This window comes from Strix uralensis, chromosome Z (assembly GCF_047716275.1).
Source record: "Strix uralensis isolate ZFMK-TIS-50842 chromosome Z, bStrUra1, whole genome shotgun sequence".
NCBI lineage: Eukaryota > Metazoa > Chordata > Aves > Strigiformes > Strigidae > Strix > Strix uralensis.
In genome coordinates, this window is record NC_134012.1 from 23,316,379 (window position 1) to 23,893,094 (window position 576,716).

General features: G+C 42.6%; 5 protein-coding genes across 14 annotated transcripts; 2 read left to right on the forward strand and 3 right to left on the reverse strand.

Annotated features, from left to right (window-relative positions):
• Positions 1 to 6,793: 6,793 nt before the first annotated feature.
• Positions 6,794 to 73,514, forward strand: KIAA1958 (KIAA1958 ortholog). The gene is made up of 3 exons (XM_074855157.1): positions 6,794 to 6,945; positions 38,463 to 39,732; positions 68,036 to 73,514. The coding sequence occupies exons 2-3, from the start codon at positions 38,580 to 38,582 to the stop codon at positions 69,079 to 69,081; spliced, it is 2,199 nt and encodes a 732-aa protein (XP_074711258.1). The 5' UTR covers positions 6,794 to 6,945; positions 38,463 to 38,579; the 3' UTR covers positions 69,082 to 73,514.
• A 41,873-nt stretch (positions 73,515 to 115,387) lies between these two features.
• Positions 115,388 to 128,898, reverse strand: INIP (INTS3 and NABP interacting protein). Of its 2 annotated transcripts, none has more exons than XM_074856081.1 (6): positions 128,812 to 128,898; positions 128,027 to 128,227; positions 127,442 to 127,528; positions 120,507 to 120,609; positions 117,880 to 117,970; positions 115,388 to 116,117 (listed from the first exon to the last, which is right to left on the reverse strand). In XM_074856081.1, exons 3-6 carry the CDS (start codon positions 127,464 to 127,466, stop codon positions 116,022 to 116,024), a joined length of 315 nt encoding a protein of 104 aa, XP_074712182.1. In that variant the 5' UTR covers positions 127,467 to 127,528; positions 128,027 to 128,227; positions 128,812 to 128,898; the 3' UTR covers positions 115,388 to 116,021. The 2 variants fall into 2 exon arrangements, with proteins under 2 accessions (XP_074712182.1, XP_074712184.1); XM_074856083.1 differs by having other exon boundaries at positions 128,027 to 128,134; positions 128,812 to 128,866.
• Positions 128,899 to 137,660: 8,762 nt separating this feature from the next.
• SNX30 (sorting nexin family member 30) lies at positions 137,661 to 201,755 on the forward strand. 2 transcript variants are annotated; one of them, XM_074855718.1, is made up of 9 exons: positions 137,661 to 137,941; positions 157,750 to 157,938; positions 164,342 to 164,452; positions 168,135 to 168,293; positions 171,097 to 171,292; positions 171,912 to 172,111; positions 177,434 to 177,520; positions 182,370 to 182,522; positions 200,903 to 201,755. In XM_074855718.1, exons 1-9 carry the CDS (start codon positions 137,780 to 137,782, stop codon positions 200,990 to 200,992), a joined length of 1,347 nt encoding a protein of 448 aa, XP_074711819.1. In that variant the 5' UTR covers positions 137,661 to 137,779; the 3' UTR covers positions 200,993 to 201,755. The 2 variants fall into 2 exon arrangements, with proteins under 2 accessions (XP_074711819.1, XP_074711820.1); XM_074855719.1 differs by lacking the exon at positions 200,903 to 201,755 and adding an exon at positions 184,382 to 189,639 and having other exon boundaries at positions 137,662 to 137,941.
• SLC46A2 (solute carrier family 46 member 2) lies at positions 190,979 to 197,207 on the reverse strand. The gene is made up of 4 exons (XM_074856027.1): positions 195,945 to 197,207; positions 194,285 to 194,368; positions 192,499 to 192,655; positions 190,979 to 191,036 (listed from the first exon to the last, which is right to left on the reverse strand). The coding sequence occupies exons 1-4, from the start codon at positions 197,020 to 197,022 to the stop codon at positions 190,979 to 190,981; spliced, it is 1,377 nt and encodes a 458-aa protein (XP_074712128.1). The 5' UTR covers positions 197,023 to 197,207.
• A 7,595-nt stretch (positions 201,756 to 209,350) lies between the features above and the next one.
• On the reverse strand, positions 209,351 to 480,584 carry PALM2AKAP2 (PALM2 and AKAP2 fusion). Of its 8 annotated transcripts, XM_074855284.1 has the most exons (12): positions 480,143 to 480,584; positions 433,956 to 434,036; positions 417,960 to 418,090; positions 370,613 to 370,727; positions 369,987 to 370,008; positions 361,721 to 361,822; positions 356,270 to 356,974; positions 323,840 to 323,922; positions 232,260 to 234,651; positions 222,953 to 223,131; positions 219,554 to 219,592; positions 209,351 to 213,000 (listed from the first exon to the last, which is right to left on the reverse strand). In XM_074855284.1, exons 1-12 carry the CDS (start codon positions 480,185 to 480,187, stop codon positions 212,908 to 212,910), a joined length of 3,987 nt encoding a protein of 1,328 aa, XP_074711385.1. In that variant the 5' UTR covers positions 480,188 to 480,584; the 3' UTR covers positions 209,351 to 212,907. The 8 variants fall into 8 exon arrangements, with proteins under 8 accessions (XP_074711385.1, XP_074711387.1, XP_074711386.1 ...); XM_074855286.1 differs by lacking the exon at positions 356,270 to 356,974; XM_074855285.1 differs by lacking the exon at positions 219,554 to 219,592.
• Between the last annotated feature and the right edge of the window lie 96,132 nt (positions 480,585 to 576,716).

The following is a 576,716-nucleotide window of genomic DNA, read 5'->3' on the forward strand; positions in this document are numbered from 1 at the left end:
CCTTTGTGGCAGACAGATACTCTGGGGAAGCTGTGCAATGTGTGCAGTTCATCAATGCTTTCTCTGACTCTGTTTTTTATTTTCCACATTAGTCTTTTTTTGCTTGTAAGACATTTTTAGTTATTCACCTAAAGCAGAAGTAATTTTCAATATTGAAAGAAGCTCATTCGTTATATTTTTAAAACATTTTTGTAAGAGCTCCATCTTCCACGCAAACATTGAAGAAATCAGGAGCTTTTCCATATTGCTGCAGTTCACATTCTGTCTGATTTACACACAGAGGGCACTGTCAGCCTCATTTGTCCTTCCATGAGAAAAAGTGACTCAAACGGCTTCACGTGTAGTAAAAGTGTAATGAGCAGTGCAAATGAGACTTCTTAGACTCTCTGAAGTCATATCAGACAAGACGAGCCTGTAAAGTGAAGTAAATGAAAATCCACAGGAATTTCATACAAAGCAGAGTTGTGCAGTGACAACTCTACAAACAGACTGGATTCTCAAGGATATTTCAGGCCTCTGGTAAAGTAGCATAGGATTTTCAAAAGCATCTCAGGGACTGATCTTCATATGCCTTTTTCTGTGTTAGTACTAATTGTTACTTGCAGTCTAGTAACAAATCAAACAAAGGAAGGACCAGCAGGAAGTGAGTTCTGCTCTGATATGCTCGGGTGTGAATGCGAAGTAGCCTTGTCACACCCACAATGACAGGATTTTTTTGCAGTGTGTCCTACAGCACCATGAACACATGAAGGAAAGATGGCTGCTGCACATGACAGCCTGAGGTGTTGGTCAGGAGAAAACTCACAGGTACCTCTGTCAGATTGTTAGCTGCTCCAGATGGGGCAAGAAGAAAATCTAGAGCTGACCCAAACGCTGAGTGTTTTTCCTGGGCACTACCATCTCTCTGTAGGCTTTTGTAAACTGTTACCATTTTGCATTTTGTCAGTACACACTCTTACTCACTGTGATCTTAACTCTGACAATGCTAGGCATTCTGCTTTTTTTTTTTTTAAAAAAGTTGATGACTAACTGCCATGTTAACATATCCAGTCACTGCGAGTTGGGTGGTCTTTAGTGCTGGTACTTATTCCCCCATGTTCCCTCAGGATGTCCAAAGGAAAATGGGAGTGCCCCCATGTGTGCCATAGGCTGGGTTGTGAATCTCCAAATAGAGTGTGGGAAGGGCAGGAGTCTTCTGTTAATCAGTGATTACTGGGAAAAGACAAAACCTTTGCAGTGCATTATGATGGCTGAATCCCTGCTCCTCAGATTGTCCCACTCTGCCTTCTACTTAGGAAACAAGCTCAGGACACTCCTTGCCTGATCACCCCTTTCAATTCAGCCTGGTGTTTCCTACTGGACCAGAAAGATGTCTGCTTGAGCGCTTGCTTAAGTCTGCCCTGCCCTGGTCAGACAGAGCAGTATTTGCAACAACTAACCATAGAAATCTGCTGCAGGCAGCTGGAGAAGACCACTCTCCTCAAGCTTCCCTGTTTGTATCAGGCTCATTGTGGGCTTCTATCTTCTGTTACTGACCCAGAAGGGAGGATGCCTTCCTCTCTTGTGCATCTCTTTAGCTCTCTGTGTCCTGGTTTCTGACCTGTGGAGAAGGGATGTAGGGTCAGTGTTAAAGGCAGCATTGCAAGTGCTGAAGCACTGTTGAGCAGGGTGCAACCAGATGCTGTGGTGAAGGACTGGCAGAGCAGAAGGACCACAGTCTACCAAAGGTGAATTTGTTCTGAAATCATCTCCAGAAGTGACAGAAATCTTACGACAACATGCAGTGGTCCCACAAGTAATTTTTGGGGATACAAAGCCCTCTGCATAAGCCATGAGAGTACTCTGCCTCCTTATTTGCTAACCCCCAGCACGGCACTTGTCCACTTGTCACACCAGCTGTCTGCATAACCTCTACTTGTCACACTAGTTGTCTGCAAGTCGGACCACTTGTCTTCCTGCGGATAGGGAGGAAACTGCCACCCACCTTGCTGTTGTTGACTTCCAGTCCTCATGGTTGGGTGTCTGGAAGCTGTGCCTGCCCCACAGACCCACCTCTTGCTCTGCCCTTCCAGAGCATTGATGTCCCACCAGGGAACCCACCCTTTGTCCAACCCATTACTACTGACTTGCAGGCACCTGTCTCTCAGCAAGCCCTTTTCCCCAAAGAAGCGTGTGAGCAAAGACTGAGTGGGTCTACTCGTGTTTAGTTCTCTGAGAGGGGACTGGAGGAGTGCTCCAGACTGACACATGGATGTTTGGAGTGGGAAGCTGGGTCCCTGGATTTTCTGTGCTTGTATCTTTGACTCAGGTGGAGGCAGTCTCAGTGAAGATCCAGCTGTCTGCCTGCATGCCGGAAGGCTGCCTAAAACAGGCTCCTCTCACAGCGGTACAGAGGAGGCAGTGTGGGACACCACAAGGTTCTGCTGGCATTGCAGCTCTTCTGGGACCTTCTGGGACTCCCAGATATGACTCCCTGCTCCAGCTGACTGACGAGGTCAAATCTTGCTTGCGTCACAGCAAATGAAGACTAAAAAGGAAGATGTTTCTTTTAACTCACACTGCTGTCTCAGGGGGCTGCCTTTTACAAGCTACTGGCTGTGCAAGGAATTCTTCCTGACTCAAAAGTGGTTCTAGCTTAACTTCTTGCACTGCAGGAACTAGTCTGGCACACATTCTTCTGAGGAACATACCTCTGAAAAACACAGCAGTGTATTCCTGCTGTGATAAGACACTGATTCGTGATCTGCATTTGGCTGGTGCCAGCCATGATCAGCAGGCCTTGGAGGAGACAGGGCTGGTGTGGCAGTGGCCTGATCCTGCCCCTCTTCCTGTGATGCAACCAGTCCTGATGGACATAAAACCTATGTGTGGTCAAAAGCATCATTCTTGGCCTTTCTTGTCTTTCAGTCTCATCCCAGCTGCTCTTGTCATAGGTCCTTAGCATATGGCCAACTTTCTGCTAAAAACAGAAGTATTTTCTGATTGCCCCTGTCTCCTTCCCAGCCTGTTCATTACCTCCCAGGGCAGGTTTCCTCCTGCTGGGAGAGCTGGGGGATTTCACAGGGGTGCTGTTTCACCTTTGTGTTTCAGCTGGCAAAGCTTCTGGCACAGGATCAGGCTCATGGCTGCTGGTGGGGGCTGATGGAGAGCATATGAGCACGCTGGCACACACTGCTCAACTGGTCAGAAGCAAGCAAGCACGGCCAGGGCACAAACTGTAGGGCCCTGACTCATTGATTGTTTCCTTGCTGTGTGGGTCAAATGCAGGGCAGACCTAGGCAGCAGAATCAAACCTCTCAGCATGAATCCCAGCTCACCTGCCAGTCCTGCACAAACAGGAAACAGCCCTTGCTCGTGCCACTGATGTGAGTCGGTACCTGTCTCTTCTCACAGAGGATGTCCCTGGGAAAAGCCAAGCTCTGCTCGTTGCTGCTTGAAGATGTGAGGTCACTGGTTGTCCATGCGTTTTCTGTGAGGTGGTGACACCTGCGCTCTCATGTAGCTGTAATTTGCTGTGAGTGTGGGACCTCTCTTCAAGCAGACAAACAGGTGTTTCCAAACAGGAGGGCAGCGATTTCTTTCCCTCGTGTTTGACAACTTGTGTACCTTGTTTAACAGTCTACTGGCCCAGCCAATCTTTCCCTGCAGAAGACTCAGTTCTTGGGACATTTGGGATGCTTTTGCCTTTGGCCACTGTTTTTGTCCTGCTGGTGGCACTGGTGTTAATGGGATGGCAGGCAATCCAGCAGGCTGCCCAGTGGTTCAGGAGGGGAGAGCATGAGCTTCAGCCGAGCACCATGGGCAGTAGTTTCCCTGGCACTGTGGCCTGGAATGAGCAAATTCCACATTGTCACACAGCCTGATAGGGCTGATAAATGGTCATAGCACAGACAGGTAAACAGAGGTTAGTGGGTGGCCTGCTGTCACAGAAGAAAGTTTACATTAGGTCTGGGATGAGGATGTGATATATTGTTTTCCTCAGCCTACTGCATTAATGACAGGATCCTGCTGCCTCATCTGAGCATGCGGACCATCTGTGAGGAGAGGCTTAGAACCTCCTGCAGGTGTGCATGCCAACAATCAGGGCTCTGCCTCCATGCGTTTTATGCCAAGTGAGGAATAGGAGGAGAAATGATCAGCAATAACACCACCTCACGGCGGCAGTCCCTCAGCTGTGCAGAGGCAGGGCAGTCTGTCTGTCTGCCCGCCCAACCTGTAGCGACCAGCACAGTCCTGTTGAGTCAATACCAGCAGCTCTTCTTCCCAGAGAAAATCTTGTTTTCACAGGAACATGGGTGCACCCTGCTCACTGCCCTTCCAGTGCAGTTACTAATACAGGCAGGGAGCTAAAATGAATTCATCTAAACTTGCAATTCTTTGCTGAAGTGCTGGTGACATTACTAGGCTAGCTGAGCTCTTTGGCAGTGCATATGATATGAACCAGAAACCTCTGATGCTACAGCCCTGTGTACAACACGTTGATGGTAATAGGGCACAATAGCCAAGCAACCATGTCAGAGGTTTAAGAAGCATTTTCAAACCCTCTTTTTAATTAATGAGTGCAGACACAGCATCGACCTGGGGCTGCTCCTAACAATGAAGAAGTGAAGAAAGAGGTGGGGGAAGAAGGTGGGAGGAGTGTGGGTTTGGAGACTGCTTTCTCCTGTTGCCACAGAAATGCATGAGAGAAAAGGAGAAAAGCAAAGAAACAATGAAAAGGAGTTGGGAGAAAGGAAGGAGGGATCAGAAATGAGAAAGAAGAAGCCATGTAAGACAGGTAATGGCTTTCAAACTGTGGCTTGCAGACTGCTTCCAAGTGGTCTGCAAAGTCAACTGCAAAAACAAGTCCATGAGCAATTCACCAGTCTACATAGAAGTTATGGCCAGTAGAGTCAGTTCCTCCACTGCAGAAAGGACACAAGCAACAGGATTGAAGACCATCAGTGAAGAGCAAGCCCCTTCTGTTGCCTGACTGCACATGATGTGCCTGGTTTTAAGGCCCACAGAGTGTTTGTTTAGAAGGCAGTTCTCCAGGAATTCCTTAGTGACATAATTTGTGAAAATGTAACTATTTGATCTTGAAAAGAGCATGCAGCAGCCCCAACTCAGAGGCAAACAGAGCACTGGTTTGAACCCTATGACCTGTACAGCCTCTGCCCTGGAGGTGTTTGGTGGCCCGAGGGGTACTGTGGGGGCATATCTCTGAAGAGCAGCCCAGCCCCTGGCAGCAGCCTGTGGACACAGCAGGGTCCAGGAAGGTGCTGGTCTCGTCCTCAATGTTGCCAGTGCTTTGACTCCAGGTCCCTGAACTAAAAGTGAGAAGATGTGGGAGCAGGGTGTCATGTGTTTGACCGATATGGATAGAGGCAGACTCTCCCTTTACTCCCTGGAGTAATTATTTCTTCCATTTAGGGTTCTCCATCTTTAGGAGTCTAACCCTGAACTCTTAATTTTAAGGTATCTGCTGAGTTGCAATGACATGACAATGATATCTTACCGAAAATAACAATAGCAGAAGGGATGGCAATCTTCCCCAGGCAAAGTTAACGCTGCTACCAAATTCCCCTGCTGCATCACAGGCAAACCCGGAAAGAACATTACTTTTGGCACGAATACACTTCCAGATTGCCTCCATTATACTCTTGCGCAAGCATTGTTGCCATCGTAGCTAGTAGCATGTGTTAGCCCATTCAAGTTTTGCAAATGTTGGCATAAGGAAGACGAGGAAAGGAAACCTCTGGGGCATTAAGCAGTCAGCTTGGAAGGCTGATATTCTCCCAGCAGCAGCCAGGTCTGTCTCCTTCTGGAGTGATGAAACAAGGCAGGGAAAAAATGCCCAACTGAGGAGATGAGCAGAGTTTGCTTTGGCGTGCACCTCACTTATTGTGGGAGAACCAACACCCAGAGAAAATGCTGCAAGCACATGGTGAGCCCTCCCATGATTAACTGCAAAAAAATGCTGATATGAGTAATGTTGCTGTTGAGATCTGTAGTTGTGGACAAATCAAGAAAGTCACGGTTGTCACAACAGATAAATTGCAATTCTTATTGGCCTATATATAGGCGTAGCAGGGGAGCACATATATGCGTGTGTATGTATATACCCCACATAGTAAACACATGGTGCTGTACCTGTGATCTCATGCAAAAAAGTGAAAGAATAGTAAATTGTGTATCTGTCCATCTGCACAAAACAACTGAGTAGCTGTCGTTTGGACACAGCTACTTTGATTAGCCCAGCTGGAGTGAGCCATCAGATCTCCATCGGAACAATTCGCATTACATTATGCTGGTCGAGAGCATGGCCCTCGGGGTTCGTGAGACAGCCCCGGCTTCACGCGCACGCGTTTCCCTCCTCGTTTCTCGAGGCAAGCACTAGCCCTGGCGATGCCGACAACATCCCCATCAGCCCGTCCTCACTCAGAGCCGCGCGGCCGCCGCCCCCCCTCACCCACGGCGGGTTTTTGCCGCCCGGTGTGTCTCCTGCGGGCAGCCTTTGCTCCCGTTCCCCTTCCCGGCGGCTCTGCGGCGGCGCCCCCGGGCCGGGGGGTGCGGGGGGCGGCGGGTGTGCCATTGCACACTTCCTGCGGTGTGTGTGACCAGCGACCGTTTCCGGTAGCTGACAGGAGCCGGAGGCCGCCTCTGCCTCCTCCGGCGGGGAGTACCACCGCGCGCACACACACGCACACACACACGCGCGCGCGCTCACGCACACACACACACACACACACATACATACATACATACATACATACATACATACGCACGCACACATACACACGCACGGGTGGGGATTGGGGGCGGAGGAGGAGGAAGAGGGCGGAGGGACCGGAGCAGCCCTCCCTCCCCAGCCTCCAGCAATTATCACCCTAATCACCCCCCATGCAATATAAGCGGTATTGCGCAGTCTCCCCACCCTACGCTCCCGTGGACAAGCACCTGCAGGTACGTGACCCGCCCGGCGGCGCCGTGGGGGGGTGTGGGGTGTGCGTGGGTTTGTGCATCCAGCGCTGCCCGCCGCGGGGGCGGGCGGTGTTCCCCGTATCTCCCTTTGTGCGCAGCGGAGGGCTCTCCGGGAAGCTTCCCTGGGCAGATAGACCCTCTCCACCCCGACACCCCCCGGCCTTTCCGCGGGGCAGGGGTCGGTGTGCACCCCCGTGCTGCGCGGGAGGTGCCGCTGCGGGGCGCGGTTGGGGTAGGGCTGCCTGAGGGTCGGGGTTTAGCGCAACCCCCCATTGCATCCTCCTACGAGAAAAAAAAGCGACCCTTCCTGCCCGCCCGCCCTCCCCGAGCTGAAATAGAGGTGGGAGGGGGGCAGCCGGGGAGGCTGCGGTTTGGGGACTCGGGGTCTGGCGGCCGAGCCGCGGGCAGAGGGGCAGTGCCTGGCCGTATGGTTTGGGCCCCTCCCGGGGGGAGTTCAGCCCCCAACCCCCGCCACTTCCCACGGGAGGGCAGGGGGGCGCCGGGCTGAGGGGGGCCTCTCGCCCCCGGCCCGAGCAGGCAGTGGGGTGCGTGCTGGGAAAGACAGCCCCTTGCAAACTTGGCTTGGCACTGAGACGAGGCAGGAGTGATAAGGGAAGCCAGAAATCTGTGAAACAAGCTTAGAAAAGATGGTTAAGTGCAAAGGAAAAGAGTGAAAACGGTGGAGAGATCTATTGAGCCTTCTGCAATTTAATTCCAGCTGTCAGAAACAGAGCTGCTTTCCAGCCAAAGGAATAACTATGTCACATACGTTAAAACTCACCTTCCATCTACAGTGTTAATGGTTATAAATATCCCCTGAACACAGCTGTTATTCAGTAGTACTAGATGTAGAGTAAGGCTGCTTCCATTCGAGTCAATGAAGATCTGTCATAGAAACAAAACAATACACCAGGTAAAAATGAAGTCTTTTATATGCCTGGCTTTCAACATTTGAATTGTTAATGTGTGAAGTTTGTTTCTGCCATTCCCCCACTGTCCTTCTCAGAAATACAACCTCTGCAAGTAGTGCTGCAATGCTAAAGCTGGGATAGATGCTAAAGCTTCACTGTGAACTGATAAGGACAGTAATGGCTTTCCTTTTTTCTGTTGATTTGAAGAGAAATGGGACCAAGCCCTTAGCGTGCTTGTTAGCAGCAGTGAAAATATGTATCAATCAAATGATTACATTCCTTTGCTGTGTTCTAGATGGCAACTTTTCAGGTCAGGGACTAGACTTGTTTTCCTTAACTTTTTTCCTTCTTTAAACAGAGTAACCCCAAAAGGTCTTTTCAGGTCAGGAGTGACCAGTTCCTGTTCCCCCCCCCGAGTGCCTGTTTCTGTCCCCTCCATATAATTCAGAGCTCAGACGGACAGGGCTGTACTCATGTGGTACTGCAATTAACCTAATAACTCCAGCCAGCACCCTGCTAGGGATGCATGCCTGACCCACAGCACATGTGCCTCGGTTCAGACTGCTTCTGACTGACTGGCATTACCAGGAGACGACTGAAATCGCCTTGGGGGTCAGATCTGCCAGTTGTCTCAGGCTGATTTTTCAAATGTCGTTTCAGGCTTGGCTAAACCTATTTTTGGCCACTTCTAAAGCCACACAAGTCAAAGTTGGAAGTCATGCAGTTCATGTGCTTACCTGCTGTCCTGTACTGAGCTATGCACAGGACCTGGCTAAGTGATACCCAGAGCTCCGCTTCCCCTTCTGCCTGTGGCTTTCAGCAAAAAGCTATTTTTTCAACCCTATGCTCCAGCTCTTTGAAATCATTTATAGGTAAACTAACAAACCAAACTGATTAAAAACCTTGCACCCAAATGAGTAATAAAGAGGTAAGAATTGGCAAAAAGATACTGTGTGAACTAAGTATTAACAGAAAGTGTTTGCAGGGATAATAGATGGTCTTGCATGCAGTGTAAAGCTTGTTGTGAGAGAGATATGCTGTGGAATTACTCTTTCTGGTGTTGTCAGTAACTCAAGAGTGTAACACAGGTTGTCTTTGTATTCCACTAAAATAGCTAGGTTTCCAGGAAGTAGCCTGAAACTTATAGAAAAGCTTTAACAGCTCAAGTACTTTTCTAGCCATTGTTAGCAAGCTGGTGTTTTGTTTTGTTTTTTAAGCAAATATATTTTGATGTTGCTCCTGTACTGATGATGCATTTATGCACTGTTAGTCCCTGTACTGCACCAGGAAGTTTCATATAACTGAATTTACTGAAAGTTTCAAAAGTACAGTATAATTCTGTTTCATTCATGCAATGATAACGAGTTTATAGTCACCGAGTTCCCAAAGAGGTAGCAGATTGCTTTGTTAGCAGTTCACATCTGGCAGTCACCAGGTGTACCTTCATTAAGTGGCCACTGAACCTTGCCTTGGTGCCAGAGCAAGTGTCTACGTGCTTCAGCTCAACGGAGGCTGTTGGAGTTTCACCAACACCATCTTTTGGTATTTTCAGTCTCCCAACCTTATGCCTCTCAGCCTCCTTTCCCTGATAGTTATAAAATGCAGACAGAAGAGGTCTGAAGGTCTTAAGTGTGGCCAGACCTGTAATCCCAACCTTGGCACTCATTTCCACAGTGCCACTGTTTTTCCAAATCTGCACTCTGGGAGTGATAACCTATCCATGCACAGCTCACAGAGGTGGTGTGAAAATTAACTACTGTTTGTTTGTAAGGCACTTCACAGAAACATATATGGCAATTAGTCCTCTTGAGGATTGTTATGCATCTGGTAATTCAAGTGTAACTAGCTGAACATAAGGCTCTGCTTTCAAAGGTTATTGCTGCACACCTTTCTGCGAAGTAAAGTGGGGTGAGATGAAGGTTAGTGGCTTGAAGTAGTGCAAACTTTTATCAGCCTTTCTGGTTCCTTTTCTGTGAAAAATATTCAAAAAGGAGTGTTAATTTGAGTCAAACATTTCTGTGATGGAGCTGCATAATAGTTCAAAGGAACTTGAAAGACTTACACCTTAGCAGTATTAATAATGAAGGTGACCTATAAGGCACGGCTGCTTCATCTTCACTTACTTAACCTTGGCTAGGATTTGTTGATTTATGAACTTTATTTACTAGCAGGGTTGGTGAATTCTTTTGCAAGACAGAAATTGCAGCGTGCCAGTCCTCTTTTGTTTCTGTGGTAACGAGTACATGGCACAGATTCTCTAATGAGACCCTTGGCTGGCCACTGATTGTCTGTGTTTTTCTGGTTTGTTAATTCTGGGCTCTGAAGTAAATGAAAGGTCTTGTCCATTTGACTGTCAGAACTCAAGCAGTCAAAATGGAAACAGACATAAAAGAATAGATGACTTCAGCATGGTGAGAATGTACTGTAATTTAGCCTTGGTCATACACACATGGATGGGATATAAGTAAATAACTTTCAGTATTGTGTTTTCTTCTGAGAAGGGTATGGTGAAAAAGATCCATCCCAGATCTTGGTTTTAGTTTGAGCTTTGTGTACCTCCTCTGTGGCTGATATGTGTGCAAAATAAGTTATTTTGCATCACCTGGGGGCTCTTCTCAATTACAGGTGTTCCATATTTTCTGGTCTGCCAGCTTTTATCACAGTCCTTGTATTACTGGGCAGTTTCTTCATATTGCTCCATTCCCTTTTCTTATATATGGTTTAACAACAGGCAGAATCTGCAAACTTTTTTTCACCTGCCTGATGTTAGCTCAGAGATATCATATGAGTCCTGTTGGACCCAGGCATCTTAGGGTTTTAGTCCTGTGAAGAGTTACAGGAACAAAAGTTGGGTTTTTTTGTAGTGCAAAATCAGAGGATTAGATTCATGGTATTCACAGAGTGAGCACTGTGACCTTCTGCAAGTTTTTATTTCCACTGTAAGAGTTCAAAGTAATTATTTTCCAAAAACAGTCACTGTACCTAAAATATTTTATATGTCTGATTTATAAAGGCTACCTAAGATAACTGGAAGAGATAAGGGGAGGGAAGAGGTGCCTCTTCCTTTTTCTCTCCAGCTTTGTTAGATTAATTTTCCCACCCTTTTTTGTATGGTCTGCCCTCTTATTTTCCTCTGATCTTCAGTAAAGTGAGTGTCTTTGGTCAGTATGGACAACCAGGCAAAAAAAACCTCCAAAATATTTTTTAAAACCAGGAACATAAACATATAGCAGTGGGCAAACATCCAAACACACATGTTGCTTAGCTTTGGCAACTGGACTAGTTAAGCAGTTTTCTTGAATCACCAATGCTATAGCTTGAAAGCTTTATTGTTTAGTGCTTTTGCCTATGAACAGCTGCATCTTAACGAAAGCAATAGATGAGAAAGGTAGCCATGATATAATTATCTTCTATAGCAGTTTTATTCAAAATATGTGTAAAGTTGCTGGCAACTGAATTTAGTAATTTCAAATTTCAGTGGCTATCCTTTCACGGGTTAAGGCTGGAGAAAAGAAAAACCACTGAAGGTCTAGTACACATTGAGTTTACATTGAAATCCTTTCTCCTCCCTGCCAGAAGCAGCCTCTAAATGACCTCGGTACTTAACTGCTATTAACCCATCCTGCCTTAAAAATTGCTGATTGGTATGACAAACAGAATAAAACTCATTGGGAGAAGTGGTGGGTTAGAAATCCACCTTAAAGGGGAAGCTGTGAAGTGACTAACAGACACCACACACACCGTATTTAGGCTCCTATCGTGTTCTTTAGAGGTAGCAGTATTTTAAAACAGTGTTATCTCCTGTGTAGAAGTGTGCTGGCTTGCGAACAAGGGAGCTGGGGTTGTTGAAAGCTGTTGTTGGCTCTGTTTTGGCTGCCAGTGTCAAATGCCATCCCCTGCCCCTGCACACACCCTCCTCCAAAAAAGCAGAGTTTCTAATATGTCTCTGCGGAACCCAGCCATTTGTTTTGTGGGTGTAAATTTCCACATGGTCAAGGGCTGTGGTTTACAAAGTTGTTTTGGGAAGTCACTTAAGAGTTTGCCCAGTAGTAACCCAAAATGAAGTGCTATCATATTTTATAAATACATAAAGATGTATCATATAGAAATATTAATTAGATACTAATATAAAATTATGTTTATTTATAAATATATAATATGTACATATACTTGTACTACATATATTTTGGTTTATATTGGATTATGTATTCTATATTTAATATACTACATAATATCTAATATTAACATGGTATATATTTTTAATTATACATTATTTTAATACATATTCTGTAGTCAGATGAGAGAGAAAAGATAGGTCTCACAGAGAAGGTGTCTGACTTACGTGATCAGAGTGCTGTGGTTCTGCTGGGATCTGTCTGTTCCTGGTCCTATCCGGTATTTTCCCAAATGATACAATGGAAAGAATAATGCATCTCCTCCCCTATTGCACCTGCGCAGAGCATGAGGCTGGAAGGAGCTGCAAAGATGTGGGAGCACAGAATCAGATTTCAAAATAATCTCAACAGGTTGGAAATCTGGGCTGGAGACGGCAGGGTGTGAGTTGTAAAACACAGGGTTCTGCTCTGTGGTAGGGTTAGAGAAATGTTGAAATTACAAGCTGGGTAGCGATTTTTTAGCCAAAATTTTTTAGCAAAAATGCTCTGTAAAAGGAAAGGGAGTTACTTTGCTCCATGGCCAAGGTGAATGGGACAGGAAACAATAATTTTCAGTAGGAGGGAAGGTCAGAGCTAGGCATCAAAACGTGTTCTCTAAGGAAAAGGGCTCACAAAGCTCTGGGGTAACTTGTGAGGATGCTGCTGTGGGAAGTCCTCGCAATGAGGTTAAATGAGTGTCTCTCAGTGGGGAGAGAGGAACTCGGTCTGCTTAGAAGGAGCCCTAATTTTTAGTGATTTTTCTTTCCTGAGGAAATCCTTTGTATGTAGGAAGTTTTTCTCTAGAACAAGAGTATAATGGACATTTCCCAACAGGGCTGAAGACAGACAACCAGAAACTCATTTTTTTTAGTAGGAAATGGGAAGAAGATGGGAGAAAGGGTGCCTATCCAAAGTTGTGACTGCAAAGCATTACTTTGTAATGTAGAGCAGCATGACCTGGTGTGATGTGTGGAGGGATGCCAGTGACATGAAGAGGGAAATGCCGTGGAAAAATTAAAACTTTTCAATTGGTGTATCTTCAGCCTTGTCCTTGTCGTGGTACCAATATCTTCCTAGAAGTAGTCCTGGAGCACGAAAGCACTTGAACAGTTAGCAGCCTCTTCCCTTTTTTGAGCAGTGTGGTAGTATGGCATTTACACCTTAGCTGGGCTACAATCAGGTGTTTCCATGTAATTGTGCACAGCAAGTTTCCAGAATGATAGCTGAAATTGGGGAAAGATGAGCTCTTGGTATGTGCCTGGTGTGGCAGTGTTCTAACTTTTCTGTTTGTCTCCTCTCCTCAAACCTGAAGCTGCAGACTGTAATTTCTATACTTGTGGTGTCTCTGCAGTCTAACTATGGAAGGGAGAGGATGTATTTATGTTCTTTGCTAAGTGTTCTCCTGAAGCTGTAGAGAAAACCCTCATTGCCCTGTGATAGTTTGCAAAATCCACTGCAACACACCATAAGGAGGCAGCATATTTTAGCTGGTAACACTCCAAATGTCATAGCTTAGAATTTGCAAAATATTGCAGGATGGAAAAAAATTAATGAACTAGCCTCAAAATGTAGAAGCTGACACTTTTTTAAATCTGCAAGATTTTGATCCTTGCTGTTGAGCCAGTTTTGCACAGAAGATGTACTTGCTCGGTGGAATTCTCCAAGTGGATTGTCCCCTACAGCACTCTAGTCATCCCAGGTCATGCCACTCTATGCTGTGAGGTTAAATATTTGCTCAGATTTTATTGTAACTGAAAGCTTCTTATAGAGTCTTTTTTTGTGTGTTTGGGAAGGTTTTTGTGTTAGGAAAGTGAGTATTTCCTGTCTGAAATTTAGATTTCATACTGTCTTTTTTTAGCTCTGTAAAGGAGAAAAATCATGTTTGGCTTTTTAGTTTTTTAGTTAAAACATATTTTAACCTTCTTATCTGTAACTGTAAAATCAAGGGTGCCTTTTAAAAAACTGAGCTCTTACTCACAGACTCAGCATTAAATTTCTTAGACCCAAGGGCAAACATTTACTGTGCAACCAGTAAACTACAACTGAAATTATTCTGTAAAGCACTTGACATAGTCTGTGCCAGATGTGTGAATCCTAGCAATTTTAAGACTTGATGAGTGTTGATGACAATTTTAAACCATTTAGGTTTACCATTTCCAAAAATACAGATAACTGTTATGGAACTAAACCAGTTAAGAAGAATTGTTGTCTTTGTAACAGATGAATGAACATTAAATATCCACCAACAGGGTGATAATTTCCAAATCTTATAGATTTCAAGTTACATCTCAATGTAGATTCTCCTTACAATTTTTAAAATTTGTGCCCGCCAGTCAAGGTATGCAAAAAAACTCTCATACAAATAACTTGTGTCCAAAACCTCTTTCAGTTAGATCATGTTTTCTGCACACAGCTTCATTTCATAGCAGGGTATAGCTAAGAACCCCATAAATGGCATATTCTTGCTGAACTGAACATTAAGAATTAAGCAATGTAGGAGACTGCACCCACTTTGTCTGACCTGATGCCTGGCATCAGCCTAACAATTGGGCACAGTGCTTTGCCAAACAGGCAGTGTAATTTCATTGAAATACTGGTGACTGAAGATTGTTTTGGCCGGGAAGAGGTGGGTCAGATACTTTGATTTTACAAATCTGTCTATCTGAGGGAGAGAAGATATTTATTGTGCCGGTGAGTGAAGAAAGCCAGAAATTTATATATGTGATATATATATAAATCCACAGTATGTAGATTTTTCCCCCGTCTTACCATAAATAATCTTAAGGGTTCAGTCCCATAATGTATTAGACATTACAGTGCAATTCAGCAAAACACAGGTGAATCATCCTCCCAGAAACAGAAGCACTAATCAATTAATGCTTGCAAATTTTAATTAGTTCCAGGCTTTTTTTCCCCAAATTGTTGGTGAGTATATTTTTCTTTCAGCTAGTACTTTTGTCTGGTTAGACTATCTATTCTGAAATGATGAGACTGATTTCAGTATGGAAATGTACGGCAGCCCTTCTTAGTAATGCATTCACATGTATGAAAAAAGACTGTGTGGCAGAGAAAAAACACAAAAAATTTGTAAACTTGGATTTACAGTTTCTTTTGGACTGCAACAGAATACATTATATCGAGCATTGCAAGTAAGTCGTGTTTTGGAACAGCTCCACAAGATAGTAGAGCATTACTGGAATAAAGCATCAGGCAGTTCATATGGAGGGTGGTTATTCACCCAGCTCTTTATTTGCAAGAAATATTCCACACTTTAATTGAGCTCTCTTCAATATGCTGCATCTGCTTTAATGCACTGTGTTTGCTCTCTGCATTTGAACAGTCTCATAAAGATGGTCAAAATTGGCTTTTGGTCTAGCCAGGAGTCAAGGAGAAATAGCGGGTTGGAGCCATATAGTGAAGATATGCACTATTAACCATTGCAATTTAATTTTTTGCCTCTGTGTGTGTTAACATTCAATACTTTACTGTTGGATAGTTAACTCCGTAAAGCTAAGTGACCTCTTTCCAGTCAGGCATCTCTAAAACTTGTCTTCACCTCTGCTGACCTCCTAGATACTGATTAAACTGTTCAGCTGTGTTTGATTAGCTTAGTTTACAGACCATTTAACTGGTACAGAAGTATTTACATGGGATAATACTGTGAAGATTAAGATGGGGGAAGTAAAAATCTGGAACCACTTCAGCAGGTTTTATGAAACAAAAGAGGTATGAATACAGCGTGTGTGCATTTTAAAATCTCAGGGCTTGCCTTTTGGGTTCAATGATTTATTTTTCTTCTGGAGAAGAAGCTGGTCTTCCTCCTTCAGTGAAGGGCAATGATTTCCTCATTGCAGCAGTTCTTCTCATGGCTGTATCCTGATGCCAGTGTTGTGCCCATGGCTGTGAGATTCACACTGGACATGAGGGATATGCTTTTAAATAAGATAAGAGCAGAGCAAATTGCTCCGTGCTTTACTTCGTTAGTATTGATGCACTATCACTGTGCTAGCACAATTAAAAAGTGGAAAGTCTGAGTGAAGACATCTAGGCATCAACTGTCCAGTGTCTTTCCTTGGCTGCTTCCACCTGTGAAATTTACTACTTGCCTACACTGTGCAGTGTTGAAAGACAGGTTTTCTTGTTCCCACTGGCATAGCTGGGGTAAATTTGTAATATTATATCTGTCCTTTTCATAAAGTGCCCTTTTTTCCACTGCTAATGGTTACTGGGCAGTGATCTTCACTGATGTGTTCAAAGGGAGTTGCCAGTCTTTTTTTTTTTTCCTCTCTTGTTTTTTTGGCAGACTGTAGCTCTTTGGAAGAAATTGGGATGACCAGTTCATGGTCATCCCAATGCATTTCTTACCCAGATTGTTCATCAGGAAGGACTTCATTGTACCTCTCTGTGAAGAGATGGAGGAGCATTTGTGTGTGGCTTTTAAGACTCTTGTGTGGAGGAGGGAGCTGGAGTCTTTGCTCAAATGTGGTTTTGCCCTGGCCCCCACAGATATCATTGTCAGGGTTTTGGGACTGGGTTGGCAAGTCAGTAGGAAGGCCTGAAAGACATGCTTGGTTGCCTTGATGGTATTATACAAATCTTCCTGTAAAATGAAGACAGCCTTCGGTAGCCTTGAGGAGGTCAATAGGTGGGGGATTTCCTGACTGTGCAGAGGGACCAGGGCTTTTGTGTGGATGAATCTACCATTTCCCTGGGTTTTGTGAGGGTTGTCCATCTTGCACAGTTTGGAGGTGCAGTGAGTTTCCTGCAGTCTTGCACGGGACTTTTGTCCAGGGCTGATGTCCCAGGAAATGTGTTTCTGGGGCTGGGTTAAGCAGAGGTCTGCAGTGCTGGCAGGTGTAAAAGCCTCTTCCCAGCTAACTGGTGACTGGAAAGTTGAAACCAGGCCCCTGTGACTAATGCCGGAGCCTTCTGTCAGCAAGGTCCTTTTCACATGGTGGGAAGGTCTGCTGTTCCCATTGCATACAGCTTTTATGTGAATTAATACTTACTGTCTAAGACATGAAGTATCTTGTTGAAGCTTTAGTGAAGGTCAGGTAAATTAAGTTGTATAGGTCATTTTCATCTGCTTGATTCACCTTTCCTCACTATTTAATGACTACTTTGAAAGACTCTCACAGCCATCAGGGGTCTAGAAGCTTTCCCTTATGACTGTTGGGGAAGTGTAATCCTATCCAGTTGGATTTAAGTGCAGCACAACTTTTTAGTCATGCTCTGCTTGTGCAAGATACTTTCTCAAAAATAATAGAAGTGTATCACTTTTGCTGTATTTATAATTATACTATAAGGAAGTCAGAAGGACATCAAAGTAAAATTTTTGCTGATATGACATGCTATTTGAGAAACAATGTTTTTGTTGTGTGTGGGGTTTTTTGCTGGTTTCAGAGGACTGACAAAAGAAGACAGCATTACCATTTTTTGCATGGTTTGACCCATTAGATTGTTTGGTAGAAAATATTTGAGTAGGTGGCAAATTGAATTACTTTTACATTTTCAAGACACTTAAGATAGAAAATAGGAAAGACAGCACTAGATAAACATGCTGCATATATAATAATATTACTGCCAAGGAAATTTAATTCTGTCTTCAGTGATGGGTTTGGGCAGATGTGTTGCCTTCAGCTAGAGATAAGGTAATGCATTCAGTGCAGTCTCAAGTAAGTAGGAACAGAATGAAACTGATATTTTGCATTAGTTGTGTATTATTTATTGTATCTAACAGTGTACAGCAGACACCTGATACTACCACCATCTGCCTGGTATCAGATACTGGATCTGCATGTGGAAAGGGTAAGGTGGTGCTGTCTGGACTTTCTGTAGAAGAGTTGCCTCAAAAGCTTTTATTTTGTAAACAACTACTTTGCTAGTGCTTTTCTGGGTAATTTCTTTCTTTGCTAGGGCTGTAGTTCTGTCATTAAAAATAAAGATTTGTATTAGTGGTTGGCCACTAGTGTGCAATGGTCCCAGTATTTTATCTCAAGACAGTGAAAAGCAGTGGTTATGATCAGCTGCTGTAAGAAACCAATACTCCTGTGGTCCGAGGGTAGGAGACTAAGGGAAGACAGTTTTGGGGTATTCTGGTATCAGACTATACTGTGAAGGGGAAGAAAGTCTCAAGTTTCATAAAAGTGCTTTGCCTGAGTGCTCTGAAGAGACAGATGTCAGTAATATCCTTAGAGAATGAGAGAAGGAAGAAAATAACATGAAAAATGCAGGGAAGTTTCCAGCTGTTCAAGTAGAAAATAGTTTCTTCCATCAGTTTATCTGGTGTACCAGATAACCTGCTGGTTATGTGCCTTGACGCTGTTCAGCTGGGAGATGAGGTGGGACTTTCAAACTTGAGTTTGCCTCAGTAGCCACATAAGACTGGTGCTTCCAGAAAGAGCTTACCATATTTTGGTATAAATCTCTCAAAGGGAAAACAAGTTTTGAATCAAATTCTCATGCAGGAGACTACAGTTCCCTCTGAAAGGGTGTGGTCAGCAATGGTCTGCCTTGGTCCTGTCCACTCTCCATCCAGCTGCCCCTGATGATCCCCAGGGAAGGCCATGGGGGCTGTTCACAATGCACTACCTTTTGCACTACAGAAATGTGATTCCCATTTTACAGAAGGAGAAACTGAGTCAGAGAGACCTCAGCTAAAGGGTGTTTTGTTGCTAAAGGGCATATATGCAGTCAGACCACTGAGTTCCTGACTGCTCCAATATGAAAAAGCCTCCAGGACAATAAGCAGGGGTTGCCTTGCTTTTCCCGAGAGCGCTGACAGCTACAGTGGTTTTCCTTCCTGCCTGTGAAGGGATGAGCTCCAGAGGGTGAAAGGAGGATGTTGCAGTGTTGGGCTTGAGCTGTGCAATCCTGCTGCATGTATCTGCCTTGAGTTCAGAAACCCTTATGCTTGAACAGACCACCTTCTCCAAGGCTGGATGCAAGGGCAAGGCCTCTGTTTCTTAGGCTCTTTTCCCAGTCATAAAGCTGGATTTTCAGCTAGCCCAGTAGTGTCAGATTTATAATTAAAGGAAACAGCTTTTTTGCCACTGTCACCCCATCGCTCCAAAAGCAGGATTGTTTCCAGGGTGCAAAACCAGGGATCCAGTCCAGGAAGAAGGGGAGTTGCAAGTCTGGTGGTCTAACAGGTCACAGAGGCACAAAATGGGGATAACAACCGCTATCTTCCCACCTGTACCACTGGGAACAACTAGGACCTTCGAAATCATGTGAAAATTACTTCTGAGGGGGAAGTGTATGCAAGAGGCTTGCTCAGCTACAAAGGTGGGTAAAAATAATGAGCAATGTGTTTTGGCAAATACATGGCTCCACTGAGGAGTGTCATGTGCTGCAGCCCTGGTGAAATCTGCACTTCTCCGGGTGGAGGGGAAAAGTGCTCAAGAAGGAAGGTGCCTAATGGTTTGTGGTCTTAAGGAGCGCCTGAGCCACTTCAGTGGCCTTTCAGGCAATGCCCAAGGTCAGGAGTAGGCGGTTCCCTGCTGGGTTCATGCTCTTGAGCTGTGTGGTGGAGGACATGTGCAATAAGGATAAAGGAGGGGGACATGAATGAACAGTTGCCAAACAACCTGCACCTGGACAGCACCATGAGCTGTTCTGGCAGTTTAGTGGTAACCTCTTCCTGTTGTTTTCTTGGCTCTCATGTCAGAAAGGACTGGGAGTGTGGCAGATGTGACACACAAAATACCCTCCCCACAGACAGGGTCAAAGCAGTAGGTTTATCTGGGAAGAGGAGGGAACAATATTCAGCAGTGCCTTTGGGGAATGATACCTTATTGATACCTTCAGAAAGGGACCCAAAATGGGCAATGAAAGAGCTATCCTGGTGCTTGTCAGGAAATGCACCTTGCTGTGTGTGGTGCATGTGGACCTCGTGTTCCACTGCACCTGCAGCATGCAAGCCACCCGGCTTCTCTGCAAAACAATATGCCTGAGTTTTGCTGACAGAAATAGAAAGGGGTTTTTTTTTCTTTGTTATGGGATGCATTTGCTTGTAATGCTAGGGGAGCATGGAGTAACCTGGGCAGACAGATGGAATCACCATGCATACCCCCTGGCAAGACACAGTGTTGTTCTGACAAAATCCTATTTTATTCTGGTTTGTTTTGTGTTTGTAAAGGCCTCTGCAGTGCATGCTGGGGACTGAGTGGGCTGGGAGTGGGAAGTTGCAGACTGCTGGGGAGAGCAGTTTTTCAGGAACTTTTGCTGCTGTAAATGAAACCCATGCTCTGTCTGGTTGCCAGCTGCTTCTTCACAGTTAAGAGAAGGTTGTCTAGAAACTGCCATAAGGAGCAATCCTTGATTTTATGTAGTAAGGGTAGTTGGAGGAGATTTACAGGTATTGTAAATTTAATCTTACAGGCATCTGTGCTCACCAAGAGTGCTCCCAACTGCTCCCTCTCCTGTGTGGCATGGAAAGCGTGTGCTGCCTCAGCTCTTGCACCCTGACCAGAATCCCCCCTGATTTCAGGGCTGTGCAGATTATCACACTAGTGAGATACATCTCTCTTATGTTAACTTCAGTGCCAAAGTTTAGTGTGGTGTGAATGGGGAGATGCAAGGAAAATCAAGTCAGTGTCCTCGTGGTGAATTACTCATGATCTGGCTTCTGACTGGCAACTGGGAATCCTGGTTGGCTGTGACATGCATGGCAGCAGCATGTGCTGTGAAGGTGCACGGTCTGGATGGAGCTGATAAAGTTGAGCCAGGCATGAAACCTTCACCTTACCTTCCACCAGTCCCTCTGGATGGGCCTAGTTGTCTTGCATATTTCTCTGTGCCTCTATGTGTAATGGTAGAACTGCTAGCACTGTTGGGGGGTTGGATGCTGTGAGCAAGCATTAAGGAAGTCACAGGCATATGTGAGCCTTGCTGAAACCAGCAGGGAGTATTTGAGTTAGTTGGATAACAAGTGAATTTCTTAATAGTAATTAATAAAGTCAGTCTTCAGCTGAGGCTAAAGCACTTCCAACTGAAGCTGGAAGCACTTGTTAAAGCAGAGGCAGTGACAGTGTTGCTCTGTTTCACTTAGTAATGTTATTGGACTAAACTATTACTTGTGTTCTTCATGGGCATTTATATAAAATATATCTGTGTTTTGGTTTTGGGGCCTTTTTGCTGACATTCATTTCTCAATCTCATCCTAATGTTAAGTGCTGGTGTCATAGACATTGTATGTTACTGACATCAAAAACATTCCATAGGTAGAAGAAGTGAGCTGGTGGTTTTTAAAGTATGAAACTAATAAATGCAGAATGACACCAAATCAGGGAGCCCTGAATGATGCTGCTCTAGCTGACCCCAATATTGCATGTTGCAGAGCTGTGGCTGTGGTCCAGATTTGCACTGTGCTCCAGTGATAAACACCCAACACTTGCAGCCACCCAGGTGAGCAGGTCAGTCTCACTGAGCACCGCCTGCCCAGTGGTGAGGTAGTCTCTGGTGCTGTCTCCCTCTCTCACCTCTTGGCCTGAATGGTCTCCATATATTGAAGGCAATGGGGGAGAGAGTTTCTTCTGCATGGCTTGTATCTTCACAGGGTTGGGTCAAGTATCACTTTTAGTTGCTGGCACAGAACCAGTGCTGTCTGCCAAGTGATGTATTTGTCCCAAATAGTGCTCTCCTACCCCCCACCCTGCCCCACCCTTCTTCCCATGTCCATTGGATTGGACTCCAAATGTGAACAACCAGAAGTTTTACCTTTAAATAATTTTTAATAATGGGTAGTTACCAGACAGAGAGCTCTTAGCTATTAAATGTTTAATTTGAGCAGCTGTGATGCAGAGAGAAATCTTTTGACTGTCCTTTCCCTATCTATCATCTTTCAAAAGTGTACACAGCCAAGGGATTTTAATTTCTTGCCTTTTTGTCTTTGGCAGACTTATTCTCGTGCTTCACAGCTGTTCTAAACACAAGCCTTTTAAAATGCTCTGTGAGGCTTTATTTTGTTTGTATCTGTTTTAGAAGTATTCCTAGGTCTATTTGTTCCAATCTGGCAGACAGCTGAGTAGGTTAAATTTCCCCTGACATCCCTGGGTGTGTTGCTTGCTTTAGCAACCATAGGGCTAGACTCCACTGTAGTGTGATGTTGGTGCAGCTTGAAATGAAACCTGATTTTAACAAGGGTGGATGCACCTCTGAGGTCCAAACTGAAGACCATACTTTAACTGATCAAAGAGTATATCCATAAAAGATGTTTAAAGAGGGAACAGAGCTGGTCAGTTTTATCTCCTGCTGCTGGGCTTTATGAAGGTGGTAATGAGGAGCTTGCCCTTTGCAACTATGATTTGGAATGCCTGAACTTCTCGATGTACTCTGTTTTGTAAAGCCTTTGAGTGCTTTGTTTCAGTGCCGTTCTCTTCATGGATGTTGGCTGCTGTAATTTGGTTACAAACAGGCATGGTTACAGAAGTGATGACATTTGTGCCCCATCAGAAGCAGTATTTCAGCACTTGCTTTTCCATGGTAGTGAAATGGTTAAATTTGAAAAGCTGATTGCAGAGAGATCAGCTTGTCAATATTGTAGAGGGCATAAGGAAAGGCATGTCTGTCTGTCCTGTAAGCCTAAATGTGTTCATCTGTTGGGTGTGGCAGCATTTCTTCTTTCTATCACTACAGGAAAGTGTGTGTCGGAAATTGCTTCCAACCTTTTGCTTAGCCAGGGCAGGGGCATGTTGTGCCCCCACGGTACAGTAAGTGAAATGTGCCCTTTCATCTGGCACTCCAGCAAAGTCCCCATGTAGGGGGCTGGTTTGCAGCATTGTTGTTGTCTTTTGTACATGTAATGGGACTCTGACGGGAGGTGCCAGCTTGCTCTGACTCTTCAATGTAATCTCTGTAGATAGATGCTATTGAAACCTTAGACTGAACTAGTAGCATCAGTAGTGTTAGGAAGCTGAACATAGCATGGATACTGACACTATTTTAATTTTTTCAGTGATAAAAATCTGCACCTCCATCCTTCTCTTTGGTGCCAGCATATACCTTTTTCTTGCGATTGGGCAGGTGGAAGTTGGGCGGGATGACAGGGATTCCCCTTCAAATCTGGTGGATCTTGTTTTCTCCTGCCTTGCACGTGATACAGTGGCTCTTGAGATGCATGCAGGTAAAGGTGAAATGCTGTCAGTGCAAAGCAGGGATGAAAATCAGCTGAAGGCTTATATCTGGTGTAAGGCAGGGGTGAATTGGTCCTCTGGCTTCTTGGGTTTCTCCAGCATTGAGAGTGGATATTGCAATGTGCAGCAGGGTGAAAGGACATCTGCCTTGGCAAAGTCAGGATAAGTACTATCCAGAGAGAGGTACCAACAACATCACTGCTGAGTGTGGTGGTAGTAACTTTCTCTGCTCCCCCATCAACTCTCACTGGTAATGGTTTGCAAGTGGAAGAAGCTGGTCATGTTTGTAAACACCTAAAGAACGGTGCAAGGCATTAATATAAGAATACACAATACAGAAGTTTTTGTTTTGAACTCACTGTAATAGTAAATGAGCAGCTCTTTCTGAGAGAAGGGGAGATGAAGCTGTCCAAGTGTATTGCCAAAGCAGTCCTTTTGGAAAAACGTCAGCAGAAATTCAAGAAAGCTGCTCAGGGCAGTTCCATACTCTTAGCCCCTGTATTGATGTCAGCGTGTTCTTTTTCACCTTTCTCCTTTTTGTTTTTTTTTTTAATTTCTAACTAAGAAATCATTCATCAGTATAATTCCAAAATAGCCCTTCTAGGTTCTGCTTTATTCCTCCAAACAAGATATGTCCAGATATCTGCTGAATCTGCATCAACAGTTACGTGTAAGAGACCTGACTGGCTTCAAATGCAAATACCCATTCATCCAACCATGTCAGAGTGTATCTAATGTGTGCATGTCCTTGCAGAAAATGTTTACAAAAATTAGATTAGTAATTACATATGTTGGAATGCTCTGTGTTACCTAGACTGTGATATTCAGTTATTCTTGACATGTTTTCCAGTGTTTGTTATTAATTGCTAATAGATTATTCGTATCTGGAGAGAACTAGAAGGAATTGGATATTGATATCAATGTCCCTGGAATGACTATAGGGTATGAGACTTCTGGTGATATTTATGGGATAAAGGTTTCTTTCTTTTTTTTTTTTTTTGAATGAGCAATGGCTGTATATTTTCTAACTCTATTCAAAGGCTGAAATAAATGCAACCACAAGAAAAAATTAGGTGGAAACACCGTCAAGTTAATGTAATAAAATATCTTCTGATATCTTTGAAACTTACTGTGTTAAGAAATATTTTGGTTTATTTTGTCTTTTGGCAAGAGAAGAGAAAGTCTGGAGTACTGCAGATGGAAAGCTTTATATTTTTTAAGGATTTCTTGTGTTATCTTTGGAGAGACTAAGAAGTTTATTTGGATGCATTTCTTAAAGGGAGTTAGTGGTGTGCTTTTGAAGTGTGTATCTTAAATTGCTATCCTGCTGGTAATTACTTTTATTCAGCTGTGTTTACTAGTATGGATTTTGTCACTCTAATCATGAAATGAACCAGTATGAACAGAAATAGGTAATTTTGGAAGGAACTTCCTCATCTGTTTGGTGCAATAGATGCAGTACTAATGAAGCATAGCACGAACACACTTTAATGAAGATGTGCAATGCAACAATATATTAATGTTTTTTTCTTTTACTCTCCCTTCCATATTACTGGTCACATGATATATAGTCTTATTTTTATTTGGTCTGCCAAACATTCAGCAGTGTAAGTAGCATGTTGTTCTGAACTCCAGTTGTCCAAAGGCTGCATTTCTGGTTTTGAATCTCCAAGAGGAAATAAGTGAGGGTTCTTGAGACTCTTCAGTGTCTTCCAGTATAGGTAGAGCTCTTCTTCCAAAGTTGTCTTTTGTGTGCCAGCTGCCAGTGTAAAACATGAGTATTTCTCTGTTTCTTAATCATGCACCATCCCTAGATCTCCATGTTGTACATGCCAGATCTTGCACTGCTGTTAATAAAAACTGTGCTTGCTTAAGAACACTCATTTATCTCTTGGCCAAAGATTTGGAACTTGCCTGGATAAAGCTTGCACAGGTTTTTAGACACTCAGGGTGAGATTTTATATATGTTTACATGCCTACAGAGACCTCTGAAAATCCCACTCAGTGCTTGTCCATCTTTTTGATTATATAAATGCCTTTAAGAACTGGGGCCTGGCTTGACTGAGCCAGACAAGGTCAAAGGGACCTTTTCCATGTACATACATCTAAGCGTCTGTCGCTCCAGTCCCACTGAACTCAGACCTGCAGGCTTTGAAATGCCATGCAGAATGGCCTAGGTAGGCTCTGTCCCCGAGATCCCTACATCGCGCTGTGGCCTGCTTCCTGCTTTCTCCAAGAGCAACAGCAGGTCAGGCTGCTCACCCTGTGACTTTGCCACCACCGCCTCACCTCTATGTAGGTACAACATCATGAGGCTTTGATCTCTTTGGGCATTTTCAGGGAACCCATCTCAGTAATCTTAAAATTTTAAATTTTAGGATGATCTGAATTGATCAAATATGATGTTAGAGGCACACAGCTAGAAATGTTTCCAGGAATAATGGAAAAATTGGTGCATAGCTGGGTGAAGCATTTCTTATTTGTTTTTATCCACTGGCTGCTCAGTACAGGATGTTACCCATTATTTCTAACTGGCTTACATTTGAATGTGAATCCTTACTTTTCCTGGCTCATCTCTAGGGCAGCTTTCATATTACTGTTTTTTCTACATCATGTCAAAGTCATGTCTAGGAACTTTATTAGGGGACTCAGCCACATCTTATCTGTTATGTACAGTTGGATACAAGCCTGTTCATGGAATAATCTGCTGTCTTTATTTCTAGTATTTTTTTCTCATGTCTCTTCTTTCTTCCAACTCTTCTCCAAGTTTTTGGGTTTGGTTTTTTTAAGATTTTAAAAAGCAACTGCAGGGCAGGGCCTCAGTCTGATGCCAGTAATTTAATGATAAGGATAATAGTTGATACTTGAAAAAGTGCACTGTAAAGACAGTTTCACAGTGTTTTTCTAGCTGAAAATTAAGTCCTTAGAAAATCATTTAACATCCAAAACCATCTCTGTTTAAAAAAAAAAAAGGGAAAACCTAAACCCTTACATTGTAGTATAGAAAGTGGAATTTCATCCTCACGCAGAAATGCCAAGTTGCTGTGATTGTTCTGTTTTTCTACAGAAAACAACCCCTCTGTTTTGTGTAGATGGTTAATGGCATGTTTTTGCTGCCACTATGTAGCTGAATAGTGCATGTTTTCAATATTGCCATGGTTGCACTATTTCAATTTCCCTTAGTTTAGAAAAGCCCTGAAGTGAAAGAAATCCTACAAATAAATATAAACTGAATCTGACACAGTAAAGTCTTTCATCGACAGAAGCTGCTTGTGTTTGCTTGTGAGGAGTGTCATGGTATAGTTAAGTTGTTTGGGCTGGAACTGAAGGCACTGGTTTTCCACTAAGATGATGTGAGAGCTGTGTCTTCATAATTTGTGTGTAAGTCAACATTAATATTTCTGGTGTTTTTTAGTAAATTATGTGCAGATTTTCTCTTAATACAACTTCTAGGAAAATGAAAGAGCAGGGAAAACATCTTGGCTTTAAGCTGTGTTCTTCATTCTTTGCACTCTAATTCTAAAATTAGAGAGGGTACATACACTTCACTGTAAACTCAGGAAATAATATACTTTAAAGATTTACCAAACGTGGTGCAATTTCTCCATTAAAGTATGATTATGAACTGCAAGCTGAGGCAAATGCTAGTGTCTTTGATATAGTGCAGTCTTATATTCAGAACATCCTGAGAAATGGTGTGAAGAAAGATGTTATTTTGAAACAAATATTAATAAACACAAAATAACCAAGCCATGATACATAAGCTCCCTGGTAGCTAAGTAAAAGCTAGGCTTTTTTCCAAACACTCAGCACTTTAAAATCATATTGTTGATATACTTTTCAGAAATTATTTACTAGAAAATGCATTCTTTCTTTAAAAATGTCCTTTGCTGAATACAGAAATAGTAAAATGAGAGATGGCCAAGATCGACTTGAGGCTACAGTAAAACTGCCTGCTATGTCTTACTAATCCTAATGCAGAGGGGTATTTAGTCCTCTGAGCTGTCCCACTGGTTGCATGGTGTAGCAGTACATTGGTGTCACCATCATATTTATGCTGACATGGCTGTTGACAGTCATATTGACAAGGCTTGTGGAAATGCTGTGAATACCGGGTCTTTACCCTGGCACTGTTTCAGCAGAGGTGTTTACATCTTAAGGTGTTGGCTGGATGCAAAGTTCCCTGTCACTGTCATTTCTGCCTCCTCCCCAGAGCAGCTTTTATCCCAGCAGCTCTGCACTGAGTACCAGAGGTACCTGAGAGTCCCTGCTTGGTTATTGTAAGACCCCTGTCTGGCAAAATCAAACCAGGGACACGTTGCATTTGCTCTGGAAAGCTGTGTTGCTGTTGTCACCCCTTCTATAGCTTGCTCTGAGGGAGGGTGCCAGCTCCTGTATGAAGCATAGCTTGCAGTCATTAAAAGTGGAGGTGTTTCTAGCACTTGAAGAGATTCTGGATTGAGAGAAATGAAGCAAGTGGTCTTATTCTTGTTTCCTGGAGACTTGATCCTGTTACCACATTTCAGCCCTGATCTGAGTGCTATAGCAATGACTTTGGGCTCTCATGAACAGTTGGAAATTCCTGGGTAAAATCTGAGCCTGGACCAGAAACCAAACAACTCCAAAAAGGCTGTTTTCCAGAGCTGTAACACACCTCTGTTTCAGCACAGCCCATGTATTTCCATGGGACTTGCAAAGCTCTGAAAGGAGCTTTAGAGAAAAACCCATGAGCAGGCACTGCTGTATGTGGGATTACCCACTCATGCTGAATTCCTCAGCAAATGTTGTTGGAGCCAGAGCCCAGTAAATCACTTGCCCTGCTGCTGTTTTGGTTTGTTTTTTATATTAAATTTGGCTAGACAAAAGCAAGAGAATCTGGCTTACTACAGGGATCGAAGGACTGGTGACTTAGCTAAAACAATGCTATCTATTAAAGATAATAATTGAAGAATTATGAGTGTGGAGGCATACTTGAATCTGTTCTGGCTCCCCCAAAGAACAGATCAAACTTCACCCATCTAGGGAAGTGACTGCAGGGACACTATTCCTTGGCCAAGCCCAGACTCATAAAATAGATGTTTGGGCCTGATTCAGTGACCACTGAGTTCAATGATTCTTCATTTTGGTGAGTATCAGATCGAGCTCTCCTAAGCAAATTTGATGGTGGATAGTTTGGCTGTACTACAACAGCTATTTCTTTCTGTGCAGCAGTGGTCCTACCTATATTAAAGGAATAAGCAACCATACAGTAATAAAAATGTCAGAGCTAGAAACCTTCATTTTGATTTTGCTGTAGAAAGATGCTTTATGAAAAGGATGGATTGGGTTTGGAGATATGGAAAAGTTCAGTGTCAGACCCATTAGAACCTCAAAGGAATGTAGAGCCAAATTCAAACAAGTGGCAGTTGCACAGCTTTCCATGGGCTTTTATATCCAGGATGGATTTTGCTCTGGTCCTCATTCTTGCTACATCTTCTCCGCTGTTGCTAGTGGAGAAAGCCATGAGTGCAACTGGAAATGTTTGCTCTCCCCTTGCTTTTGCTCTGGAGACATTTCCACTATTGTAGGAACAAATACTGGAGTGAACAGTAAGTAATCATTGTTTCTTCTAGGATGATGGAGCATTATGTTTTTAAAAGCAGAATTTGAGCTGGGCCAGCTAGTGTATTTTTATTTTGAAAGTTCTATTTCATATAGAAGCATTCCTAACATCTATGTTGGATCATATATATATGGTCATTTTTGGCCACTGCAGCAAGCAGCATTCTGGAATGTAAATGTAAATTTGGTAGTAGCTCAGAGGGAAGGCAGACCTAGATTCATCTTAGCTGCAGGAGGAGTCTGACGCTTTAGCAGTTCAGTAATGTGGGACTTGGCTTGTGGGTTTGGTTCAAGTACATTTAAAACCAATTGTGTTTTCCCTTCATCAAAACTCTGACATTTTTAAAAGTGCATCAAAAATTGTTATATGGGAGCAAACTTCTAAAAACTGGTTGGTGACATAATGAAGACTTAAAAGTTCATTTCTACTCCTTTTCCCTCTCCACGCTTGGAATTTAAGATTATAGCCAGAAATAAATACACATATGTGCACTGAGCACACAAGTGTGTTCATGGTACATAGATAAGTAAAAAAAAACCCAACAAGCCCCAATTGCTTGCTTATTCATTAAATTCTGACATGGAGATACAACTTGAATTGGAGTGCTGAGACTGATTGCACAGAGATGAGACAGGTGAGCTAGATTTCATTGGTGATGCAAGCAGCTACAAATGCTGCCCAGCATTGCATGTTGGTGAGGTGAAACACCGAATGTGAATGCAGCTCACTGAGCGTGCAGTGGGAAATTATTTCCATGTTAGGTCCCTGCAGTTCCCCTCAGCCGATGTCACTAACCTGAGGGCACACAATGCTTGTGAGAGAGTTCATCTAACAGTCTCTAAGTGGGCAGAACTGCTAATGCTAAACTTTGCTTTCATTTGTCAGCCTGAAGAAACACAGCTTTCAAGCCAGGACATAGAATCCATCTTGTCTCTCGGGTCTTTGCTGCAGACCATGGTGAGAAGTGTCTGCATTAACAAAATGAGCTACATTTCATTGAGGCTTTGAGAGAAAGTTTCAAGGGTGCACTTGCTAAATACTGAGTTGAATAAATAGGATTTCTGTCTTCTGTGTTTACACTATTCAAGCGCTATAACTATGTTTCCACTATTCAGTGCTTTCAAAATCCTAAAATATTTTCTGAGTTCAGCTGTACCCTGCTCAGTTGTAAGCAGTGTGAAGGATTAATATTTTAGAGGATTACCTTAGTGCTATAGAGCTTCTGGGAAGAACATGGTGGAACATGTCCTTTATGGGATATGCAAGGAAGATGCAAGGTAAAAACAAATGAAGTGTAGCACTGCCACATGCTTTGACTTCTCTGGAGCTGGAGGTGCTCAGCAACTTTGCAGATACATTCATGAACTGTAGAAAGCTCACTTGCCTTTCTGACATGTTCCTTGGAAGGAAGATCCTTCCTCAGCAAGAAGAAGCAGTCCCATGCATTTCTGTACTGTTCTCTGATGATCCTAATGAAACACAGAAATTGACTCAACAGCAAAGTTTTTTACTGTTAAGTAGGTATTCTTTATTAGCAGTGCTGGGGTTGCCCTGGGGATTCTCCACCATAAGGGCTCCCAAGAGTTAGTAAGGGACATGAGTATATACATAAAAATCATACATATTCATTAGATTTCCTGGAAAGGGGTGTTTTGTATTAATGAGTTCTTGGAATTCATTTACTTAAGTTGACACCCCTTTGAGCATGTGTCCTAAGTTCTATTGGGGGTCTTTAGTGGTCGAGATAAGTAGTCTTCCTCACGGTGTTTGCCAGTTGACCTTCTTTCCAGAGCATGTGCTGTGATGTAGAGTCCAGGTGTCTTCTACCGGAATCAGCACAAATCATCCTCCCTACTACAGGGTCTCTGTATCCTTTTGTCCGAGTCCCTCTTATCTTAGTTTGTACATTTCAGCAGTTGCCCAAGTGTCTATTGAAGGTCCTGAGTCTCTGTTATCAGTGATTTACACAGGAAGCCTAATGAGTGTTAATCCTACCTAAACAAAGACGCCTGGGGAAACAGTTAAGGAGTCCTTGGGAAACAAAGATACAAGCAAAGCAAAACACAAGCTAGGTTTCCATAGATCACAGTTTAGTCCTAATCAAGGACTATCAGGAATTCATTTGTTTGAGCCCCTTTCACTATGTACTGCAAATGAGGACAATGAAATCGGGCTTCTGTTCCTGAGGTCTGAAGCTCAGGACTGGGAAGCACCAGCAGAGGGTGTGGCTTGGCAGAGGATTCATGATAAGGCATTAACATGTCTGAGCAGTTATCCAGAGAGTTGCACTGAGCTGGGGGGAATGGAGTGAGGAATGGGTCTGTCTCAGGAAGCTTAAACTGAGACATTGACATTTGGATGAGAAGAGAGGTTTTTAGGTGACAAGATCCTGCTCAGATTTGCTGTACCATCTGGTCTGCTCCCTTTTCACCTACTTCTACTTTTGGTGCTCTTTTAAAGGCCCCTCTATGACCCTTCAGCCATGCTGTGCAAGAGCAAGGCTCACATAGCTCCTGTTTAGTAGGTGCTGAGGAAAAAAAAAATAGAAGCAGTGGTGTTTGTAGCATTACATTTGGATTAAGGATCAATCCCCCAAACAGTTCCTCAGTCTGTTCTGCTGTCAATGGATGGATCATTTCATTTTGTGAATGAGGCAGACTCTTGGGAGGTTCATAATTCTGTGGTAGTCTTCCATGTGAAAAGGCAAGGAAACCCTCAAAACAGCATCCCTGCAAATCCTCCTCTTTCTCAGCCAACTGAAGGCATTTCACCAGCAAATGGGTTTTGCTGCTTTCCTCAGTCTTGCTGTGATGACAGCTGCAGTTGAAGGCGTGCCACACTTGGCAAGGAGAGCCTCCCTGAAGACTAACCATCAGCTGAGGAGGAGCTGCAGTCTCATGGAGCAAGTGTGACTTTCCTGTCACATTTAGGATTTTTCTGAATGGAGAACAGCACTACTGGTCCAGAAAGATGTAATTTTTTTTGTTCCTACATCCCCCTGCACCCCTATCTCAGGAAAGTGTTCTTTGCTGCTCATTGATGATAAGAATAATAACTGTGGTTCATTGTGGATGAAGCCCTGGCCTGGTTAATCAATAGCAGAACTCTTACTGACTTCAGAAGGTCTAAGATACAAGCACAGAAGCTCTGAGACACAAAAAAGGGAAGGCACTTGTTGCATATAAATGTTTGAATTGATACAAAATTTGGGATAAGTGCAGAATTGTGGAGGTGGAAAATTAGCATGAAGGTTTTGTTTTGCTCCTACTGTACATCCCTATTTCTAAATCGGTTCTGACAGAGCTAAAGCATAAACAAATAGTATAAACACACATAATTTGGAAATAGTCAATATTTTTAAGGTGAGAGGTTGTTTTTCCCTTGAAGATACCAGCTGGAGACCTTACAAAAGTGGTAAGGAAACAGTAACAAATGAGCATAGCTGGAGGAATTATTCTCTAGTTTAAGGACATGTGACATTGACAAACCGTCTCACAGGCTTGCAAAACTTGCCAGAATTTGTAAGCCTTTCTTCTGTAATTTATACCCCTTTTGTTTCTTGGAGAGACTTTCAAATAAAAACATGTTTTCCTAACTAAAGGGAACCATGTGCAGTTTGTATGGAGTTTGTATAGATGGAGGTCTGCCCCACCATGGTAAAGTAGGAAATCTAGTTGATTCATATCTTGCCTATAAGATGTCATTATTTTCTACATGTTTGCTTTCTCTCTCTCTGCTGCTTCTTGCTTCATAGTCTTTGTTTTGAGCAGAAAGTAAATTGAATAATATTTGAGTTGACATAGAAGTTTTGTACTGCTGAGATCTAAAATTAGAGAAAATTCACTGACCTGTTCCTAGCCCTTCCAGTTCACTGGCCTGTTTTGAATGAGTGGTGGTCCATCCTGGTCCTTTGACAAGTCAATGACATCCTTAGCAATATCCATGAAGAAATCAAACACCAGGGCAAAGAGGCCAAGTTTTAACTCTGCTGTTAGTAGCAGTCCCCTTGTAGGAGATAGCAGGGAAGGTAACTAGTAGCAGCATGATTTTTGGGTGCTCTGTTGCATGGCTGGGGCCTCTGACAATTGGAGAGTGCTGTTTGGGGAGGCAGCAGCTCCTGCTGAATCTGCTTCAGCCCCTTACTTTGGGAAGGAGAAATACTGCCTTCAAGCCTAGATTGATGGCTAGCGGGGCCTATGGGACTGCAGCAGGACCTTGTGGTGACCTCAGTACTGCTCTGCCCTCTCTGAGGAATGGACACTTGGATTTCTGCTGGTGTTGACTTCAATCCTTTAGCATTGTTAAGCATTTGGCTTAAGAAATTATAATAATAAAAGAAGCCTAATATTGTCCATTGGCTAAAATCTTGAATGAGATAAGTACTTACACCATGGTGGCCAAACCTTTAATTCACAGTACTCTCAATGTGTTAGCTAGCAATTGAGTTTCCTTACTTCCACATGGAAAACAAAGATTCTTCAAAATGAATCAGTGTTTCCCCTTCAAATGGTGATGAGTAACAGCCCAGTATATTTGGCCAGAGCAGAGAAGCTGAAAACAAAGAGGATTTATAATGTTCTGAGTTTCTTTTGCTAGTGTGATAAAGCAAACAAAGATTTGGGAACTCTGAATGTAGAAGCTGATAAAACAGTGCTGCTCCCTAAAACCACCTAAAAGTCAAGTTTCAGCTGTTGTAAGATTGGTTTGAATCCATGCTATGTAACATGTGTAAATTCAGGGTTTTTTATGTTTGTCTTTTAATGTTTTAGGATTCATGTTTTAGAGTTTTTATACAGCTGTGAGATTAGAAAGATTACTTTTTATTATTAACATCGTAGTCTTAATTAAGAATCTTGGGCTTTTAAGAAATTCTCAGTAATGTCAGCCTTGGGATCATATTCCAAGAGTTGGTTAATGTAGCCATGGTTATACTGTTCCCTTGGACAAAAATCAGCATGGAAGTTCCTGAAATGCTAGAACATGGAATAGGGGTGCTCTTCACAGGGTTTCTATTTTTTCATTACCCTTTGGTCAGTAGGGTAGATCTCTCCTATGGCAAAACCCTGGTTCTGGATACAGAAAATGCTCCCTTTACCAGATCAAATGATGTTCCAGTTAATGCATTAATGGATCTCAATGAATGGTTTTGCAATAACAGCGCTTTCTGGCATAGCATGTATTCTGTACACAGTAGTTACTACAGTGACACGTAAATTAGGTTGTAAAAGCAAAACAAGCCATAAAATTGGATTCTTAATTTAGGGTCCAGATAGCTGCGGTGAATTTCCAGTGCCTAATTCACTCTGAATTAGATATTGCTAGGCTCTGAACTGCAGAACAGTGCTGTGGATGGTTAAGGCTTTGCCATCAGTAATGCAGTTAAAATATCAGTGTTATACTGAAGCTATAGCATGTTTTTACCAGCTACTGTATGATTTCAGAGTATACATGCTAGCAGGTTATTAAGCATGAGTCATCTTATGGAATCTTGCCAGTCTGAATGAAGGACTTACACAATCTTTAAAATGTGATTTAACAAATAAGCAGACTGTCAGCCAGCAGCATGCTGTATGACTGAGCAGACAAGGTCCCTCTTCAGGAAACTGGGTAGATAAAGATGGATTTTCTGTGCTTTCTACAGGGTGACTCCTTCCCTGCCAAAGTGTCATTGTCAACTTACACTGCAGTTGACAAACCGAAGACACAGTGCTTCTGAATAACTGATACTTTTGGATTTTCAGCCCTGCACAAACAATCTAGACTGTGGCAGTTGACCCGATATCACTTCCCTGTGGGGAAAATGTTTCTTCAGCCAAATGGGGCTTTGAATCTTCCCAAAACACATCCCTGGTTGTGCAGAAACTGAGCAGCTCCATGTTTTCCCATGGATTTGCACTGATGTATCTTCTGACTATATCCCTGACTAGCTCTCCTTCCTTTTCCCTGTTTGCTTTCCATATTGTACTGCTCACTTTGTGTGAGTATGGTGTTACTCCTTCAGTCTTTTGGTGCTTCTGTGAGGGGGGACATTGTAAGTCTGTATCTCTGAATACAGCAGTCAGCAGAAACATGGATGCCCTGGGGGTTTTGACCACTGTCAAGACTGACAGTGTATCTTTAAAAGATTTAAAACAAATATAATAAAGAACCTCTAGATGTTTAATAGCTGTATGTTTGAAAGGGGGAGACTTCTCCAGTGCCTAAAAGGGTTGCAAGGTGGGGACCTGCTACATATACTATACTGCACAGAGGCAGTGGTCATGCAAGGAGCTTTGTGTTGCAGGTGATGCTGTGAGATCTGTACCATTGCTGGAGTTTCACGTGGGCAATAACAGAAGTTTGAATTTGAGTTATTGTAGCAGTTGTTCTCTGTGCATGTACCCTGGCTTGAGCTACTGCAAAACTAAGCTTGAATCTTACACCATTTTAACTGTTTCCTAATGATGTTCGTCCATTATCCAGGACTTCCCTCCATGTCATGCTTAATTTCAGAGATGTTGGAGAAATACCTAGAAGCCTGCAAAATGTCTAGAAATTACCATGCTGGCTCCATTCTTGACCCCACCAGTGAGGCACAGTGCCTGAGTGGGGAGGAAAGACCCATGGGGAGCCTCATGGAGGGATCTGTGTGTAGTACTAGTCCATCCTGTTTCCAGTTTGGGTTTGCACAGCCCACCCTTTGCCTCATCAACAGGAGTGGGTGGGCAGGGATACACAGGCTGCAAAGCCATCAAAACACAGCCTCCTCACCTCCCTTGGCACAGAACAAACATGGTTATCTGCAGCTAGCTGGCAGGTGACTTTGAAGAGCAAGTGAGTAGGCAGGTAGTAATTTGTGTTGATTTTTAGGGAAAGCATTCTCCAGGGGCAGTTAGCTACCATGTAGCTGTCTTCTTGAGCCATGGTAAAGTTCATTTTGCATCTCAAAATGCTTGTGGAGAAGAGGGCAGGGGACAAAATGAGGTGTGACACTGGTATGAATGCTGCATTTCAGTTGGGAAAAATGTGAAGGGCTTTTCTGCCTATGTGGAAATACAAGTGAGATGAAAAACAATGGGAGCTCTAAGTCTTGCATCTCACCTTCACAAGGCACAGAAGGGAGAAGGTTAGGGAGAGTCTCCAAACAGGTCTGCAGAATTGAGCAGAAGTTCCCAGTCACTTGTAGCTGTCTGAGAGTCACTGGATGTGACTTCTGTTACCAGGTGTATACAAGGAGAGACACTCAGAGTTTGCTATCATCTGATGGTGCTGCAGTTTCTTTGGTATCCCTTGGTTACTTTAATGAAAAAAGTTCCATTTAGGTGATTAATAATTTTAAAAATATATTTACCAAATTGAAATTATATTAGATGTGATCCCTTATCTGAAAAAGTGACCTCTAGCAGGTAACAGCTGGTGAGATAGGAAACATGGATATTGTTAGAGAAATATAAACATACATTTAATCCCTATTAATTTAGCTGAGCAGTAACCTCAAAACATTCTCAGCCCAGACTGTGCCCAGCAACCATGAAATTTTGAGCTCTTATTACTGATCTTCAGCAACTCAAATAACCTTCATTTTTAAAAGTAAGACAATAGTGTAAAGAAAGACTGTTCAGTTCTGTATTAATAATAGTGAGGACCCTGGGTGAGGACTATGTGTTGGGGTCCATCTGTGAAGAGCTGACTTTCCTACAGACCTCTGAAGTCTGAGTTACCTGGATGTGTTGAAGTCAGCTAGAGCTTCACATTAGACTTTGATCTATTTAATCCACGGTCCTTGAGGATCTTTACAGTAGGGGGTAATAATTTCCCACCTCAGAAACGGACTACTGAGGAGTCCAGTATCCTAGCAGTGGGATCTGTGCGAAAACTGGTTTGTGCCATCTTTCTCAAGGCGATCATTGTTCTAGGATTATACAGACATTTGAATATCTCATTTGGTTAAGGGGAAAAAAAAATGTTATTGCACTAGTTAAGTAATACAATACTTGGATAACAGGAAAATGGGCATTGGCTGCAGCTTAAATCTGGAAATGTGTGGAATGTAGAACACTGGATGAAAAATAATTATTAATAGCAAATGTTCCTGTGAATAACTGCTTACAGTAACAGATAATTTAGATACAATATGAGAGGCCAACAGATATATACAAGCTGAGCATTCCCACTGCAAGCTTAATTTTTTGCCCTAAGGGCACCCGTGGGCATTAATAGTACTGCTCAGCCTGCCCTGGGACCCCCACCCACGCCCTGCCCATGGCCCAGGAGCCTTGTTTCAGCTCAGCATGGGTCTGTCAGTCCAGTGCACAATGTCTGGGGCTGCCACAGCTGCTTGTCCCTCAGCCCCAGCAGTGCACTGTTTGAAGCAGTAACTAAGCCCTGTGTCATTAATTCCAGAGACACCTTATAGCCATGCTTATATACAGAAGGTTACTACTCAGATTGTTGAATTTTGATACAAGATAACTTGGTAAACCACTCAGGGAAAAGAAAGCTACAGTCCAAGAAGTTACCTGTAAACAGTTTCACTATTTAGCTGAGTTATGTTACAATTCCTTGCTCTTCTTTGTTTACTGAAAGAATGGTTAATCTTCAAATTTACTCTATCTTTTCCTACTTTTCCCCTCTATTTACTTAAACAAATGAAGGATCTCCTGCATCATGTTTCATTGTCTTTTTTTATGGTGGTAAAAGAAATGTGGATGAGAGAAACAGCTGCAAATTCTCCTAGAAAGTCCTAGCACTGAAGTCCTGAGAAGTTGAGGGCTTGCCGTCTTGTGTGGGATGAGGCCTTGCCTGGAAAATAGTTGTACAGTGTGGGCAGGAAGCAGTTCCTAGCTGGAAAAGATGAACATGTGATAGATTTTGTATCTTTTTTTACCTGAAATACTGTAGAATTCATGGCTTTGGGCCCAAAGGTCCATGCCTTGTGCTGCAAATTTCTAAATAGTTCTGATGAAAATGGCACATGTTTTTCTTGAAGAGAATCGTGATTTAGATCTGGGAAAATAGACAATGTGATAAGAGCAAAAGGTTAACTCTCAGTTTAAGGAAGGTTACAACTTAAACCTTGCAGGTGCCTTAAGTGTCTCTAAGCCTTTGGACAACTGATGACTCAGTATAGCACAGTGAAGGGTGAACTTGTTTGTTTTTTCCTTAAATTGAAAACTAAAGTTTCTGGCCTTCATTTTGATGCCTCTTAAATTCAGTTGAAAAGGAGATTTGCTACATTTGAGAAAGGTGCATAAATGATGTAAAATGTCAAAGCTTCATCAGGTGCAGAGGGAGTGTCTTGAGTTGGTGCTTGATTGCCAACCTGGTGTTCAAAATGAATTGTATGTTTTAAGATTTTATTGGATTTCCTAAATATGAAGACACAATCACCATCTTTTGGGCTACATTTGCATTTTGTCAGAGATTTAAGCTTCAAATCATGTTGTCACTGATACCGAACTGCCTTGTTTAAAAAGCTGTTTTATTTTAGTTGTGTATTGCAGTGATATTCCTTCCCTTGGGTTTAAAGGCAGATTATTTGCAGGCAGAATGAGGAATGAGGCCACGTAAAAGCAGACGCTGTTTTGAGAAATGTGTTTTGGAACGCATGAGATGAGTGAAATGGGTTTTAGTTGAGCTTACAATATTTCACTTGCCCATGCAAATGTGGTCTTGCTTTGGGAGTGCTGAAGAGCAGGGTTTTGCTCTCTGTTTGCAGGCGAGTCAAGCTCATGCTTGCTGCAGCACGTGACTGTTGAGTGCCAGGACCCTATCTGTGATCTGAACCGTGTCTTCAGCTGACTTTCCAGTGGCGAGGCACTGTTGATCCTGTACCATGGAGGACTGCCTTCACACCTCCTCTGAAAATCTCTCCAAGCTGGTGAGCTGGGCCCACAGCCACGGGACCATCTGCAGCCTCATCCCCAACCTCAAGCACCTGCTCTCTGAGGGGAACCATGGCAACCTGACAGCCATGTGGGGCTGTAGTGCCGGCCATGCCTACCACTGGCCCCTGGCTGCCACTTGCCGGGCTGGCTCCCAGGAGCGCATCTGCTTCCAGGACAGCCGCAGCTTCAACTCTGACAGCCCCAGCATGATGGGGGTGTCCTCAGAGACACAGACCAGCTCCCTGGAGCGCTACCCAAGCCGGCTGGGGAAGACCAAGCTGGAATATACCCGCATTCGTGAGTCCTGTGACTACTACTTCAGCGAGCCATCAGAGATGGGTGAGCCTGGGGAGGAGTATGAGGATGAGTCCACCATCTTCGACATGGTCTGCGAGTCCTCTGTCACCGACGAAGACAGCGACTTCGAGCCGCACCCCCACCGGGCTCCCACTGGCCCCCGTAAGCGGCTGACCAGCAGTGTGCCCACCAGTGCCCAGGCCCAGGCTACTGACGAGAGCGATAGCGAGGCATTCACCAAAAAGATCAAGCAAGAGCTTCCTGAAGACTACTACATAGTGGCCAATGCTGAGCTGACAGCTGGTGCCCACGGGCCGGCCCTGGCCCTGACACAGATGCCCACACCCAAGCCACAGGCCCAGGCTGGCCCTTCCTGCCCGGGCCCTGCTAGGGCCCTGCCCCAGCCCGCCATGGGCCCTGACCCTGACCCACAGCACCGCTCTGCCTCCCCTGCCACCTTGCCCCGGCTGACAGCACAGATGCTGTCCCGGGGCCCCCTGGCCTCCCTGGCACGGGGGGCAGGAGGTGGCCCCGTGGCTGCCCTGCAGGTGCCAGCCACAAGCTCCAATACTGCCGTTGCTGCCGGGAAACCCATCAGCATCCCCCTCTCAGCCCTGCAGCTGCCTGGTCAGGAGGAGCCACCTGCTGCTGAGGACACTCTCCCACCTGCCCCACAACTGCTCCTGGGCAGCGAGGCGGACAGCTCGCCCTCGGTGAGCACTGAGCCTGAGGTCAGCTCCAGTCAGCAGCAGCCCCATGCTGCCTCCACCACCACCACCGAGTCAGTGGTGCAGTCGATGCCAGGTAGGATGCTGGGCGGGAGTTGAGGGGTGGTGGTGTTTTGTGGGTGGCCCCCTGGGCATGGCTTGGCGAAGGGTCAGCCAGGGAGGAGGTGCTGTATTGCAGGAGGGTGCCCTGATCCTGCTGGCTTGTAAGCCAGTAGATGGAGAAATCACCCCCTATTTGGAAGAGTGGTTGAAAGACTTCTCAACTGAGCAAAGGCCAGGAGCACTCCCCATGAGAAAGTGTACTGCTGCCATAGGGAAAGCACTTCTTTAGGACAGGTTTGTGGATCTGGTTTTGGGTGCAGTTGTGTCATGGGAGGGGGCATGCAGCTATCTTGCTGTGCATGGGGCGGGGAGGACATGAAAGCTGGCTGTGCACTCTTTTGATGAACCAGCAGCAAATGGTCTCAGCCAGCGGAGCCTAGAGGTGGGAGTTGGGTGTTGCCTTCACCCTGTAGGAATAGTGATGTTTGACATGGAGGGGCACAAGGAGAGCACCTGGAGAGAGGTTTGCACTTCTAGAAACCTTTATTAAGTGTTTTCCCTGACCTGTAAATCAGAGCAGCCTGCACATATGAGAAGAACCACAACCTTAACCATGAAATTGATAAACTTTAATCCGAGACAAAATTGATAATTTTTTTTTCCCCTGTTATCAATGGAAGTTCTCATATCCTGGGTCCTTCATTTTTTTCATTTCCCAGTGCTGCCAAAGCAGTGAGAATTGGCACAAACAGATCAACATTATTGGATAAAGAGCCTGTTACAACAGCATACTTCTGCTGAATAATTATTCTATGTGCAGAATAACTCAGTATTGGATGTAGGTCTTCTGGAGCAGGAGGAAATCTGTTTCTTAAGCAGAGTCACCAGCTCCCTCTGGACTTGAGTGCAGACAGTGCTGGTTTTGCTCCTCTAGCTGGTATGTGGTGCCATGCAAGGAGGCTAGGGCAGGAGCAAGTTCTCCATCTGCTCCTTTGCTGGCTCAGCCTAGTAGTGTCTAGTAAGAGCAGAGCCAGACAGTGGAGGGGAGAACGAATTACCTATATGCAGTCCCTGTGACAGTTGCTGTAAGTGCTAAAACCAATGACTTCAACAGCCTGGATGATACTTCAACCTAGATACCCTGAAACCTGGTTGAACGTTAGTAAATCTATTAATTGACAAGAGCCTACAGATCTTGTTGCCAGATAAAACAGTGGGCAAAGTTAAATACCCAGTTTTGCTAAGTAAAACTCCCCTAAGCATTAGAAAGGATGATAATTGTCTTAGTTACAGCAAAGCAAATTCTCCTTTGGGACCTATTTCTGCATGGCTGCATCTTTGAGATGTTACTTTACAGTAGTCCTGTCATGTACCATCCCTTATGGAAACTCCCTTACCAAACGCCATCTGGTTTAGAACTGACTCTACTCAGGTAGATGAGAGAGATGGGATGCCTGATGTCAATCCAAATTGCGTGGTAAACCTACTTATTCTGCATTCCTCAGTTTATAGCATATTACTGCTGTATATACTAGAGTTGGTTTCTACCAACCTGCCTCTGCAACTTGCTCAGTCTCAAACTTGCAAGGTGGGGCAACAGAATACAAGCCTAGGCAGAATTTGTCCGTGTAGGTGTGTATTATCTAAGAGAGTGATTTACTTTTAACATATTAATTAAAAAACCCAAACTCTTTCAAACTTTTTGCCAGATCTTCAAAAGCCTAACAAGGTTAGCACTTGTTACTGCTTAGGGCTAAACCTTACAAAAATGGACACAGCATACGTTTTCACACTTACGTAGTTTCCAGAGCAGGATTGGTCATGTCTAGCGTCTCACTGTGAGGACAAAGTGGGATTGCATCAAGATTTACACCTACTGCGTAAATCAATCCTCAAAACCTCCTGTTCTCAGTACTTCTATTTCTTGTGTTGTTCTCAGTGTTATGCAGTTCCTCTCCTCAGCCTGGTATAGTGTTGTTATAATATGCTGTTGCTGTACTCAGAGGTAGCTGCATCTTAACTAGGGTAAAATGATTGGCATGTGACTAAAACTTGGTATTCACTTCAGTGAAGTCTCCTATTTCCATAGAGCCTGCTCCTTTGGGAAAGCAGTACTGGCATTAATCTTCAAATTGCAGAGAAGTGGGCAATGTTGGCAAGTGAATTTATTACAAATGCATAGTTCTGCATAGCAGATTCTTACAGATAAAATGTGGAGGTTGGATTAAAGACTAGTGGGATGACGGCTCATGTACAGTGATTTCCTTGCATTGTTTCTTAACGAAGACTAATGCGCTGGAAGTGGTGAATGATATATAAATTTTGAGCAATATTGAAATACAAGAGGATGTTTACCTATCTTATGTTAAAATGCTTCTGTCCTAAATGGAGAGAAACAAGGTTGAGTATAATTCTTACGTTAAAAAAGGCAGAAAATAATTATACCAAGGAGCCTAGAGCTTTTGTTGGTTTGTAGATTCAGTGGATGCTTGACGAACATACAAAGGTACAGCTGAACGTAAGCAGGGAATTTAAATTCTGCCTTATCCCCTACAAAGTGTTGCTTAATTTTTAAAATATGTGAAACCTAGCTCCTGGTCCCATTAGAACTGGTTGTATGTTTGAGATCTTTGCAGGATTAAGGCCTTAAATGGTAAGTTTTATGATTAAAGGGTGCGATCCAACTATCAAGAAATACTACTTTTGAGTTTTAGCATAAGTCACATGGCCTTGCATTTGTATCAGACACAGCTGATAGTTTCTATGCGTGATGATCTCATAGGTCATGAAAGTTTGAGATTTTCCATGAAACCAGAAATCTCAATGTTATGTTAGCTTAGGCCAGTTTAAGCCACATGATACTTTTGGATGAGTTTCTCTTTCAAACATTTCTTTCTTTTTTCTCTTTTACTCTTTAACTGTGGCAAGTGAATTTGTAAGCAGGGAAAGGGGTTTTCGTGTCTTAAAGGTGAAGTGGCATCCCTGTGAAGATTCAGTGAAGTTAGACACTGATTTCGGTTAAGTTCAGGTCTCCATCTAAGCATTGTGGAATATACCAAATTATTTTTTGTTAAACTTCATCCCTAATAAGTGGATATTCATCTGTGACTTTTTGGATTGTCTTATTAACAAAACCTTCAAGAATGAACAAATTAGCTGAAAATCAAGCTGAAAAAATGAGAGGACCTACATCTGATAGGAGAGAAATTTTTGCAGTGGTGGAGAGTAGGGAATTTCTGCAACTTCTACTTCCCAAACACCCTCTTTTGGCTTTCTGTTGTGCTACTACTTGGTCTGGTGTTTATGTCAGAACCAGCAAGGGCAAGGTAGGTCAGATCAGTGAAGATAGAAGGTAAGTAACATGTTGGTTTAGATTGCAGTACAATGCAGCCTAGAGAAATTAGTGATATTTGAACATCTGAAATCATGAATGGAAAAGATCTGGTGCAGAAGGATATGGAGGAGGACTATGGCTCAAAGCAGGATAGAGCTTATTGTGTAGGAAGGCAAGCTTTGATTCTGAGAGGTAGGACTTACTTTGTAGAGCAGAACTGCTGAAGTACTTACGAAGATACTCACTTTCCACCTGAACACTAAGGGTGAAGATGTACTTTGGATTAACAAGACACTGCAGCAAGACATCTCTGGTCCAACACTATAAATATAGGGGCAAAGAGTTCCATAAGGATACACTAAAAATGTCAAATACATATGTACAAAATGTGCAGAATGCAAAGAGTAGTGAGTAGAAATGCAAAATAAAAAGTCCTGTAAATGAAGTGATTAGGGTTGTTGCTTCTGTCAGATGTGGCAAATCATATTCTGTGGGTACCATCACAATGCCATCGTGCATTATACATCGCTGAATTTGCCAGGCTGCATTATGTCTTATGTGTACAGGCATTTACAGAGTTTGGAAGGGAAACATGTTGTCCCCAAGCAGCACTGCTTCCTTAGTGAGCATGCTGCACACTGTCCCTCTGCCGTGGTTATCGAACGGTGTTGGTAGCTGAATGCATGCTGTGATGGATGGTGCCCTGGTCTGTGCTGAGGGCAGTATTGTAGCCTTGTTGACTCTCACCTCTGCTCTGAGATCCCCCTGTTATTTTCTTTTCTGTAGCTGGTGTGTCAGGATCCCAGATCAGTGTGTGGTGATCACCTTAGCCTGGTGACTTGGGCAAAGATCTAGTTCTGGTCCTGTGCTCTCATCATGGGAATGTGTGAACAGCAATTGCAGCTTTTCATGATTGGCACCCAACATGGGTTCACTCTTGCCCTGCTTGCAGTGTGGACATCCCTGTAGATTCCAGGTCTGAACATGACCCAGTGCATCTGGGGTTTGTCTGGTGTTAATGTAGAGCTTTTAGGTGGGATATTTTAAATTATTTTTCTGCAGTCAAAAGGCTTAGGATGTCTCCCTTTACCACCACCCCTCACAATTGTGTGGGGTTAAGTGAGAGCTGAGATCCTTGTGTGATTGTAAGACTCAGATTAGGAGCTGTTAGATGAGCATCAAAATGTTACAAGAGTGAGGAGAAAGAAGTCCCCCACACCTCATAAATTGCCAATTTTGACTAGGTTTAGCCTAAACTCCTAAATCACTGTTTATACTGCAAGGGAAAAAAAGTGTCAGCTAGCACATTTCAAAGAAGTGCAAAAAAAAAAGTCTTTTTTTAGAGGTATATAAAGCATCAGCCATACATACAGAAAGGCCAAATTAATCCCTGCTGTAATTCTTCCAAGTCCAGTGGAACTGTGCCAGGAATGAATGTAACACAATGCAAGCAATCATGTCAAAAGTAAGTTAGAAACACTCAAATAATTGCTGATTGGTCTATGTGTTTGTAATTCACATACAAAGATTGATGACTTCTGGCTGAAGTGACTGCTGAAGCCTGCCTCCAGGGACATATGCTGCTGAATGTGGTCAAGCAAACAATTATATGTATGTAGGGGTGAAACAGTCTCTTTGGACTAAAGTTCAGAGTCCACTGGTGACTCTTTAGGTCCCATAATTAGTATCTGTACTTGCTCTAGTAGCTGAACTAAAAATAAGTGCTGAGATACATAAATACAACAAGCATAGTACTTTTTTGTTTCAAGGGCTGACTTATTTAGAAGGATAGTATTAGATCATTATAGTTTTAAACAGAAAAAGGAAGCTGAGTTCATTAAGCACCTCCTGCACTGTCACTGCCTTCTGATCTTGCAGCATTGATTTGCCAGCCCACTCCCACCCTTAATTATCTGTGTCCAAATACTGTTAAATTATAAACTAATGTTATGGGGGGCTTTATTCCAGAAGTTCTGATAATGTGGCTGATATAACTTACCTTTACAATACTGTAAGGGAGTTCTGTTTAAATGCAGGACAGCTTTGTAAAAAGGACAAATTCAGCCTTGGCAAAGTACTCATCATTATCATTGGGTATATAGCATGACAATCCAAAAAAATTATAAAACCATAGTGCTAATAATTCTAATACAAGAGTATGTTTTATGAAGCTGTTCCTACAAGAAGCGTTTATCAAGGGACTAATTCTTGCAGGAGAACACTAAAATGAAGGCTCATCAAGTATTGCCACATCTTTAGATTTTCACTGTACTTAAAAATGTATTTATCACCATTTCAGCATTCCACATGTATTTTCTTTAGTGGAAATTCCTTCCAGATACAAAAGGCTTGTGCCAGCCTCTTTGCAGTCTTGAAGACCAGCAGTGGATTTCTCATGTAGAGGGTGATCTTCTTGATGTCCTAACTATTAAGTATTTATCAAAGCAGCTGTCCACATAAGAGATTAGGCTGCTGCCCTTCTTGATGTCAGGACTTGTTTCCTCGCTTCACTATGGACCTTCTCTGAGTAGAACTACCTGCAGCACACTGATCTCTCTTGGCAGCAGTGGTACAGGATATATATACATATTTTGGAGGAAACCGTTTGTGGGTATTCACGCTGAAAGTAGGCTGGTGCGGGAGACATTTGGGGATGGACTTTGAGTTGATTCCTGCAATAAAAGCTGCATGGGCCTATTGATCCTCTGTAACAGGTGAGGAATGGTAGTTTCCATGCAGTCTGTGGAAGTTGCTTGCCTGTAGCTAGGAGGGAGTTGAATCTGTACCCTCGGGAATATCTATTGCAGCCAGGCCCCAGCAGTTTTAAGGCTTAAACAGACTGCTGTTCCATGCAAAGTATTGTGTTTTCCGATAAAGGAAGGAAATAAGGACTCTGCTGGTTCTAGCTGTCCTGAAAACATATGGAAGCAACAAAGGAAACTGGACAAGTCTGTACTGAACATCACTTTATTTTTAGGAAATAGGTGGTTATTATTTAACATGGTGGTTTTTATCAGGGATCTTTTTTTTTGCTGTGTGGTCTTTGCACTTGCTTTGTTTAATTTTGGAGCTGTTTTCATCTCATGATTTGTGAGTTTCTAAGTGAGAAAAGAGGCAAGACATGATCAGATTATGATTTGCCAAGGAGATGCAGCCCAGTGGCCAAGAGACACAGACCCTGGAAAGGCCTCAGACATGCACTTTCCTTTGGCACTTTGGATGGGTGAAGGGATGGAAAGGGAATACAGGACTTGGTGTTTTAGGTCGGGATACTTTCTGAGAGTGTTTCCTCTTAGGATGAGGCTGGTACTTCAGTAAATATATCTACAGATCTATTTCACGTATGTATTCAAGGTCTAATCTTTTAGTAGCAGCAGTAAACTCCTGAGGAACAGTTTTTGTATGTGTCCATGATGGGGACATGCCATTTTTGCATAAGCTGTTCTGTGAAGCTAGCACACAGTGTTTTCTAATTTCTCCCATCTTCTTCATATGTAAATTATTTCCCTTTTAACGAGCCTAGTTCTGTCATGCTGTATTTTTGTGCTTGCAGTGAACTTAGAACCTGCTTGATCATGAAACAAATTAGTAAAAATTTCTGTGTATTTTCTATCTAAGCAAGATAACAATTTTGAATACAAATTTTTGTTTTGATTTTTCTAGCAAAAATAGAATGATGGTGGTAGATATTTAATCATGGCTGGCACAGCACAGAGCAGTGCTTGCTGAAATCTGATCCTGGAAGCACTGAAACATGCTGAAATCTGTCTTTCTTTGATAAAGTATGCTTAAATGAAGCCTATGCTCATGCTGTTTGCACAAAGTGTTGAACCACACCATTAAATCAGACTCGAGAGAAACTGAAATGCCTACTTTCCCTGATGAATCTTTCTTGGTGGGGCACTACATGGACTGGTCACACAAAAGCTGCTTTTGACATTCGTTGTTCTGAACAACTTGAATGTGGCTAGTGGTCTCTGGGATGGATGGGTGGGCAGAGCTGTATTTTTGTTTCCCAAATGAGTCCACATTTGTCTAGAGCCAAACAATGCTGCTGTGCAAAAATGGCAGGATGCTGCTGATTACATGAATGTTGTGTTAAAGGCAGCAGTTCCCAGCTCCTGACTTCCACTGACCCCTGCCCCTGGTGAGAGTCAGGAACAGGGCTTCCTGCATGCATGATATCTAAAATGTGGTGCTGAGGATCTTGTTGTGTCTGATGAAAGCTTTGTTATGTGTTTAATTATACATTGACCATTAATTAATGATCAATAATAATTGACCCTTAATGCAGCATTGGCTTCTGACATATACCTGTTGCTCCCATTAACTGTAATTAAACAGTAAGTGCACGCACACACACAGAAATACTCTATGTGTTTCTGTTGACTAAATTTGGGATTATCTTTGGATTTGCAGTGACACTGTGGTCTGTTGCTTTTCATTAACTATGTCTTCAGGATGAAAACATCGCTTGAAAACATACAGCTATGGATTAGTAATACTTAATTGCTTGCTGATTTGTCCTTAAGGAAAAAAAAAGAAAAAACAAAGCTGGCCTTCTGTTTTGTTCAGAGTGAAAAAATTGATTCTAAGATATTTTGACTCGTGTCCTATCACCCCAGTTCAAAAGCTGAATATTCTGTTTTACTGAATTATTTCAAGCAGGACATACCTGTACCCAAAGATGAAGCCTGTGAAAGATAAGGACATTCATCGCTGATCTTTGAATAGCCTGCTTCAGTTTTCTGTTTCTCTCAAGTGGGTATCTGCCTAATCTCTGCTTTACTACTGTGACTGTTCAAGGATAGCAGTATGAATGAGCCATGGAAGCATGGATGTTTTTGTATGGGAATAATTAAATTCTGTCCACAACTTGGAGGACTCTTCTGGTTGCGGTGAGCTCTGTCCTTCAGTCATGTGGATGTGCCAGGTCATGGGGATTTTTTTTGTCATTGACTCTTGGGAAATGGAGTGCTGCAGTTGTTTGGGTCTCAATTTGTTTTGTTGGATGTGTAGTCAGTAACAGACAAAAGAACTATTCTTGGTGTTACAGTGCAGCATTCACACCTGTATGCTGATATAAGCTTTGCTTTATGCTCAGATTTACATTTCTTTTTTCTGTCTGTATAAAGTGTCTTTTTGCCTCTGTTTCCTCTCCCCGATTTTAGATAGCCCTCAAAACTTAGTTTGACAATTAACTTGTATAAGTGATGGTAAATGGGACAATTGTTAAATATATCAAGACTATTGTACTAGTGCATAATAGTTGTATATGTATAATATATATCCATAATTGTATCCATTAAACTATACCCCATGTTACCTCTTATATGAATAAGTTGGTGTTGGTTTTGGTATAAACTCATTCAGTAGCAGGACAAGTGATTGTTCATATCCTATATAGAAAAGCAAATTATTTTTATGGAAATAACACTGCAATCCTGACAGGAAAATTTTGATAACATAATTACAGAAGGGAAATAATAGCAGTATTCTGAGCAGCAAAGAGGTGTGTATGTGGTGTGTGCCCTCTGTATGTGTACATAGCTAGAAAAAATTTGAAATTCCTCAATTTGTTTACAAAGACTTTACTCAAGTAGAGCTGCAAAATGTGACTAAATGTCTGTGCAATTAAACTATTATAAAGTAAGTTTAAACAGGTGTTCAACGACAGAAATAAACACGTTGTGTCATGAACAGCAGCCCAGCTTCTGACAATGTGTGTTTCTTATCTCTTCATCACCTCCTGTGCCTCTTGGGTCTCTTTGTCCTGGCAAATGCATGGACGTGCTGTGGCTAGTCTGGAACAAAGTGTATGCTCTTTGGTCAGCAGCATGTGAGCAGCTGCCTAGCAGAGTATCTAACACCTGAGGTCTGTGGCCTTTCTACAAAATGTTGCATTCATGTCTCCAGCCTCTGCCCAGCTGTTGAGTCTCCCCCAACCTTGTAGGACCTTTACATCTTTGAACTTCCACCCCTTCCTAATATAGTGAGAGTTGTGTTTGCAAAGGTTAAAGTGAAGTTCAAAGTCATCATTTTTGCTGGAGTGTGAGGAGGAGAGGACACTCAGAACAGGCTCAAAACAGAAAAGCAAACTAAAAAAATCAACTTCAGGAGCTGTTTCACTTAAAAGTGTTGCACGTCATTCTCTCTGGAGAAATGTGTAAAGAACTGGTCCTTAAATTCTGCCCTCTGACCCAGTGAAGATAAAGGAAATAAGTGTGCATTGAAACTAGTTAGGCAAGGTTGTAAATCGTGAGCTCTTCATAGAGTTTGTGCCCTTTGTAGCTCGCTTCACTCATACTGGAGAATATACAGTGTGGAAAGGTAAAAGCAAATTGGTCTGGTTGGGCAAAGTCACAAATGGAGAAGTTCAGAAATAAAACTGCAAGCTCAGCAACAAGGCAATTTGAGTAGTTTCCTAAATTAAAGTTGGGGTGGGAGAAAAGGTAGTGAAATGCAGTTCTTTGGGATTGCACGTGCTGCAATCTGTGTTATCAGAAGTCAATGGCACAAGCTTCTGACGTGTTTCCTATTACATCTGCAGTGGATAGTTCAGCCAGAACAGAAGAGGATATCTTTTGATTCACTACCAATGGTACTTTAACAAAATAGAGGGAGAAATGTCTGCAGTCTCTAATAAGCAATATATCAACTAAGCCCTGTCAGCCTGTGTAGAGCGTTCCACAGCATGATTTATTATGTTAATTACAGTGATGTGGGCCTCACACTCTTAAGTCTGAAACTGCTTACATTCTCAGCTTGATTTAAGAACATGCTTTGGCCAAGACTTAAAGTGCAGCTTATTATGATTAATGTAATAAAATATTTATTACATACTCCTTTATTTGTTTCACTGCTTGTTGCCCCAGTTAGACTGCCTCATTCTGAAAGTGACATAAATTATATTTCAGATGATGAGGATACTCATCTGGTTTTAGTCTCTCTCTTCAGTGCTGTTCTTTTTTTCACATCCCTTTGTTCTGATTTCCCTTCTCCCCCTCTTGTCTTTATTTGCCTCCTATATTTCCCAACTCTGCTTCTCAACTGCTGTCTGGAGGGCATCAAAAGCAGGCAAACTTCATAGCCCTGGCTCATCCCTTCAAGACCTCTTGCATTGCTTTTCTCAACTATGCTTATTAAAGTTAGATCTTAAATGAAATGACATTAAAACTTGTGGTAGGCTGTAGCTGAGAACACACTGAATGGAGCATGTAAAGAGAAGACTAAACTGTAAGAGGATACACATTTGTGTCCTGTTTCTCATTATTCTTCCACAGGGCTTGCAACTGCAGACCGGCACAAAATTCCACTGTGTCAAATTTTCCAAAATGCTGTATAAATATATACCTGTGATTTTGTGCAAACCAGCCCACTAGTTAAGTTGCTGGCTGAGCAATCCATGCTTGCAGGATCTGTTTACGCATGTAAATCTGGTTTTCTCTGTATGAGCATTTAAAGGTGGAAACATTATGGAAAATGCAGCTGCTTATTTTATTATAAGAGAAATGGGGTTTTGCCAAGATAATTTGTGGTTTTTTCCCTAATGCTTCATTAATTCTTAAGTGATAAGCTTAATTCGACAAAGGAGGTATTTCTCAGTTCTTTACAGTTTTCTCTCTTAATTTTGATTAGTTCTGCTTGGTTTTTTTTCCTCTTGGCAACTTTTGAATCAAGTCATGTTATACATATAAATGTTATTCAGTTGTGCCCCTCTTCCACCTTCTAAACATATAGTCCAGTTGATTTCTACCTTTCTACATAAGCATATACTTAAATACAGGGACCCCAATCCAGAATGCACTTAAAAAATGCTTTGTTGAATTGGAAACTTATTTGGGAGAGAAACAGATATTCTGCTGAGGATGTGTGCAACACTTTCTGGACTGGTGCCAAGTCCTCTTGGAAAATGAGTGCATTGCTTCTGCTGTGCATCATCCAGCTTCCTCTTCTCAGGGTAGATTAGACAATCACTGACATACTCCTTTAATTTCTTCTACCACAGATCATGAAGTAAATAACATGCTCTAAGAGGGCAATATTTCATTGTGTTGCTAAAAAATCCTGTGTAAAAAAGAATTCTATTTTCTTCGGGTTAAATACTTAATTCTGGAAAATCATCGGCAAAAAATGTCTCTTGTCTTTAGCCTTAAACTGAATTAGTACTCTGAGTTTTGTAAGTGGAGCTAGGCATAAATTAGTTGGAAATTATTAGAAGATTATATGACTGAATACAAAGACGCATGCTCAACAGAAAGCTGACATTGCTTCACATTCTAGGTAGTGTTTTGCCACTTGTCACCTCCGGCAGCATACCACTTTACCTGATTTTTTTTTTAACCTGAGCTCTAAAAGAGGAGCAATGATGTGTTAGAAGTGAACATAACTGATTAAACTTTCTTCAACTATTTTGCAAAGAAAGGGGTTTCATGGGTTTTTTAAAGTTTTCTAATGTTTTTAGGTTTTCAGTATAGAAATCTCCAAGCATGGCTTTTATGTCTTTCACCTCTGTGAAGAGTTGGGTCCCTGAACCGCAGTCAGTTATACAAGGGTCCTACTGTAAAGTTAATAGCTAATATAGAAATAAGAGAGAGATAAGGCAGAGCAGGTAGACCTGGAGCTGGTTCCAGGCTTGGTTATAATCGAGGTGACTGACTCAGAACAAAGCATCTAAAATGGCAGACTCCAGTCCAGCTGTGAGCTTAGTACATTTTCCCTGGGTATCACCTAAGTACCAGATATATAAGTTTCTCTAGTGGTCTTGCAATATATCTTCTGTTTCTGCTCTTCTCCATGCTGTGCCACAGGGAGCAGCTATAGTGTCCTGCTGTGAAGTGCTGTGGTGTTGGGCAAGCCTGAGAGAGCTGGAGTTTGGTGTATTTGTTCGTGCCAAATGGAGGTGGGATCTGGGTAAATATGAACTGAGTAGCCCTACTGTCGGGGTACAGAGGAAATGCATCCCATTTTGCATTGCAGCAATTCACAGTGCATCACAGAACAGCTTCAAAAGGAGGTGGGAAACTATACAGTCTTATATCCCAGAAATACCACTGTAAGTGTTCAGTGGAAGAAGTGAAATATGAGGTATAACTAGCAGGGACCACTTCTCCACTATCTCTGACAAAACCAGACTAGGTGAAGTGGAGATCATACTTTGAACAAATTAAAATGTCTTTGATTTAGAAGATGCATATTTCAACCCAAAGGTTCTAAAAATCTCAGATGTCATATACAGTTAGGTGGAGAAGGAAGGGAACCTTGTACAAATCAAAGTCCCTAGAGCGCTGCTGTTTTGAACCATTCATTAGTGATTGCTAGTATCCACTGTGTAAAAGGCTGATGCAGTCAGTTATAGGAGGACATAAATTCTTAATACCTTGTCATGGCTACAAATTTTCTGTCATCTGAGGATCGTGCAGTAGTCCTATTAATATTCATGTGAATTTTATTGTTGACTTTGCTAGCAGCCAAATTACACTTCATATCTTTCAGGCTGTTGCGGTGAGTAAGTAGTGAAAGTGAATGCACACTGAAAACCAATGCTCAGACCATTCTGTACCTTGCAAAAAATGTACAAATGACTATAGTTTATTTTAGTGACTCTTATATCATGGAGATACCAATGTGTAAATATTCCCATGCTCATTTCTTTGCAGGCTGCGTCCTTTTTTCTTTGACAGAATCTAAAGCTTTTTATTTTCAGAATTATAAAATATTTTGATGATGATTTTGTTGGAGGAGGTTAACTGAATAGAAGCATAATTTTGGTTTTGCCTGAAAACATAACATCTTCATAAATGGATTTTAATTAATTTCTGTCATACTACAGGTTTTACATGCTAATGACAGCCTTTTCTGAAAATGTTAAACTACAGAGAGTTTGACTTAATGTAGCGGAAGCATGGTACTTGTAATTGTTTTAGTAGCAACATCAGATGCGTAGGGCAGAAATTCAGGAAAAAATGCAGGAGCACTTTCTTCTACTTCAGTAATCTGCAGCTAACAAATTAATCGTTTGACCCTGCAGAGCTCAGAAGCTGTTAGATGTCAAAACCTGATGAAAGTTTCCAGACAGTCACAGGGTTTTCCCCCTCTTTTTACTCTGATTCACCAAGCCCAAGCTTAATTAAGTATGATTATTATGGCATAGGAAGCGTGCTTTATTTGGCCTTAGGACTTCCTAAAGAAAGGGTTATTGTTGGATATGAAATAATTACATTACAACATATTTATTTTTGACTTAAGCCTTTGACTACTGCATGTGTGTAGGAGGTGCCCCAAGGAAGTTAGTCCATACCAGATGGTAAAAGTGCCAAAAATATAATTCTTCAAGTGTTTAGCTCTCCCAGCCTCTTAATCTCAGGGTGTTTCTGCAAATGCTCAGAGGCACTTCTGCCTGGGAGACCTCACCCTCGCTCTTCAGTGGCGAGATGGAAGAATGGCTTTCCCTTGGTTATTCCTGTGATACCGTGAAAGCCAACTGTCAGCTTTTTAATTTCTGTATGAAGAAAGTACTGATATTCGGGGCTGCCGTGGTACAGCGGTAGCATTCAGCCACTCCTGACAGGGGAGCTATCGCACTGCTTCCAGGAGGGCACATTTGTCAGAGGGGTCCCCCCTGCCTTTCTGCTGCCATGACTTGGCCCCGCCTTCGACCTCTGCCCACTGCGATTGTCGACTTGAATGTCATTTACCTGCAGATACCCTCTTGCAACAGGAGGGGATGGGGTAAAAGGAGGTTCAGAGCAGGCTGTGGATTACATTAGCTGTTTTAGTGGGCTGTGTGTGGCCATGGCCCATGGATTGGATATTGCTGTTTTTCAGTAACTGCAGAGCAAGGGCAAGAGCTAGCCTGCAATGTGCTGGGGTGTGAAGAGAGAGCACTTAGCACCAGTGTGAGGATACCTGTGTGCACCATTGTCCTGATCCAATGTCAGGGGAGGTTTTGATATGATCCCAAGAGCGAGATTAAGATACAAATGAGGTCAAACGCTGTATACCCAAACCAGGTTTTTATTATTAAAAAAGTGAAGAGGGGTAGTGATAGGATAGAATGGAAGGAAGAGACAGAAATAAAGCAAGGATGCGGGATAGGGCTCCAAGAATAGTCACCACCATGGATCCAGTGGTGTCCCCTTGCTCCTCAGTCTTCAGTTCTTCAGTGGTGGGTGCACACGGATCTGGCTTCGATGATGGATGCACACTGAGCAAAATTTTCTGCTGCCTTAAGTTCATCCTATCCACTGATTAACATATCTGCCCACCTTTAGTTTTTTTTTCCTCTGGTTCCACAGGTTTTGTTGCATCTGGCTTCAGGCCAGGAACCTTTGCCTCTTGTCAGTTCATTAGCAATGCAGACATGGGGCCTGGCCTACACAGTAGAGTCACAAATGGCTACAGGATGGAGCCAGCTCGGTACAGTCTGCCCCTTTGAGGCTTATCTAAGGAGTCCAACAATGCAACTGCAAAGAAGTGGGGGGATGCATCCTTCAATCACTCCCGCCTCTCTGGGAAACACTCCACAGACCAATCCACAGGCTGCAGCAGCTTCTCTTGGAGGTTTGCACAGACACAAGCAAGCTTTGAGACAGTCATATGACATTCCAGTCTCTCAAACCATGTAGACTTTTTCACCTGAATGAAAGCATTGTGGTGGAAGCAGATCTGCTGCAGAAGCATTTTCCTAGTCAGAACACAAATTAGGCAGAGAAGACTTTGGATGGTGATGTGATTACCACCAAAAAACCCCCTTACTTCTAATGTACTTCTGAGATCTCATTGCCTACCTTAAACTGAGTTTAAGGCTGTTTGCAATAATAGCTCAGGTGCATGATTAACATTACAAACCCTCTCTGAACATTAATCTGCGTCTGTCTGTTGTAAACACAAGGGCCTTTCCCTCCACCATACATAATTACAGAGGTTATGTCCTTTTCAGGGAGTCTGTGTGTATGTATGCAAGCTGAAATAAAAACAACCCTGAATATGATACCTGCTGATAATGTTAAGTCTTGGCTGTGTTAAGATCACATTATGAAAAAATCAGAAGAAAGCTGTTGCTCTGTAAGAAGGATCATCTCATGGTTGAGGGCTAGCCTGGAACACTTGGCTCCCACTTGGTTGTCTGTTTAATCTCTGCCAGGTCACTTTATCTCTTTGGCTACATTTAAACTGGGAGATCTAAACTACTCGGCACTCTTTCAAACTTAATTGGGAGTTTACCCCCCAGATTCCACAGTAGGGTGAGTTTTACTGGCTTTTTCTGCCATGTTCTTGTTTTCTTGGAAATGAAACTCCGATGTTGGATCAGATAGGAAACACCAGAGCTCATTTGTTCAATGATGCAGATGATGGGGCAGGACCTCAGGAAATGCATCTCCAACTCTATTTTTTATGTTTCTGTTCCTAGTCTGTAAGACAGGATTAACAGCACTACCAATTCTGAAGGTTGTGTTATGACAAGGAAAAAGCATTAAGGATAGCTTCGTGTGATAGATCAATGATGACAATTTTTGGTTGGCTGGTTCACACCATTTTACTAGCTGAGACAAATTAGAGCATAATATGAGAGTATCTGTCTTCCTAACAGAGCCTAACAACAGACATCTACAGAAGACTAAGAAGGGTGTGAATATATATGATAACTCCCCAGCCTCCTATCCTCCAGCAATTTGCAGCTCCGGGCCTTCCTGATACAGAGGTATTCTCTTGTATTGAGAAGTGCTTTGTGATTTCTTTTCATGCTTTTACCTAGTTTTGGAACCCATGCACACTGGAGAGTGGATGATACAGTGAGCAGTGGAGGCCCAAGAGCAAACAGGTTTATGTTTGCAGTAGTCATGAAACTAATGTAGATCCTGTTGTGGTTTCAGCTCAGAGTGCAACTGAGTGCCACACAGCTATTAACTCACCCCTTTCCCCCCAGTGCTGGGACAGAGAAAAATTAATCAAAAGGCTCAGGAATGGAGATAAGGACAGAGAGGGGTGGCTCACCCATTATGGTCATGAGCAAAAGACAGGTTTGTTAGTGGAAGGAAAAGGACATCACTTTAATTCAAAACGCTAACACCACCACCACTTAGACAGAATGAGACAGTGAGAAGCATTACCACACCTTAAAATAAACCCCACCTTCTCCCCACCCCTCCCTTCTTCCTGGGCTCAGTTTTGTTCCAGATATCTCTACCTCTTCTCCCCAGTGGCGCAGGGGATGGGGGGTGCAGTCAGTCCACTATTTCTTCCTCCAAAGGAGAGGGGGAAGCACTCCTCTGCATTCTTCCCACTGTTCCACATCACTCCCCTCTCATGGGAGACAGTCCTCCATGAACTTTCTCCAGCATGAGTCCTTCCCCCAGGATGCAGCTGTTCCCAGGCTGCTCCAGCATGGCTCCCCTCTGCATGTTGCAGTCCTCCCAGTGCCAGACTACAACTGTGGGGACTTCTTTCCACAGAGTCCCAGCTTCCTTGAAGAGCAGCCGCCTGCTCCGGCGTGGGGTCCTCCACAGGCTGCAGGCGAGTCTCTACTTCTCTGGTGACCTCCATGGGTGGCAGGGAAGTGGCCCTGCCCTCTCACCGTGGGATACAGGGTGGGGTCCCTGCTCCAGCACACGTCCCCCACTTTCTCCACCTTCTTTCCACTGATCTCAGTGTTCACACAGGTGTCTGTCTCGTAACTCCTCCTCAAAGTCCCAATCCTCTCCCAGGTTTGCCTTCTGAAATATGTTATCACAGAGGCACAGCCACCGTCACTAATCATCTCGACCTTGGCCAGAGGCGGGTCTGACTTGGAGCCGGGGGAGCACCAAGAAGCTTCTCACAGGGGCCACTGCTGTAGCCCCCTCCCCTGCTACCAAAAACTGTGCCACACAAATGCAGCACAATCCCCACCTGTGTTTTCAGTAATTTTCAGCAGGAAAAAGGTGAGACCAAGCAGACATCTGGGAACTGTTATATTGGAAATGCTTCCAAGGACAAGAACATTCACTTTTAATACCCAGACCCAGCGATGAAGTCTTGTACCTCAACAGTTTTCCCAGCTTCTCAGATCCTTACTGTAACATACACATTTTCAAAACTTCACTGTGATGGCACTTGAGATGCCTTTTAGTCTTGAGTTTGTAGTGATTGAATTACTTTTATGTAGCATTTCTTTCTGTGTTAGTCTGGGTGGATTTGTAAGAAACAAAATGACATTACACCAGCCTAATGGCAAGGTTGCAAGGCCATGTGGCTAAAGCAGAAGCAATCAATGCCAAACGTCCAGACTGTGGTAAGGTCTTTGGTTCTGTTTCTGCTTATTTCCTTTAAGCAAAGTAGAGACATGTAGAGTAGATGGGTGTGTTGTAAGTATTTCACAAGGGCCATTTGCAGACTGCACCCAGAGAATACTTTTTGTGGTGGTCTTGTCCTGTCAAAGGTTGTAGGGAAAGGATGCAAGGTGCGCTTGGTCTTGGGCACTGTTTAATTGGTGATTCAGATGGCGTAATTGTACCAGGTCTGGCTGGGATGGAGTTAACTTTCTTCATGCCCTGCTGTGTTTCAGGTTTGTGACTAAAACAGTGTTAATGACAGGACAGTGTTTTGACTGTTCATGAGGCAGACTTGCACAGTGTCGAGGCTTTCTCTTCTTCCCACTCTGTCCCCATAGCAGCTAGATCTAGGGTAGGAGGGGACACAACAAGGACAACCAGCCCACACTAACCAACATATTGCCTGCCCTATGATATCATGCTCAGCAAAAAAGCTGAAGGGAGGGTTCTTTCAGGGAGGTGGGCATTGGTCTCCCTTGTGGGAGGTGGTGAGTGATTGCCTTTGCATCACTTGCCAGTTGGGTTTCTTTTTCCTCTTCAGTTATTAAACTGTCTTTGGCTTGACTCACAGGTTTCTTGCTTTTGCTCTTCCTATTCTCGTCCCTGTCCCTCTGGGATGAGGAGTGAGCAAGTGGCTGTGAGGTCCTTAGGTGCTGGGCAGGGTCAACCACCACAATAATAGAGAATAAGGTTATGAAATTAGCAAGAAACACAAAATTCAGCAGTATTAAAAGCATGCCTGGATACAATTTATGTTTCCATGGTAGTGGGAGGTGGATTATATGGTTTCTTTCAGCACTATGAAATCTCCTTATTGAAATGAAGAAGTAAGACTTTAATGGCATGAAGAATTATGTCTCCTTCCTCAGCTATCCTAGGCTATAAAGAGCTGTCTTAAGTTAAGTTAGGCTCAACTGCATCATCTGCTTTTGCTGTGGGTGAAAAGCATATGCAAATGATAACAGTGGCTCAGCTGACATCTGATGACTTTGGCTGTCTCAGACTCCGTCCATTGGGTCTCACTGCCTCCCTGCAGTCATCCCATGCTATGAGATATCCCTGATTTTGAACAGTCTCATAAGGAAGAGAATAATCCACTACTACTGCAGGCTGGATTTACAGTCAAAATTGATGTAGCTCTCCTGATGTGGCTGGATGAGAAGCTGACCCATTATCTTTAACATCTTCCACCTGCCTTGTGGAGTAACACACCCCAGCACCGCAGGAATGCAGTGTTTCTGGGTTACTGTTTTGCTCATGCAACTTCAGGGCACCTTTAATTCAGCATGGGTTTTATAACTGTTAGCTACAGATGCGGCAATTCCCTTTGCAGATTAAGGAAAGATGCCATAACATAAATGACTGAGTGTCACTTCTGTGTTGTGACAGGCTATCCTCTAAGAAGTAGTGATTGATGACATGTGTAAAACTGAGCTGTATATGTGCTGTTTATATTGAAACAGTATTTAAAATGTGGGCTGTCAGTCAAAGCACTGATTACTTACACAGTGCTATAATAAGTGGTGGTGGGTGCAGTGAACAAGGTACCAGAGTAAATGTTTGTTTCAGAGCTTCAAACATCAGTGTCTCTTTATTTCCAGCCTGCATCTAGCCATAATAAAAGGATCTATCCTATACATTGCCTAAAGCATGAGACTTCACTGCAGGCTGCTAGGAGCTCTTTGATACTGACATCAATATTAAAACCAGTTTCTGAAACAGGCTGGTGACCTTTTCTTTTTCTCCTTAAGCACAGTTCAAGCAAATCTCAGTGCTCTGTGGCTGCAGAAGCCTCCAGAGGCCTCAGCTGCAGACCCTCTGCTTCTCTGTGTTTTACAGAGGGCTTGAGGACCCCTCTTAATAGGTTTCACTGAGTGCTATGGATGCAGTGGATGCCTTGCAGTGAAGACCCAGGATCTGGTCCCCAGGGATATAAACTCAGCCCTGTTTTTGGCCTGCTGGCAAGTCCTGAAGCAAGTCACTCCCTGTGCCTCTGTATGCAGCTGTGGTATGGAGGTGATGGTGATACCGTAAAAGTCGGTCGGAGAAGAACTCTCTAAAACTCAGAAGTCAGAGTGTTAGAAAGCAGGCATTCTTTATTTCAGCGCTGGGTGCATGGGGGATCTCTCCACCAAACATGCACACCTTAAGCCAGTGAAACCCCGACTTAAATGCAGGTATCTCATACATATTCACGAGGTCTTACAATACAAACATACATATTCATAATGAGGTGTAATTAGTCCTAGAATTTCTGTATCAACAGTCTCTTCTGTCTTATCTGAGACGTGATGTGTATCCTTGAGATTGATGTCATCCGCTTAGGCCATAAATGTATCAACATTGTCATGCTTTCCTCCATCTTACCGAAACATGATATGATGTGCATCCTTGAGCGGTGCTATCTTCCTTGGTTCTCGTGTTTGATGTGTGATGCATATCCTTGAATGGGGAGTCATCCTTTGTGTTGCAAATCACAGGTGTCCCTCGTCGGGGGTGCAGGTGTCCTCCATCTCCGGGTGTCAGAGGCCCCAGTCCTTTGTCCTTGGGGCCCCCATCTTTATTTATGTATGCTTGTGTTCCTTGTTTTACAATTCAGAAATGCCTTGCTTTTACAGCTTAAAGGAATTTTAGTTTAAAGTACAATTTAAGTTTACTATAGCTAACTATTTTACAGTTATGCTTAACTTTCTTAATATACCTATATCAATGGGATGAACTCTCCTCAGAGTCACTCTGTAGATGGGTGGAAGGGGAAGCTGCCCAGCTGTGCACCAACGTTTCTGCACCACATGAAACATTGCAGGTTGTGGTGGTTTGACCTTGGCTAAATGCCAGGTACCCACCAAGTCGCTCTATCACTTCCCCCCCCTTTCCCCTTTTTTTCTCAATAGGGCAAAGAAGGGAAAGAAAATAAGATAGGAAAACAAAACAACCCTTGTGGGTAAAACAACAGCAGTTTTAATATAAGCAAAGCGAAGCAAAGGTCCGCGCGCGGAAGCAAAAAAAAGAAAACAGATTTATTCTCTACTTCCCATTAACAGGCGATGTCGGGCCTTCTCAGGAAGCAGGGCTCTGATACGCGTAGCGGTTGCCTCGGAGGACCAAGGGTGACCCCACCCCCTTCCTCCTTTCTCCCAGCTTTATACTGAGCAGACGTCATATGGTATGGAATATCCCTTTGGTCAGTTCGGGTCAGCTGTCCTGGTTGTGTCCCCTCCCAAGATCTTGCCCACCCCGTCCCACTGTGGGGGGGGGGAAATGTCAGAAAGAGCCTTGGTGCTGTGTAAGCACTACTCAGCAGTAGCCACAACACCAGTGTGCTATCAACACCCTGCCAGCTCCCAGCATAAAACACAGCACCATGAGGGCTGCTACAGGGGAAAACCAATTCTGGCTCAGCCAGACCCGATACAATCTCCACCCCTTATTCCATACCATTTACGTCATGCCCAGGTCCCACATAACACTCATTTATTCATTCCGTAAGCTTTCTTCACTCCTCTAGATGTTCAGTGACTTGGCTGCCATCTGTCAAGGTGGATGTTCAGGACAGGAGCAGTATGTTTGACTGTTGGACTCCAGCACCGGCTAGGTTTGGGTCATCATCGCATGTATCTGGTTCACTCTTCGTCGTTCCTACTTCCTCCATCACTTCCTGCAACATACAACTCAGCTCACAGATTATTTCCCCCCCAAGGTTAAATCTCCTTGAGGCACACACTGAGTAGCCCCATTCTCCCGCATTACCCACCAAGTACATCCAGGTCCCTGAGCAAAAACAATCCCACGAGTGGGCTTGCCTTTTCCCAAGGGAGGAGCAATCCATACTGCCTTCCCCAGCCATTTCCCTGTGTGTACTACAGGGACCTTATCTCCTCCCACAGTATGAAGGGGTTTTGTTTGGGCAGGACCAGGACGGTTAACAGATCCTCTGGTATTAATTAGCCAAGTGGCTTCTGCTAAATTTATATCCCAGTGTTTCCATCCCCCATTGTCCAATGCTCTCAACATAGTCTTCAACAGTCCATTGTATCTTTCAATCTTTCCAGACGCTTGTGGGTAATAAGGGATGTGATACACCCACTCAATGCCATGTTTCTTTGCCCAGGAGTTTATGAGATTATTTCGAAAATGGGTTCCATTGTCTGATTCGATTCTTTCAGGAGTACCATGTCGCCATAAAATTTGCCTTTCAAGACCTAAGATGGTATTTCGGGCAGTGGCATGATTTACAGGGTACGTCTCAAGCCAACCAGTAGTTGCTTCCACCATAGTGAGTATGTAGCGCTTGCCTTGGCGTGTTCGTGGCAATGGTCCAATATAGTCAATTTGCCAGGCCTCACCATATCGAAAACTCAGCCATCGCCCTCTGTTCCAGGGAGACTTTACTCGTGTGGCTCGCTTGATTGCAGCACATGTTTCGCATTCATGAGTGACCTGTGAGATGGCCTCCATGGTCAGGTCCACCCCTCGATCACGAGCCCATCTGTACGTTGCATCTCTCCCGAGATGCCCGGATGTTTCATGGGCCCATCGAGCTACAAATAGCTCACCCTTGCGCTCCCAGTCCAGGTCCAGCCGAGCTACTTCAATTTTGGCAGTCTTGTCTACTTGCTCATTGTTTTGATGTTCTTCAGTGGCACGGCTTTTGGGCACGTGGGCATCTACATGACGTACCTTTAGAGCCACGTTTTCCACTCGGGCAGCGATGTCCTGCCACAGTGCAGCAGCCCAGATGGGTTTACCTCTGCGCTGCCAATTGGTCTTCTTCCACTCCTGTAGCCACCCCCACAGGGCATTAGCCACCATCCAGGAGTCAGTGTAGAGATACAGTACTGGCCACTTTTCTCGTTCAGCAATCTTTAGGGCTAGTTGGATCGCTTTTACTTCTGCAAACTGACTTGACTCGCCCTCTCCTTCAGTGGCCTCAACGACTTGTCTTGTGGGGCTCCACACAGCAGCTTTCCACTTTCGATGGTTTCCTACCACACGACAGGATCCATCAGTAAACAGAGCATACCGCCTTTCATCTTCTGGTAATTCGTTATATGGTGGTGCTTCTTGGGCACGAGCCACCTCCTCAGGCAGTGCTCCAAAATCTCTACCTTCTGGCCAGTCCATGATCTCTTCCAGGATTCCTGGACGGTTGGGTTTTCCCAGTCGAGCTCGTTGCGTGATTAACGCTACCCATTTACTCCAGGTAGCACTGGTTGCATGGTGTGTAGAAGGGATGTTTCCTTTGAACATCCAATGTAGTACAGGCAATCGCGGTGCCAAGAGGAGCTGTGCTTCTGTACCAACAACTTCGGAAGCGGCTCGAATCCCCTCATATGCTGCCAGAATCTCCTTTTCAGTTGGAGTGTAGTGGGCTTCTGATCCTCGATATCCCCGGCTCCAAAATCCTAATGGTCGACCCCGAGTTTCACCTGCTACCTTCTGCCAGAGGCTCCATGTGAGGCCATGCTCCCCAGTTGATGTGTAAAGTACATTTTGCACATCTGGTCCTGTCCGAACAGGCCCAAGAGCTACCGCCCGAGCTATCTCCTGTTTGATGTGCTCAAAGGCTTGTTGTTGCTCAAGACCCCACTCAAAATTGTTCTTCTTTCGGGTTACTTGATAGAGAGGGCTCACCAGCTGACTGTAACCTGGAATGTGCATCCTCCAAAATCCCACAAGTCCTAAGAAAGCTTGTGTTTCCTTCTTGTTGGTCGGTGGAGACATAGCTGCTATCTTGTTGACAACCTCCATAGGCACATGGCGGCGTCCATCTTGCCATTTTATTCCCAAGAACTGAATCTCCTGTGCTGGTCCCTTGACCTTGCTTTTCTTTATGGCAAACCCAGCTCTCAGAAGAATCTCAATTACTTTTTGTCCTTTCTTGAACACTTCTTCTGCCTTGTTGCCCCACACAATGATGTCATCGATGTACTGTAGATGTTCAGGGGCATCACCCTTTTCCAGTGCAGTTTGAATTAGTCCATGACAAATAGTGGGGCTGTGCTTCCACCCCTGGGGTAGTCGATTCCAGGTATATTGGACACCCCTCCATGTGAAAGCAAACTGTGGCCTGCACTCTTCTGCCAAAGGAATTGAAAAGAATGCATTGGCGATGTCAATTGTGGCGTACCACTTGGCTGCCTTTGACTCTAGTTCATACTGGAGCTCTAACATATCTGGTACAGCAGCACTCAGTGGTGGCGTCACTTCGTTCAGGCCACGATAGTCTACTGTCAACCTCCACCCTCCGTCAGACTTTTGCACTGGCCATATTGGGCTATTAAAAGGCGAATGTGTCTTACTGATGACACCTTGGGTCTCCAGTTGACGGATCAGTTCTTGGATGGGAGCCAGAGAGTCTCGGTTCGTGCGATACTGCCGTCGGTGCACGGTCCTCATGGCAATTGGCACCTGTTGTTCTTTAACTCGCAACAGTCCTACAACAAAAGGATCTCCTGAGAGGCCAGGCAGATTAGACAACTGTTTGACCTTCTCTGTGTTCACACTGGCCACACCAAAAGCCCATCGGTATCCTTTTGGGTCTTTGAAATACCCCCTCTTGAGGTAGTCAATGCCCAAGATACAAGGGGCTTCTGGGCCAGTTACAATGGGATGTTTTTCCCACTTATCCCCGGTCAAGCTAACCTCGGCCTCCAGTACTGACAGTTCTTGACATCCGCCTGTCACTCCTGAGATCCAGATAGGTTCTGCCCCTCTATAACTTGATGGCATTAATGTACACTGTGCCCCGGTATCGATCAAAGCCTGGTACTTCTGTGGATTTGATGTGCCAGGCCATCGAATCCACACTGTCCAATACACCCGATCATCCCTTTCCTCCTCCTGGCTGGAGGCAGGGGCCCTCTATTCCTGTTCTTGGTCAGAGTATTCACTGTCTGACCCTTGCTGTGCCAGGCCGGAAACTCCTTCATCAGGGCCAAGGGAGGTGATCTCAGTCTTCCTGTATCTGGGAGATCGCTGATTACTTTCTTGCGGTTTCACGCCAGCTACATTAACAACCTTCTTGGATGTTGTCTTCTTGGCAGGGGTCTTTCCTCGCAATTCACGTACACGAGCTTCCAATTTGAAGGTGGGTTGACCATCCCACTTCCTCATGTCCTCCCCCTGGTCACGCAGGAAGAACCAAAGTTCTCCACGTGTCATGTGCCTAGGTTTCCCTTTCCCTCTGACTGGGGTGGAAGAGAACCGATTTCTTGGGGTGCTCCTGACATCTAAGGCACTCGCCCGTAGAGATGAGGAGGTTCCAAGACTCTCTTCAAAGTTCTGAAGCCAGGAAGAGACTGCCTCCACAGTTGGCGTACATCTTAGTCCTTCTCCCATATCCATTTCTGGATAGTACATCGCAGCCAAGCCCGCAGAATACGAGGATGGTGCACCTTTAATCACCTTCCTCCACATGGCCCGTGTGCACAGGACATCCTCTGGATTTTTAGGGGCTTCATCATTATCTGGACCACTATAGATGACTTCCAGCACTGCTAGTTCTCTCAGGTACTGGACACCTTCATCCGCAGTAGCCCACTTACCTGGGGAGTTGTCCGTAAGATCTTCCTTGAAAGGATATCTTGCTTTAACACTTGAAAGGAGCAGTCTCCACAGACTGCAAATTCCTGTTTCTTTTCCAATTCCCCTTTCAATTCCTCGATTTCTAGCAAGGGAACCCAGCTGTTGGGCTTCCTTACCTTCCAGCTGCTGAGCATCAGCCCCATTATCCCAGCATCGAAGCAGCCAGGCAGCAATCCGCTCACCCGGCTGGCGGCTATAGTCTTTCCGCAGATCTCGCAGTTCTGATGATGTCAGGGACCGGGTAGTTTCTGCCTCCTGTTTAAGTTCTGTTATTCCCTCTTCTGACCCCTTTGCTGAAGGACCTGCTTCTTCCTCTTCTTTCTCCTCCCTTATTAATCGAGGGTATGGACCTGTTGTTCTCCTTGTCCACTGTTTCTTTTTTACTACTGGGGCAATCTCTGCTGTTATTGTTTTTGTTTGAGTTCCCGTTTCCACCACAGTCCTTTGAGAGCACTGAACTGCAGCTCGATAAGCATAGGCCAGGCCCCAGTACAGCGCTAGGAGTTGCTGATTTTCATCGGGATAGACAAGGCACCCTTCTATCAGGTGTTGTGTCAGTTTTGCGGGGTTGCTTGCCTGTTCAGGGGTAAGATCCCAGGCTACAGGAGGTGATAACCGTCCTAGGAATCTGCCCAAATCCTTCCACTCCCCCTGCCACCCAGGGACAGGCCGCCTCAGGGCACATTTTGGTATTCTCTCACCCAAAATTTGCTTTCTCTTACACCAAAAACCTAACGAGCTCCACACAGCCCACAATAGGCGAATAGCATTAATGAACAGTATCAAAGAGCTAACATAAGGATTAATAAGTACTTCGGGAGCTTGCAGAATAAAACCACTCATGATGTTCCCAATTTCTTCCAGCATGTTCCCGAGCTTAGCAAAATAAAGATAAGCAGAGCAATAAACAAACCCGTGACCAGCACAAGAGCTTGTCGCTTACTAACTGCTATAGCTATAGCACAATTAATATAAAACTGCCGTTGTCCCGCCCCACGTTGGGCGCCAAAATAGACTGTGGTGGTTTGACCTTGGCTAAATGCCAGGTACCCACCAAGTCGCTCTATCACTTCCCCCCCTTTCCCCTTTTTTTCTCAATAGGGCAAAGAAGGGAAAGAAAATAAGATAGGAAAACAAAACAACCCTTGTGGGTAAAACAACAGCAGTTTTAATATAAGCAAAGCGAAGCAAAGGTCCGCGCGCGGAAGCAAAAAAAAGAAAACAGATTTATTCTCTACTTCCCATTAACAGGCGATGTCGGGCCTTCTCAGGAAGCAGGGCTCTGATACGCGTAGCGGTTGCCTCGGAGGACCAAGGGTGACCCCACCCCCTTCCTCCTTTCTCCCAGCTTTATACTGAGCAGACGTCATATGGTATGGAATATCCCTTTGGTCAGTTCGGGTCAGCTGTCCTGGTTGTGTCCCCTCCCAAGATCTTGCCCACCCTGTCCCACTGTGGGGGGGGGGAAATGTCAGAAAGAGCCTTGGTGCTGTGTAAGCACTACTCAGCAGTAGCCACAACACCAGTGTGCTATCAACACCCTGCCAGCTCCCAGCATAAAACACAGCACCATGAGGGCTGCTACAGGGGAAAACCAATTCTGGCTCAGCCAGACCCGATACACAGGTAGACTAGGAAATGAGGTAGAGCCACCTTTCTTTCCGTGCTGCCTCCTCCATTAACAGGCTTGCAGGGCAGAGTGGGCCTAAGGAGCAAGCATCTGAGCACTGCTGCAAACCATGGGTGTGCTACATGGCCTGGCCTGAATGACAGAGAGGCAGTAGGATCTTCACCTGATCACATACCGCTTCGTAGTGTGTATGTTGGGTGGGAAACACCTGATGAGTGTTACGATGGCACTGGTGAAAGGACACCAAAATATATGGGTTTTGCAATGAGATAGAACAAAAAAGAACTTGCTTTTTTCTCCTCTCCTGCTTATTAAGTGGAACAAAGAAAAAAGAATGTTTTACTCACAATTGCAGAAAATAGTCAAATAATTGAATTTTTCCTTCTTTGTGTTTGCTGTTCATTTTCTAAAACCATTAAGGTTAATCACATTCATAAGGACAGTTCCACCTATGTGTTTGTAGTCTGCATCCTTGTACAGACAGATTTTAGCATATGCCAAGAAAAGTGTCCTTAAGTACACACATCACTTAGATGTAAAAAGCTTTTCTTTTTTATGTTTATCTTATGATCAGCCCAAAAATCAGCTGTCAGTAACAACCTTCATAGTGGTAGCATCTGAATATTGTGGTTGGATATGTCACTGATTGTAAGGACCTTTGAGTATAGCCTTATAGAGCAATATAAAGTTATTTCCAGAATTTGTTTTTCTGCCAAATTAAAAGAAAAGGTCACAAGTGTACTTCTACTGTCAAGGTACAGCTTGATTATGTAGAGAGACTGTACAATCGTGGTTTTCTTCCATATTTTCTGATGTGAGCATATTAATTTTTTTTAATTCTTGTGCATTTGTAAATTACACATTGCTCTGTAGTAGTTTTACCTGCCAACTCCTTTGTTAGGATGTGCTGCTAATGCACATCCTGTACATTTCTGTACTGTTTTGTACTGTACATTTCTGTCTATATTTAGCTTTTTTAAAATGTGTCTGATTAAAGATCATTTTTACTGTCATAAATATGATGCTTTAGCTATCTTTTGTAGAAGAACATTGGAACCAGTACAACCTCTGGTTTCACAAATGAAGTAATTCAGAATGGGCTTATTACTCCGATTGGGCCCTGCACACAGCATTGGGATCCACAGATCCTTCTACCTTGTATTTATTCTAAAAAGCAGATTGCCTCTAATCCCACTGTTTTACACAAATCTCTGGGCACAAAACTGTGCCCTAGTGTCATGAGGATCTCACTTTGGTTTTGTGCCATACTCTAGTACATCATTTGTGAAACTGAAGTTGGCTGTTCAGTCATGTAACAGGTATGTAATTATATTTTCCAGTGCTCTTTCTGAAATTGATTTTAATTTTTTTGCCTTTTTTTTTCCTTTTAAAGGATATTTGTTCTGGGGAAAAGCGCATTGCACAAACTCATTGCTTCTGCTTTCTTTTGTCTTTCCCCTTCTCCTTCTTCCAGACCAGGATGAGAGAGCAGCGGAGCTCAGCAGGGAGCAGAATGAGAAGACCATTCGCAGCACACAGACAGCTCTCCGCAATTTCCGAGAGTTCCTCATCTCCAAGTACCCCTCTGAGACCCGGGAGATCTACGTCATCCCCTGTAAAGAGCTTGATGCCTACCTTGCTTCCTTCTTTGTGGACGCCAGACAGAAGGATGGGTCTGAATACGAGCCAAACAGTCTGGCCAACTATCAGTGTGGGCTGGAGCGGTATCTCAAAGAGCACAGGTATGGATACAGTATTACGAGGGATAAGGAGTTCAAGAGGTCCCAGGAAGCATTAAAGCAAAAGCAGATAGAGCTGAGGTGTAAAGGAAAAGGAAACAAGCCACACAAATCCATGAAGCTCACCTTTGCTGATGAGCTTATCCTGCGCAAAAGAGGCTTGTTGAGCCGGTACAATCCTGAAGGGCTGCTGAATCTTGTCTGGCTAAACAACACTAAGGCATTTGGACACTGCACGGGTTTTCATGGGTCCACCCTCAAGTGGGGAGACATCAGACTGCGGGTGACAGAGACTGGGTTGGAGTACCTGGAGTGGATGGGGCCAGACAATGGAGATGTCAATGCCAAGAGCAAGAGAGGCGGAACAGACTCCCGGGTGTACGCCACCCAGCACTCCCCACAGACCTGCCCTGTGCAAGACTACAAGGAGTACGCCCAGAGGCGGCCTCCAGCCATGCGCTACGAGGACGCGCCTTTTTATCTGTCCATCAAACCCGTCGTCAACTTGGCCGCACTTCACTGGTACAATTGCCAAGCCCTGGGGAAAAACAAGCTTGCCAAGATGGTAAAGACAATGTGCGAGAAAGGCAACATCCCCGGTCGGAAGACCAACTTCAGCGTCTACCAGAGCTGTAGCACCCTCTCAGAAGCGCAGAGCAACCAGCTGGTGCTGATTTGCAATAACTTGAGCCAGCAGGCTGCCCAGTCCATGGCAAGCCACTCCAATACTGGCAACTTCATAGTGTCAGCATCCTATGACTCCTCCTCTGACACGGCTTGAAAGAGGAATATCACCTGAACACTTTTTTCTTTTCCTTTTTGTTTCAAGTGTTGAATTTGTGCCCAATAATACACATCAACTGTGATTGTACACTATTCCCCCATAGCCCTCTCTCCAGTGTTAATTCACTTTATAAAAATATATAAATATATAATATATTTTTCTTTTTACAAATAAGTCAATAGAAATAGTTTAGTATTACTAACATAGTATTTATAGTGTTAATACAAAAACGTAATGTACTTATGGGTTATAATATAAATGCAGATTTTAAAAGGACAAAAATGGTTCTCAGGCAACACAAGATAGACTGGAAATACCATTTTTAACATGCACACATCAGTGAGTTTAAATCCCCAGGGAGGCTTACATAGCAATTCTATTTTAAATCATTTTTTCAACTTATTTTAACATGACCTCCCAGAGTGGAGGAGACAAACTTACCACTGGCTGCTGCTTCTTACCTGCTGGCTTATTCTTGATCAGCAAGACCAAGAAATAAGAGATACATCAATGTAAGTTCATGAAACCATTTAACACATTTTTTTGTCTGTTTTTTATTTTGTTTCCTGAGGCTCATTTATGCTAGATGGGAAAAAAATCCTGAAGTCAGCTAAAGACTGTTTTTAACTTTTGTTTTTGTTGATAATTTTCTGTGATCAAAATGTTGCTAGTCTTTAGACTAAAAAGTATTGTTTTCAACAATATGCAAAACTCTAATGGCAAAACCACTGTCAGACACATAATTTTAACTGTTTAAGTATGGGTTGTTAGTATTCTGTCACTATGTATACTTAATTTAAAATCTACTGACTTAGAGCCACTCTTTCAGTATTATGGGGAATGCAACAGTGCAGAAGAACCACAGTCTTACCCCAAACTGTACAGAAAAAAATTACTTCAAATATGTCTTAAGCCATCATTTGAAATCTTCAAAAAAATAGCATAGAGAGTGTAATGATAGTTTCGTATTTACTACAGAAAATTAAAAAGTTGGATAGTTTTAAGTGCTGGAAAACAAATTTAAGTCAGCTACACATAATCTATTTCCATTGCAGACAATGGAAGATGTGCATGTGAATCTGAAGGCAGAATTTGGTCCTTAAAGCCTTGAGATAATGAATGCTACTGTTCCAACATTTGGCCTTGCAATGCAGTTCTTCTTCTGCTCTAAGTATGAGGAAAACACTAAAAAATTCAGTATTCCAGTGAATTATTATAATCCTTGACCTTTAAAATGATGTACAATACTTCTCCAGTAATTCAGCTTAGTTTATGTTCCTCTAGGATATCCTAAGGCTGTGATGAGGCTTTAGACAAGTCTGCTGGGGTGTTCTAATGCCCGCTGAAGTCAATGAAAGAGTCAACCTCAGCTGACTTCCAAAGGGTGTTGGATCAAACTGTTACTGAGGGTGTTTTTTGTTTTGGTGTTTTTTATTGTTGGTTTTCTTTTATTCCTTCCCATTCCTGCATATCCTTCATATTCTTTAGATCTGCAACTGTGCAGTGACTTTAATCATCACTAATTCCAAAGAAAGTGTGAAACAAAGGTAGCAGACAGAAAAAAATAACCAACCTGGCACCATTTAAAACTTGCTTCCTATGTTGCTGGGATGAAACATTCCTGTGTGCAAGGGAGGTGGCAGAATGCCTGCACCTCACTTAAGCCTTACTGAAGGTCTGTTTGGGAGATGAGGTAGGTAGCAGATGTGCCACTGGAAGGTCTAAGAGCAGAGATTCCACTATAATAAACATCTGTCTTCCCACAAAGCTTCCTGCAGGTGACACAGGCTGGCTCTGATCTCTTTGTACTCTGCACATAGCAAGGCTGGTACAAAGTCTGGGTTTCCTGAGTGCCAACTGTCCCAGGGTCTTGCATGCCATGGCAGTGTAGCCACCAAATCTGCAGCCTCTGAGTTACAGGCCACTGTCTCGCAGGGCTGTAGGGTAGGCAGTGGATTGGTGGGCACAGACAGTCATTCATTCTGCAGAGCTGTGCTTTTGTGACTTGGTTCTGGGGCTTGAGACCAAATCATGACACTACTGAAGTGAGTGCAAGCTGTGCCCATGACTTTCAGTGCCGTGGCAAATCAGACTTGTAGGTGAAGGAGAGGGAAGCACAAAAAGGCTTTGGCTGCCCAGCTTCCAAATGAGGCCAGCCATCTGATTGTTGTTTGCACAGCCTTGCCTTTTCATGGCAGTGCTTTTAATGTGATAGACTTAAAAATAGTTTTTCAAGGCCAGTGCTGCTCTCTGTGGGATTTCTTTGCTGTTTCTCACTGAAGATTCACGCAGCTGTTCTTAGTATGTGCTGGAGTGCGGGGGGGGTCCCATGCCAAGTAGCTCCCTATGGGTGCCAGGTGGGAGCTCAACCATGGAGCCAGCCTCTAGGAAAGTCTTTGGTTTCTGTTTCTCTCCTGTTGGCACTCATCTCAGCACTTCTCAGTGGCATCTATTGCAGGATCTGACCTACTTCCCCACCTTACCTTTCCTGTGCTGCAACACGAGGCTGGGTGTCAGCGTGGTCTTTGTGGGGCAGCAGATGTCTGCTTCCCACCTCTCCTCCCCTGCGCAACCACCCCTCTTTGCTGGGAAGAGCTGCCTTGAGCTTGTAGGGGAAAGAAGCCACCCCAAGGTGCAGCTGTCTTGTGTCTCCCCTCAAGCCCCACAAGGCTGGAAACCAGACCTTATAGCCAAATTGCTTCTCACGCTATTATCAGGCTCAGAACTTGGCAATGGTTCACATCTTCTGCAGGTATGCCTTAAGCATGTTGCTTCAGAGTGGGCTATTTTGTGTGGGTTATTTAGTGTGGTAATTCCACAATTCTTCTTGTCTATGAGGAGGCAGATCACTGGCTGCCGATGTGCTGTGCTGCAAGCAGGTCTTTGAAGTGCTGCTTCACATCAGTGCTGTAATGCAGCCAAGCACAGACCTTGGCTCCATTGTCAGGAGCCAAAAATGCTCAGAGTGACCCAGAAGAAAGATGGGCACTCTTGGGTTTTCAGCTGGGATGTCATAAAAAGCATTTCCCATGACTTCTTGACTCCACATACTGTCTGAGTCATTTACCACAGTATGAGGATGGTTTGTGCTAATGTCCAGCCCATGTGCTGGGTGAGGCAACATTTCTGATACCCTTGGCTCGGCAGGGCACATCAGCAACTGCTGCCTGTCTGGTTGGGGGATAAGCTGTGGAGTATGTGTGCTTATTGTGATAGCCTCAATATTATAGGGGCGGTTTTGTTCTGCTTTGTGACATCTCTAGTAACTCCAGCTTCCAGTTGGTGCTGATGGCAGATTGCCTGGCAAATTCTGATGGGGCAGCCCCAAACAGGCTATTTGTTGAAGTAGTTAAACACATATGGCCAGTATATGATACCCAAGTAGTATCACATTTCAAAAAAACAAAAAAATTAGCTTTGAAGGGCATTTAGCACAACATACTATCCAGTCTTCATATGTGGAAAGTTGCAAGGAATCAGGTGGCCACAGCTTAATGAATTACCATTTGTATTAAGGCCCTGGGAGGGTTGTTAACTGACTAGGAGGAAGACTTCTGATTTAAACCACTCTCATGGTTTTGTCTCATGCTGGTGGGAGAGTAGATGTCCCAGCTGCTGCAGCTCAGCTGACAGTTGGCAACCCAGTTGCTTGTAACTGTCTCCCAGTACTCTGAAGGTGTCAAACCTGCTCCACCAGCAAGTTGCAAGCTCACCACAGTGGTGTGCAGCTTCCCTGGTGCTAAGACATGGCAGTGTGGCCAGGGGCTAGTGCTGCCAACTCCTACAAGCCTTCCTCGCTGCCTAAGCAAAGGATTGGGGTGTCCTACCATGGCTCTTGATACTGAGTACCTTTTACCATGAAATCAAAAGGGCAGCTGGCAAAACACCATACTGCTCCCGTCCAGCACAGTCTGTAAGCTGGTGATTGGGTGGGCTGGCTTACAGTGAGGCACTGCAGGTGGGTGGCTGTCCTCCTGACTACATTGTGCTTCAATGTAAAAGCCAACCTTTTGCCCCACACAGTAAGGCTGTGATTTCCATAAGATGGAGGTAGCTGGCTCCAAAATGGGACTCGCTTTTCTCCTTTCTTTCTCCCTTTTTTCCTGCCACTCACCTTTCTTCGGTCTGGTGGTATATCTCTTCAGTGAGTCATTTCAACTCACTAGCCCAGCAGAAAATGCAGCAGAAAAAGGGGAAGTCAGATTATTTGGTGCCAGATTTCAGAGTTGAATCTGCTCACAAATTGAGGTGCAGAGCCAGTGGGGGAGACGGAGGTGTGTGTTCCCCTTCCAGTATCACAGAGTCACTAGCCTGGCTCAGGTACTGCAGCCTTGGAAACTCATCAAAAAGCTAATCAGATTGAGATCTGAATCATTTGCAGAAGTACCGGTTGCCTTCAGAACCATCTACCAGCTTTTGGGAGGTTTGGGAGCTACCAAGAGCAAAGTTTGGCCTTGAATTTAAGAAAGAGGCAGAGTGCCAAAGCACAGGCCTGCACACAGTGTGAAGGAGTCTGCACCAATGTTAGCGCAGCCTTTCCCACGTGGCCTTCTCATGACACCAAACCAAGAGTCAGACATGGGGATTATACATGGATGTCACTGGACTGATCTGGATGCAGCTGTGCACAATACATGCACTTGGATCTGTTCACGTGATTGCACATTTAGCTGGACAGAGCTGTGGGCACTTGGATGGCTTAAGCTCTGTTTTATTAATCACTCACGCATGTATTTATGATATTGTGGGTTTGCACAATGTACATGTATTCACACAGGTAGTTGGAACTGAAGTCTTTGATATTTGGGTGCTGCAAACTGCCTGTTTAATTTTCAAATATGTATTTATGCAACAAAATGTATTTTTTAGTGCAGGAGAATGAAATACTGTTGTGGACTACATTGTAGACTAAATTACAAGGGATATCTAAAATAACAGCACATAATTTGTTCATTTGCATAGTGCAATAATTCTATGATAGCAGCATCCAGGCTATTGACATATAGGACAATCTAACAATGGAATCAGTGTCCCTGTTGCACATTCTCCTTCATGAAGAATATCAATGCTTTCGAGCTGTTTTGTGTTTTTGTGTTTAGAAGCTGCTGTGCACTGGTATTCAGTCTACAGCGTAGTTGCCCTCTTAGAAAGCTGTGTAGGTGCAAGCAACATGTTGTACTGCTGTGCATGCTTGTCTCAGATGTTTGTGACCAGATCTTGTTCTTGCGCAAGCAATGTGGGGTGGGAAGATGGGGATCAGGAAGAGCAGGTGTTGTGCCACTCTAGAGCCTGAGCTGCCCTGAGGACTGAAACAGCCTTAAAGGAAACTGAGATTCCTGTTGCACTAGGTTTCCTCCCTGTCCAGCTTCTATTTACCCTTTCTTGTCACCGTGTCTGAGTACATCCCTAAGTGCATTGACTAACCCGACTAGCACATGTGGTGCATGGGCTGTTCATTCCTTCTGACAATAAGCTGCAAATGACTGTGATTGACTGACTGGTCTTCCCCATCCCCGACATCCTTGCATCTGCACCGTGGGGCAAGGGGACCACTTTGTGCAGGGTGGCTCTTGGCTGAGAGCTCCCTCCTGCCTTTCAAGTGACCTTGTGCTTTGGGGATAACGCGCTCAGGGCAGACCACCTCACGTCAGGTACGTGGGGTTTGTGGGATACGGCACGCGAGCACTCTGGAGGCTCGCATCTCTCATGCTAGAAGCACTCTCCCTCTCTCTTCACTTCTGCTTTTTGTGAGAGCGCTTTCAATTCACGAAATGAGATGAAATTCACTCCTGTGTAGAGGACCAGGCCCACGTCTGTGTGCTGCTTGGCCTTCCACCGACACCCTTAAAATAGGACTGAGATGGCTGGTCCTCAACAGTATGTAACTTTTGGGCTCACTGCATCATGGAAATCAGATCATCACATGGTGCAGCAACAGAGCATGGGGATCCCCCTGACTCCCTGAACTCCCAGAGGCAGTGCGAATGTGTGGAAAGAAGGAGAGCTTACAGGACACAGAAATGCAATTTGATTTGCCTGAAATGAGCCGATTCATGCTTCTGGTTTAGGGTAGAGAAGGACTCAGCTGTTCACTATGAAACGTGACTGGAAGTGGATCTGCACTTCTTAATGAGGGTTCTTTGCTAAACGTCAGTGTGAGGAGATGGCTGCTTTGCTGTCCTTGTGCTTAAGAGAGAGGATGTATTTTCTTTTCTTTCTGTGCTTTCATGTGTCTGCGCTGAATCTGCACTCTCAGTGCTGAGGAGGAGTGTGGAGAGAAGGCAGTCCAGCATAAATATGGCTATATTCCTAGCCAAAAAACCTGAACTATACTCTCTGGTGATGGTCCCCATGTGCTGAGCCATGCCTTCCTTGGTGGTCGGGGACAGTACTGCATCAGCTGGTGTCTCCCAGGACATCTGTTGGCTCTGTGCAGAGCCAGCATGGGTGTCGCTGCGCCACTCTCCAAAAACTGAGAGCCTGGGGGTAGCTTGTCAAGAACACCCCTATCAGCCAGGCATCTGCAAACCAAGAAGGGGGAAGGCCCTAAGCACAACTAAATGATGATGCTTTCCCCATGGACAGCATATGACAGACACGTGAGGCTGGGCTGATACCTCCTCAAGGGTTTTGGAAACCTAAGGGACCTCACCAGGGACATCACCACTTCACCTCTTTCACGGAAGCATAACTTCAGCTGGCGATGGAGTGACCCTTCTGAGGACATGTTGGGTTTCTCTGAGCCCTCGGCAAGTTGTGTGGTTGCACTGCTTCCAGCTCCACTCGTGCAAACCAGGGGCCAGCCTGTTCCTCCCCCCTGCACTGTCTCAGGCTGAGGCCCTGCAAAGCTCTTCTGAAGTTGTCCTCCAGCACCTCGACACTTCCCGAAAGCAGCAGAGAGGCATTTACAGTGGTGAAATACTGGAAAGCTAAAAAGCCCCACAGCTTAGAGACACCTGTGAGCTTGTTGAAAAGTTTGACACTAGCCATTCACTGGAACATGTTCAAAGCAATGGTGATGGCTTTAATTCCAAATCAGATAGGGGAAAGAATGGGTTTGGCATGAAATTTGCTTGTTACATGAACTGATGGGTTCAAAATAGTCTCTAGAGTCTCTGTCTCAAGCAAGCAATTTATTTCCTCTGTTTTTTCACTGAATTGGTTGTTAGTTGGTAATGCAGACAAAATTCTATTTGTTTTATTATACAAATGCCATTAAATTAGTTGTCTGTGCGTTAGAAATGGATTTACTGTTTCAAAGGGATTAGGATGCTTTTGCCTAATCTTTTATTCTTGTGCTCAACATTCATTACACAGCAGTCACTAGTATCTGAAAAAATCAGTACCTTTTCAGATTTCAATGTCATCTTTTGTAATTAATAGAGACGTTTTGTTCACAGTATCTAAGAGACTGGTGAGGTAGGTGCTATCATTGAAATTCAGTGGGATAGAGGTTCAGTGGGAATGAGAAGAGGTGTTTAGCTCTTTCACAATGCTTCCGGAATCTGCGTTTGTGTTTTTTGGTTACTACTGTTTTATACAGTCCATAAGTGTCAAGAAAATAAACAGCCAAGTGAGGGGAAGAGAGTCAAGAAAATGCAAAATGTTTTGTACAAAAATATTGTATTATTCCTACACTAGAAAACTAAACTCTAAAAATTAATTTTGCAGATATCATCTTTGCCACTTCAGCTGTTATTTTTGTGAACAAAGATGACTCTCTAACTTTCCTCATGTCTAGAATTTGATCTGCTTTCTGAAGGCTGTAATCTTGCCAAGACTGTTTTCCTTATCATTATAGCATGTTCTCAGCTGTCCTAAATCACCCTGGTCTGCCCCACATTGCTCCTGCCAGAATTCCTCCTTCTCTTCTATCACACATTTAATACACTTAGTATATGTCAAATTTCCAGCCTGAAAACAAGCCAATGCCAGAGCCCATACTTCAGCCTCTGTATTCTCAGCAGTGGATGCGAAGTGTAGACGCAGAAGGCAAGGCAATAGAAACTGGCTTCAAAATGATTCGGTAACTTTTGTGTAGGAAGACAAATCTTCTCCTAGTGACTCTTAGTGAGGCTGAAGGTGCACTGAACAATGACTGCAGTGTAAAACGCTTTCTTTTTTGCCTGGTGCTTCTGCTTCAGATCTTGCAAGCTTTGCCTTCTGTGGGAGCTTTCTCTGTGAGCAGCTCTCAAGACTGGATTCCTCTGCAGAAGGCTGGGTGTGTGGATGTGAAACGCAAGTGAAGAAATACCCAGAGCATTCAGGAATGTGCAGACAAAACATGGCATGAAATGTATGGAGTCTGAATGCTGCCAGGGAAAGAAATGCTGAGCACCTGGTTTTGCTCCCCTTTATGGCAGTGCATGCCAGCCGGGTGGTACTGCTGCTGCAGCAGATTTGGTGCCTGTTCTGCAGAACAATGTGAGAAATGCATGTCCCTGCTGCCTGCTGCTGCCCAGCTCAGGCTGTTAGCTGTAAGCACATGTCTGGCCCCACTGGAACAAATGGGTCTGAAGTATGCAGGAAAGGACATTGCTTGGCCGTAGTTGTGTTGTCAGTGTTTGGTTTTGTCTGTGTGACCTGTCTGTCTCAGAATCATCTTGAGACCTATCAGGGTAGACCAAATATTCAAGACTGGAAGAAAGAGAAGTGGCAGAATATCTAAGTGTGATGAAGAAGTGGAAAGGCAGTGGGAAAGCCTGACAAACACAATGGAAGTTTTTGTCTTTTTTTCTAACGAAGGCAGCAAAATCCTTATCCTTTAATATCCTACTTTGTTTTACATTTGAATTAGAAAATCTTTTCAATTTGTTTTAATTATCTGCTGGCTTTAACTGCCTTTGAAAAGCATTTTTGCTATGACAACCCTTGGTCTCAAGGTGAGCAGTACTCGGGAGAAACAGCTAAAGTAAGGCTTTTATCTTTCCCTGCATGCAATGTTTAATCTTTTTAATCTTTTAATGTGAAGGTGTTTTCTCCCATTTTGTATATTGACAAGATTGGCACGGTTTCTTCCAAAACAGCAGCTGAAAAACATATTTTGCTTAAGTAACCAAATTTCCACCAAACAATGTGAATTCTCCTAAGTGACCAATTCATTCTCAGAGTTAAACCTCTCTCTAAGGCTAACTTCCACTCACTGACTTCAATGACAACTCAACTTTTTTAAGAACAGTTTGTAAAAAAGTAGATTTTGTTAATTCTTTTGTTTTGTTTTATAAGAAAAAGATTCACTGTCTTGCCAAATAATAATAATGATATTAATAATTAATATTTCTATGCATTGTGTGATTCAGTGATGTTGCTGTTGAAATTTTGCATGTTTTCTAGATGTTTTGACATTTGTATGTTTATGTGGTACTTGTAAAAATGCTAACCATTGCTGCTATAATCACCACCCTTGTAGGTAACTGAAAACTGTACTATGAAGCTGTGCCAGTTAGCAGGTTTTTGTGCGTGTCATGGTAAAACTCTGCATTCTGCTGTTTTTTCCTGTTTTAAGCCAGTATTTAGTGCCTTCTGTGGAAGGAATCAATATGTTGTGGTAGACAGGAGGTGCCAAACTTCTAATATCTTGTTCTGCACAGATGATCACTTACCAGCTTGAAGCTTAAAAAAAAAGTAAAAAAAAAAATAATCTTGAACTCTCTATCTTTCTTTAAAGTGTCTTCTCATTAATTTTCATTTGGAAAAAAAACCTTTAATAGAGCTGAAAACAAGCCATCTTCCCCAGCTACACCTCCTGCAGCAGCAGTCTGCCAACTGTGAATGTGAGGGGTACGAGGGAATGCGCAGTACTCAAATGTTCCTGTTGAATCCTGTTGGATCCACTGATTAGCCAAGCCTGTTCAAGTCATTGCAGAGCATGCTAAAATGCCGTTTAATGAAAGCAATCCTCTGATTACCATAAGAAACTGTTAGCTCTCATAACAGTTGTGAGCCTGCTCTTGTAAACAAGTGTCAGCCTGGTCAAGTGGTGGATTCCAGTCCCTGTTCCGCCTCCGCTGAAGCCATGCATTGCTGCCAAATGAGACTTGGATGAAATTCAAGCCCAAGATTTTTGGTCTCGTTCTTTCCAACTGCTTTCATGGCAGACAAGCCCTGTTTATCGAAATTCTGACATTGCATTTTCAGTTCCTTTTCCACCCTCTGCTTAGAATCTGGCAATATAGCAAATACACGCATATGCATTCATTTGGATTTTTATAAGATTTTGACAGGCTGGAATCATACCATAGTGTAGTCATGCAACAGAAACAGACAGGAGGGAAATGTGAGGTGTTAATCTGTCTAGCGCATTTCCCAGCCACCAGGCATGGTCAACTGCCTAGGCTGGTCTTCAAAATAGTATTTTGTATGGAAAAAAGAAAAGACTAACCATCACTTTTCCATCTTGACTGAGAGATGAAAGCCTGTTACATGTCTTGAAAAGACTTTTAAAATCAGAGTACCAATTTGCCAGAAAAACTGTGTGATTGGGAAAATAAGAGTGCATTGAATTCATCCTGATTGGTGCTGGTCTAAAGCCATCTCTGTTCTCCAGCAAGACAACTTACAACCCTTGTGAAGTGAAATACTTCCAAAAAAAAAAAAAGAAGTTTATGCCAATATTTTCAAAGTAGCTGTTTCTTTTTGTGATACCCGGGACACATACAAAAAACATTAATGAAGAATGCAGCCCAGAACACACTGAAAATCATCCCATGTTGTAGGTTGAAAGCCAGCCCCACTAAATTGATGAATTTGAAAAACCCGGCTGAAGATCTAAACCTTTCAGAAGTGATTAGGGTGCTTAGAAGCCTTTTGCAGCACCTTAGTTCCCATCTCCTGGAGAGAATAGGGCTCTCTTCAGAAATGTTAGGCCCTTTTGTTGTCCTTTAAAAATAGGCAGCTGCTTCAGGCTCCTGACAGATCACAAGCCAGCTGTGACCAGTTGTAATGTGTTTTTCCATTGTTTTGCTTGTCTAGTAGCCATTTACACATGAACACGTGCTTCCACTAGTATGAGTGAAGAGGTTTGACTCTGCAGAACTCCTGCATATGTGGCCCTAATATTAAATATGCAAGACAGTGATACACAGTCTTATTTCCTGCATTTCTTCTATTTATAACTACATCTGAGTCTTCATAGTCCCGCCAATTGCACTAATTGTCTTACCAGTTGGTCTTCCTAGCTGCTTCCACGTGTTGGCCCAACAAGCAAAAAAATGCAGCACAGCAGCTGGTTTTTTCCCCATCTTCTCTTCCATTGTGAAGCTAGATATATCTGCATTACCTTCATCTTGGATTTGAATCAGGAAAGCTATCAATATCCTTTATTTAGCACTTTGCATGCTGGAAATGCGGTTGCAGTTCTACAGGTGCAGATCTGTCTTCAGGATTTAGCCTGCTGCCTGTAGCATGTCAGAGTCTCTAGTGGTATTTGCTTTCCACCATGGTTCACTGGTTTCAAGATGCAATCTGGCTGATACTAATGGTGGGCTGGTTTAGAGACCACCTTCCAATCACTGTGATGCCTTCAGCGTACATATTGTCAGTCCTGTAATTGCTTGTGTAATTACATTCTGTCTCAAGTGCATTATATTGCAGGACAAGCTTTCCTTTTGTTTGGTGGGTTGGTTGTTTGGGTTTTTTTTCCAGGAAAAAAATACAGCTTAGGCTGTGCTACTGAAAGGAGCCAGGAGAGAATTACCCATCTAAACCCCAGTGTAATTTGGGGATTTAGCTTTTTTCAGACCCCTTTGCAAGCCCCAGCTGTAATCAGCTATTTCAGGCAGAGATTTTAGCATGAGCAGTGCTTCATATCTTCCACTCATTTAAAATGCAGTTTTCTGTACACAGGGCACCTTCTTACAAGATCTCTTGCCCTGCATTTGGCAGATTATATACACAATGGTTTATTAGGGAGAAGTAATATTTTGATGCATTTTAATGCATTAAGCTCTGCAAATCTAAAATATCTGAGGGGAGGGGAGAGATTACTGGATCTTTTCTGAAAATATGAGCAAAGGTGTCAATTACAGTCCATTTTAGAGCTACCTGTTCAGCCCCATTGTCCTCAAATCACCTTCTTTCTGGAGTTGCACAGTGACCTGAGAAAAACAAGCAAAAAGGTTTACTGCTGTAAATGAGGAAAGATTTCATAACCTACTTTGAGCCCCAGATCCCCAACTGGGCTTCCAGGGCTGGTAATCTTTTTACTCATCAGCTGGGTAAGTTTTGACCCATGTGGATTCCATATCACTATTTCTGCAGCGTATTTTTAAGACGCAAACTTCATACGGGGTAAGGTCCTTCACAGGTGAAGACAAATACAGTCAGCAAAGGTTCTGTCACTTGTGCCAGTTGAGAACTTTTTTCTGTTGTGGTTTGTTTTTTTTTTCCTACTGCAAGACACTCCACTCATCTTTAATTGGGATGGAGTAAACAAATGTATGTTGTACTGCTGTCTGCCACATTTCAGTCAGATGTCTCCTTGAAAAATGTTCTTTTAGTGTTTGAATACAAAAGTGCCCTCAATAAGAAGAAAGTAAAACCAAGAGGTCTTTTTTTTTTTTTTTTAATGGTGTCTGAGTTTCATCCCTTGCTCAGTTGTCAGATAATGAGGCTTTTAAAAAGAATGTGTTCAGTTGTCTGCTAATTGGAGTATGACATTCACTTTTACTGATCTGCAAATTCCGGAGATATTCTGATCTTTATTGCACTTCAGCTCCATTTTTATTCCCTTATGATAATCTTTAAGAAGTCTGGTTCTGCTGCATTAGAAATTGATTTCACTGTCTGTACAATGTTTGCTACAATTGTAGTGTGACTTTTTATTTTCATTTTTTTAAATTTGTATTGGTACAGCCTTAAACTTACAGAATTAAAGATTATTTAAAAAATAATAAAGATAGTCATTGATGTCTGAGATAAGTGCATGCTTTATTCACAATATTTTGTCTGTAATTAGGTGTAGCGACCAAGTCTCATGTGTTTAATAAACTGTTTCTGCAAAGTTGGCTGCTTTCTTTAATCAAGTCAAAACAATAGACTTGGCATTTTGAAGCATGTTGTATAAAAAAAGCATAGCTCTCATGCTTTTGAAGTATCAGCATAGCTGGGAAATTCCCATGGACCTGTGATGCATTTTGATTAGCAGAGTGCAAATAGGCTTACTAAGAAATAGTTGCTGTCATACTCTCTTTAACTTCTGGGGTTGTGTTTCAGGAAAACATTTAAACAATTGCTTAAGTCCTTTCCTGCTCAGGAATGTACTTACGAGCAAACTTGACTTGAACCATGTACTCGTTTAATCTCACTTCAGTAGGACTGAAAGCCTACATCCTGAGAGCCTTTTTTGGATTAAAGTAATTTTCCTGAACCTCATCTGGTTACATCAATTCCAAGGCACAGTTTGGCTTGAAATTACTCATTTTGCACTTAGAATTTCAGCAGTAAGGTCTGCTCTCCACATTGTTTTGTTTTAAATGTCCATCTAGAATAAAACTAAATGTGCATCCAAGGATAGGCATCTTTCAAGACAGTTGCTTGTCAGGTCTGAATTTTCTCTATTCAAGAGGTTTTAAAATTAAAGGACCAGAAAACTAAAGCTAATAAAGCCCCTATATTGTGAAAGAGACACACACCAAGTGGAAAAATCCCTTGAGAGCTCCAACAAAATTCCACTCTGCTGCTGTTCATGGGATGACAACTGTGTTGGAGAAGGTCAGAGTGTCTCAGGTTCTGGCAAAGGAACATGAGAAAAAAGAAGCCAAATCACTCAGGGAACTGCCATCTAGGGAACAGCAGTGTATTTGTGTTGGTGTTAGGACATCAGTGCAGGACAGTAAGAGCTAAGTGACACGATGGGTGAGGGATAGAGGAACATGATTTTCACCAGGTATTCTGGGACTGCATTTCCATCACCCGGCAAATGATGCTAAATAAATCCCCTTCTTTCCGCTTGGTGCTGGTGGTGGGACTGTGTGTTGTTGCTCAGCACAACAGCATGTAAAAGGAATCGTGTCAAAGGTCCTGCCATGGTCCCAATGACAAGTGGAAAGAAAAAATGGAGGCCTTTGGATTAAGAGATAGAGAAGTGAGGTATGGACAGGTGATGTCCAGGGTCTACCAGGTGCTTTTGCTATCTGTTGGAAATGCCCAGTAAACCTGTTGACTTAAACTCACTCTATAGCTTGGATTAAGCTGTCTTCACAGAGGTTGAAGTTAATGTGCTTTCCTTTGGTCTAAAAGTGAGTATGCAGGTGGTGGTTAATGGTTAATGTGGTTAACGCAGGTTCAGCTAATCAAATTGGTAAAGTTCTGATAACTGAGCTGCTTTCACTTTTTCCTTTGTACACTGATTTAACTCAGATTGCACTTTAATAACAGCTCTGCTTCCACAGCCCATGGGATGGCTGCATGTCCTCTCCTGCTCTCATACCCAAGGATAACCAGCAGCAGCGTGCACATGTCTGCAGTCTTGCAGGGTTCAGGCCTTCTGGGTAGGTAGGCAAACAGCACTGAGGAATTTGACTTGGGTAATCTGAAGTGCTTCCCCAGGATGATCTCACAAATGTGATGAAGTCTCCTGGTTGCAGCTGAATATATCTGGACATTGCTTAAGAATATCATGACTGCAACTGATGCGGAAGTTGCTTGGGGACATTATGGCACATTGCCTCTTCACATTGGCTTTGAAGATGGCAAAGTGGGGTCTGTAACTCACTGGTGGTTTGCTTTGTAATATACACCAAAGACAAATGGAAACTGGCAGCTATCCCTGGAAAGATCTGCAAGATTCCTTTTTAGAGTAGCCTGATGGCTTCCTATGTTACAGCCTTCACTATTGATAGCATTGACTAGCTCTCAAAGAGAATAAATAGAACTGGTAAAACCAGCAACGGCTATGTATAAGAAGATAGAGCTATTGTGTACACACACAAGCACCAAACTCCTACAGGTACCTGGCAGAGAATGCACACGCCAGACTGGCAGCACATGAGACATGCTTATGACTGCTCCTCTGAAAGCTGTGAGGAAATGACACCTGCAAGTGCTTGAAGACAAAATCTGCATGTAGCATGGTTACTCACCTCAGAGCTCCTTGTGTACTTGCAAATACATTTTTAGTTATTCTTGTCCCTATGCAAAATAGCAAACAGAACAGGACTGGAGAAGACCCTGCTTCAAATGTATACCCAGGGAAAGGCAGGCAGAAGCACTGGGTGTTGAGGAGATACAACCCTGCTAGCCATGGAGCCATTAACCCTGTAATACAAGATGATGCCATTCATCTGCATTTGGAAGGAGATTTCTGTATGTCTGGCACTCAGAAACTTCTTGGAGGCTCAGAGCGGCCACATGTTCTTGTGTGCAGACAGTTGCCTGAGGAAACTGTTGAGCAGATAAGCATTGCCCATCCTACAAAACTAGACAGCTAAGCTGTATCCTTTGCAGTGCCAACTGCTGTGGGGTTCGCCTTTCCACATCATCTGTGTCTTTCAGGCTTCTGAGTCTGGAGCCCCTTCTGGAAGCGGGACTGGTTACATGGTTGTAAAATGCGGTCATCGAACTGCTCAGCAGACCAGAAATCGGTCAGGCCACATTGGCGCTGTATCAGACACCTGTTGCCTGCAAGCCAGCAGGGAGTGTCTCCCTGCTCACCTTGTGAGAGCTGGGTGGCCTCTAGACAGTGTCTAAAATCACTGCGCTTTCTGGACAACAGTGATATCTGCCAGGACCCTGTGATACTTGTCAGCATCTGTGCGGCATGGGCTAGCACAAAAATGAGTAAAGGCCAGTTACAGATGAGTAGCATCTGGGGATTTTAGGAACATCCAGATATGGCAGATATCTTTATCTTCTTTAGGGTAGATGGGCGGGGGATTAGTATGTCTGCTTCCATAGAGGGAGAATGAATACAGTCATCTGGCTTTTCTGATGTAGTGCAACTGAGACAGTGACTGCTGATTTGCAGCATGAACAGCAACAGCCGTGTGAGGAACTGCCTTTGCTTTAGGGGAAGATGCAGAGATGTAAAGAGAAATCAGATCTGAAACCTCACCAGTTTTGATGGCATCTTACTAGCTTGTCTGGCAACCCTCCTCTTCTTCCCTCACCTAACACACACAGTACAACTCCTGGCTTCAGCATGAAGCAGAGCATTAGGTGTCTAGACATTTACCATGTGCATTTCAACTTAAAAGATCTGGCATGCAGCCCCTACAAACCATCAGATAATAGCACAGTTGTCTGCATAGATGTAGGGTGTGTGCATGTTTTGGCAAGCAGTGATAAATATAACTGTTTTTTTCCTGTACGATGTATCATCTCAGTGACAGAAGTTTGGCAAGAGGGCTTGTGCCTGCACAGATGACTGTTTTATGTCATTTTGCAGGTTTCTGCCACGAGTGTAGCATCAGGTGAACCAAACACAAAGATGACTTTTTCAAAGGAACCATCATTACTGAGGTCTTCAAGTGCTGTGTATTCATGTGCCTAGCCCACATCCCCTGAAGTGTTGTTTGAAGATAAACCCTCAGGTAACCTCCAGGAAGAGGGAGGCAAAAAGTGTATTAGGGGTGAGGGAGCAGCACTCTCAGATTTAGGTGCAAGATGTCCGCTATGTTAGTTATTCATGCTGTACCTACAGCGTACTGAGTCAGGACTTGCTTGCTTTCACAGGCAGCCTGTGAGTTACACACATAAAAATGCAGTCTTGCGGGACTTGATCCAGAACCTGCAAGTGTTGATGTAATTATAACCCAGAGCACCAGTGTTTGGAAGGCCCTTCTGGATATGGGATGTGTGTTTCTGGCCTCTTAATGCTTTTCCAAAATCCAAACAAAACCAACAGGTCCCAGTGAGAACTCCTGTCCACGCTCGGTAAGGGTGTAGATTTTGTTAGTGTCTCCTCGTGGTGTCCCAACACCTCTATCACATACTCCAGGTGGCACTCAGACATTTAAAACTCTTAGAGCATTATCCAGCTGCTGACAGGCAACATTGGGGAAAGAGCTTTGTGGTCTGGTATGCAGCTGCTGAAGCCAGTGATGAAGGCAGGATGGGAATACCCTTATCTTTAAACAGAGCCCATGCACTGATGCGTCTCTGAACCAAGGTCCCAGCCTTTTCCAGGACTCCTTCACCTGTCTGAGAATGAAAGGGATAAACTGTTTTCTCCAGGACAAAAGAAAGCAAATATTCATTATGCTGATTAAAAAAACAAAACAAAACAAAACAAAAACAAAAACAGAGAGAAGCAAGGAACATCTATTTCCTTCAGGAGTGGAAAATTGGGTAATTCTTATTCCAGCCTTCTGACGACACAACACCCTTATACATGGTAGCTGATACATGCCTGCCACCACAACACCATCATTTTATTTCATTTTTATTTAGTTATGCCAAGACTCCTTTGCTGCAAGTATTAGAGCTGCACACTACTCACAGTAGTCATTACTTTGATCTGGCTACACTTTCAAGCCTTAGAGCAACTCATGACAATTTTAGTAGTTTCCGAGTTCATGAGGACAAGGTGTCTGGTGGGAAGAAAAGGCGAAGGTGATATAGACTTTAATTGGCATCACCGTGCATAAGGTGTGAAATATCCCTGAATGGCCATCTGTGTATCCTGTTCTGGTGCAGCACTTGACTCGCTGTCCCAGTTCAGCACTGAAGTAGCACTAATAACAAGCTGTTACTGTTAGCTCTATCAAGTATCAGAGCTCAGCTCAAACCAGATGCCCCAATTTTGAAAATCTGTAATCTGTAGAAACCAGGCACTATGACTTAATTTCCTAGCACATGATAAACCCTGCCTTGGGAAGCCAGAAGCAATCTAAGTCTCTGTCTTCTGTTGTGGTTCAATAAATTGCCCAAGTGATACTGTGATTCAGGAAATGGCCACCATAATTTTCAAACCAAGGCCTGTCAGAAGTTAATTAATCCCTGTGAGATTAATTGCAGTATGAGAACTTTAGTGAGGCTGGTGCTGTTGTATCTTCCAGGGCAACCGGCACTGTATGGTTAGGCTCTTGATTTTAGTAGGCTGTTTCTCAAAATGCTCTTGGTGGTCTCAGGAGTCCTTGCATGAGCCAGCAGAGTGAGCCGGTGGCAGCTCTTGAGGTGGCAATTTCAGAAGCAGAGTAGCAAGCAACTTGTGGGGAAATGTGGTATGGGGGTGAATGCTACCAATCCACAGGCTAGGCAAACAAACATTCTAGGAAGTGTGAGACTTTATGCAGAACTGACCCAAGATTTGCTTACTGGTAAGGAGGCAACAGTGCCTGAACAGTCATTGCGAGAGAGTTGTAGCAAGGCCTGAGGGCACAAGAAGGGCAAACCCTTGTCCAGGAGACTGCTAGTGACTGAACAGCTCATCATCTCCATGAGCATCCCAGCCTTTCTTTAGCAGAGTTGTCCACCTAGTAACTGACGGCACAGAGCTTGTGAAGCCACTGACCAGAGGAACTTCCACCCAAGATCATGCCACCTGAGTTTGTCACAACACCCCTGTTCTGCAGCACCATCCCTGGGCTAGCAGGAGAGCAAGTTGTGGGGATGGATGAAGAAGAATACCGGAGAACTCAACAGAGGAACTTGTGGCTCCAAGACTGGTGTTACCGGCAGGTCTTTGGATTTTTCAATCATGGGTTGGCATACAAGGCACCAGACCTTTTGGCTTTAGATGGGATGCACCTGTCCCAGAGGGGGAGGAGGATCTTGGGGCAGGAGTTAGCTGGGCTCATTGACAGAGCTTTAAACTAGATCTGAAGGGGGAAGGGGGCAAAACATCAGCCCATCTGAAGTGCATGTAAACCAATGCACACAGCATGGGTAACAAACAGGAGGAGCTTGAAGCCATGATGAAACAGGAAAATTATGATGTCGTGGCTATTACAGAAACATGGTGGGATGTCTCCCATGACTGGAGTGCGCCTGTTGATGGCCAGAAGCTCTTTAGGAAGGAGAGGTGGTGGGGTGGTGCTGTATGTTAGGGACTGTTATGATTGCTTTGAGCACAAGTGTAGTGAAGACAGGGTAGAGTGTCTTTGCGTTAGAATCAGGGGGAAGGCAAGAGGGCAGATGTTGTAGTAGGAGTCTACTATAGGCCACCCACCCAGGACAGAGAGGTGGATGAAATATTCTATAGGCATTTAGGAGAAATCTCACGATCGCTTGCCCTTGTTCTTGTGGGAGACTTTAACTTCCCAGGCATCTGCTGGAAATAAAACACAGCAGAGCGGAACCAGTCCCGGAGATTCCTGGAATGTGTGGCAGATAACTTCCTGACGCAACTGGTGAGTGAACTGACCAGAGAAGGTGCCCTGCTGGATCTCCTCTTTGTGAACAGAGAAGGACTTGGTGGATGATGTGGCGGTTGGAGGCTGACTAGGCACAGCGATCATGAAATAATAGACTTCTCTATTCTTAGAGAGGCCAGGAGAGGGCTAAGCAGAACTGACATCCTGGACTTCCAAAGGGCTGACTTTGTCTTGTTTGGGCACCTGCTTGACAAGATCCCTTGGGAGATGATCCTGAAGGGTATAGGGGTCCAGGAAGGCTGGGCACTCTTCAAGAAGGAAGTGTTAATGGCTCAGGAACAGGCAGTCCCCAGGTGCTGTAAGAGAAGCGGGCGACAGAGAAGACCACCCTGGCTAAACAGGGAGTTTTGGCTGCAGCTCAGGGACAAAAGGAGAGTTTACAGCTTTTGGAAGAAGGGGCTAGCCACTCACAGTGATTACAAAGATGCTGTGAGGCTATGCAGGGTGGAAATCAGGAGGTCTAAAGCCCAGCTGGAAATTACCCTGGCTTCAGCAATCAAGGACAACAAGAAATGTTTCTATAAGTATGTGAACAGCAAAACAAAGACCAGAGAGAGCCTCCATCCCCTGCTAGATGCAGGAGGAAACATGGTAACAAGTGATGAGGAGAAGGCTGAGGTGCTTAATGCCTTCTTTGCCTCAGTCTTTAATAGTAAGACTAGTTGTATTGAGGGAATCCAGCCTCCTCAGACAGAAGACAGAGACTGGGAGAACGAACACCGCCACAATCCAGGAGACAGTCAGTGACCTACTGCATCACATAGACACACACAAGTCTATGGGACCGGATGGGACACAGCTGAGGGTGCTGAAGGAGCTGGCTGGGGTGCTCGCCAAGCCGCTTTCCATCATTTACCAGCAGTCCTGGCTGACCGGGGAGGTCCCGACAGATTGGAAATTGGCCAGTGTGACACCCATCTATAAGAAGGGTCGGAAGGATGATCCAGGAAATTACAGGCCTCTCAGCTTGACTTCGGTGCCCGGGAAGCTGATGGAGCAGCTCATCCTGAGTACCATCACACAACACATGCGGGACAACCAGATGATCAGGCCCAGTCAGCAGGGGTTTGTGAAAGGCAGGTCCTGCTTGACAAACCTGATCTCCTTCTACGACAGGGCGACCTGCTTATTGGATGAGGGAAAGGCTGTGGATGTTGTTTACCTTGACTTCAGTAAGGCCTTTGACACCGTTTCCCACAGCATTCTCCTGGTGAAACTGGCTGCTCGAGGCTTGGATGATCGCACGCTTTGCTGGGTAAAAAACTGGCTGGATGGCCGGGCCCAAAGAGTTGTGGTGAACGGAGTTAAATCCAGTTGGTGGCCGGTCACTAGTAGTGTCCCCCAGGGCTCGGTTTTGGGGCCACTCCTGTTTAACATCTTTATTGATGATCTAGATGAGGGGATCGAGTGCACCCTCAGTAAGTTTGCAGATGACACCAAGTTGGGTGGGAGTGTTGATGTGCTCGAGGGTAGGGAGGCTCTGCAGAGAGACCTGGACAGGCTGGAGAGATGGGCTGAGGCCAACTGTAGGAGTTTCAATAAGGCCAAATGCCGGGTGCTGCACTTGGGCCACAACAACCCCCAGCAGCGCTACAGGCTTGGGGAGGAGTGGCTGCAGAGCTGCCAGTCAGAGAGGGACCTGGGGGTGTTGATTGACAGCTGGCTGAACAGGAGCCAGCAGTGTGCCCAGGTGGCCAAGAAGGCCAATGACATCCTGGCTTGTATCAGAAGGAGCGTGGCCAGCAGGGACAGGGAAGGGATCTTGCCCCTGGACTCGGCACTGGTGAGGCCGCACCTCGATGACTGTGTTCAGTTTTGGGCCCCTCACTACAAAAAGGACATTGAATGACTCGAGTGTGTCCAGAGAAGGGCAACGAAGCTGGTGAAGGGTCTGGAGCACATGTCGTACGAGGAGCGGCTGAGGGAACTGGGGGTGTTTAGTCTGGAGAAGAGGAGGCTGAGGGGAGACCTCATCGTCCTCTACAGCTACCTGAAAGGAGGTTGCAGAGAGCTGGGGATGAGTCTCTTTAACCAAGTAATAAGCGACAGGACAAGAGGGAATGGCCTCAAGTTGTGCCAGGGAAGGTTTAGACTAGATATTAGGAAGTATTTCTTTACAGAACCGGTTGTTGGAATGGGCTGCCCAGGGAGGTGGTGGAGTTCCCATCCCTGGAGGTGTTTAACAGTTGGGCTGACATAGCGCTGAGGGATCTGGTGTAGTTGGGAACTGTCAGTGCTAAGTTAATGGACTAGATGATCTTCAAGGTCTTTTCCAACCTAGACGATTCTGTGACTGTGATTCTGTGGCTGACAGGCACCACAGGCAGTGGTCATCAGCACAGACAGGGGAGGATCATCTGTCATCAGCAAAGTCTGTAAGTACAGCTGAGTTTAGAAAAAATACTTGCAGCCTACCTTTCAGATGGAAAGAAGTCCTATTTTTGTCCACTGACTAGTTGCAGTGTACAGAAGGAAGAGAGGGTCTCTTCAGTTTGTGAGACCTCTGCCCCTGAACAGGCTTGCACGGCAATGTGCATTTTTCGGATGTGCCCTCTGTGTAGCATGCTTTTTTTCCAGCAATCTCTCTTGGAGTCTTCAGGAGGAGACCCTGGGCTGTCAGGTTCTGCAGACCACAGACGGAGGATTCCTGTTACAGAATTGTCCAGAGCTCAGAGGATCAAACAACATGTTTACATTGTTAGCCTGTGCACGGTGAATCTGGTCAGCTTTCCAGCTTGTTTCACTTGCAGTGGGTTCTTCAGTTGCGTTTATGCAGTTCCTTTACCTTTTATATACATTAACAGCAAAAGATGCAACAATAGAAACCTCTTTTTAAAATCACTTCTTCCTAGTATGCAGAGTTATTCCTCTGGGGCTGCAGTAACGGTCAGCTGTGGCTGCAGAATTGAAGGTTAGAAGGAGAAATCCAACACCTCCCTCCTCTTGAGTGTACACCATCTTCTCTTTTCCTGCTGCACTGAGATGGTCACCATGGGGATCACTAACTCAGTGCATGGATGTTGAGAGCAACCTTTCATAGCTAACATGCACTGGGCTGCAAAATCCATTAGCTTCAGCCCTGTAAAAAGTAGACTTAAAGTATAGTGGATATAATAAAATTATATTGGTATCATAAAAATGTATTACCCTATCATAAAGGATATTAAATGTCTTAACAGCTATAAAAAGGTTCTCCATCAATCCTCTACTTTCAGTTCCTGCCCGTGGGGCTGAGGCTTTTCTTTTAAGAAATGCAAACTGCATGTCTTCACTTAAGTCATGGTATTCATCAAGATGCACCTGCCTTTGGTCCACTGAAGCAACAGGGCCCGATTCTGTTGTGCCTAACATGGAATAGGAAGTGGATGTGAGTGGAAAATCATACTTGGTTAGCATGGTCTGTCCAGCTTGCACAGACACCCATGGTACTGTGACACACCAGCAACACAGAGTCAGGCTGTATAGGAATAGGACGAGTTTTATCCCTGCTCCTGAGTTGACTAACAAAGGAAAAACCTTTGCCTTTGTCATCCTCCCACTATTTCTGCAGGGAGGTTAAAGATGCTGTGTTACTCCATGTCTATTACTGGCTCTGTGTGGCAGTACATTTTTAGCTTTGCAGCAACCTTAGGCTGACTTCATGTTGGTGGCCCTTCTGCCACACATGAGTTTTCAGTGCACAAACTCATGGGAAATCATCAGGGAAGTGCTGTGTTTCATCTTTCTTAAATTCCTCACTTTTTGTGAAAAATACAAAGTTGCTCTTAGCTAGAAATGGTGGCAGCATGTCACTAGGACAAGCTATTTTTATCCCCTTTATTTGTTTTCTAGCATATTCAACTAAGCTCAACAAGTTTCCTGTCTTTAATCTTGATGACGACCTCAAGTACCTGTGTATCAGTGCTGTAAGCCCCAACACCACCAAGGCCACCCTATATGCTCTCAACGTGTGGAGATACTGGTGCATGAGCAAAGGACTCAGAGATTACATGGACATCACTAAGGTCAGAAAACTTAGCAAAATACTGTTTTCTCAGTGGTGGGAGCCAGCCCCTCTGGTCAAATGAAATTACCATAAAGTTTGAAAAGAGATGGGATTTCAGCCTTCTTTATGTCCTTGTGGTCTTGGGGACCTTCCAAGTTTCTCTTAATAAAGCTGTAACCTTTTCTAATTGACACCCTGTTGCCTTTATGGTTGAGCCAGTGGCTTGGAAACCCAGGGTGATCCTGAAGATTTCCATGTATGTAACACTTGTACACAACCTTGGCCTCATGCTGCCATGTGACAAGATTTCCTGCTGGTACCCTAAGGACATACTGTTTGCATGATTTCGGCTCCCAGAGCTACCAATGCAATTCAGAGCATTTGAGGACTTTTCTCCAAAAATGAATTCCCAGGAAAATCAGTGTACACACCAAAAATAAGGACTGTGGCTAAGGGCCAAAGTACAAAAAGCCCCACTCAGATTTTTATAACTAAGTTTCTCTGTTAGGTTGGTCCAAGACATTCGCAGACTAAACCAGTCTGACAGGCAGCCTGACAGCAATATTGACATCTCATGGACAAAAGAAGAAGCTGCTGCTGCTTCTCCCTTTTCTCCTTCTTCTCCTCTTCTTCCTCACCCTCCTTCTCTTTCTCCTCCTCCTCCTTCTTCACCTGAAAACTTTCCAGATGTACCACGTTACTGCAAAAATACAGAGTATCTCAGCCGAGTGGTAGGTCACACATTTGCATACAGACACACCTCAGTGTGACTGAAACCTTTGTTCACTTCAGAGAAGCCAGGAATTTGGCTCCTTTCTTCTGAATCTGGATTCCTACAGCTGGTGCAAAAGTAGTGCCAGGCAGTGAAATGCATCTGGTCTGTCTGAGCATCCATACACCATGGGATTTCATTCCATCTCTTTTGCTTAGATAAACATGTAGCCTCTTCCTAAGACTCTAGGGCTGCCCAGAAACAAGCTTCTGGGGAAGCATGGAAGCTGCTGCAGGTTTCTTCAGACAGAGGATGGAGAAGCCCTAAACGTGTCTTCCCCACCTGTGACACATTTCCTTCCATATGTACAATGACATCTTTCCCCTTCCTCTTGTTCCAGACCCCAGCAGTGAAGCTCAGTGAACTCCTGAAAGACTTTTACGTCACCGTGAAGAAAACAGATGGGTCTGACTTTCTAGCCACGTCCCTCCATGCTATCCAATGAGGTCTGGGCCAGATCCTCAAGAATGCTGGTGCTGGTTTCTCCATCACCAGCAGCACCTTCAGCTCTTCCACCAGAAAGCTCAAGGAGAACCTTAAGGTCCTGAGCAAGGCTGGGATGTCTGGTGCCTGCCCTCTCAGTGTTGTCTACTTCTCCCTTTCTGATGAGGAAGAGATGTGAAGGACAGGATGCCTGGGAGATGACAGCCCCGTAGCCCTGGTGTCCACAGTAGTGAAATACAACAGCCAGTACCTGAACACACAAACCTTACAGGAGCACGCGGACTTAATGTTTGCAACACTGAATTGCTCAAAGACTCCCAGAACAGTCTGGTTTTTTCCAGAATGGGTAGTGTGAAGCAAGGAAACAGGGTGAACACAAACAGAGCATGTTAAGGACAGATCTACCACGAGCACTCAAAAGGGCACAAGCTCTGCCCATACTGCCTCCTCTACAAGTACATGTACATACACCAGCCCCTAACACAGATAAAGGCCAAGTCTGCCTTCTAGCTGACAGCCCAGAAGGAGGTCAGAGGCATGGGGAACGTCTGGTACAAGGAGCAGAGGATGGGGCTTCACTCCCTCAGGGGTATCATTCCCCAGATGGCGAAGAAAGAGGAGCTGGAGCATTGTGAAAATTTTACTTTTATCTCCTTCACTCAGGCTCCCCGGAAGCTTGTCCCTCTTAGCTCCTACCAGTAACTGTTCTCTGTCTGCTGTCACCAGCCAGCATCCCAAGCTTTAGTGTGATATGAAGAGGGTGAGCTGCTTTCAAACAAGAGCAAAAAATGGAAAGACAGGACATTAAACTCTTCCTGAGGAGGACTGCACATGTTGCGGTCCCATTTTGGGGATGAATACAGCCTTGTTCTGAAAAGCAGGGGAGCAGTGGTCTCCTCCACCACTGCCAGGTCCTCCAAGCAAAGAGGTGGTGGAGAGCATTCTCCTCACCAGGGGCAGCAATGTGTATACTGTGGATTTTCCTCCTTAGCAAGCATAGCTAGGAGAGAGGAGACTGAGTTTGGGGGATGAGAAACTCTTGAAGGAGAAGTGCCTATGCTTTCTTTCAGAGCTACTGTACAAAAGTTACTCTCTTGTGAACCATATTTTTTGACAGTTCACAGTTTTCTCCACTTGTTTGGTGTATTGTAAATATAGATATTTTTCAATACCTGGTCATTTACACTGGATCTGTAGGTACCGCTAGAAACTACTATTGGCTTTAATAAATAACAAACAAACAGATTAAATTAATTACAGCATCCCCGAAGGCCAGCATTTTCAGTCAGTCATTTATAAATGGTGAGCACTTAACTCAAAAATCAGCAGTTTGGGGCTGTCCAGGTTTTGAGACATCTTAGAGGGGGCTTATATCAGAAGTCAAATGCTCAGCATCTTTTGAAAATCAAAGCACTCTAAGGTATCTCAAGTCTGGCATCCAAATGATGTAATTTTCAAAAATCAGTGGTCAGTTGTAAAAATAATTGCCTTAAACTTCTAGAGCTACAGCTTGGTCCACTTTCTGTTGAGAGGAAAACTTATTTTCAGCTGGAACTGTGGCAAGCCTTTAAGTCACACAAAAGAAAACCTGGATGACCTAAACCAGAGTTGGGGACGTGCAATTTGATGATGTGCAATCTGCTTCTATTTTAATGGAAAAATATGGCTGTTTTTTTCCCACTGGGTTACAGGGCTCTGAGACGATTGATGAGGTTTACCAAACCTGCTATACAACCATTGATTTTCTAGTACTGTTTAACACCTTGAAATCACAGCTTCAGTCCAATAGGTACATGATTACATAGATAAAATAATGACATTTAGTTGTACTTTTTTTTTTTGAAAGACAGCTTCTCCCTCCTCCAAATTGCTTGAATTCTTTTTTTTTTTTTAATATTAGTTTGATTTGTAGGATCTCTATGTTGTAAAATATAGTATTGCTCTTGTCTTTTAAATGCTTTTGCACAGCATTATTTTAATTTTAAGAAAGTAATTCACTGAATATTGAAACACAGAGTAGCATCAACTTCAGCAGGGGAAACATCTACTAGGAAAAGCTGCTACCTACAACCCTTACAGGCTGTGGACATGATTTCCAACTGTCAGGGTTTTTTAAGAGTCTGATCCTGGGATGCCTTGGCAGCCTTTTCGGGAGAAAGCAGAGGATATTCAGGATTCCCAGACAAGCTCATGTGATGGAAACAGGAGCTTCTGCCTGAACAGAGTTTCAGGTGGGCATTGCTCCCAGAGGAAAAATGCTATTTGTCATCATTTTCTTTTGTTTCATGGGCAATGGTAAAGGCCATTACCTGTTAAAAAATGCCATTCTGAGTCCTGCAGAGCAAATCACCAGTAAGGACTGAGGAAAAGCAGCAGCTGGGCTGCGACAGGATTTATTAGTCTTTGAAAGGACCAGAAGAAGCTGTTTTAACACAAACCATTTTGAAGCCTGAGTGCACCCAGAAAATCAGCCTCTTTGTTCCGTAGCTAATCAAGGAACCTGTTTTTCAGAGGTGCTGACCTGATGGAGCTCCTCCTGCAGTCATTGCCACTGAGCAGTTCCCAGCTGGGACCTTCTGGTGGCTGTTGACAGTAAAAGCAGCCATGGTGATGTTTCCTTAGGCACAAATAGGAGGTATGAAAGCCCAGCGGCTGTTCCTTTAATCTCTAGAAGTTTTTTCCCTTAATTTCTTTGCTCAATTGATGTGGCCGTATTTGGTGGGTCATGAATGCTCTGTGGTGGGCTTGAGTCCTGGCCCTGTGGCAGCACAGGGTGGAGGGTTTCCTAGAGAAGACCTCAGCTCCCTTCTCTGCCCACGTGCCTAGGGGAAACCTGGCATTTCAGGAGATGCGGGCACTTGCCTGGGTTCAGACCTCTGCAAAACTTGTTCCAGATATGAGCAGAGGGAACATACAGAGCAGTAGGACTGGTTGCTTTAAGGCATGGCGCTAGGGACTGCTATGGTTTCTCTCAACAATTGCAAGCTTCTCTCTGTTCCCCCCAACAGTTTCAAGGCACTAGAGCAGTGGCTGTAACTAAACAGCATTCCTCTGCCCATCCATATGTTGTTTGTAAAAATCAATAAATATCCAAGGAAAGCATTTAGCTTATGTCCAATATCCCAAGTGGGAGGATAGTTCCTTTTTGACATTTTGCAAAGGGCTGAATATCTATATATGAAAACTGAGTAAATCCCCAGGGTTGATAGGTATCATACAATTCCAACTGACTTTGAGTTATCCTGTTTGTTGTCCTGTTCTTGTTCTCCTGCAGTGGCATCTGATACCATAGAGGAAATGCTCACAGTCCATCAGGGTACTTATGAGGGGGTTTTTTAATAGTAACACACAGTGAGTGAAAAAGAGAAAAAAAAAAAAATCTTACTGAGTGCTTTTGTGAAGAAGTGTTGGTATTGATTTTGTCTCACAGTATGTCTTATTCCTGTGTCTGATGTCTTTGAGTTTGACATTTTGATGTCTCTTTTCTCACTTACAAGCCGTGTTTGTTCTGAAATAAAAGCAGTATCACCTTTGTAAACTGTGGAACCATTATGAACTGAACTGTTACAGAAATTGTTTGGATATGGGGAAGAACATGTGGTGTTTAACTGTGAATTTTTGTCACAAGGAATATTAGCCAGTTAGCCAAACTTCTTCTTCAGTACTGATGGTCCTTTTTTTCTGGGAGTTCCTCAAATCCATGATCCCCAAACCTATGTTTTATCTAACAGTATTTAACTCATTTGACTTCTTTGGCCAGCATATAATTATTTGTATTTCATCGATAGTTAATGTGCCCTGATGATACCAGCATCATATTAGTATGTTAGTTTTATCTGAAGGAGACAATTTCCATCATGAAGCAATTCCTACCAAAAGGCAAAAAGACAAGGCCTAAAGAGGTGTGATATGACTTCCCAAAGGCCACAGTGCAGGTCAGCAGCAGAGTACGGCCATTCCCTCAGTTACATCCACTTGTGGCACCCCTCATCTGCAAGATCATTACTGCTAAATGCAACTCCTCTGGGAGTCCTCTATGGGTGGGTACTCAAGAATCACCTAGTCAAAATGAAAATCAGGATATGTCAAGTGTGGCACTTACCCTTTTTTACTATTAACAAATAATTAAATGCTGCAAAGGACAAAGAAACACCCCCTCTGGCACCCTATTTCCAGTCAAAGCAGGTGTCATCTCTTCTGTGCCCAAACACCCAAATTCCAGGTAGATGGGATTTATAGCAGCCTTGTGCTTCTGTGGTGCACTGGAGAGCTAGGCCATGAGTTTTGTTTCCAGCCATGTCTCACACGCTGGGCTATGTTCTGTGCTTGTTGAGAAGCTAGCTCTTGCAGACTTCCAGCCAGGCATGCATTATTCAGTCAGTGTTTCTTGCACTCAACACCTTCCTTTAAAATACCTATTCTATTACAAAATCACAGCACTTAGCAAATCCTTACTTTACTAGTTTTTGTGGACCACAGAGATTATGCTGGCAGAGTGTTATTCCTTGTTCTAGGTTCTAAAGTAGGTAGGATTACGGTTCATTCAGAATTTGCTGTTAATTGCCAAGATCTTATTTTCCATTCCCTCCCAATTCACCCCAGACCAAACACATCTATGATGTGAGGCAAATGCTTACCCTGGCAGGCTACAGAATTATACCCAAGATTATCAAAATACTGCCTAGCTGAGTGACTAGCATGATAAGACTTCAGATCTTATGATTTTGAGACCTTTAAGGCTTTTCTGCAGTGTGTCAGGTTGGGCATTCATAACTGCTAGATACTTTGGAAGACCTTGGCACAGCTAAGAATGACCACCGTTGGCATGGGTAAAAGGGGACACGCACACATCTCTCCTTATCAGGGTGGGGCTGTGCACTTAAGCATGTTATAGCAGACAGACCTGATGTTTTATTTTTAATACTCTTTGTCATTGGGATGGATGATTAATACAATGTCCTTCTACAATCTTGTGTGCTGGGGAGGGAGGCAGACACTCCTGTTACACAGAACAGAGAACTAAGTAGAATTAGTGTGTGCGTGTATCTGTCTTCACTTTGAAATGTGTCCTCCTGACAGTTAAATTTATGAGGACATGGAGCCCGCAGAGCATCTGGCGTGATGCATTCAGTCCACTTGGTTGAAGTTGAAATTAAGTGATGTTTCAATTTTGCTCCAAGAAAATGTTTTTTTCAATCCAATGTAAGAAATACATTTAATTCAATTGATTAAAGCATTTCATTCTTTGGCAGACTTTCAGTTACTCAGAACATTGATTTCAGACCTTATCTGCTCAATACTATTTAGTAAGTCATTAATCCCTCCTGAAAAACAAAAGAAAACCAAAAATGCCACATATCTCAGTCCTGAGCCAGGCCATGCAGAATTACACCTGCACATAGGCAGAGTCCAAAGAACCTTGCGTTTGTAATCCACCCACAAGTTTCCTGTGGACTCAAAGGTGAATGAGAAGGGAAAATCGTTTAAGATGTATCATTTACTTTTTAAAAAAATAATCCATGCACTGTGCTTTTTTCTGTTCCATTGCTGTCTCTTTGCCAAGCTGATCTCTTGGCATGGCCCAATGTAAAGGAGCTGAATGCTTTGGGAGGCAAGGCTGTAGTCCATTTTGCTGGACTGGAAGTCTCTAACTGCCATGCTGGCTCAAGGGTAATTGCAATTTTCACTGTAGACAGGCTATCTATTCACTACAGAGAGTGAGAAGTAATCACTCCTATTGAAGACAGACACTGCAATGTCCACAGGGCATGTCTGGCTCATCCCGTGACCTAGATTGAGCACCCTTATGCAAGGGAAAGATGAAACATGAACTAATCAGGACTGCCGATCACCAGGTCAAAATTAGGGACGTGAAGGGAGACAGATAGCTGCAAATCCTACACTCACATCTCCATGAAGGAGTCTAAAGCACAGGAAAATGTTACCTAGAAAAACTGCTGCTTGAAAGAACACTCAGGCCAGGAAACAGGGAAATACCTCCCAGCCTCAACCAGCAGCCCCAAGTCCAGATGTGGGAGGGTCTGCAGAGCCACAATCAAATATAATATGCTAATTGTTGCATATTTTTTGCTCTGAAGGAAAACCTTGCCTTGAGCTCTACATCTCTGTGAATGATTTGTTCCCTGATAGAAAAAAGAGCTCTCATTATTGGTGCTAATGCCAAGGTGAGAAAAGCAACTGGGCAACTGTGAAAGAGGCAGGTGAACAGACAGTTAATCAAGAAGTGCAGAGAGAAAACAGATGGCATTAAGGAAGAGATGTGGATGCAGGAAGCAGAGAATCACAGACTATTTCCAGTGGTCCCATTCCCAGGGATTCCAGAAGTGAATGGAGGGTGGTCAGAGTAGCCCTTCCCAGAGACACCAAGTGAACAGGGGATGGAGAAAGTCCTGCAGCTGCAGAGAAGGAGCCTTTAGTCATCCTCGGGACAGCTGCAGCATGGCCAGTCCCTGGGTGAGCCCTTAGGGTCCTGCCAAGACATGTCAGGATCTACCCAAAGGAGCCTGATCTGACTTCTGTAGATATGTATGGTGGATGAGGTTGCTTTTGCTGAGCTCATTGATGAGGTTTGTGGGAAAATGGAGCCTGTCTGGGGTAAAACAGTGAGATGTGCTTGAGTCATGTCATGCTGGAGTGAGAGAAGTGAGGGTGAGCCACAGTGGTTATTCTCAAAATAGAGCTTCTCATACCTAGCTAAAACACAGAATCATAGAATCATTCAGGTTGGAAAAGACCCTCGGGATCATCGAGTCCAACCATCAGCCCTACTCTACAAAGTTCTCCCCTACACCATATCCCCCAGCATCTCATCTAAACGACCCTTAAACACATCCAGGGATGGTGACTCCACCACCTCCCTGGGCAGCCTATTCCACTGTCTGACCACTCTTTCTGTGAAAAATGTTTTCCTAATGTCCAGTCTAAACCTCCTCTGTTGCAGTTTAAAGCTGTTCCCCCTTGTTCTGTCACTAATCACCTGTGAGAAGAGACCAGCACCAACCTCTCTACAATGTCCTTTCAGGTAGCTGTAGAGAGTGATGAGGTCTCCCCTCAGCCTTCTCTTCCTCAAACTAAACAGTTCCAGCTCCCTCAATCTCTCCTCATAGGATTTGTTCTCCAGGCCCTTCACCAGCTTCGTTACCCTCCTCTGCACTCGCTCCAGCACCTCGAGATCTCTCTTGTATTGAGGTGCCCAAAACTGGACACAATACTCCAGGTGTGGCCTCACCAGTGCAGAGTACAGGGGGACTATCACCTCCCTACTTCTGCTGGTCACACTATTTCTAATACAAGCCAGGATGCCATTGGCTTTCTTGGCCACCTGGGCACGCTGCTGGCTCATGTTCAGCTGCTTGTCAGTTAGAACCCCCAGATCCTTCTCTTCCACACAGCTCTCCAGCCACACCTCCCCAAGCCTGTAGCCATGCAGGGTGTTGTTGTGGCCCAAGTGCAGGACCTGGCACTTGGCCTTGTTGAAGCTCATCCCGTTAACGTTGGCCCACCGATCCAACCTATCCAAGTCTCTCTGTAGTGCCTCCCTATCTTCATGCAGATCGACACTCCCGCTTAACTTGGTGTCATCTGCAGATTTACTGATAATGCACTCTATGTCCTTATCAAGAGCATCAATAAAGATGTTGAACAGAAATGGTCCCAACCCCGAGCCCTGAGGAACACCACTTGTGACTGGCCGCCAGCTGGATTTAGCTCCATTGACCACCACTCTCTGGGACCATCCATCCAGCCAGTGCTTGACCCAGCAGACCGTTCGCTCATCCAGGCCATGGGTAGCCAGTTTTTCTATGAGAATTCTATGGGGAACTGTGTTGAATGCTTTTCTAAAATCCAGGCAGATAATATTGACAGATTTTCCCTCATCCAATAGTTGGGTCATCTTGTCATACAAGGAGATCAGGTTTGTCAGGCAGGACCTGCCTTTCATAAACCCATGCTGACTAGGCCTGATCCCCTGGTTGTCCATTATATGACTTTTAATGGCACTCAAGATGACCTGCTCCATGACCTTCCCTGGCACCGAGGTCAGACTGACAGGTCTATAGTTTCCTGGATCCTCCTTTCTGCCTCTCTTGTAGATGGGTGTCACATTTGCCACCCTCCAGTCCAATGGGACCTCCCCAGTCAGCCATGACTCCAGGTGAATCATGGAAAGCGGCTTGGCGAGCACATCTGCCAACGCTTTCAGCACCCTTGGGTGTAACCCATCCGGTCCCACAGACTTGTGTGCATCCAAGCGGTGTAGCAGGTCTCTGACCACCTCCTCTTTAATTGGGATCAGTCGCAAAGGAAACCATATCAGTCATTGGTCTCTCAGGAACTTGGAGGAATGTATCCCACATCTACCAGCCAAGGTCACAGGTGTGATGGTAGTTGGAGAACAAGCTGTTGTGCATGGTCTTACTTGAAGAAGTCCTACAGACAATTCTGGGGTATTTTCTGTGCTTTTGAGTTCTTTCTGCCTTCTGCTGCTGGTAGCATAGAAGGACAGCCTAGCTGGAAACAGTCCAGCACAATGTGACTGGAGCTTTTTAATCTGGGGCTTTTGAAGAAAGCTGTTGCTTTTTAAAACTTACTCCCAATATGTCAGTGTATGTTAGGAGCAGCTCAGGGTGAGGCCTAACCAGTTGGGTAAGAGTCCATGGTTTGGATTTCTGCTCTGCTTGAAAGATTAACCCTTAACCCTGCCCTATGAGGGTCTCTCACTTTGCTAGCAAAAACTTACCCAAGACCTCCAGCATCTTGCCGAGATCCTCCTTGCTCTACATAGGGAGGACAGGACCTCACTCGATTTCCTGCAGTCTGGCTCTGCTGCTGCAAAGCAGCCTCTTTCCCAAGGGTGAGATAGTCACTGAGTAGGCACAAAGCCTGCTGAGCACCCTCATTAAGAGCAGGGTCTGTCGGTGTGCTCCAGTGCCTTCTGCTGTTTAGGGTTATCTGCATTGCTGGCGTGCAGCTGCCTCACGAACAGGGAGAGCAGCTGTGGGTTGGGAAGATTTCTGGAGGAGTAGGATCACTACTTACCTGAGCAGAGGGTTCATTGTGAAGTTGAGTGATGCCATGTTGATTACTCTGCTGTTCAAATACAGCAGAGTGAGTGGGACAGTGTCCCCACAGGGACAATCTGTTGTGTCTGGCATCATTTTGACATGACACTCAAGCTGGGGTCAGAGCTTGGACAAACATGCCACTCCTTTTTCCTTTCCTACTTGGTCACCTTGTTTTATTCATGAAGGACACACCTAAACTTACAAACAGGCATTCATGAAGCACAGGAACAGCTATTGACCAGCTGCAAGTCACATCTGAGCAAAACTTAAAAGAAAACAGGGGACAAACTGGAGATGTCAAACCTGTGTGCTGAAGCTGGTATCAGCTTCAGAAGAAAGCTCTTGCTTGTCAGAAGCAATTCCAGCTTGTCAGAAGCAAGGATATACTAGAAAGAGGCAGTCCAAGATACAACACAAGTCTTCACTCTCCAGACCTAAGTCCTTCTGACAGTGGCACTGAAAGCTGTGCAAGGAGCCATCCTGCACATGTTTGTGGGGTGCACCATGTCTCTGAGCCAGTCTTTTTTGCTCCCTAGCATTTCCCACTGGCCCTGGCCCCAGAGCACAACCACCCACTGCTGTTCGGTAACTGCTTGGCACTGAACGCTGGCAGGGCTCCTGAGCACCCTGGCGAGGGCTGGCCCTGTGCTGAGGCTGCAGAGCCCCTCCAGCAAACAACCCTTCTCCTGCAAGGAAGAAGCACATTCCCTTGCCCAGAAGCTACCACGAACTGGGGGTCCTTTGCACTCTTCAGTCCTTTAAGCAAAGCAATCAAGTTCTTAATTTCTCAACTCTGCCACACAGGGACGTTGCTGCCTGGTTTTCCCTGGTGGGAGTCTCTCTCGGTGATGAGTATTTGATTCGCCTCCCATCATGGCTTTGTGACTAGTATCTTTCTTATTGAGGCAGTGTCATTTTTATGGCCCTGGAGCCCCTTTGCCCATACCTGCTCCTTCCCATCTGTGCAAGTCATGGTGACAGCGCATCTCTCCCCAGCAGTGCTGGTGTTCTTACTTTTGGATGACATATAATTGGCTGCCAAGTCAGACACTACCCTGTGATCTAGTAACATGAAGTCCATGTCAAGGCTTTGTAGCCTTTGTCATCAGGCACCTGATTATTTTCTGACCATTTGCCATCAGCCTGTTATAGAGGTTAATGTGATCTAATGGTGACCTCTGTAAAGACAGTCATTACTGCAGACTGCTGCAATACTAAATGGAGCCCTGCCTGACACATGACTGTGTTCACTGTATATAACACCATATGAAAATTTGCCTGGCTACTAGGTGTCATTTATTTAGTTATTAAGTCTAGAGATACAGCAGTTGTCAGGAAAGCCAAATGACAGGACAAGCACATATTTTTGTTCACACTTCTGGAGGAGTTTCACTTTCCCCATACCAATAGCATTGGCTTTTGCACTTGATACGGTTCATACTTTTGATGTTAACTTGCTTTAATAAAATCCTGAAATGTCCCTTGCCTACCTTAGACTTCTATAAAAATCCCATTACAGCAAATTTATTTTTACAGTTTCAACACTGCCTTCTTGTGCTCTTTGTAATACTTCTCTATAACACATGAAGAACTGCCACCTTGGAGTCTTTAAGCTAAATCACAGTGAGAAGATGACTTCTTTGTAGTGCTGGTCCTAGGGGGACTGTTGGAATAGCTGGATGCAATTTCTGAGAGGTCTCACATTTGAGCTATGCTCTGGAAGCTAGTGTCTTCACCTACAGCCTGTTTCAGCCCTGATGGGGGCTTTAGTGCTGGGCTTTTTTCTGAGCCTTTCTGAGTGCTGGCATAATGTTGTATTTCATGATCACTCACTGAGACACTTGCAGGAGATCTGAATGTGCTCCATCCAGCTCCAAGAGCTGTATATAAGAAGGCTGTGGTCCACAGAGACATTGTCCCCAAAGCCACAGCAGCAGAAGCCTGGTCTTAGCCACCTCCTGTGACACGTGTGCCTTGTGGTTGCTGTGGGGGAACAGCGGGTTCAGCACTTAGGCATTCCAGCAGGACTGGGACTTCTGCTTGTTGACTGCTAAGGACCAAACCAAAGCCACAGACCTAGGGCTGCAGCAGGTAGTAAGCCAGCGAACAAATGCAGATGTACCCCACACCGTACGTGATGCTGATGCTCCACAGCAAATTCTGAGCACTGTGTGTGCGGTGAAGAGAGAGAAGACCTGCACAGGTTTAAGTTCGTAAAGGTCTCAGAGGAAGCCCATTTAGATCATATGGGTACAGGCTGAGAAGCAAGGAAAGCCCTCCACTTGGGAGGGAAAAAGGTACATTTTTGCCTTAAGCCATTTGAATTTCAGCTGCACTGTGTGCGCTTGCCTTCATGCCAGGTGCCAACACTCAGAAGTGGGACTCCTGGCATTTTTTTGGTGTGATTCAGAGTTTTGTAGGCAGGTCTGAAGAAACTATCATACATTACTACAGGAGTCATCTTTCCCTGGGACAGGTCCCAACGCTTTGAATGGAAACATGCCCTACAACTCATATTGGGGATTTCATTCCCCAGTGCTGCATGAAGCAGCAGTGTGGGATTATGTCTCCAGGAGATACAACACACAGTGCTGCTGCTGCTTGTAAATTCAGCTCATGAGGATTTTTCAACTGGATGCTAAAGTGCCTCCTGCCTTGACACCTAACCTTTGAATGATCTGACTGCATCTTGAGGAATGGTCTGGGACCACTCTCGGGCAAGTGAGGGTATTGTTAAGCTTCTTTGGAAACCACTATCTCAAGTCAGGTATGAGGTGTCCAAAAAGCATTGCCACTTCAAAACAGTTTCTTGCGATATGAAAAAAACATGCCCTCTTTGGAGGCCTTTGCACTCATGCTCTTCTGGAGTTGTGTCCCCTACAGAAATGCTCTCAGCTCTCTTCCAGTGAAATTTTTCTTTCTACCTTTTTATCTAAGTTGTTTTTAGGTGTAGATGATTGATCCTCAGAAAGGGATATTTTAAAATATTTGGGGAAAAAAGGAAATAAAAAATAATTTAAAAAAGCTGCTTGAGATGGCTTACTCTGCTGTTCATATGTGTTCAAGGGCAGTGTGTGATGAAAGAACAGTGGGGAAAGAAGTTTAAAGGTGTGTGACAAACAGCAGTTACGCATGTTAAGTGAATATATGACTACTGCAGTGACATAAATGTATATATTTGTAGAGCACTGTATGTGTTCAACTTTACAGTTAATCTAGAAAGCATGACTAAAAGCTCAAACCCCCCCAGACATTAGAGCACCTATCAACTGTAAACATGCACGTGTTTCTACAATGCAAGATGGGGGGATGTGCAGTAGTGCAGATAGGCAGGTGAGGGGATGTTCTTTCTTTTTGAGGTACCTTACCACTGAGATCTGCTAGGCCCAGAGCACGGGTACAACCTGGTGAGACACTGGGCATCCCTAGCACATACTGAAGAGAAGGCAGTTGATGGGCCATTGGTATATGGAGGTTTGGGTTCTCACCTGCACTCTGCCAACACACAACTAGATGACCTCAGCAAGGCACTTTGCCTTTCTGTGACTCAGTTTATGCTTCTGTTCAGTGAGGCAAACAACAGCAGCTATTGCTTGATAATGTTCTTCCACAAACCTGGGGACAGAACAACGTCAAAGAGGGGCTCTGCACTTGGAACAAACACTCTCACTGCAAGGACTGCTCTACTGTGAGATTAGGCATTCCCACCTTTCCCCTGCCACATCAGAACAAAGCAGAGCACCACAGCATAACTGTCGATCATCATCTGACCTCTAATAAGAGTAAAATCTTTCAAGTGATTTACCTGCAACTGGAATCCCTAAGTCACCAAAGGATGATTCCCTCCTCATCTGAGTTCTGAATACTTTTCAATTCCAAGTCCAGACACTGAACACAAAAGAATTAAAGACACAAATCCCACCCATTATGTGAAATACCAACATTACGAGATGCAGGAAAGCTAACATTTGCTAGTAAATAATGCATTATATGTCAGACTGGTAAGAACCACAGCAGTGATTCAGTGTTTTGCTTTGTTCCTCATTAAAATGGTCTCAGTTTTGAAAAGCTGTCACATTTATGAGGGACTGCAAGGTGCTTTTGTAACTCACTGTAAGTATTATTTATGGGGATATTTCTGAAATCAATTTGGCTGTCAGATAGAAGGCTGTGTAATTTACACTATACTGTATGTGTTAGGAAATCCCATAGGTATATTTCCTTCTGCCACTTGAAACCAATATTGTAGGAAATAGCTTACAGGGAAGAAAAACAGATAGAGTAGGGGAGGGGGAAAGAGGGCCAGGCATTGGCTTTCATTGCTGTAAGGATCAGCAGCAAGAAAGAGATCTATAATGACATATCTACATGGAATGCACAATGCATACTGGACACACATCACAGAATTGGGAGGCAGTGAATTGTCGTCAGATGGAGAATTTGTGTCCTGTAAGTAAGGGAAAAGCCCTGTATTATTTCAATTTGGGTGTAAACTACTGAGAGGAGATGCAGCCTTCTCATCTCATTTCAGTTTGGCATTATGCTTGTCCTGACCATGCATAAAAATGCTCAACAGCATGGGATAGGCATTCTCCTGATGCACCTTTCTCAACCTCCCTCTTTGGAACTGATCCTGTTTAGACAGACTATGAATATTCATTGGCTTGGAGCAAAACTGGCCTTGTTACCTTGTGGGTCAGGGTCTCACCTGGCCCACGTCCTTGTTCCAATGATTATGTCACCATTTATCACAAAGGGAAGGAGGTCTGCCAGAGGAGACCAAAAGCACACTGCCTTTCTAAGCATGAATCCGGGCACTCTCCTGTGATATGGAGGTCAGGTCCATACTCCAGGCCTGGATGGAGTGGTGCGCAGACTCAGACATCATTGACTGGTGAACTTTTACCTCTGAGATTTCTTCTTGTCTTCTCAGATGGTCTGAGGAGGACCAGCACAGAATAAGAATATTCTGAAGTCCCAAGAGCTTCCTTAGAAAGGGAGAAGTATTCCTAACTCAGGTCTAACTATCATTTTGCATTTAAGGTGACATTTGCCCTTCCCGGCAGAGCTGGAGTTTAAGGCTGTCTCTGGGGAACAAACAGGGACTGAGATCTCACCAGGGCTAAAAGGATGGAGGTACTCCCACATGCACAATTCAAACCTATGTTGGAAAACTAGGCACTGGCATCAAACCTTGCAGCTCCTAGGCTCATAAGAGAAACCTTTATCCAATCACCACTCACCCACTTTGTCTCCTTTTTCTGACCCTTACAATCCAGTGGCAAAAGTAAGATGGCCTTACACTGGGTCAGAGCCTGGGGATGAGGCAGACTGCCCACATGCGAGCTGCATGTGCTCTCTGTGGGCAAGGGCAGGCGGACTGAGGCCATCTGGACTGAGATGACTTGAGGTGAGCTTTACCAGGTGGTGTTGGTGCTTATCTAAACTGAGGTGCACCAAAATCATGTAGCATCCCTCACTTGTGTCATCAGGCTTGAGCTCAGGCTGGAATCACCCAGCATTTCTTTTGACTTGGCTTGCCAAGGTCTAGGCAATCAAATGTCACTCTTCAATATCACAGAATCACAGAATCATCTAGGTTGGAAAAGACCTTGAAGATCATCTAGTCCAACCGTTAACCTAGCACTGACAGTTCCCAACTACACCAGATCCCTCAGCGCTATGTCAGCCCAACTGTTAAACACCTCCAGGGATGGGAACTCCACCACCTCCCTGGGCAGCCCATTCCAACAACCGGTTCTGTAAAGAAATACTTCCTAATATCTAGTCTAAACCTTCCCTGGCACAACTTGAGGCCATTCCCTCTTGTTCTATCGCTTATTACTTCGTTAAAGAGACTCATCCCCAGCTCTCTGCAACCTCCTTTCAGGTAGCTGTAGAGGGCGATGAGGTCTCCCCTCAGCCTCCTCTTCTCCAGACTAAACACCCCCAGTTCCCTCAGCCGCTCCTCGTACGACATGTGCTCCAGACCCTGCACCAGCTTTGTTGCCCTTCTCTGGACACACTCGAGTCATTCAATGTCCTTTTTGTAGTGAGGGGCCCAAAACTGAACACAGTCATCGAGGTGCGGCCTCACCAGTGCCAAGTCCAGGGGCAAGATCCCTTCCCTGTCCCTGCTGGCCACGCTCCTTCTGATACAAGCCAGGATGCCATTGGCCTTCTTGGCCACCTGGGCACACTGCTGGCTCCTGTTCAGCCAGCTGTCAATCAACACCCCCAGGTCCCTCTCTGACTGGCAGCTCTGCAGCCACTCCTCCCCAAGCCTGTAGCGCTGCTGGGGGTTGTTGTGGCCCAAGTGCAGCACCCGGCATTTGGCCTTATTGAAACTCCTACAGTTGGCCTCAGCCCATCTCTCCAGCCTGTCCAGGTCTCTCTGCAGAGCCTCCCTACCCTCGAGCAGATCAACACTCCCACCCAACTTGGTGTCATCTGCAAACTTACTGAGGGTGCACTCGATCCCCTCATCTAGATCATCAATAAAGATCTTAAACAGGAGTGGCCCCAACACCGAGCCCTGGGGGACACCACTTGTGACCAGCCACCCACTGGATTTAACTCCATTCACCACAACTCTTTGGGCCCGGCCATCCAGACAGTTTTTTACCCAGCAAAGCGTGTGATCATCCAAGCCTCGAGCAGCCAGTTTCACCAGGAGAATGCTGTGGGAAACAGTGTCAAAGGCCTTACTAAAGTCAAGGTAAACACCATCCACAGCCTTTCCCTCATCCAATAAGCAGGTCACCCTGTCATAGAAGGAGATCAGGTTTGTCAAGCAGGACCTGCCTTTCACAAACCCCTGCTGACTGGGCCTGATCATCTGGTTGTCCCGCATGTGTTGTGTGATCGTACTCAGGATGAGCTGCTCCATCAGCTTCCCGGGCACCGAAGTCAAGCTGACAGGCCTGTAATTTCCTGGATCATCCTTCCGACCCTTCTTATATATGGGTGTCACACTGGCCAATTTCCAATCTGTCGGGACCTCCCCGGTCAGCCAGGACTGCTGGTAAATGATGGAAAGCGTCTTGGCAAGCACCCCAGCCAGCTCCTTCAGCACCCTCGGGTGTATCCCGTCTGGTCCCATAGACTTGTGTGTGTCTATGTGATGCAGTAGGTCACTGACTGTCTCCTGGATTGCAGGGGGTTCGTTCTCCCAGTCTCTGTCCTCTGGCTGAGGAGGCTGGATTCCCTCAATAGTAACAGAATTGTTTAAGTACTGCAAAAGACAACTTCCTCATCAATGAATCTGAGTGTATGAGGGTGATGCTGAGCTACTTTTCCAATAGTGTCATGAACCTTTCCGCAGCTGAACAGACTCTGAGTTCCCCAAACCAACTTTCTGATCCCAGTCTTCCTTGCATCCGTCAAGAAACGTAATTACATTTTGTTTAGTACTGAAATGGAGCTTCATTAAAGCACATTTACTGTGGTGTGACAATGTAGCTGAGGTAAAAGATACTGCAATAAAGGGAGGCTGATGGGAAGGAAGAAATGGTAAGCACTGATGGGTGTTACCCTATGAAGTCTTAAGAAAATTCTGAAAAGACTTCCAAACAACTAAAAAGGTATAATAAGCAGAAGCACAGACCACATGAGCATGGAAAGGCTGAAAAGTAATAATCACAGGAACAAGACCCACCATGTTTCCCATCTGCTTTAGGGCTCAGTTGCTGTACTGATGTGTCTTCAGCCATGTGTGGAGGCAAGCAGTTTGCTAAGATCTGGAGAGTATGACTGAACTGGGATTTTGGATAAGCAATCATTTACTAGATTTGAGACTTCCCACTCTTAAATGGCTGAATATCACCTGCTACCCTAAACATATGTGAACAGACTGCATTGTCAGAAAGCTCTGCTGAGTGCTGCTGGCATTGTGCTCTCTTCTGACGTACTGCAGCACCACTGCTAAAAGCCCCATCAGGACATGATACTGGCAGGTCTCTCTGAAACCCTGTCTCTGAGTTGATCATTGGAATAAGATACAAAGTAGCATAGGGGATACTACTATAAATGGGAATAATTTTTTTACAACTGCTCTAGGAATGCTCGGCTGAAAGACCAGTAACAGAGGTTGAACCAGCAGTATTTGCCACTATAAATGACTTCCTGTGCTTAGTAACCTGTCTATGTCAGGATTCCACTGTGCCAGGTGATGAATAAACATGTCAACAAAAGATGGTCTATCCAAAACAACATGAGAATCAGACTTGTTTACGGACAGAACAAACTGACAGATTAAGATATTAAATGTGGAAGTGATTAGGCCTGAATCTGCCAAAAACATTCTGTGCGTGTGTGTGTGTGCGCGCGAGACACTGGGACATATATCCAGGCTCAGCTCAGAGAGTAATTTAGCCTTTGGAAACCTCAAAGTCCAGGGAAGCAGGCATTACTCAGAATGGAGTAGCTTCATGCCAAGCCAGCACAATAACACCTTCACTGGGATGGGACAGAAACCACCTGGTTCTTAGAGGGGCTGCCAGGGTTGCTGGCATTGCAGCATGCATGTCAGCCAGCTGTACACAGGTCAATGCATGGCCATTTTGCTTTCCTTGGACTAACAAGCCATCTGCTAGAGCAGAGTTTGAAAACATATGACTCTTGGTATATCTCTTCTTGACAGGCTGTAATGACCCATGGCTGCAAACATGCAGTAACTCTGTCCCAGCTGTCAGCCAGCTGCACACAGCTCTTGGTGGCAGAGAAACATAGAGATGACAGCTTTGGCTTGGGCCCACATCTGGCCATTCCCACTTCCACAAGTGGCCACCCACTGACAGATGGAGAAGGTCTACAGCCATCCAAGGCAGACAGACATTCTAATATACTTCTACAAGGTACAAAACCTGCATGCCAAAAGTAGTATCTGCTAACACTAAACTATCCTGCTTAGGGGCCTTAATGAAAACAGGTTGAGAACTGTGCCACCACTTTTCATAATTCAATGCCTGAATGAACCTGGCAGAGTGGAGTAACTGAGAAGAGCAGAGCCATTTCCTTACCAGTAGTTAAGTATCATTTTTCATATGTCCCACTGCATTAATCAAGTTTTCTCCACTCAGTGCATTTAACCTGCTTTCTTCCTCTCTGAAAAACCTGTATCCAGGGAAGGCATGTAAAAATCATTTCCCCAGGGAGGTATGTCACTTGATGCCTTCTATCAAGAGCAAGAACCAGGAAACAATGAGAAGGTCTCCTTGTTGTAAAAAGCCTAGGGCAAGCTCTGTGGTTCCAACAAATGCAGAAACTCACTGGAGCAAGCTTTGAGAAATCCACTTTGCCGACTAGCCTTCAAAGTTACTGCTCACTACAGAAAGCTCCGTACAGTGTATTTTCACCCAATGATACCCTACGGCCTCCAAAAGCGTTTCAGAACACACTGATCACCAGACGTTCCATACACAAGGGTGTTACTAGCAGATACTACAGGATTTTCCCTGTGTGTTAGCAAAGCATAAATCAGGCACATAAAGCTGGGTGCAGACAATACTTCCTTCTCTCTCCACCTCCTCCTTCAGAAGCGTATATGCACACAGACCACCCAGCAGAGCTGCCTTCTCTTAGCTTTTCCCTTAGGCTTCATGTGTCTTTTTGGTTACCTGCTCTCTAGGACATGGGAATTGGCTTTGGTTTCAGCAGAAGCCCACAGCACAGTGCACTGACCCTGTCCTTCAAGAAAACTTGCTATTTGAGCTGGTTTCATAGGAGGAATCATCAGTGCCATAATTTTGACCAACAGGAATCATCCATCTGCTTTCTCAGGCATTCTCCTGATTTTGAATATACATTTAAGCAGATACACGGTGAAAGAACATCACCTGCATAAGACAGCTATTCTCAGCAATGCATCTTCCTGGTGAATACACCAAGCCCTGTTTTAACTATCATAACGCTTAAGAGGATGCATTGAGATTGTCACTGCCTGCTCACACGTCTGTGAATGCATGCCACACTATTATAGGCTCATCGCCCTCCTTTAGCCCTTGTGGTCTGTCCCTGAAACACTGCAAATGCAAGTCAAGCCACAAAAAGTTGTGTACTCTAAGACATAGTTGTCTGCATTTCCTTTCACCAGCTCGAGCTCGTGTTCCCTCTTACCTGGTTGATAATCAATACCTTCCTCTTCTTTCTAAAGAGGATGGCAAAAGTCTGACCTTCATGCATTTCTACAAGGTTTGGGTCAGAGGACTGACCTCTCTGCTGTGCAGCAGGATGATAAGTGACCTCCAGCCTTTAAGTGACACAGGTGGTCTAATAGAAGACTAGAACCATCCGAAGTATCTACCTCAGACAGGACTCAGCATGAATAGTGGTACCTAGGTGCGTTCATAAGACTCAAATTACAGCTGGCTTGTCCTGTGCTGACTGCACATGAAGGCAAAAGTAGCATTTAGCTGTTTTAACTGATTGAACATATCAAAGCAATTAGGAAGCTCCTGGCAAGTGACGTCAGGGGATACAATTTCTTTCCAATGACTTTCACAGGTTATGCCATGTTCTGATGTAAAATGTGAATGTAATGTCAGGTACTACTGATTATTTTCATACCATGGTGCTTCTAAGAGATCAGTAGAGTGCAAAATACTAACAAAAAATGGAGACTAAAACCCTGTAGTAGTAGGAAATCATGTGGGGTTCTACAGTCACGTTTCTTTGGTTAGAAGTGAACTCTGCTATCACTTAAAGTCTGACCTCACAGTGTGTTAGCCCACCTCCAATCTATCTGACCTGTTTAATGCAAGACATACCCAGCACTGTGACCTGCTCTCACCCCACCATCCAGCTCTGATACAGACTCTACAGCAACCACCTGTGTTGAGTGGAAATGCCGATTACTACTGTAGCAAATGAAATAAAATGACTCGGGTGATTATGTGTGTTAAGATACTTTTAGGTACACAGGTCAGCACTAGATTACAAGCCTGCTTTTATGAGATCAAGTTAATGGTTACTGCCAGAGCAAGACATCCCAGACACCTCCTGGTATGGGTATATTCTAACTAATAATGATTTGAATTTGAACAAGCAATTCCAACAGGAGAAAAGATTTTGCTTAAATTACTGTACAGGGATTAATGGTTTTAATACTAATAGTGCAAAAGAAAAGTAAGAGTGGCAAGACAAATTGATGCATCTGACGCTAATTGCTACAGTCTGTGGTTTCTAAGATAGAAGCTTCCATATACAACATTTGTATCTTTGATGGTTAATTGTATCTACATATATCACCAAGTCCCTCATGACTACACAGAAAAATCTGAGGCATAACAACTTGAAAATATTGTAACAGCTGTGTCAATTTTTCCCCTCTTTTGAATACCTCTACCTTTGAGCTCAGGCCCAGGCTTTCCAAAAGCAGATCTTTCAATACTCAAGATGAAAACAACACAGCCAAAAAGTTTAACTCCTTCAGTGAAGCAACTATAGCTTTCCAAAGGAGAAGGATCTTTACTGTTTCATTGCCTGGATCATATACAGTCTGTGCAGCAACACAGAGATATTCTATAGTTCAATTTGTTAGCACAGAGGGTCTGTTTCTAGAGAAAGCAGACATTCTTTCACCACTTTTCTCAAGAAAAAAAAAAGCTCGTTTAACTTTAAAATGCCCAGCCTACTTTTTAAATTCAACTAAAATTAAACTTCCTGCCTTACCTTCTTTGCTTTTGTATGCTTCCAAGCTTGGACTATTCATAGCTGCCTCTTCTACACACAAAGATTTGCAGATCTTTTTCTTCAAAGAGTCTAAGATGCTCAGCTCACACTGTAGAATGAGTAGTCAGGACAACTTCATGGTGAAGTTACTCTTGGTAATTAAAAAGCTATACAGAGCCAATCACTGAAAACAGAACTGACAGTACTCCTTTCTCCACTGCCCACAAAAACTACCGTTCCCGTGACTCACCACATCAAACCCCTCAAAAAAAGCACACAATATTAATAGTTCGTGTTACAATTGCACATCTTTAAGCTCTGTCAGGCCTCCTCCACAAGATTCTCCTCCTTGAAAGTGTTTCAGTATGCTACAGCTTCTTCAAGGGTCTGTACTCAGCTGAGGTACGTGAAAGCAGTGGCATTTTCCTCATACCTGCAACTGATCTCTTGGCCCTCTCTCTCTGTACTCATGAGGAATTCAATTGTTAACCAGTGCTTATGTTCAGTAGTGCTTACTGGATTCAGGCAATCTCCTGCAAGGGGGATGGGAACAGGTTACCCCAAATGTCACTAAGGAAATCTGTAGACTACAACCCTGGAAGCTTCACAGGACAGCTATGTTTCTGCAAAGGACAGAGCTGCTTCAAATGGGCACCAGTTTAACACATGCTTTCTCATTTCTAGTTATCACTTAAGTTCTCTTGCTCTAAAACTTGCCTCCATACATAAAGCAATCAATGTACTAGTATAATTGTATTAGTAAAGCTGTGGAGATATGAGAATGTCTATGTAAGGATTATTTTTCACTCTAAGTTACTTTATCCTGGTAGCATGCCACAATTCCAAAATAATTTACCTTAAGATCAACATATTGACTTTTAGCATAGAGTTGGAATTGGTTACCACACATATAAACAGCAAGAAAAAAAACAGACAGGAATGAAACAGACAAAGTATTGAAAAAGCCTTGACTAGAAAAATATGACCTTTTAAACTGAATTGTCCTTGAAGACAACACTTTCCATCTGAAATGTCCAGACAACTTAGAAGACTTTTTTTATTTTGTCTGTTAAAAGGCTTTAAAACAATTGCTTTTTCCCCACTTTAATTCACTTTTGTATTTCACAAAACAAAATAAGAGGCAGGCACACTATATCTAAGGACTTGAGACCAGATGACAGTACAACAGCAAACAGTATACTAGCAATGTTCCTGTATACAAAAAAGAAAAAAATGAAAAAGAGACTGATACATTTGATAAATTCATGTCCATTTTGATGGACAGAAGTAACTTTCATCTTTCATCAAAGCCAAATATAGTACCTGTACACAATAAAAAGAAACACAAATGCTGACAGTGTGCATCTCTTGATGACTCTCGTTTGGACATTTTTTTTTTTAAAGGAAGCACAGAAACAGGGAAGAGCAAATGCTATGCACTTCACACACCAAGGAAGTCTTACCTCTGACTTTGACCTGACAGAGGAATAGAAATACAGGATAAAAATTGCTGTTCAACATTGCTTTTTCATCATTAGAGCTCACACTCCCAAAAGGCAACCACAAAAATCCAGAAAAGGTTTTAAGATAAGTAAAGAAATTAAAAGGTCAGACAGTTCCTGTTGTGGACAAAAATCAGACCTTGCAGTTCTGAGAAACAACATTCCTCATTCTGCCTCAAGTCGAGGTAAGACAGGAAGAATAAGATTTCCAAATGCAGAGTCTTGAGTTATGAAGTATCCTGAGGAATGTGCATGTGCATGCTGAAAAGAGAAAAATATTTGTTAAAGCATAACTCCCTGCAGCACTGATGTAATTTAAAACTTTACAGCTTCTGCAGCATTAATTATTTATTTCTCCCAGGCTGCTCCTCAACTCTGACAGTCAAATTCAAAACCAGCATTTTAGATCAGCCACATCTGAACAGGGTCCATCAAGGGAATTAACTTGGCCATTCCCTGCTGCTCCTTTTTCAGCAAATCCCATGGAAGCATGGTAAATGGACTCCTGATCGCTCTCCTCTGCCTAGACCCCAGGCTTCAATTCCCACCTATAACCAACTCACAGGTCTTGGTCTGGGACAGCTGCCACATATGGCTGCCAGAAGCATGCATCAGCAGTGCCACACAACCCAGGGCTGCAGCTACCAATGACACATGACCAGACACATTCCTGTACAACACAGGGCACCAGGCTCCTGCTCACATGATGTATATATGCTTCTTTACCCGAGGAGGGCAGCTGCTGCTTATGGCTCTGGACAGCATTTGTAAAATCCTATGCAGACCTTCCTAGTTCAAAGACTGGACTCCAGTAAGCTAGATGGCCTGTACAATCCTTCCTGCCACCACAGAAAAGCCCTGGTGAATATCAAATTTAGGCTGAGCCGGCAGTGTGCCCTTGCACTGATAAAGGCTACCAGCACAGGGGTTGCATCACCAACAGCCAGGCCAAAGGAAGCTGCCCATGAGGCTGCATTTGTGATACTATGTTTAGTTTAAAGATACAAACTCAAGAGAGTGCAACATGGACCCAAAGAGACAGCTGGGGGCTGGGCTGGAGCTCTCAACGTTCAAGGGGATGGTGAGAGGACCGAGCTTCTTGTAAGAAGAGAAAGGTGAGGTGAGATCTTATGCTTTTTTCAGATACCCAATGACAGGATATAGAGGAGAGAGCCAGACTCAGAGCCAAGAAAGGCTGTGAGAAGTCCATCCCTGCAGAACTTCAAAACTTCATTGGACCATGTCCTGAACAACACGATATAACACTGCTGTTAGTCATACTTTGAGCACTGGACTAGAAAACTCCAGAGGATCCTTCTAGCCTACAATGTTCTGTGATCAACACAGGACACCACCCAGAGCTCATTTCTGCTTCCACTCACTTTAGGAGAAGCAATCTGGGACCTTTACTGATTAAGAGAAACACAACAAGGCACCGGATACATGAACAAGGTTGCTAGTTTGCATCTCAACATTTTTCCCATTCCTGTGCCCTCTGCCAAACTATGCTGTCTGGAGTGCCAGAAAGGCAGGTGGCCATGTATTGGCTCTCCTGCTCAATTTCCAATTTCAACACCAAAATCAGCCTCACCTGACATAAGCAAAATAGCAGCAAATAGAAGCCTGTAAATGTACAAGTAAGTTTTCCAAATCTTTCACCCCTGTTACTAGTGACTGCAGGGTACTGGCATCTACTCAGATTCAACCAACAAAAGTCATGTGGCTAGTTCTCCCTACACTTCATGAGACATTCAGAAGTATGATAAAACTGACTTGACTGAGATGTACAGAACAGCTATGATACTGTAGGCTACATTCTTACAACCATATTCAGGGATAATGAACTGATAGATTTAAGTTTTCATCATAACAGAAGAAATTTCATTTGCAAGAAATACAGAAAGGTATGAAACCTAACCTCTAAAAGGGGCTTTTCCTTCTCTCTAGATGCAGGCCTGCTCTCTGAAGGGATGCACATCTAAAACAGAGCCAAGCGAAGCTCTACCTGACTATATCAGCTTACCTGCAGTGCAGCCTTCTGCTGTGCTGCGATGTGCTGTTGCTCAGCATGATCACGGAAATCCTTGTTCAGTGGTGATCTTGCAAGTGCAATGCTGCAAAAAAGAACAAGATGGTAAGATACATACTGCAGAAAAATATGTGTCCTTGCCGTTCTACTCATAGATTCCATGACTTCCACAGCTCACAATTTATTTGACTCACAGCTTGATAATTGTTAACTATTGGTTGGAATTACTATTTTTTAACATGAGAGAACAGGAAAATGGAGTGATCTTATCTGTACCATTTGACCTAGCATAAACACTTGATGCCAAACTAAACCCAGAAGACTCTCAGTTCTGAAGCCTGTTGTGGATTTCACTCATGGGTGGAGTCCCACTGAAGTCAGTGGAACCACTGGGGTGCAACGTTAGACAATGTCAGCAATTTTTAAAACAGCAGCTTTGCGTTTTCACCTTTACTCAGTCACTCAGTGACTGTTCTAAACAAGTGTGATAAACAGAAGCACTAACAAAAGCTCTGCAGTCTTCCGAATAAGACTAGTTCTTCAGCAGGTGGTCAGCAGATCACTGCTTATGGTAAAGGAGCTTCATACTTATGTAACTGAAATAATGATCCTCTGATGATAGCTTAGGGTACCTAAAATTGATGTTGCTTATCTATCTCAGTGCAGCATACATTAGGTTTCAAATTAAAATTTCTCAATAGGTTTTCTTGGCTTTTGTATCTTAAGATTTGTCCACCTTGTTAACCAAAAAAGGAAGAGATAAAAAGCAGACTCTTTTTTTTCCCCCCCCAACTGTAATATTAAAGTAACATGATCAGCCATCCTCCAGATAGAAATCAGCGAGGACTGCCATTAGAGCTGTATCACAAGACAATTCACAATTACCTCTGACACTGGGTCTGGAGACTGGTGCTGAAAGCCCAGCTCTCCTGAGTCAGAGACAAAAGTATGAAGGACAGCAAGAGATCCAAGCAAACTCATCAACTGACCTTTCCCAGCGGCTTCAATGTCAACAGCTGATTTAGTAAATCAGTTTTTCAAAAGCAGCCACGCTCGTGAAAAGACCTTTAGCCAAATCTACTCCTAAATGCATAATGAAAGCTAAGTAACAATCCTCTGAGCAGATTTTATGACAAATATTAAGATAAGCTTCACTACTGGAGAAAAGTACCACTCAGTTTATTTAAAACATAACATTTTCAGTTATTTTGAAGGTATTTATTTTACATTTAATTTTGTACTCTTTAACTTTTCAATATGATTTCTGTAGATAATCTTACAGCTTCATCATAAGCTGACATTTTTCAAGGGAGTTCTTCTGTTCTTGTATAGAGGATTCCCATATGCCAAGGCCAGAAATCAATTAACTTGTTCACCCTTATGTTGGCCATGCCACTATTGTGCTTTAGGTACATCAAACTCTTTCCTGTTGTTTGTAGAATATCTGTGGTCTCATTTCTGACAACTCTGTGGCCCAAAACCTTTGGCACAACATCCCTGCCGCAGAACTGTCCGCTTCTCAAAAATTACACATCAGCCCACCACCACAAAGCAGGCTTTGACTGCTGCTTTGTAGGTTCCTCCCCATCCCCACCTTCAAAATTAGTAAATTCTAATTCTGCTCACTAGCAGTGTTATTTTTCCTTAAAGAAAAAAGCAAAAAAGCACACCCTGAAACTCTGCCAGACTTGCAGTTAAGTATGGAAACACTGTTGCCAGGAGTCAGGGGTTGTACATAACAGTATATTTCTATTTTTTTCTCTAATCAGTAATTTTGCTTGAGTAATAACTGTATACAGAGTCACTCAGAGATCTAACTCAGATGATTTCAAATATCCTGCATGTTTTTTGACAGTGTGAAGAGACTAAAGGTGACCTAGCATCTCCTTGAAAAAAGGCACAGGCAGCACTCAGACTGTATTCAGAGCATTTTACTCTCTATCTACATGATACTGCATGTAACATGCTGTGTCTAGAATATGGCACTGCAGTCACTTCATGCTAACCCAAAAGTTCAACTCAGTTTCTCCATGTAAACCAGCATGTGATTTTCTAGTTACTGATTTATGACAACAATCTCATCTTTTTGTCTTAAATGGGAAAAATCCCAGCGACAGCTCTTAAACTCATACCTTATCGTGTAGAATCATCCTTACAACACAGCATCTTTTACAAGAAGATCTGCGGTAACATAAACTGGCTTTGTCGTGCACACAGGGAATTTCAAGGATAACTCATTCCCTGCCCTAACTGTTCTTCTCTAAACACACAGTAACCTCAACCTAATGCTATTTCCATGCCTTACAGCGTTTTAGCTTAATAATTAGCTTTCTCAGTGCCAGCTCCCTCACTCTTCTTTAACGTAGACTTTAGAACAGTTGAGTAAGCATATCTGCTTCTCCTCTTCTCAGATGGAAATTATGTACGCCAAAATTCAGGGCCTATAAACAATTTAAAATACTTATATGTTCCTAAAGTGCAAGGTCTCTCTGACTGGTTATGGATGATGGTCAGAAAACACTTCTGATAAGTGTTTATGTAAGTTTACAGCTCACTTGCTGGGGTTTTTTTCCCTTTGATGTAATCAGTGATGTCCAAACAGGTCTAAGAACATAAAATACCTGGCTCCAGGGTGATTTGTGGAAGACTGGTTTTGCATAAGTAACTTTCTCTTCTCCTTGTCTAGTTCTGCCAGGATTGCAACCCTATTTTTATTCTGGAAACCTGGTGGGAATGACAGAAAAATATTAGAGAGATTTACTTGATTTCTGTGGCCCAACTCTAACCTTGTGGAATTAAAAGACTCTGTACAATATGACATTATGATGAATACACTAATCTACAAAGCTTTGCAACCATCTGAAAGGCTATTAATAAATAGGTTTCATCTTTCCTTTTCTCATTTGACGACATGAAATAGCTTCCTTAAGCTATCATACATATTAATACATTTTAAAATACAGGTTTCTAACTCAAGTTAGATCCTACCCCTTCCCAAGTCAGCTCTGGAGCTACAAAAAAGGTACATGATCAAGTACTTGCTTTTCAAAAAAAAGTAAACTTACCAGGTTCTAGATTTAAAATGAACAAAATGAATATACAGCTCAATGATAATAATGGAGTAGTATACTCATAGGGCCTAGTTTCTCATGCCAGTGAATTCACACTATAGTGCAAGTTTTGCATATGTAACAGGTAGGAATGAGACGACCACTAAGCCTGCGTATGTGCTTATATGAAAATTTACCGCCTTTTATTCAATTTATGCAGAAAGCATTTGTTCTAATATACTAATGTCCTTACATATACACACTACCCTTATTCCAAGTATGACCACAACGATGGAATATAAACTGTCTGGACAGAATACAAGAACATGGCCTTGATCTTCTTTGTACAACATTCTCCCAAAGGGACCTTGTATACTAGAGAAGGTGTCAGGAAGTAGAGTGACTCAGGGAATTCAGAAAATGCCTGAAATAGCTGTCATTTGTGTATTTCCAAAGTTGCCTTCTAAACGAAAATGTGGCAAAACTGCTGTACCTACACGGGACTCATATGGCAAAGGATCTCATTACAGCCACCAAATAAACCAGATACACAAGTCCGTGCTGTTGCCCTGTATGCCTGTACAGCACAACTGAAGACAACGGCTACAGAGCTGACTCCTACAGGCCTCTGTGTCACTAAGGACACACCTCATGTCAAGAATATACACTTTTTAAATCTCTAATTTGCTGCAATTCTATAAATATCAAGCCACTACACTGTCATTAAAAAAAAAAAAGATGTAAAACTCAACTTACCTTCTTTATTTCCTCCATACAAAAAGTCAAAGTAATTCCTGTTGGAAACCATTGCCTGTTGTGCCCCTGGCCCTATTCAGAGTGCTGTTTTAGTAGCACTACTAAAAAATGGTAGCCTACTAACTGTTAGGAAGGCCAGACACAGTAACTCTTCAGGGGAGTATTAGCGTGTCAAGGTAAAATGATTTCAAATTTATTTTCAGTAGCTGCACTCGAAGTTCATTCCCTTTGAGAGATCTGCTGCTGCTGCTCAATTACATAATCCAATTCCTTTCATCAGCATGGTTCACCGAAGGAGACAATTATCAGGTAGAAACCTTCAATTCTAAATAATAATTTGCATTCATATTGCCTTGCTATCAAACCCTCACCTTCTTCTTTTACTATACTGAACATACACACGCCTGAGCCTCAGTGTCTCAGAATTCTCGAAAAGAGATTACATTTTACTGTGGTTTTATGCAAAATCACCCATAATCATCTTTACATTTGTTAAGTTTTTTTTAATTAAATTTAAATAATTGCTATTTTCCTGTCTGTTAATCTCTCCTTCCCATATGGCATTAGTTCCACTTAAACTGTGTTTTGCTAAGTGTATTGATTCAAATCTTCAGTGTTTCTCTGCTCTTTAGGTATTGTACACTATCTTTTTTTGAACACCTGCACTTGCAATAAGTTTGAAACATTAAAATACAGGTGGATGTGTGCTCTAAGAGATACAAAGGCTGAGAGATTTCACTAATAAGCTAAGATTCAACATTTCTGAGTTGCTAGCCCAGACTTTACTTTCTTGTAAATTCTGGAGACAGTGCTGTAATAGGATGACTGAAGTACCTCTAAGAGGGTCTGAGCTAAAGTGATCATGTCTGTACGGTCATTCTATACAGTTTTCAGCCAAAAAGCTTAATGCTTGACATATTACTCAGCAGCCTTCTGCTAGTGCTTGTTTATCCCAAACTGCAAAAATCTAAATGCATGCTTGGGATTCAGATGATATATCGATTGAGGCAAGAAAAGAGAGACTGCTTTTTAATATAAGTTGCCATCAGCTAAAAAATAAAGACTAAATATGCTTACATTTATCACGAAGCAGATGGTATCATTCAGAAAGGCTTGAGACATGTAAGAATAAACTTTTAAATGCTGTTTTTAAACTGTGATCAGAAACTGTGCAAGATTATCACTGTCTTCTACTTTAGTATGAGTCTTGCTATAGTATCTTATGGCAGAAACTTTGGAGGGATTCAAAAGCCCAAGTATTTTTTCTTCCTTTTCTTATTCCTCTACTAGGAAAGGTGTTTTTTTTTTTTTTTTAAAAAAAAAGTATCTTGCTTCAGAATTCAGACTATCCATCAACAACCTGCTGTACTGAAAAAGTAATTTAAACGAATTTGTTAATGGTAATAGAAAAAAGCCTACTTGAGAAAATGGAGGAGGATATCCAACACATACACATTAGTGCTCCTCAGCTGAGCAATGTGAAGTTCCTACGGGTATTTTAAAATTTTTTAAAATGCAAGCTAAAACCTGTTCATTTAAAAGTTAACAATGAAGGGGATGGGACATGAGAAATACATTTTAGAAAGAAAACTTGGCATCATTACAAAATAATTCATCATATCTGGCAATACATAAGCGAGACTTCCATTTAGATCCTTTCCTACCCAGGACACTGAAGTGTTTCCATAAAGACTAACCTGAAACAGATACAGAAGTTTCCTACTACAGTTATAAAGGAAGTAATTTTTCCATCTGTAGATTTGGTATGTCTGTTCTGCTTTCTAGTACAAAAAATGCAGACATACAAAAAAAAGCCATCCTTAGTATAGACCAGATTCTCATCTGTGAAAGGAAGTGTAGATTTTCAAACACAGGAAGTTCTTAATAGAGTTTAAAGTTTAGACTTCCATTAACTGGGCTGAGTTGCACTCTTGAGTTTGAACAGTTCATGAATATTGCATCTTTAATATTCTTCTCTGCTTTGCAGACACAAGAGTCCTAACACAAAATGACCCATTTGAGGCAGCTAAACAGATTAATGGCAGTGTCAGATGTCAAACTGAGCACTTGGATCCTCAGATTACTCTCTAAGGTAGCAGATTCAGAGCATTTAAAATTTAAAACTGTTCTTTCTGACACCTCTATTTCTGACATCAACCATTATATTATGTGCTCTGTGCAGGAGCTAAAAGTTTACTTGCACTGATAATTTCAATGTGAAAGGCAGAAAATTAGAGAAAGTTCAAGACTTTCTGAGTGATACTGGTAGCTTTAAAGAGCTCACAGCAAGCCTCACTCTTTAACCTAAGCCAAACATCTAATCCTACCACCCTACCTCACTGATACCTATGTCAGTTACTTCTACTAGCTAACTGTGTATGGCAAGAACCAGTACTACCTTTATCTACTTTAAAGTTCTTGCTTTTCATCTCATATTTTTCCCCAAATCTGCTGGTTGCTTCAAATTCAGTTACGTGTAAATTTTTTTCTAATATGCATTATTTATCATCTGTCCACAGATGTGCAACAGCACAAGAGCCCTCTGCCACTTTGTGTTCAAGATACACTTATACTTGGAAAAATGGTTTCAAAGCTAGATGTCTACTCTAAGCTCTGTAAAACAAAAAGCACTGTCACTGCACACTGTTCTGCCTGCTCAATTCAGAAAGCATTTCACAGCAATTTCTTTACTGAAGTGCATAAATGGTAGCCTTCATGAAGTGAGGCAGCAACCTCTTAAAAAGCATATTAAATGCACAATGCTTGGGAAAAAGGATGGAGTAACTATTTTGATTTCCTTTTTGGCTTGTGACTAACAGCATCACAAAACATCATCTAACAGTCTGCTGCATATCAATACTTTCAGTAACAATTTACATTTGGATATGCTTTCAAATATGTTGTGTGACAATGAAACAAAAGGCATATTAGTAATTCAGTAAATTAACTCGAATTACTGAAAAATATATAAATATTTTGTCTGCCCTCCAGAAAATAACTACATGCATAGATGAATGTAAGTCATTTATTGCTTTATAGTCACAAAGTTCTTCAGGGAAGAGATACACTACAGCCCTCAAGTACTATGCTTGCACACCGATCAGACTCAGATGCAGAGCAGCAAAGTTTGTAGATGATGACATAATTCAATGCAGAACAGCAAAATCTTCCTTTTTAAACACAGACTTGGTCAACAGAATACTAAATCTAACTGCTCAGACTGAGTTATGTGAACATGCTCAGCTTTAGGCCAAAAGGATAAACAACCACCAGGACAGGAGACCCTGTTGAATTGCTATAGCCTGAAGCTTAGAATTCTGTACTATTTCAAGAGCTTGGTTCTTCCAGCATACCAGAACTCTTCTTTTCTGAAAAGTTCAGCCCTGTCTGAAGCACGACCTGTATTTCTTCTACCTTTGGGAACCTAAAGCAGAGTTCCTTCCTGAGCAGTCACATTTCTCTCATCTCCAAGAGCTTCCTCCAAGAGAACTCCAAGCTTCCTCCATGGAGTCTTCAATTTAGTAACATGCAGCATATGCTCCGGCCTTGCTGTGCACAACCAAAAGCACTGCAAGAGCAGCCTTTTTAATGCCTGCTGCGTAAGTACTCTGAAGTATTGCTGCAGAAGCAATCTATTACCAAGCACCTGAAAGTAATTTCTGTAATTTGGAAGCTGATTTCCAGCCCTCCCCCCCCCCCCCCACCAAATGTACCACTCTGCTCTATGAGTGCATCTTGTGGACAATACACAGCATGCTAAAAGCTTTTCCATCTCTTTTAAATGCTGTAATCACTCTCAGGCAATCAGTTCCATGTGGTACTAATGGCCTGATGTAAGGCTTTCACTCAATCCTATTTGGTTTTGCTGCACTCATATGCAGCTCCTCGTCTTCAAAATTCTAATCAGAGTGCTTTCCTAAGAGGCCAATGAATTAAAGGGAGTCCAGCCCACAGAATCTTAACCTTTGTAGTCCAATTGTGCAATTAACAGAAAACTCAATTAACTCCTAGGAAAATACCTAGTACTGATTAAAGGGAAAGAAACAGCTAGGTACAAAAAATGACAAACACAGCCTACCTTGTGTAGAAGGCTAATGTCTCATTCATCCTTACAGTTCTACGTGCTACCATTCATAACCCTTCCAGTGGGTGTTTCAGTAGATCCCTATTTCTTTTGTCCAAGAAAAGGGAAATGACAGAATGAATTGCTTGAACAGTACCAATATGTGTGCCATGCAGCAAGCTGGAAATGCAGTATTTGTCTCAATCATTGTCACTACTAGACTGCGTCTGGCCAAGAGAAAGATACAGAGGCCTTGAACTGTTGCTCACATTTACCTGTTCTTTTCTCATTTTCCTAGGTGTATTATTTATAGGCTCATTTGGGTGATTAAACTTGATGGTGTTTTTTGCCTGCTTAGTGCAAATAATTTTCATAAGATAAACAAATAGTTTCTTTTGTGAGTCTCTAAAGAGTATCTCAAAGTATAAAAGCAGATTCCAAGGCCCCATTAAATTATAAGCCTCTGGAATTTGGAGGGAAGCAAAGGCATTCTGGCACTAAAATCCCATTCTACTTCTCAGTAAATTCACATATTTAAGAAACAGCAGCTTTTAACTCTCTATGACAACATTCTGTTCCTTGCAATCATGCTGACTTGGTATTCACAGAATAAAAGAATATTTATCATTATGTACCAAAAACTTCTCAAGAGTTAAAATTTGCAAACAGACAACCATCTGCATTCTGAAGTACTCCTCTCTCAAAACCTCAGAAAAGCTCAATGAGCATGTCTTTTTGACCAACACATTTCTTCTGTATTTGTTTTGACAGCAGAGGGCCATTGCAGGGGAAGGGGAGGGAACCACACAGGTGATACAGCACCCCTCCAAAGTATCAGCACTTCAGAATGAATTACACCCAGCTTTGGGGGACTGCTTCCCCAGATAAGGACACTCACACACAAATGTGCATGAACAAGTCTTTGTTTGCTGGGAAACTGAATTCATTTCTCATAACCAGGAGGTGAAGAGCCACACCTGAGAAACTTCTTTCTCCTCAGCACTTCCGTAGTGGAGACAAGCCTCACAGTTCCACTAAGACTTCCAGAAATCACCTCTAGAGGGCGATTTAAGACTCTCCTTCAATTTACCGTGTGACCTCCGCCCCAGACCCTCAGCTCCCTCTAATGCACCTGCCTCAGCTAGATAGATGGACCACTTCCACATCTTGAATGATTTTACAGATGCAATTCAAATGCGTCATCATGCAAACAAACACTTCAGCGGCGTTAGCATTACAATTTTATTTGGTTTTTCCTCCTATGCTTGCCCACTTGCTATCTATATTTGACAGCTACTGCTGTGCAGGTCTTTCTGCTCCCAACATGTAATATATTAAGACTTCTGGCTGCTTCCTGATGCAGAGTGCAAGAGTTGCAAGTCATGTTCAATGTTAAGCACTGTCTGACATATGCTTCAGGAAATAACCACAGCACCACAGGCACAATAGGTACTTCATAACCTGAGCATGAAGGAAAGCACAGTAATTCAGAGCTCCCCAACCATCAATGGTCTTTTGCAACCATTTAACATTTGTGTCTTCTCCCAGGCTTGCTCACATTCAGCTGCTTTCAGCCCCACCTTCCTGCCTCTTCTTCCCCTTTTTGCTCTTTCTATAAAATAAACTTACAGTTTTGGTGATATTTTGCACATAGTCTTTCCCCTTGAATACTTAGATTAAAACCTACCTTGTCCTGAAGGATTTGCTGCCATCCTTCAATTTTCAGCCCTTGTTTTATTCAGCTGCAGCTCAAATCTTTTACCCCCACAAATACCTGCAAAACAAGCACAATATAAGATAAACATATTCTTTTAAAAGAAAAGCTTGGATTTCATTCTGTTATACATTTCATAAATGTGGCAACTCTTACAAATCATAAGCCAAATACAGCATGCGTGCTGCTCAAAACATGTAAACTATTTGTATTGTTCTGTTTGAAATTTTTAGCTTGAAATATTAAGAGTTATGATCAATTCTTTTTCAGATTCTAGTAACTTAAAATAACCTTCAGAGTCATTCTGGAGTCATACGCTTTTTCCTAACAGGACTTCCTCCTGACAAAGTATGTCAGGCTACACTTAAAAATCACGTTGAAACATTATAATCCTTAAATGCTAAAGCCCTGAAAGACCTCAGCTTAGACTCTAACTCGAGAAAATCAATTATTTGAGGAAAGACAATTTAAATCCCAGCTACAAAGTTTGCCAAAGGCTGCCATCCTCACAGCTGCAGCAACACAAAAAGAGATGCCCGCTCCTCGACCATACATCACCTCGGACCACCATCAACTTCTGCTTCCATTAAGGTGCCAGGCTGTGAAGTGCAGTGTCGAAGGGCTCCGGCTCAGCCGGGTGGTGGGGAGGGATGGGAGCACTGACTCCTGCGGGAAATGCAATCAGATGTCTCGGTCAGATTTCAACAGGAGACCAGGAAAGAGTTACACCCGGGAACTGCGGGTCCCCGAGCAGCAACGCTAGAGCAACAGAAAAGTAATTAACAACAGTATTAATTAAAAGCAGCGACACCGGTCGGGACGCGTTTCTCCAAGAGGAATGGTCCGACCTGCACGGCGGCAGCGGGCCGGGGGCCGGTCCCAGGGAGGCCGCACAGCGCTGTCCCCGCTGCGGCTCCCCACAGCCCGCGGGGCTGTCAGACCGCCTCCGCCCGGCCGCTGACGGGCTGGTGCCAGCCGGAGAGCCCCGCGGCGGGGCGGCGCAGCCCCGGGGCCGTCCCCTGGGCCGGGAGAGGGGGGCTCCACCCGGGCCGAGAGGCGGGGCCCCCCCGGCGGGAGGGCGGGGACCCCCGGGCCGAGAGGCGGGGCCGGGGAGGCCCCGCCCGCAGCGCCCGCAGGAGCGGGCTCTCCCACCGCCGCCTGCCCCCGCGCGCGGGGAGGGACTCTCCCACCCACCTACCCCCACCCCCCCGCCCCGCGCGTGTGGGCTCTCCCGCTCACCTTCTCCCCCCACCCCCGCCTACACGGGACGGACCCTCCCGCCGCCCCGGGTCGCCGGGGACGCGCTGCCCGCCCGCTCGGGCACCTGCCCGCCCGTTACCCACCTGCCCGAGGGCTCCGGCTCCGGCTCCGGCCCCTTCTCCCCCGCCCGCCCCTAGCCGCAGCCCCACGACCTCACCGCCATCCCTCCCCACCCCCTTCCCAGCCTGGCTCTCCCCGCCCAGCCCCGCCGCAGCCAATGGGCTAGCGGCACATGCTCGTGACGCACGCACGGCGCGACACCGCCCCCACAGCCGCGCCGTCTCGCTCCTTCCCGGGCGGCGGCGAAGCGCGTCACGTCGCGCAGCGTGACGGACAGGTTGGAGCAGCCATTCCGCTTCAAGGGGGGGGTGAGGAGAACCCGTCCCCGCCTCGCTCTGGGGCCGCCCCTGGTCTCTAGGCAACGGGCAGGGCCCTGCATGGGGTAACTTCTCTGAAGGATAAGCCTGTCTTAAACAGCAACCTGTGACTTTTATTTTACATCCTTGCGGTTAAAATACTTCAGTTTGACTCAAACCAAGCCGAGCAGTGATGTGAACTGTGGCCCTTAACAGCAGTACCTCTGATCATACATGAGTAAAATCAATTCCTAAGAACTGCAATAAATAAATAACAGAATGCAAACAGATGGGGGCCAACACTGACCTCCGGCTAGCCAAGAAATCAGTCACACTGCCTGCTTAAGTTTTACACGCAGGGTTTTTTTAAGGCAGTAAACAATTTTCATGAAATAAAGGCCTTTTTGGAACCAAATTTAAAGATGAGTACAGAAAGTTAATTTAGTAGGTCTTAGTTCAAGGTGTCTCTAGTTAGATATGCTTTTACTGCAGGATGTTAAGTTTTTAATACTGAGATTTTGGTGGTGTATGTATCAGGCATTTCAGAACAAATTACAGCAAGGGCAATCTTGGATCTGGTAGTCAAACCTTCTGTACGCTGCTGGGCATTTAATTTCATCTGCTTCCTCTTCCATCATCTCCTAGAAGCCCATAACCTCATGATTTTCCAGGCCTAAAGTGGCTTATTAAAAACTTTTGGTTTAGTTACAATGGAATTATTTATATTGTTAAGAACATACACAGGGTGTACACAGTGCTAAATGCCACACTCATCCGTTAGTTTGGACAACCAAATATATTCATAATTGTTGAATGCAATTAACAATTTTTGAAGATCTTCTGCTGCAGTCAGCTATGCTAGATGATGTAGAAATAAATTACCTTTTCCAGAGTGTACAGAATGTATGAAAATCCTATCTATCTGTAACCATTCATTTGAGTTAAAACAGTGTGCATTGGTATTTTGCATACAAACTCTGTGAGACGGGGTATGTTCTGCTAACCAAATACGCTGTCTGTCCATGCATTTATACTTACTTTTCAAAGCCTCACTAAGTGTGAAAATTGTAAAACTGAACAAATTTATGTCTAGAGACTTGTAACGGCCAGATTTAGAATTTGGTTACCTAGATTGTTTGCCTGGTAAAACAGCCTCCCTGTGTTTGTGCGTGTTAATGAAAACTCAAACCAGCACCTAAGCAACCAGCAAACATCTGACAGTCTCAGGGAGTTTTCTGTTTGCTTTAAAGCTGTGTTAATTAATACTGTAGAAGGCAAACATTGCTGCCTTTCCCACATATTTTCAACTATTCTCTTTGCCTGAACAGCTGATTGAGTGCCTTCCCTCCTCATGTTTTGGTTTTAATTTTTGTAATTTCTCATTGTGCCTTGAAAACTGGCATACATGCTATTTTTTTTTTCCTTCTCTCTTGGACGTTTTGCAGTCCATTTTACCTAGACATCTTGCTTGTAATCCTTAACTGCAGAGAAGCATTGCAAATGAAGAGCAGTGCAGTGCAGAAGCTAATAAACCTACCTGGTGCATTTCTCTGCATTGTCATGCCAGGACTGAAGATGTAAGTGATTCTGAAAAGCTGCAGTTTGAGACACAGAGGACAAGGAGGAGGAGTCATCAGCAAGAAAACTCAGGTGCAGAAAGCTTGGGACTCATTAACTCTGCAGTTCTGTACAAATGTGATGAATATTGATCATAGCAGTAATTTTGAGCATCTCTATGCAAACATAGTCCTGCCTCAAGTCAAATGATCCTTTAGCGTTGGGAGGAGTTTCATATCAGTAAATTAATTTCTTCTTTGGGTTGTAGAAACAGGAAGGAATGTAGCCCTTGAAAGGAATGGAGTCTAATCTCTTGTGCATCAGAATACTTTCATTTTCCCTGAAATTCCTCCTTCTTGTTCACCATAATCAAATAAAAAATTATAAAATATAGCATTTATAGTGTGTCTGTCGGAAAATCATTACAATATCTTCACTTCTAAAAAAGCTCTTCTTGAACGTTGCCTCACAAATCTGGCCATGCTGCTTCTTGAGCCAATAAAATGCTGTTTTTCAGACTGGCTGTTCTTGTCATCTCGGTGTAAAGGGAGCTGAGTATCTCATTAAATAAACAAAAGCTGAGTTAAATTGGGTGTGATACTGAATGATCATAAACTGCAATATTTCAGAATGGCCATGAGCAGTTCCATTCACTACAGGCTGCTTGCAGTTGACAAAGCTGAAGTAAAACAGTGATTTACTCTTTTTTTTACTTTTTTTCCTTTTTTTTTTTTTTTTCCCTAAGTGAAAATGGGCTGTGCAGGATGTCTCCTTGGCTTGAGCCAAGATCTTCCAGAATGCTGCTATTATTTCCAACTGGCAGTGCTATTCATACAGATCCATTCTAAACACTTCCTTTTATTTCTATATTGATTGTGCATGTCACAAAAACCCACAACCAACCAACCAACCAAATTAGAATGTTTTGAAGAGTCTTTAGACATTTTAGTCAGATTACTTTTTTATATCCAATTGCCTCAAGATACTGTACCCACAGTTGTAGTCTTTCTCCATGGTTGGAATTCTGAGTTTTCATTTGATCGTCATTTAGCACAGACTTCCACTTTCTTTCACAAACGCCCTATCTTCCCACAATGCTGTTTATTGCTTCCCAATCAAACTTAGCAGCTTTGAAGGCTTTTGATGCAGCAAAAGCTTACCTATTAGCTTAAATGTGTGCATGAATAGTGCTGATGACTTGAAAGTGATCCCATCTCTGTACAGAGTCAACAAGCACGTGCATAAGATTTAACTGGGTCGGATCAAAAGCCTGCTCTCCTCAATCTCTGCAGTACAAGACATGAGCTGTACTAGCATAGGGAAGGAAGGATCTTTTTTCACAAGGTAGCTGGATTTTAAATTTTTTTTACATCTTATGGAATGATGTTATTTTGTAGTAGTTTCATATGTGCTTATGTGCATACAGACACAAACATTATCTTCTCTAGGTAGAGCACAGGGGGAAAAAGATAAAGTGGTCAAAGAGAGGCTGTTGACACTGAGGAAAATAAGTTTTTACTGCCATTGACCTGGCAAACCAGCCAAGCCTGACAGCCTGGCTCGTGTGGCCTCCAGCCTACCTTACTGTTTGTTGTCTATACTGTCTGGAGTGTGCTATAGAGAAGAATCCCGTAATTTAGGCTTTAAATAGAATACTTGATGAAAAGCAGGTGGGTTTTACATGTCTGGTCTAGTAAATAAATTCAACCTGAAGTTAGCCTCCTGCTATTCATTGTAAACTCTATTGCCATTTTATGTCTCATTATCTGAACAAGAAGATGAAGATGCATTGTGAAAAGAATGTTACGAAATGACTGAGAGTCCTTTTCAGGCTCACACTGAGCACTTACAACACCATCTGCCATTATAAAAACATCCCAAGTGGTATTAGTGGAGTACCTGGCACTCCAGATCAGAAGAGCAGTAAATCACTGGTGCTGCCTATCTTTAAATTTGGAAACATGTTTTCCTACAGGTGCCTTTCCGTTATGATGAAGGAGTTGCTTCAATCCTTGCTTTGAAGAAAAGCACTTTGCCACCTAGTACTCTATTGCTGCCATGTAGTATATTTGCTGCTGTCTGTAACATCTGTCAATTAAAATCAGGAATTGTGTTAAATAAGAAAATGCTCTTTTTTAGAGGATTTAGACAGGCCATAGAGAAAGCACATGGATCTCAGAACCCACCACCAAACTGCTTTTATACCAACAACTGTAGGTATGTCATACATAGTGCAACTCAACAGCACTGCATAGAATCTCTTCAAAATTCCTGTTCTTGCTTATGTGGGCCTATGTCCCACCCTTAGTAAAAATGACAGGAGATGTAACATACACAGAATGATCTCCAGTTGGTGCCAGAGATGCTTAATTATAGTATATCTCAGCCCTAGTTCAGAAGATACAGCTAAACAGCAGAGTATGAGTACTTCCTGAACTAACACTGCCTTATGGAGATGCAAGAGTATCACTGAAAGGGCAGGATAAGGATGAGAAGGCAACCTGTAGATCCTTTCTCTCTCTGTTTGACCTATTACAATCCAAAGAGGTAGCCTGCAGGGCTTTCATTTCAGTGATACAGAGGCAGAACTATTTTCTTCAGAAAAAACACGTGAGACTGGTGACCTTTTGTCTTGAATTGGTGAGACCCTTGATCTCCAAACTAACCATTTGCCTTCTTGCCCATATGCATACCTATTCTGTTGTATCTTGTTTCTCAGCTGAAATGATGTAAACATAACAAATAGTTAGGATTTTGCTAGGAGAGCAAGGCAGATTTTTTAGGTTAACTTGGGTTAAGAGGTGGCATTGAATAGCAGTCTCTCTTCAGCCAGTCACTGATTTTGATTCTCATAGTGTATTTTATTCTGCTGGTTGAATGTTTCATGTGCTGATTGGTTTTAGCTTGGTCAATGTTTAACAAAAGAAAACAATCAATAAAAATTTCAAGGAGAATATTACAGTCATAAAATTATATCATCACAGTTAGCAGTATGGAGTAGGAACTGGAGAATGGAATGTTACCATGTTTTTAATCACTCATGATCTCTTAGCAGAATTAAAACATGTACCTATTTCAGTGCTGCTACTATTAGAAAAATAGACACTTTCCTTCCTCAGTTTTTGGCTGTACATTCTTGTGCTTGCTGCTGGAGCCAGACGACCCACATGCTGATTGCATTTAGAGGTTTTCTATTTGTGTGTGGAAAACATTTCCTACAATAAGTCAGCTACATAGCATACCTTTTTTCTGTTTTGTTTCATGCACAAAAGATTTTGAATTTTTTATGGCCTTTGTTGATAATGTGTGTCTAGTTCTAATCAAGGTACAAAAATTTGCTCCTAACTCTAATTTTTCAAATGCAAGTCTTAAAATGTTTTATCTTCTGTCTTTTTGAAGTTCTAACTCTTGAAATCAAGTACATAAGATTGTCATCTTCCATGTTAAAAAAAATAAAAATGGGTTTCTCTCATGGCTGAACAGCAAGCTAAAAACTTGCCTCAATCTGTGATATGAACTTGCAGAGAAGACAGCAAAGAAATGCCAGCCAGTTGTACAGGTTTTTTTCAGATTATAAATTTAAAGTAAGTTTCGTAAGTTTTGAGATACAATTTATGATTTTTGAACTCTTCTGGTTCTCAGTATGATAGTTTGCATCTGCTACTGAAGGTATATATTGTTGTAAAACCTAGATTGCTGTCTACACAAATATTTACACGCTTAGTACTCACTGAAATCAGAGGAAGATAGACATCTGTCTTTAGTTCTGAACAGATTTACAGATACCTTAACCCTGTCTGTTTGGTTTCACAAAACGCATGTAATTATCAGAAACTGGTTGTAGTGAACATTTATGTTAAAGTGACCTAGGGATCAATACAGGAAAGAGACCTGCTCAACAGTTAACCATCTTGACTTTACAGCATGCTATGGTGTTGGAATTCTGAAATTTAAACATAACTATCATAGTCAGAATTTAGGAGTATCACCATAATAATCGCCAGGTTTGTCTGTTTCCTGGATAAAAGTCCTTCTACTAATGTCTTCTGAACTTTTTCCAACCAGACTTCAGCTTGCTTGTATTCACCTACGCACAAATATTCTTGTATTTTGCATACACTGATTCAGCTAGTTATTTGAAAAAGTTTTAAGTAGTTTTTGTCAGATGAAAAGACTAAGGATGACATGTTTCAGCTCCAAGCAGAAACCATCTAGGTAGCACAGATAAAGGTGATTAGTAGACAAAGAGGCATATATTCCCTGTACAGACAGTATTCACAGGGAACTAGAGCAGTAAGTGAATCACTGGAGCTTGGAACTTCATCCTTGTGTATGGGAAAATTGAGAGCTCACCTCACACTGCTTCAGAAACTAAACATATGACTTCCATAGCAACAAACATTATCTGAATCACTGAATCATTCAGGTTGGAAGTGACCTAGGGAGGTCTCTGGTCCAATCTCTTGCTTAAAGGAGGGTCAGACATGAGATCAGACCATATTGTCTTGAAAATCTCCAAGGGTGGAGACTACACAACCTCTCCACAACCTGCTCTGCTGCTTGGCTGTCCTCAGGGGGAAAAAGTTGTTCCTAATAACCATCAGGAATTGCTGTTTCAGTTTATGTCCTTTGTTTCTTGTCCTCCTGCTGTGCACTGCTGTGAAGAGCCCAGCTCCATTTCTTCCATCCTCTCCCCGTGGGGTACTGGGGCATGCAGTTAAGTGCCCTTGAAGCCATGTCTGCTCCAGGCTGGAAAAGCCTCAGCCCTGTGGCTTCTGCTTGCAGGGCAAGTGCTCCAGTCACCCACCATCTCAGTGCCCTCCTCTGAACTTTCTCCAGTTTGTCAGTGTCTCGTAATAAGGGACCCACAGTCGGACACAGTATTTCTGATAAGGTCTAATGAGTACCAAGTAGAAGGTGATAAACCCTGCCCTCCAGCTGCTGCCTGTGCTGCTTGCTGTTTAGGGAGCCCGGATACCATTGGTATTTCTTGCTGCAGGGATGCAGCAGGCCTATGCTCGGCTTGTTGCCCACCAAGACAATAGGTTTAATGAGTGGAAGGTCGTTCGTACCTGCACAGAGCTAGAATGTCCCCAGGTCTCCAAGTTTTGATGGTGTTGGTGTAAGCATCCTTGACAGGCTTCCTTTAGAAAAGGGTCTGAGTTGGAAACAGCTGGGTGAGGATGCTTAAGGGAAAAGATGGGAAGAGCTCTTGGAAAGTCATAAGCCTTTGAGATGCAGACTTTCACAAAATGGAAGGGAACTGGTTCCTAAGCAGTGTGGCAGATATGCAGACCTGCCTGCTGCTTTATCACAGTGCTTTCCACTTAAGATAGTCTAGAAGAAAGCTGTGGTGTATGTATTTATGCTAATTTGTATTGTTTCCTTTCCTTGATAGATAAATAGGTTGTTGTTTTTTAATGAAGAAGGCATATTTCACAGCCTCTTTTTCACTGGGGCCTGGGACTTGGTTGGGGCTCTTGACTGTTACCGGTGTTCAAACATGACATAGCATTAAGTAGTTATTTATAGTAAAGATTAATTTTTTCATGTTTTTTTCCTGTGATACATCACATTTCTTTTTGTAATGAAAGTCCACAGTGTTGCAGTCCCGTGTTTGTCCTGCTGCGTGGCACCTAGCGTTGACACCTGTGAAACTTGCTAGCTTAGATTTAAGTAGCAGTGCTGCCCTTTTTCATTTCAATGTGCTGTCCTCCCCTGGGAAAAGTTAAAACAGGAGCAAAAATGTTTACAGCATCCGAGTCCTGTTTGGTCACATATCTGTATGCATATCTTTATATATCTACATATAGCTGGAAGGGATTATGACAGTCTCACAGTGATCCAGCTCTCTTCCCCCAGCAACATGTTACTCTATTACGTCTAATTAGTGCTGAGCAGATTATTCACAAAGAGTAATTTATCAGACAAATGTAGCTGCTTTATCTGCTCAGGGAATATTTTAAACCAGACTATGATTTTTCTCCTATTTATTCAACAGTCATCAACACATTTTTCGCACTGTTAACTGTCGATAGATCACTGAAATTTTGTAATCGACACATGCTGTTAGACGAATTCACATGGATCATTTCTATAGGACACGATATAATCACAGCAAATTGTGAGAGCCTGAAAAAATACAAAAATTCTTTCCACGCAAGGTCAGCGTAAAACTTTTCAGTGCATCTTCTTTAAAATCCGTTTTTTCAAATAGAAAAAGAATTCTCTGCCATGGATTCCAACCAGCTTCAGTACGAAACATTATTCTGCAAAACTGTGAAGCCTCTCAAGTGCACTGAAAGCAAACACAAAACGGCCGCTGAAAGCCTCTGTCTGTAGTGTGCTGGCCCGGTGCACCAGAGATCACTCTGCCTGTCTCCTGGTAGCCTACGCCCAGCCCACTGGAAATACGAGGTCCCCGAGGAAGAGTCTTGTCCCTAAGCCCGGCTTGGTGGGTCGGTCTTGCTGCTGGGCCTGGAGGAGGGGCCTCCCGCGCCCAACTGCCATTTTAGCCACCCTCGTGCCCATACCGCGACCGACACGGGCTCTCGTCCTGCACGGAGACCCGCAGTGTTCGCCGAGTTTCCCTTCAAGCGCGTGGAGAGTTTGAAGCCGGCGAGCTGAGCCCGCGAAAGCCGAGCAGCCGGTTCGCTGTTGGCAACCGCTGTTGGCATCGGCGCCAGCGCTGGGGGCGGGGAGCACCCGCGGGGCCGCCCGGAGGCAGGGCCGCGCCTGACGGGGCTCCACGGGACCCCGCCGGGCCCGCCCGACCGGGCGGCGGCTGGCACCGCCCGCCCCGCCGGGGGCGCGGCCTCCGCCCGCCGCAGCCCCGCCCGCCGCCGCGCCGGGGCAGCCCCGCGCCTTCCGCTGTCGGCCCGGGGCAGGGGGCGGGGGCCGGGCGGCTCGGCGGCCGCCGCCGCGCGGGGCGGGGCGGGCAGGTGGCGCGGAGGGCGCTTTGTAAAGGGGCGGGCGGCGGCGGCGCGGGCAGGCGCTGCTCTCGCTCCTCCTCCTCCGCCTCCGCCTCCTCGTAGCGCGGTGGCGGCGGGCAGGCTCCGGCCGCGGCCCCGCAGCTCCCCGCCGAGGCGACGCGGCCTCCGCTCCCTCCTTCCTTCGGTCGCGGCCCGGCCCCGGCGCGATGTCGGGCGGCGCGGCGGGCGCCCCCAAGTCTCTCCCGTCCTCCGGGCCCAAGTCGCTGCGGGAGATGCCGCATCCCCTAGCCACGTCCAGCAGCGAGGAGATGGGGCCGGCGCTCACCCCCAGCCCCGACCTGCTCCTGCCCCGCAGCATCGCCGACAAGGTACGGCCCGGGGAAGGGGGGGCGCGGTGTCTCAGCTTGTGGAGGGTAGCATGGAGAGGAGGGAGAAGGGCTCTGTGTGTGTGCTTCCCCGTCACATCCCCTTCCCCGGCTGCCTCCCTGGCTCCCCGCGGGGAAATGGAGCCCTGTGCGCTGCAGACATCCATTGCAAGAGCCCGGGGCTGCCCGAGGGGGAGAAGGCGCCCGGTGTGGGGGCTGCAGGCATCGTGTCGCTCTCTGCGAGGGATAGCTGGGACTCGGATGCTCCCACTCAGCGGAGTGGGTGCGAGAGGCAAGATTTTACTGATCCTATCTTCCTGGGGCTCATACCCTGTACGGGTGGGTCTGAATGTTTCAGGAATTGCTGCAACTCCCTCGCTGTCTCCTTCCTGTAGCCCTCATGGGGAAGACTTGGAACTGCCGTTGTTTCCTTGCCGCCGAGCTTGCCATCAACTTGTCTGTGATTGTCCTCTCCAGAGCTGAGCTCCTGCTTGCTTCTTCACAGCGGTGTAATATGGAAAGGATGCTGTTGCAGGAGTATCTGTGCCGGCTTTCCTTTCCCTAGCTCTGTCATGTGTCCGCGGGACACTAGCGGGCTTTGTAAAGTAGCGTTGCTCGTGTGTGGGCCTTGGATGTGATAACTCTTGAATGTGAAAGCAGAAGTGGCAGCACAGCACTCCTGATACATTAACTACTCCTGCAAGGACTTGGCATCTCTGTGGGCAGACTTCCTGAAATGCTTTAAGGTAGAATTTCCTGGGACCAAGGGTTGCAAGGGCTGAGATTGGTTTGAAACTTCATAATAAGCAGTTCTGGGCCAGCTGGTGTGTGTACAAGGTGTTACAGAGCTGCTGGTGGCAAGAGGTGCTTCCTGTGGCTGTTGTCCTGGGGAGTGTGGAGCTGCTTGTGGGCAGGCTGGATCTGCTAGCCTCCAGAGGCCTTGGGGCTGCCAGCAGTATCTGCTCTGCTACACTCCCATGCTCTGGGGGAATGAGTCAAGACCTCTTCCATGTATCACCTTCTGCTGCCCTGTAACTGAGCTGTACCGACTCAGCACTTGTTCCTGCCGATGTAAGGAGTCTTCTCCTTGAATATTTGCCCACTGTTGCTCAAGTGAGAAGCCAGGCTTACCTTCTTCCCTCTGGGAACATATACCTTCACCTGAGAAGCGTGTCAAAGAGTTGATGTCCCTCTGAGAGAAGGGGGTATGTGAGTAAGGTGGGAGTAAGAATCGTGGAGGTTTTTGTCTACAGTTGGTTGGATTTACTCGTGTAACTAGGTTGCTGTCTGACCAGCTTGTAGCAATAGGAGTTGGCAGCTGCCTTCATAGGTCTTCTCGCAGCTCAGGAGTGCAGTGGGGGTACTGTATTCTGTTAGCACTGTCCATCCGCACTGCTGTGTAGCTGGTGAGCAGCTCTGTTCTGAGGAGTGGCTCACACCCTATAACTTCTTTCCTCAGCTGTATTAAAGAGCTTTATTGTAAGCAAGCTGCTCTCTGCTTTACTGCTTTGAGGTGTCTGAAAAGTGTATCAGCATCCCTGATAACCTAGAAGCAGAAATACCTCTCTAGCCTCAGGCTGTGGTCAGTTAACTTCTTGTCAGTAGGAAGGATCTTGCCCAGTTTTTCCTCCAGCAACACAGGTGAAGTCCATCTTCTAGTACCTGTAGTACTGTCCTGTTGTAGGCATTTGGCAGCACAGATGTACTGTAAAGGGGAGAGCAAAAAGGGGCTGAGGTAAGTGATTTTTAGACTCGAGAGCAGTTCTGTGGTTGACCTGGAAGTGACACTAGGGTAATGAGCCTTGCAGAACAAAAGGATTTCCAGTAGGAAGAGGGCATCATTCTTTTTTCCCTCTAGCTGAATTAGCAGAAAAAGCCAAATGTCTGATCCTTCTGATGGAAGGAGTCCAACAGCTCTGTTGTGTGAGAGATGTCCCTTCTTCCTCTTAATACCTGATCCACTGGCAAGAAAAAAATGAGTTAACTTCTTTCCCACCTCAAGAAAAACTTCAGCAAACAAACAGGTGTTCATAAGTTTAAGGCAGTAGTAAACTCTGTTTGCGCTGTGTGTTGAGTAGTCTAGACAGTGAGTATGGTAAGTGGAGGTAAATAGGTAAAACTGCCTTCTAGGTGATTAGTATGTCTTTTGGTCTTCTGGTGGTCATTAATCTCTTGAGAGGCTGGCTCACTAGTCAACTAACAATGTGTGGATAGCTTTAGTAGTTGGGTAACAGAGGGAGGTCAGTATTCAAGTCTGACTCAGATTTAAAGCTCAGCAGCTGTTCTTTATTGATTCTTGAATAGGAGCTGTGCTTGTCTGCTCTCTTGGTCTTTCTGGTCAGTCTGGTGGAGATTGGCACTGCAGGAGAAGTTTGGGTTGAAGTCTTATGCTTCAAAGTGGCTCTGAGTCAGTAAGCTTATGTAAAGACCACTGTCCATACCCAGGCGGGTACTAGGACATCCCTCTGGCAGAGGGATAGTGGCAATGGCTGACACATTGACATGAACTGGATTTTCTGGGTGGTTCTTACCTGCTCTGAGCAGATACTTCCTAAACGCTGTTGCAGGACAAAAGTACCTAAGGCTGACATCCTCTGAGGGGAGAAGATGCAGAAAAGTAAGGAAGTTGTCTGCCTGTAAATCAGTGCTTCAGTTTCCACTGCCACAGATGTGCAGCCTGAAGTGGCTGAACTTCAGCCATCACTGCTTTGTATTCTTTAAAGCATGCTTTCCTTGCTTTTTTGGAGATGCTGAGTAAGAACCCTACTTTTTCCTGAGTCACAGGATCCTGGAGGACAGGAACACTGCCTGCCCATGTCCTGTTGGTTTTTGATTCAAATGTGGGAATAATCTAGTAGCTTAGACCCTGTCTAACTTTGAAGTCTCATAAACCTTTGGTTGCTGTTTAAGAACAGTGGCTAGTGCTACTAGAGCAGTAGTAGATCATGGAAAAGGGAAGGAAAGCCTGTGCTGTTTACTGTGGCTTTCTTGGTTGTGAGGCCCCCGAAGTAGACTAGTCTCAGGTTTTCTGAATCTTATGAAGAGGGCTGCAGAGCTTTGATTGTCTGAAATAGCTTCTTCATCCTGACTTGCAGGAGAGAGCTGTTCTAGGAGCCAGGAAACCTTGACATCTGAGTAGCATCTAACCTCTTAAATGAAATGGCCATTTCTGGTTAAGTACTTGGCTTTCACAGGGATTTTGCAGCAAACATGAAACACTTGTGTTTGTAGATTCTTGCCTCTGAAGCATTTCTGTATTGGCCAGATCTTTCTGTAATGATATTATTGTTCCTCTTGTGTCTAATTGCGTAAAATGTTGTTTGTCCTGATACCTGACCACCATCAGCTTTTTTGAGCTTATTCTCCCTTTACACTTGCTAGCTGCCAAATAAGGAGACAGCTAAAGCTGAACCTAAGCGGTACTGGCCCCCTCTTTTTTTTTTTTTACCTCAGGTGAGAGGGAAACAATCCCTCAGGGTGCATGGCAGTGTCCAGTGCAGGGTTAGCTGTAAATCTGAGTTCTTGCTCTCTTATGGAGCTTCTGGAAGGTGTGCAAGGTAATTGAGATCTGCTTTTTAGAGCAGATTCTCTGCAGAGGAAGGTAAGACAAATGGGGAAGTGTCAGTGTGGATTTCTCTCCTTTTTTTTCCTTTAAAAAAAAAAAAGGAAGTTCTGCTTGCATGTGACTACTTGACTCCAGTTCACTAGTTTGTCACTTTAGATAGTGAATCTGCTCTGTGTGCTAGGACAACCACTTTGCCACTGGGGAGAAAAGGCACTATTAATGGGTTACTGGGTTTGGAGCAGAGGTGAGAAGCAGACAGTAGTTTGCTGTGTGACTGTACCCAAATGGTTGTAAAAGTATAATATTCAAGATACAGCCCCACTGAGGCTGTGCGGATTTAGTAGCATGCTGCTAAGTGTTGGAAGTGACAGGCTGTGCAGAATTAGAAAGAAAGTGTTTGGTATGGCTTGCTCCGAACTGTGCTCTACCTGTGGTCCTTGTAGTCCCTCTAGACTTGTGTTGTGAGAATATCTTTCTAACAGGGTGATATTGGCTGTTCTTGGTATGGTCTGCCTTGAGACTGGCAGCTACCTGATAAGGTCCTAACTCCCAGTAAAAGTGGTTTCTTGCTTATCACTCCCAAAGCTTTCATATCCCACCTGTCTTAAGTCTCAAACTCCCTTGTCCTCTTTCAGACATCTGTAATAACCTGAGTTACCTGTAACCTGTTCAGCTTTTCTTTAAATATGTGCATGCCTTGTATTTGGCTCTAAGACTATACAGCTGAAGTGAGCTTCAAGGCTGTCTTACAGATAGTGTGTATCAAGCAGAGCTGATGTGGAATACCAGGCTTGCAGTGAACGCATAGCTTGAATTTGCTAATTCAAGGAGATGGATGTTAAAACTCCTACTGCAAGCTTCTGGTTACTAACTGAAAACTATTGCTTGGATGTGACCCCTTGCTCATCTGCTTCCAAGCTACCACCTTAGTGAATCACTAGGCCTGTATTAGCACCTGATCAAGTATAAATACTTGGTGTGTTTGCTAGAGTACTGTTACTTAGCACTCATTCTGGATGGAAGCCTGGCAGCTCTTCAATAAAAAATATACTGAGAGTCTGGAGCTCTACTTCCAGCCTCTTGGTTGCTAGTTTATAATTATTGCTCTTAACTTTATCCACCCACAGATGAAACCAGTTTGCAGTATAATCTGAAATCTTAAAATAGATCTGCCTGAGCTTCTACAAACCTCTTCCTTCTCTGACTAAATGAGAACTGTTAGACCAGCATCATGTACTGTTGTTAAAGCAATCTGGAGGTAAATCCTCAGTCTTGGGAGAGACTGAGGACTACAGAAAGTCAGGAACTGAAGTTGGTGAACTTGTGAAACAGTGTCAGTATGGATGAGTGATCTCAGTTCCAATCTACAGGAACACAAAACTGATAGTTGCGAAAGTTGAGGCTGGAAGGCACGTCTGTATATCTTGTATTCCAAGCCCTCAGCTTAGAGCAAGATTAGCTAGAGCAGGCTGCCCAGGATGCTGTGAAGTTGTTTTTTGAATATCTCGCTGGGCAACTTGCTCCTGCATCTAGTCACCTGCAAAGTAAAACTTCTTTCTCAGGTTTAAGTGAAACTTCCAATATTTCAGTTTGTGCCCGTTGTCTCTTGTTTTGTTGTTGGACCCACTGAAAGGACTCTGTCACCACCTTCTGTATGCCTGACCATCAGGTATTTATCCATATTGGTAAGATCCACTGCATGTTTCCCTCTCTAGACTGTTGGCCTTCTTTCCCATGAGGCATATTGTTGGCTCACAGTCAACTTTTCCGTTAGGATCTGTGTATGGTGTGGGGTTTTTTGTGGGTGTGGGTTTTTTTTCCTCCTTCTGTCAAGCTGCTTTTCAACCAGTCAGCCCCCAGTACATACTGCTACATGGGGTTATTCCTGCCAGGTGCAGGACTTTGCATTTCCTCATGCTGAATTTCAGGAGGTACCTGTCAGCCTGTTTTTCCAGCCTGTTGAAGTCCCTCTGAATGACAGCACAACCATCTGGTGTATCGAGCACTCTACTCAGTTCTGCATCCTCAGCACACTTGCTGAGGATATACCCTGTCCCATCATTTAGGTCACTGATGAAGGTGTTAAACAGTAGTGGCCGTATTACTGCCTGCTCATGTATCCCACTAGTGACTGCCCTCCAGCTGAAATTTGTGGGATCACCCTTTAAGCCCAGCGGTTCAGCTAGTTTTCAGCCCACATTGCTGTATATCTGCCTAGCTTGTACTTATCAGCTTGTCTAGGAGGATGTTATGGGAGACAGTTTTGAGAGAAACTCTTAAAAGTTGAGATGAACCAGATTAAAACTCTCCTGTTGAACACCAGGCCAGTCATATCTTTATAGCAGCTGTTGGGTTGGTTAAGCATGACTTCCCTTAAGTCCATGCTGACTTCTCATGAAGGACACAGTGATGTGCTTGCAAATGGTTTCCAATATTTGCTCAATCACCTTTACAGGGATTGAGATGAGGCTGACTGGCCTGTAGTTCCCTGCATCTGCTGCCTCAAAGACGGGAGTGACACTTGGTTTCTTCCAGTCCTCAGGAACCTCCTCTCATCACTGTAATAAGGATAAAATAATTGAAAGTGGCATTAGAGTGGCATCATTCAGCACCTGTGAGTCCATCTCATCATGGGTTTATGTCTGTCCAGTTTGTTGAAATGCTGCCTAACCTGGTCCTCTCCCACTGATGGTGAATTTACCTTGTTCCAGACTTTTCCACTGGACTTAGGGGCCTGGGATTCCTGAAGGCTGGTCATCTCAATGAATACTGAGGCAAAGAAAGCACCAAGTACCTCCGCCTTATCTGTGTCCTTTGTCATCAGATCCTCTACCCCATCAGGACTGCGTTTTCTATGTTTTTTGTTTTGCTGCTGATGTACCTGTAGAAGCTTTTCTTGTTGCTGTTCTCAAATCCTTTGCCAGATTTGGCTTTGTCCCATTAAACCCATCCCTGCATGCTCAGACAGTGTCTCTGTATTCCTTCTGTGTCAACTGTGGCTGCTTTTTCTTATGCTTCCTAATTATGTTTGAGTTTTGTCAGGATCTCCATGTTCATGCATGCAGGTCTCCAGCCACCTTTGCTTGATTTCCTGATCATTGGGATGGACCAGTTTTGGGGCTGGAGAGGTGCTCCTTGAAAATCAACCATTTCTCCTGCATGCCTCTCCAGGGCCATGTCCTGGCAGATTCCTGAAGAGGCCAAAGTCTGCTCCCTGATAGTCTGGGGTTGTGATCTTTGTTTTCCTCTCTCCTCTTGGGATCCCAAACTCTTAACAGCTCACGGCCACTGTGGCCGAGGCAGCCCCCTACTTTCATATCCCTGACCAATTCTTCCTTCTTAGTAAGACTAAAGTTCAGCAAAGCATCTCCCCCTGTCAGCTTATCAGTCACCTGTGTCAGGCAGTTGTCATCAATGCACTTCAGCAACCTTCTAGATTGATGTCATCTCTGCTGTGTTGTCCCTCTAGTGAATATTGTTTTGATTTGTTACCTATAAGGACCTGTGAACGTTAGGCTTCTTCCAGTAAATCCCTGTCCTTGTCTGCAGAAGTAGTGCTTGAAGGACACAAGAATGTTGTTTTCCACCTAGGATGGTAGGATTGCTAGTTTGGTTGAATGATCTCCTGACTTTTCATAATTCACCTATTTATTGAAGCTGCTCTCCTGGTTTTTGGGAAATCCTGTGGTTCTCTTCCTCCAGTCACTGCACTGAATGGGGAGGTTACCTTGCAGTTAAATCACTGAACCATAGTTCTTAGGCCAGGAAGCTTTTAGGTACAAGCAGTTGTCCGCCACACACTTCACGGGTGGACCATCAGCTCTCAAAGAATAAGCTTAATCATCATCTTGTTTAAAGGAACTGCTGTCTTTTCTCCTGTTGAACTGTGTGCATGTATGTACATCAGGCAGCTCTTTTCTAGTCTCCTAGTTAAAAGAACTGTCTTAAACCTAGCATGGCTTTCAGCTTGCCGTTAGTGCTCTACCCACAGCCAAGCTGCTGTATGAATTCAGTTTCCCATCTTTCATAATGGTGGTAACTAGAACTGCTTCCTCTAGCTATTTTATCTCTCAAACTCGTGGTATCACTTGGATAGGTTAATACTATGGTATCTTACTGAAAGGATAGAGTGCTTGTCTCCTTTTTGCTAGTAGGCACCCTGGGGTTTGGTGTGGAAGCATGTACAACAATGCACTGGTGTGCTTGCTTACAGTTGCCTTCACTTACAGAAATAGGATTTTATCGATAAGGGTGATTAATGGTATCTTACAATGTAGGTGCTCTAGTACTGTTGTAAAATGGTCCTTGGTGGTCTCTTTATGATCAACAACTTCCCAGTACAGCGAGTTTCTCTGGGATTGGCAATTTAATCTCTTCTGAACGAGATGAAGGACAGCTAACACTCTTAACTTGGGACAAACACTTGCATCAGCATAACTGTCTGTCTTAGTACTACTGCTTTTTTAATCTTTCCGTCTGGTAAAACTCAACATAGCTTTTACTGTATAACAGTATTATTACTTTATGGTTCTTATTTCAACTTAATGGAGGGAGGAGTATACTTTGAGGTTGAATTTGGTGTTGCGCAGCTTTCATAATCTTTTCAACAGGATTGCTTCATGCTTAATGACACAGAGTATTGAAAACAAATATTCAAAACGTATGTAGAGGAACTTGGTTCTTCAGCTGGGTTTCAGAAGGGTGAGTCTTGGCAATAACTTGCAAGCCACGGTGGAAAAAGTTATGCTTGGTGGTCGGAAAGAATCCTCTGGGCTGCCTGTGCTGGAATGCCTCAAACCTACCCGAGCTGCTGGATGCTCTCTGAGCTGCTTCATGGGGAGAAGGGGATAACTGGATTGGTTAAGCAGCTCTCTTTTTACAGCTGTGTGGGCACATCATTCTTCTATTGGTGCCTCAGGGGTTTGTGATAAGCCTCGGGCAGCATGTCCCTGTGATTAACAATGGGAGGGACAGAGGATAAAGACTGAGGCTTTCTGGTTGACAGGCTGTGATCTGGGAGACATCAATTCCTAGATTAACCTGCAAACTACTGTTCTCATGTCTTCTAGCATTGTGGAGTACTCTTGTGGTATCTCAAACAGATCGTCTGGCTGTCACACTAGCCAGTCTTTTCCTTATCTGAGTGGAGAGGCTGGTTTCTGTAAAGTAGGTCAGGAGACAAGACGGGAGCTCGTAATGGTGCAGTGAGACTTAGCACTGCTGTGTGAAAATCTACTTGCAACACCTAAGCTGCATCTTTGAGATTGTAACTTGCATGTACTGCTAGTCTGCAGAAGACAATAGACCTGTTAAAAACAACTTTTGCTCTTCTGTATTTCTCAGAAGTAACTTCACTGAGGCTTGTTCTCTGCTGACCTTGAGCAAGATCTTAAATGCTGAGCTGTACTGACTTTTTAAGCTGTGGCTGACTTGACTGCCCAAGCCCAGGTTGCAGTGCAGCTGAGACTCGAAGCTCTTGTGGATGGGGAAAACTACTCCCATGACTAGGATGAAGTGAGGCAGAAAGCTCCAGACTCCATCTTGGAGGTGGTGACAACTGCAGCCCTGAGGTAAAAGCTGAGTGAACTTACTAAGAGTAAGTTATTGAAAAACTGTGGGGAACCTGTGTCTTTTCCAGCTATTAAGGGCAGTAGCTGACAGCAAGTTAGCTACTAGCAGTACTATAGTGACGAACCGAAGATAGAAAAATCCAGTGAGCTGCACTGTTTTAATGAGTTAGCATTCCCAATGCCACTCCAGCTAAAGTGATTTATTGACAAATGAATTTATGGGACATGTTTTATTTTCTAAATTGAGAGAGGGGCAGAAAGAGGTGTTGTCTTCAGCTGTAGGCAGTGTTATAATGTCAAAACTTGATTCTCAACCAGATACTTCACAGAAATCATGAAATATCAGTCTGAATAACCATGTAGGTGACATGGGCTAGTGGAACTAGCTGAAATTGTGCTGCAAATAAAGGCAATAATCCAAAATTCATACAACAGGCAAGGAAAGAGCTCAATCAACAGCTGTATTTAGAGTGGTCCTCAAAGCATTAATTCCTTTGGAGAATATCACTATTTTACAGCCACGTTCAGAGCTTCTAGACTGCTTCTATGAAGCAATAAGCAGTAGGTGAGAAGTTACTCTGGAAATGAAAGTGGTAGTGCCTCTAATCTCTAAAGATGGGCTTTTGCTGGACTCGGATTTGTGGTTTTATGTGTCGTGGATTGAAGAGAACTATACTAATGTGTGGGCGCAAAGAAATAACAAAAATGTGTAGTGCTTTACACTCCAGGAAAATGAACAAAATGTAAATACCAATGGGCTTTACTTGCTTCTAGACGATACCCTCAAATTAAGGAGTGCAGACCCTACCATGAGGATGACAGCCTCTCTGCCTGTCTTGGAAAATAATAGTTGCAGTGGTCTGCAGTGTTATTAGTGATGGGATGGTTTACAGCACTGAAACACATGCTTTAACCCTGATTCTTAGTCTGTGCTCTAACCTCAAGCTGAATTTAAATCTGAAAAAATAAGCTCTCTTAAACCACCCTAATGCTGCATATCTGATGACAGTAGCTAGTAGCCTCTCAAAGCCAAAATACTAGCAAGGGGTGAAGCTTCTCTCTGTCACATCTACCAGGAAAGCTGTTACTACACCAGTTCAATGTCCTGTCCTCATGGGAAAGTGTTGCCTTATATTGCTTGATTGGAACTTGCTGTAGCCTTCTGAAGGCCCTCTCAGGGTACAAAAAAATCCCTATCTTTAAGTCTGTCTGCATAGTTGGCCTTACTTTTCCAGTGAGCTTGAATGATATGATGTGTTACTTGAGAGGAATATGCTGCAGTGCAGGTGTTGCTCAAGGGCAGAGAAGCCTTGACAGCCCCCTCAGTGCTGCAGATGGTGTTAGCAACATCTGCTTTCAACTAGCTTGGTGGCGAAAGTGCTGACCTGTGGGAATGGTGATAGACTACCCCAGATGATACTTAAACCCATGCTTATCTGGATAGAACTGGCACCTTCGCTGTAGCTTTTTAGATGCTAGTATAACGCAAATTGTAAGTGAAAATCTTGGATACTGCCAAGACAAAGCTGTGTTTTGGATTGTCCCCAAGAAAATTCCTGGAAAACTTTAATCAATACTGTTTAGTGCCAGTGATCAGCTTGGCCTCTTCAGAACTTACACACTGACTTTCAATGTGCTGACTAGCTTGCTCCTGGATCACTATACTTCACTAGAAGCCACACATGCCAAACACCTGTATGTGCCACAGTAGCTATTGTGAGCCTAGGCCATATAAATAAAGGGTGTTTATAGATGAATTAGTCTGCAGATCTCATGCCTTGTTTCTTTCCTCCATCAGTCTGTATAGATAGTTTCTATAGTGTGAGGAAATACTGCATGACTGCTTTTCCTCACTTGCTCCCCTTAAAGCAGGTAGTGAAGTGGTCATACTCTGTGGGTTTTGGTTTTGTGTTATTTTTTTTTTTCTTCCAACACATCACTTTGTTTATTTTACCCCTCTGGGAACAAATGCCTATCTGCTGGAGAGTGTCTTGTTTATCAGCAAACATGATGATGGGCTGTCCCTTAAATTGCACCTCTCAGAGTTCCCCCAAGAGCATGCTATTCCACATCTTCCAAGGTTTGAGAGGAAACTGAGTTCTACCATTTTAATATCTCTGCCTCCTTTACTTGCACAGTGATGTCTCATCAGTCTGACTTGCTCTCATGAAACCTCCAGTGATCTTGTGTGGGGAAATGCTAATGCAACTCATATAAAACAAGGAGAATGAGGGAATCCACATCATAGTGCAATATGAAGGTGTATTCTTGCTTGTTTAAACAAAATGCTAGGATACTACAGTGCTTTCCAGCCCCCTGTCATCTCTTACCTTCCTGTTTCTTCTCTCTGCTTCTCCCCAATCCTTTTCATCTGTTCACATGTTAAAAACATCACTGTTTGCTCTCAAAAACATCTCAGCCAAACTGGCACTTCGGTGTCACTGGATACCTAGATGACTGATGCCGCTAAATCTACTTCCAGAGCATGAACAGGAAAAAACTGCTGCATGGTGTGTCTGCAGAGCTTTAACACAAAGCCATATGTCTCTAGGAGAGAGCAGTTTAGTTTGGACAAGCTTAACAAACTGTTCCATCTGTAATCAGATATAAATCTGGCTTCTTGGGTTGGGAAAGATTCCTAGTCATCTGCTGGATTTGAGTTTTCCTGCTCACGGTCTGAATCCTGGCTGGTGCTTTGCTATTTAGAGGGTCAGAGCTCAGGTTCTGAAAATGAAGCTTTAAACAAAACACTGGGTGTGTTAGGCTTGCTCATTAATAAGGTGCTCTTTAGCATGTTAAAATGGGTTATGATGTTCCTGTGCACACAGCTGCAGAACCCTTCTGGTAGTAATTCAAGTCTTATAACAAACAATATTCTTGAAACAAACTCCTTGCAGATGGACATGGAACTTCACAGAGCTAGAAGAAAGTAACTAGAGACTTGACTCAAAAGGTCTGCATTTTTAAAATGTTTCTGAAGACATGTAGCTTCTGCCATTTGTGAAGATTTTTTGAGCACATCTAGTGCCTATTGCCTTCTACTGAGAACTGCAGAAGGAAGAAGGAACCTTTAGTGCTGCTAAAGGATGCAAATTCAAGTCTGCCCAAATGTTAAACTCTCTTGCTTTCCTTTGGGTCACAAGCACTTCTCTCTTACTTTCTACAGCTTAAACATAACTGAACTAATCTTGCTGGACAGTTGCCAGACTGGCTTGTTGCTTAGGTAGATAGATAAAGCTTTTTGCGAGGGCTGTAGTGCTTCGTAAACGTAGAAGCTAACCTTGAATCTGGGACTGTTTCTTCCGAGAGAACAGTTCATCCTGTGGATGTGTTAAAATACCTCTTTGCATGTAAAATACCTTGCCACAGTAAGGGAGCTATAAGATGTGGCAAGCATCCAGTTACTTGTCGCACATTCCTTCCTGTTTAGAGGATATGGGGAAGTACATGTCAGGTTAGTGAGTTTATAAGACAAAAGTATGCCTTATCCCTTCACATTTTGCCTAATTAATGCCTGCTCCAAATAACAACCCATTTCATCCACCAAATGCCAGGCCCCCAAAGCCTTTTGACCTTTTGTGCACGAAGTAGTACGGTAACATGGTTTATTACTAATATTGGAGAACTTGTCTTAAGTGCTGTAAAACATCTGAGATGCCACTCATGATCCTCATTTTTAGAGTGTAACCTGAACCTCATTTAGCTTTAGTGTGATATTGTACAGTTCCCCTTCCAGGCTAGGAAAAGAGGACACCCTCTTAAGGACTCTGTGAGAAGACAGACATGTAGCCAGACTGTATGAACAGATGGTCTAATGTGGTACTTGACTCCTCCTTATGACACCCCGTTCTACACCCGTGCACAGGAAGGCTGAAACTGAGCTATATTGTAGCTGAGTCCTGGAAGACTTCAGCAACAGAGGTAGGATTTGCAGGAAACATTTCAATGCCCACATTCTTGCTCTGGTTAGCTTAACTGTGATGACTTATGGGAAGACAAACCACAGAGTAAAATAATCCATCCTATAAAACTTGTCTTTTAGCCTCACGAAAGAAGTGGGAATTCCATGACCTGCATGAGAAGCTTGGAAAGTGCTTGTGTCAATCATGTAGTGTCTCTGAGAAGCTTGTTCCTGTGTTTCTCTGTCCAGCCAAAGTGCAAAGAAACACTGTTCAGAGTATGATACCTTTCTAAGCAAGAATGCTCCCATGTCTTGAATGGTACCAAACTACATGCTGTTACAGTCAGCTGCTGCATCTAAAATTCTTCTTTTCTCAGGGACACTGAGGAATCTGTCTCCAGGCAACTCTGACCTACAGAGCAGAAACACTAGTTTAAGTGATGAACCCCAGAAAAAAGTCATCAGACTCATGGCTTGGCAGCATGCTGTACTCTGACACCTATTTAAAATATCCTGAGAGCAAATTGATCCAATCTTTATCCTCGTGGCTTTTTGGTTAGATGGGCAAAATACCAGTGGTACTGCTAGAACTGTAGGGGTGAGACTTGGGCCAGGTGTGGTATGCATGCCACGTTAGAGTTAAGGGATTTCTGCCCATCTGCAGGACCCACAGACTTACTGCATAATACCCTCCAGGGCTAGGAAATAAAAAATCTGGGCTTGTGTCCTCAACATCCAGCACTGTCCCTCCCCTGCTGACACATTTCCAGGTAAGAGAGAGAAGAATTGCTTCTGATTTGAGCTCAGTCTGTATTGGTCTTAAAATAGCCTCAACCTTGCAGTCTGATTCTATGTGATTAGTATAGTGGAAAACACTGACCTCTTCTGAGGGTATAATCTTGTTCCTTGTGCGTACACCCACACACTGTGCTCTCCTTCCCATTATTGGAGAAGGATGTCAGGAGCTGATGTACATGTAACCACTTGCCCTTTCCCAGGAGGGTAGGTTCAGCCTTAGAAGTTGATCCTTACAGTTCTTGTCAAACTACAGCTTAACGCAGTCTTGTTTGTGGATCAGTGTAGAATGAATAGGGTTTTTGGAGTTTTAACTGTGGGCTGTTTGTTTAAAACTTATAGAACAAGACTGCCTTGTTATTCTCCCTTTCCCTACTGTGTCTAGAGTATTCTTCCTTCTCTGCAGTCTGGATCCCCACTTTAGTCACTCTTGCCTTAAAGTAGCTGTCCAAAGACAGGTGCAAGAGGAGGGGACATGCAGTATCTTGTATCTACTGTAGGTATGTGTGGGAAAACAAAGGTGACCTGTAATAAAGTATGATGCTGATGCCTGGCAGAGAATGAAACTGAGCATATATAAAGGGGAAGCAAATGCCTTTGCCTTCGTTCTCTATCTGAAGAAAAGTTTAGGTATTTGTATGCAGCTGGTATTGGATAATAGTGTTGTACAGACTGAGATTTTGCTATACAGATGCTTAGTGAGATGTTCTAATAGGATACTATGCTGTCAGTGACAGATGAACTGATCTAGATGGACTGGAGGACAGAAGGGTGCTTTCTATGCAGAGCTGACCTGTACAGGCCAGTAGCAGAGAACTCTATAAATAAAAAAAAAAAAAAATCTGCTTTCAAAACTTGCTGGGATAAGACAAGTAGTGCTATGAACAGGTCTGTGAAAGCCAAGTTAAATGCTAACTTTTATAGTGTTCTTGAGAATATTCACATCTAAACCATTTTAGTTTTCCAGTCACCAGAAACAATTCTATTATGGCTTATTGCTGTGTACTGAAGGTATAGAAATAAGACTATTCCAGAAACCAGCTGCAATTGTTGTGTGGGATTGTTGTCCCCATGACATGACTATATCTGTGGCTGTGTCTCTCTGGGAAATGGATGGCAAAAAGCAACAGAATGCCTTGAAACAGAAGAAGGGGTACAGCACTCTGTATTGCAGAAGTGAAGCAGTGAGGCTCTAGGAGTAGAACAGTCCTGGCTGTAAGGTTCCGGAGTTAGGTGGGGATATTTGGGGTTAAGTGCACCTCTTGCCTCTAAACAACAACATTTCTAAATGTCTTCTACTGTTGAATGAGAGCAATGTGCTTGCATCATCAGGTGGTTTCAGGCTAACCTGTCCAGAGATGAGTTTATCTGTGCTTGGAAGACCTCGCTGAAGCACCTCTTCCAATTCCTTTATAGGCTACAGCTTAGAGAGCTTTGCTGTCTGAGCTCTAGACTTACTAAGAAAGGATAGATGAAAGCTAACATAGTTTGTAGAAGCTGCAGTATTGACTAGCTGCACTTAACTTACGAGACTGCATGATCTTCATTTGACAATAAGCCAATACCTACAGAATTCTAGACCTTTTTTTAGCCTTCAAGGATTGAATCCTGGATGCTTTCTCTGGTGTGTACCACTCCATTGGGGTAGGCTGCCATCCAGAAGGCCAAATACCAAGCTCCTGAGGTTTCACTTTATGTGGATCCAAGCTGCTCTGTAGATCTAGAATCTTGGAAAATCTCCTGGGAGAATGAAGGAGGGAGAAGATGACATCAGCTGGAAGCTTCCCAACTCATTTTGCATGTCACATGCAGACTTGAAGTTTATAAAATTCAGCTGATTTTTAAACTTGGACAATGTTAACTTCTTGATACATTTAGTATCTGTTTCTGGGCAGGCTAACTAGTCAAGGTGTTTGGACTGTATAATACAACAAAAGAATGTGAAGCTGCTTCATTACCAGATAGCAGCCTGTATAGTTGGGAGGGCTCATGCATTTCCAACACAGGCAGTTAAGGTCCTAGTTGCCCTGTACTGTAGGATACCAAACTTGTGCTGCTAGAGTCATCTGATCTCATGTACCTGTAAATTTGGGTGTCTTGAAGAATCCTGCAAACTCTGTAGGGATGTGTGAAGAGTCTGCCTGTAGGTGGTTGTACACAAAAACCTAGCACTTAACCAGTAAATCATGAACCTGAAGGTCTGAATGTCGTGCTATTTCTGCTGTAGGTTGTGATTCAGGCCTTGCTAGACCTTCACCTGACCTGCTTCAGCAGGTGACAAAGCTCTGAGACTGGCCTGAGGTCGTGAGGGACAGAGTCTAAGGATCTTTACTTTAGAAAAAGCTCTGAAACTTGAGGAGGGCCTTGGTGGATGCTCTCTAAGGCTTGAAGAATGTCTTGACAGAACCTGTCCTCCATTCCATCTGCCTGGCTGCCAGAAGCAGCCTCCCCTCCACCCACCCTGTGGGGCTGCTCAGATTCATGGCAGTGTGACTGTACTGTGAATAACAGGTGTTGTGACGAAAAGGCTTTTTTTCTGTGAAGAGCTTTGAGCAGTAGGTACCTGCTGGGACTTGGACTGTGCTGATGTTTGATAATGCAGGTAGGTACTTAAAACAGCAGATGAGCAGCTACTTGGTGCACTAAAGGTGAAGCTGATGCATGAATCCTTGGCACTGAAGTCACCGTTAAATAAAACAATTAATACTAGTCAGTATTTCAAAAGCTTATGGTATGATAACTACATTGACAAGTAGAAATGCAGATGGCTGCAGATCTCCTTTCCTGCTAGGCTCTGCAGGGCACAGTCCTCCTTCTGTGGTAAAAGCAGACTAGAACAGATGTTGCAGTCTTGCTTCCCCAACTGCAAAAATCCCCAAGTCCCATGGAAGAAAGCCAGTGCCAATTAACATGATGAGGAGGTGCTTTGCTGAAAGGATTACAGCCTGAGATGACTTAGATTGCTAGGCCATCTGCTGTGATGCTTCAAAGCCTACCTCTTTCTAGCAATAGCATAAGACTTCAGCAAACTGATCCTGCCTACTGTTAAAAGAAGTTTCAGCAGTCCTAAGTGCTGTTCGTTGTGCAGTTAGCTAGGAGGCTCCACCCATTAAGAAGGACAAATGTTTAGCTTCTAAACTGGCCTTCAACTACTGAAAACTAGCCAAGTAGCAGGGCATGATGCCAGCTGTGACTGCTGGGGAGAGTTTTGCTGTTGCAGATGAGGCAGTATAGCACAGTAGTACTTTCAGTGTACACATCTTCTGTTCTTTCCCCCCTACCACAGCTAGCAGCCTTCCTGTTCCTAACCAGATTTGGTCTAGAAGCTTTACTTGATCTAAATCTGTGGTGTTTCATGCAAGGCTGAGATCAGGTAAAACTATCACAGCCTTTATTTTATGACCTGAGACATTCCACAGGACCCATGACTACAGGAACACACTCAAGTAGACTGAAGTGGATTCCAGCCTTCACAAACCTCCACCCTGGTTAAAAAGTACAAGGTATGCTAGTAGGATATTGTTATCTCCCAAAAGAATTGGTGAGGAAAGTTGCTAACTTCATGCAAGTGGCTGCAAGCTCCATCTTTGGTCCTTCCTCTAGTTGTTCAGACACCTTGATACAGAGTTTTCATCTGTATCAGATGTGTATCATTTCATCAGACTCCATCATATTCTTTAAGCTTTCTTTTGAAAGGGTTTTGTTACAAGCTTTTGAGATCTCCTGTGCAACCAGGCTTAAGCTGTTTCCACAAGCTAATTCATTTCCATGCTGGAAGCTTAGAATTTGACTGGCAGCAGTTCTGGCACAACTTGCCTTATACTAATGCTTCTTGCACATGGGCAATGAAGAGCTGTCTTTTCCTTTTGGAAACAGGAACAGATTTGTCTACAGCTACTGCAGTGTCCCAGGGTTTGCTTTGCACTTTACTCTGCTCAGCCAAATTCTTCTGTCTAGCTGAACGGAAGATTTTCTGAAGCCATCTCCTGTTGCTAATCTTATCCTGTCTTCTGCTTGTTCTGTCTGTGTAACTCCCAACAGAACTCCTTATCTGCTGAGTTATTGTAGCATTGCTTCTTCCTGTTGTACATGGTCCTATGAGTCTGAGCCAGATGCTTGTGTAGTTCAAGCTGTCTACCTCATATATGAGCTGGCAGGCTGTGCCATGCTCATCCTGCTCTTTTGCCCTCCTCTTAAGAGAGCATTGGATTGCCTGCCTTCCAGTTCTTGCTCACTTGCCAGTTAAATCTGAAGTGTCTCATCTATTGGCAACCAATTCAGAGTGTTATTGTGTTAGCCGGGAGAATGCATCTAACCTCTGTTATTCAGCAATAGTTTAGATCACCCTTTTCTCAAAATGTCTAGGCTAAAGCATTATTCTCCCTACTTCATAAGGCAGTCCTCAAGGTGAAGAGCAATACTACCATAATTCTGCAGGACTGCAACAGGCAGAGGGCTGTCTGTAAAATCCCAGTACTCCCATGATGGGTTTGTGACAAAGACTGGTAGGAACTTAGCCCTGTTCTTAGCCATTCTCAAAGGCAGACCTCTGTAAGTAGCTTTAACTTGAAGCTCTCACCTGTAATTCTGAAGCCTTGAACAAAGGAGGACTTCTTTTGAAGACAGGGACTTCCCTTGTCCAGCTGGAATGCAAACCACAATTGCATAAGGAATACTGATGCACAAAGAGGATCTGACCTAAATAGGATTGCTTTGCTAAGATTACACGATTCATTTAGCCGCAAAGGCTGTGTGAAGCTGGGGCTAAGCAGTAATTCTAAAACTGAAACACTTCTAGTTATGTGCTGCTTAGCTGTAGTGATGTTTCTCTGTCTAGCAGCTAGAGGAACCTTTGTCCTTACAAGGGAAACACTTTCTCCGTAAATCTACTGTGCTACTAGTTAAAACAAACAAACAAAAAACCCTCCTCTCTTCTCTGAAGAGCCATGGATCTTTGGGAATTTCTAATACTGATGTCAAACGTTCCTACATACTGTGCGACTTGTCACATGCTGTCAGTTCTCTCTGCTACAAAACTAGAGCAGAGAACATGTGAAGTTGCTGCGATATTTATTCAAAGTGGAGTAACCACTAGCTGGAGTAGTTGGTCTTTATCAAAGTGTGAGACTCAAAGGTGTGGGAATGTTCCAAGTTGGCTATGAAGTTTTGTTTTGTTTCCACTGCTGCTGAGTCAGTTTCAAGGAATTACAGACTTCCCAAACCCTTGTGTGTCTCTGCCTAAAATAGCCGCTTGCTGGTTCTTTTAGCCTCTGTCTTCCCTAAGCACTGGATGATACTCCCGGAGTTGGGAGGATGGAAATGAGGACTCCTCCAAGCAAAACACAGTGTTTTCATTAGCCTTAGAACTCCAGAAGAGAGATATTCATAGATGCTGATGCTGGAATGTGTCATCTGTGACTGTCCTGTAGTGCAGTGATGGCAGTTCAGTCTCTGACTGCTGGCAACGTGTTTGGAAGTTAATGGACTGGATGGGAAGCCTCTAATACAAGTTTTCCCTTCTTCCTCTACTATAGGAGTCTCCAGAGGTGAAGTCTGACTTCATTCCAGTCAACTGAACTGGTGCCACTTTGCCTGAAGCCTGCCTTATAAGTAGGCCTCCTAATTTGCCTGGCTGTTTTGTTTTCAGAGTCTTAAGTTGGTTCAGTCTCACCAGGAACTGTTGGTTCAGCAGTACTTCTACTCATGAACAGAAACCAGATTGTGCCATACTGAGGGGGAGGTATGGTGGTAATGTGCTTTCTCTTCAACTTGTGAAACAGTAGAACAACCTAATGCTCAGAGCCCAGACCTTAGGGGATTGCTCAGGTGTCCTGTAAAAGGGTGATCCTTGGAATTGCTGAAATAAATAGCCCTTGTAATATGCCAGTGAAGCTTGTCAGTGGTGTCTCTGAGAATACTGTGCTTCACAGTGAATCTGTTCACTTATTAAAGACTTACTGTTTTTTCCTTTCCAATACAGGATCTCAGTCTACCCAATGGAACACCTGTGGACACTTCTAGCCCAGCCTCCTCCTCATCCCTCCTCAATAGACTGCAGCTGGATGATGACTTGGATGGGGAAACCAGAGACCTCTTTGTTACTGTTGATGATCCCAAAAAACACGTGTGCACAATGGAGACATATATCACATACAGGGTTACAACAAAGGTACAAAGCAATGTTCTTTAGTAGTACTTTTTTCTTTGGGGAGTTCTTTTAGGAGGGCATGTTCTAGACATCTATGCCTTGCATTGTATTTCCTTATCGTAAGGACAAGAACTTAGTGTCTTTCAGTACTTTGTGAATGTGCTGAAGGTGTGACTTCTTTTAGCATAACTGTTACTACTTCAGTATATGAAACTATGCAAAACTTTTAATGTGTCAGCTTAGTTTTTTGTCTCTGACTCTTAAATAGAACTGCTTGTAAACTTGCAAGGCCAGTTTCTTTCATTAACTTGAAAGTTAGTTCATATAAAGTAATCTGACACCCATCTGGTTTGAGTTACCTTCCCTGAAGGGGAATGTGCCTTATGATTCACTGTTAATCATCTCACATTTTGTCTATCATTTTCTGAAGTGCTTTGAGCTTGTTCCTTTAAGTGTTTACCATATTTCCTCTATCAGCCATTTACCTAAATCATAATCTTGAGCCTCGACTGTAAACTAGATTCCATGCAGTTGTTGGTACAGAAAACTGTATACCTGCTGCTAAAACTAAGTAGCCTAAGAATGCTACTGCCTACCAAAAGAAATATGCTAGAGATTTTTTCAGCATGTGTTGTAGTTCAATCATTAATGCAATCTAATTATGCTAATAGAAGAAGTGATCTGAAAAGTCCACTGCACTCACAACTGGAATGTTGATTTCTGTTAAGTAGCTCATTCCCATTAGCATCAGCTCCTAGGTGATGTTGACATCTGTTTTGGGCACTTGTAGTTACCTAAAGCAGAAAGTGTTCACTAACATCACTAGGAATATACTTGATCCTCTTGTCCAAAAAGATTAATGTTCCTCTGGCCTACTTAGATGACACTTATACTGGAGAGAATATTTTCCTTTGAGATGAGGAAGCCTTTACAGGCCACTTTTTTCAAAATGTCTACTCCAAAGTTCTGCTCTCAGACTGCACAAGAGAAAATGTGGTTTCTCTAAAATAGTAGCTACCTCTTACTGCACACTTAATGTAGGCCTGTCGTTCTTTGTTGCTCTAAGTGTCTTAATGTTGCAAGAAATGCTGTATCTTAACTACTAGAAAACGCTAACAGGTATTGTAGAAAGCTTTTCTACTTGGGCAAACTTAGCCTTCAGCTGTTATATGATCAGAAGCAATAGGAAGGGCAAAATAAGATGCAACTTTCCACAGGCAAATGATTAAAATTAGGTAAAGTTGTTTCTCCTTAAGTTAAGACCCATTTATTCTGTCAAGATAAAATATCTCTACGCAGTGGCACCCAAATAATGTTCCTTTGCTTAGAAACCTGTGAGTTCATATGAGGGTTCCCTTCCTTCTTAAAGCTGAACTCCGGAGCGTGGGTGAGGTATTTACTGTATTTAGATCAGATGAGTTATCCAACAGTGTTGTCTTGTAATTTAAAAAAACCTTATCCTGTACTTCTGATTTTGCATATCTACCTACCTGTCTGTTAATACTTGTTTTATTTAGGATCTCGCTGTAGCACATAAATCTGCTGTATTATAGCATTACAATACTATTGTGAAACAGTGCATAATTTATTCTTACCAATCACTATGAAAGCCTCACCTCTTCAGGTTTATTATTCTTGTAAACTTTTGGCTAACCTTTAGGGTCAGCACCTCTAGCACTATCTACCATTGTTTAAAAAAAGACTTTTTGGAAGACTAACAGTATTAATGGTCTGACTCATTCTTGTCATATGAACAAGTCCTCTTTGATGCCAAACTAATTGCCCAATTGGCCATTGGATCTGAAAGCAGTAATTAAACATGGCAAAAAAGCCGCACAGGAATAATCCCTAGACAGTGATGAGAATGAGTGATGCTTGCATCTCCAGATTGTAGGTCAAAGTTCTATAGCATACCTTGCTCTTGTTAGCAGTGTAAGGCCATACGTTCTCACCACCTGCCTTGTAGCATTGCATGAGAGGGGTTGGAGACCTGTGAAGGGCTGAAAGGCTCTCTGGTGACTCTGGATGAGGAGGCAGGGATGGCTGCTTTTTTTTCTTTCTCCACTTAAGAATGCTACTGGAACCTCAAAGGTTTGAATAAACGTTGGTCCTAGAATGAGTTATGCTGAAGACTTCCTTGCAGTGAAAAGCAGCATCAGTAGGTGGAAGAGGGGAATGTAATTGCTGGCGTTGTAAAATGTGCTTGTAGCTGTGACTGGACACCAGTGCAGGGAAGCGTGTAACCTGACCACAGTCTTGGGTTTGTGTTGTTTTTTTCTTTAGAAAGGTCCTTTATTCTAACAGCAGAACAGAGAAGTCTTGCAGTATGCCCCAGATTTCTCATCTGATACCTTTGTCAGTAGGTGGCTGAGGAAAGGTCCAAAACATTTGGACCGAAACAATGGCTTGCAGAGAAGCTGAGAAGAAAGCTTCCTGGTCCCTGCTTTTACGGCTTCCTAGTAAGAGCCAGGTACCATTCCCCAGCCTGTCTTCTGGGGGAGTGAATTTAAAGAATGTAATGGGAATCCCCAAAATAATGAAGACAGTGATTCAGACCTGGTTCTCTTGACTCTTTCATTCCCTATTTTCTTCTTGCTAACAACAGTTTTCTTATACAGGAGACTGGTGAAATCAAAAAGGTGGTTGAAACTTGTGTTGGAATTTAATTGGTTTTGCTACCATGATTGAAGTGTCTTGGGTGTTCTTGATGATACGCCTCTCTGCTCTTCAGATGGACTGAGGTGCACTCTAGAGGGATTTTATCAAGCAGGTCTTTCTGAGGAGGCGGGGGAAATAAAACTTACACTTATGTAGTCATTTCTCCCAAGGGAAACATAAGTAAGTGTACTTCTAATTTCATTTTTGTTCTACTTTCTAGGACAGCAAGGCTGTCTTCTGTGCCTTTTCCCATGGAGATCTGAACAGCTGTGTGCTATTCCTCAGTTGTGCAGATGCTCTGCAGGCTTGAAGGGAGAGGCTTTCAAACCAGTCAATACTGAAGTAGTGGTCATGGGTTTTTTTCTGTTCTCCTCCTGCTTACAGTGCATGCATTGGGTAGATTACCTGAGCACATGAAACAGCTTGATCTCTAGAGAGGAGCAGGTGTAAGTGCTATGAGCTCTTTTTCAAACAGGCTAAGCTATTTCAGGCAAATGAATCAATTGTTAAGAACACCAACCTTGCTCCCCTCTCCTCTCTGCCATTCTCCTCTTTCTAGTTGAAGATTTTGCCCAGACTTAAATAGTAACATGGAGGGGAATCCATAATCAGGCATACCAAGTAAGGGACTGGAACTGGGGTATAAAAATACTTCACATAGTCATCGCAGGCTAGCTTTAGGTTTGGCTGCTAACTCCTTTCAAGAAAGACAAGAATCTTACACAAGACCAAGACTTGGTGATTGCCTTAATATTACCTCAAGTCAAAACTATTCCAACAACAGAGGTGAAAGTGTCTGTAACCCTGCCTGCTTTCCAGCAAGTAAAACTGAGCCCAGAATACTGCAGTGCTGACTTAAGTGGAACTGTGCTGGAGTCTTCAGTAAATCCCTGAAAATGTCTTGCCCATTATTTTTGGGAGGTTGATATCTGCCTCATAAGTTTCTCAGCTTCCTTTGGGAGAGACATGTGTACTTGCAAGATGAGATTTATGGATCCTATTAAGAAAGCAGGAGGAATTCAGCTGTGTCAAAAACATAGACGTTTCACTTGCCATCCCTGGACAGCGGCGAGACCCTCCTCCCTTTTGTGTGCAGTCTGGAAAAAATAACTTGTGCTAAGCTAATGAACAGTTTGATCTGAGATCCAGATTCTTTCAGCATTAGTGAAGTGTCATTAAAGCCTTGAAGAGCCCTTATGCTCTGTCCAAATAGTCTTTGAAAAGCTTATTTGCTGTCTAGATTTGACAGCCTGTACAGCAAACACTGAAATGCTGATGACTATGATGTATTTTCATCTGCCTCCCTCTGAGGAACAAAACCTGATATATGGAAAACTTTGCAAATCTGCTTGTGATGTAAAGGCAGCAAAAGCAGTTTGCTAGAGACAAACAATAACTACTGTTAAGTTTGTACACTGGGACTTACGCTGCTTTCCTACTTCTAGACTGAATAGTACCTATACAGTTTTCCTTAACTGTTAGCAGAATACTGGTCAATAAGGTTCTCAGCACTAACAGATGGGAGACTTTACCTTCATCCTCATGCTGCAGGATAAGACAGTATAGTGTGTATACATCCTGATAACTCACATTCACTCACTGTCTGATCTCTTAAGAGGCCTTTGTCCAGTGACAGCTGGTTCACAAAAGCTCTTCCCAATACTAAATCATTACTTTTTTCTTTTTTTTTTCTTGATTTCAGGTCTTCTCCTGCAAGGCTGAGTTATAACTGCCCTGTTAAAAGAACAAAGCAGTCAGCACCACTGGCTGATGGGGGCTGGCTACATGTGTGTGAATCATCTTGTTCTAGTGTAATGCTGTTCAGTCTCTTACTCAAAACAAGTGAAAATAATTCATGTGAAGTCTCAGAAGTTTCATTTATAGTGTGGCACTCTAACATGTTAAATAAGCTGGTGTTACTCTGAAGTGTATCTGAGTGAACCACAAATCCACAGTGGATATCTAGGTCTTGGTAGTCCCTCATCTACAAACATGGCTGCTCCATTGGTAAGCATTCATTATGTTAGTCCATGGACTAACATGGATATCTCTTACCATAGCTAGCAGGTCAGAGGAGGGAAGACATGAGCTTGATTTCTTCTTTTCTGTCTCTTTATGCCTTCATTTTCTAGAAACCAAACCATTTTATAGGTAATATCACATTAGCATGCTGTTTATAGTGTACTAGAGCTACTGTTCTGCTGGTAGTCTGTTAAGGCTGCTAACTTCCCCCTAGAAAGAGTTTTCTGGCATAGAATTTGTACAGGATCCCCAGTGGGGATTAGTGGGAGTAACATGCAGTAACTGAAGAGTTGGAGCCATTCAGAGACCAAGTGGAGAGGTGGATTGCATCTAAATGCTGCTACTTGGCTCTTTCCAAATATGTGGCGGTTGCTTTCAGTCTGTAAGTTAAATACAAAATCTCTGCTGGAATTTAGCAGGCAGTTGTAGTGGCTAGGAGTAGCAAAGCAACCTAGTGCTGGACTCAGTACCAGTTCAAAGCTAGGAGAACTGGTGTGTTCCCCAGAATGCAGTGGGTTTTGATGTCTAGCTGTAGACATGTAGTGTGCTGGCACTGCAGCATCACCTTCATTGTATGATGGTCTTGATGCTGCAAATAACTAAATATAGCTCTCTAGGCTTCTCTGAATTGTGCTTCTCAGTAGGATGTCTACCTTCCAATCATGACTATTGCAATACCAAGCTCTTTAGTAGAGAATCCTAGTTTCATTAGTGCTTTTAGGCACTTGCAGTAGGTGTTGTGCAAGCAGCCCCATGCAGTTGGCTTTCCAGGCCATGAACTGTTTGAGGATTGGATAAAACATTTGCCAGCAGTTTCTCTGCGTACTTACCTTCTGTCCCAAACTTGTAATGGCAAGTTTAACTCCTTGACCTAAAGAATGAAAACTTTAAATCTTTAACTTTAAACACTAGAAATGTTCAAGGCCAGGTTGGATGGAGCTTTTAGCAACCTGGTCTAGTGGAAAGTGTCCCTGCCCAGGGCAGGGAGGTTGGAACTAGATAATTTTTAAGGTCCCTCCCAACCCAAACCATTCTATGAACTTAATGTTTATCTCTAATAAGGCACTACTGTGCTGTAGTCTTCAATAAATCTCTGAAAAAGTCTGGCCCATTATTTTTTTTATTTTTAGAAACTTAGTATAAACAAACTTGTTTCTTCCTCAGAAATCAACAAAAACAGTAATTTGGCAAACCTAGCAATGGCTTATGTTCTAACCTTTTAGGTCTGAAAGAGTATAATAAGCCTGTCACTTCTGGAATATGGTGCAGTGGTGAAACACTTTTTTAACACATAGTTAATGCACATCATTGAACAAACAAATCATTAAATAGCTTTAATTTAGCCATCAAGAGTTAAAAGCAGTCTTGACCTTGGAATAAGAATTCATACAGTCTTCCCTGCAGGCTTTCAACTGCCAAGAGATTAACATGATGCACAGTACTCCCTTCTCTACATCTTCCTCCCATAGAGTTTATCTGAACAGAACATATAATGAAGTACGAATAGGTCTTAAGAACTCATCAGTTCCAAGTAATAATTTTTCTAGTTGTTGGCTTTCTTACTGCTTGAAAGGCCAGAGGACCTTTCTCTCATGTTGGCTGCAAACACAATTTTGGGGATAGAGTCCCTGTGCAAGGCTTGTCTGGCCTCACCGTTGCCAGTGATAGCTGTACTGCATTTGTTGATAAGCTCTGAAGTGAAAGGTTTTGGTGCACACTAAGTGTATCCTGTTCTTTTTTCCAGACCACACGAGCAGAGTTTGATTTGCCGGAGTATTCTGTCAGACGGCGATACCAGGACTTCGACTGGTTGAGAAACAAGCTGGAAGAGTCTCAGCCAACACATCTCATTCCCGTAGGTAGTAAGCAAAGATCTGCTACTAAGGACAGTTCTGTATCTGTCTTCCAAGGGTGATATGTCTCATTAGGTTTAAATACAGTATTTCATTCTCTTGAGTATCTAGATTTAAATATGGCACTTCATTCTTTTCTAGTGGAGTGGGAAGAGCTTCCCATTCTTGACTGATTATGAAGCTTAGACTTTTCTTAGGCAGCATACCTGAGAGGTGAGCTTTGACAGCCTCCTGTAGGGCGGTGTCTGTGCTAACTACATCTGTTGTGGCATAAATGGAATATGCTTCATCTGTTTGTTCAATTATTACATCTAGATTTCCAAGTATCTGAGACTTATAAAAAGGCCACACAGGTACTTCAAGTCCTAGTCTCAGTCAGTTTTCAAGATGGCCTTTTGAGCTGGTTTTAAAAGAGTATTAAAAAACCTAACGTTTAATATCGCAGACTTATGAATCTTAGCCTCTGGCTTGGCAGCTATTACATGCCTTCAGCAGGCAGAAGTTTAGCTAATGAGTTTAGCTAAACTACTGCACCCCATCTTATCACTTAAGCTGGCAGTCTGATCACCTTATGTGATATGAAGAGGTTGGTTTTTCATGCTGTGGAAGATGTGAACAGGTAGGAAGCTTATGAGACCACCATCAGCTCTTTTGAACAAAGAAATTCAAAAAGGCATGTAGGAGATGAATTGTTGGGAAATAGCAACACTGCTAGCATACCTTAGCTTGCATATGTGGGATAGGGTGACGAAGTTTCTCTGCTCTCCCTCCCTCAGCAAGGACTAGGCTAAGTGAGAAGTATTTAGTTAGACTATTCCAGGGTAGAGAGCTATTTAAGTCCTTAATTACTCTGGGACTTGCCTCTCAGTGGAATAATAGCTTAGTCTCTCAAAGATAAGAAATACTTCACAAAATCATGTGATAACATATTTGCTGCCAGATAGTGGTTACTCAGGGGTAGAGAGAATAGAAGAGAGTGTGAGCTTGCTGGGGTAAGGTGGAGACATGAGATTAATGTGTTGTCTGCCCAGACCCTCTTTTCTCCCTCCCTGTTCTCTGAACATCTGGAGCTGTTGAGGTTAAGTTTCTGCAGATTCTTGAGTGTACTAACAGGCTGCTAGTCCTGCCTGAAGGCAGCAAGGCAATAAATAATAGTCTAGTCACAGAAGGTGAATCACAGCCAGGGAATCAAACTGCTTTGCTGTGACCTGGAATTTGTTGTACACAGAACAGCAAATTTGGCACAAGTGGCTCCAATACCGGACATGAAACCGGCTGCAGAGCAAAGTAATCTCTTAAGTGCCTCTCTTCTAGAAAAAGTGAAAGCATATGGATGTGCTGCCCTCTTCTAGCTATCTATGCACAACTTAGCAGTTACGGAATTTCGTATTAAACTCCTCCATGCAGTGGTGTGATGGGAGATTACTGAAAGATTTATGCTTTTATTGCCTAGAAGTAGGTGGACAATAGAAGCTAAAGGCAGTTTCAGGTGCACTGTGACTCAAGTGTATTCTGAAAGGATGTTTCAAACCAGTCTAAGAGTGTCTGTATCTGTAACTGGAGATACTGCAGTCCCTGGAGGCCTTCTGTCTAACAAAATACCAGAAGGGGGTTGTCTTATTAATCTCAGTATAATGACTCTGCCTAAAATCTTCCTTCAACAAATGATTTGTCTTCTCAGTGCAGTGAGTCATGATAGCCTACACTTAGGAGCCCGAACTAAACTGAATATGGGTTCCTTTTCGTTGGTTACTGATTTTTACTTTTTAAATGATCTGAAACTTATTTTAATATGTTCTTTCAAACAACAATAAAAATGCTCTTAGATCTGTCTCTAGACTAGAAAGATAAGTCTAACATGGCTAAGGATCTTGTCTTTGGATTGTGATGTTTGGATACTTGAAGCCACTTCTGACTGCAGTGAACTCTGCTCACATGTCACAGCAGGGAAAAGTAGACTATTAATCTGGAAGGCTATAAGGTAGTTAAGTAACACACAGTTAAAGCAGGATATAAGTTGCTGGCTGTGTGTACTGACTACTCAGGATGGACCTCCAAAGGCCTAAAATGTAAAGAACTATAACTACAGCTATAGCTAAAACCAGGTTAAATGGCAGAAGTCTCTGTAATAGAGGTGCATCCTTCTGCAGGTCTCAAATGCTCAAACTTTAGTGATTATTCAGTGCCAGTTTGCATGTGTCTGGTTGATCTAGGGTTCTTTAAACTAGTCTTCCAGCTTGTCCTTTTCCTCCTGCATATGGTGCTTAGGAAGTCACTGCCTCAAGTATTGAGTCCCGGCTAAAGCTTACAAAGCAAGGGAAGAGAGTTTCTTCCTCCCTGAAGACTACTGCATTAAGCATTATTCTTCTGAAGAAGTCTAATTAGAGTGTATCTTACTGTGGTTTAACTAGAATGACTGATCTGAATGCTAAGCATAATAAGATAAGTCTTAGATTATAAGAACTAAACATAGTGCTCAAAATCTAGCTGTGTTGCAGCTAAGTCATGCTGGCTTTTTTTAGAAGGTGCAATCTTCATGTACATCCCACATCAGCTAGGGTATGGTGGGAAAGGTATGTGCATGGACAATTTCTTTCTTTGAATTACTTTTGTCACAGGTTTCAGGTGACAAAGACTCTTTGCAGAGGAGAATCCTGATTTCTGATTTGATGAAAATGCCTGTTATTGCTAGCCTAAGAGTAAGCAGATTATGTCTGGGTGGACTGTTTCACAAGAAAAAAATGTAAAGCACCATTTTAAAACTAATATTAATCTTAGAGTCCATGCTGTCCAGAGAGAACAAAAGCAGATCAAGTGGTAGAGCTGAAACTAATCATGCTGAAACTTAGAGTTAATCTTCCATCTTGAAGTGGTACTTTGAAGTCTGGAGTCTAAGTGTAACAGGAGGTACTGCAGAACTAGCAAGTCTGGAGGCAGACTTGGGCTTACATGTTAAGCTGAACTGCGGAGATGAACTGGTGGAGTCAAAACAGGAGTAAGATGAAATGGTAGATATGTTGTCAGACCTTTGCCACTTACAAAGACGTGCTCAGGAATGTCAGCTATGATGGATGACTGAGTGTGAAAATGCTTCAGGAAGGTTGCAGCCTGGATTACATGACCACTTGCTGTGTCAAGCCTCGTCTGTCTTTGCTCAGTGTGGTGCTATCACTAAGACTATCACCTCTCCCTAGAAGGGTTCTGTCCAGGAGCTCTAAATTGTTCAGAAGGGGGGTGAAAAGAGTGAGTAGAATTGTTACGTTTTCTGAGTTTCCTTGGACTGAGCAGCCTTGTTTCAATGTTGGGATGGGGGTGTGTATGCGTTGCTGTAGTGAATAGTGTGCGCCTTCACTGGCATCTCCTTTAGAGCTGGAGCTTGAACATGAGTAGCAGTAGCAGGGAACACCCTATGCTGTGCTAGAAGTACTTACGGTGAGTACTGTCTGGGCTTCACTGGTGTGGCTCTCAGCTGAAGCCCCTCTGTAGAATTGCTAGCATTAGGCCAGACCAGCTAAAGGGTAATTCAAAGCAGGGCTTGCATGCCATCTGATGTATGGTTCCTGTTAGCAAACATAACACTTCAGCTCCTGTTAAGACTGGAGTTTGATTTCTTTGTATGTTTCCAAACAGCAGAAGCAAGTTTTTGATCTTCTGAATCTTCTGCATTTTGCTTGTCTCTGACAGCCTCTTCCTGAGAAATTTGTGGTAAAGGGTGTGGTCGATCGCTTTTCTGAAGAGTTTGTGGAGACAAGGAGGAAGGCATTAGACAAATTCTTGAAGAGAATAACTGACCACCCAGTGCTTTCTTTTAATGAACACTTCAACGTGTTTCTCACAGCCAAGGTAAGCCAATAACTTCCAAACACAGTCATTGACAGGACAACACAATAGGGACCTTTGCAGTCTCTTTTGAAATGAAGGTTTAAAGGCACTAATAAAACTACATGTGCAGGATGGAACTTCCCCTAAAATAGCAGAGAGTTGCTGAGGACCCTGAATATTGTGTGTGACAGACCCCTGCGTCTGACAGCTTTGGGGTTGTGTATGGGTTTCCTTTGCTTCAAGGGAGGGGTCGTCTGCAGACCTGCTTGTTTTGTATCCCTGTGTCCAGAACATGCTCCTCTGATGCAAGAGAGGTTCAGAATTTAGAAAATTGTGGACTTTGTAAAATCCTCTTTTGGGGAGGAGGGAGGTGGGGGAGGAGAGATGTCTCTTGACAAAAGCTTTCAAATTTCTTTTTTCTCACGTTCGTGCCTTCTGTACTGCTTGTACTTGTTGCCCTCAAAACTAAGCATGATGACCTCATTCTTGTTTGTTCTTGGTCAACAACGTCATGCTTATCTTCTGTGTGACTCATCCAGCAACAGTGCAATTTTCTTTGTCTTTTGAACTGCATTTTAAATAAGACTAGGAGGACCTACAGTCATGCTTGGGTTTGACCTGATAAGTGAGGAGAGCTGTAGAAGCACATCTTTCCAATGTCACATTATGCTAGCTCACTCAAATGTGACAACTTGAGCTTGCTTCAGGCTCATGCTCTGCTTGCTGGTAATGTGAGACTCAATCTCCAGTTCCCTTTTATTTCTCCTCCATGGTGAACTTAACTGCTGAAACAAGCCAGTAATGCAGAATTCGTTTAGTACCTTGATAGTTAAATGTCAGATAGCTTTGTTCTGCTTTTCAGCTGTCAAAGCACGAGGCAACTTTCTTAGCTGCTTAGTCATCTTCTCCCACCCCTGTAAAATGTACTCGGCACTGGTGAGGCCGCACCTTGATTACTGTGTTCAGTTTTGGGCCCCTCACTACAAAAAGGACATTGAATGACTCGAGCGTGTCCAGAGAAGGGCAACGAAACTGGTGCAGGGTCTGGAGCACGTGTATGAGGAGCGGCTGAGGGAACTGGGGTTGTTTAGTGTGGAGAAGAGGAGGCTGAGGGGAGACCTCATCGCCCTCTACAACTCCTGAAAGGAGGTTGCAGAGAGCTGGGGATGAGTCTCTTTAACCAAGTAATAAGCGATAGGACAAGAGGGAATGGCCTCATGTTGCGCCAGGAAAGCTTTAGACTAGATATTAGGAAGTATTTCTTTACAGAGAGGGTTGTTAGGCATTGGAATGGGCTGCCCAGGACAGTGGTGGAATCACCATCCCTGGAGGTGTTTAACAGTTGGGCTGACATAGCGCTGAGGGATCTGGTGTAGTTGGGAACTGTCAGTGCTAGGTTAACAGTTGGACTAGATGATCTTCAAGGTCTTTTCCAACCTAGATGATTCTGTGACTTTATCACTAAGCCCTGGACTGGGCTTGCCTTCAGAATACTTCCAGGGAGGCTGAGGGAAAAAGGGCAAGTGTTTTTCTGTCTGTCTCTAGTGCCGGAACTTGCTGTATTGCAGCAGCGAGGTGTCAGTTCAGTGTGCGAGGGCTTCAGAATTTAGTTACTGCAGAAAGTCACAAGACCACCTTCTGGTTGAGAAACCAACCTTTCTTCAAGTTCCCAGTTTGGACCAGTAACACACCAGAATGCCTGAGAGAGTGAATAATTTTGAGTTAAAGGGTTGTCTTCTGATGCCTACTTGAAGGTAGAGCTTAGGACAGGCAGAAGGCAAGGGTACAGGAACCAATGCATAATTCAAAATTATAGTAGCTGCTAAGATATCAGGTTCTTTTAATCAGACTTGCATTTGACTTATACATAAGTACTTGGAAAGAATGCCATAGTACATGTTTTGAAGATGGCTGTTTTATTTTTTAAAGAACACTTAAAAGTTTAGTCTATAATACCATGTCTTGATTCCTGACCTGGGTAGGCCTGCTTGGTTTGAAAACATGTCTCCCTCAGGCTGCATAGGTAATGTAGTTTGATATGTTGAATAGTGACCTCTGCTGGAAGAAGTAAAATGAAAAATGGACGGAGTTTTGGCTAACTAAACCCGTTTTTTTTTCTGATGTGCTGTCAAAATCCCCTGAAGATTGTAGGTGAACAACCTTGTTAACATAGGCTTGTCTGAATGTTGATTTATGCGAATATGTAAAGCATTGGCAAGGAAGTTTAAGCCTTCGGTGCAGGCAACGTGACTACATGTGACCCAACCTGAGTTGCAGTCTGCCTTGCAGAGAAACAGTGCTAATCTCCCTGTGCTGTACATGTACAGTCTTCCCCTGCCTCCTATCCGACCACACAACTAGTGTGAGGAGGCTGCTGATCAAATAGACATGCAATATGTAGCTCTGTACTGGGTCATCAGAGCCAGCTAGTGCATTTGCATAATACTGGTATCATAGGCAGTGACTTAAAAGTATGTGTGGATCAATGGCATGAACAGTATTGGTGGAAACAGAACTGTTAATATCACTACTTCCCTGGTGACAGTACAGGAACATGGGAAAGTCTGGCCACATGCGAAAGTGGACTGCTTATTCATTTATACTGTACTTCATACCATTCTCCTGGATAGCCAGTCTCCATATAGAGGTAGTCTTGAAACTGTGCTCAGCTCTACAACTTGTACGAAGTGAGGTTCTGTCCAAGGCTACATGTCACATGTAATCTATTGCTTTCACAAAATTTGATCTTGACTGGAAAGTATCCTTCACTGTATTAATCTCCAACATGCAAGTGAAATATTTCTGAACTTTTTTAACTTCATAGGATCTTAATGCCTACAAAAAGCAAGGAATGGCATTGCTATCGAAGATGGGAGAATCTGTCAAATACGTCACAGGAGGCTACAAATTAAGAAGTCGGCCACTGGAGTTTGCAGCCATTGGGGAGTATCTAGACACATTCTCTCTGAAACTTGGTACCATTGACAGAATAGCACAACGAATTATTAAGGAACAGTTGGGTAAGGATACAAGGTGCCCTCTCATAATACTTCAGCTTGAGTGCTCCCCATCTTGTTCCAGTTGATTCTGTCCTGTAATGAGCCACACACAGAGCATAATCTAATGCCTCTTGCAGATTTAAAACAGGCCCAAAGCCTACCATAGTATCTTACCTTAGCTCAACTCTCCAAGTGTTTTTTGAAATCGATCTTGTTATATCAATCTACTCTCTTACTAGAGTTATTTTTTTGGGGGGAGGGGGCTAAAACACGTAGATTCTGTGTGGAGGAGTACAGATGGAATTCCTAAATGATGATAACCTTTACAGACCCATCTTAGCAGAGCCAAGTTTTACATATGTTTTAAAAAACATGACTTTGGCTACTGCACAGATGCAGGTGTCTTTGTATTGGAAGCTTGTAGGAATGGTCATTTAAGCAGAAGGCAACTTGGACCTGTCACCTGTGCAGCCATAGAGCTCTGTCTATTAAGATGCTAATGCAACACAAGACTTGACTCCTGGGGGAGTTAATGTTTGCCAAGCTTGGTACATAGTTTCTTCTGCTTGGTGTGATTGTTTGCAGATCCTTGTGCCTCGCTCTTACTGTCTTAATCTACTTTTCTTTCTGCCTCTTGCAGAATACTTGGTGGAACTACGAGAATATGGACCTGTTTATTCAACCTGGGGGGGGCTGGAGGTTGAACTGTCGGAGCCACTGGAAGGGGTATCTGCCTGTATTGGGAACTGCTGCACAGCTCTTGAAGAACTCAGTGAAGACATGACGGAAGACTTCTTGCCTGTGCTTAGGGAATATATATTGTACTCAGAGTCGATGAAGGTAAAGAGTCCTGTGGCAGAAGACACTGTTATGGTGTTTGCACGGAATGCTGTATTAGTGACTTTATTTTTCTAATAGTGAGAAGCGTTGGTGGTGTGAAAAGTGGGGAAATAAATAATACATTAAGTCAGAGCATGTTTTCATAAAACAAAACTGTGTATGCTTAGTAGCAGAGTACTGCATGGGTAGCACAAGCTATCTGCTCTGCTATTCGGTCAACCTAAGGTCAATAATGGTAAGGTGCACACAGTGCTGAAGAGTTGCTCCTTCATCGGAGTGGCAGGTGGTACTCCATAGGAGACATCTGTGACTGCTGAGAATCTTTGAATTGTTAGAAAGTCAGTTGTGGCTCAGCTCTTCACTACTGGGTCAGTGTCTGGCCCTGAAGGAAAGGTAGCATTAGCAACTTCTGTCACTTGTATGTAGCAGGGATGGGTGGCTCCTTTTAGAACCATGTGGCCAAATGACAGACACTGCTTCCTCTCTCATCCCCATAACCCCAGACAGGATGTGTCTGTTGTAAAGTTCTGTTAAGGTCTGCATACCAAGTAACTGCATAAAGGTGTTGTTCTCTGCCTTTTAATCTCTCTAAGAATTTGGTATCTTACTGCTTATGCATAAGCAGTATAAGCTACTTCAATGCAGTTTTTCTTCTCTTGAATTAAGGAGCATTGGTAGTCAATCCCATTGCATGGGGAAAAGCATTACTGAGTTAACTGCACTGAAAACTGAAACCAAGGCCTCTAGGTTGGCTGTTGGAGCTTTTCACCACATGCTTATGGTACAGCATGTTATAGCAGTCCCTCTATAGGGTACTAACAGACAAATTCCTTCTGTGGACTTTCTGCTTGGAACAACCATTATGAGGCTATGATATGCACTCCTTTAAAGATCTTATAGCCTGTTGTAAACCTACAGTCTTAACATGGTCGTCCTTTTCCACCTTAATCTTAGTCATCCTATACTTCTCACACTGAGAAATAAAATGCTTACTTTCAGATTTATTTTCCCAGCTTCAGATGGCTAGTTGTATGACTCCTGTCTTGCCTGGCTGAAGTATTCTTGCAGAAGGCTTTGCGCTAATTCCCTGTGTATACTCTTTGCTTTCATAGTTATGGTATTGACCCCAGCATAAGTGAGGTACATTATCTTTACAGGACTATTAACACCCAGTTATTGCTAGAACACCCTGAGCTGTAGCTTGAAGCCTTGAAGACCCAGGGTGTTCAGATTTATCCTTATTCTGTAGGAGGAAGGGTGTGTGTACTAACAAATAAAAAGAACATGAGGCTAATGGTTAAAGCTTTTAGCCCAGAACATCTAGCTTTTGATCCTACAAATGCCATGGCCTACTCAAGATGGCATCTGAACTGGCAAACTGAGTTGTGAGAGGCGCTTTTCACAATTGTGGGGTAAAAAAGCTAAAAAACAAGGGTTTCTTCAGCTGAAGAGGTACTTCAGGTAGTTAAACACCACTTACCAGAGGGAGAGAGGCATTAAAGACTTGCAGCTAGACTACCTGTTGGCTTGGAGACAGCCCCATTCTAAAAGGACTCTTGTCAGATGATGGCAAAGACACTAAGTGCATTCTCCAAGCCAAGGGGTAGACTAGCTTCGAGTCTTTAACACCACACTCTTTGTGGTAAGTGGTATTTAACTGCCTGAAGTACCTCTTCTGCTGAAAAAACCCTTGGTTTTTAGCTTAATTTTTAGACTACTGACTCTACTTTCTAGTGCCCTAAAGGAGTGACTCTTCTTGTCATTTATTCTCTGGTAATGGACTGAACATACTCACTGTGCTTTGGAACTTGTTGGATCCAGAAACCACACTTGCAAAATAGCAGTTAATAGCAGATAAAGATTATGCTGCTTAGTGTCCAGTTTGAGCATCTCCATTAGCTTTACTCTGTTGAAAATCAAGACTAAAAACTATTGCTAGCCAAGGCAGACTGTTTCTATTTTCCTTCCCTCGCAAATACCAAACCGAAATCTCTTTAGGTCATATGAAGTGCAGTTTTCTTATGCTAGAAAATACCAGTCTGTTGCTATTTCTGCAGTAAGCAGCTACAGAACTGTCTTCCCAGACTTCACAAAACTGAGTTAAGCAACTGTAAAGAAGGCTACTCTTTGAGTGCAGGAGGCTTTCTGCTGAAAGAGCCATCTTCTTCACTAGCAGTGCAGTCCTATTCATCAGCTGCTGTGAGGCCTTGCTTGTGAAATTAAAGTCTGTTTAGGTCTTTCAGAGCACAGCTTTTGGACAGGGACCTTGATAAAAGTGCTTGGTATGTACTAAGAGTTCAGTGCAACCTTGATAGCTTTCTCTCCATGATGTACCCCAGGTATAGGTATGGGAAGTTGATTTGTAGAGCAATCTCCAACTAGATGAATGTCCCTCAGTAAGAACTGCCAGAGTATCTTCATTGTTTGAGATGAGTATTCACCTTAGTGTCTTCAGGAGCACTGTTATACCTGAGGGGAGGCAGCCTGAGGTAACTGCACATACAGAGGCAAAGTCCAGTAGTTTGGTTGAAATAAATATTGGCTGACTTCAGGAAAGCCCCATCTCTGGGTTCATTTGAAAGATTTGCAGAACTGGGGAGAGGCTGGTATTGTGGGCTTGAGTTAAAATGTGTGCTGGTAGTGTCTAGTTGAGACCTAAAACACAGGCTGTGTTTGAGATGGCCAGATGTCTCGAATCCTGGTACGGTGAGGCCCTTGTCAGCAAACGTGTGGTACCACATTTTTTGAGGTATGCTGGTGTTCCCCAGGGAGGCAAGTGCAGAGGATGAACTCGGCTCTACATAATTCAGCACTGATACTAAAATGTTACATGAATTCTGTATGCTTAACACTGCCAGAAGGGCTTATCAGATGATGTGATCCCCACCTGTATGATTGGGCATTACTTTTAATGCATGTTTAAAGCAAGCACCACATGGATAGGTAACTGCCTCTCTAAAGGTGTGCAGTAAATAAGGATCCTCTTGTGAAGTCTAGTCATAGGAGGAAGTTATGCCGTGTGTAAATGCCATAGGATTGCAATTTGAGGAAGGAGGCTGGTGGCAGACTCCAGAAGCTCCTTCAGAGATGTGGGCCAAGGTGAAATCTTTCAACTAAATATAGAATGGAGGACCTACCTCACTGAAAGCAAGTTAAGTCTTGCTTGTACAGGGACCAGTGGTTTAGTTCTGTCCCCAAATACTTGAAATTTGGTGTGTGTGTCTGTTTGGTGTTGGTTTCTTCCAACTTCTCTTAAAAATTTTGTATTTTTTGTTTTTAAGCTTTTTTTTACTAAGTAAGGCCTTAACTAGTGGAAGTATTGCATGGGCTGTGGTAAGTCTGGGATACTTGGCATAGAGCTTTTCAGAGGAGCTGCTGAAGCATTAATGCATTGATCTACAACTGAGAAGAGATTGCCTGGAGGTGCCAGAGGAAGCACTTCCTCTCACATATGGGACAAGTGAAAGGGAAGGCAATGTTTTTCTCATCACTTACAGGTCAGCCATTAATGGATACTTAAAGCTGAATTCAGAAGCATATTCCTAATTGTCCACAGTGGATGGACTTGGGCACTTAAGGAGAAATAAGACACCTGCTCTTTGAATCTAGTCTGCTGATAACTGTTAATCATTGGCTACTCCTGGTACAGATCCAGTTCACTGCACTAACTGCAGGCTGAATGCAATTGCTCAAGGCAGTGTTTTTTCTGAGAAGAAATTTCAGTTGACTCGGGTTCAAGAGGAAATGCGAAGTAGAAATACCTGTAAAATCTCTCAGGCTTTTGTTACATTGGTAACCTTAACCACTTAAGGGCTATTCCACGTAGTTGCTTAGATTCCAAAAGGAACGGGAATGTTGTGGTTTTTCAAGCAAACACAACCAATGGCGTGCTTGCTTGCATCCCTTTGAGGTCAAAAGGGAGGGTTAAGCTGTTGAAGGTGAATTTTTCAATTTTTTCCCCCTTTTTTTGTCTAAACCAATAGCAACTTTGTGGACAGGGTGCCATTCCCATTTATCATGGGCTGAGGTTTGTAAGAATATTGATTGCAACATCTCCTATCTCTAGAGCAACTGCACTGGTGACCTTTCCTTGGCTTAAGAGGGAGGAGGGGGAAGATGATGATTAGTAGATACAGGGTTTGTACATCTTCAATTAAGAAACAGATCTTGGCTAGACAGGCTCTTAGAGCTCTGAGAACTACTCTTTTAAAGAGGTATTTCTACAGGCAGCAGTGCACATGACTAGTCCTGCTTTACTATAAAGTGACTAGTTACCTGCTTTTGTCTTGATGGGTAATGCCTTCTGGGTGGCAGAAGGGAAGACTCGGAGCATGAACTGGCCAAGTCAGCTGCAAGAGAAGTTCAAATTTACAGGTGCCTTGGCAGTGAGTGTTGGCTGACTTCCCTCTGAGCATTTTTGATAACAACTTTGCATCAACTGAGTTATAAAAAATTACTAGTTGTTTCCTTGTGAAGACTGAATAAGTTGCTCACTCTTGCAGACACAGAACTGCTTTTTTTAGTAGTATATACTTAAAAAGATTGATTTCTGTGGTTGTTTTTAAATTGTAAGATTGTAGTATAACCTTAGTGGAGATGTTGGCTTGTTGATGTAGTACAAGATAAGGTAGCATCTTTTGCTCTCTATCCTGAGACCACTTTGTCAATAAAATGTTTACTGCTTGTGAAACTCACTTGGGTAGTTCAGTGCTTTTCATGTAAATTGTGCTTTTCACAATTTTAATTTTTTTAATTAAACCAACAGCCAACCCCCCCCCCAACTGATCTAAAAGCAAAGCTTACTTTTGTTCTAACATGAGAATGTAACAGCTTGCTATAAAGGACTTTGAGGAGCCTTTTCAAGTGAAAAGGGAGATGTAATACCTTCTGTGGTGGCCTTCTGTGGTGGCCTTCCTGTCTTTTAGTCCATGCTGTTGTCTGCTGCTTGAGGCTATCCAAAGCTTTGCACTAGTCCTTGACAGCTTTGATGCCTTTGTTTATATTCTTTTCATGCTAATAATAGGTCAACTGCTGAATTGAACTTATTTAGGATTATATTCAGGGTTACATGACAGCTTCTATCTTCCATGCCTCCAGCTTGTCCAAAAGTTGAATTTTATCTGATCCTGCCAGCTGCTGTAAAGCAAGTGCTCTGTTTTTTTTTTAAAAGCTACTCCCTAAATACTGTAAAATAGGACAAAGTAAGTACAACTGTCTCTTTGGACTGAATTAGCACTTAAGCTGTATCACTTTGCACTTGCAGGCTGGGGAGGGAAGGAACAAAAGAATGCTTCTCACAGCTGTCTCTTCTCTTGCCAATAGAATGTATTGAAGAAGAGAGACCAAGTTCAAGCGGAGTATGAAGCAAAACTGGAAGCAGTAGCCTTGAAAAAAGAAGACCGTCCAAAGGTTAGCACTTAAAACTACTCTAAAAAACCATGTCGCACTTACATTACTTCCCCAGAAGAATGGAGAAACAGAAATTGCTTTGCTGGGTCTGGCAGCTTCTTTGCAGTATTAAGCAATTTCTGTCAGAACAGAAGCTTGTTGTTGGCAAGCTGGTGTGAAATAAAGACCTAGGTGTGAATGTATATAATCAGTTTAGCAATGTCTGTACTACTGATCTCCCACTGTTCAGAGCAGGATGGCTCTGACCTGTGTAACACTTGAACAACAGCCAGCAATCGGTTGGAGTGTTCAGTGACACGGGCTGAAGCAGTGATGGAACAGTCCCTAGTGATTTAGCAGTATGTCAGCTAGCTGAGTTAAGGCCCTAGCCCTGTCACTGTTGAACTGTATTGTAGAACATCTGTTTTGACTGTGGAAGACTCCATATTTTGCTCCTTCTGCTAAGGAGCTTTTCCTGTGTGGTGGTGAACAGACACCACAGGTATCACTTGGTGACAGGTTCTGGCTGGGCTTCATGCAGAAGCAAAGCTGTGTACTGGTGTGTTTATGCTGCCACCTGCTTTCTGTATGAAGCAATGCGCAAGAGCCCTATCTTAAAATCACTGCAGCTTTAACCAGCAATGACAACAGGCTTGTTCCCTTTCTCTGCTTGGGATTTTCTGGTTCCCCTTCATCTTTGTGTTAATAACTAATGGATGACTTTCCAGTATTAGGACTACTGTACAAGAATCTTACAGGAGGTTCACGTAATGTCCTTAATCTAAGAAGCTGAAGAGGACCAGAGCATAGAAACACAAACTAGTATTTCTCTGATCTTGTGGCCTGTCATGGACTCTACAAATAGTGGTGTCTTTAGGTATCTTGTGGTGCTCTTGTATTTTGGTCTTTTGCCTGCTGCACTGCTGACTGGTGTGGTATGTACTCTTACTTCCTCAGTGTAGCTTTATATAAACAGGTATTCTAACAAGTTGTTTGTAGGATAGGGGGAACTAAATCTAGCATATCCAGCAAGCCAGATGAGATTTTTAAGCATTTTACATTATCAAGATCTTGATGCAGTGGAACTGCTGAATTTTTTAATCTCTCACCTACTAAAAGGCTTTTGCATCTACCTCTCAGTAACATTATTGTGTAAAGCACAGAACTTAAATAGCTGTCTAAGAATTTTTTGAATACTTAGTCTCCTCTCCAGAGTATAAACATATCATTCGGCAACTCCTTATACCTTTTTTCTAACAAGTCTTTTGTGATAACAAGATGAAGTTGAACAAACTAATAGAACTCCTTGCATGTTCATGAAATAGTAGCTCGTGGTTTTCAGATCCTTTCCACCTGGAGGGGATGTCCTCAGCTGTAAGAGCTGTTAGCTCAGAGCTGTGGCTAGCAGTACATCTTACATTTAGTGAGGTGTCCTGGCTATGACTTGCTGGAAACTAAACGCAGAGAGAGGGTTGTGGAGTGAGTGATTGCCATTTGTGTTCCTTTTATTTAGCTGATTTGGCAGAAATTATGTAAAAAACCCCATAAACACCACACCACACTCCACATCCCCACCCCACCCCCCAAAAAAACCCCCAAGCCACGGAACCAAAACCTTAAGGTGAAAAAGGCCTACTTGCGGATCACAGAATAAGGGCTTATTGTTACTTGTTAATCTTTTCCACTGGAGGGCATTCTGGGACTTACTGTACACATAATCTGATTGTCTTCACAAAGCTCTGGTGTCATTAGGTCATTCTCACATCGAGATAATCAGTTTAGAACTCAGTGGCCTATAAATGCAGAAAACTTGTAGGGCTGCTGTAAATGTCTGTCAGCAAATACTGCTCAGAATGCTGAGGTTTACACCAAAAGCATAGTTTGTGGTGTGTACCAGTATTAGTGTGGAGTCTGCAGCCTTTCTGTTTCTAACAGGTATAGTGGTGAAGTGCATCTTACCTAAGCTCAGCTGGTTTTGCAGTAATCCAACCAATGTAGTGAAGTGCAGGCATTGTTTCCTTTTGGTGAGATGAAGTCTATCTCTGAACTAACTTATTCTGTTCGCCTCAGGGCTTCGCAGTGTGGTGATCAACAGGAACAGTAAATATGACAGTGCAGAACTTGAAGTAGAAGGTGACCATGTGCATTTACAGAAAAAAAAAAGGCTTGGAATAGTATATGTTTCCTGAGAACTAGGAAGGTAAAAATATCATGTACAGAGATTAGTTGCATAATAAATGCTGGATTTGTTGTGCTTCAGTACCATTTGTTATTTGGTAATGATGCTATAGAGGAGTTTTAAAAAAGTGGACATGCTTATGCTGCAAGTGATGCCATCTGCACTTGACCACACTAAATTCTAGATGTGAGGCATACTGAGACTCTGGTTTCTTCAAGAACTGTGTGAAAAGGAATAGATGTAGGTGCAGAACTTCATATAATGAGGTGACCAGACCCCTGAATATTTATGCTCAGTTCTTACCAAATTTATGCTCAGTTCTTACCTGCATATACATCTCAGTTTAAATTGACTTACTAAAATGATGATGGGGCCCTTCCAGAGTGTATTGGAGTTTGAGCCAGTTGTCACTTGGTTTTGGGGATTGGGTTTTTTCAAGTTATTCAAATAACTTCCCCCAAAGTCCAATCTTCTTTCTTCTCAGTTCCTAGTTTCTAGCTGCTATTTAGTATCTCCACTGATAAAAGCAGATAAAAGCACAGCATTGATGTTTCAAATTTGATGTTAGAACTATAATCTCCCTTATCATTAACCTTGCTCTCAAGTGCTTAAAAGGTGTTAATTAATTTTAAAATTTTGTTTCAGCTACTGAGTTGCAACTTCTGTTCTGGGAAGCTGCAGTTTTGGAAGGAAAGGTGTTTACACTCCCAAATAGGACTGATGTGTGTGCAGACACTGCTTTCATGATGCCTGTGGAGACTTAGCTGGAGTTCATTGCTGTTGTTCCTTAATTAGAGCATATGTGATCCATTTGCTGACCACTGGGTTGTCCGTATAGCTCTAAACTTGTACTGCCCTCTCAGCCTGACCTGCAGGAGATAGCTGTGACAAGAACAGATTTATTTTTTTCATAGCTTCATTGTGGTTTCAGGTCCTGGCAGAAGAAGCAGAAAGCTGGTGAGTGCTTAGAAACTAACTTAATTGGATTGGGAAATCTTATGCGGTTTTGCTTCCAGACTTTGTGACTCTTTCTCTTGATAGCCTAACCTTTCCTGTTAAGATAGCAGAGTACTTATAATATGGCGCAGTGCATACTTGCCTTGAGGGGAACATCTTCTAAACCTTCCAGCCACTGGCTTGGTAGTTCTTGTCTGAAGCCTGTGAGAAGTTCATGTCTGGAGTTGCAGCAGAGTGGATTTTGTAGCCAGAAGTATAGTTCTTAGAGAGGGCAGGGAAAGTGTGTAGCAACTGAACACCCAAAGTGCCTGTAGTGTAAATCTAGTTGTGTGAATAAAGGGGTAGTCAAGTCCCATGAGTATGAAGGAGGTGCTTCTTGTGTCTCAAACAGCTTTATTGGAGAACAGATGTAGGATCTTTCCTGAGTTGATGTAATACTTCAGTGATTGGCCCTAGTTCACATCTTGGAGAAGAACCAGAGTTGATGTTTCTGCCTAAATCATGTACCTTGCCAAACTGCAAGGTGGTAGCACACCTCGAACTTCCTATATTGTTACCCGTGAAAAGCTTCTTATGTAGTCTGTTTATCTTCTTCCTTCATGCCCCTCTGGGAAAAAGGGAATCTCATGAAAGTATGAGAGGAGCCACTACAAACTTCTGCAAATGTTCTTCATTGTGCCTTTTGCCTTTGTGAAAATCACAGCTTCCAGAGTGGAAGTTCACTTCTCACACTGGTGCTAGTCTCAGGGGTTTCCTCTTCTGAGGTCTTGGTCTTAGTCTGCATGTCCTTACAGGCTTCCTATCTGTGTGGACTATGCAGCACAAGGAGAAGGCATAAAAAGGTGCTTGACAAAACATTTGTAAATTGTTCCTGTATTTGCCTGGTGGTATACATGATGTTATTTAAAACATAAGCAAAGAACACCAACTTCTTTGGCCTAAAGTACATCTGCCTTGGGCCGGTGACTACTGTCATAATCTGTTTAAATGTCTACTTAGGCTTGCAATAGGCTGTCCTTCAAGATTTCTCCCATTGCTTATGTGGATTATGTGTCCAGTGTTGAGCCCAAAGGCCTATGAGCCAATCCACAGTGATGATCATCAGTGCATTACACTTAAGTTCTTTTCTGGCAGCCTGTAAGGTTATAAGTGGAAGCTATAGAGATTTAGGAATTTTATTCTATCAGCCATAGCTGATTACTGCTGTTTGTATACTACGTTTGAGAGATAGCACTGAGGTCTCTTATCCAGCTCTTCAGACAAATGTAGATGTCTTGTTTCATACGCACTAGGGTAAATTGGGAAATGCCTAGTGCAACTGTAAACAGGAAGGAGGAGAGTTTACTTTCTAGCTTGCTCTGGAGCTGTAGTTGAGCTGCTCAGTTTGAGAACTAGGAACTGAGCCTGAGCACCGAGCACCCACACCAAATGACATTCCTTTTCATATGCCTCTAGCAAGGAACGTCTTCCTCAGTCTGTCTCCATATCTGGCATGGAGATGGACAAGCACAACTTCCCACTGCCTCAAACAGCAGAGAACAAATTAAGAAATCCCCTCTCCTCACCAACACAGAACTGGGGCTTTTCTCCCTGCAGCCATAAGCAAGTTTATCAGGGTAACTACCGGACTGTTAACTTACCCTTTCCTCTGTAGCTTTGCTCAGTGAAGTCTGAGCTAATTCAGCAGTCCAGCACCCTCAGTGACAGTTTCAATCTTCATTTCTTTTGCTGCAGGTACCCACAGATGTTGAGAAATGTCAAGACCGAGTAGAGTGTTTCAATGCTGACCTGAAAGCAGATATGGAGAGATGGCAGAACAACAAAAGACAAGACTTTAGGCAGCTACTCATGGGGATGGCAGATAAAAACATCCAGTACTACGAGAAGGTATGTGGCACTGCTGGAGCATTGGCGTGAGTAAGAGTAGTTAACTTTCCTCTGAGGTGGTGATAATTCTTCAGGAAATCTTCACGCTGTCTTGAAGAAAATAATCTTGGACATCTAAATCAGTTCTCTAGTGCTGTGGGAGCTGATCTGTGTCAGCAGTTTAGTATAATCTATTGAGTTGCTGGTCATGCTGAAGTGATCTGCATGAGACTAGCAGTCTTTTGCAAGGCAGCCCTGTAACAGCATTTCGTCCTGGATGCTTGTCTATCTTGCATTCTTGAACTGAACAAATTACTGAGTAGCAGTAGTGGCGATGAAAAAGACCAAAACTGCATATTCTAGTAATACTGCCAGACTAGAAAACATCTTCATTCTGCCTTTTACGAACCAAACTACACGGGTTAATGTACATCCATGGATCCATATATAGATTACACCTGGTATGCATAAATTATTCTAATCTCTGTCCTCTTGCGCAGAGTTCTGTCCCTTGTGTGTGCTAGTCCTGGAAATACCTAGTCAGGTGCCTCTGCCCTTTTTCAGTTGGTGCATGTGTACCTGACATTCAGTGTCAGATTTTAAGTGAAAGGGCCTTGACATTTAACTGCATATGCTGCCCATCTGGTTTTCCTTCATGCCAGAACAATGCTGCCCAGTGCAGTGGTTGATACATTAAACACTACTAGGCTTGTAAATGGTGACATGCTTAATCTTCTTGCCTGTTGCTTTTTTCTGCATCTACCTTACAAACTTGTCCTCTGCTGGGTCACCTCTCCATATAATGTTAATATGTACTTCCTTTGCCCCTTCCAACATCTGTCTTGTCAGTAATTCATAACTAGTCACACAGAACTTGCTTCACCCTGGTGTCTTCTTCCTTCTGAAATTGCCATGGAGGGGGTATTAATGACGGCTGAACATCCAGCAGTGCCTCTGCAATTGATGGTTAAATCTGTATGTACATCTTAGTTTTGCTCTTAGCTGCAGCAAGCAAGCTTTTTAGTAGGAAAGTGTCTAATCGCTTCAGGATACACGAGTAGAAATACTCTATTCACCTGTAGTACAATCAGCAAGACTAGAAAAAAGATGCTTGACAACGGTGACTTGTGGATCTAAGAGCTGGTGCTGAGTTTGCCCATTCCCAGTGTTTAATAATATGTATTCCACGATCTGTATTTGTCCAGTTTGACTTCTGAGCTGTACGTGGTTGAAAGATGGTAATGATACACAGCACAAGGACTGGAGTAAGTATACATGTCTGAGGAAATGACTCCAAAGCCTGGAGTGACTTTCTAATAACCCAGAAGTTAGACTCCACTTTTATTTTACTATACCAGGACTACCAGTTTGTCGTGCAGTGGAGTCAAATCCCAGAGGTGTACCAGAGTACACTGTGTCTCTGAACTACTTTCCCTAAATGCATGGGTTTTCCAAATAAGTTTGCTGGAGGTGGTCTATAATAGCTGCCATTGTGTCCAAATCAGTCTTGTCCCACAGTCACATCACGAAGATGTGAATTTCTACTAGAAACAGTTTGTCTGCCAAGCTGAGTGTTCTTCAGTTCAGAAGAATCTAGCTTGATATTTGGAAATTCTGGGTATTCTGATGATTTTTTTAATGGCCTGGGCCAGCCATGACTTTGGAAAGCTTTAACTTGTTTTCTCTGTTTGGAAACTGCAGCTATTCTTTCTGAACACTTTCTTGCTGTTCGTTGTTCTGGGTTTTTTCACCGTTCTGTAATAGTCTATAAAGACCTGACTAGCCTTTCTTGAACTTACATTCTGTTGGTCTGGAAGAGTTGGTCAAAAGTTAAGAACTGATGTACAATCCATTTTTTAAATCTTTATTTCTTTCTTTAGTGCCTTACGGCGTGGGAGTCAATTATACCACTATTGCAAGACAAGCCAGAGACCAAATAAGAAGTAACTTCATGGACAGTCTAGCACTTCTGTGCTCAGTACCACTAGACATACTGGAACTGTATGAAGGACTCATCAAGTTAACTGAAATGCCGGCTGCATTTAGGCTGGAACAGACGCTTTGAAAACTATTTGAATTTTTTTTCCTCACTTTCTGTGTTTAAACTGGGGTATGTTTCATCTTTTTGAGTTATCTTGAATGGTTCCTTCTTTATCCTATGGAGTGATTGGGGGTTCATAGCGAAAGTGCACGGGGATCTTGATAAAACTTACCTCTCTAGTCTGGAAGGAACTAATGAGTGGAAGACTAAAAAGATGAAAATAAAACTCTACTGCAAGGTGCCAAATGACATCTTTATTACCATTCTGTTTTGTTTGCTAAAAAAAAATAATTATTCCTATGATACAGTACTCCCTAACCAATCCTTAGCTCTTTTTTTTGGATGGACAGGGAAAGGCTGGAAATGATTGCTAACACCCATGTGCTCCCTCTGGATAAAATGGTTTCTGGAGACTCTTCTGTGTGGGAGTTGGGCTGTTCCTAGACAGAACATACCAACACCACCTGTGATGCAAGCATGAACTGTGGTTTTTGTGAGTGTGGCATGCTGTTGGTTCATACTGAGTATCTTTGTTTATCTTGGTGATTATGAAGTAATGTCAGTTGGCTGAAGTGTACTTGTGACTGTCTTGGGGATCAAAATCAGCCTAGCTGTGGGAGTGAGTTGAACAGTGGCCGTTCAAGGCTTATGGGAATGATGGAAGCAAGTATGAGTCTTTAGTGTGTTTTTTCTAAAGCTAGCTCTGGAAGTTGCATGGTAGAATTCTCTTGGTCCATGCTTTAAGTGTTGTTTGTTTTTTTTTCCTGAACTAGAGCCACTTTGGGCTTGGTCACTTAAGGTGCCTGCTGTAGTAAAAGCAGAACTCCACTTTCTCTCCCCTTGTTTCTTTGCAGCAGCCAAAAGCCAAAAAATGTCAAATGTTTGCTTACACCAAGCATCAGTGTGTGTGAAACTTGCCTTAAACAAGTTGGTGGGGGTAGATTGGTACTTTATTAGGTACACATAGTGTTCATACCTGTCTCTACTGAATCACGTGGCAAGTCTTTTAAGACTACTTTTGGTGCAGATCTGTTTTCTTAGTTTTTCTTGGTTCTTTAGAAGAATAACTGCTTCTGCAAGTCCTGCCCTTTGTCTTGTAGTCCAAGTCCTCAAGTAAATTCCTGCTTGGTGTTAATGGCCTTAGGAATGCTGCTGTGATTTCCAGGGTCCCAGAGTCTTGGTTTAACAGCATGCAGATAAATACTTTTTAACCACCCTAAGTGAGGGGATTTGGGGCTAATATCAGGGTTAATATTGGGATTTGGGGGAATAAATAACCGAGCACTTACTGCTAAATTTGAGTGATTATTTGATCTCTGGCAATGTTCTTGCAAAGAATTTGAGCAGTAATTGAGTATGTGTAACTTCTGTGTTATGTAATGACATGCCAGGTACTAGTCTAGTTTGGAATTTATCCCTTCATAAACACCAAGTACACCTGAGGCCGCTCTACTCAGCTTGGTGACTTTATAGCAACTGTCAAGATGAGTTTTTGCAGCAATATGGTAGCTGTCAGGCTAATGAGATGTTCTCTGTGCAAAAGTGAAGTTTAAGACTAATTTTAAGAGGTCTTCCTTTTTGACTCAGCCTTCCTTAACAACTCTGTGGTACTAAACAAACTATGCTTTTTGGTTTAAGATCACAGTTTGGCAATATACACTTACTTGGTGTAAATAAGAACTCTGCTTTTAAGTTGTTGTTAGGTCCAGAATGACAAGCTACTCTTGTTGTGCAAGGGAAGAGCTTAAGGGGATCATCTTAAAGCAGTAAGCAACTGTTCTCCTCAGTCTTTCCCTTTTAAAATAAGCACTTGCACAGCATTTAACAGTCTGACCTTCAGGGTTTTGGTCTTCCTATTTCCCACAAACAGACATCAACATGCTTTTTTGAGCTGGCTCTTGTGTGCTAAATGGAATTTTGTAGTTGACTCTGCATCATCACTGCGAGTCAAGCAAAATGTATTTTGAACTAATATTTAGACAGTCTTCCCTTCACCTTATCAAAAAAGTGAAAGATGAATAGAAAGGATGCTGTGTTTTTTTTCCTACAGATGAGTAGGTTTCATCTGATGCCTTACAACAGCAAGGTCTTGTTCCCTCTTAGTTTTACATCAAACTGAAGTGGGTGTTTGGTTCTGGGGAATTTAGCAATTCATACCATACCTGTTCACGAGAAGCATAATGGACAGTGGAGAATAGCACGTGAAGTTCAAATCAACATATAACTGTTGAGGCTGGAGCTGTTGAAGATCATATTAAGTTTTCTTTCATCTGATGCTACTGGTTCTGTGGCATGGTTTTTAAACTAGTCCTCATATAAAGGATGTTTTGATTTCAGATAAATCCTGTTCTGGCAGGCTGTTGAAGGACAGGCATGCTTTGCACTTCCGTGTTCAGAGTATCTGGCTCTGTGGCACCTGCAAGTTGATTTGGAGGAGAGTTTGGAACATGTGCCTTAGACTGTGGCCACTGACAGAATTTCTTACATGGTCTGGAACACCAAAACCTCTTAAGCCCGTGCAAAGGAAGTAAAACTTAACATTTAAAAGAGTAGTCCTCTGCAAGAATTGCTGCAGTGTTAAGAAGGGTGTGTAGTGGTCTCTCAGCTCCTATGGGCTGTGGAGGAGTCTGTAAAAAGAGCTGTTGTAAATCACTAGGTAACTGTCGGAGAGGCTCTGAGGTGTGGGGAGGATCCTGACTGTGAGGTCTGGGGCAGCAGTGGTGAACAGGAGAACTACAAAATAGTGGGAAACTCCTGTAAGATGTATAGTGACACTTCTAAAGAGTGTAGTTACTTATCTGCTGTTAGTGGTAGGTTGAGATCTGAACTGTTAGTGAAACTCTGACATGTTACCCTGTAGTCCTCGCAGGATAGGAGTCCGCTTTGGATGGCCCAAACCTTAAGTGTGAAAAGTGAAAGGTATTGGTAAAAGGAAACAGGAGTAGTGCAGGAGCTTCATCTTTGAGTAACTTCTTGAGTGTTCAGTCACTTAGTCACCTCCTGCACGTGCACTAAAATGTCAAAAGTAGTTGCACCCTTTCTGTGAGCCTGTAACATGTGGGTCCTTCAACAGTCCTTAAACTAGCCCAGTTTTCCTTGTAATCCATAGCCAGACCAAATTCCCTCTCAGAGGATGTGTAGTTCACTGCTGTTCTGGTTATTTCTGTGTAATTTCTGGGATGTTTGTTTCTTCTCTTAACTGGCACCAGCACAATAAAGCAAGCACTGAGATCTTGTTTTCATACTTGGTAATGAACCGTGCATTGTTCATATGTATCTTTACCAGGTTCTGACTCTTGCAATAAACATAGATGTTGAAACATCATGGCTTTTTCAGGTATCCACTGAAAAATTAAAGGTAATAGTTGTAGCCCTAAACACACAAACTCTTCTGATTTGAGTTGTATCAAAGAATAAACTATAGTTTCTTCACTGAAGTCTTCTTGGATTTTTGTCACACTGACACTTGTGCTAAGGATAGAGTAGTGGGACAAATGGTAGGAAGAAACATCTGCAAGGCATGAGTGGTGGAGATGGTCCTGTGGAGGTACTCCAAGGTAGCCTTGCAGCAGTGGCTCTGCATAGCTTGTTCGTGATGCATATTGCTTCAGGTGTCACTCCTGCAGATGCCAGCGTACAAAAGAATTCCCTCCCAGACCACCAGGGACTGAGTGTTTTAACAGGAGCCATGCTTTTGTTAACACTTGCACAATCTAACTGACAATGATTATGATTAATGTTGCAGACTGTTTAAAATCCTGGTGCTGATAACAACTGAGCAAAACTGCATAGACTGAACTAGCTCATTAGATGTTCAGCCTTCTGTATATTCTGAAGGTAGAACAGTCTTTCCATTGGTATATTAACTTTTACTACAACAACCAATAAATAGGGAAATGGGGTCTTTTTTTAAGGTAGGGGAGTTGCTACTACTTGCCAGATTTTTTTTTTGTAAAATAAAACTGGGGATCACAGAATAAACTTGCCTTCTGGCAGTGTGAATGTTGCATTTTAAACTTTTTGGGAGTGCTGTTTAACCAATTTTATGGAATAAAATGGCAATGCTTAATTCAATGCTTAGCACTTTGGAGTCTTGCTGGGGTATCCGAGTTGTACAAGTACTCAGTAATGAACTGGGCTAGTTTGAAGGTTGCATAGCTAAGGCACAGTACTTGTGCAGAAAATATTGCACTTTCCAAAAAGTCATAAGTAGATCACCCTTATGTAAGTGGCATGCAAAAACATTAAAGGCTAGTTGCTGTCTGAGACTACTTTGAAGAACTTGGTACTCTATGCTTTGAAGCTAAACCATTTCCTTAACTCTACTGCTGAGATATGTGTCCATACCTTCAGATCAAGCAGCAGGGTTGGGGCCAGTGCCACATTCCCACTGCACAGGGAGACAGATTGCAGAGGGACAGTCTTACCATTGCAAACAGCCAAAGGGCTTTCATCTTTAGTATATAAAAATAAAGCAGTACCATCCTTGTTCTCTTCTGCCTTGTGCCTGCATCCCTCTGTCCCCCCCTTAAGGTTAGGAGAGTTAGGCCATGCAGGTGAAGGCAAGCTGGCTGTGCGTGGAGGTGGATCTCATTTTCCTCCTTGTTGGTGTCAGTACTGGGGACCAATATGGTGCTGGCTCATAGCCCAGACTCTTCCGCTTTCAGCCTCTGTAAACCCACTCACCGGAACTAGAGTCACTATTCATACCATTAAAAACCAAAATGAAAGCTGTGAAAAGACTTGTGTGCTAATTCTGTGTGAATTAGCTAGTAAACATGTAAAAATGGGAAGGAGGCTTTTGTTTCCTGCACTTGACCAAATCTGGCAACTGTGCTCTTGTTCAGACTTGCAGGCTAGGAAATGTTGTCTTGCCTTCTGGTGCTGGCATGTTTCTATACCCTTTCATATATCTCTGTATAAATATACTTTGTGCGTTGTTTACTATGGAACTAGTATTGATGGAGAAAAACACTTTGAGGTAAAACTGTTTGTAATTCTCTATTAGTGTGTACATTTTTTTAAAATGCACCGTTTGTTTACCTCAATTAATTTAATGGAATGGACCAATAAATGTATTAAAAGATGACTCCTTTACCTAGAGTATAAAGTGTCATTTTTTTTTTTTTGCAGCCTTCACCATTGAAATGATGTGTGCACTTATTTTGCTGGGCAGCTCACTATCTTACTGCAGAAATACCCTTCCTTAAAATCTAGTTCCACTGCCGATTTAACTAGAAGTCATCTGTCTGTTGCTGTTGTACATCTGGTGTTACTTGAAAGTGAAGCCTGGAGCTGCTGAAAGATTGCAAGAGTATGTGTAGGGGTGGGGAACAGGGTTGGCAGTAACTTCCTCAGAATAAGTGGTTGTGTAGTGAGTAATCAACTTCTGCTTGCTGTGTCCCTGGCTCGAACTGAAGCTGCCTGATTTGCCTCCAGATTATTTCAGTTCCTGAAGGTTTTTAACTTGCCTTTACTTAGTCCAGGAGCTTGGAAGCCACTTAATCCTTATCAATTCAGTTAGCATGTAGGTAGGTATGTAATTTAAGCCCTGATTCCTCTGGGGCATGCCACTTTGGAATCATATTTGGATTTAGCTGACAGCATCTCATGCCAGTTGCTGTATTGTATGAGGTTCCTTTCAGTAGGGGTTTCAACCCAGCATAAATCTGGGGTAACAAGGTAACTATTACCTGACATCAGTGTCCCTACATCTCCATAAAGCCTGTAGTTGTAGTGTGCTGCACTTAACTGTTCCTAACCTGTTACAAGAGTGGTACATCCTGGTGGTGTGAGTTGAAATGCAGGTATTGGCTCTTGAGTCATAGGTGTCCTCCCATGAGCTCTGTTAAAGCACTGTCCAGGGACAGTGGGACAATCTCCCAGAAGTCAGGGGCATGAACATCTGTTCAGGAGTGTTTTATTGTAGGGATTACTGAAAGTGTCTTATCTTACACATTTGTTTTATGGTGGTATTTCTGTATTTAGTGGTCTCCTACGTAACATTGATCTGCTGGGCTGACGTGTTTTCTGTAAGAAGACAAGAAGTATCTCTTTCTATCTTCCTCTGCTTTGCCCTTCCATATTGAATGATGTATCTAGATAGGCTGTTTTCATTTCTACCCTGTTCTTGTCCCTCTGCACTATTGCTAACCAGCCTAGCAGGTTGCTGGAAGACTGTTCTGAAGACTGCTGGTGTGCAGTAGCCAATGCCTGTACTCTGCAAGATGATGTACTGCAGAAATAACAGGGCAAACTCTTTTTGTCCTGAATGAGCTCAGTGGCTGAGAGGCTGTGGCATGCTGTGAAATGAAAACGCAAATGACATGCTTCCTGTAAGGCTGCTAACTGTGGGGCCTAATGTTTGGCAAACCTTCCACTTTGGTAGCTTGGAGTTGATAAAGACAAAAAGATGCTTTAGCTGGTACAGCCTCTGTCACTCAGTTAGAATCTGTACGGAGCCAGTGGTTGAACGTTGTTTGATAGCCACAATGCTGTAAAGAGCAATAAAAATGCAGGTTACAAGAGAGCTGCAAACAACTTTCTCAAACTACAGTTTGCTTTTTTCCCATCAGTTCTTTTAGCTTAAACTTCGCTGGGGTGTCTGGAGCTGGCTGCGTGCTCGTGATTCCTCTCAAGGATCTGCCAGCCTCTCCAAGTTATTCTTGTGTACAAGCAATGACATTGGCACCATTTATAATTTTTTAGACTTTAAGCCCTAATAACTGATGCTTGTGCTGATAATGGTGCTAGCTCCTGTTTGGAGCCTGTATTAAAAAGCAGTTGAGTAGCTAGCAGTGACTGGTTGTTAAACAGTAGGGTTGTGCGTAAGAAACAAGTCACTCTTGTGTCTGGAAAATATGAGCAAAGCAGAGCCAGGGGAATGATGAGGATGAAGTAGCCTTCCCCACACTGGTAGTCCTGCTGACACCAGGTGTCACATGTATTGACAAGCCCAGAAAGCCTTTGGTGCTCTGGATGAGGCACAGCTGATGGTATAGGAACTTTCCGTAGTGTTGCTTTTTCTTTTCTTCCTATCTGAGTGATAACACTGAAGCCAGTATATATAGTGCCTTTAAACTTTCAACTATTATTTTGTCAAAAAATTACAGGAAAACTGGGCAAGAATTTTGCCTGGGATCAGATATTAGCCTATCCAGTACCTGCCTCATATCTGAATGAAAATATTCTTGTTGCACGGATTAAATGCTGACATTATCACAGTTCAATTTAACTTCATACTGGAAGTGTGTTTCTAGTAATGCAACAAGTGAAGGGTCTTGGGGAGAGAGGATGATGGGCAAGGTGAGATTTGGAGGGAGATCCTTCAAAAATTCTGGAAGAGTACACGGAGATGATGTTTCAGCTTTCTCTTTAAATTAAGCTGGTTTTGTGCATAAAACTTGTTCAGTTGTGCTGTAGCTGTACAGTGGGGCAAATTCACTGGATCAGAAAAGTAACTGTTCCCTTTGCTATGTGGTAATGGTTTCTCTTTGAAAGAAACACCTGAAGGAGACTCAGATTATTCATTTATCACAATGAGTAAGTAACCTGTAATGGATTTTTAAAAAAAATGTTTTACTTTGTGTAGGATTATTCCCTCATTCTACCTACTACTGTTTTCACAATATCGAGCACTACATTTATATGAAGGCTTTGTCCCCTGCGATTATCAACTCTTAAACTCTGCCCAAATATTCCTCCTACAACAATTGGTGTTACATTAAACAAAAAGAAGGTTAAAAACATTGGCTAGATCACTTGCAAGTTTCATTCTTTGAATCTCCTTGATATTTGACAACTCATTTCTGCAAGATTTATTTCTCTTCCTTTTTTTTTTCTTTTTAAATTAGAAAAAAATTTATTTTTCCCATCTGTATTACTTTACACCTAGAATTGGGAAGCATGGAGAAAATACAGCATGTCCTTTTGGACAAAACCATTCCTATTCCTTACCTTAAAGGGAGGAGACTCAGGCAGCCGACTAGAAAAGACAAGATGAAACAGAAGCCACTGTACCAGTTCAGTGTGTTTTGATAGATCTTGTTGTAGATTGTAGATGTCACTACTCCAGTGGTGACTAAAGACAACTGCAGCAGGACAAACACTTTACCTGTAAAACAAGAACATAGTTTGTTACCAGGGAGAAAAAACAGCTCTGGCATCTCCCTGATGAATACAGGATCACCACTGCCATGTGCTCATTGCTTCACAAGCACCAGATGGCATAAGCTTGTATCTGCTTCTGTTCTAGACCAGAATTAAATGACTTTTTCTTCATTTAGACATAGGACAAAAGATCCAACTAGAAAACTGTCTGCTTGAATATTCTAGATGTAGAGGTAGCTGCTTGGAAGGGCAGCAATAAACTGCTTCTTTCCCTATGAGGTAGTCTTGGGCTAATACCTTTGGCACAGGAGAGATTTTAGTCAGGGTCTGCTTCTGCCCTAGGCCAGAAGAGTGGACCACTGGGCTAAAATGATAATAATGCCTGAAAGGGGGAGGTGCATGTGATTTCTATGATGTTTAAGGCAGAGGAAAGGCAGAAACTGAATCCTGGGTGAAACAGTTTTTTTGCTGAAGTGCACCCTTCAGTTTCTGTTGTGGTAAGTGGGGAAAGGGGAAGTAACCCAGCCCTGCTGGGATGTGCAAAGTAGGAGCAAGGTCAGGGCTGTGTGCTGAGCTTGCTGCCCTGACAGCCTTCTCCAGCATCCACCACCTAAGGAGACAACACTGCTACCTGGAGGCAAGGGCTGCTCTGCTGCATCTGGTCCTGTTCCAGAGCTGGTCTGCCATCTAACCAGGTGCAGCCTGTATGGCTCATGGTGGAGGTTAAAAACAACTTCATGATTAATAATAATGATTAATTTGGGGTGTGAGCTGTGCTATTTATGGGAAGTAGGTGAGATTGCTACAGAGCACATTGAGGAGCACAAGCAGCAGGAATGAGCTGGTGACAGAGCAGTGTGGTGTTCATATGGCAGAAGGGAAAAGGATGCAAAGGATGGCTGTGGGAACATGTTTGGAGGAGGCACAAGCAGTCATGGGCCTGAGGTGCTGTTTGAACACATGGCTAGTCCTGACTGTTGTGTCTAAATCCAGCTCATCAGGGTGAAAATGGTAGCCTTCAATATGGTGTTGTAAAATGCATATATTTTACTGTTTTCTAACACTTTTTTTAATGGAAGAGAATTTCTGCTCCTGTTTACCAAAAAGGACCAAATTTTATGCAAAGGTTATCTTTTGTTAAATCATGGTCTGACAGGAACAAATTGCTAGGTAGCACTTGGAGACATGTTTAGAGAGCATAACTGAAAAAAGGTGAAAGAAATCCATCCTTCTGAAAAATGGAAGTGAAAGAAGCCAAATATAAATGGTATGAATATCACAGTGCTTCAACGCAACGTCTTGCTTCTCTTGGTTTTCCCTGGAGTACTGTATTTTTGAGCAGCACCTCAGATATTTTCCCTGCCTTTGAGCTGCATGCTGATAGTAATCTCTTGAAGCACATGCTGAAAATTTTGTGGATAAGTGATGATGCAACCGAGGAGAATAAGCATGGATGTGACAATCTTGTCTTGCAAGTTTCTCTGCTCCTCCCTTCCCGTTTGTCATATCAGCTGTTCTGGGTTTATGACGTAAAGCACAGATTGCAGCAATAACTTACCTTTCTCTTTGTACCACAGGCTGGATGGAGGGATTTAAGGATTTTTTTGATCAGTAAGGTAACCAAGGTACTTACCATAGGATGATCCTTCAACATGCTTGGATAACATGGACCTGATGGTTGGTAAGGGGATGAGGGCAAAGAGCATCACTGCCCGTGCTGCAATGCAATGAGTATGTAGTTATCATCAGTACCTACTCCTTGTCCCCCAACACAACCACCACTGCTTTTGAAGACTGTGTGCCTCTGTCTTTGACAGGGCCTTTGCTTCACCTTTTCTTGTCCCTTGAGTACCAGAAAGAAGTACAAATCTTTGGTAGGAGTGTAGGTCCTCACTTCATCCAAGTGATGGTGGATAAGCCACCTATTGTTCCCACTAGGAGAGGTACTTTGCCCAAACCAGCTGTGGTCTCTTGGTCTCAGCCCAAAATTCCCAGTGTGGATGAAATATAGCACTGTCCTTTGAGATAGTGAGGCCAGTGATTTGAATCTAACCAGCAGAGAGAGCAGCCCATGCTACACAGCCTTGACAGGAATAGTACTTTTATAACACTACAGTTCTTTTCTGTCTTGGTGCTTCTGCTTTCTCCAGTGTGGAAACTTTTGGGGAGCTGGAATTTACCTCCCTGTCAGCAGAACCAACCTCAGTGAAGATTTGGTCCATGTCTAGAGTACTGAGGTGTTTCTGCAATGCAGGGAATAAACATCCTGCACACCGTGTAGCAGCATAATGGAGCTAATAATAAGCAAGCATTTTTTAATTTTTATATTTTGTTGCCCAGCCTGATTGCCTAAACAAACAAAATCTCTCAAAAATTTCACCCAGTGTTTGGCTCAATAGACAAATATAATATCCCACTGTCTTTGCCTTTAAAATAACTTTGTTTGATTTTCAGTTTTCCATTCCCTGTAGGGGCAGACAGAAAAATCACTTCAGGCCATTTCACTTAGATCTTTTTCTCACTTCCAGAAGCAAAACCTCAAAGCCATGCAACACACTATACTGTCAGATATGAATCATCCATCTCACTGCCACAGTGGTTGCAGTTCTTGAGTGTTGTTTTCTGTGTTCCTGCAGAGGCTACTTCCCAACAATAAACTTGCCTTTCCTTCATCGTGGCATGCTGTTGTTACCTGTCCCTTGGTCTTTTATACAGAGTGTAAGATTTGTACGCTACATTATCTTATTTTAGTTACTAAAGCAGCTCAAATGTTTCACTATCAAGTTTCCCATTGGCTATAAATGCCTTAATGTAACAAAAAAAAAATCACATCTTAAGATGTTCACTTAATAGGAAACCTTTGTAAATTTATTTCTGTTGTAGCCTTAAGCCTTACCTCATAAGAAACAAGTGCTCCCTGTTAATGCAGTGGTGTGGTCTGACTAGTACAGGTAGCCCCCAACAATTTCAATGCCACCACAGTGTGAGTATTGTTCCCCTGCTCAGATCTGGCCTATGACCATGTGACAAATTACAAGACAACGGGCCTTAACCTAAGCCTTAGCAGGCTTAGTTTATGTATGCCTCCTCTAGATATTGTAATGTGCTGAGTGTAGGAGTACAAAGGGAGAGTGGGGAGAGGAGAATGATAAAGAAGCCCTCTTGGGAACCACTCGTGTGATGGTCTGCCACCTCCCTGCTCTGAAACTTGTGCTGAAGCAGAGCAAAAGCCCAAAACACCCCAGCCCCTTTGTCAGGGTCCACTTGCTTGTGCGAGCGGCCATTTGACTCACCAATGTAGAACAGGAACGTCCACTGCACGAAAGCCATGATAAGGATGCCAGCACTGAAGGATGCCACTCCAATCATGATCATGGTAATGTCCCTCAGGTATTTGGAGAACACAAATACCCCTAGGAAGCTGGTGATGAAGATCACATACCCAGCAGCATTGCCGTAGCCAATCTCCACAGCATTCCAACTTAAAGGCTCCCTGAGCAGGAAGAGTGGGAGAACGTTCATTGCACCAACCACAGCAAGGTCATAGAGGATTGCTGCCACAAACAGCGTGATGATGATGAGCTTTGAGGGGGACACTGGAGTGGAGCTGCTTCTCTCTGAAGGTTGGGAACTCCCTGCTGCTGTTGCTGCTGCTGCTCCTGTGTGGGCTGGTAGCTGGCTGCCCACCTCCTTTACACTGTTGGCTTTGGCTGGGCAGGAAGCTGCTGACTTGGGGACTGTCAGGACAAAAATGCTGTAGAGGAGGCAGAAAGCATAGCAAGCAATGCTGCAGCCCACCAGCACACTGCCCTCTTGATAGCGGTCACTGAAGCCCACAAAGAGGTAGCCAGATGCCATGCTTCCCAGAAAGCCAGCTAGGCCATACACCAGCTCAATAACAATGAGCCGCAGAGACCTCCTGCTTTCGGAGGACCCCAGGGATCCCAGAGCCATGATGCCTGCCCAGAGTGTGGTGAAACCGCCTGTCAGCCCATTGAGGGCAGCAGCCCCGTACATCACCTCGATCGGCCAGCCCAGCAGGATCAGGAGGAGCAGGAGAGTTTTGGAGCCCAAGTAGCCAACAAGAGGGAAGCAGATGGGGATCTTCCGATGCATCCTGTCCCCCAGCTTGGACAAGCCGTAGGCTGACACCAGCGGGCTCAGGCCTAGGACTAGGTTGTAGATGATATAAAAGTTAGAGACAGCCTTCTGCTGAGCATCTTCCAGCGCATGGGATGGAGCAGTGGCATTGGTCTGGTTGTAGTAGTTCTTCACCACTAGCAGCAGCGCTGTGTCGTAGAAGGCGCTGGCCACTTGGGAACCTGCAACCACCGGCTCAATCCATGCCCTCATTGCTGTCACCCCCACCATGCTGCTGGTGACTGCCTCTTCTGGGGGAGAGCTGTCTTCAGGGAGATGCGTGGGAGGAAATGGCTCTTCAGAAGCTCTGCTCTGGAGTCATGCTTGGAGAGGAGCAGCGGAGGAAAGAAACAAAAGGTTCGCTGGGCTGCACAGAATCAGAGTGTTGTGCAAGAGATGATCTGACTAGGAGGGTGTTTGTACCTCGCCTTGCTACGTATATGCACGCACACACATCCCTCTGCTGCTCTCATCGCCGGTTCACACATGAGAGGCTTTTGTACTGCTGGAGAACGCCCTGCGCTTGTCGACTGCCGCTGCTTCTCTTCCTGGTGTAGTTTCGACAGAGGTCAGATGACCCAGGGGAATGTCTCTGTCCCAGTTTAGGAAGTTAAAATGCCCTGATCAAGTAATTGCTACAATTTGAGGTGGTGGTTTGGTTTTTGTTTGAATTGGTTTTTTTTTCCCTTTTGGCATCCTTCACATGTCAGGGGACTCTCAGAGTGGGTGTGGGGGCAGGGCATGGCTGTGTGCTTTTTTTGTCTGGCAATTTGTGAATTCCCCTTACCACCAGCTCTTTTTAATTTCTTCTATGCAAACACGTTGTTGGCTCTGTTGCTCTTACCTGCTCCCATCTGCCCCGTTGCTGCATCGTCCCCCTTATGTCAGTGTTGTTTCAATAACACAGTCAGGAATTACACCAAAAAAGAAATTAAAAGGGAAAAAGCCTATTTTTGGTAACCTGCCTCCCACAACTGCCCACTCCGCCTGCTGCATCCTTTGGCTTTACAGTGTGGAAATTTCCAAGAGGAGGAGAAAAGTCCCAATTTATCCAAAGGCATTGGTGACCGCTGCTCCCCAGTAACCAGCTAACTGCGCTGAAGGCTGAGGTGGCTGAGAGCCCACCTCCTGGGAAGTGTTTTCCAGTCCCAGCCCCTCGGGGAGGTGGCTGTGCCTCTCAGCAGGCGCTGATGCCATGAGCAGCTTTGCAGCTTGAAGTCAGCCTCCAATCTTGCTGCTGCCCAAGGGGGTCAAGTGAAGAGACCCACCCCAAGCGGCTTGGGGTCCCTGCGGCCACGATGGAGTGGCTGGCCAGAGGCACGAGAAGCTCTGGGAGCAGGATATGGCGCAAGCAGGCTGCCAGCTCCAGGGAAGATGCTTGTGGTCCCAGCTGCAGGAAATACTGGGAGAATATTTGGCAGCCTTAAAAAATGCTCACTTAAATGATAATGATCTCATTCTGCGCTGGTTTAATGAATCATAACAGGCAGAATAACAATCTGTTCTAGGAAGATTTATGGTGATTACTTTAAAAAATAAATTAATGATTAATTTGAAAGAACAATGTAAAAACTTCCATCTGTTGCACTCTCTATTGATTCAGGTGACATTTACTCAATGCCTGTGTACTCATGGCTCAAGAGTTTCACTCTTAGTTTGGTTGTGCAATAATTTTTATTTTATATTTTGATTCGAGGAAAAAAAGCCCCAAGAACTAACAGGGAAAGGAATGGGTAATTGTCTGCTAGAATGATTTGCTGTTAGACAATTTCAGTTTCACCAGAGAATTTGGTTTTTGTGAGGCCAAAAGACTCATAGCCAGGTGTAAAATATGTGGGTTGTTCCAACAGTTGGCTTTTCCCCCCATATTTTCTGCAAAAGGTGTCTAGTTTCTTTAGTTTTTATTCAGAAGTGGAACAAATCTTTTTCTCCAAAGCCTGGAATATTTTCAGAGGATGGAAATTCCAGACAGCCTTACTGAAAACCCCAAAGCATCAGCCTGTAACCAGTTTAAGCACCAAACGCAACCAGAGGAATTGCCACGTTTCATTTCACCCAGGGAGCCCTGTCTTTTTCACTAGACATTAGAGGGAAAGATTAATTACTTTGTCCCATTCAAGCTTCAATTTGGGATATTAGTTATTTTGGAGTGCAGAGGTATGTTACAGCCGCTGTGCTTGAGAGACGGCAGATCTGCTCAACTCTTAAATAAGGGGTATTGTTTCTCCACACTTTGTTGCATGTACAGTCTGCCTGGCTTATTCATCTGACACTCTTGACATTTAGGTGGTATTGTGTTATGCTTAATGTTACTCAGACCTAGATAGCTAATGAAATGTGCTAAATGCCATTAGTCATTTCATGAATTACATATATATTTCCAGGATATTCTGAGTGTTCATTCACATTAAATGTACTTTTTAGAACTAGTTCTCTTGGAAGGATGTAATTTTACATCAGTAATTGCAAACCAGTAAGAGTTTAACCCAGGCTCCAGTGTATTTCCCACTGCAAAATACTTTTCATGAATACCATATTCATCTGATGCCACAGATGCTTCAAAATTTCTATTCTCTACCATCAGTTTTTCCATGAGGCCCGTTCTCATATTGCTAATACTTATAGGGACATTTGCATCCACTTTAAAATATGTTTGTGAGGCATAAATACAGTGAAGCCTTAACAGCTTTAAGAGAGTGGCCCTTGGCATTTAATAAAAATGCACCTACAGAATCACTAAGACTAGTCTAAAAGCAAAAATACACTGGTGTAGCCTGCTGGAAAAGGAACACATTGTTTTAGGGCATCCCTCTATAGAGTCATCTTGTCTGGAGGTCTGCTAGAGGCCAGCTCAGCACCATGTTTCTCCAGCTCTTGGACACTGGTCAGTCTGGCCAAATAAAGGTGTTTAATGTCTCCCTGTGGTGATGTTATACATTCCTATGCAGTATTGCTTTTTTAAGAAAAAAAAAAAAATTATGACAGTTACTTTTTCTTTCTGAACAGGGTTGCTGTAGGGATTTCAGTATGGTGGGGCAGCCAGGCTTGACAGGTACCAGCATTTTGGAGCTTGGTCTTCAGCACTCCTCATCTGAAAAGGTCCTTTCGACATCCAGGACTGCAATCCAGTGGGGGCATGTGAGCCCTCTTCATCTCCCTCACCTAAGCCTGCGATGGGATCTGTGATTTACAGTCTCTAGCTGGCGAGTAATTATAATTACAGTCACTGGCTGGCATTTAATTATAATTGCCCCTGTCCTCACAAGGTGTGTGGTTCTGCTCGCAGAGCTGGGGGAGATGGAGGAGGAGTGGAGGCTGCACAGCAAGCAGGGTGCACGGGACAGGAGGAGCGGCTCCTGGCAGCTGCCGCATCACCACAGGGGTATGGTATCCTGGTCCAGGGCAGTGGTCTTGTGGGATCCAGAGCCACCGATGGTAGATCCAGCTGCCTGGATGTAAAAGACCACCCCAGCAATCTTGTTTCAGCTGCTCTGGAAAACAACATCCAGGCTGTTTGGAACCTCATGATGCTGGTGCAACAGCTGGTAAGTCCACCATTGCAGTAATAAAACCATGCTCTTATGGGTGCACCTTGAGGTGTCTCAGACCCTGAGACCCCCTGGGCCAGCAGTCCAGCATTCAGGAGGTGCAGCACCGCCAGACATGTTGAGATCACCTATGGGGACATCTGTTCGCTGCTGCTCGTAGGAGGAAGGGAAAGCCAAGGCCACAGGCAGTGTGAGGACATAGCGTCTCTCGTTCCCCCATGCCTTGAGGCCTCATCCATTGCCCCACATGAGCAAAGCCCAGCATAGTGTGCAGGCTACAGAAAAGCTGGAGAATGGATTTGCTCCATGGAGAGACCGCATGGGGTGCACTGGTGTGACACATGGTGAGGAGGGGTGACCCCATGTCAGGGAGGTCCACCAGCCTTCCCTTGGAAGAAGCTGGTGCTCCCCATCACTTTGAGAACAACATAGGAGAGCAGTGAGTAGCTGGAAACAGCAGCACTGTCCAGTTTCCTTTGGGACAGATGCTGTCTGACCAAGCAACACCAGAAACCTGTGTTGTCTTGCTTTTGTCATGTTTTTGTCTGTTTTTCTCATTTCAGTTTCCTGCTTACCTGGTTGGAGTCTCCTGTGGGCCTCTCCCTCTGCTGGAAAGACAAAACAGAGCATCCTCGACACACACTTCTTGCTGAGTTGGCTTCTTTTTTCTTTAGCTTGAGGAATTTAGGCGATTAATAGTGCTGACAGCTAATGGTATGCCTTAACATTAATCCTCTCCATGGAAGCAGGAAAAAAATGGTTCTTGCAGTAGCTAGCGGCTGCCTGATCAGCTGGACCACAGAACAAATCCTGCTGTAGTTCTTAGATAAGCTCCAGATAATCCTGGTGCTAAATGACTTTTTTTGTGTGTGCACATCCTCCTTTTCATTAATATTCATGTCTTTTTAAAATTGTTGTCAGCATATATGGGTTTGGCATGGAAGCATTGCAAAGTTCAAGAGTGTGAAGGCAGCAATGGACTTGAGAAATGGGATGGAACAGACTATCCTAGAACTACAGCTTAAGCAATCCTATGTTGAATATAGCAAAAATGGACAGTCTGGAAAAATTAAATAACTATAGCAAAGACATCACTATTAAAAAATTTCACTATTGAATGAACTACAGTCAATAAATCTGTAAAAACTCAGTTCAAAACCAAAAACTGCCCTCCCCTTCCCACGTGCTCTTCAAAGCTATTTAAAAATAATTTTGGTTATCTGCTTCACATTTTCTGGTTTTATGTAGGTATGAAAACTTTTATGGTAATGGTGAATGGGTACCAAAAAGCCTACAAACGTATTTAAATAACAATAAGTTTGAGAAAAAGCATTAAGGGTGAATAAAAGCTCTGTAGAAGAAGGAGTGTGTGAGTAAATTTGACTTGGGATTTACAAGATTGGAGAGGAACTGTGTGTGAAGTGAGGACGTGAATTAGAGGAAGACTATACACAGAGCATATTAGAAAGGTTAATGTTTCAGAATAAAGGAGAAAAAAAACCAGAAAGTCACCCATCCTTGTGGAGTGAGGTGCGGGAAAAAGAAAAGAAGAGCAAAGGAAAGAGAAGCGCTAATTTTCCTGAGCTGGTAGGACCTTTACTAGATCACTCAGGTACAATTGGAATGAGTATCTCTTCATAAGCCTGTGGCTCCATGGAGGTAAGAACAGCAGCTGGCAGACGCCATCAGGATAGTGGAGACAAAAGGGACGAATCTGTCCCATTTTCCATTCATAAATGCTCTGCCTTGTGCTTTGTGTAAGGCATAGTGGGTTTTGAGGAGAAGAGGGAAGGTAAAATATTTCTTTAAATCTTACTTCTTCAGAACACACCCTTGCCTGGTTATCTAGATGTTTTCACCTGACAGTTCTCAGGTTAGCCCTTTGCGTGGGTAAATTTACGTTTTGCAGGCAGGTAATGCAAGCGCTGAAGCCATCACCTGCAGTAAGCCCTCAGTGATATCCACCCTGGACATCAGAGCAGGCAGATGGTAACTCACAGCCTCTTTCTGTTTACTATGCTGGCCTGGGTCCTGAACACAGAAATTGGCAAGATTAACTATGGTTTTAGTCTCTTGGGTGTTTAAATTTTCCAGGCTATTTTGTGCACAACATCCTGTCAAACACATTCACATTGTTTGTTTAAAAAACCCCCAAGAAACTGCATACACAAACCAAAAGCTGCAGATGCTGTGGCACACTGGTGACGTTTATGAGCCTCACCACCCTCTTTGTCCATGTGGCGGCTCTTCCAGTGGGGTGTGTTTACTGAACCCCTGCAGCTCAGAAATAAAAACCACAAGAACCTCGGTAACAAGCTCTCAAACGCTTTCCTTGATTACAGAGCACCATCTGCTCAGGGCTAGGCAGGTCCTCCATGGTCCACTTGCAAGCATCTCATTGCAGATGGTGGTGGCTGCTGAACGCAGCCCAAGGTGGTTTTGGGATACGAGGTTGCATGGCAGTGCCTATCACTGTTTGTCTCACTGCAAACAGTCCCCAATGCCAGCTGAGGACTTCCAGGCAACCTGGCATCACGAGGCACAGCAGGTAGCAGGGATAACCCTGTTTTTTAACATGTGCCACAGCCACGCCTGGCCAATTAGCCAGCTTGCCACCTAAGGGTGGGGGCACTTGTTTGGAGCTGGCAGGGTGGAGAGGTCCCTGGGACAGCAGGGAAAGGCTCCAGCATCCTCCATGAGGGTGGCTGGGAGGCTATGGGGTACTGTGTCCACACTCACTTTGATGCAGGGTACTAGTGGAAAATGGCACCAATGGGGTAATCTTCATCAGACGAGAGAGCAGAGGTATGCTGAGGGTGGGCAAGCTGCAGCCCTGGTGCTGGAGGAGCCTTCCCTGTAAAGCAGCAAAGGCTGCGGAGGCTCTGCAATCCCACGCGGAGCTGTCCCCTCCATTTGACACACAGGGAAGATGTGTCTGGGGTTCCCTAGGCCCACAACTCTGCATCAGACAAGATGCTCCAGGAGAAAGCTCCTGGCTCTGGAGAAGGCTCATGTAGATAAGGCAATGCAGGTCTCTTTGCATGCTACTCAGGAGAATTTTAGCTAGCACCCTCCCAGGCAGCTAGCAAATGAACAGCTTTGGCAGATTTTGTGTATCCTTAGGACTCCAGTATATGCATAAAAAGACATTAATGGGACTAAAATACTGCATTTCTTCTTTCTCTGAAGGGTCCCATTGTATCTGCAGAAAATTTTGGAGTTGAAGAGGGGTATTGGGTAAAAGGTGCCAGGCAAGCAAGAATGGGCATCTTTCCAGCCATATTGTTACTGCTAACTTTTTCCAGGCTGCAGTTCTGTAATGTCTAACAAGCACGAATAAAGATATATACCACTGTAAATTTTAAGCTGTATGGCAAGACAGCTGCTGTTACTGGTGTCTGTTATTCCCTCGCCCCTTCATTTCAGCACTCTGGGGTATTCAAAACCTTGCTGAGCTAAGACTTCGCTTTTATACCCCATTGTGTAGTTTCTGAACCGCTCATACTGGTCAAGAGCAGCACTGCTTCTTCCCACTGCAACCTCTGCATTGCTTGGCAAGTTCCTCTGAGTGGTTTCATACCTCCTGTTAACTGCATATGGGGAGTGGGGAGACATCTCCCAACCGCTTTACCCATTTTAGCATGGCTTTGCACAGGGTACGTTGGTCACGAGCTGAGTGCCAGTGATGCCCTTGAAAGGAGGACTGCCAGCTACAGTCACCTCCCAAAGGACTGCTGACCCCTGATGATCTTCCCAGTTGTTGCAGGACCTGAGACACTGTTGTTTGCTGAAAATCCATAGGACATGGCTGAGGGCCATGTCAAGTGCATGCTCTTCCCTCCAGAAGACCTTACTTTTCTTGCTCTGCTGTAGATGAGTTTGCTTTGTTGCTGCAGGGCTTGGACCATGCACAGGTGATGTGGGTTCCTGCCTCTCATTGCCATATGTGATGCACTTCCACACCACCACTTTCCAAGGATCAGTAGCTATCCCAGTTCAACACCTTCAGGATTTTGTGTTGGATGTAACCTCTAAGATACCAGTGGAGCTGTTATTGGGTAACAAGTCATGTCTGGCCACGAGCTTTCAGGCACCCTCTGCAAGGACAAATAGCCAGGGCAGCCTAGGGCACAGCAGACAGATGACCAGAGACTAAACTGAGAGAGTGACCTCCTCTACATTTAAAACCACACTGGTTTAATATTTGTATACAGGAAGGGAACAAGAAAATAAACGAGTCAAAAAATAAGGCCCTTTGAGTCACTGAAATGCTGTTTTGATCCTTTAGTGCTGGAGCATCTTGATAATCCTTGGAAACATCCTGTAAAGCTTAGACAGACTATATTGACTTATCTTTTAATTTATAAACTCAAAGAGTCAGCATGTCAATAAATTATGGGCCTCATGAGCAATGATATAATTCAGCTATTTCCTGACTCCTGCTGAAGTTTAACCCAGCAAACAGTGGCCAAGAAGGACAGCTGATCTGAACCTTGTCCTGCACCCCCATAGTCTGGACCTGGCAGCATGTGAGACCCATGCTGTAACTGGCAGAGTTTTTTGTCTGGTTTCCAGAGAGCTTGGGTAAATATGCTTTTTGCTATATAGCTTCCGTCCCTGCTCAAACATTGTCTGAACATGCTTTCAGCTGGCTTCAGAAATGGCTCCCTGCATGAAAAATTCCCATCAGCAAGATTTTCCTCTATTTATATTTTCCACTGTTTATACCTCTCCTCTCTGACCTGCATTATTTCTCCCCCTCTCCCTCCGTTCCTGACAGAAATTTTCACTTTCTTTATACATCAAGTCCTACAATTTGCAATTAACTTTCTCTTTGAAAAAACAGCCTTCTCCACCTTATACAAGCTCAGCCTGCCTTCTCTGCAGCAGTCCGTGGTTGGAACTTGGCTTGGTTGTTTTCCTCAAACACAGCATTAAATAAAAGCTGTAACTATGCCCCTTTTGGCATGAGTAACACAACCAAGAGAAGGTTTTTGTTTCACCTGGCTCAAGCCCCACACCCTTTCAAGTCATCACCACTAACATACCCACATCATTTTATAGTGCTTTGGCACAAGCTCAATCCATGGGATTCCATCTGGGTTCAGTGCTCTGTAGCCCTCAAAGAACAAGGTCCTTAGAGTTATTTAGGTATCTAAGTGCTTTGGTACATTTGGATGTGGTCCATTTAATGTTTATCTCATGGGTTTATCCATCTTTCATGGGGTGCTTTGGCAAAGACTTCTAAATACAGTTAATACCTGAGGAGAGGAAACCAGTCTAGGAGGGATCCTGACTGGAGGCTGATGAGGCCCTGTAGTGGTGGTCAGTCAGGGACCTGTGCTTGGGGACTTGGTCTGATCAAGGGTCTTCGCCATCCCATGAGGGTCAGTGGAAGCAGAGTGAAATACCTGGGCTCACGGGAGCCATCTAGTCTTGCTGCCTGAGAACAGCCATGACTGGGGTGTGAATAGCATTGTATGGAAACCAGAAGGGAATAGTAGAGGGCAAGGAGAGGGCAGGGGGCAGGAAAGGGTAATACTGTGAAAGTCTGGGTTCACCTTGGGCAGGTGCTGTACCCCAAAGCCACGCTCCTAGAAGCAAATAAACCTTACCAGGGAGTGAGCAAGCGTCCTACTTTAGCACCTTCCTTCTTTCACTCCAATTAAGTAGGGCTGAATACTTTCTGCCTCCTCCACGCAATGTGGGGGTGACAAAGCTGCCCAGCAAGTCAATTCCCATTGTGTATCAGGAAACTCCACCTTTCTCCATGGAGATGACGCTTCGCAGAGACTGGAGATCTTCCCTCCTTTCTAATGACTGGTTATTTGTTTGCCACACTTTTGAAGCCTTGCTTGAGTGCTGTGAACTGCTGCTTCATCAGGGTTGTCATTATCCATGCATTTTTGCTAGCATTTTCCTGGCTTCTTGTGTTTCAGTTGCAGCTTGAGGACTTTATGTTTATTTTAAGGTAAGACCAAGAGAGTTCAGCTTTCCCAGATGCTACAAGAGGAAGAATTGCTTCTTGGAGCCATTTGTACATAAGCATTCTACCTGACTCTGAGCCACAGTCTCTTGTCATCAGTGACACCTCAAAGGAAATGCAACACCCTGGTCTGCCTGCTGTGAATGTGAAACCCTCCTGTCTTTGTGGAGCAGTTTCCAGCCTTCTTCTCTCGCCTCCTGCCCTGCATACACCTTCGTAGCCAACAACAGCCCTCATAGCAAGAGTTCAGTGCAGCACGGCCCCTTGCAAAGTGTTTTGTATGCCCAGTCACAGCCCTGCACCAAGCTGCCTGCTGAGGCAATACAGAGTTTGCAATGCTCCCAACAAGGGCTGGCTAGGGAGGTCTGGTGCACTCCAGAACCTGGTATCAGAGGCGATGCCCACTGGGTGTGCACGCGAAGTACAGCGGTGTCTTCTGGGGTCCCCATCCCAACTAACTCCCACTGGGAAGCTCATGAGATGTGCCATGGCTCTCTTCCTGATCCTTTGCTGATCCCAAGAGGGCTTGCTGCTTTAGTAACATGGATGCCATCATAGTGGGCTTGGCACTGATAGGGCCCTGAGACTGATGCATCAGTCAGCACATCCATCCCAGGTATTCGGTGCTCCTAGAATTTGGTTTCCAGGGGACATCCTTGGAAATGAAGAACTTCCCACGGCCAGTGCAAACCACCCTCCAGATGTCACTGCTGCTGCACAAATCCCCACCCTGAAATCCTCCCCGTGCTGCTTGCAGTAACAAAGAACGTGATAAGGTAGCTTTGCACACTTTTTTTCTTCCTTCATTGATTTTTCTCACTGCTACTGCCACACTCTGGAACAAGGCCTGAAACATTTCCAGCTCCTGGTGGCACACCGCCCTGAATTCACTGCAGAGATGACACATGCCTGGGACTGAGCAGGACCTCTCACACTGACACCACATTCAGTGCTTATTAAAAGCTTTCTTCCTGGAGATCCCATTGGCAAAGCAGTGGGTTAAGTTGCCAGTTAATTAGGGCTTAGCCAGAGCTAGTAGCAGATCCCAAGATGTGGATGGCATTTTGGGGCTTTTCTGTTGCTGCCTGGGTTTTTCGTTTGTTTGGGTTTTTTAAATTTTTTTTTCCCCCCTGTGCTATCACTGATATGACAGGATAGCCCCTGTCCCTTGGTCTTGCACCATGTGAAACGCTGGGATGCTGTTCAGTCTTTAACCTGGGGAGGAGTGCAGGGCTGGACCCACACACTGCCGATGGTTTCCTGGACTGCCCGTCCTAGTCAATTCAATTACTAGAACATAATCAAAAGTCACCTTTAGTGCTAATGTCCATGCCAATATTTGTAGCTCTGGTCTTGCCTAACCCTGTCCCTCAGCTACAGCTTGTGGTTCTCTGATTTGGTTTCCTTACACTACAGACCTCGTTTGTGTTTGGGTTTTTTTTAATCTTCTGTTCCCACTCACATCTGAAAACACTGTACCAAATGCTCTCCCTCCTTCAAAAGCAGTTTAATCAATCCTGCCTCTGCAGATATCCTTTGTCTCTCCATTTGCTTTGCCATTGTGCTGGGGCCTCTTAAAGCCACCTACAACTATTAGAGGCACAATATCCCCACCTTATATGGGACTATACAGGAAATGATGTATAAAATGGCTCTTCTATAGTCCTTAACTACTTATATGAGATAAATAGTGGGACAGGTATATGGGATAAACTGGTCCTTTTACAGTCCTTAACCTTATATGGGACTATGCCAGAAATGATGGGTAGTTTTTGTACTTCTTAACTACTTTGTAAAAATACTCTAAAGCTTGGTGCATGCCATTTTGGCTACATAATGGAGTGACAGGGATTTTAGATGTGCTAAGTGTGTGTTATTAAACAAATACCAACAGCTGGTAACAGCAGAACACATTGCAGAAATTCCTGAGCTGCTGCCACCCACTGGAGTCACTGTGTTAGTTTTGGAATGTTTAAATGCTCCCCTGCAAATGTCCAATTTCCGCTTTTAACTTTCATCAAACCCAAAGCAGATCTAGGAGGAGTTCCCTTTCCCACTGTGTGCCAAAAAGTCCAATACATTATCCCTCTTGGCACAAAGCAAGGAAATGCAAAGGAAGACAGAAAGCCTCTTCTGTGTTGAAAAGACAATAACCTGTTTTTGTTCAGAGAGACTAGAATTGGTGGATCCATTTTCAGGCTTGTTTTTTAACCTGTTTTCTGACTTCCAGCAGTATTTACTAATTGGAAAGTAAATCTGCATCCGACTTTTCTCCACAGGCATTTCTCATAATGTGTGCACAAGGGAGAGGAGGGCTGATGTTACGGTGAGCATGGACTGAATCGCTGCGCTTGGCCCTAGCCAGCTCCCACTGAAACCACCGGTGTCCTCCACCTCCTCCCGTGGGCTGTGGAGCAGGGTTATAATTAAATGCCTGACTATTCCTGGCACAGGGAGGGATGAACCTGCCCAGTTCCCAACAAGTCCCTGCAGCTGCCCATGCACCTGCTGCTCCTGCTTCCAGCTCTCGCAGGCAAACGTGATGGCAGCTTCCTAGCTGGGGTGAGGGATGGGGTCTCACTTGGTCTAGCTGACCATGAAAACTGGGGCGAGGGGCTGCGGCAATGGGCAAGTGGCTGGTTGCTGCAGCTGGGCATGTGAGAAATGGATGACTGGCTGAAATGACATGCTTTGCTGTGCAGGATGGCAGAGGTGCTGCAGGTGTGAAGGAAGCAAGGTAAGAAAGCTCGTGCAATTCATCACGAAGCAGATCTGGCCTCTGCAACTCTCCACAAGCACGTTAATTGGAAAGAAATACTCGGGGATGCTTTGTATCTCCAGCTGACACCAGTAAGTGGAGAAAAGGAGATCTTTCCTGCCTCTAGACAAAAAGACAGAGCAGAGTCAGGAACAGGGGGAGAGACCAACCAACTGCCTTGGGAGGTGGGACACCAGCCACTCTCTTCCAGCCATGTGCTGCTTGCAGGGGTACACCTTCCTACAAGAACGTGAAGAAACAGGAAGCTTTATAGAAACACAACACAGGTTTCTGTTTTAATGAGAAAATAATTATATACTTGCATTGTAGGCCTCACAGTCACTATAAAACAGAAGCAGGATAACATTTAAGTGGTTAACATACAGAAAGCCAGGTATTGTTGAAACTGGTTGATAAGTCATGACAAGGATGCCGCCTTTTGGTTGCCAAACATGTCAATGCTACTGTATTTTCCTTCAGATAATGTCAGTACGGAGCAAGATGAAGCCCAAACTGGCAGCTTTTAAAACAAATTGTTCAGAAAACCTGCACTGTAACCCCAAACTGATTATAATCACAAATGCTAATGCTTAACTATTTCTCAATACACAATTTCATTAAAACCAGTCTTTGCCACGGGAAAGGATCTGAGCATTTCTTTTGTGGAGACAAAGTTAACTCTGCAATAGTGCTCTTTTGTTGCATTTGATATAGTTATATATAGATAGATATGTATTACTGGCGTATACTTATAAACACCTAAGCTTGGTAGCATGCAAATGAAATAACAGAGGCAAGTAAACTGCATTGCACTCGTGTTACCACAGCACTGAATGTGTGCTGCTGACTGCGAGTGTCCATAATTTCTGGAAGAGAAAAACTGCTGGGTGGAAAGTTTGACTGCCCTGGACAGATACATGCAAATACTTTTGCTGCAGGGGCTAAAAGCTCATGTTTTTAGCACAGACGACTCATGCCTGGCCTCTCCCCACCACCACAGCCCCTTTCTAGGGGAACAATTTAATTTTCACTTCAGAGACTGAGGGCTGATTTTGGTGGTAGATGAGGATGTGGCAAAGCACAAAGAGATGTCTTATGATGGGTGATCAATGTCACTGGCTTCCAGTGAGAGAGCAGGCAGAAAAAACAGGTTAAAGAAAATAAAAGATGCAGGTTCCTAGGAAAGGCAGCCCAGAGCTGCCCTGGTTTCAGGGAGCAAATACTGGGGGGAACTCTGAAGACCACCTCACTGTAAGGGCCATGTCCTTTGCTCAGGAAACACCTTCTTCCCAGTCTCACTTAAGCTCTCCCCAAGGGTGGAGGGAGCCAGGACTCCTCTTGGTACAGATGCGCAGAGCTCACGGACGCGGTTACATGACGTATGGCCTCGCTAAAGGGCTGCATTGGTGGCGTTGCTTTTCCTACAGTCTTACGGTAACGACCCACCTGCAGACGTGAATCACTGTCGATTGCCATGTCTGCACAACGGGTCCCCTTCATTAGGTATGTAACTCCTTCATAGGCATGGTGCCTCCCTGTGCACCAGGGTCTAGAGAGCATCCTTGAGATAAGCTCGCTGCCTTTATCACAGTGAACACTCAGTTCAGCAGCGTTTTCTTCTGTTCAGTAGCACTTAGGGAGACAAATGACAGAACTGAGTTAACAGGTATATATAACTTTATTTGCTACAATTCCCTGAAAATAAGCCTCAAAATGATATTGTCCATGGACAGAAATGACATGCTGAAGGTGGGGAGTGAGATGGGGGGAGGGATAATTTGGTTGCAAGCTCTGTGTTTGTTTAAGAAAAGCACCAGAAGTATGTTCACAGTATCGGTACTCATTTTAAATGAGTTCACTGTTTGAGAATAAAACAGCACAGCAGGTCATGAAACCAAGGAAAGGCTTAAGGGAGGACCAGTATCCTGGCTGATGAATTTTTAAAAAGATGTCAAAATAATAATTGTTTGTTTACAAAAAAGACAAGAGTATTTTATATAGAAAAAAGCTCAGTGTCTTTTTTTCTGTCACCTCCTGAACTTGTTGGTTTCTAGTCCAGAAATTATGGTTCCCAGTTGTAAAATATTCCTATTGTATTGCTTGCATGAAAAGAAAGAGTAAACCCGCAGCCTCTATACTACATACAAATACAAAGCACAAGAATAAATACCACATTTCTTGTCCTAATTGTCAGCTTACAAAACTGGTCAATACTTTGCAATTGTGACTCATGCAAATACCATGTTGGGTCAAATTTTAATATCACAAATACTGCATTAACTCAGTGCCTTGTTTTTATATCCCCTTTCAGAAAAAAAAAAAAAAAGAAATTAGCACTCACCCCTACAGCTGGTAAACAGCTTTGGAGAAAATAATCAATACACACACTGCCATACACTTTCTGGTACGCCAGCCTCATGCACACACCCACACACACCCGCACGCACACACATGCACACACAGATCCGCACTAATCCTTCACTGCTGATCCCAAGCCTAAGCAATAACTAAAGGCTCTATGGTTTGCTTGTAGCACTGAAGACACTGGCTGAACGGCAAAAATAATGTTTTCTTCCCTTGCCTGATCTTCCTTGCTCGCTCCTTCCAACTCATTATGCCCTTTAGCACTTTTGTTGCCTGAAAATGTGAAGACTTCCACAAAGCACTCTACTTCAAAGGCTTTTTATGTTGTATAAATATAGTTGAAGACATAACTACCTTTCTTCTTTATTTCATACCTCTTTCTAGGCCAGAGTCTGGCTTAGTTCAATTATTGCCTCATTTAAAAATTAAATGTCCTTTATTTGTATCCCTTTCCCACTACCTTTCTAATTCAAATTATCCATCTTCAGAGTTTTTACACATACGCCATTCTTTTCCCTCCCCACCATCAAAAAATACAGATGATCTAAATACAGATTTTCTATTTAGAAACTTTGTTACGTAAATATGCTCTGAGAACCTGGAGCTCAGGTGATATTGCAAGCATATAGGATCCTAAAGCTAAGGTAATCCATTTGGCTTAGCTCTCATCCCCATCTATTCCACTCCTAAATTGTGATGGCTTGTGTTTGCAACACAAGGACTGTTTTACTGAGTCTGCTGGATTGTACATCTGCAGTAACTGCCTCCTTGTTTTGTTTTTCCTTTTAAACAGATAAATTACTAGAAAGGGGAGCAAACCACCCCCACACCCCCCCCCCCCCACTCCAATCCCAAACCCAACCTTTCAGTCCCCTCAAAGAAAGAGCAACAGAGGGCAATATCACTGCGTTTTGTGGCTGTTTTTGTAGCCTGTTTTTTTTTGTATGCCAAAGTACTGCTGATGGTCTTGGTGCAGTGGCTGTGGGAGGCTGAGGAACTGCAGGTGGGTTCGACAGGAGCTGCTGGGGGGACGGTGATCCAGGGGCAAGGCAGGGCAATTCAGTCAGCGGGAAGTACGAGCGTGAGCCCTGGCTGCACGTTCCTCCACGCTGACCTCCCGCCACACACCTGCAGCCTCTCCAGTCCATGGGGACAACCGCTCCCTTGTCCCCCTGCCAAGGGCTCCCACCCCCTGCACCCTCCCCATTGCACTATTTCAGAGGGGGGATGGAGGGAAGGAGAAGAGGGTATTTTCTAGGTGGGCTTTTCCTGTTGTTTTAGGACTGCCAGGAGTTGGATCATTTCTGTGTCTATGTGCATCACTGAGTTTGTTGTGTGTTTAATAAATATTAGACTAAAATGCTGCTGCTTTCATGGTGGTTTTTGTGTTTGTTTTTTTTCTTCCTTTCTCTTTTTTTGGTTTCGGCATGCCTAGTCGCTGTCTTCATGCTGCAGTGTAGTTATTCGTCCTCCTCCCGGTTGGCATAAATGCCAGCTTCCCAACGCAGCGCCAGAGCACTCTTTCTGCGGTTCACCCTGGTCGCCTCGAGGACCTGGTCAGGAGAGAAAGGGACAACACAGCACATCACTCAGCTGCCCCTGGCCCCCGTGCCAGGGTGCCCTGCACCGTGCTCCTGGGCAGGCAGGGACCAACCAGGCAGGCAGGGACCAATCAGGCGACCCCTTCCCACAGGGCTCCCAGTGCCACACTGTGTGCAAACTGGGAGGACTCATGCGATGAAGCACTTGCTAATGTGAAGGTGGGGGGGGGCAGGGGGAGGATGGCACACAAAGGCAAAGCCACACCACAGGAGGACAGGAGCGGTAGGAGTTGTCTGGCAGCATCCAGCTCGCCCCAGCTGCCCCTTACCACCCCAGCTGCCTATTGTCCCATCCCTACTTGGGGGAAAGCAGGGGACAGGGTCTTGGTCCTCTCCCCAGAGGCAGCTGCACACCTTCAGTACCAGGAGCCAGCGACCACCTGTCAGCTTTGCCCAGAGGCTGCTTTGGAGCTGCATGTGCAGCCTGGAAAGCAGTCTGCTGCTTATTTCAGCATGTCACCCCACAGGCAGAATTAGGCAACCCCCCCTACGTCTTCCAGTGGTCTTTGGATTGCAGCTGTGCCAATGGGAAAGCCTGTGCACTGTGATCAAAGTGCTCTTGGGAGTGAAAAAAATCACTCCATGCATATGGGAAAGGAGATTTACACAAGGAGGACCTGCACAGCCTGCAGAGTCTGGTACAAGATGGCCCCTGATACACTGATATATTTTTCATACACACACACACATATAAAAATATACACACTGTGTATGTATTACACATATGCACACATGCACACACAGAAACAATTAAAAAAGTAAGAAACTGTTTTAATATGTGTTCTAACAAGGTTAAAAAAAAAATCAGACGAAACCGTAAGGTGTTATTGTGATGTGCATCTGATGTACTCCTCAGGAAATAATGCATGGCAGTGGCTGTTTTCCTCCCAGCACAACGAGACATAAAGGGGTCTGGGGCCTTCTTACAGAAGCACATGGCAATATTATTTTCTGACTGATACTGAGTAACAGCTCCATGATCAAACTACAGAGCTGCTGATGTCCACTGCCCTCAAGTGTTTTAAACCAGCCCTCCCAGAGATGTAAACTTTTGAAATGTTTAACAGTCAGTTAAAAAAAGTCATTGTAAAAAAAACACCCCAACAAATACGTGACTGTTCACTGAAACAGTGCCTGACATCCCCGGTCCCTAATGCTTCCTGCAAACTGCTCTGCATACTCCTTGACTGCAGAAGAGTAGCTGGCCTTTTGAGAAAGGATGATGCTATTTTATTCTTCTGTGTAGAAAGTCAGATGCAGTGAGGACTTAAGTCTTGACTGGAATAAAAACAAATAACTTAAGACTAAAGAAACTCTTCTTTCAGCTTGTGTACAAGCTGTGGTTGGAAAAGTACATAGGTACAAGCGGCTCATGTACAGGCAATATCGGGAAATCAGCTCCGAACTGCCAGCTGAAATTACAGGGCATAACTTTGCTTATGGAAATGAGAACACACTTCTGCATTTATGCTAAGACCCAGATTTCCATTCAGGAGCTGAGCGTAGGGTGGTGTTTGCCAGCTTTATTATTTCTTTGTCCTCTTAAGTTTCTTTTGACTGTGACTATGAACAAGCCAAAGAACTAAAGGCAAAATCCAGCCAACAGAGATGATTTTGAGCTAAAGCTCCATGTGCTTCCTGGCACTGACCTGGGCTAGAAAAACTGGTCCAGATCCACAGGACTGATTTTTTTTTTTTGCTAAGATTTTGCCCGAAATCATGCCTCCTCTTTTTGCAGAGCAATCACCAGAAAGGGAGACCCGGGCTGAGCAGTTTCTATTTCACCCAGCAGAGGGCAAATGTGCTCACAAATCTAACAATTCATTTAAAAAAAAAAGAATTGAAATCAGTAAAAAAATTCCTTCTGAGACATCAGTCTGTAAGCAGCATACTGGAGCTCCTTCTGCAGAAGAGATGAGGACCTGTGGTTTGAACGACATGTTTGGGATTCTGAGTGCATGAACCAAAGAAAGACAACCCAAACTGAACAATGGAGAAGCAAAAATGGGACTGGGTATCAGGGCATCATCTTATTATCTTCTCAGAATAAGAAAAATAAGACAGTGGCTGCTCCAGAGTTAGCAATGAAGGGGGGGGAAAACACCCACCTCTTTTTTTTTTTGGATTGCAACAGACAAATACTGCTAGACAGGAGACCATCAAGACCAGTATGGGATAATGATTAAATAAAACACAGAAAATTACTGTTCTCCCACTGGATACTGAAATTTACATGAAAACCCAGCAAATTCAGCATATGTTCAAACCAAAACTGCCACTGTCACAGAGTAGTGATATATTTAAATGAGGTCTGCTGAATTTGGTCTGTAGACTTATGCCAGCTGAAAATAAAATGGATTTTACATGATTTACAACAATTCTCAGTCAGTGTCTTCCTTGCTGGAAATTACAATGTTGTGATGGTCTTCGGTGATGGCTTGCAACTGTCAGGACCCTTAAACTTTGAAGATTTATGCTTTGGATCAGTCAGTTTATCTGTCTTAAAATACGGCAACTGGGTTTCTTCCATTTACACCCCATCTGCAAATGTGCCCAGAAGCTTGTCTACTTCTGCAAATGTTGCTGGTTGCTCCGAGGAAAACTGTTTTCAGAATTGTATCAGAGATACCATGAGGCCATTGAATGTGGACTTAGCCTTTGCGGGAAAACAAGTACCAATGTCTGGCTTACTATTAATAAACAATCCCCCTAAATAGTAGAGCAGATACTAATAAACTAAAGGTCCCTTTGAATAGTTTCTCCAGAATTACTGTTCTAATCTACTGAGAAGAGTGCTTGACCTAAAATAACCCTCATTTTTACTCAGCTGTGTCAGTTTTACACCCACTAGAGGAAACAATGGGGTAATTATAGCATCCAACTGGAATGACTGAGTGGGGAATTGGGACTCCTCAATGGGGCATTGAATTCACAACCCAGGAAACCACTTGCCTAAAATAGCAAATGACCTCCATTTTAAAATATTCTTGGCAGATATCAGGTCTGTCTATAGACCCATCATGAGTCCAGCACCCACAGGATCTCCACAGCAGGTCAAAGGAAAGAAAGTCTTTTGCTTTTGTTGTTGTGCCTTTTTTGGGGATTTGTAACATACCACATTTTGGCCATGTTACAAAATGCTACCTCGACAATTCATAAGTGTCCTCCCTGATGATGCCCCATGTCAGCTGAGTGGGTGCAGGCAGAGTGACCCAGGCAGGGACAGGCTTGGGTGGTCAGGGTGTCCTAAGGCAGCCAGCTCATAACTGCACGAAGACATATACTGAAAATCTGAAAGAACATGAAGCAGGCAGTCGACTCAGGTTTAGGGTGAAGAACGGGCTACATCTCAATGGTAAGGCCACTTCAGTGAAAAAAGCAATGTTATATTAAATTGCTCTTATTTGGGAGAGGTGATTTGACTACTAGCTGCAATAGAAGAGGAAGAATTTGGAGAGCAGAAGTAGGTGTGAGGGAAAGACAAATGTACCAAGATATGTAGGGCTGTAAAAACTGCTCTCCACCTCTCTTTGCAAAAAACTGCTGTGTGAATCTTGTGGTTGCAGCTCTGGGGTCTCACTGAGAATTGCAGAGGGCTCTCTCCTGAGAGATTTAATTTATTTTTGAGAATTCTGGTGGGAAAAAAAAAAAAGATTGACACAGCTACCACTGCTAGGTGTAAGATTAATTTATCTTTCCATCCTAGAGATGGAGACTTAACCTTGTCCTGAGTTTCCCTCTAACAGATGTAACAATAATTGCTCTCTTACTGGCACAAGAGAATAAAAAGCAAAATACAGATGTGGTTTAGTCCAAAGCACATTTATCCCTACCACTGAATGAAACTGACTATGATACAATTCAGGCTGATTTATATTGAACAGTAGCAGCAAAACTGATGTGGAAGAAAAATTATTTTTCTGGAGCTTAGTATTTTACTGATTCTTCCAATCTGGACCTGAAAGAACTAAAAGCAACAAAAACAGAAAGTGCAAAGGTCTGGGTGTCTGAAATCTACCAGTACCATGCAGGAAAGTCACTGTGTAAGACACCTCCATGGAGCACACTGTGCATGAAGAGACAGAAGCACAAAGGTTAGGAGGGGCTGCCTGCTCCTGCAGATGTGAGCATTCCTGCTCAGGAACGATAAACTAAATGCTTTAACATAAAACTGGAACTACTGAGGGACAAAGAACATCTGTTTCTCTAGTACGAAGGTATTTTCTTTACCATACAGACTTAATGCTATTCACTGAATACACCACACCTCTAGTGAGCACAGTGAGGAGCCGGATATCTGTGACAAAAATGTGTTTACCCTAAACAAGACAGTAACGGTATTATACTGCTGCTGGTCAGTATTAAGACATAAACTGTGTGCCCTCTGCCATCAAATCTAGTATGTTGGTCTTCTGTTTTGTAACACAAAAATTCTCAGCAGTAGTCCTTCATGTCGCATAAATGTCACCTTACTGCAGTATCTCCTAGACCGTGATTGACGTTACGCAAACTCAGGATAATGTCCTGTAAATTTGAAGATACATAACAGTTTTAAGGACAAACCAGAAGATTTCAAGGATAAAACCAACCTATGAATGTTCAGGCATGTAGTTATTGGTGGTATCTTTAAAACAGCAGATGGATGTGTTTTAATGTAGGCTGCAAAAATTTGGAGGTGATAAAACCACAAAGCAGGTTGTGGTTTGCCACCTGTAGCTTACCTTCAGCAGTTACTGTCCCTTGCTAGGGGCCTGCTGCTTACTGGAGCAGCACCGGGCTGATGGCACGGAAGCCCCTGCTCCCAGTCCACACAAGCACAGCTGGGTCAGCTCCAGTGCTGACAACGACGATTAAAACTGAGCCACCTGCCTGCACTGGAGCAGATTTTGGAAGGCTCTGGTGAACAGGAGGCACAGCTCAGCTGTGGGGTCAGTAGAGAGTAGGGGGGCATTATGCTTTCGAGTCTTGCTGTTCTGATGAAACAACTGCCTGTCTTCAGCTAAAGACTCCCAGTGAGAACCAAATCGCTTCTTCAGTCTGGGGCTTAACACTGGGGAGTAGCCAGATGGCATACTTTCACCTGCATACAGAATCACTATGTCCTACAGCCTTTTTCATCTTTATGCTCTCTCCCATCCATGCACATTCATTTACAGGTCATTGCTCTTTGTGTCATTATCATTTTAAAAGACAGACACACAAACCTTCCCAGCAAAAGGCCAAGGGCTGGGCATGTAAAAATCTACCCCTGAGCTTCTGCCTCTCACCCATCAAATGCTCTGATCACTACTTACCATTCATAAATCATAACACAGATTGTTGTGCAGATATTATGGGGGAGAAGAGGCCCAACCTGTGTTTAAAACCAGCTCTTTGAAAGCACATTCTCTTACACTGATTAACTCTCTATAAATACTCTACACAAAGATCAACCACTGGCTTGTATCAGTGAGATAAAACCCACATTAAATTACTTAATGAATAGGAAATGGCATAGACTTGACTTTGCTTTACTCTCCAGGACAGAAAATGGTCATATACTTTTGAGGTAGCTCATGTGGTAAAATATGTTATGGAATAGGGAAGTAGTGGAACGTTCATGTTTATAAAAAAATGCTGATGCTGGACAAACGAATGACAGTCATTACCACAATCTGTTCGTGCCTCTTAGAGAAGTCCAGATTTACACACATGTCTGCACAGAAAATTACAGGCAATTGAAATGTCCACATTATCGAGCACCTTGTTCCTAACAAACATCGCAAAAGTGTAGTTGGTATCAACTCCCTGCTCTTAAAATTGTTGCCTTTGGCAGGGTCACGCTTTGTAGGGATAAGAACTGTGCAAGTTATTGCCTTGCTAAAATACCAAATGTCACTGTAAATATCCTTTTCTTTAGCAGGTCTGGGTTTCTTCTACTCTGAGACCAACACTGATGCTAAGCTGTGGGACTGTGATCAGTCATCACACCACAACAGACAAGGACAAGGACAGGTTCACAAAATTCACCAGACTGAGGCCGTGTGCTTGGATCTTACTCTTCCACAGATGAAAGGTTGGTGTGCAGATTCTTTACAAAATACTAGAGATTTTGATAGTGTTAAATACATTGCAATCAGAGACAAAGAAAAGCCACAGCAGTTTCACTCAGCATGTGAGGATGCTTGGATCCCAGGTGTAGCTTTGCCAGCTAAACAGTAACAGGGATTAAGGAAAAGTTCTTGTTTCATGCCTCAGGAATGTTCCAACCTGGGCAGCAGCTCCCATCCCTTTAATTACAACCCCTCCCATGCCAGAAATTGTAACTGGAATCCAAGGGTTAGAAAACCAGCCATACAAATATTTGTTGATGAGAGATACAAGGGAGTATCCCACACACACATTTGCATCCTGGTTTTGATATGAAACAGCACTGGCACACAGTGTGAAAATGCAAACTGCAACAACATGCACTTGGAATCACCATGCAAGAGGAAGCAAAAATAAATAAGCAGTTGAAAAGTACCTCAGAAGTAACCTTGCTAGACAGTAATTTACAGGTGTACTGGTAGAAAGGGAAAAGACCAGCATTAGTACATTGAACAAGCATGTTATAACTAGGAAACAAGAACAAAATAAAGAAATTGTTAAGAACTGGCACATCCCAGAGTGTAAGATTTCAAGCAACTTGGTGTCATAAAAAAAAAAAAAAGTCAGTTTGGTGTTTTTTTAATGATGTTGCTTGGCCAGTCTCAGTCTTGTTTACCATCAGTGCTTGACCCGTTTTCTTGCTGCTGTTTTTTCTCTTTTTCTCACCTGTTGAAACCTCTACTGTAACACATCCTCTTTGGAAGAAACTGCCCCCTTGCCTGAGCAGTGAAGTTCTTCCAAGAGCAGATGTGCTTGATTTGCCCTCTGTGTCTGAAAGGCAAAACCTGCAAGCCCTGGCCAGAGCGGCCGTGTTTTAGCCACCAAAGCCAGACATAAAACAGAAGGTAGTGATGTTTAAAGAACAGACAGGGTAGATGTCCTATTGAAACCACCCTCCTGCCTTTTGGTGTGTCCTATGTAGGGAGAAACTGAAGCTCTATACTTTAGTACTGATGGTGCACTCAGCGTATGTGGAGGAGTTTCCATGGACATCAAACCTCTTCACAGTCCCATTCAGGAGATCGTGGCTGCTGCCTTCTGCCCCTGCAGCAGCTCTGGCTCTGTTCAGCCTCGGGTGCCGCAGCACCCTGACTCCTCCCAGTACCCGAGGAAGCTTCTGGTTCCCTTGCTCACAAAGAGCAATGCCGAGCCACGTTCAGCTCTCAGGACTTAATGCTCCAAGTGGCTGTCTGGTTGTCGGTTATGCTGCTGCCCCTGCTATGTTTCATATATTTTTAAAAACACGGCAGTGATGTGCTCTTTTGTTTCATTAGTTACAGAAATTGTTTTTCCTGAGCACATGGTCAAATGTCCTCTACTGACAAATCAAAGCTATTTGTTGTTTAAATAATTTTTGCTTAGCCTGGCATGTAAAATATTAGCTCAAACTAACAGCGGTTACTTTGCAGCACTTCTTATTTGAATTATCTTTCCCCTGTCAATGGTGGGAGTTGTTTACAAAAGGAGAGCAGAAAAAGGCAGGGAAGAGAAACAAAACACTCCTGCTGGTCCAAGGAAGCTCTCCCGGGGCTCTGCAAGACACTGCCATCTAATAGGATTTTGGGTAGGCAGCAGTAAGAATGTAAATCTTGTTTGGCTGTATGCAATGGGCTTACAGAAGAGGAGAATGACAACAAACCGCAACACTGCAGGACTTCAATGTGCACTGGGGCTCTGTAGAGTCACTGAAGCCTTGACAATTTGTCGCAGAAAAGGATCCATCCCACAATTTGTCTGACTGGCACAATGCTCTGGGCAGCAAATCTTTGGGTGGTCAGTGCCTGGGCAGCTTTAGAAGCGGCAGACAGCTGAGCTGGCACCCAGAGCACATCTCTTTGGTCAGATGCTGCCCAGACCAGTGCTCCGGTCAGGACATCTGGGCTCACTTCAAACTGCAGAAGGCACTATGCAATCGTGGCCAGCCTGCTGTTTAGAGGGCATGTGTGCAGCTCTGCAAGCACACAAGAAGTTGCCCTCAGGTAACTGAGCAGAGGGAGTTAGGTCTAATGACATCTTACATGTCTTTTGTGTGCTACAACATGCATGACAACAGCATGTGACCATCACAGCTGTGGGAGAAGATTTCAGCCACAAGCAAATGCTTCATGGGCTGTGCAAGTCACCTTTGCTCTTTACAGGGGTGGAGTAAAAGCACAGGGTGAGTACCGGCTGAGTGTCACCTCTTTAGCAGAGCAGCTTCTCCGCTGTGCCAAGGTTTCAAGCCACCAGACTGACAGATGCTCACTCCAAGGACCAGTTCTGGTTTGCACGGCAGGAATTTTATGCCCCTTTTTTTTAAAAGTTTCTCATGGCTTCTGCAAAGGGCATGAGCGTGTGACATGTCTCCTGCAAGCCTGTGAGCACCCTTCAGGGAAAGAGATCCTCTGTGGAGATGCCAGAAAACAGCACTCACCAGAGCAGGTAGAGCCACTCCATTCCACTGGGTGCTGTGGGGAGGGAGGGGAAACCAGAGAGTGGCTCCTTCCCAAGACACAGCCCCAAGATGATGCTGCCCCTGAAGCTGGCTTCCTACATGGCAGCAGGAGCATGATGGACGACGAGATCTTGTTTTTCAATGGTTTCAGTAGAAGAAGGGACCAGAAAGTTTCTGTATGCACTGGAAATCAATCTGTTGACATTTTGAGTCATCTCTCCTACTACATTTTAGTTAACCGGCAGAAATGCAACACGACCCCTCCACATTGCATTCCTTCTGGATTTTAAGTATCTTATGCTACTGTGCAATATTCACCAGTAATGATTAAAAACTGCTAGAATACCAGTGGTATTCATGTTACAAACCTTTACTTCTATACACCTAATGAGATTCTACCTTTAATGACCATTACTAGAAAGCAGTTTGTTTGGAGCATGAGCTCCTTGGCACTGGGGTCATCGTCTGACATCTCTGGGAAATGCCTAGAGAACTGTGGCCACTTCAGCAAACACTGTGTCCATTTAAGAAGTTTTATATCACACTTACATCTCACTACCTTCTGCACTCATTGCCCACAGTAAGAATGACTCTGAATAGTAAATCCCTTGTGCTCTGTTGGGAAACAGGTTGTACAATGGTTGCATCTGAATTTTCATACTTCCAACCATGAAATTCAGAGCTCTTCTTATTAGTGTCTCTAATAAAGAACACCTTAACTGGGTTAAACTCTTCTACAGTAATGACTGAAATGCAGGCACTCTTTTCACAAACTGAAATTCTGGCTGATTTTCTGTTTGTGTGGAAGAAAGACAACAAATCTAGTGGGAAACAACATGCTGCCCATTGAAGGATCCAGCTAATTTCTGCGATATTCCCAATCCAGTTCTGCAAGGGGTGGTTTCTGGGGAAGTTGTCCACTTACACTAAGTCCTGAGCACACTGGGGTGGGACTTTTGGGGGTCTAAAAACACAGGCAAGAATACTTGCTTGATCCACAAAGTTCAAAAAACCACTAAAATAACCCATTGGAGGGTCTTAGTGATGTGTGAATTAACAGAGTCTGACAATTGCAGGGCAACTACCTCCTGCCCTTATTATTAATTAACTTAATTAAAATGAAATTTAATATGAGTTGCCTTTGATATTTGCAATGACACTCTCCACTGGCCCTCATTCTTCCATTTCAAACACACTGGCCCTTACAACGTGTTAAAATCCTTGCACACTAGCCAGGTGGTCTGACCAGATTCTTGGGAAATAAGTATTTTTGTTGTCTGAATGTTGGTTCTTGTAAGTCATAGTCTCTATCACAGAGCAAAAAGTGAAAAGTGCACTTACACTGCTGTCATCCATCCTTTCTCGTCTCTTAGTTTTGTGTGTTTCGTAATCCTCCATGAGGGTCTGCATCAGGTTCTTGGGTCGCTGGGCTCCTGCAGGTTCCTCGGGTGGCAGGTCAGACTGCGAGAGAGGGCCTTCTGTGGTGGGAGATGGAGGAGGCTTGATCTTCTCTATCTTTCCTGCAATGACATGAAAAGGAATGACCCTTTCTAAGCTGAAGGACTCACAAGTTGTTGACAAAAGACAACAGCTGGAGAAGCATTTTCAGCAGGGTTTGAATGAAGAAACACTTTGGAATGAAGTCTAGGAAACAATCTGGTAAATCAGGATGGCCATGGGCTTTTAATACACTCTCCCTCTTCCTGAAATCCTCTACACCAAAACACTGCAAAATCTTTTTACAAAACCTAGAAGAGTTACAAAATGATACAACACAAATTTAACCCACCACTATTGTTTACAGTAGTATCTGGCTGAATCACCCCTGTTCCCTCCTGCAGGACACATCTCAGTTATCTGGAAATGTTTGTAAGATTCCAGAAAACTGCAAGATGAATATTTTTCTGGCTCAGACAATACAATGCACAGGATGCCATCACTGTATGCCAGGGATTATGCATGAGATGTCCAAAGAAGGCATCTTATTAAGGATTGCTGGCTTTTTCTCTTCTTCCAGTGCTTTTCATCTGCTTTGCAAGCATGAAAGGCTGCGGGTTGGTCCCTGGTGATACTCTTCCCTGCAGCTGTTTCCTGCAAGTCGCAGAGCGTGCTCCTGGAGGGACACCTGTGGTGGAGCAGGATGGAGTCTCTGTCCCACACACCCTGCATTCAGACAGGGCCCTCCAGTCTCCTGGAGGGAGGCAAGTCAGAGAGAAGTCAGGTTGCTCTCTGACTGAGCCCATTTCACCCAGGGGAGCCTGTGTTAAGCAGAGTGACCACAGCTGAAGAAGTGGGTAAAAGGCAGGCCAGAGCAGAGAGACCACTGTGACGAGCTGCAGGAGAGCTCAGGAGGTGGACAACCCACACTTCTTGGGAGAGGACGGCCTGCATTTCTCATCACCGGGTGCTGATCTGGGGTGAGCCACCCACCTTGTCTGGTGGGAAGAATGATGATGACAGTGTCAGGTCGTGGGCATGGGAATAAGGTCCGGGGGACCTCAGCTGTGACAGGAGAAAGCAATGCTGAACAAAAATCCAGTTCCCTTTTCCATGGCATGTCAGTTCTTTGAAATAAGACAGTTCAATGGATGGGAAAGAAAAAAAGGAGAAAAAAACCCACCCCAAAACCCTTACAAGTAAGTGAAATAATCTGCAGGATCCTGCAGACTTTCATGAAACTTCCTGTTGCTGAGACAAATGAAAACCCTAGCTGCTCCTCCAAGAAGCATCCTGACAGTGGTAGCCACTAGAGAGCAGCCTTGAAACCTCCTGTAAGAAGCAGCAGGATTTATTCTTGAAGGAAGAAGTGAAACCTGAGTCGACATTGTAAAGGTTTTTTACAAGAAATCCCCTTCCCAGTCTTGTTTCATTTCTGACCAGCATGGAAAAACCCAGCATCATTAGTTTCTCGTTACAGGCTTAGTTCATCTGACCAGTGGAGGGATGAGGCTGGGAATTCGTCCCCCTTAGATCACCCAACCAGAGACTGAAGGGGGAGTTTCTATGGGTCCAGGTTCTTCTCTGGGTGGCACCAGCACCAGCTCCACAGAACCGGGAGATATGATGCCAAAGCAGAGGCCAGCAGCCGGTCCTGAGCTGCCCAGCTGCACCCACATGTGACAGCTTGGACTGCTCAGCAGAAAGAGTAAGAACAACTGTCATGTTGCCCATTAGGTCCAGTGGGTAAAAAAGTCTGCTGAAAATGCAAGAACTGATTAAGGGTCAGGTATCTTGCTGTATTACTTCATTCTTACACTAGTAAGTAGCTGTCTTGGACATATGCAAGTAATGCAGGAAGAAACAGGCTTCTCAGTTGTCTGTCCAGCTTTTGGTTTCCCCCAGGGATGCAGACGCATCACAGGATGCTCAGATCTACCTGAGACCTATGGTTTGTGTCCACAATAAATTATGCTTATGCAACCATTTTCTCTGAGTAAGTGTTTGAATTCCACTAAAAACTCAGGAATTGACAGCATCATTTCAACTATTTTCACAGAGGAATAAAAGTTCCTAAAACTTTTGAGAACTTTCAAGTTCCTAAAGATTTTGTGAGAACAGGTAGGCAGGTGGAAGAGAGAGATCCTACCAGTGCCAACAGCGTCAGAAAGGCAAGCAACCAGCATAACCATCAGTGAGGTTGTGGTTAGATAATGGGGCGTCTGAGGTTTCAGGGCTCTCAGAAAAACCAGAGAAAAACTCCATGAACCTGATCCAGAGCTCCAGTCCAGCGTAGACCTATTCTGCCAGATCAGACTGTGTTAGAAATGTTGCTGGGTTAATTTTCTTCTGGCAGATTTTCATCCAGAGAAGGTAGTGTTCTCAGGCAGAAGAGTCATTCAGCATAAAAGCATCATGAGACACAATGATCACAGGCACTTTCTACTTCCACAGTCCTCTGCCCACACCTGATGAACACAGACACTGCTGGTGGTCCTTGCCCAAATCCAAGCTGAGTAATAAGGGAACTGTGCTCTGACTCAAACGGAAACAGGGTCACACTTGTGGATACCAGCAAAAACTGCAGACTGATGGTCACACTTGCAAATTAACAATAGTTACCAGCAGTGTCTTCTCCTCCAGGGAAACATAGTCCCCTGAGGTCACCTTTAGAGCTGTTGCAAGATAGAGTACAGGCTACAGCATCCCAAATCTTCACCTACACACTTAGATTTTTTCTTCTCTTTCAAAGGGAATCCAAAAAATGTTATGTGGCTTTAGCTCTGGTGATGGCTCCCTCCACTCTCTGGCTTCAGGGATCTAGTAGGAAGCTCCCAGAATTTGATTCTTTTAATTTCCTGACTGCTGTGCTACTTGGGGCAGGCAGCAGCTGCTCCTATGGGGAACACTCTTTCTCAGCCCTGGGGAGAGGAAGGGAAACCTCAGGGAAGGGGCAGATGCTGCTGCGTCCCAGTCTGGTGCAAGACATCGCCAGACACCTCTGTAAAATCAAAGACATGTAAGAGGTGGGGATAAATTAGCTTTCTCCTAACCAAAACCTCTGCACAGCTCTTGGGACCAAGAGGGGTTGTGATGATGACTTATATACCCTGTGGAGCTGGTGGGTGTACAAGCACTCGCTGCAAACTGAGGAAGGATGCTCAGCTGATTTGCTGCAATATCAGAAGAAACAGTGACCAAGGGGAGACCTTAGGACAACGGCCTGAGACACCACTAAGTAACAAGCAGGTACCAAGGGCCATCATATAGTGTTACCTATATATAAGTGTATAAAGTACAAAGGAGATGGGAAGAATGGGGCTTCACACAAGTAAGAGCAACTATTTTACAGATGCTGTTGGTGGTTTTTAAGGACACCTGCACAGCAGAGAAAACTTTTCAAAACAACATATTTCAGCAAGACAGACGGTTTTGGGACACTGGTCTGTGTTGGAGTCAGGGAATATTTAAGTATGTAAAAAAAGGTCCCTCTTCTAATGTGGAGCCTTATTACCACTCCAGGTGAAAGGTGGGCTTCTTTGGTCTTCTTGAACACTGGGTGATCAACACAAATATGCAAACACACGAATGAACAAACATTAAAAAAAGAACCTCTTGAAGATCCTCTCACTTCATACACATTCTCCACCAGGGAGGGAGTAAGAGAGCAAATGACAGATGAGCTGGTATGCTGTTAAGGCAGTCCTGGAGGTGTTCAGGAGATGAGTGATGAACACTTCAGAGGAATCCTTGAAGAGAATGATGAACTTTTCTTTTTTCATATCAGTGCTTATGAAGGGGTAAGGAAACAGTATCTTCTGTAAACTCATTTCTCCTCTAGCCTTTCTCAAAACTCTAATTTTAAAAAGGGGTTCATGCATATGTATTGCACCTGATCCTTATTCTTTACATGTATACAGGGCATTAAAGATTTTGCGACAGTCACAAATACTAAAAATATCTTGCCCCGAAGTTTCTGCTTCTCCTCCCACCATATAAGAAGTATCTTCAGGCTGTGGTTGAACCTGAGATGCTTCCTTAGTGTAGGTATTTACTAGTGAAAAATGAAAGCAGAAAACAGTTTTCAGGCTGAAGTGGCTCCTCTGACAGTGGTTTACACTCCACAGCTGTTATTCAGGAGAAGAAAGCAAGGAGAAGCAAGCAAGAAGTGTCAGGTGCAAAACATTTCACACTGTCCCACACAACATCCTTGTCTCTGAATTGGAGAGATGAGGATTTAACGGATGGACCACTCAGTGTATAAGGAATTGGCTGGATAGTCACACTCAAAGAGTTGTGGTCAACAACTCGATGTCCAAGTGCAGAGCAGTGATGAGTGGCATTTCTCAGGGGTCAGTGTTGGGACCAGCGCTGTTTAACATATTTGTTGGTGATGTGGACAGTGGGATTGAGTGCACCCTCAGCAAGTTTGCTGACAACACTAAGCTGTGTGTGTGGTGTGGTTGACACGCTGGAGGGAAGGGATGTGCCATCCAGAGGGACCTGGACAGGCTTGAGAGGTGGGCCTGTGCAAACCTCATGGAGTTCAACAAGGCCAAGTGCAAGGTGCTGCATGTGGGCTGGGGCAATCCCAAGCACAGACACAGGCTGGGCGATGAGTGGATTGAGAGCAGCCCTCCAGAGAAGGACTTGGGGGTATTGGTGGATAGAAAACTGACTATGAGCCAGCAATGTGCACTCACAGCCCAGAAAGCCAACCGTGTCCTGGGCTGCATCAAGAGAAGTGTGGCCAGCAGGTCGAGGGGGGTGATTCTGCCCCTCTACTCAACTCTCTTGAGACCCCACCTGGAGTACTGTGTCCAGCTCTGGGGACCCCAACATAAGAAGGGCATGGACCTGCTCAAGCACATCCAGAGGAGGCCATGAAGATGCTCAGGGGGCTGGAGCATCTGCCTCATGAGGACAGGCTGAGAGAGTTGGGGGTGTTCAGCCTGGAGAAAAGAAGGATCCGGGGAGACCTTATAGCAGCCTTCCAGTACTTAAAGGAAAGATGGGGACAGACTCTTTATCAGGGGGTGTAGGGATAGGATGAGGGTAACAGTTTTAAACTGAAAGAGGGTAGATTCAGATTAGATATAAGGAAGAAATTCTTCCCTGTGAGGGTGGTGAGACACCGGAACTGGTTGCCCAGAGAGGCTGTGGCTGCCCCCTCCCTGGCAGTGTTCAAGGCCAGGTTGGACGGGGCTTTGAGCAACCTGGTCTAATGGAAGGTGTCCCTGCCTGTGGCAGGGGGGTTGGAACTAGATGATCTTTAAGGTCCTTTCCAGCCCAAACCATTCTATGATTCTATAAGAAAGAAAACAGCACCACCCCCACCCCCCACTCTCTGGAGTGAACAGTTACCTGAAATTTAAGGGTACCCCATCACTTACATCTCTAAACTGCAACTCTCTACCTGGGCTTTTGCCATCCACTGAAATGCTCTCATCTTAGTTCATCAACTGAGGACAACATCAGATGACTGCTTGGTGGGCAGCTCTCCCAGATCCACATGCAGATGGGTCTGAGTGCCTGCAGATGAGTGCAGGGAGTGCAACGTGCCTTCTGCCTCACTTGGCAATGTTTTGGTGTGGATGTGGCAGCTTCAGAAAAGCTTCTCCCAGGCATGGCTTCTTGCATTAGGGATTTCCCCATGCCACATCGAGACACCAAATATTGACAAAGGGTTTCTCTTCAACAGAAAAACCTTCACTGAACCAAGACCCCTCATGTAATGATATTCATACCTCCTTTGATGAACAGGATTACTCGAGCCAGGCACTACAGGAAGTTAGACACAAGTTCTTCATATTCTAAGTACTCCTAATAAAAGGAACATGGGAATTACACCACCAAATGTATGCTGGATCCTCTCGTGTCACACACTCATCATCCTGTTCACATAAACGATCAAACAGCCCCAGCTGCTCTGCCCAGGAGGGATGGTGTACCACCCGCACATTTTAGAAGAAAATCACTGGCTTGCTATGCAGCTGCTCAACACCTTGCCAAGTGCAGCAGGTGCTGCATCAAAACAACACAGGAAACATTCAAATTTAAATACAGCTCCCCAAGTATTTTGGGATCCACAATGACTTTCCATTTAGCCATGCTCAAGCATTTTTTTGGTCTTTCTTGGGTTTCCTCAAGCAGGAAAACCCAAGTTTTTGGGAAAGGAATTCTCACAGGTTCTTCCCTTCACCTTTCCAGAAGTACCCCGGAGAGGGTCTTGTCCTGTGTGCACACAACACATAGTTGTCGTTCCACTATCTGAGATGGGTTACATGGCTGCTACAAAGCATCCCAAACAGTTTTAAAGGATACTTGTTAGCAATACAGAAGTTTATTACTAGGAACAACACTGGCTTGTGAGGAGTGGTTGGCAGACACAAAATTTAGTGTTATCCTCAGTTGTATGAAAGTTGTATGCCAGGGTGGTAAAAACAGCCTGTTTGCTATCTAAAGTAATTAGCAGTTATTTCACACATACACCCACATGAACTGTGTTAATCTTCCACACTTCAGTCAAATTAACAGTTCAGTTCACTGCAGTCTTTTTTTGTGGTTTGTGTTTCTGTTATCCACATATTGACAGTGGATATCAAAACAGTGGAGTGGCACAGGAGTAATAAATAACCACGGACCACCAGGAATCCTAGTAAAGCTACTCTACCCAGACCACCACCAAAAAGCAACCTGATAGGTAGGCCATTACAAATTCATGTAATTACTGCACCTTTTCAAAAGAGTTCTGGTGAGTTCACACTTCCTCACTTAAGGATTAGCAACAGATTTTTCAGATTCAGACTTGACTCCCTAATCCCTTTCTGCTGAGGTATCCTGATCTTAAAAGAAGAGTGCCAATTCTTTCTCTGGGAAAGGCAATTTCGTGATAGTCATACCTCCGTTTCTTCCTTTCATCACTATCATCATCATCATTTTTATTATTACTAGTATTACTATTGTTATTAGCATTATTACTATTATTTTTCTATATGATACTAGATATTCAGATTACAGTAACAGACATGTTCTACAGCATATTCCTAACTGTGCCTACCACAAGTAGATTTTTTTTCTCTCTGTAAATCACCTCTGTAACTGGCTGCAATGAAGCTTTAGAGCCAGGTTTTTTTGCCTCTGGTGAATCACCTTTTGCCTCTTTTTGTAAATATTGAAAGGATGCTGTAAATATTAAAATAAAAGGGAAGTGGCTGCAACCTTCTAAGGAGTTACATGGTATCCATTCTCTCTATTTTTAAGGATGGCTGCAAGCTTTAACTGCAACATAGCTGACTAAAGGGAGAGCAAGGAGGAGCTGAGGGTATACAGCCTGCCACGCTAAGGGTGCCAAGCTGATTTCTGCCAGCTGAGAGCTCTGCTGAGCACATCCACTGTTAAAAAGCACCGAAAGTAGAAGATTTAAGAACGACTTTGGCAATGCTCTTTGTGGCTTTTTTGATCAATGACATCCTTACACATTGCCACATATTCATCTTTTCCTAGAAATTAATTCTTTGCCTTGTCACCAGCTGCAGATTGCAGTAGCTTGAGTCATTGGCTAATAGATCCCAATTTTCTTTCTTGAACATACAGCAGTTGGACATTTAAAGGAAACTGTCTGGAATGAGTCATTATAAATGTAAGTTTCTCATTCTCACCAGAATATAATTTACAGCAAACATTTTAACAGACACAAAGTAAATGCCTTGTGTAGAGAAATAAGAACGAACAGAAGTACACTGTTTTCCCAGATGCTCCATTAAAACAAGCATTAGTGTCAGCAGCCATTATCAGCCTCATTTCAAGCACTTGCAGTTACAGATGATTCCGATTTTAAAAGTGGTTGTGAGCACACCTTTACACGAGTCCTCCTAGCTGAGGTCTACGGTGTCCCATCTCTCACATCTTGTCAGACATTGCTGAAAACACCTCAATTTACGGAGACTCCCTATGAAAAATGCTGTTCTATAGGAGTAATAACAATAGCACTTCAAATAAATTATCGACATCTGCTACATTTTTTGGCAAGAAACACAAGTTAAAATCATCCTCTTTGCAGAAGAAGCAAAACCAAGTATTAGCTATTATGTGCTGCATAACATTCCAAGTTCACAATCAGACTGGGTAATGGACTAAATCCAGACCTTAATCAAGTTTGCCACGACTTTCAAAAGAAAAGGATTACCCTGCACAATTTTGGGAAGCATCACTGGCTCAGATTTACACCAGTGGAAATAAGGATGGAATTTAAGTATTCTGGGTAAAATTAATACTTCTTCACAATGATCACTTAATAAAAAATTATAAGTACTTGCAAAGCATACGTAGGTCTACACTCATAAAAATCACTACATGGAAATAAGCCTGGCATGTGTTTTTGGGGGGTTTTTTTGGTTTCTTTTTTTATGTTATATTAAGAAGGCATGACTACTTGTTTTTCTATTTTGAAAAGGGGAAGGAGGAGAGAGATATGCTGTAACTGCTGGGAATACTACCACAAGGACTCAGAACCTGATCAGATGGAGGAGGACTTCTACTGAATCTATTAAGCATTTTGTTTGTGATGCCTGTTTAATTCAGCAGTGAATGACACCAGCTGAAATACATGGCAACTCACAGCTCTGAAGATCTTTCTACCTGACAAAGTTCATTAAGAAGACCAAGAAATACCTGAAAACAGAAAGCAAAACATACACAAAATGAAATCTGATGCAAAACCCCCAAATTTGTAAATCTCCACTACCTTTGCACTTCCTTAATGATGTGCAAGAGAACAGAAAGACTGTTAAAAAATGCTTTGCATGTTTGTCTTTCAAACAGCCACACAGCTGCAAAAAACACTGTTGTTGTTCCTTGTGATAATCCTAAATTTCAGTGGGTGGTCTGAGCAGCACAGCGATAGGCATGTCATGCTACAGTGTGGCAGGGGATGAAGACACTGTGCAGGGTTTTCTAATGATGATCAGCAATGCTATGTAAGTTACTTCTGCACTATATTTGGGAAGAAACAAAAAAATTCACAGGTGTGCTCTCATACAGAAAGTTGGGTTGTCCCATGCCCTCCTCCTGCCTGCAGTTTCCAGGCAAAGTCATGACAACCCTCCCACTCCTTGCAAAACGATCTATTCATTTAAAAAGGACATAAAAGCTGAATCTGACCTGACTATTCAGTCACATTTCATGTCCCCTCTGATGCTCTGGGTCTTACCTGGTGCAGTTTTGTAAGACACAGTTCTGGTGGGCATGAGTGGTGCGCTCTTCATAACAGGGCTCGGTGTCACCTGCAGACCTTGCCGCTGCCTCTTCAGCTCCTCTTCTCGTTCCTGGGCAGCTCTGATCTCCTCTTCTATCATCGACAAAGTCCGCTGCTTCCTTGACCGTAACTTGAAAGGGCCCACGGTCACTTCAGGCTCCTGTGTGGCCAGGATGGATGCAGTGCTCCTCAGCTCAGCTGCCTCTGAATATTTGCTGAAATAGCTGACTTCATGCTTATTTTCCTCCACAAGGAACGGCTGGCTGGCTGAGTACACAGGTGACTGCTGCAAACTCCTCCCTTCCCTGAGTCCTGAGTCTTCCTCTTTTGAAGTCTTTGGTATGGTGTCCCTTTTTTCTTGAACAGGTGAAGACACCTGGGGTGGCTCAAACATTGGGTTCTGCTGCTCCTTGGCAGCTGGAGCTGGGCTGGTGGTGGCTGGCTGCTCTTTGACTGGTGTCTCCTTTTCCACTGGGATTTCTTCTTCCTTGCAGTTTGCTTTATCCACCTGCTCAGCTATGGCTTGTTGGATGGCGTTTTGAACAAGCAGGCCAGCATGGTACTCCAGCTGGTCATCAATCAGCATGGAGTCTGCCAAGGTGGAGGAAGGTGAGTTGCAGCCCAGGTCGCTGAATGACTTGGAGATGCCTTCGCTCCTGCACTCTGCTGGAGTGTCAGCCTGCGGGGTCTGAGGCAGGGAGAAATCAGCCAGAGAGCTTTCCTGCAGGGTGCTCATGGTCTCATTGGAGGCACCACTGTCACTGATGTTATCCATGCTGAAGTCATTGGAAAGGGTCTCCAAGACAGTGGTATCCTGAGACCTGACAGACAAGTCATCCAAACCAGAGTCGAGCTCCTCTGGAGGGGAAGAGGCGCTGCCTGACTTTGGGAACTGGTCTAGCACACCCTGTCCATCATCCTTCACCACCGTGAAGACTGCTCTTGCACTCATGAATTCTCCATCCTCTGCCCACAGCTTTGAGGCCTGTCCGGCTCTGGGGCTATCACTGCATGATAACTCTCTTACTGGGTCAGCAGTGGTAGTCTGAGCACTTGTATCATCATCTGAGGTACAGGAGACCTTCTGTGCTTTGATAACAGTGGTATTGTTACCCTCAAGCTGTCCTGTTTGCCCACATACTGAAATGGGTCTTGTCACGGAAGACGGTGGTCTGTCTACATGAGGAGAATTGAGGCTTTTGTAGAAGGGCTTGATGGAGAACATTTTGGGTGTTCCTGACCGTCTCGGTGGGGCCTGACCCTGAGATGGACCTGAATGCTCCATCAGCTGGAACTGCTTTCTGGCAGCTGAGAAGTCAATTTGCTCTGTGACAATGTCCTCTTTCTTGATATTGGCTGGCTCTGATGGTACAAAGGAGCAGCTGACCTGTTTGGGGGATGATGGTGTTGCACCTTGCTGCTGCTGTCTCTCCTTGCGCTCCTTGTACTTCTTGTGGGACTCCAGATGCTCTTCATCCAGTTGATCCTCCAGGATCTTCTCTTGGGGAGGGTTCCACCATTTGGCGGCAATATTGGGGTTTTTCTTGACCGCCTGGCTTTTAATGAGTTCTCTTCTTTCCTTTTCAAGTTCCATCATTTCCTCTGATGGTCTCACTTTGCGGACCCTGTATTTTTCCTTCTCTTCCTCATCTTCAAAGAGCTTTGAGGGCTTTTTATCTTCATGGAAGGCTCGTAGTTCAAACTTAGCCTCTTTCTTAAGGGTTGTAAGAGTTGTTTCTCCATCCTTAGAGGATCTTCTAGAACTGTTTGAAGAAGTGGGACTTCCTGGCACCTTCAGACTCTCCCTAGTGTCTTCCTTCAGTCCACCCAAGGAATGGCCATTAGATTTCAGGTTCTCATCTGTTACGCTAGCTTCCCGCGGTTCAACTACCAAGGGTGCCTGCTTGTCAGCTACATTTTCTTCCCTTTCACTGGGTACTGAATCATTACTGACATTAACAGATGCTCCTGAGCCATCCATAATGGAGACTGAACTTGGTTCAGGGGAGAATGTCCCATTAAAGGTACTATCTGCAGCAGAATCACAGCAATTTGCCTCCAGCACTTCATCTAGGTATCTGATCTCTTTAGCAACTTCACTATCCAGAGATTCATGCCTGTCCTTAAGTCCATTGTGGCTGGCAGCAGGGGAAAAGAAGTGGGTTGGATTGTCTATGGGATGTGGTGAAGCCACTGTGGTGATGCTTTTATGTTCAGAAACTGGAACTTCAATTTCCATTTTCTCTTCCTTTGTAGCAAGCACAGTAGCTGGCTCCAAGAAATTGGCACAGTTTTGGTCTCTGTTTTTTCTCAACCTGATGTCATCCTCAGGGATTCTGGAAGATTTCTAAAATAAAAGAGAACAAAACTATGATGAAGTCCTAAAAAGCAACATTTTATTTTTTGCAGAGTAAACACCATCTGGAAAGTAAATCCTATCACTTCTTAAACTGGAGATTAAATCAGCCTCTCAGATTGTGGCAAGGCAAGGTAAATCAATAACATGAAAAATAGAAAGTTACCTTACCATAAGCTAGACAAGGCACTAAAACAACAACAAACTTTCATTTAACTATCTCCCACCTGCTTACCATCCTCACTTTATCATTATTTCATGCCTGTGTCCTGGTTTGCCACTAAAAATGAGCTTTGGATTTCTGAGTTATTAATGACTTGGCAGTTTAGGTTCTTCAAAGGTTTGCACATGCAGCACATAACACTTATCATCTTGGTGTTTTAAAAATGCTTTCCACACCTAAAGGAAATATCATAATGTTTCCACAGATGAAAAGTATTACTGCTCCCATTATGCAGAAACAGATGCTAACATGCAGGAAGAGTAGGTGACTCATCCCAAGTCAGGAAAAAGGACATGGCAACAGCAGGGAATGTTCGTTTATCAGTGAATCAATGCCGGTCATCAAACACAAGGTAGAATTACATGGTGCTGGAAAGACATGGGGTCTTTCTCCAGCCCACATGGAAACCCACATGCAACTGGACCTAGGAGACAGGAAGCATTTGCAACTCCCACGTCATGCAGACCACCACAAGGAGCATGACAGGGACCAGAGTCATGATCTCCTCCCTCCCACAGCTTTTATCTGCCGTGCAGATGCACTTGATTCATATTTCTTCCTGATGTGTTGCTTCTGCTCTCAAGGAGGGTATTGAAAGAAACCATTTATGTTCAGGTATGGGCAGATTTTACTGGTCAAGCAGCCTACTTAACTTCCCATGAGCAGTCTGAAGGAACTTCTGATTAACCTGGTAACATGCCAATGAATTTCTCAATAATTCTTTACTGCTGAAAGGCAAAGAAAGGAAACACCAAAAGAAAAGAAGAGGGCATTTTCAAAATTATTCTTCAAAAAGAACTTGCTAATTCTTCCTAATTCCTGAAGACCAGAAGTGACACATCTATTCACTTTGACTAACATTTTAAAACAGAAACTCGATGTCTAAGGTCTCCATCTCCCTTTCCACATGTGTTTCTATGTGTGAGGCATGAGGCATGGTCTTGAGAAGCAAATGGCACTGATCAAATCCTCTGAACTCAGTGGCCACCCAACAAGGGCACCATTGTCTGCTAGTCACCCGCACCCCTGCTGTCCCTTATCCTGCATGCTATTAATACACAGTGGAGCAGAAGATGATCAGCTAGGAGAACAATGGCACTTACCACTGACCTGAACAATCACACTGCCTCTGGGTTTATATAGGCAGTAAAATGCATTTGACACACCTTGAGGAATTATAGCCAGCCAGCCAGCCAGAAGAGCTCTTTCTACAAGCACTTTGAAAGAGTTTTCTGTCTAATTATGTAGTTGTACACAGTTGAAGACAATGCTGGCTTCAAGCATTAGATACTTTCTTCTTAATTGCGCTTAAACATTGGGAAAAAACCTTTAAAAACAAATGACTAACCAACCTGCTATATTTTACTTGACATACTTCACTGGTTTCACCTGCATTTCACTTTCTGTTGAACCTAGAAATTCTCCAGCTGAAGTTTCTAGCAGTGCTCTTCTTAAAGCATATTACATTTTTTACCATTTAAATATCTAAATGTGGCTAGTTTCTTCTTTAGTTCTACTAAGGATATAATCAAGAAATCAGATGTTATGCAACCAAATACAGTACAAAAAGTCCTTACTTTTTTGAGTGGGCACATCAGGAATGGAAGAATAAACTTTCTTTTAACCTGAAAGGGCAAAATTTGCTCTTTGATTTGCCTGCAGAGCCCCAGGCATCATGACACAATGGGTACTCTGGTGAAAGGACTATGACTGCAATACCTTTCTGGTATTTTGGTTTATATCTCCCCTGCCTGACTTGCTGGTGCAAAACAGGTACGTTGCTGCCTGGAGCAGTCTGTGCAAAGTGACATAAGTGTCAGTGCAGGACTGCTGGCTGTTCCCTTTCATGCAAACCATGAGTGTGCCATCATGCTCCTGCTAACATTTGCTTCTAATCAGACAGATCAAAGACACTAGTGACATTGATAGCTAACTACATGTTCTCTGTAGCCATAAGAACACGACTTCAATGGATGCAGAAATCAGGTTACGAAGCTGTGTGCTCCAGCCACTGAAACACATCACCCTGCAGATCCAAACCAGAGCCAAAGGCCCCCCAGTCCTGGGCTTCTAGTACCTCCATGCTATGGAGCTGGGAATATGCCCCTGATTGTCCCAGAGACCCCATTCATTACAGCATGTCTAATTCCATCACCGCTTTAATATATGAACCATTTCAGATCATACCATGTTTGGGTATTCCAGGGAACAGAACCACAGGCACAGTGTTTTACCATTTTCTTAACAAGCAAGAGCCAATCGTCTCATCATAGATGCAACCCATAGCTCACAATTAAGGCACATACATCTAACTGCCTAATCAGGGCACACACTTCTGACAGTAGGCAATTCTGAAAGTGCATGTGTCTGTGCAACTAGTGTGGCACATGTAATTATGTAGTAAGACAGACAATTATGCAGTAAAATCTATGAGGAAACATTGCTACTTATGGGAGGGAGCCTTTCTTTGCTGGGTATTAGTAACTGAGCAAGAATGGCTCCCAGCAGAGCAGAGAAGGCAGGAAGCAATGCTAGAGGATGAAAAAATATGATTAAAAAAACCACCCAGTTTTTCCCTCAACACATTCTGGCAGAATCTGGGGACAATTTCGGGAGGTCATGGCAATTAAAGTATGCTCCAGACACTCCTGTGAGGAGCAGAAGTTGATCTACTGATGAATTACCTGAAGAAAATAACGGAGAAATTGTAAGGATGAAAGCAGCTGACAAAATAAAGCTTTTCAAGCCATTTCAGGCCACAGAGACTGTCCAGGATAACTGGCTGGGTCAGGGAAAATGGCAGATTGGGATGACGACACCATGGGTTGGAGGAGGCTTGAAGGAGGAGGGTGGTGGGACACACACAGACACCCTGCCTCAGCTGTTTGGCAGAAGGAGGTGAGCTTGCCAGGGGGCTGCTTTGCTTCTCGGTGATAAATACGTATCAACAGCTTTGTATTTGCTGCCTACAGGGAGGAGGCTTTTCAAAGCCTGCAGCATTACAAAGGCCTGTAAATGGGAAAAGGGCTGTATTCAATCCTAATTGTAGCCAGCAATACAGCATTCACAGTGATTCCCATACACTGCTCATCTAGGCCCAGAGCTTCCAGAAGTTACTGTTACATTTACACAGTCTCTGAATGTTCATTCATTTCTGTTTAAGTCAAGATGCAACTGGGTAATTAGTGTCATTTCTACAATGCTGCTGCACTTTAGTAAACTGCAGTTATTAGCAGCTTAGAGAATTATTAGCATATTTCCTCCTTGGTTGAATTCTTCATCTACAAAAGTGTAAGTGTTTGGGCAATCAACTCTTATAGAAAGAAAAAAAATGTGGGTGTGCTACTAGCAAGACCCAGCTAATGTACTGCCAGTGCCTTCCTTTGTTTGAAGCAATGCAAAATGCATATGACAAGAAGTGGGAGGCAATCCTGAGACACATCCACATTCTTCTGAAGCAACAGTGGTGGGAAAGAGGAGAGAGGAAAAGATTAAACATTAAAACTTGTCATGGTTTAAAAAAAGGCTAAAACAGTTTCCTCATTGCAGGCTTCTATCAATCACTCCAGCCAAGTTTCAGGACAGCTTTTGATGCTGTTGGTCTCCTGGCATCATTAGCATTGTTGACTTTCCATTTCTTCAGGTTTCATCTTCCTTCGGAGATATCCAGTACTGCACCTGCTTCTCCTCCCACTGCCTGATCACCGAGGCAGTGCTTTGTTCAGCCCTTTCCCCTCTGCTCTTGGATCTAACTTTTGGCCCACCACGCCTCTAGCAGTTTTAATACAATAGTGTAACTTAAAATCATATTTGCATGTGGTTGACTGGCTAATCCACATCTCCCTGCTGATGTCAGTTATCTTCTCCCTCTTCACCTACTGTCTTGGCCTGCCTCTCTGATGTCTCTTTGCAAAACAGAAGGAACCAAATGATGAATTTGCTAGGGGGCTGACTCTGGCAAACCTTCAAGAGACCAGCTGCTTTCATTCAGCTCATCCTTTTGAAGAACGCAGTCACCATCTGCATCACAGATGGAGTCAGTCCCAAGCACTGCAAAGATACAGAAGTCATCTGCACCTCTGTGCTTCCAGATGGCCACCCTGTCCAGTGGGAAAACCCCTAGCCACACAGGTTCTTGCTAGCAACAGAAAGTATTTCTTTAGAGAAGTAGTTTTCTGTGGAAGAATGGTACAACACGGAAGTGTTGCCATTCTTAAAGACGAAGAAGAGCAAAAGCAGAGCCGTACAAGGTGCTACCACCCATCCCTCACAGCTCATGTTTGCTACCACACAACAGGTGCTCAGAAAGGTGTCACTATCCCATCCCCTCCCAGATGGGAATATCAGCCTTCAAACCACTGTGACAGCTCCTGTCTCATGCCAGCTGGTGCACTCCCTCCTTCCCACTGTGGGCTCTCATGGGGTGGCTGCCACCCTGTCCACCTCTAAAAATGTGGCAATCTTCCTCGTCACTGGAAGGACAAGAATTCTCCAGGTGGGAGCCTTTGCAGAAAGACGTCCAAAGAAATGGGTCAAACACTTTGTGTTTTGGAAATTTCCTGTTTGGGTGAGCTAAGAGAAAGCTGAAGCAGAGAAAAACTATTCAAAAAGATCCTGGAACTGGGGAAGAAAAGGGATGCAGCTGAGGATGAGGGGCTCAAGGAAAGGGAGCGCATTTCTACTCACATTACCTACAAGAACCACATCTTTTCACTAACAAAACAAATAAAAAGCATCCCAAAAGCAAAGTGTTGTTTTCTTGCTCCTGTGTGAAAAGGTCCCATTTTTCCATACTGTATTTTTATACTGACTCCTAAGGGGTTTTAAAAATATTATGGAAAGTGTTGGCCAAAAAATTTACTATTTTTCACTTAATGAAACTGGATAAAAATCAAGTTTCAGGAAAAAAAAAATCCCCAAATCCTGTTGCCAAATTTTGTCGAATTTAAGACGTCAGGCGCATGCTGGCACTACCTTGAATAGTTCCATTCATAACCCTACTTGCACACAAAAAGCAAAACCTAGCCTGTTCCTCTCACAGTGCAGTACACAGTGTCTTCAATACAGACGGAAACCATTTCTGATGACTAAAATGTGTTAGCATTGAGTGTCACAAGTGACATTCTCTGTAAGCAGCTCTCTACACTTTTCAGTGACTTGTCTAAGGTAGCCAGACAGTACAATAGGCAAAGCTGGTTCACCTTTCTACACACTTCAGAAATCACAAGAGTACATTCTAAAAATCAATGCAACTTCATACTACCTCCCCCTAAGAGGCAATGGGGGACTCTTTTGGAGTACAGATAGTAATATGGGATGTGATGATACAGTGCCCAAACAAGCACCTCTTGGAGAGCTTGCTGTGTGACATTTTCTGAGTGGTTTTCCAGTGGTATGCTGTTTTTCTGTCTGTTTGAGAGAAGGAGTTGTGATTGCATTTGCTCAGAAAGCATGTGAAAGGCTTTGCAATTTTCTTTTTCACTCCAGCTGAGCCACAGGCTTCAGCTTCCCCATGTGATACACTATCACGCTCTTTCATCAAATCAAAGTCCAATCTTATTTTGCTGCTGTAATAAATTAAGGATGGAGAAAAATAGCTCAAAAATTATGAATACTTTAATGATGAACAAACACTGTATGGTAGGATATTTTAATGATGAGCATGTAATGTATGATACCATATTTTTCCAAACATGTCTCTACAGCTCCAGTATTTTCTGTGCCCTCCATGACAAACAGTTGAAGTTTCTCCCAGGCAAGCCAGGATCCACCTTTGGAATAACCATTACTACTTCCCACTAACTCCAAGGTATGTAAATTGGAAGCAGTTTTTTACAGGTAGGAAGTCATCTGATCCTTTATGCCAGTTATTTTCTCTTACTCCCTAAAAATATAGATCTGGTCTCTCTGTGAAGAATTTGCAACCTTAATGACTTGATCTCAGCTATTGCTAGAGGGGCAAGTAAAACAGATATCTTCCTTTTTAAAATTAAATGCTTGTGCAGCTGTTGTAAAAAATCACAACAACCCAAAAGGCTTTGTATGAAATATCTTTGTATGAAATATCTTCAATTACTTTGTATGTGTGGTGGTTTAGCCCCTGCCGGGGTCTGAGACCACGCGGCCGCTGCCCCTCCCCCACAAAGGGAGTGAAATACAAAGCCCCAAGACTGAAATAAGGAAAGGTTTAATACAACAGTGCAATAGCAACACAACCAACAACAACAATAACAATAACAGTAATAGTGATAGCAATGAACAGAGCAAAATAGCTACCAAATACAGCAGTGAGAAGCACGATGTACTCGTGCACTGCGCTCTGCGCCAGGAAAATGTGACCTGCCAGGATGTGACGTCCGCATGGTATCTGAATAACCCGGCTAGAGCTCCCCCCCCACTGCTGGGGAAACTTAACCCTATCCTGATTAAACCAGGACAGTATGAAATATCTTCATTCCTGCAAAGAACTGTACCTGCATGAAGCACCTGCATGGACAAAGTGATTTATACGGAAATGAATATTGAGGGACAAAAGCCTGCTAACTTTTGAATGAAAAGAAATATCATCTCTGATAAAGAAAAAACATCACAGAGTTTATTAAAATACAATGATTGCATAACTGGCACTAGGGAAAGCAGTATACAAGTGTTGTGGACTTGGGTTCTACAGTGTGTGGGGCTGGTTAGCTTTGCTGTGAAAGCTCTGTTCAGTTCTACAGTAATCAAGATGAAAATCTGAAATTACAGGAACCTGTGATTAAACTTTTGTTCAGAAGCTGCAGCACCATTGTACTGCCTCACTCCACCCCCCCATCTTCTATGAGCATCCAGATAAGAGGATGCCCTGAAGAGCTCCAGAATAGCATTTCACACACATGGGGAGAACTGGGAGCTCCTAATACCCAAGAGATCAGTAAATTCGTGATAATACGATTTCAGGTACAAGAACCTGCTTTCAAAAGACCATTCTCTTGTTCTCTGCACTGTTGAGTTCTTGTAATGTAGGTCAGCCTGAAAGTGCAGCTGAATCAGAGCAGTAAATGCATGCATAAGAATGCATTTCATCCAGAAAAATGTGTTTTTCTCATCACTCTCATCAGTTCAAATCCCAGTCCTGATGCTGCTTTCACTTCCAAATTGATTTCTATTTCAAAAGAAAATTTCTATTGCTTCACTCAGTTCCCTAGGACAGATGACCAGGGCAGTACACCCTGTGTGAGGGCATGGGAAATAAACCAGTGCTGCGAAGAGCCAGCATTAGACTCAAGGTCAGTACAAATGTGTTAGCGTATTCATCAATCACACCACCACAAATGATTAGTACTTTTTAAACTTTGTTACATATTTTTCCTAAGACTTACTTTTCTGTGGCTTGTGTCTAAAATCTGTCTTTGCTGAAACAAAAACGAATGCGTCTAACAGCTGGGATATTTGATTTACAGAGCATGTAGTGCTAAGTCACTTAAAATGTTAAATATGATCTCCTGAAGCAGTCTCCAATGCTACCTAAGGAAGTGCAACAGTTTACTGGAGGAAATGAAGAGCACACCATCCAACTAACACAAGGAACACTATTAGAAATTACACAGTTAGAAAACCGTCCACTACCTGGCAGGGAATACAAGGTATGACATAATCCTTAAGGAATTGAAGGAGAATTTCTTCTTCACAGCTGAAGGTTACAGATGAGGTCTTGTACCTTGAACCATTGCATTTGCAGAGCCCCCTTGGATAGGCTTCCCTCAGTCAGTTCTGGTGGATCTGAGCTCAAGGCTCACGGATCTGTTAGTAGTGCTCTCTCATGTTCAGCCTTTGGTGTGATATTCAGTGAAAGTGAAGAAATCCCACTTGAATAGGGACAGAAAAATGTTCATCTTAACAGAGTGCCCAATATAGATACTGAGTTGAGCAGAACATGGCTTCTGAACATATGAATGAAAAAAATCACACTTCTATGAAATGCTGCAGTTGAAATTTGCCCAACACACGTTGGGGATGGAACAATTGCTCTGGTAAAGCATGATCTAATCCCAGCGGGGAGGGGAAAGGATGCTAAACTAAGCCTTGCTTTTAATACTCTCTAACCCATCTAGATAATGTCAGCACAAGGAAAGGGTGACCTTTACGGTCACTTGCATGAAAAAACAATGAGAGAAGGGGATTTCCAAAATTCCTTAGTCGGGGTTCCTGTTCCATCCAAAGAATGAAGCTACAACCCTCTTCTGTAAATGCAAGATCTAGAGAAAAATACTGACATTAATCATTTTGGTGCATGAGAAAGGGACCTCCTGAAGAACGAATTTGGGTTAGTCAGGGGCAGGAGGAAGGCAGTAAATGGAGACAAAAGGCCACGCAGTTCACTTGTTCTCTGAGCAGATACTACGGTTGCTGGGAAAACTGTTTTAATATGTTGGAGGAACAGAGATAAACCTGCCATAACTGTACAAGTAAGCTTTCTGAGATGTATTAGTATTAAAGTCTTCTGATAATACAGATTCTTTCACTGGCTGATACAGTTCTGTAAATCTTTCATAAATGGCCTAAACTGCATTTTCTGAACAAAGATACATGATCTCTCCATGCTGGAGCTCTTTCACCACTTACTTTCAAGGGCAATATAGTAGGAACTGAATGCTTTAACTGAAGCAAGCACTACAAACCTTTGCAATCAAAGCCTAAGAGAGATTATTTTTCACTTTCTTTCACCTCTCTGCTTCATACATGCCAACTGCTGGAGATCATACTTCTTTTAACTATTTCCTAAAGCCTAATTAATACTTGCTGCACTTGTAAAGAGCATGACTGTTCAAAATCTACTGGAGTTTGACAGTTAGAAGTGATGCCGCAGAGAGGGCTAAAGGAACAAATTATGCTCAGAGATGTGAAAAAAAAGCTAAACACATATTTCTCTTTGAGAGCTGAAGAAGGTTAAGAATTATTATTGATGCTTTGTCTCTGTCAGTAGAACTTGTTACAGCTGCTCTCATCCATTAGGTTAAGACCCATCAAAGCAAAATCTCCTTAAATGAAGGTATGCCTAGTTAACTGTGCATGGTGCAGTACATCTCACCCAGTGGTAGCCTGCTCTGCCCTGAGCACAAAGAGCAGGAGAATGTTTATTTCACTGCAGGCAGTGAGCCTTGGGAGGGCTAGAGTACCAGGCCTGAACCAGCCAGCTGGCTTGACCACTCCATCGATTGCCTTCTCCCCAGTTTTTCAATGAAATGTGGTTATTTTAAAGCTAGCAGTCCATAAAACGCTCTATAAAGAGAGTGCATGTAGTGTCTCAAAAAGGTTTCCATTTATATTTAGCTTTATCCAGAATGTATTTTAGGCTGTTACCTCCAGACTCAGGCAAAAAGCAGATCACTGGAACATTATCAAAGGAAAACTGAGAGGACATTAAGCAAGAGAAAAATCTAGCCTTGTCCTAGCTCAAAATTTGCTTGAATTACATTGGTGGAGAGGGGGAAAATACGATGGTGATTAAAGGCTATAATGGAAGTCTCTGCCAATAGCTGTGTTATGCACACTAGGGGAGAGAGAAGACACTTCCAACAAGAGCCTGGCACACCACCTCCTGAGTCATACTCTCCAATCTGTCACTATGCTCAGAAACCCATCAGGAAACCACCACACAAAAATGCTTTCACTCCAATCTCCTTTTCCAGAAACACACCATGGTGAAAACAGCATTTGGGCTACAAGCTAGAGGTTTTACACAAGAGCCAAAACCTCGTAACTCAAGGGCACTACAATTTGAAGGGCTCTTCCTCTAAGGGCATGCAGGTTATTTATCTTTCTGGATGGTACATGTAGAAAAATACCCAAGACACACCCACAAAATGAAAACCACTATAATTAAATGATGAGTCCAACGTGGCCAAGATGATCAGGGGACTCTGACACACCATTTCAACAAACAGCCAGAAAATAAGTAATATTTAACAGAAAAAGAAGTCAGACTACAGGGTCTACAGAACAGTTTTGCTAGTAAGAGGCCAAATGTGTACAGTGTCTAAAAAGGAGTATGTTGCTAAATTCTCCACATGCCATTGCTGTCCCCAGGCTATAAATATGACTTACTATGTGAGTTAGGCATTGTGAGCAGTTAGCAGCTTCATCTAAGCTTTGCTCATAGCACAAACTGAGCTCTACAGTCATCACACTATCTCCTGCAGGAGAGTATTTCACTGAAAGTGAGAATTGGATAGGACTTTTTTCTAATTCCTTATTTGGGAAAAAGGCAGTTGAGAAATCCTGGGGAATAAGACATTCCCTTTCAGCACCTACTACTTCCTATCCCCCTGACCCTGCTCTCCTCCCCTCTTCCAACCAAAGACTCATTATTTCTTCTTTTCCTGCTGAAAAGCCACTGATTAAATGACCTACAGCACATCTGGACTACATTAGGATATTATTTGATTAAGGCATTCATCACTTGCTCTGTCAGCAAGTGGGGAATTAAGATAATGGTGGGGGAAAATGGTGCTAACTGAACTGGCTATTCCAGCTTAAACTGCTCTGCTTGAAAAAATCTGCTCCAGTCCCTCAGTTATGGGTTCTTTTTTTTCCTAATTACAGAGAAATGAAATAAATATTGGTTAATTCATTTAATGTTGGCAAGATCATTAACGCCCAGTAAGCTGTTACATTAAGGGTTGCTGTCATCTGTATTTCTCAGACAATTTGCGATCTGATAGGAAATGCTTGCTTGGTTCCCCATTAAACTGCAAGCAGCACCTCACATTTCTGTACAAACAGAAGTTTGACACATTCCGGGTCAAGTCGCTTTAGGGGAGAGGGGGAACAGACAAAAATGGCTTAACCAGATCTGCTCAAAAGCGTATTGTTTACTAGCCCATCACACAAGCAGCAGCTCAGTTTTCAGTATTTGACGAGACTGCAGCTATGAAGTCCATGTACATAAAATCCCAAGCACAGGCTAGAAGGAAAGATCATGTTGTCTTGGCTTTCAGATACTTTACCCTAAAATATCCTTCCCCATTTCTCAGGAGCTAAAAAATGTATTATCCTGATGTATGCACAGAGGTATCAGCTAAGTGTCACAGCATGCATCAAATGCCACAGACACCCAGAATGCTGTTGCTGCTAAATGTGACTGCTCACAGTAGTACACTTAATTTCCTTCAATGCTATACAACTAAAAGGTGAAGCTGAACAGACACCCTTAAAGCCTCTTTATCGAAAGCTGAAGTCTGCTTTACAGTGTCAAGAAGGATAACACACTCTACTGGGAAACATACCCCTTCAGAACAACTGAAGTATTCAGCCAAAAGACTTTGCAAGTGCTTACTAAAGAATATAGACACTGAACATGTGAGTGGTTTTCCTAGTTATCACATGCACAGGATATACAAAAGTATCTTTTCACCCTAGAACCAATATTCTCCTGTATTACACCTCAGTAGAAAGTTGTAAATTTCAGAGAGCTCTGCCTACTGTTTATAATGAACAGACCAGCCACTGAGCAACGAATTCCACAGCCATCACAGGGAAAAACAGCATTGTAAATACTCCTCCCACTATCGAATGATAAAGGCTCAATGAAGATACAAGTCATAGGTCAGAAAGCTTAGCTTACCCATTCTCTGTTCCTGTAAACTCTGAAGCAAACCCCCAAAATGTCGTTTTCCACAAGAGCCTTTTTTTGGCTCGTTAAGCCAAATTCTTTCCCCAGATCGTTACAGGAGTGTGATGTCACGGGCTGAGGGAGGGCTGGTTTGTTTTTTTTTTTTTTTTTTAAAAAAGGCAGCCCACACCCTCAGCCCATTCACACAAAGAGGCTGTTTTAAAAGGAAAATGCCAGTTCACACTACTCAAAGAGAGCATGACTTCACTTAACCTGTAAGGCAGCCACCTCCTTAAGAGATCCTCTCAAAATCATCATGTTGGCAACAGACACAACGACCTATTTTCAGCTAGCATAAGCTGGGGTTTACTGTTGTAGGTTGTTCTTGGTTTGGTTTTTGGTTTTTTTTTGGGCGGTGGGGGTGGGGGGCACAATCCAACGACACACCATGTGGCTGGCTTTGTACTAGAAAGTAAGAATTACACAAAGGGCTGCTATGAAAGACACAAGCTCCAAGCAGTAATTAGCAGTAATTTTTACCTGCTAGGAAACAAAAAAAAAGGATTGACTATATTCTTTCCACAGGAGAGGCTTAAAGGTTAACTGAATGCTTAGGGCACCTTTGCTAACCTTCTGCTTCAGAAGACCCTGGTCAGGGCACTGGTCTCCAACCTGTAGGAAACGTGGCAGCCACGTGGAAAACAAATGAAGACAGGGAACGTAAAAAAAAATTAGAAAGGAGGGTGACTGGGAAGAAAAAATGCAAAGTTTTCTACAGCGCAATACTTGTTCATTACTGCTGCCTGTGGGCTAGTGACATTTGAGCACCCCTGGATTAGGTTTCCTGGAAGCTTGATAGTTAAAGCTAAAAACATGAGCTATTTTGACCAGGCATCCCCTGCGAAGGCCCTCTGGACTTTGGGTTAAAATGGCTTGAATTTAGTGTCATGCTACACATATTGCTATAGATGACATAGCTTAAGTGTTGGAATAGCGTATTTTACTCACCTGAAGAATTACGTAAGATACTGATTTGCTTTGTAACTACTTCGAAGGCATCAGCAATGGGAAAGCACTGCCATCCTCTACCGGCAATGATGAAAAAGAACAGCAGTGATATTTTTGACATGAGAACCCTTGAAGGCAGAGGTAGCTCACCTCACCTGATGCTCAACTGCCTGCCTGAACCATGTTAAATGAGGCAGGTCAAGCCTCTACAGTTTTAAAATGGATAGGTAAGAAGGTCCTTGTCACCAGTTCAATGAATCTATGGAAACAGAATGGAAATAAGAATCTTACAGGAAAAAAAGAAAAGACACTCAACATCCCTGTCCTAAAATAGAACTAAGAGTGGCTTTGCTGAACCTAGACAGGAAATACTGTGTGCATTCATATACCACCTCTCGTACTGTCTGAACAAGGGGTAGATATTATAAGACACAGTTATAGCTTTTCCCATATTAGCTTTTTTTCCCTTTCCACCATCCAAGAATTCTATGCCATGATGAGGGATAATGCTTCACTGAAATTAAATTCTGTATTAAACTGTATGGATTTAAACTGCAATTTTTATAGCTCCTTATTGATTAAATATGAAGTTCAAGTAACCCTGCTTCACCTGTGGTCACTGAAGGAGCAGAAGGTCACAAGATATTTATCTTATGTACTCTCCCTGCCACCAACCGTCTAAAGCCCCGCTTGCCCTGGAGGTCACTGGAGGACACAGCTGTAACTGGAGCACTCCCCAGGTGTGCAGAAGATGGTGCTCAAGACACTTGTTTGCTGCAGACTCACAGGACTTTCCCACTTGAGAAGCAAATGCTCTTTTCATTGAAACCTAAAAGAGTTGCACTAGGAAATAACTTTTTAAAAAAATCACCCGTTTCTTATACCAATTAGTTTTGAAAAATAGCAATAACAACATCTCAACATACTGGTTTGTTGCAAGAATGAACCAGGCTGTTGGTAATGAAGATCTTGTGTACAGTATAGCAGTGTAGTTTAGAAGCAAAGACAGCAGATACACCCTGTTAGACCCTCTTCTGCTACAGCTCACCTCAAATAAACAAACAACCTTTTTTCCTCTCAGGAATTCATATCCACCATTGCTGTCAACTTTAAATAAGCTGTGTGTTTTTATGTTTTCCTTAAAGTCTCAGTCCCTTCCAAGAGAACATCAAGTTTATTTTAAAAAAATAAAGTTCTAGTACTCTTGGTTGAAGTGAAAAGCTTGAACTGAAACCTGAAATGGATCAAGAAACAAATAAAGATGTCACAAGTCCATCTCAAAGTTGCCCAAGAATACTTTAACATTATTCCTCTTAACTTCTTGAAGTGCAAAGATTCTTGACATCTCTGCATTTTGAACCACCTCTCCTGTATGACTATAAGCAGTAAGTCCCTGGGCCCTGGGTCCCCTACATCACAGTATACTGAAAGGCAGTAAGCGTATGAAGATTGAAATCCGGTGGAGTGTCTGTATGAGTATCACAGATCCACTGAACAATCAGCAACTATTGTCTTCTGGAGACATCAAGGGCAAGATTATAAAAGACAGAATGATGCTGGCCTCAGTATCTGAGAATAAAGGACCATTTCAAAGTGATTTACCTGTTTCAGTCCTGTAATCTTCCAAATTTGCAGCACAAAGTCACATTAAAGCGAAGGATGCTGGATTTTGTGGCTAAATCTGTGTATATGAAAAGCTAGTGTGAGGCAGACAACTCTGGTTTTGGCTGCAGATCTGAGGATTCCCTGCTCTGTAGCCAAATTTGTCTCTCAGAATGGCAGGTCATATGCAGTTTTAGTGCTGAATTAAACTTATCAATATGAAAGACTCTTAAATGGCCACAAGACTGTTCTGTCCGTGCCAGGAGGCCACCTGTAGAGGCAGATGAGATGTGTAAGCAAAAGCTCAACTAGTCAAAGAAAAAGATGTATGAGGCACCATGTTCTCCGCAAGAGCCTCCTGACTTTGGGAGACTTTTAAATCAAAACAGCCCTCTGCTGTGAACTTTCAAGATACATGATGAGGCACTGCATGTGGGGCACAGTCTATGCTATGAGCATTTCTGGGAGAAGCTCTCTGAGATTTTAGCTTCTGGTTGCAATTTGTGGTTATGGTTAAACAAAGCAGGGGCCACAAGTTCTTTAAAAAGGTGGCAGAATTTGAGATTTGCAGTGTTGAAACACCACTTGAAACACAGGGTCATCATTACAAACCTCTTGCAAAGGGCTAATTCTATTCTTGAAACATGTGCTTGGAGAAAAAAAAGAAAAAAGGGTGCCCCTCCTTATGGAGTGTATGCAAGCTTAAGGTAAACCAAAAACATCCTCTTGTGCATCCCTTTCCTGTTCAGGACATAAACACTCGGCCTGACTTTCTGAGCCTGTCGGACTAGCATCCTTATACGACCCCTAAATTCAAGATGTGCAATAGCAGAAGCAAAGACAAATACCAGAAGTGTTCCCTTACCTCCTTCTGTACCAATAGTCTTTTCATGACACATATCTCATTATAGAAAGTGTTATCTCTCTCCTCTGTATCACAGCAAAGTTGTCTGCACAGAAAAGAAGGCCTTATGGGACCAGAGTCACCATTTCAGCTTGTTATCTTCAAACTATTTTATCTCCACGGATGTCTCTGTCTGGGACTGTAAAATGAAAAATGCCCCACAAGGCTGGTTGCTGGAAGCATGCAACTGCTGAAGTTTGTTAAACATTTTAAGGATCTCCTTCTCATTTTTAATACCTCCTCTACAAATCTACCCTATCAAGGCAGCAGAGAAGTAAATATGGGTGGTGAACATTGGAGGATGTCATGTGCAAGGGACCAGAGTAAAATGACAAAGATACAGGAGATATGGTAAGGCTTTTAATTCCAGCCCTGTCACTGGCTGGTTTGTGGTTTTTGCTTTTAAGTGAATTGCCCCATTCTTCAGCCTTCTCTCCAGGTGAAACATTTCTGACTTCATGGTCCCATACAGCACTAGGAAATACAGGGACCACAGGTCAGGAGAGGGGAGGCAGTCTTCTGTGCAGGTGCCCATCCACCTGTGATGCTGGTCAGGTCACACCTGCTTACAAGCCAAATTTCAATTTTTGCCAGAGGGCTCACAGTACCCAGGGAAGCCAATCTGACAGAATTCCTTCTTGCAACAAATACTTTTAAAAAATAAATAGGCTTCTTGGATATTTTCTCATGTTTAAGTGGCTATTTGATAACCAGCAATTACAAAGAATTTAATCTGGTGAGCAATCTTAATTGTTCTTCCTTTTGCGGAAATCACACACTTTAAACCCAAAGGCCATTTCTATTTATTTTATGAGAACAAATTGGCTCTGTCAGTTTAATTTCCCCTGATGCTGTAATCAGACCTGCTGTTCTTCTTATAAAGCCAACTGGGATGAGACAGAAATAAAACCAATTTCTGAGGATAGGCTGCATGGAGAGCTTGCTCACATCTCAAATCTTTCCAGAGCAAACACCCCAGCTGACACCCATGTTTCAAAGTCTGGTCTGCTGCCGTCACAGCAGAGGAGTAACTGCTCAGCATGAATTACCCAAGAATGGCCACTGAAATAAATTTCCGAGAGGATATTGTCACATTAAACCTTGATGAAGGAGCAGAGGCCTCTTACATTTCACTAGTGCTTTGCATTTTCTGGGCTATTTGCAGTGGGGAGGTGCAGTGTGGTTGCTTGCCACTGCCCACTTTCACAGGGGAAGGGACCCAGTGCCAGGCTCTGTCACTGCTTGCTTGGTAGGACTGTGTCTTCTCATGGTGGAGAAAGACTACATCTTCTTCAGAAAGAAAATGTCTCTGGTGCGTACTCATACTCACATGAATGTCTACTCCTGCTGGCAGCTGGATTGGGTAATCTAAGTAGGACTCACACCCCAGAAACCTTTAACCCTGGTGAAAACCAAGAGTGTATGTTCAGCACAACTCAAAGAATACCTGGAAGCCCTCTCTTGATGCTACTTGGATTGAAATTCATTTCCAAGGCTAAAAATCGTCTTCATCCTTCTCATTTCCTATGCTGAACAGGTAATACTTCTTAAAAGATGCATTCACACTTGACTGCTCTGAAAACTGGGGCTTGGGGGCAATCTCCATTCAGAAAGAAAGCAGCACGTGGCATGGTTACTACTCCCAGCCGGCAAACATAAAATACCCTGTCAAAATTACAAGGGCTGGAGGCATAAATGTCAATCAACTGACAGTGCAACATTTTACAAAAAGATGATAGCTGGAAAAACAAGTGAGAAAGGTCATACGGCATCCCACTTACTTGTTTTCCGCATACACTTTTAGTTAGTATTTGGCTGTTCATCTCCTTATCTACTTTAGCAATCAAACAAGGAATCACAAATGACAAGTTACTTCTGTTTGTTGCAAGCTGTATACATGGGAAAAGACTTCCTCTCCCCTCTCCCCTTTTCTCTGCTTTTTCAGTACCTCAAAAGTGCTGGCTTATCTACACGCTTTTGTTGTGGGTACTGAGGTGGGTGAAAACTGCACTCCACAACCTGTGACAGCAGATGTGACCACTGCCACCCAGTGCGATTCCTGTGGCCACGTACTAGTCACTTCACAGTAAACTTTTCACCTCCACTCTTCTTAGGTTAAAAAGTCTAAAGCTCATTTCAGCATCCCTCACTGGAAAGCTATGCAAGCAGATGAGCTTCTCCTTAGTGTTAAAGGTGAGGTAACTCAAGCTGGCCTGACCCACACTCGCAATAAGAGTAGGAAGACACTTTGCCCTGCTGCAAGCCATCTTCATCTGCTTCATGTTCCCATATGTTAGGCATGCACGGACACCAAAGGGGTAAGTGAGCAGTCCCCTATCAGCTGCCTGATGGGAATGGTCCTGTGCAAGCTCTTGCCTCTCTGTAAATGCAAAGTGATTTGAAGAAGCTTCCTCTGGACTGATTTTAAATATTGTTAGCACTTGAGATGACCTGTCATCCTACATGCTGAGGCTGTTTCTTAGATAAACACAAAAGACAGGACAAAAAAACCCTTCTCCACAACTACTCAAGTTAAAACAAGCCATTTATTGTGGTAGCAAGGAACTTGTGCAGAGCGTTTGTTTTGATTTGTTTAGATAAGGTGGCTGGAAACAAAGATCCTTGGGAATTTTGAAAAAGCTAACAGAAAAATGTTTGTTCTAAAGCAGAAGAAAATGTTTGGGTAACTCCCAGTCTTCCAAGTTGGAGATATGCCTGTTAATTTCTATTAATTCAGCCTAAATCTGAGTGCTTTAACTCTGGTGCCATCTTGAAGAGTTACATACCTTGCACAGACAAAACAGAGAGGATCGTTCAGGGTTATGGGAGTCAGGATTCCTTTGGTGGAGTCTAACCCTTTTTTCCATGTTTATAGAAAACCTACTGAATTTTGAGGAAGCTAGAGGTCTGGAGTGAAAATCCTTCAAGCTGTCTGCAGTTTACCTGGGGTTTCAGAGAAAGTTGTGGTATTATCAGAAGAGCCTCTCATTACTGTTGAGTACATTAAATAGAACAGACTCACAAGAAGTTCTTCTAAGCATAACCTGAGAATGTATGGGGTTGTTGCAGATGCAGGGCTGCTGTAGCATTGCACAGACACAGTACTTTAACTAAACATATACAGAGAAAATTAGAAAAGAGAAATCCCAGCAGTCCAGAAAGAAAAGAACACGTGGTTGCAATACCAGCACCCTTAACACACTATGCTATCTGCCATCTACCTAAGGGAGAACAGTAAGAAGCACAGGGCAACTTATCAACATAAACTTAATATGATTAGCCTATTACAAAACAAGAATCAACACTACAAAATGTCAAGCATGGAAAAGATGTATGTATTTCAAGTCGCATTTAATGCTTCTTTTACTGTAATTACTCAGCTGTCATTTCTTCTACACTTAATACTGGCAAATTTCAAAACACACTCAATTATGTTCTATTACAATTGATCCATTTTATTAATAGGGGAGGGTAGGTCTGTTTTAATAAACAATAAAATTACTTTATGTCAGGGAAAAGACCATCTAGACTCCTTTTCCCTGGCTTCCCATGCCAAGACCCTTAGCCCCATGCCTCTCACCGTCACTCAGCATCAGCAGAGTTGGGTGTTCACAGGGAATCCTGCACGTTGGCAAGATGATGCTGACCGTCCAACTAATGTTAAGTCTCTCCTGTGACAGGCAGCAACCTCTGAGGCTAAACTTCGCAAGAGTCCAGGATTCAAAGAATTGCATTCTCCTCGAAAAAGAGCTGTACATAGCTTAGGAGGTGACCAGAAAGGCTATTCTTCGTCTAAAAACCCAGCTTAAGTTCATTTCACTAAAACCTCTCAGAAATCCATAATTTCACTTTCTTATGATTCCAGAAAGGTGTGAGAAAAGCAAACACGAGTAAGGTGTCTGCTGCTCACAGCTTAAATCTTAGACATACATCTAACGCCAACAGATGATGATGCCATCCAGCAAGACTCCAGGCATACAGACAAAGATGAGCACTGGGCTGTTTATTGAAAGAGCAGGGGCATATAAGGAAATGTTAAGGTATCTTTAATTACAAAAGAAACAGGAACATGCATTCCCTAGTTGTAGTGATTTTCTAGTATTTAGAGGCAATTATTTAAATTTTCCAGTAGTGTCTTACCAATAAGCTTGTGTTGAGGCACTGGCTTATCTTCCTAGTCACTATAAATTTCTTATAATGCTCACTGCTATAAAACTAAACTTCACTGAATTGATAGCAGTGTGCAAAAAGGTATATATATGATTGCAGTACAACACCCTACATAAATTCAGTGTTAAAACTTAGTTAATTGTTCAATTAATTCAATTAAATCAGTTTCTCTCTAAGCAGGTGAAACTGTGATACAAAATGAATTATGAGGCTGCAGGATTGCCCTGAAATTCCACTGCCTTCTGAGACACAAGATTCAACTATAAAGATGAACAGGAAAAAACAGGAGTGACCTTGCCAACAGTAAATGCACTGAAACAAGCACCATGTTCCACTATAAGCATACTCCTCCTGATGCAATAATATTTTCTTATTAAAAAAAAATGCTGGGTTGGAAATATCTGAACTGCCTTTCACACTTTGGAGAGGGAGGTGAAGGAGAATGCTGAAGGAGCCTTTCCATACTGGGGCAGAAAAACCACACAAAGACAAGAAATTTCCAAGCAGCACAACTTCTCCTAGGACAGGGCAGACACTCAAAGTTCACATAATCGGAAGAAAAGGCACGGTGCTCTGAAAGTCAACACATGCACACACAGCTTTGCACATATTTAATCCTCAAGTGTATCTGAGACTATGAAAGTCACGTACATTTTAAAGGAAAAATCAATTTAAGTGAAAGATGTATAATACCAAAATCTTGTTAAGGAGAGGGCTACAGATTATCATTTCTTTGTGTGTGAATTGATTAATTCCTAGAATACATGGGCAATCCTATTTTTTATTATGTAAGAACATGACAACTTGATTTCTTGATGACATTTTAATTTTTTGAATTTATTCTCTTGCAAATTTATTTCTCCTAATTTAAGGACTGATGGTGAAGAGCTCTCTGTAAATCTGTACTCTTGTGTGAAATGCAGAGATCTTACACGACTTACAAGACTTGCTGATACCCTGTTGGACTCTGTTGACATATTTGTCAGTTTCTTTTCACTAGAGATTTAACATAGACAGCATGAATTAGGCCCTGGATACAGAAATTATAAACTGTTAGATATTAACAGACCTCAAATCTTAGTATACAAATACTGTTCTGTTGGTTGAAACAATGTGCTAACGTCAGAATTATGTGGGGCAACTGTTTATCTCCCTTTCCTTTTTTTTTTTTTTTTTTCTAACAGGGTTGATTTTCCTTTACACTAGGACTTGTCTACATCTCTTTGACAAGACAAAAAGACATTGCAGGGGTTGTAAACACACTGGAACACACGTTGTGAACATGCAGTGTTCATTTTGAAGTTCTCCCTACACTGCTAATCCTTGTTATCTCCATTTGCAAGATCTAGCAAATGCAGTTGCAGCAGTCTACGTTGCTAGAAGCAGCAGACAAGAAATATGGTGGCTCCCTACCTGCTGAAGTCTACTCTCCAGGTGCTCTGCCACATCTCTGTGGGGCACGAGTGCTGGGTGCACTGCTGTAAGCTACATCTTCAAGCTACATTTATTGATGAAGATGTTCACCACTGACAGAAGACTTGCCAACTGTGTGTCAGACCCTGAGACAACAGTCCATGACATAAGACCTCCCACCAATTCTGTCACTTAAAAGGAACTTTCTCTCAGACAGCTGTGAGCATCACAGTGACTCCATGGGAGAAGTCTGGCAGAGACCTTTTCTGCTCCATCACTCCTGAGAGAAAAACAGGAGCTGCTGTCTCTTGGGGACTGCAGAACTGGCAGTGATGATTACCCACATAAAGACATCTCTCCACAATTTCTCTTTTCTGATTGTTTTCTCTTTCTCATATTGGTCTTTGGTTTTCCTCAAGCTTTCTCTCCAGTGTCAGCTGCCCCTCTTCCTCCTCTGGCTTCCTCCCTCCACCACCTGCTCACATCTGAGTGAAAGAGGTCATGCTAAGTGCATCAGGCCATATTCCTTCCGTGTAGCATCTTGTAATAGTGAGATCCCAGTGGGCTGAGCCTGTTCATCCTGACCTCTGCTGAGGTTCTCTGTACATATCCCACTCTGAATGTAACACTTAAACACAGCTCATCAACTGTCCAGCAGTCCCCCTACTTGGCATTTTCAAGTGTTCAGCTACAATCTGGGGTAATATATCAGTCAAACCAATGTGCTGTCTCACGCTCTAGGCAAACATCAGCACTGAGACCTTTGTTTTTAATTCCCTCCTCCTATTACAACAATAGCAACAATAAAATCAACCCATAATGATTTCTTGGGCTCAAGCCAGTTGATGAGCAAATTAGGACTCTAACAATGACAAGGATGCAGGGTTTTGGAAAGCAACTGCAAATATTGTACTAGACTGTGTCCACTGCCTACAGCTGTCTTTAGGGTGATGAAAAGCTCTCTCCAGCAGCAATACACTCAGGAGTCACAGCAAAGGAGCTTGTCCCTTCCTCTTCCTGGCATTTTTATATAGCTAGAGGGAAACAGAGAGGGAGCAGCCCCCACTGTGGTAACTCACTGTGGAGCCAACGGATGACTTTATGCTGAGCTTCATCTCATGGTTCTATGCATATGCCAATATATGCTATCTCATGGCAAATTCTAGGTCTGGGAAAGGCCACCCAGCTTGGGGTGTCTTCCCAACCTGTATTCCTGTACGATTAATGTAACAGGCTGTACAGAGGCAGCTGGAGAAACATGGGATGGCACTATAATTTCATGTATTAAAGGATGGAGTCTGGAAAGCATAGGCATAAGAGGAAACTCATAAAGGCCACCTGTATTTCTTTTGCTGTTACAGGGGATGATGGACAGAATACCACCTTGTGTATCTCTAGTCCCACCATACAAAGACCTCAAAGCACACTGTAGGCACCCAGATGCTTCACAACATGCCAGGAAATTATCTCCATTTTACAAAATTATCTAAATCATTATTTTTAAAAATGTCTTCCTTTCTTAGGAGACTACCCTCCTAGTACATTTTACCAAGAGTGTGGAGGTTCAGCCCCCGATTCTCTCCAGTAAGGCAGCCCCAAACTGGGACAACCTGAAACTGGGGAATGCTTTAAAAAATAACAAGCGTAAGCAATGTGTCAAATGTCTGACTCATGACAATGAAATAAACTCATGAATTAGATGCCCAGGCATTAATGCCTTAGGTATGAGACTGCACCTGAGATGTCTCTACTCCATTTTAGCTGGGAGCTGCTGGTGAATGGCTCTGTGCCAGCACCTCATCTCCCTCCAGTGCAGGAAGTACTTTCCTACAGTAGGGTAAACTGGGCCAAAATTTCACACAAAATTGTAGCAGGAGTAGAGGCAGAGCAGGTAGGAAGGTTCCTCAGGTAGGAAGGCCTGGGTTGCCATCCTGTGAATTACTTGTGGAGCACCACCAAGTGAAAGATAGCCATCAAAGCGGGAAACCACATGACTCATGCCTCTGTTCTTAGATTATTACTCTAGCATGAAACTCAGACAAAATTTGCCCATTTTGAAGCCTCCTCCCACCTTCCTGCACACAGACAACCATATGGAGGTCAAGGATGGTTGTCAGTAAAATGCAGTGTGAGGCTTATGAGAAATTTCTCATGTCAGCTGTCCTCTGTCCACCAGAGGAAAACTAAATGCCCATGCTGGCATCAATCCTTTTTAGGGTTTCATATTGATCCTTCTGTAGCTGAACAGATACTCATGGAAAAGGGCAATAGCATAACTGTGGAGGACTCCAGGCACCATCTGCCTTTCTAGGGTCACAACTTCAGTCCAAATATTAATTTCACTTTTATTTCTCATTGCTACTTTTTTGACTATTTAGGGGTTTAGCTTGCAGAGAAGCATTAACACCAGGATTTCTTTTGCATTATTAACAGATACTGTAAAAGTACTGGAACTTTAATCACTTTTAGGCTGAAAGCCTGAGGTTTGGAATACAAACTGTTTGTTTGGTGTTCGCCTAGCTCTTGTCTGAACAGGATTCTTTGGTCATACAGCAGATCTGGGACAAACCTTAGCTGTTTACTTTCTTAGGAGCAGGCAGCCTCAGGGCCAGGGCAAGAGGCCGGGGCAGTGGCAGTGTGCCTGTAGCATCCCATTTCAAAACTCCTCCCCCTTGCCCAAAACTGCTTCCCCTTGCCATAGGCTCCCAAAACATGCTTAAGAACCTGTCTGACTTTATTGCCCCCAGGTGGCTTCTCTGGTTTTGATGCAGGAGCTTAGAAACTCAGGATGCTGGAAAAAAGCTCAAGCTGATTTTCACACAACAAAAACAATGCAGCACTTTTTTCCTCCCCCCCCCCCCCCAATTGATACGTTAGTTTTGGTGGTTTCCCTTTCTGACTGACAGGTTAACTTGCTCACTCAGAAAGAACTTGCATAAGTAGGATGAAAATGCATTTTATTTTTCTTTTTATGTGCTTTGCAACTCACTAAATGACAGACAGCAGAGTTGTGTGTACTCTATGAGCTGAATATCATTTATCAAAATTGACACATTCAAAATAAGGCAGGGACTGAAATTAGTTATCATAACTAGAAAAATAAATACAACAGCTAATCTCAGAACTAAATTTATATTCTTCATGATGACTTAAAGCTGGCAGTCCTCATCATGTGAGATCTGTGAGCTATAAATAAGCTTAGAACAAATGAACATTTTTTACATGCAGGACTTAATGCATTACAGTTTTCTGGCAGAACAAAAAATAACACCAGACCAAATCCATGTCTCATTTTTAATGAAAAAACAAGCCAGTAAAGCAGACCTCCAAAAAAGGAAATCTCTAATCTACAAGTGCAAGTATCCAAGCATGCCTCCAACTCTTCTCATTCAGTTTAGTAAGAGAGGTAACCAGGCCACCAGAAGTTTACAGACTAATGCAATTACAGGGTGGCTCAATAAGCACTGATTTGTCTATCAGATAGCTAAGCTAACAGGTCTGGTTTTCCTTTCAGAAAGCTGAATACCCATCAATCAATTAATTAGAATGGATGTTTTTCAAGGGTGAAAGTAGCAGTCAGTTGCTGGCAAATATATGAATGACCATTTCTTACAGCTATTTTTAAGATCCATTAACTAACTAAATAATTGGATTTACCTATAAATAACAAATTTATTTTCATCAGATAGCATTTAACATTTCTTACATGACAGTGAAAAAAGAAATCTTCTTAGTAGGTCCAGTATTAAAAGGCAAATAAAATTAAACCCGTAGTCATAGCACCACTTCAAAATCATCATGAACTTTCATAAATTCTGTGAAGACAAGGTTACAAATGTACCATTAAAAAGTCACTCACTGAAAAAAAGCCACTTGAAGAAAATCAAGTTGTTTCACTGTTTGCAAGTGGGATGAACGTGGGAAACAGCCTCTCTTCTGGAATGGTGAGTGGCTGCTTGCACATGGACAACAGCAGAGAGCTGGACCAGTTCCAGATGTATTGAAAGCAGAGATCATTGGTTTTTGGAACCACAAACACTGCAGACCAGGCCCTTAAAACAAAAATGCTGGAACCCTGGTGATTAAACTCCCAGATTCAGATCCTGACATCTTAAAAAGTGCTTTCTACAGCTGATATATCTAGACATTACTGATGTGTATACATTCAGATTTTAAACGCTGAATTTCAGGTATTCAACTTCGCAAGCTTGGGATTTGTCAAGGTTCCACCAAAAGGAAAAATAAAATATATGCCAGGGGACCAATCTGATCACTAACATAACTTCTAATTGTTGAGAATCTCAGATTCTGAAAGGAAAGGTGTACAGTGCTACCTAATTTTCATCACAACCTCAACAGGAAAGTTACCCAGACCACTTCAAAAGTTTGCCAATGGCTGAATTTAAAACACTCACACAACATTCCAAGGGCTGACATTTTTCCGAACCAAGGACAATCATTATTCACATTTCCAACTACAAGGGGAAGTACCCAGCTTGTAGAGAGATAATTCAACCTGAACTAGGTGGGACCTAGGTGGCACCTCTGGGTTGTTCTGTCAGGGCACGGAAAGAGTATGTTTTTCTTCCACCCAGAAATGGTTTTCATAGCACCCTGGTACTCTGCTCAGTGGGCACCATCTTGCTTGGCTACACCTTCCAACTTTGGACTCTGCATAGACATGCATAAAGAAGTATTGCATGTTATGCCAACTGATAACTTCCATAACCACATCTAGACAGAGCTTCACTAAATAAGTCAGCTAGGCAGAATCTACCCGAAGGTAATATATGTCTTCAATTAGGGAACTGTGAACATCTCAGCAATGACTAAGTAACAACCTGGCTAATGTGCTTATCGGTGCCTTAGCACTGACATCTCTTCTTACCATTTAGTGTGGTCTCAAAAAGGACAAAGAAAAGATCATACCTTTGTGAGGTGATGTGACAGCCAGCTATTACAGAAGCACTGCCAAAACCTGCAGCGTAATTAAGGGTACATCTGCAAAGTCGAGCTCACCCAGACTCACACCTGCATGTTGCATACCACCACCATTCTGGTTCACACACAGAAACCTCGTTCCTGGGCTTGGCAGAAGTACCATTTTGGTCTAGTAACACAGGCTGGAGTCCATGTGGCTTCTGGGTTCACCCCTAAACCTGACTGTTCTGCAGCAAGGGATGCATCTGACTGCCAATAGTCCTTATCTGACCCAAAGGATGAAGATGCAAGTATTGATGTCAACAGAGGTTTCAATTTTGTGGTGTAAAAGGTAATGTAAGTACAGCCCCAAACCATGCCAAAACCTCAAACAGAACTGTAACCAAGACACCTCACCTTGACCATTTCATCAGGAAATCTGATTAATGCTCAGAAGCTCTAGGCACAGCCCAGATGTAGACCTCAGTGTACTAGACACTATCCTAGTTTTAACACAGCAATAATAAGCTGGTCACAGTCTCCAACCAGAGCTAAGCAAAGAGGTGGAAATATGAAGGTAGGGTGCAATATCAGGTGACAAGAAGGTGAAAGTAGTATGGATGAAAAGCAAAGGCCATGCAGACACCATCAACATTACTATTCCCAGCCACAGATGTGTACTGGCATCACAACAAGGGTGAGACTTGAAGGAAGACACTAAGAAGGTTTTTTAGATGGTTAGACAGACTGTAATTAAAGCCATAAATCAGAAGTTCCCCCAAGTCCACAGGTTATGCAAGGAAAAAAAGCAATCACTCAACAATCTTCAGACAAAGCAAACTCCTCAGAGGAGAAGGGAGCACAAGACATTTCTGTCTGTGCTGGGGAGTGTTCAGGGAAACCAAGAGTAAAATAATGCGTGTCTTCAACAGGAAGCTGTTAGCAGTGAGCATAATTAATGAAGGGAACAATTTAATACAGGCTGTGATGACTGCTCCCTTGCAGGACATGTGGAATCAAAACTGGATGTTTTTCTAAAAGATAAGCTCTAATCCAAACAGAAGTCAATTTAGGGAAATCCAGTGGTCTATGTCACAATGCCAGTCATAATGTGATCACATGTTTAAACCTTATAACCCGTGCATATAATGAGTCATGAATACCAACACTACTGTTCCTTCCTCCAGTGAACTGTCTGCTGATATGGAGCCTGGATGTGGGTGGGTTATGATTAATGATGTATTTTATTGTGACTTTGCTCAAGAACTTTTTTGCCTGATGATTGCCATGGCTTGGACAAGTTCTTCTTCCGGGAATTATGATAAAAAATTGACTTCAGCAAAAGCTCCAATTTTTCTCCTTAAGTCCAGGTATGCTTTCCCCACACAAAATGAGTAAGAATCTTCTAATGGGAACTGAAGCCAAGTTTTAATTATTTAGAATTTATACCAAAATGGGCCCAGAATATGAACATATCATCAGAATCTGGTTCTTATTACTGCCAGAAAAATAGCAGTGAAGGTACACAGCATCATGCTTAAACATATAGTTATAACTGTCTTGAGAAAGGGCCCTGAAAGTCCTTCTCACTGAACGAGGACAGTGAACATGGTGGTCAGCTCAAAACAGATTAAGACACTTCTGCTGGCCAGCTTCTGGTTACTGGTCAGGGAACCTGCTGATACCATCACTCCTTCTTTCCCCCAGTTGATGACTGCTTTTCTTCTGCTTCTCCAGTCTCTTTACACTGAGGACACTGGGACCTCTATTTCATAAGGTCTTCCTACACCTTCTGTTTCTGGATGGATAGGTCTGTTTATCCCTCATCCCTCCCTTTGGTTCAGGTTCTTCCATTCTTCCATCATTTCTAGGGTCTGCTGACACCATTATTTCCTTTCTGCCCCACAAGACAAATGACTGGGATTCCTACATGCAGGGTGTTAAGATTTAAATCCTAAATCCAGGCTGAGCTCAACCAAGATGAATGCATGATACTCTGCAACATGTTAAGCAATTTTTTGATGTTTGTAGTAAGTTCTGTGGATGTCTGGAGCTCCCATTTCTTGGCTTCTGGTTTCCTGATTTTTAGTAGTATAGGCAAAATTCATGCTTTGGTGCCTAGACTATTCCCTGGATTTGCTCTGAAGTTGCATTCAAAAATTACCCAGAAATCTCCAAGCAGACTGAAGCCAGAATATTGAGGACAATATTTCTCATTTGGCCAACAGTGATGCTCAGTATCAATGCAGATATATTTTACAGTGAAGAAAATAATTAGAAAAGCCAAAGGGCACTAAGGCCTTGACAGAAGTACAGGTTTATTTTGAAGCGCACAGTTAAAATTATGTTGCTGAAAATTAACAGGGGGTATTATTACAACCTAGAGAGTAAAGAACTATACAAAGAGTCAGGCCTTCTTGTTGTTAGAAGATGCTTCTGTAATTAGATATTGGGGTCCCAGATTTATTAATTCAAATTATTGTGTTTTGCTCATTTGCATTTCTTTAATTTTGGAACAAGATTTCTTGGTGTGAAATTGCTGGGCTGCTCAAGGGCAACCAGATGAGTGTCACAAGACTTCAGTATGGGACCTTACCTCTTCCTCTCAGTAATCTTTCATTTAAAGTATGCTTGCTTGTATTTTTGCTTTCCAACCCCATTAAAAATGTTATTTTAACATGCTAATTCTTATGAATTTTGAGTTCCAAGAATGTACAAGAAAACAGTAGTTGTTTAAGAATTTTTTAAAATTTATTTATTTAGAAAAATTGAATTAACAAATAACATTTATAGTTTTCAACAGAAAATTGAAAATGTCTTCTGCTGAACATGCAGCCTGGAAACATCACCCCCAAATCCTTAAAGGACAACCATTCAATTCCCATTTTCACAAGCCTCCTCTTCAATCTACTAAAAATGTAATTGTTTGCTCATTGGTCATATGAAAAACAAAGGGCTGTGAGTGCTTCTATATTGTCTGTCTATATAATAATGTGCACAAACAAGTATTGCTGGCACTTGATGGTACTAAACCTCCCTAATCCCACATCAATAAAACTAATTCCATTTGCTCAGACGTCATTACTGAAGTCCCAGAAAGCCAAGAAATGCCATTTAAAAGCACAAAAATGTACCTATATAGTCCTTTTCATCTTCCTCATGCTTCTTAAGCCCTTAGAGGTCAGCCTGACTTTTTTGCAACCTTTTCTCTGCAACCAGAAAAAGCTAGAAACTTTTAATTATTTTTAAAGCAAGGTGAAATTCTTCTATGCTCCTTCAATTGCATGAACTGAGAGTTTCAGAGAAATGCTCACTATTCCACCACTCAGAACAGAATTAAAAAACCTGGCAGCACAGAGAGGACACAACCACTTACGTGCAAGCAAGTACCATCCAGCCATGCTGGGCGTTCACTGCCCTTTCTTTTGTTTGCGTTGTTGGACACTGAAGTGCTTTGCTAGGACCTTGTATGCTGAGAAGAGAACTGGCAGTACCTGATCCAAATCTATGCAATCAGAGAGTCATCTTCTGCTACTGCATATTGTTAAGCATAAATCGGCTCCTCCTAGGATGTTTTTGTATTCACTTGTTACTAAGACAAATTACCAGTCTGAAAACACCACTTCAGTTGTAAGACACAGATGATAATTTTTCACTGTGCAGGGCTATTTATTTGCCTGGGAACACATGTTCTTATAAGAGCTGGAGAGTTATGTTACATATCACTCTCAAGAGCCTCCTTCCTGAAAAATGCCAGGAAATTGTAACAGCTTTGTACTCTGAAGAGAACAAGCCATGAGTTAATTCATCTGAGTCACTGAAGACATAATGGTTAGGTATGAAAATTTACTTGTTTTCTGTGCCGGAGTTAATAGGTGGTAGTTGGAATCTGGGAACCATCAGCTAGAAACAGATTAGCTGTGTGTAATCATAACTTGAATATTTCTCTCAAATCTTGCCTTTACCACATCCCCTAATAAAGTACTAAAAGCTAGATATGCTAGAACAAACAGCTGTATGTATAAAGAAAAAACACCACCCAGCCAAGCAAAATGCCCCCAGCAAAATTAAAGGATCACATCCACCTTTACCAGTAAGGTTCTTTCAGTTTTATCTGACCTTAAATTCAAAATGATCTTGTGCAAACAGTCGATACTCATCAGTTCAGTAAAATTCAGAATTCCAAAGCTGACAGAGCAACTGCAGAACTCTACAGTCTTTATTTGTTTCTGGTAAGGCTTATGACGTCCTTTAGTCACACACCTGGAAAGCCTGTGCCTCTGCTTTAGGGAATTTATGTTCCTGCAGTTCCTCCTTACTTCCTAAGGGCTGAGCACAAATTACAGCTTTTTAAATGAGCAGCATTCATTAAATCAAATTACTAGTAATACAGCACTGCCTGAATGTGCCCCTAATTAGTCTTAGAACAGTTCTGCTATGTACCAAGAGACTAGAGGTGGCCCTGCCTTTTCACTGATCATATCTGTGGTAACTCCAAAGTCCCTAGCAATAACGTTTCGACTAAACCTCTCCCCTTCTGGTATCACTATAAATAGTACCTTCAAACTACTGTCACATTATCTTCATACACCTGAACCTGCACCACTTCAAACCAAGGAGAGTTTTGCTGTTGACTTCAGCAGGAGCAGGCTGTAAGCCTGAATGCTGACCACTGCTTTCATGCAAGTCAAAGGTGAGCTGGACAGTCTTCCAAGTATGAAATGCTTAATGTTGATTTTGGCTGGACCACAGGCTTACCTAAGAGTAGAGATGAAATACTGCAGCCTTCCTCCAGAAAGGTCAATCGTGTACTCTCATCAGCTGTCTAATTAATAGGATTTAATAAATATTTATGTATAACACTGCATAGGCAAAAGGTAATGTAAAATTTATCCTTGTAATAGAGAAGTGCAAATGACTTACAGAAACAAATATTTATATTAAACTGTATTGTTTGTTTTCAACATGTACAAGGCAGAATTGTAAAGCAGGGGCTATGGACAGCTTCTACATCTTAGGACTTCATAGCCTGGCGTAGTCATAGCAGGCATGACTTCATCCATATGGGGTGCAGTATCACTTATTAGGGGGAAGCCATCTCTGCCTGTTTTTGAGTAAGCAATGAAAGACAGAAAGCTGAAGGTACCACTTACTTCACTGAAGTTGCCATGGATTTAAAGTAGAACACAGATACACATATTCCTGTTTGAGCTAGTATCATAACCACGAGATTGTACTGCAAGGACAGTAAAAGTATTTAATCTTTCAACCTTTTTAACAGAAAGTGGGCATTTGATTTCATTTGATGTGAGCGTACCCCAGGCACCCTATTTCATTTTTGGCTTCGGAAATACCCTGAATTGAAGCCCAGAGACTGAACTGCAGACAATGCTGGGATTCTGCTTTCTGACACCTTAATGCATTTGGATCCAAACATCGAAAATTTATTACCATTGCTCTAGTACTATAACAGCTCTGCACTGCATACAATTCAATGAAGAATGCCATGTCTTCAGAGATCCACTGGACACACGGCCAAATTTTCTCTTCATCTACAGCTTCTGATAATGTACTGGGTGTCTCAGATATGCTGTAACTTATGACTACAGAGCTGTCTATGTTAAAATAGAACCAGGACAAAAAAGCTCTTCACAGACTTCCTGAATATTGTTTTCTGTAATACTTGATTAAGACACCAGGGGCAAAAAGAAGAGAGAAGCTTCTGCAAAAACACAGTGTTTAGAGACTTGCTAACTGTGAAATCCAGTACCACATATATTGCAGATTTATGTTTATCCAGAAGTAAGTGTTTAGAATATAGTAAGGCATAGTTAAAAAACTAAAACCTCTACTGAAGGAGATCCCACAAACATCCCAGAGAGCCCATTCCAGGGGGGGACTCTGCACAAATACCAGCACTTTGGAAGTCCTGGTGCCACCACTTTGACAGCACAAAATCTCACCTCCATACCAAAGAAGATTACATAATGACTGATAAGTGATCTACACAATCTCTATAGTTTGGATGCCTTAAAATAAAAGGATTAGAAAGGAAATAGTCAAAATGGATTTAGCAACAACAAAAGCAACCTATCCTTGTACAGAAAAACAGCTGCATATGCAGACCTTGATCATTCTGTTTCCAAGTATGTGCTTTTGAGAGAGACTGATAAAAAAGATCAATCTTCAAAAATCATAAGAGCTAGTGAGACACAAGTCTTGCAAGTTGTAAATACAAAATTATACAAATAGCATTTTAATTTTAATTTGCCTCTTTCAAGGGACATTGGGGGGCAGAAAGAGGAAAATCAGGGGGTAGTATTTAGAAGCCATATTTTACAGTATTTCTTTGAAACTTTTGAGGCTAGAAACCTATTTTCAAAAATTAAAGGTATTTCTGCATTTGGCATTTTTGGAAAGAAAAACCATGCCAAATATTTCAAGACTTGTGATAAAATCAGGAGAGTTGATGAAACGTAATAGGTATTTTTGAATTGCAAAGTAACTCTTTCATATTAAATGCCATCAGAGACTAGTAGACTGCTTTCATGGAAAAGAATACTGCAATGTACTGCAAGAATAAGTGTACAAATAATGTCAGGCCAAGTTGATTTAAATGTACACTTTTCAGATGCCAGTCATGTCCATTAGTTGTTCTACTCTGCTACAGTTAATTGTTGTACTTTCGTAAGTCCTCAAGGCCTACAGTCTTGAAGAAAATCCAATTTAGAAGACAACTAAAAGGTATTAAGCAACTAGAGGGACTCAGAAGATCTGGATTTCATTCTCCTATCTGCTGCTGACTTGCTGCATGACCTTGAATAAAATAATTTATCCAGGCTGCAATCCTACCTTAACATGCACCTCCTAAGACTGCTATGAGGTTTAATTAATTAATTTGTGCCTATAAACCTTTCAAAAGCCTAGGGTAAAAGAGGAATGCATTTCCCCTATGCAAATGAAAATTCTTAACAGTATTTTCATATATACAGAGGTGCACAGTGACATGTTTGCAGTCTGAATATAAATGCAGAGACATATAAACACACACAACATGTTTTCACACAGCTTCTTCTGACTTGTTCCCACAAGTAACAGCAACACGGAAATACACAATGAAGGAATAAACATTACACATCCCTAAGATCCTTCATTTTCAGTGTAGGTAGCTCTGACATTGCCTCCCCTTTACAGCATTGTCTTAAGATTTCAAATTATGCTTGTTTAACAATATTATGAAAATAAATTGTTCTTACCCTCAGCCCCTGCTCCATGGACAAGCAGAGGACCTGCCAGGGTGCTGTGTACCTGAACATGTTTGGCCCCCTCTGTAGACAGACTAAATAGCAAAAGGCACGCCAAGTCTCTCAGGTCTCCTCGTTGCTTTTCATCTGAGGGATGCTTAAATTGAGAGAAATCCTTTAGTTGTACTCTTCAAGGGCCTCCCGAGCAGACTTTAAGAGCGTTATAGCCATTCCACTTGCACCCCGAGGAACTGAATAACTAATTCAATAAGAAGCTTTTTCTTGGGAAGAGCTTAGCTCAAATGCAATTAGCATAAATAGGATGATAACCTTTGAACCTCCCACTCAGAGGAGCCGATGGTGGACAGCACGTCACGGCAGAGTCGCTCCCTCCCCTGCAAATCTTGAGTTTGTTTGTATTTCCACTGCTGGCATTTGACTCTGCATCACAAGTCCAGAAGCAGCTACCAGAGACCATCTGTAGCTTTGCATTTTTTATTTTTGCTATTATCTTTTAGCCTGGCTCAAAAGAAATACTTTTTCCTTCTGTCAGAAGGGATTCCCCTTACCTGTCTCCAGCACCCTGACCTCTACTTAGCAATCAGCACGATTTTGCTGAACAAACACTCTCATGATAAAACCACTATGGTAAATAAAGTTACCACCATAAATAAGACTGAAAGGTTTTCTCAAAAATACACTCAAGCGAGCTCTTTGCAACACCCGAAATACGATATGCCACAGCCTTGCTTGTGGTCGTCTTCCTTAAAGGATTGTCAGTTTTTGCAGTCAGAGACCAAGGCCTAGTCTACAAGACATTAAACTCGTAAAAGAGTAAAGCTCTGCTATTTTCTACATTTATGATATTTCAGTGATGGACTGAAATGGTACTTCTGTACCCTTCTGCTGCTCAGAAAATGGTGGGATGCTGTATGCACACCATGGCCGCATTTGCTTATCTTTTATGGCAGTTGTTTGTACTCACAAACCATCACCAATGCAAATCCAGCCACACAGATCAAGTAGCTAACTTATCCTGGTGCTTTTTTTCCTTCCGTAAAGGAAAAAGAAGTAATTTCAGATTTGTATTGACTCAAATCTGACTCTGATCCTCAATATTTTACCTCCAGTACTTGTTCTGCTGCAATCCTACCCAAATAAATTACAGGGATGCAGGAAGAACTGTGCAAGACTTGTCTCTATAGCTACTTCTAGCAGAGAACTGAGGTGCTTGTGCACAGCGCTGTTCCCCCATCAGCTCAGAGTACTGAAAATAGTCCATAACGCAGTTCTGCAAGTCCTACTGCAGCACAAATACCAGCAGAAGCACTCTCACACATGCGGTGATTCTGTTAAAAACATTCTCTGAGAAAATGTATCTCCTCATAAATATTTTGTCTTCTTGACAGTGAAGTGACAGACAGCCTTGAAAAAAACCTAGACAAGTAATGAACTGCTGATTTCACAAAGTACTTGGCAAACAGCAAACACACACTTGAGCTCCAGCTTAGCTGAGAATTTTGTTACTACACCCGTATTTGCTGCACATACACAATTAACACAGACATGGCACCAATTCAAAGTATGTAAAAGTGCATATCTGTTTAAAATTATCGAAATCATACACTACATACATCACTTAGCAGTGGCATTAACAATGTCTGCATAACCTTGACTGCACAGTACATAAAACCGTGGCTTCTGCTCAGCTTACTGAGATGGCTTTCCTCAATGACCAGTCGTGGAAGCAGCTCTCCTTTCCTTCACCTCTCTGTATTTTGACCTCTTGCTCTGACACTTCTAAAGTCAATTTTGGAAGCAACAAATGACTTTGGTTATTTCTTCAGCAGCTGAAAGTGATTTAAGCCAGAACAAACCCAGGGACCATGGCTAGTATTTCACCAATTAGTATGTTTTTATAACAACCACAAGAAGACCAAATGGCAAATCCGATTACTCAGTATCTGGGCATGACTCTAACATGCATTACAGGAGAACTTATATTACAAACACAAAATAGTTGCAGTGCTTTCTGCTGAGGTAACATTGAGTTACTTCAGCATGGCCAAGGGTAGAAATGCAGATTTTGGTGAGAAACAGCCATTCCACACATCCTTTAAACCTTCCCATGGCCAGATATGCAAACAACTGCCATGGAATGGAAACAAGCCTGTCCACATGCATCTTCATCTTGTAGCCTCTTAATATCTTCCTCTTTTTGTTAAAGCTTGTGTGCCTTGCTCATTACCTACAAGTCTATAGCACAGGATTTAATTCTGAAGGTAAATGAGAATATATAGATACAGAACGCATCAACCTAAGTACTAAGATATGATTTTGAAGACTTAACAGTGAACTAAGTCTGCCAAAACACCTGAAACCAAGAAGATCCCAAAGAAAATCCTAATGACAAAATGTTTTGGCCTAATATAAAATATTAAACAAGCTTCTTAGAAAGAAGTCCTCTGATCTTTCATTTTCCTAGCAAATTAACCAAGTGCTCTTGAATAGCTCAGAAACTGCTAGCCAAAAATACTGTGATGTATCAGCCATAGTTAGGATAGCTAATTAACTGTGAACAACACATTAAAAGCTGCTTTTACATCTTTTGCATTAAGAAATATTCATACAGGTAAACAGTTAAAAGACATAATCTGAACTTTTGTGACCTGGCACCCATACAAATATAACCTGCTCTGCAAAAGTAAGCTTTCCTCTTTCACTTTGGGCTTTCCTCCCCTTTCTTTTTACTAAAAAAGACAGGACTACTGAAACAGCTCTCCTCCTCTAGCCGATTTTAAACAAGAGATCGTAGAGCTGCTGATGTCAGGAAATTAATATAAACATTCCCATACCATGGTCAGAAAGTTAATGCAATTGTTGACTTGTCTTCAGGGAGAAAAAGCGAACAAACAGATATACGAAAGAGATATGACTGTGCCATCCAAGCGGGGGTCTACTGACACTGACGGTACATGCTAATGAATGCCCACTGCGTCTGAAAGCCCATCCTTCTTCCCTCTTACCAGAAATCATTAACACCAGGGGAGAGCTTTCCAGGATTCAGTCAGAAGTCAAAACGCTAACCCTCACAGCGTTTCTCTCCAGCAGATCATTTTCAGAAGAGTTAGTGTCGAAATCTTGGAAAAAGCTGGCAGGATTTACAGTAGTGATGCAAAATGCAGTGAGTCCTCACAGGAGAATGCAAAGCACATACCAATAAATATCACACCCACATTTTGTGGTTTGTGTTTCTCAAGCAAGGGTCATTCGACTTCCTGTGAGACTCTGACAGCACAGGATTTACCAGTGCTGCCTTTCTACACCTCCTTTTATTTCCCAGTAAATACAAAGCCTTTGGATAAGGTTAAGAACTTACTCAAACTGATGAAGCCATAAAAGTTGTTAGTCTTCCAGTTGTCCATGAGTAAAGATGATGAGACACTGCATCAAAGACATGAAACCTCCTGCTGTGAAAAATGCATGGGGCTAAAATACTAGACTGGAATTTTTGAGATCAAATCCAATCCCAGGCTCTGACATCTTGGGAAAAATCACTTAATCTCACCATGCCTTTTATCAGAACGGTCTTTACAGCATATTTTGCAAGTTCTGTGTAAAAAGTATGCTTATGAGGACACTTGTTAATTTGAAGAATGCAGAAAAAATATTTCGCATAAAATCAGCATGTGAGAGAAGTACCCATATTATATATCTTTTTTTATTTTGATATTCAGAGAACCCAAGAGAAAAAGACACACAAGATTTTCAATTTTCATTTTACTCCCTGTTAAAATGGTTCACTGCATTTTCCTGGTCTCTTGGTGATCCACTGAAATGCTATGTCTTTGCAGGAGAGTGTACTGCAGATACAGTCCCAGCAGTGTGAGGAAGACATCAGCTCCCCTTCCTCTGCTCACCATTTCTGACATCTGACACCAAGACATTTGAAAATTCCTGAAATGCCTTTGTTTTTGTCCACGTGGTATGCAATGCGCAGACACAAAACTGCTGTGAGAAATAATGCATCACTGTGCTCTGCTTTTAACTTACAAAAGGTAGAAAACTGGATTCGTACCTGTTGTACAGAATGTAGCCTGGCTGGCACAGGACACTGCTATATAGGAGCCTGAGACTCTCTCAGTCCTGGAAATAGGCACTCAAAGACTTCAAATAATTGCAGGGTTTGGCAACAGCAAAATACGTCGTTTGATGATCTGAATTTTGGGCAAAAGTACTCAGGAGTCTAATCCTGCCTAGTCTCAATCTGTAATTACTGAAATTCATGAGCACAATATTGCAATAAGAAGAACCGCAGGACTGAATAGGAAATTCTTTGGATACAACACTGCTATTATTATTAAATGTCCATCCTCCTAACAAAAAAGTGCCATCTCTGGGAGAACCCAGTGTGTAGTGATTACAACATCAGCTGATACTTGGTGCTCCAAGGACTAATGCTGTAAGGAGTATTTCAAGAAGAGCATAGGCAACACATTGCTCAGTACAAAATAATTTTCTCAATATTTAGAAGAGCTTATCCCATCACAGAAAAAGCCTTTATTCTGAAAAAGCAAGCTTTTTTTTTTTTAAAAAAATGGCTATTTAGGTGACTATGGGCTAGACTAACACTGTCTGGAAAGATTAACTGACATACCCAGCAGAAACCTGAGGAGCAGAATTTTCTACTCTCTGAAAGGAAAAGCAGTAAGAAAGAGTGTAAGAAAAAGGTAAGTCTGTCAAATGTTCTGCAATGTACCTATATATGAGTGTGGCTCTTTTGACTACATTTCTCAGAAGGAATGCATGAGATCATGAAGACTAAGATCTTATCCAGGCACTGGATGCGTAAGTTCCCTTGAATACATCATTCTGTGCATGGGATATAACTAGTGATGATACAGAGGCATGAATTATTTTCACATTGTATAGAAAATGACTTGGCTTGGTGAAGAACTGTAAGAGCTTACTTGCATGTTGTCAAACAAATCTTGCCACCAAAAATGCAGGAAGAAGACATTTTGCAAGCCACAGTCTAGCTCTGGGATCTCAGCAACCTGTGGTTTTAAGGCATGGCTCAGAACACACGAAATTAAATGGGTATCTAACTGTACAGTGCAATGAGCTTCAGGCTGGCTCATTCACTGGTATTCACATGGCTCTCCCTAAGCAGGATATCCTGAATTCTCACTCATGTTCTTTTCAAATGAGATCCAACTGCTGCTTGCCCACCTTTTAACCTCTGCAAGACCAAAAGCCAAACACTTTAGAAGTGGGAAAGATGACAAAAATCCTGAAACAATTAGTAGAAGAGGAAACTCCCTCAAATTCTTCACTGTAACCTGGATTTTTTATATATATAGCTTCCTAACTCAGTACCTCTGAGACACCCAGTATAAAAAGAACAAGAGGAACACATCCACATAAGAAGGTAGCGTGGGCTGGATGTAAATTGGCTGTCCTGGAAGATACTGAGTGACTGCCTAACAATTCTCCTTCTCAGCTTTTCTAGGGTGTCCCTCCATAGGTAGTATGCCAAACTTGGCCCTGGGCTGTCTACACAAGAAGTGTTGCACTAATCACGAAAGTGCAACCTTTTGAGGTTTGGCAGAAAATATCACAAACACTTATATAACCACAGTCGGGATCATGTGCAGCATCACCATGAAAAAAAGTCTTTTCATTAGCCCAACAGCACTTAGAATGGTGCTGGCACTATGGTTTGATACTGACGCAAGAAGAGCAGGCAGCTATCGTCACTTGGCACTACAAGCCAGTCCTAAAGGAGTTGGTGTATTCCCGCTCACCTCCTCCCTGGCCGTGCTGGTTTTGGTTGTCTGTCTGGTGATATGGCTGAAAAGCAATCTCAGTAAAAAGAAAAAAAAAAAAAAGTGTTTCATGTCTGGCTGGATTCAACTTCCATCTGAACAAACAAAATAATCACCCAGGGGTACATCATCACAGAAGTCTCCTAAGCACCGCGTTTACCTTGGGTGGTCAGCTACCAAGCCACTGGCTAGGCATCCCCCTCCTATTCTTCTGAAACTTGTTCAGCTCATAGTTTGAAGTAGTGTTTGTGCACAGTTCAAATCCACAAATGTGCTTTCCATTTGCAGTATCTCAGGCTCCACTAAAAAACTGCTTCAGGAACTTTAATAAATGCATGTTGTGAATGGACTGATACAAGAAGGAAACAAAATCTCCTGTGTCATCTGTTCCCATCACCTGTTATGGCAGGAAAGCACGTCAGTTCATCCTCTTTGTGAACTTATTCAAGCTCTATCATAAAAACAACTAAGAAAATTTGTCCCCACTGTTGCCATGGAAGCGTTAGTCTGATCCTTAAGGGCTGGCTTCTAGTTTCTAGTCTCTATCTACTAATGGCTACTTCATCCCTGTTTGTTCTTTTTCCAGTACTGAACATTTGGTTTAGTAACCTACTGCTCTTGTTGTTTCCTTCCCTGATGCATATATAAACTTCTGATATATCCCAGTCTGCATTTAATCTCAAATTACATGTCAGGCTTTCATCTCCCTGCTGTCCACGCAGACTCCCCTCCTGCATCCACTGCAGTCTCACATCATATTTTTGGAGCATGAGTGGCCAGAAATGCACATGGTGTTCCAGGTACGATCTTACCAGCAGCATCTACAATGGTGTTCATGTATCCCCATCCCTTTTGGAAATTACCTGACTGGTAAGTAATCATAGCTTGAGATGGGAGAAATCCTTTTTGTACAGCCGCATAAGCAAAGACAGCCCTTGGGGGACTCCCTGGGTACATAAGGAAGGTATTTATACAGAAAGCATATGGACAAAAAGAGTGCATGACACTCACAAGGTGCTGGCAGTCGGGTGACAGTGCAGGAGATGGTCACAGTTGTGCTACTCTCATCTGACAGGATTACGCCAATTAAAAGATGACAACAGCTGCAAGCAGATGGGCACTTCAAATACAGACATTTTCTCCAAAACTGGTTGCAGCAGCAGCAGCAGCAACAGCTGTGCTGGAAAGGAAATAAGCTAGTGCACCAAGAAGCCCAGAAAGTATGTTGTCCTTCCCAAACTGTCTTATACTTGCTCCTCTCAGACAGGCTGACACAATTTCTTACCCTCTATTTGTCTTCCAAGCTCAACCGACACTGAGCTAATGAGTGAATGATTAAGCACCAGCCCATGCTACTTTATGCCCTGGATACGATTACCAAAGTTACAGTGCCAAGCTAAACACTTGCAGCTCATTTCCTTTGCATGAAATGGCATCAGAAGGGAAAAACGAAACTGAGGATGCTCATGCAACTGCTTTGTTTACATGGGAGAAAGTTTCAACAACCCAGTGGGAAAAGGAAACTCAGGGACAGAATCCGTTCTCCTTTCACATCATGCTCTTTCTGACGCTTTGTGTCAGAGCAGTCCGTACCACCACAGCCACAAAATCAATCACCTCTCAGACAACCAGTTCTCAGGCATTGCCCTGCCAAGTACTATTGCAGAATGCAATAAATAATAAATAATTGTCACAAATATGGATCCAAGCCTCCCGGGATCCAGCACCAACACCCCCCCCACACACACACTACCAGCACCAGCCCCTGCCACCTCCTGACCCTCCACCAGCCCCATCCCTCCTTGCACCCCACTCCCTGCTGTACCCTGGTCCATCTTGCCAGAACCTCCTTTGCACGGTCAAGCACGGCTCGGGCACTGCTGGCACAGCATCAGGCATGGATGAGCAGCCCTGACGCTATCCGCAGGCATTCAAAGGCTCTCTGCCATGTTGATTTCAGGGCTGTGAAGCAGAGAAATCTATGCTGGCCTTGTGAAGGTTTAACAAAGTTTATTCATGCATGGTCAGGTGGGTCTCAGCACTTGCAGAACAACGCCCGTTGGCATGCTTTCTGCTGGGTATGGAGGAAAATTTCTTCTCTCATCTGCTCACTTGGTCTCCCCCTCCCTCCTCAAACTTCTCATAAAACCTACATCTGGGTCTGATGTGCACTGACTTTTTCACTACAAGAGCTCCAGGAATGGAAAGAGAAAACGGAGAGGCGCAGTCCCAACTGGAAAGTCGCAGGCAGCCCTGGCCACATGAAGATGTTCCTGTTCACCAGCTGTATGAAGAAGTTAATCAGCCATATGGAAGGGTTTTATTATGGCTTCTGTGTTACATTTTCTCTTTTCTCCTAGGGGATAGGAGTAATACCATACATATTTATGCCAAATAATGTGTTGGACCACACAATTCATTGGAGAAAAAGCTGGCAGTGTGAAACATTAGCCTGAAACTCATCTGCTCTTCCTTGGAGCAGGTAGGTTTTTCCATCCATATGCAAAAAGTACACAGTAAATAGTCTCCAAACATAACTTGGGTAAGTCTGGGAAGAGGGGACCAGCTCCACTCAATCAAAAATCTTAGAAACTTGCAGTGGGTTAGCCTCATCCTTCCTAACTGCTTCATGGCTTCTTCCTACCTTGTTTTGATCTTTCATTTTATTGCAAAACTGTCTTTTCTTGCCTAGGTCCTGTCCTTCCTGCAGTGAGACAAAACAGCTAATGGCCTGTGCCCTGCTCAGGTCTTTGGAAGACAAGCTCTGGCTCCAAAGGACATACTTAGGTGCTCTATCCTCAGATAGAGACCTCTGCAGAACCACTGGTGGAAAAGGAACAAGGATCCATGAATTCACCCCACAACAAGGCTGCATGTACAAGTAGGTCTCAAGAAGAAAAAGATACAATAACAACACAATTGTCTTGGTCTCTTGGTTTTCACAGAGGTAAAAATCGGCTGGACAAACATCAATAAAAATCCAACAGTCTCAAATTCTTTCCTGTCATTTCAATTAATAAATATTCCACTTACTCATCTCTGGTCAAATGTTGCTCCAGGTGTGTCAGGTATTTTAAGCAGAGTTTTGATGAATGCTCAGCATTGCCCCAGCCCACCCCTCTCACTCCTTCATTTTCTATCAATACACAAAGTGTCATCCTATTTTAAATCTCAACAGCCTCTCCATCATGTGCAAAGCACTCAGCTGCCACTCTTTTCCTCTAATTCTCCAGGACAATGATTCTTTTCTTCTGCCTTTTAGCCCAATCCCCTTAAAAACCGATAGATTTTGTAACAGGATTTGTACAAATCCCCTCATTTTCTGTTCATTAATTAGTTATAATGAAGCACCATTTATATGTAAGTGATGAAAAGTTACTGCACTGCCTCCTGAACCCCTAGAGAAATTTTTAGACTTAAGGCTTTCTACTAAAAGACCTTCTCTGACAATAACTACGGATGCCTGTGCATACACCTCCTGCTCCGGTTCACTGATGGAGGCTGTGAGACAGCAGCCTCTACTTAGCACTAGTTAAGTAGCTTCACCCACTTACCGTGTTTCCAACGCGCAGCACAATCTGAGTTTTCTTTATGGCAAATGAAGTTTTCAGTTCATGGCATTAATTGTGCTTAACGAGAGTCTGCCCATAGCAGACAGAGGCCGAGCTAGTCAGGGCTTTCTCTTATGCCAGATGTCGCTGCTGTAGGGCACAATTACGGGAAATAACCTTTGAAGGGGGAGAGGAGGAGGCAGAAGGCTGCTTTGCTGCACACACCCAGTAATACAGATGTCTGTTCACACTCACACACACGTGTGTGTCTGTCTTGGTGCAGAAAGAGATATATTCCTGTTGTGTGTGCCCACAAGTAGGTTTCTTGTGTGGCAGTGTGCACTTATTGTTAATAATAACTTCATGTTGCTTGCACAAAATATCACTTTGTCCCCGCCAAGATGGATAAAGACTGCTATTGCACAAGAGTCTCACTTAAGATATGGAGCATTTTCAAGGATAAAAGCACTCCAGGCATTAGCAACTGCCTGGAAACCCAGCAGTGGGACTAATTCCCTGACTAATGCCATATTATGATGCCTTTGCAGTATCATTTGTTACATGCTGCTTTTTTGCACGCCACAATGCATTAAGACAAAATATCTGCTACTAGTATTTAACGGGTAGCCATATGGTTATAGCACCAGCTCCTCCATCCAGCTGGCTGGGTGTGTTGTATGGATACTAGGAGTGGCTATTCATTACACAGCCACAGAGCTCCTTTGGCTCCAGATATTGAGACCAGCTGTGCCTTCCATAGATGACTGTTATGGCTGAAACACTGTCATTTGATTACATGTGAAGAGACATGTTGATAAATTAGTCTAAAATCCCAGATTCAGTTCAAGAGGTTGCTTCTGTGTATGCAACAGTTTTGGGCTGAGGTACAATGTTTGCAGGCCTTTTTTATCACTGCTTGCCACTGTCATTTGCAATGATGGGCATAACACAAAAAGAAGGAATATCTGCTGGGTTAGAGCAATTCAGATAAGAGAGACTGATCTTCTCGATCTTTCACAGACAACCACCAACATTCAGCGTGGATCCAAACTTCCCAGAACTGGGTGGTGCTGTGTATGGAGAGATACTCTTGTCTTTGGAAAATAGCTATATTTGACTTCAAGGTATTTTCTAAGGTGCAAGACTAAACAACTCTACAGAACCAATCCATGAAAGTCAAGATTCCTACAGCTGATCGTTCAGCTAGGGGTATATGTTCATTCAAAACCAAATATAGGCATTTTAAAATCTGTTAGCTAATACAATAACATAAAGCATAAATAAAGTATGAGGTAAAAAGGAAGTATGTGACTGGGTTTTCAACTGAAAGGTTACAAGCAACAAAAAAGTCAATTCACTTCTATTCCTTACCCTTAAGTGCAGCACTACAGTTTTGTCAGTTACCCATACATCCCTGCAGCCTATTTCAGAGACACTCTTTCCCTCATGCACAGGGAGAGCGTGTAGTGTGCTCCTATTACTGTTGCCTTTGGCAAGGAAAACAAAACACAAACACTCTTCTTTCTACCTTGTGTAATTTGCAAACAAAAGCAAAACACAGGTGAGAGTCAAAGTTGCATAGAAACAGATGTTTTGACTAACTGGAGCACCTTTGGATTTAATGAGCCGGGGTGCTGGCTTCAAGTAGCAGCCCACCTCTTAAGAGAGTCAGAAGCAACGTTTAAAAGGAAACGCTGACACCATTTGATTAGTATTGTTTAAGAGTGCCTTGTTGAGCCAGAAAGGAAGCAGTCATTTGGTTTCTAAGAAGCACCACCAAAAAAATACCATCAAAACAAGATAAACGTTGCAGCCTGACAAGTTTCTCAGCACGTAACTCCACCTAGGAATTTCTCTTACGAAATCGGGCTCTCCCGTGCTTCCAGGTCCACCCGCTGGGAGTGACCAAGCTTGAGGAGCACACTTCCACTGCTTTGCCACTTATGTGAATGGGCTTTGCAGAGGTATGTGTGGATTTGTATTTATTGTAGAGCATGCATACCAGGCTCTGAGACCCAGATGGTGCCTGAGCCAACCCTTAGAAGCTGAGACATGGCTGAGTGACCTTGGAGGCAGAAAGCTTCTCCCTCCATGGGGTTCATCCAAAGAGCTCTCCTCATGCCACAGTGCTCCACAAGCACTGTTCCAGAGTGCTGGGTAGGAAGAAGGCATGGACAGTGCAGCACTGAGGTGTGCCAAGCCCACCCAAAGGCTATCCTGAAGGCATAGCAACACTTTCACACCCTGTCCTGCCCACCCACTGCAGCTCCCTGCCTGGAGGTCACAGGCTTCCCTCTACACTGCTTCCAGCAAGGCATTCTCCATGAAACATGTCTTACTAGCAATGCTGCATACAGCCTGGGGGAAATGCAACCTTTTTGTTGCTTAACAGATCTCTGCTGGAAGCAGATCCACAGAAACGAGTTGCAATGCATAGCACAGGTTATCAATGCGCACAGGTTACCAACACCAGCCTGTGAACAAGATAGCAAGCAACAAGCAGCAGGGAACCACCTGTATCTTTAGAGAAGTAAAATTACCTTACTGGCACCATCTTTCCTCTCCGAGATGCCATTTCCCAGTTTTTGATGTTTCTCCGATGGTTTCTCCCCTAATTTAGGAAACAAACCCCTTCCTGAAATACTGTCCAACTCCCATTTTATGTAACCTAAAAGCCTCGGATAGAGATCATGCCCAAACTGGTTTTGTGTTTCCCTTTTCCATCTGTATTTATTCTTTAAACAGTTGTGGCTTGGTTTCAATGGTGCTTTTACTCCTGCACCTTCTGTATCAAGTGTGGCAAAGGAAAGTCAAGGTCAGTGCAAGGCTTCCTCGTGTAGTTAACTGAATCACTTCTATATTTACAGTCAAGCAATAAGGTGTCTGCCTTCAAATGGTGTTGGTGAGAAAAAAGCAAGAAATGGAAGGCACGTGAAACAAAGTCACTGTTTGTACTTTTCTTGGAGCACCTCTCCATGGCTGTCATTGAACCTAACTTATTTCCTTATTTTTAGTAGGTTAAACATGGAAATCTTCCTGGGAAGGAAGGCTGCAAGAACGGCTCCTTGAGAACTTCCTCTTAGGTTTACACCTTACTCCGTGGGAGAACAATTTCAAGGGTCTGGAATGCTGTGGATGTGCTGGTGACACCTTTTCCTGCTTTCCTCTGGAGGTCCTGATTAATGGGTGTGGGCAGACCCATGGAGCTGAAACTGAAGCAAACATCACAGGTGTGCAAGAGCCAAAAGGGAACAGACACAGCAACTTCCCTTCAGAGATGAAGGGTGATGTTAAGACTGTGGAGCTGTACAAACAGGGAAAATGGGAGCAAGATGACTAATTAAAAGACAGTGTTCATAACATTCAGTTTTGTCACTGTATGTAGTCTTTACTAAGATATTAAAGTGCACCACACAGCTGGAGAGAAGAATTTGCCATTGCACAATTCACGTTAAACCAAACAAAAAGTGGGAAATGTATCCGACTTCATGCTTCTTGGCTGAGCTTTATCTATTTGTGGGTTTTATAAATTCTTCTGACAGTCCCACTACGGTTTTGCCCCATAACTGTTAGGGCTGAGGAGACAATTGTTTATGGCCAGAAGGAAAAGAAATGGAGTACAGATCTGCACAATTGTGCACAAATACTCTGAAGGATACTAATGAAGAATCACTTCTTGTACCTGGCCTTTATACAAGTTAGTGGTAAAAAACCCCAGACAATATCTTCTTGCTTGTAACAGAGTCTTGAATTTCCCCCTGAAGTACCAGGCTGGATTATTAGCATAGTTAGACTATACATTGTATTGCTGTGCAGTTGGAACTGCTTGGGATCCTTTCCTCTCATTAAAGAGCACTGCTCACAACTCACATGGCACCACTTTCACCAAGGCCACCACTTTGGGGTATCCCAGTTCTCTGTGGGTGCCTGAGTGCTGGAAGGGGCTCAGGGAAGATTTAACTGAGCTGACGCACATCCATGCTGTAGGAAGACCGGACACTGCCCAAGTCACTGAACAAGGGGGATGTGTTGTTCGCAGGCAGAGCAGGCACTCGGCAGACAAAGCCAAAGCCTTTAAGAAGGTGCATGCATTTGGGAGAGTTGGGGCAGGATGTGTTTTGCTTATATCCTCTTCTGCATGGTGGCTAATCAGCTGTACATAAATAATAGCAGTCTCTTGTGCAGCTGCTCTGTGGTTAAGGATGGCCTTGGGGCATCATGCTACAAAGGGCAGGGACTTGTGAAATTCTTTACAAGCAGCTCAGCCACCTCTTTAGGAGGGGCAGTAGATACTTGAAATTGTAACCTAACAGCCATATAAGGTACGTGCTCCCATTCCTCCTGACACTTTATTCATCACACTGTTGTTACCTCTTCACAACTAGCTTATCAGGATGAAGGACTTGGACAGCACTTCATCACATCTGATAATGACTATTATCACCCCATGCTGAGCACAACCAGGTCTGTTTGCTGAGTCAAAAGGAAAGCTCTAAGGACTGGGAAGCCTGCCATATGAGGAAAGGCTGAGAGAATTGCGTTTGTTCAGCCTTGAGAAGAGAAGGCTTGAGACCTCATCACCATGTTCCAGTATTTGAAGGGTGGCTACAAAGAAGATGGAGATTCCTTTTTTACAAAGAGCCACATGGAAAAGATGAGGGGTGATGGGTACAAGTTACTCCTGGGGAGATTCTGATTGGACACGAGGAAAATCTTTCACAATGAGAACAATCAGCCACCGCAATAATCTCCCCAGGGAAGTGGGGGATTCCCAACCCTGGACACTTTTAAGATTCAGCTGGACAGGGTGCTGTGCCATCCTGTCTAGACCGTGCTTTTGCCAAGAAAAGTTGGACCAGATGATCCTTGAGGTCCCTTCCAACCTGGTATTTTGTGATTCTATGATTCTTTTACTCTAATGGACAATTATCAAAGAAATGTTCATGCAAAGGGAAGACTTTGCACTGCATGAAGGTGCAGGACTCTGTCCTGTGTTTACAGGCAGCAGCTGGAGGTGTTGTTACTCCTCCTGGCAGGCAAGCTAAATTGTGAGCAAGCAGAGACTTGCACCAATTTAAGCAGGAATGGCTAGGTGCATCTGATGTGACAGAGACCCATTTGAGGGAGAAACACAAAATGCTGCACCCCAGGACTCCCAGCCAAGCCAGCTGAGAACCTGTCAGCCCATCTCCATTTTTCTCATTCTTTGCTGCTCTATCAGGACTGTTAATCCCTTTGATTTCGCTGTCCTTTTCTCACTGCTCAGGCAGAGGTCTCTCTGCCAGAGGTAAGAGATGCTGTCTGGTATAGCTTAGAAACACTATGGGAGGAATCCTTTTCAAAAGCACCAAGATGGGCCAGTTTTGCCTAATCCATTAATCATAGTTTATCTCATCGAAATTGGGTGCAGAACTTCACCTGACTTCAGTGGGAACAAAGCAAAGGCACTGCTGAGACTTTAAGCACCTTTGCTAAACCCACGCCCCATTTTGCACAGGAGAAACAGGCAAAGGCAATATGAATTGCAGAGCGCCTGTGGCACTCCTGGGACAGATCCATCCTGTGTTTTCTCCATATGAAAAAAACACTTGAAGTGAAGATCCTAAAAGCCATGCCTGAAGATCTATCAGAAGAAGCAAGAGAGGATCCAAGCAGCAACCCTACCTCCCGTTGCCTGCCTCCTTTCAGAGGTCAAGTCCTGGAGGATGCTGGTTTGTTAACTTGCAAAAGGACAGGACGAAGGGCCATCCATGTTAAATAACAGCATGCACACATGGTTTGCTGTCTCAGTTTGTCCTTCTTCCCCAGTCCACCTCCTTATGCTAAACAAACACAGTTCTGTGTACTGAATTCTCTCCAAAGCATGCTCAGTGTAAAACTGCTAGCCCTTCCCTCAGTCTGCAGATATGTGACTGACCTGTGTGACTGACTCCAAGGTCAAAAGAAACTAGAGAAGCATTTTAAAAGTGTTATTAAGACATTTTAATAGGCTTATTACAAAGTAAGTTTATTTTGACACACAAGGGCTGTTCTTAGTGACAACTGCTCTACTGTTCACTGCTCTCATGCTGCATTTCACCTTCTGCATCCCCTGTGATTCCTTAAGCTCCCTTAAAAGAGTTTAATATGCATATATTAGTTGTATTAGTCAAAAAGGACATTTTTCATGTGCCTTTAAGAAAAAAGCATGTGTTGTTTTAAAAAAGAATATATTCAAGGGGGTAACTGGTTTGAAAAGAGAATGGGACGTTATTGAAAAATTATGTGAAGTAATGTATGAGACAAAAGTTCCTTCTTCAAAGAGCAAACTGTGTGCATAAAAAAATCTGAATTGTGACTTTGTTTCTATTAAGATCATTCATGGACACTTAGTGCAAAAAATAATTTAGGAAAAGGATGGGTCTTCTTGAGACCATTATTGCTTTGAAGGCACAGACCAGTATGACTAAAATTAAGTGATTCTGCAGAAAAACATATAAGCATATTCTCAGACATGGTTAGGATCTTGAATCAGTTAAATTAAGAAGCCAAAATGACAAGGTTCACTGTTTCTCGCAAGCTCATCAGTTGTGCTAGGAAAATACTTTCTCATTTTTTTCTTTTTTCTTCTCTTGGGTCATATCAATATATTACTTAGATCTAAGAAAACTTCATCTCATTTTCTCAGTCCCACTTCCAATCCCTATCTTAGCAACACTGCCTTAGGAGAAGCAAGTAAGTGGAAGTCCTAAAAAGACAGGAGAAATCTGTCTGTCCTTGAAGTGCACCACTGATCCTTCCTGCCTGCCCAAGTGTTTTCATCCACTCTTTCTGAAGCTGACAGTGGTATGAAACAACTGACTGACTTTTTTTCGTATCTCCTTATTGTCATCTTTGCTCATTTCACATTTTCCGTCTGCCTCAGACTGTACACTTTCATGATTGTGTGTCTGCTTCAAAGCAAACACTTGGCACCTGCAAGAGAAGCAAAAGTGAGTGACTGAAGTACAGCACCACCTCCCAGTGAATGGGCTGGGAGACAGGAACAGTCTAAATCTTTGTGTCTCAGAAGAACATCCACAAGGACAGACTCTGAAGGACAGACTGATCTGTAATCTTCAAAATGTCTCCCTTGCTTTGAAGGTCCTTTCAACAAGGCACAAGTAATCAAGGAGCCTCTGAAACTTCCATGGTTCAGTGCTGGTATGTAAACAGCTTTTGTAAATGATTTTATTATTTTTTCTGTAAAACTTATATTCAAATCCTTTACCTGGAAGGAGATGAGCTATCTTTTAATACACTCTTAAATCTTGTATAACAAGAGCCACACACACCTCTCCTGACCAGGAGGAAGCATGGAGCTCAGCTCCAGCGTGTACTAGCTGATAGACGCTTGTGAGTATCTCCTTTCTCTAGGATGAGATAGGGAAGCATTTGCTCCCTGATTTTCTATGAAATGATTTTCAGTGGAAAAGTGCTTTTGTAAATCTGTAAATGTACCACAATCTTGCAATTCAAGAAGGTGTGCTCTGTGCTGAAAACAAAGTGAAATGAAAGACTGGCTGTGATCCAGCTGCCTTGCCTGAAAGTTCCCTGGAGAGGACCATCCTGTATGAATTAAAAGCCTAGTAATTTGGTTTGATAGCTCAGCATGGGTTTTCTGTGCTCTCACTTAAGCTTCTTCCAGAGTCAGATACACCATAGTAAAAGAAAACATGATATGGGCAATGACAAGAAGGCTAAAGATGCTCATGAAAGAGATTCCAGTAGATTAAAAGGTTGCATCAAGCCATCCAGACAACCTTCCACTTCTCCTTTGCTTGATCCCTCTGACAGCAATTGAAAGTATTTTTAAAGTTTCTAATATTTCAGTGTCTGATTGGCAGCATCATTCTTGCCTGTTTAATCTTCACAAGACATGGGAAGATGAGCCACACTAAAAGTAATACTCTGAATATGGCAAAACTATGTTTAACTCTGGTGTTACCCAAATTCAGCAAACTACTTCTGTTTGGATGAAGCACTGCTAGCAAGCTGGCCTCCTCCCAGAGCTCTCCAGTACAGCACCATTCCCCACGTCTTTCTGGGAAAGGTAGCTGAAACGGACCCAGTGAACTATCTGCAAAAAGTACTGTTCCCACCAGCCCATCCGGTGTCATTTTAGAAGACCAAATTTGCCAGACAGAGGTTTCTAAGTATATACACCTTGATGTCTCTTGCACTGCTTAAGCTATTATCTTACCATGAATCTTAGTCCTGGCAGTTCCTTTCATCTCCTCTAGCCTCTGTTATTACTGTAACTTGTTTTATGCTGCCTCTCACACATTGAACGATCTTCCAGTGATTCCTGCCACAATAGTCCCTCATTCCACTAAAGCAATGAGCAACCAAAAACCACTTCTGCAATGGCTATTTGAAAGAAAGAGGTATTTCACTGACGCTTCTGCCTGTCCTGTGTGAATCTTTAGTGCTGGTAAGCACTACAGCATGGTGATAACACATATTTTCTTATGTTCTGTCCGTGAAAGAGCTGCAATGTACCTATGCGCCATGCAAACATGCAAAATACAACCTTTAGCCTCAGTTGGCCCTGAACCCTCCTCACTTATAAGCCCAGAGCAGTATGCATCACATAATGTGCACTCTGGCACGCAGAAGGAATGCATATTTGCTCATACAACACAGGACATCTAAGTTTTCGTGGTGTGATGGACAGAATTCCAGGCATGCGACAGGATATGATCCTCTTGTGATCAACACAAAGCTGCTCATCTTAATTAACTTGTCTCACCTCTTCTCATTGTATTCTTACACCTGTCACATTTTGGATGCATATCTGGGCATGTGAAAGACCACATAAACATCTCCTGTCACCTAACTCCTAAGATCAAAGGGGCAGACATGCACACAGAAGAGAGGGATGGAATCCCTGCACTTTATTGTGTGAGGGATGTGCTCTGAGATTTCTGACAGAGTCTGTGGTCCCCTTGGATGGCAGGGTACAAATTACCAGAACCATTCACCTGTCTGAAGGGGAGATGTTGGCTGTACAGTGCCACGAGTGCCTCCAAAGGAGGCATCACATCCCACTCTTGCTTTAACCACCTGTGCTTAGGGGCCAGTCTTGACCATTCCCCCCAGTGAATCAGAAACATTGAAGGTCTCCCTATTCAATCCGCTTGACCTGCTCTAAGCCCCATCTTTTGCAGAAAGACTCAGCTGTAGGTTGACTATACTAGCAACTGCACTGTTGATAGCATTTAGTCAACCTTTAATTTGTCAAAGATTTAAGGGCCCTTTCAAAACTGCTCCACTCCCCTGGAAGCAGGCACCAGGAAAGCACTGCTCTTGGTCTGCCAAGAACAGGTGTTGTATTTCTTGAAAACAACTCAGAGGCAAAAGATCCATTAAGATTCTTGCACAAATCCAACAGTTTGCTCCAACAGACTTCTAAAACCCTTCTGAAAAAAATAGTAAAGCAACCCAACCCCACAGGCAATTAAGTCCTGCCTAAGAAGACATTTCCATTGCTGCATTTGTTGAGTGATGTAAGAATAAGAGAACACTGAACAATTTAATGGACTTTACAATTCATAGGTGTAAATCTAGTGTAATAATCAGGTCATAAATCCTGGGGGCACACAGAGAGCAACTGAGAAAACATGTTCCACGTGAACAGTCTGAACTTACCTGCTACATCAAAGTGCAGGAGGTTTTATCTTTAAGGTCACTTCAATGACAAGTTACTCTGTTTGATTAAAAAACACTGTTATGCTTTTAGTATGCCTTAAATTAGGAAAAAATCTTCATGTGTATCAGAACTACTTCACGAACACCCAGAAATCAACAGTGTGTAGACGTCCGTGGTCTGTGTATGGCCAAGTTTAGCCCTCCAAAACCAAAGTTTGCAGCTCTCAAGTATGCTAATAAGAGCTGAGAATGCTGTATGCAAAAGCAGAACATGGCCCAGAAGCTATAAGTGTAATACTATGGAATAAAATCAGCTTTATAATATTAAACATATGCAACCAAATGATTAGTGGAAAACCCAAAGGCAAAACATTTGCCTTGACCTATTTTTGTTCTTAAATGTATTTGAAGAACTCCTTCTGGCTGTATCTTTATGTAAATTTAGAGATCCTAGCCATGTGCCATAGCTCTGGGTCTCCTATTTCAAAGAACAATACAAAACGTACATGACAGGACTTGTGCTGAAAGTACCCCAACAGCAATTCCCACCTCTAAATGCTGCATAATACCGTATTTTAACCAAACTTTCCCCCTGGATTGAATAAAATAGATGTAACAAGCAGGAATTACCTGGGAGGTCTGCCTCATTGCCTAACATAATGATAATATTTTGCTGCTAAATTCTGCTCCATAAGCACACTGAAAATCGCCAGCACATGTTCAGCATTTGCCTTATGTGACGTTGCCCTCAGTTCACCTATCTTTTGAATCAGGAGCGTGATGAGATTTTATCTGTTTGAGGGACACTTGCAATGACAAGGCAAACTAGCATTTCATTAAAAGAACGCAAAGAAGGTTAAAAATACATTGTGCACACCAGGCTGATTTTGAATTCTTCATGAAAAGTTCTAGGTTTTCTTTCATTTCAGACTGTGATCACTGGCTTTGCAGCATTTTCCCCTATTCTGGATTTACGGTCATGACTCCCCCAGGAAGCTCCCCATGTTGTGCTAAAGGACATAGGTTGTGCTGCAGGCTTAGCTATCTTGGGGCCCTCATGTGTATTAGATGCCAAACTCGTCTATTCTAAACCTGCTGTGCAAAGCCTGTGCATCACCTTTCTTGGGGTCACCCACTGCATAGGAGGCTGTTTGGGGGTGGGGTGGGAATGACCATGTTGTGTCCCACTCTCTGCAAGCACTGAGAAACATCAGCAAGCTTATATATGGTCTGCCTGCAATTAAAAGATTTGCCATCATGGTCAGTGACTTCTCTTGCTCAGGTCAGATTCTGCAGTAGATGATGTTGGATTAATTACAGCAATATATAATTACAGCGGCATGCCAAGTTGGCCAAATGTAAATTCCTTCTGCTGCAGTGTCTCTTCTGTATCTGTCTGTTTCTGTAAACTCCAACCAAGCTGACAGAAGAGATAGGCTGATAAAAAAACGCTGTAACTCACATGGGATTTCTATCATAAAATATGCAGTGCCATGCAAATATCTAAACATGCTGAGATGAGAGCCTCTATCGCTTGATTAGGAAGAACAAGTTAGCATCTGGGACTGCAGGAAAATAAGGCATGACTCAGCAATTACTGATTTTCTCCCCCCATCCAGTCCCTCTTCATTTACATTTTTTTAAGGACTGTCTGGCATTTTGATGAAGAGGGAGCTATAGGGAATTTAGGTTAGTAAGACCACATGAAATAGTCACAGTAGTGAGAGATAAGAAGACGACACAGTCTTACTATTCTCCAAGCCAGTTAACAGAGTTTTTAATTTCATTCTTGCTACTGAATTACAAGTGGGATACACAGAAAAGGTTTGGTTTTGCTTTTGCAGAACCTCATGGGTCAGATTTTAGTTTTTCAAAATCAAGGCTGATGCATCTCTCATCTTGCTTCCTCCCTAACCAAGCTTCTGAAGTTGATGAGGTTCCGACAGACATCACTTATTTTTACAGTAATTTACAAGTTACTTGAGACTTGCAAAGTGATTGGGATGCTGCTATACAAGAAAGTCAGATTGTGAATCACTGTATTTCTTAATTTTGCCAGAGTCCCTGAGAAAAAGGGCATCTGAGATATATATTTCCAGATCTATTTAATCTGTAGCTAGTAAAATAATATTCCAGAAAACATGCATTTTCTAAGTCCTAACCTTTACAAAAAAAAGAAAAAAGATGGCAAGCTGTGCAGGAAGAGAGCAAACTGTTTTGTGTTTGCACAACATGAAACACATTTCTTTGAGCCTAACAAAAATATAATTTCCTCTGACAAGTTTTATCTTGCATTTTCCCATATATGTAAGCTATTTTTTTCCCTCTTATCTAATCAAACAAAATTATTATTTTTTTAAGCTTAGAATGGGCCTTCTTCTGGGAATCAGAACCATGTAAGTGGTACACTGCACCATAAAGGCACATAGTAATAGTAACAAGATACCCAGACAAATGCAGCAGATTATATCAATTCTGTTCACAGTGGAGTTGATGAGGTATCTGCCATTAATTAAACTAGGGTGAGGGCTTTATCCAGTGTTTCTACTGGTCTCCAGGGTTGTGCAGCAGGTCACAGACACACAAGAGTTGGTAAGTAGGGAAGCTCTAGGCTCACCTGTTTCTGACGCTCTTCTTCAAAATGAAGTGATGATATTTTTAGGGGGAGGAGACAAAAAACCTGATACAGTATTTTGTTTTTAAACATGCTTTCTGAGCACTCAATCCTGAAGTTTCCACTCTCAACTTCATACAAACAGACATGTAAGTCCAGGGGACAAGAATGAGAGGCTCAGGCTTGGCAGAGGTTTGCATTTAGTTTGGGACTGAAAAGATACCCTGGCACTTAAGTTCTCCCAAATAACAAGGATCATTAGTTTTAATTTTATTTTCTTCCCTCATCAACAGCTACAGCTACTGTCCTCGCTATATTTAGTTGCCTTTATCTTCTCTCATAAAAGGCACATCAAGATGGAGAAGCGCCTCTCAATCTCAGACATTTTTAGAGCAGGACTATGCTATCATCGTGCCTTGCTGATAACCCTCAAATCTATTTCTTGCAGCACTGTTAATGGAACAGCATCCTATTTGTATGAAGGTAGTTTTCAACAAAAGCAGGATCTACCCTCTGGGATTCATATGCTCTCACTTTAATTAAAAAGAAATCCCATTAAAACTTGCCACTGCCACAAGTGAATCAAATTAATTAAAAAAAAAAAAAAGACTGGAACAAAACATTTTTCAGGAGGAAGCAATTGCAGCTTAAATCTGTACACTTTTAATAGTATAAATTAAAACTTACGACTTGGAAGTATTTTCCTCAGGTCTAAGGAAATCCATTGAAACGGTGTAACAGTGAGTAACACTGTGCCCACCAAAGCTACCCCAGGGAAAGGAATGCTGCTTATTTTTAGGTCCAATTCACTCAAAACTGCACACATGCTAATTGATGGTCATAAAAATTTAACTTCAGATGCAGGAACTGTTTAAACTGTTTAAATATTTACTTCCTTAAAAAAAAAGAACAAACTCAGAAGCAGAATAAAATTGCTCTACTTGCAAATGAAATCACATTTGGGACATCTTTGTTTTAAAGCCTTCAATAACTGAGTCAAGATGTGTTTGCTTTCAATTTCCTACTGTTAAGGAATATGGGTATAACCTCCTGTTGCAGATGAACTTTGCAAGGGTGTGCAATGGAACTAGGTGAATGATGGCAGCAGATTAGACACAAATTAAGTTCCCACTGACTCTGCTGATTGCTCAGTCCTTCAGCTGTGGCTGAAGAGGCAAAGAGATTGCAGAGAGAGGGAGAACAAAAGGATAGATGGCCAGGCTCTGCTTCGGTGGCTCTGTGTGACTGTGTGGCTGGTAGTTGCAAGAGACTGGGGAAGGAAAGCACTGCACTAGCAATGAAACAGCAGTTTTAAAAGACCATCCAATGGTCAGGTCAGGATGTAAACCTCTGCACTTGCTGGGGCAGGTGTGTGAGCCATTGGGGTAAGCGAGAACAAGAAGTCCTCCCCAGGCTGAGGTGAAATGGAGAACCCAGACGTGTCCCTGGGGAGGAAGGCTTACTTTCCGCTCAGCCCACCCCTGACCCCGCAGCCATCAGGGATGTGGAACAAGGTTCGCAGAGTTCCCACCCGAGCACAGCCCAGCTTGAGGTCACAATGGGCTGGGAAGAGGCTTTCTCTCAGGTCTGAGGGCAAACTCGGACTGATGCGGTCACATCTGCACCGGGCTTCGACCCCTCAGCCACTGGTTCCTTGCTTGTTCCTTCAGCTAGGATGCTGGCTGTGCCGCAACAGCCACAGCCTTGGTGCAGGACAAGATATTAACTTAATTAAGCAATGCCTTGACAGCTGTATCTTCAGTGCAGAACATAAGCAATAAATTACTAAACCAGATGAAAGCTCTGACCGTGGTCCAAGCTCTGTTGCATTACCAAGCAGCTAAATAAGCTCCCCCCTAACTTTTGTCATGAAGAAATGAGGACATAGCAGGGGTGGGGGCGGTGGGAGTAACCTCCTTCGCACCACTGGAAGTGGATGTTTGGAGTCGGAAGATACTGTTTGCACTGAGGCAGAGATGAAAACTTCTGGTTGTGGTTTCTGAGCTGGGTCCAGATTTTGCCAACTCAAATGTCAACCCACAACCCTCCTGAAACTCTTACACACCAAGACCACGGCTTCATCTCTCCCTGCTCTGCTCAGGTAGCCAAAGCATTGCCAACCAGCCCTATTTCCAAACTTTGCTGGCCTCTTCCAGTGAGGAAAAAGCTGCGATGCGAGCACTCGCATTGCCATAAGCTGTAAAACTTCCTCCCAGACACTCCTCCCTGGATGGTGGTCTACGTTCAGTTATCTGTTGTGGCCATTTCCACACTCAGCTATGCTTCCCATACATGCTCTTTGTGCTAGACTTCCCTGCAGGCAAAGAAAATTACTTCCAGAGTGAACCTGAGAATCACAGATACCATCCTTAAAAATATGAGTACACACAAGTAGATTAAAAAAACCAACATTATGCAGTGTATATGTGGGGAGTAATTCCATAACACAGTGGAAGAAAAAAGCCAAGTTGGAGGGGCACTACCTCCAATTTTTGTTGTGGCTAAATATGAACTGCTCTTCAGATTAGCCAGAGGTCTTAAGGACTCCAAACTTTATGACAGCCTCATCTGAAATTCTGCCCAGCTGTCCTTATCTTCAGATGGAAATCTTCTTTTCACCTCTGTCTTCCAAAACCTATGCAAACTACTGTTCCTTAACACACCACTGAAAATAAGCAAATCCTGGCAATAAGCCTCGGTACCAACCCACTGTGGGAAGCAGCAGGCTGCAGACTTCTCACTCCACCTCTTCCACTCCTTCGCATGCACTCTGAAACCTCCCACATTTTAGGAAAGCTCCCACCCACTTGGAAATAAAAACATAAAATACAGACTGCCCGCTCTCACCTTCCTCTGCATGTCTAGTTTTGCATCCTTATTCCTGAACATATACATGGTCAAAACCTGACCACGACACTAGCTCATTCAGCATTTATTAGCATCCCTCTTACCTTGAGAGCTCTGCTCTTGAGGTGAAACAGACTCACACGTGCCTCCCTTATGGGGTAAAGAGGATAAAAAACCAGAATTCTGAAAGGACAGTGGTTTTCTATGTGGCCTATCACTGTTGCAGCAGCATTCATGACAAAATAGGATGGTTATGTTAGATCTGCTCTTGTCAGTGCCTCTCTAACAGGACTGCTCATTGGATTTGGGTGGTGGGGATTGATGCTGGTTGGGGTCACAGCAGCACAACCGACAGCAAAATTTGATGTGAATAATCTTTATTAGAAATGGTAAACGATCCTGTCTACTCTGCAAGACCCAGAAAGCGCTCGAAAGGAGAAAAGGCATGCTTGTAAACTTAGAAAAGTTTGACAGAGCAACAGAAAGGATTCCTGTTGGTTCTCAGAGCACTGTCTCTGTTTATGGCATGCTATGGCTCTTTCCTTTCTGACCTTGCACAAAGGCAGCATTAGAGAGGGAGAGAGGAAAGCAGAGGAGGTCTGTTCATGCTTGCCAGAAGGCACTATCAGAGTCCTATGAACAGCAAGAAACATGTTATTATCACTCATTAACAGATTAGGAGACATACATGATCATTTTTGTAGACAATGTGGATAATGGACCATCTGTTGATCTGTTTCACCCTGGGTAGCACATGTGAGCATTTCTGATAGGCTTAAGGCTGGACAGTGTGCTCAGGCTGTATTCCTTGACTGCCCTGCTCCCCACAGAGAGGCAGCTCATCTGGGGTGTGTGACATTCCTGTGTGTGACATCCTATGCAAGTCATTCTTCATTGCTGTCGGCTATCCCTTGACTGCTTGAGATGACAAAAGGTGCTTGGGGAAGTGAGCTTCAATCCCAAGGATTGGCAGTGTTGGACCTGAGGAATAAGTTTTAAATGTGTGCAGAAGCATAAGAAAGCACACCCTCAGTCAAGATGTTTTCTGCCTTCTGCAGATGAAGAACCAACAATTGCAAAGTACGTTTTTGAGAAGAGCTGGCTGTTAACAATTCAGTGCTCTCTTTCAAAACATTGACTTAAGCAGAAAAGCATTTCTGTCCTGTTAATGCCTTTGTCTTACATTCTCCTTTCTTCTGTCACCCAGTTGTTCAAGTCTACCCCTACACTGATATTTTTCAGTGATGTTCTAGTTTTAAGCAGTGTGTACAGGTGAGTTAATTGAGACCCAAAGACCTTAGGCAGCTTGCCAGTCATGCTAATTAGCTGAGCAAGGAGTATGTTAGCTTTATAGCAGAACTTACAGACTTAAGTTGTATCAACAACAAAAATGATGCCGTGTGAAGCTGGAGTGTGTACATGGTAAGAAACCAGTGTGTAAAAACAAGCAACAAAAAATAATTCACTGAATTCACTGATCAGAAAGACTCCCAAGTTAATGGTGATCAGACCAAATCAAGATTTTATTACAAATGGATTCTCACCAAGATACTCTTTACCAACTGAACTAGGGAGAGTAATTTGAAATGCAAGTGAACGCAAACCCAGATCTGATTTCAAGGAGAATTTCCATATGGAAAAAACATGAAGAACTGCTGGCAAGCAATGGATATATCGAGGGCTAGTAAGATTCCGAGCTGGAAAATGTATGCCTGACCACGGTGAAATTTCCAAACCGCAGAGGATTAAATCTAATTGGATTTGAAGTTGCTGATAAAAACCTTTGAGTTTTGATGCAAATGAAACTGTATTTGAGTAGAATCCTCTCCATCACTGCATTATTTCCCTAACCAAGATAACTACCAAAGCTACAACATGTTTATGAGTCCTTACTGATTCAAACTTTTGTTGTTCACTGCTGTACCCCTGGGATTTTCAATCACTTTTGTGCAGTCCTGTCCCACATATTTTCTATTTAGCTTCTGTTGACAGATGTCAACCTTTAAGATTTTTTTTCCCATGCACGTTCAAAAGTGTCCCAGTTATACATCACTAGGGAAATTTCAAAAATTTTTCAGCGAGTTGTCTTAATTGACTTAAAAAATAGTAAGGGTCATATGACATAACACTTTCTCCTGGCTTTAGATTCTTCCTATAAACTCAATCAGCCTTATTTTCTGATCTAGAGCACCAACTGATTGATCAAAAGCAGCAGCGGAGTGGCCCTAATCAGATTTTAGACCAGGCCACCAATCTCTGTCTCGCCAGGCCTGCTTCTAATTTCACCTTCTGATCTTAAATCAGTCATGCAATCTGTAGGGGAATTATAATTATATCCAAATCTACCTGAAAGCAACAGAAAACTTTTTGCTGGCTTCCTTGCTTCTGCACAGCCTCCACTGACCGCAAGGCTGCTGGAAATGCTTCCAGAGTAGGACATACCACGGCAGAGTTTGTTAGGCAACTCTTTCTTTAGTATGAACCAGGCTTTAAAGAATATGTTGAAATGGGTATTAAATCAAAGAAGCTATAAATGCTGCTAACCAAACGTCTGGCATACACATCCCTTTCCAATTACACGAGTGTTCTTAAGACCCAGCAAAATGGTGCACCACACACAAGTGCTTTCAAATCAAAATACTCATCTGCACCTCTTCAATTAAAGAACCAGACAGTACTCAACAGCAGGCACATAAGTAAAACCAGCTGTATGAAAAGAGATGCATCGACATGGAGACCCCTTTACAAATCTGCTTCATGTGGTCAACTTTATGAAGATGATGAGTTGACAAGTCAAATGTTTGGGAAGGAGTCAGAAGCCACATACGTTTTGGTACAGTTAGCCTCTAAAAAGAAAATTAAGGGGAAACTTACTTTGAAATTAAGCAACCCTGTACCCTCTTCCTGCAGAACCCCTTGCAAATTGTTCTGGCTAAATCTTCTCAGAGTCTGATTCAGCCTCAAAATCCCCATGCTTCAGTAGTCTATTTTAGTTGACCTATGAGTACATACAAATAAGGTAACTTAAAATACATTTGAGTATATAGCATATCTAAAAGGATAACTTTTGTTTGTTTTTACTTGCATACATTCATATTTTTGCAGGAGAAAGGTGATGTTCTACAGCTTCTGCACTAAAACCAATTCTTTGAACTTACTGTGCCATATTCCTTTAAACTCCTCTTCAACAGATCAAAGCATCTGGTAGACAACGGACATGCTTTAGGAAAGCTGTAAGAACTAAGTACAACGTCTTGTTAAGTCATCATTATCCCTGTGCCTGTAGAGAAGCTACTGCAGATTTGAAAGCCTGTCGGGCCATAGCTCCACTGAGACGGGATAAAGCCATGAACTCCCATTCTGCTTTGATTATCAACACATATGGCAACTGAGCCACAGTCCAAGCTAGCAAATCGAAGGGGTTTGGATCAGCCAGTGCTACCTGTTTTTATCATTCTTGCACATTCCATGGTAAGCCAAAAATCAGTGAGCAGGCAGGTGACTACTGCCCCATGAGTCAGTGCAGCTATGGCACACTGCATTCTCACTACCTCCCCACCCATGTCCACTGGGGTTGCATGATTCAAGGTAGCAATCAGAGTACAAAACAATTACTCTTCCTGACATCATCCCAGCCTCAGACCGTGAGAGCTTCCTTTTGCCCTGCCCCTGCCTCGTTGTTTCCTCCAACCACTTCCCAGGCTTCATCTTATGACAGTTTCAGGGTGGAGTAACACAAGTCCAGAACCACCAAAAACACTACACATTTTGAACTATTAGTACAACCAAGAAGTATCCAGTTCTAGCAATGCAAAAGTCTGGAGAAGAAATAAGTAATAAGCAATACACCTGATCCTGGCTGCAGCAATGGAGAAAAACCTTTGAAGGCTCCTTCTAACTTCTGTGACCGGCTGGTCCTGCATGGGAAATACAGTTATGACTTCTAAAAGTATGTCCAGAAACAGTGAGAGTTAACCTAGGAGGCGGAAATTAAGAACCCACCCCACATTTTACATCCTCCTCCTCATCATCCATGGTAGAGGAGCTGATTTATTACTCAGAGTCAAACCAAGACTTGTGGAAACATCAACGTGTCAATCACAACCATTAAGAAATGTTTTAGGTTTGAATTTTACTGGAACTAGTATGCAATGAGACAAGATGATTTTGTTCTTTGCTGGGACTTGGCAGCCCTGTGGAGTCTATTGGTAGCAATGCTGTCTACCGAGCAAGGACCTGGGTCCACTTTCTTATGCTCTATTTTGTCTACTTAAGATTCTGGGACAGAACCTGTATCTTATAAGGGGTTTATATAATTACTTAAATTCAATTTCCAATCTTAATTAGGGATGCAACAATGAACTATTAATAATATTCAGAGCAGCATCAATCTATCCCTGCTATTCCACTTAAGTGGTAACAGGAACTAGACCATCAGGGAAATAAATTAAAGACAATTTGAGTTTTGAGAGAAATGTCAGAACAAGAGGTTGGGATCTGCATTCTTGCAACAGCTTGTGTCTGTGGGAAATCCCATGGGTACCAGGGAAAACAGGAAAAGGTGGGATGGTGGGCCTACTCACAGTCTGATAAAGTAAAATAAATGCACAGGACTTCACAGGATTCAGACCCTGCTGCTGAGCATGTGCTTCAATAAAATTAACTTCAGTGCAAACTAAAAAAGCCTAGTGTCAAACCTCAGTTTAGGCATCTTGCCTGATAAAAACAGAAACGCAATATACCCCACCTCACTATCACTCTTAAAGAGCATTCTCCCATTCCCTTGAAGGGAGTCAGGCTGGACCAGGAATGAACTTCTTGCACTATGTGTTAGATGCCAACAATGCTTTACTTGGTTAAGAAGCCTCTGATAAAAAGCTAAAACGCTAAATATGCAATTGCTACTGACTGACAAAACTAAGCTGTAGTCATACTTCTCAGAAAAAACATAAGACTGTACTCTGCATGGCTTCAGTGTTTTGCCAGAGCAAACTCAGTTATCTGCTGTAATAATTATCAAATTGCTTCATAAAGAGCACTGTAAAAAAGATTTCATTCTTACTGAAATATAAAATTAGCCGGAGGAATCTGAATCTTCAGAAGGGCAAGTCTTTTGTGGAAATTAACTGAATTGACTCTGCTTTGAATTAAAATTAAGCAAAGAACTGATTTTTCAATTCTGAATTGAATAGCTGAAACCTTTAGTTGTATCTTTAAAAGTTTTCACTGAAATCACACAATAATATCCTGAGGAAAACTAAAGCCTTGCTACTTTTTTCCCTCTCAACAATATCAGTTTACAGCTCAACAACACAAGGGTGGAGGAGGAAATGCCTTTATTCTCACCTTCCAAAAAAAAAAAAAAGTTCCTTTTCAACAGGCTTTAGTACAATGAGTTTGTCATCAATTGTTTGCAGGAAACATCTCACATTTTTTCCTTCTATGCAATAAGTTTGATCCCAGCAGGTTGACTTAATTTTATAAAGAAAAAAAAAAGCTACATACATATGAAAGGCAAAGGAGAGGCAAAAGGTCACGTAAGAAATCAGAAATCCCACTGAACTCAGTAGAATTACCCACACAATGCTAACAGAAGATACAGGCAACGTGGGAACACAAAACCAGAGCAATATGGATTTAGAAGTGAGAAAAAGCATATGTGACTTCACCAAATAGCATTAACAAAAGCAGCGAGTAGCAAGAGCTTACTCCATTATGACAGAGTGTCAAATTTACCACTGCAGGGAAGAAGTAAGTAACAGCATATGGGCAGCATTCCCACTATAAGCCTGGACTAACAGGGATTCCTAAGTATCTTTTTAATTTTGTTTGTTAATTTTGTTAAAAGGTGCTGCGAATAGATTGTTTGGCTTGCAGCAACAATACTGCAACATGCAAGATCAAGAATTTAAGAACAAAAATTAAATCTTTACTCTTACTAATTTTCTTTAAGAGTGAAAAGCTATTTCTGATAGAGATTTCTGATGTTTCTCTTAGTAACTTCTGCTGATGGTGAAAAAGCCAACTGCTGCTCTTGCTTGGAAAGCTCTGCTCTTTCTTTGAAATAAGCAACAGTAATGCAGTAACTCACAGCTGTTTCAGAGAAAGTAACATTCTAGAAAGAAACAGGAAGGCATGGATGAATTATGCTTTTTGGCTGTTTGTATTAACCCCTGTATAAGCTCATATCAGGCGAGATCCAGAGGGTTTCCTCCCCAAAACCAGGGCACTGCTCCTGGTCTACCCTTTGTAAGGAGAAGCAGCACTGTGGGAGAACAGGAGTAAGGTCAAGCCTTCAACATCTCCTGGCTTCATGTTCTGGATGAGTGTTATGCCTGCCATGTATACACATCTGATGTTGAAAATGCAGATGCAGGATGTATCAGCAAAGTGAAAAGACTTGCCTGGTAATTGCATTCCAAGAAGGCTTTTGTAAATATAGGCAATGTCTCAGGAGCAAAAAATGTAATTCAGTCAAGCTGGTCTAAGGTACAACACAACAATTCTGTGGTGAATCAGACTGAAGGACTGTCATGGTAACAAGGGCCAAAATCTTTTTCTCTGCCACAACACCAAATCTGTATTAACTCTCCAGCAGCTGGGGCAGTTACTGACCTTCACTGGTGCACAGCTGGCAAGAGAATTTGGTTCAGCTGGTAACCTTCTCGTGGGTTCTCCGACTACTGTCACATACCATGTTACTGTCTAAGCACACATCATATGTGAGCAAGAAACCTCCAGTATCAACTGAACACTCAGAGCACTTCCCTGAGGAGAATTAATCAACCTTCCTCCCAACCTCACATAAATCAGACAGTGACCAGAGCCTGAATATGTATGTAGGATATGTACACTTTATTCTTGTTTAGGCCCCTGATACCCAGTGCCAGCAAACACTTCAAAGAGAAACTCATAAAACACAGAAGGAAGAAAAGTTTTGAGGTGGCTTCAAGACAAGAAAGAGGTTAAAGGTGGAGAGAGGGGACAGCTTGCCCTGCAGAACAAGAGACTGGGGATGCTAGCATTCGGGGAAGGAAAGTGGAGACAGTGCAAAGGTGAAGGTGACCCAGACTGGAACATCCTCAAGAGTTGTTTGCTCCTGTTGAGCAAGAATGTGAGCCAATGCGATTGCCCTGGCCAAGATGACTCCCAAGGTCAGTCCCCTGAGCAGTTGCCTGCTCCAGGGCAATGATGTTATCCTCCATCTCCGCACCTCCTTCCCATCACAGGCTTCATGAGAAGTAGGACCCTGTCCTGCAACTCCAAGGACAAAGAAACTCTGGCAACACTGTCATTGACTGCAGGAAATACTGAGAGGGGCTAATAATATATTTCTCTGTTCATTTGTGTTTGCTAGCAGAGAGAAAAATCATAGAGTCTTCTCTTGCCAAATCATGCCCACTGGCATTACTGAAAGCTTGAGCCTTGGGTTTGCACAATTTGTTGTTTTGGAGGAGGGGTGGCTTTTATCAGAGCTTTTCAGAGAAGGGTTTAAACCTCAGTGTTTGAATAAGAGTGACAAAGGCTCCAAAGAAGTAATTCTTTCAGACTCCTCTGATCTTTACAATACACTCTACATCTAAATGTTTTTGTTAGTTTTTAACTCTTCAGTCCAGGAAATGTTGTGAAACTTTAAAATTAAAAAAAAATATAATTACAGTTAATAAGCCAAAACTTGTTATCGGTGGAGCTGCTCTTTAGTTAAATAAGAGAGGACTTTACTTATTCCTTAGGGCTTCTTGTAAACTGAAGAATAATTTGGTTTTAGTCTCCTTATGACTTTTTTCTGTGGAGAACTTTGCATCATCTATAGCAAGCTCTATATCAAACCCACATAATCCAAGTAAATCTCAATTTACTAGAAAAAGTAAACTTCAAATACTGTTCTACAGCATGAATTGTTACTGTTTGCTGTTCTGCAGGTCACTGATGTCCAGCAACAGAATATACACACAAAATCTGTTTCACCAACCCAAAGCTAACCATACCATCCAGCATCTAGTCCCAAATGTGAAATGTAACCGAGCAGTACAGGCCTGTTTCCATACTGCCCAGCTCCTTAAAATGCTCAAGGTCCTGATAAGAGGAGCCTGAGAAATTCTGTCAGCATGATGCTCCACAGTGGATTTCCTCTGGTGCTGGAGCCCACCACCACCTTCTTGAGGAATGAAACCGTCAAGTCATTAAAAAGTCCTGACATCATGCCTAGCAAGGTGAGGTCCTCCTGCTGTGAAAGTGGGTCACCTTTTCTCTTTAAAAAAATTCATGTATCCTATTTCAAACTCACATTTGCCACAATAAGAACCGCGAGCCCTTCAGTGTCTCCTTTTTAACTTCTCCCCCTCCCTTTTGTCTCCCAAGGAAATTATTCATTAGATCCATAGCTAGGAAGATTTAAATGGCATGATGCATTTCCCAAAGCAGCTGCACTCAGACAGCTGATGCCACTGGGATGCTGGGCAAAGCTCACATCTATGTGCAAGCCTTTTAACTACAGTCAGTCCCCATCCATAAAATACAGCCGTCCCACTGTGCATGGCTGTTACACTCCTACTAAACTCACAGGTCCTTGACACCTAAGAATGCATAGCCGAAAGAGCTGGCAGAGCACCCACAGAGGTAACTTGGTATTTTGGTGTTCAGCTGTTCACTGCTCACTCCCACAGTCTGGACCAGCAGCTACACCTGTGCCTGGAAGACACAAACCTTCTAAGAGAGAGTATGAGCAGAGACCTCTGGTCTGACGTTTCATGCTTTTTCTGCAGAAGTGTAAGCGTCTGCAGTGAGTAAAGTACTGAACAATCAATCCCTCCCACAATACTGAGAGAGGGGCACAACCTGAGCCGGACCCTGCTGTCCTCAAGAGACGATGACCATAGTGTGAGCGCTGTCCATGTGTCACAAGGCTAACGTGGAGGCAAAGGCGGCACTTGTTACATTGGTAGAAGTGCTTTAGTCTTTCATTATCTCGGTTTCTCTGCATCTGCAGATGAGTACTTCTGGCTGATGCAACTTGGCCACAGCTTTAAATGCCATCTGGCTCTTGACTTAATGAACAGTGGCACAAGTAACCTCTCACTCTCCTTCTTCCACACTCACCACTATTTTTAATAGAAACTGAGTTGTTGATGTGACAAGGCTTTTACACATTTTTTTTGTTTTTTTGCCTCTGGGTTGCTTACCTAACATGACGACAGACATACCCACTGTAACATCTGCACCTGCACGATCCCAGTTTTATTTTCCATTCTGCAGAAAAATGTCCCACAGACAGGGGAACAGGAGTGCTTAAAAAATACCATGCACATGCTCCTCTGCCCCCACAGATGTACATCCCAGCTAATTGGCAATCAGTTGGCAATATCCTCTCAGGCTTAGAAAGTCCCTTTTTTGACAGTTCACACTGCTGAGAACATAGGGTGTTGGCTTGATTTCCCTTCAGAAAGCTTACGATAATCCAGAGTCTTGGAGCATGCAAGAGAACAGTCCCATCATCCTTTTCTTTCAGAAAGAAAACAGCTTTCCAATGGGAGATGGTTTAATACAAGCCCTATCCAGCTCATCACAGAGAAGTCATGTCCTTTACCCAGGCCAGCAGGATACACTGACTCGCCAGAGTCATCAAGAACAGTAGGCAAGACATGCCCGAGAGCTGAACTTTTGGGTTTCCCACATATCCCACAAGAAGCAGAGAAGAACAAAGAAATTTTGCTGTTGAATCATTGCTGCTATACAGATGAAAGCCCTGAATTATGGAGAGGCCTGGGGAATGAATGAGAAGCAGAACAGCCTAAAAACATTTTATTCAGTGCAGAAGGCATCTGATGACATCTGACAAAAAGACATGAGCAAGAAACGCCCCTAGAAGAAACGGTAACTCTATCACAGGATCTTCTTTTCAGCACAGCTGATTCTGAAAAACTTGTTTATGTACCAGTCAGTCTCAGTTTGGCTCAATCACCAAACACTACTTGAGTCCAACCATGACACTGGCCACTGTCATACCCTCACCCACCTCCAACAAGTCAGCAAAACTACAGTGGAATAAACTGCCACTCAAAGCTACATTCTGGGAAGTCCTGCTTGCGTGTTAATAGTTTCACAAACTGGCTCCGTGACTCTCTAAATATGCTAGCAGCTGTTGTCCTCTTTCCAGTGACAACTCCAAACGTGAATTTTTCCCCCAAGGCTGATCCTCCTAGAAATTTCTAAATTACCTGAACTCCCCATTGCTATCTCTAAATTAATTAGATGGAAAAAGATTTTCAAGAAGTTTAAGGGCTTAAAATATATCCTGGTCAAAAAAGCCAACTAATTAAAAGGTATTTTTAATTTAAAGTGAGAACTATTCCCTAGAAATCTTTGTCAATACACATTCTGATCCGCTGTACCATGCCACTTCTGTTCTCATTAACCAAACTGACAAACACATTTTATATACTATGATGAGCATAAACCTGGGCCTTACAGATACATCACCCCAGAATGCCAAATAGGCAACAGGATAGAGGTGCTGACAGTGCCCGTCAAAAATGCTGTTAAAAGGCCTCATTTTCAGAAAGTGAACGGGCATTTGTCTTCAGTCTATGCTGGCTCCTCTTTTAAAGCATTTCAGATGGAACAACCCAAATTCCTAAAAACTCCTCAAAAGTCTGGCTGCTGCTCTGCTTCCTCAGAGCTGCTGTTCACCAGGGATTCAGAGGGGACTCACACGGACTTAAGAAGCAGAACAAGCTTGCATTGGCAAGAAAATATGTCAAGGAAGCTAGTATGTCTCTGTTTGACATTTCTAAATTAAACAAAGCCAGGAATTGAACCAGAAGAGTGTAAATGAAAGTATAAACGGCAGGTAGCCCAAAGACAGTGATGGGAAGCATTGTGGAGACTGGGAACATCAAATGGATTCAGGACAGACTCAGGCTCCTATCAGATGAAACAACAGTATCTAAAGCCAGCACAGGTTCTTCTATGCTACTCTTTAGATCTGACAGTTGGCTGGATTAAGCCAATTCAGGTATATTCTGTATATCCACTGCTTTCACAACAGAAAAATATAGAATTACCATAAATAGTTTTATGCTTGGACTTGATGATCAGAAGGGTGTTTTCCAACCTAAACGATGCTATGATTCTATGAAAATACTGAAAATATGCAGAGAAAGGGAAAATACTTAAAAGAATCAGACCACAACTTTGGCTGAATTTTTCTTTTTGATGATTGCTGCCAGCAGCAGGAGCAAGGAACAATGAAGGACTGGATCAGTCTCACTGATCTGATGAGCTCAGCCAAGCCACCTCAAAACAACGCTGTTGGGAACCTGCCCTGGTGCGTCCCTGTCCCAGCTGTGGGCTGTGAACAGTCGGAACAATATGGCGTTGAGACCTGAACACATTTGAACTCTTGTGGTTGCATTTCCTCCTCACACACCTGGTCCTCCAGCCCTTTCTTGAGACTTTGGCTGGCCACAGTCCTCCTCTCCTCAGCGAGAACAGGCTGTGACAGTAAAATGCATCTTGAAAACATAGGAACAGCTGGAACATCAAAGCATGGCACAAACCACAATGGCCTATTCACCTTGCATGTACTTTTAACTGTTTTAAAATCAGGTTAAGTGACTCTCTGGGTTTATTGATAGTAGTTCCCATACCAACATACAGGTTCTCAAGAGCATCACCAGCAAAAACCTTTTCTTGCACTTACTCTTGGGGCAGGGTAGCAGCTAATGGGGAACTCTAAAATTAGAAGTAAAATGACTTATTTATGAGGCAAGTTGATAGAATAATATTTAAAGATTTGAGATTGGCTTCACATTGTCTTACGAAGCTACAGTAGCACTGTGATAAATTCCAAGTAGAACAAAACTAGAGAGGCAAAAGGTCTGTACAAAAACTGCTGGTTAAATTTCACCTGCTTTAACAAAAGTAATCTTTTCTTCTTTACTTGTGGTAAAACTGCAACCTTTATTAATAGATTGATAGTGATTTAATTAGTTTGACAGTGGGTTTTGGTGCAGGATGCTAATACCAGAGTACATTTCAGCTGATTCCTATTTCTGGTCTAATGTCTTTCTGAAGCCTGCCCAAGAAGAATTATTAAAAAAAAAGGGAACTTCTTAAAAGTGAAGTTTTTTCAAAGATGGGTGGATCTGGGTTATGTATTAGCAATCCTATTAGGGAATTATTCTCAACTGGCACTACTAAACTTGCCCCACATTTAACAAGACACAGAAATAGGGCACTCCAAGCATGTATACAGATGGAGCTATATTTTTCCCTGGAGTACTGGGGAAAAAATGGCTGTTACTAAGCTCAGCTCAAACAAATAATGAGGCACAAGATGTCCACTTGAATTCTCTGATACTGGGTAAAAAAACAACAGCTGTGATGTCAAATATCTGTCCCTGAGAAGAACTGTTAGGAAGGAAGCTACATATGTCCTTATGTCCATTTGCATTTACACCCAGGCCCAGTCAACAGAATTGTCATACTAAGTTACTCAGTGATTGAGGCAGTGGTGTTTGTGGTTTTGGTGTTAGGGTTGGGTTTTTTGGTTCTATTCAAGTCAGTACAATCCTAATGTGTTGACAGTGTAAAGGTATTTTGCAATTATCATGGCAGGAGACAGTTTTTCTCACAGTTAGTAAACTGGTAAACTTTAGCTGATAGAAAGGGAATCAATGTTACAGATATAAGCCACCTTCCACTGGTAGTACTACACCCACTACACCCTTAAAAAGTTTTCCTCATTCATGCATACATTATACAAACAGATGTTATATAAAGCAATACAAAAAGATGTAGAAAAAAGCTGGTAAAACACGAAGAACTCTTTGCTTCCAAAGTACATTCAGTGATGTGAATTTAGCAATTTACACACAGAAAGTTTTCTGCTCTTTTTCCTTTTTAATGCTGAGAAAATGGGATAAGAGAGAAATTACAATGTCCAGAGCCACAAGACATCAGTGGAATCAACAGATTCTGGAAAAAAAAAAAAATCCAGATCTTTGATAGCATCCTTTTCCCCTGGATCATGATTCATCTCTTTAGTCAAATTCTAAATTCTAAAATGAACATGCTTTTGTGATTCAGTAGCACATACCAAAGTTTTCCCAAGCACTTATACAAGTCTTCTAAAGTAATATTCCTAACCCTTCCAAAGAGGTATATATATTTTGAAGGGAATTTGCTCTGGTTTTAATACATTTTTGTCTTCTCTGTTATTAATAAGGGATTAAAGAAATCATTATCTCTGACAAACAATACCTAGAGAAAATTCTCACTTCTGTAGTATATCACTTGTAAGTATCAATCATATCAAGTGATTTAATACTTGAGTCTTGTTACACCTAAGTATTTTTACATTTCAGAATTACTCTAAAGGCACAGTTCAGCTTTCTCCTGTAAACCAAATATCTTACTGTCATCAAATAAACTAAAAGTGAAACTCTGAACTCTCATTAATTATAAACTTAAGTCAAAGGATCTCTTTTTAAAATTAAGGATGGCATGATTTACAGTTGTAATGGATTACTAAAGATTGTCCATCACCAAAAATAAGCCCATAATTTGTATTGCTAACCCAGAATTTTAGTATGAAAAATGTATCCTCTTTTTTGTTAATTCTGTCATAACACCAGAACAGTTATTAAATTAAATTATAGCTTCAACACAGTGTGATTGAGCAAAGGCTGTAAAACAGCCCTGAAGATCTTAGAACGTGGAGAAGAAAAAGGAAGAAAGAAGAGTTCCACTTTACAGCTGGGAAATTTCTGCACTGAGGATTGAGACTTGTTTTCCAGGACGAAGTGAGATATGTTTGTGGTCTCCCGAAGTTACTATATGCAATGCATCTTTTTTAAGGCTTTATACATATTTCAGTACAGATTTACCATGATTCTCACTTGATCACAGAAAACAGTATTGGAAGGGCCCTGAGATGCCATCTTAGTCAACATCTAGATTCCTGCAGTCAACCACGATGGCTATGATGACAGGTTACTATTAGGTTAATTTAAAAAGTCTTCCCAACATGAGATATATTAGATGACTAACTCTCTCAAAACACCTTTCACATTTCTTGCACCACAGAGGTAGCTTACATTACCAACTCAAACCAGACATTTTCAGATGGGTGAGATGAATACCAACTCTAATTGACCTACCCCAGGATAGAGGAAGACTGCAAGGCTTGCTTCCTCACTGAAGGCTAAACTGCAGAATCATTCTCCAGGTCTCCCTCCATCAAGCTGAACTGTGAAGTATATTCTTATCAGCAGAATAATTCCAGATAGAAAAGTTCATAGAGCTCAACTGGGTTTCTTGCCACAAGTAATTAGTATTTATCCTTCACAAGGATGAAACAAACTGATGTGGAATACTAATTTACCAGAGCAATGTAATCCAAAGTCTTACAAATATTTAAGCAGAAATAACTTAAAAGATTTGGAGATGCAAAAGAAAAAGAATACCATTTTGGCATATGGTTCAAAAAGAATTACATAAATTATAGATATAACTGCATTTGCTGGCATTCATTCAGTGCTGCTGTTATATTTCATAATTAAACTTAATTTTATAGAGCTGTACTCTAGTGGTCTAGGTCAGCAGTCAATTAAAGAACATCTCTCTATAGGACAAATGCAATACTCAGGTAAGTGAGCATCATAAATAAGCAGGCCAACTTTTTTTCCTCACGTAATTGGAATGCTAAGACTATCCATATCAGCTTCAGTGGACTTGCTCCTAGAGGGCAGGAATATTGGAAAGGACTTTTCCTCAATGAATTCTGAGTCCAGAATTTTGCTAGGGTACCTTCAATAACTTTTGGCAGGGAGACAAATACAAAGAAACAGACTAGAAATGGGAAGCAAACAATGAAAAGTTGTACAAAAGTAACACAAAATTGAAGATGGACTTCAGGCAGCCGAACAACAGGGCCCATGTGAGAACCTAGATGTGCCACTTCAGCGAAGACAGAAGCTGCCAAAGCTTTTTTTTTTTAAGGGGGGAAGAAGGAGAGGCAGACAATTTTGGCAGCTTGAACAACCCTGTTTACCCCACAACCACAAATGAACTAACTGCTGGTCAGTTAAAGTCAGAACTGCCTGAGAATCAGTACTGCAGCACATTGACAAGAGAAAAATCATGCTGTGAGTGGTAATAACAGAGACAGTTCTAGATGTTGCATTATGTAGCTCTTCATGTCTTGCTATAAATGCAGAATCAATAGCGCTCGCTAAATCAGCAGGTGTTTCCATAGCAAAAGTGAGTTTTGCAGTTTAGACAACACAAACCAGGCATGAATTAACTTATCCCATGATCAAAGTATACATCACGCTGCTCAGGATTCTGCTGGGTATACTTTCCATGCTGTAAGCCATACGTTCCTGTATTCTTCACTTAGCCAAAACTCTGGCTGAATTCAACAGGAGTTTTGAGTAATTTGAAAGGACTGGGAAGTTATGTACACATCCCTTAGTACAGAAGCTGCACATCCATAGAGAAGGAAAATGACCATCAGCTGCCACAAAAGCTACTTCTTAGCTACTTCTTATTTTCACTATTTTAAGACATCTATAAATATGGATTGATTTACTTAAGAACTCACCTGGGACCTATATCTTTGGATAGGTGCTTGAAAACTAATACAAAAAACAATGTATCATTTATCTAAATCCAGTATCTGTATGTAACGTTTCAAACGTGTGCAAACTTACTTTGGCAGAGGCTATCAAAGGGCAGCAAATGGACTGGCATTCAGACATAAAATGAAGATAAACTGAATAAAAAACATTCAATACTGACCAGTCAGAAACACAATTAATACACTTAAATGAACACAATTTCAGCTATAACTTAATTCTCTGTGGCGTGCAGGGACATAAAAGCTGTGACCTAAAAATACATGAAATAACTTGCACTTCTTAAGGAAAAAGAACTCATGGGGTACCTCAGATACTGATGGATGTATATACACCTTCCTTGGGCTCCTGAGGTTGGTGAGACCAGAAAATGTAATTGTGAAAGTGAAATAAATCCCTGTCAGATACGCAAAACCTCTGCAAAACACTTACACAGCATGAATACAAATTGACATACCAGGGCTATGAGACAATGCTAGAATCAGAGGATATCATTACGACGTTGAACTGTTAATCACAGTTGAAAATAAAACGTGTTTATTTCGTTGGTAAAATCACAACTGGGGGATCTGCTCTATCTCTTCTAACATTAGGCTGGTACTTATTGCCCTAAGGTACATCTCTAGGAGCTGATAAGTGATTCACCTTAAGATAAAAACCAAACTTCAGTATGATGACTGCTGTTTATGGCTAATGATTAATGTCATCGACAACTCAAACACTGATATCCACAGTAGCTGCCTACCTGCCCACCTCAGTAATAATTTCAGTAACTTTTTAGGAAGAGACACCAATGTTTGAGAAGTTTACGCTGCAGTGGTCCTAAGCAGAAGCCAAATAAAAAGAAAACATTTAAAACCCATGCTTTGCTGTTACTGAGGGATCTAAAAATAGAAAGACTTGGAACAAAGGTACCGGAGATTTTCTGTTAAAAAAGGGGAGTCCAGGAAAAACTGAGATGGCCATGAAAAAAACATGCTGATTAAAAAATAATTACGTCACGGGTTTCTCAGGATCTTACCAAACCCCCTCCACGCCACCACCGCGGCTCTCACCCCCCCCCCGCTGCCCCCAGCCCGGCCGGCTCCCGCGCACCGCGGCCGCTCCTCGGGGAGGGCTGCAAAGGCCCCCCCGGACCCCCACACGGCAGCCGAGGCGGGGGAAGAGCCGCCCCTCCACCTGCGGACACTGCGGGGGTGCGCGCACAGACCTGGCTTTCTGTGCCCGGCCCCTCCGCCCCGTCCAGCACCCCCCGGCGGTCCGCGGCCCCCCGCACCCCCACGTCGTGAGCCCCTCCCGTCCCTAGGGAATGTGCACGCGCGGGGGGTCCCGCGGGCGCGGGGCTGGCGGGCACACCTCGCGGGGTGTGCGAGGACAAGGGCAGGCGTGCGTGGTTCCCCCTAGCACCCCCCCTTGCCTCTCCCTCCCCCCCTTTTCATTCTCCCTTCCCTTCCCTTCCCCTCCTCGCCTCTCCCTCCCTGCGTTTCCATCTTCCCTCCTCGCCTTTCTCCGGCCCCTTCTCGCGTCTCTACCGCCCCCCCCACCCCTTACCTCCCCCTCCCCACTTTGCTTCCCTCCCCCACCGGCATTTCCACCTTTGCCCCCCGCTCCCGCAGCCCGCCCGCAGCCCGCCGAGGGCCAGACAACTCGCCGGGGCCGCAGCCCCCGCCGTCTCCCTTCCCTCCGCGCAGACAGACAGACAGAAGGACGCGCGGACACACACGCGCGCGCACCCCCGCGCACACAGCTACCTCTCCAAAGCGCGCCCGCTCCGCCGGCGCGCAGCCCCGGCACGTCGAGTGTCCCTTCCTCCTCTCTTCCTCCTCCTCCTCCCCTTCCCTCCCCGCCCGCCCCTTCGCCGACGCCAGGAAGAGGGGGGCAAAGCCACCGCCCGCCCCGCCCCGCCGCGCCCCGCCCCGCCTCGTCCCGTCCCGCGGCGAGATGCGCCCCGCGCGGAGGCTCCGCGCATCCCCCCCGGCTGCCGTCCTGCCGCGGTCGGGTTACCCGCCGGCTGCGAGCCCTCTCCTGTTACGATGCCCGCGCCGGGAGGGAGGGGAGGAAGGAGCCGAGCCCCGGGGGGGCCGGGCCCGGGCCCGGGCCCGCGGGAAGCAGCGCGGCGGCGGCGGCTCCGCGGCCCGCCTGAGGAGGGATGTGCAAAGTGGCGGCGCCCCGCCGCTGGCACCTCCGGGGGTGTCCCGAGCCCTGGGCTTCGGGGTGGGTTTGCCGTTGGTTGGGTTGTTGTTTTTTGGTTTGGTTTGTTTTTTTTTTTTTTTTTTTAATTTTCTTTGTCGGTTTATTGGTGGGGTTTTGTTTGTGTTTTTTTTTTTTTTTTTTTTTCTTGAATATATTTTAGTCAGTGGAGCTGACTTCCATGGGTTCCTCAATGTCCCCTTGAATGCAGATGTGCTTGCAGCGTTCACAGTGGGCTCTGGCAAGGTTTTCCATTGGTCTGCCACCCCTCCTGTGAGGAACCTCTGCTTTTTATTTTTGGTTTCAATACGAACTTAATTATCCCCCCAGCTCCTGTGCTGGAGAAGAACAGCTCCTAAGCCCTTCTTTTTGCTGCTCATGGGTTTGCAGACCTCTACTGTAATCCTTTTACATCATTCCTTCTGGCTGAAGAGTTGCAGATTGCTCATGGGGGACCTTTGTCCATAGACCATTCTGTATCTCATCATCCTTGATGCCCTCTTGAACATCATCCTGAATCTAATAAATCCTATTTGAGATGAAGAAATACACAATATTTAAGATGTGGGCAAACCATGGATTCATACAGTGGTGCAGTGATGTTTTTCTCTTAGCAATTAATATTTTATGAGGAATTTTTGAGCACAGAGCTGATGTTTCTATGGAACTGTCTGACATAACTCTGAGATTTTACTGATGCAACGGCAGCTCAGAGCCCACTATTTTACACAATTGTTTCTCCATGTGCATTATTTCACATTTACCTACACTGAATTTCTTCTGTTGCCCAGTCAGCTTCATAATGTCCTTGTGTATTTCTTCACAGTCTTTCTTATAACTGACTTGAGTAAGTTAATACCACTGATGAACTTTGCTATTTCATTCCATTCCCAGGTAACATATGAGTATACTGAACAGCACACATCCCAGCACTGACCCTCTGCAGAACCTCACACTGTCCAGCACCTCCCTTCATTGTGAGAACTGGTCATTTACTCCTGTACTTTGCATTTTATCTTCTAAGCAATTACTGAGCTATACCAGGGCTTTCCCTCTTGTTGCTATCGCTGCTTAGCCTCCTTAAAAGCCTTTGTCAAGAGCCTTTAGGAAACCCAGCCTGCTATGGTAATTAGATCACCCTTATCCACATTTTTGTTGACTCTTTCAGAGACCTCTTAGAGGTTTGTTTAAGGCAGGACTTTACAGCAGCAATGTTGACCCTCCTCAGATAGATTGCATTAATCCAGGTGTCCTTTAGTTCTAACCCAGTTAGCATCTCTGTATTTGCACAGTACAGGAATGAGGTCTGCAGACCTCTAGTTCTCCATAGTCTGTATTGAAGTTTAGTGTCACATTTGCCACCCTCCACTCTTCAGGTACCAATGTTTAAATTTTGTTTGCTGCTGTTGATAATTCAGCTGCTGCACTCTCTGACGAGAACTCAGGGACACAAATGCTCACATACAGGCACATTGCTGCCCAAATGCGGTGATAGTGAAAAAGTCTTATAATAAAAGCTAATGGTATGAGGAAATAGATGTACATACAGAACTGCAGACCTGTAAGCCAGTGCTATTAATGTAAGTAAGAAGCTATCTCAATAATTAACTATATGCGGCCACTACCCTCTTTGCAAATGTATGTGTCTGAAAGCACACAGGATATGATACAGACAAAACCCCACCAAGGTCTGTGACCCAGGGAACTGTTTGCCATTCTCCATATCTGCAGCCATCTGTTTTCTCTCTTGCATAGTTTGCTGTAAATTCTCTGGATCAAGGATGGCCTTTTTTAATGCATATTTTTTACTTGCCACTAGCATATGGCATGGGAAGCAGGAAGGGACATCAGCCCTGAGCTGATGATGTTTCAGCTGCACCATCTAGGAATGTTCCCAGGAACGTCTGCAATTCAGTTACCTGCCCAAAGACCAACTCCCACCCTTTGTCCTTCTAGGATATGGTGCAGTTCTGCAGGGTGTGTGCTAGAACCCCAGTACAGCTTCATTCAGCCTGTTTGCAGGGAGTGGGCAGGGAGCCAAGGAAAGCTGCACCTCTGACACCTGAGGGAAGCAACTGTGCATGGACGTGCCTCACTGTTCATGCCTGCCAGCCTGCCCCACGGGTGTAAGACTCTGTACTCTCACAGATAGGTACGCCATCCAAATGGCAATGTGGGGCTGCTAAGGAGAGAGAGAGGAAGAGGAGCGTGGGTATTGCATCCCTTTTGGACGTTACACAGGTTTGACCATGTCTGTTGGGTTTTTAGAAACTTCAGCTGCTAGAAACAGAATAAGCAAATTATCACAAGGAAAGGAGGGAGGAAAATAAATTAGTCTTTTTCAGTTGCAGAAAACTTCAGAACCATGCAGAAAGGTCCCCTCCAGGCCTGCAAAACATAATTAAAATAAGCATAGTCCAGTCTCATGGTTTTTTAAGGCCTCAAGTTTTGGAAACTGACAATACTGCACTGTAGAGAAAAATGTGTGATATTCATAGCAACCAGAGATGTTACACTGCGAAAAGGGGAACTTCAGAGCTCCTTTTCCTGGGTTCCCACCCCTCTGCCCTTTGTTTCCATCAATTAACTTCTGCTCCTGCTTACTGGCCTCATACAGGGTTGGACTGAACTGTGTGACTGCAGCACAGATTTTGTTCCATTAGATAAAGCAATATCACAAATGACACTAATACTTTTTGAATATTTTTTTCTTATGACAGGGATGCATTTACCTAGTATGAACTAGGTAACACATGACTAATATACCACAGAGGAAATCAAATGTGATTTCACTGTGTATATTTTAATGAGTTTTGCTTATTGCTTCTAATTTGCATGTTCAGCAGTTAAAACAGCAGAAGAAAAACTATGTCTTAAAGTTTTGTTTTAAAGATGTATTTTGTTTATGCTCTGTATTTTTTTTACACTATTACAGAGGGCTTGAGGTAGGGGGAAGAAGGAATTAATCTTTGCCAGAGTGCAGCTTTCCCTAATTTTTATCTTAAAGTTAAAATACCTTTACCTAAATAATGAATTGCAGGGTTAGTTGGGATTGTCCTAAAACCTCTGAAAGTAGGAGGAGTATAAAGATCAGCTGCATTAACCCATTATTTGTCAAGAAATTTAGTTATTTTTAACACTCAAGTAACAGTTCCTCACCTGTTATTCCCTTTCAGGCCTGCTTTATGTGCCCTGTGAAGTGAAAAGCGATATGTCACCCCCAGTATTACCTCATTTCTCCTCTAACAACTAACCAATGTACATCCCAAGGCTGTACTGAACATGTAGGAAAAACTGACAACAACAGATCTTGAGATTAGTGTGATGTCCTTGGGAAAGCTCAAGGAAGTGCAACCACGTATCTGAACTGCTTGTAGGAGGCTGTAAAACTGAGGATGTTTTTCTATATACATAGACTGTAGACAAGAGGACTCACGCCACTGAAGTTTGTGGGAACCACGGACATTCAACACCTCTGACAACTGGGCCACATGCTTGTGTGAGACCTTGTTATTTTACAAAAAGGCTCTTATTCCTACACTTTTTCTTCTCTGCCACATAAGATGACCTAGTTTACAATCTGCCTCTGTACAGATGTGTCCTCTTCCATGGACAGAAAGAGGACAGAGCCATTCCCAACAAACAGTGCCTGGAGTTCAGAAGGGGAAGGGACAGGGCATCTCAGGTTGGGGAGATAAAGAGAAGGAAATGAGAGACAAAGATATTTGGAGGAGAGGGGAGAGAAATACAGACAGAAGAGAGTGAAGCCATATCCGTATCTGCTGCTCCTGCTTTATCCAGAAGACAGAGGAGTCACTCAGAGTTTTTGCTTTGGGACTTTGTCAGTATATTGGAGCCGAGTTTCAGTGAGGCAGTTTTTTTTATTGTTATGCAGTGAACCTTCAAATGGAGAATAATTCAAAGGGGATACCTCTTCCTATTAGGAAGAAATTCTTTCAGGCTGCTGTTTTATAGCCCAGCATGCTGTTCTTGTTCTCTATGAACTCCCAAAGATGCTGAGAGCAGTGCAGAATAAAGAAGGGAAGGAAAATACTGTGATAATGATGCTGGATATGCCAAGCAGTTTTATAACATTTATAAAATGAAATGCAGTCCTGAAAGGTGATGCCTGATCTGGTAGCCTCCACACTGAATTTCATTGACTATGAAAAATGAGTTTTGCCTGGGATGCAGATTTTTAAGTGTCTTAGATTAGCTGTCAGAAATTTTGTGATTAGATTCATTTTTCTTTCCTTGTGGTTCTGCTTATTTCTCTGACTGAAGAATACATGCAGATGAGCTGGATGAGGGAATGCACCAGCTTGTGGTAATGTGTGTGAGAAGAAAATGGTAGTTCTGTGTATTCTCTGTGCATTTATAAAACTAATGACTGCAGAGATCCATCAGCCAGTTAACAGAAGAGCTGTGGGAAGTTTGGAGATCACATTCATAAATGCTTTATGTTCAGTATGGGGTCAAAATGTTGAGTATCACAGAGGCAGGGAGCTGCTGGTAGGGAACTGACTGGAGATCCCTGTTCTATTCCTGGTGTTGCTGATGACATGTGATGTGACTGAAGGGAAGTCACTTTCCCTTATTTGTCTATATGAGTTGATGAGTTTTAGAACAGGGACTGCCTGTTAGTGGGTGTTTGGAGAATATAACAGGAGCTCAGCTATGGTTAGGGAGTGCAAATACTAATGTAGTATGAACTTAAAAATTATTTTCTGAAGTTATTCAGCTGACTAACAGGCTCATTTACACACATCTATTATGTGGTGGAATAGCTTGGCAAGATTTCTATCGTCAACTAGCTACATGGGTAATCTCATTGATTTAAATGCGACTCCTTGAGTGAGTAATATTTTAGTACTGGCTCCATGAACGGTTTAGTCATCATCGGCTTACAAACTACGTGTGTAGCTCTGCCAGCACTTACCACATAGTGTAGTGTATTTTACTGCAAGCAAGTCTGTCACAGGAGTAATACCCAGTAGTAACTGTGTAATCTACACCCACATGAAAAAGTTACTCTGTTTTGCAGTTGCAAAACCAGCCAAGTTTCACTGGCATTGTGTTCTCTTTGGTTCACGGGAACTGTAAGTTCCCCTTCACAAGAAATCCAAAGAAGTATTGAGTACCTGTGATGTTGTAAGGAAGAAATTTTATTTATTGCAGCTCACGAGGATACTGCTGCATAACTGACTCATGGCTCTCCCTCCTTCTTGTGGAAAATGCAGTCATTGCAAATCTGGAGCTGTAAGGTTTCACTTAAAGCTCTTTACAGTCTTACTCCAGATAATGTTTCTGCTTTGATTACTCCTGCCTTATCTTAGTCTCTTTGTACCCTCTTTCACAATAGCCCCTGTTTCTTTCCCCTACTTTGTGTCTCCTTTCAGTCTGTTCCTTTTCCTAAGTGCAGAAAAAAATCCCATTCATCGTATCCCTCTTTTATTCTACAAATCCCTCTTTCAAGTCTGCTTCATCAATAACATCAACATAAGGCAGTCCTGAAAGATGGTTTTCCTGTGTCCAGCTTGCCTGATTGAGGGGCAGAGAGCGTATCTCTATATATTTTCTGAATTAATTACTGTGTGCATAGAAGAGCCATATAAATATAGCACTACTTGTTACCACAGCATTACATATTCAACATTTATATCAACTACTGGGGCAAGATAATCACAGACTACAGTACTTCAACAATTATGTACAGTTGTGTATTGTTCCTCCAACTAAACAGGCATAGCAAAAAGATTTAAAGAGCAATCATTATTTTAGAAATAGGGAACCTCTGTAACTCTTCTGTACCATACTTGAATAGCATATTCTCACAAAGAGCATTTGTCTGTGAACTAAAGAGCTTGATCCAAAGCCCAATGAAGGCTCTTCCAATGCATTCAGTGAGCTTTGGATTAAGTCCTTCCTGAGGAACAGATGCAGGGTTTTATTCACTACCACTAGAACAATAAAATTGACAAGACAAAGAATAAAGTTGTCTACGGAGAATAAAGCAGTGTTGTCCTGCAGCAGCTTAAATACATTAGGCTCTATAGTTAAAAGAAAGTCCTGTAGAGTTAGTAAAATCGTTTGTGTAGCCCATTCGCAAAATAGACAGTGCAGATATGTTTAAATATCTACACAGAAACACCAAACACTGTGTATTTAACTGAGTATTCAACTTCTCAGTATTTGCAAGGACTGAGTTATAAATGTAACTATAAATTCCAGTTGTGAAAACAAAGATAACACAGAAATAGTTTGTTGCCATTAATCATCAAAACTGTGATGGAAGAGAGAGCTGGAATTTTTTTTATGCCATGGCTCTTAGATGGATCCGAAGTGTTTACTGAGACCTCAGCTAGAGACAGGCTTTCCTTTAGTAAGTTTATGCCATTCAACATAATGATTTCTTATCTGGCCAGTAGATGTTATCAAAATGTAAGCAATAATGAGTGTTGAGGAGCAGAGACATTTGCCCCTGCAGGAAAAACTGTGGCCAGAGTCACCCCAGGAAAAAGCATCTGACAAGGGAGATAGATAAGCAACTGTGGGAGACACGAGAGACTAGACTGAAGTAAAAGTGACAGCAAATGAGAAGAACAATTAGCAGAAACTAAGCTGGGTGGGAACCTGAGACTTGCAGCAGAGGCAAAATATGAAGGGAATCTGATCAGAGACTTTCAAAAGGTCTGGGTAGATCTTGTAAAGAGATCTAGTGGGAGAGAGAGAGTGAAAGCAGCATACAAAACAGGCTGTTTTTTTGAAACACCTGCATGGATTTATGTAGAAAGTAGAAACTGGTAAAGGAATCTGGATTAGAAGAGATTGCAGTCACAGCAAAAAAAGACCCTTGTGATGAATACATGGCGCGACAGCTGGATTTTGAAAGAGCTGAGGAATGGGCAGGGTCTGGTGCAAGAAAGTGTGATGAGCAGAAAAGGATGTTACTCAAAACATTTTATACCAGGAAAGAGAAAGGGAATCAAAAGCTGACAAATAGTATCACACAAAACTATTTCTATAACTATTAAAAATAATACCATTTAAATTTTACCTGCTCATGTTTAAATGTTCCTAACTTTTTCAGCTCACAAGTAGCAGCCTCAGAAACAAGTCACTACTCTTAAATCCTTTACATTTAATTACCAGGCAAAGCCAACAAAGTGCTTACTCCAGTTCCAAACATTAACTAAATGCAGAAAGTCACCTATTTTCATGCCATCTTTTCCTGGAGGGTTGCTGCAAGGTGTGCTCTGACAATTACGGAGAAGATAAATCCTTCTGTCTTTGCTTTTACTCTTACATGAGGAACCCTGCCAGCCTCCAGGGACTGAAATCCCTGCTACATCGAAGAACAGCAAGACTCTCTCACCATACTCCTAACATTTCCACCCTTATGTTGCTACAGCCTTAATGAACGGTCCTGCTAATTCTTTATGCCTTTTAATCTTCTGAATTTTGCACATTGAAATACAAATCTTCAGTCGTTAAGCTGCCTCCTCCATGTGTTTTACTGAGCCCTCCCTATATTCAAGGCTGGATACTTGTTCCTGGTGTTAAATGCCTCCAACTGGGATGTGTCATTTGCTGCAGGGTGGATGGCAATACTAGAAATGATTAAGTGAGAAAACTAAACCTACCTGAAGGTCTTCAGAAAGCCAGAGACAAGTAGATAATAAGAGAAGACATTCTTTCTCATATGACAATGATTTTTTTTCCCCCCTTAAACAATATCACAGTTTCTTAGATGTGTCCCTTTCTTGAATTAGAAAGGGAACAAGCCCAATGACTAAACCTGTGGCCAGCCTGAAGGACTGGCTGTCCCTGCAATAAGCTGAGGTCTCAGCTTCACTGCATTTTCGGATCATCAGAAGTGAAATCAGGCAAAATGAAACTGTAATGAGATGATAATACAAGCTGATTGTAGGTCTGCTAATTAAAAATACACAGTATTCTTTATGGAAATCCAGCTCTGCACTATGAAACTGCTGTGCATTTTAATGTCTAACTCACATACTGTTGAGCAGGCAATCTTATTTGTCTTTGGATACGAAGATAGGTGGGCATGTTTTACACAGGTGTTACTTTGCTTTGACAGCTTCCATGCAGAGCCACAGAAATAAAATTACAATGCCAGAGGTCAAACATAATGTCTCTGATCACTTTGAATGACTGGTGATCCTCTGGCTTTCCTGATGAACATTACCTGCCTCAGTCATGATAAGAAGATGCACTCCAGAGCAATTAGCAGAGACTATAATTGAAAATGAACTCTTAGCTGTGTGCTATGACATGCAGCTCAGTAGCTCAGATGAATCCTCCTTTCCGTTACTCAGCCCAGCTCCACTGACTTCAGCACATAGTGAGCTGTGGCAAGGACCAGGGATGGAGAGCGACCTCGGAAACCAGGGATGAGAGCTGGCAGCAGCCAATTGGGGAAACCATCAGCTGCAGAAAATAAATATTTTACTGCCTTGTACCTTGCCTTGGATTTTTACTGCATACTCTGAATTTCATCAGCACCCCTCTATGGCTGGTATAGCAGTGAGATATGTCCTAAACTGCCTGAAGGGTCAGGGTAGAGGGGATATAAGGTCATGCAGGCTTACACTTCGAAAGATGATCAGGGGTTTTTGCTGCCTGGCCTCACAAGCTTCAGATACATGTACTGTGCAGAAAGAGTATCTCCCTTTTAAACTACTCCAGAGTGCTGAAAATATCAAAGCCTCTGTCAGCTTTTGACTGGAAAAGGGGAAACATAAGCCCCATTTTTAAAAAGGGAAAAAAAAGGAAGACCTGAGGAACTACAGGCCAGTCAGACTCACCTCTGTGCCTGGTAGGATCATGGAGTGGATCTTCCTGGAAACAGTGCTAGGGCATATGGAAAATAAGGAGGTAATTGGTGACAGGCAACATGGCTTCACTAAGGGGAAATCATGTCTGACAAATTTGGTGGCCTTCTATGATGGGGTTGTAGCATTGGTGGATAAAGGAAGAGCCACTGACGTCATCTGAAAAGCTTTTGACACTATCCTGCACAACATCCTTGTTTCTGAATTGGAGAGACATTGATCTGACAGATGGACCACTCAGTGGTTAAGGAATTGGCTGGATGGTCACACTCAAAGAGTTGCGGTCAATGGCTCAATGTCCAAATGGAGAGCAGCGGCATTTCTCAGGGGTTGGTGTTGGGACCAGCGCTGTTTAACATCTTGCTGCTGCCATGGACACTGTGACTGAGTGCACCCTCGGCAAGTTTGCTGATGACACCAAGCTGTGTGTGTGGTGCGGTCGACACACTGGAGGAAAGGGATGTGCCATCCAGAGGGACCTTGACAAGCTTGAGAGGTGGGCCCGTGCAAACCTCATGGAGTTCAACAAGGCCAAGTGCAAGATGCGCTCATGGGTCAGGCCAATCCCAAGCACAAACACAGGCTGGGCGATGAGTGGATTGAGAGCAGCCCTGCAGAGAAGGACTTGGGGGTATTGGTGGATGGAAAAGTGAATATGAGCCAGCAATGTGTGCTCACAGCCCAGAAAGTCAACCATGTCCTGGGCTGCATCAAGGGAACTGTGGCCAGCAGATTGAGGGAGGGGATTCTCCCCCTCTGCTCCACTCTCTTGAGACCCCACCTGGAGTACTGTGTCCGGTTCTGGGGCCCCCAACATAAGAAGGACATGTATCTGCTCAAATACATCCAGAGGAGGCCACGAAGATGGTCAGGGGGCTGGAGCACCTCCCCTGTGAGGACAGGCTGAGAGAGTTGGGGGTGTTCAGCCTGGAGAAAAGAAGGATCCGGGGAGACCTTATAGCAGCCTTCCAGTACTTAAAGGGGGCTACAGGAAAGATGGGGAGGGACTCTTTATCAGGGGGTGTAGGGATAGGATGAGGGGTAACGGTTTTAAACTGAAAGAGGGTAGATTCAGATTAGATATAAGGAAGAAATTCTTCCCTGTGAGGGTGGTGAGACACCGGAACTGGTTGCCCAGAGAGGCTGTGGCTGCCCCCTCCCTGGCAGTGTTCAAGGCCAGGTTGGACGGGGCTTTGAGCAACCTGGGCTAGTGGAAGGTGTCCCTGCCCATGACAGGGGGTTGGAACTACATGATCTTTAACATCTCTTTCAACCCAAACCATTCTATGATTCTATGATTCTGAGTTATCTGTAAAGTTTCCAGCCACAATGCATTCATGGCAGCAGAGTGAGGGGGAGGATGAGGGGAAGGGATTGTATCCTGCATCCATTCGGATTTTTTTTGTTTTTAAACAGCTGCCTAATGAAATTAATTAATCTTTCCAGAAATTCCTGGGCTCAATGAGGTTCTTTGGTGATACAATCTTTCATAAAACCAATGAAAGAGCAAACTGAAGTTCTACATCTCTAATAAAATTGTCCAGCAAAATAGCAGCATCCTTTTCACTGAAAGACAAATTCTTTCAGCCTACTGCTGATTCTTTTATGGTCATAAAAGTTTTGTTGAAAATAGGAGTTGTTCACCAAGATAATCTCCCCATGTCCTGTACAGCAGTGTTGCAGAGAAACCAAATGGTGTATATGTAAGTCTTCTTCCTTGTTACTAGTCAGCAGTTATGATGGTGGAAAAATAAAGGAAAACAGCTGCAGTTTATGCTACTCCCACACACATACACATTCTCCTTTTTGAGCAATAGCTGCAAGAAAGACTCAGTAACAGTGTACATGGTATTCTGAACCTGCACTCCAAAAAGAGCTGCAGGCATAACAGGATGTGTTTTAAATGCAACAATGAAGAGGCAGCATTTTGCTATTTAGAAAAGAAGGAAGAAACAAAAAACTCCAAGATCATTCACAAACTTTGGCTTGTTCAACAATAGGTCCAGCTTGGCTACTTCTGAGTACATTACATGGAGTGGCTCTTTGGGAAGACCATATTTTTCCTTTCTTGTAAGGGAGAGTATTATTTTGCTTCATGGCTAGTATCAAGTGTAACACTTATTTACTGATCCATATCCTGTCTTCATTGGTTGTGAATGTCATTACCTATTAGATATAAGAGTTTTCTATGCTTTGTTGAAACCTATGTAGTTACCATTGACTTGAACCATACAGTTAAGAGCAGAGTCTGGGCTTAGGGGTAGCTTGTTGCTTCTTGTTACTAGCTTGTTAAAGTTAAAGGAAATTTTATGATGGCCCAGGTCTCCACCTGGAGTAAGTAGGCTATTGAAAATAACAGCGATATGCGGATTTCTATTTTGTGATTTCTATTAATTGAGATTCTACTTTCTCTTGGTATCATCAAAAAAATATTGCACCTAGGTCTGTGTAGATTCTTTTCAGAGTTAATCTAAAATTGATGGTTTTCTTATATGAAAATAACATTGCCCATTTGACTGTTTAGAGGCAGAAGGGACAATTGTTTTGGGCTTGTCTTTCTCAGCAAATTCAAGCTCAGAAGAGTTTATATTCAGCTGTTCCATATAGTCTTTGCCTCAAACACCAGGCTTCTCCCTTCCACTAATAGTCAGGAAGTTATTAAAAAAAATTTCAGTGCTTCATCATTTGCTATGACTAAATTAATTTTCTTCTATGCTGGTAAAGATACTCTCATGGACTTTACTGACTTTCCTGTGCTAGCATTTTGCTGATTCTCTTCATGGTGCGTTGGTAGCAGTGCTGAGTCAGCCTCCCTGTTACAAAGATCTGCCATTAAACCTTCTCCTTCAGCAGGGGCTCATTATTAAAAAAACGAGACCTCTTTTTTAAAACCAGGGAGAAGACAATGCTAAGTCAGATACTGTTCTGTGTGGTGTTACTCTACCAAGCATTGGAAATACTGTGTTATTAAAACAAATTGCATTGAACATTTTTTCCCCTCTTCCTTAAGTATGACCTTAACTTAAGCCAGAGAAAGTTAGGGACTGATTAAACTCTAGCTCAGAGTGTTCCCAGAAGTCCTACAGGTCCTGCTTGCTATATTTGAGCTGCTACAAAGCGATACTGCACTGAGCAGAGCACTGATAGCAACCAGTGCAAAATATCTGGGAACACCTGTGTAACTCCATGCTCCAGCTGCAATCAGAATGGTTTAAATATCTGACTTAACCATAACAGGAAAGTTTCATTTTCATGGCTTTGCATTATGTATTTGAACCTTACTTTTATTGTTTGTGTTGTAAATTATTTTCCTAAACAAAGGTGGATTCTCACTGACTGATACCCCTGAGGACATGTTGATTTGCTGCTTTATATAGATTTAACCTTAAATTTGGTCATTGTTTTCATAGCTAAGAGTATGAAATTCTGTGCTATATTGTACATTCTAAATTGTTAACCACATTTAGTCAGTTCATATTTGCTGTTTATTAGCAGATCTGTTTGTTGTGGGGTTTTGGGGTTTTTTTTTGTTTGTTTGTTTTAAATCAGATTAGTCCAGCCCCTTTTGGATTTTATTAGCACTTAAATAAAAACTGTGTGAAATCTGGATTTTGAGGAAATTATTAGTGGTTTTTTAAATGGTAAATTAAACTAGTAAATATGATAAGAAAAATCTAAGAAAAGGTTTTCAAAACATGTTTTGCATTTACATTTTCCTTGTTAAAAAAAGTTCTTGCAGGTGCTGATTTTAGCTGATTATTCACCATGACCTTTAAGATCTTAAAGCTAGCTGATCTGAGCTTCTGACACTGGTTTTTACTCATAGACCAGAAGAAGATAGAAACTTGCTGCATTTTTATCTTTAAATGCTTCTTTAAGTAAAAGAGTTAGTTATTGGACTAAATTTAACTAACTGTAATTTAAGAAAAAATTCCACTGCTTTTATAGCAGAAGTTTGAAATATGCTTCATCAGTTTCATCTGAACCTGTTTAACAGCCTTGATTACTATTTTAATTTAATTTAAATAAATGTAAAAGATTAAAGTAAATTTAGGCATTAATATGGCCTATGTATATCCAAGTTTGCATCTTTATTTAAAAATCCAATTTTTCATAAAAAATTGTTGGAGAGGTCTTTATTTTTTAACATGGTTGGTTTTGTCTTTAGACATACATATTTCACACTCAGCAGTGTCAGCAGTCCTGAAGAAGAATGTCTTGTCCCTGTAGGAATTCACTTGCCCATTCACTCCCTTTTCACTCCCAACATCTTACCGATGAATTATAAGTTGCTGCTGTTAAAAACACATGGCTGCACACAATCACACCAAGAACGACAAAGAAAAAGGAATATGCCCATCATGCCTGTTCCAGCAAAACAGCATGTTTCCACGTGCCACCCAAGTGCACCAGGTGAGGGCAATGAATACTTCTCAGATGCTTGCCCTCCTCATGCTCATGAGCTACTCATGCACGGGTTTCCAGCAGGTGAGAGGAGGTGGGGTAGCAGGAACTGCAGGAGGGACTGAGAAGAGAAGGTGCAAGGGAAGATGTGTGGGGGTTTGACTGATTGTGAGGAAGGATTGAGCATTAGTTTGACACCATCTTGCAGTGAGCTGCCAGGATTATTTAACAAGACCCCCCAGGAGATGCAGTTTTATTGAAGGTCCACATAATCCCAACCATTGCACCAGGCTTTCAAACATTTAGGAGGAGATGCTGCAGTAGTCAAGCAAATGCAGTCTACACCAACAGGATCTGCTGTGCAAACTACTCCCACCACGACAATCTCCTCGCAACTGAAGAAGTGGCCCATCCCACTGAGCATGAGGTGCCATGTGGCATTATGTTTGAGTGCAGTGCGGATCCCTGTGCTTCCCACAAAGATGTGGTGGGAGGAGACTTACCCCTGCACCCTCCTCGGCTTTTGCACTTTCACAGAAGCATGGTCCCGGCGGGTCCTTTGGCAGCATATCTGATCCTCCTGTGCCTACAAAACCAAAGACATTTTATTGCCTATGGGAGAATATGCATGGCTGAGAGGTTGCTTTGCTTTGCTTGGATTTATTCCTACCAGCCACACTCTGTTGCCAGCCTGCTATCTTGTCAGTGTTGTTAAAGAAAGCAGAAAGGGTACAAAAACTGGAAAACATCTTTGCCAGCTGGAGACGGCTCTGCGTGCTGTGGAGAGGCAGCCACCACTGGGAGAAGATGCAGCGAGTGTTTAGAGAGTTAACACAGCACGCTGTGGCTCAGGAAGGACTTATTCAATTTCAGCCCTGCAGTGGTGATCCCTGTCCCTTGGGTAGTGCCCAGTACCCGGGGCTGAGGCTGCCCTGATCCCTGATGGGGTGATGGGATGGCCCTGGCTGTCAGGTCCAGCCTTGCCACCCCCAGGGAACCCCTCAGACACTGGTTGCTCTGTGCTTGCCTGTGTTGCGGTGCTGAAGGTGTGACTGGGCTCACACCATCCTTGGGATGAGCTTGTCCTGTCTTGGGGAGAAGCCAAAGGACTTTTCAGCACTTCTATGTATCCCAAGGAAAGGGTAACTCAGAGAATCTTGGACCCTAACTAAGAGAATCTCATTAGCGAGCACTGTTTGTCAGCCAGGCAGAAGTCACCACTACTTATCGGGTGAGGTCAGGTTGCAGGCACAGCTCACAAGGTGCAGGCAGCCTGTCAGTCCTGTCTGGCAGAAGAACCTCTGCACTTTTATTTCTACATCAGGATTAAACCTTGAAGAGAGTAAGAACATATCCACCGATTTCACCTCCAGGGACAATCTTGCTTAAGCACAGCTAGCCACAGACAGCTGCTTGATTGCTTCTGGAATTTCCTTAACAATGGCAATAATTACAATAAATAATGATGAATTAGAGTCAGATTAAATCAGTGAATATTTTCTTAACTGTGTGTGGTGGTTTGACTGCCAGACCCAGTACACTGTGAAATTAAATTATAGGGGCTACACGATCTCCTCTGTAGAAGATAAGGATGTATAAGGATTTATATATCATCTCTAGTAACACTGTTGAATGTACATGTTCACACTGAGAATGCATTGAATAACCTTCCGTGTGCTACCACAGCACTGTGTGCACCTCCTAAATCTGAAATATGGCCCATGTAATAATACAGTTTGAAATGGCTCTGCAGTTCTTGGTCAATACAAGGACAGATATTCATGCCCTCTGCTGCTAGTTCACTCTATGATCTTGAGCGTGTCTCTTCAAACCACCACTGTTTGTGTATGCTCCACAGTTGTGTTATGATTACTTATGCAAAAGGATCTGTGCGTCAAAGATGCCCTTTGCTTATTCGTTGCTCCAGCAGACAGTGGCATGTGCTTACAGTGCCAGCTTGAGCTGTAGTCTACCTATGGGTACATGGAGCACTGACTACACCTGTATCTTTCTAACAATGGATTTCCTGCTTTTTGACAGCCTCAGATCTTTTGCCTTGGGGGAAGTTACATTAAAAAGTGTCAGTGCCACTCATGTGCCAAAATTCTGTAGGTGCTTTTAACTTTTTCCAGCACAGGTTATTTGGAGCTGACTGCTCTTCTTCCCACATGCTAACCTATGGTGTCCATGTAGTCCACAGAGCCAATAGGTAGCCCCCAGCAAAGTGTGGAGACTTCATTAAAACCAGTGGAAGTGCGTCATAGTAAAATTGGGACCTTTTTTTCTTGCTATGCTCTCAGCACTCTGGAGAAGTCCACAAAGCCAGAAGTGTAATCCTGTGACTTTACCACAGGATTGATCCCTCTTTTGCGTTCATCTCTGCTGGGTTTTCCCTACAGCGTTGCTGCAGAAACGGCATCTAGTTTATTCTGTCCCCCCCCCTTTTTTTTTTCTGCTGTTTTTTTTGGTTGGTTGGCTGGTTGGTTGTTTTTTTTTTTTTATTTCCAGCTCACTTTGATAGTGTTACTCATGCTAATTTCAGGACACAAGGACTTCCTTGTTACACATCTGTAGAGCATTTTAGCATAGTGGGCCTCTGATTGTCTACTGATATCTATGTGCTCTCCTGCTATTCAAAGACAGATGTAAAATAGAGATGTGTGTCTTTTTTTACAATTTGACTAAAGCATCCCTTCATACTCAGGTCTCTGTCCATATTTTCCTGCAATGTATTTGGAACTGCGAAGCCTTCAGCGTGTTGTCCTTGTGTGGATGCCTCGGTTTGCATTAGCAAGTAGCTGTGCAGTAGGAGTGGATCAGAGGATGGGAGCAGTTGGTGCTGCTCCCATCTCTAGATCTATATTGTATTTCCAGGATTTAATGTCAGATTAGATTTAGTCTGGTTCCCTGGACTGAATGTTACCACAGTGTCAGAAGGAATAATACTTGATTTGAATATTTGTGTTTCCACTAGGGTTTGAAAAGTATTTCATGTGACCCTGAGAAGAGTTTCTGGTTTGGTTTCCTCTAGAAGGACTCCTGCTTGTGACTCAACAGTCTCATCACATAGTGTGAATCAGTCCACATCTGAACTAGTTGCAGGTGTGGTTGAAGAAAAAGGTATGATTTCACTAAAAAACATACTATGTTCTCTGCCAATGCAGTCTATGACCACCAAGAAAGGACAGTTGGTGACTGGGATGCTAAACAGAGATGTGGGTAGCCTAATTTCACACCTGTGCCACAGCTAACATTCTGCATAGCTCTTGGCAGTCACCGGTATTGACTTAAGTTGTCACTGTAAGTGATATTCACCACTGATATGGCAACACATGAAAGATTAAGAAGAGATCATTACAGCAGTAATATATACACTTAACTAGGAAAAAGTTAATGGAAGTCCAAGGCCTAGAAATTAAAACCATAAGAAAAGGATAGATTTCTCCCAAATATCACAAACTTTTAGGTACCATAAGCCTGAGTAGACTTCATCTCCACACTCTGTATTTGGTGACAGGCCATATCTGCCACAGCATGGACTTGATCTGCATGAAGGACCTGGCAACTTTATAATCACCCTTGGATTAAAAAAAAAAAAAAAATCCCAAGCACATTCACATCCATGGGCATGTTGTAAAGGCTGCACATAGTACCAGTTCATGCTGCCATTAGTTCTGAAAGTTCTATCATTGTCTGTACAGCAGTGATAAAGTAACTCAACCAGAACAGCTGCAGGGCAGCTCCATCAGCACTATTGGGGCTCAGTGGCTTTTCATCCATCTCTGTGCATGCTAGCTCCACTTCTGTGTAGCACTGTGCTGACTTATTTGTTTCCTTTTATTTGCTGTTGATTTCAACTGTGAATAGGGTTTGATGGATGACAGGAGTTTAACAATAAAGAGGACAGGACAATACAACAGGAATGAAGCTGAGCTAACAGTCTTTTTCCTTAAGAGACGTATCCATGCAGACTTGGGAGAGAAATCAAGGTGCGGATAATAAGAGGGAATTTAGGCTCTCAGATCACCTATATCAGCCAGGAGAGAAAGGAATGAATGTTGTCAAGACAGGAAGGATGAAATTTAAGTGAAAAAGGGAGATGCCCAGTTCCTGGTGATGTAGTTGACAGTGAAAGTGAAGAATATGGATGAAAAATAGAGGTACTAGTGAGGGATCTGGAAAACTGCTGTGCACACCCACTCGTTGCTCTTAAAAAGGGGAGACTTTAGCAGTTAGTTCCTGAATCAAAGTTCTTTGTGGGCTGTGCTGTGACTGTGGAGGAAGCACCTCTGTGTTGGTTAGCAGTGATCTGGGGCAGTAAACTCATCTCAAGAGTTCTTGCTCCATCCATCTCAGTCTGTCAGCCCTTTTGGATTTCTGCTCTACTTCTATAGGATCTGGACAAAGAAAGGAAACTAAGGTGCAATTCAGCTACCAAAATATGTGTACTTTCTACAGGGGCCCCCAACTCTTTTAGAAAATTCTTCACAAATGCAAAGATTACCCAGAAACCATGGACTTAGGGTCTTAATTTTGCTTGTTGTTTTAGAAACAGAGTGCTTTGTATTTTCAGCATATAGACTCTCATTGCTGTGTTGTTAAGCTGGTAGAAAACAACTCCAAGCCCTGTACAACCATTACCACTGGGGTAGGCTGTATCCATCTGAAGCCTGTCAACCTACATCCTCTTGCAAAAGAAACTGGTGCAGTAAAGGGGCAGGTTGTAGCATAAGATGACCTGAATCAGGGAACACTTTTAGGGCAAAGATTTTTCTCCTCAGAGGAAAAGGTAGATAAAGTGCTTATGAGTATTCACCAGAAAAACTCCTGCAGTGATCAAATCACACTAAATCAAGCCTTCTTCACTTCTCACATGATAGTCATTTATACCTGCTATGAAAGGTTAGGGCATAGTCAAATGTTCGCTTGCATGGCAGCTGGAGCAGTTTAAGATTTATTATCCTCTTTCACTGAGGTTGTTTGCGGGAGCACTTTTTGTGCTTTTCAGAGCCAAGGGAGATTGCACCCATGCACTTAAAGGACATGTTACTGCTCCCAGTTTGTCCCTCTCTGCCTGCTGGAGGGTGCAGCCATCTCAGATCTGCCAGTCAGTCTGTTGCACACAAGAGTGTGTCCTGCCCTGTTCAAATTGGAAGGGAACAGGCCAGTTCCAAATACATAAATCCTGGATCATCACTAAACTGGTCCATTTGGTCTTGAACAGGCCAAGGAAGCAATTTATTAGAGCAACTATTTTCACTTGACTTGAACCACAGGGAATCCTGCTGTTTCTCAGTCTGCTTTCTTTCAGCTACATATGACTTGTCATTAAAAATGAAAGCCAAACTATGTCCTCGTGTTGCTGTCTTGGCAATGCCCAGCTGAGCCAGCAGACAGATGCCATGTTAAACTACAAAGCAGAGTTTTTCAACAGTTATTCCTGTGAATAATAGAAGGTCATTCAGAAAAATAAAATCCTCAAAGAAGGAGAGGAAGAGAAAAAAAGAGACACAGTCTAGGAAAAAAGGACTTTCAGCAAGAGTGCTGACGTGTTTATTTATTGAATTATTCAATATTATTTATTAAAATGGCTTGGTGACCTCACAGAGTTCGTACTGGAAGAGGTCACATATCAGTACGAAGACAAAGGCGTAACTTAAGTGGTGAAGAAAGCCACTCATTTATGGTTTTTTTGCACTTACTTTTCATTAATATAAGCTATGTTTAGGCACTGCATCCTTGCTATATTTTGAAACAATAGTAAGGAAACTTTCTTACTCTTTTAACTATGCTTTGAATGCTCACTTCTAAGAGTTAAGAAAAGATTTTAGTCTCAGTTTCCGTAGAATTTTCAGTCTTAGAAAAATTATTGTGAAGAGTGCTGTAGGTGTCACTTCTCTTGTGATGTGAGTGTCTCTCTGATAGCAATTGTCTTAAGAGTGCTAGCTCATTTAATCTGTTTTTCTGCATCTGATAGCGGTGTTATTCACTGGGGTGTATGCACAGGTTATAGAGCTAATGGCACAATTCTCTTTTGCTGATTTGCTTTTCTCTTTCAAATGATTATTTTTTTCAGCTTTCACACTGTGATGTATTTTGGACTTAAATACAAATAAGGCAAAGTGTCCCTACTAGAGCTAGTAGGAGAGAAGTCACACCCACTTTATGCCCCACTGAAAAGGAGCCTTGGCTGGTGTCATTTCTCAGAGGGTACTGGTTGGATTGCGACCATGCCAGAAGCACTGTGCTGCATCTGTACTAAGAATAGGTGTCAAAGGCTCAGTCTCCAAAATTCAGATGCGTGTTTTAGTTGCAGATGTAGTTTGGTGCCATTTTGGAAAACATTCATACAGACTTGCATTGCTGGTTGCAGGTGGTGTAGTTAAAGCCACTGCAGATCTCCATCACTGAGATGGATTAGCTCTTTTCAGCTCAGTCAGGCTTTCAGGAGTGATCTGAACTAGCCCAGTCTAGCTATATTCTTGACATAGCTTTTGCATGCTTCAGTTGTGTGAGAAGTGATGGCAGCTTGGGAGAACAACTATGTCTTCAGCCATTCCCTACAAAGTCGTGCAACACCAGTCTCAAACTTTGTCCCTTATTTGTTTTAATGAGGAATTTCTACCTACCAACATCATTCCTGGTGACCAGCAGTGATGAACTAGTGGTTCAGATTGTGCATGCATTTTCTGACAGATTTAACTCTGTGGGCAAAACCCTTTCAATAGTTAGTTGCAGTAGCATAAAATAGTTGCAAGCATGCTATGAAGTTCACCATTTCTGCCATGAAGCAAGCAAAAAGCCCTCAGAACTATAATCTACATATATTTTGCAATGAAACCTTAAGTATAGACGAGCCCTAAGGTTAAAGTTATTCTAAGAGAATGAGATTACAATGTTGCTTAGAAAATTGCTTCCAATCTCACCAGTCTTGTTCCCAGTGAACAGTTTATGATGAAATTGTGAGAGAAACACTGAAATTTTTGGAGGAAGAAAGGTCTGCAGGAAGTAAGCTAAAACTCTGACATGAATTGGGTGGTATGAGGAAGGGAAAAACTGTGAATTTTGTTTCTCTTGTAATAATTTGCCTTGGAGTGCATTCCCTTATTTGGAAACGCCAGGTAAGAAGTGTGATGTTCTATCGTTAAAAGAGCAGATAGACTGCTAGCTTTGTCTAGAGTTAGTTCCTGTATGTGGCAGCAGTGCAGCCAAACAATGAATTCATTGCCTTGCACAATGGTTTAAAAATAGCAGAGAACTCCTTGTATGATATAAAGAAGGGAAGCACAAGTGACTCATGCAAATTCTTTTTAATCATGACATCTTAAGCTCAACCACAGAAAGCAGGCAGAAGGTAGCAGAAAGATTATCTGCTACTGATAGCCATTCTCTACTAGGAGAAAGAAAAACCATCAGTTACACAAACAATGCTGAAAGTACATGTCTGTAATGCAGTGAGGGAGACAAGTAGCTTGTGGTGGTCATCTCACTGCATCTGCCCAGAGGATTTCTTGCCCCCAAGAAATGCATGTGTGTAAATATCACAAAGATTAGCTCCTAACCCTCTCAGCAGAGCCAACAGAGAGGACTGCAAGAGATGTGTCCAATTTCCTTAACTGCAGTTTATCTCCTGTCTTCATCATGCTAGTCTTGCGCACACTGAAGCAGACAAGGCATAATTTTATGATCCCTTCTGTTACCTGGAGCTGCATGTACCAACAGTTAGGAGTGCTACGTGCATATGAGGAAGATGCTATGGATGCATCTCCAACAGACAAAAGCGGTATGCATCCAGTTAAACCTAATTTCCCCTTCTGTGACTTTTAGCAGCAGGCAGGACATTCCCCATTAGTGGATACTACTGCTGAAGTAAATGGCCATGCCTCTGCAGTGCACCTGATGGGTTTGAGAGGAAAGCAATCTCCATTTTTCAGCAAACTATGTCTTTATAGGACTCTTACAATTATTCTTTTTTGCTTTTCCCTGTGGTGAGCAACCAGTATGGCTCAACAGACTAAATCCTTATATGTGTCAGGTTGCATTACTGTGGAGGAAAAGGGACAATCATATTCTACTGACATTTAGCTGCAGGTAATAGAGTGCATATAAAAGGACCTATCACTGTCAATTTTCCTCCTCATGGTCTCCTTCAGGGGTGACATTTTGGATCTGGTTTGCATTTGGAGGTCTGACAATAAATGGCTGGCTCACTGAAGCTGCAGTAGAAATGACTGAACTGCATACATCCACCTAGTGGATTTAGTAATAAATAGGTATAGTTTCTTCTGATAAGTCTCCCTCCACACTGCTAAAAATGCCATATTGCAAGATTTTCACAGTTAACCCAGGAGTTAAACAAATAAAACAGTGGGGGTTCACAGCATAAGACCCTGAAGAGGTATCTCTGTCCTTGACAAGGCAACAGCAGGACCCCTGAGTAGACTGAGAGTGGGCTCATCTGCCTGATTAGATTGCAGTTGTTAAGGACCAAACTGCAGTGAGGCAGACCTAGCCCAAACTGTCTTGACTGGCCTAATGTTTGACCTCCAGTTTTGCATACTTCTGAGTTAAGATTGTAATGTCAGTTGCTTTGAAGGAATGTGCAATTTTTCTATCAGACAAATTTGTATCAACACTTTACTGCAAAGCTAAAACTGCCAGTTTTGCTTGACAGAAGATGGTATTAATTAATGCCTTGTCACTATATTCTGTTGAGGGAAAAAGTGCCAGTATGAATGAACCTACCTCAACCCTGCATTTGTACTAGACACACATGTTAGTGCAAATCCTGTAAACTCTTCAACGGCGATGCCAAATCTTGCTCTTCCCTAGATAGGTGTATGAGAGTTAAAAGGTTCAGGTGAACTGGTGTTATCATGGTGTGAGCCACGACACTGCTGGAAAGCCATGCAATCCAGGGGAGTGGACCCTTTCCAGCCAGATGTTTGGGTCACCTGAAGTTGAGAGTGGATCTATTATCTACAAGAAGAGATCCAGAGCACTGAACAGGGTTGGTAACCGTGTAGTCAGATTAAAATCACTGCTTGATGTAAGGTTAATATAATCTGACTTTTAACAAAAGGACATAGGAGGTAAGATCCAGATGTTTAAGGATGAAGACACCTATCTTCACCTAAACCTAGTTGTGCTGCATGGTAATCAGTTTCAGTCATTTTAGAGGGAGTACTTATAGAGAAAGTTACTGCTCAATTAGAGAAGATGCATCAGCCTCTGGCCTCTGTGGATAAGGTTGGCAATCTTAGAAAATGACATATAATTAGGAAAAATTATAGTGTTTGCTTTCAAAGTACTATTTGTTTTCCCAGAAAAAGCAAACTCACAGGCAAACGTAATACCCAGATACAGTATATCCTCCCCAGTTATTCACACATCAACTCCCCAGAATTAAAATAGGTAGTGAAATGTTTCATTTCCCAGCCACAACATTCAAGAGAAGCATGGCTTGCTAGCCAAAACTCCAGTGATGTTTCTTATCCAAGCCATATGCTCGAAAGAGTTCAGTAAAGGATTGTTTGGCTCTCTAATAGAGGAAGATATCTTTTTATGATCCTCTAAATTATGATTTCGGTCTCATGATATTGGTCTATATTTTGCACCTGAAAGATTTGATGTTTAAGGAAAGATCACAAGTTAATGTGTGATGCCACATTCATCAACTTCTAGACAATACTTAGGGCATTATGAGAAGTATAACAAGCTACATTTCATGTGTGCTTTTTGAGTCCTGCTGCACAGAGATGGGCTAACTGGATATAACTTAGCCTGGAAAGTGTCCCCACACTGGGGACTCGTGTAAAGATGGCATCCTGAAACATAAAACCTGGATTCTGCCTGGGAGCCTGACCAAACCTCCATATTAATAAACATAACAGGAGATTAAAGAGGTGCTTTCTCTCTGCGCTTTCAAAATGAGCACAGGCCAGCCATGTATTCCCAAGGGGATGGGATTCTGGCTTTGTTCTCAATCACTTCTTCAAAGTTACAACATCTGCTCCTTAAAGAATGCCCTGCTGATGCAATGCAAAAACTCTGACTCTTGTGTCCATGGTATACTAAACGTGGCTCTTCAAGAGTAGAACAAACAGCTACGGCACAATCCAAAGTCAGTAAGAAAATGCTGGTTGACTTCTGCAGGCTTGTGGAAATTATCAGCTCAGTTCTACTTGTTCTCTCTCAGCTGTGTATCTGTCCTGTGATGTGCGTTGTCTAAATTTGAAATTAAAAACATTCATAGAGTCACAGAATCCTGACACAATGAATGTCTTTAAGCACTTGCATTCCACAGTGCGTCAAAGAACAACTAAGGCTGATGCTTCACCTTTGGTAGATATGTTTGCATTCGGGCTTTCAGAGCCTCATGATTTTAACTTACAGCACCTTCATTACTTGCTGGGGCAGAACTCACGTGCAAGGCAGTCCCATGATGTGACAGGTTTCCCTGCCTGATGAGACAGTCCATCTGTGCAGGCTACACCAAAGTGGAAGCTGATGCATGGACAGTATATTTGACCGGGGAGTTTTTGCAGAGCTTGAGCCCTGAGCCTAGACGGGGGCATGCTAAAGCTCTGATAAACAAAACTGACCTCCTTTTAAAATGTGGCTTTTGTAGTGCATGTGCTTCTCCCTTTATGTGTCCTACTTCTTTGGTTCCCTTCGCTCCTCCTTAGCATGAGTGTTGATTAAGTAAAGTGTCATCCTGAGAGAATTAGCTACCCTCTTGAGAAAAAGCAGCATAGAGCCTGTACCAGGGTTCCAATACACATTTTTCATAGCTCTCATTTTGACAATAAGCCCATAATACCAGTGGAATAGAGCATGAAGAAAGCATAAAATTACATCAGGGCTTCAATTAATTTTCCTATTACCTGCAACTCAAATACTTAATGCTTCTGTGCTAGAGTTATTACTTTTATAAGATTTTAAACTATAACATTTTAAAGAGGCAGCCTGCCCTGTAGAGAGATTCCAGCTCTGAAAACAAACAAAGATCAAGAAATTTCAAAAGGTTTAAGAGTAAGTCCCCAAATGTCAGGCTGCATGTTTAAACCTTTCCTAGTGAAATCTAGCAAACTAAGATTCTTGTGAAATTTCTCAAAATTAGAAATGTATTAGAAAGCCTCTTTTTGAAAGAACCACTGTGCTTTCATGCCAAGTCTTGCCTAGAACATGAAATTGCAGAGACATAATGAATAGATGAGAGGTGTTTTTCGGTGGTGGTTTTTTTATTTATTTTATTTTATTTAAATGACAACCAAATAACTTGATCCTCAGCAGCTCTCAATTTATGAATAGTTCAGTCTGAGTTTAAACGAAGTTCATAGCTACTTCTTCTTTTATTCAGGCTATTCAAACATTCTCTTCACAACCTGCACTGATAAAAATAACAGTCATGCTTAATTTATTTTAACTGTGCAGGTAGGTTGTTTGGATTTTTCACATTCTGAGAACAGCAGTGCGTCTTCTAGTTCAGTAAAAGACAGTTTCTAAGAACACAAGAAATGCCCCACTGGACCAGAGCAATTGTCTTTGACAGTAGCAGTAAGACACTTCACATAGGGAGAACACCTGCACCCAGCCTGTATCTTCAGACCTTCCCCTGTACTTCCTCCAGCATCCACAATCACTAAATTAGGGATGTCATTGGACACATCTCTGCCTTGTCTCTTTCATATGTTTTCTGGATCTGTTTTCCATTGGTTTGTTAACATGGACACATTTCTCTGTCTGGTTTTCTTTTTTTTTTTTTTTTCCTGTATAACACCATCGTCATCTACATGGTATATGAACAACAACATTTAGCACTACCAGTTCAGAGACCTCTAAAGAGGATGGATAATGAATGTGTGTACTGTCAGAAGTTATGATTTGCTAAACGGCTTAGTAGTTTTGAATGTCTAAGTTGTCACTGCAAAAGGACTGAATGCTCAGGAATTTAGACATTAATAGTCTGAACTTCAGGCCACCTTAAAAGAACCTCACATAGTATCCAGAAGCAGAGGCAGTCAAAGTAGTCATAACTTTCAGGAATTTTAGCCTCTAGCGATGTTTGTTGCAGAGAAAGGATCAGCAGAATAAGTTCACATTCACTGCAGACACCCTATTTAATAAGGAATTAGGTTAGTAAAAAAAGACAGATGGCAAGAGCAGACAAGACAGTTTGAAACCCAAGGCCTAATTCAGCTTTGACATAGCTAAGCTGAATAGCAGCTGAAGTCAATGAGATGTTCACATGTTTCTGTCAGGGCTAAGTTTGCTTCCTGATGTTTAGCAGAAAGGGGTGAATACTTGAGTTCAGATAGAATATTTTTTTTTGTTTGGAAAACAGGGATGGTCATATGACATTTTCAGTGCTACTCTAAAGCCTACACTTTCAAAACTAGTAGACTTTATGAGCAGAGATATTTCCTGCATAATGCAAATACAGTTGAGAGACCGTGCCTGGCCTAAGGCTTTGTATATACGTAATGGAAATAAACAGATGGAGACACAAGCAGAGGCTTGTTCAGTGCAACCTAAGTGGAATGGGACTATGAATCTTTCTTCCCTGAATCTGAGCTAGATCTTTAATTTTTGGGTTTCTACAAGTCACTGCTGGGTGCCCAACTTTGCTTAGAATTACAATGGGAAGTATATTCATTCTCTAAATAAACATTTGGAGAATGAGCATTGGAAGCTAGCATTTCAGCTTTTCTGCTTTTCCCTTCTGTCTTGGTGCCTTCAGCTATGAGGGATCTGAGAAACAGTGCAGAGAGACTAACGGGGTACCAAATAGTCTCCCTTTGTCCACCTGGCGGGGCTGCTCACTTTTCCTTTTTAATGGATCAGTGTTTGCCAAACGGCTCCTGGCTTGTAATTTGTTATCCTGTTTTGGGTATAAAATGAAAAGGTAGATCTTGTCCTGGTAAAATGGGATATTTACATTTTCTGCTGTGTAAGGACATCTCTGGCCACTGTGGTTTAAGACATATTGATTGCCCTGGCTGCCTCTGCCAGGGTGCTCCTGCTGCAAATCAGTGACTTGGCTAATCCTCACTGGAAAACTGTGCCTTAGTTGAGATTGAGTTACCAAAATGTTGCAGAAAATTGAAAAAGAGAAAGGAAGACACAGCATTTGTGTTCTTATGTTTTTAATGCCCTCCAAAAACACTGTCAGAATGCTGCTTGTACAAGGAATCAGTAAAAGATACCTCTCTAATGGGAACAGTCATGCTTCTGCTATGTAATGCCATGGCATTTCCCTCCCATCCTGTATCGGTGCACCAGCACAAAGACAGCCATAAAGCAATGGCAGGTAATCTTTCTTTGGCTCGGTCTACACTCTGCAAAACAACCTGGTCTATAAAACAAAAAGAACTTGCCTCCATACCTAACAGCTCCCAGTGCCAATATGCACACTTACGGGGCAGCAGATGATTTCCTCATGATGGGAAAAGGTCATTGCTAGGTCATTGCTAGGCAAAGTGTTAACTGATGGGATGTAATATAGGAGGTTTTGGGTCCATAATTGTTCCCACCCTGGGCACAGAAGCACTCTATGTGTGTATGAATTTTTAATGGGGCTCCCTGCAGCTGAGAAGCAGAGTTACCCGCCTGGTAGCTTTTCTGTTCATGACTTGTCCTCTGTGCAGATGAAAAGTGCACATGTGATAACAGTGATGAGCCACATCCACATCACAAAATGTTTGTTTCTGAGGAACTGTTTGGGCTTCCACATTGTAGGCAGCCACTTCATGTGCTTCTACCTCACTTCCTCATTTTGAATATAACAATGATAGCACTTCTCTGCCTTAATGGGATGCTGTGAAATTTCACTACATTGAAGACTGTGAAGTGTTGAGATATGGCAGTGTCTGGGCCTGGGTGAAAATGTTATTAGCCATGCTGTACCCACGCACTGTGTTGAGGAACTTAAAACTGGCAATATCACAAGGATGGCTTTTATGTGGTGTAGCTGTTAGTTTTTGTCAGAAATACAACAAGATCAGCCTCAGTCAGGGACAGCAGAATTTCAAGTGCTAATCCCAGTGGGGCCCAGACAGGATATTTTAGTATGCTTGTCTCTGGAGACAGGTCTCTGCTATTTTTTTATACTATGCCACCATTCTTTGGGTCCTTCAGGGAGGAGAAATGGAACTATTTTATTGCTTTCTTAGGAGTTTTTTACCAGCAAATTATATTATAGGACAAGTGGAATTTAATCCAGTTCACCTTCCTTCTGATTCTAAACAAAAATTTGGAACATTAGTTATTTTAATGCAAATATTCAGGAGTGATTTGAAGTGCATTTTAAAGTACTCCAACTCCTATTCTGCAGAATGATCATAAGGCACTAACTCTTATGGTGAGAATCCATATACCTTATACTTGAATAATAACTTTGCTTTGTCTAAAAATGCACATTAGATGTTAGAAATAGCTTACAGAATTTTTTGTAGTTTAATTGTTAAAGACCACTTCCATTCAATTCTTCACTTACTTCCTGTAAATAATGAGGAGTATTCCACAAAAACTTAAGTTGTTTGGCACTTTAGTAAAATCAAGTGTACCAAGTCAGTTGCACAAGGCACATATGCTGTAATACAAGATGCTATCGCTTTGCTATTAACCATATTAAGTTGTCATTAAACTAGTTATGATTCTTGAGGGAAGACTAACATTACACTACGTCAGCTGCCAAGCCACAGCTCATATGTATAACCACCTTGGGTTTATTACTCAATCTGAAAACAAAAATTACAGTCTCCTAGAACCACATGTTATTTCTAAAATGTGGTCACTTTCATGATACCAATAGTTTTTGATTAAACAGTTTCTGGGAACAGTTCTGATATTTTTATTTACCCTATAACACCTTGAGTTCACTTCTACCAGCAGCCCTACTATGTCTAATACTTCACCCCCTCATTCCCCATCCATTTTTCTAGATGTTAATCCTATTTAAGATCTAATACATTGCAGTGAAGACTATGTTGCCCTCTATCTTACTGTTACATTAATTCACACTACTATATAAATGACAGTTTTGATTCAAATACAAATGAAAAAGAGGAACTCTGAAAGAAGAAGAACTTGTACTAAACCACAGAACTTCGCTTGTAACAAGAACTAATCCAAATGTCATGTCAACTTTTCTTTGGACAATCTGTATTTTCAGAAGCTTCAAAATTTGAGCTTGCTCATCTCAAAGTTGGGCATACACAGGTGTCACTGCAAAATCTTGAAGGTGGCTCAGCAAGTCACATCATAAGCTAAAGTCTATATAGGCAGAGTTTAAAGAATTAAACAAGTGCCAAGTAAAGTTTTCTGCATACCTTCAGTAGACTATCCCTCAAGGCTGTGCTGGAAGTTCTTTTTTTTATATATTTTTCATAAATATTTGATGTCCAGACTGAACTCTCATATCTCTTTACTAGGGGAAAGGGATACACTACACCGACTGTATTCATAGAATTATAAATGCTTTTGTACATTGGCAAGCTTTACAGGATATTCAGAACTTTATGGCAGCAGAATAGACTTTTAAACTTAACCTCCCTTCATGAAAAGCAGATACTTTTAATACTAGTATATTGATTTAGATTTATGGCTTATGTAAAGTAGTACATCCTTCCATGTAAGTTTTTTAGGATCTAGGCTTGCAAAGATTTACACACACAGATTCATTGTGCATCCTGGCCCTAAGAAATCAGAAGCAAGACACCCATTGATTGCAGTGGAGCCAGGACTCCAGCTGCTGCTTCCAGAGAGGGTAGTACTGCACAGCTGAAAGTTTACCAGATTCTGTAAGATGTAGGGTCTGAGGCCAGATTTTTGACATGACACATCAGAACTTTTCCATTTTTGCCCTATTCTCGCACATTTTGGGATACTTGTGATATAATGCCAACAAAAAAGTGACTCCTGTCTCAGTCAGTGAGCTTGAGATTCGATAAATTTGAAAAACCCTAAGGCAAATACTGACAAAAGGATATATTGTTTAGAATTAATACCAAATATTTTTTCATAAACTCAAGCCTGTATTTTTTGTGTCAGGAGAGGGGAAGTTGTCCGCACATACATGAACACACACACAAGTCAGAATTTCTGCAAGTACAAAACTATTCATGACTATGAGGTCTGTGGTCAAGTTCAGCCCAGTTCTGAGTCCAGCATAAAGCCAACGCAATCTTTGAGATTGAAACCTTCAAGACAAAACTGACAACGGCTGATCCTGCCACAACAGTCATTTTCCACAGAGAGATTATTTTTAAACATAAACAGCAAATGGGAGGGAAGTTCACATCTGGAGACCTGAATGCTATCATTTTTACTCTCACTGAAGTTGACGTTTTACCTTTAGGTCTGGGAATTTGTCTAGATCAGGTTTGGATGTTCTGTGTTTGAAGTTAATGTTATGGAGGCACTTCATCTTTGTCTACAGGTCTGGTTACTAGTGGGTATGATGTGGACATAATGCTCTGTACAGCACAGCCCTGCACAAACAACACCAATGGATCCATACCAAACCACAGCTGATGGCTCACCCATTTTCTGGGGAAGCCTGGACCTAGGCCCAGCTCTAAATCATATGGCTGTCTCTCACCCTTGTGCAAAACCTGTGCTTTGCCTAGCCCTGAAGTTTGGGGTTGGCTTGACTCCTGATCTTTGTGGCCTATACTCCTCTCTGCTATGAATTACAGCAGACCTGTGTTTGGGCTGTGGTAGTTCTGATCTAAGGAAGGCTTGCAATAGGCTGTGGTACAAAACAAAAAATGATCAAAAGCAAGTTTTCCAGTGTGTTTCCCAAGTTTACTTTTTCCTGTTGATTTTTCATTTATTGCAAACTAGATGATGTGTTGGTTGCTCTCAGAGAAGAAAGACCCTGATTTGTAAATGGCTTGAGGTCTTCCTGATGGACCTGCCAGACAGGCTGGAGCCCAGTCCCCAAGTTCAGCATCAATGCTGTGAAAAATTAGTTTTAAGTCCACCCACAATTTATTGTGCTGCCTGATGATTCCCTATCTCCTCAGACTGGAGAAAAGTTACAAATATTGCCCCTTTTCTCCTCTCATAGAACTGCTTTCTACCAGTAGGTCCAGTTTCTCTTTGACTGACTTGCCTTCAGGTCAGATGAGTTGGGGGATGTCTGCCATGCCTTCCCCAGCTAGGCACTTGTCTGACTCCCACTGCAAGAGCCAGAGTGGGAATGTAAGTGTGTTGAACTGTAACAAATCACACACAGCCTGCTGGGGAGTAGTGATGCCACTTTCCTTCAATAGAGAGGGAATACTGTTCCCTGCCAGTGCCAGGGACAATTTTCTAATCTATCATCTTCATATGACTAATCAACACATGGGCCTTGAATTGTCTTGCAGTAGTATCGGCACTTACACAGCACCATGTGTTTATATGGACAGAGAGTGCCAGCCTACCTCTATCAAAACATAGATTTTATTCAAGAGAAGATTTCTTCTTGAGGACAGAATTAACTGAACAGAGCAAGCAACTCTGTCTTGGTAACTCTGTTATATTCAGTGTTAATTATTCATATTGAAACAGGCAGAAGCCACCAGAACTGCTTTACAACCTACTGGACATAGTCCCTATAAACACTAATTAATGCTTACATTATTATCATAAGATGCATGGTGTCTCCACCTGAAAAAAAAGACAGCAGGTATGTTGAGGGAGAGAGCTCAAGTGACTTGAGTAAGGGATGCAGAGAGCAGTGTCTCTGAGCAGTGACCAGATCTGAAGGTCTAAGGATCTGTTCTCTCTGGAGAATATCTCTTTGATTGCTTCTCACCTCTGAGACCTTTCTGGATCTGCTAGGGGATCTGCAAGACATTTTTTCACTAAGATCTTTCTGACAGAAACATCTTATATTCTTGCTTCAACCTCTACTACCTGATTTGAGTTTTCCTCACTTTATGCAGTCGAAGTGAGAATAGGAAGGTTGTTTGGGGATCAGACATTACATCCGGCTTGAAGTCCTTTTTTCCTACAGCCATCAGTATTGCCTAGGTTTTTCATGATGCACACATGGCACTGGAAGAGTGATTTTTTGTCCAGGGGAGGATGAGTCCAGTAATAGCAATCGCTCCCCATCAGTTGTTTGTTCTTGAGAAGCTTTAGCATCTGTTGAAGAGTGTGCTAGTCTTCATATGCATGACAATGTATGTTAGACCAGTCTTCCTTTCTGGTGGTAGCAACATGCTGGATCAGAGTGCTCTCTGCTTCAGAGACATCCATGCAGTGCAGCAGTGCTATGCAAATACACATGCAGCTGAAGGGAAAGAGGCAGCAGGCAGGAGGGAAGGGAAAATCAGAGAGCTGGCCACAGTCAGCAGAGAAAGGAGCATTGTCTAGTACTGACAATGTACAGCTGTGGGTCTGTGGCTCTTCATTATCACAAAAATTTGACTTGAAATCATAGTGTCAGCCCTCCAGGCTTCAGCTAGGAGTGCTGTGCTGACTGGAGCCAAGTGAATTTTCCCCTTGAATCTGAACAGCAAAGTTTCTGGAAAAAAAAATGAGCTCTGAGAGAATGAAATCACATTGAAATCCACTAATAATAATTTTGGATAGAAAGAGTTGAAGGCAATGTTCTGTGGTAATGTCAAAGGAATATTTTTAATGTATTCCAAATGAGATATTGGGGAGTTTTTTGTTGGTGGGTTTTTTTTGTTTGTTTGTTTGGTTTGTTTTTGAAATGCCTCCAGCTGGCATTGAAACTTCTGATTTTGAAGAAAACAGGCTTGTTTTAAAACAACTTGTCAATTCAAAAAGTTTCAGTTTGGGTCCAACATGGTAGAATTCCCTGCTCTGCTTTTGATTGTTCATTTCACCAGTGAATCAAACCCACATTATTTACCCTGCTCTAATACTGACAGTGTTCTCATCATCCTTCAGACTGAAGAGCATGCAGCAATAATTTTTGTCTCCTCCTTTTCCCAGCCCAGCACCATCCTGGCTGCCTATGCTCTGTAGGGACCATACATGGTTGGCTTCCAAGCCCACTAGCAGTGGAGAGCCAAAGAAGGTATCTCTGCAAAATAGAGGTCTTGGAAGAAAAGCTGTTAGCTACATAAAAAGCAAGACCTTCACCACTGCAGGTCACATGGGATTAGTTCCTTTGAAACACTTAACTGTATTTCATTGTTACCTTGCTCTCTGCCTGATATTGTTCAATAACCCTGTTCTCCAAAAATGATGTTTGCTTTACAGGATGGCTCATCTGGGGAACTTTTCTGCTGTTTCGAGTTATTTGGGACTTCGAGAAGAAGTGTTTAATGAAGTGGGATGATACAAGCAGATCCATGGAAATACATTTGGCTACCTCTGTCATTAAATTCAAGCACACGGCTCGTTCTTTTCTGTTAGGGCAAATGCCCTTCCTGGGTATTCAAAGACTAGTAGAAGGGTTACATTTTTCTCCAACTTATCTTTTACAGGGCTTTTTTCTCGTAGTATCCTTTATTTTTACTGCACATTTTTTTCCTCACCTAGTTGAACAACATGGTTTTCAGCAACCTGTATCACCATAATTCACTAACCTAACTGCTTACTCAAAAAAAATTTATTAGCTGTTCTATAAACTTTTCTGGCCAGCCTTTTCTTAATATAACTGTGCATAGTTAAAAGTGGCTGAACAGATAAGAGGAAAATTAAGACTGGAACTTGTGGGGGAGTGAATTGCTTTTATAGTGGGTAATATGGGTACACTCCAGGTACCCCAGGCAGCATAACTGGAACCTTGACCCCACTGTTTGGCTCTTGCTGCTGTAAGCAGATTTGCCATTTGAAGTTCTGCCCACAGCAGAGTCCTTCCTGAAGAGAAGATCTTGCTTGTGTGACACTTATTTTCCTTATAAAAGACAAAACAATTGCTTCTCCAGTGCTGCTGGTGACAGGTTGTGTACTTCAGAGTAAGATGGGTGTGCTTTCTTTGGTATCTGCATCAGAGCCTGTGATCCCCTCCCTGATTTTCTGGGACTGGTTATTTACAGCCTGCAATCTCTCTGACACTCAGGACCTATCTTTAAATATATTATTGCATTAGAGAGGGTTTTTCAAACTAATTTCAATACTTTTCTTTATTTCTAGTGCATTGTGGCAAATGTCTGTCCTGACTGACTTCCAAGGCACTCTGAGCTCACTGGACTGGCTCAGGGTATAAGGTCCTGATCCTAAAAGCACATGTAGATTTTTTTCTAAGTGGCTTGGTGGCCCTGCTTGCAGTACTTGCAGCTGTTAAACTGTGAAAGTTGTCCTTTGACATCAGACTGGGCTTAATCCCTTTCAGTCTGTGGATTAGAGGAGGACCCTTCTTGATGCTGAATGAGAGAGAAGAGTTGCTTTCCTTTTATTTCCATTTTCAATTACAGCCTTTAAATACTCTGAATATTGTCTACCGCTTTCAGCCCTGATGTTTCCTCTGTAGGAGCTGTAATGAACAGAGAAAAAAGAGACAGGTAGGCTACAGCCTCCATGCTAGGTCCTGGATTTGTTTATGTTTGGCAAATGTTTAGCACATTGTGAAGATAAATCCGTAATCACTGTTATTTCCATCTCTGTGAATTCTAAATCCTGATGTATAAAATAAGAAAATAAAGTATGTGATCTTTCAGTAACTTCTCCATATGTCTTACTGTCATTTCCTCATTGTATTCAGCAGTGCTTAAGAATAGTGTCTGTAGTCTCTTAAATACCACAGAAAAGGAGACACAGAGTATCACAGCTCTGCAGGGCTTGTACATGCAGCTAGAGCAAGTATTTTCCAGATTTCATCCTCAGCCAGGAAGCCCAGAAACTACTGTTTCTCTTATTGTCTCTTTTAAACGGTGGCAAAGACTCTCCTTGAATTGTTTGACTCCTTGAGCTGGAGATTCAAACAGGACCCCAAATAGCACTAGTTTTGCAGCACAAGTTGTAGCAGCAAAAATGGGAATGACTTATCCTGTTAAGAGCTCTTTCTTCCCAGGCTGGTGTAAGTAAAAACTATCTATCTTAGTTAACTCTCCCAATTTACTAACCCACTGATGACCTCCAGCTTCTGTAACAAAAAATTCAGACTGAAATAGCAGCAGTGGAGAATTTCCAGATGTCAGCCCTGTTCTCAGTGTGCAACTGCACATGGTATTTAACAGCTTTGTGACTTTACCCCATCTCCCTGATAACTTAACCACACCTACAAATATAAAATTGTTTAAACTGGTCAGCAGAGGAAGAATTTATTTTGTCTCTCCACCAATTTGTCTATGAACCCCTATTTCTCCAGTGATAAAGATGCTTCTATAACAGTGCAGCATGTTAAGGAGAAACCTCTTACCACATAACAAAAACTGAGCAGCACAACAATCTATTTAAAAAATTGATAGAGTTAAGTAATTTCATTTGCTTTAAACTGAACAATATATGTACCACACTCCAGTGAAATATATTGATCAAGACCTTCTGCTGGTCCAAGTAGCTGCCTGCTACTAAATAGTATCCTTCCTTTTAAACCATAGGATGCTTACAAACCACAATGCAATGCTGTCTAGAGGTAACCACACCGGCTAAAGAGCAGTACAGTCATTTTAGCATAGGGTTATGCTCAAGCGAATAGACAGCCTCTTTCTCAGCAGGGCTAATTAGCTTAACCAACTCACCCCTGCCCCCAAAAGCTACCATATTGGTGCCAGTGCTGGAGCAGACTCATCTATAGCTGGAGGGAATCTGTAACCAGTGATGAATTACACACTATGGAAATACTCAAAAAGGAAGCTGAACTGATTTGTCATGTCTGAGAAAGTGACGCATTTTTGCATTTGTCTCCTTTTTTTCCTCCACCTGTTCTCTCTTTGTTCTCCCACCTACAAGCAACCAAACATGCTACTGCTACGTCCTTTTTTCCTAAATCACAACAAACCCATCATTCACAGCAAGTGCCTGACTGCTGTGAATGTCTGGTTTTGTTGCAATATAGCCTATTTTTTTCTGGTTTGGCAGCGCCATTACAAGCAGAACCTCTCAAAAACCTGTAACAGTAAGAAGACATTTCATGATGCTGTGTACTCAGGGTAGTCCCACATCCTTGCAGTCTTGTGACAGACAGACATATCACCACAGACCCACAAGGCAGGGTAGTGCTAATTAGCCTAAATTACAGATGTAAAACATGAAAAATCTTGGACCCACAGAGGTACTTATATACCTACACTTCCCATCTAAATCAAGGGGATAATATTTTCTCTACATACCTTTGTAGATCTGGAGATGAGGGACTTTTGTGAGGTCATGCTGAACTGCGTGGAGCAGCAGCAATCGAAAATTATGTTTCACAGGACCTGGACCAGCATCTTTATTAGTGCTCAGTGTGTCCAGAGAGCTTGCTTGCTTACACAGTGAGGAATTGCTGTGTATAAAAGACAGGAGCCAACTCTCTTCTTTCTGAGGCAACTGAGTCCCTAAGTTTGCAGGCCAGGCAGTCTGTGCAGCAACACTACTCCTCCCTACCCCTGATTTGGAGTTACCCACTCTATCTCCCTGCTAGGTGATTATTCCCTCTATTCTTTTTTGGGTTATATGCTGGGAAGTTCCCTCCTTCAAGTCTGATGTGGCAAACTCTACTTCTATGCAGGTATCTCCTTTGTTGTCTCATCTGAGAAGGTGGTCGCTGTCAACTAGACACTTTGACAATGAAGCAGGTAGTTTTTCTATCATGGGTAAATGTGGATGACATTTTGCACAGCCATGTCATATTTGGGGTTTTGTAAACTCCTTTAGGGACCAGCCTGTGTTTCTCCCATAAGCAGTTACAGAGGATTTGTATGTGACTGTGCACAGTGCAATGGACATCTGAGCAGACCTTTGCAGCATATGGGGAATGCAAATGGAGGTCCTGGGACAACAAAAATTGTTATTAATTTATTGTCCCTTTTTTATTATTAATTCCTATGGCTATTAGCCTTAGAGGTTTCTTCCTGTAACCTCAAAAATATTGTAGTGTGAAGCAAGAAATGTTGCTGACTTGGTATGTGTTTTGAGGGATCAAGGGCAGGTTGTGAGGGTGCTGCAGGAAAGTAAGGGGCTGTCTGGAAATGAGCTATTCCACTTCTACCCCCTGACAAACTACTGAAACACCTCAACTGTTGAAATTTCATAATAAGCACCTATCTTCCTTCTGTTACCAGAAGGATGCAGAACTATTAAAATAAAGGAAAAAGACCAAAAACCTGAGAGGGCTGACCTCCCACATGCTGAATATGCCCTTACTCTGTTAAGTCATTGACCTCCAGAGAGCATCTCCAGAAGAGCCTCAGGGGAGTGCCACGCTATCTCACCAGCTGCTAAGCGTTTTCTTTCTTCCTACATTCTATGACAGTGGAGAAAAAAAGGAAAAAAAAGACTTTTTTCCTAGAGATTTAAAAAGGTGAAATGCATGGAAATATTTTGTTTCTGAAACTTTAGTAATAAAAGTGATATCAAAATTGTCTAGTCTGGTTTTGGTGTTTTCTTGGATGATTCAGTTTTGTGCAGTGGAGGAGCCTGCATCTGAAAAACCTGTCGTGGCTATAGAATTAAATGAGGTGGAATGAAAATAAGAGTATGTCACAGGCCATGGTATGCACCAACAATGGAATATGTACCTGATGTGTCCAAGTGTCCAAACACTAAATTAGTCACACAGGATAATGCCCTTTCATGATCTTCACACAGACACTTCTGCTAACTCAGGGTCATGATCCCTCCTTTTGCCATGTTAACACACTTCTGAATTAGGAAGGTCTTTACAAAACCAAAGAAATTTAAATAGTTATGTCCGCTTCTCTCAGCTGAATCAATTCTAGGCCTTTGGTGACCAAAACATACCAGTTCTCCAGTCATTCAGAGTCTTCTAGGACAGACAAAATTGACTTTCTGTCACTCAAACACAAGTAGGAAAAAACCCAACTTGAAGTCCCACCTACTGGAAAACTTTCAGGACTAAATTACAAAGCAGCAAAGAAGGGCACATGGCCTTTCCTTCTGTGATGCTAAAAAGCACCATTTTGCAAAGGCTCAGATACATATGTGTAGTGTGTGCACATACGTTTATCTAGCTGTATGGCTACTGGGTGAAAGGAGCAGAGGAAAGGTATTTATGTAACAATGGACAATTTGTGGTGAGTTTCTTAAATGGCTGAGTTTAAGCTGAATTTTAAAATTTCTGAGAAGGAGGCTTATGATTCCTGGCTATTTGACACTTCCTATCACTATTCTAAGCCGAGGTAAATATAACATCATGGGAAAAAGCTACATGAGGGTTTTTCTTTTTTTCCCTACAAGTCAGACTATGGCAAGCTTCTTCCAGTCCTGAAATAGAGAGGACACTGTAATAAGCCCTGGAAGAAGACTGCACACTGCTTCTTTTGTCAGTCTTTAAATTCTTTAATGACTACTTCTGGGGAATTACTTATGCTACATGGAATACTTTCCTCAGTTAGGAAATAAGTTGATCAGGGACATACTACCTTGCTGACCAAAGCCAATCCTTTATCTTCAGCAAATATGAAAAGATGCCATGTGATCCTAGAGTAACAGGGTCCGCAATATGCTTGGCAAAATTTCTCATGAGAAGAAAAGGGAAAAGAGAAGTGAGACAGTAACAGGCACAATGAGTTAATATATGTTGAAGCATATAAAAATAACAGTCAGAGCAGCAGGGCACAGCAGTAGAGGAAAGAAAAAAAAAAAAACAACCAACTGTGGAGTTAGTACTTTAATTCTTTTAGTGAGAGAGGCAGCTCCAGTGTGGTACGTCCTTGAGATCACAGAGCATCTTGAAGAGTGGTAGTTAGAGAGAAACACAGTAAAAAGACACAGAAGTAGGCGCAGTGAAAAGGCAGATTTATTTACTAGTAATACTGTACAGAGAAAAAAAAAGAGAGAAGCCACAGTTACAGCATGGCTGTTGCTGGCAGTGTTCTTGGTTTTTTTATTTTTGTTTTTTTTGTACTTATTTTTTTAATCTGAAGAAAAAAACATAACAGTCAAAAAAGTACACTTCAGGTTACAAAGTACAGCAGCTATCCCCAGCAATTCTAATCCAGTGTTAGCACAGCAGTTTTTCCCCAACAAAATGGGATTTTATTTACATTAGCTCACAAAGAAAGTGGGAGACTAAAGCTTAAAAAAATCTCAACCACAACCTACATTCACCATTAAAGCTGCATTTTACACAACATTTTCTTGAACCCCTATAAAGAGTCATTCTTCGTCTATGGAGTGAACATAGTCAGGAGGGGCAGGAAACCTTCAGAATTGTGTTCTTTTCTTCTGTCCCTGACCTGCTCTTGCTTGACTACCTTTGCTGCACTCAGATTCAGTGGCCACTGGAAAAGCAAAAAGCTTTCGAATGGATTTATCTCCCGTATCTGCTCTTAAGCAGTGCCTACATCCATACTTGCAAAATAACAGGGACAAAATTTGAGCCCATCATAGGTAAAGCACCTTAAACATAGATACAGGCGATCTTAACATATCCTCAAGGCTATGCCTAATCAGCACAGTGTTAAGTATGTGTTACACTTCAAGCAAGTGCTTAAGATTAGTAGAGTTTAAGCACCACATTCAGCTGGAACTTTATACAGTTGCAGAAAACCTTTATTTTTAGGTTTGCCTCTCTCTGACTAGCACATTATCTTGGAAGGATACCAGTAGCTTCTTGGCAGCTAATTTTACTGAGAATGCCTTTGTATGCTGGATCAGTCTGTGGGGAAGTTCACATTTTCTCCTGGCTGCTTTATCCTGCCAATAGCAACCTGAAAATCAGGGGGTGGCTTGTCTTCTGTTCCTCTAAGTGACTTCTGGATGCTGATATTTTATGCACTTGGGCATATCTAGCTCATATAGGCTTGGGGGCTTAGCACGTTCCCCCAGGAATGGGAAGAGAGACAGCAGATTTAACTAAATAGTAAGATTTTAGTGGAACTCACTGTTTGGGCAACCCATGGGATGCCAGATGAATAGATAGGGAGAGTGTTCCTCTAGTATCAAATCTGCCCTAGGAATTTAGGCAAATGCAGGAAGATATCCAAACACCAAGGACAGGATACCATCATTTCTTTTCACTTGGGACTCCTGCCAACAGGCCTGAGGTGAGGTTTTTAACTCCAGTCTTCCTTTTCTTCTCGCTCATAGGAGACCACGAAAAGGGAAGCAGAGAGAGGAGGGAAAAGAGGAGCAGCTGAGCAATGGTGTCCAGAATAAGAGCAAGTACAGAGACACAGGACAGGCAGAGTCTGGAGCAGAGGTGTGCAGAGGGGAAAATTTGGAAGAAAAACACTGCCTCTTTTATGTTGTGTTTGTGTGCAGGTATGAAATTCACCCCCACCCTCTTCAGGCCCTGGGGGTTTTGAGAGTTCCTGGAGGGTGTTTTTCTACTTTCAAACACAGTCAGCAAGGAGACCATGCTCTAAACCCCTGTCTGCAGAAAAGTGCACCAGTTTCACAACACCATTTAAAAATCTATCTAATTAAAGGAATGAGAAGACACAGTTAAAGCAGCATAAGCCTTGCTTATAGCATATTGTTTAAAGACCAGACCCTATAAGCATTTATTTGTGCATATGCTTAAATTTCACTTGTCGGGGTTATCCCATTAAACTAAAAAAGGGCTGCCTGGGTGCTTAATTTTATGCTCATAGGCAAGTCTTCAGTCTTATAGACCTACTGAATAGATATGTAAGGTCTAATTTTGGGGATGAATCACTAACATACCAATGCAAGTTAAAATGTACAAATATACCCAAACTGGTGGACTTGAGTTACTTAACTAACTCTAAAAAATTAGTTGAGGGTTTTTTTTCAATTTCTAAAGTAGATTGATTCTTAAAAAAACCCCCTAAGTCCTTTGAGAAGAATTTGGGAAACAATTGCAGGAAAACTTTGCAATACTGTAACAGCTAACCGCCTCAAAATAAGAGAAGCTTTTGTAAACTGGAGGAGCGGTCTTGGAATTCTTCACAAGTTTGCCCTTAAGAAAAGTGACCTATTAATCCGCTGAACAGCCTAAGTGGAACCACCACAGGAAAAAAGCTATAGATTTTGCAAGACTCTTTGCACCCATGAGGAAAAAGGCTCAGTTTTATAATGCATTGATTTTAGATATGTGGGACATTTTTAAGAACTTCATGCACCCTTGTCACTATTTACAAGCTAAGTTGTTAAGATAAATTTATATTACAGATTGGATTTATATTCTCTTTGGACTAGATGACAATCCATTTATTTTCTAAACTTAATAAATTCAGCCATTTTATACAATTTATTCTTTTACATACAAAAATTACAATCCATATTTTTGTTGGATATTGTCATAGCCTGCGACCTCTGATTAAGCTCAGAACTAAAGTTTACTCTTGCTGCCCAGAAGGCTCATGAAACATAATCTGAGCAAATCCTAAATTTTCTAATAGACAGAGAGAACTAGTTGAAATTGAGTGAGTTTAGAAAAAATAAAGACGCCACGTCTCAGCCTGTGGAAAAATCATCTACTTTGTCTAAATGATTTTGCTCTACTCTTTCCAGTGGTACCATCTCTTGCATTTTGAAATCTCATGTTGGATAAAGTATGACAAAGTGAAAAAACATATAGTTCTCCTATTTAGCCATACCTCTCTACTGAAAGTAGGTAGCTATTGCCTACCATCTTCGCTTTCTAGATAAAGAAATTTGTCTAGCTACAGAAAGCATAGGTCCACCTTTTTCTGCAAAATAAATTTACTTATTTAGCTGTGTTCATAGCAGGTATATTGGATTCTACTCCTCTAACTTTACTCTTTAAAAAGTGTTGTGGTCCTGCTTCCTGGAGAAAATTGTGGTTAGGTCTACAAAAGATCCCAAGAAGCTGGGCATTGTCATAAACATATGAAAAAGTTCAAAGGCTCAATGTCATGGGAAGGATGATATTCAGAAACTCAATTCCCAGTTAGGGTTTGTATCTCATTACAAAAATATTTATTCCTTAAAAAAATACACAAATGTAAAATACTACGTTTTCTATTATATCCCCACTTACTTTCCAAGTATGCCATTTGGATGTTGGACTAAACCAAAAGGTAGAACAACGTTTATTTCTCTAGCAACTCTGCATGCTATCTTTCTGCTCTGATGATTTTGTTGTATTTCTATAATTTTAGGCATGAAGAATCAGTAGTGAACTTAGGTACAATGGCAGGGTACTAAAATATTAGCTGTCAGGGAGGTCCCACTGCTCATGGATACCACTGCCGTGGTAGCAATGCTGACTTGAGACCTGATCCTACCGGATGCTAAGCACCATTTTGGTTTGTGTTTTTCTCAGCAGAAGTAGCAATGCTTAGAGTTAGCCTCTAGGATTACACCACCCTGGGCAAACTCAGCAGCGCATAAAATTGGTACAGGTACACAAATAACAGCCAAACTACACCCTGTGTTAATCACTTATGCCCTGATCTTGCAGACACCTACACACATTTCTCCTGTGAGTAGTCCTGTTGACTGAAATAGCTCTACACACAGCAGAATTAGGTATATGCATTTTTCTTTGCAGGGCTGAGGTCTTCTATTGCACTGGTAAAAGTACGCTTCATGGAGAAGGGCTTGGGCACACTTCTCTTGCTGGGGATTGAAAGATAATGTTGTGTTTATACAGCTTTGGAATACAGCCTGCACTTTTTGGAAAAAAATAAGGAAAAGAAAGAGACAAAAAGAAGGAAACCCAAGAGTGCTAAGGCAAACTGTCAAATGACACATCATACCTACTTTGTCATTCATTTAGATAACATCACAAAGGCAGACCAGAGGAGTTCTGTAAACATATACCATACAGTACATCAGCCACGGGAAATTAAAAAAAGAAAACAACCCTGTAATTCTTTTCTTTCTGTATTGATATTCTTGTAATTGAAAGAGATTGCCTAGCCACTAATCATAATGCTGTGGTTTTTGATTTGTATTTTTCTTCTGTTAAAAAAAAGGAAGAATGGAAGTAAAATGCAGTGGTTTGCAAAAGAAACAGTCCCTGAATTCAAACGAGGGACGACATGGAAAGTGGGTTCATAGAAACTTAGAAAGTACAAAATATAAAAAAGTTTCATAGGTTACTTTTTCCCAGTCTAGGAAAAGATACACTGAAAAGAGGTCTTTTTTTTTTTTGTTTTTCTTACAAAAGTTAAGGCGAGCAGTTTGTTGTGGCAAAATGCTATCACTGAACCAGTTTCTGACTCTACTTTTTTGTATCCCCTCATGCTGAAATTGAAAATGTACATGTGATGGCATAAGTTAAACAGACAGGGACTATGCTTAAAACAATACAAAAAACCCATCCCATAATGATCCTTACAAAATTTCTCTCTGCTTGACCATAGAGTGGACCTCTTCCTTCGCACCTGATTGTGCATGAATTTCCACAGGCAGCTTCCTATCTGAGGGTGAGGGGAAAACCGATCCCTCTGAAAACCAAAGCAGCCCTGGAAAACCGGTTTACATTCATCAGCCTAGGCTAACGCATCTGAATTCCCCTGTAACAGTGGCTGCAGACTAATGGCTAGAAGGGACAAGCTGATATCCAGGCATGGCTGCTGCCCTTGTGGAGGAGGATGATTGGAGTAAGTGTGTTTCAGCCAACGTAGCTAAGGTCCTCTGAGTTCAGACTGATTTGCTCCCATTTTGTATTTTTTCTGACCTCAGATGTGGAACTACCTTTGACCTGTAAAGACAAACCCTATGCAGACAAACCTTTAGCTTTTCTGGATCTATCAGGGCCCATTAATCATGGAGTTCATATGAACACATAAAAAACACTGGCCTTCCTAGGCACTCAATGTTAGCTACAAGTACTGAGCAGTAGGTATTTGGCAGGTTTAAGGTTTAAGGCTTGTGCTCTACTTCTAACCACTAAAGGGCCACTTCTGGACTCTTGTGTGCCACCATCTCCCTGCCATGCTATGACTCAGATGGTGTAGTGGTCTCAGACACGTTCTGGTCCCAGACTCAGCAAGCATCTCCCAAAGCTGGCCGCTGAGGGAGTCATCCCCAAAATGCTGAGTCTGTGCTGAACCAGAAGGTCATCTGACAGGGGAGCATGTGGCTGAAGAGATGCATGGACAGACCGGGTTAGGTAAAGATGACATCCCAAATTTCCCAAACAGAAAGCTTTGGGAAAAAATGTCCATAGGGGAGAGGAGAAACAGAGGGAAAGTCTGGGCTGGGAAAACACTGGGAGGCCAAGGTGACCATGAAGGTGGCATCACACCTGGAGAGGAAAGGGTGGTAAGCAATGACATGACCGACCAGGCCAGGAGGAGACAGATGGATGTTTGTTTTTGACTGTTACTGGTGAGGTGAACAGGCCCCAGAGTGAGAGAACTATTGCAAAGCGCGCCTGGCTCCCGCAGTGCTCACGGGGTAGGGGCGAGATGGAAAGGGCTTCACCCTTTGCATTGCAGTGCTTTGGGGTCCTAAACGCGCCTGGGGACAGCCTCGCCAGGCCACCCTGGGGTTGAAAACTCACGGTCTCATTTTAAGAATGTTGAGGGTTGTAAATGCTTAGCATTTCTGGGAAAAAAGAAAACCACAGAACCGAACCAAAAAAAACCCAAAACACAGGTTACTAGTTTCTGACAAACAGCCACCAGACCTACTGTTGCAATGCAGGACTCTGCGGCTGTTCCTCTTTGATAAAACTTAACCACCTAAGCCTGAGTCAAGAGATGATGTGCAGAGCTTCTGTGGGTGAGTTTGGTCCTTCTCCCATCCAAAAGCCCCCAGGGGAAATGGAGGGAGCATGTGGAAGTCTATTAAATCTGGCCACTGCAGCACATATGGAGGCCACCAAAATTTCTGCAGGAGTCATACAGATGTGGCTGTCTTTTCCTACTCTCCGCTTGCTTTTTTTTATCTGACTGTCACCTGGGCAGTGGTGAGAAGTTACACTGACCAGCTCCATACCGAACTACATTTTGCATTTTTCTGTGTGTTTGTTTTCAGTGTGCCTTATATTACAACCACCATGAACAAGTGTCTTTTTTACTGGCACAGAAAGAAAAGAGTACAGAGCAAGAACTCTGTTTAATTGGATGCTCTGAACTAACAATGAATGCAGTAAAAACACCATCCAAGAAAGAACAGAAATATCATAGGAACCACCTCAGACTGAAAAGAGGCTTTTTGTTGTTTTATTTTTCTTTCCTTTTCTCTTTCTTTCTTTCTTTCTTTTTTGTTTTTCATTTGCTGCTATTGATTTTTAAAGTCTGATAGTTTCAAAGACACTTCAAAATAATCTTCAGTACTTTTTAACACTATCAGAAAATATAAGTCCTGATTTTTAATCTCACTTCTGTAGTTATAAATCCAGAATAACTCCACTAGAGTGAGTGAAGCTACACTTAAGCAAAACTGGTGTGAGACAAGAATCAGGCTCATAATATCTCACCATGAAAAAGCTGGCTGCTTTTTCACTGTAGTTAGAAGAATCAAAGGACCATGAAACAAAGAAACGTCTACTGATTTTGGATGCCTCCACCTTTTTACATTTTCACCTTGAGTTGTTTTTAACAGGCCTGATTTTCAGAGGGCATATGAAGAAAAAATTACTGGAAATCAGGCCTCTTTGAAGTGTCCCACATCAGAAAATGAAGCATCCGAAACCACCAGCAGTTTTTCAAAATGTTAGCCGCAAATGTTAGCCTTGCGGCTGTAAGATCTCCTGAAACAGCTGCTCTGACAAAACTCCGGTGGGTCTCCACAGGAGTTTTACCTGGGTAAGCAGGGCAGAATCAGACCCATCACCTGTCATTATGTAGGTGCACTGGAGGTACACTCTATGAGAAATTACACTTCTCTAAGAATTACAAAATAAAATCTGGCCCTGCCCTCATTCCCAGCGCTGAGAATTTCATCACTGAACCCAGTGGGAACAGGGTCAGACTGTGAGACAAGTTCATTTATATTCTAAGGGAATAGAAAGCAATATCTCTTATCTACTGGATTTCAGCAGGAAAACTTCATGTATAAACATTGGCAGAGTTACTGAAAGGCAAAAAATTAGATCAGTGACTCCATTTCAGTTGGTCTGACAGCTGCATCTTTTTCATGTCAAGTTAATTTCAACTGTAATTTGGGGAGATGAAGTACACATACAATACTGTAATCTGGAAGATTTATATAAGGCAAAATCCTCATTCATACATTTTCTAGAAAGAATAATTAAGGTCCACTTTTGGTATCACCAATAAGCAGAAACAGCTGATGGTTTTTTCTGACACCACAAACTAAACCGGAAAGTTACTATTAAACAAAACTATGCAAACTTTTTGGGAAAGACTTGTCTGAGTTTTAGCAAATTAAAACAGTAAAATGATCTAAGCCTTTCCCCAAGAAATAAAAAACAGGATCTATAAAATAATGTTTAAATGTGATTTTTCTTAAAAAAGAGAAGCAACGTGTTTTTAAGGCTCTCATATCTGGCTGCTGTGAAACTCAGACTCCCACAAAATCCTAGAAACCTGATCAAGCCTGCCAGATATCCAAAGAAAAATGTAAAAAGTGTTTTCATAATATATATATATTATATATATAAATCAAATAAATATGAAAGCATTTGTTCCATTTCCCATTTATCGCTCACTCTGCAATATTAAGGAAAAAAAAACAACAAAAAAGAAGCAAAAAACCTCCCAACCCCTCCCCAAACCCCAAATAGTATGTCTGATGGGAAAATAATCACGCGTTCCTCTTCCTGAAGAACTAGAAAGCAAAGCAACCCAACTGCAAGGCAATGGAGGCATTCACTTCCAGTTCACAGTATTGCAGTTAGAAGTACAGTGAGGTCTAGGTAAGTGATGGAGCAGGAGCTGCCCGGAGCAGGGAAGGAGGAGGTGTTCACATGACAATACAGCATTGACAGCGCTTTTTCTTTTGTGTACCTGGGGCAGCTTCCAAGGGCAGGCTCTCTTCCTTCCCCTCAGGAGAGGAGGGCTCTGTCGTGTCCGACAGGGGCCTGCCAGAGACCAGCTCAGCGGCGTTCCCATCCATGGTGGAGACGTCTGTCACTGTCTTCTCCCGTAATGACTTCTCGTCGTCTTCGTCGATCAGAACCAGCTCTGCCTTGATGGTCTCATCATAGCCCAGCACTTTCTTTGTTTCCTCTTCGTCATCGATGTTCTGGTAGCCCATAAATATCATTGTCACCGGCTGATCTGTGCTGGCCTCCGGGGCTTCGCCACCACAGGGTTTGTCTTGGGGCTGAGGGTTCACAGCATGCCCTTTGCTGGGTTTGTGTACCATTTCCAGCTTTGCCTCCTTGAAGAGCATTTGCTCCTTCATATGGCTAAGGTTTCCATCAGCTACTGCATTTCTGTCTGACACAGTCATTGTTTCATACCCTCCTTTTACACTTGATTGTCCAGCTTTTTGCATAAGTTCATCTACGTCCTTTGAGCTTAATTTACGTACTCCATTTTCTACCACTGTGCCACCAGAGTGAACCTCATAGACTACCTTGGTACCATCATCATAGACTTTGAATCCTCTTTGATGGGCCTCATCTGGGCCAATAGGTGAAGCAGAGACAATCTTGGTCTCTCCTGTCTGTTTGTCTTTCTCCACATTAATTTCCATGGTGCACAAAGCTTGAATGAAAACAAGAGAGGAAGTGCATGTTACAACAAAAAAAGCCAGTGAATGGTTAATTGCCAAACAGACAAAGAAAACTACGGTGCCCTTTTCCTACCTCCTGCTTCTAAAGGGCCAAGCATTCTACGTTAGAAGTGGGACACAATGCTGTGGACAGAGATAGTTATTACACTACAGCTTTTTATGCAGCCGGGGGCTAGGCATACCTGCGGCAGACAGGACCTAGTCTTCCAGCTCACGCCATGTGGTGCTGTCTGATCAATTAGGAGCGCCAAGAGCACTTGCATTAAGTATAATTTAGACAAAGGGAGGTGACAGCATGCAGGTTGCCCTCAACCTTACCATTCTGAACTTGCCTCAAAATTCAGAGACAAACTAATTTCCAGGAACCTCTCTACTCTCTTTTCCTCCTCTGCCATCAAACTGCCAGTTAGCTGGTAACAAGTTTTGTTTGCTGCAAGTTAACACCCAGACTGTTTTATTATCAATGCTTGTTCTTGCTTAAGTCTTCCATCCGTGGCATTTGAAACATTTTAGAGGTGAAGAAACATTGTTTACCCCTGTTCTACAGGTGGAAAACCAAAATTGCACAGGAATGGGATAATTTCTCCTGCAGATGCGTGGCAGGGCAGGTCTCTCAGCTTCCACACCAAGGCATCAACAGTGACCTCTGCTTGTAGGTTAAGAGAATGTACAAAATGGCCAAGAAGTGCTCCCTCGTTTACCTGAATTAGGCCCTAAGCACCACTGACAAAGTTGAAGAAAAAAGTAATAATGAACTGATTTTCAAAGCGTCATGAAACAACAGGTAAAAACATGCATGTGAGGGATGCTGCTTTAGAATAGCAAAGAAGCTTTTCTAGAGGTTAAGAAGGAAGCAGTGACAAGATGACAATTGTAGAGACCACACAGGAGGAATAGACAGGCAGTCTACACTGCTTTAACACCCATTTTGAGATAGGATGGCTTCTCACTGGACAGCTTTTCAAAGAAAAATGTGCAAAGGTCTCACAGATTTTCCAGAAGTGGTCATCTGTTTAAGCATTCCTTGTATGCAGATGAAGACATTTTGGCACTTGGACAGACATCCACAGAGACTTAATTACAAATTACCACAGGCAGTGACAAGTGTTCGTGAAACTTATGGTGACCATTTCCACCAGTGAATCTCAATGGTGTAATTGTGATTTGTCTTACCTGGGGACACCACAAACTGACATGCTGGCTTTTTTTGCTGACTTATTTTCAAGTGAGTACAGAATATCCTAGGCCCGAGAACCAACGTAGCTTGCTATGCTCATATTTAAAAATCACGAATATAAAAAATTACTCTTGCTTTAACATATTCCTTCAGTCTTATTATTCACACACAGTAGAAATCTTTTCTCTGTATCCTTAAAGCAAAGTATTTAATCAGCAATAGGAAGTTTATCATGATGTGCATCATGACCCCCCCTATTGCTCTAGACAGAAAATTCACATGTTGCTGAGTGGGTGCATGCTGGCCCTAGCGAGGTGATCTCCTCTGTCCTCTGGGAGTGCAGTCTGGTAGGCAGTCCAGCCAAACAGGGGGTTTGGCCATCTATATGCTGTGTGCTCAGACCTCAGTCAGCCCTGGCAGGGCTGGTTAGGTCAAGAGCAACACCACACAAATCACTGCATGGAGCCAGAGGACGGAGGTGCTGATAGGTGAAGGAGCATTGCTACGTTTGAGAGTCAGCCTGGAATGGACTGCAGAAGCAGGGATCTCTCCTTGGCCATTGCAAGCTAGGGGAATATCCCTAAGGACTGTGTTTTACCACTGCTTTGAAAGGTTTATGGACTAGCTGTGTCTATAGCTGTCATGACCCTGAGCACAGGATGCCCATTTTCACAACGAAGCAGGGATGTCAGTTTTCTGATCTCCCTCCCCATGCTGGAGTTTTCATGCCTGGTCATCCCACAGCAGCCTGAGCAGTCAGGAGGAGGTTGTGGGGGCGAGAGTTGGGCTCTGCTCTGAGGTGTGCAGCAGGAGACTGAGGGGCAGCCAGCAAGGACTGAAACAGGAGAGATTTAGGCTGGAAGTAAGAACACTGTTGCTCCAGGGCCGGTAGCAATTAAGCTCTGAAGCAGGTTGCTCTGAGGAGATGTGGCAGACTACACCATGGTTCAGCTCAGAGAGCAGCTGGCATGGATCACTTGCTTGGGACTGTTCCAGCCCAGGAGCTGGTGGGCAAGTGCCCTTCAAGTCTCAGGCAAGTACCTCTGCCCTGAAGCTTTTAATCCAATTTATAGAGGTAATGAAACAAAGATACAGGTGCCACCACTGACAGTCTGGAATTTTCTCCCTTCTAGGTGCAGTTTCTTGGGTGGGAGTGACGGGGAGGAGGAAAGGAAGAGGAATTTTGTTTATTGGTTGAGTGGGCTCTGAACATCACTTGACCTCACCAGGGCTGCTCAGGCAGGTATTGCTCAATAACTTCCAACATTACTGAAGTAAAAATAGAGGTTGGCTAGCCTATCATGAAGATGATAAAACTGACACACTGCAGGTTTCTGAGTGGCAGAGAGCTGAACTGAAGCAAAGGTTAACTATGACGGAACAAGAGCACATCCAGAAAATAACCTCTGATAGGCAGAAGTTCCTGATCTGTCCTGAGCACTACAGACCTGCCCACTGACTGGCCACCGCTACCTTCTTGGTGAGAAGCAGCATCCTAAGCTCCTCTGGAGCTCTTGTGCTGCTCCTCTTCTTTGAGATATAAAAATATTATTTGGGGCATGACTTTTGAGTAAAGGCTGCTAATTTTTCTGTGAAATAGCTGAGTGCCATGTTATTTTTAGTGTAGAAGAGGATGTAATCTGCCAGGTCCTCCCTGTTCTGATGAACAAATTTCATTCAGTAGTGTGCATTAAAAGAACACTTGTATAGTGGGCCTGAATTCAGAAGCAGATAGGGAAAATCTGATAGTTAAATCATATGGACCTGGCCATATTTAAGAAGAGTTGCAAGAATCATCTATTTATCTATAGTATGGAGTACTGATAAATAACGTCTTACTTGTTAGGAATACTCTGGACAACAAGCTCTAGCACCGCTTGGAAGACTCTGTCCTACTGACTAACTGGATCTAGAAAGTTAACAGGTGTAGTCCTTGTGTATTTTGTTTGGTTGATTTACTTAAGCATTTGCCACTGTCAACATTTTCTTTCCATTTTCTACCATGATTTCAGCAGCAGTGTTTTAGATATTGGCATAACATGCGGTTTATCACCTGCCCCAGGGGTCACATTAAAGCTGCTTGTGCAAGTAAATGCATAAACATATGCAAGTTTCTTAGAAATCTGTTCACTAGTGAAATGAATTGCCATGGGAGAAGTGAGAAGCCAGGGAGAACCTGGCTTATCTACCTGTGTGCGTAATGTTCATTCTCTGCAGGAAAACCTAGCAGCTCTGCTTGTCAAAGTAGCTGAAAAATGAACTAATATTTATTTCTAAAATGTCTTTATTTAACCAGAGCTTATTTACTGCAAGGTGTGCTCTGTTAATACAATACAAAACTATCTGACAATAGAGTTGGAACTGAAAGCAGTAGTTGAAGATGACAACCTGTATTCACAAGTACAAGTTTTCTGCACAAGCTTTAATTACAGTGTAACACGATGCAGTGCGTCATGACAAGAAGATCCCAACGTGCAGATGAAAGAGTCTGGCTTCTGCCTGTTATGTGGATTCAGAGGCTGTTCTTTAAAAAAAATAAAATCTTAATAGACTTTGAGCTTGTTTTAAGATGAATGCTTACAGTCTACCTTTGAACACATATTCTGGTGCCTTTAAGCTATTGCACACATATGATACTTTTATCAAGGACTACATGAACAAGACTTCAAGGTCATCCAAAGAATGAAAGAAATGATTGTTTTCTCAGTATTGACAAAATGGCACAAAACACACATTGCTTTTAAGACAGATAGGGGTAAGCACTAGTGGAAGGGAAGCTTTTGGAATTGCTTGCAACAGGACTTCTGAACAAAATGGCATATCCCGTAGCTGGTAGTGTCTTAGCTGCAGACAGTGCTTTGCTATGATTGTTAACCCATTTTTCAAGTGAGCCACCTTTCATTCCCACTCCTTGGGACACCTCTTAAGTAGCCACCAGCACTTTGGTCTTGAGAGGGAATACATTGTTTAGAAAAGAAGAGTCTTGAAAATAAGAAAAACATACAGTTTTCCACAATCATGTTGTTACATTTAAGACACATACTCAATCTGAAAAGTGTTAGAAAATTCTCTGTGTGACTCCAACCACAAAACATGCCATAGTTCTTCCCACCTTTGCCCTGAGAAGAAAGAATGGCATACAAATAAGTATAAAATGACATAAACATTTGAAGCACGTATGCAATCTTGTGTGTGCCTGTCTGTCTCATTCATCTTAATGGGAGTTGCATGGGTATGATGGAGGAGACAAAATCTTGGCCTAGATACCCTGTATTTGTATCATCAGAGATGGAAAGAACTGAAAGTTTCCATGTAAAAAAAATGGACGCATTTCCTATGCTACTTGTATGTAGTTCAACTACATTGTTTTGAGAGTATTCATCGTGGCTCAAAAACCCTTGACTTATTTATAAAATACAAATCAAGCGGCATTTCCTGGCATTTAAATTATATCAGGACACCAGACCCATTAAGGTAATATAACAAAAAAAGTTCATGGCTACTGGACTGGTATTATAATACTTTGCTCCTTGAGACTTACCAGCTACTCTGCTTGCTCCGTCCCACTCAGGAACTGGCTCTGCTGTTCGTGAATAGAGGGTTGGGAGTTCAGGGATCTGGGAGTAAATGTAATTTACTGCATCTGGTGTCAGAGAACAGGAAACAGTTAGATTCGTGTTATGAGCCCCAGTGGCTTCATTGCTTAGACAGCAGAGTGTTGTCAGCCCTGACAATAGTCACTGGAGATTTGTACTAGATAATTGGATCAAAGCAAACAAAGTGCAAAGTCACTGTCGTGTGATTGGTGTTCAATAGACTAGCTGAGGCAGGAGGGAATGGGTCCAGATGACTCAAACCTTATGTCAGTTGAACACATAAAATTATTTGTCAGGAGGTTCTGGATTTATCAAGTCCGTGACCTTTAAAATGGGAGGAAGAGAGGAGAAGGTAAGGAACAAACCTAACGTGATACCCAGAATACGTGACATTTCAAATAGAGATATAAAAGCCTAAAAATGCTAGTGTTGACTGAATGGGATGAAAGGCCAGCTCTTTTGCACTGGTTGTTTCCGGTATTATTGAACCGGCATTTGGCTTTTTGTTCTTAAAGCTGAAATTTAGCTAATGAAATCACATATAGATACTGATAGGGTGCCCGCTGTGACTTTCAGTAGGTATTAAGCACCTTCCAGTTCTGAAGTGTCATCACTCATTAATAAATCATGAACTAGTAGAAAGTTGTCTTAAAGGAGTGACTTGTTTTACATTTCAATTTATGGTTGTTTAGTATAAAGTAAATATGTTCTTTAGAAGACACATTAAAGAAATTTACAAGTATTTACCAGGAGATGTTTTGTGGCTGAGTTAAACTTAACTAGATAGCAAATATTGTTCTGCTAGGATTCAGTGGCTGAGAAAGCAGAGCTCAGAGGAGAGATGTGCAAATAACTGACTTACAGTTCAGGCACCAAACCAAATTGAAAAAGAAAAAAAAAAAATTAAAAATCACTTTCTCTCCTATCAACCGGAAATGTTTTCAGTTTTGCATGGAACTGGTTAAATTTCTGTTCAAACATAAGATCCTATCTGGTTTGAAACAGAGCATTCTTCCTCCAAGGGTACTTTGCTGGTACAATGTATAATTCAAGTTGTTGATCCCTTGGTACGGCCTGGTTCATGTGTCAGGGTAGGAGGCAGAATCTGCCTTCCTTGGTGCCTCTTGATGTTATAAGCAGGTGAGATAGGAAGACCAGTGCAGACCATAAAAGTGAACTGGTGAATGGAGAGAGAAAATGAAATGTCCTGTTGTAGGCTGCTTGACTGCATCTGGTGGAGGGAGATACTTTCATCACATTCTCTATGGGCTAACACCTATCCCACAGGTAACCCCCTACACCTGGTGGCATCCTCAGCAAAGACATGATGTGCCACCTCTAATTCCACATTCTGCTCCTTTGGCTGGAATACTGGGTTCGGTACTAATGAAATGATTTTACCATCTTAGCAGCCTGCAGTGGCCACCAGTGCTGCTGGGTGCTGGAAGACAGTAATCACAGTCCCCATGGAGCACTGAAGGTGCAGGTGAGGAGGTCCCCTTTTCCCTTCCTGCATCAGAGGAGGATGGCACAGAGGCACAGTGCAAATTCATACCAGAAAGCCAAGAAGTTAGTATAAGTTTGCAACAGATGAATTTGAAAAAACACTCAGCCACGGAAATATTATTTTATTTCATACTTCAGTGGACAAATGGCAGTCTTGGCAAATGGGCTTTTATATTTTCAGTGGATACTGTTTCCCCAAAGTTTTTTTTATTTTCAGCAGTAGAGCCTAGGAGAAGTAACTGTTTAGGACATAGCTGACTGAGCAATGGCCAGCAACAGCTGCCTTCTTTTGTAGGGTTTCTTGACTCTGATGAGAAATTGGTACAATGCTTGGTGTTGTTATTCTGGGAAATATCACCAGCAAATGAGCCGGCCATTATTGCAAACGGAAGTAATTTCTCAGAAGAAAGAAATGGGGACTGTGTTTCTGGACCAGAACAAGAAGGCACTTTGTGTTCTGGAAATGGCAGAAATCTAGTAAGTATTCACCCTGTAGAGTGTACTGCTGGAACAGTAGTTTCAGTACACATTCATCCAGTGACTTGAGTGACAGACCTATCTGTCCCCACGTGGGTGTAATCAATGCAGACTTGTGCTGCTTAGCTAATCATCCTTACTTATTTTGCAGTTCATAGAATAAACAGGCACGGTTAGGGTGCAGTTCTCCTCTCTAGGCAGTGCAGAAGGCAAAATCCTTTGCAAGTGTTTGTTTTTCCCAAGTGCCTGTACAGGGAACTGAGCTGCCCATCTTGGCAGATAGCACCGCTGACATCTAGCAGTAAGCAAGATCAGTTGTACAGCTTGATGATGAAGTTCTCACTTTGATGGTGTACATGTCTGTGGACCTTAGTAAGTTGGGGTTTTTTTGCCTCCTGTATTAGGAGATAATACCTAGGTAAGTGTTAGGTGTCATTAATATCAACTCAATTTTACAAGGAGCGGAAGAGATGCAAATTAGCATTTCATTCACCTGAGAAGACAGAACATAAATTAAAGCATTTGAACTGACTGCATTCAGTACCTTAATTTCAACCTTTGATGAGTTATTAATATCTAAGGATGCCATAAAGCATGTCTTGTGGCTTTTTGTACCACTTACAACGTACTGTGTTGCAGGACTATGGCACTCTTCCACATTATCAGACAAGTGCTTGGGAAAATATGTGGGGCAAGATAATCCTCCAAGGGTGCTTACACAAAATTAAACCTTCAGAACTGCTCAGAATAGCTCCCACGCAGAGGCTTGTGGCCAAATGTCAGATGAGCTCATTTTCCAAGGGCTGGATTATCCTTAAAAAGTCTGACTACTTCTAAAATTAGTGGTAGGTCTTCTGCAAATACTGGCTCCTGGGGCAGGGCTGTTCCACCTGCAAAGTCCTCTGGGGCTCCACAGGGCTATATCAGAGGGAACAGAGATTATGACCCTCCCACCATGTTTGTAAGACCATGAATGGAGGTTTAAGCAGGAAGCTTTGCTACAAGCCTGACTCTGATTTAGTGAATCATGCTTTAAACTAATGAATTTAGGAGGTAGGTTCCACAGCTGATACCTGTATATACTTAAGCAACAGGGTGGATGGGTGTACCTACCAGAGCAGTAAGGAACATGCCCCAACCCTTTCCAAAGGCAAGAACCCTAAGTTCAGCCACCTCAAGTGCATGTATGACAATGTATGTAATCTGAGCAACAAGCAGAGGAACTAGAGTTCTGTGCCCAGTCTGAGAGATGTTATAGGAATCACAGAAACTTGTTGGGAAAACTCACATAATGGGAAAACCACAATGGATGGCTACACTTTCAGAAAGATAGGAAGGGAAGAAGAGGAGGTGGAGTTGCACTTTATGTGAAAGAGAAATTTTATAGAGGAGAGCTCTGGAGACCATGACAGTTCTAACAGTTCTACTGAATGAATGTCTTTGGATCAAGATCAGAGGGATCATCACCAAAGGAGACCTTATGTTAGGTATCTGTTACTGACCTCCCAATCAGGATGATGAAGCCAACAAAACCTTACTTTTGCTGCTCAGGGAAGTCTCTGGCCAACAGAACCTGGTCCTCATGAGTGGCTTCAGTTACCCAGACTGGGTAACTGGTTGGAAAAAAAATAAAATTCATGCACAAGCCATCCATCAGGTTCCTGGAATGCAGTGAGGACTGCTTCCTGCTATAGATGCTGGACATGTTGACTAGGAGTAGCACATTGCTAGGTTTACTGCTCACAAACTGAGAAGACTTACTTGACAACATAATTAGCAATGATAGCATTGGATACAGTGACCAAAACATTATGGAGTTTAAGATCCTGCTGAGCACACCGAAGACCAGTAGTAGGATGAAGACCCCAAATTTTAGAAGAGCCAACTTTAATATGCTCAGAGCCCAGCTGTGAGGGATTCCATGGGAAGCATCCATGGAGGGCAAACGAGCTTGTGAGTACTGAAAGTTGTTCAAGAATAGTCTCCTGGAAGCACAAGAACAGTCCATCCTCTACAAAAACAAAGGAAGAAGGATGAACAAAAGACCACCATGGCTTAACAATGAGGTTTCAAGTGTAATTAAAAGCAAAAAAGAAGCATACTGGCTATGGCAAGGCAGCCAAATAGCCATTGAGGACTACAAGAACCTTGCTAGGGCATGCAGAGATGCAGTCAGGAAGGCTAAGGCTCAGCTAGAACTGAAATTGGCCAAAGATGTCAAGTGCAACAAGAAAGGGTTCTTCAGATTTGTGAACAGTAAGCAGAAGCACAGGGAAGACATAGGCCCATTACTGAATAGGGCAGGGAACTAGTCACTAACAATGCTAACAAGGCAGATGTTCTCAATACCTTCTTTGCCTCTGTCCTTACTGGTGTAGCTGGACCCCAGATCACAAGATCAAGTAGCTATTACAACTCATGTGGTGACCCACCAGTAGTGGAGGAAGGGCTGGTCTGCGGCCTCTCACAAGAAATCAACCCACATAAATCCATGGGTCTGATTGGAATCAACCCCAGAGTATTAAGAGAAGTGGCTGACATTGTTGCAAGAAGACTATAATATTTGAAAGTCATGAATATCAGGATGTCCCTGATGACTGGAAGAGGGAAAATGTTATACCCATCTACAGGAAGGCACTAAAAGAGGACCCAGGAAACTAGAAGACCATTGGTCTTACTTCATTCCTTGGGAAAGCGATGGACTGAGTCCTCCCTAGAAAACTATTACAAACCAAATGAAGCAGGTGATTGAGAAAGGCCAGCGTGGATTTACCAAGGGAAAATCATGACAGACTAACCTGATTGTCTTCTACAACAAAATAACACCTTCTGTTGACCTGGGGAGAGCAGTGGATGTTGTTTACTTGGACTTCAGCAAAACTTTTGACACTGTTTCCCACAGCCTTCTCCCGGACAAACTGGCAAGATACAGATTGGATGAGTGGTCTGTGAGGTGGATGGGAAATTGGCTAACAGGCTGCACTCAGAGGGTGGTGATCAATGTTTTTTGCTCAGGTGACCAGAGGTGCTGTAATTGTGGCAGCCATAGATGCAGATCAAATTAAAAAGTTACTTAAAACCTACAACTAAAAAACAATTGCTGATGAGTTTTTACAGGACACATGAAAAGTGGTCTACAAAGATCTGTACTTGACTCCTCTGAGGACATGCTTGTCTGTTTTGCTGTTGGGCTGTACAGATGTTCAGGATCAGAGGACAGAAAACCTGAAAACTGTCTAAGCCATGTGCTGGGAACTATACAGTCCAGACCAGGTTTCCAGAGCCACATCTTTGCCAAATGTATGCTAATACATACCAAATTCAAACAGAGGTCTGTGCAAACTGTAGTTACTGTAATAGTGGCTTCTGTATGTTGGCTGAAGTAGCAACATGTAGTTTGTGTACAGATGGCCAAAGACCGTAAAGGACAAATTTACCCCTGAGGCAAATTCAACAGACAAGGGAGTTACATCAGATCTTAATGTGGCTTTTATTTTATATATACATTGAGCCATAAACATACACATACAGAGTAAGAGCTCTCTCTCCTTCCCAGCTGTTCACAATGCATGCAGCATAGCACTACAGCATGCCTGGTTCTGACTGCAGCTGTGAGCAGCAACAAATTATGTCATTCCTAGCATCATCTCAGGCCTAATTTAATGGAGAGCTTGTCAGTGACAAGCCACCAAGTTGCTGGCAGAAGCATGACTGCAGGTGACAGGGCCACAGCCCTGAGCCTTAGCACTTCTGCTCTGCTTTCTCTTGCGTGGTAATCTACGAAGACAAGTGTGTTTGTACACTGGAAAATGTGGGATTTATGGTTTTTGTGCCTGGATCACTTCAAGCTCAGAAATGCTCATTGACAAAACCAGCTGTTTTCTGGGAAGGGTGGGAAGGACACAGAGAGTCACTTTATCAGCCACTGGCACTACCACCACTTCTCCCCTTCCCTTGCAGCCTTCATCTAGACCCCTCTGGGCTTTCTGCACACTCAAAACCTCCATCACCACCGCATATACGGCACAAAAACATGCGCAGGGACACAATGGTGAGATAAATCACTTTCTGTACTGTCATCGCATTTAGAATAAAGGGAAGGATGGACAGAGAGCAAACTAAGGTGAGGCTTATGGACTTGAAGTCTTTCAGGATATTACATCAATTGAAGAAATTACCCCAACAGGTCAGTGTTGGTTTGTGTATGTGTTTTACACAGCCTTCCCATGTTACCCAGTGGCTCCTACCATCTTCCCCTGCAGTGTGTTACAGACAGTTGCCAGATGACTGATCTGCTACAACAAAGCAAGTCCTACAAGTTTTTGAAGGAAGGAAAAATCTATGGTACCAAAGTCCTCGCAGTTAGCTATCTATGTGTTTTCTTCCTCCTCTGATCAGTAACCCTCACAGACTGTTGTCAGAAAGAAAACAGAGGACCTGCTAGTCTTTCACCATGTGAAGATGTGTGGTCACATAGTGCCCCCAGTGGCAGGGCTAACAGGACAGCTTGCAGCCTTGGTCATCCCTAGAGGTGCAGAGTATGGTACTGCTTAGAGGATGACCCGGGCCTGCCTCAGCCCACAGAGAGCAGCTGATGAGAGGAAGAAACAAGATATATATAGAGAGAGCAAGTGGCCTGAAAGAGAAGAGGCACCAGTTAACGCCTTTACTCCCTGTTCCCTCGGCTTGCACATTTATTCCTGAGGCACTCTCTTCTCTTTGGCATAATTTTGCAGTTTTCTGTTACTCTTCAGAAATCACGAGCTGTCTTTGCTTCTGGCTCAGTCTGTGAGGGAGGGATTAAGTGAAACTAGGCAAAATCTGGAGATCAGTGAGGCTCCTCTTGAACCCAATGAAATACTACATTGCTACAAGAAAATACCTTTGAGGAAACTACTGCTTCATAGTTACTACCTGGGGCTTCCTTTCATTCCCCTTTTATCACAACATGTGTGAAAAGGCAGGCTGGAGTCATAAAAGCTCCTGCACACTTTGGGTACTAATTCCTTTAGGCACTATTCCTCTTTTGGAAACTTACCAACAACCATGGTGAAACTTTGCATAGGTACAAAATACTTGCCATTCTGGATCTTTATGTACTTTGTGGTAGCCAATTTCAGACGCTCCAGGAGGAAGGAAGAGTAAGTTCTTACCATGGAGCATGGAACTTTTTTTTTTTTTTTTAACAATGGGTTTTAATGTAAGATTTGAATTATATTGCTAACAGAAGTGAAAATTTCTGAAGTAGATCTTCGAGTTAAAAAGAAAACCCTCTTACTAAGTAATATTAATCACCTCAGAAAGACAGCTTCAAGTCAGCTCATATACTAAAGTTACTCACATACTACATATTAACCTTCCATTGTGTCCCCGTGCTTTAATGTTAGGATCATCCTACATATTCCTCATCCGTACTCACAGTACAGCTGGGTATGACTTTGTCAGCAGCTGGAGGAGCTACTATTGACCTCAGTATTTTGAATCTTGTCAGTTCAAAGACATGTACAGAGAATGAGTGTCTGGAGCACAGATTTCTCTGCAGATGGATCATCATGATATCCTTCCTGGGTCCTAAGGGTCCTGGAGAGGCACTACAAGGGTCTCTCTAGCTTCCTGGGAACCAACCATATTATTTGCTCACTCAAACACCTAAATATATTTATAACTCATTATTTAGACTGATCACACACAGTGTGACACTGAGTTCATAAACTAGGAATTACTACATTCTCATCCACCCATGCAAGTTTTCCTGTTGTAAGAATCATCGCGCAAAGAATATCGTTCATCAGCGAAGTAATCTAATGTTAATAATTGTTCCTGTATATTAGGAATAGTCCTCATTGTATTTAACTGTTTATTAACAGAGCATGAGCACATACAGTGGAGAAGATTGAGCACAGAGAGGTGAAAAGGAGTCTGCAATACGGGGCTATCATGGTGAAAGGAGTCAATAACATAGAAGTTGTATGATGTCTGTTTTAAGTCATCCATGCTGGTTTTACCCTTGTGTGCACATAAGAAGAGGTGGAGCTCTGCCAGAGGAATAGTGTTTCACCACAGTAATGACGTTTGTGCTTGCACTATAACAATACCAAAGAAAAAGGTAATGACTCTTGCAATAAATCAGAAACATACAATGAAGAGAACCCCCACTCTGTAAACCTTTGCAACAAAGCTATAGTAATAACTCTTGTTAAAAGCAAAGCATAATAAAAAGGCACTTACCACCATCCTGTGGTGAGAAACTCTGTGAAGGGAAAAAATAAGATGTTTGGTTAAACCTTTCATATTTTGGGTATAATTTGTGTGAAGTCTTGATTTTTATGCTAGGCTTGCTTTTATGGTTGTCTGTAATTTTTAAATTGGTAACTGGGGATGCAGCTCCTCAGGTTTAGGTGCCATTAGAGGCTGAGGGACAGGGTGTAACTAAAAGGAGAACACTGCTGTTTCTTGCAGGCTGTAATGTTCAGAAGCTGTGTTTTTGGTGAGTGATACTATTTCTGGGTGCCACTGTGAGCAGGGAAGTTTGAGATGCCTTTCAGGATCCTGCTGACATCTTTCAGTGGGGCTGAAAGCTCACATTGTTTCCCTACAGATAAGCTAGAGAGATAATCTCTGAACTTCCTCTTCAAAAAAAGCTAGAGGGGGAAGGGGAAATCCAAATAACCCAACCAAAGTCGATCTGACACCCCTGTATCTTTTCTAGTCCTGTTCATCCTGGTTTGAGCTACATGCTCTGCAACTGTCCTCAATCTTCCCATAAGTGCATGAATTATAACTGCTGCTTTCAGTCTACTTCACTAAGAGTCTACCTTGATTTCAATCTGTGCCTGGGTGTCTTTTTTAAATACCTTTTGCAAGTTGTCGAAGGATTTCTCAGTCTCCTTTAGTTTCTCCAAAATGATTTGTTCTTTGGCAGATATTTGGGACTCCTCACTTTCTAATTTCTGTATTTCTTGTTCCAGCCTGTAGAAGACAGACAGACATGCACATACACACAAAAATAAAACATGTTAAAATTATTTCAATGAGCCCTAGTTTCCTAGGTATTTCAAATGTCATCAGGAACAACTTTCACTCTTATTATTCACACTGCTTTCCTAGTGCACGAGGGCCACATGAATTATTTGTAAAACAGACAGAACTAATTAAAAGAAAAACAGTAATCTTCTTATCCACTTCTGCAAAAGCATGTACAGATTAACTAAAAATATACCTTGGTATCACTTCACCCCAACTCCCGTAACATCTTTCAGATATGCACATTCATTTTAGAAATCACAGTATGGGATATAACCATGAATATGCAGCAATAATTAGAGGAATAGGTGTCTTCTAATGCTTCCGCACTCCAGACAATGAAACTGGAAGCAGTTGTTGGAAGCTGGCAGTCAAACAGTTGTGTTAGGAGTTTCTCTTGAACCAGTACTTTGCCCACTCCTGACAATAACACTTTGTGATATCCATCCATGCTTTCTGCTGTTGCAGCATGATACTGGGTAATAAAATACACAGGCTGCTCAGAAAATACACCAGTTTTGCTAGGTAGTAAACATTCAGCACTCTTGTTTCTCTTGTTGAGACCTAATGGCACTCACTCCTTAAGGTGTTTTGCTTGTGATTTGGGATACACTTTAATCAGGGTTAGATTCTCCATTACTTTAACTCTAACCTCCTTTTATTGCCATGATTTATGTAGGTGAAGGAATATTCCCTTTTTCTCTCTCTCTATTTTTATATATATCACCATATTTATTTTCTCACTTTTGAACAACAGAAAAATCTGTAATATAAGCTAAGATGAACACTTTTGAACACGGATAGTTACCTAAAACTCCTGTTGTCTATAGAAAGAGCTGTAGCTGTTCACAGCTTTTTGGACCATATTCTTTTGACCACAACAGATCAGCATCACCCAGTACTTTTCTTACCCATGGCTGTTTGCTTCTGCCTTTCTGCCACCACGTCTTAAGTGAAGGATCAGGGCACTGATCCAAGCTAGTGGGACATATTTTTTTCTCTTACCCAGCCCTGCTCAGCACAAGATTTCATTAATGCTTGTTCAATCACAAGGCAGAGGGCAAGGAGAAGGTGATAGTGAGCAGGTAGGGAGAAGGGAGGGAGGGATTGCTCCTTTCAGGGACTTGACAGATTGAGTTGCTTGTGAAATTCCTGTACCTAAATAGAGATGCAGTGATCTAACTTAAGGAACCCACCTGGGAAATTTTTCCCCACTTTTTAATTGTGCAAGGATGCACAATTGTGTGGCACTCGCTGATAACACTTTTCATTAGAGGGAGTCAAAATTGTCACAGCCTCAAGTTGTTGAAGATGGAAAAAGGGAGAGTTTGCTCCCCTGCAGTATGCAAATAGTTAATACTCACCAATTTGTGGTGGTTTGTTGAACCACCATTTTTCTCTTAAAGGCAAGCCCCTCATCTCCAAGTTTAAATGGCTTAATTGCAGTGTTTTTACAAGGAACTGTTGGAAAATACTGCTCCAAACCACTTAATGTTTTCTCAAAATTAATACAAAAACTTAAAAAATGCAAAATATTTTGAAACAAAATCTTTTGTTCTGCTGAAATGGAACAATTTGATACAGGACGAATTTTCCCCCTCATGCTATGATTCAGGGAGAAAGCTTTCAAAAAATACTGTTTCATCTTGACTTTTCTTCCTAGGAAATTTTTAAAAATACCTAGTGAAATGAAAAAATCATTTGTCACTGAGGTCAGCCATTGCCCTGCTCGTACTTAATGAGTTTAGAAGTCAACACAAAGGTGGCTTCTTTTCCTTCCCTATCCCTGGAAACAATTAGTAGATCCACATACATTTATACCTTGTTGATAAAGACATTTGAAATATTCTGCTGTGCTGTCTGGTGAAATTACATTGTGAAGCTGGGAGACTTGGGGTTTACTAGTATGTTCTTTTTCTTCCCAAGTGAATCACTAAGCAGCATTTTCAGGATACATATTCTGTAGCCTGGTACATTTTCCTAACTATATGATCCAGTAAGAGACTGAAAAATGGGAGTGCGTAGAAGTCAGCAACAACAAAACACAGAGGAAGAAAGTAGTCCTTTTTCTTTCAAATGAACTGGATATTAGTTAATTTATGACAATGAAAACACTATGAGTACATGTAATGTGAGGCAACTCATTTGATGTGAGTAAGGTTCTAAACAGGTAGCCTCCTTGTAATTTGGGGTTATCATAAGTCACCATTTTTTGTGCACCAGCTCAAAACTGTAGAAGGTTTGTCATGAATTGTTTTGTCTTTCAGTGAAAGTTTGCTTCTAATGCATGCAGATGTGCTCTTGCACACGCAGGCCTAATCATTGATTTGATTTATATTTTCTTACTTTCTGGCTACTTGCTCTTTTGTTTTTACTTGTTTACTCCTCTTTTATCCTCCCCTCTTGGTTCACTTCCTTGGTTTCTGCTTTCTTAGTGCCAGCCTATCCTCACCATTAAAACAAGTTGGACAGATGCAACATTGTTACTCTATTTTGCAAGACATTTTGTTGTGAGGGTTTTCTGTTGCTTGGTTGTTTTTTTCTTCCCCCCCCCCCGGATCCTTTCTTCAGTTCCTTTTAGAAGCAGTATTAACAACAACTTACTAAAGAGGAAAGGGGTGGAGACACAGCTGCCAGGATTTAGAAACATGGGTGAAGCTGGTAGGGACACAGATTTCCTATGTGACATTAAGAATGTATACAAACTCATAGGTGCAAACCGCCCTTTTCCCACTGAAATCAGATTGAGAATCTCCCAGGCTCTGTGTGGGTCTGAATTCCTAATTGTGGCAGGAAAAATACGGATCATTCAGCCTGAATGTTCTTGTTAGATAGCACAGGAGTCATATACCAAGCATTACTACCCATAGGAAGTTGCCTGATACCTTTTTGCTTAATTTTATATCATCTGTACCGTCTAGGCTTAAAGGCTGAGGTAATGCTGCTGAGGTACTGAGGTAACGGAAATACTCAAGGGCACAGTTTCCATGTGAGCTGTTGTATACATTCATCAGTAAACCATCTGGGCACCACAGACCTCACTGGAAAATTTGGACTTTCTTTGGGCTGCCTTTTTACAGCAGTTCAAAAACTAAAACCATAATGCAAACCAAAGGCTGTTTTGCATGCTGTATTTTTTAGTGAGCTTCGTATCATCAGAACTGCTGCGTGATAAGGAGAACTGCCTGCTTTTTCGGTAACAAGATACAACAGAGGCATGCAAATTTGGGCCGCATTAATATCACACCTATTTCAAGCAACATGCCATATAATGGCTTAAACAGTAATAAATCCATTCAGAGTGCACATGTACACATACATGCATATACAAAGTGCTTACATTCTTCCTGTGTAGACCTGTTAAATATTGAATAACATCCTTTTCTTCTAGCCCAGTTTAAAAAGGACGTGCTTTAATTGTCATTTGACACCTGGCAAGGAAACCTTCTAATTCCCTTGTTCCTGGCTTCTTAACAGATTTCAGGCTGGTGTTTGAAAGACGGCAATAAAGCCAATTAAATAAACAACTACAGTATCTGGAGTACTGTAGGGGAAAAAAAAAAGACAAAAAACGGAGATCCAGATGATGTAGAAGTAGTGTAAAACAGACTGTTAGTATTGCTGCTCATTGGCCTAAGAGTTATCTGATCACTGGGATTTGCTAAATGGTCAGCCATGAGATCAGACCATGATGCTTCTTCCAGCTGGGGCTTGAAAATTCCCAGTGATGGGGGAAAAAAATAAAGTTCTAAGGCTACTTGCAGCCTTTCTCTTTTATAGCCTGTAGCTATCAGACATCACGCCCTGCAAAATTCAGACCAGAACCATTCAATAATGCAGGGGAAGAGGATGAACCAGACTGCTAAAGGAAGTCTGGACCGTGTGTTTGGTGGGATTTTGACCTAAGCAGGTGGTCACACGAGTGTAGGCCAGGCTGACAGTGCAGTTTCTGAGAGGACTGCAGGTGGACGCAGCGAATGAAACCTCCTGCAGAGATGCTGAGATCAGGGACCACAGGAGCTGTCAGGCGGCACAGAAGACTTTAATTTAGGTGACAAGAAGGGGAGTTAAGAAGGGACATCTAAGAGGTTAAGATGCAGAAGGAGAGGTTTTGTACTGTGGTAGGTGTACATATGCATATATGTTTAGCACTCAGTATCCAGCAAACATTATGTTTGGATGGAGGGCTCTGTTTTGTGCTCCAGACTGAAGGTGATGAATGCGCTTTCTCTAGGTGAGGGATTTCCTCTGTTTTCCATGCTAAGAGGTTGAAATCCACAGACTTGGGCTGTCATTTTCCTCTCTGATGAAAGGCAGAGGCTGTTCTGACGCAAGGTACCTTTACCTTGAGCCCAGGAGGGACCCTGAGCAGGATCCTGCAGGGCACTCACACAACTGGTGCAGAGTCACTCTACTTTGCAACAGCAGCACACAAATCTCAAGTAAGCAGAACTATGCCTGAAAAAAACAGCCTTCTCTATCCAGCTAATTAGCTCTGGCAGGCACATGATTTCTAGAGATACCTACATTTGGCTCAGCAGTGTTTTGTTTTTCAGGGTGGGATGGTAACAGCATTATAAACAGGGAAAACAGCTGCAGGTTTATGGACCAGTTTCTTTAGCCTGTACTAACTCTGCATGCTGGGTTGCACCTGAGAAATACTCATGTCATTTCTGCAATGAAGATAGAAATGTAATAGAAGTTATGACTGCAGCATACACACTGACATGCCAGTGGAAAAAAGAACATTCATCAGCACTAACAAGGAAAATATACAAGCATTCAGAATTTAAGAGGAAAACAGGAAAGACCTAATCAGAGTAAACACTCAAAAGGAAAAAGTGACGGATGCATATGTACAGTGGGGGACAACTCAGCTGTAAACTGATTATTTTGCCATTGCTTGACTGACGCCCTAAAAAAAAAACTGATATAAAAAACATGAAGAAGACATGGGCCTTCTAAGTAGTTAGTGTCAGGTCTCTCAGAGCTGAACGTCCTGAAGTGTTACAGATGGTATTAAAATGACAGATTCACAAGCAGAGACCTGCAACAAACCCCTCTGTTGCTCACTAAACAGAAAGTAAAACACCAAATTTAGGGATAGCTGGTCTTGCCTGTAAGGATGAAATTGATCTCTGCATAAACTCTATGTTCATCTCAAGGACCTTGCCCTCACAAAGCTTTTGACCACACTGCAAAACCAGAAACTGAAAGTTCATATGCAGGGTCCACGCTTCTGCGAGCACAGAGCCATGTGTCTTTTCTCACAGTGCAAAAGAACACTGGCAAAAATACTCCACCCCATGGGCTTCTCATTCCCACTTCTTGGTCACTGTAAAGGTTTTTTGGGCAGCAGGGTACCTGTTATCTCACCCAGGTTTTAGAATAACCTTGGAAAATGAACTGGAAAGGGGAAAGATAAAGGGATTCCCATGCAAGATGTCTAAGTCTTGCGTTTAGGTTCTTTAAACCAGCACAACTGGAGGAGCTATGGGGAACTGTACCCGAAATCCCAGTCCAGCATCTCAGCCCTTGACATGCTTCCTGTACCTGTATCAACTGTCAAGCACCAGCAACCTGGCTGTAAACTAACATGCTTAAGAAACTGGAGCTGAAACCTAAATGCCACAGCCATGAACAGTGCCCTTCATCTGCTGTAGGGGAGGGGGAAATCACTAACACTTGGTTTAGTTTCCATATTGGCTTAGTTTTCTTAGAAAACACTGGCAGTTGTGCCAAAGCCAGTTGGACGATTTGTGGATGTCACTGTATATTGACACACAGCCAGTGCTGATGGCAAAAAACCTGCTCAACTGCAGGTCTGTTGCAGGATCTGAAATGAGATTCCAGAGCTGAGTAATTCAATGCCTCTTAGTTTAGTCTTTCTGCAGAGCTCATCCTTTTTGAACAGTTCACCCTCAAAGAGGAAAGCTGGCAGTGCACATCTTATGATTTCCAAAAGGCTGTTGTTTACAGAGTGCAGCTGATAATCAAGAGCAGCAAACTTAATTAGCATCTTTAAAAAGGCGAAACCTCCGTGACTTGAAAGACTGGGAATACATTATCACCAATCAATGCTTGGAAATGAGATTCAGCATGATTCTGAATGAGTTGCTCTGGTAATCTATATGAATCTTTCTGGATACACAGGAAGGGAAACCATTCCATTCACCAAGCAAAACTTACATCCCAGTACCAGCTGATGAACTTGGGAAGAGAGGAAAAACTCTGTAATTCCCTTTGCTGTTTGAAGTAATTGTGTATACATACACACATGCATAGAAAGAGCTGTATATTGGTATTTTGCATCTGCCTGGTTTAGGACCAGGTTAATCCCTGTTATGTTAGACATTTCAAGGCCAGCAAGTCAAGCAATGGCCACAGGATTTCTTGAGAGAAACATGATGAGGTGTAGAACCCAACAGTCATTACCCTGAGTTAGTTAGTAAAACATTGCCTGGTCCAGGTATAGAAGGCTTAGTGTCAGCATAATGCAGATGCTTTGACCCAGAACTGCAGAAGTTATATGACTGAGTCCCTTTTCTTGCCAAAACAACACTGTTTGTCTATTAATTTTTGTCAGTGTTTGCCTGATGCAGCATTAAATCTAAGCATGGGGACCTTCAGCACTCTCTGGGGTTACTCTTCCTCCAGCTGGAACCACTTTTTCATGACCTGCTTTTTCTCTGTTTTAGAAGGGTGTTATCTCATTCCAGTATCATCTCCTCATATCACCTTAACACAAAACTTCTTGGCCCTATGGCATTTACAGCCCACACTTATTTGTGGACTTTTACAAGTGTGAGCCTTCCAGGGCCAAGTTCTTGCAGTCTTCTTCAAATGGGAGATGTTTCCAGCCGAGGTGAGATTGGAACCTTAAAAACTTCCCACTGTCCCAGGAAAAGGCAGATCACTGACTGGAAGTCAGTGAATCACTATGCCTTGGATGCTTGCCCTGACAGTGGAGGAGCATATGGCTTGACCCTCCTTTGGGAAATGGAAGGAAAAAAAGAGAAAAAAAAAAAAGCCCTGGTCTGAACCCAGTCCCCTGGCCAGTGGCCAAAGAGGTGAAAGAGAGAAGAGTCCACTTATTTTCTCCCTGTTTGCTTGTACCAGAGTGTTTGGATCAGAAAGCTCCCATTTGTGCTCCTGCCCACACTTTAGGCAGGGCCTGGCAGATCTGACCGAGTCCCTTTATTTCCCTGACCAGCTGAGTAAAACCCTGACAGCTTAACCCACTCTGGCAGCATCTGGCTTTTGAATCATCCAGTTCTTGGAGCACTTGTGTTTAAAACAAATGGCACAGATGTCCTGATTTCTTGGCCCAGCCCTGTGAGATGAAAATGGATATTTAGGCTCTTCCTGGTGAAGCTGGGTTTTGTCTCTCCTCTTCACCATTGCTATCGTTTTCTTCTGCCCTCCCAGCCCAGAGAAAGGGCAAGCCTCCTGCCTCTGGAGCCTCTTGGTCCAGTGTCTAATAAAGTAAATGAAGTGAGAGGCACAACTGTTATAAAATGCTCAGGCTGCACAAAACATGCATCTTGCCGTGTCCAAACAGAGAGGGAGTCACACCAGACAATGTCCAAGACTTACACTGCAAGTACAGGGATGCATCATCTGTGGTTCATTGTTTGGCACCTGCTGGGATGGCAGGAGAAAGGTGGGGAAGATAAAAATAGCCATCTGAGAGAGGACATGTGCACTGTATTTTGTAATTGCAAGGTGAAGGTGCAAAGACTCAAGGAAGACATTGAACCCTGCAGAAACTTGCTTGCTCTCCCACAGCTTTAAGTAAACTTTGCAGGACGAGCACAGAAGAGTTGTACCTGGGATGCCTGAGGACACACAAGAGTACAAGGGACAAACATGCCCATGTGACTTGCTGTTGTGAAATTCTCTCCCCCTCCCACACTGTGCTTTGCTCCTACCGTTGAGGTGTACTTCAGGGGACAGGCTGGGCACTTTGAGCATGTGGTGTAGGCTCCAGGAAGGCCATAACAATTGTGGTGGGACTTGGTGTGGGAGGGCATGTGTTGCACGATGTGGTCCAGGGAAAGGAGGGTCGCAAGTGCAATTCCCCCCAGCATGAAGTCCTCATATACAGCAGCACACAGAGACTAGAAAAGCAACACAGGTGCAGCCAGCCCTGTGAAAAACAGTTTGCTGGCACACTGCAGCTATGCACATGAAAATTCATTTAGGTTTAGCAACAAATGCCAGCAGTTCAGCTGTACAGTGGACTGTGTTATTTATATCTTGGGAGAGGTCCAGGAAATAGAGGGAGAGCAACTGGGGGGTGACTGTTGTGCTCATTCTTCCATAGTGCAGCAGCGCTACCGCAGCGTCACCCAGGGTTAGTACGGATTTACAATCAAAACAAATGCATGACCTCATGCAGCACCCATACTGCAAGCTGCCAAGGAAGGAGGATTTTTTTGTGCAATTTCTATACATACTGGTATACTGGAGATACACATTCGGTTACCTAGCAACATTTACAGAGAAGGCAGGAAGCCTGGAAAAGGGTGTGAGTTTTATCTTCACCTTCTTTTGTAATGAAGGGAAGTAACAAAAAAAAGAAGCTACTAAAAGTATTTGCCCTGAAGAGATTTCAGGCTCCCATATACAGATTGGGAATACACTTTTTGTTCCTGATTTACAATGTCAGCTGAGAGATGAGCTGCTAAGGGTCATGGGGAGCTCAAGGCAGAGCATGAGCCACGGAAAAGGACCTGGGGGTGTTGATTGACAGCTGGCTGAATATGAGCCAGCAGTGTGCCCAGGTGGCCAAGAAGGCCAATAGCATCTTGGCTTGTATCAGAAATAGTGTGGCCAGCAGGATGAGGGAAGTGGTCATCCCGCTGTACTCAGCACTGGCAAGGCCACACCTTGAATACTGTGTTCAGTTTTGGGCCCCTCACTACAAGAAAGACATTGAGGTGCTGTAGCATGTCTAAAGAAGAGCACCGAAACTGGTGAAGGGTCTAGAGCGCAAGTCCCAAGTAAGTCATATTACAGAGCTAGCAACTGACTACATACAGCAGACAAGTATGTGCTGCTGGTTTTTCCCTTCTGAATTTTTTTCTGAACTGCATTTTTGCTCTCTTGCTCAGCTGGCAGTGACAAATCTTTCCACTTGTTTTGGGCCAAAGATTGTTGTGATTTTTTTTTTTTTCAATCTCAAGGATATAAATATTTTTGATGTAAATATTATTCTTCCTCTGATGTACCTATTACTTAGATTGCCTGGAATGGATGTTAATACAACACAGCAGTGGTTATATCAGTATTTGCTTGTTTCTGTGCAGTGCCACATGGCTCTTGGCAAACTCAAGATCTTCCTTAAGATAAATAGTGAAAAAAAAATCATGGACAGTTCTAATTTTCTGGCTGTGTTGATAAGACATAGAAGTTCTTTATTGTCACGAAGACGTGCACCAAAGTTTCACTCTGGGACTCATTGCAAGTGTTGCATTTCTTCTGAAGGAATTATTTGCAATGATGCACTGAGCTATACTGTAGTATCTCTGGTCATACTGTTCACACAAGGTGTCTAGCTGAACACCAGCAACAAAAAGCACAGTATTATCAGCCTACTGTAATGTCCGTTCAAGTCAGTTAGAAGATTAAGGGATGTTTAAGGAAAGTATATACTAGTTGATAATACATACGCTATATATATTACAGTCCAAGCCTCACCAGGAATACCTGAGAGCATACCTGAAAATTCTCCCATTTGTGGCTTTGCCCTAATGTATATGTAGATATGTTCACACTGAGTGAAAGACAAGTTTTTTCCTGGTAGGGTCTGCCTTTTTTTTTTTTTTTTCCTTATTGCTATTTCTTGTCTTCCTTGAATTCCTGCATGGGTTATTTCCACACTAGGCTCCAGATGAGTCCTCCTCTGCTGAGGCAGAGCACTGACTCCATCCAAAGTCAATGGCAGCTTGTTCCCTAATGCTCACAAACCAGGATTTCACTCCTTGCAGGTTTCCCATTTGGGATATTTTGAATCCCTCCCTGCCCCCATCATGCATGACTCTTAGCAATTTAGGAGCACATGCAAATGACTCCTTCGTATGGTGATCTGATCACCTCTGAAAAATTGCTGCAGTTATTTACTAGAAAAGCAGTGTTGTTAAAAATAGAAGTCATGGACTAGAGTTGTCTGTTTTATCCCTGCTGTAACCTCCAACAAATCACTTTGCCTGCATTTCCCCATCTTGATCCTATACATTTTGCCAATCCTATACAGTCTAATCATACATCAGACCATGCTTATCCTTGGTAGATCTGTTAGCTGATATTATTAATTATAATAGTCACTGCATATGTGAGGCTTCTATGATTTTGATTTGACTTGACTCAGATTTGCTGCTAATGACTGCATAGACTTTGTAATGGACTTCTGGTGCAAACAAGGCATTAGCTATTTGCTTTCGGCAGCAGTGGCTTAAAATGTGCTGTTTCAAGGAACATGGTACTTACAAGACTACCTGTTGGTGTAAGAAGTAAGTGCTGCCCAGTATCCAGCACTCTGACTTAAGGTACCCCATGTGACTGATTTAATATAGTCTGAGAATCATACTAAAAATGTCCCAGAGAATTCAGGCTGTTATACTGAAAATGTGAATCCCCAACCAAATATTATAATTGGTGTGATGACACCTTCCCTCCTGCATCCTGGCTGTCATGTGGCTGCTAAAGCCATGGACCATGGAAAGCTGCAACTTACAGGGATCCCATCTGCCTCCCTCAGACCTTTTTTAACAAACCTTTCCTTGTCTTTTGCACTGTGCTGTAGTCATGACTGCCTGAACCTGTAAGTACCCTCAGAAGCCCTTTACAAAGGAGTTAGATGGGTATGTGCAGCTGACAGTCAGCATGCCTCAGGCACTGAGCTTTATTAGGTCCTTTTAAAAATTCCCCATACTATGTGCCCCTCACAAATAAACAAATGCATTCCCCTGCACTGCTTGCCAAGAGTGACTTCGACAGCCGGGACAGAAAAAGAGCAGTGGGGCAGGAAGGGGAACACCCAGTAGGAGACATTACTTGTTTTGTTTGTTTCTTGATGCAAACAGTTTCTTGAATTGGAGCTTTGCAAATCCGTCCACTTCTGTCATTCACTTACAGGAACTCACAGTTCATTTCTCCAGGGTGAAGGCTGATGAGAGGCAAGGAATGTGTCCTGTGGGAATGGACAAACTCTCCACTGAGAGCAACAAGGGATGCATCAAGCTGCTGCTGCCCTGAGCATGCTGACAGCAGCATCCTGATCCTGCTTCATCCATCTGATCTACCTTAGGGCTTTTATGTTGTGTTCGTTTATTTATTTGTTCTTGGCAGCAAGTGTCCCTGCACTCCAGAAAGTGCTGGAACAAACACGGCTTCACCGAGGAGAGGTTTTGCCCTGGTGGGATAACTGCAAGGTTATCTGAAGTGCTCCTGCTGAGGCAAATCAAGCCAATCAGGAAGCCTCCAGAAACGTGGGCTGTGCTCGGTTTGTTGTTTCCACCCTTAGACATTTCCTGCTATTGTTCTTGTCGTTTTCTCTTGAGTGTCCACTGGGCTCGTGGGTGGTGCTGGCAAGTCTTTCTGGGGAGGCCTCCGGTCCTCTTGGGCACATGGAGAGCTCTGTGCTGTTCCTTTCACAGACTCCCAGCACAAATTTCCAGCATACAAGTGCAGGGAAGGTGGGGCTGTGGTGGTAAACTACATCTCACTGAGCAAAGAAAGTGCCTTTTCCTGCTGGCTGTGTTCAGCTGGGCAAGAATGAAATCATGCCACAAAATGATGAATGAATTTTAGCTCAAGAAATTCCTCACCACTCAAGGAGAAGCAGAAGGTGGGTGGGTAGACGCAGTAAGTCCACAGCATCCTGGGATTCATTGAGAGTTGTGGAAAGCTGGGGAAATACTAACTGTACTCTAGAAATCGACTGCACTAGTTTTACCTCTGCCATCCAGAGCCTAGTTTTCTCTTTCCAGGAGTACAGGAGGTCACCTAGAATGGTCTGACCCCATGACACCATTAGAGGACCAGACGAGTCATAACTATCCAGGCCTCTGACAGAGAATGCCCATATCTCATTTTTTAATTCTCTGAGTTTCATGATTACATTTTTCTTTCCTCAGATGTATCTCATGAGTTTCTACCTGCAGTGGGAAAGACTGAGAAGAGCTGGGTGCTGCACTCCCATGCTCCTGTCTCAACTAGAAATCACAGCAAACCAGTACCTAGGCCCCCACCACCTGCTCAGGTAATCATGAGTACATCTTTGGTTTTCATCTACAGTATAAGACAACTTCCCATTGCTATGGAGAAATATCAGACAGCAACTGTAATTCTGCAGAGAGATCCCTGGCAGTGTGGTGTCATTTCTGAGCTGTACTGGTGAACAGAGCCAGCTACAGGGCTGTGTGAATGAAGAAACAAGTGAGAAAAATTTCTCTGAGATTGCTCGGGCTTACTCTTCCAGCCCTTTGCTCCACCCTACATCAGCCACACCTGAGTCATTGCTGTCTGATCCCTCACAGTGCTGGTGTGAGAATAAAAAAAAGGAGAGTGAGTTCAATAACATGACAATGCCCTCCTTTTTATTTTCCACGATGGATCATAAGCTTCCCTTACTGCCTCATGGAAAGTTGGAATGAGGCACAATTTTAATTGTGGGAAGCTGAAAAGTTTGCTTTGACTTTGTGCTGCATGTTTGTGGTAGGAGTCAGCTGATGGCTTCCTGCCTGCGTGGCTCTCAAGACGGGTGAAATTCTTGACCCCTGGACTTCCCAAGAGCCACAGAGCTTCCAAGTCAGGATAAAGCAGACATCTGGGTTGATTTGGTTCACGGGAGCAAAAATCAGCCTGTAAAGCATCTGCAGACCAGGATGGGTTAGAAAAGGGATTATTTTCCTTTTTAAGAGAATGTTTAAAAGCATGCCAGGGTCTATGTTTAGATGATTGGCCCGAAGATGGCCACAGGACATAGCAGAGAGGTGGCACAGGACTGCATTTCTGAGGGTAAGTATCATAGAGGAGAATCTCAAAGTGATCTAGCAGTGTGGTAAATCCCTACTTTCTAATAAATTACTTCGTACTCACTTCACTATTCTTTCTGCAGCAAGCTGAGGAAAGCCAAGCATAGCCTGATGGGTTCCTGGTTATGGGCTGGCTGGTCGTGAGGAGGTCATTCACCTTCTGTTTCAGTGGATACTATGACTACACAAAACATCCTCCCAGGGGTCTCCTCACCTGTGCGAACAACCTCTACACCTGGAACAGTGGTACTGAGGGATGAGGTAGCAAGGAGAGTGGTCCATGTCACATCTCTGGCAATTCCTGCTATGTAAGTAGGGAACAGAAGCCAGAGTTTTTCAGAATTTTCCTGAAGTCTAAACGGTCTGCTTTGTCTGGTTTTGCCACTCGCAGTGATCTTAATGCTCAAGGATCCTGGCCCAGAGAAAACCTCAGCTTAGTTTTGGCAAACCTATGAATATTCTTGGTTTTACCTGTAAGATTGACCTCCTCATCTCATTTCTGTGTCTGCTATGGTTTTTATGTTGGTATTTGAACAAGACATTCAAGCAAAATAAATTCTTGTAAGAATGATCGATAATAAATGTGAGACCATTGTGAAAATCTGCTTGGGTTTACAGCACTGACAGAACATTTTCATTTGCTTTGCATAAAATTTCACAACATGAGACCAAGGGCAACGGCTTCACAAATGCCCCTATTATTGAAAAGGTTACGTCCCATTTCACAGTTCATGCAGGTAGGTATGTACACCTTCAGGACATGGAAAATTAAGAAATTACTGACCAGTTTCCAAGTTACAAAAGATGCAAGTAGTCACCTTCAGGGTTTTACAAAAAAACTTAAAAGTGATAGAGGTGCTCTTGAAAATGGGATGTGGGTATTTCTGAAAGTTTGTCTCCTGTGATTTCTGTGTCAATTGGTGTATAGTTATGAACACTTTTTAGTCTTTGTTGTTTAAAGGGGCTTCATCTATGGATGTTTATGTTTGAAGTAATAGGACAGTAGATGATAGAGCAGTACTCAAAGCTTTGATTTTAAACAAGAGAGATTAACAGGCATTAAACTGTAGGGGTGTGTGTAGTTCCAGTGGTGTGAATAGACAAACTAATACACTTGGATGTAAGCACATGTTGAAGTGTTTCTCTGACTCAAGGCTTAAAGGGTAACCACATTAATCTGCTGAAGACAGCTCAAAAGCAGGAAAGTTGTCCATGCTTTGGAATGGGCAGACTAAAAATGAAATTAAACTACAAAGGCCTTGTTTAAAATAAGGCATAGAAACCTAGAACAGCAACAATATTCTGGGAGCTGGAACAGCATTGACTGCGTTACGACTACCACTAGATGAAGGCAGTTGGAAGTGCAGGCTGTTGAGATGACTGGCCAAAGGGCTGGCAGGTTAGTCACTAAGCACCAGATGGACACCACCAACTGCCTAAATGTTTTCTCCCTCATTCATAATTGGCCTCATTTGTGGCTGAGCTCCCTGGCTGTCTGTGGTTCTCAGGTCTGCTGTTGGCAGCCCCCTTGGCATACACCCTGCAGCCAGTGTGCAAGCTCCAGTCAGCATGACAGTCCCTGAAGGAACTGTGGGTTTGCCAGTCATGCCCTACTCTAACAAAATTTGCCTCATTAGCAGTGTGAAACACCCATGGCACGATTTCTTTCCACTCTCCTTTTTTCATTATTTTGTCTTCTCATATTCGTGTCAGCGGTTGTGATTAGTCACAAAGAGGCATTTTGTGATGTTGGTACAGGGCTGCTGATATTTGCCACCTTATGCTATGTTGACACTGGTAAGTAGGAACAGTCTAAAGATGCTGCTCTGTGCCCAAACCTGTGCCTGTAAGCCTCCCTAGCTTCTCCTCAGTGAGCCACGCTCAACTGAGTGCTCTTGTGGCCTTCTGGCTATAGGGCTGCTCTGGTCTCTGCTTGTTGCCCCACTGCATGCCTCCTGCTATGTATTTAGGACTTGTATCATCAAGGTCAGGAAGTCCTCCTGCATAAAGTCCTCCTGCATTTCCTTGTTCCTGCCTTCTTCACTGGCATGTCCTCTTTGGGAAGTACCAAAGTCTTGAGGCAAAGAAGTCCTTGAAAAACTCAATTTCTGTGAAACAAGGGAACTCGGGAACGACCTTGTGCTGAGCTCCAAAAACTCTGCGTGGATTGATTTGTAGCAGGACATGAACCACAATTTAGATGGGGAAACATGAGTTGCCTGGTTCAGGCTAGTTTTGGATGGCTTGAAGTTTGAGCCTAAAGATGACAGAAACATCTACTCACCTTGGAAAGGCTGGCCATGCAACAATTGCAGATGTGAAGGCTCAGCCCAGGAGGTGGTGGCTGTCCCATACAGAGCTTGGTGGGTGCTCTGGTGTTGCAGAGGATGGCTTCTGCCTGGCCCTGCAGCACAGCTCTCACCATCATGTTTTCACAGCATTATTTCTGCCCATGGCTGGCTCAGGTGGGTGCCACTGAGACAGAAAGTAGATAGCATTTCCAAAGGAACCAGGCAAACTGCCTCAGCACTTTTCCTGCTGTTACAGTCAGCTGGGAAAGAAAGCTGCTGCTGCTTTTGAACAGGTTGGTACAACTGCAAACATGAAGCAGCCCAACACGCAGTAAAAAAAAGATGGAGGACAAAGGAGGACAGTGGTTTTCTCTGACAGCACACCAGAAAGAGCTGGGAAGAGCCATGTTTATCATGTCCATGCACCTGATGTAGGTAATCATGGATGGGTTATTTTCACCGAGTCTAGCTGTTGTAAGTAAGTCTAGCTGTTGTAGCTTGTCCAGCTAACCCGCCAGCTGAGAGCCAGCAGATAATCTGGTGTATCTTGTTTGTGGTTGCTCAGTCCTCTAGGAAGGTGGTTGAAGTTGTGCTTTACCCAACATTTGGAGAGGGCTGGTGAGGGCTGTGGCTCATTACCATGGCTCATCTGGAATATGGTAAAATGATACACTGGTAACTTGAGAGTGAGTCTAGGCCCTTTCTCTCTTTCTATTTCAAACTCCCACCCCCGAAATCAGTATTGCAATAAATACCTGCTTGACAGGTGTGCTCTCAAAGACTGTGGCCAGGGGGACGAAGAAAATACCACAGAGCGATGCAACTTTTTAATAGAGAGTGCTAAATGTCCAGTATATCTTGCACAGCCCATGGCTATTTTCGCTTTACTCATTTCCCCTTAGTCCTCTCCCATGCATTTTCTCTTTTGCTGAGCCTTGGCTCTTCCTGTAACAGGTTGTGTGAAGTGGCATGTGTGCCACAGTGTAGGAAATGTTTGTCTGGCAGTTTTTTCCCTAATAAAAATAGTACAACAAACCTTCAGATGTACATGCTAAATATACCGCCATGGACCTACGGAGCACTGCAGAATGGCCTCAAATGTTAAACTTCACTTGTGCTCCTGCACCAGTTTATACAAAGAAGAATATTATCATGAAGGTCACATACTAGCTTCCCTTTCTGCTTCCCATTCCTGTTGTATGCTATGGGGCTTGCTTTGGTAATCAGAAAGGATTGCTCTGCAGACAGACTATACTGTCCAGGGGACTGAAACAGGTCTACCACAGTGGTAAGGAACCAAGGAGAGGGGTCCAGGTTCAGCTATTAAAAAAATAGGAAAATAATGAGAAAAAAGTCCCTACCACTGCATGCATAAACAGATTTTACAGGATGGGATTGCCGGAGGAAGAGTTTCTATGTAGTGTACGGGGCCATCTAGCGAGCTCGGATATTATAACAGCTCCGTTTCCATTGCCCCCTGTCCTGCCTATCCCCAAGGACGGACTTCACACACTAGCTGCTAGCACACTTTAACAATATTTTCCACTGCATAGTGAAAGGAGGAGAACCACTGCAAGAGGGGAGAGGATGACAGCAGAAAGGGCACAGCTGATGCCAAGGAGCTTGGCCATGATAGGCTTCCGTGGGAAGTCAAAAATGCAGCTACACTGGCAGTGGAAAGGTGCAACTTTCCACTGAATCATGTCCTCTGCTGCAGAGATGGTGATGACAAGGGGAACTGCTCACCCAGAGGACACCGCAGCAACTGGGGCGGTGATAAAACCTTGTGAGGAACAATGAGACGTTGGCTCCTCAATATTACGTGGTGGTTTCCCTGACAAACACCTGGTGAGGTGCAAGGGAACGGGAAAGTGATGTGTTAATAATTTCAAGATTCAGAGAACTGATGCTTGTATTTTGCATGATGCTGGACTGAAGTCCTAGAAGGGAAACTGCTGCAATGCAAAGCATTATACCTACACAGTCCTGTCACTATGCTTCACCCCTGAGCAGACTGGACTGTTTGCCTGGAGATGAACACCCCACCAGCAGCACTGCCCACTCACTCTCCTGCATCTCCTGTGAGGCTGACAGATTATGAGAGCAACAATAAACATCTGGAGATTTTGGCAGCTTTTTGTAGCTGCTCAAAAAGCTCTCAAATATACCTGAATCCATGGCTGACTCTGAAAACTACAGCCAGTGTCATGCTGTTCTGGTACAAACGATGCTTGTTCAGCTAGGGGTACAGTGATGGAGAATGTGAGCACGGTATTTGGGCATTTCAGATGCCAGCATGTGACTCCTGACTCCCCAGTGACACTTTCCACTTTCAGCATAGACCAGTCTTTTTAAGCAAGTTTGTCCTGTTGCATTAGAGGTAGACCAGAAAACTGGAAGGTAAAGGTTGGAAGTTCTTCATGTAGCGAATGTCAGTTTAATTTAATTTAATGCTGGAAGCCAGGTAAGCACATGCTCCACTAATTTATCTACCTTCAGCAAAACGAATGCATTCACTTCCTCATCTCTTGGACACTTACTTGACCTGCCTGGACCTGCCTCAAGGGTGAACTCTTCACGTCCACCAGCCTGTCTCTGGAACAGCTGCAATCCTGGAGCTTGGTAATTATAATAATGACAAACTGTTTTACATTCTCCTGAATTGTCATTGCAGTCTTGACCTGCAAATGTTAGGATACCAAATTAGCTTTCAGAGTGTTATTATTAGTCCCAGTGAATATGAGTGTGCACATCTGGAAGCATTTGCTATTTCCATATGCATCTGTCTCTGTTTACACAGGCTATGGACAGAAGAAACAAAATATAATTAGCTTTGTAGCCTGCATCCCAGTAAATACAGCATTGCCATTGCTAGTAACAGGTCCCAAGCTTTGTAATAGGCCCTTAGGACTTGTCAGGCTCTGCCTACAGTCACCCCCTTTGTTTTACTTCTGCACATGTTTGTATAATTATATGGTGTAGCTACAATTTTCAGACAGCAGTGCCAAGCAGTTTTTTCTGTAGAAAGAAATATTTATGACCCCACTGTAGTGATTTGGTGCAGAGGAAGATGGGCTTGATGCCGTAGCTGAAGCCTGGAAAGAGAGACACAGGGTGCTGCAAAGAGGAGGTATGGGGACAAAACTGCTTTAGGAGCAACAAAAAGAACAAAGAACAAGTATCTGTAATACACTCCATAGAAAGCAGATTTGTATCTGACATGGAACTACAGACCTATGAAGAAAGATGAAGGTACAAAGGGTGTTAGAAAATATATACAAATTTCCTCAAGTGGACTCAAAACTGAGGAAAAGGAAACCATCAACATCTACATCACATTCCTCCTGGCAAAAGAAAGAAACCCTCACCATCAACAGAGTATTTGCCCTGATGAGGAGCTTGAGATGCTGATGACTTGCCATATCTTTTATCTCTCTCCAGGACTGATCTAAAGGAGTTGTGGAAGAGTGACTAAGAGCAGAGAAAGGGGCAGGTACTTAGGAAGGCATAATAGTTGCAACTGTTATTCTGGAGAATTTTCATGTAATACTGTTCCTTTTCCCCCTCCTATAATACTCTGAGACTAAAAACTATTCTGTTGTTAGATTGGTAGGATTTTGATTATCTTAACAACAAATTCTTTGCATAAAAAGTGTGCTTATTTTTTGTCATAACAAGTTTTTGAGTGCAACTTCATCACATTGTAGATGGAGATGGAGATCTACCTATTTCCCAGCTCAGTGCCTTAAGCACTGGACTGACTTTCTTGGGGGCTTTTTTTGGTCAGATGGGCTTTGAGGAGAATACTTAGAAGAGTCTTTTTTTTAAGGGCTAATTTCTCCACAGCTAATTTAAGGAAATAATTTTCTAGGCCTCAAAGTTCCCAAATGCCATAACAATACAACAACTTGTGTGAGTTTAATGGTATTGACTATGACAGTGTTATCGATTTACCAATAAGTAGAAGTAATTGTGTTTGATTTAATAGAAATATAAAATCATAAGAAATATTTAGTAACATTTTTATTTGTTGTGGTTTGTACCAGCAACCAATTGTTGCTTTAGAATCCCCTATACAGCCCCATATCAAGGCCAAAGAAACACAAACTGATTTGTAAATTGATTTATAATATATATACAGGACCAGGAGAATACAAGTAGTTGTCAAAGTCTAGGATTAATGGGAACTGGGGGGAAACAACCGTAACAGCTTAAAAGTACCTGCCAAGGAAACTGTGTCCTTGGAAAATATGTTTGTGTATGAAACTGTGTCCTTGGAAATTGTATATGAGTAAGTTCTATATAAGATGTGTCATTTTAGTGCTTGGTACGCACTGTTGGTGAGAACACTCCCCTGCGCGTCCGGCCGTCAATAAAGAAGTGCCTGCTTATCTGCATCAAATTGGTGTTGATAAGTTCTTTATTCCAGATTTTCGGTAACAACAGCAAACATTATTTCACAGCCTGTATGAGAAAGACCAGACCATGCTGAAAAGACAGTTTGGATTAAGGTTGGATTGCTGGGTCTAGATTACTAAACTAGAAGTTTAGGAAATAGATGCAGGACAGTGCCAGTGAGTAGAGGAGAAAACTGGCAGGTGTTGCGTAAAAATAGAAAGCTTTTCAGGAGAAAGATAAAACAGAACTTTTTACTATAGTTCATTTAAAAACACTTATTTATTCTTTTATAGATTATGTACTATTTAAGTAATGCTTTCCTGCACTTTTATTTCTGAAATCACCATAATTTTGTAGCAAAACCAGGTATTTTGAAACAGCAAAGTGTTAAAATATAACATTGCTGCATTAGAAATAAACTCCATAGTTTTCTGTTGAATTCACCAGATGATTTTGGTGTATCTCACGTGGCATTTTTTTCATATTTATGGGAAAACAATTGCTTGGCTTGAATCAAAGTTCTCATTTTCTGCTCCTTACAGTGTCCTCAATCTAGGAAGGATGTTATACAGATGTGAGACTTTTAGATAGGCCAACTCATGCAAAAAGGCTATGTCAGTCTTTAAAAGAACATCAGTCTGATATTTCAAAAACCTGAAACAACTGTAAAGGCATGAGACCAAAGATTTCTTATGGAGCTTTTCCTCATTCAAAGAATTACTGTTACATCCTTATAATTATGATAGGATTTGTTACATGAAAGCATTTTTCTATTATTGCATGTTAATGAATAGGAAACATCTTCTGTAACACTGCTATGAAAAACCCAGTCTTTGGATTAATTCAGTGGGGGATGGATATATTTTGTTTCTAGATTAAAGACTGGAAACTATGATATAACAGTAGTATTATTTGCATGCAAATAAAATCCATATTTGTCCTCAAGATTCTTTTCTTCTTGTTCCATATTTTTTTCCCAGAAGGCTTTATTGCTTAAAATCTTTCAGGTGATCTGTCAGTTCTTTAAGCAGAAAAAATGTGCTCTGTTTCTTTAGGAGTCTGAATGCCAATATTCCTGAGTATAACTGTCTGGGAGACTGTATCATACATCCCCCGGTGGATGGACACACATGGACATCAAAACTTGGTGGCAGATTTTAGGAACATAGATCTCTCTGACATTGCTACTGTAGTTTTATGCAAATTTATGTTTATTCTAGGCAGAGCTGCCTTCTTAATATTCTTCTCTCTAGTATTCACTGTAAGATAAATAAATGCAAGCCACTTTATTATCACACCAGAGACAAAGAAGGCATAAAACATGGTCTTTGGACCGTATACTTGCACTATTGAACAAATAACTTTTGACATTAACCCGTCTAAAGCTTTCTCCTGCAGTCCATGCATCCATCAGCTTTTGCCTGGTAAAGAACAAGACTTTCTACTTTAAAACATGGCAAAAAGAGAAAGCCTATGGTTTCATTTTCTGTTGGTTACATTCACTGAACTTCTTGCCCTGAAGCATCCCTTTGTGGATACTCTGGAAGTATGAAAATAGAAATTACTTGATTAACAAATGGCATCTTCTCTAATCTTAGTGATATGCCAGCTGCCATTGTGTTTCATCAAATTAAGAAGAAAACTGCAAGCCTCTGCCTTCAATCTGTTGTGCAGGTGAATATATACAACAAGGCCAATAGAGCCTTCTTTACTATCCAGCTAGTGGGTCATCCTCATGATTTCTGCAAGTTACAAACCCTAAAGCAAGCAACGTTTCCACTGACCATGGCGTCAGGACAACCAAACCTGAGGTGACTTCTCACATGCTGCCTTTCACTTGGAAAATACAACGAAAATGATGATTTTTGCATCTGTTATAGTTCCAGTTCTTGCCTACGTCTCCCTGGTTTAAAGAAACCTAGAGAGATCATGCATTAGTACCATATGGAAAGAAGGAAGCTATTAATAGATGTCGTCAGAACTAATCACACAGTCCAAAATACGACATTGAACCTTCCAGCTGTAAATGTTATAGCAGGGAAGAAGCTGTTCCAGACGTGGAGTTGACCTATGAGCTAGCAATCTGTGTCTTAACCCTCTAGTAGTTACAGTCATCTAGGAGTCAAGCTGCAGGCTGTGGTGAGACCAGAGAACTGGAAATGATGTGCTGCAGGCAGAAAGCTCATGATAAAACCCCAGATGATAAGAAGAAAGCTATAGTAGTGATGTGAAACCATAGCCTACCGCACGGCTGCGGCACAGTGGGATTGTGGGGAGTTCCCCAAAGGATGGAAGGAAATGTTCATTAATGAGAATTTTAAAGGGATATCTTAAATACAATGAATTTCCAGAGGTCTGCCAAAATAAGCTCTGATATCTTCTGAGCACATTTCAGTGTAATATTTGTTGATATTCTGGTCCTTGATTTCCACCAGACTTGTATCTTGAATTCAGTCACATTATTTTTAAAGAGAGGAAATAGTCTGGTGTCATTCTGGGTACTTTTTTGGGGGCACCTTGATTCAGTTGATTTTATTTGCGTATTTCTCATGTTGATCTTAGTTTGTTGTGAGGAACTGAAGGAGTTAATGCCTCAAACGTTCATCGACATGGAAAGAGCCTCAAGAACAAATTGTGGCCTTTGTGGTTAGTTTGAAAAATGAATTATCTGCCTAGGGAAGCACAGAGTGTATCGAAGGGTGCACGGCTCCACTCCCTTGCAGCTGTAAAGCCAAATTCCCTAGATGAGCCTCGAAGGAGGGAGACATAGACTGAGTAAAACCATATGTTCAGGTTAAGGCCTACACTTTAATTTATGACTATAGCCTTGAAGAAGAGCTAAAAGATTGGTAAGAGAGAAAACACCTGACACCAGATGGAGCTAATAGCTGGATAATTGCCCAAGAAACAAAAACTGACGAAAAGGTAAAGGTGGTAGGGGGAGATGATGACGACTGACTCAATTGGACAAAAGGGTTAATGCACCCTATTCCCCCTCAATGCAGGAGCATGCTCTACCTTTTCCTTGTCTCTCATGCAAATGAAGTCATGGAATACCTGCCTCATCTAATATGCAAATCAGTTTCATCTCCTCATCTAGTACGCAAATCAGCCAATAAGATGAACTTACAAAGACGACAGAAAACTTTGCTGTGTGTGCACCCACCACTCAAGATTCCTGGACCCGAGATACTGGAACCTGGAGTGGTGATCCAGACTCTTTAAATCTCTTTCTCTCCCTTCCTCTTCTTTTCTTTCCTTTCTTTTCTTATAGATTTATCAATAAGAAGCCACATTGCTTATTATCCTTTTACAAGTTTGATTTGTTTCTACTGCAAATAAAACATTTTAACCGGTCGTTTGGTGATGTTTCACCTTAATTTAACCCGAGGGGATCACGAAACCTTTATGACACCCTGGGCTTCCAGTCCAGGTTGTAACATTCATTAAAAACATTTGTGATTAAAGAACACATTTAAAATATGTTTAAGACTGGCAGAAACCTGTGCTGAAATGCTCTCCTGATCTGGGGCCAGGTGCAGCAAAACCATGCTGTGTCACCTTTTCCTGCAGACGGACAGTGGGGTATGGTAGCAGGGCACTACACTCTCCCTCAGGGTTGGAGCAGCAGTGTTTTGTGGTGAGCCTGGATGCTCTGCGCATCACTGAAGCCTGTTCCCACGCCACACTGACCGGTAGGTGACCTGTGTGTCCCACATCCAAAATAGATGAAATGTACAACCTCCTTCCAGTTTTAGCTGAGGATGTGAGGGACATAAAAATACTTTTCTGTGGTAAACCAGAGCCTTCCCAGGGACAATTCCTAATGGTTGCAGGCAGTGACTCACTCTCCGGGGTGGGATCCTGACAATATTTAATGAAAACTGGGTTATATAAGCACCAATATTTTAGTTAACTATTTGTATTTTGGACACTCCAGTCAGGACCTAGTCTCCAGTAGTGAAAAAAAAACCAAACCCCAAAGTGCAAAAAGCACGTACTCTGTGACATTATGATTATATTTCCATTGGGAAGTATATACGGGGTCAGAATGCTGCTGGCCCTTTCCACATGTCCTCAGAAGGGGTTGTAGTCAGAAAGGCCTGTTTTCCACACAAGAAATGTTCTAGGATTTTGCTCTTCTCAACTTAAAATGAGCAGCTGATGGAGGGTGAAGGGTTTAGCCAGCAGACCACTATGCAGAAATAGACATGGAAGGGGGAGGCAGGCAGTTGTACTCTTAGGAAAGGTGACCTGGTATCATTTAGGTCACACGAGACTCTAGAGAAGGCAGGCACCATCCCACCATGGTAAACACCCATCACCCCTCACAGAAACCTCATTGCTGGTCTGCCTGTTGGCATGCAGACCGCAGGAGACATCTATCTGGCAGCCTTGAAAAGCAGCACCTCCTCTGCCCATGTGCAGGACACCCTACATTGTCACACTGCTTTGCCTCAGGCTTAACATGAAGCATAGCAGGAGAGATATTCTATACATAAAACTTGTTTTTAGGACAGGACAGAGCAGGGAGCTGAAGTCATTACTGAACAGAAGCCCAGTGAACACTTCTCCTCTAGTGGGAGGAAGCCTTGTGATGCTCAAGTGGTTCCTGAGTGGTTCTGTCCTGGCAGTGCTGCGGGAGACCACAGTGCTATCACAGCACAAAGTCAGGAATGCCAAATATGTGTTTTGGGACCTGGAAGGCAGTTTAGTGAGGGGACGACCAAGGGGTAGAAGGAAGAGTAGTGAAGAAGGCATTTCCACATCCTCCACACTGCAAGGTGGGATCAATCACAGCCACACTATTGCTAAAAGGAGAGGGAAGAGACCAGCTAAGAAGCATCATGGTCGCTGGCCAGAGAGACCAGCAGCAGCAGGCAGAGGGCTGGGCTCCCCTCCTGGCTCCAGCACCGACCTCTCCTGGTCCCTTTCCACCAGGTGCCTGTCCTGTTCATGCCAACAACAAAGGCAATGGGGTAGGATGGCCTGGCATGTACAGCGCTGAGCATGCGGGACTCAGTCCCAGCCAGGTGCCGTGGGGTGGCTGCTGAGACAGCTGCAAAGCAGGGAGAAGGAAGGGAACTCTGATTTGCCTGTGACAAGACTAGTAGTATCATTTAGGTTAGAAAAGTGGTTTAATAAATTCTCTGTTGCTTTGAATGTTTAACATTCTGTATCAATAGCAGAGACTGGAAAAAGCACTTGACATTTCTTAGAAATCTGGAACATATAAAATGAAGAGATATAACAAACTATCTAAAGGAAGCACAATACTCTTAAGACCCATTTGTATGGAGTAAGTGATAGGACAGAAAAGATATCTGTTTAATTCTCCTTCCACATACAATGTGATGAATAGTTGTTAAACAATTACGCAACGCTCATATGCAGTATTAAGCAGTTGTTTTGTTTCACTCTGGAAATGGCATTATATCTGCCTGACCATCGATTATTTTTCTGTCTGTGTTTAGAAGTATACAAGATTCTGACATTTGTGGGGTTAAAGGACATTAGAAGATGATGGCATATGGTTGATGATTTCCTGAGAACTATTATTCCTTTGGAAAACATTTGCTTAATTAAATGTAAAATGTTTACAAGAATGTATCCATTTCATGATAGTCTGACAGGAGATTAACTCAATATTTTGTTTCTGTGAAGCAGAAACATCTGCTTTTTATGTTACCATTTAAACTATAAACAGATAGAAGTGTTAAAGTAGCAACATTGATAAAGTTTCAGTCTTACCAAAATACATGTTTACAGGTGGTCAAACAAAAAATATTAATTCCTCTCTTTCGTAACATTTTGGATAAACTTACTTTTCATCTATATTTGAGACAAGGTGAAATTTCAAAATCTCAGAGCTTTCTGTAAGATGGAAATGTTAAGTTTTGACCCATTCAAGTCATCATTACAATTTCATTTATAGATTCAGCTTTTCACCATCCTGCCTGCTAGGGTTCACAGAGTCTAAAATTTATGCCTTCTGTTCCTCTTCACAGATGTCTATTCCAACTCTAATGACAAAGGATGAAAATCCACGGTCTGTTTCAGACTAATGAAACAGTGTAAAAGCATTTGGAGAACAAAACTGGAGCTTTGAATGCAAACCAACAGATTTATTTATGTCTTCAAATAAGAACTCTGAAACAAGTGACTCCAACAGAAATATTTTGCCAGCTACCAAGTGAAGGGGGAATGGAAAGAAAAATCCATAATGATTTCAAGCAGATGTACTGGGAACTGGCAGGCTGGTTCATACTGGTAGTTCTGTGCCTGGCAGTGGCTGTTTCCAGATATTTCATGGAAATGTACCAAAAATTCAGGCTTGATTTGCATGCGGGAAAGTTTCTTCCTGACCTGCAATGCAAGAAATTGGCTTTGTCCTACCCTGTAAGAACCAACACTCTTTCCTAAACACTAATTAACTCTGTAAATCCCTGGAGACCCTGCCTTGGCTTTTGCAAAATATGCCAGTGCAATGAATCAGTAAGTGCAACAAGCTGATTATTTATAAGGCAAAAAATTTGGGTTCCCCTGTCCCCACATTTTTAATTTCCTGGTTGGGGTTTCACCATCTGTCATTTGGTCTGGTAAAAAGCAGTTCCTGCTCTCACCTCTCTATTTCATTTCCATATATTTCTAGCACTTCCTTTCTCCAAAAGAATTGCAGAAACATAGAAAATAGTGCAGCTGTCCCCCTTATCTCAAGTATCTCAACAAACCCCTGTCAAGTCCCTTCCTAAAACTATCTGGGAGTGGAGATCCCTCTGTGGCAATTGCCAACCTACTTCATTGCTTCACTGGGCTTACTCTCGGAAAAGGTTTGGAGGAAGAGTGCTTGACCTTTTTTTAAAAGGTCTGGTCTTCTGGCATTTTAATCCAACTTCTCTTGTCTTTGGAATTATTTGCCTCATCTTTATAGCTATTTTCAAACTAACTGCAGACATTATTATGTCCCTGTTCAACTTTCCTTTCCCTAAATACTTAGTTTTCTCTTGTAGGTAGTGGATCTTTGATCAGAAACATGAAGCAAAGTCTGGAGGGGGCAGGATGCAAGTGCTGAGACCCAGCGGCTCGGGAGAGGGGGTCTGGGCAGGTTTTTGATGGCAGGCTACATTGGCTGAACTAGCGCTGCTCCTGATGACTGTGTCTGACCTCTTCTCAGAGACCGAAATGATGGAGACTTCAGGGCCTCCCCACTGCTTCACTGTCCTGATCACTGAAAGGATTTCCCTAATGAATTTCTGTTGCCAACATTTAATCTCAACAGTTGTCCTTTCTACTGTGAACATAAATAACACTTTATTCCTTTCCATTGCAACAGCTGATGAAATATCTGAAGACCTACTCTCCACACTAGACTAAGCAGTCTTTCCTTATAGACCATGTGCCCCAACCTCCATTTTCTCCTCCTGATTTTCAGAGGCAGTCTGCATTGTGCTTCCAGTGCAGCACTTCAACTGCACGTTAATCCAGCTGAGGCCTTATTAATGATCAGCAGAGGAGGTTTCTTTTATGTCTCATTACCTACATACCAATGTGTCTTTACAGCACAAAATCCTTGACTCACGTCCAGCTTCTTATTCACTCTAATTCCCACATGCTTTGGAGACAACTGGCCTGACAGCCACAGCCCACTCTGTCTGCACAGTTGGTTATGCCTGCCTAAAGGTAAAATTTTGCACTTGTCTTCTATTGTATTTTTAAGACCATCTCTGATTTGTAATCATGATATTGTTCTTGACTGTGTGCCTCCAGGTTTGATGTTGTCTTCAAGTTTAATGAATAGATCCTCTACTCATACACCTTCTCATCACCTAAGGTGTTAATGAGAAGATTAAATGGTCTCAGACCCAGCACAGAGTCCATAAAAATTTTTTCTTTCGATTTTGACCGAACAGTTTCTTGACAGTATTGTATCTATCTGCCTTACAGTTTTGTCCAAACCACATTTCTACTACTTGATTATAAAAGTATCAGTGTCTCCTTACCATCAAGGTAATTGGCATCCTCAACGAACCTGGAGCTATAAGCTGCCTGTCAAGGAAGCTTGTGTATCTTGACAGGCCTTACTTGATAAATTCAAGTTGTTTGTAATTCATTATGTATTCTCCTAGACAATCACAAGCACTTCTCTAAGGACTGAAGTTTGGTTGGTATTCCCTAACTCCTCTTTTCCCTGTCCCCTTGGTAAAGTTAAGCATGACATTTGCTCTTCCTATGAACAGCCCTTTTAAAGGTCTCAAAGAGAAAAGGCTCTGAGACTGCTTCTCCAGTTCTCCAGTCAGGACAGATCTCACCATACTCAGATGATCTGAAACCACCTTGATTTGTCTCAGTATTCTCCAACTTGTTTTTCCCAATTCTGCTCTGGGTATGTACCTTGTGTAACTGCATTTGCCATCTGATTGCAACACACTTTCCAATGAAGACTGAAGCACAAAAAAAGGCCTTATCTCAGTGTCATCTATTGTCTTTCCTCTCTGTGGAACAGGAGACAATATTTTCCTTTGCTTTCTCTCTACTGGTAACGTTGACAAAGAATCATTTCCTATTACAGTACAGGACACATTATGCCTCTCTCTGCTGTTTTGGTTTTTGCCCTCACATGCTTTTGCAACTCTATTCAAATTATGTTTAGTGATCTGAACTGTTTTCCATTTACTGTGAACTTTCTTCTTTGCTTAAAGCCAAGAAAAAAACAGTGATTTAGTATGGTGAGTCTCTTGCTACAACTCTTACCTTTCCTCTGAGTCAGTTTGTGCTTTCGTAGTAATTCACCCTGTATAACTCCTCTACCCATTAAAGTTTTCACTTATAAATTCTCTTGAGTTTATTGAAATCTGCCTATCCAAAATCTATTCTTTTTTAGTTTGGTTTTCCATTTGTAAGTCACAGATTTTGTAATTTCACGGTCAGCCTAGAGGCTTTCTAACCTTTCCATCTTTAGGGATCTCACCATGGACTAATAACTGATGCACAGTTTGTGAATGTCCTCTTTCTGCATAGTTAGCTAAAAATATGAGTTCATGATCCAAAGATTTGCTTCCCTGTGCAAGGTGATATTAAGATGATTATGATTTTTTTTTTTAATTAGTAGGATTTTTAATTACTTGCTCTTCCTGTAAGTGTTTCTTCTACTGGACCTGTCAGGGAACGTTACTAGTTAGATGAATTTGAGAACGGTGAGTCCCAGAATCTTTTTCAGTAACATTAGGGTTTCTTAGAAGCTTTTGGTTAGGAGAAAATTAAAATGCAAAAGCTATTCTTTCCTCACTCATACCACAGCTTCTTTTTAGATAAGCAAACAGGAAAGCTACAAGAATGCTAATCACTTTGGGACATGAAGAACAAAGAGTTTCCCTCTCTTCTGCAAATCTACCCTCCCACTTAATTAAAAAATAGTCTCCCTTGGAGGATAATGAGGAAAGGAGGGTAGTGGGGAGCAGAAGTAGTAGGAGTCAGAAAAGAAACCTGTGCTGAAACAGGAGGTATAATTTTGACATTTCCTGATTCCTTCTGGAATTAAAGAATCAGGCCCCTGTGATCCTTTTTTTTCTGGATTAATAGGATCAATCTGTGTAGTCCAGTCCTCTCCAGCCATGCTCACCCAGGCTGGGCAATGCCTGAAACCCATCATGGTCCCTGCTCAGAGAGCATGGACAACGTAGCTGGCAGATATAAGGCTCTGCAATGCCACTGACTAAAACTCACAGGCATGGGTTTTCAAATTCCCCCCCTTTGGGGTCCCTGAAATGAAAGGAGGCAAAGAGGCTAGGGTTAAAGCGTGGAAAAGCTTCTTGCACTCCCCAGCGCCCACTCTGCTGTAGAGGGCAAGAGCATCCCTGCCCACCACCCCAGGGAGAAGTAGGTAGGGTGGGATAGAGGGACAGGGAGGACCACACCACTGATGGGTGTGGAGGGGCGAGGAGGTGCAGAAAGAATCACAGAATCACAGAATCGTCTAGGTTGGAAAAGACCTTGAAATCATCTAGTCCAACCATTAACCTAACATTGACAGTTCCCAACTACACCATATCCCTCAGTGCTATGTCGACCCTACTCTTAAACACCTCCAGGGATGGGGACTCCACCACCTCCCTGGGCAGCCCATTCCAATGCCTAACAACCCCTTCTGGAAAGAAATGCTTCCTAATATCTAGTCTAAACCTTCCCTGGTGCAACTTGAGGCCATTACCTCTTGTGTGGAGCCATGTCACGTTGCTGCCTCAGAGATAAAATGGTTTTCGGTGACCAAAGAGGAGTGCATGAACCCGAATGTTGCCTACAGACCTAGCTGTCTGCCTTGAAGGCTGCCTGTAAGGCAGATCACCTTACTGGCATGGGGAAGGAGAGAAATCTCAAAAACCAGCTGTTTCTCACGGCTCTTTGAATCACAATGTTGAAGAAGCTATCAAACTCTTAAAAATAAAACAATGAAATAAAACAGAAACTAGAGGCTTTGCAGGAGGGGAGAAGATGGATATGAACAACAATTAAGAGGGAGAAAGCTGTGGGAGCTATTAAAGACTGGGCAACTTCAATAGCCCTGAGAGCTATAAATCCTCACAATTCATTCTAACAACAAAAAGCTAAATCCGTTCAACTGCAGCAAAAATGGAATGCCTCTCTGTTCCTTCCCCTTCCTCTTGTATGTCCTGGCTGGTGAGGAGAGAAGAGGGACAATTAATATTTTAAGTCCTAATGAATAACTGGTGCATGCCTCTTAGGCTGTATTTCAGATATGTCACAAGCAGTATCCACTGCATGAAATCAGCCTGGCCTTGAAAAGCAGAAGTGCAGCTAACCACTACAGAGCAGTTACATATTAAAAAAAAAAGTGGCAACAGGAGCTGCTGGAGTACTTTTGGTGATTTTGAAGGTGATGCTTTATCACTTTACCTCTACTCTCCTTGGGAAACTCTCTTCTCTGCCTGCTGAGGTTTCTCAGTTCTTTAATAAATTTTCACCCAGCAAAAACTGGACTCTTGTTCTCCAGGAAAAGCTGGAGAAAATGGAATTTTCAAACCCCTCATTATGCAAACCCTCTCAGCACAGTCTCACAAAAACCATGATTCAGCATCCCTGGGGCAAATGGACACATTGACAAACTTTGTACACTCTAGGCTATCTCCCAGCTAGCATTCCTCCCACAGTAGACACAAAACACTACTATTTGTTTTGAGGACACTTTTTGTGAAGGAAAGAAAATCCTTCAGAGAATTACCTAAGATTGGATCATGTCCAAAAAAATGTGTTCAGATGAAAATAATAATTCCTTCTCAAATATGCAGCAATACAAATTGTTCTCAGTACATAGAACAGCATGAACTTCACCAGTAAATCATAAACCAGGAAATTTAGGTAAAATCAAGATGTTCCATGTCGTATTTTACTGTCTAGCTGCTATCAGGAAAAGCTTCCCTTACCAAAAAATCAGATTAATTCAACAAAGATTTGTGTAAGGGTTAATATGCCCCAAATACATGGGACAAAATTGGTATATTTCTGGCTACTACAGTTTCTGGGAATCACTTTACAAAATTTTTGTGCCAACTGGTAAAAACTTTCACATATTTCAAAATACAACTGAATGAAAAAGCTCAGATCTCCATAGTACATGTCACTTCCTTAATGATTGTTCTTTGAAAGAAGGTAATTTGTATTTAGAAAAAGGAGTAAAAAACCCACTTACAACACATTTTCAACTTGTTCATGCATAGCCATTTAGGCTATGTATATATCTAATACAACAAGAAGCAGTTTAGCCAGAAATTACTAAACACAATCTACCTCCTTCCTAATCAGACACCACCTATCACTATTTCTTTCTTTTATTGCACTGAATCCTTCTCAGCTCAGCAGCATGAAAAGCAAAGATTAATGAAGAAAGAATCACCTTTCAGAAATGCTGGGTCATTGCATCAAGTTTTTCAAATCTCCTCTCCTTTGGGAGATGAGGTGGCTCAGCAGGGGCTGCTAGGATGGAAAAATATCAATATATTCCTCATCCTATTCAAGATGCCAGCATGATCTTTGCAGTCTGTACTGACGCAGTAAGTGCTAAGACAAGCCACTTAATGAAGCTGTGAAATGATTAAACACCACTACTCTTAATGAGAAAAAAAGACATATTCAAGACAGGTAATTTTGCAGTCACTCCCTGCAGACACTACAGATGACAAAATAAGTACTGGAAATAAGGAAGTAGTATCAGACACACTACTTTGCTTCAGGTGTTTTGTTTCACATCCATTCCTGTACAAGGATATTCTTGATCTGGGCAGCTTCCAAAAGAAAAGCTTGTGTTATCTTGTTTGCAAACGAGACAAGTCTAGAACAGCTTCACTGAAGCAAGGAAGTTTGTGATTTAGTCAGGAAAACCCAACAGTGCTGCTGTGCCTCATAAAGCAAATCTGGTGCCCAAGGGAGGTCTGGTGGTGCTTGCTGGGGCCTGCTGAAACATGGATGTCTGCACCAAGGAGCCACCTATAAGAGCCATCCTGTTCATTACATGCCTTCATTTGCCACATGCTGTATTTAAGCAGGTGTTTTCACTACCTGAGAACCACAGTGCACTCTCCTGTTCTCCATTCACAGTTGAGAGGGACAAAGTCTGGATACTCTGTTTTCCTTTCTTCTTTGAAATGCTGGAAGAGTGAAATAACTTCCCATAAAATGCTGTGCAACATCAGTCTTCAAAAAAGTGATGTGTAGCAATCTACACTGCAGGCAAGAAATTTGTTTGTCCCTGGGATCCCTGGTAGACTTGGGCACCGTAAGCTAGGACATCAGGAGGTGGCTCTCACGTATGTTGCTTATTGCTTGCAGATATCAAAGCACTTGTCAGCTATTACATTTCCAGTCCTGAGAGAGGGAAAACTGAGGCATGGAGGAAGGGAAGGGCATTTCTCGGTTTGAGTTTATTTCTGAAGTTCTTTGTCTCTTGTATCTGCCGCAACAAAGATTTTTTGGCTTTCATGTGATATTTCAAGCCTGTCTCTTCTGCTAGGAAAATGACACAGTGATGAGAGAGAGTAAGTCCTCTTTTGTGTGTGTGTAATTTTGGATGACTCTTACACGGTGGACATTGGTCTGATCTGTAGGGGTTTGGTAATGTTTCTGTTCGTGTTCTGTGAGTTTTAAATGAAAGCATTTAACAAACCAGTGGTAACGCAGCAGTGTCTCTCTGTTATACCTGAGGTTTTGCATTGCCTTAGGTGGTATCATTCTGACTGTACCAATCCCTGATAATTGAAGTTCTCTGGGTAGAAACTACGTACTACCAATGTTAAGAAAAAAATAGCTAATTAGGAAAAAAAAGTTCTCAAAACCCTGGTGTGAAGCAGACTTCTATTACCGGAAATTGTTTTCAATCCATTCTTCCAGAAAATTTATACGATTTTCAGAGATTGCTGTCCAGACCAAGCTGGACTCTTTATCTGATGCTACACAATCATGAAAGACTTTTCCTGATGGTCTCAATAGGAAAACAGGATAGTTTTTCTGTGACATAGTTTCAGTATGATTGATGAGTTGTATTTGTTGAGCTGACGTTCAGAAGCAATTACATGGCTTTTTTGTCTGCAGGGTGGTTGCTCCTGAAATCACTTGTCTAAAAGATGATACAAGGGAGTGTTGGCCACTGCTGCCTGCCTGGAAGCCTACTTAATGTTACCCATAGCCTTAAAACTGGGCTTTCAGTGATCATACATGTGACATAAGAAGTTACATCTGCCTTGGTGGGTACTCACAGCCTTTGGCAGGTGGTAAAATATTTTAGGTTATGCCTAAGTGAAAGTGCAGTTGTTGCACATGAAGAAAACAGAGATGAGAATCACCATGTTCTTGGCACGGTGAAATCCTGCAGTTATTTCATGCTGAACCCTGCTCCTGGACACCACAGGTCTCCCCTAAAGATGATCCCAATGGGGTAAGGACTCAAAGGCATGAAGTATTCCCCTTGAATGTTTTGGGACATAAACACAGTACATGTACAAAGCCTGTGGCAGCTCAGTTGTCTTCTCCTGCTACAATCTTTCCTAAAGTCAGAATGCTGTTATGATGGCTTTTTTTAGGGTTTGTTTTTGTTTTTTAAATTATTTACTCTCTTAGCTGAAAATCCTACAGCATCAAAACTGGAATGTCACTGTAACAGATAAGAATCTTCTCCCCCTGGGTGAGAAGTGACATCTTAAATTCCTGGGAATAACTTGTGAACAGTGGACTATTGTCCTCACAGGACCAGATGAATGGCTGGCCCCCTGTGACCCATCTGGAATGGCATTTGGAGGGTGAACTGGGTTCTCTGGTTTCCCAACCTGGATGCTGCCAGCAAGATGAGGCTTACAAGCCTGGCTCTGCTGGTGACATACTGCTGCTCTGCAGCAGCTGCTGCCTGAAACGTGTTTCTAAATTTAGGAGCCTTCTGCCTTTCTGAGCCCATTCCAGGTGTGCCAAGTCATAAATCTCAGAGATCATCAGAAAAGTCTGAAAACCCTTAGGCTGTGACTTAGCAGTATTTCATTCTCCCCTTCTATTCTTTTGGAAGTAAGAGGTTTAACTTCAGCTGAAAGTCTTAACACAACTTACCTGGGTTGTTATGACTGTTCTTTTATCTGATGGACCTAAAAAAACATCTCACTTCACACCAGGCTGCCAGCCCAATTCCTGATTGCAATGTGGGTTCTTGTGAGTGTCATTTGCATAAAATTCACTGTTCTGATTAATAAGTACCCTTAAATTTATAGACTGGAAAGGAGGCTAAGGAGGGACTCATACAAGGAAACTGTATTTGCAGTTTTCTAAATACATAAAAACCCCACTATGCACAAAAATAAAACTGAATGGAAAAGTTGTCATATAAGGCTTAGGGCTCCAAGACTTAATTAAAGTTGTTTTCTCTGGTGACTTCTTTGACTAGAGTGTTACACACTCCCACACACATACACACTCTCACCTATCATCAGAAACCCATGTTTACTGGGAATATCTGTTTTGTTCATATTTTGTATAGTTAAGATTCTGTAGGCAAGCTCATGTTTCCCAGGTGGTCTTCCTACAAATGAAATGTCCTTTAAAATACCCCAGCTGTAACTACACCATTTAGGGCATTTTCCCTGAGCTACCATCAAAGATGACAGGGTCTGTGCTGGAATTGTCTTCTGTCTCTGATATCTGTTTGCAGAGAACACGTGTTTCTTCTGGTGTTAAAGATCTATGTTATAATTTGATTCCACCAGTTGGTTGCAGACTTGGCTTACCTACCTGGCAGGTCACTCAGCTTGGAAAATCTAGGCTCTAGTCTATACTTTTGGTCCCCACTTCCTTTTCTAGTGATTGCTTGCCTCACTGGCTTATATTATAAAGTATTTGCAGCAAAGAATATGTATCATTGTGCACGGCATCTGGTGGGGTGATGGACCCCACCTGGAGATCTGTGAGGATCCAGGATTTCTGGATCACTGAATACAGAGGGTGACCACAAAAGAAGCCACAAAAATCAATGTTTCATCTGTTTGCATGAAAAACCGTGAAATGCATTTGCCATTTTCAGTAATCCTGTCCAAAAGTACATTTTGGATTTAGTAGGCTGCAAATTTTTCTTCTTCATACAAATGACTAGAAGAAGCCTTTTCAGACATAAATAAAACAAGCTCAGCTGTTAATGGGCAAGGATAAGAAAAACACTAGCACACGAGAGATGTACGAATCATTTGGGAATTGGATTTTGACAGCTGAATTAAAAAATAAAACACCCCCAGGAATTATCAACAAAAGCTACCCATTTAATTATGCAGCTGTGTTACTCCATAGGCCTGAGGCATCTCAAACCACGTCTTCAGCACCACCGAGGGATGTGCCCTACACACCTAGAGCTTGCACTGTTTGAGCACTGATATGCGTGAGACTGCAACAATTTAGACAGCTAGCCAGCTGAGAGACTACGTAGACCATGCTGCAGCTTGTGCCTGTCCTGCACCAGCTACCCACAGATGGGTGGAAACCACCACAACCACTGGGGCTGAGGCCAGTCCTCTGATTTTGATGTAATCGTGCTGCAGTGTAAAAGTCTTCACCAGTTTCAGTGCTACGCAACAGTGTGTTAAGATACCTGAGCTAGCTTAGACACCATCAGCAGCCAGGCAGTGCACAGTCAACCACCTAAGTATTTATGGAGCTGCTTCATCTTGCTGCAGCTGCAGTGCAATCAGCACATAGGTTCAGAGCTAGCTGAGTGATTTTATACTTCAGCACCAAAGCCTATACGCAGTACATGCTGCTGAACATTTTAAACTCGCATGTCTTTTGCATATTAGAGATTGAACGCATTTCACACCATAACTTGCACATACCACCTGAACACTACATTGCTTTTCTCCTTTCAAATCAAGCTGCTTTGATACATAAGAATGGTGTGACAACCAAGAGCCAGACACAGTCAGCAAGAAGCGCAAGTCCAGTCATACTGTGAATCCCTTTGTTCAGTGAAAGGCTGTTCTTTCCTTTCTCTAGAAGCACAGACTATTTGTGTTAATAAGCATCTATTTCTTATTTATGTTGCCACTGCAAAATAAGAGAATGGGAAGAATTCTAAAGAATGAAAATTTGCACAGGATATCTAAGTGGCACCAGTGAGGTTCCCTTCATACAGTGAGAAGTAGTTCCTGTACCAAAGAGTTCAGCTCACATTATGCTTAAAGTGTGCAAAAGATGATTACACAATGAAACTGGAATAGAAGATGTGGAAGAACTGTTGCAGTACCTTTCTCCAAGTCATGTAAGAAATTGGTGGTAAAGGCAAGAGTTTAACCCAGGGGTAATCTGGGCTTCATCCTGTCAGGGCTGGTTTCTCCCCTTGAGGCAGTTCCCAGGGATGCACACTGCACCATTTACGTGGTCTAGAGGAACACAGGAGGCAAAGACCTGGTTCCTGTGTCTCTCCAGTTACTGACTTCAGACTGTCCTGCTGATGTGCTGATGTTGCCTAGAGGGTAGATTATTTTTAAACACTTTTTATTTCAGTATGTTTTCCAGTATAGAGAGGTGATTGTACAGGGCTACCATAACCTCTGCATGTAGAGCTCATTCCATTTAAGTGTCTGTACTTTTTGCTGGTAAAAATTGAATCCACAAAGGGAAGCTTTGCTTGTGCAGCTGCATTAGTAAATATGTTCTAGTACAGAGTAGGCATAATTTAACAATCTTTCACACAAATGACTAAACACATTTTCCTGGCTATGGGACAGTAGAAGCATGGTAATTGTCCTGTCAGGTTCTTCTAGACCAGTTACAATCTACAACATGTTTGCACAGCTTTTTGAAATTTCTATCTCATCAGTGATCCAGTTATTCAGAATCAGCTTCACCTTTTTCAGAGCATCTTTTCCCCAGCAGGTGCTTTGTTTTTGAACTTACTTGTCTTTTTAGGACTCTGGTACCATACTGAGGTGAATCTGTCCTGATGCAGACCAATAGCTACAGAGAGGGAGAGCAGATTGCTGTTCAAGACCCAGCAGCCTTATGTCACTGACACGTAGAGTGTATCAAACTCTTGTCCACAGATTCCTTTACACAGGTAGTATCCAGCTGGACTCATTTCAGTACATACCTCTCTTCTACTGTCTCATAGCTATGACTCCTAGTATATCAGGTAGTCTTCATTGGCTAAAGGCCTTTTAAGAAGCAGGGACATTGTCCAAGTCTGACTCCAATGCCTTGTAAATTGGAATTTACTTTCACTTCCAAATTCTCTTTGTAACCCATTAATGACATTTTAGGGTCATAAGCCGTTCCAGTTGCTTGAACTTGCTGACCAAACTTTGCAACATGCTGATTGTCTAGGAGTCCTAATTGCAGCTCTGGGTGTTGATTACGTAGGAATCTGTGGTAAAGCTCTGCTTTATCTGGCCTTGAACTCATCTTTTATGTTATTGGTTTTGCAAAATATCTTTGATTTTTCTTTTTTTTCTTTTTTATTTTTTTCCCCCCTACTGCTTGGCAGTACTTGTGACATCCCTGTCAAGTCCTTTTCCACCTGTGCCAACAGTACCAGGTCACAGAAGATGTCATGCAAGTCTGACTTTGAAATAGCCTTAATCCATGTGCTTTCGTTGTTTAATTTCTCCTACTACCTCCACTTATTACTCCCTATTTCTCCCCCATCTGTTTTGCTGCCCCTCTGCACATCTGTTATACGAAGTCAGTTTTCTAATTTGAGTTCTTACAACAATCTGGCACTGGGACCTGATTCCTCAGTGTCTTATGCTATAGAGTCATATATCACTTCATCCTACGAAACCCATATTTGTACATGGCTATGAGCATGTTTTACATTTGTAACATGCAGATCTGAGTGCTCTGAATGTCCTTCATTGTTGATTTGACCATATCATTCATGCGTTATATTCTTGGATGGCTACAAGCATTTTTGGAGCACTTGGATGTTCCCTGTTACTACTCATTTGCTTTTCTACAGTGAGACTATGATACATGTGCCAGCAGACTATTCTCTATTTCTGAACATGCCTCCCTGGGACTTTTCTTTTCTCTTCAACTGCAATTTCTCAATAAAATCCATTACAGCTGTCCCTTTCTTATCAATCAGAATTCCTGATTGCACATCCAGTCTTTGTTTGTCTTCTGTGGACTATCAGCTGGGATTTGCATTATTTTTTACCTTAGAATTCACATACTGCAGCAGTTTAAAAACCCTACAGGGAAGGTGACGTGCTTTTCAGACTGCAGATTTTTTAAAAAATGGCTAAGACTTGCAATGCCCACTGGGTGGCTCCAGACACTGCACCCTGCTCCTCCTCTAACTGTACCTCTACCTACCCAGAGCTAGTTCAGCTCTGCAGTAATACATGTAAGTGCTGACTGCTAGCAAGAATGACAGGGCAGGGCCTGGGGTAAGAAACACATGATGCACCAGATAGATAATTAATGGTTATTAATAACTATTTGCATCACGGTAGTCCCCAGAGGCCCATCGGAAGGTGGCTGTGCACGAAGTAACATTAAGGCTTCAATTCCACTCATTGCACTTGAGGCACTTCACTGAGACACCTACACTCAAGGGAAGGAGATGGGCTTACACAGGCCATGGAGGTGATGCTCTCTCCTCATGACCACATGGGGGGCCTAAAGGAGACGATGCTCTAAATGTCAGTGATTTATTTAAACTCCTGGAATTATACAGGATGAACCTGACCCTTTGGGACAAGGGAGCTACAGAGGACCAGACTGCAGCAGTATCTTACCTAGCTCTGCGAGTACGTGTGTGTGAGTGCGTGTGTATGCTGAACGTTCTAGCCTTGGCAGACACAGACACAGCACAAAAAGAGAGGTTTGGCAGGGAAAAGGAAAGAGCTCTGATATAAGGTGGAGACAGAGTAAATAATCGTTGTAGTAAAGTAAAAAACCACCAACACAATAAAATCAACCCAGGCTGTTGCCTCACTCTGATCCTTCTCTTTGTAAATACACTCCAGGGTTGTCATCTCTTTCAAAATTCTGCATGTGTATGTCACCTCCACACAAACATGTCTTTCTGTTACTGAGTTTCCACAATTTTGTTTTTTCCATCCACCAACTGCTACATGGACTAACTGTGTGGAAGGAACTGTTTCACCAGGACTGCCTTGTGGTAGGGCTGGTGTACAAGGAAAGCCAATAACAAGCCAACTCCAGCAAAGACAAGCATAAAAAGGAAAGGAATGGAGACTAGTCCTTTTTGTTTTACTCCACGCAACAATCCCATTTGGCCCATGATTAAGATTTAATTCAGATGTAACGAAGTCAGTAATTCCTACTCTTTATGCTATACTACAATTTACTGCTTCAGGAAACCCCTGTCAGTTCTACTAGGCTTAAAAGAAGTGTGAAGATCTTAGATGGCTTTGCATACAGAGAGAGTGTGGATAAATACATGTGTTATGAAGCTATTTCCCCATCTTGTGAACAGCAGCACATGGAGAGTCATGTGAAATTTTAGCTTTGAAATGTTAAAGCCAAGGAAGCTCTAAAGTTTTGCTCTTGATAATCTGTCACTGGGTCTCATCTAGTATGGCCACAGAAATCCAGCCTTGTGCAGAACGTCCATTTTATTGAAAGGCTGCAATGATTGAAATTGCATTTTTCTTGCTGAACCTGGCCCAGAGGTAGTAACTGCCCCTTTCACAAGGGGCTGTAGCATGTAATATACTGTATTAAAAGTTTTAATCCATTTAGAAATTGATGCTGATTTACAATGCGTTAGCTTGCCTAAAAAAAGGTGTCCTTGAAAACCTGCTTCTGTCCAGGGCTTAATTTAAGCCTATATGTCCCTTCCTTCTTGAGTAACATGTATCTTAATCTACAGAATACTGACATGCATGAAGTGTCAGAAGCACTTGAGGTGGAAATTCCTTGATATGTAGAGACAGGGATTTTCTATATCTTGCTCCCAAATTAGGCAAATTGGTGTCTTTATCAAGGTCCATATCACGTACACATATTCGAGGACAGCAGACACAGCTGGAGTGGGGGGAGCCTGTGCTCAAATTGAACACTCAATCATTTTGCCCACTTTATAAGATGCATAGGTATCATTACATAATTACAAGCTAGTGATGCCTAGGAGTTGTGGAAAATCTTGAGCATTTAGGCAACTGTTAGAGCACTGGCATGTCATTCTGCTATTTTAAGTATGGGCTGAGTTTGAGAACTGAGGTAGTAAGCTATGTTATTATTTTTATTTTTTTTTGAAGTGCTACATCTGAACATATTATACCATATGTAAAAACCTCAAAATCCTTGCCACCCAGCAGCTCTTAACTCATGGCTTTTCTGAGATCATCCTCCAAGTCCTGAAGAATTCTCTAATCACACTGCATATCAGGTTCCTTTGGAAATCTGAGATTTCCTGTTGTTTTGGCTTTTTGCCTGGTTTTGTTTTGGTCTGTGTTTTCCTAAGAAATGTATCACATATGAAATGCACCCCAGTAAAAGCTTTATGGGGGGTGAAGGATGTGCTGTTTTGGAAACCACAGTCCTTAGGGGTTGCCGAAACTGGAATCTGTGGAGCTTCAGCAGATGAGATCTGATATTGATCAGTCTTAGTGAAGAATCAGACAGAGGACTTGGGGACAAACAGCTGATCCTGTGCAGAAAGCTTGATCTTCCCTCAGAAGTTGAGCAGAATTCAGAGAGACTGCCTGTCTCTGAGGAGACATTTTTGCTTTTTCACTCTTAGAGAGCTCACCCAGTGCAACTGGTCATACAGGCAGCATGCGAAGGCAGACTGAGGGCTTGTTTACAGCTGCATCTGGCATTCTAGGTAAAACCCTAAAATGCTGAATAAACAATGTTCCTGGTCATTTTCTCCAGCTGTCATCAATGTGGAAGTTGCAAAACACTCATGCTCATGTGGACCATGCACTTGGAAGACACACTATTCTCTGCACTAGCATATGCTTCAGCAACTGTTCATATATCTCTGGAAGCTAAGATTGAAGGGAAATGGATGAGACCTTGCTAAGGAGAGGTTTATGGCACCTCTGGTCCTGGCTTGCACTGTCTGCTCTAGGGGAGGTCTGAGCAGCTGTTTCTGACATCAGATTATCCTTCTTTTGAAGGAATGCCCTCACATCTGTTTTATGTGCTCTCTCTCCCTCTGTCATGCAAAGACTATTAGTAGCAGTCCCAAGTGAGACTGAATTATAGCCAGAGTTCCCAGCCTGAGACATGCTACGTTTTTATCCTGGGAAGAAGAAGCAGGAAACAAACCTTGACACCAGAAAGAGATGACAGAATGGACATTGGGAGAAGAGAAAATGCTAAAGATGCAGCAGCCATGACAAGCTCAAATGAACCACGAGCTTGTTTTTGCTGGACTCTATAATGAGAAGAGACCCAATCTAACATCAAAGATTTGTGAAGCACTCATAGTCTATTAATAAGATAGTGTATTAATAAGATTTTATTTTCTGCATATCAAATCACCTTGGTGAGAGTTTTCTTCTCAGGGCCTAGCCCAGCCTCTCTGGCAATACTCAAATCTGAGCATTTACCTGGAAAGATTCAGTTGCAATAATGGAAGAAGAGGACAATTCTTCCAGCTTTGGAGAAGTTTTACTCCATTTTGGATCTGCTTCTATCTAGATTAGGACTTCTGTCTAATACCTGGTAAGCAGAGATAGGTCAAGCACAGTAGAACAGAGAACCTCACACAACCAACTAAGGCACCTTTTGCTTGAGAGAGGTGGTGTCATCTCTCTTGTGTAAGCTTGCATTCAGCAACTCTTTTGGTCCATTAGGTTAAGTGCTTTTCTTGGATGGAAGCTGTGCTTGTCCTGCAGTCCCTCTCACAGGCTTCTTTCAGTTCAACACTTTAAAACACTTTCCAAGGTTTTGAAAGTACAGATGAACAGCAGCACTCTGTGATGGGAGCTGCTGGGAGGGAGTGAGTTTTTGCATGTATTTACCACCTGCCCACATCAACAAGACAACAGCAATCAGCAAAGACATGTGCTCATCCCAGGAAAGTGCTCATGACCTATGGTCCAAAGCACAGAACTGCCCCTGCCACCATTATCATCAGGCCCTCCCTCCATGCTGGACCACGATGGAAGAGCCTTCTTCTAGAGGTGACAGAGCTGTGGCTCACCACCAGCATGCACAAGGGTAAAAGACTCTACAATCACAAAGGGCTTTTGCAAATGTTAGGAGTCGGATGTGTTGACAGTTGAGTAGCCCTGAGTAAATAACAGGGGATACACACACACCTTGGCTGCTGTCCTGCATTCCTTCATCCCCAAGAGCTGTCACAGTGACAAAGTGCCACAAATATGTCTTGGCTGTACTTTTTAGGGATCTGGCATCCACTGCTCTAAGCTGTCTGCCTGGTCCACATGTCCAAAAAAGCTGCTCTAATAGAATGATAGTTTGTCTGTCCGTGGAGTTGATGGGTACCTCCTCATGCAATGTGAACAGATGCATTGTTGCTTACTGAACAGATATGCCACTTTACTGAGAACTTAGCTCTGTAGGTTTCTTTTCTCCAGGAGCACAAGTAGTCCAGTCCAGTCCTGGTATGTCAAGTCAGTGTCTGTCAGCAAGTAGGGAGATACATTGTCACAGAGTATTTAATTTTGTCATGATACATGAAAGCATCGGAGCAATGAAAACTCTTCACCTTTGGTAGTAAACACAGGCTGCCAACACATACTATAATGTAATCTAGTGAAACAAAATAATTTTGGGAGTCTTTCAAATGCTGTGAAGGAACAGCAGGCTTTGGGTGGGCTGCTCTGCTCTGTGAATGCTGCTGGTTAATACCCAGATGTCGGATGCCAACTTTCCATTCACTGCTGCAAAATAACAGACTGTCATGTGGTAAAAATAACCATGGGAGTTATGCAGCACATTCCAGCGTTTGTTTCACCTACAACACACTTATCAGAAATACATCTGTGGAAGTTCACTGGGCATCTGTATCAATGCTATCCCAAACAATATCTTTCAGGTTTGTGATTTGCAGAATAAGTTTAAGGGAAGGGAAATGCTTTTCATTCATTTTTTACACCTTTACCTAAAATCTAAGGTAGATGTAGAAAACAGGAGATCACTTTTTCACTGTGTGACAATGGGAAAGGAACTCAGAAATGGCTGCTTTCCTCTAACATGGACCTGAGATCTTTGGGAGAACACAAAAAAATAAACTAGCTTTAAAGCTTCTCTATGTCTTAAGGACGGTTTGTGCTGAGAGATAGCCTAAATCCACGTCTGGCTTTGCTCTGCCACTGATACAATGGTACCACCAATCTGGCAGTCAGGTTTCAAATATTTAATAATGCAGCAATGCCTTTCCATCATTCCCACTACTGACAGATTTCTAGACCACTTGAGACTCAATGAATGGTGAATAAGGGGTCCAATCTTGTTGTTAAGACCACCAGACCAACCACTTTTTTAAAGAAATGCAAGACACCAGGATTTTTACATGCGGCGTCATAAGTCTTATTCTGAAGACTCAGGTTAGACAAGCAGGAGTTCTGGAAGTCCAGGACCAAACCTGCTTCAACTCTGCTTATTCTTCTATTTCCACTTTGCATTCTTGGATATGAAGACTGTTTCTAGTGTTCATGTATTTCAAAATCTCTAAACATGTTAAACTAATCCCAATTATCAAATGATCATTCTGTCTGTAATCCACTGTTACAATGTTCATATGCCTGCATCTTGTCTTAATCTTGCACACCCTGGTTTTTTAACTTGTATGTGCATCTTGTACTTCTATGTCCTCCTGTTGGTAATTATCAGCATAATGATAGTATTTAATTATTTGTATTGCATTCTCTGTTCTGTTTTATTTCTGGTTTTGTGATGCAGATATTTTTTCAGTTGCTTGGCATGAAGTGTACAGAAATGCTGACTAATGTAGGCATCCTTCTTCCAAATGCTTTTGCAGACAAGAGAGCTCATTAAATCATTACACTTACTCATGTCTAAGTTTACTCACATGCACATATCCTTGCAAGATAGAAACTGAAGTATGTGATTTCTCATGATAACATGGAAGTCTAATAAATAAACAGCAGTCTGTACACTCATGCATTTTTGCTGCCCCAGTTGAAATGAAACACCTCCCACACAAAGGAGAACTGGTTACACTAGCTTAAGAATAAACACTACACGCATGTGTACATCTTGCAAAACGTCTGATTTTAGTGGGAAAGTCACTTAAAAGTAAATTAGAAAAAGCAATACTCAACTGAAGAATTTGCATTATGTGCAAGGCCCTTAAGACCATCTACAAACCCACAGCTAGCTCTCTTCTTTCTCTGAGGTAGAGATATTTGCCTCTTCTGGATAGCACAGACCTACATGAGCCCACAACCTCATTTATGTATGTCAGTCTGGTCTCAAACACTATCTCCTTCAGTTTTCGGTTCTAAGTGTCGCAGTTCATTCAGCTTGTCAGACCTACTCTTTACGTCCAGCCTGCAAATAAAGATGGGTATTTCTCTTGTGCCATGGCTGTTCATGTAGGAAATGCAGAGTTATGAGAAAGAGACCTAGCTGAGTGCTTCAGTGTATGCAGCAGAAATGGTGCTCTCTGCAATGACAATGGGATGCTCTGCGGCAAGAGGAAAGGAATAACTGCGTGTTCCCCCTTGTTAAAGCAGGGGCACGGGTGCTGGCTGTCAGCAGAGGTTGGATATTGGCCTTCATGAGTAAGCTTTACCCTGCTCCTAGATCACATGTAAAAGACTTTGTATTTTTTCCAGTAAGGACAAACCCATTATGTGTGCCACAAGCCTCTTTCACAGACATCTTGATACTGCAGCTGCTCTGTGCTTGCACATAGGATGAAGTGTGACTCTAATGAATATGCAAGATCCATGGCACAGTGGCCATACAGTCCCCTGGCATCAACTTTATGGCTAGTCTCGCAGTAGTTTTCCCTCCTCCTAGTGAACCAGCTTAGTTTGTCCTCTGTCGCCCTCATTGAGAGGGTTTGGGCTGTTTCATAGTGATCCCATTGGATAGTGCATACTGCACTTCAGAAGGACCACTGGGCCCCTGCAAACATGAACATATGAATGGTCCCCCCATAATCCTCCCCTCTGATTCTCTCCCAGGAATGCAGAGGGGAAATGTGGTGCACAGACAGCTAAAAAATCCTTTCAGGATGAGTTCATTCTACTTCACTCCTCAGATAACGTGCTTGACATCTTCTCTCTTCTTCTTACCTTTTTTACAGCCCTTTACCTTCTCAGCCTATCTTGATGGAATCTGGATATGTCATGTTGTCATGGATGTAAATTGTAATTAGACTAATGACCTCAACCTCTACTGTCTTATCTCTACAGTACAGGTGTAATATTTTCTCATTTAAATTAAAATAAATTTTTACTATCTTTGGAGCTCCCTCAGGTAACAGGGAAGTTAAGCATGCTAGTGAGGCTGTCAGACAAATGCCCTTTCAACTCAGCAGCAAGCAGCTGACCTGTAATTTGAAGATAGGTGGTCACAGCAGAAGAGAGCTCCGTTACTTCCAAATATTCAAAGATTTTATTTCATGGGTGCAGCTAAAGAAGAAAAAAGCCGTACTACAGGGGCAAAGGTTTCACATAGAATTTCATCCTACTCTTTGAACTAATTAAGCAAAGCAGGTTTTTTTGCCATCAGTGGTGGTACTCACATAGCTGAAATTGAGCACATGCGGATGTGTTTTGCTGGATGGGGTCAGAGCACTTAGCACCTTGCATCACTCAGCAGTAGACGAATTATGTATTACAGTATATATTTCTGAAGTTCACTCCATGCATTCTTTCCATCTACTGCATTAATTTATGGAGCAAAACATCAGGTAGCATATGAAATATTAAAAAAAAGCTTTCTTGCCTTATGTTACCACAGATGTAAAAGAACAATACACATTCTCAAATCAGTTTTAATTAATATGAATCACAAGACAGAGACCAGTAGTGTGAGGCAGCTCTTACACTCATGCTGATCTATTCCACATAAAAGCCATCTAGTGTCATCCAAGCTTAGAGTGGGTCTACCTGTATATATCCCCAAAGAAACATTCTCAGTGATTTCTCCAAGAAATTTTACAGGAAACCTGGCATAAGGCAAACTGAGTTCACCAGATGCTAGGCTAATATCTCAACCCTTGGACTGTTGGTCCTGTTTGCTTTTTTCTCCATCACTTATATCCTCAGATGACACATTTGTAAAAGCTGTGGTGCCAGATTTGAACAACTTTTTCCATTTTTCTGCCAGCTGAAAAAACTCTAAATTCACATTGCCTAAGTGGCAGAAGAAGCAGTTCTGGAATTTGTCCTGTGAGGGATAAAAGCATTTTCCTCATGAGCTTCAGAGCTCATTGTTTGTAGCAAAACAAAGGAAAACAGAAAAAAAGAGGACAAATGTCCACTCAGACTGCGATGGGAAAGAAATAAAAGGAAATAACTCTAATGCCCAAACCCTGCTTCTGAAAGCAGCAGATATTTTATCTGCTGGTTGCATCTGCCGTTGCATTTGAAAAGTCATTTGCACCAGTGAAAAAAGAGTGCAAAAGAGTGTCACCCCTCTTTGAACTCCTTTTGGCTGTAGAAGGTGTAAAGCAATGGAGAATCTCTCTAGTGTTGATCAAGTCATAGATGTGCATCTGAAGGGGGAACTCGGCCCTCTTTTTAGCTCCCTTGTGAGAAAAATCCATCAAAGTCCATTAAACACAAAGATACCATGATGACTCTCCCTTGCAAACCATGGACATCTGGGAGACAAATTCCGGGCAAGTTTGGCTGTATGTGTGCCTGCCTCTTATACTCTTCCCTGGGCAGTTGCTATCAGCTGCTGCCAGAGATGGAGACCTGAGCAAGGAAAGTTTCTAGCTTTAATGAGAGTAACTGTTCTTAGGCAAAGCAAAGGGAAAATGTCCCTACCTGTGAATGTTTTCTTCCAGCTTTTTCACCTTCAGTTCATCCTCTTCTGACTGCCTCCTTCTGGCTTCTTCCTCTTCTGCAGAGCCAGCAGGAATTCCCTGTAGCAGCCATTTTTCCCGAAGAGCTTTTGACTGTGAGGTAAAAAAAACCCAAACCTTAGGAACAGACTGAACAAAAAACCATCTGAAGATTGAGAAGGAGCTGCCTCTGCTTCTGGATATTAGATTGTCCTCACTGCATTTCTGATTACTGCTTTAGACAGTCGATTCAAGCCAATCTATCAGCTGTTTATCCAGATATCAGGTCTTCCAGATTTAGGAGTGTCAGTTTTACAGTATACATTTTATTTAAAATCAATACCTTAATATGAAGTTATTTTTAGTTCCCAATAAAAACAAGAGTTTAAACCATGCAAATTAGCCAGTCCTGCAAGAAGTGAAATCTTTGAACAAAAGTGTGGATCTCTCATGAATGATAAGGCATGGGCTGAAAGGACTAAAATCATAAACTTCTTAAAGCTTCAAAAATAAAAGAGCAGTGTGCTCTAAAAGTAATGTGCTTCATGAAGTATATAATCAGTCTGCTATTAAATTAATCAAAGATGTTATTTTTGATTTATACCACAGACCTGTCTCCATACATTTACAGGCATACAGACAGGCACACACACACATGTATACATTCACACAAGCACACATTATTCCTCTTAACCAGACACAAAATAAAACAAAAGTCTTCCAGAAACCATAGGTATCCCAGGGCATAGCAACACTGTTGCAGAAAGCAGCAATAGTCTATATGCAATAGAATTATTCCTGGGAATTTTGATGTGCTTTTTACACCAAAAACATGGCTACAACCTCACCTGGCCACTGTCTAATCCAGCTGCAGCTCACCCAGGGGAGTTCATCAGTGGAGATGCACTGGTTGTAAGCAATCCTTTAAAGAGCACATCAGCCTGTGTGTCTTATTTGGCCCAAATCCTGCCAGAGGGATGCAGCAGATCAGTTGGCAGACAGGACGAGTGCCTGTTGAAAGGAAGATCAGGAGCCCAAAGCCATGCAGGACTTTGCTCCTTGGCAAGAAGGAAATGGAGCTGGTGGAAAAAAACGTCAGCCAAGGGACCAAGCAAACTAGCCCCTTGCATCGGACCAGAAAAAGGGAGCCTCGGTTTTGAATTTGCAAAGTGATTGGCAATGCTAGTTCAAGAAACCAACTGTAAGAGCATGTTTCCTCTCCAGTAAAGAGGAGCTAATAAGGAAATCATCAGTTCAAAGAAACTGGATTTCAGAGGCTGCCCAAATGTGCTGTAACAGTCTTTTCAATGCCATATTTGTCGCTGTAATGGAACCTGACTTGCAAACTATGTATAAGGGAAAAACATTCACCACCAAAAGCAGGCTTCAAACTCAGCCCAAAATAGAAAGATTTTTGACATGACAGACAAGGCTTACTTGTTAGTTTTTGAGTGTATATATAGACATAGTATCTATGCACAAACTATTTTTGTCACTCCATGGCCTGACATCAGGCAATTAGATTTTAATAAGACAGCAGACAGAAAGCAATACAGTACACACAATTGAATTAGACTTTATAAACTACTCCAGCTTTCACTGACTTAAACTGTGCTGCACACCAGAGGACTTCCAGGTGGGTTTTAAGTGATTTGTATATGAATTAGGATTTCTGCATGACAGAAGAGGTCTTGTTCTCTTGTACCATACAGTCATGTTCAACAGTCGGACCCATTGATGCTGGAGACATACCTTACTTGGCTGTATTCAGCTTTGCTCATGGCCTCCAAGGTGTTAGTTCACAAACATTAAGGGTGACTATCTCCAGCCACAGTTTCTGCAGGTTGTGGCTCCTTTTGCTGCCACTAGCATCTACTAGTGTTTCCTGCCGCATTACATGGGCTGGTAGTGAGATTTCTCTGTGGGACCTTTGCTTTCTTGATCAACCCAGATGACTACTGCCCAGAATTTTCATCAGCTCATTCAGGCCCAATGTGCTAATGAAACGTCCCCTCAGCAAAGGACTCCCAAGTCATCACATATACCAAGAAAAGAGGTGAGACAGTCAAAGATGGATTTACAGGTCCTGAGGTGCTACACATTTAACAACCTGTGCTTTGGCATTTAAGAGGTCTCAGTACCACTCAGTGGGTACCTGCTGGGCTAGATCCAGTGTAAAGTGCTGTGAAGGCTGATAATTCTTTAGAAAATTTCTGTCTTTTCTTTAAAAAGAAATGTGGCCAGTTGCATGTGGAACTATTTTGCTACAAGTGTCATACTCAGCTGTGGTCTCGAATCTGAAATCCTGAGTGATACTCAGTTGGAAAAAACCCCCAAGTTTCTGAAGACCAAACTCTAAAGATGAAGGCGGCCTTCTCTGTTTTAAACTTCTTTTAGATGCAGCTCCAGTTGTCCTAATAAAGCCTTTAGCAATATGTTGCTGGTACAGCACTGAAGACGTTCAGTAAACAGTCACTCCTCATTTGCTACAGAAAGACAGATAAAATCCAGGCTTTCTGTGCTTTCACAGAATCTCCATACTGATGCTCAGACAGGGAGAAACCAGTCCTTTCAGTACAACTGCTGTACACCAAAAATAAGATATTTTGTGCAGCTTTTGTTTTGGTCTTCGTTTATATGAAACATTTAAGCTAAAAAATCACATGATTTTTTTCTCCCAGAAGCCTCTTTTTTTTTGGCCTATTAATAGTATGAATTTGAAACAAGAAAGCTTCAATGGGACTTTTAAAAAGACATATTTAGAGACAAGAATGCTATGATCTGCTAAAAATCCTCCCTCTTGGGTGAAATGTCAGCATATTTTATCTAAAACAGGAAAGCTAGTAGCTTTGATGTTTCTGGCTTTCCTTTTCAAGATGAAAATTAAGGCATTCATTAAATACTACACTAAGGAATCCAGACAAAAAGGCTCTGAGAAATGGAAACATTTATAAGAAGCATGTCTTAAAATTCAGAGGGTCTATTCGCCAAGGTGTTGAGGTTGTGTACATTTACACACTCACTGTAAATACAATCGGCAAACAGGCAGGCACATGTCAGGGCACTGTGCGCAACAGTCTTGCTGAGCAGGAAACAGATGACTGGCATAGTGCTGAAGCAGTGAGTAGGGGTGGAAGAATCTCTCACCGGCTTTGAGCAAACCTCTCCCAGGGCAGCTTAATCAGAAACCCAGGGAGAAGGCTTTGGAACACACAATGAGACCAAGGGTGGGTAGGGCGCAACAGAGAGGTGGTGGTAGAGCTGCACTGGGTGCCTGGGCACAGCTCCTGGGTACGAGACAGTCTAGTGAGGCAGCCAGCATAGAGGCAGTCCAGCCAGATGCAAATGAGAGCCAGATGTGGCTTGGAAACAAAAGATGGTTTGCTGCCATCCATCCTCCACAGCTATGAAATTTGTGTTATGCTTCTTGAAAAAATCTTTCAAAATCTCATCCCAGGAAGAATAGGAGGTGTTTCTCCAATCTGCTAAAAGGAGGATGCTTAAATGAGGATGGAGCCCAAAAACAGCTGCTGTACAAGTTACCCCTGCTTAACAATGTTGTGCATTTGATTTACTTATCAGTCTGTGATTAAAATGGCCACAAGCTAGCATTTTAGCATTGCTCCTCCTTCACCATCTGCTAAGAGCTTTAACTCTCTACTGCATCTTGGAGCTTCTTTATGCACCAAAGTTGTGCTGTATGATTAGACATTGTCAAAATGATATAGGGCTCCAGAAGTGGCCAGGTATAGTATTGTGAAAATACACGTATTTGTACAGCTCATTCCAATACTGGAATGTGAATATGCTGTACTTTCAGGAGGCACTACTCCACTGGTACAACAACTATGCTATGTACAGTTTGGTATAAGTATTCATTTACTGCAAGAGTACAATTTCTTCAGGGCTAAATCCTTCAGCAGAAATTAGATCATGTCATTAAAAAGGCTCTCTGTTACTGAAGTGGAAAGGGCACTGGGCTTGCGATGCTCTAGGTCACCACTGCTTTCAGGTGATTTCGTTTCTCTGCACACAAGTAAGATTGCAGAGATAACTGGTAGCTCCACGTCTATTTTGTTCAAGCGTAGGAAAGCAAAGTAACTTCTGCACGGTGCAAAAAAGGAATAAAACAGGTCACGATTCTGTGAACAGATCATGGTGAGGACAGAAATAAGTGAACAGATGTTGGCCAGGACAGGAAGAAATCATGCCAAATGTTTGAATGCAGTAGACACAATGATGGCCATAAATGTGGGGCACAGCTCCCTTATGTGCCATTTATTCCAGTTTCATGCTTCAGGACAGTAAAGCCTGAGGGCTTTAAGTTGTTTACATTTAGTGCTAGCAAGGAAATAATGCATAACCCCTCACATGCATGTAGTAGAATTAATGCTGTATTGAAAACACCTTTACTTTCAATGCTGCATTTTGCTTTAATGTTGTATCAAAAGTTTAAGTATTGGGCAACATTTTCTTGCAGCGAGTAAATCTTTTTAGCACATTTTCATATATCAGTATAACCATTCCATGCTACCTCTGGACTCCCTGCTTATGAAAGGTGATTAATTCTACCCATCATTCTTGTTGATTTCAGAACTACTTCCATAAACATTGCTCATAAAGAATAACACACTTCTAGTCCCACATGAAGTGTGGCAGTGTCTTAACCTGAGGCCCAGATGCATTTGCCAGACTTGCCATTTGACTATTTATGACAATATAAAAGCTAGTTCTTGCTACGCTGCTACCTTTTGAGGTAGTTTCTTCAAGCAGGTTTTTTGGGTTTTTTTTATATTTACAAGTGGGCAATCAGAACTATCTCTCCTCAAGAGCAGTGCTTGCTGAAGTGGAGAACTCCTCCGGCTGCTGAGTAATTTTCAATGAAGCTGATAATCCTGAGGATAAACAAAGGTCAAAAGTTGACCCAAGACAGCCTTCTCCAGTAAAATGTGCCTATTTTTGAGAAACACTATGGATGGAGTCTATTCAGGGTAATGATGCTCTTCTGTGACATGCAAAATGGGCAATAATGATCCCTGGTGTAATTCCACTGAAATCAGTAGCACTACATCAAAGGCACTTTTACTGAAATCTTTGCCAAATTGAAGTTTTGCCAAAAGTCTTTGGGTTTTGAGGCTCGAAGACAAGACCACCAGACATTAACAATTTAGAGATGGATTAATTTGTTTTGTGAAATTATTTTCTTCCTATATGCATTCAGTATTTCTGTCCTGGAAAAAAGGTGAATGTCTGTGGTTGGTTCCTCATGTTCTCAAATCTGCCTATAACCAGCCCGTGCCCTGCTGAAACAGTGTAATAAAACTCTTCCTTCACCTACCAGTGTGAGAGTCAGATATTAGCCCCAAACACTCCCATTAGGACGTCAGCATAACTGGCTGCATTTCAGATTTGCTCTTTGCATTTCAGAAAGCTTCCTTGGTACAACACGGTTGAATTTTCCAGGCAGATCTGGAGCTCTGGAGGCAGCAATAAGCCAGGCTTTGTTGTTCAGCAGCTACTTGGAGCCACTCCCCAGGGATGGCAGCTTTGTCAGCCAGTGGATCAGCTACAAGAGTGAAGGCTTCCCAGAGCAGCAGATCCTGCTCTACCTGTGCATGCTCCCAAGCATGCCTAGATGATAAAACTGAGTTTGCAAGGAACACAAGTGCAAGAATGACAGCCACTAAAACTCCTCTGGGATCCCCCCTTTTCCTTTTACCCCATTCCTGTGACCACTCTGAACACTGCATCTCTTGCTTGCCATATTTTCAGGCAGCTTTCCCTGCTGTCCAGCTGGCCCTAACCCAGCTAGTGCAGGTTACCCAGCGGGTCTGGGTCTGACCTGGTGGTGTTCAGCACAATTGCCAGCATTAGCAAAGAGGTCACTGGGACATGTACTGAGATTATTGTTCCTTTGCCAGCAGGCCTTCCCTTGCCTTCCAAAAAATGGAAAAAAAAATTGTTTGCATGGCCATAGTGTGAGCAGGCACATTATTATTAGATGCCCTTAACCATTCACAAATAAATATGCAAATGCAGAGAAGGACTGTAGATATAAGCAGTGCAACAGGTAGGTCCATCTCAAAATAAGCAGGTCCTCAAAATGTATTCCTGAGTGATGCTGTAGTATTTCATTTTCCGGTAAGTGAACAAAACAGTTTGACTCTTTGCCCAGACTCATGCAGAATTTTCTTATGTGGGGTATCAGTGTGAGAGAGTCTGTTTGCAAAATGGAGAAGAAGTGTGGTCCTCAGCAAGCACAAGAGATTTTACTCTGCTCTGCCACAAGATGGATGTGGTCTTCTATGGCATGACTGGCCCTGGAACAGAACAAGCAGCCATTTCCAGCTTGCTGGTATGATGCGGTTTTGCATAGCAGCAAAACTTTATGTTGCCTTTCCAGTCATCTAAGACACTTGTTCTAGCCCAAGGAGCATGTCTGCATGATACATGGATATATGACTCAAGCATTCCTCAGATTAGGGAATTAAGTCATGGTGAAAAATGTGCAGCTTGATTGTAGTCTTGAATTCAATCACAATGTTATAGCTAACATAAGTAAAATCCAACAAAAAAAAGTATGTTAACTGGTGGAGTTTAGCCAGCAGAAGATCAAATGGCTTGTTTATAAAGCAGATTAAATATTATTCTGTAGAGTTGTAAGCTTCTTGTTGTTATTCTTTGTCAAGAAATGAACATTTCTTAGAAATATCTTGAGGAGGGGATGTCTTAAAAATATTTTTTAAGAAGCATACATTTAGACCAAGAGTCACAAACATCTTCCAGCAGTCAGTTAATGTGTATTCATCACACAGAACATTAAAACACATTAACTAACCTTTTTCAAGGGTGCCAAAACCTGCTCACTGTAACTGACAATCTTTTGTGACCAGGCGTTGGAGACTGATGGCTTAACCTCTTCCAAAGTTTCTTCTCAGCCACACAGGAACAGGCCACCATGTCACTTGCCTAAGTTTTCCCTTTTTATAAAACCCTTTCTGCAGCAGACCCCTGAGCTCACGATCACTGGTCCTCAGGTCTTGTTTCAGAGCTGCTCGAAAGTTTCCTGGCACCTCCAGGACAGTCTGCTCATCCAAGGGACTTGTGCCCTCCCTGTCCCCAAGAAGCCTGTCTCCTCTTTCCCTGTAGCTCCCGGGGTGACAGAGGTTTGCTACAGCACCAGTGAGCCACTGGGATGGGGGTGCAAGGGGGGGGGGGGCACATGGGGAGGTGGCTAAATAAATAGTAAATATGAAAATAAAAATAAATGACGGCCACTATTATGATAAGCACCACCTGGAATCATGGCAGCCAAAAGACTGCAGAGATAATTTTTCCTCCTTGTTTGTTTACTGTAGCTGGTACATCTGACAGCCCTTCAGCTCCCAAGTACTTACTCAGTCACTGCTCTTTCTCAAACCATGTGTTTGGCACAGTAACAGAGCAGACAGGAATGTGTTAAACAGTGCAATGTGACTGCAGAAATGGGTGAGGGAAGACTGACCTAGCTAGCATGATTTGTGTTCACCTGCGAAGGGCTAGTTCTCATCTGGGTGCCCCTGTGGTAAGGCAAGGGGATGCAAGAGTGCAGCTGCAGTGTAAGCTGCATGCAACTGGCATTGCAGATGCATGGGGAAGACACATCCATGGTAAGCTACCTGAAGGATGGGTGTGATGATAGATGTAGCTCCTTCATGAAGGTCTCATGTTTTGTTTAAAAACTCTCAGGAACAGAAATTGCAGCTGTACAAATAGAGGTCCAATTCGGAATGCATTGGGGGAAAAAAGTGCCAATTGTTTTACATCCCCAGAGTAAGCTTCCCATCCATTAGCAAGATCACCGGTGTAAATATTTTGTGTGCATTGCTTTTAAATTGTTCAGGTCCCATATTTTATTTAACTTTGTAAACCAAGTAGACAGTAGTTTCCATACAAAGATGAAGAAGAAGAAATAAAACAAAAGCTCTTCCAGCTGCAAGGAAATCCACTACAGCAAGAGACATTGTCAAGACTCTGTGAGAGAAGACACAAGGTTTTTGTCTCTCTTGCTTAGACCATTCATCAGTCACAGAGCCTTACTAATTTCACCGAAAGGGATCACAGGTACAGCCTGCTACAAGGTAAAGTTTTTAAGATTCATTAAAGACTTCAGATGACATGGAGCCAAAACCCAACAATAAGATGAAAGATAACTCAAACATAAGCTCTTTTCTACATATATTCCCTATACATCTGTCCTACAAGAAAGCTCTGCTTGAAGTAACAGGTAAAAACAATCATGTTGGTACCTAAGCCGAAGAGTTAGGGTTTATTTTTCAGTATCTCTCATTGGGAAGTTTATTTAAGATTTCAGACTTCTTTGTGGCAGGATGATAATGATGGCTCTGTCCAATTATTTGGCATTTTGCTTGTGGCGAGATTAAGCACCATAATGAGAATAAACAATAAACAACCGCCAGTGGCTGCTGCAGGGGCGAGGGGAGGGCTGAGCGGACTGGGCTGTGCCAACAGGCCCACACTGGCAGTGTGGGGACACAGCTTGCAAAACGGGATGCTGCAATGAGTGTATATGTGGGAGCAGATTTCTCAGGAAGGCCGTGGGATCTCCATCCTGGGCAAGAGTCCAAATGTAATGGGAGGAGGATGGGCATGGGAGCAACCTGCTCCTGCTGGCAGGGGCATGAAGTGATCTCCAGGGTCCCCTCACACATAAATTACTTAACTCCATGAGAACGTTTCTGTTTCCCAGGGAATTTTGGAGCTGAAGAAATAACTTCAAGTTAGCTGAAGTTTCTGGACTTTATGTGGTTGGACTGAAAAACTGAATAAGACCCTCCACATATGAAAAGAGTTTGATCACACTTTTCCTTCCTGGAGCCAGAAATTTAGGTATGCTTTGTTTTTCCCTGTGAGTACTCAATCCATGTTTTTAAAGGAAGTAAAACATGGTTTTGAGAGAAAAACCAACCAACCAACCAAACCATCCTCCTTTTGGAATAGTTAACAATCTGTGATTTTTAAAACTGTCTCCCCCCAAAACAAATAAGCTTTGCAAGTTATCATCATTACTACACAGCCACAGTTGCTTTTACTATTATCTTCTGAAATAATAATTTCCTGTCCTATTCAGTCTGTCCTCGGCTTCAGTTTATCACTCCTTCCCACATACACACATCAGTCAAAAGAGGCAAAAAGAAAAGCTATTTTTCAGAGATTCCTTTCTTTTCTGGTCTTAGAAGTTCCTACATTCATTTTTTTAAAAAGCTGGATTCGGGTCACGTGAATTCATTTTTGAGCACGTATTGGGCCATTAGGAGGGGCTAGGGTTGAAGTGAGCTGTAAACGTCCTTGAGCTACTTTGATACAGTCTGGCTAAAATGAAAACTGCCAGAGTGGCAATAACCTGCTCAAAGGACCTTACTATCAGTGAAAACATGAGTACCGATTTTGAAGGGTTTCAAGGAAGTCCTGCGTGTATGGGGATGCTTACTTACACGGTCATTCCAGGATAACTGCCCCATTTGAAGCACAACTCACACACAATACCTTTTTCCTGAAGGAAAGCATTATTGCAGAGAATTTTACCAGAATAATTATGGTATATTCAGCTGTGTGGCAATGACATGCAAGCAGATAAGAAACATGAGTTAAAGGACTGAAGCCTTCATCTCTTTGGGGTAGTCAATTTGCATAGCTGTCATGGAGAAACTATTCTATTGTGGCTAAAAGATTTTATTTGGGGATAGATATTTTGTTTTCTGATTACTGCAAAAGAAAACATATAAGAATTTTTGAAAGCCCTCCTTTCCAACCACTACTTCCCGGCAAGGATATCCAAAGGCTTCGTTACTCTGTAAGCAATTCAGAAAGAGCAAGTGCTATAAATCCTTAAGTGCAGTCCTATTCCCTCATCCACTCCCCTTCTGGCCTAAGGAATCTGGATTTCTCTTCTGGATCACAAAACAGGTTAGCAGAGAGGCAGAGAGCCTTTCACTTCTCAGCTTAAATCGTGGTGGGAGGTGAGCCTTCCAGCAAAAGATGGGCATCATCCCAAAGATACTAAAGCACAGAAAGGGACGAACAGGGGTCCCCTATGCTCTTGGAAATGGAAATTTATCTCCAAATTAGCTCTTAACCTCTCTGTGCCCCAGAACTGTGGTTAGGAAACGGAGATGACGGACCTTCCAGTCTTGCAGAGGTGCGGTGGGCTCCAGTACATTAAAAACAGAGGGTCAGCCTGGGACTATCATAGCAGACATCACTTACCAGAATGACTGCTCAACTATTAATAAGAATAGGTTTTGGGGGCTATTGCACTGACCCTGTGGAGAATGGAGACTGCCCGTGACATCATCAAACATTTTTTGTGTGCTTGACTGAGTCGCCATTTGGTTTAAGGGATAATTTACTTGAAAATCATAAAGGGATTCAACACAAAGGAATAAAAACATTCCTTCATTTGTGAAAGTTACCTTTGTTTTTCCACACTGCTGCATATATATATGGACAGATAGATAGATCTATTTATATTCTCTGACAGCAGTTATTTTAAGAATAGAATAAATTGAGGATAGCGATATAACTGTGGAAAAATAAAATTAAAATTTCTTTATAGATAAGATAGTTTCAGCCAAAACCATACCCTAACAAAATCTCTGTAACATAAAAAGGCTTTCCTTTGCTTCAGAGTAAAGATATAATTATGTTATAGATTAAGTGTTCATGAACTGCAGTCTTTAAGAAGCAGATGTTAACAGAAATAGGTCTCTAATATTTATACCACTCCAGAAATAAAATAAGTGTGGTAAATGGATTTATTGTAAAAGTTAAAGTAACAGCAGAGAGGTAATTTTTCATTCAATTTGGAGGTTTTGTGCTGTTTATTTTATTACCAGCCGCCACCAAACAGAGCTACAGCAAACAATTATAGAAATTCTGTTCAACTAACTCCAGAGACAGCCAGACCTTGGAAGAAACACTTCTGCCCCAGAGTTTATTTGAAATAGTAAACATCTCCATTAAAACTGGCTTGCCCAACTGCTGCCTAGCTGAACAAGTTCTTAAAAGCAGCTGTTGTTTGTAGGTTATATCTCCAGTGCAACTAATCAACCAAAATAAATTATTGTCTTCCTCAAAAAAACACATCAGGTTGATAGATACTGCAGACAGAATGTTTGTATAAGGTGAATTTTGCCCATTTCTCTGATTTCAAACTACAGAAGCTGGTAACATCTCCAGTTCCCACAGATATGGCAAGCCCCTTTTGTAGGCATATGCCTAATGAACTGCCAATGCATGAAGTTTAAACTCTATCGACTGTTAAAAAACACAACAAAACACATCTTGTGTTATATGAAAGAAGAAGGGTTGTTTTGGTATTAAAGATTAAGGTAGGTGGGTGTGGTGGTTTAGCCCCCGCCGGGGTCTGAGACCACGCGGCCGCTGCCCCTCCCCCACAAAGGGAGTGAAATACAAAGCCCCAAGACTGAAATAAGGAAAGGTTTAATACAACAGTGCAATAGCAACACAACAGACAACAACAATAACAATAACAGTAATAGTGATAGCAATGAACAGAGCAAAATAGCTACCAAATCCAGCAGTTTGAAGCACGATGTACAAAACCACGAGTGCACCGCGCTCCGCGCCAGGAAAATGTGACCTGCCAGGATGTGACGTCCGCATGGTATCTGAATAACCCGGCTAGAGCTCCCCCCACTGCTGGGGAAACTTAACCCTATCCTGGTTAAACCAGGACAGTGGGACATAAGGGAAGCTATTGTAAATTGCCTCTTACTAGAGAAAAACAGCACATTCAGTGTCAAAATATGGACCTTCAAAGCACCCTGTACTGGGTCTGGCTGAGCTGGAATTGGTTTTCCCCTGTAGCAGCCCTCATGGTGCTGTGTTTTATGTTGGGAGCTGGCAGGGTGTTGATAGCACACTGGTGTTGTGGCTACTGCTGAGTAGTGCTTACACAGCACCAAGGCTCTTTCCGACATTTTCCCCCCAACAGTGGGACGGGGTGGGCAAGATCTTGTGAGGGGACACAACCAGGACAGCTGACCCGAACTGACCAAAGGGATATTCCAGACCATATGACGTCTGCTCAGTATAAAGCTGGGAGAAAGGAGGAAGGGGGTGGGGTCACCCTTGGTCCTCCGAGGCAACCACTACCGGTATCGGAGCCCTGCTTCCTGAGAAGGCCTGACATCGCCTGTTAATGGGAAGTAGAGAATAAATCTGTTTTCTTTTTTTGCTTCCGTGTGTGGACCTTTGCTTTGCTTTGCTTATATTAAAACTGCTTTTGTTTTACCCACAAGGGTTGGTTTTTTCCTATCTTATTTTCTTTCCCATCTTTGCCTTGTTGAGAAAAAATGGGGAAGGGGGGGAAGTGATAGAGCGACTTGGTGGGTACCTGGCATTTAGCCAAGGTCAAACCACCACACACCCTTATACCTTTTCCAACACCAAGGGCCTTTCCAATGAAGCATCTGATTGTACCATAGACAAATACACCTCCTGCCTTGAACGGAGTGCCCCAACAGCCCTGAAATACCAGGAGGATGCTCTATTCCCAGCAACCCTATTTCCCAGTGATTCACAGAAGAGGTGATAATGGCTTTCAGTGTCAGCAATGAGGGAATTCAGTTTTTAGAGCCTACGCTACTCTAGACTCTTTCCTACTCCAGACTTTCACACTTGGAGGGTTTCACTGATTATCTCAGAAACTCACACAGACCATCAATAGCTGAGCCATGTTTTTGTCTGGATGTCCTCAGCCATAAAGCCATTGGCCTCATTCTTGGAAGGCTTTGCAAAACATGTTGCCAAAGCCTCATCCATATTCAGTGCTGACATTTACTAACTCTAGAGTTTGTTGGGTTGTTCTGCCTAAAACAATGGGGCAGTAGCTGCTGTTTCCTTATTTTCAACCAGGCATGTAACAAGGGAAAAATGAATGAACTGCTAGTAGAGTTAAGTCATTTTGCCAGGGGTCTAATTGGCATCAACAACTTGAAAACTGTAGGTGATCCAGCATAAACATTTGCAATAAACTATTTCTATTAGATATTTTTCCTATGTGAATAAAATTGTCTGAAATTAACAGAACTCCTGTAGCTTCCAGAACCTTTATTAGGTAACCAAACATGCTATTTTACACAGTGTATTTTAAAAAGAAAATTATTCTGACATTTCACAAAAATGAAGCAAACCCATTGAAGCCTGTCATGAATGTCTTTGGGTGAATTCAAACTGTTATGCTTGTGGGATCAACCCAGATACTGCAGACACAGGATTAACCCAGATACTATTTTCAAAAGTTTCTCCACAGCAGACTTTAATGAACAATGATATGAAGTCCTTACACTCTACACTGACATCAACAACCTTACAGCATTTTGGGGAAATACATGGGCTTCCTAGGCAAGCCTGATTTTTTTGACCTGGATTTATGTCTTGCACAGAATTAGTTGAAATCCACATAATTCAGAAAATGAACCATGTTCTACCTAGCACTTCTGAAAGAAAATGGATGCACTTATTTTGGGCTGTGTAAGACAGACTGGGGAGCCATATCAGACTGCAGGATTATATTCATAGAAGACTCGGAGCCCCTGGCTTGCAGAGACTCAGAGCAACCAGGGCGAGGTGAGGGAGAGTCTTGGAGAGGTGGGGGGAGGATACACAGCTTTCCAAATGAACAAAGCAGCCTGGCTGGCCAAGTACCATTTTTGTCAGCATCCCACTAAACAACCAGTACGCTGAACAACGAATGAAAAGAAAATGCAGTTTGCTTGGTCTGTCTCCACAGAGAAAGGGAAATACTGTCAAGCCAGTGACTCTATTTTACTTACTTTTTTTTTTTTTTTGAGCCTGAGGCCTCTCTCGGTTTAGAAAGTGCCCACCAGCAATGAGGATGAACTCTGTTATCCCATATAGGCCTCTGCTATCACCTCATCCAGTTCTCCCAGCAGACAGTTGTTTGGCGGTACAGTGAGGTGGTACAGGCAGCTCCTGGAGCAGCAGTCACCATGACCACTCCACTAAAAGCAACACACTTCTCCTCTAATGACAAGTGATGCCACTGAATGGAGAGGTAGAGAAGATCCTATTGTGTCTTGATGCTCATCCTCGCACTCAGAATTGCAGACCTTAAGTCTAGCTGCATTTTTAGCTGAGAAAGCTGCCATTTTACATTTCTGTGCCCTGATCTCCCCTTAGCTTCTTGTAAAATTACTGCTCTTGCTCCAGGCTCTGAGCTAAATAGTAAAGGGAAATAGTTAATTTTCATGTGTGTCACTCAAGAAATCCATGCAGCAAGACTGAACCTCTGCTAGTGGCAATCAGCATAGCAGAGCTGAAATCAGTACCAGTTTATACCAGCCGAGGGTCTGGCCCCGCTGCATCACCTTGAGAGGTTTTCCTTTTCCCTGTGGATGATGATAAAATTCAGTTTAGCAACAGCTATGTCAAAATAAATCAGATGAAATACAGAATTGCCAGAATTGGCTTTTCAAAAGGCTCTGCTTAAAGAATTTCATGAAAAATCATAATTCAGTTAGCTTGGAAACAGTTAACATGATAAAGGAAGTCCTCAGCTTTGCAGCAAGAAGAAAAAAAAACAAGCATCATGAAGGCACTGAAAAGGCATCTTACTGCCCTGCTGCATCACCCTACGGTCATTAGAAGAAATTCTCCCTTGCCTGTAGTCAATGGCAGCCTGAACGAAATGGCAACTCCTGTTGCCCCACAGAAATGCAATCACATCAACTGGTAACACCCAAGACAATGTGTGACATCCACAGATTTATGGTGAAGCCGATGGAGCATTTCTGTAGGCTGCAATCAATTACTTGGGCTTAACTGCATCATATTTACCAGAAAATGAGGAATAGTTTACAGAACATGATGGCAGGGGCTTGAAGAGACAGGAGAAGGATCCTGTCTGTAACATAACTTGAAGTCTAGTCTTCAGGTGCACGAGTGGACAGAGAAGATATTCTGTGCACCATCTCCCCATGCAGGTGCACTGTTCACACACACACACACATACTACTGCACAAGCAACCTAAACATCTTATTTTTAAAAGTACAGCCCAGCTCACTTGCTGCAAGGATAGACTGTCCAGTCCTGATCATCCTTCTCAGATCTTTTAATCACTGAAATCCCTCGGGCTGCCCTACTGAACTAATCTAGTGAGATTTGACCACAAATGTGCACTGGTTACAAAAAGATCACATGTACATTTTTGTTCGTCTCTTTGCTATGCACAAATGTAAAGACAAACTCTGCTACTGACAGGAAGGATAAATGACAGAAATAACCAGGATGGCTTTCAAATGATGTATCTGCAGCTGTCATGGAGTCCAATGGGGACTGGGGCTGCTTGGCACCCGGCTAAATATCAAGGCGCCTCTCCATGTAGAGGCACACACATGCATCAACACCCGCCCTGCATGTGGATACATGCCCATTTTATTATGCTATGTATGCCTATTAACTTCATCCTACAATTAAAGCTTTACACACACACACACACACACGCATATGCATGCTGACTAACACTCCCTCTGTAACACACAAAATCTAATGACAGGCACGAGAAAAATATAACGCAGCTCTGCAGGCAGAAAGTGCTCACTGAAGCTATGCAGTGCACACCCCATCCACAGCAATTGGTGTCTTACCATTATGTATAATAAATAATAGTGTTAAATCATAACAGCACTGCCGTGCTGCCTGCGCTAACACCCTCCCGACTCCATGCTCCTAAGCTATTTCTGCAACATGGTCCTGTGCATGAAAGACAGAGAATGAAAAGCAGGCAGGACATGATCACTGCAAGAGATAGGCTCCGGCAGTGAAAGCTGCTTCATGTCGGAGTGGGCTCTTCCCAGCTTTCAGACGTGTGATCTGCATGTCTAATAATGAACAGATTTAGTCAATCCATCATTTCTGGCATCAGTCCCTTACCTTGAAATGCTGCAGCTGAAGTATCTGGTCCTCAAGCTGTTGTCTCTTGCCTTCTATTTCTGTCTGCCTTTTCCTTTTCTCCTTGGAAAAATAATTTGAGAGAGAGAGAGAGAGAGAAATCTCGTCAGAGAAACGGAGGTTTTAAGGGTAACAGATTCGTAAGAGCATGTAAGCAGTCAAACGCATCTGTACAGATGTCATCAGTCCCATTTCACCTGCTCCTCTGCCTGCTGGTATGCAAACAGCAGCGTCCTGGGAAGACGCCAGCCCCAGACTAGCCGGTTGCTCACCAGCAGGAGAAATTCTCCTCGCTCGTTCCCAGCAGCCGGAGCAGCAACAGAGTGCAGAGTCCCAGAGGAGGGGAGAAAACAGGCATAACAGCTGAGAGAGAAGTTAAAGGGACAAAGATGTGCTTTTGCATTTGAGACGCCGGGCCAAAACCATGGATTGCGTGGTGCAGTTGTGACAGTAAGGCAACACGAAAGCAGTGGGTGGCATCACGGAGGAAGGAAGCTGGGTTACAGACCGTGTTTTTCCCTGTTGAGGTTGGTGGTAAGACTTTCCCTGGGCTCGACAGGGAGAAGGTGTTTTAGCCAGATTGCATGGGATTTACCTGCAAAGCAACTGGGATGGATAACCCCCAGCTGGCTTTGTTTAAAATTCAAGCCACCAAGGACAGCACGGTCATTTCCACAGCTGAGGTTTTCACAGTCACGTTCACGAACACGGTCACGCATCCGTGCCCAGGCTGTTCCCCTCAGCAGGCAGCAGACTCTCTCAGGTGTTTCAAGAGCAGAATGACCTGCTTTTCTCCCCTGCAACACCCTCCTCTTATGAAGGAACAACTGTTTGCTTTTTGTCAATCTTCTGCACCTTTGCGGGGAACGTTTCTCCTCACCCATCCCCAGTCTGGATCAGCTTCCCTCTCCTGGAGGTCTTTTCTTATTTTAGATTGTGTGGACAAGACAGAAATACTGGGTAGTAAATGGAGTCAGTCAAACAAGCATACCAGCCTCAGTTTTTACTGGAACAACAGTTTTTATTCCCTACTGTGAAAGCATGTTTTTGTTATTTAAATATTTCAGTAGCTGTAAGGCTGGGCTTGAAGACATTTGAGGATTCCTTAAGCCCCAAAGTAATTTTTCTGTCTTATTTCTAGATGCCCTACTGACGCTCTGGGAAATCTCTGCTTTTCAGGGATTTCAAACCTTCATGCCTTCTCCTCAAAGGGCATATGATAAGATGCTGCCTGTGCAGAAATTAATCATGATTATATTGGACCTCAAACCAGGGCATTTTGAGTGAAAGCATTACATTTAAAAGGCAAACTGTTTGGTTTTTTTTTTTTATGCCAGTCTCACTCAAAACAAAGCAAAACATGGAGCTAGATAACTGTCTGGACTACTCCTGCTGAAGAGTGAGACATCAGAACGGTGATGGGAGGGCTGGAGTAATGAACCCAGAAGAGGCAAAGTAGTCAAATGATGCATATGTCAAGCAGTTCTGTAATACACTGCACAGTCTTACATGCTGATTGTTTGTGTTTATCTACATCTACATGCACACACTCCCCACTGTCTGAAGTATGTCATGCTGAACAAAAATATTTTGCTGAAGTTGTTCCAGAATAGGAAAATTGGATTTTGGGGTAACTAAAATGTCACAAACAGTGCCTGTCTTCAGCTGAAAACTTGACATCTTATTGCTCTCTGCACGCAGAAGATAGTTTGCATTTGTGCACACACAAGCATACAAAATTTATGCATGTACCTTTAAAATCCTTCCTTATATAAAATTGATAGTGTGTGGATCATCCCTTGTATCACTCCTCCAATCCTCTTCTCCCCTTTGCATTTTTGAATGGAAAAGGATATTGGATAGCTCAGGGGTTAAAAAACCCCAACATTGTTCAGGGATCTCTCTCGCCATTTTCTTCATTCTGTGATATTAACAGCATACTTTGGAGACTGAAAACAGGATTTGTTCTTTGCTATTTCCTCAAATAGCTGGTCAGCCATGGACCGGAATAAAGTAGTTCTAAAAGCTGTTCCAATTAATGGCCTAATATTCTCAGAATAAGGATAATTCTGCACTGTTTGCACTAAACTGGCCAGATGACAGAATGTTTGGATTTCACATATGTAGGCATTAACACCCCACATCTGACACTCCATAGGCCACCATAAGGCACCTACATCTTCACAGTTAACTGACCTACATTTATATGTGTGTATATATATACATATGCTTTTGTGTACATATACGTATTCTAGCCTTCACAAAAACCGTCTTGCTAAAACACAGTACCTCCTCTGGTGGTTGTGTCATGCTGTATAATGGATGTGACAAGACAGCCTTATAAAACATAGATGGAAACTTCTTTTCTTTGTGAGAAAGGGAAAGCACTTAAGAGTATTTTCCCTGTAGGCAGCAACACAGCAGGCACTAAAATACTTCAACTACTTACTAACTAGTGGGCTTCTGTGGATTTGAATTGGAATATTGCTCACGTTTCCATTTCACTGGCTTTAAGTCAGTTTGACTGCATGCCTCTACTGTCTGATTTTGTACCACAGCTATGGCTGAGGAGTATGACAACAAAAGTACTTTTTTCTCTCAAGATTTCATGATTTGCAGCATTGGTAGTTAGCTATCAGGACATTTCACCACCAGGTCACTAGATCACATTCAGTTTAGGTTTCTCCCAGTCACTGAAGGTTGTGGCTATATGTGTTCCTGGTTTATATGGGCGTGTTCTGAAAAAATGTGGTAGAAGATTGGACTGGCTGACAAAAATCCCACCAAAATCAGCATGTCAAGGATTTTAGACATTGAGTAAATGAAACCAGCCCCCACTTAAGCAGGCTCCTGATTCGGGACTTTACTGAAAACACTGGCACATAAAGCACATGCTTACACCTAAGTGTTTGTTAAGGCACTTATCTACGTTGAAAGCACTAAATGTTCCTCGTTACTTTGTTCATCTAATTATAGATATCTTTTTTCCAAGTATGCCTGTTAAGCTACAAATTTACAAAGGGTCCTAGCACCAAGAAAATAAAGTGCTCACTTTAAACACACAGTTTTACCCCAGACAGCTTCAGTTAAATGCACATCCTCTTTTTTTTTCTTCAATGCAGGGAGTACTCCATCACTGCTTCAGCTAGCAGTTAACACTAATCACCTCCAAGAAGTAACCCTCAAGAGCATCCCCGATCTCCTCCTCCTGGCAAGGATGCACTGAGCTCAAGCCATAGGGTGAAGGCAGGAGCCGTGAGGATGCTGGGGTATATACAGGATGACCCAATTTTCTACAGTTTCTGCACCTTTTGAGGGGGCTAGTGAAAACCACACACACACACACACACACACACACACACACACACACACACACACTTCCTTGGACACCAAGTGTTTCTGGTTTTTTTTTCAAGAACTGAAGGGATTATAGAAACTAGGTTGAAAAGAGGTGGAGAAAACAGGCACTGATGCCAGTTTTACTGTGAATGTGGTAGGTTTAAAAGGAAAGATTTATATCTATCTGTGGTGTGCTGCTTTTGTAAGAATACAGATAGTCATCATGGATGGTTACCTTTCCAAAATGGTAGAGGAGTACCATTTGGGAGGTACACTCAGGATGCTCTGAATATTGGGGATATTCATGAGTAAAATAAGATTTAAACCTTATATCCCTTTTTTCACCAAAAATACTAGGAAAATGAGAAAGTTAAAGTACTTGATTTTTTTACTCACAGACCCAAATGATGGGAAAAGAACATAGGTCAAATGGCAAGGTTACTCACACCGTGAAATTTGTTCAGTGAAAAATGAGATTTGCACTCAGGCACTGACATGTGGATGTGCAATATGGAAACCATACATTTATTTTCTTTTCCAAAAAGCTTGATTTCAGAATGGAAGTAATTGCTTCTTACCTCTAAAGGTGGCCAGTGCCACTTTCCTATTGCTAAAAAACAAATATCAGAAACTTGGTAAGACCCAATCCACTTGGAAGAGAGAGAGGTGTTGGGAAGATAAAATGGAGATCTGTAAAATCATGAGTGGGGGAATGGAGACAGCCAGTGGGCAACTACTGCTCACTCCATCTTCCCCGTAAGAAAAGGAGGGGCATCAAGTGAAACTGGATAGGACAAGTTTGAAGCCAAGGCAAACGTCTGCTGTAAAAATCCCTGTCTCGTGCTGTGGGTGCTAGAAGGTGATGGGAAGCCTGAGGACAGTCAGAGACAAGGAATACTGTGAGGGTTCCTACACAAACTGAAATTGCATCTGGTTCAGGAAGCCCCTGAACCACAGATTGTTTTGAGGGTGTTTGCTAAGTTTTTATGTACTTGTCCTTCTCTCATGCTCATCCTAACACCACTGATTTTTCATTCATCAGAGAAGGGGTACAGAATTTTTGTCTGAATCCTGTATTACATTTGATCAAAATAATATAGTTTAGTATCAGAACTGTCAAACTGTTCCAGTCAAAAAACCCAAACCACCACAAACCAACAACAACAAAAAACCCCAAACCAAACATAAGACCTTGAAAAAACCAAGCGATACCAATCTGCTTCTCTGTGACATGGCAGTCAGAGAATACTTCAATTTTCCATTACAAAATCATTTTTGTTCTTGTTTAGAAATCTGCCTGCACAGTGTGGGAAGTGATACAGAGATTATTCGGCTCAGAGAGTCATAACTGTCTGCGGAGAAACATGTACCGCTAAAGCCAGTAAATCTTTGGGGCAATAAACCCTTGGTAAAGCCCTCTGCTTCCCTTGCACTGGCAGAAACACCTGACTTCTTTGGTTTAAAGCCGGGTCAGACATGTGCAGAAAGCACTCCACAGAGCAGCACAGAAGCTAAATGCTGTTTGATTGACCTCACTGGGAAAATACATGCTCAAAGCTGATGGCTGGCTAAGGCTTATGGTACAGGTATCCAGAAGAACATGGGGGGAAAAAACAAAAAAAATCCCCAATTCCACAAAAACCCGGACAGGGATCCTGTGACCCTTGAGGAGATGGGCAGCATGACACCAGAGGAGTTACTACCTGTAGTTTCAGCGAAGAGGTTTCCCATTGGCTTCATCCTGCATGCCAGGCAACTGTCCAGCTTGCCACGGAGAAGTGGGTGGAAGAGGGTGAGCTCCTGCCTATCGTGCCAACGCAAAACAAGTGCACCCAAAAATGGCATGGGTGGAGGAAAATTATAGTCTACTTCAAAGCAAGGGAAACAGTTACAAAGAACTGTCCTCAAAGAATCACACGAATTTCTTCAACAAGAAATTATTTTCTCCACTCTGCACAGTTGGCAGATATTATTCTCTATTTATTTAAAGCTCACAGATTTTTAGGGCAGCAAGTAAGGAAACAAACAAGCAAAAGAGCTGCTGACACCTCATTTTTCTGTTGCCACTTCAGAGAGATCCAGAACTCTGGGGGAAAAGTAGCATCTGGGTTCTGTTAATGATTTCAACCTGCAGTTAGCATAATTTCAAGAAATCATTCCTCATGGAAACTGAAACTTACAGCAGGGTGGTAGTTTAAATGACCATCTTCACTGTGGTGACTTCACATCTCTCAGCAGTAAAATCAAATCTGTAAATTTGTTTCCTCTTTTGTGCTTCAGAAGTAATGGTTCACAGGAAAGAAAATATTAAGAAACACAGGAGGCTAATATTCAGGTTTTTTCCTCTATTCCCCCCCTCCCCCTCCTTCATTCTCATCTGGTCATTTCTTTTATTTTCCTGTTGTGTTTGAAGAGTGGGAAACTCTCCTGACAGAGCCAACCCTACCAGTTGCAGTGATGCAGCCCAGTACTGGCAGCACTTTGCAAAATGCAGTTCGGAGCATTTTTTGCTGTTGTAAACAGCATACAATAGAAATCACAGCACCAGAAGAGGCAAGACGCAGAGCTGAAGCAGGGACATAGTTACATCAGAGTAAACACGTCTCGAAGGTTGGTGGCAGGATGCCTGCTCCTTTTGGATGATCAATGCCCACTTTGATTACTTGCTGCCAGTACAAGAAGGTGGAGCCCATCATTCTGCCAAGTGTATCAAACTAGATCACCATATGCACTGGCATGAGTGTGTTCGGTGAATATCTTGTTATGGGTAGCCACACAGCCTCTGTAACAGCAAGCTGGAGGCTTGTCTGGTCTCCTGTTTTGAGCACTGGGAAATTTGTGTTGTTTCAGATTATGGGAAATAACTCTTCCTGCAGCTCTTCTCCTACCCTGCTCCCAGCAGAACCAGAGTCTGTCCATTCCTGAGATCCATTTTTCTCTGCAGTTACACCATCAACACATAAATGTCAGCTATTGGCTTGCTGCTCTCTCAGGCATTTTCCTGCAAGACCCTCTCTGCCCAGTCCCCTGAAACCAATGGCCACCTGGCTAAGCTTTGTTTCACCTGAAACATGACCCAGGGACAAGTTCTCTGCATCTCTATACTGGAATCCAGCTTCTGAACTTAAGGAGACTGCAGTCTGTGCTCCTATGTAGCATCTAAGAAACTGCCACCCTTTTTCACTAACTGTCTCCCTGTGCAGGAAGCTTATTACCTAAAGCATAGATTCATGGTTTAAAAATGTCCTTAAGTGCCTAGGGCCTGGGTGGCTCACCTTACTGGACCCTCTCCATACCAGAACAAAACAAACTGCCTGTTAGAAAGTTCTAGATGATGCAGGAACAGCAGGAGTACAAGATGCTACTGTAATGCTTTCCATGTACCATCCACATATCTTATGACAAAGCTGTGACCATTTCCATCACTCCAAGCAACACGCAGATGGGTTATTTAGGAATGAACAACAGGAGTTCCTAATTACACAGGTGCAGCAGATAAATGCCTGAGGGGAGCAGGTGAAACCCACCTAAAAGATAAAGGCTGCGATTAGCTCCTTTCCTCATGCTTGCTCTTTCCACGGTTTTATGCAAAGCAGGAAGCAAAGGAGAGATTAGAGACAAGGTGAACAGTTAATGACCAGGTATGTATGTCCTTCACCTCCTTTCTTGTGAAACTGGTTTAAACTGGAGATTGCTGTCACAAGAGTTGATCCCCATTAAATAGACAGCTTGCCACAGCATGCAAGAAATGTCTTGGCATGTTGGTTTTGGACACAGAATAGGCTTAATACACAGAGGCAGACCCTGGTGAGGGAGTAAGTAGAAGAGCCTGGAAGTTATAGAAGTGCTTTGTTTCTCATCTATTGACAGGCTCCTGATAAAGGGAAGGTAGTATCACCTGTAGAGAGCTGAACACTCAGGGTGAAGAAAGAAAATGCTCTCAGACCAGAAATACACTGGTTTTCATTGCAGCCTTGCCTCCCTTTTTTCCAGTAGTGAGTGTCAGAGAAGTTATTTGCTTATGTACAAGAATGGGGTGACTTGAGAGAGATAAAGAGATACAAGCTCCCTGTAACCAACTTAAGTGTTCCCAGTAAAGAAGCAAATGCTTCTGGTCTGCAGCCCCCTTTCTTGCTGATTTTATCACTTGCATGCAGAATAACAGTTCTTACTTAAATGGGGAAAACACACTCGCAAAATTTATTTCCTCCCTTTCATCTAAAACTTAGGCTTCCCTTGCATGATGTCAAAGGATGTGTTTCTCCTGTGCTGACCTGCTAATGCAAATAGAGCAGCTCTGTGTCCACATGCGCACTGCCTGCAACTCAAAGTTCAAGTAAGAGAACCATAATAGCCATCCTGTGTGTTTGGGACACCAAAGGAGAAGTGCATCAGCATGAAGCCCTATAGGATTAACTCTCACTCAGAGCTTCTGAATATGAACATTTCATGACTGCCACAAGCCTACTGCCAATGTCATACATGAGACTAAGCAGAAGAAAGCTGTCCAAGAGGAGAAAGGATCCTTTCTGGTGAAGACAACAATCTCTGAAAGGATTGCAGCAAAAACTTCAGCTGCCCTGCATGCTTATAATTATAGCTCCCTGGTCACCGAATGCAACCATCATGATGCACACAGACAACGACTGCTTAATTAAAATCACCATGCATCTCAAACAACAAATAAAAGGATGGCACTGCTCCCAGAACAACAGCTCTTAATGAAAAGTGATGAATTTCCCTTTGAAAAGTGAATGAATTTCCCTTTGAAAAACTCACTCATTAGCAATTTTGGAAGGGGACACAATAGAAAAATGTCTCATTGAGATGGTGGAGTAAAATTATTTTAGGAGAAAACGTGGTTCCTCTGATATCACATGGGAAAATTCCCACTTTGATTGATCAATCATCCCCATTTTGATGCAACCAGGATTTTACCTGCAGTATCCCCCTTTCACTGAATGCTACCAGGTCACTGGAAGCAGTGTTTCAGGTCTAACACAACCCATGGGCATTTTTGACTGGGCCACCACCATAATGAGTCCTTGAAGTATGGAAAAATTTAGTTGACTTTCCTTCTCTCCTCCCAAGTCTGAACTGAAACTGAACGTGGGCTGAGACCCACAGATGATGCTTTCCTTCAGTCCTGACTGGAATAAATCCCCCCTTTCCTATGCATTTATGATTTGATCAAGGGTGTCAGGCTCTTAAATGGCTCCTGAGAGGTGACCAGGGTCATTGGTGTTTGAGTATCTTTTCTGTGAGATACAACAGTGAATCAAACAGATGTCCCATAAATGCCAGGTTCCCACCCGTTATTAAATCCACATCAGTATTTCTTCCAAAACTTCCAAGTTTTTACACTAACTGGAGTCCTGTAGCAACCTTCTCTGTGGCATCAATTATTTCTGGAAAGTGCTCAAAAGCCTGTACAGAGCACATTGTTAGTATAAATCATGAAATATTTATCCATTATTCTGGATAATCCTTAACACCAGTCATAAATGACAGGCAGCTGAACTTCATTACCTAGTGCCTACTACAGCTAACCTTCAAGATCACGTGTATAGCTTGCTAGCACTGACCTTGTTCTACTGTATCTTGAGCTAGATAGAAAATTCAGCGTCTTCATCTAGCAAATCATTTTTCTTACTAAAAATAAGGTGGAATTTTCTAGGTAATTTTGTGTAGAACAAATTCTGAAACTTCTATCTTCTTTAGAAAAACAGCAAAATTCTGAAAGAAGCTACTTTTAATCAACTACTTTTTTCTGTACTTAAAAATAAATTTTGGTTAAAGAGTGTTAAGCAGCCTTTGATCTAAGTTTTCATTCATAAAAATATACAAGGAGTTCTCTTTAGGATGAGTAGAAAACCAGTTTGTTAACTCTCCCTACTATCATGATGTTACTAATTGGCCTTGGTTTGAAACCATGCTGTTCAATGTACATCCTTTCACTGTTTGCTGTTGAAAAGGAGAAAGACAGGCTTAACTTAATCACATTTCCACAGCTCCAAAGAAAAGAGTGTCTCTTTTTTACCCTCATGCTCTATACACTCCTTAAATATCTCTTCATGCTGCCAAACGGGACATTGTAAAACAGGAGGAAACATCTCTGATTACAGCAAGATATTGAATGTGCAGAGAAACATATATACAAGGCTCATCCTGACCTACAAAGCAGGTGCTGATCAATACAGTATGACAACCACTACAAAATTTCTAACTATTGCATTAAGAAATGAAAAATAAATCACAAAGTTTTTAAGTCAAGGCATCCAAGCTGAAGCTGTGATTCCTTACGCAAGTTTCCCACAAAGCAAGAGCCTGGTGAGGATCTCTCTGTGTTATTTTTCACTTGGTGAGAACTTAGATCGGAATCACCAAGACTGTGATTTCAGCAGAATTTGTTTTCCCTCTTTATGGAGTTTAATTGCACATATGACAGACAACTCCACTTCAAGAAGCTTAAAACTCCCCAGGACACAGCAAGTTAAGTGCAAAGAAGAAATTGGATTTTCTGCAGTGGAAAGGGAATAAACTGGTCTGGCTGGTCAGCACAGAGCAATGGCCAGAACCTGTAGGGATGCCACTGGTGCTAATTCTGGCACTTGAATCATATCCAGCTTTTTGCTTGTTATTTTGAAAGTAATGGTAGAAAAGACCCAAATCAAGGAATTAATACATAAAGCTGGGCTTTGTGTTTTAATCCTTACAGTCTGGCTGGATTAGCCAATTATTTCAGAGTCTCAGTGTCTCACATCAAAATGTTTTTACTGATGCTTCCTCCCTTCGCCTGTGAGTGTGGCAGCTTGCCTGCTAACACTGAGGCTTTTGGTGCTGACCTGCATGGCATGATGCCAGATCTCCTGGTGTTGCAGGGCTGTGCTTAGCAGTTGTAATGTACAGGGCTCCTCTGCTGCTGAAAGATACTTCTCGTCATTTGTTGCAAATAACTTCTGAACCCTTTCTCTAAGCTTTTGTCTAATGTTGGTTGTGAGCTAAGGATACTCACATTGTCTGATGCTCAGGGATCAGCTGACATAAGTTGTAGTTGCTGGTGTGTTTGCGTTCTAACTTCTACATTCAGGAAGGGAAAGGTTGCCTTGTTTCACGCCAAAAAGAAAGAGGGAGACAAACTTCCCTACAAACCCAGGGAGATGCAATTGGGAGCCTGAGACTTGCCACCTTCCAGCTGTCAGCATCCTTTCAAACTGGTGATGCTGAGCCCCAGAGCCTGATGGGGCTGCTGGACATGCCATCTCTGCCTCCTCCCCTGTTCACCTGGGGAGTCACATTATTCTGACATGAGACCATAGAGACTAGAGACCACAAATGATGAACGCGATCATGACTGAGAGGGTGGATACGTCTAGCTGCTTGGCAGAAAAGCATGCTCAGTGTGTGATCTAGGTATGCTAAAAATCCAACCCACCCTCGGCCTTGGCATCTTGCCTACGGAGCACATAAAAGAACTGGCTTCAACTCCAACCAGTTTACTTCTGGAAAGTTTATTTAATATGACAGGTGTAGGATCACATGCCTCAACACTGAACCTTAGCAGTATGCGGGAGCTATTATTGCTATGTCGTTCCTTTAGGTCAAGCATCCCAACACTTTCTTCGTGAGCAGGAACAGTTGGGACATTACGCTACACATTGCATAACAAATTAATCTGCCAGCCTTCTCTCTGCACCATCAAAGGCAGAGACCACCCTGATCCCAGCATCACAAACAGGCCCCACAGCAGCTTCTCTGCCACCAGCGTGTCACCTTAAGTAAGGAGGAACGAGTAAGTGTACAAAGCCTGTGACACGTGCCTGCTTGGCTCTCCAGGGACAGGTTAGCTGCAGATCCTCGAGGCAGCATGCTCACAGCTGCAGGTCGCAGTGGCTTTGGGCAGGATGCAGAGGAGTGCATAGTCTCAGTCTGCTGCACCCACAGGGGAGTTGTGGGGCGGTGCAACAAGAAAACACAGTCTGGATCTGACTGCTTTGACATTTGGCTCCAGAACCCATATCCATTTATAAATGAGCAAATTTCTGCTGTGCTGTTGAAGGTTCCAATCCCCTTCAGAAAACTGCCTGCATTTCTCTGTGATTTGCATCCCTGCTGTGAGCTGTATCTGGAAATTCAGCTTTGAGGTCATCTCCATGACCCACAGAACTGCTGAATGATTTGTGCATGTTTATCTGCACTGGTGCTTGAGGTGTGTGGGGGTTGAAGCAACAAAGCCTGTACAGTTTGGATAAATTTCACACTTAGCTGCTCATCTCCCCTAGTCAGAACAACATGGACTTTTCTGAAGCCCAACAAGATGCCATGTGGGTACTGTTCAACTGCTTCTGTGCAAGTCCTCTGTCTTTGCCCAGGTCTTTTGGAGACCTCTGTGCTAACGAGGTCTTATTATTCTATAATCTCAGATTTTGAAACAGCTTCTCTTCTCCTTCCATGGCATTTCTGTAAGTTTTGCTCTTCTGTTAGCTTGGAAATACATCTCTGCAGCAATTCCTACCAGGAAGCCAAAGGAGGCAGAGGGTGCAACTGCAGATGGGTTCCCTCCCAAAGGTCATATTCTTTCTTCTTTCTATCATTACTCCATCAGGAGACACACTATTTTGCACACCTGATCTTCCTCAAAGAAGGTCAGATCCTTCTCTGTGGCTACCCCAGATGGTTTATCACCTTTCCTTCAGGCTATACCTTTTTAACATAGGTAGATTAGTCACCTCCGGGGATTTAGGCAACAAAAAGTCAGTGAATAGTCATGATCTGCTGCTGTCTTCAACCTGTTGCTCTGCACATCTGTGTAGGAGCCCTGGGTGAAGGACCTGTTTTCATTCAGGTCTGTGTGAAATGTGTGTTTCTATTTACTCAGCTCCTGGATTAAAGTGCAAAATACAGCTTGTGGGCAGGTTGTGATATTTTTATATGGATTGTACATTGTGACCTCCTGCAGGAGTCTGTAGAAGAAGTGAAGGCCTGATCTACCAACCTGGCTGTGCCACTGAAGTCACAGCAGAGCAGAGCAGCAGGCTCCAAGGAGCTCACCCCACCACCTCTCCCTGCAGCCTCTCTTTGGCCTGAAAGACATCTGCAGGCAAAATCTCTGACCCTTTAAATGGAAAGACCTTAAGAAACATGCTCAAAAGACAAAAGATACTGAAGAATGTTGCCCAAAAGAGACAGAAAGCACCATGTAAATTCAAGCACCTGCATCTCATACCCTAGCATAAGGGCACTCTGTCACAGAATTCAGCATGATATTTGCTCCACACTTGTGCTAAACTAAATCAGCTGACATTGGGTATGCTCCCTGCATATAAGAAGATGGTAATAAACTTAGAGAGTAAAAAGCTACCTTGATCTATAAACTACATTTAATGGGATCTCCCCTTGGTAGCCAGGTTGCTCCACAGTTTCTGAGGCAATGCTGACTTTGCCTTAGCAGAGCTGACTCTGTCATCTTATGGAGCAGAGGTATGTAATTTCTGGACATCTTACTGGCAAACCTCCTCAGATTGGCACAGTGTTCATATTGTCTCTTTTTTCAGCTAGAGGTAAAGAAAAAAGGAGAGAGGTAGAGGGACAACAGCTACCCACCTACCTAACAGGGGACAGAGTAAGGTGAGAATCAACACTCGTATTTGTTTCAAACTAAACTAAAACCAGCTTTGTTAAGAAACACCCAGTGTTTTTCATCTCTTCACATTTTCAAGAAAACTGCTGGCTCTCCACTGAACTGCTTACATCTTCCACACAAAGCTCATTACAGTTTGATGTCTGTGCTGCTACCTGAAAAGCTGGATCATTGCAGAACCCCAATGGGACACAATTACAGGCTTTAGCACAGTGCTGCACACAACCATGTCTTTTCACGGACCTGCAGGAGAGGATGTAAAACCAACACCTGTGGTCCACTAAGAAAAGACTATGGTTTTCCAGGGATGACAGGAGAGTCTGGGAAGAGCGCTAGGAATTTATTTCCAGGTACAGAAGAGGGGATGAAAAATCCCCCTCCTCTGGGCATTAGCACTTGTGTGATATGTAATTCAGTTATCCTTCACAACGAAGGAATCTGAGGGAGGTTTTTCGTGAAGGTCTGAATGTTAATGGACCTCTCATCCTGCATAGGAAGAAGCAGCTGAGCTCTGTACAAAAGCAAGTTCCCACACTTGGCTGCAAGACCCCACATAGGAGAGGACAAAATAGTTCAAATGAGGAGAGGACTTATAGAGGCCTCGGTAAGGTCAGGTTAGAAACATATTTTATTTTTTGTTCATCAAGAGTTTGGCAAATGAAACTTGGGCTCCAGACAGAGTGTAGTGCTAAAATATTAACTTTTTGTAAGGTCATTTAAAAACAGAAAAGTACCTCCATTCTTGACCACTCCTGACACTCACTGTTGTTTCTCTGGTGGCCTCTTTAGATCTCTAAATCCATGGCAGAGACAGCACCACCCACGCTACCCAGGCTATCTTTATTGGGCTTCCAACTGCTCCACCGCCAGAGATGGGAAACTTTATTTAGTCTGCAAGCCCCTCGTGACAGAGACTGTCTCTCTGTTCTATATTTGCACAAAATTTAACATAAAGAGGTACTAGTTCCTGCCTGGAATCGTTACGTTATGACAGCAACAGTCTCACAGCCAGACCTAACCACTGTGCACAAGAGTTCTGTACAAACTAAATGGATTCCCAAATTCTGAGCCCAGATGGATCAAAACCTGGCATTTTGTGAATTTTTGTAGCTCAGATCCTTCAACAGGTATCTTGCAGAGATGTAGCATCTTGTTCCTCCAGGAACAGCCAGCACATACCTGAGCTTTTCCTCCTGTCACATTTCAGTATGTGAGTGGCACAGTGAAAGCTCAAGGAAGAGCAAATATTGTTTGTCATTAAACCCTAACTGTGTTCAGCAGTGTTATAGATGGACACTGATGAAATCAGAGTATTTTCTGTCAGGGGAAAAGATTCCTGAGGTGATGTCTCACAAAAGTAGGGAGAACTGATTTTCCACAAAGACCCGTTCAGGATTTATTACTTATTTATATGATTCAAGATCTCTTCTGTTGAAGGACACTAGTTTGACACCCTATCAAGCTTTAAGTAATAGTAAAACTTAAAGAAAACAGTAGTACTTCAAGTATATTATCATTGGGACTTTCAAATGGCTTCACCCACTGTCTTTAATATGAACAGAATGAGGTCACTGTTTGCACATCTGCAGTGCATGCTCTTCCAGTGCACCAGAATAAACTTTACAGGGTATATCACTGATCTGGCAAGCATGTCTCCTGTACCATTGAAATCATCTGCGATACACGTTTGACAGCTCACTTGCTTGCAAAATCACCCTTCTGTGCAGCCCCTAGAAATAATAGATTTTTCCCATCTGTAGACTACAGTCACGCAACTAAATGTTAAAAACGACAAGTTGTAAGACTGGCTACATACCACAAAGAAAAGAGGGCACAGAACTAAGCTCCTACAGCAAGCTCAGTTTTGCTTGACAGAGCATGCACACTGCCGCTGAAATCAGATCATGGCAAGACTGCTAGCAGTGATGTTATTGAATTGCAAGTTCTGGCCCTGAAATGATGGGAGTTTCTAGGTATCCCTCCACTCAAGCAAGGACGTATTTACAGAAGTGCTACAGCAAGGAGACAGTTCACAATGAGTTCACTACCAAGCAGGTTGCTCTGCGAGGTGAATGATGCATCCTGAAGGCGAGGTGCTATTGATCAGTTCAAGCCACTCTGTCTGTGCTCTCCACAGTCCTCTGAAAATCAAATGTACAAAATGCCCTGTTGCCAGGAAGGGATGGGGAAAGGGAGACCCACGTCCCGTTTTGCCAGCAGAGCCTACAACAGCTTACAAGATGGACTCCTATTGAGCATGGATGGGGGATGGGGTGTGATGGTAACAATCATTAATATCACAAGGTCTTTCATAATATTTATATCTGAAGTGGCAAAATTGCTGGATTCCACTAGAGGAGAAAACGTTTCATCTGCTGGTGTCCAGACTTTCTCAGTCTGGGCTTGGTGGGAAGAAGAAGACCTGATCCCTTGCCACCCTCCAAAAAACCCAAAGGCAAACCTTCTTCCATGGACCTTTTGCTAGATTGTAGCTACATTGCTACATTTGTTACAGGGGAATCATCACATTCCCCTGACTGTTGTTATGTAGGGCAAAACACGCTTTGTAATATAGGCTAGTTACTAAACATCACCTGAAAGGAGAGCCTGGAAAGAGCAAGCATTTTGGGTTTACTTCTGCCAGGTGGTAGAAGAGCTGTAAGCATCACAATATCTATGAGCTCCTTCTGGAGATATCTCTACACAAAATATTGCTCATGTTTCTGCTCTGTGGAAAAAAATAGTGACTTAAATAAACCTCTTCCTGTTCACCCTTGTGGTGAGCAAAAGCACTCAAAACCACCATTAACCACTATGGAACAGAGCACTTTTATGGAAAGAAGGAAAAAAAAGAACACAGATAGAAGGTACACACCGTAGAAGGACGATTTTCAACCAAAGGTTAGGAAACGAGTGCTCTTCCACCAGGTGCCTTCAGGCCTGAGATCTGCTCTGCTCTATACTGTGGCAAGCATCAGCTCAGCAACACTACTGAAAAGAGCAAGACCTTTCCTAGAACATTTCTTTGGATTCAAGCAATCCTACTCAACCACACATGCTCCTTTATATGACCTTCTCCTCCAGAACATGTTAAACATGGTTCTCATGGTCCTTGCTTGTGAAATAAAGGTAATTATTCAGCATAACTGCAAAGCACATACTCAGTCAATCATTTGACTATAACAACTATGCAGAAGAGTTATGGGCAGCTGGAACACAACAGGATCTTGGTTACCACCCACAGAATATATAGTCCGCTTCCCATAATCTACCCCTTTTCTTCAGGAGCTTCTACTTCAACGGCAGAAAGCCAAGAAAGAATCCAGAGCAAAGCAACACAACACTTTGTTATTACTGGCTCCTTTGCCTCCATCTTCCAGGCACTATTTACAGGAGATTATTCTGGCACAGTGGCTGGTAGTAACAGCCAGACCCCATGTCATTCCACTGGAGCAGGAGTACACTCCATAGCTCAACCAGTCATTTAACTCTAAATGATACCTTGCCAGGCTGTCATGACATTGAAGGTAAGTGAAAGCGCTTGAGGGATCTCTACCTTTTTGATAAACTATTCATGCCTTGGGAAGTTACACAAGGTGAGAAGAGCCACTGGGAACCATGTTGCACTCTTTTCATCACACAGCAGCATGGCTAGAGGGGAATACATTAAGGTATAAAGAGTGCAGAGAATTTGAGCTCTGAAGGGGAACTAGTGGGAGCATTTGAGCTTCTAAAATAGGAAATTTAAAAGAAATTCTGATTCTTGAAGCCATGATTTCTTTTCTGGTGTTCCTTTGGAGCTGCGCAATGCTACGCTGTTCCTTGCAGATAAGATTGTGTTTCATGCTTAACAAATATAATACATGCGTAAAAGCAACAAGCATAATTTCTTGCGAGTCCCTCCTCACATTATTATTCTTTAGGAGCCAATGTAGTTAACTAGGTTGGAATATAAAATGATGGTCCATAGAGTCTGCTTCCTGCTGTTGGTTAGCACTTCTACTATTTTTAGCACTCTTCCAAGAACCGGAAATATGTTTTGATAAAGATACCATCTTCCAGACAAGCACACAAATAGTGAATCAGTCAATTCATATTAATGTCACGAGAATCATCACATCAAGCCAGCACAGGGCAAAGGTCTCTGCAATGCATGTTTTCTGTTTGTTACCAAAAATTTATACTGTTTGTGTGAGGCAATCAAAGGATTGGGCTAAACTCTGAGGCTGTGTGTATCCACACTTTAATCTCATTGACAGGATTTATGCCTCAGGTCTGTACTTTACTGAAAGATGGCTGTTTGTTTTCCTGTAGCCAGCTATGGTCAGAGCTGGGTAGCCTATAGATCATGTGGCTCACATTCCTCCTGGAAGGCATTTTGTGAGCTGCAATTTTCAGCAGCAATCTTGAAGAAAATTTCCACAGGCAAAAAATCCTGGTCCTGGTCTGCTTAGCATAATAGATGCCTATTTTGTGTTAAGTCTTTTGTGTTCAAGGTCCTTCAAGTTTTGGAAGTGGTAAGATGGGGGATATAAAAGCACTTTCAAGAGCAAAATCTTCTGGAAAGACAAAAAAGACTTGGCAAATACACTTGGATTACAAACATCTATTTTATGGCTCACATCTCAAAATATTATTTTTCCTGAACATACCCCTCCTTCTAGTCTTCAGACAACCCCCCTACCCACAAAAAACTTAGAACAATTCCCATGGACAAACACAGATCGCCCTTGAAGAAGAGCATGTTTATTACAGTAAATGAAGAAATGATCAAGACATGGCAAATTTCACAGCACCTGTCAATTTCCCCAATGGCCCACACTATAATTCCTTTACTTACACTGAAATTCCTTTTTGGTATTTGTCTGAGTAGTGCAACTCAGAGCAATGATTCATATGAGCCTGAAGTTTCCTACTTCATTTTTCATTACCTGAATAAGGTCAGTTTTGTTTTGTTTTGTTTGTTTGTTTGCTTTCTCCAGCAATATCAGTTGGCCCAGTAAAAGTTTGCCTTGTTTCCTTCTGACATGCGGATGCATGTGTATGTGTTCCTGAATAGATACATAGAATCACAGAATCACAGAATCATCTAGGTTGGAAAGGACCTTGAAGATCATCCAGTCCAACCGATAACCTAGCACTGACAGTTCCCAACTACACCATATCCCTAAGTGCTGTGTCAACCCGCCTCTCGAACACCTCCAGGGATGGGGACTACACCACCTCCCTGGGCAGCCCATCCCAACGCCTAACAACCCGTTCTGTAAAGAAATACTTCCTAATATCTAGTCTAGAAGCTGTCAGAAAAGTAATTTTGCTCGATTGCAGAATTGCTGTCCACCTATAACACACTGCAGTATCAGCTTTTTTTTCCTTTTTCATGTGAGCAGAATTACTCCCTGATAATCTGCTTTAAATGCTGTGAAAAATGACTAACAGTTTGCAACATAAGACAGCTGTGCTGACTTCTGAGTACCCACCTCTGTTCAGACAGTACCTAACTGGAACTAAACACAAAGACTGAACATGGGCCTGTGCCTATAGTGCTTAAAATAATACTTAAAAATTCAAGGCTTTCACTTTTCTGATCATGTATTTTCAGCATAGCCCTACTTTGGCTGAAATGCAATGCATCAGTGTTCCCTGGGGACACTGAAGTACCCCATGGCATTCTTTATGGACCACTGGATGGCACTAGCATCCAAAATATCACTGACAGCCCAGCATTTTTCCGGCCAACAAAAAAACTTTGGTTCTTAAAAAAGCAGTCAAAACAGCAGCCCCTTGGCAGCCTGCAACACTACTTCTGTTTCTGCCAAAATTGCACAGGTCAGAGGAAAAGTGACCTAAACCACTGCAAGATATGTCACTTCGTGGTTTACCATAGCTGCACACCAGGAATTTGGGCTGCACCAAATATCTTTGGAATTTATGGCCATAATGCTGCACTTGAAAAGTCATTTAAGAAATGGATTAATTCTGCTACCAGTTGGATGGATGGAACTCCCTATGCATTGCGTTAGGGGAGCAGTGAATAAATGAAAGTAGTATGTCACTATCTTCTTTTGATCCATGCATTAGAAATGGTCTACCTGCTCTTGCTATATTAGTACTTGCATCAAACCCGGTGGGTTTTTTCTGTAAGCAAAGATGACATTGGAATGTGGGAGAAATTATGATGGACTAAAGTGAGAGAAGCAGCCTGCTGCTACCCATTCTCCAAATGGTGTTGATGGAGATGCTCTTAGCAAACCTTCTCAGCAGTATTTGAAGAATCAGGCTCTATACTTTCATTTCAGTATCTTGCCTTAGAAAAGGTACGTGTTGTCTGACTCAGCTTTGTCCTTGATTTAGGGATAAAATGGGAAATGTGGATTTTTGTTTTTTTTCCTGCAACGCTGGAGATACCCTGGAGATGCTAGAACTGGGACATCACTCTTCAGTGATCAACACAGCTTCTCTAAGTGGCTGGTAGAAATGATTTTGAATGTGGAGTCTGCAGAGCAGTCATGGCTGACTGACTGGCAAAGTCACTTCAGTACGTCAACAGATCAGGGGGTCTGCCAAGTACTTAAAGCTCTGGGAGAAATCCATTTTTTCCAATGAAACTGCAGCCAGGGCAGCAACGAGCCACCCCTTTGTACCCACTCAACAGGAGTCATTCTTCACTGTGCTTCATATGACAAATAGGGAAAGCTGCCTTACATTTAATATTCTCAGGATAGATGCTAAGTCCCAGCGAATGGCACATTTCAAAGTGTGAACCTGCCTTTCAGCAACTACTTTGCCTGTAAAGAGCCAAAAGTAGGGGGAGAAGGAGAGGAAGGAAGGGTGAAAGAAAAGATGGTAAATAACAGTTGAAGCAGACAAAAGGGCTCTGTTTCTGAGTGCAAATGAAGCACAGCTGGTTTACAGCTGCACTGTATTCCCCTAGAAGGTAGGGCACTGGGGAAATGCAGTAATGCTTTCGTTACCATCAGGATGGTACAACAGACTGGATGGACTGAATGGCCCTTTTCTCTGATGCCTGTAAAAATGATAATAAAAAACCCATTAGTTTCCTTCAGCCTTGTGTGTCACCAGACAGGCTGTCACATGGAAGATGGTAGGCAGACCGCTGCTTTGCTTTCAAGGGATACACAGGCAAAAGGCTTGGAAGAACACCCCAAAACCTGATTTTGAAGACTGACCAGAAGCATTTCAGATAGAGCTTTGGAAGCAAAGATCAGGGTATTAAAGTCTGTTGCAAAGCAAGCTGGATCTAATGGCAAGTTTCCCCTTGACTTTGGCAGGCTTGAGCCCAGTCTACCTGTAATTTTCTGTTGCTCATGATGGCAAAACCTGGCTCTGCTTTTTTTCATCTCCACCTCCTTCCCTTCCCACCTGATGAATAATAGCATGAGCCTCTTGAAGGCTGCACACCAATTTCATCCTCACCTCTCTTTCTCTCCTTCCTTGGCCCACACATTCATGTCAATGCCTCTGTTTGTCATTTCCTCCTTCCTATAATTATAATCAGAATTAGCTGGGATAAGATGTGGTGATTATGTGTTCAAAAGCTTTTAAGAACAAGTACCCTGCTGTTTGTCTGCCCCACTTAAGGAAGCTCTTGTGCATTTGTGTGAGTCCCTCCGCCCTCCCTCAGATAGGTGTCTAGCTGCTGCTCAAAATGGGGACATGGTTTGTAAATTACAGTGGCACCAAATCTGAAAGCAAGCTCCCTGTGCATATGTTTTGTTGTCTGAGATGACAAATGAAAAATGATATTTATTGAACAGTAACTACTCCTAAAACACAAAATCATTGCTTCTGCATCAGAAGCAGCAGAGGATTTTAAACTTTTGCATCAAGATGAAACCTGGCATCTCCTCCTTTGAGCTACTTAGCCTTTAGCACTATTCCTGATGTGCTACAGTAGTCTCTCTCTAACTGGGCTCACATAAGACAAATTCTACCAGCTATAAAAAGCTTCAAAAAGTGCAGCTATGAAACCCAAGAATGTAATTTTTTTCCCACCAGGAGTACATCATGAGCCACTCTGAGTGCGGATGTCAACAGCTCCTTTGTTGCATTCCTCCCAGAAGACTCAAAGCTGGGAAAAGTCAAAAGCACCAGCTTCCTCCTTCTGAAGTTGTGCAAGAGCCTTTGAGGTTTTGCTATTAGCAGCCTCCTTTTGCAAACTGTTTATTCCAAGGAACATTAATTCCCCACGTTAAGGTCAACCAGGGGTTTCCTTAAAGCAGCTGAGCCATTGCCATCTCTGCTGGGAGGGCCCGGAGAGAGACACGACTCAGGGATCGCTGTCAGGGGCATGTGCTGGAGACATGGCACAAACCCAAAATCTAACTCAGAGGCTGTAGTGCCAAGGGAAGCTCATGTTTGACTCCAAAGATAAACAATTGCTTTCTGATCATTCCAAAGGCAGGATAGCCATCTCTGTGCCCCACTAAGCTCATTAGGGAAATATTTGGTTTATCTTCTAACAGGAAGAAGTTACATATGGGCTATTAAGTTACATACTTAAAAGATGAATTTGAAGACTTTTTCCTCTGTGCCTTTCACACTGCTGTATGTGCAGGACAACATGTGATAGCAAAACTTTGCAGGTAGACCTTGTGATTTTCACCACAGTGAGGCTTGGAGATTTCCCTGGAAATGGACCTTTTAAACTAAATTAATGGATTCTGGAATAATAAAAAACCAATTTATTTTCAGTTGTTTCACAAATGAAAACATGTTAGCTTAATTTCTCTGTGGCTAGGAATTTAACTACACAGAGCTGGAGGTTTCTGCAAGAGGGGAATGTATGGACAATATATAGTGGCATTAAGGATAGTCATGTGGAAGCAGAAAGGCTTGAACTACCCTGTAGTTTGACAAAATCAACAGTTTTTGCAGGGATATCTTGCAAAGAATCTAACAACTACCTATGCGTGAAACACATTTTCTTATAAATAATGATAATCACAAAGCTATTTTTGATACTCAGGCTAAGTACCAGGTCTTAAAAATGGCAACAAACTAGTGCAGCTACTGCAAAAATGGTATTTTTTCATCTTCAGTATGAAGCTTCCTGCACTGGTTCAGCTTTGTAAATAATTTCCAGCAATCAATCAAATGACAAGTCTGTGGAACATTATCTTCTGCTTTCCAGATGTTCCCAGTCAAACTAACACTTGAATCTGTCCACCTCCTTTTCTCTTGCTAAATTTTTTCATTTGAAGGAGTTTTCACTTTATGTTGGGTAAAGGTACTCATGAAGAGGGATGATGGATGCATACATCTTCTAGTAATCATCTGAACTCCATTTTATGCACAGAGATACCGATGGCATTCCCAGAGCAATGAAAGAAAATACTTCTTCCCTGTATAGTTATCAAACATGTCAGGTCTGTTTTATCATTTTAATTTGTTATCTAGGAATGAATGTTATCTATTTAAAAATCTTGTCAGAATATTTCATAAAGATTCATGCTATAAATGCAGAACATTCCAGATATAATTTGCACAGAACTCATATGGCGGGGGACGTCAGTTCTCACCTTCCAAAGCAACAGCCACTTAGGACTTACGTCTCAGTGCAAAAGAAGGCACAGGCACGTATCTGTTTTCCAAAGCACTTCACTGTTGCAGGAAATTACTGCTCTCTGGCTCCTTGTAACTATCTTCTTGCCAGAAGCTACATTGCTTTACAGTAATGTTTCTGCTCTGAGGTATCTGCTTCAGTGCAAAGTCAGCCATATTGGTTTAAATGGAGGAAACAGGTTTTTTGCTCCACTGACTGTGGAGCTCCTACCAAAACGCAGTCCAGCATCTGAGTGTTGTCAACTCCTCAGGGCGGCAGCTGAGTCCAGAGCATCCGACTATATGTCTCTGCTCCTACGCATTTTAGTTGCATTTGCATAACACGACTAATACACAAGATATTAATGAAAATGCTGATCCTAATCCAATCCTACTGTTTCTTTTTGCTCAGCCAAGCATGCTGCTGGCCCCACCACTTTTATATAAGAATTTTCTCCATTTTGGTTCAGCTACAAAGATCTTAAAAGCCTGCATTGAGTTTTTCTAATTAGTTTTTTTTTTTTTTTTTAAATTAACTTTTCTACAGTACAGTCTAAGCACAGAGTATATGATCTTCAGCAGTATCTAAGAAATATGAGAGTCTCCTTTACAGCACATGTATGTACTGTATGCATATCCATGGCACAGCTTTCCAGTGTACAAAAGGGAGATTGTATGGGCTTACTGGTTTTCCCCCTTCACTGTCCCTTTTAAGTGTTTGGACAGTGTATTCAATCAAACCATGTGATGATGAGAAAATATCAGCAGGTGAGCTAATAGGTGCCTGCTCCTGGTTTCTTGCAGAAGCCTTCTGAAACGACTTGATGACCAGTCTGACACCATGTGTGTCAACAGCCCTAGGACTCGGGGTGCTTGGGGTGTGCGTCACACAGCTTCTGGCTAGCCAAAATCAAGATGAGATCCTCTAAGTACATTTGCATACATCGTTTCCCTGGATACCATAAAACGACACGTTTGCTATTTTTTAATGAATACTGCAGATTTAAAACAATTGAGTTTTCCTCTATTGCCATTCCAGTCTAATCCTTTTAAAAATTAACAAGCAAATTTTATCTTTATTATGGTCTGGGATTCATAAAAGGTTGTATTCTCTAACCTGCCTGACATGTTTCTTAACAGCTGCCAGTTTCTGTCTACCAGGAAAGCAAAATTGCATTAGAAAGGGATAGTTTCTAACTCACAATGTCACCAGCATACAAAACATTGGACATTACAGAGTTTCTGTGTCATACTGAACCAACACTCATGGCTGGCCACTTCTTCACCAGACCTGATGGATCTCATTGAGCAGCTATTATGCTACTTTTAAGGTCTGTTTTAGAGTCTGTGTCACCCTTAGGGGACACCTGCTACAGTAGACCTGCAAAACAAACTGGCCTGTGGGTGACATGCAGCCCACAACCCAATTCCTTGTTCATCATTTGTTACTTGCACAGCAGGGAAATTAACTATGTGACCATCTTATAAGATGGACTGACAATGAAGAGCTATTAATGACCGCACAGTATGACTCAAGTGGGGGGCACTGTAGGAATTAAAAATTAACATTTTTACTTTTAAGCTATTCCACAAGCCATGTTTGCATTTCATATTGTCACAACATGTAATCAAATTAATCAGGAATAAAGAAAATATTTTTTAGTATAGTAAAACATTTCATCTGATTAAGAGGAAAGATGAGCTTTTGCTTTTTGGATAAAGTCATTTTTCGTTTTGAAGGGACATGTCAGAATCTTTGAAATCCTGTGGAGAGAGAGGAATGTTTGCCCTCTTACCACGTCTAGTCACCAGACCACACATTTTAGTTCAAGAACGCACATAAATTATACAGCCCTTTCCTGCAGCTGCACAGACTAATAAAAGGAGCTGCAAAGAATAATTTATTCACTTTTCCATAGATTCTTAGAAAGGACAAATAGCAGTAATTTTTTTCCCACCCAATTAGAAAACCTTGTCTTCTATACACTCTTTTACAGAAACATCTCGCTTTTCCACTTTCTGATAGATCACTTGGCTGTTTCTGTATTCCTAATAAAGATTTTCTTGTGGTGGCTTCTAAGACCCAGTCAGACAGTTGTGAATGGCAGTGACTTAACTGGATCAACACAAAAACAAACAACCCCAAACAGTCAAATTTGCTGAACTGTAGGTTGTATGTTGCATCCTTTCATGCTCTGCTGTGCTTCAGTCTCCAATGTGTACCAGACCTGCAAGTGCAGCTGAAGTATCTTCTGGTCACCAGGTCCCACTGTGTACATGGGGACAGTGTGCCGTGACTGCATGCCCTTGTGACAGCTCCTCAGGCCAGAACACCTCTGTGCTCCACGCTTATAACTTGGCAAAACTATTTGGTACTTGCAGAAATGCTGTGCTGGGGATGACAGCAAATACTAGTATTTGGTAACAGGTGGTTAGAAAAAGCTGTTGATGGCATGAGTCCTCAGCCAAGAGTCAGTTTGCATTAGTCAAACTCTCGCACTGGTACTGAGAGGGCTTTTACTGAAGGGGCAGCCCACCCTGGCTCTGTACCGGTAGCCAGCCTGAAGAATAGGAGAAGGGTTGCTAAAGGCTTTTTTAGGTTGTCCCTTGAGTATTCCTAGGGTAGGTGAGCAGTAAGACAACTCACATCCATGTGATGGATAGTTCATAAGAACTATGTAGCTTTTAAGCAACAAGGCTTTCTATTCCCCATGGAGCTTTAAGTGCTAGATGCCCAGAGTTTTCAGTAGGAACAGAGAGCTAACAGACCTTTGTGGGTCTGGATATAAACGCATACACAAGAGGGTGCATTTCTCTTACTGCCCAATGGTTCCCAAAGGCTGTGAACCTCACTTTGCAATGCTGTGTGCCTACCACCTTGATGCTACAGACCTAGTGCTACCTTACTCTGGTAAGGCAGGGGAACAGTGAGGGTGGCAATACTAATTTGAAGTGTTAGATAATACTTCTCTCTCTTACTTGAGTGATATGTTGTCAAGCAAAGGAGTCTCAGCTCCTTCAACCATTGATGGTTCAGCTACAATTCAAATCTGAGCACTTCTGCTGTACCATCTCACCTCTGTTTCCTTGGATAAACCAAAATACCACAATTTCTACCTGTCTCTCTGCCGTACCTGTCAAATCCTACAGACTGTAGATGGCACCATATTCTCTGGGACTGCTTTGAAACACTGCATAGTTGAAAGTTGTCTCAGTCGTCCCATTTCACCATTCTGTATTACAGCCATATCCAGAGGACCCTCAACAATTCTGGTTACCGTATGCAAAAAACAGCAGTTATCTAGTTAACCAAAATTTCATGTAGAGAGCATGTTGTACTCTCCCAGAGCCCTGTTAAATGCAATGAAACAGTCCTTGAAAAGCCCAAAGATAATTTAGACGGAAATTTATTCTGTTTTTAGAAAGGAACACAATGGAACATAAGAAAGCATGATGCTCTTTCCTATCACCTCCATCTCCCTTTCTGAACACACAGGTGTCACATAGTGTTGTCATGGCTGTAAAGTTGGAAACCCTTCCTGTGCTAGTTAGCTCAACATTCAAACCACACTTTGATGACAGAGGAGCTGGGATGGCATCTCACAGGGAAGAATCACCCGTGCTCTACTAGGAAAGAGCAAATTCTCCCTGTACCACACGTGAAAGGTAGTCACTTCTCTGTGCATACACAAAGCTATCATCTGATTTGTTGTAGGAAACCATTATGTTTCTGATTCTGCTATATCACTAGTACATCCCTGCAGAGCCCTGTAAGGAGTGTTGTATGCAATGTGGTACACAACAGCCTTTTTCCAAGTCAGAGTGCGAGCAAGGCCATGTTTTGTTATGCTAAACAATACTTTGAGAGAGAAGAGTGCATTCAAACTGCTATGAGATGATAAATGGGAACAGATGTATTAGTTTAACAGGGCACTGCTAATTTTTAAAATCAGATTTATTGTCACCATTTATTTGATGTGCAAAAGAAATGGGTTCTGTAAGAAGATTCTGAATTACTTTGAGGCAACAATGAAGCTTATGAGTACTAGGCACTACCATTTGCACTATAGTAATACCAAGAATCTCCAGGCAAGGAGATAAAACTTAAGATTCAGCTATATCAACTATCAGATTTCCACATGGAGAGGTACAGCAATCTTTACTCATATGTAACCTCCCTCACTGCTGCAATTCAGTTGTGGTATTTTGTCCCACAGAAGTTATTTTTAGGAGGTGGTCATCATGAAAGAAATCTTCTGTCAACTGCAGCTGCAGGCTCTCCATCTCAACTTTGCATCTGTTTTCAGTTTAGGTCTCAAAGTGCAAGTTTCTGATACTTAACCAGCTCTCCTTGCTAGAAGCAGATGACATCCTCTGCAGATCTTCTAGTAAAAGTCTTGAATGTCACTGTGGGCTATACACAGGAGGAATATCAAACAACATTACAGCTAGCTCTATTTTGCCAGTTCTTGTGATTTTATAGCAAGTTTCACAACATCTCCTATTTTTCTTAAAACCTTAGCTATCAAGTTATGTGCCTATATGGGAATCTCAATTTTCATATAAAAAATTAAGTTATGAGTCCTTAAGAATACAGGGAAAAGGTGGAAGTATGATCCAACTGTGGAAAAGAATAAAAAAAAGTGTATAAAATATCATAGTTTTTTCTTATTATCTGTATTTTACAAGCCAAATCTCCATTTCATTATGGAGCCAACATATAAGCCCATTCTTCCATGCAAACTGGCAAGGATGAACACCCCTCATTTATTGCGCTGTAGACTTTTTGTGATCCCTTTTGCTACCCCAAGTAGTGGTACAGGTACGACTCCACAGCTCCAGCTGGGCACTTCGGTGTACATCTAACTGCCAAAGGCAGATCATTTCCATTAGATGACAGTTTATTTTCTAAATTGGTAATATCTCTGACATCAACTTGAGCTGATGTCAGTAACACATTGTCATCAGGAAACAAGGATGATAAGTTTAAAGCAATAGAGTTGCCAAGGAAGTGACTGAATGCAAATTAAAACTTAACTCTTGCTCAGATCTACATGGTTTTCTTTTTCAAATGTCCATAGCCTTTCTACAATTCCTTTGCATCAGTTTACAATCTGAAGGTGGAGAAGACAGTAGCTCCTGCAAAGCTTCCCTCTCATTTTCTTAAGCATGAACTACTTTAAGTAGTATTTATAATAGTGAACTTGCCAAGAATTTCTCTCTGGAATAATTTCCAGTGATGTGAGTGTGATATGAGAAAAGATTTAGCTGGTAATTGGTATGGATAGTTCTCATACAAAGTGTGTCTTGTAGTTGATTCTTCAGAAACAGAGTGGTCTGAAGAGAGTAGATTACAGGGGGAACAAAAGTTATTGGCATGTAAGAACAAGCAGAATATATCTTACCCTCTCTGAAAAGAAAACTGAAAGAGTTTCAAATGCTGACAGAAGAACATGAAGATTAAGTTTTGAGTGAAAAAAGATTTGGGAAAAGAGCTGAATTTCACTTTTGGGATTTGCATAGACAGACATCAAACAGGACAAGGAAATGAGAAGCCTGGATGGGATGTAAGGATGGGTACATTTATGACTTTCTTTTCCTTTAAGTTTCTAAAATGTTTTCTTATAGTGTGGCAAACAGATGGGATCCACCCACCAGGATTTTATCGTAGACATATTCACTACATTTAGTGAAATATAACCCATTGCATACAGAAACGGTAAGGCGGGGGGACACACACAACATACTCTGTATTTTCAAGGTTGCATCTTTCATTAAAACCTTTTCCTATTGTATGCTGCATGCTGAATTCTTCTGCAAATCTGGTCAAGATTTTTCATTCTGCAGAAAAACTGCAAGCCAGGTTGGTCATGGGGGAAGAAAAGAAACATGACAAACAGTAAGGAGTGATATTAAAAACGTGCAAGTACACACATGCTGAGGATGAAACAGCAGCTGTACAAGCTCCTCAGTTTTCTTAGCAAGGGGAAGGAGAAAATCCTTAAAGAGAAAGATAGCATGGTGCTGAACAATGGATTTTTCCATAGTAAAGTATCTTCTGGTCACTGTACGTTGCTGCTCAGTGTTTTCTATGCTGCATCAAGCTGAGCCCTGACTGCCACCCAAATATGACAACCTTTGATACACTCGAACTATCAGGAAATACTTTCAAGAGATGACTTTACTTGTCTCCCCTATGGCCAGTTGCCATGCTAGAACACAGCATAGGATTGCTACGTTGCTTAGTTCAAAGGCATATCAGTGTCAGAAGTAAAGAAAAAAGTTTAAAAAAATGTGATCAAGTCAGTTTGATAATGAAACAAACGCAAGTTCAGTCACATTCACAAACAGTTTAACCTCTGGTGCTTGATAATGATATGTCAGATAGAGGCCAAAATATTAAATCTGCATGGATTCTTTAAAAAGGGAGAAGGTTTAGAAATTCTTTTCTAAATAAACTGTTAACAGCATGTCTTGGCCCACATGGAGCATTCAGTGGGAATGGCAAGTAACCTATCCCCCATTTACAAGAAAGCCTCTATAACAGAAAGAGATAGAAAAATATCTTATTTTCCAATACATCCTATGTAACTTTTGCCAAGTCAAAGTCTCCTATAATAATTTTTCCTGCAGTCCTGTGCTGAACAACTGGCATACAGAGAAGATGTACATACTAATAAAACGTGATTCTTTTATCATTGCTTGTCACGAGGATGCATCATTGTTGAGCAACTAGCTGGCTGGCAGTCCTGATAACTGCCAGTGGTGGAAAAGGGCTCTCTTCCTTCCAAGAGGCATGCTAAGAAACTGGCACCAATGCCTTCACCTTTTTGGTTTTCCTCTCTGAATCTTAACAGCCTTAAAAAACTCAGAATTTCCCACCACCTGTCCAAGATCACAGCTTGAAAGGCAGAGGCAAAAATGATCCATTCCACTGCTAGGGTTTTGAAAATACATGTCACAGTTATGTGATTTGTAATGACTTGGACAGAACAGTTCTGTACATCTGAAAATATTTCCATCTATGCTTCTCCTTCCTTAAGCCAATCTTTACTCACAGCATAAATTATTTTTTCTTTCTAAGTGTTATTACTTGCCCAGGAACAGTATCTCCGGATGTGTTTGTGAATTAAAATAGAAAGGGAGGGAAATCAAGCTATGTCCATAGATGGTGTAGCTGCAGAGAAGGAAATGTAATCTATTTATTTCCTAGGTCATGCTAGACTGTGAAGAGATGTTCTTGTTTTTCTTCCCTAGAAATAAAGAAGCATGAGGTATTCACAGGGACAATGCTGTACTATATATTCTGTGTGACAGCTTCTAAACTCTCTCTGTCTGTCATTGCAAAGGTACTAACAAAACCTGCCCCTATACCCTCTGAATTAGACCAGGTGACCAATAGCAATGATCATGAACATGGGAACCACCAGTTCAGCAGGGGTGGATCCAGGTTCCTTCCCTGACTTCAGATGCCTCTGTACTGGAGTCAGCAGGCAGATGCTTAATGCAAATTCTGGTCCCAAGACACCTCTGAAGGATCTCTGAAATTGCATTTTTGGTGAGGCTGCTCACATGCAGGAAGGCAGTAAAAAAGAAACACAATGGGGTAATTGATTGCACACGCTGTAGTCACAGAATATATGCAACAGTGCCGAGGATCAGCACTTCAGCACATGTTGGAAGATAAAGTCTACTGATGCCAGCTAACCAAAATGCATGAAAGCTCTACAGAAGATGCTCTGCTGAAGGCCTTGATGGCGTGGTTTATGGAGGTGGTGAAGAGTTTGGGCCACCAAAGAGTCAGAGCATCCTTCAGGGAGGAACACACATGAGACAAGAACCCTGTGCTCACATAGGGTCTTTCTACACCTGTAACAGCAGCAGGTCACTGGACTGTGGGTTTAAGTGCAGGGTGGGAGCCTCTGACCACAGCAGTTAATGTGGACACAAGCAGTGAGGTTCAGCGTGTAGCCTGCCAATGTCACAGTCAGACAAGGTAACTACAGGGTTCAGCTCATTGAACATCCTCGGATGAATGATTTCACCTTTCTGTGCTCATTTATCATCTTTCCTATTCTCTCCTCTGTTGGAGGCTGATGTTGGGCACATGTTCGCTGTTGTGCTAGCACAATGGGGCTTAGACCTCAGCTGGCACTGCTCTAATGCCAGTAATGAACAATAGAGATTCATGTTCTCTATTGCCAAAACAGAAAGAAAACTACCCTGAAACTATTCAGAAGGTACATGACAGGGTTTCCCTTTGCTTCCCTTGTAGCATCAAATTTCATCAACTGCTGGAGACGGGATAATAAAGCTCTGGGAAGCACTTGTGTCTGAAGTCCCATCTTTAAAGCGCCATTCCAACTTGACATAAATGGTTTTCACATTGTTTCTGTGGAACACTAAGTATCAAAATCCACATTTTGTAAGGAAAGATGGGAATGCAAGTTTAAGTGGCATGAAAAATCCTACAGAATGATTCAGTGACAAAAGCAAAACTAAATATATTATAGAAGGTATTTCTGTGCTTTTTTTTTTTTTTTGCATGACCCACATTGTGGTCTCCAATAGCATGCCTTACTACTGAGTAGATTTGGTTTCTCTCCTTCTGCCTTTTATCTATGTTTCATGGGAGAAAAAACCAAACAAATGAATATTGATTGATTGAATTTTAAAAGCACAAAGACCAGTGATGCAATAAGTGTCAAAGGGTGAGTAAGTGCAATTTTCCCCTATCACAAACTGTGTGCTTTTCTTCAATTTGCCACTTGTGAATCTGGTCACCTGCCACAGGAAAAACTATTTTTCTCCTACAAAATGCTCTAAGTTTCTTCAGGCTAAAGCATTTCAATAAACATTTGATTTGCCACAGATTTACTTTGGATGTCTAGCAGATGTAAAAGTCAGATGCACTGAAGTTTCACAATGTCTTTGACATTATTAATACAAGAGGTATTCTGGATATATGAAACACTACACAACCACCTATTTTCTGAAGAATGCAGGCTTTGAAAAGGTCCCATGCTGAGTGTTAAGGGTTAGTGGATACTTCTGACAATTTTGCTCTTACTATGTGTCAGGAAAAAAGTGGGGAGATAGCTAGTCCTCATCAGAGCAATGGACAAAAAAAATATTAAAGTTTGCGATGGTGGTTGTTTGGAAAAAAATGACTGAATAAGGACACTAACAAGAATAATAAACAACTGCATCACCTCCTTTCTGAAACAGAAGTTTAGACTTCATGATGAGTTTAAAGAGTAAGGCTCTTTGGCATGTATTTTTGAGTTAGATGGGGAGTTACAGATGCCATACACCACAGCACTGTGCAGACGCAGTTGTGCTCAACCTAACTGTTCTGTGCTGAACTTGGAGCAAGTTACCAGCTTGCTTCCATTACCTTTGGTATCTGTTGTACATCCATTTCAATAAATATCTGATTTGCCCCAATGAGGACTTGTTTTGGATACCTATCAGACCCAAAAGCCAGATGTGCATCTTTGTACAGATGTAGGTACTTCGGTGTATGACTTAGACATGCCCTAAAGGATTGTAATTATTCTTTCGGTGCCTTTTAGCCAAGGAAACATTTCCAGCATTTTGAGGATGGAATATGCTATGGTAATCTTTGAAAGACAATACAGCTTGAATTGCTGAATACCGTTTACACAGTCACTCTTCAGAAAGTGATGCACTTCACAGTAAAAAAAATCCCAACTCTTGGACCAACCAAAACCACTGCTGACATTTATCAATTAGCCAAAATAGTTTTTTGCTTTGTTTTTTAAAGGGGCAAAACTGGTCTAAAAAGAAGGATTTAAGTTGTTAAATCACAGCCCAATGTGACAATTGTAAGTTTAAAACTCAGGAGGTAATTTCTGCTACAACACAGTAAAAGGCTGTCACCAGCTTCACCACCTTTGCACTCTAGTAAGTACCCAATATCTGCAATTCTGGATCGTGTATGGAAACATCTAATGCTTCAGCAATATATCCACAAGCAAACCAGGTGTCCATTGTGTGGTTTAAGTGAGGGTTTATTAAGTTAAAAAATTCTGCTAAAAAAAGAGAAACTGCCTGAAATGGAGTGCACACCAACAGTGAAAGCTCTCTCTGATCAGTTTCTTAAATATGATGTGAATTGCCTTAAAACATAGAAAGAGAGAGAGACAAATCTGTAAGGCTGTGCTATATTCTGATCACCTGTTGCCCTACCTTAATGCATGCTGAAAGGCTTTCTGCACATACAGGTCAAAATGCAGCCACAAAGGAATCACCTGCCTGAGGATGAGCTTTCTAGAGGCCTTTGACAATTTATTTGCACTGTAGATTATGTGTGATTGATTTTCCAGCCCCCAAATATGTGCTAAGGGTCTGCTCCAAAGTTTCAGTGCAGTATTGTATTGATTTGCAAAGGCAACTCAAAAACAAGTTAGGTGGGACAAAGAGAAAAACAATGAAATTCAATGACAGTGTTGTCTTGATTTGCTTCTGCTAGCATCATTTTGTGCTAGCTGAAGGGTGAGGGTCTCATCCCCTTTGAATTTAAGTTACAGCATTAGGGAAATTTCAGTTTGCTAAGCCTTCACAGTTTCACACCTTCCAGGATCAACAAAGAAACCACTAACATGATTTCCCTGGAACTGAAAATACCTCCTCTTTTTTTCTTTTTTTTTTCTTCCTTTTTCCCCCCCCTTCATCTTACTGAGAAAACAAGGCTGTTACCATCATTTTTGTTTGTTTCCTGTTGGTAACATTTCTAGCAAGAGAAAAACCTTCTGTTGGAAGGAAGATTCAATGGAAAAGCACCTCTTTACAAAGCACAGGTAAAACAGGAACAGGGAAGTGATCTTACCCCTGTACTCAGCCACACCTCGATGACTGTGTTCAGTTTTGGGCCCCTCACTACAAAAAGGACATTGAATTACTTGAGCATGTCCAGAGAAGGGCAACGAAGCTGGTGCAGGGTCTGGAGCACATGTCGTACGAGGAGCGGCTGAGGGAACTGGGGTTGTTTAGTCTGGAGAAGAGGAGGCTGAGGGGAGACCTCATCGCCCTCTACAACTCCCTGAAAGGAGGTTGCAGAGAGCTGGGGATGAGTCTCTTTAACCAAGTAATAAGTGATAGGACAAGAGGGAATGGCCTCAAGTTGCACCAGGGAAGGTTTAGACTAGATATTAGGAAGTATTTCTTTACAGAACGGGTTGTTAGGTGTTGGAATGGGCTGCCCAGGGAGGTGGTGGAGTCCCCGTCCCTGGAGGTGTTCAAGAGTAGGATCAACATAGCGCTTAGGGATATGGTGCAGTTGGGAATTGTCAATGTTAGGTTAATGGTTGGACTGGATGATCTTCAAGGTCTTTTCCAACCTAGATGATTCTGTGATTCTGTGACTCTGTGAAGCTTATTCCAGCAATGGTTATTAAATACCTGGACTCTTCGTAACATACAAGAGAAGTAGCCAAGAGCAGTGGCTGTTAAGAGACCCAGGTTCTCAAAACTGGCTGTCTCCTGTGGGTGAACAAGAAAATGTGGACTTCAAAATCTAGTAATTTTTTTACATGAAAGTTTGAACTTTCGCTAGGTGAGTTTAGTCACGTTCTAACTGTGCCTCTGTACTACTGCTAAAGAGTATGTGACAAGTGGCAAAGCATGCACCTCTCAAGTTTAGAGTAATGGTGAATCCCACTTTATCTACCCTCAGCCAGGTTGTACTGGGAAGTCTGATTTAGAAGTGTGATCTGACACATATCTGGCGCTTTTTATGATGATAAAGAGTCAGAAATACTGTGAACACTTATGGGAATAGTATGGTTCTGTTCCTGATCACCACTGAAACTATCAACAAAATTCCTATTAACTTTGTTGGGAGCAGGATAGGGTCTTACTGCGGGAGAAGAGTTTAGGGACTGGTGGTCTAAATTCAACAAAAGGGGTAATTTTATGTACTCAGATGTGATCATGTTACCCAACATATCTGAACTACAGACTACAGTGGCTGACTACCCATGCACTAGCCTATCCAAAATGCAAAGTAAAGCAACCCAGCTTCAGATTCTTTCGCTGAGGTTGGATTAAATTGTTTTCCTGGGTCTCCAAGCATCCATATATCTGTCACCTGCCAAGTCTCAGGAAAGCATTGTGCTTGGCATTGCAAGAAAACTGACTGGCTGCAGAAGAACCCTTTATATGTAAGCTACTTATTACCGTGTGACTGAGCAACATCTGATAACAAAAATACTGGGGACCCACCCTAGGAGGAATAGGAAAAGTTTTTCCTACCCTTAAACAAGGTCAGCTAAACCTCAGTATTTTCTTCACAAAGCCAGATAACTCTGACTTATTCTGTATTCCCTCAGAACTGTTTTTCCTCCACTTCTGATCATTCCTGGCTCTCCTGGACTCTTCTCTATCTGGCCCCTGTCATTCTTGGAGACTAACATCCATCATGGCTCTGACCAGAGCACCATTTCATATGCCTTATAGGCAGCATTGCTGTCTATATCTACCAGCCTGTCTGCCTTTTCCATGACAGATGAGACAGCTGAGTAATGTTCACTGAATTATCCACTATAACCTTTTCTTTAGAGATGCTATCTAGCAATTGATTAGTACTAGGTGTTAAGAATCCTTCATTTGTTTTGAAGACAACATGTGAAAAACGCTAATAATCTGCCAGTACTATTTTAAACTCTCTTTTTCATGCATGCATCCACAGCCCTTTCCAGTGAAGCCCAGGTTACAGATACAGTGGTTGCGCTGCATTATCTGATACGGGTTCATGAAATGCTATCTAGAACTGGAACAAGGTCAGACCCAGGCTGGACACTCTTTGGTACAGGTTTCCACTCTGACAGCCAATTGCTAGTGTGTGTGTGTGTATATATATATATATATATATATATTCTTGTTTCAGTTCTCCAGCCACTTTTGCACCTGTCAGCTTCACGTAGGCAGAGACGTGATCAACACAACAATGCCAATGAGAAACCATGTGTACCTTCTCCTCACTGAAATCTCCTCCAGCTCAGTGTGCCACTTGCAGCCGGAAAGATGAACCATGCAGCAGGTCCTGCAGGTATGGCTTTGTTGTTGGTGAGCTCACCAGTGTCACAGCAGCTCATAGAAGCACACAGTCTGATACCACTTCTGCCTTCAGTGGCACATGGATGGAGCTTAATTAAACCACTCTCCAATCCATACAGATAGTCACAATATATAACCAGGGCCACCTAATATTTTTGGACCTTACTGCCTTGCAACCAGACACCTATGACTTGCTCACAATCACATCGTCAATGTTATCCACATCAATGTAAATTGGATTTATTTCACCAAGGAACATGTGTTTTCAAAGACTATGGAGACCAAAGACTATTTTTGTTCTCTTATGTCTCCACGTGAGGATGGTGGTTTGCCCTACAATGTCACAGATCAACATGAAGTAGAAACAGGAGCTGTAGGTACTTGGATCACCAAAAGACCAGTCTTGCTTCCTTATATCTGCTTTTCAGGACCGTTTTCATGAGCTGTGTGTTCTCAGGCAAGGAAGGACGGTGCAGTGCTCTTCCAAGAGTCAGGGGGCAAATGCAGAGGGGAATTCTTCCCAGTGCTCTGAGATTTGTGGAAGCGTTGTAAAACGAAACTCCTACCAGACTTCTCCAGTTCAGCAGGGTTGTCCGTCCCCTCCTTCTCAGCAGTGGAATAATCTTTAAAAGACACCTTGTGTCCTTAATTATGAATTATTATACTGTTTTAAAAGCCTGTAAAAAAAAATCATCATTGATGTAAAGAGTTGTCTATATTGGAAACTTTATTGATTCTGGAACAACTCCTCTGTGGGACATTCAGTCCTGTGAATTGCTGAGAAATTCACAGAGGAAGAGGCCTGCACTGTTCAGTGTCACATCAATCTCATCAAAACCTTTGCTCAGCATTGTATGTAATGTCACACATGATAAGGACAAGAATGCATGTAAACCAGTCAGATTCTATTATTTTTCCTCCGGAGATCAGGAAGCTGATAATGAAAAGCATCAAAAGTATGAACAGGCCTCTATTTCACAGAGCAGTTTCAGGTCTCCTATACGGATTTCAGTCTAAATTTTGAACTTTTGAAACTTCGGCAATAACAAGTGTGAACTTAGCACAAGGAACTGATATTTCTCAGGTCTAACTGATACAGAGACACAGGTCTTAATGATGTTGTGTTTAGACTGTTCTTGATTTCATTTTTTAAAATCTGAAGATTTTTTTTTTTTCCTGTCTGGTTAGAAGATAATTCCTTAACCAGAACAATTTACTAAATTCACCAGGATGCTGGGATGAGTTTATGGACATTCCTAATTCAGCAGTTTTTCCTGCCACAAGGAGTGGTCTTAAAGATGCAGCTTAAAATGCCAGAAAATGAATCAGCCTTCTGCTGGAGCCTACTTCTCTAAAGTGCAGCGAGTGCTTGCATATGCTTGTATTTATTAAGAACAAATAAATGATTAACAACTGACCCTTACTTTTTATGTCAATGTAGGTAGGAATTCAAAATAGATAAGGGATTAACTCCCAAACACTATACTATCTGCACAGAGCTGCCAGAACTTGCCAACACATCCAAGATAGTGCTTTTGTACCAAAGCCAGTGTATGAGACAATCCAGTTCCCTGTGCTGCAGTTATTGTAAATTTAGTGACACCTTGGATGCCAAATGCTTGCTTTATGCTCCAAACGGGAAACAGTTGGATGACTACAGATCCTTTAAAACCCATGGATGTCAGTGGGAGTTTTTCCAAGGACCTGACACATGGTGCAGCGGACCTGTTCCATGAAAGGTTAACAAGTGTGTGTGTGCATGTGTGTGTACTCCAACCCCTTCCCATCTGGGAAGCCCACTGGGGAAGACCAGTCAGTCTGATGCTGGTACTGCAGCATGCAGCACTCAGCTGGTTAATAGCCAGACACTTGCATTTCGCTTCGTTATCCGCTCCCAAGTAATCTCAGCTCTGCACTCACTCCTGCTGCTGCCATAAAGAGGCTGCAGCTGTGTGACTCTCTGCACCAAGCATTATGGGCTGCTCAACTCTTCCTCTTCTAGCAATAAATTACATGGCATACTGGCTTCTAATTTCTGTCTGCAGTTTTCAATCTCTTAATAGGGACTCCTTAGCCATTACCTGCCCAGGTTACTTCCTTCTGCTGCAGTGCTGCTTATAACTCAGCATGGCAAAAGAACATGGCTGAAGCAGAGGAGCTGACAATGATGTGTCCCCCCAAAAGGCTGGAAAGCACCTTTTATTTAGCCCTCTGTTGGTAAACTGAGGGCTTACTTTCAGGGAAGGTATTTTTAAAAATCTGAGCACACCTCTGCTGGTCCAAATCTGCAGCTGATTGTCAGTAACTGCTATTATTAGGCACTGCAGAGGGGCTGAGCCCCACCCTGCTAACTGTTGTCTGTGGAACCTGACAAATGATGCTGGCAGCTCAAATTAAAATAATCAGAGCACCGCCTAAATCAACAACCTGAGCTCTGCGTCGTCTAGAAAGGGCAGCAACTCACAGATAAGAGCAGGTCTGTCTCCTTCCAAAAAGAGCTCCCCAAACTGCAGTGGTTGTTGGCCTTTTTTTCTGCACAGAGAACGTTTGTTTTTACTGGCGAAGAGGAAGAAAGCTTTACACGCCTCCAGCGCCTAACCTCACTGCAAGTCAGCTAAGTAACAAAAAGCATCTGTGTGTCAAGAGCTACACAGGTCTGGTGTGCAACTGCCAAAAGGCCATACCCATTTCACTGCCACTGGACTTGTCGGGTGATGTTAACCCTTGCAAGCATTTGGCTTTCTCAGATCAGAACTTGCAACATAAAAGGCTTTTCTATGCTAGGCAAATTAGAACCAGGGCAGGTGTAGCATCCCTGAGCTCCCGACTCCAGCTCCTGAAAGGCACCCTCAACCCAAACAGTGCCTCAGCACATGCAGAATCAGCACGTGCTCATGTGCCACTCGAGAGAGGGCAAGGTTTAAGATCACATTTCAATGCCATCCTGCCTAAATAAGGAAGAATGGATTGAATTCAAGGCTCTGTTGGTTTTGCTGGCGAAACAGGCAAACAAAACCCTTGCTCGAGCTTCATTTCCCCCATCAATAAACAAATACACTGAAATCTTTGCAAAGTTCCTCGGGACCCACTCACAAAGAGGCTCAGAAGCTAAGTATTACTGCTGTGAGTCCTCATAATTTACTGCACATGCACAGTCCAGTGCCTTTCCAATACATGCTGCAGACCAACCATCTTGCTGGTGACTGTGCTTTGCAAGGATTCAGCTGAGGAAAGAATACACTTCATTCTGTATGAGAATAAAACAGTATTTGTAAAGCAGTTAAGGACTTATATACGTGGAAGAGCAAGAGTGCTCAAGGAAAGACTGAGCGCCCCCTTCCAGCCCCACCCCCCCCCGCCCCCCATCCCAGCTATCCATCACTCTTAGCACAGCATGTAAATCCCAAAGTCTCTCCTCTGACTTCACATGAACATCTACGCCACTGCTACCGCAGTGTGCGGCGTCTGTCCTTAAAGTTACACTCCAGACTACAGCTGTTCAATAGTTTCCGAAAATCTAAACCTTTCACAACTATTTTACCAGAGACTTAACAACAGCAACAAAATCACAAAAAATTTTCACCAATTTTCAACTTCTTTTGCAAAACTTAATTTGAAAGGCACAAAATGAAATCCAGTATCTCAGCTCCTTGTCTGTGCTCAAGAGATGTTGGTGATGTGTTAAGGGCGAGGAATGTGCTGTGGAAACAATTCTAAATTTAAACAGTTGAGTTTGGGTAAGTCTGGAGACTGTCTAGAAATTTCTCAAGAGTAAGTTGGTTTCTGGTTTCTATTTGTTCCTAGTTTTCACTGATACCTTGACAGCAATATTTTTTCATCATATTTCCGCTTTTCTTGCTGTCATGTAAACATTCCTAAAGCTAAAATACAGATAAAACCTGAGACAGTAATTCTAGTTTCCAGACATTATAGGCATTCTCCTTTGGCTTTTGGTTTAGAATGGGCAAAGGCCATAACATTTCTTACACCGTGCTTTAACTCCCAGTGTTTTATATGCTCCAGAAGTCAAGACGAGATACAACTGTGCTTGCACAGGTTTCTCTGTGCATGGTCTGCCATGAAGCTGACTCATGATATTGCTGCAGCCCAGGGTAGAGCTGCAGATTTGTGTGCAGCGAAACCTCTCTTCATCCTTTACAGCAAATGCAAACATAACACTTCTTCTCCCACGGCTGATTTCCACTTAGATTCACAGGAACCTCACAGGTTCATATCGTGCTCCAAATATAGATCTCATTTAGATTTAGTTTGTGATAATCCCTAGTTTACAGATACTAAACCCACTCCTGGAAACATTTGCAGCAGGATACAGACTCTTCCTAACCCCACCAGGTGTTTCTCACCATAGAGCACTCTGGAAATCTGTTAAGGTTTCACTAGCTCTCAAGTTTTTTCAGCTCAGAATATAAAGGGAGGATAGCTACAGCTACAGGAAGATTTTCTATTTCAGGCATATGGATGTTAGGACTGATGAGGAACAAGATGGCAGAGGAATGGTTCTGATTAATCGGAGCCTTAAATACAATTGCAAATAGGATAATGAGAGGAAAATGGGAATGGAAACATTGGATTAAACTATGTAGCAGCAATATTCAAATAAGCTTCAAAATTAATTGCAAGAGGGGCTTTCTTTAGTGCTGAAACTCGTGAAAACACTTAAAGACATGGTTACTCCAGGAATGTGTTTGAGTACACAGGATGGTTGTACTTTCTCAGACCATTCAGCCCATGCTCCATTCTAGGATAGTGCCTAAAGCAGAAGACTTCAGGAGCATGGCAAATACATGTAAAACTTCTCTGTCACACTCTAGTAACTTGTACCTCAAAAATTACTTCTATCTAATGAGAAAGTCCTTCATGGATTCCACTTTCATAAGAATGCCTGGGTTCTCCTCCAGACTGGGTGCACTCTGAGCATTCACCACATCCTGGAAAAAGGGGCTCAACAGCTTAATAATTCATTTTAGGAAGAACATCTCTTTGGGTTTGTTTTATCCACAATTGCTACTCTCCTTAGACACCTACTAATTCTTGTGCCAAAAGGTGTTATCTTCTCTCTCCATAACACTCATGACCTTATAGATTTCTGCAGATTCTTCTCATTCACCTATTTTCCAAGCAGAAAAGTCCCAGCGGGTTAATTCTTTCCATATCTTGCTGTCCTTTTTTTTCTGTAGGCTTTAGGTCTGAAAACAATTGAATTCAGACAGATTCGATCATGTGCTTACCTTTAAGGACAAAAACATTACTTCCTAAAAGAAGGCATAGGAAACTAGTGTGTAAAGTCATCAAAGCAACAGTAAACTGTTGATGAAATGAATTTTCTTTCTATGTAACCCCCAACACCAGAGATTGTAATTTTTATCAACAATGTTCTCTGGAAGGATTCACAAAAATTGTGAAGAAGTGTTACAGGAAAATGACCTTGGGCATGAGATCTACTACTCATGAGTTTTAAATTTAGGGGGTAATAGACAATAGGCAAATGGGGGGAAAAAAAAAAAAAAAGAGAGAGATACTGGCTTTTCTGTCAATAAATTTTCAGAAATTTATGGACACCACATGATGCTCACTGCAGTTGCTGAGTGTCCAACCCAGAAACATAGAATGCCTAGGTTACCAACAATTGCGATACTGAAACTATACCGGTACTATCCTTCCAAAAGATAATTGTATTACTATTCTCAAAGACCTGTCAAACAATTAGTGCAACGCTATATGTAAACATATATGGACCTGCCTGCCCTTTGGGAGGACTCTAAAACATCACCTGGTATAGGTTTAACTGGTGTGAAACTAATATCCTTTGCAGGACAAGGATCCCCTCCTCATCCCTGCTGAATTATCTCCCACACTAGTTCTAGTCCCTTGCAAAAGGCAGCACTGCTCAGACTGCAGTCTCCTCTTCTGTGGTGCTGGCCCTGTACTCCCTTATATTTGGACTCTGTATTGGCCTCATTAACACGAGCTGTATGAATGTGTGAAGGACTTTAAATGGAGGACTCCATTTACCAAATAATCCAACTTGCTCTGCAGGACTGCTTTTTGTCATTGTAATTACTCCTCCACCATGGTTTATATTAGTTGCATACTATCAATTTTGATTTTTCATTTACATCAAAGTACCAATAGAGAACACCTTAAAGCCTTGAAAAGCTGCTTCCTATAAACTCTCCCCTGTCTTTGCTCTCCAGGAACAAGGCTCTGTTCATCAGTCTCCCTCACTAACAGCAACTTTTTGTGACCTGTCTGTTAGTCAGTCCTTAATCCACCTAAGGCAGGCCCCACTGATACAGAAGGGGGCTATTTTTAAACAACAGTGTCCTGCCATACTATGTCAAACACCTAATGACATTTAGGTGATGTTAGATCCAGTTCAACAAACTCGTAGTCTCATTGAAAAGGCAAGAATGGTCTTGTTCGACAGGAGGTATCTTTGACATGGTTACTTGAATGTCAGTAATTACCTTTCTTTAATGCTTCACTGAGCTACTGGTTCTCAGAGCTGGGCACTGGTAAGCTGTAACCATTGTTACTGTTGCTTTTACTTGCTAAGAAATCAGTACATTTTAGTAGCTTCCCACTTGCATCTGCAGGCTGGACCTCTCCTTAAACCTGAAAACCTTCTCCAGCTCCTGTGTTGGTTGTTGCTCTAGTGGACAATTTCTCCTCAGTTCTGTCCCTCAATGATTGCCTTTAATTCACCTGATATATGGGTAACGCATATTCACTGCATCATATGTGCATTTGTACCCCAGATGCACCGATACATACTCAACACCTCCGCTTCCCGGCTTTATGAGTGCTAGCTAAGCGACGGAAAATATTTACATTTTGCAAATGTTTGTCTATGTTTAGATCACTATCTGGTGGTGATCTCTGCAGTCACAGAGAAGAGGGACGTATAAGAAATTGTGGAGCCACACAGTTTATTTATCCAAAATGTGATAAATTAACTCAGCTCACCTGTCCCCTGGCCATGGAGCCTGCATTGTCCAGGACTGTTTGCATTCCAAACTTCTGAGCAACTCGCAGCAGGCATATTTTTTAAAGCCACAAAAATACTTCCTTTTTCACCCAAAATTTTACCCACTGCCCCCCCTTCAGGAAAAGAGCAGATGCAAGCACTGAATATGTTATAGGAACAAGCTCTGAGAGAAGACAGCGTCCAGCCCCCTCTTTTAACCTCTTGCTTGCCTTCTGCAAGGCATCTTCCTGCAGCGTTCTGAGCTGGCACCGCTTGGCTCCGTCGGCAGTAGAGCAGCAGATTGGTGCTATGGTGATTTAGGGTCAGGCACAAACAGATGTTAAGAGTGGTGTGGCATGACAGAAAGATTTACCAATATCTGTCTGTGGCACACATGATACCCAACTGGGGAGATCTGATTTGAGTTCTTCTCAAGGAACAATCAGGAAACCAATCACTCCTGGCCATCATAGGACCTCCCCAGGACACAGAGTTTATGTTTTCCTCCCAAGTAGAGAAAAGTGAGTTCCACTTTTAGTAGCTGCCTCACATGTCCCCACTTCTTAAACCGGACTACCACAATGGTCTGAGTCTTGTTATAGTCAGTTTATGAATTTTAGGAACTTCAGAATCAGAAAGGTCTAAAAATCACAGCTTAAGCATGTATAATGGTATTAAAACATATACATTTAAACCTGCTTTTCTTTTAGAATCACACATTCTATTTTTTAAAGACTTACTTAGCTGTTTCATGCCCTGGTAAACCATAGCATCCAAGTTCTCCTCAAACTTGCATGCATCCCTAACAGCTTTGACACATGGGCAAAGTCCATTATTCACAGTTTACAGATGGAAAATGAATGCAGAGGGAGACTCAGTATTTGCTGCTGGCAAAACAAGTGGCTGGCTCATATTCACCAAGGTTTAGATTAATGTCCTAACAGTTAGATCCCTTTTTCCTCTTCCCATGACACTTTGCACCAGACAGGCATATATTAGAACTGTGATTAGTCACAGTAACAAAGTACAAAATCAAACTTTTCAAAAGGCGTCAGCCTTCTGGTGAAAATATTCATATTTACATGTTTGGATTTTATTTTCTTTCCTTAAATATTCAGTGATGCACACTTAAAATTTACTCTGCCTGTCTTCCTGGCAAGCTCATTTGCCGTGGTGACTCTGAAGCAAGCACAAACTACAGACAACCGTGTGTAGAAGTCCCAGTGGTAAATGGATTTCTTCCTATATGCCTAGCATCCAACCATCTTGATTGAAGAGTGCTAGTGTAAGCTTCTGCTCATCTGAGTGAGATGTTGCACCTTGTTAAAATAGAGGGAACACCAAGATGAACCGAAATGCTACCTTTTTCTTCTTCTAAGAAAGGCCATGCAACTTTTGAGGACTGACCTTATTTTAGCCAACTGATGGTAGAATTCCCTAACTTGTGCCATGTCACTCATCCTGATGGAGCAAAGCTTACACTAGAAATCAACTTCTCTACATTCTGACAAACATTTGCAGCAGCCCAAGCACAGAAGAAAAGTTGTCTAACAAGCTTATATGGAAAACCTTTTGCTGTGCAGAGTCGGTAAGCAAACAAGTCAGTTCATGGACCACATTCAAGCTTAAAAGAAGGCTGAATATTTCTGATGCTGAAGTAAAATTCTTTCAAGCTAATTCACTGCCTACATTGCTATACTATGTTTTATTTGTGGCTAGAAATAGAAACCAAAAAGAAAATATATATATAGAAAATGAAGATCCTGATTCTGAAGGCCTTCTCTCATACCAGCATAAATCTACTGTAAAAAGCTGCAATACACCAGGTGATCATTTTATTTCCATGATGGCCTCATTGGTCTGAAATGCAAAGCACCAAGAAGCAGAGTATCTGATTTACTTTGGTGAAAGGTTTAAGAACATCATGTGGAGTGGAAATGGGTGCTGCTTGGTTTTCTGTTATATAGTGGTCAAAAGAAGCAGCAATAATGTAAATAATGTTTTTAATGTAGAGATGGAAGTTTTTTAGAGCTATGCAGAGCAGCAATGTGTGGAGCAGTTCTGCAGTATGGCTCTGCCGTACAGGAGTCCCAAACCAGAGGCAGTGGCGAGGGTTGCCTCCAGGGGAATGTTCCCAGTTCTTCCATTTGGAGATTTGGCAATGCCTATGATGACAGAAAACTGTGAACCATCTTAAAAATATGCATCTACTTTCTGCTGCCTGAAAATTAAACAGTTATAGTATCACTCCCCCCATATCAATCAAATGATACCATTTGCTCTTTTTCAGGAAAGATTTTTTAAAGAAAAAAACCCCAATCTATTTGTTTTACATCTGGTTATTTTAAATCTCTGTGGTCCTATTAGTGGAATAGTGGACTTAAAGAAAACTGCTTGGAACAGCAACAGCAGCAGCAGCAGCAGCAGCGGCAGCAGCAGCAGCAGCAGCAGCAGCCATTCCTCTTACTACAAAGGAAATCTGTAATCTCTGCTGGCTACAGTAAAATATAGCATCTGTTGATCACTGGGGGAACCAGGGAAGGGAACGTAAAACCCATGCGGGCTCTGCCGTCTTCTGTCAGACCCTTCAAACCTCCAGGTGTGTGGTCCCCGGCACAGACTGTGCCACCCGACTGGGACCCACACAGCTGCATCAACACTTCAGCCCTGGGGAAGAAGAAGAGCTGGGTGTCACTCAAACAAGGGCAGGCTGTGTGGGGCTGGCAGACTGGCAGTGCCCACAGAAACACTGGCATTTTGACACAGTGCCTGTGCCGTGTGGAAGATGAGCTGGCAATTTCTGTGTGCCGGGATGATGATGGTTTTTAAACAGCCAGGCCCAATCCTCACGAGGTGTCACTGCCCATGTTCCTCTGAGGTCTGCACCAGCTGAAGCCCATGGCTCACTCCAAATTATGGTACTAAATGTGAAAAGAAAAGTTTTAACTAAAATGGGGCAAAATCCTGTCTAGACTTTACGCCTGTCAGGATGCAGCTCAGCAGGGAATTTGTCTGAAAGCATGTGCTCAGCTATGGAGCTGAGGTGACAGTTTAACTAGTAGATCAAATAATTACATGATTTTGATAATGCAGTGTTTGTATTGGATTGTCTTAAAAATTAGTAATATCACAATTATTTTCTGCAGTAAAAGCCACCCTGCAGCAGATCATTTTGTTTAACTTCTTAATCAGCTAAGCTAAAGCTCCCACTGTGAGAAAATATCTTTTCAGCAGAGTACTGATTTTCTCCTGCAATCTCCCCTCCTCCCCACTTATTCCTTCTTTTCTTCTTCATCATCAATCTTTTAAGCGTGCCACTGTGCATTCACATTTTTCTTTCTGCACGTGTCAGCTCAACGCTCTTCCTCAGAGCCCTCTTTCTCCGCCAAATCCTGCAAAGCAGACTTTAACCACTCATTTCCCGAACGGGGAACTCCACGCACAACTTCGTGAAAGCCAGGCTCTCTGAGTGCTTCCCAGCCACGGTGCCGGAATCCCCCCTTCCCTCCACAACCCGCAGCTATGGACAAAAGAGCAAGTAAAATGAGACTGACTTACTGCTATGGCTTGGAGCCTTTCCTTGTGCAACTCTGCTTCCGCCATCCTGGAAAGAAGGACACGGGAGGAGAGAGAGGGAGACGGGTGGCGAAAAAAGAAAAAACAAAAACAAAAACAAAAAACAAAAAACCACCAAACCAAAAAATACAAAGGCAAACAAAACCAAAACAGAGCACACACTGCAGTCACCCAGGGGGAACTGGAGTAATTGCAAAGAAAGCCGAGATCCTGTGTAGTAGTCAGCCACTTTTGGAGGCACTGCAGGCTGGCTCACGGTAGGATCATTTTAGTCACTGGACCAGTGCCTGCCTCGCTGCCTGTCTCCCAGCTGTATTGCTAACTGCATTTCATTGCTGCTTCTGTGTGCTGTTGCTGTCACACAAGCCATGTATGCACTCTCCGAGCAGCTGAGTGCAGGGATCGCTCGCATGGCTATAATTTTTGCGTTGACGTCTCAGCTCATTTGCTCCTCCTATGGGGCGCTGGGTCACGACAGGAGCTCGACATCAGTAGCGTGCACAGTAATCCAAACCTGCATGACTGCAGCAGAGGATCAGACAGCTGTGCCACAGCATGTCCTTAGCGAGCAGCACAGCGGGGAGGGAAGGACGGTGGCACATGGCGCCGTGAGCGGGAGCTGCGGCAGGCAGGCAGGCAGGCAGGCAGGCGGTTGCAGCCCTGAGTTAAAGCACTTTGGCTAAGGGAAAGGACAGGGCCAGCAGGAGGAGGGAGGGCATACACCGTGGGGGAACGGCACAGCCACTTGTGAATGGAGGTATAACATGACATGTTGCAAAAGGCTGCTGCTGCAGGGCGACCTTTGCAAACAGTGGTGAAGAGCATAGGTGTGGGGAGGGAGAGGGAAGGCGTCCATCCACCCTGCACGTGCATTGCACATTAAAGCACTGCATTGACATAAGACACTGGAAAGTGACAAAGCCGTCCTTACAAACAGTCTGACGGAAGACCCCAGGTGTGTTATAAATAGGGAGGGAGCCAGGTAGGGAAGGGAGGGGAGGCCTGAGCCAGTATCGTGAGGATAGCCTTGATTTCAAGTGTGGCTTTGGGTTTGCATGCAACCTCCTTACTTTTTTTTTTTTTTTTTTTTTTTTTTTGTATGATCTCCCATCTGCTTTGTTTTCTCATAAATGGCAAAGAAGCTCCCCACTGCCTCCAGTCCAGTCCCATGGGGTGCTACTACAAGGGTGAGCACAGGGCTGCCCCGGCAGAGGAACTGCCACTGTGCCAGCTGGAGGGCTGGGCAGGGGCTGATTCTGGCATCCTGCTGCTGTCCTGCTGTGAGGAGCAGAAGTGCATTTTGCAGCATAGAATTTTGGTTTAATAACCACATGTTTACAAGACAGGGAAACCATCATCCTGGAGGAAAGAGGTCTGGAGGTCACCCTGCTTCCCCTGTACTGCCCTTTTGTGTGCCACCCAGCCGGCATTTTACCTCTCTGCTGGCACCCCCATCTCTTCTCCCAGACATCCTCCACCTCCATCCCATTTCCAGCTCTGGGATGTGTTACTTGCTGCAGGCTGCTTTTCAAAGCAGCTTTCTAAAGTGTTTCTACCTCCTGGTCCCATTTCTCTTACTGGTGCCCAGCCTCCTTGTCTTGTGATAGCATGTCAAAATCACTTCTTGCTTAGCTTTGCCTCTGTGAGAGAGGTCCTTCGTTGTGTAGAAAACTCACAGAACATTATATAATTCCAGTAGTCTCTGTGGCCAAAAGGGAAAGTTTTATTGCTGTATCCCAAGTGAGACAGTATCTTTAAGTGGGTTGGGGTTGGCTCACAGCTGGGGGAAATGCAACAGTTCCAGCTTAAACTGGGGTACTCTTTCAGTCTTCCAGCTTCAAGTTAATTTTTTGTATGGCATCTGTCCTGTAGCTTATTTGGTCCTCTTCAGCTTGTTGCTTTTCTTCAAAACCTCTCTTTTTTTTTGTTTTCAGTCACCACATAAAGGCCCATGTATTACTGCTTATATTACTACAGCTGGTTTTGAAATATCCCATCACACAGAATCCAGACATCTATACTCCCACATGTCCGGTGAGAACATACATGGGCAACTCCTACTAAGACTTGCAAGCTATGCAATTAAATCCCTTCAATACCCATCTCATGTTCTGCTGTTAAGCCTTGCCCAGGGGAGGAAGTCTGCTACAGGCTCTATCCAGCAAAGGCAAGGGTAAGCCCCAGTGCTAACTGGAGCTGGGATGAACAGCCTATTCATGCCATGACCTGATGCTGCCAAAGTGGTGTGTTAAATTCACCACATTAGGCTATCCCCTCTTTCCTTCCACAAAGCATTTAAACCATATATTTAAGTGCATTCAAGGTAGTTGTATATAAAAGTGCATGTGCACATCTCACTTCTGATAGAAAACATCGTGACAGTTCATGAAGCACAGTAACTGTAGCTGAGCTGGACACTGTATTCATCCTGTGTTTATCTGTTCTCCCATTTAACTACAGTGCTTGTTGCAGGCGAGGGCTAAGCAGGATGCATCCTAGTGAGTGCTGGGGTGTTCCTGGCCCCAGTGAAACATGCTACAGGGCTGTGCACCCCTCTTCAGTTTAGTTTGGCAAGGAAATGCTGTATCAGCCCACCATGTCGGCTCTTTACGATTGTACAGAAATGGCAAGGGGATGTATCAGCAGCGGATCAGTTTCTTGCTGGTGACTTGCAATGTAAAGGAAAGGCTGGAAATCTGCAATAATAATAGCCCCTAGTTTCCCTACACTGTCTTTCTTTTGTATAGCTTGAAGCCTGTGATGCAGTGAGGTGGGAATCCTTCAGGCAGGGTGCTCATGGAGCACACCCGGGTGAAATGACATCTATGAGGTGACTTACTAGGTCATGCAGAGTCTGCAAGGGACAGCCCCTATAGACATTTAGTTAGTGAAGGCAGCTTTAAACAAAGCAAAACAAAACAACCACCCTGTCTACTTCTACACATCTTTTTTGTCCATGTTGGTTAGGATTTTTGTTTTCAGAATGTTTTGCTATGTTGGTAAGGATCTTTAATAAAAAATAAGAAACTGTGTTAAGCCTCACAGTTTTTTATTTGTTTTGTTTTACTTTTAGGGCAGGAGGGCAGGGTACTATTTCCAAATTTTGAGGTTATTAAGAAAACAAGAGAGGATGGAGGGTGTAGGGAGAAGGAGAAAGATTCTAGAAGAGTAAACAAGTAACAGAAAAGAAGTATTTTCATATACATTTTTTGGTAGCTAAAAATGAAGAAGAAAGGAACAATGTCCCTATTATTTTTCAAATGTCAGTTAAAAGGCTGTTCTTTTCACCGCAATTTTTAAAAGAGCAAAAACTGCTACATCTTAATAATGTGTGAATTGCATCCCATTTCCATGCAAAACAGATTTTTATTTTCATTTCTCTGGAAATGAGTGTAGGAAACAATCTGTAGTCCCTGCTCAATGCTGGAGAGGATCCTGAAAACACTCTGAGTTATGTGTAGCCTGAACTTTTAATGAGACAACTTAGTTATATGGTGGAAGTCAGGTTCTTGTCCTTGCTATGGACCTGGATTAGTAGTTTAAATAGTGGTAGTTTAAATCACCTGTGTTTGTTTTTTGACAAGCCATTTTCTTTTTTTGACAAACCAGTTTTTTTTTGCTATTGCCTTGCATATGACAAGAACCCTTCTGCATGATGCCAGGCATCTTGTCCTTGGGGAAAAACCTTTGGTTTGCCATCCTCCTGGCTGTTGGTAGGACTGAATCAGTCTAAGAAACCAGACTTTAGCCTGAAGACTGCGTAAGGAAGGCACACACATACACATGAGGGTCAGGATTAACGCCTCAGCCATTGCAAATGCATTGACATATTTTTGTGGTGACAAATTAATGGTTGGATCCTGGCAGCGGTTGTCAAGAAAACACAGAGCAAGGAGGAAAAACAGGCTTCACATTTGCATTTCAGATTGTTTAAGAGGAGATACTTCTGGCTCTTAAAATTACCACATGCCAGCATGTTGCATTGTACTGTACTAACACTGTGCTGGCATCCTCAATATTGTCGAGCATTCCTCCCTAGGGCATATTTGAACCACATTATTTTCATCTGAGTTGAAATCTTGAGGTTTGATTAATCTGGTTTTTACCTTCCTTACCAGACTTTGGCCTCAGATGCTGTATTAAAATACGCCAGGAATGAAAATTTGTCTAAACTTTTAGATTCCTGAGCCCATCGTCCATGCTCACTTTTTGGACTCCCTCAAACATAGTGTCTCACACAACACAACCTTCAAAATTTTTGGCAGTGGCACCATCCGACATTTCCAGGAGAGGCTATTCCATCTGCAGTTTTAATTGGGGCTCTCAGCTGTGTGAGACAAAAGTCTCTTGCTGTCCTTCTCTCTCCCATACCCAGGATGCTTGCTGAGGGTGCACAGTGGCTGCAGCACCAGAGGTCGTGCTTGGGCCACTTGGAAGCTCAGTGCTTGTACCTCAGGGACCCCCACCCCAACAAGCCATCACCTCGGGACAGTTGTCCTCATCCCATGAACACATTAACCCAGTAAGCAGTAGCTTCATGGTGGGGACTGTGTGTCCAAGCCTTGCACACCCACTCCAGGTGGCTGGTGGTGGGGGTGCCCAGTCTGTTGCCACTCATGACTTGCTGTGGTGAAAGTGAGAACTGGCTGAACACCCGAGTATGTTCTCTCACCCTTCTGCTGTGGGTGGCAGATGCTAGCACCAGTACACCTTCTTCATCCCCCACTGCCCCTTGCATGGGTTTTCATAGGCACAGCCCCCAGGCAGCGTGGGCTGGTGGGAAAACCAGCCTGAGCGATGGGACAAGCAAAGGCTGGGAAGTCTCCCCTCCATCTCTCATAGCATTTCACACCTGGAAAATGCAGATGGGGAAACCATAAGGGATATGCCTGAAGTTGAACAGGAGGGCAGTGGCAGAGCTCAACCTATACATCTGAGTCCGGTTCTGTAAGTGCACAAGATCATTCTTTCTTGATTGAAAAAAGTCTTTATATCAGACTTGGTTTAACTGAATTTGTTTCCTCCCCCTTTTTCTGTTGTTTCAGTTTTACCACTTGCTATCAAGACTTAGAGTTGAAGCATGCACAGCAGGAGATGGCATTGTTTAAGAAATAAAAAGCTAGAGCACAGGGCTTTGTTTTAAACCTTCCCAAGACAGCAGGCTTATGAATAGGTAAGCCATAATTTATTAATAAGTGCAGTCTATTAGGTTTTTCCATGTTTGCTTGGTTTCGTTCTGCAGCCATGGAGAGTTTGCACTGAGAAGTCCTCTGACTAGAGGGGTCTCCACACGGTCATGCCAGTGGCAGGACACATTCTCTCAGTGAACCACCAGATACTCTGAGTTGAAGTGGCCCATAAGAGCCTCCACAGAGCAGAGGTCTTCTGGCCAAATGATGTCTTTTGTCCACAAACAGTTGCTTGTAGGTGATTCTGCAGGTATCAGGGACAAGAAGCAATGGCTTTCCTGAGACCTCTTGTCCTGCCATCCCCTCTGCCATGCTTACACAACCTCATGTTAGCCTGAAATTTATTCAACACCTTCAGTTTTTGGCAGTAATTAATGAAGCAAGACGCAGAGCACTCCCTGTCAAAGCCTGCAGGTCAGTAAACCAGGAGATCCTGTTTGCAGTGACTTTCCTTGAAGTAGCAAAGAACAAGAAGAAATGATGTATGCATTTCACCTTTCTCCCTTCTTTTCTCTCCTGGTAGTTGGGGTTATTTGAAGCGTCCCAGGTGGAGAAAGCAACCTGTCTCCTCTTGGGATTTCAGTGCCGGCACTGCAATTTGCTTACCCAGCTAATGCCTTGCTGCAGGAGCCTAGTCTGGCTCCTGGGGAGCAGAGGGGGATTGGACAACCTACAGAGGAGAAATCTAAGACAACCTTTCCCAATTTTGTTTATTCTCTCTGAAATTACATAAAACCAAAAATCCTGGTAAGTCCTTACCTTCCACTTTCTATTCTCTTGACACTTTATATCCAGTTGGGGCAGAGAGGGGTGATGAGAGCAAATATTACTCCCAGCACTACAATGCAGGGCAGAGATATATCTGTGAATAGGACAACTCTTCACTAAAAGGGAAATTTTTGTTGAATTTCTATTATATCAGCATAATGATGCCACTGAAATAGGTCACCACCCCTTAGCTGCGCAACTCTCTGTAGCTCTTAATGAGCTGAGATTCACGTGTAGACCAGGACTTGTGTTAGCCACCCCATTAGAAACATTTTGTGGCATTGAATTTTGTGGTTCCTGACAACTTTAATGCTGATGGGGAAGAGAGTCTTGCTCCTTTTGCCCCTTAAAGCTGACTTGGTTATTCAAATCTGTCAAGAGAAAGAGGAAAAAAAGCACATTTTTTAACATTGGATTTAAAAACTAGAGCTTGATTCTTGTAGATTCTGGCATGTCCCTCTTCTTTCTCTTCAAACAACCCAGATTGCAGCAGGAAAGCTGCTTTTAGCAGCATTTATTCCTGTTCTTGTGCCTGCTGATCTTCCTCCACATATAGTACATAGCTGAAATGATATTCCCTTAAAAAACACAAAATATTTACTGCTGAGGTTTCTGCTAGTACACTGGATTTTGCTTCAGAAATGAGATAGTAAAGAAAAGAAGTTACCTGTAGCCCAACTGGCAAAAGCTGTAGAAGAGGTGAAAAGAAACTACTGCCCCAGAAGGTAACAGGGGCCAGAATCTGAATATTTGGGTTTTATTGCTGCTCTGACAACTGTGTGACCTTTGCTTCCATTCCCCCATATATGACAAAAAGATAACTTAACACGTCATTTTCAAACACTCTTTTGGATCCAGACCCTCTAGTCCATTCTCAGTTTGGTCTCCTATCCGAACAGGCTCCTCAAAGAAGGACTAGGGGATTAGCATTGGATTTGCAATGCCAGAAAAGTAATAAGGAGTCCACCCCAGTCTACAAGGGCAGTTTTTGTTAATGACAAGCTTTCAGCTAGGGTTAAATAACCAGAAAATTTAAGACAGTATGCCTTCATTCTCTGCAGAGGGGCTGCCCAGAGAGGTGTCTTCAGATTGTCTGCATCAAGGCTATAATTTAATGATGGGCATTTCAGATCAGTCCACCTCCACTCCAGCACATTATAGCAATGAAAGAGCTGGAATTTTGATTTTATCTCTTTGATGAAGAGGAGTTAAATCCATCCATTCAAATAAGGGATCTGACAGTACTTTGAAAGAGGAGAGAGTCAGATCAGAGTCAGGTCTACTTATCACAGCTTGTCTTTCTGAAATTCTCGAGGGACCTGTCATGTAGCCTTTGAGTCTGCTAGCTAGTGGTGCCACCCCTAAAAAAAGGACCCCCTAAGGACAGATTTTTAGGCAGTATCCCATCTTTGGTCCTCTGACTTGAAAAAAATGGAAACCTTTTGCACAGAAATAATTTCCCGGCCTTTTGGCCTCTGCTTCAGGTTGTGACAGAGTCACACAGAAGGAGCAGAGACAAAAAACAACTGGCTACTTTCTGGATCCATGCTGAAATTTTAATATGAATTTTGGATCAGTCTACACTATGCCCAAACTGGTACATCCAACTTTTGTGGTTAGCTAGGGAATTCATTAAGCTTTTCACAGCCTGAGGCAGCCACAAGGTGCCAAGAGTTTGCCTTGAACCAGTGTAACACACAGTATGTATTATGCAAAGCTACTGTGTTTCATATGTGCAAGTGATTTCTTCCAAGAATCGTTAAGCCTGTTGTTTCTTCTCCATGGTCCCACTTTCAGTGCTCAACTCAAAGGCAGGCAAGCACACTGTCATGTCCCTTTCAGGTATCCCTGCTGCTTCCTTGCTCAGGGCCACTGCAGGTATGTGGTATTCCCTCCAATGCTTTTAAAGACTAGTGCTATAGACAGCAGAAGTAGATGCTGAGAAAAATCGTAATCAGGCTTCCTGAGGAAAATGCAAGTTCTACTGACTTCCTATTCAAGTTGCTCCAATGGTATTATTTTATACTTCAATATTATAAAATACAAATTGGACAACTGTTTTACATTATATTGCATACCACATACAAGCCTCACTTGAGATTACCATTAAACTGGTACCTCTGGCGTGCAGTTAATTAGGAAATCAACTTTATATCTTGCGCCTCTAATGCACAAATGCCTTGTCTGGTAAGTAGCATTCAGAAGAGACAGTATTCATTAAAGCTAGTAGTCAGATGTTCCTAGGATGAAATTTAACGCTGCTTTACAAAGCAGTCTAAATGATTGACATTGTCTTCCACTAATTTCAGTGGAAAATCATTCTTAATCCTCTAGACTGCTTTGAAAATCCCTGTCAACATGTCTGCATTTTTAGCTTCTGCATATATTCCAATTTTGGAACCTGGAAGAGAGTACAATACAGAATTGTTTCAAAGGTAAGCAATCACCCAACCTTTTAAATAAAGATATTTGGGGAGAGGCTGAATGCTTTAACCCTGAAAACTTGTAGTTATGTCTTAATTTAGTATTTAAGCAGTCTGTTCATCTTTCTCCAACTTGCTGTCATTGATGTGTCTTGTACTGGAGAATAACAAAATGTGGAACAAGGCTGCAGGTATGCTCAACCTCATGGTAAATTCAGATCTCCACAGAGACATGGTCTGAAAAGAAGTTTACCTGCAGCTAGGATAGTTATTGCTGGGTGTGCCAGGAATGAAAAGAGAGAGGCTCCCTGTGAGGCTGGGACTGGCTTACAACAGACAGGTAACACAACAGAGCCTACTGTAGTTATGTGCTCTAGGCACTAGCTCATTATAAATTATAATAATAGTAACCATGCAGCAGTGTCCTCTGCACAAATGGAGAAGGAGACATGTCAGGTTGTTATTTTAGCAAAATAAGACTTTTTTTCTTGAGTAAGTCTTGTGCAGAACGAGAGCCCTGCAGATTTCTACTAGGAGGTTTGAATCAATTTAGTGAAGGTGCAGAAAATCCATCAGTTGAGGCCTGCTTCTTCTGCTGCCCACTCTTCACAGCATAACAGTCTGAGAGTCTTTCATAAGGATGGTAGAGGAGCTTTGTTCTGCTTATAAAATTATAGAGAAAGAGATGCAGCTAATGAAAAAATACATCTCTTCTTCCTGATATTACCCAATGTGATTGTCAACTCTTTCCTTTTCTTGCAGAAAACAAAAATGATCTCTCTTTTTCTATGTTCTTCCTTGATTTCTTTAAATGACTGATTTATTTCAATGTTCTGATGTTATGGGCAATACAACACTGGCAGTCTGGGCACTCACCAAAGGCATGGAGAGTACTGTAGTATCTGTCTGCATCAGATCTATTTAGGCAACTTAATTTTCTCCACATGTTAGACTGTTCCTATCATGGAAAAACATACTTTTTAAAGACTGGTAAAATAATTCCAGTTGAGATTTGGCAGGAGACAAAGTGTTTGTTGACTCTAGTGCCCTGGAAATCACACAGTGTGGTTTTATAGCTGTTTCAGGATACTTCTAGCATGTGTAAACCTACATACATATGTCTACAGCAGATGACAATATTGTATCTGGTGTGTGATGGCAATGAGGTGACAAGAGTCCTGGACGTGTCTGTTTTAAACAACTTCAACAAATCTTCTAGTTGCCAAATTACTAATTGCTAAGCCCCAGTTCAGCTACACTGAATGCACACAGCCCCATGTTGTTGTGAGAGTCCCATTTAAGGATGATGGCACTTTCCAGAAAACTGGGACCATATGAAAAAAGGGACTTTTAAAGTTGTGTTTTGAGTTCTCACATTTCAGATCTGTCTAGGAATTTCAGTATATTTTTCCCCTGATTACACGCATAGAGAGATGTAGAAGTGTAACAACATTTGCAGCTTATTTCATGTTGGGCATGTAAGCGACAATGTCAAGTCCCAAGTATTCTACTTGAATAACAAACTTATATGTCTCCAAATCAATAACACTAATTACAAAACAAACTCTAACCTAAACAACATTAGATGATTTTATTTAGTAGAGTACACCAACAAGCAGACATTCTGTAGATGTGGTTACTAACCAAGCCCTGACAACTTGCAAATCACTTCTTCCATGGAGGTGTTTCTTTGCCTTCTGTCTTCTTGTTCTTTTAATGTGAACTCTTCAGTACTGGGACTGCTTGCTGTGTGGCTGCTGAGGAAGGATGACGATTAGTTAAATTACATTTGTCATAGCAATAGCTACACCTACAAAAAATTAAGCTAATATTTAGTGTTTAAGAAGAAGTGTCATTGATGGCAAAATAATGATAGTTTATCAAATCTAGCTTGCACACAAGATATGCATTCATTTTAATGAGATAGAAAGATTAAAAACCACTCCCATTTTATTTGGAGAATTTCTCAAAAGGTTTGATTTCTTTCCTAAAGGTAAGATACATTCTGAGAAAAGCACTTTACACTGTTTTTTACTTTTGTATAGTGTCAGTATGGGAATATAAACTTGCAAATGATGTCCCGTATTTTAATTTTTTATAAAAAACTATTTGAAATCCTGCTTATTAGTACCTTCAAAATAATACTGCTTTGCTAGGAAGGTCACAATCAGAGCTTGAAGAACAGCTCTGGATTTGATTTGCCTTTCAAAATACCCAGTTATTGAACCATGTTGCACTTGCTATCAACCTAAGTTTCCAGCCCTCTACTGATTTATAGTTATTTCTGACTGTCAGTGGTATATTGTGGCAAGGAGTTCCACAAATTAGCTCCAAAACCTGCTTCTTTTTAATAGGCTTTTTTTTTTTTTTTTTCCCCTTGGTTTCGCTGCACCTGTTATCCAGCTATCAGAGTTTTGATTTAATACTCTAGGCTGCCTATCTCATCCCATGATGAAAGTGTACCAGCTGTGAAATTTTATAATGGGAATCATTCCTGCAATCGATATGAGCACAGTTTTCCCAAACACCACAGAAAACCCACTATAGCAGAAACAAAGCATAGCTCATAATCTTCTGGAGTGAGGCAGAGAGGAAGAAAGATGTAAAACAAAAGGAACATTCTTGATACTTTGAAGAGAAACAAAGAATGCACTGAGAAAAATGAGTCAATAATGTAAAAATGGCAGGAAAAACAGGGGTTGCCTTTAGATCAGAGATCTGGTCTGCATTGTCAAATTAAAATGATGTTTCAGGGGAAGAAAAGCAAGTATTTTAGTCTGTTATTTTTGTGTAAAAGGTTCCATAATAAGCATTAGCTTGGCATTTTTTTCCCTTGAGTGAGCTGCAGCTTCAACAGCTACAAAGCCAGTGAGTCAAATGCAACATTGCTGCAAGTAGAAGCTGGAAAAACATTTCAACAGTGCCCACATCAGAGAGGACTGTGAATAAGAGTGGGTTCAAAAGTCTTTAAAAGGTGGTTTAGTTTGTTCTGGTGATCAGCAAATGCAGCTTCAATTTTTATATGGATGTGCCCACCTGTGTGGCATGCAACCTGGGCTGTTCTTTTTTCTTTTTCTGAAGAGCTAATCCTGTTGTATGCCTAACTGAGCAACCTAAGGTCCATGGATACTGTGGTTATTGCAGTTTTAATGCTTAATTAAGCTGTGATCTTTTGGCTCTGGATAAATCATTGAGTGATGACAAATACTGGTTATGACAGTGTGGATGACATTCAGTGCAATGTCTTACAGTACCTTTTGCCCCCAGAGCAGGTTACAAGCCATGGTTTCTACTTGGAGCCCCTGAACAGATGTCCTGCAAGTGGCAATCCCACTAAAGTCACACAACTCTCTGCTTGTGGGGCCTCTTTTGCATGATTTGCCTCATACAGTCTGGATTTACTCAGCCCGTGTCTGTGTAGTACAAGGTGCTACCATTTGCAGGTTTTTGAACTATGGGGGTTGTTCTGGGGTGTAGAGAGGGCTGATGGAGCAGAGTTTTGCCTGCAGGAAGTGGGATAGCCTTCTGACACAGGACTGTGGTGCACGACGTCTGAGATCTGCTCCTGGCTGTTTTGCCCCTCTGTGTCACCCTCATATAGGGCTCCTGTCTTCCCATAGCACCAAACACTTGCAAAGCCCAGTGCTAGGAAGTATGGGAGAGGCTGAGAGTCCTCCTGGATTTCCACAAATGGCTGTTTCCCATGATTTATAACTCAGCCAGCTTTCAGAGAGGATATTTTAAGTCAAAGCAGAGCATATTCTGCTTTCAGTGGTTCGCATTCCCCATTTCAATACTTTAGCCTAATCTGCTGATGTTTCAGAGCTGCTAAAATAAGATATATACACATTGAAAAAAGAAAAAATGAAAATGTTTCTGCTGCCCTGATATAGAGTTGCTGCTACCATTGCAGCTACATACCCTCATGGAGTGGGAATGAACTGAAAGCAGCTTTTAACTCACGGCTCCCTCAGCCTCACTGGCAGATCAGATGTCTCCCCAAAAGCAGCAGATCCCATGCCTTACCACTGAAGAATGTGTAACAGTGGTAGACCACCAGTCTTCTCAGGGCATCACAGCTGTAACTGAAGTCAGGGTAATACACAAAAATACCTCTGTGTCTTCAAAGTAATGTAGCCTTGCAGCAAGGACATCCACATGGGCAGAGTTAAGCTTTTGCCCTTCCCACCCTTTACCCTAAGGCCACATTTTTACGATAGCTGTGCTAGAAGGGAGCAGGTCAAGGCAGACAGGACAAACGGGCTCCCTGAGCCGAGAAAACTGTTGCTGTGATCTGTTCCCAATAGGCTGACACTTGGAGGGGTTGTCATGTGCCTGTGCTGGAGCTAAAAGGCCTTATAAGGCAAAGCCTGAACAAACTGTTAAGCAGTCTGAAGTGTTCCTCAGTGCTGAAAAACCTCCAGGGAATGCACAACATACCCCTGGCAAAGATTACAGCATATTTTACAGCAAGCTCATAGAGTAACAAAGCAGATATTGTATCTTTGAATTTCAGGCTCTGCAGGCTACTCTCAGCAAGAAAATTAAGATCAGGTCCCCTTCTTGGATTCATTTTACTGCAGTGGTACAAGTTAAGTGTCATTCATTAGATCTGTCTTCAATATTTCATAAAGTTGCACATCGAGTCTTCTGCTGGAAAGATGCTCTCCACAGCAGAAAACTTATCTGGAGGCGCTGTGACCTGATGGCTTGACAAACCAGATCTTTTTAAGCTGCGGCAGTAGTCAATACCAATGATGAAATGAGCAGACCTTGCTTGTGAAATCTCCACAGTAAACCAGCCCTGCTTTGCCACTCTCCCGCTCACTTGGGTCATGAGGTGTGAGAACTTCCACTCCCTCCACATTTCCCTTCGTGCTTAAGGAGGAGCTGTGGCACAGCTGCCTTGCACTCTCTTCCCAGACCTGCAGGAAAAGCATTGCATGCTTAGAAGCAACATACAGAGAAAATAGCTGAAGATTAGCTCTAGCTAATCTCAACCTCACCAAAGACTCAGAGAGTAAGACGAATGACAGCAAAAAAGTGTGAATAAAATGGCTGCACCACTGAGGAGCTCAGAGCAGAGCCATTTTCCTGTGGCTGTGAAGGAAGCATAGCTGTGGCGAACCTGTGCATCAGGGCCAGGGATGAAGGCTTAATATCTTCCCCTGAGAAGGCTAAGGACCATCCACCCTTTCCTGCTGGAGTTAAAAAGCCTTGGAAAGCAAAGCCTGAAAACAGTGTGTTTTGCTGCCTTTTTTAATGTTTGTTGGTTACAGCTAGCTGCAACTTCTAGTAGTTTTTTGTAGTTTTCCTCTGATCTGCATTTGCTGAATATCTTCAGTATACTTTAAGGTGCTTACTCACCTACAAAACAGTGAACTGTACCAGAAAGATGTGGGCCATCTCTTTCATAAGCCAGATCAAACTGCTGCCAGTCTAACAGCTGTGCCTGTGGATGCCCACAAACAGTTTCTCTGATGTTTTTCTCTGTTGGTTCTGCTATTTGCATTCTCTTACTGAAGCCTGTTTACTCTTCCAGCCTTTTCCTTGTTATTTTCTAATATAAATAAATCCTTTGCAATTGCTTTTTCTGTTTCTAACCAGCTGCCTGTTTACATTATGGAGGTGCTGACCTAAAACTTACATGGGCATCCAGAGAGAAAAGCATGTTTAATCACTTTTCCAAAGTGAATATGGTTCAGAGCACCTTTATTAATTAAAACAGTAATAGAAAGGTGTGAATGCCAGTGTGGAATGACTTTCAAAAAGCAAGACCATTGAATTGAGATTTGTTTTCTTCCTCCTAGAAGGAAGCCACATGGAAGTAGCCTTGCTCCAGCTGAGGAGGAAAAGACTGGGCATCTGTTGGTTACCCACTGGCTCCCCCTCATACAAGAACTGATCTAATAGGTCTCCATGCAGGAAGGACTTGCAAGCACAGGTGTCATTTGCAGTTGGTACCTTGTTCATGGATGCCAAAGATAGGACTGGAAGTACTTTGGACATATCCATAGTCCACCTCCCTGTCCTAAGACATATTCAGATACACTGCAACCTATTCAGTTACAGTGAGACACACATTGTCATGGATGCAAAAGATACCATCTTACCATCATACCAACCATCTTCATCAGAAGAAAGACTTATCCTACCTAAGTTTTGGTAGGGCACTGGATAGCAGGGCACTGGCACATCTGTAAATCAATCCCCAAAAGGTAATATGGAAATCAGCAGCCAGCTAAAGTGACTGGGGTTGAATGAGGACCAGATAGCAAAGTTAGTCACCTGCAGGTGACAACTGACAGTGTCTAAAGAGGGTTGCAAAGTGCTATTTGTCCTGTAACCATAAGAAAAATGAAATAGTGTAAATAACAAAACTTTTCAGCAAATTAGTTTTGACCATTAACCCACCATTTTGTGCATGACTTTCTAAGAATGGACAACTAATTGAACCGGCAGGCATACCCGTAAAGACATTTAAGGCTCTTCTCTGCAATTAATATTGTAGAAAATCACGTTTGAAATCCATCAGCACAAGAGCATTGTCATTGAAGACATATGATCTCTAGGAAATGCCTTCTCTCAACTACTGAATAGCAGGAGCTGGTGACCAGAAAGACCCAGACTGAGGTATAGTTATTTTAAAAGACTAATGGTAAAGGCAAGCAAGTACGAAAAAAAACTATAGAGAAAAGCAGTGTAAGCAAATACCATGCAGAAAAAAAATGCACTCAAATCAAAAGCAAGTTTGAGAATATCAAATCAGTGCTAAACTAAAGGTCAGAGGAATCAAAATGTAGAAATGGACACAAATTCTTCACTAGCCAAGGCAGATATAAGAGATGGGTCAAAACCTGTTATTAAGGTTGGTTCAGGCCAGTGACTTGAAGTATGACTCAATTTGGTGTGTAACATACATGACTGCTTGCATCTAACTAAGGGCATGCAAAGCTTTCACCAATCTCCTGAAGCAGTCCTTTTGTGGTGTAAAATGAACTCCAGGCTGACATAAACTGCTGACTCTTGAAACTTCTTTATGTCCTCCATTATGTTTTATCCACAAACCCTGTATTTTTTTTAATCTTTAGCATCATTATCTACAGTAGTAATGAGAAAAGAAGAACACTAATGATTTCCAGAGCTTGTAGGAAGAGGTGGCTGAAAGCCAAAGAAACCTTTTCAGAAAATACTATGTGGATGCTGGGTTTTGACTTTGCTTAATCCCTTAGTATTTACAAATAAAGAATGCCAAGGAGGTAAACTAAACAGTTCAGTGTTGTACATTTGATGCCGAACAGATCTTTGATAATGCCACTCTTGACTGGTGTCAAATCTGTGTATTCAGGAATGATCCAGAAGCTCAGATACCACCACTTAACATTTTCATGCTTTGAAGATAATGCCTAGGCTGCCAATTACTACCTTGTAATTTTTGCTGCATAGTTTTGAACACAGATGTTCCCAAAAGCTGCTGTTTTCTCTGCAAATACCTGTGAAGGCAAGAGGAGCAGAGTTTGCAGAATTTAGTATTTTATATTTAGACTATCAAGCAATGAAACTCAATAATGAGAAAAACATTTTTTACTATGTGCCTATGTAAGAAATCTCTATCTCTAACTGAAAACTTTAATGTCAAAAAGATACAGAAAGAAGCTTTGGCCTCTGACCAGAAACCTTGTTACTAAGCCTACTCAGGTCCTACAAAGACTGAGAGTCAGGTTGATGGGTATTCTGGCCTGTTGATGAACATCTTGAAGCCTGTGCCTCATTCAACAGGGTTTGTCTATGAAAATGAGTTGAACATTCATTTCCAAGGTTACCCTGGGTCAGAGACTGCTGATGGACATGTATCTGGTAAGTGGAACTCTGATTTTTATACCTGGAATTAAATTCTGTAGAAGTAAAAACTTTGTATTTTATAGAATAAACTAACTCTCTGGTTAGTGTAGGATTAAGAGCAGAGGGACCTGACTACAAGCGAAATTTTATTGAAAATATCATTACTGAGCTGGCTAACTACAATGCTATTAGAGGGAGAAGCTGCATGAAGGGATGAATTGCTGTTTGTCTGCTTTATGATTCATTCATCTGATTATGCCAATCGAAACAATTTGCTGCAGTGTCTTTTGTACACAACCAGGAAACAGAGGCTCTCAGAGCTCCAGTGGTTCTCTCATTTGCATGTGGCTTGGTACCATTTGAATCAACCTGTACGTAATTAGACTCCAAAGTCCCCCATCACACACAGAGGTACTTTTCTTAAGAAAAGCAGGCAAAGTCATATCAGGTCAAATTTCCCCAGCCGGTGTAAGCCAGCCTGTGGTGCCAGAAGACTTGTAGGGAGCAGTCATGAATGCTTTTCAGATCAAGGAAATCAGTGGAGGTGTATTGACTTAATGTGGGCAAAGATGACAGACGAGGTGAATGTTTGTGACTATGAACTTATGCATGTGGCTGGTGGAAACCCAAAGGTTTGAACTTGTTCTATCTCATCATCCCCCAGGGCAGTGATCTAGCCCTGAGTATGCCAGTAAACCACCGATCAGGAAACATTACAGAAAGCCCTAGGCACGTGCAGCCTTGTAGCTGTCTTTTTGTCTCATGACTAGACCTTCCACGTGTCCTTGTTCTTGCCAGATTAGAGCAGAAGATCTCTTTTAAGTGCTTCTTGGCTGACACTGACCACTCAATAGACAGATAAAAAGTAGAGAGATTTCCTCCTCCTGTTTTTCCTCCTCCCATACACAATTGTCACTTATCTCCCCAGCTAAGCCAATTATAGTGCCTCAGAAGTGTCCCCACGAAGAAAGGGAAGCAGCCAGACAGACACCAATTGAATTTCCTACAGGCACTATACAGAGGTTGTTTTGTTCCTGCAACAGAGCCATTACTCCCTTGTGCCACTGGTGACTCAACTGAAGACTGAGCCTTGTGAGACAGTAAAAACGATGCAGTATTCCTAAAAATCCAACAGGCACTACAGATGCATCATGAAAATACTGATTTTATTATCAAAGAGTCCAAACTGCACTCTAAACTTTAGGGTTTCAGGAAGCTGCAAAAGGGGAAAAAATCAGGGAAGAAGAGGAGAGGGCAATAGAGATGAGGGGAGGGTAGTGCAGGATGGGAAAGGGAAGAATAAGTGATCATTTCTAAACGCCATTGTCTTTGTATGGATAGCTGATGCCATCCATTACCTAGTAAAAATAAAAAGTTGTCATTATTTGGATCCCACTAGCAGCAGTATCCTGGCCATGGATGAAGACTTGCATTGTGCCAGACACTGCACAAATGTTGAAAAAAGAGCAGTATATATGGCTCCTCTGCAAAAAGGAAAAGCATGTCTATACTAGCTTAAATCCATCTAACTTGCGTAATAATGTAACAGGGCCTCTGCAATACAAATTGGAGTGTTGGGTAGCTGTCCAATTCAGTATCCAGGGTACGATTTGCACAGATGTTCTGCTGCTACCCAGGGCAGCTAACACGAAGCTACAGTGGACCTGTTTCTTATGCTGCAATCCCACCTTCCAGTTGCAGCTCAGAAAACACCTCAGTAAGAGTGGGAATGAAGAGCAACATCAGGGACTCAGCAGCCTACCAAGGGCAGCATTCTGACAAGCTGTCAGTAAGTTTGACGTGAGTTTTAATGAATGCAACATGTTGTCAGCTGAGGATCAAAGTCCTAAAGCATTGCCAGGTCTATGCTATAACAAATCCACATCATTACTGTTTTGTTAATATACTTCCATCAACAAACCTGTACCAGTGAAAACTAGGGCTGGTGGCTGTGCCTGGCAAAACTGTGTTTTCATTAGAAGAATCTGCACCAGTATCATTGCGTGAAATAAGACCAGCTGAAATACACAAGGGCTTTTGCTGGAACAGCAGTTTTGCAGAGCAACCATATCTGTTACCAATAGAGCACTGTTGGCAACATTTTCTAGTGCAAGACCACCCAGCTGTAATTCCTTTAAAGTGTGTATTTTATTGAATGTTCATGGTAGTTTCAACATTTGCATAAACTGAGGCGTGTCTATCCAGCACTGCCATCCCCTAAATATTGTTTGATAGAGCAGGAGGAAGGAATGTAAGAAGAAAGGGAAAGGGAAGGAAGTAATAGTTTTACCTCAGTCTTCAAAGAAGAAAGCAGAAAACCTCCATTTTCCTAACTACTTCAGCTTCCTAACTGACAGATTTAATTTGTATGTAAATTTGTATAAATTGTGTTTTGGATGAAGATGTTAAAAGTATGTGAAACTTGTGTAAATATGTATGTATGATCTAAAATGAAAGGTGTGGTGTGAAAGATACATTGCTTTGGCTATCAGCACATTCATATGTAGTTGATGCCAGAGATGAAGGAACAGGCTTTTGTTCTTTCTTTTTATGTGCCTAAACTGGGATCCATGAAAGTGTCTAACCTTCAGTTATGTCAGGCTTCCTGTTGCTTGAAGTCAACGTCTCATGTCATGTCATGCATCTCATCTCAAGAATCTTTCATTAAAAGACATCCCTCACAAGAAAAGTCAATCCCACAGCAAAACAGTTTAATTGCATCAGGTAATTGTCACGGACATTTGTTTTGCCCAATGAATCACAGAATCACAGAATCGTCTAGGTTGGAAAAGACCTTGAAGATCATCCAGTCCAACCATTAACCTAACATTGACAATTCCCAACTACACCATATCCCTAAGCGCTATGTCAACCCTACTCTTAAACACCTCCAGGGATGGGGACTCCGCCACCTCCCTGGGCAGCCCATTCCAATGCCTAACAACCCATTCTGGAAAGAAATACTTCCTAATATCTAGTCTAAACCTTTCCTGCTGCAACTTGAGGCCATTACCTCTTGTCCTATCACTTACTACTTGGTTAAAGAGACTCATCCCCAGTTCTCTGCAACCTCCTTTCAGGTAGTTGTAGAGGGCGATGAGGTCTCCCCTCAGCCTCCTCTTCTCCAGACTAAACAATCCCAGTTCCCTCAGCCGCTCCTCGTACGACCTGTGCTCCAGACCCTTCACCAGCTTCGTTGCCCTTCTCTGGACACGCTCGAGTCATTCAATGTCCTTTTTGTAGTGAGGGGCCCAAAACTGAACACAGTAATCAAGGTGCGGCCTCACCAGTGCCGAGTACAGGGGGATGATCACTTCCCTGTCCCTGCTGGCCACACTCCTTCTGATACAGGCCAGGATGCCATTGGCCTTCTTAGCCACCTGGGCACACTGCTGTCTGTCAATCAACACCCCCAGGTCCCTCTCTGATTGGCAGCTCTCCAGCCACTCCTCCCCAAGCCTGTAGCGCTGCTGGGGGTTGTTGTGGCCCAAGTGCAGCACCCGGCATTTGGCCTTATTGAATCTCCTCCAGTTGGCCTTAGCCCATCTCTCCAGCCTGTCCAGGTCTCTCTGCAGAGCCTCCCTACCCTCGAGCACATCAACACTCCCACCCAACTTGGTGTCATCTGCAAACTTACTGAGGGTGCACTCGATCCCCTCATCTAGATCATCAATAAAGATCTTAAACAGGAGTGGCCCCAAAACCGAGCCCTAGGGGACACCACTCATGACCAGCCGCCAACTGGATTTAACTCCGTTCACCACAACTCTTTGGGCCCGGCCATCCAGCCAGTTTTTTACCCAGCAAAGCGTGCGATCATCCAAGCCTCGAGCAGCCAGTTTCGCCAGGAGAATGCTGTGGGAAATGGTGTCAAAGGCCTTACTGAAGTCAAGGTAGACGACATCCACAGCCTTTCCCTCATCCAATAAGCAGGTCGCCCTGTTGTAGAAGGAGATCAGGTTTGTCAAGCAGGACCTGCCTTTCACAAACCCCTGCTGACTGGGCCTGATCATCTGGTTGTCCCGCATGTGTTGTGTGATGGTACTCAGGATGAGCTGCTCCATCAGCTTCCCGGGCACCGAAGTCAAGCTGACAGGCCTGTAATTTCCCAGATCATCCTTCCGACCCTTCTTATAGATGGGCGTCACATTGGCCAATTTCCAATCTGTCGGGACCTCCCTGGTCAGCCAGGACTGCTGGTAAATGATGGAAAGCCGCTTGGCGAGCGCCCCAGCCAGCTCCTTCAGCACCCTCGGGTGTATCCGATCCGGTCCCATAGACTTGTGTGTGTCTATGTGATGCAGTAGGTCACTGACTGTCTCCTGGATTGCGGGGGGGTCGTTCTCCCAGTCTCTGTCTTCTGTCTGAGGAGGCTGGATTCCCTCAATACAACTAGTCTTACTATTAAAGACTGAGGCAAAGAAGGCATTAAGCACTCAGCCTTCTCCTCATCACTTGTTACCATGTTTCCTCCTGTGTCTAGATGGGGTTGGAGGCTCTCTCTGGTCTTTCTTTTGCTGCTCACATACTTATAGAAACATTTCTTGTTGTCCTTGACTGCTGAAGCCAGGGTAATTTCCAGCTGGGCTGTAGACCTCCTGATTTCCACCCTGCATAGCCTCACAGCCTCTTTGTAATCACTGTGAGTGGCTAGTCCCTTCTTCCAAAGGCCGTAAACTCTCCTTTTCTCCCTGAGTTCCAGCCAAAGTTCCCTGTTCAGCCAGGGTGGTCTTCTCTGTCACCAGCTTCTCTTACAGCACCTGAGGACCGCCTGCTCCTGAGCCATTAAGACTTCCTTCTTAAAGAGTGTCCAGCCTTCCTGGACCCTTATACTCTTCAGGACCGTCTCCCAAGGGATCCTGTCAAGCAGGTACCTAAACAAGACAAAGTCAGCCCTTTTGAAGTCCAGGATGTCAGTTCTGCTTCCCCCTCTCCTGGCCTCTCTAAGAATAGAGAACACTATTATTTCATGATCGCTGTGCCTAGTCGTCCTCCAACTGCCACATCATCCACCAAGTCCTTCTCTGTTCACAAAGAGGAGATCCAGCAGGGCACCTTCTCTGGTTGGTTCTCTCACCAGCTGTGTCAGGAAGTTGTCTCCCACACATTCCAGGAATCTCCGGGACTGGTGCCACTCTGCTGTGTTGTATTTCCAGCAGATGTCTGGGAAGTTAAAGTCTCCCACAAGAACAAGGGCAAGCGATCATGAGATTTCTCCTAAATGCCTACAGAATATTTCATCCACCTCTCTGTCCTGGGTGGGTGGCCTGTAGTAGACTCCTACTACAACATCTGCCCTGTTGGCCTTCCCCCTGATTCTAACGCAAAGACACTCTACCCTGTCTTCGCTACACTTGTACTCAAAGCAATCATAACAGTCCCTAACATACAGCACCACCCCACCAGCTCTCCTTCCTTGTCTGTCCCTCCTAAAGAGCTTGTAGCCATCAATTGGTGCACTCCAGTCATGGGAGACATCCCACCATGCTTCTGTAATAGCCACAACATCATAATTTTCCTGTTTCATCATGGCTTCAAACTCCTCCTGGTTGTTTCCCATGCTGTGTGCATTAGTATACATGCTTTGGACACGCTCGAGTAATTCAACGTCCTTTTTGTAGTGAGGGGCCCAAAACTGAACACAGTAATCGAGGTGTGGCCTCACCGGTGCCAAGTACAGGGGTAAGATCACTTCCCTGTCCCTGCTGGCCACACTATTTCTGATGCAAGCCAGGATGCCATTGGCCTTCTTGGCCACCTGGGCACACTGCTGGCTCATGTTCAGCCAGCTGTCAATCAACACCCCCAGGTTCCTCTCTGACTGGCAGCTCTCCAGCCACTCCTCCCCAAGCCTGTAGCGCTGCTGGGGGTTGTTGTGGCCCAAGTGCAGCACCCGGCATTTGGCCTTATTGAAACTCCTACAGTTGGCTTCAGCCCATCTCTCCAGCCTGTCCAGGTCTCTCTGCAGAGCCTCCCTACCCTCGAGCACATCAACACTCCCACCCAACTTGGTGTCATCTGCAAACTTACTGAGGGTGCACTTGATCCCCTCATCTAGATCATCAATAAAGATCTTAAACAGGAGTGGCCCCAAAACCGAGCCCTAGGGGACACCACTCATGACTGGCTGCCAACTGGATTTAACTCCGTTCACCACAACTCTTTGGGCCCGGCCATCCAGCCAGTTTTTTACCCAACAAAGCATGTGCCCATCCAAGCTGCCAATCAAACTCCTTCCTACAGCCACTGACAAGACAAAGGTAAAATCTCTTTTTCAAATCCAGTGATAATGCATTGTTAAGATATGTTTATTGGAGAAGTCGTCTCATGTTCCTCCCTGGGCACAGCATCCAGCAGTTTCAGAAATGTGTCAAACAACAAGTGGAAGTATAGAAGTTTTCTAGTTTTCTAAGTAAAACTCTGGCCCAACATTTGACAATCAGGACTGATTAAAGATGATTTGGAATAGTAAGAATTCCAATGCCTGTAGTAAAAAGCAGACAAAAATCTGTTCAGTTCCTAAAAACAGAGTTAATGCTATTTTGGTGGCTACTCTAGCGACTGAAACATAAGCAGTACTAATCCAGCTCAAGGAAGGCACTTTTAGCAGTCTATAGTTTTTTCGTAATTCCTTGTTTCAGGTCATGCCATGTAATGTGCAGTTACGTTTCTTGTGCCTGCTAGATAATCCAATGAAACCTCTGTATTAATGACCTATCCTATTTAATAACAGAACATTAGCATTCCTGGAAAAAATTGTGAAGTTGCTACATCTACTGAGACCAAGTGTCTCATCCTCAGATCAGCACGACTGTGGTACACCTCTTTCTTAGATGTAAACACATGACTTACTGATTTTTCAGGGTACTTTGGGGTGTTTTGTATTATGTTGTATTGCTCTTGCTGGTTCAGACTTCTTTCAATTAGTTTACCACCATTCAGTGAGGAGCTCAAGGGTCGAAGCACCATCAGTGTTGCCAGCTGATGTTATGCTGGGGAATAGCGACTTGGCTTGTTCTTACTTGTCCCATTGGAGGTGTTGCTGCGTGGAGTCTTCAGCCACACCTGTGAAAAGCATCCCTCCCCCTCATTTCTAGGAAGAGACACACTCTGGATGATGACATTTGATGGTGCAGTCTGGCCACCTGATATCTAAAACTCCTGTTTCAGTGTTAAGACTGAGCCTCCTTTTTTTTCCCACAATTTCTCTCAGCTGTGATGATGGAGGGTGATTCACCCCTGCTACAACATCTGGGTACATCATTTTTCCGCTTCCAAACAAGATGTAGCAATTGTGCTTCTCTGCAAAGGATGCCTTACCCTCCCAGCCACACTCCTTTTCCATGAGATCATCTTCATTAAAACATCAAAAGAGAATTCAGTTACATAATTTCTTGTTGAATACAACAACTCCTCTGTTAGGGGTAACTAAGGCTAAGCGCTAGTGAGAGAGTCAAGTCTTAAATGCATGCAGTCCCTCTAGCTGTCTCAGAAAATGTAAGTCAGTGAGTAATGATCATGTTAGCCAAGTCCTTATTCTACTCTCTGATCTGCATCTGATGAAAAACAATGCTGTCTGATGCATTTCAGAGCTGCTTACCCCGAAGATACTTTTTTGCTACAGTACACCACAACTTGATTGCCCTTCCATTAACAATTACTGAGGAAGGTCTTAGGAAAACTTAGGTACCATGATGTCTAAACTTACTAGTTTATAAAGATCAAAAATGTGTGAATTATTGGAGACATTTATTAGTTTTTCCTGAATTCAGGTGTTTCCTAACTTCTGAGAAACAAGATACTTTTGTGATTTTTATACCTGTTTACTGCATCATCAGTACACTAATACTGGAATAATTAAACTGAATGCATAATAGAGGGATTTTTGGTCAGATTGCTAATGTCTGTGTGCTTAATTGCTTTAGCCATCAGTCTCACTGAAATAATTGTTAGTAAAACACATGCTTTGGAATCAGGGAAGGAAGTATATTCTTTTGGCATATTTCCTAGAAAAGAATCTGGCATCCACCTTTCCCAAAGGAAATAAAGTTATGTCTTCTTCTTCTTAAAGAAGCCTATTAGCCTATATTAAAAATAAGATTGAAAATAAAACAGTATTTTAGGACATACAGAATTGAAATGAGTAATTTGAGGCAGGCTTAGAGTATTTTGGAAATGAGGCGTCTTGGTTTAGTCACGCAAAGTCCATTGTCATCACTGTAGACCATTTAGTTCAGTATACTAGTGTATATTCCCCACAAATATGTTTATCTTCTTCCATGAAATAAATGCTTGCATTGTCAAATGAAGATAGTCCATCTTAACTGAAAATTACTCCATTTGCAAGAATTTCCTGCGTTCTTCACACTTCAAACTCATGTTGGTGGCAAATTTAATTATTCTGGGTAGAATCCAATTATTTAAAAGGTTAAATTCTGTTTCCTTGACCTATTTTTAGTAAAATAAGACTCACTTCTCTCTGCAGCTTTGCATGTAACAACAGTCCCAAGCCACAGCGCCTAATAAAGAATTAAATGTTTCATGTCCTGTCGCTTCAACATTAAAAGCAATAAAACTGCTATTTTCCGCTCTTGTCCTTGATTCTCCACAGCACTCTTGATGTAAGAAACCATTTTGTTGATGGAGGAAAGGACAGTCAGATCATCTGGGCAAACGTACAAGTTACAGCCCTAAGGAAGTTATACAGTGCAAATGCAACTGTTCTGGGTCAGACCAAAGAGCCGTTGCCTAGTGGGCCATAGTGTGCCCTTAGGAAAGAGGGTATGCATTAAAAAGGCAATCATATATATGATGCTTCCTCCAAGTGTTCTCCCAGTTTCCAATCATTTGACACTCAGAGACTTCCTGATGAGGACATAACCCTCCCTGGACTTTGCTGCCCCAGGCTTGTACACTTTCCCTTTGAACCTGCGAGGCCCTTTAGCAGCTACAGCATCTTTCAGCCAAAAATGCCTCTTCCAGTCATTCATGCTTCATAGATTTCTAGTATGCTTCCCCCAGTTCATGTCTTTCCAGGCTAACAAATCTCAGTGTCACAGCCATCCCTTGCAACAAAGGATGACTCCATCCCTGTGGTCATCTTTCCCAGTCTTCTCTTAATCTTCTTCAATTAGTGGCAATATTCCTTTAAGTCATAATCACAGGTTATCGATATATATCTTTTTTAAAAATGCCATGGGATCTTTGCATTTCCATTTGAGCAGCTTCTTCGAAGTGCTGGGTTTTCATATCACACTGTGTCTAGGGTATGTAAGCAAATGAATTCAAGCTCTGAAGCAGCAAAGCTTTCCTTTCACTTTTTTACTTACCTAACAGGGGGTAAGTAATCCCATTACAGAGAGGCATATGTCAAGCCCGGGAGGGCCTGTTTGGTGAAGGGCAGCATTCATCCTGCAGCCTGGCCGTGTGGTGCAGCTGTTACAGAGGATATGGAGCTACACTACTACCCAAAAGGGCACTGCCTGAGTATAATTCACCCCCCTCATTTGTGCCCCTTTCCTACACTCCTCATGAAATTAGGTTGCTGTATTCACATTGAGAATCCCATGACAGTATGATGTTCCTCATTATGAGATTTAAGAACCATTTCAAAAACTAGTCTATGTGAGATCCTGAAGGAGAACAGTAACTATCATGAGGCCTGATGACATTTGTTTCTGTGTTCAAGAAAAGCACCTTCTGGGATGTATGGGGGAAAATATTAGTTTTATGATATCTCCCATTTGGCTCTGTCTGACAGTAGAGTACCCATACTGTCACAGAGGAGCTTTTGCTGTGAAAGACATTTCTGCACCACACTTCTTCAGGGTCGTCTTGTTTTACTTGCAGTGAATGGAAGCATTATTGACTGCATTGCCTTAGACTAACAGTGTTGACCTTCAGCAAAGGGAAACTCAACTTCTTCATTTTATAGTTTCACTCCCAATTTATGTAAGATCAATAGAGAATCAGCAGCTTCATATATTAGCACAAAGTTCTACTTTTATTTTTTTATTTTAACCTTTGTAGGTATGCAAAAAACCCAGAAGTTTTGTAATCTCTGCAAACTGCTGTTCAGCAGATGATAATGCTCATGGGATTGCATTCCATTCCGGAAAAACAACATTGTGTCTCTCAGTCCCCTTCTTAATTTTCTTGGCATCATTTCTTCACCTAACTACATGGTGCATGGTGCAGTGCACTGTTGGCATTAACTTGCTAGCCCAAATATGAGTCAAGAAAGGATGTGTAAAGTATGTGGAGCATTGAAGTGTTGTATAAATGGAGGGTGGCGTCTGAAATGGATGGAAGTTCCTCTGAACAGACAGCATAATATATGTGTAAGGGACAGAAGCAATCTTATGCTCTTCTCCTTAAGAAAAAGATACGATGCAAGTCCATCTTGGCAATGTTTGATCACAGGACCTGTACAGAACTGGGAATAGCGTCTCCACAATATCTGCCATGCCAGTCTACAAGTAGTACTTGAAGTGATACTACAGAGTTGATTAATGAAGGTAATATGCAGCAACATGTATCTGACTTCTTTTCTGAAGTTTGTCCAGTCAGAGCCTTGGGCTCTGCTGCAAAATGTGACTCATGACGGGACAAATGACCAAGTAAACAAATCTTAGGTTTTAAAATCCTTCTTGGTAGATTCTTATTCCAAAGGAAATGCCTCCCTTTCAAGACAGCTATTTTTGGAAGAAGAAATAGCTGTGTTGTAGTGTCATGCATGGCTAGAATAAGGCTATGGCAGAATTAGTATTTTCAATTCTAAGTTTTCTTTCTATTCTCTGAAAATGCACTCTTTTAGTCAAGATATTAAAAACAGTTTTATTCATGGCTAATCCTAGTCTGCAAGCAGGAGCAGCACTCAGAGCTGCTGATCAGGGCATAAAAATCTTTAATGATGTATAACTATTAGTCTGTGAAAAATCAGTGAACATTACTGCATTATGTTGCATTATAACTACATACTGAAATGTTCCATTAACCACTGAGTCCAGATGCTGTTTTGGTTTGCTGACTGTATTTAACCTCCTTGTATTAGCCTTGGTGTGCCCTAGAAATTATTTAGTCTTTGATTTATGTCTAGTACAAATTTACAGGGAGGGGTGATGTAATTTGTGAAGGACTCCTACTGTACTTTCTGTTCAGATTATGTAACTTTTATGGCACCTTTCTGGTATAAATGATCCAAACTTGTATTCACTGAGGCTGGGTTTGTTAGCTGAACTTTGTGCTCTCATTGCAAACATCACAGACTGTGATAAAGGTGTGTGAAAGCTTACAGAAAAACAAGGAAATAGAAATAGAACCAAAACAATGTCAGCACACATGGTATCAGTGCATGGAAGTACCACGAACTGCAAAGATCTTCATGTCTTGTACTCTTGGTAGGAAAGGCTGACCATTCTTGTTCTATTTGAATAGCACAGAAGCATTTATCATGTTCTAAAATCCTTTAGAAATCAGAGGAGAAACTGTCAATGGGTGTCAGTGATGAGAAATCAGGACCTTCCAGTCCACACCTGTGTTCTGTGTACCCCCACCTGCAAAATGCTGCTCAGGAGGCTTCTTGGCTGCTGCTCAGCACAAAGGAAATCTAAACTACTGCAAGCTAAATGTTAGTCATGGAAAACTACAATACAGCTCTCTCATCATGTTTCTGGCTTCTGTGCAAATTAATAAATGTCATCCAATGCAAAAACCATTCCAGCCAATATTCAGGTTTCTGGTACCATGCAGCTTCTTTTTCTGAAAGATCACTATCAAATCACCACCTATTCCTGCAGAAGTGCTCCTGTAAGACCCAAACTTGCACATGCTCCCCTGCAACTGAGCAACATCAGCCTCAGAAGAGCAAGTAGAAGCAGAAGATCCTCTTCAGCCAGAAGCAGGATGACTCATGGATATTTTCCCTCCCTGATGTAACACTGAGAAATGTACCTGGTCAGCATGTTTAAAAACACTGTGTTGAAAGGGGAGTTATTATACCAAACTGGAACAGATAGATTTTTGTCAGATGGGAATACTATTTATTTCTCTTTTCATTACTATGGTATGGCAAGAAGATTTGAAATAATTATTCGAACTGCAGAAAGGTCATTACAACTGGGCAAGCTGAAGAACACCATGAACTGGAAGTCTGACTCAAGGATTTGTGCCTTGATCTCATTAAAAGCTAGCATGCTGCTGCTGTTGTAAAATGGAAAATGGCATTTTCTTTTTCTTTTCAAGATATATGTATACATATAAATGTGTGTTCAATTATTTCAAAATCTGTATCAAAGTTTCAAGGAAACTACGTAACCACGTTTAAGAGAAGCTTCTGGCAAGACTAAGTAAATGAGAGTTCAAATTATTTGAAGTTATACAGGGATCTGTGCTAACCAATGTATTTATAAACAACCCAGGAAAGGGGATGAGCTGCAGGATGACAACATTGAGGGTAGCAAGTGGCCGTGCCAACTGTGAAGAGCTGCAGAAAGATCTGAGTGACTGAGTGAGAAACTGTGAAATTCAGTATACAGAAATGAAACATAAAGTTCCACAAGTGGAAATATCAGCTGAGCTTTCTACATAAAATAATGGACTCTGAGTGGATGATGACTTCTTAGGAGAGAGGTCTTAGGGTTATGACAGACAGTGACAAGAAAATGTCAGCTCAGTGTGAAATAGTGGTCAAAAAAAAGGCAAGCCAAAAGCTAGCAAGAAACAGAGAAAAAAACAGAGGATATCATAGTGCCACTGAATAAATCGGTGTTTTGCTCACCCTTTGAATACTGTGTATAATTCTGGTACTGTAATCCCAGAACAGATATAATGGAGTTGGGGCAGGGTAAGTCAAGGATATTTAAAGGTAAAGAATGGTTTCTGTATAGGGAACTTCTGAGTAGATGGGGACACCTCAATCTGCAAAAGAGAGAAATTTAGGGGATATTGTAGACATCTAGCTATAAAATCATGAATACCAGAGAAGGCTGATCAAGTTCACTGTCATCTAGTTCTACAACAAAGGGGCATCAAATTCAGAGAGTGGGAACCAGGTTAAAAGCAGACAGTAAGAGGTGATTATTCAGGCAACAGGTCTGTGAAACTCCTTGCCAAGGGATGCTTCCATAGTGCAGGTTTACATGGCCCAAGGGCCACTAGGGTTAAGTAAATACACAGAAACACATGCAAGTGCAGGAAGCACCCTGAAGTGGAAATACCTGGGGACTGGCAGAGTGTTAGAGAGAAGTGCGATATGTACTTGGCTTTTTTCCCAGGTACTTAAAGTGACTGCTGGAAGCAGGATATAGAAAAGCTAGACTTTTGGTGTGGCACAGTGTAGATGGCCTCAAGTATGTCACTCTCCAAATAAGCTCCTGACTCTATACATGCTGGATGTGGCAGAGAGCAAGGGGCTGTGGTGGTGCAACCCCCCCTCTCTTAGGCCGCTCAGTGCTTAGTGCAATTTTCCTCCCCCCGGGTCACATGCCAACCCAAGATGAATAGGGAAAGGTAGGGAATCAGAGCGTAAAGGCACTCCCTTAATGATCCTGATTCCTACCTCCCCCGTTGCTTGGGAACAGACTGCATGCCAACTCAAATGGCCTGGGAAAGGCAGTAGACCAGAGCGTTAAGGTGCCCCCTTAGCCCACCTGGTTCCTGACCCCCTCCTCTCCTGCTGTTCGAGAACAATGACAAAAGCAGGGGAGGAGAGCTTTAAGGCACTCTCCTAGCTCACCTGGTTTCTGCCCCCCTCTGTTACTGTTTAAAGAACAATAAGAACCATCAATTCTTCCTGACAGCCTAATATATTTAAAGAACAATAAGAACCATAAATTCTTCCTGACAGCCTAGTACATCTGTACTTGCTTGTGGCCCAAAGAGGGGTGATACCAGAACTCTGAGGTCTAGCAAGTTCTGGGCCTGCACAACTGGTAGAAAGTACCAGAGCTGGGTGAAATGAAAAAGTACCTGACAAAAGTCAATTATCTCAGACCCTATAAATAGTGATTCTAAGTGAGACCCTTTGAGATCTCCTGGATCACAGCAGGCTGTGACAAGCGTCTCCCCTGACCTGGGACACCTCTCAGGCTCAGACTTCTTGAAGTCTGAAGATTGTCTGCCCACAAAGCTGATGGGAGGCCAGGTTGAAGTCAGACTTCTTCTCAAATCTCAGTTACTGCCCATTGAGAAATACCAATGCATTGCAAGTATTTGCTCCAAGCTGTGCAAGAGAGAAAGTTTAACTATAGGCTAGCCTCTTCCATCCACCTCTTTACCTATCTATGTGTTTAACTACAAACATTTGCCTTCATGAGTGTGGATGGCTATATATTTCCCTGGATATCCAAATATTTCTGTGCTGTTCATGTGTGTATGTTTTGTGTTTATACGTATATACATATATATATTTTTAATACCTTGCAGTATTAAGTGTAAGTGTGAATCTTGTAATTCTCGACTCTGTAATCAAGTCATTATTTTAATCACAACTTATTTTACTAAATCACTTTGTTAATCTTTAAATTGATCAACCATTAAGTGCTGCTAAAATTCAAACTTTTGATCCATGTCACACCATTAATAAATCTTGTTGTTAAATCTTAACTGTGTGAGATACTTTAATCTATGACAGGGGCTACTTTTCTGTGTTCTTGTGGCTTCTGAAATAGTACTGAAGGATGTAGAGGAAGAAGAGTTATCTCACATGATGTAGCTACTTTTGTTCATCTTGGTGATGTAAATCCAATCGTTTTTATTGTTTGGGATTTTTTAAAATTCTGTTTATTTGCTGTAATTTTTTTTTACCACTTCTTGTAAAGACTTCCATGCTCAAGAGCTTTATGATTGATTCAGCACAAAGTAGAAAAATACACTGAAAAATCACATGGTGTGCATTACCTCTAACTTAACCACATCAGCATCTAAGCTATTAATCCATACGTTTATACTGCATAACTGAACTCCATCTCCTGCAAGGAATATTTCTCTTTGTGTTGGGAACAAAGAAAAATTAAATGGAAAAAAGTTGCTACAAAGAGTTGTGGTCAAAGTCTTGTGAAAAACATCTTAAGTGGTGTCTCCTGCACTGGCAAAATGTAGGCTTTAGGAAAACTCTAGAAGCCTGGAAAGTTAAGGAATATTGAACACAAGCTTTCCTCTCTATAGCAGTGCCCTGAAACACCACCACCCCTACATACCTAGGGGTTGCTTTCACAGCAAGTTTGAAATCAGTCTAAACCATGACTGCTGCTGCCACATGCTGCCCCATCTTTCCACATACGGCCAAGTTTTCCCTCCCAATCTCCTTCATTGATCTGTATAAGCAAGAAGTAAGCCAGTTCAAGGAGTTGCTCTGTCAGAGAGATAACCTGGCAAAGAAAAATAACTATTTTTCAGTTGCATCAGTTCCAGCATGCGCAAAGGACAGGGGCAATGCCAGGGAGATGGTCTGCCTGGTCAGTCACTGGTTTGTGTCTTACTGACCTCAGTGAATGCTGACTGAGGTGAAAGGACTGTTTCCCTTACAGATAATACTATTTTGTAGTGCTTTGTAAAGGTGAAATGATAAAGCAAAGACTATGGAGATTTAGTAACTTCAATAGTTCAGTCTGGATCACTGTCCTTTGCCTAGCAGAAGGGGATTTCAAGTATCTGTTCTGTCCCTTGGAGCACTTTTTCTGTTCTCAAAGGCTTTCATTACATGTAGCCTGGCAAGGTTTCTTTCCTTTAATCCTTCTTCTGTACATCTGTTCTGCAACAGTAAGGAAATGTGGGAAAACATCCCTGATAGGACTCCTGCCTTTTTAATGACTCCCTCCTATGTATAGATTTACATACTTTAAGACACTGCAGATCAGTCTTTAGCAATTCTCACTGTCTTAACTGAGAAATAAATATCTTACCTGCTCTGACCTCCAAAATCCAAGATATCCTAGGAAAGGTGACTTTTGATTATAAATTGTAACCTCATGTTGTATTAAAGAACATGTCAAAACTGATCTCTTTGCAATTCTCATTTGTGCTAGCATCTGGAATAATTTAAATTATAAATGAAAAACTGACCTCTGTGGTTAGCCAAATCAAAAGGCCTGAAAGACTTCATGTTTAAAGAGTCATTTGATTCCTAAACAGATCAGGAAGTTGCAGAAACCGAAATCTGAGCAAATCCTTCAAAAGAAAACAAGTGGGACAAAAAAATAAAAGAGAAGAAAGAAGAAAGAGGAAAAAAAGAAGAAAAGGAAAAGGGAATGAGGGGAAGGGGAAGGGGAAGGGGAAGGGAAAGGACTAGCCTCTTCACTGAAAAGCTAGACAACAAAGTGCAGACAAAAAAAAAAGTAATATATACATTCTGCCAACACTAAATAATAAGCTGGTCTGGTGACCATTTCAATGATATACTTTAACACGCCATAGTTTCCTACCAAGGACTTAGTTGAAAATCAAGCACATGCTCGATGCCTTTGACAGGAAAGGATGGGATTATTAATGATGTTTAATGTTAAGGGCTGAATGGCACTGGAGCCATAACCAGGGGAGTATACTCCATAAACGCAAAGTTCCTCATTGAACAGGCCTCTGCTATCAGGACTGCAGGTACTGATCTCTTCCTGTGGCAGCCGGCTCAAGGGCCCCAGTCTTGTGCCAGGTAGAGGGACGTTCAAACAGAGTTTGGCAAAAATTGCAAGAGGTTTGGAAGTTTTCCAATGGCTTTCCTCAGTTACATGAGTAAGAATTGTTAAATATATGCAGTCAGCACTGTGTGGAGCAATTCTGCTGAAAAATGCAATATCCTTTCCCTTGATTTAGGCAGGGTATTAATTAAAAACACATATGCATTTACCCTCCTGCTAGAACTCAAGTTGGTATAACTAGGTTGGCTCTAAATTTGACCAATTCCCTAAGCGTCAATCTGAATTAACATAGCATGTTGAGAGGGACGAGGTTAGCTCTTTCTTTGGTCAGGATGTCTTGAGATCAGGAAAAGACTTTTAGCTTTTAAACAAAAGCAAAGTTTACCAGATTATGTGGGCACATAAGGATAATATAGCAGGGAATGTGGGCTTCTCTACAGAAGTGGCAACTGTAAATGTCAGCTCAGTATACCAAGAAAGCAGCCAGCCTTACAAAACACAAATTACTTTATGATGTCAAGTGGAGAATGGCTGGCTAGTGTAAATCCTGAATATTTATTCTATAACTGTTTTCTTTAAACATGTAGCGAGGCAGATCCTTGTTTTACCATTAAGTAAGCATTAGCTGCAGTCTCAAATCCTCTCTATGACAGGAAAGGACAAAGCTTAAATTCATAGCAAAATTGCTGCATAATCACTTCTCAGACTTTAGAAATGAATAGTCTTATAGCTCACTATCAAATCAGTAATTTTTCTGAAGAGGAAAAAACACTGAGTGGCTATAAAGAAGGGCTATTACTATCCTATTCTATTTTGAAAGATACTCAAGTGTTCTGGAAATAAATCACAAATTGGTGTTCTCTGATGTAAGTATAAAATCACATAATCATGCCTTTCTCACTAGTGGATACAGAAAAAGTGGTTTCAAACTTATAGAAGAGGCCTGCAAAGAATAATTTTAATGAGCACTGTATAATTTAATATTTCTAGTTGTATTTCAGGAAAAAAAAAAATCTCATTCTCATGGAGATATTCCCTAAACATCTACTTCCTGCAGTATTTTTGACTTACACATTTCATTTGTTTTATAAGACAGCTTATGGAAAATTGCTAATACAGAGAAGGAAGTATGGGTTTCTAGTAAAGAATAAGGAAACACGAATTCCGTTCCTGGCTCTGCTAAAATTTTCTGGATGACCCTGAGCTATTTTCTTAACAATTGTGCACCTTCAGTTGAGCACACTAGCATGTTTTTTCCCTTCATACAGTGTCTGCTTCTCTTGCTCAGTAGCAAGCTGCTTGGAGTGGACCAATTCTCACTACACACTATGTAGGTCCTATGACAACGGATATCTGATTTTAACTGTTATCAGGTTCATTCAATGACTAATATTCAATATAGAAATGGAAGCATCACAAAGAGGAAGAAATCAGTGGCACAGGCAATGCAGGGAAATGTTATAAAGGGGTAATAAGGTTCAGTCTTGTGGGTTTTGTGTGTGGAGGGGAAGGTAAGCTGAGCTGTGATATGAAGGCTGAGGGTGGAATAAGGCTGTTGAAATGCATGTCCCAAGACAAGAAGAGCCCAACTGATTTTCTTCCCTTTTGCATTTCCATTTACTGCTTTGGGAGATGCCCCTGGGAATGCACTCCCCAACTCATACTGCCAAACACAAGCAGGATGAAAAAAGTGAAATTGAAAGCAGGCAGCTCCTCATAAATTTGAAGATTGCTAGGTCTGTGAATTTGCAAGAGCAGCACATGCCAGTATATCTCCCAGTCTCCAACCATTGTAAGCTTAGGCACAAAATCACCAACATTTTCACAGGGAATAATGCTAATCTGTAAAATTTGCCTGGAAATCACTCAGGGGTAACATTCATTTCATTACTTTGTAATCAAATTCCTTCCTAAGGGTAAATTGAGTGCAATTTTTCTTTTATCACTACCCCTTCCTTCCCCCTGCCTATGCACATGATTACTGCTATGAAAAATCAGAGGAAAAAAAAATCAGTTCTGAGATAGCGTATCTTTAAAAGCTGCAGCCAAGTCCAGAAAGCTTTGTTCCCCAAATGGAAAATGTTTCTCTGAGTTAAATCGTTTCAAGACTCTCTTTCTGTCACTTTCATCTGCTTTTCTATCCTGGCATGTTTAGTCTGAGTTACCACGTGGGTGTTGCAGTGGTGGGTTCATATTATGTACTGGTACCCTTCTCACCTTCTGCCTTCACCTGATCCAGAGAAGAACATGTCCTCTGATAACACCTCACAGCCCAAGTGCCTCCTCACTCCAAAAGCCTCAGTAATAATAAATAACACTCTGATACTATATGTGTGTATATATATAAAATATCTATAATATTATATATAGTCTAACTATATATGTATAGTCTGATACTATATATATAATAATATATCTATATAATAATGAGAATGAAGAATATTAAAAATGGCTTGAAGAATCCCTCAGCCTTTACAATATATGGCTTTTCCAGTGTATCTAAGCCTTCAAATCCTTCCCTCTGGTTTGAACAAAAAGATTTTCGCTTCTATATACCATTTCGTTGTAAATCAGACCAGCAAAAATAAACAGGACACAGCTTCCACTTGCTGCAGAGAAGACCGTGAAAAGGAAGGGGCAAAAGGTGAAGATCTGCTACAAAGCACAACTCCTGCTTTCTGCTACTAAGAGCCTGCAAGCTGTCTTCTCTTTTTCTTGTCCCCCTTTCCCTCCTGAATCATTCTTTCCTGCCTCCCAGATCCTGTCTTCTGGATAAGGAGAGTTTTTCCCCTCCTCTGCAGCACAGGGAACAGTCACAGAGAGAGGAGGAGTGTAAGATCCTACCACAATCTTATGGGTAGAAAGATTTCTTAAGTAACTTCTTGACAGGTCTTCCTCATGCATTTAGGATATATCCCCTCCTCCCTCAGCTCAGCCAGGACTACTGTCTGTTTTTCCTGTCCTGTGCTTCAGAACAGAACAGGACACCTGCCATGTACTCAGAGAAACATCTGCTGCTGCAGGGACGTTGCCAGCATGCTCCTCCTGTCTGCCTGCAGCACTGTGCTATTGTACCTTCTGGTCATTTTCCATGGACCTGACATTTTGCAGTATTTTGACAAGTGTTTTGAGGCTTTTGTCCTGGGAGGCAGGTTTCCTGCCATAACTGCTGGATATTCTGGAAAGGGGTCTCAAAGTCAGAGGTCTTAGAGGTTTCTCTGCCCATGAGCTGTCTGCCTGGGGCTGCAGGTAGGGCTTGAACACTGAGGTTGTTTCTGGAAGCCTCACCATCCCTGAACTGCTCCCGTTACACTATGAACAGACTATGAGCTCCAGAAGGTGGAAATTAGTTCTCATTAACAAGAGGGCTAAGGTGTCATTTTGCTTTTTACAAATTAACCTACAAGTACGAAGTGATTTATAAAGGAAGGGATGTTGTCTCTCCCATTTTTCAAGCCCTGCTATGTCTAGTCCCTTGTAGTGCAGATGGGTGAGGTGTTGGACATCACTTTTCCATAATCTACAGGAGGAGTCCTTATGCTCCCCAGGCTTAGATTGGGCCCTTTGCCATACTGCAAGGCTTCCATGAGTTCAAGTTATGTGACTCTTTCACTGAGGACAGCAACCAAAATGACCAATACAACTGTGAAGTGTTTATTCTTAAATGGCTGAACACAGTGGAATGTTTTAGATTTTAACCTAAACCTGATAGTGACCTACCTGGTCTCCTATATAACAACTTTTAGGACTGGAGAAATAATTTTTCCCTTGTAATCTCTATTTTGTTTCTTCTCTCTCCCTGGCAGTCTTCATCTATTGTGCAGTCCTCCTACATCCTCATCCTACATCCTCACTAACTGTGCATTTATACAGCACACTTTTCTGGGAAAATTCGTGGACTTAATTTAATATTTGCTTCATTCTCTGAATACTATCATAACACCATTCTCATGAATAAATAATGCAACAGCAATCTTTCTTTCCCTGAGTACTGTAAATTAGCTGTTTCTGGATAGACAAGGATCTCAAGAAAAAAAGAAACAGAAGTGCTGCTGTGATTTCATCTGTTTTGTTGCAGAAAATTTTCAGTGTCAGGTTAGAAATACCTGACAAAGGTATTTCCAAAAGGAAAAAAAAACTTCATCTCTATACAGCAGAATGTAAGCATCCTGTATAACTTTAAAGCTGCAAGTGGGCAATGAATTACCTAGGTGTGGGACACTGTTCAGATGACATATGCCACTAGATAATCGAGACCAGACATCCTTCTGTGAGCCTTGCTTTTTGTTTTACAAGACCACAGTGGTGGCTCCGTCTAGGAATCATTAAGCAATTTATATGACTCAGACAACTTGTTCACTGTTTGCAGGTATTTCCATTTGCTGAAGTCTGGTGACTTCTGTACTCACCCAGTCTGCTATGGTACATGAGTCCCATAGCTCACGAGCAGCTTTGCAGTCCCCAGTGTCCTTCCTCAACCAGTGACTGTGGAACCCCAAAGAGTGAGAAAGGCTGGTTAGAGAAGGCACATATGGGCCCAAGCATCCACATGGCAGCAAGAACAGAGGGACTGAACCACCTGCTTTTGAACATGGGGAGAGGTACAACAGCTGTGTGGAGTAAAACAATCCTCTCTAATGGGAACGGGTGAAGAGCAAGAGTGGAACTGAACAGAGAGCAAGAGCTGAAGAAGAAACAGCTTCCGAAAACAGTGCTAAAAAGAAAGAAACTTGATAAGGTTTCTTCTTTCTGTTGCTGCTTCTTTATGCACCTGATCAAGAATGAAAAGCTCACACCCAGACACAAGCACACTTTTTTTAACTCTGGCATTTATTTACCTCTAAATTTTCATATGCTGGTCAAAGCTGGAAGACAAAACTTAGTACTTTTCATCTTCCCTCTCCTAATTTTCTGCATGTCAATGCACCAGAATCGTCCCAACAACAGACAAGGCTCTCTCCATGTTTTTTATTGGGTAAACAACTCACAATCTCCTTTTGAAAAACCGTGGAATGAAAATAACTACAACATTTCTCCCAGTTTTTGACTAATGCTTATGGTGACTTTGCTTGCCTAAGTGCAAAACCTGAGGACAGCACCTCACTGTGGCCAAATGCCATGGACTGTGAAGTGATAAAAGAACCAAATATCTTTTTCTGGGTATGTTGAGCTGCAGGGCAGTTGCATATAACAACATTACCTCAGCTCTGGAGAGCCTGGAGTATACTGTTATACCAACTGATCGCCCGCCTTGATAAAGTAGGGGTTATTGCTGTGTTGCTACATCCAAATTAAAACTTTTTTGTCATTTGGCAAAAGAGAAATTCTAATTAAGACAGAATAAATGTACTAACTGAAAGGCAAATATCCCTCATATTTTCTCCTTCCTTTAGTCCTGGAATTCTGCACTTTTATGAAGGTTAAACAAAATATTTGGAGCAAAGTCTGCTTTTTATAAACCCTGTCTCTGTCTAACCTTTCACTCTCAATAACATGAAGAAAAATATACAGTACTGAATGTCTGGCAGCAGCTCCCAGCCACTGTGAGACAGTTATGCTGCTGCTAAATCACGTTAGCTGGAAGTTTGCAACAGTGAGATATTCTTGAATGTTTCACCTCTGTTCCTACACAACAACATTTGGTGTGAGATTTTTGTTTAAAACTCCCTTTGCACAATTATTTCCCCATTATTTATCATGACCATCCATTTTACAATGATGTTTTTAAAAGCTGTTGATGAACAGTCTTTCTGTACTTGCTATTCTCTCTTAATGGAAACCTTCTGAAACCGTTCCAAAGACCTCTTCGGTTCGCCTGCCAGATAAAGCCTCAGCCTGTCTTTGCCTTCCACTCCATTTTTGTTTTGTTAAATTTAGCTCTGTTTCTTGATTAGGTGCAAGTGACTGAACAAGCTTTTCCTGAATGATGTCCACTCACAAACATGTACTTGCTGCAAGATAGAACAAGCTATTGGATACTTATCATCTCCTTAGTGGGCAAAAAATGTATAAATCAATGAAATGAGGTGAAAACAACTCCAAAGGTAATAAATACAATGAAATCCTTCTCTGAGGCCTGATATGGTGACGAAGAGATACTCTTTTTTTTTTTTTTTTTAAAGATACTTAAAGCCTGACTGCAGTAAATCCTTTCAAAGAATGGTTTGAAAATAGATAGATAAACATTGCTCAGGTTGGAAAATCAGCACTCCAGTTCTGTCATGGGTGCAGCAAAGCACCTAAGTTGATGCTCAACTTTAAGCTGCTGCTGAACGAGAGCACTGATAATGGTTTTCTTTTAGTTCAAGGAGGACAGCTGTGTTTATTTCTTTTTCTCCTTAATATAGAACAAAAGTGCCTGGAACACTTGGTTAGATGTGTTTGTTAAACTCCTATATAAATCTAAATAATTAGCTAAATGAGAATAAACTATTTTGGCCAAAGCCTTTCTCTCCTTTAATTTAATAATCTGATGAGCCATTCCTTCTTGCTTTCCCTTGCTTCCTGTGTGCTGTGATGAAACCTATACTTCTTAACCACTCAATAAAAGCAAAATGCTTATATGAAGTCTCCATTAAGATTTATAACTTATTAACGTATTAACTATTAATTTCCTAGCTTTCCAGTGCTTGGTTTTGATAAAAGATGGCACTGCATAATGATATGAAAGTGATAGTTCTGGCTCCATCTGCACCCAGAAGCACAGCCTGAAAAGGGAAGCCAGGACCCATTCTCCTTGAGCCTACAGAACAAAATTTCCATGCCAAGACTCCTGCTAGATCCTGAAACCAAGGCGCTGTTTACCGACTCACTGGTCTACTGTATTCTGTCCCCCAACGGAATTCAGTGAACCCTGCTCAGCTACCAGGACCTAGGGCACCACCAGACTAAGAGTTGTTATGGTCCAAAGAACAACGGATCCATCAGCTCAGGAGAATTCTTCTGAGGCCCCCCCCTTCTCACAGTCCAGAAAATGTTCTTCTATGGCCAGAGGTTGTGCTGTGGTACTGAGAGGTCTGGGCCACATCCCATTTATGATTGGACTCAATGAACTTGAGTCTTTTCCAACCTGAATGACTCTATGATACTATGATTAGTATTGCAAGCATCCTCAACCATTCTCACCTGTCACCTACCTGTTTAGAAACACATTTCTCACCCATTTTTAAATCAGAAGCATTCAGGTCAGTTATTAAATAAATATATTATATGCATATTTGTATTTTGATCAAACATTTATTTTGTGACTAGCAGATAACTTTCAAGTTTTCTACATATGCCTGTTCAAGAGCAATTTAAGTAATAAAAATAGCTAAAGCAGTATAACAATAAGAAGAATTGGATTATCAGTTTGCTTTCTACTTGGCAAGTTAAAAAAAATCCTCCAGAGTTAAATTTTCTAAAACAAGATAAGGGTCTCTAGATATGACTCAACAGTAGTGGATAATTAAACTACATACATGCTAGAAAAAATGCAATGTACCAACATTTAAAGTGTTGCGCTCCAGATTCACCATCAACACATATCAAGCACAGAAATTATAGCTTGGTAGTGCTGAAAGCAGCCAGTTTATTTCAGCTGAAGGACTGTCCCCAAAGAATCCAAAGCATGGTTCATTCACCCCATTTTAAGAGAGGGTTCACTGTTACTCATCAGAATGAAGAAGACCTGCACCAAGGTGAGAAATAAGCTGGATCCCACACCCACTGACAAGTGCTCCAGCATCCTTCACACCTCTGTGCATGCAGAAACATCATGGAAGGAGAGAGTGTAGCTCCCACTCTTAATTTTAACCATTTAACTGTATCTTCAGCTCTCAGGGAGGCTACCTCAGGTACCTTTGTACCAGCCACAGGAATACATCATTACTGTGGTTCAGTGGTCAGCAAGTCTGGTAAAAGCAGAAGAATTTCAAGCAGGAAGCCCTTAGTGCAAGGCTGTTGTTGGATCCCCCCTGACATTAATGGCGACCTTGGTAATCCAAGCAAAATTAAGCGGTGGCAGATCAAAGTCCTGCTGCTGTCTCCACACCCTGAGCTCACCACTCAGATGTAAAGCTACTCTGAAATAAAAGCCAGATGTTGAGCTGGCTCTATTTCCTGATTAGCTGAGATGTCACTTTGGAAGCCGACTGTTCTGGTCCTGGTCCTAAAATTGAAAAACCCTTCCACTGAAACATCAAGGCAAATAAAATAAAAGGCACAAAACTGGTGTTGGTTGTGATGAGGACAGATTATCTCTTAGAAAGTGGTCCTCTCCCAGAAATGTAAAATTACTGCAGGGAAAGTAGGTGGTGGTTCCTGCACCACATTACATTATTAATTTAAAATCAGGCAATCTGCAGAGCAGCCACAAGCAATGCTTCTCACGGCTAATAACACTAAACACCGACAGGGTCCCATAATAAAATACATTGCTTCCAGTCGGAGGCAAATGGGTCTAAGGCAGCCTTGATCCTAATCCTGGTAAGGCTGATTTACCTGTACTTTCCTCTGAGAACCAAGAACTTGAAAAATGTTGACCAAACCCAGGGGAAAAACAAACAAACAAACAAACAAGAAAAATCATGAGGTTTTTTTAAAACTTTCCTTTTGAACATATGTTTTTGAAAATCTAGTTTTATTTAAATTTGTGACATTGTGATTGTTCTTAAGATTTTTCCATTTGCAATTCTTGTCCAGAAGACTGGGAGTTCTTTTTCTCTCTCCAAGTTTGAATTTTCCAGTAAAAATACCCATACAAGTTTAAATTATGGAAATTTTCTCTTGATTTTGGCAAAAGTACCTTACATTCCTGTACAAGTTAGTGTGTGAATATTGTGGAAATTAGCTCTCCTGAGTTATAACACTGTCTCTTGAAAAAAACACCAAAACAAAACTGATAAAATACATTTAAATCAATTATGTCAGCTAATCTTCTGCTTCCCTATCACTGCTTTACACAGGCAAAACTCCCCCAGTCCATGTGCAGGTAGTTGATTTAAGCTGTGGGAAAGATGTATTGCCAGGCCAAGTTCTTGATTTTAACACAGTCCTATTAACAAGCACTCCCTGAACTCCTGTCCTTGCGGGACACCCAGATGATCAGGCCCAGTCAGCATGAGTTTATGAAAGGCAGATCCTGCTTGACAAACCTGATCTCCCTCTACGACAGGGCGACCTGCTTATTGGATGAGGGAAAGGCTGTGGATGTCGTCTACCTTGACTTCAGTAAGGTCTTTGACACCATTTCCCACAGAATTCTCCTGGCGAAACTGGCTGCTTGAGGCTTGGATGATCGCACGCTTTGCTGGGTAAAAAACTGGCTGGATGGCCGGGCCCAAAGAGTTGTGGTGAATGGAGTTAAATCCAGTTGGCAGCCGGTCACAAGTGGTGTCGCCCAGGGCTCGGTTTTGGGGCCACTCCTGTTTAAGATCTTTATTGATGATCTAGATGAGGGGATCGAGTGCACCCTCAGTAAGTTTGCAGATGACACCAAGTTGGGTGGGAGTGTTGATGTGCTCGAGGGTAGGGAGGCTCTGCAGAGAGACCTGGACAGGCTGGAGCGATGGGCTGAGCCCAACTGGAGGAGTTTCAATAAGGCCAAATGCCGGGTGCTGCACTTGGGCCACAACAACCCCCAGCAGCGCTACAGGCTTGGGGAGGAGTGGCTGGAGAGCTGCCAGTCAGAGAGGGACCTGGGGGGTGTTGATTGACAGACAGCAGTGTGCCCAGGTGGCTAAGAAGGCCAATGGCATCCTGGCTTGCATCAGAAATAGTGTGGCCAGCAGGGACAGGGAAGTGATCTTACCCCTGTACTCAGCACTGGTGAGGCCACACCTCGATTACTGTGTTCAGTTTTGGGCCCCTCACTACAAAAAGGACATTGAATTACTTGAGTGTGTCCAGAGAAGGGCAACGAAGCTGGTGCAGGGTCTGGAGCACATGTCGTACGAGGAGCAGCTGAGGGAACTGGGGTTGTTTAGTCTGGAGAAGAGGAGGCTGAGGGGAGACCTCATCGCCCTCTACAACTACCTGAAAGGAGGTTGCAGAGAGCTGGGGATGAGTCTCTTTAACCAAGTAATAAGCGATAGGACAAGAGGTAATGGCCTCAAGTTGCACCAGAGAAGGTTTAGACTAGATATTAGGAAGCATTTCTTTACAGAATGGGTTGTTAGGCATTGGAATGGGCTGCCCAGGGAGGTGGTGGAGTCTCCATCCCTGGAGGTGTGTAGGAGTAGGGTTGACATAGTGCTTGGGGATATGGTGTAGTTGGAAACTGTCAGTGCTGGGTTAGCTGTTGGACTAGATGATCTTCAAGGTCCTTTCCAACCTAGACGATTCTGTGATTCTGTGAACTGAGTTGGTGAGAGCTCAGCCCAAGACATCCACTTTAATTTTTGTCCAAGAAACAGCTGCTATCAAAATTTTAAAAATTCAGGATTTGACTTAATTTTCCAAAGCATGCAAATTTTGTTTTGGATACGTAGCATTGTATGTGGGCAGCAGTTTTAATTTACTACCCACCCTGTCTTGAAGCAGAAATACCCCTTGAAAATGGTTTTATGTGGGCTAAGACCTGGCCCTCAGATTTCAGCGTTAATTTGTTTGCTTGCACTGGACTCAGCAGACTGAATAGATGTGCTCTTTATCTGAGAAAATGTAAGTTTCACAGTTCGTTTATTCCTTGCCCATGGTTCTCCTTTACGAGATCCTACTGTAAAGTCTTAATTCGAATTTCTAGCTTCATGCTCACTTCTCTGGAAATTGACTGGGCTGTAGAGGAGACTTCAGGAGGGGTGACAAAATATTGTACCCACCTGTTTCAGGATTAATAGCAAAGAAAATTGTTCTACCCAAAAAATGCTTGTTTCTAAATATTCCTTCTTTTCAGTTTGTAGGTCCCATGCATGAAAATCATCTTACAATTACTTATTTCGGGTTTTGCTCCCTTTAATTCTGTGAGCTCATTAACAATGACTGCAGGTCTAATGACTTTTAATTCTCTAAGATCTGAATTCTTTAAAAAGTCTGAGATGAACCCAACTCTAAGCTACAATGGTAAGCAATAAATGTTATAGTAACAGAAATCACATGCCATTGGTTTCCATTGTGGTGATAGCGACTCATGAAAGCAGAATTTGTCCACTGTATTTTAAAGACAGTCAACTGCAAAAAGTATGAAAATAAAATGTAGTGTCCTTTCCTGGAGGGGAGAATACCATGATGGTAGAAAAGACTGCACCCACTAATGCCTTTTTTTTTATATCCTGCTTTTCTAAAAAAGGTTCCTTTTTTCCATTTCACTATGTGTCACTATGTTCCCTGCCACCACATGACTCCTTACAGGGAAGGTTTGACTGTGCACAGGAGAAGGTGACACCTCCAAGGGTCCCAAACAGCCCACTAGAAATTTCAGACTGTAAGAATTTTTCCTGTAATACCAAATGACAACTGCTTCCTCCTTTTCCCCATTTGCCCACAAAACCCTCATGGTCCAAAGGAGAAGCCTTCAAGTTTTGAAGGCATGATTTAGGGACCTACCTGCCAAAGCACCAAGAGCACTGAGACGGGAGCATAGGGTGGGGGGTGGAGTGGGGACATGTCTTATCTCTGAGAAGATCGTTTCCTCATTTTCTTCCACTAAGGAATGAGAAAATAATTTAAATCTTAAAAAAAAAAAAAAAAAAAAAAAAAAAAAAAGGCAAATTATTTATAACCCATCTCTTTACATGTACACTTTTTCAAAGTAGGTGACAAATGCCAGAATACAAAAGAACCAGTGAACCAGTGACACAGTTTCTCATTTAGAGTTATTTTAGCAGAAGGACCATCTGATACTGATAATAGTAAAAGCTTTTTCTATACTGCCACATAGTATGCCAAGAGTTGAACATACAGTGGATTCAAAGCAGAAGCATTTAAGTTATCCCCCAAAACTCCTGAATCAGCAGAGAATTACAGAGCGTTGCAGTTTTACTGCCCTTATGAATTTGTGCTTCACTAATAACAAAAATGAATACTTTTGTTGCTGGAATGACAACTGGGTTAATGAAGCGTTGTGAAAAACATGAGGAATGGTATCATTGTACAGCACTACTCAAAATTAAGGTGTGGTATCACTGCAGAATGGCCACAACTCTGTTTCTGAATTGCTTTTCTCTCAGAATAAAAAGAACAATAGCCCCACTTTAATTTAATTTATTTAAATTTAATATTCAATTTCATTCTTTTATATTCTATTTCTATTTTTTTTTTTTTTTGGTCATTAATCCTTTTCAGCATGGACTTCTGAGAGAAAGAGATGAGAAACTAGAGTCCTTTTTCCAAGAGGCCCCATGGCACTTCCAGAACCAGAATGGGGTCAGTCAACTCAGCACAACCCTGCACTGACCCTGGGTCCAGCCTGCCTAGGAGGATCAGCACTGGTATGTATAACTCTGGTCTCAGGCCCCAGCATTGCAGAGCAGAGGAGAGGAGGAAACTCTTGACCTGCAGATACCTTCAACCTCTTCTAAGGATGGTGATGGCTGAAGCAGCAGCAGGAGTCAATTTCAGTTTCAATTGCAGCCTCGCTTTTCCTATGCCCTACTTCCTGATCCTTCATTAGAAAAAAAAAAAAAAAAAAAAAAAAAAAAGAAATTAAAAACAATGGAGACATTCAAGGCACAGCTCACCAGATTCATAAAGCACGTGCCACCTCTGGTGCAGTAGCCTCATTTTCTGTTCTCTTTTCCTATATGCATATCCTTTCCCAGCCCAAGCTACCTCCCAGATGATTGCATTTTGCGACTGGCCTGAGAACTGCTTTGGTGTCTGCTTACTTCATGCCAGTGAATTGGCAGAGCACTTGTCTAAAAACCAATTAAAATGGTTTAGAATAACTGTGTAGCTGTGCCAAAAAGGTACTTCACTGATACATCTTAACAGCCTTGATTTGCAGTGATTAATGACAGTCTTCATTGTCTTGGTTGCCTTATCACACATTTTGGATGTTTTCATTTGACATAATTTCTACATCTACAAGCACTCTGTGTTCCTGCTCATACACAGGTAGAACTTGTATATTTTATCATATAGTTACACCTTTCAACTGCCTTACAATGAAGGAGCTTTGCATGCAAGGTCCAGAGTTACTTTTATTTCTTTTTCAATAACAATGTAGGGAAGCAGGGAGACTGACATGGTTTCAACATAAAACAACTTAGCAACTTAGAGTGCTCTGAAAGATAGTATCTCAGAAACCATTCCGCTGAATTCTGAACCTCTATAAAAACATGGAAACTGAAAGAATTAACAGTTCACTTTATATATATATATATATATTTTTTTTTTTTTTTTTAAAACAATGCCTGGCTGAATGACATGCTGTATTAATCATGTGAAAGCCCAGAAGAGGGGTGGAAAAATGAACTTGTTTTAAAAATGAGCAGTGCCATGTGGTGTTTCCATTCAAAAACATGACACCTCAAGCATGAGGCTTTGGTGTGCTTGTCATTTTGTGGCAAGGATTTGCTGTGAGTGTTGGGGTTTCCATGCTGATTGGAGAGAGTGCTATGCCCCTTTGATGCTGACCTCTTTGGAGCAGGACCCCAGTGACCTACCCAACTACACCCAAATGCACAGAGTACCAAGTGCACAGAAAGAAAGAACTAGGGCTATATTTTGCATGAGTCTCCCTGACGCAATTTTTACCTCCACAATACCTCTATCAGCTTGCAGCAGGAGACCCTTACTTGGTTTTGAGCCATTCAGACTTGTGTGGTTTCAGGGAATAAGTCAGAAATGAGATTGTATAGAGGCTTTGTTCCTCTTTGGAAAACAGCAGTATCAATAAAAAATAAGAGGGCACCACAGTACGTTTGGTAGTCTAAAACCAAAGCAGCTTCCCATATACAGAAACATACTGAAGAAGGGAAACATTCTCCTGAAGAATTATGTACTGCATTCGGGTATGTTCTTGATTCTGTGCACCAACACAAGGAGGGACGGATTCCCACTGTGTGAATACTGGGGCTTGTGAACTCTGTAGTCTACCCTGCAGCACACACGTATGATGATTTAATGGGCCTTCTGTTTAGTTTATAGCCCATCCACTCACCCAGAAGTGGGGAGTAATGATCACAACCCGGGACAGTTGCAAAGCATATGCGGAAGGCTTTTCAACCCTAAGGCTCTAATTTCTGCTGTTAGCCACCACTGCCATGTGGTGAGGCTATTACCATCCCTGACTCTGAAGCACAGTTCATAAACTCCTTCCACATGGTTTATACAAACCCCTACAAGGCTGTGCTGCATTGTTCTGCAGGCAAGGAGATGCATCAGGCTTCGCTTCCCCTCTTCTCTTGCTGAGCCCAAGAGAAAATTATTTGTCAATGTTCATTTATGAAATAGTAATTGAATTCTTCTTCTGGTGATTAAAGAAATGACAGATGTTGACACGTACAACTTAAATGAAAACAAAATGCTGACCAAACTAGAGTCATGTGGAGGGACCACTGTTACCTCCTGATGCAAACTACAGATTCCAGATGAATCCCAGATGCTCGCTGGAGTATGCACAAAGAGGACTGTGTTTATTGTCACTGCATGGTTATCTCAGTGGTATGTCCAATATAAAATGATGAAACTTGCTTTCAAGCTATTTATCAGAAGAAAAAACAAACCAAAAAGCTTAGGAGTCTAGAAGGTGTCTTAACTGACAAATGGGAATTTTAATAGGAAAGATATTGAAAACCCTTTGAGCTTAGACTCATTCTTGTTGAAAAGGGCCTTTGTTTATTTTATTTACTCTTTTTTTTGTTTCTGTTCACACTCTGTCAGTCTTTCTAACTAGGCTTTAGCATCCCATTACAAGAAGAGTATGAAAACTCTCTGAGGATGAATTCAAGCTATTATTTCTGAGGTGCACCACATCTATCCTTTAAATGCTTAATATGAAATGGGCACTTTGAGGTAAATTCAGTTGTATTTCATTAAAAAAATAGTTGTTCTCTAAGTTTTCATAGAAAACAAAGGTGTTCTAATTTAAAAGATTATTAAGGCTGATGTCCAATTTTGTTCCTATTAAAACCACAGTTTTTATGAAATTACAACCTATCCAACACTTTCATTTTTCTGAACAAATGAGGCTAATTGTAGAAGCTATAGTAACTTACCTGCAAAACAGTAGCTTTGGTAATATAAATCCACAAAACTTAAACATGCAGGGTTAGACCTCCTCCTAGTTATGACTGGAAGAGTTCTTCTGATTTACACTAGCAGAGCATCTGTTCTGTAAATTTCTCAGTTCTTTTTACTACATAGAGAGAAAGCACTAACTTTTTTTTTTTTTTTTTTTTTTTTTTTTTTTAAATTCACTCTCTACACAAATCCCCACCCATAGCTTGCAAATCTGCTGGCCAAGGTTTAAGCTGAAGCATACACTTAGGCACCAGGAATGTATTTTGGAGAAGAAAGCTTTTACAGTGGAAAGGCTGACATACTCCAAAGTTTTCACAGCAAATGCAATGGAATAATGGAAAGGGAAAATATGTAAAGAACAAGATGTATTCTTACAGGAAACTCCATGAAAAAGTGCATTCTAGTTAATATTGGGTATTCCCAAGAGAAAACAATTCAGCTTATTATTTTTCTTGCCCACTAATACCTTAGTGTTGTTAAAACTAAGTGCAACTCCTGTGTTTGGGGTTTTTGCACAGATACCCTTTGGCAGAACAGTCATCTTAAGGTTTATTTTCCATGACCAGTATGCCTGGTATTTGATTCCTTCTTCCTTTTGTGGGCTTTACAGTCAAGCTGCAGATTTTAACCCAGTTCAACTTCCAAGATTTCTGGAGAAAAGCTTACTCTACCGATCAGAAGACTGGAATGCTTTCCGGCTATATTTTCCCTTATTTTGTCCTCAGCTCAAAGATGTTCATTAGCCAGGTAGAGGAATAAAGAACTACCACAGTCTGCATCTAGAGCTTTACTTGGAGTTTTAGATACAAAATTTAAAAAGAAGTAAACATGTAAATATTTGTTAGTAGCAAGATCTAAATATAAATAATCAAGGATTAAACCAGAAAAAGATAAAAAGCTCTGAAATCACTGTTTAGAAAACAAGAATTCTGTATGTTTGCATTCTGTATTTTGTGAATACAAATGAACCTCTGGGATATTTTAGTTAGTTTCTACATAGATCATCAATTAAATGTTTGGTTTGAGGAATACATTTTGTATGTGTAAGTACTCCCTAGGGGTATAATACTATTTATGTATCTTCATTCTTTCACTTTTGTGAGAAGACTGAACTAAATGGGGCAAGGGGGAAGCATATTCCAGGCATTACAGGTTTTAGCAGATCTGAAGTGTCCAAATCATTGCAAACTCTTGGGAGTGCAACTGACTGAGTTAAAGTCAGCCTTACACAGATGATTTTGAAAGCATGTTCTGGGTCAACAGCCATCTACACCTACAGAAAAAAAAGTCTCCAGGAGTTTGTAAGACAACTGAGCCCTATCTGCAGGAAAAAACATGGTGTTTTGCCTTGCTGTGAGAACTGGACTAGGCCTGCTCTTTGACTGCACTGTCAAAGTTACTGCTTGCTAACAATCTCTTCATGCCCATGCTTTGTCCAGCTTCAGCCAGCCAGAATTATTTGTGCCATCTTGGTTCTCCCATCGCTGATGTATAGGTAACCCAGTCTGCAGATGTGAGGCAGACAAGCAAACTTGGACAATGCTGCCACGGCAGTAGGAAGGAGAGTTAGAAGATAAAGGATTAGTAGCTTAAAGGAAAGGATACTCCCATTAGCCATGGAAAGCATTTTCCATAGCAGTCATGGACATTAATAACGCTGTCATTTACACCAATTAACAGCTTTCCATGGTAATGTGAATTATAATTAGTAGGAACATTTTACTAATTAAAACTTGAATTAACCCCAGTATCAGCTAATTAAATTAGAACCGCAATCAGTTTACTGTAGAAAAAAAACATGAAGAGCTTTTTTCTCCCATCTCCCCCTGCATCCCCTCCCTCACTCTTTCCCCCAAATCTGTCACTAGTCATCACTCTCCATGATGCTATTTCATATGAGCCATGTACAAGCCTTGCCTGTGCTGTAGGGTTGTTCTCCCATGACTAGCCTGCTTAGCTGTACTATCAGTCCCCTGGTAGGAATACAGGGCATAACATCAGGAGATTTTTCTGCTAATGAGGCATACCTTTCAGACAAAGTAAGCTGAGCTGTCAAAAAATGCCTTCTGCTGGCATAACTACATTAATAATGCTGTTTTTCTGTTGGGTTTGTTGTTGTGGTTGTTGTAAGCTGGAATAGTGGTGTTAGCCAAAGGTGAGTATTTCCAGCCCAGACCCAACATCATGCTATTGGTGAACTTTGTAGCATTATGTGGGACTGAGACTTTCTTCTGAAGGTAGAGATAATGGGCACAGGTTTTTAACTCTCAACCTTTTTCTGCCTTTGTGTATTTTCTTCTTGCATCACTCTTCTCTAGGAGCAGCATTCAGGGGGCATGAGGGGAACATCATGTACACTGTGTTCATGTTCTGGTCCTGCCACTACACAATTATGGCTAATTCATTCTCCCTCCCTACCAGTTTCATCATATTTGAATCAAGTAGTAACCACCACATTTATAAAATGCATGAAGACAGATAGGAGAAAAGTGATATTTTCAATATTTTTCGTCTACGCACTTCAGAAATAACCATGGATTAATAAACATTCCTCTTGTTGAATTAAACTTTTTAAAACAAAATATTGCAGAGTGTTACAAATTTGCGTGTCCTGATTACACAGAAGAAACAGGTACAAGAAGCAGGATTTTAAGATTTGCCTAGTTAATATTGATTTCAATAAATACAATCAGTCAGCTTGCATGGCAGTTGGCTCAGAGAATTAACACGTGTCACTAGCAAAATATTCAAATGGTCCCTTTTTATTTACTTTGTATCAGTAAAGGAGTACAACTGTAGTCCCTAAAAGATTACAGCTGTAACATATTTCAGAAGAATATTGGGAGTTGAGAAGTCCAATGTTTTTCAAGAATAGATTCTTCATTTACCTGTCAAAAGATAAGTTATTTCTCCCATTTTTTAAAAGAAAATGCAGCTGATGTTCTATATGCTTGTGACCTGTTCCACTTTGCTATAGTGCCTGAAATAAAGCACACGGTGAGAGAAAGTACAAGGAAAGAGAACGTGCTGTTCCAGAAGCTCTGTACTGAGGAAGATTTTAATCTTAGAAGCCATTTAGATACTATAGAGATGGTTACCATAACATCGAGACAGTGTCAGATAGAATACGTGTTTCTCCTAGATGCTCAGGAAAAACTCGTATTGCTTTCCCATCATGCCAAGAAAGCACAGCAATTAAATCACAGACATGCTTGGGCAGATCCCTATGTGTACAGTCACGGGCCTGTAAGCACAGTTTCCTGAGCGCGATGTCTTCTGTTGAAGCCAAGGCCTTTAAGAGGAGCAAGGACATAGAACTGCTGTAATCTGTTAGTGGAGAAATTCCTTGCTGTTGAGGGCATGCTGTCCTTGGCCAGCAAACTTCTGTGTTCAAGCATTATTCCCTTGTGAGCTTCACCCAAGCTTTGATCATACTAATGTCCCTGAGAGATCTTTCACGGGGTGTATTGAAGTGAAGGTCTCATGTCACATCAAACGTACATGAGGAAGAGGAAACTGGCCTGATGGTGTGGTGCTCTGGACTGTCTCTGCTTCCACTGACTTTGGGGAGAAATATTTAGAGATAATTGTCAACATTTGTCAGGGAAATTGCTCCAATTTCATATTGCACCAATACATCATATCTTGAAGTAAAACAGCCTTGAAAGGATTTGTGTGTGTGGTTTGCTTTGTTTTCTGAGTTGGATAAACGATTAATGAGTTTTCATGGGGATATTAATCTCTTTCTTGTTTTGCTTTGCCCATTCACACTAAAAGCAGCTGAATTTAAAGTGCTCTCACAAAATGGAAGCCATGTCTGGTCTGGCAGCTGGCAGACCTGAGCATGGCTTCCTCATCAGTCTAAGTATGCGCCTCGTACTCTATGTCCTGATGACAGACACAGGCTTTTCAAACAGTTATGTTTGCTTCCACTTGTTGCCCAAGCTAACATCCATTAAAGTCAAGAAGAAAGACTCCTAATGATTTCACTGGTCACAGCATCCCAACCCTTCTCTTGTAAATGCTTAGTCCCTTAACTGGTTTTAATTCTGAGCTAAGATTCCTTACAACATATTAAATCCAAAGATTTAGACAATCTCAACTTTGTGGAGCATAAAATTTGAGACATGATGAATGAAAATCTACATGTAAGTGAATAAATCAGATATATTCATCCATTACAATTATGCCCTTCACCAGCTCTATGGAGTTGGCAGAACTTTCCCTTAAATGATGAAAGGGAATTAGAAGAAAGTCTGACTCAAAACAATGAACTGTTTCAAAGCAAAGCTGAATTCCTTGAGGTTAAGCAGCAGTAAAATTGGCAATAGGTACACAGTTGAGAGGTTTAGATACGCCTGTTGTTTTGGCTGCTGTCCAATTATAAAAACATTGTCCTTGAAGCTTAGCAATTAGTGATGGTAGAAGTAATTCTGCAAAGAGATGATGGCCTTTAGACAAATGGGGGGAAGCAGGGAGTGGACGTGAAGGTTGCCTTCTAAACAACCTACAGACAGAGTGAGTTCCTTCAGTATGCAGGTATTTATTTTTCTGCTAGGATGAAGTAGAAAGTAAAGGACTCTTTGAGTTTGATTCACTTCTAAGAGCACATACAGAAGCTGTAAAGCTGTTTTAGATGACCATGATAATAAAGCACCCCAGTGCCTCTGTTTGAGACAGCCATAAATGTCCCTCATAGAAAAAAGTCCTTTGACAAACTCTTGTGTGGTGATCAGACTGACAAACTATAGCACAAGTTGCGTCATTGTTTTAAGTTGCAGCAGAAGCAATGAGAGCCATCCTTAGTCACACTGGGCAGGAGGCCTGTCCCCAGGCGGGCAGGGAGGGCTGGGGAAGGGTGTGCTGGTGGTCAACAGAGGAGCAAATAAACTGCAGGGAAGGGATTTCAAGGTGCTCACAGTTTTCCACCCAGGAAAGCCTGTCAACACAGTACTGTAACATGGAACCACTTCACCCGCCGTCTCAGCAGCACTGCTCCTGATTACCAAATTATAAGATAAGATAAGGTATTCTCTTAACAGGAAAAAGGAGAACCTGCTTCTCTTGTAGGCATTAGTTTGGCTGGTCAGACACATCTAAGCTGGCCTCTTTAGAGCAAAGAAGGTATTACTGCAAAGACAGATGTCTGCAGACACTGGCATAATGGTGAGTTCAATCACCACAGTCAGTGATCTCTGTTCTTCTATTTGTACATCCCTTTTTCATGTGTTCAGTAGAAGCACAAAATGTGGAACACACTTTGGAAGACTAGATCATCTATCCTTTGTTAAGATACAGCCTCACAGAACTGGCTGAAGTTAGGCAGGTTGATTCTGGGCCGTTGGGTGGGTGAGACTATAGAACTGGTTGGATCAAGCTGTCCAAAAGATGTCAAGACCCATTTCTTTTGTTCAAGTAATAAAAAGAACCAGGCACAAACTCAAGAGAACTCTGGAGGAAGCAAAGGGAAAATATGGAGTTTAGCCTCGGTTATTTTATATAGTTGGGTATGGCCTCCTATGAAAGCTTTGCTTCTTTAGGTATTGGTGTTTGCCCAGCTTGGAGTTCAGGTGTATTTTATTAATCTATTTTTTTTTTTCCTCCTGGTCTATGAAACTGATTGTTATTATTATCATTACAATAATTTTTTTTTTTTTCCTGCAAAATGCGTAAGACACATCAGAGGGAAAGACCTTGAGTTGTGTTGTGCTTTCATGGAAAGCAGCACACTGTGCACTTGCCAATCTGCTGGGCCTCAAGGTGCTCCACAGAACTGAATGGTGTCTTTTGTACTTATGAACATGTACTAATCTGGATACCAGTATACAGCTGAAAGTATCACGAGACAGTTTACTGGTCAAAAGAGAAGCCACCTGGATATTGAAGACAGAATTAGTACTGGAAGCTGAAACCATTCAGCAAAGAAAATATGACTACTACATTTGTTCTGTTTTTAAAGTAGTTGTGCCTAGTTTGGACTGGTTCTCTCTTCTTTGATGTAATCTTCCACCTTTCTTACATCTTACACAGTCTGTTTTTCAATTCCATGAGAGGTCACAACATAAGAGTGAAGGTGTGGCTGGAATACATCAGGCTGAGAGTCCATCTACTTTGATATCTTTCAATAGTGGCCTAAGTAAGAGTGAAAATAAGAGCAGGAGCAAATGAAATTTCCTACAGCAGCCTTCCAGGCATCATCTACTTTCAGCTCAGGTTGTTCGGGGTCAGATGCAGTCTCTCTGCTTGTGGTAAAAATTCCTCTTCCTTGAACCATGAACAGCTTCCAGTCTGCCCTTCAAACAACACCAACTTTAAAAAGCCATGATTTTCAACTTTTTGCTGACATCTTGAAGCTTTTGACGGGAGATGTATTACACATCCATATGTTCTGGTGAGGCTTCTTCCACAGTACCTGTGAGTGCCAGGACATGATCTTCTCCTCTGAGCCAGCCTATTTAGGAAACCTCTATTAATTATAGGCTGAATGGATGGACCTTCCAAAGATAAGGAAGCATCATTACATTGTCACAAAGTACCAAAAGGGAGATACTTGGATATTGCTAGATCCCTTCTGCCTAGACCAGTGGTCTGTCATGTCCGCTCCAGATGCTGTATGTCATGGAGATAAAAGATAGGAAGAATCAATTCTTCAGTCTGCAAAGGAAAGGGTGAAAAAAAACCCACAGTGTCCTGGTCTTTGGGTTTTATAGACCTAAATACAGGTAGATGAACAGGCGCCTCCTTAGAGGGGCTGGAGTCATCAATGTTGATGGCAAAAAGGTGGAATCTCTACAGTGAATTTTCTCCTATTGAATAACGCTTTTACAAAGAAAAAAGCAAGGCTGGACTCTTTGGATGTTTGCTGTCATGGCTGACATATGCTGATGTAGAGAGTGAGGAACCACCCCCTGGGAGACTACTGTTTTTCATAGTAAAGGGAGAATGAAGGAAATATGTATAATACAGCACATTCCATTACGGTTTCTGTGAGATGGGGAAGGCCACACCTGCACTAAAAAAACTACTTCTGCCTCAAAAGTCACAGAAGTCCTGGGGAAAGATATCAATGTGATCTTCTTCAAAGAAATTGCCATCATTTCTCAGGTTCTTCCAGAAAGGGAAGAGGGTGAAACTGCAGGAAGGAAGAGAAAGTAGGTCTCCAGTTATTTAGTTTGAACACTATTTTAACTTCTTGTGTTTCTAGCAGTAGCTCATCACATCTCAGATCTCAGGTTCAAATTCCTTTGACAATGCTCTTCTTATGGCCTTAGTGCAAACTACACCAGACGTCCAGGTAAATTTAGGCTATTGGCCTCCACTGCTGTCAGTTTAATGGCTTTCACTGGCACTGACTCAACTTTAAAATATCACACTCTTGAGATACACACAATTTATATGTCTGCATATGTTGAAACAGTCCTTACGTTCAGTAGAAGGCTGTGTAAGATGTCTACATTTGAATGATTATGAAGCTGAGCCTGTTTTATGACTTCAAATATTTTCCATGTTATCACAGATTTCAGACTGCATACCCACCTGATATTAGTCATTATTTTTAAAGGTTGTATTTGCTTTCCTCTTCTTTCTTTTGGGAAAAAAAGAAAGACCAAAATAAGGAGCTAAAAATATAATTTCCGCCCCCCCCCCCCCCATTGAATTATATCTAGAAAGCTTTTACATTGTACAGGAACATACAGTATTAAAAAAGTTGAAAAGAATAGTTATAACTGCTACTGTGAATTCAGTGCTTTAAGGCTGGAATAGCTGGCTAAAATATCAACATCTGCAAAGGAACACAAGTCTCTTTTTTTGTTGTGAAGTCATTAAATTATGTATCTTTCTAAAGGATTTTATATAGTTCAAAATGAATCAACACATGATGCAGAAATGACTTAAGTTCAACATCTTATGCTGCACAGAAATTTGGACTAAATGATCATAACAGCTCTTTCTGGCATTCAAAATTTATAAATAGCTACCTGCTTCTAGTGATTTCTTAGGAGTGAAATTTGGCTTGTTGGATATATGTGTGTCAGCATCAGAGTGGATGGTCTATTCAGGCAGACATATATAAAATCTGGCACTGATTGAGTATTGGCTCAATTATTAAGCTCAAAAAGAGTTTAAAATAACACTTCTGGTCTGCTTCAGATTCTGTGTAAGTCAAATGCCAATTATATAAGTCTGTAATATTAGATGTTAAATCCTCCATACTGTGCGGTACAGTATAGCAAACTATTTATCAGTTAAAAAGCATGACTCAAAAACCTCTGAGCTTATACACAATACTTTTTTATATAAGACATTAAAGCAGTCTTCTATTAAAAAAACAGCAGTTTACTGTGGTTATAGTGTCTCAAGTATTATGGGATTACATACCACTCTGGAGGGGAAGAAAGCCTTAGGTGGCTTTGCTTGTTTTGCTTTCTCTTTGTCTGGCAGTGGGGAGGCGATGAAACAAGCCCTGATTTGTTAAAATGCTATAAAGGTAACCAAACCATCATTAAATTCCAGAGCCATTTGTCAAGCACTGCTCAGGCACAAATGCAAACAAGGCTGGCTGCAAATTAATTCCATTTATGCTTTATCACAGAAGAAAACGCTATCTCAGTAAGAGCAGAGTAAGAGCCAAATAATAGCTGTGCTGAACTCTGTGAGAAAACTGCAAGTGTTTTACCTTTTCTCCCCAGGAAAACTGGGAGAACTGTTAAATATGGTCATTTTGAAAGAAAAAAAATCTTTAAAAAAAGAGAAGTACAGATTTTTGTGGCTTTGCAACTGAAGAAAACCATTTTAATTTTTTTTCACATGCTTATTTTCAAGCCAACTTTCTGTAGGACTGATGTCACCTGCATCTCTCATGACTTATATTTCTGCAAATGCAGAGGTTTGTACAATTTTTCTATTGATATGAAGTTGCCTCCAGATTGAAGTCCTGGCTCTCAAATACCTCCTTAGTAATGATCACCAACTGTTCTTAACACCTGAACCTGGAAGAGCTCAGACACCTGGAGCTTTGCTTCCAGACATTGCACAGAGCTGGAAATTCATTGGCCTGTAGGATTGCCTTAGCCTTACTACCCCCATCACACTTCCCCTGTCTTTCTCTCCAAGTTCAGAGGTCATATTTCTCCTTGGGTGTGGAGAAGTCTTTGCTCTGTGTGCAGATTCTCAAGAAAGGTTTAAAGTTAATCCCAGAGGCCATCTGTAGCAGTCTCCCTTGTACAATAAGACAGGAGCAAAGATGCACTGGGCCCAAAGTTTAAGTCTGGGGCTCCTCTTCCTTTTTTTCATGCAAAAAATAGCTGATTGTTGACAGTCTGAAATGTGGTTGGGTATTATGTAATTGTAGGAGCAAGACTGTTAGTTAAAATTAATTACCTTGCTGACTGGAGAAGAGGAATTTCTCCAGCACTCTGGTGTAATTGGTGCCCTCCGCAGTGCACTATGGCGAAGTGATGGAGCATTTTTGTGAAGGAGCCAAGTCTGGTTTTCTTCACCAAAGCTGGCTCATGTTTGGTCTGATGGGAAGAACCTGTCTCTCATGAGCTGCTAATAGCTCACTGGGATGACTTAGCCAGGGCTCCAGTAGGAGTCAGGGAGGGGGGTTGCTCTACTCGCAAGTGTCTCAGTGATGGAAAGGAGACTGTCTGTGCGGCTCTGCCTGTGGATGCTTCCCTGAGTTGTGCAAATTTCCCAGGACACACCAAGGGTGTGATGATTTTAACTCAACCTCTTTTAAGACTGTGATTTTTCTTACTTGCTGATGTTCAAGAGACAAGATTCATGGAATCACAGAATCATTCAGATTGGAAAAGACCCTTGGGATCATTGACTCCAACCAACAGCCCTACTCTACAAAGATCTCCCCTACACCATATCCCCCAGCATCTCATTTAAAAATGCATCCAGGGATGGTGACTCCACCACCTCCCTGGGCAGCCTATTCCACTGCCTGACCACTCTTTCTGTGAAAATTTTTTCCTAATGTCCAGTCTAAACCTGCCCTGTTGCAGTTTAAAGCCGTTCCCCCTTGTTCTGTCACTAATCACCTGTGAGAAGAGACCAGCACCAACCTCTCTACAATGTCCTTTCAGGTAGCTGTAGAGAGTGATGAGGTCTCCCCTCAGCCTTCTCTTCCTCAAACTAAACAGTTCCAGCACCTTCAATCTCTCCTCATAGGATTTGTTCTCCAGGCCCTTCACCAGCTTCGTTGCCCTCCTCTGCAATCGCTCCAGCACCTCGATATCTCTCTCGTATTGAGGTGCCCAAAACTGGACACAATACTCCAGGTGTGGCCTCACCAGTGCAGAGTACAGGGGGACTATCACCTCCCTACTTCTGCTGGTCACACTATTTCTAATACAAGCCAGGATGCTGTTGGCATTCCTTGTTCCTAATCAGTTATAAAGCCTGTGACCCAAGTTAACTGAGACGTGAATTTAGCTTCAAACTCTTCAGCAGCTACAGGCTTTAGTACAGGTTGTTGTGAATGTTTTTAATGGCTTTGGCTGTTGGAAGGTATTTCTGAAATGTATCCCAATCGTGCCACGTGTACTCAAATAAAATCTTCAAGCCTGTTCTATAGACCTGAAAATGACTCTGGAAAGCAACTGAGACCTGCTAAATGGAAATTACAGCTCTTGGCCCTGCCTTGAAAATGAAACTGCTGAGAAACAAGACAGAACGCCAATGTCTGTGTGTGCAGGCACTCTGAGACTCCCCTGGCTTCCCTCCACCCCCAGGTTTTGAGGTAAGTGCTTGTGCCAACACAGCACTACTTTCCCATATTTATGATTTTTTTCTGTAATGCAGCATCATCTTCTATGCACATTGAGCAGTAACAGGCCATAAAGTTAGAAGAGCACATTGCTCTGCACATGGACTAGACCTCTGAGTTGCAAGAGTGTTTCTAACAACAAGCCATTTCAAATACACAGAGAGCAGCCTCAGAGCAGTCCTCTGTTTGGGCTGTTCTCAAAATGCAGTACAATTAGGCCTGATTTTCACCCTCACCTTTGGGTCTCTCTGCAGAGATCTCATGCAGATTCAGCTGTTGAAACACAACTGCAATTAACCATCTCATAGACATTTGTAGACATTTGTAGCAGCCATGGAAGGTAAAAAGTGAATATGTTGCCTAAGTGGAACAGAAATATGTGTCCTGTCAGGCTTTTTAACCATTTTTCCCAAGCTACATTTAACCTTGAAAAAAAAAATCTTCATTATAAATCAATACATACCATATTAGAACAAACTGAACAGTTGCACTAATGGCTTGCATTTAATTGACATAACTGGGTAAAGGAAATTAACAGTGTACCAGAGAAATATTGGATTACCCAATGTCATTAATCCTTTTTTTTAATAAAGGAGTTTTGGAAAATTACTTTGAGAAAAAAAAATTACAATGTTAGGTTTACTCACTGTTCTTAACAATATAAAATGTGAGGTTCATTGACCATTATCATTAAATTAGACAGGCACAGAACTCCTGGTAGGAGTGATATATAGAGGTGTTAGATGGAAAGGCTCATTTTTGACTGTGGGAAGATTAAGGATCATGACAGAGACACAAAAAGGCAACAGCCCAGCAAACTATGTGATTAGCTCTGCACTGTGGGCTATCCCCAGCATTATCAGTGGGACTGCTCACATTACATCTAGTTAAGCACAGCCCAGGTTTTATTTTTGCTTCTGTGGAAAATGGTAGTTCAAGTGTTACTGATTCCATAATACAGATGTCCAGCTGAAGCTCAGTGTAACTGGTGTGTTACTCACAGGAAGTGTGGAATCCCGTTTCAGGATGGTCACTAGTGGGGAATCCTGCTACAAGAGCATTTTTAAATGTTTTAGTGCTTAGGGCCTGCAGAGTTGTTGTTAGAAGAGTTAGAGGGACATTGTCAGGTGAAGAAATCTATTTTAAAAGTTTTTCTTTAAATGACATTTATCAAACAGTAAATAATTCATCATATAAGGAATACTTACTTAAATTATGGAGCTGGCACTACAGTTATTAAATATATCAGATAAAATTCCTTAAAGATCTTTTTCTCTAAATCAGCTAACAACATTGCTCATTTTCACATCTTCTCAGTGGCATGGGTCATACAAACCTTGTGAGCAGGATAGTTCTAAATTTTCTGTCCAATTACCTTAACCGAAATACCCCTCATAAAAGGCATGACCTCTCAGCAGATGTGCTTCTCTGTTAATGGCCTCTTTTACATCCAGAGTGCTCTCTTGTAGTTGTGGACTTGTTTACATCTATGTGGACAAGTGTAAAGTTGTCCTGGTTCAGCTAGGATAGGGTTAAGTTTCCCCAGCAGTGGGGAGGGAGCTCTAGCCGGGTTATTCAACACCATGCTGATGTCAGGTCTGGGCGCCCAAGCGCGGGAAGAGCAGGGACGGCTTTTGTCCGGGTTGGTCCCCTCACTGCTGTATCTGTGCGGTATATCTCTTGTTCTGTTCGTTGTTATTACTGTTATTGTTATTGTTGTTGTTCAGTTTGTTGTTGTTACACTGTTGTATTAAACCTCTCCTTATCTCAACCCCGGGGTTTGTATTTCACTCCCTGCCCCGTGAGGTCTGAGGGTGGGGGAGGGGCAGCGGCAGCATGGTCTCAGGTCCCGGCAGGGCCTAAACCATCACAGCCTTTTTGGCGCCCAACGTGGGGCACGGGAGGGTTGAGATAAGGACAAAAAAAGACAAACCTTGACCAGAGTGTGTTAGAGCAATCTGTTAGGTGCAGTTTTTTCTGTTTTTATTTGTATTGTTTGATAAGGAACATTTGCAATGCTGGCCCACTTGCTTGCATGGTTGGGCTGGATTAATCCTTATATCCACTGTGTGTTCCCAGTGCTGGTGTTTGTTGGCGGTAGAAAATGTCTCACGGGTCTTGTTTTGCTACACTGGCTACTGACTGCTTATAATGTGCTTGTATCGCTGCTTGTGGGGGTGAACCAGTATCTGTGTGCTGCCTGGGCTTTTGTTAGGGGTCTCACCCCCTCTATGGGTGAGCCAGGGGAAGAGATCCTCTCGGTTTTTGAGAGTTTCAGCTATCCCTGGAGCACTCAGACCAGTGTGCTTGCAGCACAGTGCTTTCTAAATGTCTGCCAGATCTTGTTTTGGGCCACGCGGTACTTCTCCAACAATAGCACCACCTGGAAACCTGCCCCGAGAGCAGATAGTTATGAGTGGCAAGGTGTGTGGGAAGAGATGGGCAAGTGCCTGGGTCAGTGGTCACCCCCAATGCTTTGGGATCTCACTCCTGAACAAATGCAGAGTCCTGATAAACTGGTGGAGTATTTGGAAAAGGTGTGTGGCCAATCTGACAAACCCCAGGAGCACAACTCACTGCGATGTGCTGGGGGCTTGTCCATGCCTACCGTGTCATCTTTAACACTGTTCACTGCTCTCAAGGGGAGAAAGGGCTGCAGGATCTGAAAGTGAACTTACTGGTACAGCAGCTGGGCCAGAGGGACAGGCAGTGCCAGTACCAGTCGCCCCGATACAGAAAAACAAATATACCAAAAAGTCAGCTCAAATAGTAAGGGATGGAGATGAGCCAGGCCCAGCACAAGAACAGGAGAAAGAGCCAGAGGTGATCACCCGATCTCTATCCCCGAGTGAGTTGCAAGATATGCAGAAGGATTTCAGCTGCCTTCCAGGTGAGCAGATTTTCACCTGGCTGCTCCGATGCTGGGATAGTGGAGCTGCTGGTTTGGAATTGGAGGGGAGAGAGGCCAAGCTGCTGGGATCTTTGTCTAGGGAGGCTGGCATTGACAAGGCAATAGGGAGACAGACTCAAACCCTCAGCCTTTGGAGGCGACTCCTGCTCAGTGTAAGGGAGAGGTACCCCTACAAGGATGATGTCCTATGTCGGTTAGGCAGGTGGACCGACATGGAGAAAGGCATTCAGAGCCATCAAGCTACAGTGGGGTTGAACCCATCTGTATCTCCGGAGTGACAGGGGGATCCCAACAGCTGACCCTATTAGAAGCTGAAGTGAGCCTAACTGGGAAGGACTGGCATAAGCACCCCATTGTGACTGGCCCAGATGCCCCGTGCATCCTAGGTATAGACTACCTCAGGAGAGGATACTTTAAAGACCCAAAAGGATACCGGTTGACTTTTGGTATAGCTGCCCTGGAGGAGGTTGAACAATTGTCCACCTTACCCGGCCTCTCAGAGGACGTCTCAGTGGTGGGGTTGCTTAAGGTTGAAGAGCAGCGAGTGCCAATTGCTACCAAGACGGTGCACCGGCGGCAGTACCGCACTAACTGAGATTCCCTGGTCCCCATCCATCAGCTGATCCGTCGACTAGAAAGCCAGAAGGTGATCAGCAAGACTCATTCACCTTTCAACAGCCCTATATGGCCAGTGAGAAAGTCTAATGGTGAATGGAGACTAACCATGGACTACCGTGGCCTGAATGAAGTGACGCCAGCGATGAGTGCTGCAGTGCCGGACATGCTAGAGCTCCAGTATGAGCTGGAGTCGAAGGCAGCCAAGTGGTACGCCACGACTGACATCGCTAACGCGTTTTTCTCCATTCCAATAGCACCAGAGTGCAGGCCACAGTTTGCGATCACTTGGAGGGGTATCCAGTACACCTGGAATCAATTGCCCCAGGGGTGGAAACACAGCTCCACCATTTGTCGTAGACTGGTCCATACTGCACTGGAGAAAGGTGGGGCTCCAGAACACCTGCAGTTCATTGATGATATCATTGTATGGGGGGACACAGCTGAGGAAGTCTTTGAGAAAGGAAAGAAGATAATTGAAATCCTTCTGAAGGCTGGTTTTGCCATCAAGCGAAAGGAAGTTAAGAGGCCAGGAAGGGAGATTCAGTTCCTAGGAATAAAATGGCAAGATGGGTGTCGCCACATCCCAGTGGAGGTGATAAACACGATAACAGCCACGGCCCCACCAACCACCAAAAAGGAGACTCAGTCTTTCCTGGGCGCTGTGGGGTTCTGGAGGATGCACATCCCAAACTACAGCTTGATTGTGAGCCCTCTCTACCACGTAACCCACAAGAAGAACGAGTTTAAATGGGGCCCTGAGCAACAAAAAGCTTTTGAACAAATTAAGCAGGAGATTACCCAGGCAGTGGCTCTCGGGCCAGTCCGGGCAGGGCGGGAGATCAAGAACATGCTCTATACCGCAGCCGGGGAGAATGGCCCTTCCTGGAGCCTCTGGCAGAGAGCAGATGGGGAATCCCGAGGCCGACCTCTAGGCTTTTGGAGCCGGGGATACAAAGGCTCTGAAGCTAAATATACCCTGACTGAGAAGGAGATACTGGCAGCATACGAAGGAGTTCAGGCTGCCTCAGAAGTGGTCATCACTGAAACACAGCTCCTCCTGGCACCCCGACTGCCGGTGCTGGGATGGATGTTCAAAGGAAAGGCTCCCTCCACACATCATGCAACAGATGCCACGTGGAGTAAATGGGTTGCGTTGATAACACAACGGGCTCGAATAGGGAACCTTGACCGCCCAGGATTGGTGGAAGTGATCATAAACTGGCCAGAGAGCAAAGATTCTGGGATGTCACCAGAACAGGAGGTGAAACGTGCTGAGGAGGCCCCACCATATAATGAGCTGCCAGAGGAGGAGAAGCGATATGCCCTGTTCACTGATGGGTCTTGCCGCATTGTGGGGAAACATCGACGATGGAAGGCTGCGGTGTGGTATCCCACACGACGAGTCACTGAAGCTGCTGAGGGACAAGGTGAATCGAGCCAGTTCGCACAGGTGAAAGCCACCCAACTGGCTTTGGATATTGCTGAGCAAGAAAAGTGGCCGAGGCTCTATCTCTACACTGACTTGTGGGTGGTGGCAAGTGCCCTGTGGATGTGGTTGCAGCAATGGAAACAGAGCAACTGGCAACGCAAGGGTAAACCCATCTGGGCTGCTGAAGTATGGCAGGATATTGCAGCCCGGGTGGAGAACCTCATTGTGAAGGTGCTCCATGTGGACGCCCATATACCCAAGAGTCGGGCCACTGATGAACATCAACACAACCAGCAGGCCGACCAGGCTGCTAAGATCGAAGTGGCTCAGGTGGACTTGGACTGGCAGCGTAAAGGTGAACTGTTCATAGCCCGGTGGGCCCATGAGACCTCAGGCCACCAAGGCAGAGATGCAACATACAGGTGGGCTCGAGATCGAGGGGTGGACCTCACCATTGACACCACCACAGAGATCATCCACGGATGCGAGACGTGTGCTGCAATCAAACAAGCCAAACGGGTGAAGCCCCAGCGGAATGGAGAACAATGGCTGAAATAAATATGGAGAGGCCTGGCAGATCGACTGCATCACACTGCTACAGACCCGCCAAGGCAAGTGCCACGTGCTCACAATGGTGGAAGCAACCACTGGATGGCTCGAAACTTATCCAGTGTCCCACGTCACCACCTGGAACACCATCCTGGGCCTTGAAGACTGAGTCCTGTGGCGACATGGCACCCCAGAGAGGATTGAGTCGGACAACGGGACTCACTTCCGAAATAACCTCATAGATGCCTGGGCAGAAGAACACGGCATTGAGTGGGTCTACCACATCCCCTACCACGCACCAGCCTCTGGGAAGATCGAGCGCTACAATGGGCTGTTAAAAACTACATTGAGAGCAATGGGGGGTGGAACCTTCAAACACTGGGACACACATCTGACAAAGGCCACTTGGTTAGTGAACACAAGATGATCTGCCAATCGAGCTGGCCCGGCTCAGTCAAAACTTCCACGTGTTGTGGACGGGGATAGAGTCCCTGTGGTGCGCATGAGGGACCTGCTGGGAAAAATGGTCTGGGTTAGTCCTGCGCCGGGCAAAGGCAAACCCATCCATGGGCTTGCTTTTGCTCAAGGACCTGGGTGCACCTGGTGGGTGATGCAGAAGGATGGAGAGGTCCGATGTGTACCACAAGGGGACTTGATTGTGGGTGAAAACTCACCATGAATTATATTGTGCTTTTATTAGTTGTTCTTTTTTGTTATTGTTAATTGCTAAATGGCAGCTGGGCATGACGCAGATGGTATAGAATAAAGGGGTGGATTATGTCCTGGTTCAGCTAGGATAGGGTTAAGTTTCCCCAGCAGTGGGGAGGGAGCTCTAGCTGGGTTATTCGATACCATGCTGACATCACCTCTGGGCGCCCAAGCAGGAAGAGCAGGGACGGCTTTTGTCCAGGTTGGTCCCCTCACTGCTGTATCCGTGCAGTATATCTCTTGCTCTGTTCATTGTTATTACTGTTATTGTTATTGTTATTGTTGTTGTTGTTGTTCGGTTTGTTGCTGTTACACTGTTGTATTAAACCTCTCCTTATCTCAACCCCGGGGTTTGTATTTCACTCCCTGCCCCGTGCGTTCCGAGGGTGGGGGAGGGGCAGCGGCAGCATGGTCTCGGGTCCCGGCAGGGCCTAAACCACCACAAAAGTGCAGATGTAATAAAAATAGATCATTTCTGCACTTTCCATGTTGAGGCAGCTCCCATAGCTCAAAGTCTTAGCAAGGCTAAAGTGGTGGTTAATTAGGACATTGAAATTAAAACATCGTGACATATATGTTTATGATCTTAGAGGTCTTTCCCAACATAAATGATTCTATATTTGATAAACTGGAAAAAGGTTTGATGCTGCATTCCCAGCCCAGCGCCACCTTGCCCTCGAGTGTTTTTTGACCTTGTCTGCCACCCATGTTAGGGGGAGCTGAGATATCTGTATCGCAGAGAAGAGTCACAGCACAAGCTGTCTGCTGGCCATGCTGCTATGGCTGCAGTGAAAGCTGAAGTCACTTCAGTGCTAGTAATAAATAACCACTGAACTATTGCCTACTGAAACTACCTGCCACTTGCGACTCCACCCATCAGGAATGACATTTAGTCCTAATTGTAGGGAATGCTGACACTTCTAGGAATAGTTGAATCAGGTGTGTATTTAATACAGATAGATGGAGGGATATCTACTTAGGAAGACACCAGAGACCCTCCGTGTGATGGAGCACTTTCAGTGCAAATTAACTTTGTACATTAAGTGAAAGGCAGGGGAGGGAAGGGTTGGCCACCCAGGTTACCTGTGTACCCTCCTCTCCAACACTGCAATGCTTTTCCCTTAACAGATGTGATTTACAGACACCTTTGAAGTTGGCAAAGTCTCCTTAATCACAAAGGACAGACAGTAAATGGAGACACAGACTATACAGCTGGGATGGTTTTACAGGAGTATGAGGGAGTACAGGCCACCTGACTTACAGGAAGAAATGCAAAGGAAGGTAAAGCAAATTTTGGCAGGTGAAAATTTTTCCTCCAGGTTTAATACTCAAAAAGGCCAGCAGACTTCCTGATTTTTTTTTCTTATTACCTTGAATCCACATCTTACCTAAATTATATCTGTTATAATTATATTGCAAGATAAGAATTTTTCTTTATAGTTCCTGCATTGTTGGGTGTTTTTTTGAAATTATTTGGTGGTGTGCTCATGAAATACCAAGATAAATGCTCTTTCACTTTTGTTGGTAGTTGAATTTGTTACTGTAAAAAATACCAATATCTAGTTCCATAAAACATTTTAAAAAGTAAGTACATTTTCCACAGGAATATTTAAAAACTTTTTTCCTCCTGATTTGTATATATTTTTTAATTGTTAAAATAAAACTGCTGTCTGTGAGGCTTTCAGAGCATTCATGGTAAAATATTAAGTTTTTTGATGATTTCACAAAAAAATTGAAACTGAAATAAAATAATTGCTGATTATAACAGATAAAGTCAGTAACAATTAAATTTTTCCAGAAGCATTCATCTTGATTGAAAAGTGCTTGTTGTTATTTTGAGACATGGTATTTAGAAAAAAATGTGACAGGTGTGGTTATTGCGATACCAAATCAAAAATTCAAAAGCCTAAAAAAATTGCACTATGGTCCTAGAAGACATACATTAAAACTATTCAATTAGTAAGGCCCTCATTAGTCAAAATCTTTAACTGCTGAGGATTTCTTATCTATCTTCTTACATTCAGGAAGACATATTTAATTGTCTGAGATATTAAAATCAGGGTGTCAACAGCACACAGTGTAAAAATCTATATATTTATGCCAAAGTAGATGTAGTCTATACCAGGGAGTCTCTTTCTTCATACAAATTAACATTTTAAAAAACTCACCTTTTTTTTCCCCTCTGTATCAAATACTGTACTCTGTGCGCTCTAACATGCATAGACAAGCTTTGCACAATTACAATTTGTCAAGTATATATTCTTGTTAAAAGGACTGCTTACTCAAAGCAGACTTCTTACTGGAACTGCTGCTTACTTGGAGAGATCCAAAACAAATATATCCTAACTCACAACAGTCTCATACTGTATGATTTATAACAGTATCAAATGGATGAAAAAAAAATCCACTATTTTGATTTGATAACAGTTCTTGATGTTTTCTAACAAAAACAGAACCAAGCCCTCCACTGTGTTTCCTAATGACTCTCAGAACATGGTTTGTGCAGTTCACCAACTCATTTTTCCTGGGCTAATAAGAAAGGCCAGACCGAGTCAGGCATTGATTAAACTAAGTAATTTGCAAACAATCCTCTAGTTGAAAGGAAGGCAAAATGTGAAGCAAGCTTCAAGAAAATGAAGTTTATGCAACAAATTACAATTTGTCGTATTTAAAAAAAAAAAAATAAAGTCTAGAAGTGACTAATTAAAGCAAAAGCTGAAAGACTTCTTGACTTTTGTTATCTCATTATATCACTAATAAAGTAAATGCAAGAAGATCTTTAAGGACAACTTCTCCTTTATTTATCAGACTAAAATGTTCTTAGAGCATTGCTTCAACTTTTTCCCCTATTTGCCACTTTCAAAATATCAATAATCATAATCCTGGTCTTATTTTACTGGAAGGCTGATGAAAAGATATGTTAGGCATATTTATTCTGAGCACTGACATTTGAATAAGAAGGGACATAGGGGTGCAAAAATAAATGTTCTTTTTGTTGAATATCCAGTGAATAAGGAATAGACTGTTAATGTACCGGAAAACAATTAAATAGCTCAACTAAAAGCCTCTTTCTGTCTTGCAGTTTCTTGAATTTGACTTCCTTGAGTTTGCACTCACAGTATTTCTCACTCCCCATACAGCAGAAACTACTCCAAAAGATCCTCTGAAATTCTGCCTTTCACTGGTGGAGTCAACACAGAAAACATTTTACTGATACAGGTATAGTGATAAAGACTGATTTTGCACAAAGACATAATTTGGGTAGCAAACCCCATTAAATAAGAAAGGATTATAGTGACGCAGGGCACTCCTGAGACCCAGAGGGCTTACTGACCCCCTCATACTTACACATGGAGTTTGCCACCATACCTAAAACTGACAGATTTTTGGGGCTAAGCTCAGAGTTACTCTATGTCACAGACATAACACAAAGCCAACACTAATGAGATGGTCTCTTCTCAGAGGAGCTCCCCAATCTAGCAGTAAGTAACTAGACAGCAAAAGATACCAAAGAAACTACATGCTTAGGAAGAGTTGAGATATACTTTGACATATAGCAAGCATATAAGTTTAAACAGAATATTAGAAGATATTTAGTACTGTACTTCCACAGAGTGGAAAGGTCACATCCAGAAGAAAAATCAGGGGAAACCAAGAAGTTGCATAGTTTGGCCCAGGTTCGCAGCCAAAGGTCTAAGTAACAAGTTTACCATCACTGAATGGGTGCTTAATTCCATGCATAGTGCTGTTAAGGTTTTAATGGTCATAAATAGTTGTGGGACCTAGACTAAATTTTCAGCAAACTAAGACAAGCAACTTATAAGTTTTAATTTCTGTGTAGTAATAAACAAAATGACCATAAGCATTGACAGAGCCTCCATTGGGTCTCTGGGTTGTGAACACACTGTATTTCCACACTTCTGTGCAGAACCGGCCTGCATAAAGAGACGAAACTGGAGAAAACTGGAAAAAGATCTCCTGAACCTTTGTCCACACACTGCTGAAAATAGAAAGGGTGAAAGTGGAATTCAATGAGAGGATATCAGTTTGGGCAGAAAAGTTCAGCCACTGTAAAACTGCCCCATATCTCTTTGTTATCTTTGCATTAGAAAAGGTAAAAAAAGGGCATATACATGCCTTTCCATACATATATATGCTCCTACTCCTACAGGAATACTAGATAGCCTGTGCACTTCCTCTGGAATATTTCACTTCTGACAAACAACAACCAGCTGAAATATAACTTGACTAACCACCTTCTGTGTGAGACTGGCAAACAGGAGACCTCACACTTTTAGCAGATTTTGGTATTGACTACCACTGCTATACCAGCAAAGAGCACAGACCCACAATCTTCAGCAGAGGAGAGTTATGAAGTCCAAAACAACCTAGAGACATGTTTTCACAACAGCTGTGTACCAACCTTCAGCACACAACCAGGCTCTGAACAATGCTGGGTGAATAATAACCATATGAGAATGAAAATGAGTGTCACGGGTAGCCGAAGAGGGAGGAAAGAGTATTCAAGATGCAGATCCATTGGGTGTTCTGGAACGGTCAATGTGCAACAAAACCAGCTTTGTCTGTCTCATTGATGTCCTGCTGCAAATTCAAAGCTTGTTTTGCTGTAGTAATTGAAGAATACCCCTCTCACTGTACTGCATGCAAGGGATTTGTACACAGTAAACTTATTTCTGAGGTAATTCCCACTCATCAGCAACAAAGCTATGTACAAATATTTCTCTCTCTGAAGTTCAGGGCTGAAATTGTATCTGCTTCATTTTTTTTCAAGACAGACACTCAAAAATATGCTGGAAATTCAATGCTGTGTCAGATGACTTTAAAGGTTTTTCCAGCTCTTTCCATTTCCATGCAATAATCCATTAAATAATTTCCCTCGAGATAAGATCAAATGTGGTTAGAAGCTAAAATTCTGTGTTTAAATTAACCCTGACCTCCTCTTTATGTCTTCAAAAAGTCTGCCAAATTCTTCTGACTGTCATACATTTAAAGGTCTATTTGTCATCGGTATAAAGTGACATAACAACGAACTTGTACTGCTTTTTTCTTCTCTCTTAAAGGAGACAAGAGAATATTCTGGTGTCAACAAGAATGTGCATGCAACATAAGAGCAGGGGGGCAGGAAAGATTGTTATTGATATAAAACAACTAAGAAAAACTCTCATTTCAACAGATTGAAGGCCCTTATGTCAAATGAAGATACCAAGGCTTTGTAGCATATTTTTTCCTAACATTTTTTTAAGATTAGTCTGTTTTCATTTGCATACGCTGAAAAAAATATTATGATTTTTTTTAAAGGTTTTTGCTTATTTTAATTTTTTTCTCAAACCCTGTTAAGCAGGAATTATTTAAGGTTTTGCTGAAAGATGCCTAGAAATCTCAAATGTGTTTGTTACGAGATTTTACAGTTTACTTGAAGAAAGTGACGGTTTAAATATTCAACAAAGGGGTTTTTTCCCCCAAATGTTCATTGTCCAGTGGAAGTAAATGGAGAGCAACACCAACAGATACAAAGTAAACAGTTAAAAAGTATAATTAAAACCCTTTATTCTGCATTGTTTAGCTTTTGCCCTTACACTTTCAACAAATTGCAGCTTAAGAAAGAAACCCAGCCCCTTCCTCAACCCTTTCTCATAAATATGTTAGAAAAAGGACTGAAGGTACAGTTTACCATATAGTTTAAAAGGCCAATCCCAAGAGCAGGCATCCTGGGTAAAAGAGACTGGAAGAGATAAATCTCAAGGGAACTGTAGAGTTTGTATCTAGCACATGGCTAAAGCTTAATGCAATGAGAGAAGGATACTAAAAAGTAATATCTTGAGTTATAGGAGAAAACCTTTACGTTATCAAGCTTTCTGGTGAAAAGCTGAATGTGTCCATGGCAGCTGAAGTGACACGGGTTTCTACATAAAGTGGAAATGTTTTGTTTGCTTTAAATAGGCTGTCCAGACCTTTCAGCTGAAGAAGGAAAAAGGAAAAATGTATTTGAGCTAAAAATCAGATGATTTTAGACCTTGGGTGTGTAAAATTTGAGGTCAAAAGTAATAATTTTGCATGACACATTTCTTACTTGCTGGGTAGCTGTTTGAGGCTCTGAAGCCTGATCAATAAGCTAAAATTCAGGGGTAACTGAAAGAAAAATAGCTGACCCTCATTTCTGCTACGACAGATAATTCAGTGACTGCTGTGAAAATAATGCCACCTGATAGGAACAATAGGTGAGCTAGGCATAGTTCTGCTAAATCATATGTAACATTCAGAAACAGCCATGTTCTTGAAGCAGCCTCTCTGCCCACCCTTAGTATCCATATGCCAAGCAAGAGGCTCATTCACAAGGCCACGAAACAGCCAGAAATATACACGAGAGGGCAGAGTCACATGGCATTGAAAGCTGATAGAGAAAAACCTTATGTGGCAGAACTGGTCAAGAACAGCATTGGTGCTGCAATTAGTTATTAAAAGGAATGTTACTATTCGTCATGTTAGAGGAAATAGCATAAGTTACCTCTTTTTCATTCTGCCTTATATCTATTTTAAACTTAAGAACCCACTTCAAAGACCCACAGACCTCCAAAGGGAAATATCCCAACGCCATTTCTCTGCATGGAAAATATGAAACTATTGACTGGGGTAGCCTCAAAAACTTATTCCAATCTTCAGACAGATTCTGTCTGTAACTTACCCTGATTACAGAAATATGCCCCTCCTGAGACTGCAGTGGGAAAATCCCACACTCTGTCTCCCCTCTCCCTCCCCATTCATTTTTGTCTTCTGTCTCTGACAGGGGAAGGACTGAGCCTTCATCTTGGTCAGGAAGATTAAGTGATTTTATTAAACCAAGGTAGACTCAACATTCCTCTCATATTCTGCCTCAGCTCAACAGCGAGACAGCTCCTACACAAACAGGGGCTCACCTCGATTGCCAAAGTGCATGCTAGAAAGGGTTTTAGCACAGATGCCTCAAAAAAAAAATTCTCTCTTTTTTTTTTTTTTTTTTTTTTTGTGCAGAGAGACAGCATTTCATTGATACAGCAATATATTCTTCACCACTTGCATGTGTTTTACCATCAAAAGTGCATCAAATATGCCTGTATACTCCCTATACCCAAAGTTGAAGTTATTTCTTACTGAGAATTTTATTGTATTATTCAAAGTGATTTTTACTTTCTTTAATGGAGAAACAAAAAAGGAAAGAGGAAAGAGAGAAGGATCAAAGCTCATCAAATCTCCCTGGGTCATCATTTAAGTAAAAAGAAATAAATTTGTCCTTTCTGCCTCCTTTACAAATAAAAAAAGCATTTAAATCTTGACATTTTCTCATGGGACATGAAATCTGCTTTCTGACCAGCTCTAGATGGGAGATCTTGAGTGGCTGTAAGCCCTTGTGTAGCACAAATAGCAATAAAGTCTCCTTGTCAAAGCAGATAAGGACAGTGCCCTTCAGAGGACTCAAAGCTGCTACAAGGGCAGGCATGACGAACATCCTGACAAGGGAGATGGAAGGATTGAGGAGAAAAACTATGGATGGTGCAGCAGCAAAATGGGAACTGGAGACCTTGTGGGCAGCCTGAAGGCAATGTCCTTCAGAGCTGCACCTCCTGTCAAATGAGAAAAGTACATCTGCCAGACCTTTCCCACCCACAGCTGGGTTCATCATCCAGTGCCGAGGTCTCTTCTGGAAGCACCACACACACGTCCAGCTCACTGTCCCACCCATCCTGGCCCAGGAGCAAGGACCAAGGCACAGGTCTCAGCTCTGAAAAAGCATTAGCACACACTATGTCATTTACCACATGGCCATCTATTTGTGTCTGAGCACAGCTATTTGTTTTCTTTCTGTTCTTGATGATACCTGGGAAGCCCAAAAGTCCTTTCGCAGAAGAATTTGAGTCCTTTGGGATTCATTGCTGTCATGTGTCCCACATGGCAAAGCCGAAAACCCATGAAATGAAGCAGAAGTGAAGTATTAATCATCAAGAGAAGGGAGGACTGAATGAAAACAGAGAAACCATAATTTATGAAGTTAATTTATCCCACAATACTTTCCATATGCTTATGCTCAAGGAGAGATTTACAGCATTGTGTGCAGTCTTACCATTACTTAAGTACCAACCCTGAAAACAAGTAATGTAATTTCACCGAAATGGCTGCTGTCTTTCACTGGCCTTTTTCTGTTCTCCAGCCACTTCAAGCCGCTGCATTCCTCTCCCACCTCTTGGCCACACCTCCAGCTGCTGGGTGATGGAGACAGCAGGGAAAGACAGCACAACTGCTTTAGCTGCAGAGCTGCACATCCCAGCAACAGGCCAGGCAGTGATGCTGGTGGGCTGCACCCCTGCTCCAGCGTGCTGTTTGTGGTACACAGAGGGCTGAAAAAGAAGCAAGGTTTAGCTGGGACAATGAACTGAAAAGCAAAAATTTCTGTTCTCCCTCTCTCAACACACTGGCTGCTGTCTCAGCTGGGCACTCAGACCAAACCTCTCGCTTCATCTCACAAAGACTGCAGCAAGCCTGCCTGGCGTGTGGGACTTTGACACTGGAAATCTCATGATTACTGGGGAAATTCATACATCAGCATGTAAAATCCCTCTGAAATCTGCTGTGCAGTGGGGAGCTGTGGCATTGTTAATGCCCACTGAAATGCATGTGGTATGTTAATATTTTAGCAGTGGTGTGGGTGTTTGGTGTGACAACTACCATTGTTGGGTGGAAATGGAGCATGCTACACTAGTGATGAAAAAAAAAAGGGGCGGTACCTTACTCATCACACAATGTTGGCCTCCAGCAGGGTCTGGGGGTAGCCCTTGGCACAGAATGGAAGTGCTAGGACAGGTTCAGCAGTTTTAAGGATGAAGAGAAGGCATGCGAGCAAGGGTAATGAACCACAAATAGAAAGGTGGAATGTTGGCAATAGCTGACAGAACCCTCATGGTAGGTACTTGTGCGGGTGAAATGAGTTTAGGCATTGGAATGGGCTGCCCAGGGAGGTGGTGGAGTCCCCATCCCTGGAGGTGTATAGGAGTAGGGTCGACATAACGCTGAGGGATATGGTGTAGTTGGGATCTGTCAGTGCTAGGTTAACGGCTGGATTAGACGATCTTCAAGGTCCCTTCCAACCTAGATGATTCTGTGATTCTGTGATTCTGTGAGTGGATTACGTTGTATATGACTGGTGCCCACCAGTAAGTTGCAATGCAGGAGCCCGAGAGTGGAAAGGACAAGAGCAGTGCTTGCAAAGGTGGCATTTTTCACAAGTACAGCAGCCTAGCTGCATATTTAATCCCAGCACTGAAAGCAAGCTGTTTTGCCACGGCCCTGTTGTTAATCCAATGCTTTTGCCTCACATGCTCCCTCAGTTTGGATCACAGTTTCATTAGTCTTCTCCTGCATAGATTTAATCAGGTTTAATCAGTCTCAGATTTTAGTCTCAGTCTCAGATTTAATCAGTTTTCAGGATCCTAGCACCTTGCAAAAGACTGCCCTTCAAAAATAAGATGGTAAATTGTAAATGCACTAAGCTTTCCCCTGATTACAATGGCAATAACTAAGACATGGGCTCTGTCCCTCTTCCTGGGATGGGGAAGAAGAGAGAGGATGTACAAGAGGTCACCTCCATGATCCTGACAGCATTTTTTAAAAAAGGCTACAGAACAAGGGAGAGATACCTGAAGCAGACACCAGGTTGAAGAACAGTGCTCCATCACCCTGCTGCTGGTCACAGCCTGCCAGACAAGCAGCAGTAAGAAGACAGGTATGCGATACTTTGCAAAGGGCAAGCCCCTGAGGGCTTGACTTGACTTCCAAAACAGAAGCTAACAAGACCATGGTTCTCCACAAGCCTGGATACTTCTGTTGTGCATGTAAGAAAATGCTTACTTCTTCAATTTTGCTAAACTCGTGGGTACAGTGACGCCCAGTGGCAGTGACTTCCATAGCCTGGCTGTATGTGCTGTGCTACAGACACTGTTTCCTCTCCTTCATGTGCTGCTCTGCCTCACTACATTTCCAGAGACCGTCACTGCAGTCAGCCGCAAAAGGAGGCCCCTCAGCTCTCAAAATAAATGCTTTGCTGTATGTCCACAAGCTGTGAATGTTGAGGAGGCAAGAGATTTTTTTTGTCTGCACTGAGTCTCTGTATGAAAAGGTTTATATATGAACAAACCATGTTAACACAGGGTATTGAGTCTTCCACATTACAAGATGCATTTTCCTCTCACAGTGTCCCTGGGAAATAAGGATGTGCTGTCATTCCTGTTCTGGAAATGGAGACTGAATCACAGGCAGTCTGTGCAACTTGCTTACCAAAGTGGACAAGAGCAGAAGAGGCACTTGACTCACCCGCCTAGTGCTTTCCTCTTTAAGACATATTTCCTCCCTGTTTTCCATGCTGAGGTGAAGCAGTGCTGTGTGGCAAGGTTTGTGCTGGATGCACGCTGACCTGCTGTGAGTCCCAGGGCAATGCAATTCCCCTCTCAGTGTGTAACCACCACTTGCTGATGGGGTGGTGATGGGACAGCAGGCTGACTACCTGCTTGGGAAATGGACAGCTCATCCTCTCGCTTGCCCATTAATCCCTCTTCTCCTCACATACCTGCGTGTCTCCTCCACCCCATGCAGGGATGATCAGAAAACATTTGCTCCATTTTTGGTACTGTCTCTTTCTACGGCTCCTCCCTTTTTCTAAGCTAGGATCTCTGCTGCCTCTGCGGATAGCCTGATGCATTAAGCATTCTAGTCCCACGCCCTCCTCCCATCAGACTTTTTCTCTCTCTCATCCTCCCAGAGACACTTGCTGCCATTACCAATTTGCATCCCAAGTCTCACATCCTGCTGGTTTGCAGTGAGGAGCCTGAAGCAGGGAGCCCCAGGAACACTGGGCCAGTGAGAGGGCAGCTCAGTGCTGCATGGGAACACCTCTCCAAAATAATCCCCCACTGCAGCAAAACTACCTGCATGTGGTCCCAGGGATGTGGCACCCAGCTGTCTGCCTAGCGCAGCCCCACACTGCCTGCTCCTGCTCTGCAGACAGCTAGCGCCCATAGGACCAAAGAAGAGCGGGCAGGTCCTGGCACTGCTGGATCAAGTCTGGTGGATGGTTGCCATGGAAACATGCTGGGGAAGAGGGATGGCAGCCATGGGAACAGAGAGCATCCATATTCACCCTACTGCCAGGGTGGGGATTTCCTCCTCAGCCTGCGCACAGGGAGAGGCAGTGCATGGTGCTTGCTGCTTCTCCTCTCATCTGTATGAGAAACAGTTTTGTGAGGTGGAGCTCCCAGCCCTGTATTTATTTGGGTTTTTTTTGCTCTCCTGATTTCAGCCTCCTGTCTGGAGACTGTGAGGAGTGAACTTGAAGGATGCCTCAGTGCTGCTTCCAGGCAGAAAGGGAGGCAATTGGACAACACATTTTCTTGGAAAAGGTAACAACACTCCTGCCCCAGGCTTCATGTGTGGGTACCTACACCAAGTTGTTAGGCACATGCACTGCAGATCAGCAAATGAAAATGCAACAGAAGTAGCTAGGAGCAGGATATTGCACTGTACATGCCCTGTGTGTATATGGCCATGTGCAGAAACAGCACCAGTGAGGTATCCTCAGGGGCATACTTTGGAGTGTTGTGTTACAAGTATCTGTTCAGTATATAAGCCCTAAACTATGTCATATATAAGCTTTCACGTTTCATAAGGATTTGGGTGTTGCTTATCTTTAGACCCGTGAGTGGTGCTATCTGCGTGCTCTGCATGAGCATCCTGAGTGTCGCCTGTCCGTGGTATCGACTTCCCAGCAAGGTCGAGGAGCTTTTAGTCTCTAATGTTAGAGACAAGGAAATGCATATTCCTTAACTTAAGGACAAAATCCAGTATGTGCTTAAAGAAATACACATATTAACTGTTTTCTCCCTCTAGTCAAGAAGGCCAGAGGTTTCCAGCCTGTTTCTGGGGAGAGAGAAGTGGTGTAGCTGATGGGGAGGAGAGGAAACTAGTGCTTCCAGGAGAAATTTCCCATACACCCCGTTCATCCTTCAGGAATAAACTGTGTGGGCTGGGAGGGGCAGCCACCACCACTGTAGATGCAACTGAAGTTGGAAGGAGCATCAACCTGCTGGGGACTCTAACTCCAGCCTTGGACCATCTCTGTTTCTCCTGCTCCTTCCTTCTATCTTTGGGCACCCCAAAAGGACTCACTGAGCAAGAAGCTGCATTTCTTTGTGGTGTCCAAAAACATCTAGTGGGCTCTTTCATCCCCACAAACTCACCCCTGCTGCTCATCTCTCTCTACATCTGCAGTGCTGGAATCTGGGGGGATGGAGCTCAAGACCTGTCCCTGTCCTTGTGAGGCTCAGCAGAAGCACCCCATCACAGCAGAGGTAAGCATTCAAGATCCAGCATTGAATTCTGCAGTGCCCGATGTGTGTAGAGCCCTGCGAGGAGCAAGGCTGCTCTGTCTGAACTGTGGAACAGTACTCTCCCAGCAGCCCACACTGCCCAGAAGCTCACAGTGTCCAGCGGAGCTGCTATCACACTGCAGTTGGCAATGCAGTGAAGTGGTGTCCTTCCTAATAAACCTGATGCTAGTATGTCATAGGACAGGAAACTTCAACAAATGGACTGTAATGATTTCTTCCAGGTCCTGCAATGCTTCTTCAGGGCCAATTTATTATTTTAATTTGTGGATTATGACTGAGGTAGAGCTGTTTACCAGTGCAACTTCTGGTATCACCCTAGAGAAAAACACATTCCATGAAATTTTTATAGTAATGAACTGATAAGAAAAGTTTGAACAAGACTTGAAGAGAAATTAGTCCCACTGTTAATGAGTCCCACTATCAACGAGGTTGTATATGGTATTCAAGCATTCATACATTTACATGTAAAGCCACCACATCCATAAAACAAAAAGAAACTAAACTAAAATATTCATGTGAGTGGAGCCATAGTACTTCTCAAAGCAGTGCTAAATACGTCTTTCTAAAGTACAAAGCCTGCAAGAGCTTTCACAATTAACTACAGTATTAAGAATGATGTTGATTAACAATAATTAGTATCTATAGCCAATTTACAGAAAATAATTATTTAATCCCCATAATAACTGGCATTAGGTAAGTGATTAACATTACTTTGTTACACTCCACATATTTAACATTCTTTTTGCAGTAAGTCCCTGGAGGGAAACAGCAAGGGTGTTTCTCCATCTGATTAAACACTGCAAAACCCATAAAACCACCTTTCTAATCCAGAGGACTTGAGATGGACAGATTTTGCCCAACTACTCAGAGAATCTGAATAAGTCCAGCCAAAGCCTTCTTAGACTTGCAGAGGTCAGTGTGACGGACTGTCTCAGCTCCTCTGACACTGGTATCTGCTCCCTCCAGAGGGTATGAATAGACACCTTCAGTTGTCTGCCCACGTCACCTCTTTCAAGATATTCTGGAAAGTTCCTCCCTTACCTTGTCCTGTCTATGTGAGGAGCATGGAGGGCAGAAAGAGTGCACATTTCTTTTGGTTTGGAGCACTGCACATCAGGAATTTCTTGGAGTCAAATGTAACTAACCATGCACCTACATTGAGTAATCACCTTTTTTTACAGTGCTTTATGACTTTTTTTTTTTTTTCCATTTCAGAATGTCTCTCAACATGCTGGCATGATGGAGAAGTTAGAGATTTTAAATGTGAGCAATTGCAGGAGAGAGCAAATAAGACCAGGTTCCTAAAACTATTCAAACCTTGACCACCCAGGAGCTTCCTGGAGCTGGTGGGAGGATACCAGCACTGGGGCATGTGTGCACTCTCTCACAGCCTCTGGCACTCTGTGCCTTCTTCTGTTGAACCATGATGAACTCTGTTCTTGTTTTTACCTTCTCCGCTCTTTTCAAACTGGTTTGAAAATCAGTTTTCAAAATACTGTGCCACACAAAACATTATCACACTCCTACCATTTTCTTCTTGTCTTTCAAACACAGTTTGAGGGATGACGGCCAGAAAGTACATAAATGAAAGCTGCAATATAGGAACAGATATGTACATATGCATATTTACATGTTTTGTTTCACAAAAATGTACACATATATACTTGTTTCTTTCTGTTTATTTAAGTAACTGATACCTTATAATCTGTAATTTGTTTATATGAATTTCTCATCATAGTTCTGTTTGTCTTTTTTGATAATGATTTGTCCTACCTGCATATCAAGCAATCTTGGTCTGTTTCACATGCTGTTTCACAAAGCTGACTTGAATGCATGACATATGTCTTGGGTTTTAGTCCTGCAACAAAGTGCTGGGTTAGTCTTTGGAAAGGTTGGAGGAGTGGGACAGGTGGCTGGCCAAGTATTTTATGACTGTTGTAACTGCATGACGGTTTGATATGGACAGTAATCACATCATCAATCAAACCTGCTGGGTGCAGTCATAGATGTTTAGAAGCAAGGGCAGTCATTTGTGTCATTTCCAAATACAATTGATTCCCTGTCTGAGGATCCAACTGAGTTATTTTCCAGATGAACACTAAGGAGGACATAATATTGTTATTTGAATGTTTGGGTACAGTCCTGCACCTTCATCAGGGTAGGGACACCAGGAGGTCTCTCTGAAGCCAGCAAGCTGTTGCTTGCAGAGCAGCTGAATGGGTTGGGCTGAGCAGTGACCTGCAGTCCAGGCTGAGCTGTCTCCTATTTGCAGGCATAAAGGGGCTGACAGTGCAGGGAAAAGCAAGAGGATGGATGGCTGCCTCCTCCTGCTCTGCTGCCACCCCTCTCCCTGTCCGCCAGTGCCCATGTCCATTTGCTCCTTTTCCCTGTCACACAGCCTGCGCCCACCATCCCTGCCTCTGAAAGCCACATCATGGTACTGGCAAGAAAATCACTGAAAGAGCTGTGCAGGATCTGAACAATGCGCCTTATTACTCAGTTGGTCACACCCTTACCAAAAGTCCCTGCTGTCATGCACTGAAATAGTCTGCAGGAAGAGGAGGGGCAGGAGCAGGGTGAGCAGAGGGCACAGAACAACATGCACCCAGTGAGGAGTTGGGTCAACAGCCCCAAATGTTGAGTGAGTGCAAGGATGGATATTGCATGAAGCAAAGGGAAGAAGAGCAAACATGCTAAGGCTGTGAGTTTACTTTGAAGGCACACAGATTCGTGAATTCTGAGGTGCTCCATCAGTAGGCTGCCTCGTGTCCTTCAACGAGCCACTTCACCTCTTTACACCTCAATTTCCCTAGGTGTGAAATACATTAAACATCCCAAACCAGACACCCCACATCCTTGGCCAAGTGGACAATTCCAGCTGTCTCTGCTTCTTTCTTTCTTTCCATTTGACAGTGATGTTGCACTGCTGAAAACTGGAGTCCTTATCCAGCCAAATATAATGGGAATACATGAGAGCTCATGTTTCCAGCTGTGGCAGGGCTTGGGGAAACAAACACCTGTTTTAGCACCTGAGAAGGACTGTAAGGCACAAGTGCATCCCTCTTACTGCATCATAGCTACACAGAGCTTTAAAACCTCCCTGAATTTGCAGTCATCTGTCAGCAGACAGAAGGCTGCATGCAGTGGATGACAGCAGAGACCAAAGATCAGCAGCCTCAGCGAGGCCAAGGGAATGATTTTTCTCTCTGCAAGACAGAACAGAGTGTCAAATGCCTGCTTTGCTTAATGATGTTTTCTTTGGCGATGGTCTAGAGACTAAATATGCAGCCCATCCCAAAGGAGGATTGTGGTTGATTACACACACTGATGTGCTCAGGAGAAATAAATATGAAATCAGATGAAGAGGTGCAACACAGAAGCACAGAATTTATGCTTTGGGGAGCTCACAAAAGGACCTTGGAGATCAGCAGGTCTATTCTCCTGCTGCAACGCAGAGTTGGCTAAACAAACTGAAAGCATTCCCAACTTGAGTGCTCTTGTCTAATCTGCTCTTAAAAGCCTCCAGTATGCAGGCACTCTCCTCTTCTGCATTTAAACCTGCATCCACCTCATGACAGAAAAGGTATGGACAGAGGGACAGGGGAAAAAAAGTAAAGGCAAAAAGTTGGAGTGAAAAACCCATTTTAGGAGGCTGCATTCTAAGATGGACCCAAAGATTTATAGGCAAAGCCAAAGTCATTGTGAGTCTTTCCACTGACATTACCAGGCCCTTAAGAAGACAGTTTCCAGCAGTTACCATAGAACCAAATCATTTCAGATTGAAATTAATTTTCACGGTGCTGAATACAATGACATCAGACATTAATGCAAATGAAAGAAATAGTGTGTCTGTGATAGGTTGAGGATTGCAAAAGCTGGTCATGTGCCACTTTCCACAGAACTTCCCAGATTGTTTTGGCTCTGTTGCAGCTACACCAGTTCCAGAAAACTATCAGTTTTGTTGAGCATCTCTAAAGACCACCAGTATCAACCCACCTGTATTCTGACCTGGGCAGAAATATGCTCAAAGACACTCCAGCTCCGTGCTGAATCTTGTACAAAGGAAAATGCTGACAGTACTGGTAACTTCAGTAATACAAAGGAAGCTGTATGTGTGATTTGCCATTCACACACAATACCTCTGGTGAAATTCTGTAGTGTGCTCAGATTATAATTCCCAGCTGCAATTTTGCCCAACGCTTCTCTATCTCTGCCATCGGTACCACTCAGGGGAGGCCCCCCCCCGTGTCCTGTACCATGGCACAAGTCACACAGATGCTTAGTGCCTCCTTCCACTGTTCCATCTGCAGTATGTTTGCACCTGGCATGACCATCAGCTGAAAACATTTCTCAACAGTACATATATTAAGCATGTTATGAACTCATGGCACATACAATACATGTCACGTGTGTGTCCCTGTGTTAAAATGCATATCAGCTGTTCCAACTGCCAGTGTTCCTGTGGTCCTAATGGTCTCCTTTTGTATGATATCAGAATATAACATCTCATCTCAAAAAACAAATGAAATTCAGAGTTGCTGGCTGTGATCAGCAAAGCATACATGCACACACTTGGCTTTAAAAGTGAGCATGTGCTTAAGAGTTTGGTTGAATAAATATGGACTTTGGTCATGCAATTTGTTATAATTTCTGAAATTTGGTGTCTCTGCCCCAGAAATCAATGAGGGTAAGTCTTAAGAAGCAGTTACATTCAGAGTAAATTTTGTTAGTAACTCTTACAAACAACGCAGGCTTTAATTTCCCTGCCTCTTCTTCCTTTTGAATAACAATGATGCAAAAGCTCCCCAAACAAATTTAAAAAAAAAGTTAAATCCAAAATCTTCAAAAATACCTCACAGTAAACCAGTGCACATTTGACAACTGACTCTAGCTCTAGGCAGGGTTTTGGGACACTGCTGAAGAAACTGTGCACATTGTTCTGTGAATAGACTCACTGAAGTCACTGGGATGGTACCCTACATTGGGAAGAGATGTCCAGAAGATTGTAGGGTTAGTAAATCACTGAGCTCCTGAAGTACTTTTTAAGGGAAGAAACCTAAACCAAACGGGAAAACCAACCCGGTAATGCACTCTGTAAATGTGGAAAGAAATCAACAATAACATTGTATTAATGAAAAAATATTTAGTATGTCAGCACTTCATTAAAGAGGCCTACAGAAATATTGAGGTAGAGAGAAGGTAGATCCTAAACAATGAAAAAAGGGCAGTGGGTATCACATAAGGGTTTATGACTAAATTCAGAGTAAAAAATCTGTCAGTTGGGGCTCTAACAAGGTCCTCAGTATTGTAGTATCTCAGCACATTATTGAAGAGTAAAAAAATGCAATAGACTATAGACCTCAAGCAGTGATTTTGTATCTTACTCTACAGCTTCATAAGATCTAAATACAGATCTTACCTACATTTCATGAGAAAAGACTGTGTGTAATAAAGCAGTCTGGGAAAACCTAATTGTGCAATTAATTGTATCTAGCTCTGAGGGACAGAGGCAGATGCCATCTATTCATGTGATGGGGAGGATGCATCTTCTGCCTTCAACAGGGATCTGAAGGCATTTGTGCCATTCTGCCAGAGGAGAAGCAGAGTCGTTTTGTTCATTTCAGTTTTATCTTGAGCCAGGGAATAACAGGATAGCTTGGTACCAGTGGCAGTCATGGGACTGGTTTTATTTGCTGTGTGTTCAGCAAGCTGTGAGAAGAGTCGGTTCTCTTCTTCAGCTCTGCACCTATGCAAATTGCTTATTACTTGACATATATTTAGGTATTTCTTTGTGCACTTTTGGAAGGAAAAGAGGGGAAAGGAGATCAGAACTGGATCCACTTCAGAAATTTCCCATGTCTTTCAAGTAAAGTGGAAATCATTTTTTCTCTGTTCTGCAATGGATATGGACGCAGTATGATACGCAAAGCCCCAGGCTACACACTGCGTGGTGAGAATAAAAATAAATGTCAATTCCAATTTTGTAAAAGAGCATGATCTGGGGAATCTCACAGTATGATTTTGTTTTGAAATGTATCAATATTGTTTATTTACTCAATAGCACATTCATACTTTAATAGTATAATATGATAATGAAAAAGAAATTCAGCAAGGAAAGCACTGGGAAAATATTCTAAATTATGAAAACTCTCTATGAAAATAAGTTAGAAATCAATCTGTTCTCTGATAAACCTGTGAATTAAGAATCTGACCTCCTCTAGCATAAAATACACACATAAGACGAACATATCTCTGGCCTTCAGGTGGCTAAGCAAGCCTTGTTTCCTTAAGATGAAAATGCTAGCTGAGCACAGCTGCATTCCAACTTTAAGCTCCTGCCATCTTTGTTAGGCGGTCACCAGCAGTGCTTACTAGGCACTGTGAGGAGCTGCAGGGATCAGCTGGAGCTCTGAGGAGCCCTTAAGCAGCACCTAGTGGAGAGGTGAATTTTTCAGTTTCTTCTCTATTTCCATTTTTCACAGACCCTGCCTCTGTACAGAGAGGCTACAACGAGAATACAAACCCACCTCAGCAGCAGCATGGATTTGTCCTGAACATGACATTTGGGCCTTCGGAAGGGACTAATCTTGTGCAGGGCTGTGGACCAGCCTAACCTCCTCAGGTTGAGTTGGCTGCAGAAGGAGGAGGGGACTTTTTACCACCTTTTGAGGCCCTGTAGCTCTGTGCCCAGCTCTTCTCTCAAGTGACACCCTACCTTCTCACCTCCTTTTCCACTGGCTGGGGTGGCGCAATGACCCAAGGAGCAATAAAAAGCAATACTGACATGCAGAAACCATCAGACTGCTGAAAAACATGGCTCTGGTTACCAACAAAAAACCACTTCCCTGTTGAAAGGCTTTCTCAACCACAAGGTTTCAAGCTACCACATAAGCTTTGGCACCTCCAAAGTTGTTTCTGCCAAGACCACGGCAAAGGTGGGCTTTTTGTTTGGAGGAGCTGAACCACAGCTGGTGCAGGAACCACCAAGGACTGTCCTCTGCCTTTGGGCTGGTGATGTCCAAAGTCTACTGCTGACCACACAGGGGCTTTGCTCCCATAGGTCTTGATGTGTGAGACTAATGGCAAAGCACCATTTCTTTCCCAGCACTTGTGATGAGGGTTGCTTAGAGTGAGGTCCTATTAACATCAGTAGTCCTACTGACTTCAGGGAGGCAACTGGGACAAATATCCTCCACCACAATATCAGGAGGTGCAAACCAAAGCATCCTTCACGTTTGATCTCAGCAAGCATGGAAAAGTGCTGAGCACTGATAAAACATTTGGAAGAGAATAAACGTTTCACCATTTAAAAATGGCTTTTTTAACAGAGAGTTTTATTTTCACTGAAACTGTTGACACAGGAAAAGGAATAATTTTTCACATAAAATATGTCACTTTGAACATTGCACCCAAAATATTAACAAATGTTTTCTAAACTTTGATTTTTACCAAAACCAGACCATACCATGAGAATGAGCTCAGGCAGCTACAGAGGGACAAATTAGAGCAATTCCCATTGTACTTGCTGCTGCACAGAAGACTAAATGGAGATTTCTGTGTCTCACAGGCAGTCATAGCAAGTTCTCCCTCTCCAGTAACAGGATCAAGGGAGGCAGAGAAGGAAAAAAATGAAGGTGAAGAAAAAAATGCACACATTAGAAATGTTGCTCAGTAAAATGCCTAAATAATCATTCTTACTCAGCATATCTGTCAGTGGGAATGATAGAGTTCGTACTATTCAAAAACAAGTTCTGGTGACCCAATGGGACCAACAGTGCTACAAAAAATGAGTTGTGGTCCCCAGCAAGAAAAGTAAATGGCTGTTAAGGACATCTGTGAAAACTGGTTGAAGGCACTGGGTTCATATATATGTCAGTGTGGCAAGACATGGAGATAATAGGTTTGCAGAAGTATAATTGTCCTTCAGAGGTATTAATGCTGCTGCTGCCACTGCCAGAGAGCAGGACTGGTATACGCTTTTTACCAGAATACTCTCCAAAACCACCCCCGATGCTTTCTATGTGTGATTTTATTTTAGGAAAGCACAAAAACATTTATTTTGTCTTTTTTTTAAATATTTCAACTTAAAAAGAAAGGAAAGGGTTTTTCTGCTCCAAAAGGAATGCTTTAATCAATTTTGTTACATCTGAAAAAGTTTCTTTTTTTTTGATTTCTTTTTACTTTGTTTTCTTCCATTTTCTTGCATCTATTTACTCTTACCCACAGAAAAAGAGGACCAGAAAAATAAGAAGAGGCTTTTGGAGAAAATTCAGTTCTTGTGTCTCTTCTTTTGTTTCTCTGAAGTGCAAAATGATAGAGAAGTAGAAATGGCCTTAGTTTTGCAAAATCAAAACTAAAAATGAGGAAAATGGATTTTTTAAAAAAAGCTAAAATGGAGCACAAATGTAATTGGAAGTTAAATTAAACAGAACTTTTTTTTCTGGAATATCTGGTGGAAAAATTTAAGACCATTTCAAAAAGGGACTTTTGTTGCAATGTATTTTCTTGAGAAACAGCTTTGATTTTCAGTCTACCAAAAGTAAAGCAGCAAGCTTTGCTTACCAGAACAGTTGTAATTAGAATGAAGTCAATTCTACAGGACCAATATAGTTGATGAAGAAATCATTACTGACATTAAGACGAGGGACCATTTCTGTAGACTCGTTTTTGAGAAAAGAGATCAGGTACCAGGTACAGTCCCTTGGTCATGGTGCAGTGATGCCCTTTTTACTTACTGCACAGCCTGTCTAAATGCCACTTCTTCTGGATTACCATACCATTAAAAAAGACCATTCAATGGCAGGCTTGCACATTTCTATTTTCTGGCCTTGCCAAAATGAGATCCTTGTCCACCAGTCCTGGCCATCAAATTTTTGCACCAGGATGTTTGCTACAGCTCATTGTCTCACTTTATGTGAGATTGTTGATCCCCACTAGCCCACCGCTGGACTTTGATGCACTTGGTGGAATGACAAGACCTGCAAGTCACAAGGTTATCTCATTCAGGAAACAAACCTCTAATTTCACCTTTCACTGAGCTCTTGTGCCCCACACTGGTTATTGGACACCCAGAACAGATGTATCCAGAAAGGAGATCTCTTCCTAACAGGTCTAAACTATTCTGTGCCACATTTTTATTTAATATTTTGCTGGACGCTGAATCATAGCTACCTCAGAAGCCCAGCCTATGTGACTCGCAGCAATAAATGGTCATTCTGAGGCTGTTTCTTGAGTCCCTCTGCAAAATATCAGAGTAAACTTGAATGAGTTCAAGTTCTGCTAAGGCCAGCAGCCACGATATGAACTGGGAAAAGACAAATACCAAGACTGTTATTTTACTTATATCCATTCACCGAGTCAAAGGCTGGAGGAAAATGACAAAACACTTGGCCTTCCTTCTGTTCCAGTGCTTCTTCTGCAAGCTGTGCTACGGGAGTCAGGCCATTAACATTTAGATGTAGGCATAGGTCAGCGGCTGGCTGGTTTCATCCTTGCAGCTGGAATGCCACTGCCTCTGCTGCTCATTAAGTCTAAATGTCTCCTACCACTGCTCTGCCTTGCAACACCCCACTCCCCAGTGCTCCAGGGAGACTTTTAAATTGTAGTCAAGCTTGTTTCCTCTTTCATCTTCATTGTTAGCTTCTGACAGCAAGAATATCAGTCTACAGAAAAAATGTATTGGACTTGCTTCTAGGTTAGATTTTTCTGTATTGGTGCCTAAACTCTGCTAATAATCTTGCAGTATTTTTCTTCCCCAGACAATTCCACACACTGTCTATCACCAAATCTATATGAAATTTCTTTTATTTTGACTTCTCTTTTATACTTTTCAGAACTCATAAGAGTTGGTGATAAGTTGCTGCAGTCACTCATTAATCTTGTTCAAAAATATGTGCCTTATTTCTGCTCTGAATATGCTTACCTTCATTTCTTAGCTATTGGGTCATGTTTTTGAGTGATAGAAATTTCTGTTCTCTGTGCAGGTTGTTGCACTTGGTGATCTGCCTATCTTCTCTTCTGCGTAAAGCAGTTTTACGTCCCCAAATTTTTCACTGATGCATCTTCCAATCTCTGTTCTTGCAGCTCTCTTCTGATCTGTAGCCCAGTTTCTGACATCCTACCTGAACTGTGGCTGCAGGAACTGGACACAGTATTTCAACAGAACAGCTAGTGTGTAAACAGAGGAAATATGATTCTCCCCTCCCATTCACCAGCCTACTGACCAAACTTGTCAAGATGAGATGAGCCCCTGTGACCTCAGTATTGCCCACATTTAGCTGGTTCTCCTTCCTGATCACACCTTAAACTGCACTATGCTGCTAATAAAGTCTCTGCAGTATGAGAAGTTCATATTCCCTATACGCAGGTGTATAATTTAAGCAGTTCTGTTAGAATATTAGCCACATGAAGACTCATATCTAGTCAGAGAAGATTACCTCATCTGCTCTGGACAGTCTCTTCTTTAGGACAAAATTCTCTTAATTTCAACACTTTACTACTCAGCAATGGAAGAAAAAAATCCTTTTGTATAGTCCTCATTTTTCTGTTCTTTTGTCATTCACTCTTCCTACAGTCCCTGTCATATTTTTGTCTGAAAATTGTGGACCTTTTAGAGCAGTGAAGTGCTAAGGTTTGGACAATAGGCCCAAGCCAGAGTTGACCTATAGATGAATCCTGTATATTTTATAACTGATAACCATTGTGCTAACAGGTATTATACTAAGTTATAACAAATCACCTAGTCTGATGTAAAAGGTGGAAGTGTTGAAGCCTGAGCAACAGGCCCTGAACTGAAACTGTTAACTCAGTATGTAATCCCTAATGAAATATGCATGGAGGATGTAGCTATCTTGAATGTATCTTTCCTTTGGATATGAATAGAATAACAGAGTCATGGAGGCAGGTGCCTGTCCTCGAGGCCTGATGTGAGACCTTGTGCATAATCCGATCAGATAAGCAGAGAAATTCCCTTAGTTTCTTCCCTTGAGCCCTGGCCAGGCTCTGGGGGGAACCTAATGCAAAATTTAAACCAGATATTTCCGCTTAAAACAAAGGTACCAGCTATTCTGGCTTGCTGATTTTTAGCATATAAGGCTGGACCCACTCGCAGCGACTTTGGAAGCCTCACTTACGGGTGGACGCACCCCATAGGATTTCCCACTTGCCGGGACAGGCTCTCCAAATCCTCGCTGTAATGAGGGCTCCCCAGCGACTGTGGATCTGGATGATGGTAATGTATGCAAGTGGAGATGTATCTTTCTTAATCACTATTCTCTCTCTCAGGTAGTAATGATTTGATGCGTTACCCTGTATTTTCCTATTTGTTTAAGTGCACTATTCTGTCTTTTCTTACTGTATGTTTTCTGTATTATTCTGTTATATTATTTTGTTATTTCTAGTAAAATGTGCCTGCTCTTTTCACTCTGGTGTCTGAGTTTAATTGATATCCCTGATCAGCAAAACAAGCAGTTAGCCCACAGTTGGAAAGGCTTGCTCAAGTGTTTGAAAGCATGTGGTCAGAGCTGTTCTTTAGTTGGTATTAGACAGACAGATAGATTAAAGAGATTTTTATATTGGAAAGGACTTTGATGTTGATCTGCGCATGTCTGTGACATTGTTATACAACTCCATTTAGCAGAGCCTGTATCAGGCTTGGTAATTCTGGCTGAGCTAGAGAACACTTGGGTCTCAGACACTTCAACTAACAGAGAATCTCCCAGGCCTGAAAAAGACATGTTTATCTTCTCAGTTTACCTCTGTACAATACACTCATATAATTTCAATTCTTATATCAAGGTCACCACTCCTATTTCAGCTACAGCCTCCATTTAAGAGTCTGCTTATGCTCACCACTTGAACTCCCCCCATACAGATGTCCTAACAGACTCATCTTCCCGCATTCATCTCTAGCTAAGCTCTATTTTAAAAATTAGTTATGCTCCCTGTTCAAATCTAATGTGTTATTTGCAGATTTGTGTATTTCTAGCTTCTAGTTGGTAGGTGTTGCTGAGCTTTCATGATCTTGTTTCCTCACCCATGCAGGAATCAGCGTGCATGTGCACTAATTGAATGCATGCAGTCTGGTATTTCAAAACTCACCAGTCACTATAACCGATTATAGCCACTGGCTTAATTTTTAGGTTATTTCCTGAGGAGATCTAGTGCTGGTGCTGCTATTGGTCATGTAGCAAGATTCTGTAATGTATTGCTAATGTGGGCAACTTCATCAGTTTTAAGGCCGCAAGGGAACCTTACAATCACCAAGACTGTTCCCTCAGGCCAAAAGCTCCATGATTTCTTCAGTCATGCCTGCCTCTCCAGAGTTCAACTGTTCCACTTGTCACAGAGCTTAAATAAAGGCACTTTGCCTAGAGACATTTCCTGGAGACTGAAAGAAAAGAAATGAAGATCCAAAAGCTTCTGTGACTCCTCCACCTTCATTTTTGCTTTCTCCCATAACACAGACTTTTGGGCCAGATGTTTCTGAGCAGTCCAAGCACAAGGTCTTCTGCATTCCCCACCCTCCTCAGCACAGTGATTGATATGTATTTCCTATGTGCCAGTACTGGAACTACCTGAGTGTATTCACCAGTACATTGCATCTGCACACAGCTTGAGCCCTGTCTATGCCCAGGGAGATGCTCTTGGAGGGGAAGTAAGCAATCTCATGTAGGTACCGATGAATAAGCACATATTTGGCACTGCCAGTGATGTTGTAACTGGATATTTTTAGCAGAGGAGTGGCCCCAACAGGTCCTTGAATAACAGAAATAAAACCATAGCTTTTTCTCTGTGCAGGGATGGGCATGCCAGGTGGAGAGATCTGAGAAACTGCTGTCAGCATCCTGCTGTAGCAAAAAGTTTAAAACAAGTGCCAGAAAAAAGCAGCAGAATGGGAGAAAAAAAATCCTGCTAGCATTGTACAACAGTGGTTGTATGATGACTTCCAATTGGTTTTGATTATTGGTTGGCCTTTTAACTAATATGGTTTTGTATGCTTCACTAAGGCAGTGACATTCCATAAACCAGTATTTGAGTGAATATGTGGTAGCAATGGAGCTGATTTTTAAGTTTGTACATGTCAAAAGGGATGCTATTAGATTGCCTAACAAATGGCATTTTGCAGGAGAACAATCTTATTCTAAACAGAGAATGACAAAACATCTTTGCCCTACAAAGTTCAATGTACTTTATGCCATGTTCTAGGCAGAAAGAGAGATTTTCCACTGGTGCAGTCTCAGTAAGTTCACAGAGTTAATCAGTAAAACACTCAGTCCTCAATCCTGTTCATGTTGGTTAAAAGTAGCATTTTTGTTATTAAAACAGCATTATGATAGTTCCTTCAAACATGGTATGCAACCTATAGCTCAAGAATTGCAAACAGTGCCTGGATATCTAGGTACCTACATCTTTAATGTATGTATCCTCATAATTATCTTGTAGGATTATCTTGCATGACCACAGGACCCTGAAACACAGTAATTTATCCCAACCCATATAAGAAATCTGCAACAGAGAACTAGATTTAACTCACACCTCTTGGGATAACAAGACCCTCTTTCTACCCTTTGATTTCAATAAAGACTGACTGTGCAGGTGACAAAACAAGACTTGCTTCTCCAGAAAGGTGAGTTTCTTGCCTTTGTTCCAGTTATCATGGATGCACCTTAGATGTATATGTGACTGCAAGTCTTGCCCTGCTTCTTCTTGGGATCTTTCCCCTGGAACATGTTTTTCATCTCATTTTTGTGGGGAAACTTCTGTGGTCTATGCATGTGGGTCAACAATTCCCAGTGGATTATTGAATACTTTTTTCTTGTATCAGGTCTCAGGATTGCCTTTATTATACTTCAGGTTTATTAGCTATTGCATGACAAGAAAGTCCATGCACCAAATTAAATATGCACAAGTACATGTATCCAGAACTGTCGCTGGAGACTCTCCCTTCATATAAACAAGACATTAAGGAGAGAAGTGGTTTTAGCACTGTGTATAAAAAAGCTGTAAGTCATTCAGGGGCAAAAAGAGGAAAATTTTTTTGGGATGACATATCAAGAATGCAGATTAAATACAGGGCCCTTGGTGAATACGTATGGGACCAAGCTGCTGTATACCTGCTAGCTTTTCTTCAATAGAAGGCATGAGAATAGCACGATAGTCAGCCAGTCATTGACATCCTACTAGCTTTTATCAGCGTAAAGTGTGTTTTCACCAGCCTGCCCTAGTGTGAAAGGTGGCAAGTCTTGCTCTGCAGGATGCTGTAAAGAAGTTAGTATTTCAGTTAAGACCTAGTACAGGTGTTCTTTACTATATATAACAAACTTTCTACTTGTTCTTGTTTATTTCTTTTTTGTCAAGAGGTTGCAGTTTGGTGGGGTTTCCTATGCTGTCAGGCACCATCTAATTGCTTTACCCTGTTTCTGGTTTGTCTCTCCTGATGCAAGGCAAACATCCAAAGTTTTACAGAAAGGCCCTCACAGAGCGCAGAGAGAGAAGACAATAGGGGAGAGTGATTCCTCACAAGGCAGCAGAAACACAGTAATGTCCTTTTGGTACAGAGGTGGAGGCATGCAGCCCAGGCCTTTCTATCATTACCGTCCATCTCCCCTATACCATGCTTTTAAACCATCCTGGCCTTGTGTTAAGTGTTGTTTTCTTCAACTTGCTCAGCACAGCACAGCTCAGCTCAGCTCAGCTCATGTCATAGTGATAAGTCAAATGGACAAGATCCTCAGCCTTCCTTGGGGAAAAACAAATACCTAGCCCAAGATGGTTATGAGGAGAGTGATGGATGTACAAACAGTATTGCTCATAAAGACTCAAACCCCTGAAGGTTTAGTGTTTGCAGTGTCAATCACATGGCACAGCCACATTGTTGCAGATGGAAAAATTAATATGGTGATGATTTAGCAGCAAATCAAGATTTATTAATGACTAACAGCACTTAAACAACCAATTTAAGGATTTACAAAATAATTCAGTAAAATACGTTATGATTAAATAGAGACTACAGATTCAAAAATGACAATATTCACACTAACTTACTATAAAGTATCATAAATCTATATATATATGTATATTCATAAACACAAGACACATAAACACACGGACAGATAAAAATATTTGGATCCAATGAAGTATGTATGTACCCACACTCGTGAAAACTGTGTATATTCAAACACATAGACAGGTAGAGAGGTGGGTGAAAGAGAAGCTAGCCTACAGTTAAAATTTCCCTCTTCTCGAGTTTAAATACTCACAAGGCATCAGCATTCCTCAACGGGTGATAACTGAGTCTCAAGCAGGTCGACTTCACCCTGCCCCTTCATCACCTTTGACAGCAGATGGTACCTGGAGGAGTTGATACCTGAGAGGCGTCTCACGCAGTGGAGGTGCTGCTCACAGGCCCGTTGCGATCCAGGAGAGCTCAAAGGGTCTCACTTAGGGTCACTATTTATAGGGTCGAAGATAATTGACTTTCATCAGGTACCTTTCCAACTGGCCCAACTCGAGTGATGAAATATTTTGGTGTTTTCCACCAGTTGTGCAGGCCCAGAACTTGTTAAATGTGCAGTTATTGCCCTCCCTTGGCCACGTCCCAGGTACAGATGTACCAGGCTGTCAGGAGGTGATGTCCCAAGCAATAGGAAGAGCAGGAGCCAGGCACGTCAAGGGGGTGCCTTAACACCCTGGTCCTCTGCCATTTGCAGTCCATACTGCCCTAGGTTGGTATGTGGCCCAGGAGGAGGGTGGAATCACACCAAACAGCAAGCAGCCCAGCAAGGGGTGGGGGGGAATTGCACCACCACACATATTTGCAGTGATCTGAAATATTATTCTGAGACAATGATACCACCAGAATTAGAATTTACATGGCTACATTAGAATCCAAGTAGGTTAAAGCTAGAAAATCATTATTTGAATTGGACTGCTATGTAACTCTTAGGAAATGCAGTGAAGTGGAACTACAGAGTTCATTTTAGTGCAGCTACTCAATGCACTGTGTGCATTAGAAATTATTAAAGGTTTGATGAAAAATAGTTCAAGCAGAGAAAAGAGCATGTTTGATTTTCACACGGAGTTGCATTAAATTCAGGGGCAATCTGTGCTAATACATCTCATTTTCCTACCTGTTTCTGGATCTATAGATAATGTAAGCCTGAGGTATTCTGACAGCATTTTAACATATGATCTGAATTTCAGATGTGCATAGAAACTAGCATAAGAATACCGTATAAAATTTTGCAATGGCTGAGAGCTGAGTTATCCGTTACAGACATGATACATGACTAATTCAAGTTATTCTGTTTCTGCATTGTCTTGTGAACAGCTCCAAGTTGTATTCATTTATTCATTAAGCATAGCTTTATGTGCAGCTTGCGAATCCATTGAAGCCTCTGGTTGGTTTGCACCCTTTGACCATTCTGACTCAGTGCAGTTCCTATTGAAATGAATGAGATGTTTCCATTTACTGTTTGCCATGTGTGATGTGTGATTGTCCCCTCTTGGTGAGGGGATGCCATTGTTCTTGTTCACTGAAATATTCAGAACATAAATTCAGAAAAGTGACTGCAGAATACTCCGTACGTGAATACCCTTATTTACATGCAAATAACTATGGCTGTCTGCAAAAAGTGAAATTCTGAGTCATAAATATAAACAAAAATCCTGTTCAAACCAATAACCAAGGATCTCAGAAAAAAAGCAGAAGTGCAGCCATGGTTGCATTGGTGCAGAAGAGCCTTCTGCAAAACACTCCCTAACTATCCCTGCATCAAGAGCCACCCTAAAGTCATACAGAAATACACCCTTGCAAAATTAAAGTGGAAATATAAACATCACACAACCCTAAGTTATGTTTGAGGACTATTTTCTGTTCCATCTGCACCATCTCACTACACTTGAACCTTGTAGAGCCATTGCCTCACACTCCAGCTTAATGTACAGCTCCTTTTCTTGGTTGGTGAGATGGAGACTTAGAAATTACATGTAAGTAGTTTCCATGTGGGAATGAGAGGCATTTAAGTACAGGGACCAAGTGTCTAGAGCTTAATGTCTCATACACTTCCTGAGCTACAGCAGCTCTTTGGGTATTGCCTCCTATATTTTCATTGCCTCATTTTCATGGCTATTTTCGTTCTCTGGCTAAATGCTCTGCACCATGCTGGGAAGCAGTGCTCTAATAGGGTGATAAACATGTAGGGTACTGGAGGGCTAAGGCAGCAACACAAAGAATGGCATTTCAAGATCTTGTCCTGCTCTAGTCCCCAGCACTTGCTTTGAATGCAGTCACTGGAGATGAGGACAGAATTTGACATGAGGGTTTTCAAGTGAGATTTTCGGAAGTATTCAGCACAGACATTACAGCAAATGGAAAAGTTCTTATTTTACCACTGGCTTCCAGGGATGCACATTTAGGTCTTTACTGAATGCACTTGAAAATCTCCTCTCTCTCATCATTGTCACTGTGTACCCTAGAGCAATAGCAACAGTAGCAAACATGTCAGAAGACCAAAAAGCAACTCAGAGACACTTATTGTTTACTTTGAAGCAGCTGGAATTATCCTAGGAAGTAAGAGGAAAATCCCCTGTCTTCAGCTGTCAGCTACCCAGGCCTTCTACGGCAGGCAAACCCCAAACGGATGTAATTGTTTTTGTATCGTCAAGTTTGTCATGCAGGCCTGTGGGTGGCTGCAAAACTTGGTTTGAATTCTATGGCTACAAGTAAAGCATCTCAAAGAGTAAACCATTTCTCTGGTTCCCTTTCTATGCACAACTCTATGGATGGGAAATGAAACAAAAAAATATACTTCTTTTCCAGATCTGTAAAAACAATCTGCAGAAAAGATGGGCCAAGATTTAAGGTAGTGAAATAGCAATGCCAGGTTTTAAATGTATGAAATGTTAGTATTGAAAGGGCAGTAATGCCACTGATTTCTGACAGCGATGGGAAAGGTGCCAGAGTGAATGTCACACAAAGCAATTATGCTCTGCCATCATCCCAAGGAGGGTGAATCCTGAAGGCAGACTTTGGATCCCATCTGGATTTCAGTAAGGGTTTTAAGACCTGGGAGGTCAGTGTGGAGTCTTCCCTCTGTTTCAGCAGAAGCTGTGAAAAATATTACTTCCCACTGCAATGTTACTAGGAAGCCATTCTACTCTTTACTGTACCACTATGAATCAAAAAAAAAAAAAAAAAAAAGTTTGATTGTTATACCATATATGGTTGAACAGAACTAACTCTTGTGCTACAGAGTTCCTCTCAGAACTTGTTCAAATGAGAGTTCAAAATTAATTTCCCAGATCTTTCCACCATGAGCTTCTGTTTTCATCTGTTTAGGGGCAGGACTTCACTGCAGAAGCTGCAAAGGGCACAGGCTCCAAGGTGGCACATACGTACAGGTCAAATAATGCAAAAGGGAATCCACGCTTTGCAGGAGGAGCTCAAAATCTGTTGAGGTGTTATACCTATGTTCAGAAAGTGTCTCTTCACACCTGTCCTGACTTGGTTCAAATTCTGAACCCTCCAAAAGCTGTAAAGATGGAAAGTGATGAACTGATGCTATGCATCTAACCCAGACATGAATGAAGGCTGGGCTCTAGAGGTAGGAAGATCAAAGGAGAGGAAGGAGCCATGATAACATACAGTCACCCTGTAGCTGATAAAGGAACCAGAGACATCGTTAGTTTAGAATGGTCTCTTCAAGAGCCTCAAAGCCTTGTTTTTTGACAGAGTACCGGATGCAACCCAAAAGGCCTTTCTGGCATGACGTATGTCCTTCCATTCTTCCTTTGAGCAGGAGGTGGAAGGAGGAAGACAGAGCAAGAGAAAGAGAAGGAAGTAGCTCACTCCTGCTCTTCCTTGTTTTCTATTTCTGCTCCTTTCAAGTGTGTGTTATGGTGGTGGCTGAGTTACCACCGCTGGTATCACACTGAGCTGGACCTTGAGAAGGCAATGCTATCTGTCCGTGGGAAGGGAAAAGGTGTGCTTGGGACTGACCATGTTTCAGGCTGAGATATGGGAATAGCAAATCACTTTTCCAAGAGGGAATGAAAAAAATGCTTCCTTTATATTTAATTGATACTGCCAACAATCCACACTTTACAGGTATAAATAT

Excerpts from the sequence above, each read along its gene's own strand:
- SLC46A2 (XM_074856027.1), bottom strand. The coding sequence starts at position 197,022 with ATGGTGGGGGTGACAGCAATGAGGGCATGGATTGAGCCGGTGGTTGCA. Across the intron at positions 192,656-194,284 it reads TGTTGAAGGATCATCCTATG|GTAAAGTGTTTGTCCTGCTG; the intron begins GTAAGTACCTTG and ends CTTGTTTTACAG. Across the intron at positions 191,037-192,498 it reads CTGAGTCTCCTCCCTTTAAG|CATTGTGGCTATCAAACAAC; the intron begins GTAAGGAATAGG and ends TGCTCTTTACAG.
- SNX30 (XM_074855718.1), top strand. The coding sequence starts at position 137,780 with ATGTCGGGCGGCGCGGCGGGCGCCCCCAAGTCTCTCCCGTCCTCCGGG. Across the intron at positions 168,294-171,096 it reads ACGTGTTTCTCACAGCCAAG|GATCTTAATGCCTACAAAAA; the intron begins GTAAGCCAATAA and ends TTAACTTCATAG. Across the intron at positions 182,523-200,902 it reads ACATCCAGTACTACGAGAAG|TTTCCTGCTTACCTGGTTGG; the intron begins GTATGTGGCACT and ends TTCTCATTTCAG.
- PALM2AKAP2 (XM_074855284.1), bottom strand. The coding sequence starts at position 480,187 with ATGGCGGAAGCAGAGTTGCACAAGGAAAGGCTCCAAGCCATAGCA. Across the intron at positions 418,091-433,955 it reads TTCAGCTGCAGCATTTCAAG|TCAAAAGCTCTTCGGGAAAA; the intron begins GTAAGGGACTGA and ends TTTACCTCACAG. Across the intron at positions 361,823-369,986 it reads TTTCTCACCACAGGATGGTG|ATGCAGTAAATTACATTTAC; the intron begins GTAAGTGCCTTT and ends CTCTGACACCAG.
- KIAA1958 (XM_074855157.1), top strand. The coding sequence starts at position 38,580 with ATGGAGGACTGCCTTCACACCTCCTCTGAAAATCTCTCCAAGCTGGTG. Across the intron at positions 39,733-68,035 it reads AGTGGTGCAGTCGATGCCAG|ACCAGGATGAGAGAGCAGCG; the intron begins GTAGGATGCTGG and ends TCCTTCTTCCAG.
- INIP (XM_074856081.1), bottom strand. The coding sequence starts at position 127,466 with ATGGCAGCAAATCCTTCAGGACAAG. Across the intron at positions 120,610-127,441 it reads AGCAAATCCTTCAGGACAAG|GTTTCCAGAATAAAAATAGG; the intron begins GTAGGTTTTAAT and ends CATTCCCACCAG. Across the intron at positions 116,118-117,879 it reads AGCAGAAGGCTGCACTGCAG|CATGCACATGCACATTCCTC; the intron begins GTAAGCTGATAT and ends TTCTCTTTTCAG.